This window comes from Pipra filicauda, unplaced genomic scaffold, assembly GCF_003945595.2.
Source record: "Pipra filicauda isolate LSUMZ 115617 unplaced genomic scaffold, ASM394559v2 scaffold33_size4404698_pilon, whole genome shotgun sequence".
NCBI classification, from domain to species: domain Eukaryota; kingdom Metazoa; phylum Chordata; class Aves; order Passeriformes; family Pipridae; genus Pipra; species Pipra filicauda.
The window spans coordinates 2,202,724-2,657,982 of NW_024104465.1; the positions used below are offsets into that span (position 1 = coordinate 2,202,724).

A 455,259-nucleotide genomic window follows, 5' to 3' on the forward strand; every position below is an offset into this window, starting at 1 on the left:
TTTCACCTAGGATTTGAACACTACAAGAAATGTATTCCAGACCCAATCTGGAGCTCACTCAATACCCTTGGCTTGGAGGGAATTTTGTCTTCAAAGATGCCCTGTGTAGCACTTGTGTGATCCTGGATCCTACATGGCAGATTCACAAATAATTCTTTAACCTTTATTCCCAATCCATGCTAGTTTATGGCAGTGCTAATGATTTACCACACTTCCCTCTTGTGGACAGTATTTACTAGTAGGAGAAAAAAAGTAAGGCACGTTGGACAAGATCACCCTCTAGAAAAACATGTAGAAGGAAATGAGTTTTTAATGTCTCATAAGACAGTAAAAACTCCTTCACTGGGAACCAGTAAGGTTTAGAAAGTCCAGACCAAATAAAGACTTTTAAAATAATCAAGGTCTTACCTGATTCTTTTTTAAAATACTTTAAATGTTTCTTCTCTCTTTTTTTTCCCCTGCATTTTTGACCAGAAGAGGGAATGTATGTTGGTTCTTAAAGTGGTACTGTGCAATCCATAACCTCAAGCCTTGAAACTATACACTTTATCTAGCTTTTTTGGTACTGTGATGATTGTCATAGGAAGGATGGTTGTACTGGGGAAGTCCCCTGCTCCTGGTATTAGCTTTTGGCACTGCTACAAATACTGCTAGAGGATGGTATGAAGATAAAATAGCAGGAGCCTTAGGGCTGTGAAAGAAACTGCTGCTGAATATTCAAATCCTTTTGCAAATTTTATTGTGTGGCACCTGCATCAGTCAGTAGTGAAGATCTCATTTCCAGAAAAGACAGACACAGTGTTCCTTGACCCAATAACACAGTCCCAAAAGATGGGCTCTCCTCTGTCCCTGACTCTTTATTTAATGAAAACCAAATCCAGGCATGATCAGTAGGGTGTGTTTTCCTAGTCAGTGCTTTTTATTTCTTTATCAGTAAACTGCAAAGCATGAAGAAGACCAAAAATGTGTCATGTCATATAGCAATGACTACAAAAAGTGAAGCCTTTTTTACCATGTTTTATAATGAAAATGTGGAGTATTCAGACACCTGGAGAGAGAAGCAAATGCTCAGACATACAGATTGGGTTCTCCAGGAGAGGCACCACTCTCTTTTGTCTCACTGGTACCAGTAACTCTCAGGAGTCAATGTCATTGAAACCCAGTGTTCTCCAGGCTGAAGACACACTGCACAATCAAGAAGGAGAACCTGCCCACCGTGGCTTTGCCCACTCATGATTCCCTGCAGCTCTGCTTTCTTTGCTCGTGCTTTCTTTCAGTGCTCACATATCCCTGGGGATTTTTTTCCAATAGAAGAGGCAGAAACAGTGCATATTGATTCTGTCTACTGATAGGCAAGGTGCTCTTCTTCCACTGTATTAAAGAGCTAAACACTTCCTTTCCTCTGGACTGAAGCTTCTTGTCTGGGAAAGCTCATCAGCACTGACTTGTTAACAGCAGATAATTTCAACACCAAAGCTCTGTCTTCTTTTGCTCTCACCTTTGCAAACCTGCTGTATCTCTGGACCTTCCAGACTCATGTTCTCCAACTGTGGAGTCCTGGTTTTGCCAAGAAAAATAGCAGATCCTATGTTTTCAGTTTACCAACTGCTAACTTGGAGGGACTGACAAAATTTCTTTATATATTGTGTTCAATTTTTTTCTGCAGAGGAATTAATTCAGCTCATGTTTCAGGAGTTGGAGAGAACGACCAAGTTCATCCTGCACCCTGCACTGCAGGTGATTATTTTTAAAATACACACTTGTGCTCTTTGTGGAGCAACAGATTCTCTATTGCTTAATGAGGCTTCTGGGCACTACAGTAATAAAGGAGCAAAATATGAAGGGGAGGGTTTGTTGTTAAAGTCTAGTGACAGTCATCACCGAGCAGTTACTCTGCTGTAGGACTGTCTGTCTCTTCTTTCCACGGTAGTTCAGGCGGTTGAACTCCTCCAGGATCTGCAGCATGGTCTTTCCTTTGGGTTCTGGCATCACCAGGAAGACAAAGACAGCCACGGTCAGACAGTATGTCAGGAAAATGAGGAAACAGAAATTACCAAGGCCTTCCTACAGGAAAAGAAAGAGACAAAATATGTTCATAAGAATTTATCTCTATTTCTTTCTCTTATGATATAGAGTTTTTGGTTTTGTATTTACTATAGAACTTGGTCAGGGACAAAAACACCCTACTTTGCTTACCACAATGAAAGGGAAGACAAGTCCAAGGATGAAGAGTTGGATCCAGCTTACAAGACCATTAAAAACAACAGCAGCTGCTCTGTATGACTGAATAAAAATTTCTGTGATCAAGGAGCATAACACACCACCTGAAAAAAATATTGAAGAAAAGAAGGAAACTTAGAAATTTTGCAAGATGCTTCTGTACCTCACACTTCATATTGTTACATAGGTTTATGGCTTTAAATGACCTGGAAGTGTTTGAGGTGCTGCCTGGCTCTTGAGGAGGAAGGATGTAGGAATGCAATAGGAAATTAAGTTTTACCTCCTGCTGCAGTATGGAGGGAAACATCTGTACCTTCACTGAATCAGGAGTAGGGATAGGGTTCATGCTAACTGTGGAGCAGCTATGCCTGGCACCTCTCCTAAAGGCTGCAGGGAGGAAGGAATGAGTACCTGAAATCATTCCAGTAGAAAATACCAACCTGGCCCAACGCCAAAGCTCAGGATGAAAATAAAGACAAGTGCAACAGAGCAGTATGGTACCCAGAAAAAGGAATCCTGTGGCAGGAAATGAAAAGCAAATAAAATCAGAAATTAAGATTTTGTTTATCTAGCTCCATTAGAAACATTCACGACTGCTAAGTATAGCAGTGTTAAAATATAAATCTAATTATTTTACTTCCAGAAATTTCATGAGGAGATAGTCTTGGCAGAGTTCTTGGTTGTATAAGTCTATTGTCTTTAATCTGTATGTACATGGCTGGGAACAGACCTCTGTTAATATGATGGTTAGCCCCAAAAACACTTCTACTTGGGCTAAAAAATTATTTGGGGGAATGGAAATAGTATGATATCTGCTGCACAATAACACATGAAGACAGGACATAGTTTTAATGCATCAGTGGGGTCTTACCTGTAGGAAGAGTGTGACTGTGAGGAGCCCTAAAGCGAGGGTCATCACTGTGTAGTTTTTCCACAGCAGTGTCTTCCTCCCTGCACGCTCAATGAGGACACCCTGCAACCAGAAGGGCACGCTGCCAGCTCCAAAGGACAGACCTAAGGCAGGCACTGCTGAGCTGCTCCAGTAGCTGCCATCCCTGGGTCATGATTTTGAGAGAAAGACTCTCCTCTCTTCCCAGAAATTGAATATAAATGCCCATATTTTCAGGGTGTGTGGAGATGATTTTGTATGATTGGTTCCGTGGTTGATTTGTTGCAAAAATTTTATTCCTGAAGCTCCGCTTACAGCATTTCTAAAGATTAAAATGAGCCACGCATTACAGCAGAACAAAATTCAGCTGAAAAGCCACTTACACACACAGCTGTGGAGAGGATCTCGGTGGTCCCAAGCCCCAGCGAGACATAGTGGATTTGATCAGGGGGGATTCCAGCTTTTATGAAGATATTGTATGCATAAAAGTAAACCTGGAAAGAACAGAAAGTTTTGCTCATGTTTACACTAATGTCTGAGGGTTTTTTGACAAGAAATAAGTTTTGATCCCCTTGCATTCTCTTATCATAACAGGGTAATCCATAGAATACCTTCAGATGACACTTGCAGTTATCAACTTATCTCAGGTACCAAACTTCCATGGGAAAGGATTGTAATGAACAGTAACAACAGACCCCTCCTTACAGCCACTGTTTCAGTCAGCATTTCACAACTCGTTGCAGAGCTCACTTTTGCAAGAGCCTGTGAGCAGTGCAGAGAGCAGAGCAGAGCAGAGCACATACCACAATGCCCCCATTGAAATGTGAGCACGAGGCCACGAGGAACAGAGTGATGAGCTGCCAACGCACGGCTTTGTCACGGAGCAGGTCACAAAGGCCCTTGGCCTTCTCCCCACGGATGGCTTCTTCCTCTGATATCATGTCATTTATTTCGGCCATGTGGTCTCCTTCCCCCCAGAGCTGCTCCACAGCTGGAAGGAGAAGAGGAGAGGTGACTTCTGGTCCAAGCCCACCAGCACAGACCAGAATTCTGAGGATTATTTCCTGTTTTGCAGAGTGTCTTATCCGAACTTCAGGCTCTTTTCTTGTATGAACTTCCTAGAGATCTGGGCTCAGATTAGACACAGATTCAGATCATTGCTATCTATTTTTACCCACACATCCTAATCATGACCTCACCTTTGGCCAATAGCTTCCTATAGCCTTTCAATGTAACCCACACTTAAATTCTTACCGATCCTTCCCCAAATACCCTCCTACTAGAGGTGCTGCTCTAGTACACACTCCAAAACACAGACAAGGTAAAATGATTCCTACATATAAAACAGTATTTCTACATCCAAGGAGTTCTCTTTTGATAGTTAAACCCCCAGAATGGCTGTTTCTCTGTTTCTGTCAGGATTTGCTGTTAGGTTACCGAAAAACTGGAATGCTTACGGATATGGCATGACAATACAGAGCCTCCCTTCCTTACACAGAGCCAGAAGGTACCATGGCCACACCCTGACTGTTCAGGGCAGAATCTGTATTGTTGGAAATACAAGCTCTGTATGATCACATCCCTCAGAGGACCCTGGCAGAGAGTAAGGGAAATACTGGTGCCAAAAGAGCACTAACATTCAAACAGAAGAGGCTGATCTTCATTAAAGCTGAAAGTTGCTTCGGAGCCAAAAGACCAAGAGTCTTTTTCCCACCTGTACCTCTCTTTCAGGCTCATATGAGGCTTTACTGTGTTTTCCACTTTCTTCTAAAATGAATGCTTTGTGACCCATTTCCTTACCTTTAATGCATGCCTCCTTGTCCTTTTTGTCAATGAGGAGGTAGCGGGGAGAGTCTGGGAAGAAGGGGAGGGTGAGAAGCTGAATGAGGGCAGGAACTGCATTGGCTGCCAAGAGAACAGGCCAGAGAGCCTCTGCTCCAAGAACTTCTCTGAAACAAAACCAGCAGAGTGAGAGAGGCTGAGGAATCGTGTGCTGGCCATGTGAGCACACCCAGACACAGGGTTATCCCTCGGCCCTGCTGTGTGTCACAGCAGCTCCTCCCAAGGGTCTCCAGCATTTCTCAGCCCAGAAAAATTAAAATCTCAACAGGAGGGGGAAGGGCAGAGCAGAGGGCTGTTGCCTGCAGCCCATGAGTTACCCAGTGTTGGCTCCTGCTGCTCAGAGGCAAGTGCAGCAAGGCCACCTGCATCCTCCTGCAGCGGCTGAGGGCCCGCAGGGACCAACAGTGTCCCAGCACAGATGCTGAAGGAAGAACTTGCAGGGGCTGATCCCTCAGCTTCTGATCCAAAGAGGCCCATGTTATAATTGGGGAAAGACCTATGGGTCATCAGCCTGGTACTGACTGCCCCAAATAACAGCTGCTGGGTTTCCTGCAGCTTTGAGAACACTGTGGCCAGACTGATGCATGCCCTAGAAGTGGGGCAGACTGCCTTTGGCACAGGACAGGCAGGAAGAGCCTGTGCTGGGGGGATAAATCCAGCATAAGAGTCTGTCTATGTGTGTGTGTGCGCGTGTGTGTGTGTTTGATGAGTGGGCATGCCAGTTTGTGTGCATTTTCACGAAGGTTTGGATGGATCTGATATTCCCCTCACCTTCCGAAAAAAATAGAAAGTAAAGGTCTGTTCATAAAAAGATTGATTCCTTTCAAACCCACTGAAATATGTTCAAGGTTTTTATTACTCGTATTTTGATCTGCGTCTGCTAGGAAGGAACTTTATTCTTCAGGATTAAATATTTTGTATGATTTCTGTTTCCCATTCACTAAAGTCAGGAATTTGGGCTAATTCAGTCTGACTACCCTGCAAACATGTCTGAAAACAGTTGCTGATTTGCCTATCCATGGGCTTGCATTGATATATACATACATTTTAATAACAGAATAAACTGAGTCTGTTTCAGACCCTCTTACCTGAGACCCAGAGCAAATCCTACGAATTTTCCAAAGGCAACGGCAGTAGAAGCTGTTATGGCAATCAGCCCACGGAGCTTCCGTGGGGCACATTCCCCAGAATACATGAGATGGATATTCAGAGATAAACCTGCAGTGACAAAGGACTGTTAGGGCAAAGCAAACCCACAAGGGTGTAGTGTTTTGGAGGGGACCATTATGGTCAAAGCCTTTAGGGGTTGGCTTTGAGACACCTTTTTAACTGTGCTGAGTATGTGTCTGCCTGACATGAAGCATGTGCCCTGTACCGTGGCCTCATGTCTTTGCTAAATATTTCACTAGGCAAGTACCTGCCCCTGGGAACTCTGTCCTTCAGCAGGCTGGCCTTCTCTTATATCATTTCCTACAGTCACATATACAGGACTGTAGTTACTCCCTTTAGTCTCAGATGAAGTATTTCAGTGTTTATTCAGGATGATATGTGCCTTATTTTGTGCTTGAAACCAAGAAGTTAACAAATTCTATACATTCCATTTGCATTTCAGTGAATGAATTAATTAATATTTATCCTCTCTCCATTTTTTATTTTTTTTTTGCTGGTTAGTATTATCTTTATCCAACTTCTCAGGGGTTGAAAACACTGGGAGAATGTAACCATTTGGAAATTAGAATTGCCCAGTTTGAAAACCATTCCCTTGTCTGTAATATGGAGGGCAGCATCAGCCACAGTGAGAAACAACAGGAAAACAGAGGTCAGCTCTTTATTGAGTGAGCAGGTTCCCCTGAAATATTGCATGTTTTGGCTTTTTCAAAAGACAGTACCTTTTATAGGGATTGGATGTAAAGATAGAAGAAAGAGAAATGGAGATGTTAGACATTACTAATTTAATTATGTTTGTGGTTTCTTATTTAATTAAAAATAAGCAATCATGTCCTCTGCAGGGTTTAGTAAAAATCTGTGGTCTGTGTACTGATAAATCCTCGTGACCCTGAGTCACTGCTCTTCCAACTATTTAATGCCATAAGTAGGAATGTTAATTTACCTGCACACAGTCCAGCAGAAAACCTTCCAGCGATGATCATCTCAAAGGAGCCGCACAGCCGGCTGAGTGCCATCAGAGCTGCGCTCAGCAGAGCAGGGATGTTGGCAAGGAGCATGGACTTTTTCCTGGAATTCACTTAAATTACTGTGAGCATAAATATTGTCCATGTGTCATTCACACCTGACAGAAGTGACACGAATTGTACCATGGTTACAGACTCTGTGCCAGCTTCTGAGATCGGCTGCAGTAAAGTAAATGGGAAAAGGGAATGGGAAAACTGTCACAGATTGATAAGTTAGTTCAAGCTTTTGACCCCTCTAGTGAAGCCAATATCTACACTGAAGAACAAGGTTTGTGACTGATTGTCTGTGATATTCACTTTAAAATGCATGCACTCCTTGTTTGATTTCCCCGGCCTGGATTCACTTTGGACTTTATAAGGGAGAGAGTGTGATTTAGTACTGATCCTTCACTGGAAGCAGCCCTGGGCTGCTCACAGTGCTACTTTACAAGCAGTGTTTCTCCCAAGACATGGTCACTTATTTTTGCAGTTGTGGGTGTAAATAGAAGGACTAATGTAATCACTATTCCTACCTTCCAAATCTAACAGCCAAGTATCCAGTAGAGGAGGAGCCCAGGAGCCCCCCGATGCTGTAAATGGACACAATGAAGGACCACATCAGAGTGATCATGTCCTCACTGGGAGTGGAGCCGTATCGCTTCAGCCAGGTCTCACGGATGAAACTCTTGATGTACTTGAAAAGAAAAGCAGAGACCTGTGGACTCAGTCAACATGCTTTTTGCATAATTGTGCCTCTTTTTTAATTCTCCTACTGGCCTTTTTGATACATTTCTATGGATTCCTTGGTTGAAATCTTAGCCCTGATGAAATCAATGGCAATTTTGCATGGCAGGTTGGTCTTCTGTTTCTGTACTAAAACCTGATGGTTTTGCTACCTGATCTTTCCCACCTTCCTGCTAGTGTGTCTGTCTCTTTTGTCCACCTGCTGCATCTGATGCCCTGAGTGAAATCCAGGTTTGACTTCAACTGACTCAAGTGAGAGCAGGTTTTGTCCCTCGACGTGGTCTGTTGTGAGGTCTCTCTGGCCTGCTTTTCACAACCTCCATGGCACCCTCATTCTTGGTGAGGGTTCACAACGTAGTGATAGTATGAGCTCAATGTCCTTGGTACCATTCAGGATGACAAACACCTTCCCTAATTTTGCTTTTCCAGCTGCAGGTATCAGTGCTGAACTCAGCTCTAGAGCTACAGTCCTGCCCTGTCCTATTGCACCTTACAGTCACTTAGACACAGTGTGTGTGTGGCCAAGCACATGTACAAGAGGCCCCCTGAGCACTGAAAAGAGAAGAATGCCCTATGAGCAATTCAACTCAGCAAGGGGAAAATGGCTGACTTTATGGATATCATTCATCCTCCCCTTTCCCAGGTCTGCCACATTAGATAGAAGTTAAAACCCCATGAAACACAAGAGCAATAGTAGCTACTCTTAGAACTAAGAAACCAGAGGTCTAGGTTTGAGAGCAGAATTTAAAAAGTTAGTGATTGCATATAGAGGCATTGAGAACAGTGAAATCCATGCTAGTAGCTCACTCTTGGAGCTCTCCACGCTTACCTCAGCAGGAGAATTGATAATGGAGACCTGCAACCCATACTGGAAACCTCCACCAATGCCCAGGACAAAAGGTAGCAGAAAGAGGTTGTAGCTCATTTTCTGGCAGGAAATAAAAGCAGCAAACAAAGCTGGTACAGCTATTCAGACATGCCCCCAATGTCCTGTGTTTTCCTCAGGAGCTCTAACAGTTTGAGCAATGCCACACACCTGCCTCCTCTGAGACCAAGGAGCCAGCACTAGGAAACCACAGCTACTAATGCACAGGACAGTGAGGAATCTGAGGAGAGACAAAGCTCACAGCTGTTTCCTGGAACCCAGTTACACACTTCAGTGCTTCTGTCTGCAGCTTTGGCCATCTCAATCTGCACTGTCATGGTTGTGGGAGCACGGTGCAATGTGCAAGCGCGCCGTCAACAATTCCATCTATTTGTCCTTTCCTCTCCTCCTTTCCCCCTTGTTATCTCACCTAAGTGAATATTTTGCTCTGTGACTTGGCTGAGACTGGATAAACATTTGGGGATTGAAGGGCATTCCTGGTTTCATGGTTTATTCACCCTTTCTTAGAACTATCTGACAGGAGGCTTAAGAATAAAGGACTGCAATAAATGCACACCTCACACACCTCAACCTCTCCCACTCCTCCTGTTCCTGACTGTCCTGGGATATTCTGGCCAGCGATGATGGTGTGATGCTGCACCTCTGTCTCTAGAACAGGTCACATTCAAACAATCCCTGCCAAATATTTACAAGCTGATTTCTGCTCAGGTGAATGCCATTGCTTGAGTGGGCATCAAAAAAAGCACTCATGGAAGCCAAAGTCCAGGGACTGGCACAAACTGTACTGGACCGGTCTGGACTCCCCAAGTCATAGGCTGGGTAATCAGTTATCACATTTAAAGGACAAGTTCCTGACTGCTACCTTGAGCCTCAATACAGCAAAGCCTTCTGAAGCCTGACTTGGCCAAACCTGACTCTGCCTGTGCATCCAACTCTTGAATTGTGGGATCAGTTGACTCTTTAAGAGTAAAGGTCATTGCCTGAAAGTTCAAGTCTGTGTCCCTATAATATATGTCAGATGCTAAGAAAGTTGAATCTCAGTTTTAAATCCTGACTTCAAAATAAATAAATTACATCTTTACTTTTATCCATAATTCTCAAAAGGCCTCTTTATCTAGCAGTCTCCGAGCTGGTTCTGTTAAAAGGCTTTTACAAGTTGTTCAAAGAGCTTAGGGGGGAATTCCATCTTCTGGTGAGAGGCTGCACTTGGCAATTCCACAGGCCAGGATGCTGCATGTCTTTGGTGCCTGGAAGAATCCCAGCCCCAACTGGGTTTGAAGTGAGAGGTAACTTGTGAAGAAGAGCAGTGTTTGAGGACAGCAGCAGTAACTATTTTTCTCTGGTGTTGATAGTTATTAATAAATCCAACATTGCATGATTACTTGATCTGCAAACAGTAATATGAACCATAATGAGTCTCTGAGGATCACTTTTCAACGTGTTTTTGTTTAACACTTCACATGATAAGAAAATCTGAACAAGTGTCATATATCTTTTCAGTCAAAGGTGTTTGAATTCAGTATCAATTAACCAACTTGTTAAATGCTTCAATTAAAATTTAACAAATTAGACCAACTGAAATGTAACCACTGTTTGCATTTGCTTAATCAGTCTAAAGACTCCTGATTTCAGGAAGTTTGAATTAGTGTTTTCTGCCATATGTACTCACAGGACTGGTTCTGAAACTCAGGAAGTCAATTAACTGTGTATGATTTCTGAACAGGCATGTTTCATATTGAGGGGTGCAGATGGTCTCTGGCCTGCCAGGGTTCGGGGGATAAGTACAGTGCTGACTCATGGGAGTAGCCACGGTGGTGGCCAAGGTGAGGGCCTCTGGACACTGGAGGGCTTCTCTCTTCTCTGACCTGTATGTCCCAGTGGTGTGTGCCAGGCCTCTCCCTCTGCCCAGGGAGTCTCTTCAGTCCTTCCCTGCTTCCTATCCTGCATCCTCACTATTGCCTTGTCTTCTCTGCTTCACTTCTGTCTTCTCTCCTTCCTCTGGTCCTCACCAAAGGAATGACAGAGTATTTTGCCACCACCAGAACGGTACTGTCACTTTTTGCTTCAACTGTGTGCTTTACTCTTTCCATCTGCCCCTCACTGCTCTGTTCAAACTATAGAAATGAAAAGTATCTCTTCAGTTCCCAGCTCCAGGGAGTCCTGCTCTTGATTGTCTTCTCTCAAAATCCTGCATACTTCAAAACCTCAGTGTTTTCCAAGAGCAGAGATACCTGCTCTTGCCCACGTCTGTATATTGATGACTTCTAAAACAGCAGCAACCACAAAGGAACAAAAGTTTACTCTTTATTTTTTTTGTGTTATAAACTTTAGGTAGTGAAAGAGAGTTCTTGCACAGACTCCACTTCTGAGAAATAGATCTGCTGCTCCACACATGCCCAGCAATGACAGTAATACACTCTGGAAACATTTACAGTCTTGTCATTCAAAAGTTCTGTATTTCCCAAAAAATGCAGTTAAAAAATACACTGAGAGAAACTTTAGCAACTTCTTTTGAAAATGTATGTGTTCTTTGCTGCAGCCGTCAGCAGTGCTGTGACTGCCATATGAACAAAGTGAAAGGCCATATTAAATGAGGAGTGTTGCCCTCTTCTGCACCAGGTTAACTAAAAGCAATCACTATCACATCTGGGTCTTTTCCAGCGTGCTCTGTGGAGACAAGAACATGCTGCAGAGAGTGTCCAGGTGTGATCTAAATCTCCACACCCAAAATAAGCTGCTGCACACGAGCTCCTCACCACACTTACCATTAGCAGAGCACAGGCACAAAACCCTACAAGGTGCACCAGCAGGGTCTGTGAGAGCAGTACAAACTGGACTGGGGAACCTGTGCTTTACAATATAGGACTGGAAGACAACAAACAAGCCATGAAGAAAACCAGTCCAGAATAAATATTCCGCAAAACAATGCCCAAAAGTCTGTTGTATAATAAGCCACTTAGCAAGTACTAGAAGCTTTCTTCTTAATCCATCTGTCACATGCTTTTATAGCTGAAAATAATTAACTGCTCACTATTGCTCAACAAGTAGGGGTCTATTTGAAATCACTTAATAACAGAAACAACGGGAGCACCAAGACAAGGTACTGAAAATTTCATCTGGTGTCTGAAAACAGAATTTAATCGCATTAATTTCTGTGTTAGAGAGCCCAGATTCAGGGGCAAGGAAAGAAAGGCTTCTGAGATGGAAGTTACTCTTTGGGTAGAGGAGAAGTTCTGAGGAAATTTGCTCAAGCATTACATGATGTTTGATGATAAGAGAACAAGGCATCATTCTGTCACCGGATTCTAAAATATGCATTAAAAACTCAGTATTAAAAACTGAGAACAGATTATCAAACTTCTGTTTGTATTTATCAGTTCAAGCATGTGTTTTCAAGGTGAACTTAAGGACCTAAGAGTAATGTATTGTCCCTAACCCTACTTTTCTCTTGGTGTCCCTGCAAGGGAACACAGTCACTGCTGAATTCACTGCACCACTCCCCCAGGTACCATCTTCCTTTCTTCTGCTACAGTGTGGTGGTTTTGATCTCTTCAGGGCCTTTGTAGAAACCCGCACGGGTCTTAGTTTTGAAGTTCCGTTTCTTGAACTCCTCCGAGATTTCCAGGAAGGACTTTCCCTTTGTCTCAGGAAGGAAAAATCCAACGTAGAGTGCAGTGCAGACACAGACCACAAGGAATGGGATGTAGCAGAAATGTGCTAGACTTTTCTGGGGAGGAGGAAAAAAACAAGACAGTGTTGGTGACATTCTGTGTGGTGACAAATAGGCCACTAATCCCTGTTCCTGCGTGGACTGAGGTCAGCCAAGGGGATATTTCTCTGCACCCTGGTGAGGGTCTCACATGCCTGGAGCCAATAGCTCCCCAGCAGAGGTTGGGAGATTTGAGATAGCAAGAATAGTATTTCAAAATATCTTTTTCTCTATATACAATTACATAGAATAGGAACCCTCAGTAGGAAATAAGACAGGAATGTATATTCTGCTCCCTTTCACTTCAGAAATCACCTTAGGAAATGGTGCCAGGGTCTGGCCAAAGGAAATTGCATCACATCTTTAGTCCCAGCTGTTCGCAGCTGAGGACAGAGGAGGAATATTGGTCATCCATGCCCCAAATTAGTCTTCTCCCAACCTCAAATCAGAATTCACCATAGGGAACATGGAGAAAGTTTGGTTTAGAGGAGTTCTGGCCATTTTTCTCATAAAGATACTTTCACAGCAGTGCTATACTGCTGCTTGCAATATTCTCTTTTCCTGGTCACTACCAGAGCTTCTTTCTTGTACAGAGCACTAAAGAGCTGCAGGCGATTGCTTTGCCTTTGGAACGCACCACGATGAATGGAAAGGCTGTTCCAACCAGAAATAGGTTGAACCAGAGCAGGGAGCCACAGATCATGTAAGCAGCTGGCCGGGACATCTGATCAAAAACCTCTGTGGGCAGAACTCCTGTTACACCAGCTGGGAAAAGAAATGGCAAGAAAGTTAATAATATTGTTGACACGACATTAAAAACAAGAGAACACATCTTAACAAGAAAACACACCTTTAAGTATAAGAGAACAGTAAATTATTATTCAGCAAATTATTCTCACTAGTCAGCAATGCCAAAAGAAGTGGTAATAGAGATTAACTGCAGAGGGGAATTTTTAGGTTAAATATTAAGGCCTGGCTAATTATTCAAACTTTCTCATGTTAGAATGAACTGCCAGGAAAAGTTTTGTAATCCACATTATTCTTACCAGGACCAAACCGTGAGAAAGGCTTATAATTAATTCAGCCCCATGGCACTGTAGGACAAGAAATTGTTGCCAAGTTGTGTGGTTTGTGACACTGGCAGCTTGATTCTATTCTTACCTGCCTTCCTTCAAACTTGTGTAAGCAAACAGAGTTTCACATCTACTCCCACAACAACCAAATATCCACACAGAGACACACCCTGCCCAACACTGACTTCCAGGGGCATGCGATGCAAGCCCCTGAGAAACAGCTGAACACTGCTGGCAGAAACTGCCTTGTTCCTTTGAGCATGCTGTGGCTAAAGAGGGTCTGAGAGTTTCCATAGGCTGCTTGCACACATCTCCAAGCCCCTGCAGTACCCAAAAGTTTCAGTGAAAACACTGAGGGAACTGACCTGGTCCGATTCCAAAGCTCAGGATATAGGCGAAAATGCAGGCCATGCTGAGATAAGGCATCCAGCTAATCTGAGTCTACAGCCACAGAGACCAACGGAAAACCAGTGAGGGCACTTACACTTATTTGCCACCACTGAACACCCCAGTCATATAAAAAGCAAAGCCCAACTCCATTCCACTTAAAAAAATAAGTAAAGTTTGCTACCTGCTGGCTCAGAGCGACCATGAAGACAATGGCCCATCCCGCCATGAAGATGTAGCCCCCCAGCAGCAGCGGCCTCCGACCAGCATAGTCTATAATCATGTTCTGCACAAAGTAACACAGTGAAATAAAGCAAGATATTTGACCCGTGTTTATAGTTCCTGCCTGCTTCCTCTTCCCATTTCAATACTCTGTGCCTAGTTCACTCTACAGCTACTTTAAGGATGTTGTCTTGCTTCTTAGCAAAAAAAAAAAAAGAAATTTCAAAGGAAAGGTCTGGTGGCAGGAATCAGGCAAGAAGGGTGTTGAGGAGACAAGAGAATGTCCCAGCTGCAGCCTAAACTCTGCCACTATCCATACGGACACAAAGCATGAAAGTTACACTTTTTAGAGATTTTAGGCAGCGATGACGATGCAATGTCAGACCAAATAATTCTGCGTTAACCTGTCTGGCTGTGGGTGCTGACAAATGGCCTGGCTGCTGTGCTTGGAGGGCTTTCTTGGCATGAAAAAAGACATGTCAATCCAAAATTAGCTATTTAGAGCCTCCACACTGTCAACAGAGGTTGCGTGTCAGCAGAGTGCATTAAGAGTCTCACACAGGTGACAGACGTGATCAGTTCACAGCTTCCTGTACCGATTACAACATATGGGATTTTGTCCCGAGGAATTCCAGCCTCTTGGAACACATAAGCTGCATAAGAATACATCTGTGGAGAGAAGAGAGGAGAAAGCAGTAAGAGAAGACATCTGAAAATACATCCCATTGTTCTTCCTGAAGGACCACACAGAGAGTGACTAACGTGCTGTCACACAGGTGATTTTGACAGCACCTTTCTGAATCTTTCCATAATGCACAGGTGTACTGAGGTCTCCACAGGCAGGAAGACCACTGTTTGTTCTTTTCCAGCAGACAGGATGTTAAACACAAGAGCTCTCACACACATCCCATGACAAAGCACTGCTGTGGCTCCTGTATCAGGCTCTTACCGAGTCGTTCCCGCAGAGCTGCATGGCGCTGCTCAGCACAACGATGCTCACCAGCTGCCACCTCAGAGATGGATTTTGGAAGAGCTCCCACGGGTTTTTTGCTCTCTGACCTTTAACAGCAGCCTGTTCAGCCAGCATCTCTTCCAGCTCTGCACTCAGGTCACTGGTGCCTCTGAGCTTCTGCAGTGCTGCAAGGACAAGGGAACCTCTTACCCCCGAGCCTTACATTTGGTTTGTCATTCTGCAGTCTGTGATCACGCTGTTACCGTCACAGAGACGGCCAGTTGTGGTGCAGCCACTTGAAGGATTTGGGGGAAAGGCAGTGCAAATCCCTCCACATTGTTTGATAACCCACCAGTGCCATTTCAGCAGCTGTGCTTCTGACTCAGATCTCAAGTGACTTCCCTGGGAATTGCAGGCAATTAAGATGTTCTTGGTACACAGCACATATTTCCCAGAAAGTAATTCCAGCCACTTCTCATATGAGGATTTGTATGCCACAAATCTAAGCAAATCCTTTAATATGAATTGGCTTCAGATTTGATCCCGAGCTCTTCAACTAGCATTTATTTCTCTTCATAGTTACAAAACATATTTGCCACTGCGAACACAAGTCTCACCTTTTGACCTTCCTATCGTAGGAAAACAGTCTTTTGTAGGAAGATGTCAGATGTCTTTCAATTACTTCAATAGGTGAAATATATTTAAGATTATAGGATGTTCTTTAGTTTGGAAGGAGGAAGTGATATTTACAACATACATAGTTATGTATGTTAAGGATATGCAATCTGCCCAGTGGGTAGATTTCAAATGCTCGGTGAGGAGCCGAGCCATCCTAAACTCACCAGAGATGCAGGATTCTTTGTCTCCACGGTCAATCAAGAGGTATCTGGGGCTTTCAGGGAACCAAGGCAGAGCTGTGAGCTGGATCAGGGCAGGTACCACATTGCTTGCCAAAAGGAATGGCCAGCTCTCCTCCCTGCCTAGGAGTTCCCTAGAGGAAAAAATAAACCAACCAAAATAAATTTACACAGTACGTTTAACAACCTGGCAAAAGCCCAGCACCCTCTGCTGCACGAGGGCACTGAAAATGAATGGAAAGAAAGGGGTAGTAAAGAGAAAAAAAAAAGGAAAGATTTAATAAGCGGGGTTTTTGCTTTACATTACCTGAGTCCAACCACCTGTCCCAGCACCAACCCCAGGGCTGTAAACGATGCAGAGGTCAAGGCCACAGCTCCTCTGAGCTTCTTTGGGGCACTTTCCGCCAAATACATGGGCTGAATGTTCATGCTCACACCTGGGCAAGGCAGACAAACAGTGACCTCAGCTCGTGGGTGGAGGAGACAAGGATAAATGCAGTCAGCCACCTCTGGAGGTTGCCAGCTGCACTTTTCTGCCGTGGGCTATGTAATGACCCATCTGCCAGTGCTCATTATTTCCCCAAACCTTCAATCGCACGGCTATTCTTCGCAGAGGCTGCTAAACACCCATTTCCGGACTCATCAGTACTAGTGGATAACGAAACTGAAACCTGTCAGGGCCTCCGTCTATGGTCTTTTCAGCACCAAATTCAGGGTAGTAAGCATGGCTTCCCTTTACTTCCCCATTTTGATCATACTTTAAGACACTTAATCATTATTTCCTTGGATAAACTTCTACAAGAGCTTTAATGTTCGTGCTCATGCTGGTGAGGGACTGATATTCTTACAAGCAGACAGGGATCAATTTTAAGCTCAGATTCTCCCTGTGCACACAGATACTAATACACAAAACCTCTGCCTATGCATGTTTTTTCAAAAAAAGGTCTCAGAAGCAAAATATAAAATCTGTATATACAACTTCTTAATTCACTTACATGTGTCCGGTCAGCCTGGAGGATTAATTGGTTTCATATCTCGCATCATCCCTATTTGAATATCTTCTATTTCTAATTGTTACCTGTTATCCCCTTTGTCCTGCTATGTTTCTCGTGTTGCCATACCTGCATTCATGCCAGTAAAAAATCTGCTGAGCATAATCATTTCAAAGGATTTTGCCATTCGGCTGAATCCTGACAAGGCTGCAGCTATGATCACAAAGACATTGTTCAGCAGCAGGGACATCTTCCTTCCAAGAGAAAAGACAGTTGTGAGCACTTATGTGTCAGGTTTAGATATCAAATAAAACATCTCACGTTGCAGATCCCACCTGCCACGCCTGGAAGCTCAAGGTGGGCTCAGCCCCACCACAGGACACCTGAGTACCCGAAGCCCTACATGGGGTGTCTGTGTGCCACAAGGTGTCCCTGCAGCGCTGCCTTTGGGCACGCTGAGGGCACCATGAGGGTGCCCAAATTCAGGGCTCTCCTGCTCACACGCAGTTTCCGTTTGAATGGAGAGGAGTATTCCTTCAGTAAGCTGTGTGCATCGCAGTCTGAAAAATGCTAATTTGTTGAAACAGGCATTTTTCATGTAATAGTATGAGAATTGTGAAGCTTTCACAGAAAGTTTTCATGTGTCCCAGGGGAAATTTCTGTTGAAAACCAGGAAAAAAAAAAAGAGAGAGCTCTACTGACCCATAACAGCCAATAATTCTCTCTAGTCCCAGCTCACTGCCTTGCCAGTCAGTCTTTTTTAATCTTATTTATGATAAGCAGTACAGGGTGAAGTCTCTAAAATTTTAATTGGAAAAAAAAGCTGTATCCTTTCCAGATATTCATAACCATGAAATAAGTAAGCCGTGGGAGACAGTCCTTCACAGTGGTGCCTGCTTCATCATACCAGAGGAACAAAGCAAAGTCATAGCACATAGAGGAAAATTTTGGGATCGAGAGAGAGGGAAGGAAAATCTGACTACCTATTAGTTTATGTTAGCAACACTGAGTGGTTTTTTTTCTGAAGAGAACTGGAGATAGAGCTGTGTATGAAAGATAGATGAGGTAAGACAAATACTTTTTAGAGACTCCAGAGCAGAGAAAAAACCCTCCAATTGTGGGAATTTAATGAATACTTCCTAAAATACATCAGACAAAAAGTGACCTGTGAGACAGGAGGACCTGGGATGCACAACCACCCTCTGTTTTTCCAGTGTCATTCCTACCAATCCCCACAGTTTATTTTAAAGAAAAATACCTGGTCTGACCCATTATGATTTCCTATTTAAAAGGATGGCAGAAAACTGGCACAAAAATGATGGTGATGATGTAGGTGGCTACTGTGATACGGAGGCGAGCCGAGATCCTTGTAGCACCTCAGCTGGGCTGGAATATGATGAGAAGGTGATTTGGGGGACAAAAATGTTCCCCATTGGGTTTTGAGATATGAAATACTGTCATAACAGAATATGCTCCCTGCCAACTCAGAATGTTTAAGGCAGACTGGTCCATGACAGAAAACATGTTTTCATTATTTTTAACTGCAGTGAGCACTGTGCTGTAGGGCCCCTAATTCCTCTCAGAGTAATGGAAGCTGCAAAGCCCAAATTAAACTCCAGCACCCTCTTACCTTCCCAACATGATGGCCATGGGACCAGCAACCACAGCCCCAGTGAGGCCTCCCAGGGGATATGCAGAGACAGTGAAGGACCAGAGCAGCAGGATCACGTTGCTCTCCAGGGGAACGCCCGTGCGCTCCAGCCAGGTCGTGTTCATGAACGTCTGGATGTACTGAGGGAGAGGGACAGGGCAGCACAACCACCACATAGAGATGAAGGACACTGAGAAATATAAAGTCTTCCTTATTAATATATCTATTTATTCTGTGTTTATGCCTCCAATCCCTTCCAGTTCCAGATGAGTTTTTAACAGAGTTTAGAGTGTAAAATTGTTGCCGTTGAAAAGTTGCAGTTGGTTCCTATCTGTATGTAGCTACCTTGGATAATTTAAAAATTAATTTCATGGGTCTAAATTTGAATATAGGGGCAAAAATCAGTTTCAAAGGGTGCAGGTTAGAAAATTTTAGAATTACATTTGCTAAAGGAGTTGAGACAAAGATTTTGAATAAATTCTTGCGACACTACATCCTGCTCAAAGTTGGCTCTTGACAGCAAAGTCCTGTACCCCAGATGTGAATTATACAGAGGGAACAACACATCTTTCCCTTCTGTCCCTCAGCACCAGCAATGGCACATCACTGTCCAACAGAGCCACCAAGGAAGGGTCTGTCCTGGGAGGAGGCCCTCGGGCAGGTGTACTTTGGGACTAGCAGTACTTACTGCAGCTGGAGCATTGATGATGGAGATGTTGTAACCGTATTGGAAAGTGCCTCCAATCCCAGCAGCACATATTGTCAGGATCAGGATCTTGTTCTGAAGCTGAAGAAAAGGGACAGAAAATGGATGGCTTCCTTGCACAGAATAAAATGACCCCACAGAATTCACACTTTGAGCTGGGAGATTTTTCTCATGGCCATATATATCCAGTGCATTTGTGATACACTGGCATGCTATTTCTTCTACCTTCTCATAATAATAACACATATTTTAGATTAAAATAGAATGCTGTTTTGTGCCTGTGCCTTTAGTTTCCCCATCTGCAGGTGAAATCCTGTGACAGGCAAGCTGTGCCCTGAGGGTGTCCTTGCACTGGGAACACTGTCCCATATCTCAAGACCACTCTGAGCATGCTGGGGGACCCTGGCCTTTAGTCTGACACCTCCAGTTCTGAGTGGCCCAGGGCCAGGATGGCCTTTGCCAGCCCCCTGCTGCAAAACCCCTCCCACTGGGAAAGCTCTAGTGTAACATGAAGAGCCCATGCTCAGGCTTGGCTGTTAGCCAGCCACTGCAGGGCACCTCAGGCCAGATTGTGTTTCACTACATGAATATGACCCCATTGACCCCGAGAACTTGGATAACCCAATGCTGGGGAGCTCTTTCTGCTCTACCTGCTCATTTTCTTCTCACAGAGCCCTTTACCAAAGAAAAGGAAAGTTTGGTCTAGTCTTGCAATAGTTCTAAAACCACAAATTCAAATAATCTTAGATTTTTCCTTTTCTCAAAGTCTTTTCTTGTAAATAACTTCCCTACCAGCCTGAGACAGGACGTTCTCCCGGGACAAAAATAAATCCAGACTGTTCCAGCCCTGCAGCAAGAAGAGGCTGAGCTCTCTCCTGTCCCCATTAGAAGCGGCTACGTTTCTCTTTGCACTTTTTATGGCTGCACCACTTCCCTGTCTTGTTACTGAGACCTGAGCTAAGGATTGTGCTCCTGATATCTCTGCTCTTCCTAGTTATTCTAGTTCTCCAGGTGAGAGAGATTTCCTCTCCCTACAATAATAGCACATTTCTCTTTTTAACTCACAATGCCTAGGACTCTACCACTGCTCCTGCTCGTTTCCCTGCTTTCATTATAGAGTACATCCCCTACAGGTCCTGTACCACAGAGCTCTTTTGTGGCCATGAGCTAAAGCAAAATGGTTTGTTTCTTCCTCCAGGACCCACCAAACAGTTCTGTGCTCAAAGCTGAGCTGTATTTATAGAGTGACCTTCCCAAGCCTTCCTTAACACCCGGCTTCTGCACTATTTTCTCAGCCACAGCGATGGTGTGCAGCTGCCAAGAGAGCCATTAGTCTGTCAGTTTTATCCCAAGGACTGTGATGAGTTGGAAAATAATTCTATGAGAACCTGATAGTACTTACACAGCTTCATAAAAATTCAAATTAAAAAAAAAATCTGTCAGCAATAATAGTAAAATAGATGTTTTACCAGTCTCTGCAGCTTGTTCATCCTCTTTCGTAGGTTTTCCTCTGTCTGCCAAAGCCCCTGGTACTCTCAGCAGTGCTCTAAAGGATTATTTAAATCTCCAGCACAGGAATGTGTATTTAGTCACCCATTACGTTAGGATAAGACACTTGACTTGGCAGGTGTTTTGCCAGCTGATTTACATTCTCAAAACAGGGCTGCATGTTCATTAGCAAGACAGTTCAATTAATTTTGTTCAAAGCACATTCTGGGGAAAAGTAAGAACATTTGAAAGACAATTTGGGAAAATGATTCTCCAAGATCCAGAGCTGTCTAAATCCTCTTGAAAGCCAGTGTGGTTTGCATAGATTCCCTCTCAGAGCATCTGGCACAGTTGCCCAGTATCACTTGTCTGATTAAGTGTGATCAAAGCAGAAGTGAACTACAAGTTTTTCTTTTTCTGACTGTATTTGCCCTGGAACACAATCTAAGATCTGAAAGACAAACCTTGGTCCTGCCGGTGACAGGAATAAATGAAGCCCAAACCTTTCAAATCCTTGTTATCCAGGGCCTTTCACTGCAGTCCTGTCCGTGTCCTGGTGCCATGCAGTCAATCCAGGGGTTGCTGACAAAGCTGTGAGTGATGCACAGAAGGCTGTGGTCCTGTCTCCTCCCTGCAGCCTGGCATAGAGCAGACAGCCACACTGACAGCACTAGATCCTGCCATGTACAGAAGACAGCAAGGCAGCAGTAACAGCAAGGACAGCCTTGCTGCTCTCTATGAAATATGAAAGGCACTCCCTGGCAGTGAGAAATGGTGCAACCTTATGAATCCTAGAGATGGGCCCAGTGGAGATGGAGGCATATTGCACTGCCAGCAGTAACATCCAAGCTACTGCTTCACAGAATACCTGGCCTTTAGGAATAACCATGATATTTTAACATTCTTTCATCCTGCAGATTGCAAATTGTGAGGCCCCTGACAGACTTCAAAGTATTCAAAATAAGTGAAACTTTTTTAAAAATGCCTCTTTGTCCCTACTCAGGTTTTACTAAACCTGAACAGAAATATAAATCTGTTCCACATCACAGAAGTATTTTCTCACGATTGTGTGAGTAGAGATGTGATGCTGCATCAGCCGCAGCCACTAAGTGGCAGGAGAAGTACAAAATTTGCTGTATTAGGCTCTGAATCCAATATTCCAGCACTGTGGCAGGGGTTAGATGAACACTTCCAACACCTTCCCAAACAATAACTTGTTCACTGGGAAACAGGTGTAACTTTACCCAACTGTACAAGTCAACCTATAGTTTAGGCAGCATGTATCAAAAACAGTAACATATTCAAAAAGAAAAGCTCGAGTTTCTTAATGTTGTCTACTCTGTTGCTATGTCTAGATTTGTGTGTGCAGCTGGCTAGCTGGAAGTAACAGCTGCCTTGATGAGGAGTGAAGGAACAGATTTTTTTTCCTCCTACACAGCATCTATATATGACTTGTGCTTTGGTGTTGAGAAATGTTCACATTGGTTGTGTTTCCAGCCAGCTTTGTGCAGCACCTTAAAAAACCCATCATTCCCGATGTTCAGTCCTTGTTCTCCAAATCTCAGAGTTGCAGCTGATGTAGATGAGAAATCCCCAGTCTCGGGGTCTGTCACCAGGGTATATCCACTGCTCTGTAGTTACTCAAACTCCTGGCTCTAGAGTTCATAACTTCACATAAACCCGGCAGGTTTCCAGCAGTACTGCAGGGATCTACCACCCTCTTCCCTCGAATACTTTTTCAATTAACTCAAACCTGTCATAATCAAGGTGAAATACGATGCCATGAGCATGGGAGAGTAGTTACTTGGAGAATGTGATGGCAGGCTCTGTCTGTAATTATCTGACTGCAGGAATAAGTGGTAATCCTGTCATTAGGAAAGACCATCAACACATGCTCTTTGATCTGTCACGCACTGAGAGGTTCCCAAGTTTTAGAGTGTTTTTACCACAGAATGATCTGAGCCAACTGCAATTACAGTGCAAGAGGAGAAAAGGGGCCCCATTTACATCTGTGAGGCTTGGATTGACAGGATGAATTCTCCCTACAAACACTACACTGTAAATTACAGAAGAGATTTGGAGCTGCTCCTTGGCTGGTTGTTGGCTGTTTCCCAGGCTCTAGCCTGGATATTTCTTTAAACCCTTCTCACTTTCCTGCAAGGACCATCACTGTGAGATACAAAATACCTCTGTCTGCTTGTCCTGACTCTTGCAGGACTCGCTCAGAATAAAGAAGACAAATAATATGATCCACAAACAAGTGGCTTTCTCAAGAAACATGCAGCGGGTTTGCTGGTTTTATGATGACAGCAATGTTTATGGAACTTAGTTGTTAAAATTGATTTTCTTTGTAGGAAATGAGTGCCCTGCTGTGACACCATTATTCTCAGTTCCAGCAGTTCACCAGTGTTCTTTATAAAAAACCCACAATTTATGTCAGTTCAAGACACTGTATAAGAATTTCAGGAAATGGGCTTCATCCCAGAGGTTTCTCAGGGCAGGGACCCAATGCTGAGAGAGCTTCTGCTACCACACAGAGTCACTGGGATGCTTTCCAAACCAGAGGGGATACATGGGATCTGAGTCCTCTGAGGACATGAGGGTTGATGCAGCCAAGGGAACTAGCTGCTTTTCCTTGCCAGCTAGAATTTTTGGATATGAGATGAATGGCTGTATGTTCTATATGCTGGATCAGCAGTCTGCATTTTCATCCTCCTGATAAGCAGTAGAGCTTCCCAGAGAAAATTGAGAAAGCCCAAAATAGTAAAAATGATTGAAATACCCTTGTTTCAGTGCATTGTGAGCTGTAGGTCATGCTGTGGCTGAACTATTTCCTTTCCTTCCTTCTTTGTACCAGACACTGATGCAGGCAGTTGGGTGAAACTGGGTGACCTGAAGGTCAGAGAGAACAAACTGCCTGGCTGAACTAAACCTCTGTTTCTGTGTGCAAGAGAAGAGCATTTAGACTCTGCCAAATGGCAGCAAATGTTGCTGAATGTTCTCGTTGAGGAGAGGAAAATGTGTGCAGCAGTGTCAGAGTGTCAGACTCATCCTGCTTTCTTATTTATCACTCACTTCAGATAGAGCTTTTGATTAGAGCTGTCCCCTGGCTTACTGAGAGGCACCTCGACTGGGACACATACTCCTGCCCCTGAAAAAAGTTTGCTGAAAACCAAACTACAAATACCATTTCTGACTCTTCAGCAGCTGACAGCATGCTCAGTTGATGTGCTGCTATTGTAAGCTGAACACAGATCTCTTTTTATAAGAAATAAGGGATTGTTTTTCAGTTCTTTTGTTGATTTGGCCACAGTGCTTATGAAATGGATGTTACAAAATAAAGGCCCTTGAAGGATATTCCCTACTGACAGCTGTGGGAGGTGACCTATGGTGTAGAGGACAGATCACAAGGCAGAAGAATTTAACAAGAATGATTAAACACTGGAAAAAAATAACTGTACAAAAAGACAGACATTTTCTTGTTTGATGTCTTCAACTCATGATCAGAAGCTGTTTTGGAAGAGGTGCTTTATTTGGATGTGTGATCAGGCTCTGCTCAAGGAGATTTAAGTCAAATCTTCTTTTTCATGATATGCCAGATGCAAAGCTGTGTTTTTGAACTAAAACCCATAGGAAATAAAAATAACATAAACTGTGATTTACAGCAAACCCTGTGCAAACCACATGTCCTTGGAGGGCTGAGGTCTAAGTGCTATCTTTAGTTTCTTTCTAACAAACAAACAAATTTAAAAATCCATCCAAATCTGTATGATTCCCTTTCTCCTGACTTCAGCCACGACACTCTAGAGTTAGCTGATTTGGGACAAGAAATCCTTCAATGAAGCAGAAAGAATTTATATATGGCCACTAAACATGGAAAAGTAAACATTTCAAGTGCCTCAGGCAGTTCTGATTACACAGCTTATCTGTGCACAGCAGGTTCATGGAGCCTAAACTGGAGCAGAAACTCTTAGTGACTACTCCATGGTGGACCTGGAGCTCTTGGCACCTGCTGTCTGTGCCACCGAGGGCTGAGGGTGAGAGCTGAAATAACCTTCCAGTGAGGTCCCCCTGGCTGGTGTGGCTCCCTTGTGGGGCAGCTCAGTGCTGCTCTTTCTGAACCTGTTCCTAGTGCCGGGGCATCGATCATGCAATGATCTCTTCTCTACCAGGGCTGTCAGGGGTCTCGGGCCCGGCATGTCCTGGGGAGCACCATGAGTGAGGCCTTGAACAGAACTGCCATGGTCTCATGTCCTGGTGGGGGGAGTCTCTCAGAGTGGGTTTGTGTGGGGGTATCTTTGTTTTCAAATGAAGAAAATAAGCAGAGCTCTAAGCAAGAGGGTGGAGCATTACTCCAGGCAAGGGGCTTGGGGTTATATGGCCGGGGAATGAACACTCTCCGTTGAGTGTCCCACAGCCCCGCTGGAGGAGGTGCCTATGCGTCATCAGAGCAGGTATGACTTGTCACAGCATGACACACTGCAAAAGGCCATCAGATGAAGTTACAAACAAAATACCAGCGGTGTTAAAGAGCAGAGGGCACACATCACTGGCTGGACACTCCACATGCAGGGCTGGGGGCTGGTTTTCCAGCTGCCAGCGGGGTGAGCACCCGACAAGGGCGCCAACACTCGTTAGGGCCTGTGCTGACACGGCGCACAGCTCCTTTCATCCTGCGACCCCAGAGAGTGCTGTGCTGGGCAAAATGGGAGCTGCCACCTTTAAACAAAGCATCTGTTTATTCTTGAAACAATTAGTGACGGCAGTTAGATCTTGAACTCGTTACTGAGCCCAAAACAATTATGATAAAAACAAGTTCCAGATGGGCTCAAAAGGAGTTGTTTTTGTCTTTACTGAATTAGAATGGATTCCATGTCTCCAAGTTCCTCTGGTATTTATGGACAGGAAACATGAATTACACACAATAATTTACAACAAACAAAAGAGATGAACACTGCAACAGCCCATTTATCTTTGCTCATGTGCCTTTTTGAAATTTATGTGCTGTTTAACCCATGGGGAGAGATAATAGCTTTTTTCTTTGTTTTTTAACTCTCTGCTATTTTGGTTTGTATAAACCGAGACAGGAAGCTGTTGAGTTTCTGTTGCAGGGTTCAGTTTACCTGCAACTCCAGGCAAATGCTTGCATGTTCCTAAAAGTCACCCCGGAAATTGGGAAAACAAACCCAGAGGTAACAGGAGGGTCTAATACCGGTCTGTCACTGTGTACATGCAAAACTGTTCCCTTTCAGAAAAAATATATATTTTTAAATTGAAGTCCAAATGAAACCACAGTGGTGAGTGTGCAACATACTAGTTCTTCTTTCTCAGGAAAGTCACTGCTGCTCAGACCTGTGTACATCTGCTTTGGGTCCCTGGGCAGAGGGAGCATGACAGAACAAGGCAGGAGGAAATCAGCAAAGAAACTCCTGGGCAGTGTTTCTGTTCTGGCAGTACCTTCTTGCAGCTGAGACAAAGAATTTAGCTTTGCTTTTTCGGGTTTTTTTATCAGATTCCGTGATTCTATAGAAGGCATCGCTACAAAGGTGTGTAATGCAAACTCAAATATGTGGCTGGACTGATGAGAACTTGTCAAAGGACATAATTCAAAAAACCCATAAAATGTGACACAGACTGTAATAAAGACTAAAGCTGCCCTGGGCATACTGTAGTGCATGAAGTCAGCTTGGCTGAGCTCCGACGGGAGTGAGATCATGGGCAGAAAGCAGCCTGGGAACCAGGGGTGACACTGGGATTTGTTTGGCCTCTTCTAGTGGGAGCTGGTGAGCTTCCCAATGCACTTCATCACTTCTCCCCCTTCTCTCACAAACCTTAGAAAAGAGGCCTTAAGTAGAAGCCTGGACAAGTAGAGTTCTCCAGTTTTGGCTGGAAAACAAGTGAAAAGAAGAAAATTGAGAAACTGATGCCTTTTTTTTCAGATTTTATGCAATGTCTGTTTTGCACATAGTCCTCCACAGTGAATAAGTGGGATTGTCCATCTGGATTCTCATCTCTGGGGAGCTAGTGAGACTGAGCTCTAGGATGAAGGCCTTCCAGCAGAGAGGCTCCCAGTATTCATCTCCAGCCTTGATTCAATCAAGGGGCAGGAATTCTAGTGCTTGAATTCAGCTTCTGTCTGGCATCCCCACTCAGTGAGCACAGATAGGAAACCTCTAATTACCCACCCAAAGGAACAGGATGTTTATTCATGTATTTAATCCATTATTCATTTATTTACTCTCAGTTCTTCAACTCCATTGCCCATCCTGCTGGGGCTGGGAGTTCTGTGGCATGCTGGAGGGCCAAGCTGCAGCAGCAGGGCATTTGGGCTGAAAGAGCCACATGAATATAGGCAGGCCTTTGCAGAGCTCCTGGCCCAATGAGTTTCCCTGAAAGCTCAGCTCTCCTCACCTCTTCAGAGCTGTCACATCTATCCCAGCTCCCACCAAAAGCCTGTAACAACACAGCCAAGCTTATTGACACTGCTGCAGTTCAAGTTCCATGTTCCCCCACGCTCAACTCCATTCCCAGGATCCCTATAACACAGCTATGACCTGAAGGAGTTTTCTCCTTTTCCCCAGCACAGCGATGTAGAGGTGGCTCTCAGCACTGCAGTGCCTGGGGCGTTCAGGAACCCAGTCCCTGGTCTCACAGGCACCCACGGGACTCTCTCTTCTTCCCTCTCTCCCCCAATATGTTGCTTTAACCCCATGTCCTGTCATCTTCCAGCTGGGTTTTGTTCTTCATCAAAGGGCAGTCAGGGCGGAGGTGGTGGAAGACACAAAGACTCCCTCCCCCGCCAGTAATTTCATTTCCCATTTAAACTGAGGGTTTAAAGAGAAATCTCAGGGCTCATTAAGGCTCTGATGACAGCTTAACCCTCTCCTGCACAAACCCAACACGAGGCTCACTCCTTGTCTGAAACCAGGGTGGCTGTAACATTAGACCCGAGTCCCGAGCAGCGCAGGCAGCTCCGGAGAGCACAATCAGCACGAGTGGAGGATGTCAGGTTGCTGTCGTGTGTCGTGTCCTACAGGCGGCAGACGCTCCGCTCTCTCTTGAGGGCTGAATCCAAGTGCTGCTGCCGCTCCACCGAAAAACAGGAGCATCTGCTGGGACCACGCGTCCCTTGTGGTCTCAGCGACCTCGTGCGACCTCGACAGGCCGGGGCGATCTCGGGGAAGCGCCTCACTGCTTCCTCCAGGAAGCAGGAGAGGTTTTGGCAGGAATTACTGACAACCCAAATCCCTTTGTGTGTTAGTGATGACAGGACTCTCCTGATGAGCGAAGGGGCACCGCCGCCCCTTCTCCCGGCCCGGCTCCCGCAGCGGGTCCCTCTCCCTCCAAACACCCGGGTGTGCGGGAACAACACGCTGGCAGCCCCGGGCTCTCGGGGGGCCGCCGCGGGGACCGGAGCTGAGCCGGGGTAGGAATTGGGCGGAGGCATCTCCGGGCAGGTCCCTGTGCCGGGACCCGGCGGCTCAGCCCGGGCACTGCCCCAACCGCGCAGCCCCACGAGCCCACCCAGGTCCCGGTGCCTCTCCCTTCTCTGCCGCTGACGGCCCGTCCTCAGGACGCCCCTGACCCGCCTTTCATTCGGCCGCCGCCGCCATCGGCGTGGGGGGCGGTGCCCGGGGGCGCGTCCCACCCACGGGGGCGGTGCTCGGGGCTCTCGGGGGCGGCACACGGGGCCGGTCCCTCAGGCGGGTCCGTCCCTCACGCGGGTCCCTCCCCCCCGGCCCGTTCCGGCCGCGGCGGGTCCGCTCGCGGTTGGCGGCGCGCGCGGGCCGGGGCCATGAGGCGCGCTCCCATTGGCCGGCGCGCGCAGCCTGTCGCGCGGGGATTGGCCGGGCGCGCCCCGCGGAGGGCGGGGCGTGGGGGGGCGTTAAAGGCGCCGCGTCCCCGCGCTGGAGCGGCGCGGCCATGGCGTACCAGGGCTTCGCGCAGGAGTACCTGGGCATGCCCGCCGTGACCCGCGCGTACACCACCGCCTGCGTGCTCACCACCGCCGCCGTGGTGAGCGGGGACCCCGCCGGGGGGCAGGGCGTGGAGGGTTTGGGGGGGAAGCCGGGGGCTGGCTGAGGGCGGCGGGTGATGGCAGCTGCTCTGCCTGTCTCCCACAGCAGCTGGAGTTCATCACCCCCTTCCAGCTGTACTTCAACCCCGACCTCATCTTCAGGAAGTTCCAGGTGAGGCCCTGCCCGGGATTTGGGGCCCTCGTGCCCCTTCACGGCGAGGGGTGGATGTGACAGGCCGGGCCGTGCGTGTCCCGCTCCCCAGGGTGGACAGGGAGTGCTGTGTCATCCCAAGGGGCTCCTTTCCCACTACTCCAGCCTTCCCTGGCCAGTGTGGGCTGGGTCACCAGCACAGTGTGCCTTCTTGTCACAGGCACCTGGATGGAGACAGCTCCTTCCAGCCTTTCCCTGCCACACACCATCTTGACATTTCCTTTTTTCCTTTACTCAAAGCCCATCTCCCCCTTCTCTGTGACACTGGAGCAGTGTGGGAGCTGCTGTCAGGCTGAGTAGGGAAGGCTTTATTGTAGAGGGGCATGAACAGTGATTTACTTTGGCCCTGGGTGCTGAATTGTAGTTGTTCATCCCTTCCAGAAAAGTAGAGAAATCTTCTTTCCCACACCTGAGAAGGGGAGACGCTCTGATGTGAGCAGTGAAGGGAGGTCCCACACGAGGGTGGGGTGGAGCTGTCTGGTGTCCTGGGGTAGTTGTGAGTGGACAGGTGCATGACTGGGCATCTCCCCTGGATAGGGCAATGGGCTGCTCTACATGTGACAGGGAGAGACCTCTCTGTCCACCTCCTTTTCTCTCTCCTCTCTCTTTTTCAGATATGGAGGCTGATCACCAACTTCCTCTTTTTTGGGCCCCTGGGATTCAGTTTCTTTTTCAACATGATATTTCTGTATCCTTTGGTCTCAGTGAAGCTCTTTGCTCCCATTTTGGCTTAGATGCAATTCCCCCCCATCCATCTTCCTCCCCACGCTGACTTGCCTTGGCAGCAGTTTGGGGCTGTCGGTTCTTCCCTTGGCTCTTTTGGTCTGAATTGAAGCCATTCCCCTGACAACTGTGCCCCCTCCTGCCCCTCCATCTCTGCTTGCTGTCAGGCAGCCCTTACTAAAAGGCTGAGGGAGCTGGCAGTGCTGCTGTGGCTCGTGCTGGAGAGCAGTGCCCGTTCCTGGGGTGAGCTCTGGCTGGAGCACAGCAGGTGCTTATTTCTTTCCCTGGGATCAGTGCTATGAGGTGAAGCTTGCACTGTTCTGCTTGGGGGCTTGGACACTTAGCTGACAGCTTCCTGGGATGAAATAGCTTGCAGTGGCTTATTCCCCCGAAAGTCACGCTGTGGGGACACAGGATGGCCAGCTGTTAATTTCCTATACTGCAACCCCTCCCTTCTCTCCTGCTCCCAGGTACAGGTACTGCCGCATGCTCGAAGAAGGCTCCTTCCGTGGAAGGACGGCTGACTTTGTCTTCATGTTCCTCTTCGGAGGGTTTCTCATGACAGTATCCTTTGGAGTAGGTTGAGGCTCTTTGGTGTCTTCTGAGATGCTGTTGGTAGCGTAGGGCTTGTCTGCTACCTCTCTACATCCCGGTTGTGTTGTTTGGAGCAGGTACCTGCCTGCTGAGCAGCACAGCTGGTTTGTGAACCTTCTTGGTGCCGTGCTGTTATGCCCCAGGCCTGCCAGGCTCATGCCCTGTGGTGTGGGAGAGCTGAGCATGTGGTGGAGATGCAGCGTCTTGCCGTATGGCACAGCTTGTGCTCCTCGTCTTGCCCAGCCTTGTCTTGGCCTGTGCCTCACCCAGTGTGCTGAGAGCAGAAGCAAAATACAGGGAAAGCTGCCCTTGATTGTGTTGGTGTGTGCAGAAGTGCTGGTGCACCTGGCAAGGGGCTGGGCTGCCTCATCCCCAAAGAGGACATGCGGCAGTGTGCTGGGGAAGCTCAGCCTGAAAGGAGGCCACGTTATGCTCTGAGAACCTGTCCAGCTGTGACAGGGCCACTGTCTGAGCTCTAGTGAGTGGAGCACAGCTACAATTGCATGAAGTCTGCTCAGGAAAGTGAGTGCAGCTGCAGGCAAGAACACAGGGCCATGAGGACAAGGAGTGGGATGTCCCCATACCATTGTCAGCACATCAGGCAGCACGAGCCCAGCACTCTGTCCTTGCGACCTGTCAGTGGCTGGAGACATCATCACGCATCTTAAGAAGTTCTTTTCATGACAAAGTAGTCTGCTGGGGAGAAATATCTCCCAAGCATAAACATTCTCTGAATGTCTTCTGCTGTCTTATGCAGATGGCTCAGAGCAGTGCTCTACTCACAGAGCTCTGCATGAAGCTGTGTGAGCTCTCATGGCTCTTGGCCACCCTTGGGCGTTTGGCCAGCCAGTCTCCAGGTGCCTGCAGCACCCATGTGCTTGGCCATAGGTGAATTTGGAGTCCAACTACAACAAGGGCACGGGAATTTTTTGCCTCTGTCTGTCTCCTTGTGTTCTGGAGAAGAGTCCATCATCAGCAAATTTGCTGATGACACCAAATTGGGAGGGAGTGTCGACCTGCTGGAAGGCAGGAGGGCTCTGCAGAGGGATCTGGATAGACTTGAGAGATGGGCTGATTCCAATGGGATGAAGTTCAATAAAGCCAAGTGCCGGGTCCTGCACTTTGGCCACAACAACCCCATGCAGCGCTACAGGCTGGGCACAGAGTGGCTGGAAAGCAGCCAGGCAGAAAGGGACCTGGGGGTACTAATTGACAGGAAGCTCAACATGAGCCAACAGTGTGCCCAGGTGGCCAAGAAGGCCAATGGGATCTTGTCCTGTATCAAAAATAGCGTGGCCAGCAGGAGCAGGGAAGTGATCCTTCCCCTGTACTCTGCGTTGGTGAGGCCACACCTTGAGTATTGTGTTCAGTTCTGGGCCCCTCAGTTCAGAAAGGATATTGAGGTGCTGGAGCGGGTCCAGAGAAGAGCAACAAGGCTGGTGAAGGGACTGGAGCATAAGTCCTATGGGGAGAGGCTGAGGGAGCTGGGGTTGTTTAGCCTGGAGAAGAGGAGGCTCAGAGGTGACCTCATCGCCGTCTATAACTACCTGAAGGGAAGTTCTAGCCAGGTGGGGGTTGGTCTCTTCTCTCAGGCACTCAGCAATAGGACAAGGGGGCACGGGCTTAAGCTCCGCCAGGGGAGATTTAAGTTGGATATCAGGAGAAAGTTCTTTACAGAGAGAGTAATCAGGCATTGGAATGGGCTGCCCAGAGAGGTGGTGGATTCACCATCCCTGGAGATTTTTAAACGCAGATTGGACGTGGCACTGAGTGCCATGATCTAGTAAATGGACTGGATTTGGACCAAGGGTTGGACTCGATGATCTCGGAGGTCTTTTCCAACCCAATCGATTCTATGATTCTATGACTGTGAATTGCAAGAGCCATCTCACTGCTGAAGTTCTTCTGTAGAAGGCAGATACTGGATGCAAGCTAGTTGTTAATATGTGCCACTGTCTCAAGTGCTGTAAGGCTGTGAAGGCCCTTCTTTGAAGGCCGTTTTGATGTTCCCTTTGTAAAGGTGACTACATGAGCTCCCTGGTCTCTAGTGCTTGTAGACATCAGTTTAAGGAGTGAGCAATCTGTGCATGCTATTCCACAGTGTTTTGTTCCGGAGTGGCAGGGAGGGACATATGTGCAGGGAGGGTGGTGGTCAGTACATCTCAGGCAGCCCAGGAAAGGTTTGGTGGCATGGGCAGTGATCAGCTGCCTCAGTTTGGGTTTCCTAGTCACAAGGCACCCTGTGCTTCCTGGAGGTGGTGCACAGGGCAGGTAGGTTTTTCCTTGACTCCGTAGTTCCCAGCTATTTGGACTCTTTGCCAGCCTGTTTTTCCTGGGCCAGGCTTTCACCATCATGCTGGTGTACGTGTGGAGTCGCAGGAATCCTTATATCCGCATGAACTTCTTTGGGCTTCTTAACTTCCAGGCCCCCTTCTTGCCCTGGGTCCTGATGGGATTCTCTCTGCTCCTGGGCAACTCCATCATCATTGACTTGCTGGGTAAGTCAAAGCTGGTGTATGCTGGGAAAAAGGGCACTTTGCAGCCACAGTGCTCTGTTCTCATAGGTGCTACTGGGGCACTGGCACCTCCTCTGGGTTTCACATTACTGAAGATAGTGGGTTTCCTAAAGAGAGCTCACTAGGGTTGCTGGGTGGCTCTTGCTTGTGACCTGCTTTTTGACGTGTCTTCCCCAGAGGCAGAAGTTGGGTGAGCTCTGCCTGATGCTCCTGCTGTGTCTGGTCTCCTGGGTGTCTGGTGCTGCCTTCAGGCTGATGGGCTCCCTGCCTGCTTCTGTGCTGATCACAGCAAAGTGCAGCACCACGGCTCTGGTGGGAGCTGGGCCTGGGTACAACAGCTGAGGGATTCCCGGAGCTTTATCCTGCTTAAGCTCCCAGCAGCTCTGGTTCAGCTGGCACAGGAGTCACAGCTGTGCCTGACCTTGGTGGCTTCTCTCCCCAGGGATTGCAGTGGGTCACATCTATTATTTCTTGGAAGATGTTTTCCCCAACCAGCCTGGAGGAAAGAAGTTGCTGTTAACCCCTGGCTTTCTGTAAGTAAAGCTGATTCTTTCTGGGCTTTGCTGTGTTGCTTCCCAACCTGGGTCACTTCCATAGCAAACTGTGGTCTGTGACCACATGGGGTGACCACAGGACACAACTGCATGCTGACAGCACCTCAGCTCCACAGTTCATGCCTCTGCTGCATTATTTGCATGTTATATACATGTGTACACAGGGCCCATACAGTAGTTGCTGATACCTTCAGCTTTGCTAGTAGAACTGTTCTTATTGCTTGTGGAAATGCTAGATGCAGGTAGGATTTTTTTCTGATGTATTTTTGTAGTTTAGGAAAGCAGAATATGTTCTGCCTCATGCACTGAGGATCAAATCTGACCTAGAGATCAAGGAAGGAGAGGTACTGTCATCGTTGCAAAAGAACAGTTGGTGGTGGCACAATAGGCTGGTGGCTGTGGCTCACAGCCAAACCACCTGGAGGGCCAGGGTGTTCCTAGAAGGGCTGGGGGGTGTATCATCCTCAGCCCACTTTCCTAACCTGCCTGCTTGGTGGGGTGGGCATGTCCCTTGCCAGGAAGATGGTATTTGACACACCTGAAGAGGATCCCAACTATAACCCTCTGCCTGAGGATCGTCCAGACCACCAACCCAGAGGCCAAGAGCAGAACGAGCAGCATCCACAGTAACACAGGGGACTTCTTCATGTGGCCAGATTCCTCTCTTCCGGCTGGACTGATGCTGTGGCCCAGAGATCCCACTGGAATAACACCAGTTGCCATTCCGACGTGTAACGTGTCACTGTCTGTCTGGGTAACCCATCCTCCCCTTGTACCGAGCGGATCCACAGAGCTTTGCACGTGAGAACTGATGAATACTAAGAGGTGTTCTAGGGACAGGGACTGAAGCTGTGACAGCTCCTCAGTTACTCAGTGGGGAATAAGTATCAAATGGGGTGTTAAACCAATTACTCCTTCTCTTTCTGTTAATGACTTGCTGTGTGCCAGGTCACTCTGTACAAAGACTAATGCACCTGGCCCTCACTGTTGTGAGACCTCTTTGTGGGCTTTCAATGAAGTAGTACTGTACCATGGTAGAATGCAGCTCAGCCTCTTCCTCTCCTTTACCCCACTCCTTTTTTGGTGGTTGTTTCCAAAGAGTCTTTACATTAAAGTCTTTATTTTTCGGCTGTGTGTCCATTTCTGCCAGGGGCAGAGGCAGCAATCCATCAGGAATTTGCTCAAAACTGCCAGGTTGCTTGGGCTTTTCTTTTCTGGTGGGCAATGCAAGGTTCAGTCTAGCTGGAAGATGTCCTTCCCCTCTGCTGTCAGCTGGGCTGCAGAGGATGACAAGGGGTGTGGGGGGTGTCTAATGGGAGAAAGGGGTGCCTGGGAAAGGACAGGGGACTGAGCTGGACACTTGATCCAGGCAGTGACTGGAAGCAGCACTTGACACTGGTAATAAAGACTCTCTGCACCTGCAGTGTAATTCCACTGTTGTTGAATTTTTTAGTTCTGAGACTTAAACATCTGAGTTTCAGGGGAAAACTAAACAAACTAGTCCCTACCCTGACAGCTGTGCTAAATGGATTTGACCATTCTTGCTAATGCAGTGCACACTGTGCTCATACCAGACCTCAAAGCCTTTGGAGTAAATCTGCAAATGTATCTTGGTAACGTTGCTTCTGCTTAGACAAACTTGCCAACCACCACCAAACTATGAAGAGAAGTATGAGTACCCAGCATCCAATTAAGAATTATGTGGGAACCTTGTGGCAAAGGAATATTGAACCACACCTCCCACACTCTCCTCCTCTGTGACCTTCCTGTGAAAACACTATTTCATATCAAAAATAAGATGTCATTTGAACAAGTTCTTCTGCTGTACCTGTGTTTCCCTCTCAGAAGAGGCTGAAAGACCCATACAGGTTTGTTTGTTTGTTCTAGAAGACACAGTGGTGCTAAGGGCTAAGCAGTGTCAGACTCAACAGGTACTTGCTGTGTACCTTGCTCACGACCTAATGACACAGAGCTGGTGCCTCAGTTCCTGGAAAGTCTGTCTTTGCAGTCTGCAGAAATGCAAAAGCTGGGCTATGCTTTTAGCTGGGATACCAGATTAACCTAAGGAGTTGTAACTGTAGAGCAAAGAAGCTGCTCCTGGCTGTTCCCCAATGGTCCTAATAATACATGGAGAAAGCTGGCTGAAGTTCCCATCTTTCTGGGAATTGGTCCCTCAGACTGTCCTGCCTTGCCCCTGGCTGCTTGGAGGGACAATTCCTACAGCCTCTCTGGGACTGGAGAAGCAGAGGGACATGCTGAAGTCCTTGTGTGCCCATACCTTGTTGTGAACTTTAGGATTAGGTAACCACAAGCTTCACAGCAATCAAAAAAACTGCATCACAGATCCTAGTTTAAGGCTACAGCAGTTTCACACTTGTTTTAGTCAAACGCCCTAAAGAGGCTGCTGGCAGAAGTCCTTGGTCATATAACAAAGGGAGGCTGAACTGTTCTCAGGCAGACTTCAAGTTTTTATGTCCATGAGACAAAATGTGTGTCATAAGGGAGGCTGAGATGCACCAGGAGTCCCAGGTTTTGTCTTACTTGCTTAAATAACCTTTAAACCTCTCGAATAAGGAGTAATGAATAGAGTACCACTCTGGCACGGGAGCCTAGGATAAGACTGAATAATATTATTCCTAAATTGCAAGTTTTTGGTTTCTGCAGACTAACATCTGGAAAAAGTTGCCTCCCATCCAGGAATCAGAACTGGCTCTGTTATTACTCAAGTCTAAACGTGATAAATTAAGGCCAAAAAGTGGTTTTTTGACTGTGCTAGCAGTGTGGGTGGACCAGCAAGGATCATAAAACCTATGGCTTTATCATAAAGGCCTGAGCATAACTGTCAGGCTGCCAGCAAAATCTGTCCTGCTTGCAACACTCATCAGTTCTGGCAGTGAATGATAGGAACTCCAGCAAAGAGCAGGTGCACCTCAATAGCCAGATAGATTCCAATTGCTTTTTAAGCAAACTTTTATTTTTTTTTTTTTTAATCTCACTTCAATGGATCTTGTTTTTAAACTCCCCAGGGAAAGACAGGTTGTTTCTAGGTATGCAAAATCCTGACACTGCAGTGCTAAGGGTGTTCAAGACACCCACTTTGCTCCGGGTGCTCTGTGTGCTGCAACTGGCAGCGACATGTGCTGACAGTGACCACAGCAAAGCCCCTGGCTGCAGAGAAGCTGCAGTCTCAGTGACTGCAGGTTTCACCTGCTCTACCAGTTCAGAGACTTTGATGTTTTTCAGATGCAATCTTTACAGAAAACAGGGTTCACCCCACACCAGGTGACAGAAAGGACCGTTAAAGTCTGTGATTTCAGTTAAACTGTTCTACCTTGTCAAGTAAACCGGCTGAACACCTCACTGAGTTCATTACAGACTGTGCCAAGTGTGGTAGCAGACCAATCCTTTAGAGAGTTTGTTTGCTGCTTCTAGTTTTAAGTCTCATTCTCGCTTTCTCCTGCAGCAAAAGGTCTTGGGCTGTTTTACCTGTTAAATAAAGCACTCGGGAAAACTGAATGCAAGTGAGTGTTCAGCATTATACCCAAAAGCATTAATATCAGGCCCTGGGGCTGCTCAGTTACCTGCATAGCACAAAACATGGGGAGATTCACTGTTCATTCAAATTTACTGAACTCAACCTAAGTAATATGCATTCCTTTTATTTAAAAAGTTGTCCTAATAGTGCATGTTGCACCTATACAAAAGAATCTTTACACTGTCCACACACAGGTATATAAGGGCTCCAGCACCTGCCACAGGTCTGAGCTCGCTCACGCTGCCAACGCAGCGTTCTTGCTCTGTGGCGTTTGGGTGGAGGGGGTGGGGGCAGAAGTCAGCAGTACTGGGAACTCTTGGCAAGTGGAATGTGTGTCCCCTTCAGGGACAGAGAGACCCCTGCCAATCCTAGATCCATTTGGGGAGAGGGAATAGGGATAAAGTCTGTAGGAAGAGCACCAGTGTCACAACAGGGAGGTTACCAGGCTGGAGCAGTATTGGCCAAACGTCTCATGCGCCTATGGGAGAGAGAGAGAGAGGTACAGTAAGTGCTGTGTTACAGCCAGGGGAGGTCTGACCACACCCAACATTTCTCGAGAGGTTGTAGCAGCTCTGTGCACTCCAGACAGGTTTATTGCCTAGACAGAACTCCTCATTCACCTCAGAGTGCCCCTGTTCATAAGGCTAAGACACTATTTTCAGTAACAGCTTTTAGAGCACTTTTGCTCATTAACTTGGATTGAACCAACTGCTACTGCAAACTATTCAGTCAGCCACAGCTGATAAGCAAAATGACTATGCTACTGTTAATCAGACATAAAAAAAGTCCTGGGAAAGAGCTGAGGCAGTATATTTACTGTTTCCACAATGTATCTTTTGGAGAGATACTAGCCACTCATTATATCTGCCGGGAGCAATTTCACCAGGTAGGAGCAAGTGCTCTCAACTGCTTGTCAAACATGGCTTAGCAGGTCTCTGGGGGGCAGAGCTCCTCCTGAACCACACAGTGCTCCCGTGCTGGCAAACAGGTTGGCATCACTCAGGCTGGAGCTGGCCCATTCCTACATCACACAGCACTTTGCCCTACATAAAAGGCAGCCTTGTGGCAGGATTCTAGGTAGCATGACAGTGCACGAAACTCCAGTATTTTTGATTAATGCCTTCCTATAGAAACAAACCCCCTAGGGCAAACAGAGAGCCCAAGGAAAAGGAAAAAAAAAAGAAAGGAAACTTTGCTTCAAGCAGATTGGTTAAAGTAGAGTTTTTGGTGTTTATGGAGCAAGGTGATAACAATTTAAATGCCCTGAAGCTAAAGGGATATGAGTTTCTGTTGTAGTGTGCAGGTCTGACATTCTGCCAGTTGGCTCTCAGTAGAGAAAGACAAACATCAAAGCTTTTAACTTCTCTCCTAGGGACAGGCCAAGAGAACTGTCTGAAGTAGTGGCAGCACCTTGTGTTTCTGTCCTGGTCTCTGATCTTCTTCTCCATCTCGGCATCTGTGAGGGTTTCCAGGAGAGGGCACCACTGGTCAGCGTCCCCCGTGTTGCGAATTGCGATCTCCACAGTCGGCAAAGGGTTCTCGCTGCAGGGCAGGGCAGAGGGCAACAAAGCAACATCCATCAGAACACTCCTCTGGGTCACCAGCCCAGATACAAGCACAAGGACAACAGAGCCTCATTTACAGTGTTTCAGGATTCAGCACTCATTCTTAGCTCTGCTTAGCACAGCATGGCTCCCTGCAGTTCACCACAGGCTCCTGGTTACAACCTTGCTGTGCCTGAAGTTTTTGGGAGAGCCGCTCCTGCCATTTCTGTGGGGTTTGTGCTAGAACTGGGGCTGATTCAGTTCTCCCCTGCAAGCAGCCATTACATCCCTGGCTGGCAGCATCCAAGCCCTACAGGCACAGGCACAGGTCATACCAGGTCATTAGTGCTGGGAGCGCTTCTCCCACCACAGCAGCGGGGCTGGGACTGTTCAGAGAGCTCCTTGTCTAGCCTTGCTCTTCTGCAGCTCTGACTTCCTAGGTGTAGTTTGCCTAACACACCCCTGACAGCTCTTCCCTGGCAAAAGTCTGGCTTTCTGGGAGCCTGATAGTGGAACAAGCATTGTTCTCCCAGTTGCCAGGGAAAGGGTAGTCTTTTAGGACCTGCTGTTAAGCAGAGGCTGTGGCTACTCCCTATACAAGCAATGAATCACTAGGCTGTGTCACAAGATCTGCTCCTCAGAGATCTCTCTGCCCCGACCAGCTGTATTATCACATGCACAAAAATATTTATTGCTTCACTAGCCGCTTTTCAGTAAAAGTCAACAGGAACTGACCAGGAGTAGCTTCCCAAATATTGACAGAGGAGCCGGAAGCCCAGCATAAATATAGAGGAGCCTCGGAATGTAAATGTTTGCTTTGAATTCTCGAAAGCAAAGCCTGAGCTGCAGAAGTGTGTGTGTGAGAGGAGCCCTGGACAGGTGTGCACACACATCCAGCCCCCTCCCCAGGGACATGTCTCCCTACGTAGGATTTCAGCACTCATGGGCAGCCCTCTCATTCCCCCAGGAAGGAACTGAAATGGTAATTGTCATGGGAACACACAACATCTGCATCAAAGCTAATAATATAAAATAACAACTCTTCAAAGTGATGCTACAATGAAAAATTCATCCAGAGTCTTTGGTATCCGATCTGGGGAGGAAACTTTAGTCAAATCTACTTCAAGTACTGCTGACATCCACTAAACAACACTCAAACCCAGGAATTTCATCTCAGCCCCAGGCTGCCACACATTCCAGGCAAAATGCTAGATATTAACTGGGGTGTTTTTTCTACTTGATAGCATGGTCTCTATCATGTAAGTCTCTCACTTACTACACTTAACACTGGGCACCCACAAGAATTAAACAGGGGTGAAAAGCTGGCTTCATGTGCATAACGTAATTGCAAGGCAACTCAGATACCACATTTCTTGAGCAAAGAATCAGAGATAAACTGAAAAATCCTCCCTTGTCTCCCAACTCCACAGTAAGACAGCTCCTCCTCCCCTGTTATTTCCTGATGAAGACAACAGTGCTGCTGGCAGAATGGCTGAAAGGCAGGAGTCTGAGGAGAGCAAGGCACTCTCTCTGCTCGGGGTCCTGGCCTCAGGCAGTGGTCTCAGGGGCATGCCAACAGGGCAGGGAAACACCATCCTTTGGAAAAGTGACTCCTCAGGCACGTGGGTTTGGTGTGTGAGAGAATTTGTGCCATCATGCAGGTCCCAAAGGCAAAACTCTGGCTATGAAGTGCCGTGTGCTGCCACCAGAAACATTCAGAACTGAGGTGGGAACATCTTAACACACCATCCCCCCGAAAATCCCACAGGCAGCAGTTACCTGTCTGCCTCCAGTCCTGCCCTTCCACTGGGCTTTTGGGCTCTCCTTGTTTTGCACGGAGCAGGCTAGCTCTCTGGAAGAACTGCCCTGGCTTTCATCAACTAAAAGACAGTTTTACCTCTCCCTCAGATGATTAAGAGGCACATGACTTCTCAAACTCCCAGTCCCTTGAGATATTAAGGTTCTTTTGATACATCTAAAGCAGACCCTTTCCTTACATCAATGGAATGATGTTGGAGCAACCACCACTCCTGTGGTTTGGGAATTCAGGAACTAACCAACCACAGAACCCAAATATCATTAATCACTGCAAGGTTTCAAAAGTACTACTTTGCTGGAAGAAAAAAGGGAAGAGGACATGTTTGTAGAATGACAAAAAGCAAGGTTTCAATTAGATGTTTTTCCTCTCTGAACAGCTCATGTCTATGTACTTTGTTCTGTTGGGGTTCTTTTCTTAGTTTTTTATTCTCCCCCCACCTTGCAATACTGCCACAGTCTAAAGACAGCCCAAAATCTGCCTGTTTGAACTACCCCTAAAAGGAAGCACTGTTCAGTAACCATGGCCATGTTTTTAGAGAGAATAGTTTGAAGTTGGCACAAACATGATATATCTGAGAGAGCCTGGGCATCACTGACTAAAATTTTACTTGCTTCAAGTTCCAAAGACTCACAGGAAGCAAAGGGAGAAATGACCCCCCAGCAACAGTAACAGGTACACAAGGTTAATTTCTTAACTTGGACATCTGCAGTACCTGGAAAGGCACAGGAAGGAGGGACAGACACTACACCCTCTGCTACTGCAGGCCACAATGTGCTGGCAGCATGACAGGTTCTCATCTACCACCCTGAAAGTTCCCATCGTTTCTCAGGAATGCACACCCACTGCTCTGTTGTTGTTGTTGGATGTGGTCCCAAGCTGGAACTGCAAATATCAGTCAGCTGCTGTGGATGGAAAGGTAGAAGCCATCTCACCAACTCCACGAGGAGAAGGGACATCAGCAGGATGGATACACAACGTAACAGTTTCAGTAGAAGAGTTTAATTCACATGTGCTAAACAGTCCCTTTCCATTTTCTAATATGAATTACTCTGGGGATCACTTTAGAACCAAGTAGTTGCTGTGGAAGACTGTCAGGATAAAAATTACATCCAGAGGAAGCAGAGTGAGACTAGTGAAAGAGCAACTAGTCCAGAGCAGTTCAGTGCCTGTTTTCCACAGAAGGCTAACCAGACAGGAAACCTTTAGACAGAGGAGGAGGAAGGAGCAGAGCTCATGGCAGCAGCCCCATAGCTTCCAGCTCCTCCATCTTACCCCCCCTCTAACTGCTCACTGCCCTCTCCCTGAGGTTCCCCTTTGCTGCCACACAAAACTGGTGTCAGCAGTACCATTCCCTCACCTCTGCAAATACAGCCTTTACTGAACTCAAACTTCCCCGACTGTCACCATGACGCGGGGTCACAAAACCTCAGAGTGCACATTAGGGGATGGTTACAGCCTGCAGACTCAGCACCCTGCTGTGGATAACATCAGTACAGGAACTCCTCACAGAACACTGCACGGCACAACTGGAAACCATTATCAGTAGGAGACAAGTTACAAAGCTGACTAATCAAACCTGACACTGCTGCTTTCCAGCTGTGAGAAGGGCCTATGATCAAGCCAACTCTAACATCAGCCAGGGTAGAGAGCTACAGTTTCCATCAGTCTGAGTTAACACATTGAAGCTTGAGACAGTGGATGGCCCAAGTCAGGCAAAGCCAACAAAACAGAAATATATCCAGGGCTCACCATTAGCTTACATTAGAAGAGGAAGACACAAGATATTCAGTCCCCATTAAGCAGCCTTTCATTCTACAGCAGAAGCTGACAGTTCATCATATTTGGTCCTGAAATGTATTAGACCCAACAGGAAAAGATACTTGGGCACAAGCACAAATATTTCTAAGAAGGACAGAATGGGTACAAGCCATAAGGACCAATTTCAAAGGGAACCTTCTGCATCAGGTCAGCTGTTCTAAGATCCATTGATGCAGATGCCCATGAAGTACAAACACACCCCCGGAGCTGTAGGAGGAAGGTGACAGTTCAGTACCTGAAGGCGTATGTCTTCTGGTGCCAGCTCAGCTGGCCCCGGATGCTGTAGGCAATAGTAGTGACAAACTCCCCACCCAGGCCAAGCTCTGAGCACAGCTTCAAGGCAAACTTCTCTGGTGAATTCTCCTTCTCTGACATGTCCCACTCAAACTGGTCTACAAGGGAAATGTTCCCTACATGGATGTTCAGCTGGAGATAAGGAAAGAAACAGGTTATTTTTTTCTGCTCTCACAATGGTTTGTCAGAGTAATTGAACTGAGGAGGCAGAGGCTGGAGAAGAGAAGCAGAGCAGTAACTCCCAGTTCATTCATCTGCAGAGTTCCTCAACTGATTTCTTAACTCCAGTAGCATGAAGGCAACTCAGCTTTGCTCATCAAGGTTCAGTTCTTCCAAAAGAAGATGACAATGCTTTAACTGAACTATTTCATCATCTCGGGGGCTAGCACATGAATGTTTCAATAATCTGCCATCTTTGTTCTGTTCTCAACACATGGGACAAAACACAATCTGAGAGCTCCTTTGCAGTCTTACTCCCCCAGCCACAGAAACCCAAATGGTTCTGCTCTCGTTCTACTGCCTTCCTGTATTACCTTAATAATAACTCGTTGGTCCGACTGATCTTCCAGGATACTGTCAGTTGGGTACGACTCGATCTGCTGTCGGATGGCAGACGCAATAGCAGGGACAAAGGTCAGAGGATTCAAATCCAGGTCATCACAAAGAATCTCAGAGAACATTTCTGGGGTCATTAGCTTTTCTGATACAGAAGAAGAATCAACACTGTTAACCTTCTTAGAAATCAATATCTGATACTTACAGAATACATAAAATTAATCCCACAGTGTGAGAAAGGGAATCCCAAATGCTTTTAGAAGGGTGTTTTGTATCAGGTTTGTAAGGACATGCACACTGACATAGGGACTTACAGCCTTCTTTACCTGCATGGAGACAGTGTGGCTATGGTATAACAAGCCCCATCCATTAATCTCAGCTAACAGAGTAGTCTCAGACCACTGAGCTGATGAACTGGCTCAGGAGAATACGCCAGTTAAACTCTTTGGACTACATGAGTCCAGGAATGACTGCAACCCATGGCAGAGCATTTGCTAAGAGACATGAGCACCGAATACAGTCCAGAGGGGGAGCTTTAAAGCTTTGTGTATATGAGGCAAGGACATGCACATTCATGCTTGTTTTCTCTTCACATTTGGTGATGGATACAACTATATCTCTCCAGCCTTAGGAAACTCTCCTTGCTACATACCATTCATGTTCCACGTAAATGCATCTCTGAGTTTCTGCCCATCAATTTCCATATCAAGCCTGATTGGAACCAGAACCTCTGGCTGGGATGCATTCTCATGGATCACTGCTGGGTCATGGTCATCAAAGCTAAAAGGAAGAGCAACAACAGAGTATATGCAACTAGCACATGACACATCTGGCGTCCATAGAGGGGAGGCATTGTTTGTTGGAAGCAATCCCCACGCTCCAACTGCATAATCAGTCTATAGACAGACTGCTCAATGCAAACTTACAGGGCTAAAAGTAACCAATACCAGTTTATCACCTTTTATTACACCTTTCAGAATACATTCTTGCAAATAAAACAAGGAAGCTTTCCAGGATTACATTTATCTTGGTTGCTTCAAGTTTTAGAATGGAAAAAAGTTAGTCATGAGCCCCAGCAGCACTTTCCACTGAATAAAGTAGATCAAAGTTACTGGAATATGGTGGTGAGAGGCAGGCTGTCCTTCACAGAGAGGGTCCTCAAATGACAACTGCTCAGCAAATCTGCAGGAAGTAGAAGGAACTCATCAGGAAAAGAATGAACCATTGCCCTGACAAAAGGAAAGCCTCCTCTCTGAGCCCTGGCTGGGTGCTGTAAGGAAGAGCCTCAAGGCATACAATTTAACTAAGAGCCTCCAAACTGGCAACCTGCAGGTCTTTTGTCAATTAAGAGATGAATCACAACAGCACCGCCCTGGTAGTGTATCACTTTGGTAACTGTTTCCACTTTCCGGAAGCAGGAAGCTCTTACCACAGAGGGAACGTTCTCTTCTTATCCCTGCCCATGCGATTCCTGTTAATGGTTGTTGAGCATGGCACTGCATCCAGGTGGTGAGAGCTGTTGGGCAGGGTCGGCACCCACTGGTTGTTCCTCTTTGCCTTCTGTTCTCTGAGGAAGGAGAGTGGATGTTAAACTGCAGACCCTGAGCACCACTGTTACTATGTCAGGAATGGCATAACCTTAAACTTAAAACTCCTATCATGAGTTCCTGCTCTTTTATTCTGGAACCATCCACATTACTGTTCCAAGAACTCATGTTCCACACCAGCCTCTGGGAAGCCCATTCTCCAGCTCACAATTATGCATCAGATATGGATCCAGGTGCAGCATTATAAATACTATGTTCATATTTGGACTTTCTATCTACACTTTATAAAAAGACTACTGAGAAATGCGAGGTCTCCAGAAGGCAGTATGTGCAGGGAGTGTGTTCTGCAAAACATCTGTTACAGATGGAATGCAGTAATTGCAAAAAAAGTTGTATCATCAAACACTTACGTTTTATTTCCTGTTGTATGTGGGCAGTAACCCAATCCTCAGGCTCTGGAGATCTCCATTTGCCCAACACTGCAAACTGTTTAATCCCACTGGCAAACAAGCCCTGCACAATGGCCTGCGCTTCCTGCCCAAGCTGACATCTTCCAAGCAGCTCCATTCTGAGCTTGGCCCCCACCAACCCTGGTTACCTGAGGTAGGTGGGAGGCTCTGTGCTGATGGACACTGCTTTATACTTCTCATCATTTCCATCCAAGATCTCTTCCACTTCAGAGGCCTTTAACAGAGTCACGCTCGTGGCTAATGTTGTATAGCCGTGATCTATTACCAGGAAAGAGGCCAATAATTAACACCAGAAAGGGCTACATAGCACTGTAACATTAACAGGCTACATAGTGACAACCCCTCTCTGACACTGCAGGAGGAACTAAAATAGGCTACCAAGTGCTACAAGCGTCCTTTGGGCTTCATCTATCTTCTCTTAGACATTTACAAAGCCCAGAAAACAATAAATCCTCAGTGGACTTAAAGGTTGGAAATAGAGAGGCAATGATCAATAGAAAAGCTGTTAAGACTCGGAAAAGGGGGAGAAACCTCAGGACAGCTCTTGCTGAATGACAGAGACCATCTGCACTGGACAGTCCTGCTAAGGCTCTGAGAAAGAGGAGTTAGGCATGGGATCAGGATGCACAATTAGGGCGACCACAGGGAGAGATCAGAGGAAGAGGACTAGACATTAATATTATTGTAATAGCACCAAAGGTCACTGTGGACATTCTTCCTCTAGCACAGCTAAGAATAACACACAGATAAGACTTACATCTTCGGGGACTGTGAGACCGCTGATTTTCTGTTGGGGGGAAAAAAAGAAAGCAAGAGATCAGCAGGATACTTGGGGGAAGGAGACGTAAGTCCAGAGTAAACCACGACTTTTTTTATGCTTTAGTCTACAGAGCATACAAGTCATATTGCTGAGAAATTTAACTGCTTGCTATTAGTGCCCTAACAAAAACAATACCAATATTCTCCCTGTAGTACTCACATCAGTAGCAATGCACCACAAATTCTGGCAGCCATAAACTTTGCCAGGAGCAAAGTTAAGCAAAGGTGCACATTTTCAATGGGGCATCCTTGCAACACTCCTGCCTATTTGACAAAAGAGGCAATGATGCCCCTCTTTTGTCTATAAAACTTTTCTGAAACACAGTATCATTACACTATTATTATTATATAGCATCACTGGAGATGTGGCTTTTGCTTTGTGACAAATGCAGCCAAGCCCAGGAATGCCACGATGGCTGTTTCCATTTCAGAACACTTTTGATCAGGTGATATTTGTTGCCGGGCTGAACCAGGAGCCACCAGTGCCACCAGTGCAGGGGGTTCCATCACCGGGGCGGCCTGAGCGATTCACCACAGCCCTTGAGGTGCACAAGCCTCTGAATTGCCAGGGACAGTTTTTCAAGGCCAAATTTTGGATAAACACTACTGGGAATGTTTACTCATCTTCTCACCATGTGAAGAGGCCACTATCTTCTTCCTTTCTTCCACGGTGGCCAGTCGCCTCCAGAGCGAGGGGTACCTCTTGTACAGGGAACCGCGAAACATGCGCAGGTAGTTTCCCACCTACAAGAAGAGAAGTGAAAATGTGGCCTTGTATTCCATTTAGGAGATTTTTAGCAGAAGCTGAAACAAATTCATCTCTTTGTAACAATAGGAGGGACCTCCTAAGAGGGTTCTTTGTTTTTTGGGGGATTTTTTGTGATAGACTGATTGTGCTGGGTTTGGCATCAAACAGTACCATAATTTTTCTGGCAACACAGAAAACAAAATTTTTATCATCACTTATTTCACTAGTCTTATACAAAAAACCTGTCATCCATTGGCAATAATCAATTTAATAGGAAAACACTTCATTCATTTTCATGTACTTTTGAAAAACCTACCCTTTCTTTACTTCAATTTCCACATCAATGCACAGTGTTCAGTCAGAATTAAACCAAACCAGATACTCAGCTCTCTGACATTATAATTTTTACTTTGAACCTCTGAGCCATTTTGACATTGCTTCAATATAGCAAATGCCCAGAGACTTGTATTTTGTTTTAAATCCTCTGAACATGCCAAATGTGACTGCTGCCAATAGTCCTTTTTCAAATTTACTTACCATCTGTAAAGCAGTTACGTTCTTCCTGGCATAAGATCCTCACCTGTGCTGAAGGCTACAGCAGGCCTTGCTGAACAACAGAACTATTTCTAGGTTCTGAAATCAAATTTTTAGACTGGTAGTACTGGCAGACTCCCACACAATGAGGTTTCTATTCCTTCTTTGACAAGACTCTTTTGATCTTAATTTTTAATTGTATCTTTCACTCTCTACAGTGCTCATCAACAGACAGAAATCAACAGTAGGTAAAAAAGGCAACCCTTTTCCCCCTCGATGTGCCTGATGTGACAATCTCACAGCCCAGCTGACTGCAGTTACAGTTCTTCTTTCAAACTTTACATTTCACATGAGACAGCAAGGGGTCTTCAGTCCCCGCTCACGCTATACAGACGGCAATTTAATTTATCCAGTATTTCCTCTTTCGCATCAGGGCGGGAGCTATAACATTTTTTCCTGTTTCCAACCGTGACCATTTCTATGGTGCTGAAGGACTAGTATTTCGTGCCTTAGAAAGGCTTGTCTTCAGGGAGGCTGAACATCCTCTCCGCCCGGGAGAACAGTCTCAGCACAGGCACTGGGGGGCTAAAGCGCTGCACGCCGGCGATTGTTGGCCAGACCCGTCTGCACAAGCACAAGGAGCCGCGCTGGCTGATTCTGGTGCTGTTTCTGACCCCAAAGGCCCACGTGTGGGATCCATTACCTCGCAGAACGTGAAATAACCCAAGTCCTGAACAAGAAATCCGAGCGGGGTCGCAGGCGGGGACCCGCTCCCCGCGTACTCGAGCGTGTCCCGGGGGCGCCCTTACTGGGAGCACTGGTACCCCCAGTCCCCCAGCACGGCCGAGGGGACCCGCGGGGGCCGCAGACCGGTCCCCCCACCCCCGGGCTCCCCCTCGCCCCTTCCCCACCCCGCGCATCCCCCCCAGCCCGGCCCGGGCCCGGCTCCCGCCCGGGCCGCACCTCGGAGCCGATCATGTAGAACTCGCCGTCCTCCTCCAGCTGGAACTTGACGGGCTTCTGCCCGAAGGTTTTGCTCAGCGCCATCATCATCATCGCGGCGGCGGCGGGCGGGGGGAGCGCCCGGGGTGCGGAGCGGGGCCCGGCAGCGGCGGCGGCAGCGACAACGGGCGGCTCCGCGGCCTAGTGCGGCCCCGCTCGGCGCATGCGGAGGGAGGGGCGGCGCGGTGAGGGAGGGACGGAGGCAGGCACGGCAGGAGCGGGGGGTGTAGAAAAGAGACGGCTTTTATTGTCGCGGGGCGGCACATAAATACAGACAGACCCCCCGCACAGGTGCGCGCTGCACCCACAGCTGCGGCTCCGCTCGGGGCCGGCGGCACCGCGACCCCCGCGCTGCGGCACCGGCGGACGGAGCATCCCGGCCTGCCAGCCGGGCACCCGGGCTGCGCCGGATTGGGAAATGAAAGGGAAGAGAGTGGCCGCAGCCCGGTGGGGTTTGGCTGGGCAGGCCCGAGGCGAGTGTGTGCGGTGCCAGCCCGGGGACAGCGGTACGGGAGCGGTCAGTGCATCCTGAGCGACCCGGGGTGGGAACCTCGCCCGGGCGAGCGCGGGGCAGTGTCCAGCACTGGCACCCGGCACCGTGGAGGGCAGGGAAGGAGGGAAGGGGCCCCTTGTCTATATACAAATCGGTACAAAATCCTAACGCGTACGAGTGATACAACGTCAAACCGGGAGTAGGGCTGCGGCAGGGCCCTGGCAGTCCCCGCGGCTGCCCCGGCCAAGGGACCCTGGCAGCAGCCGCACGTCGCACCCTCCGCAGGTACAGTCTGTGTCCTTCAGACCCCCTGGCTAGGGCTGAGGCAGCCTTCCTCCCTGGCCAGCGTCTGGAGCACCAAAGGGCTGCTGTAATGAGCTGTGTAAACATAGGAAATACCATCGGATCAGTTCTACGGGATGGGGGTCCAGGTTAATTATGAGAGCATGATCCCACTCCAGGCTGGCCTGATGGCTTTTGGGATGCTATTGCTAGAAGAGTGTGGCCACTCTTTCGCCTGCAAAGAACACGGCAGCTGCTTTTACATTGATAGCAACTGAAGCTGGGGCTGCTGGAACTGGAGAGGAGCAAACTTTGTCACTTGTGACAAGCACATGTTGTGTCAGATGCTGAGCCTGGAAGGAAGCCAGGAATGGCAGAGAGAACCTTCTGTGTGGCTGCTGGAGGTAAGGGTGATAAAAGGGGAGCATGGAGGACACAGGCATCCCCCTCATCTGAAGGAGTTGGAGGAAGGTGTACAGCTGAAGAAGTCCTGGCTGATTTGGCGTGGGTAGCCCTCCAGCACTTTCACCTGGACTGGATCAAACTTCCAGTAATCTTGGCCTCTCAGGAAATAGGCAAAACCTGTGGATGAGAGAGGAAGTTAGAAGAGACAAGGTACACAAGGCTCAGAGCTCTTTCTCAGTTTCATCCAGCTGTCACTCTGCAGCATGTGCAGTACTGAAAAGAGACCTGGAAGAGGCAGGAGATGCTGCTGTCGAGATTTCACTTGAAACCAGGCTTGTGTATTTCAATTTTCTTTCACACTGTGTTAGTTTTGATGGAAGAGTAAACAGGATGGATTTTTTTGTTTGTTTTACTTTATTTTCCTGGTGTGTTTAAATGTGCTGTACCCATGTAGTGACCCAGCCCTGAGAGGGCAGAGGATGTCCAGGACCTGAACGGGGACAGGGAGCTTGTGAAGACCTGTTGCAGGGCATTTGTTACTGTGGGGAAGCTATCCTGGAATTTGGGTTCTGGAAGCAGTGGGGAGTTGTTTCACTGCATCCTTTGGGAGGAAAGAGGCACTCACCACACCTTCATCCCAAGCACCCTGGCTGTCCCCAGTGTTACTGTGGCACTGCCATACTGTCTTCATCATGGGGCACCTCGGGGAGGTTTGGGTAATACTAAAAGCAGCCTGTGTGTTGTTCAGCTGCCCAGGCTGAAGTGTGGGCAGAGCTTCTGCTGTTCTCTCATCACTTCCTTTGGCAGGAGCGGTAGGAGGTGGGTAGGACTCTGCGACCATTTCTTGGTCAGATGCTTGACTTCTAGCAGACACTTATATGTTGATTGTTGCAATTAATGATGATGAAACTTGTCACTTTCATAAGAGAAGCCTCAGTTCCCTACCCACTGGAAGAAGGAGCTGCCCCTCTCTACACTATATGACATGCTGTGGTGCTATGGCTGGGAAGTATCCACTGCTACCACATGTCCAAACCTGCCTGGTTCTTCCAGCTGGGCAGTGGTGTCAGCCAGAGTGCCCACCCCAGAGCAGGCCATGTCCCTGCTGCACTGACCAAGCTCATCCTGAAAAGCCGCGTCGATCTCCTGCGGGACACCGCGCCAGTCGGCCATGGCCCGGGGGTAGATGTTGTCCACCTGGCGCGTGTGAGGGTTGAAGCGCCAGTAGTTGCCTCCACTGAAGATGTAGATCTTGTTCTTCTCAGCCCCCCACACCAGAGCTGCCTGCACAGGGGATGCAGGGAGGCCCAGCTCCACAATCGGGGTGGGACCAGATACCCTTCTCTCACCATCGTAAATCCAGTATTGAGAATCTGGCAAGGAGACAGAAAAGGGAGGCAAAGTGTCAGAAACTCTTTGGTGTCTGATAATTTGGCAGTGAACTGTGCAACTGGAGCTGGTGCCTTGGCAGAGCTCCCAGGGGAAGCTGTGCCTGAGGCAAACACACTACCAGTGTCATGGACACTTTCACTGTCGTGTGCCCAAAATGCTGTCAATGCAAGGAGTTGACTTCCCACCTCAGTCCAGCCTGGAGGGTGTCAGTGGAGGAGAAGGAGGTCCATTTTAGCAGCTGTATTTTCTCTATTTGTGGAAGTTATAAAAGACTTGGCTGGAAGGACCAGCGTCTACAATGCAACCTCAGCGCTTGGAAAACATGGGGGCATGCACAGGCACAAAGGGTGCATGTGGCTGGAAAGGAGTGAGCTGCAGAAACTAGGACGAAGTTGCCAAGCTGAAATAGAGACTGGGAGCACAGTTCCAGATTAGATTAAAATGGGAATTTCTGTAATTAGCCTGTGGCATGTAATACTTTCCCCTTATCTCATTTTAACTCACGGTAGGAGCCTGCCAATTTCAGCACTGTAAATCCTTGTGTGCAGGTCAGGTGCTAAGTAATGTGTTTATGCAGGAGCTCTGCCTGCAGAGCCCTGTGGTGTGATTCTGGTACTTGGTTTTATGGACTGTAGACGGGGTGTGCACACCCAGGGCAGCTGAGTTTCCATGTCATTCTACATCCCTGCTATTAAAGAGCATTAAAGAAAACAGTGGAGCTGAAATAGGGTTTGTTGCTGGCCTTGAACTCCAGAGATGGCCAGGAGGAGGTTTCATTTTTAATCCCTGTGGTGGCTGAAGGTTGCCTGGTTCTGCACATGGTCTCCCTGTAGGCTCATTTAGTCATGGGGTACTACAGAAGCTCCACATCCAGGTCTCTGAGGAGCAGAGAAGATGCTGTCTGTCCCCTGAGCAGGGCTCTGGGGACACAAGCACGGGAGTTTCACAACCAAGAAAGCTGCTGGGGCTCTCTTCTGGCACAGTGCTTCCCACGACAGCTGGGGAGATGGAGCAAGTGTTTCCTTCTTCCTCCTCTACCAGCAGCATTGCCAGGTCAGAGGCTCGTAACAAATGTTTGTGTTCCAGGGAAGAAGAATGGGGGATTGTGGCTCTGTCTAAAATAAAAGTGACCCCTTGTTCTCTCTTCCCTCCTCAATATCTGCTAAAAATTTAAATAGAGAAGGAAACAAATAACAAGGATCGCTGGATTGCTGGGGATGTCCAGAAGATTTATTCTCCCAGGAACTTGCTGGGTCCTGACTACCCCTAAGTGATTGAGATGCATTTCTGAGCCGTCTGATCCCAGTCCAGCTCTTACCTTGGAAAAACCAGATGTTGCCCAGAGGGTCCTCGAAGGTGGCATCAACAGAGCTGGGGATCCCCTGCCAGTGACGGGAGGCCAGAGCTGGGTAGCCATCCTGCAGCTTTCCAGCTCGGAGCCGCCACACGTAGCGGGACTTGAAGAAGAACAGCTCCCCTCGGATGGTGGACGCGGCGTCGAAAGCCGTGTCACAGGCGTTGGGCTGCACGTCCTGCCAAAGCACGGCTTGTCAGGGGCTGGGACTCCTGGGACTCCCCTCACCCAGCCTGGGTTCAGCAGAGGGGAGGTCCCTGTGTCCAGGCAACTGCCCTGCTTTCAGCCAGTTTTGGTTGGGCATGTGCTGCCCAGAGATCCCCTCCCTGCTATCCCAGGCCAGCTGTGGGGTCTGGGCCTGGGCTCAGACAGACACCAAACAGGCCTCCTGGTGAGGGCAGTCCCAGCTGTGCTGCCAGGGGAGGATGCAGACAAACTGTTCACTCACCTCCACGTTGGTGATCTCATTTGTTTCGAGGTCTGGCTGAGGCAGCTCTGCTGGCTGAGTTGGGGTTGGGTCAGGATCCAGTGAGGGTTTCCCATAGAGATACTGGATACCTTGCTTGTCATCCTCACTCAGGCTTAGGGGGTAGCGGAAGATGTAGAAAGGAGACATCAGGGACTTGGAGACAGCCGTGTGCTGCAGGCCCAGGACGTGGCCAAACTCGTGAGCAGCCACTTGCAGGAGGTCAGTGCCTGCAAAGGGAGAAGATGGGAAATGCTTTTATCTGTTTGCATGCTTTTGACTCCTGAGCCTGCTCCTACCAGTTACCAGCCATTGACAGTGCACTAAGGTGTGTTTTAGGAATCCAGCAAGAGGAAAGAGAAATCTGTCTCTACTACCATTCTCACAGGCTGTTTTTCCCAGATTTTTCCTGTGTATAGGTTTTCTAAGGAGTCAAAGAGCATAATTAAGGGATTCACTGGTTCAGGAGCACCCTGAGTGAATTCATACACTTGGGTATCAGCCTGGGCATGATGGTAATTTGTAATTTTGTTGTCAGAGGCTCCTGCCACCTTATGGGCTACCAGGAAGAAATGGGTTTTCCATGCACTTTTGCAAAGGAGAAATTTGCACAGGGAGGGAAGTCTGACCCACAGACGTGGGTGGTGGGGTGGTAAGTTTGGTGTTTGTCCACCCAGCCTTGCAGCAGTTGCTGGCCACAGCTGCAGTTTATCCTGTCCCATTGAGATCACATCCACTGTGGAAGATACCAGTGTCAGTGAGGGAACTCTCTAGGATTAACACTTGCTAATGGCTGTTGTCACACAGACAGCAGAGGGAGCTCATTTATTGCTTGTGTGGGGACTATGTCAAGAAGGTGACATTTAGAAATAAATCCATAAAAAATGATCCAATGTCAAGACCTGAGACTTTCTCGCCAGACTCAAGTAGATTTATGGGAGATCATGTTTTAGGAATACATGACCTTGAAGCATTTAGAAAAGGAGAGGGGGGGAAAGTGGATTTCAGTATGCAAAGATATATCACTTGGCATGTTTTGCTTAGTTTTCAGTGGATCGTTTTTGAAGCTGATAAATTTCCCTGAGTGGAGGCTGTTTGTTGACAAGTCCCAGCATATTCATTCACTTGCCTTCAGCCAGAAATCCTCCAAGCTGCAGCCCAAGTGATGAGAACAGCAGGGATGTGAGTCAGCCAGCCTCGCTGTTCCAAGCAGGATTTCCCTGCTGGCTCCAGGGGAGCAGGTCACTTCTCAGCACCAGGACCGGATGGGACAGGGGGATACAGCTGGGAGGAACGCCTGGGAAGGGCGGAGGGGAAGGTCTTCTTCCTCCGCCAGTCAGTGTTACGTGTAAGCGATGCATTTGCACAGCACTGACCTGATTAAATCAACACATCTAGATCAGCTGAGAAAGTGGGATCTCTGTGTCAGTAACTTATTACAAACTTTCAGACACTTCTGTTTAGCTTGGCAGGCTCCTCACTTGATGCTTTCCAGTGCTGGCAGATCAGCTGTGCTGTCAGATTCTCCAGGGGAGATGCACAGCAGCACAGCTGAAGGAGCTGTGCTGGGGACCATCCCTGTGTCTCTTATGGATGGTCTCCATGTGGGGTCCCACTTCCTGCACAGCTCTGGGGTGACCCCAGAGCACACCTTAGTCCTCCTCACATTTCTGCTCTCCTGTCTGTAAAATGAAGCTGAGGATTTCCCTGTCTCACTGAAAGCTGAGTCAAGGATTTATCCATGGTTATATCGTAAAGCTCTTTTCAGCATATTAAATGGCAATTAGCTCCAAAGAGCTAATTTTACAACGTCTATTTATGGATGATGGAGGGGGGAGGGGGAATGCCTTGGAATAGGACTGTATTCTGTTGGGAACTGGTGTCCATTTTCAGTTCCTGTTTTGCCTCCAACACTGTTTTATGGGAGAATGTAGGAAATTCTTCAACAACACAGACAACCCCAACAGAGGGTGAAAAGTGACAGAGCCCAGCCCTCCCCAGGAGCAGAATTGCTTCTGCAAAGAATTCCAGTGCTCTGTGGTTCTTATTTTGGGTTGGCGTGAGCAGAGTGAGAAACACAACAGTCCTGTGCCCCACGCAGTCCAGCTGGCATAGAGCTGACAATGACGTGGGCTTTGGGGGAGTCCACTGGCATGAGCAAAATATTTGGGAAACCCTGGAGAGGCAGGGGGTTAACTTGGGCTTTGTGATTGTCTCTTTGTCCCTGTAGATAAACTGGGAAGGAGGAGGAGGAGCTGACCTGGGTTAATTTTGGTGGGTCTTCCAGAAACGGATGCTTTGGGCACCGATCCAGATGGTCCCAGGCGGTACTGCAGTATCTCATGAGATACTGTGACACCAGACCCTGAGTGCCCGAGCAAAGAGCTACCAGCTTAGATCTATTATTAGCAAAAATTAAAAAAAGAGTCTTGACTGGATGTGGTGTTGTTTATGGTCAGAGCATTCCCAGGCCACAGGGACAGAGCTGGAGCCCGGGTGGTTTCCCTTTATGGACTTGTTTGGGAGCAGATGGTGAACAATGCATGCAGGGACCAGGGCTGAAGCTGTCCCTTGGATGACAACTGTGTCACCAAGTGCTTGAGCCTCAGTTTTCCTTCATCCTTTCCCTGTTTTATTTCTAATGACTCCTGCCAATGCTGAGTGTGATTCCCAAGTGGCAGGGCACATGACTGGGCAGAGGAGCCATCTCTCTTGCTCCCCCAAGACAGGAGGAGTCCATTGGAAAGCCAGGGTCCTGGTGCTGGACACAGGCTCTGCTGTGGCTGAAAGATGAAAAGACCTGAATAGTAACAGGAGGCTTGTAAGTGGTGGGAGATAGTGCACACCACACTATCTCCTCTCAGTTGCTGCCTCTCAGTTTTACAGGGTCCCTGTTCACATCAGAAGGGAATAATTTCCAAGTGTATTGATAAGCATCCTAGAGCATCCACAGCTCCCCTTGAAACAGAACCGTACCCAGGTTGTTCCCAATCGTCCAGGTCTCGTCATAGTCAAAATGGACATCTCCCTCCCGGTGTGTCTTGGGGAAGAACGCGTGCGCCAGGATCCCTCCGGGCCCGTCAAAAGGCAAGTTGTCTCCATGCCAGTACCTGGAGGGAAGACACATTGCACCTCAGACAAAGGGCCATGTATCTCCAGTAACAACATCGTAAGGCCAAAGGTGGGACCCGCTGTGAGGGGACAGCAGCTCTCATTCCCATCCCAAGTTCATCCTACCGGGCCAGATCAACTGCTCAGAGTCCTTCTGATTGCCACAACCAGTTCTGCATCAGGGCACTGAGGAAGCAGAGCTCAGTCACACCAAGCCCTGGGGAGTTTGTATGTTTTCTCAGGAATGTTTCTCCCCTCCCCCTGTTCAGATTTCAGCCCAAAGCTGACCATAGAGACTAAAGAATTAAGGAGGTGACTGCTCAAGCCAAGATTAAGTCAGCATTGCTGAGTGGTGGAGGGATGTGGAGGGGCAGCTGGCAGCAAACCCAGCCAAACTCTCAGGTCTTCACTCAAGCCGAGCCGTGGATGACTAACGAAGGAAACCCATGAGAGATGCGGCCACTTGAGAGAGCTGAGGGAGGCACAGGCATGCAAATCTCATCACTGCTTGGACAGTCTCCACTGCCTTCATTTGTTCTGTGCAAACATGCAGCACGGGGAAGTCTTTGCCCCAGTGTGTATTTTGCCAAAAGGGAATTTCAGACCAGGAGCCAAGATTCACTTAACCAAGAAACTATATTTGTCTTTGTGCAGACAGTTACGTTGTTCAGTCAAGGGACAGGATGGAGGACCTGAAGATGGAAATTCAAAACAAACGCTTAAGAAAACAGCCTGTGGGCAGAGAAATGTAAATGTACCAGGAAAATTAATGAATGATCAGTAACAGTGCTGTGCACAGCCAGTGTGGAGCAACTGCACATACACCAAGCAGCCCACAACTGATAAAAAAACCAAAACAACAAACCCCAAAAGATTCCAGTGTCTGAAAGCAGAAATATGAGTAGTCATTTAAGTGCCTAAGTTGTGTGCTGGCAGCTCTCTGCTCTGGTTAGGGCATTGCTCCTCTGTCTGGGAGGAGGGTGCTGCTGCCCACCGTGCTCACCTCGTGAAATCGATGACGATGTCAGCCCGTCCCTCCTGCACCTCAGTGAAGGTCAGCGGGGTCACATCGCTCCAGACTTTCAAAGCTTCTTCTATGGTCCTTCTCACTTTAGCTTTTACAAGTTGCCACGGGAACCTGACAATTCTGGAGGGCAACAAACACTGGATGAGCAGCTGCTGTCCTGTGGACACTGCTGTCATGAAGACACCAGCTCTAGGATCCACATCACTAGGGCTGCCACTCTCAGCACCAGAACATCTCCAATCCATAAACACTGCTCCAGCACCCTCTACTATGCAACATGTGCAGCAGATAAATCCCATCAGTGTTGAAACCCTCTGGCTGCTGGGCCAGAGGTGAGTTCCCTGGAAAGCTTTGTTTTCTCTGTTGTTCCACAGCATTCCCCAGGTCTGTCTCCTATGAGGCCACTGCCACAGAGATTCCAGGGAGTGGTGTGTTGTGATTCCTTCTTCTCAACCTCTGCATGTTTTGCCCCTGGAAACCTGGGCTCAATCAGAGCATTTGTCACCTCTTCTGCCCTCCTAAAACATGAGCAGACTGAAAGGGAGGTTTCTTTCCCTTCCGTTAACAGTGTTGCTCTATGTTAGCCTCTCCTCTGCTTCCTTCTTTAACACAGTTGACCAAAAAGAAAAGAAAAGGAAGAAGTCTTTCTGTTATCTACAGCCTCATAACGCTGTGAGGAACTGTCTCCTGCATTGAATTAAACAAAATATGATTTACATGCTGTCAAGGTCCATACGAGTGTGCTCACTTCTCCACTCATACCCTTGGGGGCAGCTGGGGAGGCAGCACAACCCTCCCGCCAGCCTGTTGAGTAGATTCACAAATGAGAATGTGTGGGGTGATTTGGGCAAAACTTTGCACTGAAGCTGTGTTTATGGGAACATCAGTAACAGCTGAATAAAAAGATCTTTTTAAAATAAACTGTGAGGTGAGCCCACCACGGGGTGGCTGGGGGAGCAAAGGCGCAGCAGGAGAGGGCTGGTGTTGGAGGCTCAGCTTGGCACGTGTCAGGGGTTTGGTGCAGGGAAGTGAATGTATGTGCACGGGGGTGTTGGTGTGGGGCTGACCAAGGGCTGGTGCAGAATGTGCTTGGGCAGGGTGGGTGGGCAGTGGTGTTTATGGAGCATGGGAGGGGCTGTGGAGGTGCTGGGGACAGCTCTGCTGGTGGTTCAGCATGTGGCTCCCCACAGCTCACATCCCAGTGTGCAGCGCTCCAGGGAACATCGGACTGAGAGGTTTGGGGAGGGAGAAGCAAACCAGCCTGACTCCCATTTCGGGCCTCTCTTACTTGTAGGTGAGATCAGTCTTGTCCCAGCGTCCGCCGGAGAGGACGAACCGCTTCTGCCGGTTGCGCCCGCTCTGTCCGTCCGTCAGCACCGGGAGGTCGGGCACGCCGCACCGGGGGGGGTTCCAGCGCGCCACCTGCTCCTCTGTACCCACAGGGAAGCCCTTGGCAGGCACACCAGTCCCCACAGCGTTCACCAAGGAGGATAGCCAAGGAGCCTGCTCCTTCCAGGTGTGATGCTTTCGAGACACGTCCTAAAAGGCAAAAGCAAAGCCATGACTTCAGCGTCTGGGAAGACACTTCTTGATGTGAAGTCAGTGGACATCAGCAGTCCTGACGCGGTGAGTTCCACCTCTACCTAGGGCTGTTCTGCTGCTGCTATGGCACAAACTGCTCCCCACAAACATCCTCTGTTCCCTGGGCTCTGCTGCTCCCAGGCCTGGTCACACCTGGGAGGCACTGTGTCATGCCATGGCACCCCTAAGCACTGGGCTATTTTTGGTCCACATTTCCTTGGCAGCTGGCCGGCAGGAAATATTTTGCAAGCCGTGGATGAGAACCAGACCCTTCAAGTATAAAACAAACCACTAGGGAGTAAATTCTCCCCCTTTGCCCCACATCCTTTATTCCCTCCTGGCCCCGGGGAGAGGTGATATTAATGGGAGGGAGCCTTTAGTGCCCAGCACACAGTTGTGCTCCCTGTTGTCACTTCCGCGGTGTCCCCTTGCTGTCCTGGCACTGTGGGCTCAGCATGGCCAGGGGACATGACAAGCTGCAGAGCAGGAACACAGATTTGGGGGTTGACAGTCCAGCCCATGGGGCAGAGAGCAGAAATGGCTGTCCCTGCAGCCCCTATCACTGCCTGAGGGAGGGACAGGACCATATCCCCTTGCCTCACTGCACCTGTGACTCTGATGGGGATAAGACCTCCTGGGCTCTCTCACACTTAGTCGGAAAAGCGCTTGATAACATTAACTCATGCTAATTAGCTGACTTCCATTGGTTTCCCACCTGACAGCAGGACTATGTTGCCCCCATTAAACACGACCCAGGTGTAATCTCCAACCTGCTGTGAGGCATGTGGGGTGAGAGGTGTTTGGTCCCTGCCACTGTGCTGCACAGGGTGGGGGTCCAAACACAGATTTTTATTTTTTTGCCTGGTTTTGTGCAGACAAATTTAAAGGTGTTTGAGCAGCAGGAGGAGCTGAGATGCAGCAGTGGTGCATCTCTACTTGGACAGGCAGGCTCTGTCCCACAGGGCTTCAGAGGGAGGGCCTGGGCTTTAGGAGTGCCCTTCCTTTCCCTGCAAAGAGCTGCCTTCTTCCAGGCCAGCTCTCCTGGCTGCCCTGCCGGGGACACAAAGGTCAGGATGGCACGATGCCAGAGCTGCCATGATGCCGTGTAATCCGCGTGCTGCCACCACTCTGTTCCCCACAATGAGCCCATTCATGCGGGCTGGAATGAAGTGTGAAGACCTTGGCATTAGTTCCGCTACCGAGCTCCCAACTCTGCAGCGGCCCAGTGCCTCTGAGCAAGGCACAGATGGACAAAGGAGCCAGGGAGGTCACACAAGGTGCAGTTTAGGTGTCCACATGTCAGTTTAGGCTTTTCATGTGTCTGTCACCACTCTAGCCTGCTGACCTGTCCTCCCCAGACAGACACACAGACACCCTTGGAGGTTTGTCACCTACCAGCCTTTGCCTTAGAACAATCCATACAATCCTGGTGTCCCAGTGCACTTTCACACACCACAGGAACTGCACCATCAACCCATGCAAAGAGGGAAAAAGCCATTTTACATCCTGAACAGCAAAGCCCAAGTTCCAGCCATGGCACTGAGAATCCATGCAGTGCTTTAGTGGGAGGAGAGAGTATGGACTTCCCTCTCCCAGGGGAGTCTGCACTGGGCTGCTCCTGCTGAACACTGGAGCCCTGCCAGGTCAGAGGTACCTGTCTCTCTAAGAGGAGCTCTCTAAGAGCTGCCTGGCACCCTGCCTGGGCTGGCAGCTAATGCCTGCAAAGGACAGCTGGCAGGAGGAGTTGATAATGTTCATGTTCTGGCCAACATCTTGCTCCCAGACCCAATGACACTGAAGCACATAATGGCAGCTGTGTCACCAAAGCCCAGCCTGGAGAGCTGCCACCACAGGCAGGTCCTGCCACCCGAGGACATGGGGTGATGAATGCATCCGGTTTCCCAGGGCCAGAATGAACAGGACAGCTGCTCCCAGGCACATGGGGAGAGAGGAGATGGACCCCTGGGAGAGCCCTCACTGTGGAACTGGGAGCACTGGAAAACCCTCAGGAGTTGCCCAGGTAGGTGAGTGGGATGAGGCTGACCCGGATGGGCTTACTCCTGTTTTTTTGTCTGGACGACACTAAGCACATCCCCCTCCTGGGAAGGCCAGTTGCCTTACAGGCTGGGGATACTGGCACAAACCGGAGATCATCACTCTCCTCTGAGCAAGAGCAGAGGGAGGAGAAACTACCTGTTTCCTTCTTGTCCCAAGAAATCCCATGTTCAGAGGCAGGCCAGAGGTAGTTTTTCTCTCCCCTCTTTGATTAGCTCAAGGCCACTGGCATGAATCCCAGCCTTTCAAACCCCACCTTGCCTTAGCCAGGACCCTTCCTGCTCCCTCCCTTGCCTGCCCTGTGCAGAGACCCAGCCCTGGGAGGGCTGGTCCTGCGAATGGCTCTGGGTGGAGGCAGGGGGGAAGACCTTCCCTGCTGCCCTGAGCTGTGCCCCTGGACAAACAGTAACTCTCTCCCTGTCGTCACTGCACCAACATTAGGACCATGGCAGGAAAGGGCTGGAAAATGCCACTGCAGGCACAGTCAGCAAGGGGAAATGTGACAGGCAGAAACCACTTGCCAAACAATGCTCAGGAGACACTCGGGCTGGAGATCTTGGTCTCCTTGGCTGGACACACCTTGCTGCAGGCACTTCCCGGGGCTTAGATAACGTGTCCGCTCCTTAAGGTTGTATCCTTCCCACCCAGCACTGAGCCCACCCTCTCCTGAGGAGACCTTGCTTAGTTCTCAGAGCTGTGGTACAATGCCCTGGCTGCATCCTTAGGGCTTCACTTAGGGCTGTGCTGCTGCTGAAACCAGTACAGACCTGTAAGGAGAGGGTGAGGAGGGCACTGGCTGCTGGGTACCTGTCGGGGCATCCCCACTCCTCGCATCCCACCAGCAGAGGGAAAGGGATTGCTGAACACAAAAGCAAAGGAAAACCCCTGCAGCCCAGGGCAAGGTTCAGCCCAGCTGAGTGCAAAACATATCTGAGCATCTGGCTGAGTGTGTGCAGCCACTTGCTCTGCCCTTCTCAGTATAACCAGCAGTTGGGGTGGCCACTGTGCCCGGGAACAGCTGGTTCGTAGTCAAGGAAGAGGCCAGGGCTTTGCAATGGAGACTGAGCAGCAAAATGCCAGCACAGAATGAGCACAGAGGGGCTGCTAGGCCTGAGACCAATGGTGGGGACAGTGGAGAAGCAAAGCTGTACACAGAGTGCTGTGGTGCAGACTGGTCACAGCTCCTCACAAAGAACGTGCCTCTTCCTGCAGCCTTGTGACTGAGAGGCTGAGAGGGAATGGGAGGGAATGGACAGATCCCATGGGAGACCAGAAACCACAGCGGAGGTGCAGGCTGCCCACTCAGTTCCTTACAGCTTTATCAGTGCTGCGATACAACAGCCATCACTTCTGGGTCTGCCGGGGCCAGATGAACACCAGCCAAGCTTCCCAGGAAGCGTCCCAGCCATCCCAAGGAGCCAGGAGCATCTTTAACCTCATTGTGTTGGGCAGCACTCACCCTCCAGAGCTCCCAGGAGGAGCAGCAGCCAGAGCAGCACAGCTACAGTCAAGTATCAGCAACACCCCGTTTGAATGAGAGAGGCCGGTGCCTGGCACTGACAAACCCACTGCTCTCCTCTGCCTGGGTCCATCCTCCTCTGCCTGCCCTGAACTTAAACTTGTGTCTTCTGTTGTGTACCTAATTACCTGGGCTCCTGTCTGCTTCTGCAGCATGGACATGAAAGGAGACCCCTCTCCCTGTCAGACAGGAGTGACTGGACAAGTTACAACATGAATCCCATCAATTTTGGATATGTCCCCTGTCATTGGGGCTGTTTCCTTTTCTGTTGGGGAATGAGCTCATGGACTGTCCTCCCACCTCCCTGTCCCTTCTGTTGCTGATTTTCCATTTCTCCCTGCTTTCTCCTTCCATTACTCAGAGTGTTTGTCAAGGCCTTGGTGTTTGCTGCCTCTCTGGCTAGTAGCATTATCCTCCTTCCACCTACGAGCCTGCACATTGGATCACTCCTGCCCTTATTTCAATGCACTGGGAAGGACAGCAGAGATGCTTTCACCTGCAGCTCTCATGTAAAACAGTTCTCTCACCCCATTTCTGCCCATTGTGGGGTGTCTGTGCCCCCCAAGGGGCTTGCACCCCCTTTAAGAGCAATGTTCCTGCCTGAGATCAGCACTATTGTCCTGATGCACAGGGTACCATACCATGGCTGGCTTTTTATTGAGTCTGCCTCTCAGCCCAGCATGGATTTGCAGGGGTTAGATTTGAAACTGCAGCTACAGCTGATGGTTAGTGGTAAAACTGCAGTCAGGTTGTGTCCCAGAAGCAAACTGGCCCAGGAAGGTGCTGCAGCTTAACTTTCACAGCAGCACATTACTGTGGTCTGGTCTGACCCTGAGCTAAGTGTGTTCCTGGTCAAGGCACTGTTAGTGGAAACAATACCTAGGCAAAGCCACCAGATTTATTGATCCTACTTCCTCCAGAACAAGGCAGAGTCTCCCAACCCCTCTAACTATGAATTCTTTCCTTACACAAAATACTTCTGCTACAGGACTGGCTCCTTTGTGCTGGGCTGCAGGCAGAGCCAGGGAGAACACAAAGGCTGAGGCCAAATGGGAGCTGCTGCAGTGCCTGGCCATGCAGTTGGATATTCCTCTCCACTCACTTCCCATACTCTGTGGCACCATCCAGCACTACCTCCTGGGGCCTGACAGTTTGTTTCCGGATTACTTGGTGGTAGTTGTTGTTGGCAACAAAAAAAGGAAAATGTTTATTTTTCCTAAGCAACGTTGAACATGAAACATTATGGACTGCAAATGTTTATGCCCACAGACAGAATGAGAAGAACCAGGCCTTCGAGTAACAAGAGAAAGCAAATGAATAAACACTGCACGACTATTTTTATTATCAGACATTTTAATTATGTGACAATTTGTGAGTCTATTCCATCAACAACACCAAAACCAAACTGCTGGTGTCACCCAAGCAACAGTTTGCCAGAAATAGGAGTACTTACAGAGCAAACAAACCCCAGGATGCCAGGATAGCAAAAGGTTTCAAGAGCCCTTAATCTGATGACCTAGAAATCCCCTTGAACCTAAGAAACAGCTCTAGGATGCAGCACACTCCCAGCAGGGGAGGAAGGGGGTTGAGGTGTTTTGTTCATTGTGCAGTTACATCCAAGCTAAGGTGAGCCATGAACAACGGCCGGGATATCTCCCACTGGGTTTGACCACCCATCACAGTGCAGCCCTCTCCAGAGCTATGGGGGGATGTTTTAGCCTCAGGGAGTGCAGGATGCTCAAATGTGCAGTCTGGGATCTCCACACCCACAAGACAAGCACTTTTCCCCTGCCCAATCTCCTGGAGATGTCAGGGGGGTTTTCCTCCTCTGGTAGCTTTCAGAGTCACTTTTGTGAGATGTCTCTCTCCTGCCCAAAGACTGCTAAGAGGAGATCTGCTCACCTGTCTGTCCTTGTTGGGACTCATCTGCACCAGGATCTCAGTGAACCTCTAAAAACATGTCTGTGGCCCTCAGTGAACCCCTGAAGTGCTCTGCTTTTCACTTTGCTAGGCAGCTATGTGCAAACTCAGCAATGCTTCCATTCACATCACAGGCTGAGCCATCCCCAGTGTAAGAATATCCAGGGAGCTTTCATTTACCTGTCTGCGTATTTGGAATTAGTAGGAAAGAGCTACTTAGTGGGAAAGAGGATGACCAGCATCTCTGCGGGCCAATTTTCCACAGAAGATTCTTTTCAAACAAGTCCTGTGTGGTGCATCCTTTCTGCAGAGCCCCACAGGGTGTGGTGCCAGGGCAGGACAAGTGTGGGGGAAGCAGGGAAAGTGCAACATAAGCTGGAGAGGGGGATCCTCCCCAGGGTTCTTCTCTCCTCCCTGCCCTTTTCTCCCTCCCGGATCCGCTTTGCCAGCTGCACCTCCCAGGTCTTGCCACACCGCAGGGTGTGCGTGTGTGTTGCATGTGGAAGCACAAACACAACAAACCCGCTGGAGAATAACTGCTTACATGTGTCTTGAGTCTCTCCCAGAGCAGAAGATAAACATGCCTAAAATTACCCCAACACTGACTGTAGCTTTCAAATAGCCAAACCAAAGAGTGCAAATACAACCCTTCCTGCGGGAGCTGCCTGAACCCCGAGCAAGGCAAGCAGCCTCCCCGGCTCCTGGGCTGCGGGGAAGGCACCGCTGTGCTTCCAGCAGGGAACCTGCTGCGTTCGGGGTGAGAGCTGCAGGACACGGATTACGCTGGCAGCTGGGAGGGTGCCCACCACTTCTCCACGGAGAGAGAGCTTCCCAGCAAATGGACAGACTTTGATTTCCCAGGGGAGCTGAAAGCAGTGCAGGAATTCAGTGTCTGCGCGTGCACAGCCCCAAGGACTGCAGATCTTTTGTTCTCAAGTTTTACAGTGGACACCAGACACAGCCTTTATTCTGCTCTCAGTTTTCTCTTTCTTTCTTTAGGCATTAATATAAAAGTGAAGGAGATCTACAGGGTTTGCCTCGAAGAACACAAGTCCTCCTGCAACTTGCCCTGTAGCCTGGCTTTAAAATGAATCTTGGCCCTTGATTCCCTCCCTTCAGAGTTACTGGTGTTGTGACTTGTTATTGGAGCACAGCCATGGTGCAGCACACTGCTGCACCGAGGGCTGTCCTTGCCCACCCCCTCTACCAGCACAGCCCGAGGAAGTCACCTTTGTCTGTCTTATTGGAGTGTGAATCTCTTTTACCAGCTCAGCCTCTTGGCTCCTTTCTCATTCATCACCCAACAGCAAAAGGTGGCCAGACAGGAAATTAGCTGCTGTCAGACATCAGGGAAACATCCCTTTGTGCAGAGAGACTCCAAGTAGCCAGAGAAGGGAACATGATGCAGCTCTCTAGCAAGAGAGGGTAGAGAAAAGCTGAGGCCAGATGCACATGCACGGGTCCCTGTCAGCCCAGCAATCCCACATCAGCTATCCTGCACTGACATGTGTTTCCCAGGAGGAGAGGAATGGAGTGCACTGCCAACTTACATCATATGTGAGAGCAACCCCCAGGTAAAAGTGGCTTTACCTCACAGGCAGTAGAATAACCTTCAGAAGCCTTGACATCAGATAAGGAACCCAAAAGGGCAGCTATTTGGGATGACAGAACTGCTGTTTGAAAGGATGGGAAATCACCTGTCCGTTTCCAATCCCAAACCAATGCAGCCACCATCTCTGCAAAGACTGAAATACATTGATCCAAAACCCTGAGCCCCACATGGCTGGTCAAACACACAAGCACAAGGTATTCCTGAACAAAACATACCTGTAGGAGCATCACCTGGAGTTACTCCAGCCAAGAGGAAAGCATCAGCATTCACAATGCAGAGCATTAGCCTAGGATGAGGAAGAAACCAGACTGCCACCTGGGGGGAACCTTCTTCTGGAGCATGGTGGTGGACTAGGTGGACCAGAAGCCTGAGCAAACCTGGACCTCTGCATTAACTCTGTGCTCTTCAGCAATTTGGTGTATTCCCCACTTCAAGGGGTACTGGCCAAGGCAGGTGAGCCCCAGCAACCTCTGCAGTCAGTCAGCAGCTGCGAGCACTGGTAAAAGGACAGTGACACCACAGCTGGACCGGGCCCAAAGTCAGATGGTGTGAAACCCAGGCTGGCTCTCCCTTCCCTGGAGATCCCACACAGGTCTTTGCTGGCAACAAGACCAGGACCAGAGTCTGTGCAGGTCCCCCCAGGAGCAGCAGCTTCACAGCTTGCACACATCAGAGTGTGAGGCACCTGCCAGCCCAGCCCATGTCCCGCAGGAACCAGCGGTCTCCAGCTTAGCGCAGGTGGAGCTCTGCCCTCCCTTGCTGCACTCCAATGGGGCTGAAATCCACGGTGGTGTCATTACTGGAGTGCAGAGTGCCACCACCGAGTGCTTGGTCTCACCTTCCTCAGAGGCAGAGCAGAGCCAAACACAGTGACATTTCATTTGGAATAACACAAGCACTTTGGGGGCCAAAGCTGCTCTGTGCCAAGTCCCAGCCCACAGCATATTTAGCAGCCAAGTTAGAAAGTACTCAGATGACAGAGCTGATAATAGAACCATCGACAGAACCTGAACTAATCCCCTTGGGCTGCTACCGGGCATTTGCTCTGTTATTATTTCATGGCACACCAGCGAAGCGCATGTCTATAATAACCCAATTACGCACGCACACATTCCCAGCACAAGGAGCTCTCTGTCTTCTCCCGTTCCCTAAATCCCTCGCACACCGCTGCTCTTCTCTGGCAGCCGCAGTCCCTGCTGCTCGCAGCTCCGTCCCAGGTGCTGGGATCGGGCAGGCATGTGCAGAAAGAAAGAGCCCTGCTGCTCCTCTCCTGCCTGCGCCTTTGATTCATCCCTTTAGTCTCCTCTCTCCGTAACACTTCTCAGAACTTCCAGCACAGCTTGCGGGGGGTGTCTGAGCAGCAGCGAGTGCTCTGCTGCCTATAAAGCAGAGGGGATCCCGTGTCCTCTCCTAAACCCTCCTTATCCCGATCCCTGTTTTTCTCTCGGGAGCACGCCTGTGGAATCTCCCCTAACATGTCAAGAGGAGCCCGCCGAGCGGAGCCACCGCCGGGGCAGGGGCAGCCGTCCCGCGGCCGGTGCCTCCCGGCAGCGCTGCCCGTGCCGGCAACCCGAGGGCGGCTCGGGGATGGATGGAAACGGTGTGGGGGGGAAGACGGCTCATCCCGTTCAGCGGAGGGTCTGCCTGGGAGATGCTGCCCTCGGGACCGCACCGGAGAGCGGCGGGGGGCACGGAGAGAGGCACCGGGTGGTCCCGACTCACCGGCTTGTGTCGGCGGGCGGGCGCGGCGGGCGCGCAGTGCAGCAGAGCGGCGGCCAGCAAGGCGGCGGCGGCGGGCAGCGGGGCACGGGCCATGCCGGGCGGCGGAGCGGGCTCGGACATGGGGCAGAGGAGGAGGGAGGGGGGTCCTCGCTGAGCCTTTTATCCCCCCACCGCGGCCGCCTGCCCTCCTCCTCGCGCCTCCTCCCGCTCCTGCCTTTTGTTCTCCCCGAGCCGCGGCTGTTCGGGCCGGGGGGACACGGCCCGGCGGCATCGCGGGAGGGAGGGGGGGTCCCGCCCGTCCCGCCCCGCTCCGCCCCCGGGGGGGCGGTGAGGCGGAGCACACGGGACGGGCGGGACCCCCCTCCCACGCCTCCCCGGCACCGGCCCCCTGGCCTCCGTGCACCCGGGTCCTGTCTGCGTTGGGATGGCTTCAAACGGGTCTTTTTAAAGGTGTCTTTCACCTCTCCTGCCTGAGGGTACCAAGGACTGAAAACAATCCTCTTAGACCCTCAGTGCCCGTCGAGACCACTCTAGTCCCCATGGGGAATAGCTCATCTCTGTGTTTAAATCTGTCTGCACCCCTGCTTTGCCTGTGCAGGGCTCTGCTGAAGCCCTTCACTCACCCTTTGCAAGAGGACTTTCCCTGTGTGAGATGCTGAGGGATGGGAAAGAAGGGAGCAGCTCCCCATTTCGGAGATGCCAAAGTCTCCTCCGTCTGCTCGGCCACCTGGAGGGGGAGGCAGCAATGCACAGATCTGGTTTCTTGGTTCCTGTTTCTATGGAAGAAGCCCTGGACTGTGTCAGCATCCCCTCAGTAGACTGAGTTTAGCTGCAAATTGTTTCAAGAAATGTATTGCAAATAAGAAAACTTTGATCTCCAGCTGCCTGGGCTGGTGTGCAGGGAGTGGGTAAGGCTTCCTGACATCCCGGACTCTATTACTGCGTTATTTGTCTGTGATCAGTTATTCATGTTTTGTTTTATGGGAACCATACTGAGGATGTAAATACTGGGTACGGTAAGCAGATGTGAAAAGAAAGGCTGTGTTTGGAAGGTGCTGCAGTGGCTCACAGGCCCTTAGTGAGATGTCCCCGCACTGGAGCACCATATTCAGCGTATCCCCAAGGCCTTATTTCTAAGAGGGGATAGGGAAAGAGAAGAGAACACTTTACATTGTGGAATTTACCCTTCTGGTGTTATTCTGGCTGTGCCCCAGGAATGCAGAGCAGACCCTACTTTCTTGCCTTGCTCTGAGCCAGACAGCTGGGTCCCAGCAAGAAAAGCTTTCCTGCCTTTGTCTCTCTTTTCTTTAGTGTCTTTTCTTTTAATGCTGGTGTCTCTGGGAGCTCAGTGCTTTCCAGCCCATGGCCGTGGAGCCTGCTGCTGCCCTGGGGAAGCGGGGAGAGGCATGGGAGCAGCCTGTAAGGCAGCGACAGGCAGTTTGGCTCTCCTTAATAAAGAGAGACTTTTAAAGGGGGTGTTCTGGGAAACTCAGTCCTTGCAGAGATGTGACTCTGTGTGAGAACTGCTGGCTCCTGCCAAGGCACTTAACACAAAAGAAAGTGCATGGTGTGTTTGGGATTGCAAATATTTCCCAGCTGAGCAAGTAGATGTTCAGCAGCAGGAAAATGGCCCACTGGGTGTTTTGGGAGCTCGTGTGCTCACTTTCTGCAGAGGGCCCTGTGCGCAGCCTGCAGAAATCCTTTCCTATGCTGGGAGCTCTCTCAGCCACTGTGTGTCCTGTCCCTGCAGGCCTCATCCCTGCCTCTGTTTGCAGTTTGCTGGATGTGCAGAGCCTGCTGGCAGATGAGCACAGGGCTCCCACCCCAGCCCCAGAGCGCCGACAGTCTGACATCTCTCAGTGCAGGCACTGTCTGCTCGCTTTCCTGCAGCTCCTGCCAGGCTGGAGCCAAATTTGGGCTTTTCATGATGGCTACAGGAGCTCAGTGAAAGCCTTCATGGCTGAGAGGTCCCAATGGTCACTGATGTTTCTGATACAGTATCCCCATGTGTAGCTCTTTTTGCTCAGCATCTCCTCAGGGCCTTCCAGTCCTAGAAAGTAGCAGAACTGTCATGGGTTTTCCAAGTCCTTATGACTTACAAGCATTAGCTCTTCTCCCACTGTCCTAAGGCTTTCCAGCAAGGAGGACCTTGTGAATATCTGGGAAGGCAAAGCGGCATTGTAATGTGAGTGCCAACAGGAATCACCAGCTGGGGATAACCTCTCCCAGCAGTCCAGCAGGTGTCAGGTGGGAAGAGACTGTGCAAGAGGAAGAGAACAGCAGGTCTGATTCCACTCTGTTGTGATCAGCAAAGAGGTCAAATAACTCTTTCAGTCCATGGGCCACTTGAGTGGGAAACTGCTGCAAGGCACTTTGGACTGAGAGGAGGTGGGGGAAGAGGTGTCTGATGAGGAGCAAAGGGGAAAGGGGAGGGAAGTGAGAGAGAAACTGAATTTAAACAGATTAAGCCTGTCTGTCCAAAGTCCTTTGTTTCCTGCCACCTCCCTGGTGTGACTTTCACAGCTGTATTCTGTGTGGCTGGGGACCTGGGTTTAGGTTCCCTGCAAAGTCAGCATGGAGCTTTACACCTCCTGAGCAGCTGGAAGAAGGTCCAAGAGCCAAATCCCCAGAACAGAGAAATCCCTTTGATTTTTCTTCTCTAACATCTTTCCTCCTCTCTCTGTAGGAGATGGCCTCATGAATTGATGTTTCCAGCATCACTGCTCAGTGGGTGACAAATGGGGATGCATCCCCACCAGGCAAGTCTGTTCTCACCCTCTCGCTTTTGGGATTCCCCTTTTCTTTGGCCCTGGCACCTTGTTTTTCTCCTGGGCAGCCGAAGTGGGTGTTTGTACAGGTGGTGGTAGCTGCAGACAAGGCTGGGGGTCATGTGCAGTGAACTGCCCTCATAAACACCACCAATCAGGAGTATTTCCTGAATTACCTGGTCTTCTGCTCTGCTGCCATGCATGGGCATGGGCGGAGGGCAAGAAGAGGATGTGGAGTGACAGGAAACTTGGCCTTTGGGCCTGGACTCACAAGTGGAAAGGTAAGGTAATATGTAGAAGTGTCTGTTGGTCAGCAAAATCCTTTGCTTCAAAGCTCTTTAGGGTTTTTTTTAATCTTTTAAATGAAAATGATGGAATTGTACAGGCTGTTCTGGATCCAAATAGTGCACCTTGAAAACACCAAAGTCTTCCAGATTTCAGCGTAACTAGGCCAGTACAACAGTCCCACCACGCATTTCTAGAAAGTTTTGCTTGATTTGCTACTACTTATTTTACATTTATTTTCTTTTGCCCCCTCTTCCTTGACCTTAATTCTGGGTTGAACACAGCAGTGCAGAGTCTGACAAGGTTGTGATCTGCCTGATGTACTGTCCTTACAAAACCAAGGGATGCAAGTGGAGCAGAGCCCCTGGCTGGGCACACATCTACCTGCAGGGCTGCTGGGCAGGCACTGCTGCCTCCTCCAAACTGGGAACAAGGGTGATGGTGGCAGGACTGTCCAGCACCTCACCTTGCAGAGGTGCACTGCAGTTCTGCAGGCATCCAGTGCAGGAGGGAGTCCCTGGGGGAGCACTAAGGCAGCCTCAGCTCACACTGCAGCTCACGCAGTGCCCGAGCAGCTGCGGGGTCTTGCGGCTCTTCCTCCCCCCTCTCCTGCTGCAGCCCCGGTGCAGCTGCAGCCAGCTCTGAGACTGAGCCCTGCGATTTGGCCCCCGAGAAGCAGCTCCCTGCTGGGCCGTGGTCTCGGCAGGGCAGGGGCAGGCTGCAGCTCGGGAGAGCTCCGCCACAGTGTTTGTTGTCTAATCATCTCCTGCCCCCGTGCCAGGAGCCGAGCGCACACAAACAGTGCCGGGCTCCGGTGAGAAGCACTGCCTGCGAGATAAGCCAGGCAAGGAAAACATATCCATCTTCGTGTCTCTTGGCCTGAGATGCAGTTTCATCTGCTGGCATTTTCCTGGCGTAGGCTCAGGGCACACCACAATTCACCTGGGGAGCCAGACGCCGGGGAGCCAGCTCCCATTCCTGGCGAGAGGTGTCAGCCCCGACTGGTGCGGGGTGCGACGGCTGCGAGGAGCTGGCGGCTGAGGCCCTGTTGGTGCTCAGGGAAGGGATCTGACCCCAGGCTGAGCTCCTGTGGCAGCCTGGACCTGGCTACATGTCACCAACGGTTTGCTCACCTGAGCAACAGGGCCAGACTCCCTGCCCGGACTCCCCGCGCCCGGCCGTGCACCCAGCACCCGGCAGAGTCCAGGTAAAGAGCTCCCAGCCAGCAGCCTGGACAAAGCAGAAATGGCTGGGACATCCAGTGCCGAGCAGAGACGCGACTCCAGCCTGCGGCTGCTCAGTGTCTGATAAGGAGGTTGCTAGTGCCGTCTTGCAGCGCTCCCAACCTGCCAGCTCTCCGCAAATGAAACGTCCCGGTGAAACGCCCCCCACCCCTGGCTCCCTCTGATCCCCTCCGAAGCCGATCTGAGACTGGAATGTCTCCTGGGATGTGATTCCCTGTAGCCTGAGGGGAACTGCGTTAATAAAACCCGGCGTGAGCGGTGGAGGCGATGGGGGAGGAGGCAGGCAGGGCTGGTGAGATGAGGCTTTTATGAACAAGTCGCAGGTCTGCTGGAAATGTCCCGTCCTGTCCTCTCTCCCTCCCCCTGTCCCCGGAGTCGAGCTGTGGAATTCAGGGTGTGGGTCGAGGCTTTTCTTCACGCACGTTTCTACCCAGAGCAGCCAAGCCCCTCATCTCCCTCCCTCTCTCCCCCCACCTCAGCAAACGCTGCTGAACTCACCTCCCGGGAACAGGTACCACTCCCCCAGCCCCTCTCGGCACAGCCTCACTGCTGCTGGGACCGTCCTGCCCCTCCACATTGCTCGGGCATCTCCCCACGGGGTGTCTGTAACCAGTGGAAGGTGTCTGTCCCCAGGATGAACAAGGAAGCGTGGCCAGGGCCAGCAGTAGGAAAGAGAGAGTGCTCCCACATCTCAGCAGGAGTGGTGGCTGCACTCGTGGCAGGGAGGCAGCTGGGCTGGTTGGTGCCAGGTGAGCAGAACCAGGCAGACATGGGGCTCTGACTGAATGAAGCCGCATGAAGGCAGTAAGGATGTGAGCCAGGAGGGGAAAAAGACAGGAGAACAAGCAAACTCAGTCCAGATAACCAGGAAGAGAGACCATGGAAGCGTTTTATTGGTGTGAACGCTCTCTCAGCTCCCATTGGGATCAAAGTGCCTCTCACAGTGGTTACTTTGTGCAGTAGTGATTTTGTAAAGCTCTTGTTATTTTGTGCAGCTCTGCCATTCGGAGCTCATGCTACCCTAGGATGCTGTGGGGAAGGACATGTCCCACACTGCATTGCCACTAATAAATGTTACTGGATTAAATTGGCTGCTGGACAGTCACAGAGCTCAGTTCCCAAAGTGTTTTCCCGCTTTCTCTTGGGAAGCGATTGCTGAACTCAGAGGCTGCATTATCACAAACTCACAGTGGAAGCTTTGGATGCAGGGAATCACCAAGAGAGCACACTGAAGGCTCTGAAGAACAGTCTAAAAGAAGCACCATGAGACCTTGCCCAAAGCTGGGAATGAATCCAGCATGGCATGCACAGTGTCCAGCCTTTCCAGAAAGCTGAGGAGTTTGCTCACACCACTGATTTTGCAAAGGCCAGGCTGTCCCTACAGAGGAGGATGTTTGCAGTGTTCCTATGGAGGAGCCCCTGGATGGACTCTGCGCTGAGCTCAGGACTCTATGGTGGAGATGGCAGCTGAAACAAGAGCATTTCAGCAGAAATCACGACAAAACAGAGAGCACAACCAGGCTGCCCTGTGCATTTGCAGGGATTATTGACTATCCATGTGAAAAGGAGACATCAGTGCCTTCCACAGAGGAAGGAAAACATGAGCTGCAGTATTTAGTTTCCATCTGAGAAAAGGTGTCAGAAGCTGATGGCTGGACAGCTTCAGTAGGACAGGGAGAGCAATGTGATTAAAACTCATGAGGCACTTTGGAGAGCTGAGACAGAGGACCTCAAATCCCAGATGTCTGTGAAATGTCCTGTAGAGGCTGCAGCACCACACAAGATCTCTCTGGCTGCTGTATGGGCTCTGTCTTTGCTTGGGAAGGGGGAGATGGGGGGATTTACTGTAATATTCTAGTTCAAAGCAGTAGCTGTTCGTGGGTTGGTGCTAACAGCCTCCTAAAGGTCAGGGGTGCCTCTGCCTTGCACACAGACCCCATCCTGCTTCCGTAGTCGGGCTCATGTTGTTTTACTGCAGATGCCCGGGAGCTGTGCCCCCTGGAGCTGTGCGTGGGGAGCACCGAGGCAGCTCTCCAGGGATGTTTGCTGTCTGTCTGCAGCAGAGAGGGGGAACCAGACCAGCCACGGAGCAGCTATGCAAGAGCAGAAGGGAATGGCCTCTGGGCAGACGTTTAGGTGAAGAGGAAATGCTGAGTCCCAAGCCCATCAACCGGGACACCTCAGGTAAAGCATCAACAGGGAAAGCAGGGAGCCTGTAGAGGTGTGAGATCCCTCCAGGGCCTGCTTAGCACTATCTCCTGCAAGGGGTGTGAGCTTGCTGCTTTGGGCTCCCTGAAACCACTTGGTGGATCCCAGCCACAGGAAAGGCAGCCAAGGGCAGGGGCTCGTTGCTCAGATCCCCCAGACACACACAAAACAAACTCATGCTGGCTTTGTAGCTGTACTTCTGTGGCCATGAAGAAAACAAAACAAATTCACAAACAAAATCTCTGGGCTCAGGTTTGCTGTCCTGTACTGTATTCAGCAGGTGAATTGACAGTAATTGTTGTCTTCACCATCTGAGGATACCCTGGAGGTGTTTAGGTAATTTCTTGACTAGATCTGTCTGAAGAATTTGGGGACACAAAAGTTCTTCTTTCAGTTACAACTAATAGCATCAGTCTTCAGCTGGGATCAGAACATGCCTCCAAGTGCACAAACCCCACTTCTGGATGTGTGAATATAAAAGAAATGGAACTTCTGAGATGCAGCCACCACAAGGAGATTTGAAAAAGTTCTTCTTCTACCATCTCTCTTTCCCCATCAGGAGGTGAGGGCGTCCATATTCCACAATTGGTACCTTCTTCCACCCACAGGCCACCCGGGTGGGTTCAAGTGGCACAGGTAAACACAGGGATGTACCTGCACTTCCCAGCACCCCTGGGAATGGCTGAGAGAAACCTCTTCTGAGGGGGAAGAGCTGTCCAGAAACCTGGAGCACAGCAGTGTAGCTCAGGTGTGCTCCAGCAGTCAGGCCCTGGGGTTCAAACAGGAAATGCTCATGACATGAACAGATTCAGGTCTGTAAGAGCCTTCAGACCAAAAGTGGGCAAGCATGAATGAGTTAAAAGCCTTTCCTTTGCTTGGTGAAATTTATTGAAAACTACATTGTTCATCTGTTGAAACTTCACAGCTGTTGAGATTGCCCTCGGGGCAAACCACATCCAAGAAATGGCATGTAGATCCTGGGAGCACGAGACTTGAAAGCTGAAACAGCACTCAGAGTGCTGCCTCCCCTCCCTTGCAGTCACGTCTGGCCATCTGCAGCTCCTCCACCGAGACGCCGTGGCTTTTCCTTCCTCCCGTTTCTCATCTTCGACTCTCGCAACGCAGTCACTTTGTTTCAGGCATTGTATCCTGGCTAAAAAGAGACTGAGGCAGCAAGAATCTGTCGGGGGAGTGTGCACGAGGCCCGTGGCATCCAGAGTGAGACAGGGCTCTGTGCCACACTGCCGTGGGGGTGCCATCGAATATCGCCTACCTGTGACACTGCTGCTTTATTATCCCTTGGGGAATGGTGGTGAGGCAGGACTGTGGGAAGTGTGCCATTTGTTCGTGAAAGATCTGTGAATTCTATTTCGTGGAACTTGCCTGATTTTTTAAAAATTATTATTATTTCTCAGTGGCAACTCTGCTTTTTTTATAGGATAAAAAAAGTAGTGCTTGCATCTTTCCATCTGACTCGAGAGCTCCGTGTGAACCTGGGGACTGAAATCAGCCACTTGGCACATGCGGAATTAGGACCAGTCAGAGCTCAAAGATGAAAATAAAAGGAGGACACAAGAAACCCACTCACTGCATACATTGTCTTAAATGATTCATGGAGCAATTTTGAGTAGCAAACACATTGGTAAGAACTGGAGGTTTGGTTTCTTTCTTTCTTTCTTGGGGATTGTCCACAAACAAAAATATTGGCTAATTCATCAGACACTTTCTTCTGCTTTGAATAGTTTGCCCAGATCCCCGAGCAATCATCCCGTGCAATTTGCTGTTAACCTAAATAACTTAAATTCAGGTACACCCAGAGCACTGCCCAGATCTGCCCCTGCATGCACTAATTAGGGTTCCCCAAGCGCAAACCTGCAGCTCGGGAGGCAGGAGGCTCCAGCAGCATCCCCAGATGGATACCTGCTGGTGGTGGCCCGTGGCAGGGACCAGGCAGGGACGATCCACAGCGTGACATGGCTGCGTGGAGAGGGCTTTCTGCAGAAAAGTGACACTTGTGGGTGTCACCATCCCCTAAGCAAGCGCCCAGTGAAACTGCAGCCTGGTAAAGACAGACCCGCGGTGTCGCCCCACGGAGGGGCAGAGACAGGTAGGAGACACAGGGAGGCCAGTGTTGCATTCCTTACCTGTGAAACAACCCCTTGAGATTCAAATGCTTGGGGAATTCCTAGATCTCTTTGTAGCCACATTTCAGCGGTGACAGAGTGAGGATTTAAGTGAGGCAAACTCTGAAGGGGGAGGTTATGATCTGCTTTTAGAGCAACGGGGAGAAAGCAGTTGGAAAAAAACAAACCTGCTTTTTACAAACCTTGTCCTACCTGCTCCTGCTGCTAACAGGAGGGGAGGTACTGGCCAGTCAGTGCATTAAGTTATTCAGAAATTACTGGGTTTCAGTCAATCTTTCCAGAAGTATTCAGGAATTAGTTACTATCTTTCAGATTTATATGTCCCTCAATCTAGAGTCAACCTTCAAGTGCAGGCAAGCCCTAACACTTGAACTATGTAAGGAGGGATCTTCTGGAGCAGGGGAAGAGAGAGAGGCAGAAATGAAGCTACTTGATTGAATCGAAGATCAAATTTAGGCTGAAAAACAGAGGAGTTAGGAAGTTTGGCCAGGGAAGAAAACTGTTGCAGGGATATTTAGATGCAAACGGGGCCCTCCTGCAGCAGTCCCTCAGCGGGAGGATGGCTCCTCGGCAGGGCTCTCACAGGGAGACCTGCCACAGTACTTCCACCTCCGGTGCTGAGGACTCTCCAGCTGGGGGCAGAGGGCTTGCAGTGGGTGGTGTGTGTGCGGGTGGAGTTGTGTACACTCAGGCTCTCAGACAGCCACAATAAATTATCTCATTAGTAAGCCCAGGGTAGCTGTGCTCCTCAGCACATACCCAGCCTCCCACTGCACAGAAAAACTTTGTGTCTAATTAACCAAATCAAAGGGTCCCCCAGACGCAGCTTAGAGGGACGCGCTCAGCTTGAAACCCAGGCTCCTTCAGCAAGTTGTTCTGCGCGTGGTGGAACTAATGAATCCTGATTTCTTATGGCTGGAGCTCTGGCATTCCCTGCACCCCCTGCAAGTCTGTCCTCTCCTCCCCCCGGCACATGCTGAGCTTCTTCCTATGGCCAGGAAAAACCAAGAAGGGAAAGGAGCCCGTGGTGTGTCGGCCCCAGCCCCACGCCCTGATGGCTCATCCACGCTCACATGCTGATGGCAGAGAGCTGAGCTCTCTCCCCGGGGGTTTCTTGCACCAAGGGGCTCTCTGAGGTCACCCTTGTCTTCCCTCCTGCCTTTTCTCTCTCCTGCCTTTAAGATCTGTTTGCCCACAACTGCTTGTGGCTCATCCGAATGGGGCTGCACAAGGAAGGGAACCCTGCTCCTCCAGGACCCGTGGCTGGGAGAAGGAAAAAGTGCAGGTGCTGCTGAGGCAGGGCCTTTCCAGTCACATTCCTCTGGTTTTACAGTTGCTTGGCCCCCTCTCTATTAGTGGGAAAAGACAGGCAAATGCCAGATGTAAAATGCTGCTATTCCAGCTGAAAGCAGAACTGCACAGCTCTCGGGGCAGGTGCTGCGGGAGGAAGGATTTGGGGGTGTTACCCTGCAGACGAGGAGACCAAAGTGGTGTTTGTTTGAGACACAATCCCTTTCTCTCCTCGGGAGCTGCAGCTCCCCCCGCCCGCCCAGCTCCTGCACAGAGGGGGCTGCTTGCTTTACAAACGCTTTTCTCTTCCCCTCGTGCTGGAAATTTGACTCTACAAAAACACTTACACAGCAGCTAATTGCCAGTCCTGCAGTGACTTAGCTCTCTAATTCCTGCCAGTCAATGAACCAGCCCAAAGAGCTGGTTTTCATAACGTGCTGAATATACGAACACAGCCCTGGAGACATAACATAGCTGGGATTTTTTTTTTCCTGGACAACTTCTGGATCCTTCTCAATTTTGGAAATTCCTTTCACTCCACAGGGCATAAGGAACATCCAAAGATGGAGCTGGCAAGGAGGGCCATTTTGGGGAGATGTTGAACCGACACGGACCAACAGAGGCCCTGGAGACCAGCAGGAGTGCCAGGGAAGAGATGATTGTCAGGAAATTGGTTTGAAGGTAAAACTGGCGTCATCCAGCCTGTCTGTTCGTGATTTGAGGGCTCATCATCATCTTCTCATGGATTCCTACTGCCCAACAATGTCCACGCCTTTCAAAGTGTTCCTTGATCTCCTGGTTTGTATCCAGAGGGCTGCTGCAAAAATTGTTGTGCTGGCCAATGGCTTAGACCACATCATTCCTCTCTGAGCTCCTCCCTGGCACCCTCTTTTCTCTGCCCCAATTGTGGAGCGCTCATCTTCCCTCTCCCAGCCCATCATTATCCACCTCTCCTCCACCCATTGTCTCCCATGCAACAGAGGCCCTCTCTATGCCCATTCCCAACAAGCCCCTTCATGCTCTGCTCCACACCTGGGAGAAGCACACTGAGAATTTGCAAAGCCACCACACTGCCCTTCTTGCAGCTCTCCTTTGTCACAACACCTTCATTAACCATCATGGGAGAGCTGCTGTGCTCAGCTCATGCCCTGCCAGCAGTGCCTCCCTGCTCCCTCCCTTCCTGCCCTGCCTGGAGTGCACAGAGCTCTGTCCCTCCGTGGCTCTGCAGCAGTCGTGGCCCTCACCCAGTGGCAGGACCACAAAAACAGGCTAAGTCACATTAGGGCCAGTGACCCTAGAGATGGTGAGTGGCTTCACTGGCAGGTGCTGAATTTGGGCACAGCAAGGTACCAGTTCACCCCTGAACACGTTTGTTGTCCCATTTGGACTAGGGCAGCACAGTGGGACAGACTGAAAGGCAAAGTCAACTCCAGCTTTGGAGTGAGCAGAACCGAGGTCAGTGTCTGCTACGGAGGCAGAAGCCATCACACGAGTATAAATCATTCCTGCTCCTCCCTGAAAGGAGGATGGAGCCAGGTGGGAGGTGGCCTCTTCTCCCAAATAAGAAGCAACAGGACAAGAGGAATTGGCCTCAAGTTGTGCCAGGGGAGGTTTCAATTGGATATGAGGAAATAATTCTTCACTGAAAGGGTTGTCCAGCCCTGGCACAGGCTGGGGGTGTTCCGAAATCGTGTGGGTGGGGCAGCCGGGGACGCGGGTTATCGGTGGCCTTGGCGGTGCGGGGTGAACGCTTGGAGTCGATGATCTCAAAGGCCTTTTAACGATTTATTGATTCACTGATTCGACAATTCGATAACTCACTGATTCGATAATCCCGTAATTTAATGACCCCCGGCCGCGCCCCCTCCCCGTTCCCTGAGGGCCGGACGGGCCTCGCGCGCCCCCTGGCGGCGCACGGACCTCGCGGGGGCGAGTGGGAGGAGCCCGGGGACACCCGCCTAGCCCTTTCTGCGCATGCGCCCGGCGGGATCCCCTCCTTCCCTCAGTGGGGCGGGGCCGCGGCTTCGGCCGCCTGACCGAGCATGCGCACGGCGTCACGTGGCGGCGGCGGCCCTTCTTAAGGCGGCACGCGGGGCGGGCGCGCTGAGAAGAGGAGAGCGAAGATGGCGCGGGGAGGACGGAGCGTGTCTCGACCTGCGGCTCGACCCGCGGCCGCACCGGTGCCCGCCAGGTACTGCGGGGCACACCGCGGCACGCCGTGACACGCGGGTCCTGTGCCGCCCCTCCTGACTCCCTTCTCTCCGCAGCCCGGCTCCAGCGGCCCCGGTCGCGGCGCCCGCGGCGCAGCCCGGGCTGATGGCGCAGATGGCGAGCACGGCGGCCGGCGTGGCCGTGGGCTCCGCCGTGGGACACGTCGTGGGCAGCGCCATCACCGGCGCCTTCAGCGGCGGCTCCTCCTCCGAGCCGGCCAAGGCGGCGGCGCCCGCACAGGTACGAGCGGGGCTGTGCCCTTGGGCTGCCCTTGGGCGGGCCGGCCGTGGGGCCACGGGCCGGGGCAGAGGGGACCGGGGGCTGGCGCGGAAGGAGGGACAGAGCCCTCCTGCCGCGGGGAGGAGGCGTCGGTGCCCCCGGGCCGCCCCTGACCGGGCCCGTGCCCGCAGCCCCCCATGCAGCCGCAGTCGCCCTTCGGACCCTGCCACTACGAGATGAAGCAGTTCCTGGAATGTGCCACCAACCAGCAAGACCTGACCTTGTGCGAGGGCTTCAACGAGGCTCTGAAGCAGTGCAAGTATAACAACGGTGAGTGTGCCCCATCCCTGCAGGAGGGAACTGCTGCCAGGAGAGTACCTGAGGGGGTTTGAAGGTTGCAGAAGCGATCTTTTAGGGCTGTAGGAAGCAGTTCTGCCTCCTCTGTTCCCAGAAGGGCACTGGAAAGGGTGGGAGAAATAATCTTGACCATACTTCTGAAGATGGGGAGGCTGTAGGTACCCTCTTAGCGGATCCTCTTTTGCTGCTGTGGGAAGCCTACTGCTTTTCCCTAGCTGATTCTCTAATTCTTGCTGCATTTATTATAAGTTGTTGTTAGAAGTTAAGTCTTGATCTGGTCACCTGAGATAACAGAGCTTTTAATTCCAGCTGCTGGAACATGTACCTAATGCTGAATTTATGCTTCTTCCCTGTAGGTGTTTCTTCTCTCCTGTGAAGAATCTGCCCCCTTGTAGGGAAGAGGATCGTGGTGTAGAGCCCTGCTATCCATGGGGAGCAGAAGGACAGACAGGGAGTGAGCTGGAGGGAGTAGACTGACCAGACAGGAGCATTCTAGTGGTAATTCACTTCTGAACTAGTAGGGAAGGAAAGGAACGATTGGACCCAAGGGTCTTTAGAATTCAGATAGTGCTATATTTATTACAGAGAAATAAAGGAATTTATTTGGACCTATCACTTGTGCACGTGCTTTATTTAATTCTCAAGCTAAAATTAAGCTACCAAAATGTTAACAGTATCAGCTGCTTAAAGGACAAGGCACTACTGTGTGTTCCCTGCAAATAGGAGGTGCAGCCTAGCAAGGACAGAGCCTGCATGACTTGGCAAAAAGAGATCCAGACCTCAGCTGAGGCTGCACTGGCTGCCCTCCAGGCAGAGGAGAGGGTGGAGAGGGGTAATCCAAGATGTGTCTAGAGTATTTTCAGTAACAAATTATTTTTCTATAGATATCCTCCTCCTGGAGAGCTGTTCTGACTTAGAACTAAGACAATGTGACCTGTCTGGCTGTGGGACCTTGGGTACAGTTGGCTGATCTTACTTAAAAGCTTTAGCAGATTATGCAATGTTCTCAAGGTCACTGGCAACAGGTGAAGTTTGGAGCTGCTTTCCTCTTACAGTCACCTTGGCAGAACAATCTCATGAGTGCTGCCCTCAGACTGGCCTCTGGCAGAGCACCCTGTTCTTTACCTTCTTGTAAAAGAGAATTTTGAGGCTTGAGATGGAGTTTTAGTGGCAAAGCAGTGAAACCATGCCACTTTCAGATGCTCAACTGATGCATTTTCATGGCAGAATGAGTCTATTAACCTTTTGACCTCTGACTGTTGAATACTGGACAAGTTCTCAGCTGGGATTTGTGAGGAAATCCAGGTCTAGATGGTAAATGCTGGCAGCAGATATTGGAGGCTGGTGTTGAAAGTCCTGCCCCTTCTAAATGTCATAACCCAAATTCTTGGTAGATAATGTTCTGAGCTCTGTCTGGCCTTATTGGGGTGCCTTGTGCTCTCCTGAGAAACAGCCAAGGGCAAAAGTAGATGCCAGAGATTCAAAGCCAAAGTGCTCTGTGTCCTGAACTGTCCCAGTGTGAGCAGGGGAGAACCACTCTGAAGTTAACTCTATTTCAGAAATAAATGTAATGTTGGTGTGTGCTAGTCTGGGTGGAGAAGCTGTTAAGGAGAACCAGCAGGAGCACCTGCAGCGGGTCTGTTCTGTCTTTGACCCATCTTGGCAAAGAGCTGCTTCTGTAGATGTGGAAATGAGCTGTCTCTGGAACAGCCTTTCCTGGTGACCACAGTGGAGAGTCTCTAGAAGGCACTGCCAGTGTGGTGACTGTGTGGAAAGTCGGTCCATTCAGTGATGTGGGTGCATGTTCCTCTGGCTGCTGGTGCAGGGGGGTTGAAAGAAGGTGCAGGTTCTTGTCACTGGAGAGCGCAGGCCATGCCATAGGAACATGAATGACCCCCTGGATGCTGCTTGTGCCTGGCTGTGGTGCTGTGTTTGCCTGGTTTGTCAGGATGCAGCTTTGGATGTGGTGGTGTGAACCCTTGAGGAGCAGGGCACCCCAGGAAGAGGATCTCAGTAGCAGGGGACTCTTGCTGAACTAGGAATAAGCTGGGGAGGTGGCTGAGTCCTGGTGGTGGCTGTGCTGTGCATGTGACCAGGAATGGGTCTGTTCCTCATTTAGGGGTCTTGAACTCTGAGCCCCTCTTCTTCTTTGAGGTGGTTTTGTTCCTTAACTGGGTGCTGATGTGGGGCTGAGCCTTCCTCTGCGAGGTTCCCTTCCTCCACTGGTCTCTCCTCTGGGTTTTTGCTGAGAGCTGCTGCAGCCGATCTGTGGAGTGATCAACCCCCTCCAGAGCTGTGTGTTCTGGGTGGGTAGTTGCCCCTTGCGTGTTGAGCGAGGCACTGCCACCCTGTGAGACCACAGCCTGGGAGAGACACTTCTGGATTTCCCAGTTTCTCCTGTTCTCCCTGTTTCTCCCAAGGAAATGTCCCCTCTTTGCCAAGGGCAAGCTGGGCAGGCTTCTGCCTGCTGTGCATGGGAGGGCAGCAGGTCCCTGCTGTCCCACTAACTAGGAAGTGTTCTGCAAACTAGCTCTGATTTCTGATTGTCCCTTCCCTTGCTGCCTGAGTGCACTCACTGCCATAGCCATAACCAGCCCTTAAGTGGGATCAGAGGGCAGTCCCATGGGTGCTGAGGTGGGGAGAGGAGTCATGCCGGCACTCCTGGCTCCTCTCTGGGTGTCTGGCTCTTACCTGTTAGGTCAGGGTAGTGTTTCTCCAGGTCCTCTAGCAAGGATTCATAGGAGGTGGCTTCAGAGTTTTTGTCTCCTGCCAGCAGAATTGGAGAAATGGATTAGTCTCTCTCCTGACTGCAAACTGAAGGCTTGTTACTGGGGCAGGTGGTTCAGCCCATGAAAGGTTCCTTGTCCCCAAGAGCAGTCACCTCAGACAAAGGTTCAGCTCTAGCTCTTCATCTGAGCTGGCTTCTGCCTCCTCAGAGCTCCTGTGCTAAGTGACTGCTGAATAGAGCCACGCTGGAAACCCACCCCTCTGCCCCCACCCAGAGCTGTGCTGTCCCAACAAGGATCTTACGGATGACTCTGATGAGGATGTAGTGCTCCCTTTCCCGGAGGTATTTACTGGTGTATTCGGATGCAGGGTTTTCCACTTTGCTCAGGTTCATCAGGGTGCCTGTTTCATCCAGAAGATCAATGCAGTCTGGAGGGAGAGACACATGGTGAAGGAAGCCCAGTGTGTCCCTGTGTGGCCAGCATGAGCCTGTGGGGTTTAGAGTATTCTCCTTAGCAATTTAGCTTTGAAGAGAATCTATCAAGGTCTGGAAGTTGCTGCCCCTTTCCCTGTGTTTTGGGATGGTCTGTTGTGACCTGTTTGCTACCCTCTGCTGCTCTCTGTGGGTGAGTCTCTGGTCCCTCAGAGCCCCCTGCCCAGGAGCACTCGTACCTTCAGGCCTGCACTGACACTTCCTCTTCAGGTGAGTTGTGAGGATCAGAACAGAGCACTGCAGGTTCACCATCACTTGGCAGTTGGCTGCAGACAGAGAATGAGACCCGAGATGTGAGCGTGGTCACGTCAAATCCAGGAGCCCCATGGACGTGGCAGGAGGCACAACAGGTGGCTCAGAAGTGCCCACTGTGTAGCCAGCGAAGCCAGGATCCCCATGTGGCATCACCAGGGCTTTGAGCTGCTCCTTTACAGCCACATCTACTGGTGGTTGGTGTTGGGAGTGCCCCAGGTTAGGGGAGGGGATGAACACTTTGATTTGGGAAAAACAGTTCTGACTGATGAAGTGTCTCTGTCCTTCAATACAGTTTCATCGAGCGTGAGTAGGAAAAAGCAGTGAGCTCTGGTCCTTGCCAGTCCCATTCCACAAGCTGGTCCCAGTCACAAGGGGAAAGAGCCGGAGACTGTGGCTGAGTCACCAGGGGATATTTTGGCCATGAACTCTCACCAAGTTTGTCACAATTGAGAAATCCCCAAAGCTGACACACGTCAGTGGTCAGAGCTGGGGATCCAATTCAAATAGCAGAGGGAGCAAAGGCTTAGGACTGTGTGTGTCTGACACCTTCAGCCACGAGTGTCTGGGGTCAGGCAAAGGCTCTCAGCCAACTGGGTGAGGTCAGGAGAGGGGCTGCTCATTCCCTCCTACCAGCCACAAATACCTGCTCTCTGAAGCTGAGGGTCAGGATTTGAGCCAGGGAACCCTTCCCAAACAGCCAGGAGCAGAAGAGCTCTGCTGGCAGCTGGCACTTCTGCCCCGTGGCTTTTCTGCTTGTGTGTAGATAAGCAGGGCCCCTCCCTGCAGTGATTCCCCAGAGCTGCCAGGCTGGGAACTCATCCTTGCCTCTGCCCTCCCTCCCTGTGATTAACTGAGTGCTGCTGGTGTGGTTTTCCTCCACGATTCAGTGTCTAGGCATTATATTTCTTTAGACAGGTGAGGTGCAGGGTGCAGAGCTCTCCTGCATGTTCCCAAACCCCTGGGCATTGCTGTGCACCAGGGTGCCCTGTCCCTCCCTGCCCCTTGTGGGGGTGGTGAGGGTGTCCAGGTGGGTGTCTGGCCCCAGAGCTGAGGCAAGGCTGGAGCTCTCCCCACATACCTCCGTATCTCACTTTGATGAACATGGCTTTCCTCTCCCAGAGCTGCTCCCCTTTGGTGGGGGCCCAGGGCTGTGCTGAGGGGCTGCTTGTGCCGGGTGCCTTCCTGCAGGCAGTGGTGGGAGCTTCTGGAGTGCCCAGGGAACAGGCTGTGTTTGCCACTGACGCTGTTGTGGTTTCAGTAGCCAGATTTCCCAGCAACAGGGAATGGCCCCTGCAGGTTCCCAAGCCTCCTGCAGCTGCGGGGTGGGAGAAGGGGGGTAGAGCAGAGACTGAGCTAAACAGCAGCCTTTTGGGAAAGCTGCCTGCTCCATGTGGTCCCAGCCACTCTGAATTTCAGACTTTTTGCAGTCTCGTGGTGTTTCCTGCCCCTGTTTGTCCTGCAGCTCATCTGGGCTGTGGTGGTGCCACATCTGCCCACCCTGCTCCCAGCTGAGCCCAGCATTGCTGCAAGGGCAGTGTGGCCTCCTCTGCAAGATGATTGGATGCTCCTGCAAAAATCTTCCTGAGGACTCTGCCTGTGCTTGTCCTATTCTGGAGCTCAAGGCAGTGGGGTATTGCAGGCTAGAAGGAACTGTGGGCAGTTGGAATAAAACTGCCTTTGCATGTGTGAGTTCCTTCTGTTCACTGAGTATCTCTCATTCCTCATGCAGGAAGGGAATAAAGCTGGCAGAACAGGGTGAGCACGGGGCTGGGCTCGTAGCTGCTCTTGCACTGTGCACAACCAGTACCTTCCTGCCCCCCTGGGCTGTCAGAGTGATGCACGTGGCTCATGTGCCAGCTGCATCTTCCATTTGGTGCCCAAATGTTGCTGTGCAATGTTCTGGCAGCAGTGGTTCAGGGGCATCATAGCATCATACCCTCTTCCTGTGGAAAAACATATGGATGAAATCATGTCCCTGGGCTGGTCAGCAGATGGGGAGGACCTGAATGGTGGGAACCAGTAACAGCGCTAATGTGCTCTGTGAACAAACTCCCTTTCCCTGAAATGTCCCTCCTTGCATGAGGATGTGATTTCCTTCTGCCTTACTGGGTTTTGTTTCACAGCCTCTGTCTAAATACATGGACTTGATCTGCTTGGAGCATGGCACAAGTGTACATGTGGCACTTCCTCACCTGGGCCCATGTGCAGGGAAATTCATGTTCACTTTGCCACCACCTTGCAGAATCGGGGGAGTGCTGGTGGGCAACAGCTGGAGCTGTGTCTGCAGCATGCTCATACCCCCCTGAGCTCGGGGGCCTGGCTGCATGAAACACAAGCTGCTGATACCTGCAGGGGAAGACTCCACAAGGCCAGGAGACACCATGGCAAAGCTTCAGCCTTGGATGGGCTATGGAGTTGGTCTCATGCAGCTGTGGCTGCCTCTAATAAATCTGATAGAACAGGTCTCCCCAGGTGGGACACAGCCAGGCTTTACTGCATGTGCAGGGAGTGCTGTGTGGCACCACATCCCCCTGGCAGGGGTACTACAGGCCTTGCTGCCCTCCTGCCCCACAGCAGCCCCTGCAGCCCAGCTGTGCGAGGTGCTGTACGGCCCTGTCAGGTCTGACAGGCCCCTCGCTGCTGCAGGGCACTGCAGGAGGGGACCCTGCTCTGTCACAGCTGCTCTGAGGGGCCCAGAATGCAGCAGACAGATGATTGTGTGCACCAGAGCTCTGCAGGGTGGCTCAGCACAGCAGGAGTCCAGCTTCCTGCATCACGTCCTTGGGTGATGGTGATGCTTCCTCTCCAGGATCTGCCCGTGCCAGAGACACAGTGCTGGGTGCTCTAACGAGGCAGCTCATTAGCTCTGTCTCAGAGCTCCATTTCCCCTCACACCCAGAGCACACACAGGCCGGTCACCTCAGGAACCTCTTGCGAATATCGTTGGCTTGGGGACACCTCAGGAGCAGGGCTGGGTGCTGCAGAGGGGAGGGAGTGGGCTATCCCTGGGTGGTGATGTGGTGGCATTGGGTGGAGCCTGAGCCAGCCTGTGGAGGGCAGGAGGCACCCACCAGTTATGGGTCACTGCCAAGTGCCTGCTGACCATGCTGCTGCAAAGGACAGCCATGGGCTGGTGGCTGTGTGACACGGTGACTCTGGGCCCTGTGATGGGTGTCACAGACAGGAGGGGCTTCACGCCCGCTGAGCTGGTGGCCTTTGGCTGTAACGGTCTGCTGTCCTTCCGCACAGCACCAGCCGTGCTGCAGCCACCTCTCACTGCAGTGCTCCCTCGGGAAATGCCTTCTGACCAGTGGCTTTGGCAGCCACTCCACCGTGTTTGCCCATGGCTGCTGTTCCAGAGCTGGCCCTGGCAAAGAGGCAGCACCATCGGCAGCTCCCAGCCTGTACTGCAGGCTGAGAAATCACAGCAATGGAGCTGCAGGGGGAAGAGAGCAGCAACTTTTCTTGTGCTGCTTCTGCAATGAGATGGCTGCCAGGGAATTCTGGTACAGACTGTCTTTCATTCTCCCTGGTGGCAGCAGGGTCAGCTGGCCCCCAGCCTGTTGCCTCCACAGGACACCCTTGGCATAGTGTGGATCAGGTTCCTGGCCTCCTGTGCACCTGATGGCAGAGGGCCTGAGGCAAACAGTGTGAGACCCCAGGGAAACCCCTGTGTTCTCCCCATCTGCGAGGAGAGCTGGACAGCGATGCCTCCCCAGTGTGCAGGACAGAGGGTGGTGGGTTTGGCTGTGGGTGCAGCTGAAGGAAATGGCCTGGCCTGGGGTGAAGGAGGGCACTGGGTCGCGATGCTCAGCTCTCCCCCTCTCCCTGAAGCCCAGCTGCAGCAGAGTGAGCAGCCCTGGGGAGCTGAGTCCCTGAGCCCCCTGTGTCATTTACATACACCCCACCGGCGCCATCGGCACAGTGACCTGGGTTCCTGTAGCACCACAGACCCTCTCTGAAACAGCCACCCTTCCTCTGCTTCCTGCCATGGCCCCAGGCTTCATGGTCCTGCTCCTGCTGGGGACGGTGGGCACAGGTAAGGATGGGGTGGCCGAGTTAGCTGCTGTCTGGGGGGGCACTGCAGGGTGGTGGGCTGTCCAAGGGGATGTCAACCTGAGCAGGGCATTTTGCTCCAGGGCTGTGTGGGGTGATAAGCAGGATGGTGGTTGGGTAATGGGGTTGCCTCAAAGGGGCTGAGGGACATTTTGGGCTGAGGGTGATGGGGAGCACAGCTCAGCCCATCAGTAACTGCATTCTTGCTGTGTACAGCTTGCAGGGCTCAGCCCGTGCTGACCCAGCCCTCCTCCCTGTTCGTGCTGCCCGGGCAGACGGCCCGGCTGTTCTGCACCCTGAGCCCCCAGTACAACATCACCGAGTTCGGCATCTCCTGGTTCCAGGAGCGCCCGGGGCACGCCCTGAGGTATCTGCTCTATTACAACTCTGAAAGAGAAATGCACAAGCCTGATGAGACTCCCGACCGCTTCTCTGCTACCAAGGACCTCGCCAGCAACACCTGCATCCTCACCATCGCCTCCGCCCGCCAGGAGGACAACGGCACCTACTACTGCGCCCTGACACCTGCCTTCAAGTGGTTTTAGAAACAGGGAACAAAAGCTCTCTGTGCCCTTTCTGCAACCCTGATGCAAAGCCCTCAACAGGGAGAGCAGCAGCCCTGGGAGGGATGGAAAAAGACCTCCTTGCATGCTCGAGCAGGCCCAGCAGCACTGCCTCGTGCTGGGAAGTGCAGTGACCTACTCTTCGACCCCAAACTTCCCCCATGGAGCACTGGAGAGCCGGACACGGTGCGAGACCTGCCAGGGACTCCTGTTGCAGCAGGAGGATGGATGGAGGGCTCCGTTGTGGCCCAGCTTTCCTGGGCTCTTCCAGCACTCAGTAGCCTTGATCCGGCTTGGGCTTCCGCACAGTTTGGCTCACCTGGTAATAAAGGTTAATCCTTACCCACAGGGCTCGTGTCGTGTGTGGGGTCACCTCCGCGGGGTGGCTCGGGGTACCTGAGTCGGGAGGGCGGACTGCAGCCCTTGGTGGAATCCCTTGGGCTGGACGGAGCCCTCACCCATCCCTGGAGCAGCCCCTCATCCCCGGGGAGCCAGAGACCTCCACCCACACTGCCCTGTCCCCCTCCCCTCACCACCCACCACAGCTCCTGTGGGAAAAGGGACACGTGTAACCCCGCTGGCACCTGTGGGTCCTTTACAAGGACGTTTTCACACAGAAAGATGAAGGATTTTCCCACAGAAATCCCACAGAATTCAGCGCCACCACGGGGTGGCCGCACTGCGCATGCTCACCGCGCGTCGGGCGTTGGGACCCTGCGGCAGGCGCTGACATCACGTGGGGGCTGCTGGCGCTGCCATTGGCTCAGGGGAGCACAAAACCAGGAGCGTCACTTCCTGGTTACCCTCGTGCGCGTCAGGGCAGCGGGGCGGGCGGACCGGAGCGGGCGGGATGGTGAGCGGCGGATGGGGGACCTGCGCTGCTTCCCTGCCCGTGGGTTCAGCCTGGGGCGGCTTGGCCCGGCTCTCCCCGCTGCTGCGGCGCCCCCCGCCTCAGCTTCCCCCGGGCAACACGTTCCCCACCTCCGGCTGCGTGCGGAGCGAGGGCTCCTGGCGCTGCCCGGCTGGGCTGGGCTGTCTGTGCGGGGAGGCTCGGGCGAGCGCAGGGGTGTTTCATCAGAGCTGACTCGAAAAGGAGCGCAGCAGGGTTTTGTGGTATTCTGTTTTTGTGCTGTTCTCTTAAGTAACCTGGGTTAAGGCTCTCTCTCTCCCCCCGGTGTGTGCGGAGTTGGTGTTAGTGCTTGGGGACCTTCACATCCCGCACCGGTGCAGTGCCCTGCCCGTGAAGTTCAAGGAGCTGCTGGTTCCAGGAAGGATTCAGCACATCCTGTGTACGGGAAACCTCTGCACCAAGGAGAGCTATGACTACCTCAGGACGCTGGCTGGGGACATCCACGTCGTTAGGGGGGACTCGGAGGTAACATCAGTTCCTCAACCTGCCTTCCTGTATTGGTTGTCTTCATGAATCCTGGGGAGTCTCTCAGCATTGACCAATTCCTGAACTGTAATTCACCTGAATAAGGAGTAGGAATGAGTAAGAGTGAAGAAAAAAATTATTTTCTAGATCTTTCTTGTTGTACCTGCAACAGGAGGGCCTGAGTGTGAGGGGGTAAAACATGCACCTGGTTCCTATGAACTCGGTCACAAGTCTGTGATTACTGAAGCCACAGTGCCCCAGCTGGCCGTGTAGCTGCAGGAATTCTGTGTGTGTGATTATTTACAGTTAGATACCCAGTTAAAGTCTCCTGCTCTCTGTGCAAATTCCTAACTCTTCACTCTGAAGTTGCTCTTGCTGGGGTGTGGTACAAGCATCCTGTGGGGTCTGCACGGTGAGAGAGACTTTGTGTGCCTGAATAGTGAAGGGCAGGTTTGTGTCTTGGAAGCTGCATTGCATAAATGAGGGGTCCTTGACTGATTTATTGTCTACCTTTCTCCTCAGAGCCTGAATTATCCTGAAAAGAAGGTTGTAACTGTTGGGCAGTTCAGAATTGGGCTGATTCACGGCCATCAAGTAATTCCCTGGGGTGATGCAGCCAGCCTGGCACTGCTGCAGAGGCAGCTGGATGTGGACATTCTCATCTCGGGACACACACACAGGTTTGAAGCATTTGAATATGAAAAAAAATTCTACATCAACCCAGGATCAGCTACAGGAGCCTACAGTGCTTTGGAAAGGTGAGTGAGGGGAGCCCTGAGCTGCCCAGCACAGCAGAGCCTGTGGGTGTCACCTGAAATGAGTGTGTCTCATCACCGAGCTGCAGAGCGCTGGTGAGGTGCTGTGGGGAGCAGGAGGCTGGATTGCTCCCTTCCCAGGGAATCCAGCGAGGCTCCCTGTTACCAGGGTTTTCTTAGCCCACATTTTGGTCATGACAGCCCTGCACTGGTGTGTCTGGAGCTGCTTCCTGTGCCCAGAGAGGGGTGAGCTGGAGTAGCTTCTTGACGTCGTTTTGCTTTCTGGTATCTTCCCAGAAGCTGCATTCTAATATTTTGTAGGAAATCAGACCTTTGGAGGCCCTGTCAGCTTAAATGTCTGAGCCTGACATGTTCCAGGCTAAGTGCAGCTCTGCCTGAGACACTTTTATAAGTGCCTGCAGACCCTGCAGTGTTTCCCACTTCACTGTAGCCCTGGGCAATTAAGTGTATGAGAACACATGAACATAAGGGGTGTTAATAGCAGGAGGTATAAGCTAATTGGGAAGATTACAAAGGATGTCTTCTTTCCAGGAACATCACCCCTTCATTTGTGCTGATGGATATCCAGGCTTCCACAGCTGTGACTTATGTATACCAACTAATTGAGGATGATGTGAAAGTAGAAAGAATTGAGTTCAAGAAGTACTGAATCATGTTCAAAGCCCCTTGGTGACTTCTCGCTGCCTTTCAGCCCTTCCCTTCCCCGTTCAGTCTCAGGAGCAGCAGGCCACGGTGTGGTGCTGCACTGAGCTGGGCTGTAAAGCAGCTGTGACACTTTACTGCTGGTGAGCTGTTGGTCTTGGTTCCCAAGCAGAACTTGAGGCAGAAGACACAGCTGATGAAGAGAAAGAAGCCTGTGAGGAAAATCCTGTGTCTGAGGAGGAGCTGCTGTGTTCCTGGCCTGCAGAGAGTCAGAGAGGGTGGTGGTAGCTGGGCATTGAACTTCTGTAGAACAAACATAGAATAATAAATCCCTGTCTTCATGTGTCTAAGTCCTGTTCCTTATGCTTGTAAAAGGTGAGGGGAAGCAGGAGTTGGGTGTGAGGGGACTCCAAAGGCTAAAAGGAAGGTGCTCTTTGCTTGCTGATATGCAGATGTAAAACATTTCAGGATCTGTCAGACATGCCCAAAGACTCCAGCCATGCCAGCAGATCCATCCTGCCTCCTTCACTGGAGCAGCATGGAAAGGCAGAGGCAAGTCTGGGAAGCTCTGTGTGGGTGTGTGGTTCTGGGCAGACTGGGCACTTGCCCTCGTGCTCCAGAGGCTCAGGAGGCAGAGCACTTTTGTTTCCTGTGGTGCTGCTGGGAAGCAGGAGCGTCAGTGGTGCCAGAGCAGTGCCTGCAGAGGGGTGTGCTGGGGGCAGTGTGTGCTCTGTGGGCAATGGGCTGGGCCAGCTGAGGGAGCAGAACCCTGCAAACAAACCCCTGTGTGGGAAGGGGAGCAGCTGGAGGAGCTGTGCTGCTGCAGAGGTGCTTGGGGGGTGGGTGAGGCCAGGGTCACAGGCAGGGAGGAGGTGGCTGCAGAGGGTGCATGGACAAGATGAGGTAGAAAAGTGTTCCTGCCCTCCCTTGACATGGATCTTTGCAAAGACTTTGCCCAGATACCAGGATTGAGCTGGTTGTAGTCTTGTGGCTCCTGAGAGAAGCCTGGTGTGGAGCAGGACTTGTTTTACCCAGCTGAGTGGCCCAGGAAGCAGGTGGCCTGGAGTGATCTTTGTGCTGGTAATGGGCAAGAGACAGGCACAGCAGTGGGACAGGAGCTGTCAGGGAACACTGAGGGTCACATTTCCATGGAAGTGGCTGTGCTGGCTGTGTAAGCACTTAAGAGGATGTTGGGGTCCACAGCACAGCCCCATCAGTGTGAGGATGTGGAGCTGGTGGAATTGCCTGGGTCTTTTTCCTTGTGGTGGTCACCCACATCTCAGGTGCCATGGCCAGACTTGCTGTGCCCCGATGGGGCCTTTGGGCACAGGGATCCCATCTGTCTGCTCTGGGCAGTCTGTGCTCCTGAGGCACTGACTGATCCTTGTCTTCTCTCCCTCTTCACAGTCCCTGGTCCAGGCAGCATTGCTGAATCAGCTGTTTGCAATTTCAGCCAACCTGGAGACACTGTCAAGGTCACCTGCTCTAGGATTAGCTGGCCTTATGCTGCCTGGTACCAGCAGAAGGTCCCTGGCAGTGCCCCTGTCACTGTGATCTATTCTAATAGCAAGAGACCCTCGAACATCCCTTCGCGATTCTCCGGATCCAAGTCCGGCTCCACGGCCACATTAACCATCACTGGGGTCCAAGCCGAGGACGAGGCTGTCTATTTCTGTGGTAGCTACGACAGCAGTGGTACTGGTATATTTGGGGCCGGGACCATGTTGATCGTCAAAGGCGATGGTGAGTCGCTGATTTCTTCTCGGTCTTTCCTTCCCTGTTGCGAAATTGTGACAGCAGCAGTGGCAGCAGCTATGGTGTGTTGACAGTGAGTAGCAGGAAGTGAGGCAGAACCCAAAATCAGAGGAAAGGTTTTGGCCCTTCTTTCCCCCGTTTTGTTTCCTAGAGCCCTGGAGCTCACTTTGTGTCTGTAGACCATCGTCCTGGTCCATGCAAACCACATGGTGTGGCTTTGTCCCCCAACCCACTGCCTCTTATTACTGATGACCATATTGTCCTGCTGCTGCCTCTGTGGTGGGATACACTGGGCTGAGCTCTGCTCCTCAAATGTGCCAGTGACCTTGTCCTTGTCTGTCCTCCTCCCACTATTGCATTCACTATAACCTTCTCTGGGCAGGTCTGTACTCCTGTGGCACTGGCTGAGCCTCTCTTTTTCTCTCCTCTCCTTTTCCAGGTTCCCTGGTCCAGGCAGCACCACTGAGTCAGCCGTCCTCGTTGTCAGCCAAGGTGGGAGAAACCATCAAGATCACCTGCTCTGGGAGCAATGGTAACTATGGCTGGTACCAGCAGAAGGTCCCTGGCAGTGCCCCTGTCACTGTGATCTGGTACAACAACAACAGACCCTCGGACGTCCCTTCGCGATTCTCCGGATCCACATCCGGCAACACGGGCACATTAACCATCACTGGGGTCCAAGCCGAGGATGAGGCTGTCTATTTCTGTGGGAACTATGACGGCAATGCTGGTCAGCCTCCTCTTGCTGCTGCCACTTCTCCTTGCACAACCCTTACATCTTGGGTTCTCTGTGTGTCTCTGATTCCCTCCATTGCATCATGGAGTCTTTGGGCTCAGGGGCCCAGTCCTGATGCCCTGGGCAAGGCTGTGCTGCTGGGCAATGTCTGATCTCTGTCTTCTCTCCCTCTCCAGCTTCCCTTTTCTGGGCAGATCACTGCTCCTGTGGCACGGGATGATCCTCCTTTTCTCCCCCCTCTCTTCTTCCTCTCCAGGTTTTGTGGTCCAGGTGGCATCACTGAGTCAACTGTCCTCATTGTTAGCCAAGGTGGGAGAAACCATCAAGATCACCTGCTCAGGGAGCAACAACGAGTATGGCTGGTTCCAGCAGAAGGTCCCTGGCAGTGCCCCTGTCACTGTGATCTATGATAACAGCAGGAGACCCTCGGACATCCCTTCGCGATTCTCCGGATCCACATCCGGCTCCACGAACACATTAACCATCACTGGGGTCCAAGCTGAGGACGAGGCTGTCTATTTCTGTGGTAGCTTTGACAGCAGCAGTAGTGCTGGTATAATTGGGGCTGGGACCATGTTGACCGTCAAAGGTGAGTCGCTGATTTCTTCTCGGTCTTTCCTTCCCCAGTGCGAAATTGTGACAGCAGCAGTGGCAGCAGCTATGGTGTGTTGACAGTGAGTAGCAGGAAGTGAGGCAGAACCCAAAATCAGAGGAAAGATTTTGGCCCTTCTCCCTCCTGTCTGGCTGTGGGGCTAAGGCACACCCATGGCAGGGAATATCCTCTCCTTGGTGTCCCAGAGAACAGGGGTGACTTTCTGACTGGGGTCACCATTGTCCTGGCTCCTACAAAACTCATGGTGTTGCTTTGTCCCCCACTTGTCTGTTCTCTGACTATGGCATTGTAACCTTGTCCAGGAAGTTCTGTGCTCCTGGGACACTGGGTGACTCACCTTTGCTCCTGTCTTTTCTCTCCCTATCCAATTCCCTGGCCCAGCATCACTCAATCAGCCGTCCTCGGTGTCAGCCAACCTGGGAGACACTGTGCAGATCACCTGCTCTGGTGGTAGCCATGGCTACTATGCCTGGTTCCAGCAGAAGGTCCCTGGCAGTGCCCTTGTCACTGTGATCTATACTAATAGCAACAGACCCTCAGACATCCCTTCACAATTCTCTGGATCCTTGTCTGGCTCCACGGGCACATTAACCATCACTGGGGTCCAAGCCGAGGACGAGGCTGTCTATTACTGTGGTGGCTGGGATGACAGCAGTTATGCTGGTATTGTGACACAGAGAGATGTGGAAATGAGGTACAAAAGAGTTAAAAATGGAGGTTTTCTGTCCTTCTCATGGCCAAACAGAGTTGTGGATGTGGGAGTGTTGCAGGTTTTTGTCTCCTCTGCATGACCATGGCTGTGAATGTCCCCACTTCTGTGTCCTAGAGCACTGTAGATGACTTTGTGTCTGTGGACCATTGTCCTGGTCCCTACTAATCTCATAGGGTTCCTTTGTCCCCCAGCCCTCTCTCTCTTGCTCCTCGTGACCATGTCATCCTTTTGCTGCCAGCACTGCCTCTCTGCTGGGATGTGTTGGGCTTGGTTTTGCTCCCCAAATTTCCCTCTGGTTGTGGTTCCATCCATTCCCCTCTGACTGCAGCATTCCCCCTCCAACTGCCCAGGAGAGGACCGTATTCTTGGGGCACTGGCTGATCCCCACTCTTCTCCCCTCTCTCTTCTTCCTCTCCAGGTTCCCTGGAGCAGCATCACTGAGTCAGCCGTCCTTGTTGTCAGCCACCATGGGAGAAACCATCAAGATCACCTGCTCAGAGGGTAGCAGTGCCTGTGGCTAAGTCCAGCAGAAGGTCCCTGGCAATACCTCTGTCACTGTGATCTGTGCTGGCACAAAGAGAGACCCTCAGTGGTGCTGGAGGACATGGATGTGACAGGGCTCCTGGCAGTAAAGAGCTGTGGTGTGACTAATTGCTGCTGCCCTCCAAATGTCTTGTCCTGTGGTTGGTGCTGTTGCCCAGAGAAACTGGGAGAATCCCTGTCATTATCTCTGGGCATCCTGCTCTGGTCCATGGGCTCTGTGCCACTCGCCTCTAGTGAGAGCAACTGTGCTGAAGGGCCCTGTGTCTGTGTGAGAGGCTCTCCCCTGTGAGCATGGGCTGCCTTGGGCAGGGTGCCGTGCAGAAGCCCTGAAGGCTGTGGCCAGGACTGGAGGAATCTCTGGACCTGGTGGGAGCTGTGGCAGAGGTGAGAGACAGCAAGGGCAGAATCCTGTGCCAGGCTCTGCTCTCAGTTCCTCCAGTGCTGTCCCTGAGGCCCTTCTTGTCCCCACACGGTGTCAGTGTGGTTCCACTGCCCAGTCTGAGGTTCACAGGGCTGCCAGGAGGCAAAGGGGCTGTGGACAACCAGGTGCCAGTGTGTAACACTGTGGTGCAGACCCCTGGCTGGGGGCTTAAAAGCAAGTCAGAGTCTTCTCCTCTTGCTCTCTGAGTTCCCTGGTCCAGGCAAGACTGACTCAGCTGTCCTTGGTGTCAGCCAGTGTGGGAGACACTGTGAAGATCACCTGCTCTGGAAGTAGCATCAACTTGTATGGCTGTAACAGCAGAAGGTCCCTGGCAGTGCCCCTGTCACTGTGATCTATCTCAATGACAAGAGACCCTCGGACATCCCTTCGCGATTCTCCGGATCCAAGTCCGGCTCCACGGCCACATTAACCATCACTGGGGTCCAAGCCGAGGACGAGGTTGTCTATTTCTGTGGTAGCTACGACGGCAGCAGTGCTGGTCAGCTCGGTGGAGGCACTGACTCTGGCATTCTGCCTCCTCTTACTGCTGCCATTTCTCCTTGCAGGACCCTCACACCTTGGGTTCTTTGTGGGTGACTCTGGGCTCGTCCATCTCACTATGGGACCTTTGGGCACAAGGCCCCAGTCCCGATGCCCTGGGGAGGGCTGTGCTCCTGGGACAATGGCTGAGGCCCCTCATCTTCCCTCACTCTCTGTGTTCCCTGCTCCAGGAAGCATTGTTAAGTCCGCCGTCCTTGGTGCCAGCACACCTGGGATCTCCTGTTCCAGGGGGAGCAACAGCTTGTATGGCTGGTACCAGCAGAAGGTTCCTGGCAGTGCTCCTGTCACTGTGATCTATGACACTGACACCAGACCCTCGGACATCCCTTCGCAATTCTCCTGGTCTGACAACACGGGCACGTTAACCATCACTGGGGTCCAAGCCAAGGACGAGGCTCTCGGTCACTGCAATGCCCAGGAGGGCAGTGCTGGTTGGCATCCAAGTGCCCCATAGTGTGGCCATGCTTGGGTGCTCTGGGATGACTGTTGCTGTTTGCTTTGTGTGAGTGGCATCGATCCTTCTGCTGGTGCTGGAGGGTATGGAAGTGTCACAGCTCCTGGATAATGCACAACTGTGACTGGGTACTTCTCCCCACAAATACCATGGCCAGGAATCTCTGGACCTGGTGGGAGCTGTGGCAGAGGTGAGAGACAGCAAGGGCAAAGTCCCGTGCCAGACTGTGGTCTCAGTTCCTCCAGCGCTGTCCCTGAGGCCCTTCTTGTCCCCACACGGTGTCAGTGTGGTTCCACTGCCCAGTCTGAGGTTCACAGGGCTGCCAGGAGGCAAAGGGGCTGTGGACAACCAGGTGCCAGTGTGTAACACTGTGGTGCAGAGCAGCCCCCACTGGCTCCTTTGGAGGCTGCCCTGGGCTGTGTGGTGGGCAGACAGCAGAGGGGCTGCTCCAGGCTGGACAAGAGTGGGAGGATGCTACGGGCAGTTAATTGATATGAACTCCAAGTGGCTGTGAGGCCACTTGAGACCCCCAGTTTGAATCTGGAGGACCTGAGGGCTTGTGTTTCCTTCCCGTCAGGTAGCCTTGAAGCTCCTGGTCTTGGTGTGGCTCCAGTGCCCTTCCACAGTCCCAGTTCTCTGCTTGGAGGTTCCCTTGTGGCAATGAAGAGAGGCCCAGTGTAAGCACCTGGTTTGAAGCAGGACCTGTTTTGCCCAGCTCCTCTGTCACTGCTGCTGATCAGTGCACAGGTAGCGTGGGCACCCGGGGACCAGGAAGCACCAAGCAGACTTGGGTGCTGCAGGGCAGGTGGATGTGTCCTCAGAGGAGCCTGCAGTGGGCAGGGGGAGCACTGGGGCAAGAGCTCCAGTGAACACTGATGGCCACATATTCAGGGAGGGGCTGTGCCTGGGCAGGTGGAGACTCTAAATGTGCGTCAGGGTTCACAGCACTGCTTCATCGTTGCAGGGATGTGGAGCTGGTGGGATCACACCATGGCCTGGGTCCCTCTCCTCCTCGCGGTGCTCACCTACACCTCAGGTGCCATGGCCAGACTTGCTGTGCCTGGATGGGGCCTTTGGGCACAGGGGTCCCATCCCCCTGCCCAGGGAGGACTGTGCTCCTGGAGCACTGACTGACTCACATCTTCTCTCCTCTCTCTTCTCTCTCTCCAGGTTCCCTGGTCCAGGCAGCGCTGACTCAGCTGTCCTCATTGTCTCACAAGGTGGGAGACACCGTCAAGATCACCTGCCCTGGCCTTAGCAGTAACTGGCCTAATGCTGACTGGTACCAGCAGAAGGTCCCTGGCAGTGCCCCTGTCACTGTGATCTATGAAAATGACAAGAGACCCTCAGACATGCCTTTGCGATTCTCCGGATCCTTGTCCAGATCAACGGCCACATTAACCATCACTGGGATCCAAGCCAAGGACGTGGCTGTCTATTACTGTGGTAGCTGGGACAGCAGCAGTGATTCCACAGTCACACGGAGCAATGGGGAAGTGATCCCAAAATCTCTTGCCATTGCAGACCTCAGTCAGGCGTCTCTGCTGTTCCTATTTGATGGTGGACCAGGTCCCCATCATGGCCCTGCCCTTGTTGCCCTGTGCTTAAAGTGACTGTGCCTGATGTCTCAGCTTGGACACCCCTTAGAGCTCCAGGTCTGTGCCCATCCCAAGGTTAGGAGCAGTGCCAGAGCAGTGCCTGCAGAGGGGTGTGCTGGGGGCAGTGTGTGCTGTGTGGGCAATGGGCTGGGCCAGCTGAGGGAGCAGAACCCTGCAGACAAGCCCCTGTGTGGGAAGGGGAGCGGCTGAAGGAGCTGTGCTGCTGCAGAGGTGCTTGGGGGGTGGGTGAGGCCAGGGTCACAGGCAGGGAGGAGGTGGCTGCAGAGGGTGCATGGACAAGATGAGGTAGAAAAGTGTTCCTGCTGTCCCTTGACATGGATCTTTGCAAAGACTGAGGGGCCTTTGCCAGATACCAGGACTGAGGGGGTTGTAGTCTTGTGACTCCTGAGAGACACCCACTTGTAGTGCCTTGGTGTGCAGCAGAATGTGTCTTTTCCAGCTGAGTGGCCGGGGAAGCAGGTGGCCTGCAGTGATCATGGTGTTGTTATCAGCCCTGTACACAGGAGTTCCTGGTGCAGCCAGGCCATGGTCCTACTGGGCAGGAACACAGACTGGGTGGTCCTTGGCTGAGCTCAGAGCTCAGCAGCGATGTTGGGGAAGGAGCAGGCAGCCCAGAGTGATCATGCTGCCTTTTGGTGGGCCAGAGGAGCCTGCAGTGGGCAGGGGGAGCACTGAGGCAAGAGCTCCAGGGAACACTGATGGCCACATATCCAGGGAGGGGCTGTGCCTGGGCAGGTGGGGGCTTAAAAGGGAGTCAGGGTCCACAACACAACCCCATCATTGCAGGGACATGGAGCTGGTGGGATCACACCATGGCCTGGGTCCCTCTCCTCCTCGCGGTGCTCGCTCACACCTCAGGTGCCATGGCCAGACTTGCTGTACCTGGATGGGGCCTTTGGGCACAGGGGTCCTGTCCCTCTGCCCAGGGAGGATTGTGCTCCTGGGGCTTTGACTGACCCCTGTCTTTTCTTCTCTCTCCTCTCCCTTTTCAGGTTCCCTGGTCCAGGCAGTGCTGACTCAGTCACCTCGCACGTCAGCCAAAGTGGGAGACACCATCAAGATCGACTGCTCTGGGAGTAGCAGCAGCTGGGGTTATGCTGCCTGACATTGCCTGGCACTGCCCCTGTCACTGTGATCTACGCTAATAGCAACAGACCCTCAGACATCCCTTCACGATTCTCCGGATCAGAGTCCGGCAACACGGGCACATTAACCATCACTGGGGTCCAAGCCGAGGACGAGGCTGTCTATTTCTGTGGTGGCACAGACAGCAGCAGTGGCAGCAGCTATGGTGTGTTTTGACAACAAGCACCAGGAAGTGAGGCAGACTCCAAAATGAGAGGAAAGATTTTAACCCCTGTCCCTCCTTTCTGGATGTGGGGCTGAGGCAGGTTCCTGTCCCTTCTGCACAGCCACAACAGGGAATGTTGTTTCTTTCTTGTCCCAGAGAATGGGAGATCACATGGTGGCTGGGGACCATTGTCCTGGTCCCTATAAAACTCATGGTGTAGTTGTGTTCCTCACCCCACTGTGTCTTGCTGCTGATGACCATGTCCTCGTGTTTCTGCCAGGGCTGCCTCTGTGCTGGGATGTGTTGGACTGGGCTCTGCTCCACAGTTTCCCTGTGACCATGTCCATGAGTGTGCTCTGACTGTGGCATTCCATGTAACCTTGTCCAGATAGTTCTGTACTCTTTGAAACTGTGTGACTCTCCCTTTCCACGTTCCCTGGTCCAGGCAGCATCGCTGACTCAGCCGTCCTTATTGTCTCACAGCGTGGAGAAACTGTCAAGATCACCTGCTCTGGGGGTAGCATCAACTATTATGGCTGGTACCAGCAGAAGGTCCCTGGCAATGCCCCTGTCACTGTGATCTATCTCGACAACAAGAGACCCTCGGACATCCCTTCGCGATTCTCCGGATCCAAGTCCGACTCCAAGGTCACATTAACCATCACTGGGGTCCAAGCCGAGGATGAGGCTGTCTATTACTGTGGTAGCTACGACAGCAGCAGTGGTACTGGTATAGTGACACAGAGAGATTTTAAAGCTAAGTACAGGGGACTTAAAAATGGAGTTTTTCTGTCCTTCTCATGACCATGCAGAGATGTGGATGTAGGGCTAGGTCAGGCTTTTGTCTCCTATGCACTACTGTGTCTATTAAATCCACTCCTTTTATTTCCTAGAGCCCTGGCGGTGACTTTGTGGCTGTGGACTATTGTCCTGGTCCCTATAAAACTCATGGTATAGCTTTGTCTCCAAATGTACCTGTGAAATGTCCAGATCCATTCTCATCTAACTGTGGCATTCCCTGTAACCATGTCTGTGCAGATCTGTGCTTCTAGTTTAATGGCTGACCCTCCTTTTCTCCCTCCTCTTCTTTCCTTCTCCACATTCCCTGGTCCAGGCAGCACTGCTGAGTCAGCTGTTCTCAGTCTCAGCCAATGTGGGAGAAACCATCAAGATCACCTGCTCTGGGGGTGGCAGCTACTATGGCTGGTACCAGCAGAAGGTCCCTGGCAGTGCCCCTGTCACTGTGATCTACTACAATGACAGGAGACCCTCGGACATCCCTTCGCGATTCTCCGGATCCAAGTCCGACTCCACGGCCACATTAACCATCACTGGGGTCCAAGCCGAGGACGAGGCTGTCTATTTCTGTGGTAACTACGAAAGCAGCAGTAATTATCTTACCACGGTGACATGGAGCAATGAAGAAGTGATACAAAGCCCTCCCGCCATGGCAGGGGCTGCTGTCTCTGCTGTCCCTGTTTGGTGGTGGGACAGGTCCCTGGCATGACTCTGCCCTTGCTGCCCTGTGCTAATGTGGCTGTGCCTGGTGTCCCGGCACCATCCAGTAGAATCCTTCCCTTGTCATTTGTGGAGGAGAGTAGACAGGATAGAACTTAATAGACTACTTCAGATGGAAGAGCCCTTCAATGATCACATAGTCTAACTGCCTGGTCACTGCAGGGCTGGCCAAAATGAAGGGCATTGTCCCAATGCCTCTACAACACTGTCAGGCTTGGGATATGATCCAATTCTCTAGGAAGCCTGTCGAGTGTTTGAACTCACTCTCAGTAAAGAAATGCTGGCATGACCTCCCAGCAACCTCCCTGCCCTGTGCTCCAGGTCCAAGGTCCCCCTGCTCTCTCCCGTTCGTGCCCAGGGCCCGGCCAGCTGCTTCCCTGCCCATCTCCCAGCCCAACTGTGTGAGAAGCCCCTGGGCCATCACCCCAAGGGCCTCAGACCTGCTGGCCCAGCATCAAGGGATGGGGATGTGCCCTAGGCCAGTGAGCTGGGCCAAAGCTTTGCCTTCAAAGCCTGGGAAGGGACATTTCCCATGGGCATTGGAATTCTGGGGTCATGCCTGAGGCTGCCAGGGCAGAGCAGGGCTGGTCAGGGGTTATACTGCAAGAGGAGCCCACAGGCTATTTCTGTGTTGTCTGTGTTTGCTCAGTGCCAGCCCAGTGGGCTCATGTTCAGCCTGTGCAGGAGCCTCCAGCACTTCTGGCCCCAAGGGAATACCCTGGCCCTGGACAATGTCCCACTATAGCCCCACAAAAGTAAGGGTCCCTCAGGACCCTGAACCCATTCCCATTCTATGCTGGGCGCTGTTCCCTGGGCACGTGGCCCAGGGCTGGCCTTGTCCCTCTCCTCATCTCGTTATGCATCCTTGGTACAGATGTCCTGTCAGTCACCTCCGATGTCAGCCAAAGTGGGAGACACTGTGAAGATCACCTGCTCTGGGGGCAGCTACAACTATGGCTGGTACCAGCAGAAGGTCCCTGGCAGTGCCCCTGTCACTGTGATCTATGCTAATAGCAACAGACCCTCAGACATCCCTTCGCGATTCTCCGGATCCCAGTCCGGCTCCACGGGCACATTAACCATCACTGGGGTCCAAGCCGAGGACGAGGCTGTCTATTTCTGTGGTGGCTTGGACAGCAGCAGTGGTGGCTATGGTGTGTGGTGCCAACAGGTAACAGGAAGTGATGCAGAACATCCCCTTTTCTGTGTCCCACAGAGCTGCAGGTTCTCTTGATCTCCCCCATGTCTGGAGAGCATTTCTTTGTCACAGTATAGATCACAATGTAGCCTTGTCCATCACTCCACTCTGTCCTACTACTGATGACCATGTCCTCCTGCTGCTGCCTGAGCTGCCTCTGTGCAGGGATGTGTTGGACTGGGCTCTGCTCCACAAATGTGCCTGTGACCATGTCCAGGTCCATTCTCTTCTGACTGTGGCATTCCCCATCCCTCTGCCTGGGGGCAGCTGTTCTCCCAGGGCACTGGCTCAACCCCTCACCCTTCTCCCCTTTCTCTTCTCCCTCTCCAAGTTCCCTGGTCCAAGCAGCATTGCTGAGTCAGCCATCCTCAGCCTCAGCCAACCTGGGGAGACACTGTCAGGATCAGCTGCTCTGGAAGTAGCAGCAACTATGGCTGGTACCAGCAGAAGGTCCCTGGCAGTGCCCCTGTCACTGTGATCTACTGGAATGATGGGAGACCCTCAGCCTTCATGATCTCCAGTGCTGTGACTGGTTCCACAGGATCACTGGGGTCCAAGCCAAGAACAAGGCTGTCTATTAGTGTGGCAGCCACAAAAGCAGCAGTGGCTGATGTCATGGTGACACTGAGCCACAGGCAAGTGAAATCTCAAGCATCAAAGAGGCTGATTTTGTCTCCTCCTTCCATTCAGCCAGGCAGGCTCCAGACCACCTCTCCAGCTTTGGGGCTTTTCCTTTTCTTTCCTTTCCTTTCCTGATGCCCTTCCCTGTGTATTCCATGTCTCAGGGCTGTGACTGTGATGAGGCATTAGAGCTGGTTTCCTAGAGAAATTGTGGATGCCCTATCCCTGAAAGTATTCAAGGCAGGCTTGGATGAGGCTTTGTGCAACCTGGTCTAGTGGAAGGTGTCCCTGCCCATGGGAGGGGCTTGGAACTAGGTGGTCTTGAAGGTCCCTTTCACCCCAAACCATTCTATGATTCTATGACTATGTTCCTGGTGCTGCAGAAGCCCTGTCTGGGCTCATCCCCACTGCCCAATATCCATGTGAGGGGCAGAGGAGCACTGAGACAGTGTTAGAGCTGGAGCCTGAGGAGCTGGCTAAGAAAACCTTTGCCACATTTCTGCTGTCCCAACCTGAGTCCTGCCTGGGGCCCTGTGCCATTGCAGCCACCCTGGGTGCTCAGGACTGGGTGTGTGGGTGTTTGTCAGCCCATGGGAGCCTCGGGCATGGAGGCCAGGACCAGGGGGGAAGAGCCCCCAGTCTCCCTCTCCTATCACATGGCATCTCTCCAATTCCAGCTATGCCAACAAGCTTATTTTCCAACTTGTGTAATATGTTGTTTACACAGAGGCACATCAAGTCGTGATTGGCTCAGTGCCAAGATACACCACCCCTGGAACTAGCTATTTTCCAGCTCTACGGGGGGGGCTCTTTTAAACCCCCCTCTGTCTCCAGTGTCCATCTCTCCCTCACCCTTTGGTCCTGCAGGCACTCAGCCTGAGCTGGGAATGAGGGGTCTGTGGGGGTGAATTTTGGCTTGGAGCTGGGACGTGTCTCCGCTATGTGCCCAGGGACAAGTCCTGCTGCACCTGTGGTGGTGGGGCTGTGCGTGGAGCAGGGAGGGAGATGACGAGAGAGGCATGGGCAGGATCCGGTCGTGAGCGCAGGGTCAGATTTACACGGAGGGGCCGTGTCCTTGAGGGGCGGAGGCTTAAAAGGGAGTCAGGGTCCGCGGCACAGCCCCATCATTGTGAGGACGTGGAGCTGGTGGGATCACATCATGGCCTGGGTCCCTCTCCTCCTCGTGGTGCTCGCCCACACATCAGGTGCCATGGGTGGACTCTCCATGCCTGGATGGGACTTTGGGCACAGGGGTCCCATCCCTCTGCCCCTGTGCTCCTGGGGCACTGACTGACCTCTGTCTTCCCCTTTCTCTCCTCTCCATTTTCAGGTTCTCTGATCCAGGCAGCGCTGACTCAGCCGTCCTCATTGTCTCACAGGGTGGGAGAAACCGTCAAGATCACCTGCTCTGGGAGTAGCTACAGCTATGACTGGTACCAGCAAAAGGTCCCTGGCAGTGCCCCTGTCACTGTGATCTACGCCAATAGCAACAGACCCTTGAGCATCCCTTCGCGATTCTCCGGATCCAAATCCGGCTCCACGGCCACGTTAACCATCACTGGGGTCCAAGCCGAGGACGAGGGTCTCTATTTCTGTGGTAGCTGGGACAGCAGCATTCCTGCTGGTATATTCGGGGCTGGGACCATGTTGACCATCGCAGGTGAGTCGCCAGTTTCTTGGTCTTTCCTTCCTCGGTGCGAAATTGTGACATTTTTTCAATTTTTGGTTATTTGGGGTTTTTTCTCAGACTTGGGGCTGGGCTGGGGGGTCTGTCGCCTGTTTGGGGACAGGCACAAAATGCAGGGTTTTGGACTGGGTCTTGTTCCTACTGACTCTGAGGATTCTGGCGTGCACCATGAAGGATTGGGGGGTATATTCTGACATGGAAGATCTTAAAATTTGCCCAGGAAATATGTCTGAGGTCTCAGGAAGAGGAAAACTTCAGTTTAGGTCTTTAAAAGAGGTGATTTTTATCTTTGTTAAAGAAATTTGTCAGTCCAAAACCTAAGTCCTCAACTCTTAGTCCTGAGGACTAAGTCTGTCACCACCGGTGAGAGAAAGGGGCTCCTCAGTGGGGTCCTGTGGCCGAGGGTGCAGGGGCTGTGAAAGAACAGCCGTGAACAGCTCGTCCCTGAGTTCTTAAATAAAAACTTTCAGGGGTATCCCAAAGAGCCCATTGTCCAGGTAAGTCACGTCAAAAATGGGGATTAATGTGTTGACAATGCTGCCGGGAATGTCATTTGTCTGTCTTTGTCTATAATTTTTAAAAGAATGTGATCAAAAATCCCAATTTGAACCAAATTACTGGGGACTAAGATAAAAAAAACCTGTTTTTTGACCATTCTTAAGCAGAAATTTTTTAATGGTGAAGTCATCCTGGTTTTTGAATAGAGATAGAAATAGAGAGAGATAGAGATATAGACACTGTTAATTGGAGGAGGCAGCAGAACCACCTCAGAAAGACCAAAGATCTTTTCTCCATCTTTTTTTGTGTGATTTTTCCTTGTGCTTTTTCTGAGACAAGTCTGAAATAGTCTGAAAGCAGAACTGGGCAGAAAACAGAGTTGTTTTTCTGTGAAATTTGATTTTTTTTTTTTAAACAAATGGCCTTTCAAAAGGAAAGAAATAGGTTTGTGGCAAATAACTAGAGCTTTAGCTATGCATATTATAAATAAAATTATGTAATATAATATATATTGCATATAGGAAAGGCATAAATGCATAAATGTTTGTTATATGCATTTTATAGAATTCTACATCTATTCATATAATGATATGTACCATATATGTAAGTATATTGTATACTTTATAGATGTGGTCTTTAATATACGTATATTATGTGTACTAGCTGTATATATCTGAAATATACGCTATGTATATGCACATATAGGTAGCGATAGAGTATATAAAACACATATACAAGAATATATGGGATGTATACATGCATTACACACATATATATGCATATATTGTATAAAAATTTATAACTTTTTAAAAAAAATTATAAATAAATAAATAAATACATAAATAAATAAGTGGATGGATGGATTTCCCAAATCTAAATACATTGAAATTATAAGTGGTAAGCTCTTGGCTGTGGGGGAAGCAGGGAGTTTGTGGGTAGTGCCAGCTGGACAGGCAGGGGCTGTGGTGGGGCACAGGGCCCTCTCTGACCCCACACCTCTCTCTTCTCTCGCAGGCCAGCCCGTGGTCGCTCCCAACCTCTACGTCTTCCAACCGCCCTCTGAGCAGATCTTGAAGGAGAACAAAGCCATTCTAGTGTGTCTGATACAGGGCTTTTACCCCAGCCCTGTGGAAGTGGAATGGGTGGCTGACGGCACCGTCCTCACAAACAACGTGCAGACCAGTCAGCCCGTGCGGCAGAGCGACAGCAAGTACATGGCCAGCAGCTACCTGACACTGGATGCCAACCAGTGGCAAAATTTCAGCACATTCTCCTGCAAGGTCAAGCACGAGGCTGGCAATGTGGAGAAGACAGTGAACAGATCCTAGTGCCCCTAAGCCCACCTGGACCTCCTTGCACCCACCGGCCCTTTGCTGGCTCCCTCCCTCCTCCCCACTTCTGGGGACAGTGGCTCACCCCAGCCACACACCTCACTCCCCACATCCCCCTGTCCCCTGCACCGATTTCCCCACTACAAGTGTCAGACAAATAAAAACCGACACTGAACTAGTGCTGGCTCAGCATCCCTGTCTCTGTGTCCTTCCAACGCGCCCGCTCCCCACACACGGGCTGGTGTCAGCCCAGTGCCACCAGGCAGTGGGTGGAATGGGAACACACACATGTGTACACACACACACACAGTTATACTGGGGGGCTCTGTGCAGCTTCTGCTCAACCCTGGGGACCCCAATGAACCCCCCTGGCATGGCCAAGACCAGGGGATGAGCAGCCTGGGGCACAGCCTGCTCTAAATCCCCATGCCATCATCAAGCACATGTCCCTGGCTGTGCCATCCTTGTCCCTTGACCACTGCCCTCTGGGTGCCTTGCAGGAACATGTGGCCTGTGGTAGGGGCATGGGGAGATGTCTTTTTGCTGCCATCCCTGGCTCTGCCCCCATTTCCACACTCACCCCTGCACTTGCCAGAATAGGGGTGCCAGTGTAGCCACCAGTCAAGCACATGCACCGATCTGTCCCTTGCACCCTGTGCCACAATCTATTCTAACACCAACAGACCCTCGAACATCCCTTCGCGATTCTCCGGATCCACATCCGGCAACACGGGCACATTAACCATCACTGGGGTCCCAGCCGAGGATGAGGCTGTTCTATCTCTGTGGTGGTAAGGACAGCAGCAGTGATGCTGCCACAGTGACATGGAGCAATGGGGAAGTGATACAAAACCCACTTGGCTTAGCTGTCTGTTACAGCCCCAGGTCTGTGCCCATCCCCTGGCATTTGAGGAAGTTATGACCTCCCAGCAGCCCTGTTGTGACCCAGCGTGTCCAATCCGTGTGCCTGCAGGCAGAATTGTCCCATCACTGTTCCCCTGCCCTCAGAGGGCCGTGTACTCCAGGATCAGTGGCTGACAGTCCTTTTCTCCCATCTCTCCTCTCCAGGTTCCTTGGTCCAGGCACTGTTGTGTCATCTCTCCTTGGTGTCAGCGATCCTGGCACAAACTTTTGAGGTCATGTGTTCCAGGGTTGGCTGGTACCATGGTTGGTTTCAGGAGAAGGTTCCTGGCAGCGCCTCCATCTGTCACTGCGAACTGTGAGAACACCCAGGGACCCTCGGATGTCCCTTTGCCATTCTCTGCATCCACATCGGACTCTGTGAGCACTTGAACCATCACTGGGGTCCAAGCTAAGGAAGGGGCTGTCTGTTACTGTGCTAACTACAAAAGTAGTAGCAACAGTGTTACCACAGTCACTTGGAGAAGCTGGGAAGTGATAGAAAGCTCTTCTGCCTCCTCCAGTTAGGAGTCTCTGCTGTCCCCATTTCATGGCAGGGCAGGTCCCTGGCATGACTCTACCCTTTTTGCCCTGTGCTAATGAGGCTGTGCCTGGTGTCCCAGCACCATCCAGCAGAGCACTTCCCTTGCTTTTTGTGGAAAAGAGTACATGGGAAAGAAATTAATAACCTATTTCAGGTGGAAGAGCCCTTCAGTGATTACATTGTTCAACTGCCTGGACACTGCAGGGCTGCCAAAATGAAGGACATTGTCAACACACGCAGGCTGGGGATATCATCCAACTCTCTAGGAAGCCTGTGGAGTGTTTGACCACAGCCTCAACAAAGAAATGCTGCCATGACCTTTCAGCAACCCTGTCCCCACCATGGCCCTGCCCTTACTGCCCTGTGCTGCAGGTGGCTGTGCCCAGTGTCCCAGCTCAGACATCCCATACAGCCCCAGGTCTGTGCCCATCCCCTGTCATTTTTGCAGGGCATCTGAAGTGCTTGGGAACAGACTAATCTCCATGGCCACATTCCTCATGGCTGGGGTCCAAGCCAAAGAGGACACACATAGGAGGCAAAAATATCAAAAGTGGGAGTGCTGGGGATTCATATTGTCCCAGAGGCATCATTGGGACCTGTGATGGCTTCTGTCCCTGTTGTGGTTTTAGCCCCCAAAAGCCAATTTTCAAACCCCTCAAAATTTGCTCCAAGGTTGAGAGAAGTTTCACACCGGCAGACACACTCAGCATGGGGAATTCTATCAAAATTTATTGCTAACAGAATATAAAACTATAAAGCAATATATATATAACATTCTTCAATAACTCTTCTATGATAAAAAAATGTATTTACACAGACCATCCCTCCCTCCCCTGATAAAGTCCAGGAGGAAGAAGGTGTCTTTTCACTTTCAGCGCAGCACAGTCTCTTCTCTCATCTTTAAGGCAGCAGTTCCGATTCACCGTAGCTGAGAAATCTCTCTCTCTCTCTCCATCAAAGTGTAGGGGGTCTCTCTCTCGCCCCCACTCAGCCCCACGGTTCTAATCGAGGGGCTCACCCTTGGGCTTCGAGGGAAACAAGCTCATTATCACCATGGTCATCATCCACAGGGTACAGGGAGTTGAAGCTCAAAGTCTTTATCTTCTGCTCCATGGAGGTTTCCTTCCACGGGAGTTCCAGGGGGTCCCCTAAGCAGGATTCCACCCCTCCTTTCCCGGGTCAAGAGGGTTCTGGGGGTTTTGGACTCAGTTCTTACCCCAGAAATATTTCCAGCAGGTTTCTCATCTCTCTGCTCGTTCAGCTCTCTCTTCGCAAGACGTCCTTGTGTCTCTCGGTCTGGCTCCATGTCATATTTGCTGCTCACCAGGCAGCTCCTCTTGCTCTCTGCAATTCTCTGATCTTTGCTTCACAGTCTTTTGGGCAGAACCCAGTCTCAGCTCCAGCTGCAGCTCACTATTCCGTGCTGCCTCTGCTGCTGTTTTTCCCACCACCACTGCGAGTGTGGAAGAAAATGCCACAGGCCAGGGGCCTCCACAATTTTTGGTGTTTCTCTCGACCACCAGGCTCATCGAGGGGTCAGGGCCAGCTGCTGTGCCACACTTGGACCCTTGGCCAGGACCAGTGGGGAAGAGCCCCCGGTCTGCCTCTCTATCTCATGGCATCTCTCCAATTCCAGCTTTGCCAACAAGCTTATTTTCCGGCTTGTGTACTATGTCATTTACACAGAGGTGCATCAAGTTGTGATTGGCTCAGCGCCAAAAAACACCACCCCTGGAACTAGCTATTTTCCAGCTCTGGGGGGGGCTCTTTTAAACCCCCCTCTGTCTCCAGTGTCCATCTCTCCCTCACCCTTCAGCCTTTGGTCCTGCAGGCACTCAGCCTGAGCTGGGAATGAGGGGTCTGTGGGGGTGAATTTTGGCTTGGAGCTGGGAGGTGTCTCTGCTATGTGTCCAGGGACAAGCCCTGCTGCACCTGTGGTGGTGGGGCTGTGCGTGGAGCGGGGAGGGAGGTGACGAGAGAAGCGCGGGAAGGATCCGGCTGTGAGCGCGGGGTCAGATTTTCATGGAGGGGCCGTGTCCTGGAGGGGTGGAGGCTTAAAAGGGAGTCAAGGTCCACAGCACAGCCCCATCATTGCAGGGACGTGGAACTGGTGGGATCACACCATGGCCTGGGTCCCTCTCCTCCTCGTGGTGCTCGCCCACACCTCAGGTGCCATGGGTGGACTCACTGTGCCTGGATGGGACTTTGGGCACAGGGGTCCCATCCCTCTGCCCCTGTGCTCCTGGGGCACTGACTGACCCCTGTCTTCCCCTTTCTCTCCTCTCCATTTTCAGGTTCTCTGATCCAGGCAGCACTGACTCAGCCGTCCTCATTGTCTCACAGGGTGGGAGAAACTGTCAAGATCACCTGCTCTGGGAGTAGCTACAGCTATGACTGGTACCAGCAAAAGGTCCCTGGCAGTGCCCCTGTCACTGTGATCTACGCTAATAGCAACAGACCCTCGAACATCCCTTCGCGATTCTCCGGATCCAAGTCCGGCTCCACGGGCACATTAACCATCACTGGGGTCCAAGCCGAGGACGAGGCTGACTATTACTGTGTTGACTGGGATGTGTTCGGGTCCGGGACCCGTGTGACCGTTATAAGTGAGTCACCAATTTCTTGGTCTTTCCTTCCTCGGTGCGAAATTGTGACATTTTGTCAATTTTTGGTGATTTGGGTTTTTTTTTTCTCAGACTTGCGGCTGTACTGGGGTCTGCCAGTCATTTGGGGACGGGCACGAAGTGCAGGGTTTTGGGCTGGGTCTTGTCCCTGTGGACTCTGAGCCACAAAGGATTGGGGGTATTTTCTGACATGAAAGATCTTAAAATTTGCCCAGGAAATATGTCTGAGGTCTCAGGAAGAGGAAAACTTAGTTTTAGGTCTCAAAAAGCGGCTATTTTTGCCTTGTTAAAGAAATTTGTCAGCCTAAGATCTAAGTCCTCAACTCTTAGTCCTGAGGACTAAGTCTGTCACCACCGGTGAGAGAAAGGGGCTCCTCAGTGGGGTCCTGTGGCCAGGGGTGCAGGGGTTGTGAAAGGACAGCCGTGAACAGCTCGTCCCTGGGCTCTTAAATAAAAACTTTCAGAGGTATCCCAAAGAGCCCATTGTCACATCAAAAATGGGGATTAATGCGTTGAAAATGCTGCTGGGAATGTCATTTGTCTGTCTTTGTCTATAATTTTTAAAAGAATGTGATCAAAAATCCCAATTTGAACCAAATTACTGGGGACTAAGATTAAAAAAAAAGTTCTTTGACCATTTTAAGGCAGAAAGTTTTCAATGGTGAAGTCATCCTGTTTTTTGAATAGAGATAGAAATAGAGAGAGATAGAAATAAAATGAGAGAGAGATAGAGACACTGTGCATTGGAGGAGGCAGCAGAACCACCTCAGAAAGACCAAATGTCTTTTCTCCGTCTTTTTTTGTGTGATTTTTCCTTGTGCTTTTTCTGAGACATTTGAAATTGTCTGAAAGCAGAATTGGGCAGAAAACAGAGTTGTTTGTCTGTGAAATTTGATTTTTTTTTTTTTAAACAAATGGCCTTGCAAAAGGAAAGAAATAGGTTTGTAGCAAATAACTAGAGATTTAGCTATGCATATTATAAATAAAACTATGTAATATAATGTATATTGCATATAGGAAAGCCATAAATGTATAAATGTTTGTTATATACATTTTATAGAATTATATATATGTTCATATAAACATATGTACCACATATGTAAGTATATTGTATACATTATAGATGTAGTCTTTAATATATGTATATTATGTGTATTAGCTGTATATATCTGTAATATATGCTATGTATATGCACATATAGGTAGTGATAGAGTATATAAAACATATATAGAAGTCTATATGGGATGTATGTATATGTGTACATGCATTACACACATATATATGCACATATTTTATAAAAATATATAACTTTAAAAAAAAATTATGTATATAAATTATAAATAAAGAAACACATAAATAAATAATTGGATGGTTGGATTTCCCAAATCTAAATACATTGAAGATATAAGTGGTAAGCTCTTGACTGTGGGGGAAGCAGGGAGTTTGTGGGTAGTGCCAGCTGGACAGGCAGGGGCTGTGGTGGGGCACAGGGCCCTCTCTGACCCCACACCTCTCTCTTCTCTCGCAGGCCAGCCCGAGGTTTCTCCCACCCTCTACGTCTTCCAGCCGCCCTCTGAGCAGATCTTGAAGGAGAACAAAGCCATTCTGGTGTGTCTGATACAGGGCTTCTACCCCGGCCATGTGGAAGTGGAATGGGTGGCTGACGGCACCACCCTCACAAACAACGTGCAGACCAGTCAGCCCGTGCGGCAGAGCGACAGCAAGTACATGGCCAGCAGCTACCTGTCACTGACTCCCAAACAGTGGCAAAGTTACAGCACATACTCCTGCAAGGTCAAGCACGAGGCTGGCAATGTGGAGAAGACAGTGAACAGATCCTAGTGCCCCTAAACCCACTGGGACCTCCTCGCATCCACCATCCCTTTGCTGGCTCCCTCCCTCCTCCCCACTTCTGGGGACAGTGGCTCCCCCCAGCCACCCACCTCGCTCCCCACATCCCCCTGTCCCCTGCTCCTGTCCCCCCACTCTGAGTGTCAGACAAATAAAAACCGACACTGAACTAGTGCTGGCTCAGCATCCCTGTCTCTGTGTCCTTCCAACGCGCCCGCTCCCCACACACGGGCTGGTGTCAGCCCAGTGCCACCAGGCAGCGGGTGGGATGGGAACACACACAGGTGTACACACACACACATTATATTGGGGGGCTCTTTGCAGCTTGCTCAACCTGGGGACCCACTGGACCCCCCCCCCATGGCCATGCCAAGACCAGGGGATGAGAAGCCTGGGTCACAGCCTGCTCTGAAACCCCCATGCCATCATCACAGCACAGTCTCTGGCTGTGCCATCCTTGGCCCTTGACCACTTCCTCTGGGTGCCTTGCCAGGAAACATGTGGCCTGTGGTAGGGGAATGGGGAGAGTCTTTTTGCTGCCATCCTGGTCTTTCCCATTTTCCACACTCACCCCTGCACTTGCAGATAGGGGTGCCCAGTGTACCACCAGTCACGCACATGCATCGATCTGTCCCTTGCACCTGTGCCACACTCTATCTAACACCAACGACCCTCGAAACATACCTTCGGATTCTCAGGCCCATATCAGGCAAAACGGGCACATTAACCAATCACTGGGTCCCAGGCCGAGGATGAGGCTGTTTATCTCTGTGGTGGTAAGGACAGCAGCAGTGATGCTGCCACAGTGACATGGAGCAATGGGGAAGTGATACAAAACCCACTTGGCTTAGCTGTCTGTTACAGCCCCAGGTCTGTGCCCATCCCCTGGCATTTGAGGAAGTTATGACCTCCCAGCAGCCCTGTTGTGGCCCAGCGTGTCCAATCTGTGTGCCTGCAGGCAGAATTGTCCCTGCCCTCAGAGGGCTGTGTGCTCCAGGATCAGTGGCTGAAAGTCCTTTTCTCCCATCTCTCCTCTCCAGGTTCCTTGGTCCAGGCAGTGTTGTGTCATCTCTCCTTGGTGTCAGCGATCCTGGCACAAACTTTTGAGGTCATGTGTTCCAGGGTTGGCTGGTACCATGACTGGTTTCAGGAGAAGGTTCCTGGCAGCGCCTCCATCTGTCACTGCGAACTGTGAGAACACCCAGGGACCCTCGGATGTCCCTTTGCCATTCTCTGCATCCACATCGGACTCTGTGAGCACTTGAACCATCACTGGGGTCCAAGCTAAGGAAGGGGCTGTCTGTTACTGTGCTAACTACAAAAGTAGTAGCAACAGTGTTACCACAGTCACTTGGAGAAGCTGGGAAGTGATAGAAAGCTCTTCTGCCTCCTCCAGTTAGGAGTCTCTGCTGTCCCCATTTCATGGCAGGGCAGGTCCCTGGCATGACTCTACCCTTTTTGCCCTGTGCTAATGAGGCTGTGCCTGGTGTCCCAGCACCATCCAGCAGAGCACTTCCCTTGCTTTTTGTGGAAAAGAGCACATAGGAAAGAAATTAATAACCTATTTCAGGTGGAAGAGCCCTTCAGTGATTACATTGTTCAACTGCCTGGACACTGCAGGGCTGCCAAAATGAAGGACATTGTCAACACACGCAGGCTGGGGATATCATCCAACTCTCTAGGAAGCCTGTGGAGTGTTTGACCACAGCCTCAACAAAGAAATGCTGCCATGACCTTTCAGCAACCCTGTCCCCACCATGGCCCTGCCCTTACTGCCCTGTGCTGCAGGTGGCTGTGCCCAGTGTCCCAGCTCAGACATCCCATACAGCCCCAGGTCTGTGCCCATCCCCTGTCATTTTTGCAGGGCATCTGAAGTGCTTGGGAACAGACTAATCTCCATGGCCACATTCCTCATGGCTGGGGTCCAAGCCAAAGAGGACACACATAGGAGGCAAAAATATCAAAAGTGGGAGTGCTGGGGATTCATATTGTCCCAGAGGCATCATTGGGACCTGTGATGGCTTCTGTCCCTGTTGTGGTTTTAGCCCCCAAAAGCCAATTTTCAAACCCCTCAAAATTTGCTCCAAGGTTGAGAGAAGTTTCACACCGGCAGACACACTCAGCATGGGGAATTCTATCAAAATTTATTGCTAACAGAATAAAAAACTATAAAGCAATATATATATAACATTCTTCAATAACTCTTCTATGATAAAAAAATGTATTTACACAGACCATCCCTCCCTCCCCTGATAAAGTCCAGGAGGAAGAAGGTGTCTTTTCACTTTCAGCGCAGCACAGTCTCTTCTCTCATCTTTAAGGCAGCAGTTCCGATTCACCGTAGCTGGGAAATCTCTCTCTCTCTCCATCAAAGTGTAGGGGGTCTCTCTCTCACCCCCACTCAGCCCCACGGTTCTAATCGAGGGGCTCACCCTTGGGCTTCGAGGGAAACAAGCTCATTATCACCATGGTCGTCATCCACAGGGTACAGGGAGTTAAAGCTCAAAGTCTTTATCTTCTGCTCCATGGAGGTTTCCTTTCACGGGAGGTTCAGGGGGTCCCCTAGGCAGGATTCCACCCCTCCTTTCCCAGGTCAAGAGGGTTCTGGGGGTTTTGGACTCAGTTCTTACCCCAGAAATGGTTCCAGCTGGCTTCTCATCTCTCTGCTCATTCAGCTCTCTCTCCGCAGGATGTCCCTACGTCTCTCGGTCTGGCTCCATGTCATATTTGCTGCTCGCCAGGCAGCTCCTCTTGCTGTCTGGAATTCTCTAATCTTTGCTTCACAGTCTTTTGGGCAGAACCCAGTCTCAGCTCCGGCTGCAGCTCACTGTTCCATGCTGCCTCTGCTGACAGTTTTCCCCCCTTCACTGCGAGTGTGGAAGAAAATGCCACAGTCCAGGGGCCTCCACAATTTTCGGGGTTTCTTTTGACCACCAGTCTCATTGGGGAGTCAGGGCCGGCTGCAGTGCCACACCTGGCCCCTTGGCCAGGACCAGGGGGGAAGAGCCCCTGGTCTCTTTCTCTATCTCATGGCATCTCTCCAATTCCAGCTACACAAACAAGCTTATTTTCCAGCTTGTGTACTATGTCATTTACACAGAGGCACATCAAGTTGTGATTGACTAAGCGCCAAAATACACCACTCCTGGAACTAGCTATTTTCCAGCTCTGGGGGGGGCCTCTTTTAAACCACGACAGTCCCCCTCTGCCTGTAGTGTCCATCTCTCCCTCACCCTTTGGCTTTTGGTCCTGCAGGCACTCAGCCTGAACTGGGAATGAGGGGTCTGTGGGGGTGAATTTTGGCTTGGAGCTGGGAGGTGTCTCCGCTCAGTGTCCAGGGACAAGCCCTGCTGCACCTGTGGTGGTGGGACTGTGCGTGGAGCGGGGAGGGAGATGACGAGAGAGGCGTGGGCAGGATCCGGCCGTGAGCGCAGGATCAGATTTTCATGGAGGGGCCGTGTCCTGCTGGGGCAGAGGCTTAAAAGGGAGTCAAGGTCCACGGCACAGCCCCATCATTGTGAGGACGTGGAGCTGGTGGGATCACATCATGGCCTGGGTCCCTCTCCTCCTCGCGGTGCTTGCCCACACCTCAGGTGCCATGGCCAGACTTGCTGTGCCTGGATGGGCCTTTGGGCACAGGGGTCCCATCCCTCTGCCCAGTATCTGCGCCCCTGGGGCTTTGACTGACCCGTCTTCCCCTCTCTCTCCTCTCCATTTTCAGGTTCCCTGGTCCAGGCAGCGCTGACTCAGCCGCCCTCATTGTCTCACAGGGTGGGAGACACCGTCAATATCCTGTGTTCTGGGAGCAGTGGCAGGTATGACTGGTTCCAGCAGAAGGTCCCAGGAAGTGCCCTTCTCACTGTGATCTATGAAAATGACAACAGCCCCTTAGACATCCCTTTGCGATTCTCCGGATCCAAGTCCGGCTCCACGGGCACATTAACCATCACTGGGGTCCAACCCGAGGACGAGGCTGTCTATTACTGTGGTGGCAGAGACAGCAGCAGTAATGCTCCTATATTTGGGGCCGGGACCCATTTGACCATCATAGGTGAGTCACCAATTTCTTCTTGGTCTTTCCTTCCTCGGTGTGAAATTGTGACATTTTGTCGATTTTTGGTGATTTGGGTTTTTTCTTGGACTTGGGGCTGGGCTGGGGTCTGCCGTCCGTTTGGGGATGGGCATAAAGCGCAGTGTTTTGGGCTGGGTCTTGTCCCTATGGACTCTGAGGACTCCAGCTCACGCCACGAGGGATTCTGGGGGTATATTCTGACATGAAAGATCTTAAAATTCAACCAGGAAATATGTCTGAGGTCTCAGGAAGAGGAAAACTTCAGTTTAGGTCTCGAAAAGAGGCAATTTTTGTCTTTGTTAAAGAAATTTGTCAGCCTAAAATCTAAGTCGTCAACTCTTAGTCCTGAGGACTAAGTCTGTGAGAGAAAGGGGCTCCTCAGTGGGGTCCTGTGGCTGAGGGTGCAGGGGCTATGAAATGACAGCCGTGAACAGCTCGTCCCTGAGTTCTTAAATAAAAAACTTCAGGGGTATCCCAAAGAGCCCATTGTCCAGGTAAGTCATGTCAAAAATGGGGATTAATGTGTTGAAAATGCTGCCGGGAATGTCATTTGTCTGTAATTTTAAAAAGAATCTGATAAAAAAATCCCAATTTGAACCAAATTACTGGGGAATAAGATCAAAAAAAAACCTTCTTTGACCATTCTTAAGCAGAAATTTTTTAATGGTGGAGTCATCCTGGTTTTTGAGTAGTGATAGAAATAGAGAGAGATAGAAATAAAATGAGAGAGAGATAGAGACTCTGTGCCTTGGAGGAGGCAGCAGAAAAACCTCAGAAAGACCAAATGTCTTTTCTCCATCTTTTTTTGTGTGATTTTTCCTTGTGCTTTTTCTGAGACAAGTCTGAAATTGTCTGAAAGCAGAACTGGGCAGAAAACAGAGTTATTTGCCTATGAAATTTTATTTTTTTAAAACAAATGGCCTTGCAGAAGGAAAGAAATAGGCTTGTGGCAAATAACTAGAGATTTAGCTATGCATATTATAAATAAAAATATGTAATATATATTGCATATAGGAAAGGCATAATTGCATAAATGTTTGTTATATGCGTTTTACAGAATTCTACATTTCATATAATGATATGTACCACATATGTAAGTATATTGTATGCTTTATAGATGTGGTCTTTAATATACGTATATTATGTGTACTAGCTGTATATATCTGAAATATACGCTATGTATATGCACATATAGGTAGCGATAGAGTATATAAAACACATATACAAGAATATATGGGATGTATACATGCATTACACACATACTTTATAGGTGTGATCTTTAATATGAATATTCTGTGTATTAGCTGTATATATCTGTAATATATACTATGTATATGCCCACATATGTACAGGTAGTGTATATAAAACATATATAGAAGTCCATATGGGATGTATGTATATGTGTACATGCATTACACACACATATATGCACATATTTTACATATAAAGATTATATATATAAATTATAAATAAATAAATATCTGGATGGATTTCCCAAATCTAAGGACATTGAAATTATAAGTGGTAAGGTCTTGGCTGTGGGGGAAGCAGGGTTTGTGGGTAGTGCCAGCTGCATAGGCAGGGGCTGTAGTGGGGCACAGGGCCCTCTCTGACCCCACACCTCTCTCTTCCCTCGCAGGCCTGCCCAAGACCCCTCCCACCCCCCACCTCTTCCCACTATCCCCCAAGGAGTTCCGGAAGAGGAACCAAGCCACCCTGGTGTGTCTGATACAAGACCCCGACCCCAACCGTGTGAAAATGCAATGGGCGGCTGATGGCATCCTCCTGACAAATAACGTGCACACCAGTCAGCTCGTGCGGCAGAGCAACGGGCAGTACCTATCCAGCAGCTACCTGTCACTGGATGCCAACCAGTGGCAAAGTCACAGCACATACTCCTGCAAGGTCAAGCACGAGGCTGGCAATGTGGAGAAGACAGTGAACAGATCCTAGTGCCCCTAAACCCACCTGGACCTCCTTGCATCCATCGGCCCTTTGCTGGCTCCCTCCCTCCTCCCCACTTCTGGGGACAGTGGCTCACCCCAGCCACACACCTCGCTCCCCACATCCCCCTGTCCCCTGCTCCTGTCCCCCCACTCTGAGTGTCAGACAAATAAAAACCGACACTGAACTAGTGCTGGCTCAGCATCCCTGTCTCTGTGTCCTTCCAACGCGCCCGCTCCCCACGCACGGGCTGGTGTCAGCCCAGTGCCACCAGGCAGTGGGTGGGATGGGAACACACACAGGTGTACACACACACACTTATATTGGGGGGGCTCTGTGCAGCTTCTGCTCAACCCTGGGGACCCCAATGAACCCCCCTGCATGGCCAAGACCAAGGGATGAGCAGCCTGGGGCACAGCCTGCTCTAAACCCCCATGCCATCATCAAGCACATGTCGCTGGCTGTGCCATCCTTGTCCCTTGACCACTGCCCTCTGGGTGCCTTGCAGGAACATGTGGCCCGAGGTGGGGGCATGGGGACATGTCCCTTTGCTGCCATCCCTGGCTCTGCCCCCATTTCCTCACTCACCCCTGCACTTGCCAGAATAGGGGTGCCAGTGTAGCCACCAGTCAAGCACATGCACCGATCTGTCCCTTGCACCCTGTGCCACAGCAGCATGGGCTCCTGCATGCCATGTGCCCTTTCTCCAGCCCAGCCCTGCGGAAGTTTCCCTGTGGCCCTGCAGCACATGGAGGGGCTGATGGCCATGCTTATGCTGAGAGTGCCAGTGCTCTGCTGCTGTCACCCCATCAGAGCAGGCAGGAGCCACCCCAGGGACAGGGGGTGGGAGTGCCCAGCCACACTGTGTACAGTTCTCACCAGCCTCTTGGGAAAGGGGCAATGGGCCAACCACATCCTCCTCCCCAAGCTGTGCCAGTGGGATGCCTCACCCCAACAGGTTTTGGGTTGGCACATGTCCCTGCAGGTGCCATCTGAGGACACAGAGTCATAGAACAGTAAAATAGTTTGAGTTGGAAGGGACCTTAAAAAATCATCCGGTCCAACTCCCTGGAATGAGCAGGGACATCTTCAAACAGATCAGGTTCCTCAGAGCCCCTTCCAGCCTGACCTTGAATATTTCCCGGGATGGGACATCCACAGCTTCCCTGCACAATCTCTGCCAGCACCTTACCACTCTCACAGTAAGTTATCTGGCCTAAATCAACCCTTCTTTAATTAAGAAACATTACCCCTTGTCCTGTTGCATGGGAACCTGATAAAAAGTCTCTTCCCATCTTTCATATAAGCCCCCTTCAAGTACTGAAAGGCTGCTAAAAGCTCTTCCTGCAGCCTTCTCTCTCCAGGCTGAACAACTCCAACTCTCTCAGCCTTTCCTCAGAGCACAAGTGCTCCAGCACTCTTGAGGTCTTTGTGGCCTCCTCTGGACAGGCCCAAACAGGTCCCTGTCCTTTTGATGTTGGGGCCTCCAGAGCTGGATGCAGTACTCCAGGTGGGGTCTCACCAAAGCGATGTACAGGGACACAATCCCCCTCCTCGACCTGCTGCCCACACTGCTTTTGGTGCAGCCCAGGGCACTGTTGGCTTTCTGAGCTGCAGGTGCACATGGCCAGGTCATGCCCAGCTTTTATTCACCAAGAGCCCCAAATCCTTTTCAGGCTGCTGTCAATTCTCTCTCCCCCCAACTTGTATTGATACTGGAGCATAGGAAGGATGTCTGGAGCTTGGCCATGGAGACTGAGGAGCAGCAAGGAGCAGAGGTCAGCCCCACTTGGGGCAGACCCCAAGCCCATCCTAGGGACTTGGACACCCACAACCCCCATGTCTCCTCCCTGCATCCTGCTGGCAATCACCTGCCCTGGGCAGGCTAGGAGCCAGCCAACACCATCCCTGTGGGATGGGCACTCCCCACGCTGGGCTCTCTTGGGGCAGCAACACCAAACCTGCCAGGAAAGCAAATTGAAGAGGAACTTGGAGGGGAATTGAGTTTCTTTCATCCATCTCTTGTTCCCATGGACATACCAGGTTGGGCAGTGATGGCCTAAACAAAACAGTGGTCCTGCTGCTGGCAAAAGGAGCCTCATGTCTCCCAGTGCTGCCGGGGATCTCCCAGCACTGCCAGCCCTGGGTTCCAGCATTTCCTAAGACTTGATTCAATTCATAGAATCATGGAATCATTCAGACTGGAAAAGTCCTCTAAGATCATCAAGTCCAACCATTAACCCAGTACCACCATGTTCATTGCTAAACCAAGTCCCCAAGTGCCACACCCACACATTTGCACAGTCCTTCCCTCCTGCTTTTTGGCAGGGAGCTGGCAGCAGGACCTGACCCCTCCTGAGGTGCCAACAGAAACTTTGCACCCCAAAACAACTTTATTGGCATTGTGTGGGATCACATGAGCTCTTCCAACCCTCACACCAAACCGCTGCCCCCAGCCTTGAGGGCAAAGCTCTGCTCTGCTCCCCAAACACTCCCTCTCCATGGGACGACCTCTGGCCAGCTTTGTCACACAAAAAACAAATCTGGTTTGCTTTTTTTATTGCACATGACTGGGTGATTTCCCCAGGCCATGCAAGTCCCAGTGCCTTGTGCCAGGAGGAGGTGGTGTCTCTGTGGGGACGTGGCAGGAGCAGAGTGAGTGCACCTGCAGCTGATGAAACACCTGATCTGGAGAGACCTGGGCGACGTGGCACAGCCAGAGGGGACAGGTCCCCGCCTGTTCCCCCCTACAGCTGCAGCCCCACAAACAGCCACGTTCCTGGAGGCAGCAGGGCTGAAACTCAAAAGCAAGAGCAGGGGCCCAGAATAGCCCAGCCCAGGCTGGGGGGAGCGGGGCAGAGCCAAACCCACTGGGGCGGCCGTGGGGGGGGACGGCACAGTCCTCTCGCTTTGGTCCTGCAGTTGTGCCAAGCTCCATGGCCTCTGCCCTGCCTGAGCTGGGGGTGCAGCCCCCAGGAACCTGCAGGGGCAGCTGGTGGTTCCTGCACCCCATCCTGACATTCCCCCCGCTCACGTAGCCGCCTGCCCTGAAAGACTCGGGGAAAGGCTGTTCAGAGCCCAGGCTGTGCCACGCCAGCACTGCCCCCCCATTTCCCCCCAAAGCCAGCCTCACCATGCAGCTGTGTGACTGTGGGGCATCCCCTGGCTAAATTTATCCCTCACCCACTACAGTCCCCAATCAGAAATTTGAAAGGGTGCCCCAAAAAGGGAAGTGAAACTGTCTCCAGTGGGTGCTGACGTGTGAAGACAAGCAAGCACCACGCCCTGACTTGGCTCAGCCTAAGATGGTGGCAGCTCTTGCCTCTGCCTTGCCAGGCTGTCACTTTGCAAGGCCATCACCTTGTGGGGCCGTCAGTCCCTGAGTTGGGGGGAGAGGTCTTGGGCTGGCCTGATGCTGCCCAAAATGGGCAGGGTGGGTGGTGGTGGTAGTGGTGAACCAGGTGGATGGTGGACTCACTGGGGGCCACTGCCAAGGCTAGTGGGACTCTGTGCCGTGGTAGGGTGTGTGTCCACAGCCTGGATGTCCCCTGAAGGGTCTCTGGCAGGACCCCCAGTGGGGTCTTGCCTAACAGGGTGGTCCCTGCCCCAGTGTGGGATGTCCCAGCTGCTGCACATGCTCACACATATATGCACACACACCCCCTCCAGAGATCCCAGTGCATCCAGGCCCACCAGGCTGGGCACCACTGACCCCTCACCTGTGGGGTTTGGGGCCAGGGGAGACAATGACACTGCTCCCATCATACTCTTCTCACCCTGGCCACCACCACAGGGGGACCAGCCTGAGGCTTCCTGCTGCTGCCCTGCTGCCAGGTCACCTTGAATCCTCTCTCATTAACTGAATTAAACTAATTAGTCCCTGCCTGCTGCCAGGCAGCCCTTTCACTGGGCTCATCCCTCAGTCCAACTTTCTGAAAGGTACTGGGCTCATCCCTCAGTCCAACTTTCTGAAAGGTACAGGGGCAGCCTGCAGGCTCACAAAATGTGGGGCAAGTTTCCCCAAGTCTGAGAAACAAAAGACAGGTAATAAATGAGTAAAAGACAGGTTATACATCAATAAAATACAAGATATAAATGATAAAATACAAGTTATGAAAAAATACTATCAAACACCCCTGGGCAACCCCGGGTCAAACACCCAGCTGGAGACAGCCAGAGAGCCCAAAGCCAAGTTTTATCACCCTGCAATTGAAAGGGAATTAAATGAAATAAATAAATGTTGGAGGCTGGTGTAGTAAAAACAGAACCTGAGCATTCAAGCCCATTTGTGAAAACAAGAGCAACCGTTTGCATAGCTGTGTCAAAACAGCAACTGACACCACATGCAGCTGGCAGGAAGATACCTTGCTGGGGGTTATATAAATGTGTATGAAACCCTGTAACAGCCTGGGGAGAGCCCAGTAAACAGCCCCAAAGATAAATGCCCAGGCTTCTAAACAGGTTGTAAACAAGATGAACTAACTCAAAAATAAACACCTTTCTTCTACTTCAAAATATTTATCATCTCAGGGTTATTGTGGTAATAAAACACAACTTCCAGCAGAGCCTCAGCCTGGTCTGGGCACCCAGCAAACCCTTGTTTTCTCTCATATTTGGGGTAAACAGCTGCTGACCCCCAGACAGGTGTGCTAATGGAGAAAGATTTGAGTGCAGGGCTGGTGCTGCCTGTCTGGAGAAAGGTGGTCCTTGAATTGCAGCCCTTATTAGAACTCCCAGGGTGGATTTTTTTAGCTTAATGTTAAGAAATTTCTAGGTTGGGTGATGGTGGTGGTATGGTGACAGCAAGGCTGTGGCAGTGGTGGCTGAGGGGTGTGACAGGGGCAGCTGCTGTGGTCCTCACCAGGCCCTTAGGAGGGAGCATGAGGGTTTGACTCACCCAGTTAGGGAGGATTTTCAGCCAAATTTGCCTTCTCCCCCCTCCACATCCGGGGTGGGCAGTACCTGCTTTTGCAGGCAGGGTGGGGGGATCAGAGGGGAATGTGGGGTGCACCCTGAGGCTGGACCTTGCACCCTACAGACGTGGTGCTTGTTGACTCGATTTAACAGTGGAGCTGGCAGTGTTAGTTGAAGGCTGGACTCGATGATCTTCAAGGGCTTTTCTCACCATAACAATTCTATGATTCTACCCTGGCAAGTGACACCCTCTCTGGCAGCTCCTCACCGTGCACACACACCACCAGAGCCACAGCCCTTTCCCCTTCCTCTGCAGCCACTGCAGGGAAGAAGAACACTGGGGTTAAGCATTTCTGCCATGCTTTGGGCACTTCTGGCCGGGCACCTGGGCTGGCTGTGGGTGGGCAGGGGGTGCTGATGTGCATGGTGGCCCCCCAGCTGAACTGGCAGCTGTTCTGACCACAGCCCCACAGCGCGGGAACAGGCTGTGCTAAAATTACAGCCCGCCAAAACCAAGAGTTCGCTTCAGCCAAACACCATCTGGGAGCCAGGAATAGCCCTGGCCTCTCCACGCTCCACTGCCTCGGCACAAACTTTCCAGCACGTGGCACCCCGAGCACCGCTGCCTGGGCCGTGCCGCTGGCAGGGCGGGAGCGGGAAAAAGCCGTTTTCCAGCCCCATTTCAGCAATGGCTGTGTTTCCATGTTCTTTTCCCAGACGGCCAGGGAAGCCCAGCGTTCCCAGCAGAGGCATAAAACTCCCCAGATTTGGGGTCCCAGCAGGGCTGCCCAGTGTGTGCTGAGACTTTGGTGTCAAACCACCCACACGGTCTCTGCTGCCAGACCCTGCCTGGTGCCACTGCAGTCCTCTGCTGGGGACACCACAGCTGGCCAGGAGAGGTCCCCCAGGGAATGTGGACCCTGTGCTGGGATGTCTGTTCCCAGGGCTCCTGCCCAGCATTTTGGGCCCCCAATGCCTGTGGAGAGCCACAGCCTGGGCCCTCCATGGTCCCCCTTGGCTGGCAACTGGTCCCACCATCTGGGTGCCCCTCACACCCTGGCCTGGTACTGGAGGGCACTGGGGGTCTGCAGCCATGTGGAGCTCACTGTGACCAACTGGGCCCCTTCTTTCACCAGCTGGGGCTGGGACCACCCCGGGCTGGACCCAGGAAGGTTCATGAGGCAGCTGCCCTGTGTCCTGTGGGTGCAAGGGGCTGGGACGGGGCCGTGCAGTGGGGAATAGTGGGACATGGACAGACATGAGGGCAAGGACTGCATGGAGGACTCAGGGGAACCTGGGGGGACAGGGCTAAAGGGGGACATGATGGGACATGGGGGAAACAGAGGGCACAGTGGAGGGGATGGAAAGGCACAGGGAGTGTGGGAACACTGAGAACAGAGGCATGAGGACAGAGGCACAGTGGCATGGGGACATGGGGGACAATGGCATGAGGCCACAGGGGCCAGTGGCACAGGGGACATGGGGGCCAGGGGCATGGAGACACAAGGAATAGTGGTACAAGGACACAAGGGCCAGTAGCAGGGGAATGTGGAGCACAGGGGCATGAGGTGACATGAGACATGGGTGACAGAGACATTGAGACAGTGACACGAGGACATGAGGACAGGGGAGACAGGGGCACGAGGACATGAGGGAACAGAGGCACAAGGACACAAGGGGACAGTGACACAAGAACAGGGGGACCCAAGGAAAAGGGGTAAAAGGATGCAGGTGACAGTGGCAGGGGACAGGGGCACAAGGACACGGGCAGAAGGACACAAGGACACAGGACACAGGGACACAGGACACAGGACATGGGCACAGGGACACAGGACACAGGACACAGGGACACAGGGGTACAGGGACACAGGGACACAGGACACGGGCACAGGGACACAGGACACAGGACACAGGACACAGGACACGGGCACAGGACACAGGACACAGGACACGGGCACAGGGACACAGGACACAGGACATGGACACAGGACATGGACACAGGACACGGGCACAGGGACACAGGTCACAGGACATGGACACAGGACACGGGACACAGGACACAGGACACAGGACACGGACACACCGACACACCGGTGACAGTGGCGGGGACGCGGCCGGGAGCCGAGCGCCCCCTGGCGGCTGCGGCGGCGCTCCGGGCTCCTCCCCGTGCGCGTTCTCGCGGCGCCCCCGCGTGTCCTGCATGTCCCGTGTGTCCCGCGTGTTCCTTGTGTCCCGTGTGTTCCTTGTGTCCCGTGTGTTCCTTGTGTCCCGCGTGTCCGCTGTGTCCCACGTGTCCCGTGAATCCTGCCTGTCCCGTGTGTCCCGTGTGTCCCGTGTGTCCCACGTGTCCCATGTGTTCCGTGTGTTCCTTATGTCCTGCGTGTCTCATGCATCCTGCATGTCCCGTGTGTCCTGCGTGTCCCGTGGCACGGCTGGCGTGGAGCTCCAGCCCTGAGCTCTGATGGATCACAGAGCCCCGGTACCCCGGCGTGGGGATCAGGGGGGCTGTGATTGGGCCCCTTCACCCACGGAGAGCCTCTTCCAGCACAGGCTTCACCTCTGAAGCCTCACAGGGAGATTCTCAGGACCCCTGCACCCACGGGTGCTGCAGCCACCCCTGGGACTGGAGCCCCGCACTGGCAGTGGTTCCCTCCAGAAAGGATGAAAAACTGCAGCATCCCCACTCTGCTCCCAGATAACAGTCTGTGCTCTTCACCCATAATTCAAGAGGAGATGGGAACATGCCTGGAGCTCCAGCACATTAATTATGAACCACCCCACTCACCCAGCTCTGCCCCAGCAGTGCCAGCCACTGCAGCTATTCCTGCCAGCACAAAATGAGCTCTGTGCAAAGATCCCTGTACCCTGCACAAGGGCACTGCAGGTGCTGTGTTCCCAGTGACAACCCCATCCCTCCAGCAGCCAGCCCCAACCCTGGGGAGAGTGACAGGGTGGTGTCTGCAGCACAGGGACTGCACGGACCCTGAGCCAGGGCCAGGGCCAGGATTTGGCCCTGGGGATTTATTGCCCAGGAGGGAGGGGGGGTCTCATGCCCAGCCTGCAACACCACGCAGGGGATGGTATCCCTGAGTGCCACCCGGGCACAGTCCCTCAGCTCCCTCCCCACTGACCCCACAACCCTGTGCCAAGCACCTGCCCCAGCAACACCAAACAGAGCCAAAGATGCAGCGACTGGCAAGGACCTTGGCTTTATTCCAGCCCCTACAGTGTTGCCCTCCCAGCAGCTCCCCCCACCTGGCTACAGGGTGGCTCCAGACTTGCAGAGATCCACCTCTGCAGAGATCCAGATTCACAAAATCTTCACCCAGCCAAGGTCTCAACTGGCTTTTTGTTGTTTTTTTCTCATTTTCCATGAACCAGATACATCACCTCCTCATTTCCACTGCAGCAGGGTGATGATGTTCATGTGGAGACTGGTGACAGGCTGGACCAGACCCTACGGGGCTGGTGAGAAGAGGCTGAGCAGGGCCAGGAGGAGCAGGGATGAGAGGAGCTCGTGGTGGCCCCCATGCAGGGAGCCACCACTGGCCGTGGCCCCCCGGGAGGCAAAGACCTTCCGGCTGTGGAGGGGCTGTGGCGGGCGGAAGTTGTTGATCATTTTTAGGAGCCTGGATCCGTCGGGTGGGAAGTGGAGGGTGCTGACAAACGCCTGCAGCTGCACAAGGGGAGAGGCAGGGTGGGCAGCTGCTTCACCAGGCACCCCAAACCCCTGCCCACTGTCAGCCTGCCCCTCATACTGCCCCACTGCTGATGGCACAGGACCCATGGCATGTCCCTGTGGAACAGGAGCCAGGCCTAAAAGAGTTAACTGAGATATCTTGGCCTGCTAAGAAACCCCAATACCTGTTTTGCTGAAAGAACATTTTAGGAGCACTGGTTAAAATAATGTTCTGTTCTGCTCTCTGGACTAAGGCCCTTATTACAGAAAGAGTAGGAGTAGTACACACACAGTAATAAATTAGGTAAACTAGATGTTTGAATAAGATATATTAGGCCCAGAGCCAGGATTTTGCAACCTTGGAGAATTCAGGTCACCTAATTGAAGAGGTCAAATTGAGGACCATCACCAGAGGGATGAAGGCTTGAGAAGACCCCCACAGTAGAAGACTGAGCATGCCTGGAAAGACTCCACCCAGAGACCAGCCTACTTATTAATATGTATGTTAAATTATGTAACCATGTATCTAAAGTGTATAAAATGGCCTGCTTTTGCACTTTCAAGCCGAACAAGTTTGTCCAGTGTGAGCTGGCTTGCTCCCAACGCTGAATAAACAAATACCTTGCTGCTTAAAGATACAAAATCTGTGAGCAGTTCTTCGTACTGGATTTTTCGGATTCACCTGCACCTGTGGGCGTCCTCCCATCACCCCCCACTGCTCTCCTAAAGCCAGACTTGTAGGTCCTTACAATGATCAGGTCTAATTGTGTTTTGGTGCCAGCACCAAATTGTAGGAAATAAGACTTCTGGAGGCCCTGTCAGCTTAAATGTCTGAGCCTGACATGTTCCAGGCTAAGTGCAGCTCTGCCTGAGACACTTTTATAAGTGCCTGCAGACCCTGCAGTGTTTCCCACTTCACTGTAGCCCTGGGCAATACAGTGTATGAGAACACATAAACATAAGGGGTGTTAATAGCAGGAGGTATAAGCTAACTGGGAAGATTACAAAGGATGTCTTCTTTCCAGGAACATCACCCCTTCATTTGTGCTGATGGATATCCAGGCTTCCACGGCTGTGACTTATGTATACCAACTAATTGAGGATGATGTGAAAGTAGAAAGAATTGAGTTCAAGAAGTACTGAATCACGTTCAAAGCCCCTTGGTGACTTCTCGCTGCCTTTCAGCCCTTCCCTTCCCCGTTCAGTCTCAGGAGCAGCAGGCCACGGTGTGGTGCTGCACTGAGCTGGGCTGTAAAGCAGCTGTGACACTTTACTGCTGGTGAGCTGTTGGTCTTGGTTCCCAAGCAGAACTTGAGGCAGAAGACACAGCTGATGAAGAGAAAGAAGCCTGTGAGGAAAATCCTGTGTCTAAGGAGGAGCTGCTGTGTTCCTGGCCTGCAGAGAGTCAGAGAGGGTGGTGGTAGCTGGGCATTGAACTTCTGTAGAACAAACATAGAATAATAAATCCCTGTCTTCATGTGTCTAAGTCCTGTTCCTTATGCTTGTAAAAGGTGAGGGGAAGCAGGAGTTGGGTGTGAGGGGACTCCAAGGGCTGAAAGGAAGCTGCTGTTTGCTTGCTGACGTGCACATGTAAAACATTTCAGGATCTGTCAGACATGCCCAAAGACTCCAGCCATGCCAGCAGATCCATCCTGCCTCCTTCACTGGAGCAGCATGGAAAGGCAGAGGCAAGTCTGGGAAGCTCTGTGTAGGTGTGTGGAGCTGGGCAGGCTGGGCACTTGCCCTTGTGCTCCAGAGGCTCAGGAGGCAGAGCACTTTTGTTTCCTGTGGTGCTGCTGGGAAGCAGGAGCGTCAGTGGTGCCAGAGCAGTGCCTGCAGAGGGGTGTGTTGGGGGCAGTGTGTGCTCTGTGGGCAATGGGCTGGGCCAGCTGAGGGAGCAGAAACCTGCAGACAAGCCCCTGAGTGGGAAGGGGAGCAGCTGGAGGAGCTGTGCTGCTGCAGAGGTGCTTGGGGGGTGGGTGAGGCCAGGGTCACAGGCAGGGAGGAGGTGGCTGCAGAGGGTGCATCGACAAGGTGGGGTAGAAAAGTGTTCCTGCTGTCCCTTGACATGGATCTTTGCAAAGACTGAGGGGCCTTTGCCCAGATACCAGGATTGAGCTGGTTGTAGTCTTGTGGCTCCTGAGAGAAGCCTGGTGTGGAGCAGGACGTGTTTTTCCCAGCTGAGTGGCCCAGGAAGCAGGTGGCCTGGAGTGATCTTTGTGCTGGTGGTGGGCAAGAGACAGGCACAGCAGTGGGACAGGAGCTGTCAGGGAACACTGAGGGTCACATTTCCATGGAAGTGGCTGTACTGGCTGCATAGGTACTTAAGAGGATGTGGGGGTCCACAGCACAGCCCCATCAGTGTGAGGATGTGGAGCTGGTGGAATCGCCTGGGTCTTTTTCCTTGTGGTGGTCACCCACATCTCAGGTGCCATGGCCAGACTTGCTGTGCCCCGATGGGGCCTTTGGGCACAGGGACCCCATTCGTCTGCTCTGGGCAGTCTGTGTTCCTGAGGCACTGACTGATCCTTGTCTTCTCTCCCTCTTCACAGTCCCTGGTCCAGGCAGCATCAGCTGTTTGCAATTTCAGCCAACCTGGAGACACTGTCAAGGTCACCTGCTCTGGGATTAGCTGGCCTTACACTGCCTGGTACCAGCAGAAGGTCCCTGGCAGTGCCCCTGTCACTGTGATCTATCTCAATGACAAGAGACCCTCGAACATCCCTTCGCGATTCTCCGGATCCCAGTCCGGCTCCACGGGCACATTAACCATCACTGGGGTCCAAGCCGAGGACGAGGCTGTCTATTTCTGTGGTAGCAAGGACGACAGCAGTGATGCTGGCATAGTGACACAGAGAGGCGTGGAAATGAGGTACAGAGAAGTTAAAACAGAGGTTTTCTTTCCTTCTCAAGACCAAGCAGAGTTGTGGATGTGTGACTGGGCAGGTTTTTGTCTCCTCTGCATGACCATGGCTGTGAATATCCTCCCCTTTTGTTTCCAAAGCTCTAGTGGTGACTTTGTGTCTGTGGACCATCGTCCTGGTCCCTACAAAATTCACAGTGTGGCTTTGTCTCCTACTTCATTGCGTCTTGCTACTGAGGACCATGTCTCCTGCTGCTGCCTCTGTGCTTGGATATATCGGGCTGAACTCTGCTCCCCAAATATGCCTCTGACAATATCTGCCTCTGTTCTCCTCTGTTCCATTCCCTGTAACATTTTCTTGGTAGGTCTTTGCTCCTGTGGCACTGGCTGAGCCCCCTTTTCTCTCCTTTCTCCTCTCCCTCTCTGGGTTCCCTTGTCCAGACAGCATCACTGAGTCAGCCGTCCTCAGTGCCAGCCAATGTGGGAGACACCATCAAGATCACCTGCTCTGGTAACAGCTATGACTATGGCTGGTTCCAGCAGAAGGTCCCTGGCAGTGCCCCTGTCACTGTGATCTACTACAATGACAAGAGACCCTCGAACATCCCTTCGCGATTCTCCGGATCCACATCCGGCAACACGAACACATTAACCATCACTGGGGTCCAAGCCGAGGACGAGGCTGTCTATTTCTGTGGTGGCAGAGACAGCAGCAGTACTGCTGGTATATTGGCAAAGAAAGATTGTCAAGTGAGGTACAGAGGAATTAAAAATGGAGTTTTTCTGCCCTTCTCATGGCCAAGCAGAGCTGTGGATGTGAGATCTGGCGCAGATTTTTGTCTCCTCTGCATGACCACAGCTATGTGTGTCTCCACTTTTGTGTCCTAGAGCACTGGTGGTGACTTTGTGTCTGTGGACCGTTGTCCTGGTCCTTACAAAACTCATGGTGTGTTTCTTTTTTCCCCACCCCACTGCCTCTTTTACTGATGACCATATTGTCCTGCTGCTGCCTTTGTGGTGGGATACACTGGACTGAGCTCTGCTCCTCAAATGTGCCAGTGGCCTTGTCCTTGTCTGCCCTCTTCCCACTATTACATTCACTATAACCTTCTCTGGGCAGATCTGTACTCCTGTGGCACTGGCTGAGCCTCTCTTTTCTCTCCTCTCCTTTTCCAGGTTCCCTGATCCAAGCAGCACCACTGAGTCAGCCGTCCTCATTGTCAGCCAAGGTGGGAGAAACCATCAAGATCACCTGCTCTGGGAGCAGCTATGGCTATTATGGCTGGTACCAGCAGAAGGTCCCTGGCAGTGCCCCTGTCACTGTGATCTACTGGGATGACGAGAGACCCTCGAACATCCCTTCACGATTCTCCGGATCCACATCCGGCTCCACGAACACATTAACCATCACTGGGGTCCAAGCCGAGGACGAGGCTGTCTATTTCTGTGGTGGCACAGACAGCAGCAGTGGCTACTATGGTGTGTGGTGACGAGTAGCAGGAAGTGAGTCAGAACCCAAAATCAGAGGAAAGATTTTAGCCCCTCTCCCTTCTGTCTGGCTGTGGGGCTGAGGCAGGTTTCTGTCACCTTTGCACAGCCGTGGTGAGAAATATCCTCTCCTTGGTGTCCCAGCAAACAGGAGTGACTTTCTGACTGGGGACACCATTGTCCTGGCTCCTACAAAACTCAAGGTGTAGCTGTGTCCCCCACCCCACTGTGTCTTGCTACTGATAACCAGTTCCTCTTGCTGCTGCCAGAGCTGTCTCTGTGCTGAGATGTGTTGGGCCGGGCTCTGCTCCCCAAATGTGCCTGGCACCATGTCCATGTGTGTTCTCTTCTGACTGTGGCATTCCCTGTAACCTTGTCCAGACAGTTCTGTGCTCCTGGGAAACTGTGTGACCTCCCCTTTCCTCCCCTTTCTCCTCTCCCTTTCCACATTCCCTGGTCCAGGCAGCATCACTGACTCAGTCATCCTTGTTGTCAGTCAATGTGGGAGACACTGTGAGGATCACCTGATCAGGGAGCAGCAACAGCAACTACTATGGCTGGTTCCAGCAGAAGGTCCCTGGCAGTGCCCCTGTCACTGTGATCTGGAATAACAGCAACAGACCCTCGGACATCCCTTCACGATTCTCCGGATCCACATCCGGCAACACGGGCACATTAACCATCACTGGGGTCCAATCCGAGGACGAGGCTGTCTATTTCTGTGGTAGCAGGGACGACAGCAGTGGCAGCACCTATGGTGTGTTGACAGTGAGTAGCAGGAAGTGAGGCAGAACTCAAAATCAGAGGAAAGGTTTCTTCTTCTCCCTCCTGTCTGGCTGCGTGGCTGAGACACAGCCATGGCAGGGAATATCCTCTCCTTGGTGTCCCAGAGAACAGGGGTGACTTTCTGGCTGGGGTCACCATTGTCCTGGCTCCTACAAAACTCATGGTGTTGCTTTGTCCCCCACTTGTCTGTTCTCTGACTATGGCATTGCCTGTAACCTTGTCCAGGAAGTTCTGTGCTCCTGGGACACTGGGTGACCCACCTTTGCTCCTGTCTTTTCTCTCCCTTTCCAATTCCCTGGTCCAGCATCACTCAGTCAGCTGTCCTCGGTGTCAGCCAACCTGGGAGACACTGTGAAGATCACCTGCTCTGGTGGTAGCCATGGCTACTATGCCTGGTTCCAGCAGAAGGTCCCTGGCAGTGCCCCTGTCACTGTGATCTATGATAACAGCGAGAGACCCTCAGACATCCCTTCGCGATTCTCCGGATCCACATCCGGCTCCACGGCCACATTAACCATCACTGGGGTCCAAGCCGAGGACGAGGCTGTCTATTTCTGTGGTGGCTGGGACAGCAGCATTCCTGCTGGTATAGAGACAAAGAAAGATTTTGGAGGTTAGGTACAGAAGAATTAAAAATAGAGTTTTTCTGTCTTTTCCATGGCCAAACAGAATTGTGTATGTGGGACTGGTGCAGGTTTTTGTCTCTTCTTCATGAGCATTGATATGAATGTTCCTCCTTTTGTGTCCTAGAGCACTGGTAGTGACTTTGTATCTGTGTCCTGGTCCCTACTAAAATCATGGCATGTCTTTGTCCCTCCCCCCTTTGTCTCTTGCTAGTGACAACCATGTCCTCTTCCTGCTGCCAGAGCTGCCTCTGTGCTAGGATGCATTGGGCTGGCCTCTGCTCCCCAAATTTCTTTGATGTTGCCCCAGGCTGGACAAGAGGGGGAGGATGCTATGGGCAGTTGATAGATATGAACTTCGGCCAAGGTCTACTCATGTTTGCTGTGAGGCCACTGGAGACCCCCAGCTTGCTTTGAATTTGAGGACCTGGGGGCTTGTGTTTCCTTCCTGTTGAGTAGCCTTGAAGCTCCTGGTCTTGGTGTGGCTCCAGCGCCCTTCCACAGTCCCAGTTCTCTGCTTGGAGGTTCCCTTGTGGCAATGAAGAGAGGCCCAGTGTAGCACCTGGTTTGAAGCAGGACCTGGTTTGCCCAGCTCCTCTGTCACTGCTGCTGATCAGTGCACAGGTAGTGTGGGCACCCGGGGACCAGGAAGCACCAAGCAGACTTGGGTGCTGCAGGGCAGGTGGATGTGTCCCTGTGCCCAGGTGGGGCTGTCTCCTCCCCTGTCACAGGAGTTCCTGGTGCAGCCAGACCATGGTCCTACTGGCCAGGAACATGGACTGAGTGGTCCTTGGCTGAGCTCAGAGCTCAGCAGCCGTGTTGGGGAAGGGGCAGGCAGCCCAGAGTGATTGTGCTGCCTTTTGGTGGGCCAGAGGAGCCTGCAGTGGGCAGGGGGAGCACTGAGGCAAGAGCTCCAGGGAACACTGATGGCCACATATCCAGGGAGGGGCTGTGCCTGGGCAGGTGGGGGCTTAAATGTGAGTCAGGGTCCACAACACAGCCCCATCATTGCAGGGACGTGGAGCTGGTGGGATCACACCATGGCCTGGGTCCCTCTCCTCCTCGCGGTGCTCGCCCACACCTCAGGTGCCATGGGTGGACTCTCTGTGCCTGGATGGGGCCTTTGGGCACAGGGGTCCCGTCTCTCTGCCCAGGGAGGACTGTGCTCCTGGGGCACTGACTGACTCCTGTCTTCTCTTCTCTCTCCTCTCCCTTTTCAGGTTCCCTGGTCCAGGCAGCGCTGACTCAGTCACCTCCCATGTCGGTCAAAGTGGGAGACACCGTCAAGATCACCTGCTCTGGCCTTAGCAGCAGCTATCCTTATGCTGGCTGGTACCAGTACCAGTACCTTACCCTGGCAGTGCTCCCATCACTGTGATCTATCAAAGCACCAACAGACCCTCGAACATCCCTTCGCGATTCTCCGGTTCTGCGTCCGGCACCACGGGCACATTAACCATCACTGGGGTCCAAGCCGAGGACGAGGCTGTCTATTTCTGTGGTGGCTGGGAGAGCAGCAGTGATGCTGGTATAGTGACAAAGAAAGATTTTCCAGTCATGTAAAGCAGAATTACAAATGGAGTTTTTCTGTCCTTCTCATGGCCAAGCAGGGTTGTGAATGTGGGGCTAGGGCAGGTTTTTGTCTCCTCTGCACAACCTTCGCTCTGAATAACCCCCCTTTCGTTTCCTAGAGCCCTAGAGGTGAACTTCTGTCTGTAGACCATTGTCCTGGTCCCTGCAAAACTCATGGTGTGGCTTTGTCCCTGACGCCACTCTGTCTTGCTACTGATGACCATGTGGTCCTGATGCTGCCAGAGCAGTCTCTTTGCTGGGATATATTGGGCTCACCTCTGTTCAAGTTTTCCTGTGTCAGTGGTTTCATCCATTCTCCTCTGACTGTGGCACTCCCCATCCCACTGCCCGGGAGTTGGCTGTGCTAAATGGGTGCTGTCTGACCCATATCTTCTCCCTTCTCCATTCTTTCTCTCCAGGTTTGCTAGTCCAGGCCTCATCCATAGGTCAGCCTTCCTCAGTGTCATCCAACCCAGCAGAAACCATCAAGATCACCTGCTCAGGGGGTGGCAGCTACTATGGCTGGTACCAGCAGAAGGTCCCTGGCAGTGCCCCTGTCACTGTGATCTATGATAACAGCGAGAGACCCTCAGACATCCCTTCGCGATTCTCCGGATCCACATCCGGCTCCACGGGCACATTAACCATCACTGGGGTCCAAGCCGAGGACGAGGCTGTCTATTTCTGTGGTGGCTGGGATGACAGCAGTTATGCTGGTATTGTGACACAGAGAGATGTGGAAATGAGGTACAAAAGAGTTAAAAATGGAGGTTTTCTTTCCTTCTCATGGCCAAACAGAGTTGTGGATGTGGGAGTGGTGCAGGTTTTTGTCTCCTCTGCACGACCATGGCTGTGAATGTCCCCACTTCTGTGTCCTAGAGCACTGTAGATGACTTTGTGTCTGTGGACCATTGTCCTGGTCCCTACTAATCTCATGGGGTTCCTTTGTCCCCCAGCCCTCTCTCTCTTGCTCCTCGTGACCATGTCATCCTTTTGCTGCCAGCGCTGCCTCTCTGCTGTGATGTATTGGGCTTGGCTCTGCTCCCCAAATTTCCCTCTGGTTGTGGTTCCATCCATTCCCCTCTGACTGTAGCATTCCCCCTCCAACTGCCCAGGAGAGGACCGTATTCTTGGGGCACTGGCTGATCCCCACTCTTCTCCCCTCTCTCTTCTTCCTCTCCAGGTTCCCTGGAGCAGCATCACTGAGTCAGCTGTTCTTGTGTCAGCCACCATGGGAGAAACCATCAAGATCACCTGCTCTGAGGGTAGCAGTGCCTGTGGCTAAGTCCAGCAGAAGGTCTCTGGCAATGCCTCTGTCACTGTGATCTGTGCTGGCACAAAGAGAGACCCTCAGTGGTGCTGGAGGACATGGATGTGACAGGGCTCCTGGCAGTAAAGAGCTGTGGTGTGACTAATTGCTGCTGCCCTCCAAATGTCTTGTCCTGTGGTTGGTGCTGTTGCCCAGAGAAGCTGGGAGAATCCCTGCCATTATCTCTGGGCATCCTGCTCTGGTCCATGGGCTCTGTGCCACTCGCCTCTAGTGAGAGCAACTGTGCTGAAGGGCCCTGTGTCTGTGTGAGAGGCTCTCCCCTGTGAGCGTGGGCTGCCTTGGACAGGCTGCCGTGCAGAAGCCCTGAAGGCTGTGGCCAGGACTGGAGGAATCTCTGGACCTGGTGGGAGCTGTGGCAGAGGTGAGAGACAGCAAGGGCAGAGTCCCGTGCCAGGCTCTGCTCTCAGTTCCTCCAGCACTGTCCCTGAGGCCCTTCTTGTCCCCACACGGTGTCAGTGTGGTTCCACTGCACAGTCTGAGGTTCACAGGGCTGCCAGGAGGCAAAGGGGCTGTGGAAAACCAGGTGCCAGTGTGTAACACTGTGGTGCAGACCCCCAGCTGGGGGCTTAAAAGCAAGTCAGAGTCTTCTCTCTCCTCTCGCTCTCTGGGTTCCCTGGTCCAGGCAAGACTCAGCCATTCTCAGCGGCAGCCAATGTGGGAGACACCGTGAAGATCACCTGCTCTGGGAGTAGCATCAATTTGTATGGCTGTAGCAGCAGAAGGTCCCTGGCAGTGCCCCTGTAACTATATAACATCCCCTGTCTATGATAGCACCAAGAGCCCACAGACATCCCTTTGGAATTCTCTGGATCCCAGTCCAGCTCCATGGGCACATTAACCATCCCTGGGGCTAAAGCTGAGGACAAGGCTATTACTGTGGTGGCAGGGACAGCAGTGGTGATGTCTGCCCTGCGATGCCACCTCATGCTGCTGGCAGCCGCGTCCTCTTGCTCTGCCAGGTCTCTGCATGGAGCCCCAGGGCTCAGGCCTTGGGCTTGGCATGGGGCAGTGGTCCCTCTGTTCCACCAGGACCTTTGGGTTCAAGAGCCCCGACCCTCTGCCTAGACAAGGCTGTGCTCCTGGGACACTGGCTAACCCCCATCTTCTGCCCTCTCTCCATTCCCTCTCCAGGTTCCCTGGTCCAGGCAGCACTGAGTCAGCTGTCCTCGTTGTCAGCCAACTTAAGAGAGACCATCAAGATCACCTGCTCAGGGGTTAGCAGCAGCTATCCTTACGCTGGCTGGTACCAGCAGAAGGTCCCTGGCAGTGCCCCTGTCACTGTGATCTACTGGAATGACAAGAGACCCTCGGACATCCCTTCACGATTCTCCGGATCCAAGTCCGGCTCCACGGCCACATTAACCATCACTGGGGTCCAAGCCGAGGACGAGGCTGTCTATTTCTGTGGTAGCAGGGACGGCAGCAGTGCTGATCAGCTCGGTGGAGGCACTGACTCTGGCATTCTGCCTCCTCTTACTGCTGCCATTTCTCCTTGCAGGACCCTCACACCTTGGGTTCTTTGTGGGTGGCTCTGGGCTCGTTCATCTCACTATGGGACCTTTGGGCACAAGGCCCCAGTCCCGATGCCCTGGGGAGGGCTGTGCTCCTGGGACAATGGCTGAGGCCCCTCATCTTCCCTCACTCTCTGTGTTCCCTGCTCCAGGAAGCATTGCTAAGTCCACTGTCCTTGGTGCCAGCACACCTGGGATCTCCTGTTGCAGGGGTAGCAACAGCTTGTATGGCTGGTACCAGCAGAAGGTTCCTGGCAGTGCTCCTGTCACTGTGATCTATGACACTGACACCAGACCCTCGGACATCCCTTCGCGATTCTCCGGATCCTGGTCTGACAACACGGGCACGTTAACCATCACTGGGGTCCAAGCCAAGGACGAGGCTCTCGGTCACTGCAATGCCCAGGAGGGCAGTGCTGGTTGGCATCCAAGTGCCCCATAGTGTGGCCATGCTTGGGTGCTCTGGGATGACTGTTGCTGTTTGCTTTGTGTGAGTGGCATCGATCCTTCTGCTGGTGCTGGAGGGTATGGAAGTGTCACAGCTCCTGAATAATGCACAACTGTGACTGGGTACTTCTCCCCACAAATACCATGGCCAGGAATCTCTGGACCTGGTGGGAGTTGTGGCAGAGGTGACAGACAGCAAGGGCAGAGTCCTGTGCCAGATTCTGATCTCAGTTCCTCCAGTGCTGTCCCTGAGGCCCTTCTTGTCCCCACACGGTGTCAGTGTGGTTCCACTGCACAGTCTGAGGTTCACAGGGCCACCAGGAGGCAAAGGGGCTGTGGACAACCAGGTGCCAGTGTGTAACACTGTGGTGCAGAGCAGCCCCCACTGGCTCCTTTGGAGGCTGCCCTGGGCTGTGTGGTGGGCAGGCAGCAGAGGGGCTGCTCCAGGCTGGACAAGAGTGGGAGGATGCTGTGGGCAGTTAATTGATATGAACTCCAAGTGGCTGTGAGGCCACTTGAGACCCCCAGCTTTGAATCTGGAGGACCTGGGGGCTTGTGTTTCCTTCCTGTTGAGTAGCCTTGAAGCTCCTGGTCTTGGTGTGGCTCCAGTGCCCTTTCACAGTCCCAGTTCTCTGCTTGGAGGTTCCCTTGTGGCAATGAAGAGAGGCCCAGTGTAAGCACCTGGTTTGAAGCAGGACCTGGTTTGCCCAGCTCCTGTGTCACTGCTGCTGATCAGTGCACAGGTAGTGTGGGCACCCGGGGACCAGGAAGCACCAAGCAGACTTGGGTGCTGCAGGGCAGGTGGATGTGTCCCCAGAGGAGCCTGCAGTGGGCAGGGGGAGCACTGGGGCAAGAGCTCCAGGGAACACTGATGGCCACATATCCAGGGAGGGGCTGTGCCTGGGCAGGTGGGGGCTTAAAAGGGAGTCAGGGCCCACAACACAGCCCCATCATTGCAGGGACGTGGAGCTGGTGGGATCACACCATGGCCTGGGTCCCTCTCCTCCTCGCGGTGCTCGCCAACACCTCAGGTGCCATGGCCAGACTTGCTGTGCTTGGATGGGGCCTTTAGGCACAGGGGTCCTGTCCCTCTGCCCAGGGAGGACTGTGCTCCTGGGGCTTTGACTGACCCCTGTCTTCTCTTCTCTCTCCTCTCCCTTTTCAGGTTCCCTGGTCCAGGCAGCGCTGACTCAGTCACCTCCGATGTCGGTCAAAGTGGGAGACACCGTCAAGATCACCTGCTCTGGGAGTAGCAGCAGCTGGGGTTATGCTGCCTGACACTACCTGGCACTGCCCCTGTCACTGTGATCTATCGCAACAGCAACAGACCCTCAGACATCCCTTCACGATTCTCCGGATCCGAGTCCGACTCCACGGGCACATTAACCATCACTGGGGTCCAAACCGAGGACGAGGCTGTCTATTTCTGTGGTGGCACAGACAGCAGCAGTGGCAGCAGCTATGGTGTGTTTTGACAACAAGCACCAGGAAGTGAGGCAGACTCCAAAATGAGAGGAAAGATTTTAACCCCTGTCCCTCCTTTCTGAATGTGGGGCTGAGGCAGGTTCCTGTCCCTTCTGCACAGCCACAACAGGGAATGTTGTTTCTTTCTTGTCCCAGAGAATGGGAGATCACATGGTGGCTGGGGACCATTGTCCTGGTCCCTATAAAACTCATGGTGTAGTTGTGTTCCTCACCCCACTGTGTCTTGCTACTGATGACCATGTCCTCCTGCTTCTGCCAGGGCTCTCTCTGTGCTGGGATGCGTTGGGCTGGGCTCTGCTCCACAGTTTCCCTGTAACCATGTCCGTGTGTGTTCTCCTCTGACTGTGGCATTCCATGTAACCTTGTCCAGGCAGTTCTATACTCTTTGAAACTGTGTGACCTTCCCTTTCCTCCCCTCTCTGCTCTCCCTTTCCACGTTCCCTGATCCAGGCAGCATCGCTGACTCAGCCGTCCTTATTGTCTCACAGCGTGGAGAAACTGTCAAGATCACCTGCTCTGGGGGTAGCATCAACTATTATGGCTGGTACCAGCAGAAGGTCCCTGACAGTGGCCCTGTCACTGTGATCTACAACAACAACCAGAGACCCTCAGGCATCCCTTCATGACACTCTGGCTCCTTGGGCACATTAACCATCACTGGGGTCCAAGCTGAGGATGAGGCTGTCTGTTTCTGTGGTGGCTGGGACAGCAGTGCTGATCAGGATGAAGGCATCCTGCAGGACAGTTGTTGACTGTGGGTTCTGTGGGATGCTGTTTTTGAGGGATGACTAAAGTTTGAGGACCACAGCTTCCAGGAGTGGTTTTGCAGGTTGGTAGTGCTCCAGAGGCCCTTGGCTATAGGGATACCTGGTGGGAACAACACACTGTAGTGATATCTGGACACTTGGCCATCACTGTGTCAGGAGTGACCCACCATAAATCTGGCAGTTTGTCTCAGCAGGTGAAGTGGGGTGTGAGATCTGTCTGGTGAGGGAGCTGGATGGGAGATGGGGAGAGAGAGGCCAGTAGGATCCTCCCTTGAATGCAGGGTCTGAATTGCATGAAAAAGCCATGACCCAGGAAGGTGGGGGCTTAAAAGCTAGAGAGAGTCCATGGCACAGCCCTGTCATTTTGGGGAGGCAGAGATGGAGAGATGGAAGCATGGCCTTGGCCCTTCTCCTCCTTGCAGTGCTTGCCCACAGCTCAGGTACCATGGCCAGATCAGCTGCACCTGGATGCAGCTTTTGGACACAGGGGCCCTATCCTGCTGCCAAAGTAGGATTTATTCCTGGGGTTCTGACTGATCCCACTCTTCTCCCTTCTCTCCTCTCCCTCTCCAGGTTCCCTGATCCAGGCAGCATCGCTGACTCAGCCGTCCTTATTGTCTCACAGAGTGAAGAAACTGTCAAGATCACCTGTTCTGGGGGTAGCAACAACTATTATGGCTGGTACCAGCAGAAGGTCCCTGGCAGTGCCCCTGTCACTGTGATCTACGCTAATAGCTACAGACCCTCGAACATCCCTTCGCGATTCTCCGGATCCCAGTCCGGCTCCACGGCCACATTAACCATCACTGGGGTCCAAGCCGAGGACGAGGCTGTCTATTTCTGTGGTAGCTGGGACAGCAGCAGTGGTGGCTACGGTGTGTGGTGCCAACAGGTAACAGAAAGCGAGACAGACTCCAAAACCAGAGGAAAGATTTCAGCCCTTCTCCCTCCTTGCTGGCTGTGGAGCTGAAGAATGTCCCTGTCCCCTCTGCACAGCCATGGCTGGGAACATCCTCCTTTTCGTGTCCCACAGAATTGCAGGTTCTCTTGATCCCCCCATGTCTGGAGAGCATTTCTTTGCCACAATAAAGATCACAATGTAGCCTTGTCCCTCACCCTACTCTGTCCTACTACTGATGACCATGTCCTCCTGCGGCTGCCTGAGCTGCCTCCGTGCAGGGATGTGTTGGAGTGGGCTCTGCTCCACAAATGTGCCTGTGACCATGTCCAGGTCCATTCTCTTCTGACTGTGGCATTCCCCATCCCTCTGCCTGGGGACGGCTGTTCTCCCAGGGCACTGGCTCAACCCCTCACCCTTCTCCCCTTTTTCTTCTCCCTCTCCAAGTTCCCTGGTCCAGGCAGCATCACTGAGTCAGCCATCCTCAGCCTCAGCCAACCTGGGGAGACACTGTCAGGATCAGCTGCTCTGGAAGTAGCAGCAACTATGGCTGGTACCAGCAGAAGGTCCCTGGCAGTGCCCCTGTCACTGTGATCTACTGGAATGATGGGAGACCCTCAGCCTTCATGATCTCCAGTGCTGTGACTGGTTCCACAGGATCACTGGAGTCCAAGCCAAGAACAAGGCTGTCTATTAGTGTGGCAGCCACAAAAGCAGCAGTGGCTGATGTCATGGTGACACTGAGCCACAGGCAAGTGAAATCTCAAGCATCAAAGAGGCTGATTTTGTCTCCTCCTTCCATTCAGCCAGGCAGGCTCCAGACCACCTCTCCAGCTTTGGGGATTTTCCTTTCCTTTCCTTTCCTGATGCCCTTCCCTGTGTGTTCCATGTCTCAGGGCTGTGACTGTGATGAGACATTAGAGCTGGTTTCCTAGAGAAATTGTGGATGCCCTATCCCTGAAAGTATTCAAGGCAGGTTTGGTTGAGGCTTTGCACAGCCTGGTCTAGTGGAAGGTGTCCCTGCCCATGGGAGGGGGTTAGAACTAGATGGTCTTGAAGGTCCCTTTCATCCCAAACCATTCTATGATTCTATGACTATGTTCCCAGTGACTGGGCCCTGGTGCTGCAGAAGCCCTGTCTGGGCTCATCCCCACTGCCCAATATCCATGTGAGGGGCAGAGGAGCACTGAGACAGTGTTAGAGCTGGAGCCTGAGGAGCTGGCTAAGAAAACCTTTGCCACATTTCTGCTGCCCCAGCCTGAATCCAGCCTGGGGCCCTGTGGCATTGCAGCTACCCTGGGTGCTCAGGACTGGGTGTGTGGGTGTTTGTCAGCCCATGGGAGCCTCAGGCACTGGAGCTGGGCATGGAGGCCTTCTGCCTCGACCTGTGGCTCTCACATGGCTCTGGCTTAGCTTTCCCCAGTGTCCATGTCTCTGGGGCAAGCCACCTGGGTCTGCTCTGCGAGTAGCAGCAATGCTTATGGCTGGTACCAGCAGAAGGTCCCTGGCAGTGCCCCTGTCACTGTGATCAGTGACACTGTAACACCAACAGACCCTCGCACATCTCTGTGATTCTTGGGATCCACACCCAGCTCCACGGGCACATTAACCATCACTGGGGTCCAAGCCGAGGACCAGGCTGTCTGTTTCTGTGGTGGTGAGGACAGCAGCAGTGATTCCACAGTCACATGGAGCAATGGGGAAGTGAGGTAAGAACCTCTTGCCATTGCAGACCTCAGTCAGGAGTCTCTGTTGTGCCCATTTGATGGTGGGGCAGGTCCCCATCATGGCCCTGCCCTTGCTGCCCTGTGCTGAAGGTGGCTGTGCCTCACGTCCCAGCTTGGATGGGACAGGAAGCATCACAGTGGAGGTGGAATTTCCCATGGGTGCAGCCACTCTTGGTCTGGGCTGGAGCTACCAATGACACCCGTGATCTCTGTGCCCTGAGTCAGAGCAGGAGCTGCCCCAGCTCTGGCTGCCTCTACCGAGCACCCACCCATTGGGCTTGTGACCAGCTCAGGGACAGGGAGGCATTGCTGGATGACTGTGCTTCTGGGGCTTTGACTGACTCCTGTCTTTTCTTCTCTCTCCTCTCCCTTTTCAGGTTCCCTGGTCCAGGCAGCACTGACTCAGTCGCCTCCGATGTCAGCCAAAGTGGGAGACACCGTCAAGATCACCTGCTCTGGTAGTAGTGGCAACTATGGCTGGTTCCAGCAGAAGGTCCTGGCAGTGGCCCTGTCACTGTGATCTACTACAATGATCAGAGACCCTCGAACATCCCTTCGCGATTCTCCGGCTCCTGGGGGATGTTTGCCATCACTGGGGTCCAAGCCGAGGATGCAGCTGTCTATTTCTGTGGTGGCTGGGACAGCAGTGGTACTGCTGGCACAGTGTTACAAAGCAATGGGGAAGAGATACAAAAACTTTCTTGCTCTTAGAGCCCCAGGACTGTTCACATCCCCTGACATTTGAGGAATTTATGACTGCCCAGTAGCCCTGTTGTGCCCCATAGTGTCCCATCTGTGTACCCACAGATAGAGTTGTCCCATCACTGTTCCCCTGCACGTGGAGAGCTGTGCTCCTGGAACACTGGTTAACACCACTCTTCTGCCCTTTCTCCTCTCCAGGTTCCCTGGTCCTGGCAGCGTTGTATAATCTCTCCTTGGTGTCAGCCATCCTGAGACAAACCATTGAGATCAACTGCTCCCGAGGTGATGGCAGCGTTGTATAATCTCTCCTTGGTGTCAGCCATCCTGAGACAAACCATTGAGATCAACTGCTCCCGAGGTGATGGCAGCTATGGCTGGTTCTACCAGACGGTTCCTGGCAGTGCCCCGTCACTGTGACCTGCTCTGATGACATGAGATCCTCAGACATCCCTTTGTGCTTGTCCACATCCAGCTCCATGAGCACCTGAACCATCACTGGGGTCCAAGCTAAGAAGGGGCTGTCTGTTACTGTGCTAACTACAAAAGCAGCAGCAGTAGTGTTACCACAGTCACTTGGAGAAACGGGGAAGTTTTAAAAGGGCCTCCCGCCATGGCAGGGGCCAGTTAGGAGTCTCTGCTGTTCCCTCTTCATGGCAGGGCAGGTCCCTGGCATGACTCTGCCCTTTTTGCCCTGTGCTAATGAGGCTGTGCCTGGTGTCCCAGCTCCATCCCAGGCAGCTCTGGCTGCCTCTGCCAAGCACCAGCCCGTTGGGCTCGTGACCAGCTCGCAGGGAGGCATTGCTGGACCCTGGGGATTGATGCTGGACCTCTCACATTGTTCTGGGAAGAGCAAAGATCAAGGTGGGAGATGCTGTGAAGATCACCTGCTCTGGGGGTAGCAGCAACTGGTATGGTTGGTACCAGCAGAAGGTCCCTGGCAGTGGCCCTGTCACTGTGATCTGGGATAACACCAACAGACCCTCGAACATCCCTTCGCGATTCTCCGGATCCATATCCGGCAACACGGGCACATTAACCATCACTGGGGTCCAAGCCGAGGACGAGGCTGTCTATCTCTGTGGTGGTAAGGACAGCAGCAGTGATGCTGCCACAGGGACATGGAGCAATGGAGAAGTGATACAAAACCCACTTGGCTTAGCTGTCTGTTACAGCCCCAGGTCTGTGCCCATCCCCTGGCATTTGAGGAAGTTATGACCTCCCAGCAGCTCTGTCGTGGCCCAGCGTGTCCAATCTGTATGCCTGCAGGCAGAATTATCCCATCACTGTTCCCCTGCCCGCAGAGGGCTGTGTGCTCCAGGATCAGGGGCTGACAGTCCTTTTCTCCCATCTCTCCTCTTCAGGTTGCTCGGTCCAGGCAGTGTTGTGTCATCTCTCCTTGGTGTCAGCGATCCTGGCACAAACTTTTCAGGTCATGTGTTCCAGGGTTGACTGGTACCATGGCTGGTCCCAGGAGAAGGTTCCTGGCAATGCCTTCATCTGTCACTGTGAACTATGAGAACACCCAGGGACCTTCGGACGTCCCTTTGCCATTCGCTGCATCCACATCGGGCTCCGTAAGCACCTGAACCATCACTGGGGTCCAAGCTAAGGAAGGGGCTGTCTGTTACTGTGCTAACTACAAAAGCAGCAGCAACAGTGTTACCACAGTCACTTGGAGAAACGGGAAGTTTTAAAAGGGCCTCCCGCCATGGCAGGGGCCAGTTAGGAGTCTCTGCTGTCCCCTTTTCATGGCAGGGCAGGTCCCTGGCATGACTCCACCCTTTTTGCCCTGTGCTAATGAGGCTGTGCCTGGTGTCCCAGCTCCATCCAGTAGAGCCCTTCCCTTGCTATTTGTGGAAAAGAGTACATGGGAAAGAACTGAATAACCTATTTCAGGTGGAAGAGCCCTTCAGTGATTACATTGTCCAACTGCCTGGACACTGCAGGGCTGCCAAAATGAAGGACATTGTCAACACACGCAGGCTGGGGATGTCATCCAACTCTCTAGGAAGCCTGTGGAGTGTTTGGCCACAGCCTCAACAAAGAAATGCTGCCATGACCTTTCAGCAACCCTGTCTCCACCATGGCCCTGCCCTTACTGCCCTGTGCTGCAGGTGGCTGTGCCCAGTGTCCCAGCTCAGACAGCCCTTACAGCCCCAGGTCTGTGTCCATTCCCTGTCGTTTTTGCAGGGCATCTGAAGTGCTTGGGAACAGACTAATCTCCATGGCCACATTCCTCATGGCTGGGGTCCAAGCCAAAGAGGAGATGGAGGAGGAGGAGAAGGAGGAGGAGGCTGTCTCTCAGTGTTCTGGCTGGCACACCAGTGCTGATCAGGGTCATGGCAACTCCCACCTATGGAGAAAGAGAGACACAAGCCCACCATTGCCCCAGGGTCCCTCAGGCGCTGCTGCTGCTGCTACAGCTTGAGCACAGTGCAGGAGCAGCACGTGTGCCTGTGAGGAGGTTCCTGCTGCGGGACACGTGCTCTGCTCCAGCAGGTCCCCTCTGTGCTGCCTGCAGGGACACAGCCCTGTTGCCCTGCCCTGGCCATGCCAGCCGAGATCCCAATGCTCCAGGCATTCTGGAGCCAGCATAGTCAGGACAGGGAGGGTCCTGGGGGAGGTAGAAATTTCCGGGGATGCAGCCACTCCTGGTCTGGGCTGGGGCTACCAACGACACCCATGATCCCTGTGCCCAGAGTCGGAGCAGGGCTGGCCAGGGGTTGCCCCAGCTCTGGTTGCCTCTGCTGAGCACCAGCCCATTGGGCTTGTGACCAGCTCAAGGAGAAGGGAGGCATTGCTGGACCGAGGGGACTGGTGCTGGACTGCTCCCACTGTTCTGGGGAGGGGATGCATGGGAAGAGCAAAGATCTGGAGTGGTGGATCTGGGTTGGCAGGAGAGGAGTGTGGGAGCCAGGGCAGAAAAGCCAGAGAGAAAGGGAGTATCTTATGGCCCTGGGACACACATGGGAGGCAAAAATGTCAAAAGTGGGAGTGCTGGGGATTCACATTGTCCCAGAGGCATCACTGGGTGGCCACCTGTGGTGGCTTCTGTCCCCCTCTGTCTTCAGTGTCCATCTCTCCCTCACCCTTCGGCCTTTGGTCCTGCAGGCACTCAGCCTGAACTGGGAATGAGGGGTCTGTGGGGGTGAATTTTGGCTTGGAGCTGGGAGGTGTCTCCGCTATGTGTCCAGGGACAAGCTCTGCTGCACCTGTGGTGGTGGGGCTGTGCGTGGAGCAGAGAGGGAGGTGACGAGAGAAGCGCGGGAAGGATCCGGCCGTGAGCGCGGGGTCAGATTTGCATGGAGGGGCTGTGTCCTGGTGGGGCGGGGGCTTAAAAGGGAGTCAGGGTCCGCGGCACAGCCCCATCATTGCAGGGACGTGGAGCTGGTGGGATCACACCATGGCCTGGGTCCCTCTCCTCCTCGTGGTGCTCGCCCACACCTCAGGTGCCATGGGTGGACTCACTGTGCCTGGATGGGACTTTGGGCACAGGGGTCCCATCTCTCTGCCCAGGGACGACTGTGCTCCTGGGGCTTTGACTGACCCCTGTCTTTTCTTCTCTCTCCTCTCCCTTTTCAGGTTCCCTGGTCCAGGCAGCGCTGACTCAGTCACCTCCCATGTCGGTCAAAGTGGGAGACACCGTCAAGATCACCTGCTCTGGGAGTAGCTACAGCTATGGCTGGTACCAGCAGAAGGTCCCTGGCAGTGCCCCTGTCACTGTGATCTATGTTAATAGCAACAGACCCTCGAACATCCCTTCGCGATTCTCCGGATCCAAGTCCGGCTCCACGGGCACATTAACCATCACTGGGGTCCAAGCCGAGGACGAGGCTGTCTATTTCTGTGGTAGCTACGACAGCAGCAGTAGTGCTGGTATATTTGGGGCCGGGACCATGTTGACCGTCAAAGGCGATGGTGAGTTGCCGATTTCTTCTCGGTCTTTCCTTCCCCAGTGCGAAATTGTGACATTTTGTCGATTTTTGGTGATTTGGGTTTTTTTTCTCGGACTTGGGGCTGGGCTGGGGGTCTGTCGCCCATTTGGGGACGGGCACGAAGTGCAGCGTTTTGGGCTGGGTCTTGTCCCTGTGGACTCTGAGCCATGAAGGACTGGGGGGTATTTTCCGACATGAAAGATCTTAAAATTCAACCAGGAAATATGTCTGAGGTCTCAGGAAGAGGAAAACTTAGGTTTCAGGCTGACAAATTTCTTTAACAAAGACAAAAATTGCCTTTTTTCGAGACCTAAACCTAAGTCCTCAACTCTTAGTCCTGAGGACTAAGTCTGTCACCACCGGTGAGAGAAAGGGGCTCCTCAGTGGGGTCCTGTGGCCGAGGGTGCAGGGGCTGTGAAAGAACAGCCGTGAACAGCTCGTCCCTGGGCTCTTAAATAAAAACTTTCAGAGGTATCCCAAAGAACCCATTGTCCAGGTAAGTCACGTCAAAAATGGGGATTAATGCTCTGAAAATGCTGCCGGGAATGTAATTTGTCTGCCTTGTCTGTAATTTTAAAAAGAATGTGATCAAAAATCCCAATTTGAACTAAATTACTGGGGACTAAGATCAAAAAAACTGTTCTTTGACCATTTTTATGCAGAAATTTTTTAATGGTGAAGTCATCCTGGTTTTTGAATAGAGATAGAAATAGAGAGAGATAGAAATAAAATGAGAGAGAGATAGAGACACTGTGCATTGGAGGAGGCAGCAGAACCACCTCAGAAAGACCAAACGTCTTTTCTCCATTTTTTTTTTGTAATTTTTACTTGTGCTTTTTCTGAGACATCTGAAATTGTCTGAAAGCAGAACTGCACAGAAAACAGAGTTGTTTTTCTGTGAAATTTGATTTTTTTTTTTTTTTAAACAAGTGGTCTTGCAAAAGGAAAGAAATAGGTTTGTGACAAATAACTAGAGATTTAGCTATGCATATTATAAATAAAAATATATAATATAATGTATATTGCATATAGGAAATGCATAAATGCATAAATGTTTGTTATATGCATTTTATAGAATTATACATATATTCATACAATGATATGTACTACATATGTAAGTATATTGTATACTTTATAGATGTTATCATTAATATATGTATATTATGTGTATTAGTTGTATATATCTGTAATATGTACAATGTATATGGACATATATGTAGAGATGGTGTATATAAAACATATATACAAGTCTATATGGGATGTATGTGTGCGTGTACATGCATTACACACATATATATGCACATATTTTACAGGTAAAAATTTAATAAATAAATTATAAATAATAAATAAATAAATAAACAAATAAATAAATAAATAAATATCTGGATGGATTTCCAAACTATAAATACATTGAAGTTATAAGTGGTAAGCTCTTGGCTGTGGGGGAAGCAGGGAGTTTGTGGGTAGTGCCAGCTGGACAGGCAGGGTCTGGGTGGGGCACAGGGCCCTCTCTGACCCACACCTCTCTCTTCCCTCACAGGCCACGTCGACACCGCTCCCACCATCCACCTCTTCCCGCCGCCCTCCGAGCAGATCTTGAAGGAGAACAAAGCCATTCTGGTGTGCCTAATTGAGGACTTCTACCCCAGCTCTGTGGAAGTGGAATGGGTGGCTGATGGCACCACCATCACAAACAACGTGCAGACCAGTCAGTCCGTGCAGCAGAACGACAGCAAGTACATGGCCAGCAGCTACCTGACACTGGATGCCAGCCAGTGGCAAAGTTACAACTCAGTCTCCTGCAAGGTCAAGCACGAGGCTGGCAATGTGGAGAAGACAGTGAACAGATCCGAGTGCCCCTAAGCCCACTGGGACCTCCTCGCACCCACCGGCCCTTTGCTGGCTCCCTCCCTCCTCCCCACTTCTGGGGACAGCGGCTCCCCCCAGCCACACACCTCGCTCCCCACATCCCCCTGTCCCCTGCACCTATTTCCCCACTACAAGTGTCAGACAAATAAAAACCGACACTGAACTAGTGCTGGCTCAGCATCCCTGTCTCTGTGTCCTTCCAACGCGCCCGCTCCCCACACACGGGCTGGTGTCAGCCCAGTGCCACCAGGCAGTGGGTGGGATGGGAACACACACAGGTGTACACACACACACAGTTATACTGGGGGGCTCTGTGCAGCTTCTGCTCAACCCTGGGGACCCCAATGAACCCCCCTGGCACGGTCAAGACCAGGGGATGAGCAGCCTGGGGCACAGCCTGCTCTAAACCCCCATGCCATCATCAAGCACATGTCGCTGGCTGTGCCATCCTTGTCCCTGTGCCACAGCAGCATGGGCTCCTGCATGCCATGTGCCCTGTCTCCAGCCCAGCCCTGCAGAAGTTTCCCTGTGGCCCTGCAGCACATGGAGGGGCTGATGGCCATGCTTATGCTGAGAGTGCCAGTGCTCTGCTGCTGTCACCCCATCAGAGCAGGCAGGAGCCACCCCAGGGACAGGGGGTGGGAGTGCCCAGTCACACTGTGTACAGTTCTCACCAGCCTCTTGGGAAAGGGGCAATGGGCCAACCACATCCTCCTCCCCAAGCTGTGCCAGTGGGATGCCTCACCCCAACAGGTTTTGGGTTGGCACATGTCCCTGCAGGTGCCATCTGAGGAGACAGAGTCATAGAACAGTAAAATAGTTTGAGTTGGAAGGGACCTTAAAAAATCATCCGGTCCAACTCCCTGGAATGAGCAGGGACATCTTCAAACAGATCAGGTTGCTCAGGGCCCCTTCCAGCCTGACCTTGAATGTTTCCCGGGATGGGACATCCACAGCTTCCCTGCACAATCTCTGCCAGCACCTTACCACTCTCACAGTAAGTTATCTGGCCTAAATCAACCCTTCTTTAATTAAGAAACATTACCCCTTGTCCTGTTGCATGGGAACCTGATAAAAAGTCTCTTCCCATCTTTCATATAAGCCCCCTTCAAGTACTGAAAGGCTGCTAAAAACTCTTCCTGCAGCCTTCTCTCTCCAGGCTGAACAACTCCAACTCTCTCAGCCTTTCCTCAGAGCACAAGTGCTCCAGCACTCTTGAGGTCTTTGTGGCCTCCTCTGGACAGGCCCAAACAGGTCCCTGTCCTTTTGATGTTGGGGCCTCCAGAGCTGGATGCAGTGCTCCAGGTGGGGTCTCACCAAAGCGATGTACAGGGACACAATCCCCCTCCTCGACCTGCTGCCCACACTGCTTTTGGTGCAGCCCAGGGCACCGTTGGCTTTCTGAGCTGCAGGTGCACATGGCCAGGTCATGCCCAGCTTTTATTCACCAAGAGCCCCAAATCCTTTTCAGGCTGCTGTCAATTCTCTCATCCCCCAACTTGTATTGATACTGGAGCATAGGAAGGATGTCTGGAGCCGGGTCATGGAGACTGAGGAGCAGCAAGGAGCAGAGGTCAGCCCCACTTGGGGCAGACCCCAAGCCCATCCTAGGGACTTGGACACTCACAAGCCCCATGTCTCCTCCCTGCATCCTGCTGGCAATCACCTGCCCTGGGCAGGCCAGGAGCCAGCCAACACCATCCCTGTGGGATGGGCACTCCCCACGCTGGGCTCTCTTGGGGCAGCAACACCAAACCTGCCAGGAAAGCAAATTGAAGAGGAACTTGGAGGGGAATTGAGTTTCTTTCATCCATCTCTTGTTCCCATGGACATACCAGGTTGGGCAGTGATGGCCTAAACAAAACAGTGGTCCTGCTGCTGGCAAAAGGAGCCTCATGTCTCCCAGTGCTGCCGGGGATCTCCCAGCACTGCCAGCCCTGGGTTCCAGCATTTCCTAAGACTTGATTCAATTCATAGAATCATGGAATCATTCAGATTGGAAAAGACCTCTAAGATCATCAAGTCCAACCATTAACCCAGTACCACTATGTTCATTGCTAAACCAAGTCCCCAAGTGCCACATCCACGCATTTGCACAGTCCTTCTTCCCTCCTGCTTTTTGGCAGGGAGCTGGCAGCAGGACCTGACCCCTCCTGAGGTGCCAACAGACACCTCGTGCCCCACCCCTGACAGCAGCATCTCATCCCCAGCCTTGTGGTGCTGCCAGGGCTTTCGCTCAGGAGAGTGTCTGCCTGGGGTTCTGCCAGCCAGAAATGCCCCAAGGACTGACACCTTCTGCCAGGAAGGACACTGGCTTCTTTTCCACTGGAAGGCTCAAGTCTCAGTAATTATGATTCCAGTAGTTGGTAAATCAGACCCTTAGCAGTGGTTGAGGCTGGAGTGAATGACAGGCAATGCAGGAGCCCCCATCTGAGCTGTGCTGACAGGTAAATAAATAAATATAATAAATAAATGCCACAATTTTTGAGGGGGGGCTCTGGAAGGGAGAGGGTAGCAGGGCAATGCATTCCACAGGGCCTGAAATACATCTTGACATTCCATTGGTAAAGTCCATTTCTTGATCACAGGACACTGGTCCCACTTTTTTGTGGGCTCAGTTTGGGGCAGGTCCTTCTGGGCCATGAGCCAGGCTCTCGCTTTGGCTCAGGTCTGGGCAGGCAGAGCACAGGCACATCTCTGATTCCGGGGGCAGGAAACCTCACTAATTATTGATTAAAAGATTTTACTAAATCTTTTCCACAAGCAACAGCTGGCAAGGAAAAACCTGATGAATTATAGATCAGTGGCCCTGGAGCCCCCAGGCTCCCATCCTCCCCCGCTGCCTGTACCTTGGCAGATTCCCAGCCACAGTTTTACCCATAACAGGTCTTCAACAGGGCTGGAGAGCCCCTGCTGGGAATCAGAGATGGATGTGGGTCCTGATCCATCTCCTGGATGGGAGGGAAGCAGTGCCTGGGAAGAACAGTCTGGCCCCACTCTCACAGCCACCCTCATTGGGGCTTTCTTATGAGCAAATGTGCTGAGCAGAACCAACACCTCCCTCCTCTCCCCAGCTGCAGCTCCTGCTCTCACTCTGCCGGCTCCTGCACTGAAATTTCAACAGTCATTTGTTGTCTTATTTTCCCAGCTCGCCAGTAATTTTAAAACGAGGGGAATCTAATTTAGTAAATGAGATGTTTCGGGAAGGCTTTAATTAGCTGCAGAGAGAGGCAGTGGGTCCTGTACTTGCTGAGAGCTGTGCTCCCAGGCTGAGGCTCCCTGGTGAGGGCTTAGCAAGGCTTTCAGGGGGGTGTTTAATAAACCCTGGGGGTTTAGACCAGAGGGAGGGATGCAGAGATGGAGGCAAAGGAGTGTGGGATCACATGAGCTCTTCCAACCCTCACACCAAACCGCTGCCCCCAGCCTTGAGGGCAAAGCTCTGCTCTGCTCCCCAAACACTCCCTCTCCATGGGACAACCTCTGGCCAGCTTTGTCACACAAAAAACAAATCTGGTTTGCTTTTTTTATTGCACATGACTGGGTGATTTCCCCAGGCCATGCAAGCCCCAGTGCCTTGTGCCAGGAGGAGGTGGTGTCTTTGTGGGGACGTGGCAGGAGCAGAGTGAGTGCACCTGCAGCTGATGAAACACCTTATCTGGAGAGACCTGGGCGACGTGGCACAGCCGGAGGGGACAGGTCCCCGCCTGTTCCCCCCTACAGCTGCAGCCCCACAAACAGCCACGTTCCTGGAGGCAGCAGGGCTGAAACTCAAAAGCAAGAGCAGGGGCCCAGAATAGCCCAGCCCAGGCTGGGGGGAGCGGGGCAGAGCCAAACCCACTGGGGCGGCCGTGGGGGGGGACGGCACAGTCCTCTCGCTTTGGTCCTGCAGTTGTGCCAAGCTCCATGGCCTCTGCCCTGCCTGAGCTGGGGGTGCAGCCCCCAGGAACCTGCAGGGGCAGCTGGTGGTTCCTGCACCCCATCCTGACATTCCCCCCGCTCACGTAGCCGCCTGCCCTGAAAGACTCGGGGAAAGGCTGTTCAGAGCCCAGGCTGTGCCACGCCAGCACTGCCCCCCCATTCCCCCCAAAGCCAGCCTCACCATGCAGCTGTGTGACTGTGGGGCATCCCCTGGCTAAATTTATCCCTCACCCACTACAGTCCCCAATCAGAAATTTGAAAGGGTGCCCCAAAAAGGGAAGTGAAACTGTCTCCAGTGGGTGCTGACGTGTGAAGACAAGCAAGCACCACGCCCTGACTTGGCTCAGCCTAAGATGGTGGCAGCTCTTGCCTCTGCCTTGCCAGGCTGTCACCTTGCAAGGCCATCACCTTGTGGGGCTGTCAGTCCCTGAGTTGGGGAGAGAGGTCTTGGGCTGGCCTGATGCTGCCCAAAATGGGCAGGGTGGGGGGGGTGGTGGTGGTGGTGGTGAACCAGCTGGATGGTGGACTCACTGGGGGCCACTGCCAAGGCTAGTGGGACTCTGTGCCGTGGTAGGGTGTGTGTCCACTGCCTAGATGTCCCCTGAAGGGTCTCTGGCAGGACCCCCAGTGGGGTCTTGCCTAACAGGGTGGTCCCTGCCCCAGTGTGGGATGTCCCAGCTGCTGCACATGCTCACACATATATGCACACCCACACACACCCACACACCCACACACACCCACACACACACCCACAAACCCCCCCACACCCCCTCCAGAGATCCCAGTGCATCCAGGCCCACCAGGCTGGGCACCACTGACCCCTCACCTGTGGGGTTTGGGGCCAGGGGAGACAATGACACTGCTCCCATCATACCCTTCTCACCCCGGCCACCACCACAGGGGGACCAGCCTGAGGCTTCCTGCTGCTACCCTGCTGCCAGGTCACCTTGAATCCTCTCTCATTAACTGAATTAAACTAATTAGTCCCTGCCTGCTGCCAGGCAGCCCTTTCACTGGGCTCATCCCTCAGTCCAACTTTCTGAAAGGTACAGGGGCAGCCTGCAGGCTCACAAAATGTGGGGCAAGTTTCCCCAAGTCTGAGAAACAAAAGACAGGTAATAAATGAATAAAATACAGGTTATACATTAATAAAATACAAGATATAAATTATAAAATACAAGTTATGAAAAAATACTATCAAACACCCCTGGGCAACCCCAGGTCAAACACCCAGCTGGAGACAGCCAGAGAGCCCAAAGCCAAGTTTTATCACCCTGCAATTGAAAGGGAATTAAATGAAATAAATAAATGTTTGAGGCTGGTGTAGTCAAAAACAGGACCAGAGCATTCAAGCCCATTTGTGAAAACAAGAGCAACCATTTGCATAGCTGTGTCAAAACAGCAACTGACACCACATGCAGCTGGCAGGAAGATACCTTGCTGGGGGTTATTTAAATGTGTATAAAACCCTGTAACAGCCTGGGGATAGCCCAGTAAACAGCCCCAAAGAGAAATGCCCAGGCTTCTAAACAGGTTGTAAACAAGATGAACTAACTCAAAAATAAACACCTTTCTTCTACTTCAAAATATTTATCATCTCAGGGTTATTGTGGTAATAAAACACAACTTCCAGCAGAGCCTCAGCCTGGTCTGGGCACCCAGCAAACCCTTGTTTTCTCTCATATTTGGGGTAAACAGCTGCTGACCCCCAGACAGGTGTGCTAATGGAGAAAGATTTGAGTGCAGGGCTGGTGCTGCCTGTCTGGAGAAAGGTGGTCCTTGAATTGCAGCCCTTATTAGAACTCCCAGGGTGGATTTTTTTAGCTTAATGTTAAGAAATTTCTAGGTTGGGTGATTGTTGGTGGTATGGTGACAGCAAGGCTGTGGCAGTGGTGGCTGAGGGGTGTGACAGGGGCAGCTGCTGTGGTCCTCACCAGGCCCTTAGGAGGGAGCATGAGGGTTTGACTCACCCAGTTAGGGAGGATTTTCAGCCAAATTTGCCTTCTCCCCCCTCCACATCCGGGGTGGGCAGTACCTGCTTTTGCAGGCAGGGTGGGGGGATCAGAGGGGAATGTGGGGTGCACCCTGAGGCTGGACCTTGCACCCTACAGACGTGGTGCTTAGGGACACGATTTAACAGTGGAGCTGGCAGTGTTAGTTGAAGGCTGGACTCGATGATCTTCGAGGACTTTTCTCACCATAACAATTCTATGATTCTACCCTGGCCAGTGACACCCTCTCTGGCAGCTCCTCACCCTGCACACACACCACCAGAGCCACAGCCCTTTCCCCTTCCTCTGCAGCCACTGCAGGGAAGAAGAACACTGGGGTTAAGCATTTCTGCCATGCTTTGGGCACTTCTGGCCGGGCACCCTGGGCTGGCTGTGGGTGGGCAGGGGGTGCTGATGTGCATGGTGGCCCCCCAGCTGAACTGGCAGCTGTTCTGACCACAGCCCCACAGCGCGGGAACAGGCTGTGCTAAAATTACAGCCCGCCAAAACCAAGAGCCCGCTTCAGCCAAACACCATCTGGGAGCCAGGAATAGCCCTGGCCTCTCCACGCTCCACTGCCTCGGCACAAACTTTCCAGCACGTGGCACCCCGAGCACCGCTGCCTGGGCCGTGCCGCTGGCAGGGCGGGAGCGGGAAAAAGCCATTTTCCAGCCCCATTTCAGCAATGTCTGTGTTTCCATGTTCTTTTCCCAGACGGCCAGGGAAGCCCAGCGTTCCCAGCAGAGGCATAAAACTCCCCAGATTTGGGGTCCCAGCAGGGCTGCCCAGTGTGTGCTGAGACTTTGGTGTCAAACCACCCACACGGTCTCTGCTGCCAGACCCTGCCTGGTGCCACTGCAGTCCTCTGCTGGGGACACCACAGCTGGCCAGGAGAGGTCCCCCAGGGAATGTGGACCCTGTGCTGGGATGTCTGTTCCCAGGGCTCCTGCCCAGCATTTTGGGCCCCCAATGCCTGTGGAGAGCCACAGCCTGGGCCATCCATGGTCCCCCTTGGCTGGCAACTGGTCCCACCATCTGGGTGCCCCTCACACCCTGGCCTGGTACTGGAGGGCACTGGGGGTCTGCAGCCATGTGGAGCTCACTGTGACCAACTGGGCCCCTTCTTTCACCAGCTGGGGCTGGGACCACCCCGGGCTGGACCCAGGAAGGTTCATGAGGCAGCTGCCCTGTGTCCTGTGGGTGCAAGGGGCTGGGACGGGGCCGTGCAGTGGGGAATAGTGGGACATGGACAGACATGAGGGCAAGGACTGCATGGAGGACTCAGGGGAACCTGGGGGGACAGGGCTAAAGGGGGACATGATGGGACATGGGGGAAACAGAGGGCACAGTGGAGGGGATGGAAAGGCACAGGGAGTGTGGGAACACTGAGAACAGAGGCATGAGGACAGAGGCACAGTGGCATGGGGACATGGGGGACAATGGCATGAGGCCACAGGGGCCAGTGGCACAGGGGACATGGGGGCCAGGGGCATGGAGACACAAGGAATAGTGGTACAAGGACACAAGGGCCAGTAGCAGGGGAATGTGGAGCACAGGGGCATGAGGTGACATGAGACATGGGTGACAGAGACATTGAGACAGTGACACGAGGACATGAGGACATGGGGTACAGGGGCACGAGGACATGAGGGAATAGAGGCACAAGGACACAAGGGGACAGTGGCACAAGAACATGGGGGCCCAAGGAAAAGGGGTACAAGGATACAGGTGACAGTGGCAGGGTGCAGGGGAATAAGGACATGGGGCACAGTGGCACGAGGACACGGGCACAGGGACACCAGGACCCAGAGCACAAGGACACAGGACACAGGCACAAGGACACAAGGACGTGGGGTACAGCGACACAGGGCACAGGACATGGGCACAGGGACACAAGGACAAGGGGCACAGGGACACAGGACAGGGACACAGGGACACAAGGCATGGGCACAGAGATACAGGGACACGGGCACAGGGACACAAGGACACAGGACAGGGGCAGAGGGACACAGGGACACAGGACACAGGACACGGGCACAGGAACACAGCACACAGGAACTCAAGGACACAAGAACACAAGGACACAGGACACGGACACAGGACACAGGGACACAGGACACAGGACACGGGCACAGGGACACAGGGACACAGGACACAGGACACAGGACACGGGCACAGGGACACAGGACACAGGACACAGGACACGGACACACGGACACACGGACACACCGGTGACAGTGGCGGGGACGCGGCCGGGAGCCGAGCGCCCCCTGGCGGCTGCGGCGGCGCTCCGGGCTCCTCCCCGTGCGCGTTCTCGCGGCGCCCCCGCGTGTCCTGCATGTCCCGTGTGTTCTTTGTGTCCCGTGTGTTCCTTGTGTTCCATGTGTTCTTTGTGTTCCATGTGTTCTTTGTGTCCCGTGTGTTCTTTGTGTTCCTTGTGTTCCATGTGTTCTTTTTGTCCCGTGTGTCCCACGTATCCTACATGTTGCGTGTGTCGTGTGTGTCCCACATGTCCCGTGTGTCCCGTGTGTCCCACGTGTCCTGCGTGTCCCGTGGCACGGCTGGCGTGGAGCCCCAGTACCCTGGCGTGGGGATCAGGGGGGTCCGCGATTGGGCCCCTTCACCCACGGAGAGCCTCTTCCAGCACAGGCTTCACCTCTGAAGCCTCACAGGGAGATTCTCAGGACCCCTGCACCCACGGGTGCCGCAGCCACCCCTGGGGCTGGGGGCTGGAGCCCTGCACTGGCAGTGGTTCCCTCCAGAAAGGATGAAAAACTGCAGCATCCCCACTCTGCTCCCAGATAACGGTCTGTGCTCTTCACCCATAATTCAAGAGGAGATGGGAACACGCCTGGAGCTCCAGCACATTAATTATGAACCACCCCACTCACCCAGCTCTGCCCCAGCAGTGCCAGCCACTGCAGCTATTCCTGCCAGCACAAAATGAGCTCCGTGCAAAGATCCCTGTACCCTGCACAAGGGCACTGCAGGTGCTGTGTTCCCAGTGACAACCCCATCCCTCCAGCAGCCAGCCCCAACCCTGGGGATAGTGACAGGGTGGTGTCTGCAGCACAGGGACTGCACGGACCCTGAGCCAGGGCCAGGGCCAGGATTTGGCCCTGGGGATTTATTGCCCAGGAGGGAGGGGGGTCTCATGCCCAGCCTGCAACACCACGCAGGGGATGGTATCCCTGAGTGCCACCCGGGCACAGTCCCTCAGCTCCCTCCCCACTGACCCCACAGCCCCACGCCAAGCACCTGCCCCAGCAACACCAAACAGAGCCAAAGATGCAGCGACTGGTGAGGACCTTGGCTTTATTCCAGCCCCTAAAGTGTTGCCCTCCCAGGAGCTCCCACCACCTGGCTACAGGGTGGCTCCAGGCTTGCAGAGAGCCACCTCTGCAGAGATCCAGATTCACAAAATCTTCACCCAGCCAAGGTCTCGACAGGCTTTTTGTTGTTTTTTTCTCATTTTCCATGAACCAGATACATCTCCTCCTCATTTCCACTGCAGCAGGGTGATGCTCATATGGAGACTGGTGACAGGCTGGACCAGACCCTATGGGGCTGGTGAGAAGAGGCTGAGCAGGGCCAGGAGGAGCAGGGATGAGAGGAGCTCGTGGTGGCCCCCATGCAGGGAGCCACCACTGGCCGTGGCCCCCCGGGAGGCAAAGACCTTCCGGCTGTGGAGGGGCTGTGGCGGGCGGAAGTTGTTGATCATTTTTAGGAGCCTGGATCCGTCGGGTGGGAAGTGGAGGGTGCTGACAAACGCCTGCAGCTGCACAAGGGGAGAGGCAGGGTGGGCAGCTGCTTCACCAGGCACCCCAAACCCCTGCCCACTGTCAGCCTGCCCCTCATACTGCCCCACCGCTGATGGCACAGGACCCATGGCATGTCCCTGCACCTGTGGGCGTCCTCCCATCACCCCCCACTGCTCTCCTAAAGCCAGACTTGAAGGTCCTTACAAGGATCAGGTCTTGAGTTTTAAAGGGTCTAATTGTGTTTTGGTGCCAGCACCAAACACTTAAATAGTGGCTGGCCCATGACTCTCTCAAGGCCAGATACCTATTAAGATTCTTGGGCAGCAGAGGAGAACTTCATCCATTCATCCATCCATCCATCCATCCATCCGTCCATCCATCCATCCATCCATCCATCCATCTATTCACCCACCTCCTCGGAGCCTCTACTGAGCTTCAGTGGATTCACTGCCATTCCTCTTTCTGAATACCAAGGCTGAGCAGGAGAGCACTATGAATGGGATTTCTTCCCACTGGCAGGTGGCCACATCTCCATTACTTAACCCTCATAAAAGCAATTAATTTCCGAGTTGCCAGGAGCATTATTATAGAGGTGACTTTGTCTGTGCTCTTGCTCAAGGGTCAGGAAGGGCAAGGAGAGGGGCCCACCCAGGGGGCCCAGCCTTTCAGATGCTGGAGCGTGGGGCTGTGCACGCCAGTACCTGCTCCCGGCCAATCTCCACTGGCTCCTCGAAGACAGTCCAGACGACGACCTCGCTGCAGTCGGGGGTGGTGAGGGAGCCCTGGTAGCGGTAGTACCCGGAGAGCCGGCCGGCCCGCGGCAGCAGCGTGCTCAGGCGGAAGGTGGAGGCCAAATCCACGGAGTCCCCTGTGGGGCAAGACATGGGCACTCAGCCTGTCCTGTGCCAGGGATGTGGTGGGGACAGTGGGGCCACCTCCGTCAGTTTCCCTTCAGCCAGGTCCCCCCCCACAGCTTTCTGGGCTGCAACCCTGCCCTCCCACACCAGGGTCTATCCTTTCTGCCCTGCCCCGCTGAGGAGGTGACTCACCAGCATGGGAGACGTTTCTCAGCCCCACCACGATGGTGTTGTAGTTGGTGTTAGGGGTTTCAGAGACCTGCAGATGGGGAGAAGAAGCATCTAAGGCAGGCAGGGCAGAGCTGCATCATCCTGTCCTGCTGAGCACCTGCAGGCAGAGCCTGCTCCACCCCACATTGTTGCAGAGCAGCAGGAAAGGGTTCCCAACCCACACCTTCTTGCACAAAGTCGGTGGGGGGCCCTGGCACCTTTCACCATTGAGGTTCCCCAGCACCTCCTGGCCTTGACCCAGCCTTCCTGCCCCTTCTTGCTCCCACAGGGCACCTGTACAATGCTCCCCTGGCTGCACCATCAACACCCTGTTTCTGGGGGGTCCCTCTTGCTGGCAGCACGAGCCCCCACAGACCCACCTGGTAGAAGAAGCCGAGGACAGCCAGCCCGTTGGGATGCCCCTTGGCCTCTGCCAGTGTCCGGTACTTGACATTCATGTGGACGATGTGCAGCTGAGAAAAGCACAGAGGAGCCAACTGTGGACAACTGCCCCTGGCCAACATCCTGGCAGCAGGGCCCTCTCCTATCAATCCTTCTGACCAACCTGGGGTGACCAGACACTGAGTCAACTACTCCCCGAAAAGCCCTCCTGGTCCCACTGGCACATCTGTGGGATGGCTGCTTGGAGGATCAAAGCACCCCAATGAAGTGATCATCCTTTGAAGGGTGTACAAAACGGGGCCAGCAGTCCCAGGGTGCTCACCAGCCACAAAACAAATTCTGCTTTCCTCTGGCAGATAATGAATATTTTAGAGGTGCAGAGCCTCTTTCACTCAGAAGGATCCCAATGTGCTTGGCACAGCACACTCCCACATGCTCTCGCTTGCATTCACTAACTCAGTGTGTGGTCCTGGCAGGGCACAGAGCCCCCCAAACACTGCTGAGTGCCTTGGATGAGGCAGCTCAGCCCACACATGGTAAAGAAACACCTTGAGTCTCACGTCAACTGCTTTTTCACCTCCCAGGTGCCTCTGCAGGAGCACAGCTGAACCCATCGGTGCAGCGTCACAGAGTCCCATCACCTGCTGCACGGCAGCCTTGGGATGCCCTGGCACCACCCCTTCCCAGAACACCATGGATATGGGCTACCCAGAGTGTGATGGGGGCTTTTTCTCACCTACCTCCATAGGGAGCTGGTGCCCATCAAGGGTGTGCTCAGAGCCATTCCCAGCTGGACTGCCCCAGTGGAAATGGAGCTGGAGTGCGCGGTACCTGCCGGGGAGGCCCCCACCACTGATGGTGATGTGCTCAGAGGCCGACTCGCTCGCCAGGCTCAGCATCACTGCAAGGGCAGCAGGACAGGGTGAAAAGGTGGTTTAGGATGGGGAACACCTGGCACACCTGGGTTCTTCCTCCACACAAATCTACGGGGCAGTAGCCACAGGAGGAGGGCAGGAGCACCCGGGAGTGGCAGCAGAGCCAAGCCCAGGATGGGATGGTGACCAGGGAGCCAGGACAGGGGAAGGTGCCCAGCTTCAGCACACACCTGTATGCCCATTGTTTGTCAGCTTCCACTTGCCGGGGGGAGCCTGGTCGTAGCCCTCAAAGAGGATGTCCCCGAGGCCACTGTCCCGCTGCAGCCGACGCCTGTCGATGTTCACAGGGGACTGCTTGTTGCCATCACATGAGGCTTTCAGCTCCTTCCAGTGGCTGGGCCCTGCAGGGGAGGAGCAGGGGCACCACGGGCAGCCACAGAGGCACTGCCACCCCCGGGGGGGACACAAGGCCACGGGTGGCTGTGTCCCCAGCCAGCCCTGCTGTCCCTGCCAGCCCAGTCGTTCTCACTCACATCCTGTGGGAGCTGCCCTCCTACCCAGCAGAGCTTCCTCCCTATTGATGAGCAGGGGCTTATTGCAGCCTCATCCATTATTCAGCAGGATTTCCTCAAGGGGCCAGGGGTTATATTTAGCTGAGCAGCAGTGTCCCTCCCTCCACTGGTGCTGGTGAAGGGCAAGCTTTTCTCCCAAACTTCTTCTACCCGTCCCTGGGTTTCAGCACATCTTAGCCTACCCATGCTGGTTCTGTCAAGCTGTGACAGGTGACAGTGCATCCTGGCCACACAACTCATCCTGGGGTGAATCCTACACAGGGTCCTGTGTGACCACACGATGTCCATCAGCAGCTCCTGGGGTGAGGGGTCACGATGGCAGGAGCTGTGTGAGGACATGGCAGCACTGGCAGCCAGCTGGACCCACTGCAAACCCACAGTGCTGCCTGGGGGGCTGTGAGCTGACATCCCCACAACTGCCACCATGGCCAGACCACACACTTCATATATATAGCTTGTCCCCATCACCCCGGCATCAGCTCTTCTTTCAACACTTGTTGCATCCACAACTGGGGGATGTAGCCAACTACCCTCCTGGTCACTGCTCCAGTGTGGCTGCCGTGACACCTCACTCCTTCACCTGGTGCAGCCCAGGCTGCAGAAGGCACTGGGCACTGCCAGTACCTGGGCTCAGTCCCAGGTAACAGGAGCTCCCTCAGTGTCACCAGCCCTGTCCACTCAGGGCACCTTCAGTCCCGAGGGAGCTCAGTGCATCCCTCTGCAGACACTGCTGGCTCTGCTCTGGCACACATTGCGGCTGGGCAGCCTTTGGCTACAGCCAGGGTTTGGGGAACTGTTCCCCCAGCAGTGCCCCATGGTTCAGCTTTAACATTTACCTTCCTCTTCAGCAGACAAAACCACAGACACTTGTAGACTGAATCCACCTCCTGCCCTCCTGGGCTCAGCCCTGTCCCTTTATGTTCTCCTCTCATTACTCTAGGCAACTTTTTGCCTGGAAGCCCTGGGAGCCACAGCCTGGCTGTGCCGGTGGTGTCCCACTAGCTTTTTGGCATGGTGTTACTGAGTGGCCCCACAAATTACCTGGTGTGTTCATTAAGGGACCATTCCACATGGGCACACAGCTGGCTGAGGGCACACAGCCGGTTCCACGCTGCCCGAGCCGCTTCCCACCGGCCCCTCTCCCCTGCCAAAACCTGCCCTTGCCACCCTGACAACATTAAACTGGGAAAGACCAACCCTTGCTCCAACAGGGATGAGCGGAGCTCAGCAATCCATACTCACGAGCCACGGGGCATGGAAACCCAAGAGCTATAAAACAGTTGGGCCGTAACAGCTGATTAAATGCTTGATGATCTTTAATTAACCTCTTACAAGCTATTTGCATGTTTTGAGACAAAGTGCCCCCAGGCATACTTCTCTCCCCAGCCAGACAGGCAGGCCTGCTGCCTCCCCAAAGGGAGCTGTCCCTTCTCCAGTCAGGCCCCTGAGCCTTCCAAGACCCTTGCTGCCTGTGCTGCACTGGGGTTTCCAATGGCATATTTTAAATCCAGGATTTAATTTGTTTCAGGTGAAAGGGGGAAAGCTGGTGCTGCCACAGGAGCACCCAGATCTAGTTGGGGTGAAGGGTGGGGCCAAGTCACTCTGAGGGGCTTGAGTGTTTGTCAAGTCTCTACACCAGCATACTCCAGAGCGAAGCTCCTCTAACCATTCCCACTTTAGAGTGACATGGGGGCATTTGCCCTTTTCCATGCCATGCTTCCCATTGCGACCTCGCTGATGCTGCCCAGGGTGCCCTTGGCCAGGCACTGTGGGGTCCAAGCTCCACACAGCCCCGACAGCCCCCCTCCCACACCTGGCACCACTTACCACACTGGGGGTCCTGCGAGTCGTAACACCACTGCCCTGCAGGAGAAAGGAGAGCTCAGGGCAGGTGATGGAGACAGGCACCCCTTCCCAAACCTACACAGGGCTGTGCCCAGCCCCCCAGCAGTAAGGACATCCCTCATTGCAGCCTGGGGTCCCACCGACACTTGTGTTCATCCCAGTTATTTTTGGCTGGTGTTTTCACACCCTCCCTGCCTCCCCCAGCCGCTCCACAGGGAAACCTCCCTCAGAATCACTGCTCCAAGGCAGCCAAGCCTTGCTGCTCGCTGCGCTCCTTCCCCAGCTACTGTGGAGCCATCCCCCCCACCCATCCTAGCAAGGCAGCCCCTCACCCCACAGCAGATGCCTTGCAGCCCTGCTGCAGCCGTGGGTGAGTGGGAGCCGAGGGGGCTGTGACAGCCCTTCCTGGTGCTCCCCATGGCTCCCGCAGGTGGGCTGGCAGCAGCAGGCAGTTGCTGGTGGCTGCAGCAGGCAGGCAGTGGGTAGGCCTGTGCCCACACTGTGGGGGTGACGGCTTGTCCCATCACTCAGGACCACCTCAGCCAGAGCTGCTGAACTCCCACCGGCTGCCCGCTCTCAGGAGGGCTGCGGGCACCATCCGTGTGGTGACAAGTGCTGGCACAGCAGACACAGGGATACCAAGGGGATGCCAAGAAAGCTGGAGCCCTGTTCCTGCTCTGCTGCCTGCACATCTGCCCAGGACCATCAGCTCTGCAATGGGAGCTGGGGACTGCACCCCTTCCCTCCTCAGCTCCCCATCCTGCTCCTCACAACCAGGAGCAACCTGGTGCTGTCCAGGGCCAGCCTACACAAACAGTCCCTGCTGATGGCTGAGGGGCCATGCCAGCAGGCCGGCTGCAGGGGAGCCAAGCCATGCTCTTGTGCCAGCCACTGCCACTCAGACCAGCAGGACAAAGGCAGCCCTGCCTGCCTCCACCTGTGCTGCTCATGGCCCCAGCCTGTGGCACTGCATTCGAATTCTCACTACAGTGATACAAGAGACACCAGCCTCAGAGGAGAACTGGGAGCAGGACAGTGCAGGACTCAGACAGTCCATCCCAAGGGCAGGGATCTCGGGGTCCAGGGGAAAGCTGAACTCCTGGAAAATCCTCAGACCTGCATGCACCAGCCCTCGAGCATCCTCTGGCAGGAGCCAAGGTAGCACTGGCCAGCCCCAGATGCAGGTGAGCACCCAGCGCCTCGGCCCGGGACTGGCAGCCCCCCGTTCGCTCGCAGCTTTCATCCACAGTGCAGGTCTGTGGGGCGGATGGGCTGAGCCCAAGCCCCAGTGCCCCAAGGGGACTCTGGCCTGGTCAGCACAGAGCCCCGGGCGGGCTGAGACCTCCCGAGCCCAGCGGTGCGCAGGGACATTCAGCAGCGGGGAGGGGGGCAGTGGGAGCGCAGGAGAGGGGTCCTGGGCCAGACCAGGTCCCCCAGTCCCTGCCTCCAACCTCCCCAGCCGGCATCATCCCACAGCACGTGGGAAGGGAATGGAATAAGCGATGCCCCTACGGGTCCCCAGCCCCACGCTCCCGTTCTCTCCCGCCGCGGGACCCCCGTCCCGCTGCCCCGGGGCGCAGCTCACCTCCCGCGGCCGCTCGCACGACGAGGGGCAGAGTCAGGAAAGTTATGCCGAGCCCGGTGGGGCCCATGGCGGCGGGAGGCAGCGGGGGGACCCCCGCACTGCCCCGTCCCGTCCCTCCGCAGTGCGCCCGGCGGGGCTGGTGCTGGGCTGGGGCGGGCGGCAGCGCTGGCAGCGCCCGCAGCCCGGGAGATGCTCGGCTCCAGCCTGGGCTCTGCTCTTACATATTCATCACCCGGGCTGAGTTTTTAACTCCTCGGCTGCTAGGAGGGAGCGGGGAGAGCCCGGCCCCCAGCCAGCCCCCCGCGCCCGCCAGGTCACTGCCTCCGGTGACAGGGACAGGGACAGGCGGGGAGCGGGGGCTGGCGGATCCCACGGGTGCAGCGCTGCCCGCCCCGCTCCCTGCCAGGGGGTGCCCCCCGGTACCATCCCGCTCTGCATCCCCAAAGCTGGGGTTCAGCGGCATTCCCGCTGCGCCCCATCCTACCCCCGCAGTGTGTGGAACTACAGATGAGATTCAGGGGGCTGCCAGTAGACAGAAGGGGCTGAGGGCACTAGCTCTGCCCCATACCCTGCACACTTCTTGCAGACACATGCTGTGGGACACACTCTCGCCCCCAGCTTTGACAACGCCCCAGTCAGCAGCGAGTCCTGCATCTCCCACGCCTGAGCGTGGTGGCTCCCACCTGCTGAGGGGCAGGTGGTGCCATGGGGACCCATAGACCAAACCCAGCTGAGCCCTGAAAACAGAGGCCCTTGCCTGGGCAAAGCCTAGTGAGCACAGTCCAGTGAGCACCCCCTCAGTGCCCAGGCGGCCTCCACAGCCCCACTACAGAGGACCCTCAGCTGCTGGGCTCACCAAGGAGCCACACTCTGGTGGGGCAGGATTCAGCCCTTTCCTCTCAGTGGGCACAAGGCTGCAGTGACTCAGGCTCTCACAGCCACAGCCGGCCAGGGCAGAGGGGCAGCACTGGGGCACAAGCCTTATGCACCCAGTGCAGGCGTCCTGTGCTGGTGGAGGCAGCTCTTCAGCTCCTCATCATGGAGTGAGCACACGCCGTTCCCATTGCACCTGTCCAGGAAGGTCCCACAGGAGCCAGGATCTCACCAAAGGAGCTGTGGTCTCTCAGTAGGCAGGTAGGAAGGGGGTGAGAACACAGGAGTATGGTGTTGTCACATTCTCCTAAAATATCCCTGCCATCCTCAGGCAGCAGTGGAAAGGAGGCCACGGGACCCAGGCTGCAGCGCCCCTCGCCGGCACTTGGCCCTGGCCAGGAGCTCTGTCGAGCCAGTGCCAGGATGAACAAACCCGGCAGCAGCGCGAGGGCAGCAGGAAGCAGCCTCCTGCTGCCGGCTTGGCCGGGAATGGGCTCCGGCTCAGCAGAACTGCCTGGCTGCCATGTGCTACAAGGGGTTCATCCTCAGCAGGGGTTCTTTGGGGCACCCCTGTGGCCCCAAGCCAGCGCCAGCCCCAGGCAGGTACCTGGGCAGCACCAAGCTGCATCTGGACCCCAGCAGAGGAGGGCAGCAGTACAGGTCTCCCCGAGCTGCTCTGGATCTGCGCCACAGCTGACACTTGGCCCCCGCTCCGGGGATGAGGTATTCTGCACCAGGTCTGCAGCCTGCTGCCCATTACTGCCAGGAAAGAGAGGAGCTGCTCTGGCACCTGTGAGATCAAAACCTCCATTGGAGACATGAGCCTGCCAAGTAGCACCTCTTCCACCCACCCACAGCAGGACAGCCTGTATTGCCAGGCAGTGAAGGAGAAGCCCAAGACCCTTAGGGTCAGGAGCTGATGAGACCCCCCACCCCATAGCTATTGCTCCCCAGAACACTTTTTTAGGATTTCAGGCTTCTCTGGCGGTGATTTCTAGCAAGGAGGGCAGGAGCAGAGTGGGGCTCAGCACAGCCCCGACGAGAGGCAGGAGCGGAGCAAGGAAGCAGAGGGGTCTGCAAGGCATGTGGAAAGACAGCAGCAGCACCGAGGTTCTGTGCCACACCCTGCTCCCGCCCATCCCCACTGCCCCACTCCCCAGGGTGCACCGCTGGCTGCCAGCACCCGTGCCAGGCAGGAGCAACCTCCAGTTTCTATAGGAACCAGATCAAACCTTGAAATTGCTGGCCTTGCTGATGTGTTGGTGGTCATGCTGAGCTCACGGCTGATCCTGCAGCTCTGTGCTGTCCTCATGGGGAGACACCACGTCCATCAGGCTGCCACCACGGAGCCAGGCGAGGTCCCTGCAGACACACGTAGTCACGGCACCAAGGGCAAGAGCCAGGACAGGGGAAAAAATATCACTGAGATATAAAAATAGTTCCTTAAGCTGCAGCCATCGATCAGTTGTGGGCACGGTGCCACTGTGCTGGGAACCCCCACCACGTGCACCGTCAGCAAGCCCTGTGCCAGCACCCAGTGGAGGTGCCAAGAACAGCTCCTGGAGGTGAATCCTACACATCCGCCTGGGAGCCTGGCCGGGGACCTGGGCTGACAGGGACAGTGACAAGACAAAGACTTGAGCCGCCAGAGTGTGGTTCACATTACCCACAGATGGATGCGCGAAAGGTTATGGGCATCCAGAGAGGCAAGTAAGTAAAGTTCATGGGCAATAAATACTCCAGCCACCCCTGATTTGCCATAAGGATCTTTGATCCCCATAACAAGCTGCTGCTAGCCCAGGCAGCAAGCCGGGAGCAGGGCAGGGAGCGCAGCAGCAGCAGGCACAAAGGAGGCACTGTGGGCAGCAGATGCGCGCTGGCCACACGCCGCTGCACAGCCCCTTCATTCATCCCACGCTCCCACCGCCGCCGGGGTCAGCGACATCTCCCCCCCCACGGCCTGGCACCCCCGGGGGCACTGCCAGCACACGGTCCCTCGTGTGTCTGACACGCTCCTCGGGCCCTGGCGCTCTTCCAGGGGCTGAGGGCCCCGGACACGCCGTGCTGAACACAGCAGGAGGCTGCCCAGCAATGCTCTACCACAGCAGCCGAGGGTCAACACTGACAGGGCAGCCCTCCACACATGTGTCCCTGGGGAGCGGTGGGGAGCCCCGAGAGCCGTGGCCATGCTCCAGGCAATCCAGGCTGCTCCCCGTGGGAGCTGTCCTGTCCCCAAGCAACAAGGGGCAAGAGGGAAGGGTAAGTTGTACCTGCACAGGATCTTCCAGCAAAGGCAGAGCCCCACGGGGTCCCTGCCAGACTGAGTCCCTTCCAAGCGCCCGTGACATCAGGCAGCTGCTGTGGAGGGATGTTTGTCTCCCCCAAACCAGCAGCGAAGGAAGGGCTGCATCGCATCGCCTTCAGCTGACCCAGCATCCCGCGGGGATGGAGCTCTGGAGCTGTGCTGGTTCAAGTCCAGCAGCGACGGCGGCGGCTGCAGCCGCCCTCTGCAGGCACAGGAAAGGGGGAGCGGAGCCCTGCCTGGCCCCCGCAGCGACGATGACACTGCCCCTGGATGGCTTTCAGCAATGAACGCATCCTGCGGCCCCGAGCAGGGCACGGGACGGCCCCGCAGCGCTGCGGGGACTTGTTCCACAGCGCTCACAGCAATCACTGCGTGCCCAGTGGCTCGTGGAAAACAGGAGCTGGGGGTCCAGACCACCCCCTCCATCCAGCACAACCTCCTGCCCCGGCACTCAGCACCTTCCCCCGGGCTTGGGGAGGGCAGCAGGAATATACTGCACTTCACCTTCTTGGGTATAATCCCAAGACTTTCCTAAAATTACACTAATACAGGTAAATCCCACTGGAATTCGCATAACAGGGACTTTGGCAGCCTCCCTGCTCCATGTTAAACGCATCTATTGATCTTCTGCAAGATCACAGCTCAGAAGTGTGATTTAACAAAGCCTTCCTTCGCAACGCTGGGGAACCACACTGACGCAGAAATCAGGAGACATCGGAACAGGACATTTCTCTTACAGAACACAATTTATTTGGCATTTGGATGAAATGTTTCTCACAGCATCTTGGAAAAAAAAAAAAAAAAAAAAAGATAGATTAGTGCCAACCCCAAAGAAGTTAAAACAAAAAACCAGTGTCACAGGGACTCAATTATTATAGTATCAAATTTAAATTCTACATGGTATTTCACAGAATATCAAAATCTTTTTTACACTGCCACAGTTAAGTCCAGTCACAAACCAACTACACAGGAGAAGCCTGCAAGTGCAGCGCTGGCTAAAACGATTTTCCAGAGGAAGGTAAAAAGCAGTGTCTCATTCTCTCACAGCCTCCCAGGCACCCTCAGCCCAACAGGCAGGGTGTGGCACAAGCACGGCCACCTCTGCTGGCATCGACTCCGACCCACTCAGCACTCAAGGTGCACATACCAGAAAATTAAAGCTATGTGGTACCGTAGCAGGCAGGTAATGCTGACTGTTGTTACGAGAAGTGCATCTTTATCACTGAAAGCATCTATTCCAAAGAAACACTTATTTTATTTGGGACTGGGGAACGTCGGAAGCAAACGCATGGACTTCGATTCACCTCCTACGCTCAACCGCTGCAATTTTAGGGTTCAGTTCCCAATTTGAAAGGGAAATTTAAAAGAAATTTCTTTGCATGTTTGTTAGCTAGGGAGAAGAAAGACATTTCAGCAACTGAAAAAAAAAAAAGATGCGCGTTAGGGATTGTATGAGGCAACATTAAAACATCAGTGCTTTGTCGTTGAGAAGTCACATCCGAAAGATAAAAACATGCTCAAAAATAGCTTCAAGTTTGTTTAATACGAGATGGGAAAAGAATGGTAATAATTATTGGTCACAAAAACCCACTTTCTTCCCAAGTGAAACTTGGGAGACGCCTGAACAGGTCATCACAACATCCATGGAGTCAAAGCACCGCCCGACTGCAAGATTCAGCTTTTGGAAAAAAATGTCCACCTACTTCATTCTTCTTCCAGATCAGCGTCCTGCTGTGCATGGATAAAGGAACAATCTGAGGCTCAAACTAAACAGGACTGAACATTACACAGACAAATTTTGTCGCATATTGGAATAACAGTGTTGACCTAGCACAGAACATGACCCTCTGCCCCTCTAACGCTTTAACCCTACAACTCACCTAGTACAGAATCAGGGGCTGCTGTGACACTGTGTACAGAGGCATCACTGACAAACCAGAGTATCTGGGGCTGCTCTTAAGGAACAGCAGAGACCTCATATGGCACCACAGTACATCAAAAGGAGGGGGGAATCTGAGGAGCAGCTTTGTCTGAGGCCACAACGGGAGGTGTGAGCCCTGCTCGGAGCCGAGTGCTGGGATTTCACAACAACTGCGGTCAAGGACATCCCGAGATAAACACACTCCTGGCTCACACACTCTGCTGGGAAACATGGGGCAATGCCATCTCCCTGCTGCGTCTGGAGGGATGTTTAGGATGCATCAGCAGTTAAGAAAAACATCCAGAGATATGAACAGTGGCGGGAGAAAAAAAATCAATCACAAAGTAACTCCAAAGATCTCATCAATCTAATGGCAATCAAAACAGAAAGGTTTTCCTCGGGCAAGCATCAACCCTCTGTAACTGGTGCTCAGGACAAACTGCCTCCCAGTCACCTTGCCAAGGGCAAGGAAGGTTTGCTGAGGAGTCCACTGCTGTCATGGAAACTTAACTCTTCCCCAGTTGGTCCAGAAGTCTGAGTAGTTGGGACGTTTTCCGCTACAAAGGCTCTTACTCCAAGAGAAAGTACTCAAAGTGAAAAAGCTACATTAAAAAGGGAAAAAAATGACAATTTTATTGCCAAATTAGAAGCTCACTGAGAGGTAAACGAGCTGTACTTAGTGAGCTGCTCCATTCAAGGCAGAATTTCCCTTGTTTACAGTTAAGATGAAGAAGGATAGGGGAAAATAGAGAAAATAGCAGCCTACTGCCAATATACAAGTGGGAAAGGCTCAGAAGCAATGGGGAAAATATCACAATGAGGCTTCTACAAAGAAGCCTCCATTTGGAATAGCTACAACCAGGAGCCACCATGAAGTTGCCAGTTGTAACAGAGCTTATTTGCAAATAAAACTCACCACAGAACCAAAAGTAAAATAAAAAAATGTTGAACAGATCCCTGCAGTGTTAGGAGAAGTGTGAGGTAAGGTATCTGTTCACCTCAGCCACAAAACAGCTTCAGAGACCAAGCCAAAAGGCCTTTTGTTATTGCGCTAGGATACTACAAAGAACAAATATTCCACCTGGCTTCAAAAGAAATTGGAAATTTTCTAGTTTGCACTGCTAACAAAATATTTCTCAGGAACAGATTGTAGTAGCATAGACTTTGCATCCTACTTAAGTGTACTCTATCCCAACCTGTCCTACAACAGAGTGTAGCCAGCTTGAGAGAAGTATTAACCCTAGAGCCTAGTTTCTATCTCAGTGCTCAGCTTCACCTAGTGGGATGCAGCACAAAGGTTACTGTCTACAGTATGTATAGATATATATATATGTCACCACCCAGAAACACACACGCACGCACACGCATTCGTACCTATAAAACTAAAGGAAAATCAGTACATACAATGTATAAAACGTATGAATGTGCTCAAAAACGCACAAAACCCGCTTTATTTTCATACTTCAGAAATGCTCGGTAATTTGTACGCATGGTTCTGACCACTGCCATCCATCCACTTCATTGGACCAGGGCTTGGAACGCGGAGGAGGAGGAGGAGGAGACGGTAAGAGATCCCGCGGGGTGGAGCAGCGCTCCTCTCGTTTGGTACCAGTGCTGCTGCAGCCAGTCAGACCGGAGCGCGGGACGCGGGCGGCTCCAGGCGGGGAGGCTTCCCAACAGTGCTTCCTCCCACTCGTGTGCCGGCAGCACACCCAGAGCTGTGATTCACGCTCTCCGACGGAGTCGGGGTTGTTAGCAAGTGTCTGAATGTCAAGGCACCAGACACGATCTCAGTAATGAAACCCACAGTTTTCTGTGCAAAAGGAGTTGAATTGTCAAGACCAATCCCCAAGTACAGTATAAGCCTACAGGCAAGAGAGGGAATAGAAAGTAGCAGCATATTCCACGGGGAAAGAGTCAGCTGCACTGGGAAACTGCAACAGTGGGTTAGGATTTGTCATACAAGTATGACTTCTCATCATTACTAGAAAAATAGATCACATACACACCCCCATGCAGTGTTTTGTTCCTGTCCCTCTAGGCTTGTACCCTTCATAAGGTAACAGGAGACCATTTACAGGGGGCATTCTTTACAAATTCCTTAAAATTCATCTCATCTGCTGACTGTTACAGTAAGTCAAGGAGAAGCAGAGACAAGGGGAGGATGGGAGAAAAAAGTAAATTATTTGTACGCCGAAATCCAAACAAATTTAAAGTCACCTGTCAAGATTATTTCGCACTCATTATCAAAACCAACAGTGCTTGACTTTGGGTTTTGTGAGGGAGTGAATGAATCTTTGTAATCTGTAAATTAACTTAGTTTAAAGAGTTCAATACAAGGGGGAAATTTAAGATGACATATCAGACTGAAGCAAACTGTTTTATTGATTTAAGTACACTAACCTCATTATAAACCCTTGTGGGACCTGGATAAATGGTTTGGGGGGCACGGGGGAAATCTCTAGAACAGGGCTGGCAATTTATGGGACTCAGATAAGGAACAAGTGTCCAATTAGAATTAAACATCATGTATAGTACGTGTTGATCACCGTTTTTAAGTGGTATTTGTAGAACTGCAAAGAAGTGAAATGGAGGGGAGGGAACACACATGCTAAATATAGCATGCAATAAGAAAAGCAAGAACAATGATCTTTTATCCAGGCCAGTCTTGTGCAACTGTTCACTGTAAAGGAGTTAACCTAGAAAGAAAAATACCTCGATCTTCCTTATGGGATTGTAACAAACAGGGGCTTCATACAGTGAACTCAGGCTGCATCAAAGTTAATTGCTCCCCATCTCTTCCCTAAAGTACTATCTAACACACGTGAGGGTTCTACCAAAGGGACATCACACAGAATCAGTTTCCTTCATGGGCCAGAAGTTTACCCAACCATGAGATTTTGCAGGTACCAGCAACAAATAATTGTAATTGCAAATCCCAGTTTTCTTAGTACCCACTCGTCACATATTGTGTAGACCATTCACTCTGCATCCCTATGGTGTTCTGAAACAGCAGTGCAGGTGAAAACCCACATGTGTTTTACACAGTGCAACCCTTGGTGCCCTGTGTTTTGTTGCTCAGGGCCCCCACTCTGCAAAACAGGTCCCCAGCCCCTTCCCCTGCAGTTCCGTCCTCTCTGCTTGAACAGTGACTGCCCCCGCCCTCCTTTTCCATTGTCTGTTCCCTGGATCCTGTGGTATCCAGCCAAATCCAAGTAGCTTTTTTCTGATGTAGATTTTGATTCCTCTCAGGTTAAGAAAAAAAACAAAACAACAAAAAACCAAAAACCAAACTACCCATACTTTTTACCTCCTTAGAAGTCAAAGGAATTTTCTGCTCTCTTTTCCATAGCCAATGGAAAAAAAAAAGAGCAGTTATACAAGTCCATATTTACAGGACAAGTTGATTAGTGAGTGAATAACGACAGCCAAAAAAACGAGAGGCACGATCCTAAACTAGAACATAAAAGCAGTGTCTGAAAAACAAAGTGGAGATTCCTTCTGAAGTTCGAACCACGGATTAGTGTTTGTCTGTGCAAACAGTTGCTAAAACTCTGACCAGTGATGGGCGTTTCGCTCCTCTATACAATGGTGTTGAGGGAACAGTGGCTGTGATGGTTGCCCGTAAGAGTTTCTGCCGGTGTGTTCTCATTTAGTGGGGTGTCAGGAGGGACAAGAAAGGTGCTGCTGTCAGCAGAGTCTTCCAGCTCCACTGGAGAAGGACCAACTGAGGGAGGAAGCGACCCCTCTGTAAGCTGTGGGGATACATCACAGTTTCCTAGTGATGGAGGACTGGTTTGCACAGTCTGAGAGAGAACTCCATCTGTAAAGGACAGAAAACAAGCAGAATCAGAACGTGAAGTACAACATTTCACACTCCCAAATAGATTTACGATCTGTATTTCTGGAAGCTCTGAGTTTTTCCTGGTTTTGCGCTAATGCACAACAAGATGAGACTGCAAAAGAGGAAAATGGTGTAGCGAAAATAAAACTTCGACATATAAATAAGATGCTTGCACTAATCAGGCTCACTTATCTTGTGAAATACGCTGCTATAAAATCCCAAATTGGAATGATTTCTACAGTATGTGAATATCACAGCTGCAAAACTGAAGAGCACTGGGTGAATCATTAGAAAGTGGTATTTTTGGTCAATTTTTGGGGGGCGTGGGTGGGGGAAGCAGGGAGGAGAGAAGACACTGGATATATTTTGTTCAAAATCTCTTGTACTTGACATTTGTTCTAGTTCTTAATATTAATCTCTATAGACCCATCTTCAACAGGCCACAAATTGTAACAGCATAGTGGAAAAAAGAAAGCTAACCAGGTTACCCATCCAAGGTAAGGCTTGAAAATGGGTAAGGTCTAAGAGGTAAACTGTTTGCAGATTGGATTCCACTTCTAATTTAGGTGATCCAAAGAACCTTTGTGAAAGGTTAATGATACACTTTAACAAAAGACTTTTCCATCACAAAAATTGGAGATTTTATTTAAAGTGTATTTTCCCATCACAATTGCTGAAACACATCATCATAGTTTAAAAAATAAAAATCTATCCTCTAGCCAAAATTAACAAGTGGAAGGAAAGAGAAAATGATTGCCTGCGTACCTGGAGTGGAACAAAGGATGCTGTCTGGATTGACAGAAGCCTCATAAGGAGGAGGTGGGTCATCTGGGTGTTGAATATCTGGATACTTGTAAGCAGTGTAGGGTGGAGGTGGGTCATGGAAATGAAATGCTCCACCTTCCCCATCGTCTGAAAGATGCAGTGGAGTAAGGCCAGTTCCAAAACCATCGGGACCATAATCGAAGCCAGGCATCCTGCGGCCCAAGTTAAAATGGTGCACTATTTCAAGAGAAGAAAAAGGAGTCAGTGACTTTATCTCGTGCTTTCTTCTTCAGTTTAAGTCAGATCTCAACACCTTTTTCCACTCTTCACACCCAAGGAACTCATGTCTCCCGAAGACCTAAAAAAGTCTACATAACCCATACAAGTCAACTTGCTGCAGTTAACAACCATACCCAGACCCACCTGCTCCCAGTCTGTTTGTCCTGCATTACATCTAAATTTGACTCTAACCTCTTCAAAATATGGACACCACTCACACAGAAGATATTTCAGACTTGGACCGCATACAAATAAAAAAAAATATCTTTCCATTAACCAATAAAAGTTCAAGTTTGGAGACCCTACCAAGACACGCACCCAGGCACAGTCAAGCAAGAGCAGGACATTTCTCACCTCTATGTACATCAACCTGCCAATAATGAGCATGAGGCACAAGGTTGGTACTCACAGTTTGCTCCAATCAAGGACTCTATGCGCTCTCTCCGCCTCTGGCGCAGCCGGTGGACCATGAAAAGCAGCAGAGAGAGGATGAGGAAGGAGGAGATGCAGCTCACGATCAGACGCATTCCCCCGGCCATGGAGTCAAACAAGCTGTTGCCATCTGTTACATAAAACATATGAAAGCAGCCTGTTATTTTTGTTCAAGACTCATCTTCCTTGATGATCTTCTGTCAGTAGTGGAGAGATAAATGCAGAGTGGGGATTCATTAGCCTGGTTTAACACTTTTCTGTATTTCAAATATATAAGAAAATCATGAATCATCATGTGATTTATCTTTTTACTGCAAGAAGATCTAAAAGTTTCTAAGAATATCTTCCTCAGCAAAAGGGACAGAATGGTGAAGGTTTCAGGTCTCTGAAAATGGGAAAAAGAAGAGGTTAATGGCATTTTGCACATCCATTTGTTTCCCTGGCATGGTTGATGAAGTTACACTGAAGAGGAAAGCAAGCCTGAAAGCTTTGGGAAAGGCCTGAGAACTGGCATATTGGCACACTACATGACTTCTGGACTCGTTAACTTTTACATTTCCAACAACAAAATCTCTAAACATTGTCATTATCACCAAGATGTGCCCACCTAAATTCCATGTGCCATTGGTACATTCTTTAGCACCACTAAGGGATAGAAACTAAAAATACCTTCAAAAAGTGAATCAATGTGATAATCATCTTTCAGAAACTGAAGAGATGAGGGTGAACGAGAATTAAACCTTTTCCTGGAGTCATACTGAAAGCAAGTGGAAAAACAAGAAACAGACCCAGCAGCTTAGAACTTGGAGAGCTCTATCCCACTGCTAAGCAGATTCACACTTGGAAGGATGTTGTGAGCAAATCACCACTGTTCTCCCAGTACCAGGCATGAGAGGAATTAATTTTTCACAGTTCAACTAATTACACTTGGTTATGCCTAAGCAGCACATGCACACACAGACACTCTGCACAAAAGAATGACCTAAAGGCGACCGTGCTGCGTTCTTTGCACCAACTTATCATTAAAGGGTTCTGAATGAGAAATGCACCCAGGTTTGCTGTGGGTAAGAAACGGATGAGGTGGCTGCACAATCTGGTCACCTCCTGCTGCAGGACACAAGCACTGCAGGTATGATCCCTCTTCCCAGCCAATGCACTGCCACCCCACTTCCCAGAGGAACCAGCCAGATCTGCGCCACCTCTCCTTGCCTGCACCCACTCCAGCTGCAAGAGCTCCCTCCATACTTCTCCTTTCACTAAGAGCAAGTAAGTTTTATCAAGATTTCTTAAAAAAGAATGCTAAAAGCCTCACAGCAGTTCTAAGTGCTGGTGTGCTAGTAACAGAAAAATCCACCTAATGTACCACAGATACAGTACAAGGCTAGCAGGCTGCTATTTATTATGTCATACATTCCTGGCAACAAGAAATTAATTTAATAGTCCACTACAGACAGAATTTGAACATTGCACCCTCTCAAATCTGGCTGTGCAGTACAAAAGCCTGTGTGCTGTCAAACCTTTCAGCAACTATGGTTGTCAGAGTTTCAGCTGAGGCAGTCACACACCTACCAACCAAGACACCCTCCTGAACACCAGACCTGCCCTTGTTCCTCCTCCATCTTATGGCAATGCCAGCTTCGTGATCCTCATAAATTATTTAAGGCTGTTAATAGCACTAAAGGGACTTCAGTAAGAAGTCACTTTACACTCGTAGGTGTAGAGGCCCAGAGAAGCTGGCTTTGGTCACAGGACGGACTGCAGTGGCGCATCCCCCACTCCCAGGCCACACTGTGATCTGAGAAATGCTCATTAGGCCTCAGCCTTGACGAACTGCACTTAGACTAAGCCACTCTTGAGCTTATCAGAAACACTGTCTGCTCCCAGGAACTAAAAGGTGTCTAATGAACACCTCTTTTTAAGAACAGCCTCAGAAACTTGTTTTTCTTGCCAGAACAACAACCCAAATGGAATAATATTTTTGTTACTGAACCTTCAAAGAAAGTTTCCAACTCAGACTGTGGTCAGGATGGAAAATTACTGACTAAAGCCCACTCTCTAAAGACCCTACAAACAGCAGTCCAAGATGAAATCCTTTTGAGCTCTTGATTCCCAGATGATAAGGGGCTAATGTGTATGTCTCAAACACTGATAACTGGATGGTTGTGGAGCCAACCAAGGACTGTTAGTAATAACAGACAGGAATTGCTGGTAATAACCAAGGACTATTGGTATTAACATGCTGTGAGAAAGAACAAGATTTGGCTGGAGAAGGGGGGAAGGTGGAAATAGGGCAGCACTTCTCTGAGAGGAAGAGCCACAACACAGCACAGTGCTGGATTGATGCTGAAACCAGTACCAACATCCCCTTAGCTGTATCAACGCTGGAACCAGGACTGGTGATCTTTCTCTCTTTCCTTTCTTTAGTTTCTCTTTTTTTCTTTTTCCTCTCTCTTTTCCTTTCTTTCTTTAATTCATCTCTCCCTCTTTAATTCCTCTCTTGCCTTTCACCCTACCCCTTTATCCAAAACCCCCTGCTGGGTGTTTATATAGTAGGACAGGGACTAACACACCAATTTCCCTGCCAAGTGTGTAATTTACTAATAAAACTTTCTGATTGTTTGTGGACCCTCTGACTTCTGTCATTCCTTTGGACCAAAGACCACTACAAATCTTAGGTGCTTCCTTCCCCTCAGGGGTGGGTTGTCACATTTAGGCGAGCCTGACTTCTATATTTCTTTAGACCTGACTTCTATATGTCTTTAGACCAGCTACAACTGCAATTCTTGGACCTTCTGGGGCGTTGTGGGCCTCTGTCACACTGCTCCTAACGTTCAACAACAACAAAAAGACAAAGACCCACCTTGTACAAAACAAGATCTATATCATCACAGAGATTTCCAACCCAAAAAAATACAAATAGATTATTTCAGAAAAGCTGTTTCTACGCTCAGTACAGTATTAGTACTCTCTAACTGCACCAGTTTAGTCACTAGAATAGGTTCTGCACACCAGTTCTTTCCAAGTATTTTATCTCTTCTATTACCTTTTCACAAATAGGAGTTGTAGGTCTGTCTAAACAAGAGCCACGAAAGAAAAGTTATTTTCTACCACATCCATGGAGCAGCAATAGACAGACTACCTCAGTTCCAGCATTAGTATATGAAAGATACTCCTCTGCTATTTATCTTCCACTAAATGAGGAGAAGCATCTTTCAGGAGAGTATAGCTGCGATTGCTTGGCTTACTCTTACCACTGAAAAACCCCCCTACTACCAAGTCCTTGAGTAATATTCGTTATCCACTTGTAATCACTGCTCACCCACTCACACTGCGAGAGCTGATTACCTGCCAACCCAACAGCAGGATTTATTTCCCCCGGTCTCTCCTTGGGTGATTAATTTACTTACTGTTGAACAGTAAACTGTTTTCTTTCCTTTGCAACAGAGCTCAGGGGAGATATATGAAAGAACTGGACAGAGGTAAATACACTCTGATTAAAGAAAGTAATTCATTAATTTTCGTCACCTGGAATAGTCATTTATAAACATCCAGAAGGAAAACTGAAATGTTTCCTTTAAAAATTTCAGTGTTTATCACTAGCTGAAGTAACTTCATTATGAAGGAAGTTGGAGGACTGCTTGATAATTCCTCTCTCAAAAACTAAGTTACTAAAAAAACCACCAGAACACTTCAAGCAAGAGTATAATGAAACAGTCTCATTTAGCATCAGTACAGAAGGAAGAGCTTAAGGATGAGAAAGGATGTGGTAAAATACACTCTTCAAATCAGTATTCATCAATAGTTAAGACCCACAGGAATAAGTAAGGATTAAAGAACACGGCACGAGGTTATCCCAGGTCATCTTATCCTGTGTGCTGGATGCTTTGCTGACACTGTTCCTGAAGATAAAAAAAGTGAAGCCTAAGTCTTAGCTCAGCTGATAAGAGTGGGAGGAAGACTCCTGCTTTTCCCCCCACTCTTTCACCGACCGACCTGCAACACAAGCTATGAACATCTGCTGAGCTTAACCCTCAGAACAAACGTAAATGACACAAGGAGGAGCCAGTGGCCTTTAATGATTAACTGCTCTAGTTAAGACCAATAAGAAAGACTGCAAATGTGGAAGTCAATAAGCAAATCTGAAATTTGTAACAGATTGAAACAGAAGCCCCTGATGGGAACAGCTGACCTTGTGTTTTCCACAGGAATTCAGAACAATAGTTTCTTAGCGCACTCAGATAAGATTAGATTCTTTTAAAATACCAAAAAATAACGGTATCACAGAATGGCTGAAGTTGAAAGGAACATCCTGAGATCACCTAGTCCAACCCCTGCTCAAGTAGCATCAGCTAGAGCAGGTTGCCCAGGACAGAGTTCAGTCAGGCACTGAATATCCCACAGATGGAGATTCCACAAGCAATCTGCTCCAGTATTTGACCACCCCCACAGCAAATTCCATGTAAGCCATGTTTCTTTTTTCAAGTCTCTTTACAGAAAAATAAGCCCCCAAAATCCACACCACTAAATGGTGACTGACAAACAATTCAAAGTCAACTGAAGACTTAACAGATCCAAAACAAGAAGCTGCACTGATATGCCAAATCCAATAAGCAGAGTTGTATGTCCTGATAATTGTTGAAACTTACACAGTTTAAAAACTCTGCTTCCCCCATGATCCCTCCATGCGAACTTCCACTCACATAAATGCTCACAATCAGAAAAAGATGCTTAATTAGTGCTCAAGAGAAAAGTGCTTCCTTTTCACAACAACTAAACATGACAAAGGAATTGTGCAAGACGCTGTACTAATAACCCACAGTACTATCAATCTCCATACTGAAAATAAGCTCCTGTTTCTCCTTTCTAAGTAGCATCAAGGATAACAAATTTTTACCAGCCACAGCCTGAAGCGTTTCCCTTCCTATGATTTGAGATCTTCCCCCACAGGGCAGCTGTACCCAACCATATCAAGGCACTGCAAGGATGCATCATTTCAAACAAAGTTACACCCAAACATAACCAAGTGGAGCACTCAATTGTTTTTTTTCTTGACAACACTGCAGCAGTCAACTCTTACCTGGGTCTAGACAGGTGAACTTGCAGCACTCCTTCGGGTCCTTGCGGTACTGCTGACACCCCTGGGGCCGCTCACACAGAGCGGCCACGCACATCTCAGGCTCACCGTTGTGACACGTGCAGCTCAAACAGGGATCGTTCCCTTTTGGGGTGAAATAGTATCCTTCATCGACAATGTTGTCTTTGATATCAACACAAGTCTGGCCTACAACAGAAAGGCACATCGGCATCGATGGAATCCAGTTTATTCTGTTGCGTTAAGTGACTTGTAAGCATAAGCAGACCACCAGTTAAAATCCATGCCTTCACCTTACAGCAACTTTGAAAAGGGATCTCCAAGGAGCGGGGAAGATAATGGATAGTCTGGAGGCACACAGGGATGATTTACTGCTCAAAACTGACAAGCTGAGTTTCAGGTATTTAATGGAACTGACACACTTTCAGGCATCCTCTCCAAGACAAAGGAAAGTAAGTGGTCTGAGAAGTTTAACCTTCACTGCCAAAGCCTTCTGCAGCTCCCTTCCTCTCTCCTGGTACTTAGGAAAAGATGGATCTTCTCTGGACCAAACCTGAAGGACACTTAAAACAGGCCAGGCCTAAAGAAGGAAGCCAGGCAGTAGTACTACCCCTGTCCTAGTAGCATCTTGATCCCTGCCCAGCTGCCTTCTGCCCACTGTCCTAAAGGCAGGTACCAAAACCAGAGCGAGGGAACAAACACAGTGCTGGCACATGTCAGCTGGAGCAGCTGCTCAGGGAGGATGGCCTGTCCCCTCCACCCTATGCATGGGTCAGCTGGGAAGTTCAGGCTGGAAGGGACCTGAGGAGGCCTCCAGTTCCAATTTCCTGATCAAAGCAGGGTCAGCTATGACATCCCAATGGGTTTTATCTAATCTGGTCATAAAAACCTCTGAAGACAGAGGCTGCACAACCACCCCAGGAGTCAGCTGCACTCCTGACGACCCTCACAATTAAACAGCTTCTCTCCTTCTTGCAATGAAGCACCATCTAGATCAGGTACTGTTTAAGACTACCTGATAATCCTGTCAATACTTCTGTTGGAATTGAGGCTTTTGGAGTACAGAAATTCAATATAAAGTGAAAAAAAATGGCTTTTCTTCTTTAAGTCAGTAAACTCCACTTGTCTTTTCTCCTCTAGTTCCACTAACTGTCTGGAAAGAATTCAAGAGAATCTTCTATATTCAAAATAAACCAGAAACAAGTGTTTCCTCATTTTAATGTGAAATTAATAATTTAAGGGTGATGCTTACTAATAAGGTGCTTTTTAAAAATTTTTTTCCCCCCAAGTATACTTTATTTTAGGGCTGATACTGCAGCTTAACAATTTTTTAGTGAAACTCTGTACTGTGTGACAGCCACACATGACAATGCTCTTATTTATTAAAACCAAGCAGAAACGTAATTCCACCCTTTCATTTGTTTTTTTTAATTCACTGGGCAAAGGTCGGAAAGGATAATGAAAAAATTTCCACGTGTTTGTTACATGCATATTTAAACACACAACACAGTTGATACTGAACCAAAACCAACTTACTCCTTTTGCAGAGGAATGAAGATTTCTCATAGCAGTTTTTAGCATGCCAGCTGTGTAAACCATTGTGCCGGAAGGTAGGATAATGGAAACACTGAAGCTGGGCACAAAGAACGTTTTCCTTTTCAGGCATAGCCGTACCAGAGGTGGGGTCAGGGGGTAAAAACACTTCTGAAGAGCCTGCAAAAAGATACACTGGCATAAGCAGCCTGTGGGTATACAAAGCTTTAGAAAGGCTCTGTAATGTCACTCATTCCATGCACACCACGGCTGCTGCCCTCCAGCTCCAGCTTCCATTAGCAACACTGCTCCAGGGAAGGCAAACAGCTGGGGGGAAAGGGGTGACTCACAGAGAAAAGAGGCTGCTGTTTTCAAAGGACTGGGTAATTCTGTCACTCTGAACCAGGAGAAGTGATATCCTGGTATCTTCACAAGTGCTGCTTTCCAGAGTCCCACGGGGTTTGCCTGACAACAGTTACGCATCTTCAAACCACGCTGAGTTTGGAGTGCCTGGCACTCCAAGCACCCACTGGCGCTTCCAAAGATGCCTGTGCATCCACCTGTGCTCCCCCCATCTCCTGTTGCTCATTCCAAGTGCCCTAGCTGCACCTGGGGCATCCACTGTTTGCTCCTTCCAACTCACGTTAGCAAACAGTATTGTGGTGGGTTCCAAACACTGCAAAGGGTGTTGATTACTTTTTTTGAGGACACATGTTTCACATGTTCCAATAATAAATCAAAATTTTCAAGCTATAGAACCCTAAATCACTTTTCAAACAGGCATCAGGAATTCAGAGTCTGTTCCAATATAAGTCAATGAAGCCTAAGAAAAGGTTTTCAGAAACTAGTGGATGTTACTATGTACTACTGTGTACTTTATTTCATTGAGGCATCTCTGTAATAAATACAACACCTGAATATATCGTACTGAGAAAGCTTAAATTTCTATAATGCATCAAATTAAATAAAACTTACAATAAAGTTACCATGATTTTTCTGTAATTTGTGCCCCTCTGGTTGTTAACACTGTCAGCAGAGGGCAGTGCAGTCAGCTTTCCAAAGAGCAAAGAAAGGTCCTTTTAAGGAGAATGTCTGTATTCACGTCAAAAGGAAGCATTTTTCAAGACCCAACTGTTTAGCAAAATTCTGTTCATAATTATTACCTGTACCTAAGGGACAGCTTCCTTTCCACATTTTCCATGGATACCAACAATTGCGTATAAGAAAAAAAACCTATTCAGCTTGGTTTTCAAATGCTACACTGGACTTCACAGTGCTGGTGCTTAAAAGAAACCTCATCTTTGCTTTAAATTTTCCATTACCTAAACCAGTACAGCAATTAGACATGCAACTGTACACATAAGAGTTCATATAATGACTTTAAGAATAACTAATCCCTCAACTGAATTAGTTAAAAATAAAAGGTGTAGAAACATTGCCTTGTCAGCAGAGGGAGCTGCTTGTTTTGCAATTGAAAGAGTTCAGCCAGCAAAGCCCAACAGATTAACATTGAGTTTTTCGTGTAAGCTGGGATACATTTTTGGAATTATGCAAATTTTGATTCGGTCTAATTAAACTACCTGAAGTACTTTAAAAGAAAAAAATAAGAGTAATTCTGAAAAATCTAGTGGGTTTTTTTTTAAGTATATAAAATTCTTCCAATTTTTAAAGAGCTAAAATCCCCAAACATGCTACACTAGTCTGTGCAAATACTAGAATCAGGAGTTCATCTAGATATTCACAAAGAACGAGAAACTACTATAGTTTCCTTTTTCTCATTTTAATCAAGTAGGAAACACAGATAAAGTGAAACAACATGTTCTTTGCACAAGACATCAATGTGAAAAACCATGAAACTTCCTCACCTTTAAAATAAGACATGCATGGAGAATTAAACTCTTTCATTTCCACACTGTAAAGCCAAGCAGTTCCCCTGCAATATTCAACACTATCACTAAAAGAAGCTATGTTGTTCTTGCAAATTATATTCAGGCTTTAAGACAGTTTCCATGGGCCACTGAACTAAGCAGTAATTTGAGAGGCCTACCTTTATAAGCTACTTCCCAGTGACCTTCCACCAGGGAGTGATTTCGATTGGTGATCACATACTGATATCCGACCCAGAACCTACCAAAAAATTAAGTTACATCCTAAGGATACAGGGCAAAAACATACTAACAAATGAAATCCCACAGAACCTTACAATGTCTTTATATATACAAGTTAATTTTCATAACATTCTGATGGTTTTTTGTCCTTATCATTTCAGCCCATATGTTGGCAATGTAGAGAGACTACACTTGAGGAATAGAGGAAAATACTCGATAAAATACTTGATAGTTTTCTATGTTTACAAATTATAACTGACTGTGTCTTTTATTTCTACTCACAATAAGCACCTTATTCTGTTGTTATGGCAGCACTTCAGTATCAAAAACTCAAAAAACATACAACAGCATCCAGAAGTCAAGTATTTCTAAATATATGCAACTTATGTCAGACTGTTCTGGATCAAACCATCTAACACTCCAGAGACAGAGATACATCGTTACTGAACCACTCCTGGTGACCTGTCACAGCAGCCCATGAGTCTGAGAAAAAACCCACAGGCAGAAAAAAAAAGAAATGTTTGTTGTGAATGAATAGAATGAAATATCTAAAGCCACCAGAACACAGTTGCTGCAACTCAAAATGGCTTTTTTAATTCATTCCTATCTCAAAGTTGCAAGTTTTTTTAGAGCTACAGGTTGGAAATCAAATCCTGATGAAAAATTAAAATAATTATTTCTGGACAAGGTAGTGCAGCAGTAAGTCATTGTGAAATCCACCTTCCTCTTGCAGTTCAAGAATAACTGTACATCGCTGAGACAACCTGAAGATGAAAAGACTGCTGATAAAAAGACTCTGCTGAATTTAATTACCTGTTAATGTTAATTAAAACATAAAACACAGATGGCCACTGCCAAACAGCACGTTCGTGGTGGTTTATTCACCTGATGTCAATTTTACAGTTAGATTTGTGACACAAACTGAACAACCGGTATTTGTATCACACAGAAACCATTCTCGTGTAAAACAAGATCTTCATCCGTTCCTTCCCACTCACCAGTGCTGGTCCTTCCCTAAAAACGTCATCTCTTCCAAGTCCCACTCGTGAGCCAGGATGAACCTCAGCTCCTGGTCTGCAGTGAAGGTGGCGAGGGACCCGTTCACCCGCTGACATGTCTGCACAGCGTCCCAGTAGTTCTCCTCATTTAAATACACCCTGTAACAGCTGGCTGTGCCCTCATAGTGGTGCCATCCTGTTGGGCACTTTCCTAGGAAACATGAAGAACAGAAGGGAAACCATTCCCCCCAAATTAGGATCTTTAAGATAATGCATCCTAATCAGTTTATGACAATGCAATGAATAACCACTTGCACGTCTACACACAATATACTGTGTACACTTCACCTCTGCAGGAGGAGGTGCATACATTACAGATCACTGAAGGTTTACTTTACTACAGTTTCTGATAAATGTTGATTTTTCTTTAGCTGTTTTTTAAAAGATGCAACTCCTAGTAAAGTTTCATCACACTGTGAAGGTCTTTAAAGTTTTTAATTAAGACTGACAATCTACTGTGGAAGATATTCCCCTACATATCGTTATAAAAACAATCAACTCGATCAAGTGAAAAGCAGCAGCAAGAAGCAGGAAATAAAAACCAGAGGTGGCCAAATTAATGACTGTGTCTCTGTCAGATGCTTAGCAATACATCCAACTTGTTGTGAAGTTTTCAACCTACTCTTACAAACAGTCTCAGCACTATTCACATAATCCTGCTCCCAGAGTCAATCACTGAAGATGATGGGGTTCTGGGGAAATTCTTGGTTGCTTTGGAAAAACATCACTGTAAAGCAGATCTTTAGGAAGTAAGAAGGTGATGATGTGAACTGCTGTCTCGGCTTTCTCTCAATTAACTCAGTTGAGGGAACCTGAAACAAAAGCCTGGAGGCACTTCTGGATGAAACAGGCCCATGGGCTTTGGACTGACATTCATGGAGGTGATGGGTGACTAATAGAGAGAATCACAGAGACAGGTGGATGAAATTTAAAAATATGATTTTAGCACCTGCACCTGAAGTATTAATTTTGCACACATAAGAAAGAAGCTTCATATTCAGAAACTGGTTTATGTTCATTCCATGCAAGTCACAGTTCTGTTCTCAAGCCTCTTTACTCCCTTCAGAAACAGTGATCTTTACCATCAAATAATTATATACAAACTTCGGTTTGAAGCCCATTAATTAAATACCTTTCCTCATTCTCCATTTATATAGGATCTTTTAAGATCTACTGTTTACATCACTAAGGAGGGGCAGAATACAGTACCAATCAGACTGCAGAGCACATTAGAAATTGTCATATTGATTTCTAAATTGCTTTATTGTCCTCCATAAATTTTAATAACATAATTTAGCTACCAGAATCCATGATAAATCAAAATACCAATCACTTGTCTTTTTCAGAAGATCACCAGAGTTCAAATAATCATTCCCATGTTCCCTATGTTCCCATGTCTTTCCCCCATGTTCTCTTCCTAACCTGTCCCATCCCAGTCTCCAAGGTAATCAGTGCAGCGTCTCATTCCCAAATCATTGAATGATCCCTGGAGCAAAGAGGGAACCAAGCTAAGAGGCAAAAGGCTGGGGAGACTCAGAAGTTTTGGGCCTGGAGAGATGGGAAGGACACTTGCAGGACATTCATAATGCTTTAGGTAAGGCTGGGACTGGGATGCCGACAGCGGCACAAGCAGTGCTGCAGGTGAGAGGGCTGGATTTTAAAAATAGCCTAAATTTCTAAATTAATTAGCAGGAAGATGGCCCAGATTTCCCAGTCTGCAACTTACTGCTAAATCGGACAGGCTGTGCCACGTTGACACCTCCTCTCCCTCGGTTGTGCCTCGAGTCCACTTTCTCCTTCCCTGTCAAGCATGGGGACCAGAAGGAACAGTCAGTACTGGGGAAAGATGCAAGCAAAGGCAGATTTCATTTTATTAAACTTTCTCCGAGTTTGAATTCAAGACATGTGGTACATGACACGCTCAGGTAAACAAAGATGGCACAGACTTGATGCTCATCATTTCAACTGCTGCAGCAAATGCATCATCCCTGGTGCATTTTATCTGTTCCTGCTAAAAGAACTGCCCACTCCCCAGCTGCTTCATTCCTCAGTTGTGTGTTCAAGGACACAAGACAACGTCTCCAATATATTTTCCAACACATTCTCTGAGATCTAGGACAGAATTAAAACCAGAAAAGGAAACCCATCTTCATCCAAAAGAACGAGGGGGTTTTTTCACTCTTAGGCTTCTAAAGGAAACATTAGCTCATTAATTCTGACACAAAACCACACACTCCCCCATCTCAGTGGCAGGTCTAACAGGTGTACATGACAATTGGGTTTCGTAACCGAGGAAGAACAAGGTGCAAGATGTTATTCAAGGAAAGGGGCTGGAGTGCTCCCTGTGCCTACCAGGAGTAAATAAAGAACACACAATTTATGTGGAGACAACGCAGGGTGGGTCACAGCCAGCAAAACTAGCAGGATCCTAAGCAGGAAGGCTGGCACGGTGGTGGGGAGAAACCTTTGAGAAAGACGGAGATGAGCACCGAGAAAGATTAATCTGGAAACAAGGGATTAACCTTAAAACCTTAACCCAAGAATGTAAGCATTAGAAACACCTACCAGTATGCTACTACTACTAGACATTACTAAATTTAATAGAATTTAACCAGCAGAAAGAGACGTGCAGACATTCATTTCTATATAAAAAAATCAGCTTATTTTGCTTTAAAGCTGATTAGCTCTATTTAGCCTCGCTAAACCAAATAAACCAGTCATGATTCTAAATAAAGAGAAGCTACACAGTCATCTTCAACAGGTTTAACTACATCTGTTTGAAATATATATGAAATCATGTCATTAAAACTTTCTCTTTTCAGACTGTATTTAGAAAGCAAGAGGTTTGCAGCAATTTCATGACAATTTAAACCTCGAGTTGGAGGCTGTTCAGTGCACTACCTGGGGGAAAGATCTCCACAAGACCCAACGTCAAACTGCACTCCCTAGAACAAATGTTAGCACTGATGAGCAAAAAAATCCCCAGCTGTAGCCCAGGAACAGCAGAGTCACTTTGCATTCATCTGGCTCTAGCATACTGAGTTTGCCCTGGGTTAATGGGATAAGCAAGGGATATTTAATTATCACGTTATCCCAGGAATTACATGCCTACAGAGATCACCCATTAAGAAACGTCCGTGCATAATAGACTCGCACGGCCTTACAGGAATAAAGTAGTAATTCTACAGTTCAATATTAGAAGACACTATCTATCACAGGCAAGAAGTCAGTGCCACGAAATTCAGTCAGCACACATTTCAAAGGACACTAAATGGTAAAATAATTTGATGGTGAAGATTAACGATTTTTTTATTACTTTAAAGGCCAATCTATTTTTGCTTTTAGAATTTGTTTTTAATCCTAGTGGTTCAGTAGCAGTATTTACAATGTGATTTTCAGAGCAAAACTGAGACGCTAAAAAAGCAAATCTTCAGTTACGGCAACACTTTAAAAATAACACCAGCTAATGTAGAATGCTTTATCAAACTGCACTGAGTTCAACATGGGAAGCTCTATTTTCCCATGGCATTAAATGGTAACAGCTAAACCCAAAGAACCAGTAAGAACCAAACACACGAAGAATTAGTTCCCTTTCAGAAGTGAGAGCAGATGCAGCACCATATGGCTGACCCTCCACGGCTAAACAGAACGCCCACGAGGACTTAACAATTTATCTCCCCCAGGAATAAAACAGAAGTTCACAGGTTTTGACATGCAAGGTTAAGGAAGGGTTACTTGGGTTAAGAAAGGGTTACTTGGGCTAACATCTTAAATTGACAGAATTTATGCCAGATGCTTTGAAAAATAGCTGCATAGATCCCACAGGAAGGGAGTTCAATCAGTCTGCACCCAGGAAGCAGGACTCTCACTCCTTCCTCAGCATCTGCCCGTGTCAGCAGACTCGCTGAAACCAGGACTCAAGTGGCAGAAAGCAGCCACCACAAGTCACTTCTAAAGCCCAGCACTGTCAGCTGCTTAATAAACTGCTGCTCTTCAAATATTAAATTGCTTCTATTTGACCTGAATTTCTGTCTCCAACAAAAGCAATGATGACAACTTTTTCCAGGGCAGTAAAGAGATGCTAACGAGCCCCTAAGTCACTTGACTGCGGTGAAAAGCTGTTGCAGATTCTGGTGGCAAAGGTGTAATTGGACTGGTTTGCTACTGTACTTTCACAATACTCCGAGGAAGAATTTTCCACGTACTTTGCTGTTCCTGCTTCTTTTATACGAATACTTTTATCTTTACAAATACTTTCATCTTTAAAAACAAATTAAGAGTGCCATGGACTAAGCTTTAAGATAATAACCTGAGTCAGAAGATCACAACCTAACCATGTCTGAGTGTTTCAGAAAGGAAAAGCCATAGTTTTTAGTGCTTATGTGCATACTTAATATTCTGAAAGCTATCAGATTTTGGAAGATCAGTTATTTTCCAAGATATTTATTCTTTTAGATACTACAACCACAAGCAATAACAGGAACGGTAGTATTTTTACTAGCCAAGACAGAGAGAGAGATCCATTTCCTTTGACTTCATAAAACTACTCCAGAAATGTAATTTACTTTCTACTTGGTGAGGAAAAGGAAAAAATAGTTTCAAAGAAAAATTCACGGGGTGCTATTTTTTTCTCCCCTCAAATACTATAGCATGGTGGACGTGAGCATCTTCCAATCTGTTTCCCAGTGGATTAAGTCATGATTAGTATTCACCGAGCTCCTTCCAATTTACAGTTACTGTCTCATTCACTCTAGCACAATTATAGTCTAAGTATAGGGCCATACATCAAGAAAGTTGCCCAGCAGTGCTGATTCTGTGGCTATTTTCAGCTGCTTAAAACTTGAAGCTACCAATTCAGAATAGAAGTTTGCCATGCTGATGGCTCCTACTATTTTTTATATTGATAAACCTCTTCAGATATGAAGCAAAACAGTGCAACAACCGTTCACTGTTAAGATATTGGACATTTTGCTTACTTTTCTAACTACCTTTTAGATAGTGGTGTCACAGCCCTGATAACTCCTAGAAAAAGCTCTGTGCCATGCATACAAGTTTTGCTATTTCTCTTGGGGACATGGCAAAAAAAGAAGGGACAAATGCAGCCAAGTTTCAGTCTGAAAGAACTATGAGCTTGCCCAGCAGAGGTTGGAAGGAATTCAGTTACATTGCCCACACCCTTCCATGTACATCCACGGAGATTACTCTGCAGAATTTATCCACAGGATCTCAGTAACACTTGCTTTGCACATCGTGTCTCATTAGGGGAAGCCAAGCACACAAGCAGAGCAGAAAGCTCTTTCTTCTTCCCCCTCGGTGTGTCCATCAGTTGGATCAAGTAAAAGGAAGCAAAAAGCCAAGTAGTGCAAATGGCATGAGAGCTGAGGAGCTGAGACAACACAAAAGTGAGAGCTGGCACCAGCTGAGACAGGGACAGGCCAGAACGTCTGTGTGCTGAGCAGCTCTGCATGGGGGGACAAACGTGACACCAAATGTGTTCAGAGGAGCAAAAAGAGAAACTGCAATCTGCCACACACCCCAAGGTCTGCTGTGCACCACAAAAAGGGCAGGCAGAGAGGACACTGCCTGTAACACAGAGAGGTCCTGTATGGACAGGACTCATAAAGGGGGTGAATATTGGATTTTGGGGAGTTGAACCAGGTTCCAGAGTTTCTGTGTCACAGATGGCAAGTCGCTCAAGCCAAACCCTTTACAAGGATGGATGTACTACGTCAAATTGTCTCAAAATGAAACTGCTTGTGAAGCAACCAGGTCTTGTTAATATATTATTAGTTCCAAGATTTGAATTGCTCCTGTTTAAACACACTGATTCTCAAAATTTACATCAAAAGCTGCCTTGTCCCCTCAAGCTTCAAATTTACTATCCAGCATACAACCCACTAAAAGCTTGGAAAACTTCTAATTCCATTTGGAAATTTGAGAGGTGAGAGAACTTCAAGATTAAGTCCAGTTTTGTGCCTCAATATTTCAAAATACAGTTTAGAACTTCCCAGAGAGGAGTGACTCTTCTCAGATCAGGCAGCTCCCCACCATGTGCTATCAATTGTATTATGCCAGGACATCAATGCCAACAAAGAACAGCATCCTGTTGTGATGAGCACTATTCAATGCAATAGGCTGACAGGAAAGAGCTTATAATTTAAACACAGGAGGTAAGGTAAAGAAATAGTTCAGCAAGGGCTCAGAAAAAGTGTGGAACTGCTCAGAGGTTTTTATCATTATTACCTAGCTTTAAAAAAGGACATGTCCTAAAAAGCACACAAATGTCAACAGTCACTTCAACCAAACACAATATCCTTGGTGAAATAAAACAAAGAGCTGGTTTTGATCACTTCACTGGGGGGGGGGACAACCCCTAGGAATTCAGCTCACTGAAACCTTCCAGTTCTTGTTTCTGACCAAGCAGGTCTAGAGAACAGTACTGAGAAATACTTTTTAAAGGAAGAATGTGACACTGGGTAAGGGTGTGCACTACAGGATGAGCTGGAGGTTTTCAAGCTCAGATGCTGGGGGAAGCCCGAAGACATCTGACAGCACAATCTGATCATTTATTTATGGAAAGAATTCTGTTTTTTAAATATAAACAAATGAAGGAAGGAAATGAAATGATCACCAATATAACTGCAAGCTGAAAAACTGATACAGATAGGATTTATGAAAGGCACTGGAGTTTAAGACATCCACTCTAATTCCTAAGCAACAGAAACAAACATCAAGCCTGCAGCAAGAAGAAACAAAGGCAAACAGACAGAGCTACACTAAACTCTGCTCTGCTCGTCCCCCTGAAAATGAGTTAGACCAGAAGGCCTGCAAAGAAGGCAGAGTATCTGCAGAAGCTGATCTGATATTCTGGTAGAAGCAAAGCTGGAAATCCAATAAGCAGTAAAAGGCAAACTGCAGATCCCTTCCCTCTTATGGGTTTAAATACAGGTCGAAAAATCATGTTTCTACTTTGACTACTTGTATAGAAACATAAGGGAAAGTGAGTAGAAATAATAAATTTCCATTTTTAAAAGTCCTTGTTTAAGATACTAACGCCTGTTTCTACCATTTCACAGAATACGCTACTCTAGGATAAACTATTTTTAGGATCGAGTACTGTTGACACGGAACAGTACACAAATTTCATGAAGCTCCACTGCTTAAGCAGAAGAGAGTCACAGGCACATGCTACATAAACCCTCCCAGCAATTTTTAGTATGCTCACAAGAGCAAGCAGCCGCTGCTTTTAGTCTACCAGAGAGATGAATTGAGGGTAATCACTGCTGCAGATTCCACTGACGCGTGTGTGCCCACTGGGAAGGGCAGGGGGAACAGCACTTTGCACATGGTAAGTTTGGAACTGAAAGGAATTCCAGGCTTTAAAGGAAAACAGTCATTCTGATAAGAGAGAGCAAGAACAAAACCAGCTGTAACGACAATCTTCACAGAAATAAATGGTCTAGCAAAAAATAGGCATCTCATACACTTATTCAGATTGCCAATGAATTAATGTCTTTCTTAATTGTGTTCTGAAAGAAATGACAGAAGAAATTATTCTGAAGAAAAAGTCTTAGGATTTGGAGTGGTTTTTGTACTTCTGACAACACATGAATACAAAACTAATTTATTAATTACAGTTCCTCTTCTTTTAATACACTTGTTACTAACATAAATGAAACCGGGCCTGAAAAAGGTAAACTAAACCAACAGTGACAAATAACTCCCAATGGCTTTGTATTAAACCTCTCAAAATACCAACATGACTAAGTAGTCATTGAAACACACATTCACCACCACCACAAAACCTTAATTCACTAGCACTGATCTCTCCCAAGTTGCTCATGTTGGAGTGTGCCATTAGTAGCTCAAAGGCTGAAGATTAACAAGCTTCCCAACCAGATTCAAGGCTCTTTCTTGCAAGCCTTTTTTTCATGCTTCAGAGAGTTTCCATGCCTTTTAATTTACAGATATTTTAATTTTCCAAGTTTCACAAGTCCAGGTGGCTTCACTAACTAGTTCTTTCAGTGTTCAGCCTGGCTTTATTGAAATTAAGAACTTTAATTAAAAAGTATTTACATTTAGCTGAATCATCTCACGATTGCTCATCTAAATCCAAAGGTATTTTCTAAATTTAAAGCTGCATCATTTCTTGTAAATTCAGAGGCCAAAGAAGAAAGTTGCCACTCCTGAGTATGACTGTGTGCTACTATTATTAGCAGTATTAGCTCCCCAATCCATGTCCCAAGACATTCTCTCCTTTGACTGGTCATATACTGCTTTTCCCAACATAAGAAAACCACGCTCTTCCAAACTGATTCAGGCCTCAGGTTTACTTTCATTGATGTTACTCCTTTTTATTCTCCAGCATACCATTCACATGCACACCAACCTCTCCTGATTCTTGACAGCTCCACATAACAAATGCCCTTCAACACCCATTTCAATTTTTTTGTTACAGGTATAATAGTTTTTACATCCCACACCAGTAGTTCTTGTTCCTCTGGTTTGCTGGCTGCACACCTCGCGTTACTGTGCAAATATCTCGGTTCTTTCACAAACACCACACCTGCTTTCTGGCTGTTTTACTGAGCACAGCCTTTTCACCAATTACTTATCTAATTAATCCTCTCATCAAGTGCAATACTTTCCTTCTCTGTGCTGTCCATCATTTTCCCCTCTAGTATTCTTTTATGTATGTTATTCTCCTCCTGTGTACAGACATGGTGGCGAATCAACTCTCTCCCACATTTCATTTCTTTAAAGTTCTTCTCATCTTATCAGGCCAGACAGCACAGCAAGACCTACATCCCAAACAGAAAACAAGAGCCTATGCACTGAGAAATTTGCTTCCATGAAATCCTCTTCATATACCAAATGTTCTTTGGAACACCATCCCCGTGCATACTCCACACAATAACTTAAATTGCTGACTAATACACCAGGCAACAAGAGAGGATAAAAATAGACTTCTACTAATTGGATGTTCAAACGTTCCCACAAGTGAAGTCTTCGGTGCTTTTTAAGTAAATCCAAACAGTAACGTGACTCTGCCTTCCCCTAGCCACTGAATTCCATTAGACTCCAGGATTTTTTTAGGTCCCTATATTTTCACATTTGGCCAAAGTTGGCTAAAAAGGAAGAAGAATAACAGCACAATTATAAAAGCATCTTTCTCTAGGACATCCACATTGTAAAGAATATCCTTAAAAGACTACTAATGGCACAGCTTAATTTTCAATTTCAGAAGAAGTTACCAATTTTTTTTCTGCTTTGCTGCAAATATACACACACACAAACCAACTAAAAGCTTTCTAAATAGAGCACTGACATTCTTTTAATTATTTGGGTATAGCACACACCGGGGAGATGGCTCACTATGGCAGAGTTTCAAAGTCTGAGAGTTAGATTTACTTTTCTAATCCCTCTAGAAAATATGAATATTTAGAGAAGTTTGTTGCTGTAAAACACAAATGTTACTATTTTGTAGCACCTCTTTAAAACAGCTCAGAACTCAGAATGATGACAGACTGAATGTTGTGATGACAATGCCACAAAGTTCATCAGTGATTCTCTGCAAGAAAATTAAGTAGTTCACTGAAGAAGAACTTCTTAAAACAGTTTTTGAATGTGATTTAGTCACACTGTAGAGGTAAAAGTTTAGAATTATGCCAGAGTTGAATTCATGCTTTCAGATACCTGTTTCACTGTTCTTAATGGAAAAAAATTATAGGTCCCTTAACTTTTCAGATACACAAGAAAGAGTTGCACTGGCCTGTTTGTCAAGAACAAATGAAAACATTCAAAATTATGATTATATAGTCACAGTTTTTCTTTGCTTGTTTTTAAGCACAGCTCAGCATCCAGTAACTTTAGCAGAGAACCAGTGCTGGTCACAGGCAGCATAGGATCGTAAGAGTTTATGAGGAGGAAATAACCAGCCTGCCTGACAGAACAAAGTTCTCCACTCAAGAAGCATAAGCAGAAGAAGGAGCAATAAAACAAACTCTCTACCCAAGCCCAACAATGTCACCCAGCACCATGTGAGTGATATACAACTAAATCAGTAATTCCAAATTTAACCACGGGCTTATGCGTCATTTCAGCTTAATTGCAACATGATTTTTTCCTTGTCATGAAAGTCTCCTTTTAGACTACAAACTCACCTCATCTCCAGGACACCTGCTCACAGAGGATAATTCAGACAAGCAAAAAATACTGTCTGTGGCACTGGCTGCTCAAAATGAAGAGAAGCCAACTCGAACTCTGTTAATAATGGGTACAGGTCTACCAAAAAATCTCCAAAATTTCAAATAAGAATAAGCAAGCGATCTGAAAGAGTCAAAGTACTGCTGCAAAACAAGCTGGCACTGGGATGAGCATTCTGCTCAGATTTCCTTACCCGGACAGTCAACTTCATCACTCTCGTCCTCGCAGGTGGGCCATCCATCACAGTGCCAGTCGGAAGGGATGCACTGAATGGTTCCACTCCGACACGCAAACTGCCCCGAGGTGCAGCGGAGCTCTAGGAAAGAAGAAGAAATTTGTGCTTTGTTTAAAGTGTGATTTATTCTTGCAAATCTATACATATATTAATTGTCTGTCGTGTCATGTATCACCGAAGCGCAACGGACAAAGTTTCCAAATAAGCCAGCATGTTAAAAACAGCCTCGTTTCAGATCACTTCGTGTTTCAAACTGCATGTTTGTGGTTTTAACAGACAGGAAGGCTTGGGAAATAATTCTCTCGAGACACCTGTGGTAAAAACTTCCTGATAAAGATACCATGCGAGCAGCTATCACCACAGCATTACCCATTTACTTCTTGTGGGGCACTGAGGATTTTGGTCGCTTTTCTCAGAACCAAAGTTCAACAAAAATGTTCCAGTAGTTAAGTGCTGCATTACACAACAAACTCAGAATCCTATTTCCATTCTAATCACTATGCCAGGACCCACTAGACTTGCACAAATGTCCTGCCTGATTCAGAGACGCTTCACAGAACTACTTGAAAAGTAATTTCTATATCCATGAACCTGTTTTCACTTTCTAGGTTAAGCTCTTCTGCAGCATTTCTCCATGTGAGCATATCCTTCACAAGCAGCTGTCGATATCTGCAAACATCTGAGTGCACTGCCTACCTGCCATCACTACACTGTCACACCTCATTAGCATTACAAAAAGCACAACTTTTTTCAAAGCTTTTTTTAATAGCAATTCCGTCTATCAAATGCCAGAACCTGATAATTCGGGTTCATTTTGTATCCCTCAAAACATTTTGCAAGGGGGAAAAAAGTCTGTCTACACAAGTGAACAATTCTTAGTTGGTTCACAGCTGGCAGGTTTGCCAGCTGCCATCCCCATCCACAGGCTCACTTTTGCACCACACCATCACTCTCCATCTTTTTTCTGGGTAGTGGCTGTCAATTTTCCATTGTTTTTGAACAATTTAGCTCATATTCCTCTCAGTGAGCTACACTAACCCCAGGTAATTTCATCTAGAGAGGGAATACCCTTTTAAATAGAAAAAAAAAAGCTTGAAACACTCATCCCTGATTTTGAAAGGACTGAGGAGGCAACTGTTTTGAAGAAAGAAATCTCTAAAATAAAACTTAAAATACAGGTATGCATTCTCTCATCCACAGTTTACAACCTAAGAGCAGAGCTGTAATTGCAGTTGTTACTTCTTAAAACATGTCTAAGCAAAATCAAGACAGAGGTCACATTTAAGTGTTCAAACAACATGACTGGGCACAATAAAACCAGTCATCATGCACTCCCAATAAAAGCTGTACACATACACCTAGTAATTGGTATAAGATATTGATAACCGGCTTCTAATTTGATGTTAGACTAAAATCCAGTCCTACTACTGGTTTCTCTATAAAGCACAGACCTGCTCTTCTAGAAAAATAAAAGCAGGCACATCCTCTTAGCAACCACCTACTCAGAGCAAACATTCAGGTCACAAGATGCTTAGAACTCACAGGGACCTGCCAGACTACTGACGGCAACAACAGACCTGACAGCACAAGAGTGTTCTCACCCATTTAGAGCTTTACTCAGCCCAAACACCGACAGAGAATGAGCACAGGGGAAATAGGGGAAAAAGAAAAAAAGAATTATCATCTTAGGTCATAATGATTTCCCCCTCAGAACAAAATCTGAAGTAATTTCTTTAGCCTTTAGAGGAAAAGGGGGAATAAAAGAAAGGGAAATAAAAAATGGGGGGAAAAGCTTCTCTTGCCCAATGTACCAAGAGAGAAAATTTAAAATCTATCTTTAAGTTAGATAATTTCAAATCTAATCTTGAAGTTAGTTAAATCTCTCTTTAAGTAAGGGATAAAAAAAACAACAACACACAAACCACCAAACCAAACAAGCACAAACCCTCAAGCTGAAATTAAAAGTATGCAAATTTCAAGTTCACAGAAAAGCCCCAACTCTTTGGTAAATCATTGCAGCTTCCTTCACTGTTTTTGTGCAAGATCAGCACACAGTGGAAGGTTTCTAAGAAAGTCCTGCTGCTGCAGTTTCAAGTACAGAATTCACAGTGGGGCCTGTGGTAGATCTTTTAACACATGAAAGACTATCCTCAGCCCAGCTCCAGGTTCCCTTTGCATTCCCCTGTAGTTACGGCAAAATTCAATTCAAAACTCAACACTTTAAAATAAACTTGATTTTTTTTACTGCTTGATTTCAACAGAAATCACACACACCCCCCAGTGAAGAAAGTTATTCTGCAGCCTTCTGGTTTCACACGCAGCATTCCCCAGGAATGCCAATGTGCACACGGGAAAAACAGTCAGGAATACCTTTGTCTGCCTGCAATTTCATACATGCTATTACTATTTTATATACAATTACATATGACTGGTTCAGATAAAAGCATGACTCCATCCCAATATTACAGGCATTAAACAAATGCCGGTTACATGCCGCAATTGCTTCCTGTGTTACAGGCACTCCTCTCCGAAGAATGTGGATACCTGGAAGAATACAAAGCATTTCTATTAAAACACCTCTCAAACCAGCTGTACCATTGCTCCCAAGGGAGATCATGCCATGCCAGATGCACTCGTTATTTCAGACCACGGGACGTGAACTGCTACGCAATTCTACTGCAGAGAGGGGAAACGTAACACAAAGAAATCCTGTGAAATTAAAATCTCCATATTCTGCAAATGCTGTCAACAACCCTTCCTGAGCCATCCCCAGCCCAGAGCCATCAGGGCACGATACAGACACGAAAACAGATGGAAGTTTATAATGAACCTTTAAGATACTTGGCCACGGAACAGAGAAATTTGGGACAGGCAAGGGTGCACAGGGTATTTGCTGGTCTCCACAACCCCGTCAAACATTTCATTTCAGCAGCCTATTTTTAAGTCAAAACAGCAGAAAAATGAAAATATTTCAAGCTGGTCTCTCCCACAGAAAAGGCCAGACCCACTTCCAGCAGCAGAACAGGAATCATGAAGATGTATGAGCAGCAGTGAACAGTACATTATGTGACCATCCATCTTTCCTGAAATGCAAGTCATCACTTAACACATGGTCAGACACTGTACTTTCCAGGAGGGTGGTAAATAAAAACTGTTCCTTTGCCTATATAAGATTTCCAGTTCTTTTGAAGAATAGCAATAGTTTCAAAATTACCAGTGGCACTTTTGTCCTTAAAGCCAGATACCCCTCACAGTTTATAGCTATCGATGGTAACTCAGAGCAAGGAAGGATGAAGAAGAAAGTATCTTAAATTATCACCTTCTCACAGCACTAAAATCACACATTTTCCACCAGCTGTTAAATGCAAAACCATTGTGTTATCAAAATCATTAGTAAATATATAATGGCACAAGTTCAGCTAAGAGCAAGCAGCTGTTGGAGCAGAGGCACAGATATAACACTGAGCTAAGGGCATGAACAGCTGCCTAGAAGTGAAAATGTGGAAATGCAACCTCCTTTAGTGTTCATGTACGATGTGAAGAGTTATATCAGCAGTATTATGATTCACATATGCAATTCTAACATAAAAAACTCCTTTTCTTTTAAGGATCACACGCAGTCTTTGCTATGCTACAGCACAAAATTTAGTACACTGAAATCTCCTTTTAGAGCAATTAAATTCATCTAGCATTTGCTGGGAAGAAGGGAGGCAAGAAAAACACTGGAAATAGCAGCAATTGTAGTTTTTGCACTACACATAGTATATACTTAGAAAACATCACAAAGTTCAAGCAGTGTGAGAAGGTGAGAACACTTCAAGCAGCGAGGTGTCATTACAGTCTCTTCACCATCTCAAAGCACTTCTACAACGTTAACCCTCAACAATCTTACCAATCCACAAGTCACTCATCTGAAAGAAGTCTTGCCAAAGCTTGCCGTGGACTTGTAATTTGGAATTTAAAAGAAAGTTTCCAATTGTTTTGTAAGTTTATCTATTCAAATACCAGAAATAACAAACAAGATTATACATAAATTTAAACAGTGCCATATGAACAAAAAGTCTTCATCTTCTTTAGCTGCCAAATATTTTTCTAAGTTACTCAGTGACAAAACCAACAAGATTTCTGACTAACAGAAAAATCTAGGTTTCAGACAGGAAAAACCTAATTTTTCAAGGTGGTTGCTTACACTCTCACAGAAAGCTTTTGTTCTGAAGATTTTCCCAACTGCATGTTGAATGCCAGGTGTTCCACAGCACTCATCATGTATTTCAACATAGGGCTACAACAGCTTTTTTAATTTTCTTTACAGCACACTGATCTCCAGATTTTCTGCTAAGTACTCAAAATAGACATTTACAAGAAGCATTACCCACAGGAAGGATTTCATGATAGACAGATAGATAAATAAATACACACTGCTTTAATTTCCAGCCAGCTTCATGTGTTTCATAAAACAAACAGATTTTGGCCATTATAAAACAATCCAGGAAGCCCTTTCAGGTTTAATAATCTCCTGTAGTCTTTCCGTGTAACTGAGAACTTTTTCCTTCCGGAGCCCAAGCTCTGGGAAGCCACAGTGCATCTTTCCTGGGCAGTGTGCTGCCCTGGCCCTTACTCTGTTTGAAACCTGTATTTTCTGCCTCATTTTTAAGACTTTCAGAGGTGCATTTGGACTAAGACACCTCCTGCTCACATTTAAACTGCAACTTATTTCTTATTCATCTTCCTCTTTTTTATGCAAAAGATAAGGGATAACTAGTTACTTGAAACGATTCGATTCGTTTATTTGAAAGAAAGGCAAGGAGGATCTATATATGTAGTATCTAAAACCACTTTTTCAACACAGTAAATCTCATTTTAGAACTTCCAATACCAAAGCAAGGCTGTAATGGGCACATGAGACAAAGTGTTGATTCAACACAAGTTCACTGCTGGTTCAGTTTCCTGAATGAATGTGATCACTTGGCTTTGAAACAGCAAATTCAGATCAAATTAGCTGCTGTCTGTCCACATTAGGTCAGATCAACTATGGTTTGTCCCCCTGCAACCAGAAAGACTGCATGCTCCAGCTAATTCAGCAGAGATATACTGGTACAATCCAGTGTCCATTAATGTGGAATTGGGGCCTCATAATAGTTGTCTGCTAACAAAGTCAGAACATCTACTAATGTACTTATTTTTTAAAACATTAGTTCTAACAGAAGAGACATTTTCTGTGTCTCTTCAGAGGCCAGGTCACACCATCACCAGGGTGAGAGAAGGAGCAGGGGTGGAAACAGCTCTCAGGAATGGGCCAAATCCATCAGCTGTAAACATTTCTGCCAAGTGACAGAAGCCAAAAAGCACCCTTCTAGTCCACAAGCACTATTTACACACCAAAATACTCCTGCAAAGATAAGCTAGTAGATGAACGAGAAAACTTTGGTACTGTCTTCACAGGATTATTTCTCTTCCTTCAATTGAACACAAGAGATATAAAAGAGATTCAGTCAGAAGAAATGCTACATCCGATAAAAATGCCAGAGGCCCTGTCTCAGGCACAGACAATAAACATCTCCTGTAGAGCATTAGGTGAACACACCAAAGTTTTCAAAATCTAAATTTCAACCTTATATTTTCAAGGCACTGAAGATTATCATTGTAGGAATCAGCAGAGCACTAGAAAGACAAATCTCTCCTAAGGCAGAAATGTATCCCTGACAGAAGACTCCACTCACTCACAAACCATGTGTTCCTAACTCTAATATACAAACAACAAGCAGTACAAAAACCTTGATGTCATGGCAATTCACAAAGTCAGAGGTAGAGATGAGGAGCCAGAGGCTGAAACCAAAGCCTCCAAAATATGTCTCAATTCAGGACAAGGCTTTGATACAGAAATAAAACTCAGTGACTACAATCACTGATTACAGAAGTTTGGGGGTTTCTACTTGCAATTACTTGACTTCTTATCCTTTATTAAAGGATTCAGCAGACAGGAAAGCCTGACACATTTTCTTTTAGTAGCAAAGACTACAGATGCACATTAGATTTTAGCGTTTACACAGCAAGTACAGATTTGAATCTATTTCACATTTTAATACAAAGAAATGCCATTTTCCATTTCCCATGCTAATTGTTCTTGTCTACTGAGCTTCATTTGTATGGAAATTGAAATTTGATTAAATGTACGAACCCGGTACTTAATGTTATTTCAATTATAAGCTATTACTCTGAAAAGCATGTATTGGAAAGGATGAGCTGGAAGTACCTGGTTTGGTTTTGTATGTAAGCTCTTAATGAACAATGGTGGTTTTGTGTGCACCTTACACGTACTTCACTTATTTTGGTCACATTTCTCAAGGTTGGATCCGGCAGATCCCCGGCATAATTTTTATTTACAGACCAAAGGAAAACAAAAGACAAAACTACTTCCTGTTTCCTCAGTGTAAGTCACTCATTGTTCCAAACCAGATGAACCAACCTGTAAGAGAATATTCTGTTCAGATTTCAAGAGGCAATTACAGCCATCAAAAGCTGATTAAGCATTAACAAAAACTCTAACTACAAGTGCTTAGACCTGTAACTCTCCTTATTCAGATTTTAACTCGTCCAACAGGTCTTTCTTATGTTTTATAATACTCAACCTACATACTTAACTTTAGACCTGTACCTACACGTTACTCTGTTGTTTCATATTTTAACATTTTAACATTTAAGTTTACTAAAACTGAAAGTTGCTTTTTTTCTTAAATCACTGTTTCTCTATAACTTGAGCCATGCTACAGTGCACAAGCAGGATCAGATCCCAGCCCCCTCAGCAAGAAGCCCAACCCTCGAAGATCTTTGCTCCTGGAGATTCTGCTCAGCACCAATGCTCACCAAATGCCTGCAAACAAGCATTAGAAACAAAACAACAACAAAAGGAACACCACGCCCATCATCATCACAGAAACAAACACAGCTCCATATCTAATATTTATGCTCAAGAGGGAGCATAACACAAACAATATTTCTCTAAACTGGCTTTTACTGCAGTAACATAAACTTTAAAATATTCTTAATATTCCCAACACAACAATAACAGTGGTTATCATAATGTAATCCTCAGCAGACAGGCGAAAAAACTGTCCTTAAGGTAGTCCTCTGCACTTGAAAAGTAGTATTCCTAACCTGGACATCCCCCAAGTCCACAGGTGAAGTTCACTGGAGCAGGTACTCTGTATCTCACAAAATTCCTGAAAATCTGCCAGCCTGGAAAGAACAGGGCCATCCTGCCCCACCTCTGCTCGTGGTGGCCAAAAGGCAGTTGCTGAACAGCTTTCGGGGACTGAGCTGCCGACTACAAACAGCACTTGAGGATGCTCTGACACAGACTTTGAACAGGTTTTCTTGTTTTTAACTTGTCTTTGAGGTATCCCTGATCCCACACAAAGGCTCTTCTCTCAGGGAAGCAAGGCCATACCTAAATGGCATTTCCCTCAGCTCCAGATCTAGAGAAGTTTTCACAAACCATTCGCTTCCCAGCAGGTCTCCATGGCACTTGGTGATTCTGACTTCCATTACATGTTTTTAAGTTTACTATTATACCACCCACTGCTGCATTCAGCGTAGCACAGTAAGTACATCCAGTACTTTGTAACAAAGCCACAGTAGGAGAAAAGCAGACTATGATAACACCAACTTATTTCCAGAGGAGAAAACTATCTATGAAGCTCATATGTCACCATCAGACAGTCATCCATTTCATAGATAAAGTTTATTGAAGTTCCTCAATAAAACTGGTTCTGTTTACTGTTCCTCCAGTTAAAAGCCTATAGAATAATTAAAATTAAAAGCCTTCTGAAGAATTAAAAAACTAGGAAAGGACAGAGCATTCCATTTTCATGTTCCATTACACAGGAGCTAAAATGACTGGCCATTCACCTGTGATACTGAAAATGTGTCTAAGGTACCCTTACATCAGGTAGCTTTGGTTGATCACAGCCTGAGTACGTGCAGAAGTATGAAAGCACAACAGAGCCCGAGGGGAAAAAAAGGCCCCATGATATGCTCATAGCCAAAACACAACCCACACCTATTCCCAAACTTAATTCCAGCTCCTGAAAATTAGAGATTCATAAGTTATAATCCCATTTAATAGGAATGCATCAGTTCCAAAAATAAATAAATAATACATGTCAGAGGCACTGGCATTTTCTGCATGACCTCAGCATGCTGTTTCATGAAGTAATTAAAATTGTGACAGCACTCCAGCTGAAACCTGTAAATCCTTAATGAATAACTCTAATGAACATTCAGTATTACTCAGTGTTCTGTCACAGTAAGTTACACTACATCACCCCAACATCCACCAAAAGCTTCATCTACCTAGACTTCAGCAGAGCTTTGACACCATTTCCCACAGCATTCTCCTGGAGAAACTGGCAGCTCACGCCTCCCATGGGTGCACTGTTCACCGGGTAAACAAGGGCCTGGATGGCCAGGCCATGGTGAAGGTGCTCCATCCAACTGGGGCCAGTCACTAGTGGTGCTCCCCAGGGCTCAGTACTGGGGCCAGTCCTGTTTAATGTCTTTACTGATTATCTGGATGAGGGGATCAAGAGCATCCTCAGTAAGTTGACAGATGACACCTCGTTGGGCAGGAGCATTGATCTGCTGGAAGGTAGCAAGGCTCTGCAGAGGCACCTGGACAGGCTGGATCAGTGGGCTGAGGCCAACCATGTGAGGGTCAACAAGGCCAAGGGCCAGGCCCTGCACTTGGGTCACAACAACTCCAAGCAGTGCTTCAGGCTTTGGGAAGAGCAGCTGGAAAACTGCTCGGTGGAAGAGGCCCATGGCATCCTGGCCTGTATCAGCAATAGTGTGGCAGCAAGACCGGGGCAGTGACCCCCTGTGCTGGGCATAGGTGAGGCCACGCCTCAAATCCTGTGCTCAGTTTTGGGCCCCTCACTACAAGAAGGACATTGAGGTGCTGAAGGGAGTCTAGAGAAGGGAATGGAGCTGGGGAAGAGTCTGGAGCACAAGTCTGATAACAAGCAGCTGAAGGAGCTGGGGTTGTTTAGCCTGGAGAAAAGTAGGGTCAGGGGAGACCTTATCACTCTCTACAACTACCTGAAAGGAGGTTGTAGGGAGGTGGGGGTCAGCCTCTTCTCCCAAGTAACAAGCAATAGGACAAGGAGAAATGGCCTTAAGTTGCACCAGAGGATGTTTAGATTGAATATTAGAAAAAATTTCTTCACTAAGAGGGTTGTGAAGCACTGGAACAAACTGCCCAGGGAAACAGTGGAATCACCATCCCTGGAGTTACGTAAAAGACGTGTAGATGTGGCACTTGGGGACATGGTTTAGTGGTGGACTAGGCAATGCTGGGTTAATGGTTGGACTCAATAGTATCAAAGGTCTTTTCCAACCAAAACAATTCTATGATTCTATATTTATTACACCTACACCCTGCACAAGCTTGGAACTGACCCAGTTTTATCTTGCTCACAAGTGTCATTCACTGCAATTCATTGTCTGCTCTTTGTCTGGAGGGCAAACTCAATGCCAGTAAGGATGGGGGGGAAAAGGGAAATCAAAACAACAAAGAAAAAAAGCACAGGCAGAGCAAGAGATCCAGCATTCAGCCAAAGCAACAACACCAGAGCATCTTGAATGGGAAACCTGGCTATAACTTCTTAAGATTTACAAAATACAGACTTTGTGCTTCATGAATGTGGACACATTCCTAAGGCTGAAACAGAAAAAAAATGTATTTCCCAATTCTCCAATACTGCTAAAACCAAAGAGAAAACAAAACTTGCTACTTGAACTAAACTGAAAGAATACTGTGAATTAGGCAATGCAGCATTCCAGACTGAAAAACAGTTTATTTGCATAGCAGTGAAAATACCAGGCTAAGCAACAGGCTCACGCTTTTTTCCCCCCCTAAGAAACTGTTATATTATGATAATAAGTAAATGGGCAGAAGGGAAAAGCAAAATACAGCACAGGCACAAAGAGCACTCAGTGCAAACAAAACCAAAGCCATGGGTACTTGAGAAGCCCTCAATATGGCTCAGAATTAAATCCTACAGCTCCTCTACACTAACACCCTTGTTCAGGACTTCAGATGTTTTGTACAGGTGGGGCTTCAGTGTTCCAGCACAACAATGACAAGTGACTTAAACCAAATTTTTTACCCTTTACCTAAAGAAAGCTGATCAGTGGATGAGTGGAAGTGCCAATGACACCTCACAAATTCACTAAACAATTTTAAGCAAGCTTGAGAAAAGTCAAGACTAGGAAAACACAGCGTATAGTGTGGTTCTAAGCTTTCCAAAGCTTGCACAAGGGAAGGAAACTATGACCCTGAGCTTCAGAGGGCAGGAAACCCTGGTGTGGCTTGCACTGCTCAGCAGGTGCCAGCGCAGGTGCTGTCACCTGTCACCACAGTGGGGTGGCTCCCAGCTGGCAGAGGAGGGAAGTGGTGAGCTGGGGTAACTGAACCTTGCACCAGACCCTGCAGGACTCCCAGCTTCCTCATGCCAGAGGACAGACAGAGGGGACATGGGGAAAACACAGCCTTATTAAATCAGTGTCAGGCAAGGGTACTACAGCAGAGGAAGTACAGGGACACAGGAGACAAGGTCAGGAGTTCAGGTTTCATCAAACCCCACTACTTATGAAACATGCTCATGGGTGCTAAGAAGATAGCACTGTTCCTCACACAGAATTTAAATAGAGTCACACACACAACATACTAATTCTCCCAACAAATGCAGCAACAGAGAAAAAGTCCTTTAAGAAAGACATCAGCAGTGACATACTCAGCAAGTCATCAACTGTGTTCAGAAAAGAGCACCATCCCCAACAGTGCTTTCTCCCTACAATCCACTCAGGTCAGGGCACATGGATTATCCCACACACACCACAGATACTTAAAATACCTGGGTACCTCAGCTCAGCTGTTTCTAGAGTCCACTCTCAATCCTCACTTCAGACCTTTACCATCTTCTAAACACAGCTCTTACATGATTCTCATACCCCACTGTATCCAAACACTCTCAAACATCACATTAATGTACACATACTCTTCTTTCTTGCTTGCAGTTCTTCACAAAGGTGGGTCATTCTGAACAAAGGAAAAGCACCTGGTTCTCAGCTCTGTCTTCACAAGTTTTCAGCATTACCTGCACCTCCTTCCTCCCAAGAGGCATCTGCCCTGGTCCTTCGCCACATTTGAGTTGTGTTCAGAACCACACAGCAGTGCCAGCAACCCTAGAAGGATCAGCCTGGTAATCAGTACTATTTGAATACCAGGAACATTTCTTTTTCCCCTCATTTTGCGACAGTGTCTGTACAGGCTGTTTGATGAAAAGCCTCTAAAGCGATCTAGAGAAATTATCAGTAAAAGTAATCTAGAAAGTACTTCTATATCTAAAGCTATTACCTGGTAGCTGCCTACCAAAAACTGCTCCCAAAAAATCTAGGCATGTGACACGGTTCCTCTTCTCTTCCTGTATTCTCAGGATTAATACCTATCCAGTCAAGTCAGTTTGGATCAATATTTGTTCATGTGCGAAATGGTTTTCACTTAGGAATAATCACCAGGGAAAGAATCTGTATTCCCTTTGACCAAATAAACTGCAGGTGTCTAAAACAACCAATAAAAACCCCCCAACCAATCAAACTAAAACCCAACAAATACACTATAAAGATCTGTTTTCCTCAGAGGAAAAATTCAAATAAAAAATTTTACATGAACTGTATTAGTGTTTTCTTTAGATCAGGTTTCAACAAGAAGAGTACTCAGATGAAACACGATAATAGCAATTCAAGAACTGTCAGAGCAATCAAGGCTAATTTGTAGCCACCATTAAATTGCAAGGAGGAATTGCCAGATTTCAGCAGTATTACTTAGCGTGCCCATTTACGTTCAGCAAGACAACACATGTTCCTACTTCACAGGAAAACAAGAAAAGTTCCTCTATCTCGTCCTTTTTTTTTTTTTTTTTAGTGCAGGATTCAGCAGTATTTAGGCATATCCTTACATTTTCAGCACATGAGCAATTCTGAAAAGCTAATGAAAATATGCCATTTAAAGCCAAGTATGTATTTGCTGAAATAAAACATGAGGAATCGCAGTAGTCTTTAAAGTGAAACAGGTGACAAAATTCTGCCTATGAAATCAGGTATTTTTTAACCCCCCTCTCCAAAAACTAACACCATTTCTTAATTTCAAAACCAAATGAATGTGGAAGAAGTTCTCTACAGGGCCCTAAGAAAGGTCAAGGTCTTAAACACGAATCCAACAATTCAGGGAGAGCGGAAAGCTGTGCCTGAGCACTATTCAAATGCAGGTCACACTAAAAAAGGCTTTTGCTCCTGATTCTTTCTTTTTGCCTCCACCTCTTGTAGGAGACTTGATGAGCAAGCACCCAGAACACTTAAGAGCAAAAATCTGATATACAGAAGTACTATGACCTCAAATACAGAAATCATGTTTTATGCTTTGCACAGGAGCCGGTGCAGTGGCTCTCCTGTACTGGAGCAAACGGCTCATGCTTTGAGTAAATAAAATTCCCCCCTTCCACGGAATGGGAACGCAGCAGGAATGTGGCCGCTGTCAGCCACCACTGCATCTGTCCACACTGTATGAGATCCCGTGCTTTCCTCTTCCTGGAGAGAAATTCCACATATCAAACTCCTGAGTTTAACAGTTCTATCAGAAGCAGCAAATAAAGGTCCAACGCGTTTATAAAAAGCCACTTAACCCTCTAGGAGTAGTTCTCTCATTCCCCAAACCTTCTAATGACTCAAGTACTGCAGCACTCTTCAGTCAGCATCTATCATGCACGTGTTAGGTACCACACCACAAAACTCTGCCATTTTTTAGCTGCCACATTAATATAAAAATTACATTCAACACCATTATTGCTCAGAAAGACACAGATGAGCACTATAGCATCCTTGAATCACTTCTCTCCAATCTGATTACTACCAGAATTGAGAGAGCATAATACTTCTAATTAAGTCTTGGATCTCACTCCTGCAAGATTCCTGATAATTCATAAAGATTTTCCAAGATCTCACAAATAGAGTACACTTATGTTACTGATTTTAATTGCTAAAGAGTAATTTAAGCATATTAAATAATTTCACAAATTCAACAGAGAGAAAACACAAACACAGTTTTGACCATCCCTTCATAAAAACAAGCTGTAACAAGTTTTAGAAGTTTAGTGTACACAAGGCAAAATGCTGCTTGGGCACAAACTCCAAGCAAGCAGGTGTGAGAAGCAGGATTACTTACTTGTTTACTTTTAAAGTGTATAAGAAAACATAAATTACTTCTAAGTCAGAATAAATCTTTTTATTTACATTGCTGAAGAAATATTAGCACAGACAAAACATAGAGATACTCTGAAAGAGAAGACAACGTAGGAAAAAAAGAGTTACACAAATGAATATAAGACAAAGAAAAATCATTGAGTGAAAGGACAAAAGAGTAGGGAATTCCCAAAAGCAGTCACCAAAAGCTACCTCTACATTTCCACCCACTGAGCCAGCTGACAATTCTCAAGCACAATAATCAATAAACAGAACAGAAACTAAATGCAATGGTTAGATCAACCAATTTTAATTTGAATTAACTAGGAAATTGAATGTCATTTTGTTTAGCTATAGTTAATGAAGCAACCAGCAATTGCTGTTAAACTTAAAACTGTATTTCTAAATTATCTGAATGACAGGCAAACACTAATAATAACTTCCTTGGGAGTTCCACATAACAAATACCATTAAAGCAATGTTCAACAACCCTAGAATTAGCAGGCTTACCCTTTAAAACAAAGAAAAATTTAAAGTTTCACAGAAACCACAAGATGCCAGAGGATTTCACAGTTCGGGGAATGTGGATTAAAGGTTAATCCCAAACTCACGTTTTTAAGCAACTCAGTTACTTGAGTTCTGCTACAGCTGATCAATGAGTTCACCAACCCATCCGTGACTTCTCCTCAACTCAGGGGGTCCTGTACAAAACCACCACTGAAGTGTGACACGTGAACCTGCCATGCAAGGATCCTGAATGGAACAGAAACCTTTCCAGAGAGGCAAAAGCCAGGAAGGAAGAGGCACTACCAGGCACCCACCACCCTTACCACTGTGGAAAAACTAGTGGGTCCTGGTACCTGAATGGTCTTGGGAAACTCAATCTGCTCTTTAAAGCTGTAGCTTAAGAGGGACGTGCATTAGACTGCACTTAGACACAAATAAACCCTAACTGCAGAACAACAGACTGGCAACTGGACTTACCAAAAGAATCTGGTGTTTGGAGTCTCTATCACAGGAAATCATTAGCAATAGGCTAGACAAACATCCTTCAGGAATTGCCTGGGTTTGCCAGATGTTGTTTTAGGACAGGAAGACGGACTACCCAATCTCTCAGTACTCCTTCTAGCCATAACTTTCCATCAGTCTACATAGAATAAAAGATTACCAAGGCTCTTCTCATCACAGGTTAACCCTTGAGATCACACAGGCAAAGATTTGCAGAGCCTTGGGTTCTTGCATTGATTTCAAAACACAAAACAAACTTGAGCAGCCTCATTAACCCCTGACGGGCAGGAGCAGTGATGCCATGGAGTTGTTTCCAGGTTCTGCTCTGGCCAGGCTTCAGGTACCACAAGTTCCACTCAGGTGGAAGTTATTAACATGCATCTCACAGCATCAAAGGAGAACTTCTAAAAGGTGCAAGAAACCACCACGTAAAAACCCAGAGACCCAGGCTTTACTCAAAGATGGACCACAGAGGTAGCTACTATTCTTGCATTACAATTCAACATCAAAACCAGCCCTAATAAAGCTAATTCCAAAGGAAGGAATGATTCATTGAACTCTTGTCAGAAATTTTTTACATTCCCTGGGGGATTTTACATCTTTCATACTTAGTATCTAAAGTTCCTCTCTCTTCAAGCTAGCTGGGTCTTTCCCCTCAACTACCGAGAAAGCAGCACAGCTGCCTCCTCCTGATACAGTGCTCTCTTTTCCATCACTTCTGCTGTTCTGGACCAACCTTCCTCTGCCCCTAAACCTACCGTAGGGATATAAAAGTCACATCTCTGCAAATCCCCATGGAGTCCTTCTGGTTTATTCCTTCTCAGAGCAGTGCATGCAAACAGCCCTATGCCTACTGACTCCTTTCTTCTCCTTTACTTTGCAGCCATGGCTAGTAGCAAATCCACTTGCACCTCAAAAATTTTGCTTTATAATTAACATCAGGAATTACTAGTCTTAAAGGTTCAGACCTGCTAATAAGGTCTGGTACCTTCTGCTTTGTCTCCCTGCTACACTGAGGGCAGACATAAGAAACTCTTTTCACGTCCATCAGCCTCGCTCTGCAGCTGCAATAACAGCAAACAGCAGAGCAAGGAACATCAAGACACGAGCTCACCAAGAGGTAACAGCAGGAAGAAAAAGAAAACTTAAAACCAGTAGACAGAGAAGTAAGAGGATAGGGGGGAAAACACCAGACTGGAAGACAGGCCAAGCCCCACTTTCAGCAAAACTAACTGAGAAGGTGTGATAAAAACCCTTCTGCCCCTCACACCTAGAACCTTTCACTCGGGAATTCAGCTAAATACACAGACAGAGACTGCAGTTAGTGACAACATGAACCCCAACAAATTCACCACAGCTCTCACTAAGGTAGAGACGGAAAACAAAGACCAAAATAAGGGCTTTTATTTGCCTACCAACAAACTCCTTTTAGAGCAGAGGAACGCTGGGCCAGAGTACATTTTATCAACAATATATTTGGGTCTCCAATTGAATTAACCAATACACTTCAACTGGACAAAACCAGACACATCCAGTCACAGCACACAAGTGGAGCACATTGAAACTATGCTGATTGTGGGTTTGTTTAGGCCTCTACTCCAGTGAGCTCTCTCTTGCACTTAAGACCTACAACTTTTGACCAAAAGACAAGAAAGAGCAAATTAAACACACTTGTCAGTTGTACCGTGTCAGAACACCAACACCCCACCTGTGAGGGCATAACCACAGCTGTGAGCGAGCTCCAAAGCAAAGGGGAAGTTCCAACTGTGAGCTGGAGTGTAGGATTTTAACCAGACCCCTTGCACTGGCAAGTCTTTCTAAGCATTGCAGATTAGGTATGCTGTGCAATATTTTTTAAAACAGACCTCGGGTAATAAAATTACTTCCTTTAGTTGGCTTTGAAGTGGAGAAAAAACGCTGCAAGAACTAGAACTCAATTGGCTTTTAGCTGCCTGGCAAACGCTCTAATAAGAAAGCCCGATGACCTACATTCACAAGGCTCTGTACTAAACCACTATTACAAAATCCAATATAAAGCCTGACCATGTTTAAGTGTTTTCCATTAGCACACAGCAGTATCTTGTTAGAGAAATATGAAAACATGTTATTGTCTTTAGCGATGATGATCTTAATTAATCCTCTAAACACTTCTGAAACACGTTGTGCTGATCGTTCCAGACTGCTTAAGTTCCCAACGCTACACAAAGACAGCAAAACCCCAGCTTCTCAGTGGTGTAATGGCATGGTAAGAGAAAGAGGAACTTCTTAAATATTCCCCCACTGTGAAAAACTGCATTCATAACAATTTACATCTCTGATGCTCCTTTGATAACCAACAGAAATGCACTGGTTCAGAAACTCGGTCCAAATCCACCAGAACAGCTTACTGTGACTCAGCTAACAGACCACTGAAGTATTTCTTTACTTAAAGACACCAGCTCTCAGCCAGACAGTCAGATAACCTGAAGCAGATGTTTGGAGTTGTCCTGGAGAAGATATTATTAAACCAAACCCCCTGTGGTAAATATCCCTAAAAAGCAAGTGTCTGAATGCCAGACAGAGTAAATTCAGTAGTGTTTGGAGGAAATATTAAGTTAGTCCTTCACTCTACACCCATAGACTTGGAAGAGTCCAATACATTCAGCTCCAATTCACATTAGCAGATTCCAAACACATAATGAGTAACACAACTCAAAGAGAAATGCCCTATTTTTTTTTTTAAAAAGAATTTTTTCAAAAATGCATTATAAAGCAGGCAACTAGTCAAAACAAGTAGGTTATGGTCAAAACAGAAAGAAAAAGACTGGGACAATGAAAAAGTCAAAGCAGAGATTCTCAAAGGCACAAAATTATAATTAAAAATCCACAGGCTCAGAAAATTCTAACTGCCCACAGCACCTTCAGGAACCCAAGTCTCCACAGCTGGGGCCAATATCGTGGTATGTTGAAAGTAACTCACCCTGTTAGTGATGACAGTAGTGTAAAACACTCATGTAATCAAGGCGGAAAAATCAGGGTAAAAAGAAGACATTTTAATTAATTTCTCTCTTAATTTACTAAAACCCATCTCATCCTAAATGCAGAAAAAATAGGTCCACGTAAAATCACTGCCTTTCAGATTGCATGAAAAGATACTACAGTTGAGGAGGCTTAAAAGAAGGTTTTATTTATCTGAAGAGCACAGCAAGAACACGCACACAAAGCCAGTGTCAAATTAACATGGAAATACAAAGAGATGCCTGATCCGCCGGGACTGAATTGTGAAGGGACTACACATTCATCTCAGAGTACATAAAGCCTCCCATCACTCTGCAGCACTCATCTCATAGCTCCAAGTACAGATTTAAGCTAAGCAAGCTGCAGGTGTCCTTTCTAAACCAGAAAGACAGTTGCTACAACACACAGGTTTAAAGAAGCAAAAGGTAAAGCAAATACCACTAGGGAAATAAATCCTAAGTTCAAATACTCTTTCTGAGAAGGAGAATACTCTTCTCTTCCTGTCTCTCCCCCAAAAAAAAAGACTACAGAGACTTCTTCATCATTGATTAAAATGGTAAATTTGGTTCTGTACATCCTCTGAACTTGCAAGAACCAGGTTTTCCCTATTTGCACCTCGTGTTTCAGTATCAAACCATATACCATTTAATCTACTGAACAGGTGATCTATTTGAGACAGCATGTTCAAGATATTAAATGAAGCAAATCAAAAAAAGGAATTAACATTGGCAAAAAGCTGTGAGCCCACTCAGAAGTGATGGACTCTCCTGAAGAGGAAGGAGAGGCATCACCATGGACAGCTCAGCCATCACACTCATCTGGAGCCACCAAGTAAACAGGATGGATGAGTGTATTCCAAATGGAACTCAGAAACAACTCATACAGCAAGGAATTCCAGCTGCAGCACTATATCCAGCTGTGTTTCTTCACATTAGGTTCAGGAGTACATATGGTTTGGGCAAAATTCATGGAATTCACATGGAGTCGCCACAGGGGAATCCTAATGCTGCAGGTTTCAAAGGCAGTGGTTAGAACCTGAGCAGATAAGGTTTGCTCACAAGAAGAACACTTCTGCCAGTGAGGCTACAGCAGCACAAATCTCTAAAGTAGGTACATTAGAGAGCCAGTGGGAAAAAATCATTTGTCTTAAAGAAGCAAACCTCAGTGAAAAACTTGTCTTCATCCATCAAGCATCAGCTGCTGACAGAGGTTCAATATCAAACTGGAACGACAAATGTGCTGACACAATATGAAAAATGCCATTTGCTAATTCCTAGGAGGCTACAATGCTCAACACCAACTGAGTTCAGGGTCAATTCTACCCACCTGTAAAAGCACACACGCAGCTATGAATCTGAACCTTTCCAGCCAGCAATCCAGCTGCCTGTAGCACTTAGTGACAGCTACAGAGGAGGTGCCTGAAATCAGTTTTACATAGTACCTTCTCAGCCATAAAAGCCTCTAGCTGTAATAATGCTAGGCTAGCAACACCGTGTACTTTGCTTTTTTGGCTACTTAAGTGCATATCATAAGCCCTGTGTATACACTGCACTGCCAAAAAAACAAGCTAAAACAAAACAAGGCAAACACAGAGCAGTTTCAACACCTAAGTTATTTCAATAACTCTGCTTACACTGACCCAACTGTGTTCCAGCTCTGCTGGGAACTCGCTTAGACGCAGCTCACGTTTTATTAGTCTGGGTCGTAAAAGTTATTTCGACGAGAAAGAACAAGGGGGTTTCAAAGAACACCATGGTTCTCATTCTCCGATTTACAAGGAGCAAGTACCACCCAGGAGCAGTCGCTCGGTGCGATGGGAGGATGGCTCTCAAACCTGCAAAGCCACTCCAGGCAGCCTCACACTGGCTATTGATGCTCTTTGGCAGGAGCAGCCCGAGATACTTGAGGGCTCTGCCGAGCTCCAAGAGAGTTCAACACCAAAAAGAAACCCCAGCTGAGCGGCATATCAAGAAAAGCTGTAGTTTTCAACATGCGAACACCAACCATTTCTCCAAAGTTAATCATCTTAAGATTTTAAGCTCCGTGCCCAGCAGCTAGCACACAAAACTCCATCGCTGATTTATTTCCCTAAAAGAAGGACAAACAGAACTAGAGAGACGACACAGGAACCAGGATTTTTTTTCTCCTTCTGGCAGGCTCGAATGGCACTTTGAAAGTGAGTATTTCGTCTGGCTGCGTTGGCACCCAAGGCCCACAACATAAAAGCAGGTAAAGTAAGAAGCACCTGAAAACTTAGTCACGGCATCACATTTCCAGCGCTCTTTGCCCGTAGGGTTATGTAGATTTCTACCCAAGCTTTCACACTTTAACAGGAGCGTTTTTCCCTGACTCACAGGGTAAATCCCGGCTCTCTCTGATCCAGGCAGCCGGCACAGGGCACCGATGCTCGGCCGGGTCCCGGCTCTGTTTAAGCGCCAAAGCGGCTGTAGAGCCCAAACCGGGCCGGGACCAGCTCTAGGACACGCCGCTCCCGATCCGGGCTGTCCCCGGGGGCTCCCCCCGCCGCCCGCTCCCCCGCCGCGGAGCAGCCCCGGCGCCCCCGAGCCCGGGACCCGCCCGCGGGCTGAGCAGGAGGAGGAGGGCGGCCCGGCACCCCCGGCCCCGCCGCGGCCCCGCCGCCCTTACCTGGCCGCAGCGGCTCGGTGATGCTCAGCACCAGGAGGAAGAGGAGGAGGAAGGTGCCGCTGTCCGCCTTGGGCACCATTTATCCTCCGTTCATCCTCCCCCGGCACAGCGCCACAAACCCGCGGAGAGGGACGCGAGGAGCGGCGGGGAGGAGGGGCCGCCGCCGGGCCCGCGGGGGGGGCTGCGGGGGGCCCGTCCGCACCGGGCTGTTCCCCTCCCTCCGCCGTCCGCCGCCGCCCCGGGGCGGGGAGCGGGCGGCCCTGGGTGCGGCGCGAGCGGCGGGAGCGGCGGGTCCGGCGGCCGCGCTGGGGCCGCTCGCAGGCTCCGCCGGCGCACAAGATGGCGGCCGCGCCTCCCCGCCACCGCCGTGCCCGCGGCGACACGCCCCCGCCCGCCGCGCGCCGCCCGACCAATCGGCTTCGAGGGGGCGGGGCCGGGCGCCGGGCTCGCGTGTGCCCCGCCCACTTACGGCATGGGCGGGGCCGGGTGGCAGAGGGGGTGGGGCCACCGGCAGGGGGCGGTGGAGGGTTTGGGGCCGTGTGCACAGGCCCCTCAGGGCGGTCGGGGGTCTCTGTGCCCCCTGGGACAACCCGCACCGATCCATCTGTGTCCCACGGGATGGCCACTGCCAGCCATCCCCAGCCCCCCGGGATGGCTTCTACCAGTCCCCTCAGTCCTCACCAGAACGGCAAGCCCAGTTTCTCCATCCCCCCGGGATGGCCTTGCTCAGTTCTCTTCAGCTCCCGGGACAGCCTCCACCAGTCCCCTCTCCCTCCAGGACAGCGTTTCCCTGTCCCCTGCTGGAATGTCCTTTCCTGCTCACTTCCATCACCACCAGAAAGCCTGGCCCCAGCCCCAGCCACACTCCTTTGTCTCCCAGGATGGCCTTTCCAGGCCCTCTCCATTCCTGCTGCAATGGCCTTCACCTGCCCCTGCACACACTTCCCAGTGGCACCACCCTCCCTGACCCAGCGAGCTCCCAGGTTGACCATCATTTGCCTCTTCATTACTCTGCTCCCACCTACCCAGGGCAGGGTGGGACAGTCTCTGCAGGGGTGGCACCTGGGACATCCCCGCAGCCAGTGCTGGAGATGGCTGGTGTTTCCATACCCCCTGGAAAAACTACGTTCCCAGCTCCCAGGCCCAGACAGAGAGGAAATGCATAAAGAAAGCTAATTGTGCAGCTCAGGTCGTTGTCAGTGGCCCTGCAAGTGACAGGTGCCTGTAGGAATTTGACCCTGGGTGTTGCCACTGGGGAGGAGGCAGCAGCCCAGTGCCACAACTGGTGCTGGATGGAGGTCAGCCCAGGTGGCATTTTGGATCAAAAGGCAGTTTTAGCATCAACACCTGCTTCCCAAATTGATCTAGAATTTCCTCTGACAACTGGAAGTGTTTGGGCAGCGCCAGGGCACGAGCTCAGCCAGGGGCCAGGCACAATGGCAACTGGGGTCAAGCAGAGAGCCATCACCTTCCTCTGCAGGGAGTCCCAGCTTTTCAGTATAATCTTGTTCAGAGTCAAAGTCACAATCTGGGAAGCTGCCTGGGACATTTTTATAATTTTTTTATTTTTGTTTACAACAAGGTGTTTTCCACTCTTATGCTACAATTTGAAGTTCTCAAATAAAACACTAAAACCATTTTGGTCCAATTTTACACACTCCTCGTTTCCCTGTTAATATCTGCTACTCACTATACCCAGCAACAAACTTCCCTCAGGGGTATTCCCGATGGATGTACAGATACTTCTGCTCCCCCTCAGCCACTGCCCAGGCCAGCTGCTGACCTGCAGGTATGGAATGAGGGCTTCTGTGGGATTCCTAGAATAGCATCTCCTCTGGCCCCACAGGAGCTGCTGCCGTGCTAAGATCAGCAGCACCAGGGAGGTGCTTTTTCCAAACCTAAACGTGAAGTTTAATGTGGCAGTGGAAATTGGTGCCTGCCAAGAGGTCCCTGGTGCTGGGGTAGCAGCAAGCTTGAGCTTGGAGCTGTGAGCCGTGGGGGCTCCAGGAGCACTGCATGGCTGGGGACATGTGCTTAGGGACCCTCTGGAGTGCATCACAAGCAACAGGACATTGCCTGAAGATTTAGGCCAAAACCCACTTTGCCAACTTATGTGTACTGCCAAATACTGTCATGACCCAAGCATCCACAGGGACCCAAAGCATGACAACATACTCCAGTACAAAGCATAAGCATCAAACTCCCAGCTTTGCTCCTCCCATGGGATGCTGTGGGGACAGGCTGTTCTGAGCCTGGCTTCCTGCAGCACAGCTTCACAGGCCAGCCCTAGGCTGATCCAGGGCATTCCTTATCCACCCCAAACCAACAGCACCCAGGGCTGGGCATTGCACCATACACCAGGATGCATAATTAAATATCCTACGATGCCTCCACCATGAGAACAGGGCACAGGCTGCTTGGCCCTGGCTCTGCCCAGGGTGTGCGGGAGCTGGCACGTCCCAGGCACTCCGTTTCCTACTGAGAACAAGTATTTCTCTAACCAGCAAGAGCAGAGCACCTGTGCTGCTGTGGCCAGGAGAGGTGGAGAGAAGGGGCTAAGGGGGGTGGTGGCTGAACCTGGCTCTGGTCCTGGCCTGAGCCTGATGGGGTTTGTAGCCAGCTGCTGTTGGGCCAGCATCAAATGCAAATATGAGGAAGTGGGAATTGCTTCATTTCCCACTCCCCTGAGTGAGCAGATCCATTTCCTCTATTTTTGCAGAGAAATAGCCCAATCCCCCAAAACAACAAAGTATCTCCAACCACAGCTTCCCTTCTAGCTAAATAATCAGAGAAGTAGAAAGCAGCAGAGAGCCCCAGCCCTTAGAGGAACCTGTTTTCAGGTGGATGAAAAGCTGCAGCCCCTGCACCATGGCAGGGGTGGTTACCCCTGGCCCAGGGAAAGGCTTCTGGTCCTGAAGGTGAAGGGCTCAGTAATAAGACTTATCAGAACACGAATTTCTTGTGGTCTCTCATCTTCTATCCTGCATAGAGCAAGTAGCCAAGGCCCAGGCTGCACATGCAAGCACCCAAGGCTCTGGATGTGGTATTACAGCCCCGAGTCACATCACATGGCCCCAGGTCCAGTGAGGCTCCTGCAATTTCCAAGCAGCCCATAATCCACAGCAGCCAGCCCTGCCACCAGGAGAGCCCCACGGCCACCACTGCTCACCGCCAGCCACCCCTGCAGCCTCAGGAGAGCTCTGGGTGCTATTCTGGTTGAGGAAGTGCCTGGACTTTGCACATAGGAACTGGAACAGCAACAGAAAAATAACCTGCTGAAAAATGGGAGGAAAAGAGAAAATCACAAGTCATCAAGAACCAAGATGGCTTTTCACACTAGATTTGGCCCTGTAAGGCAGATTATCTGCCACTGCTATAGCAGCAAAAATATCTACAACAAAGAATTTACTGATTCCCTAATTACAGATATCAGGGGCTGAACTGCAGCAGGAAGCAGAGACCAGATATTACAGGAACAGCCAATCTGAAGAGCACTACAGCCCCTTCAAGAGATCCAGTTTTATAGCATTCAACTGAAAAGAAATTACATTTCCAGAAACCGTGTGAAGGCCCTTCAGTGTGGCAGAATCAAGACTGTGATTTTAGTACAGCTGTCTAGGTTAATTCACTTGAGGGCAAACACAAAACCAACACCATCCACAGGATATTTAATGCAATCTGCTTTTAGGCCTGAATTGCACAACACGGAACTAACCACTCTCAGACATCATATTTCCCTTTCTATTATTCCAGCTATACCTTGGTATGAGCACAACCAGTTTAAAATGCCATGGCAGACACGTCACATCCCGCTCCTGAGCCACGTGTACTCCCCATCCACAGCCCCTGAAACACTGCCCATCCTCATGTACATCCCACACTCAGAAGAGAGAACTGCCACACCCACAAATGGATAGGAATCTCACGTCTGCTCCTTGCTCCTGGTCCCCTCAGCGACCCAAACTCCAGGCCAGGGCCTGACCATCTGCCTGTGCACTCCAACAGAGAGCTCCTGTGTTTAATGGAGATAAGTATTTCACTATGAAATAAATAATTAGTATTTGAAATTACCTAGGAGCTTGATTGGTATTTAGCCAGTTCTGTCCTTAAAGGACATCTCTGAAAGCATGAAAACTTTAGTAAATGGATTCCTTTTACATTCATTCAGGGGTACCCGAGAATAATATTTTAGCTTAAAGAAAAAACTTAGCCTTCAATTATTTCTGGACAAAAAAGGGAAAAATTATTAACTTCTTGAGTCATGATTCCTGGAAATGCCATGTTGATCAATTTATTTTTAAAAGGTGCACTATAAAACCCAAGTCCCTTGGAAGGGTTTTTCGGAGTCAGGGACACAAGTTTTGGAAGTAGCAGGGGAAACCACAGAGGAGGAAGTTCTCCACCAAGACAAACACAGCATCCAACACCCCAGACCTTAGAGCAGGCTGCAGATCCTCAGAGCTGCATAAAACTTTCCATGGATGTTCCTTCAGTAAAAGATCACGTGATTATAGCAAATGTCAACACTGCCAAGCGTTACACAGCCTGTCTTGTACTCAGGTGTGGTGCAAGAAGTGCACACATCTGGCTACTTCTGCTTCCTCCTAAACGCTGCTTCTCCAGGCTGGATCACACCACACAAGGGCTCATCCCACACACAAAGGTCAGCTCACACTGGAGTAACCACAGCTCTGAGAGCAGGCTACAAATGGTTAAAATTGCTTTGCTTTTTTTTTTTTTTTTTTGGTTGTTCTAAAAATTAGCCAAAAGTTTCAAAGAATGGGAGGAAAACACCAAAAAAAAGCCCCTGTGTGGCTATCAGAAGTACCACTTCTGTCCTCCAGAATGGCACTGTCATCCTGGTAGATGACTCAGGACTGTCCCCAGCCCTTGTGTTGTGATCATCAACATCGTCAAGTCTTTTGAGTCACACACAGAGCAGCTATAAAAACAAATCTGGTCCCTTCCCCTCTGCCAGCTGCAGAAGAGGGCAAGCCCAAAACCCGTGGAAAGAAAAGCCTGAGCAAAAGCAGCAAGGCAAATCCCATTCTGCACAAGTATAAGGAGTGGAGGAGGAACAGGGATCCTCTTAAGGACTGCTGGTTTTAATAAGATCACAAAGTTGGTCTAACTTGTGAACTGCATCAGTTTAAATTCAAATTAAAGAGAACCTCTCCAAAATTCTGTGTTATGTCTCAGTTGTGTCCTCTCTTCTGCAAAGTACAAACTCAAAGAAGTTTGACAAGCTGGAACAAAGTCTAGTTCAGCCTTTTAGGAAGGCTTAGCCCATTTTAGAAATAGATGTATCTGTACAGAAACGAATTCAAATGTGTGGCCAGCTTAAACAGAGAAAATTATCTTCATTTTCCCAGTTTCCAACAACCAGTCTGCAGTCCCGAGCACAGCCAGGTCACCACCACCTTCCTAGTGATTGGAATATTCAGAGGAAATCAGATGCTTTTCTTCTTTTAGGAAGCTGCAGTAAATTGTCCGTGATTGATGTAGTATCCTGAGATACTGGTGTGTGAGACACTGTCCTAGACTGTGGGGTGCTCTGGGGTGTTTGGGGCCCACTGGCCGGGGTCTTGTAACCAGGAGTTCCTGTGTGGGCTGGGGAGGGGGTGTAGCTGGCTCGCAGGGCTTTGTCGGTGTATTTACTTGCAGTCCTGTTTACCAGTCTCTGCAAAGCTGGTGACATTGCTGGGCTTAGTCCTTTTGGAGTGAGGCTGAAATAGAATAAACAGTTTTAAAAGATTTTACAGTAAAAAAATCTGCCTCTGTCACGAAAAGCATTATTGCCTCCACAGGTGAGCTCAGTATCCACTCCCCCCACAGACCAGACCCACTGCCTGCAGAAATCATCCTGCCTGCAGGTAAACACAGCCTGTATCTCTAGAGACAAGTGGCATAGAAACCTCCTACATCCCTCCCAAACCTGCCTCCAGTGGCACTGCCTGACATTTGCTTTGAGCCTGTTCTGTCCTTCCCATGACCCAGCCACACAACTCTTACCGTGTCTCCTCTTTGCAATGAGGCAAGACATTGATCCACTGCTGGGTGGCTGTAGGGCAGAACAGCAATGCTGACAAGAGAGAGTATCAGGGACAGCCACCAGCCACCTTCCCTCAGGGATTAAGCTTTTTAATATCTAAATTTTTAATTTCTAAAAACTTTCAGTCCGAATGTACCTCTTCCTGCTTCCAGTATCCTTCCCTTCCACCATTCCTTCCTTTCTACATCTGCTGATTTAAATCCCATCAGGTAACACCCATCCCCAGTTCTGCTGTCAAAACAGAAGTCTCACCTGGCCAAGTTTTCTGTCACTTTTCGAAGTGCCTCCTGCTTCTTTGCTCGGTTTTTAGCTGCCACTTCATTGGCCATCTTGAGTCCCAACCTCTCACGGCGCCCAGGCTCCAGGATCTGTAAAGGCATCACACAGTTCACTCATGAGTGCTGCAAAAAATGAGTTAAAGCCCCTTCACAGCTGGATTCCAGTGTACAGGGATCTAAACCACAGAGAGGCTGGGTCAGCCTGCACCTCTCTGCTGCTATAAAAAAGCCAGAGAGGACACAGAGACCTTCAACCTGCCTTAGCAAGTAACAGAAATGGTAAAACCAGTCCAGCCAAGGAAGCAGCCATTACCTCTGGCATTTCCTCCTGCTGTCTCTCCTAGACAAACAATGTCACTTGTGTCTTGCCTGGCCTGTAGCCAGCCATCTCTCAGGCAAACACAGACATTGCTAAACAGCAGGAGAACCAGTCAAAGGCTTTGGAGTCTGACAAAACAAGAGGCACATACAGCAAATTACACCTTTCTGAAACTCAAGAGTCTCAGCTCGCATTCAGTGACACCAGCAGGGGACAGGTAGCACGCAGGGTTAGGTGCCATTAGCAAAGGCAGCATGTCTTTTCTACTCTCAATTGATACATCTGCCTCAGGCTGTGACAGCCAGAAGATCCAGACAGAGGGAAATCCCACAATTTCCACCCGTTTATACATTAAAATCAGAGAAATAGTGTGTCTCTTCAGCTTCTTCTGAACGCCCCTCTGTCTGGGTCCGTCATCAAATACAGAATCTCATTTTCCTGCCAAGAGTGTGTATTGCACCTCAGGTACCTCCACCAAGTGTCTTTTGTGTGCATCCATGCCCACCTCCACCCTCCAAGCACAAACTAGATTATTAGTCTCAAGGACTGGGAACACCACCCAGGGATGTGTCACACTCCACAACAATGTTAATCTATTACTTACTCACTTGCCTTTCCCTTCTTAGTCCTCCCCCCTAAAAAACAAATGGGATGTTGACTCCCTGACATGAAATACCTTGAAGGCTGGTCCAGGTGTTCTGTCCACATAGGGTGTTTCTGACCCTTCCAGACGCAAAGGGGTGCTCTCAATTTCACCCCATGTCATAAAAGGAGACTCATTCACACCTAAAAACAAATTTAAAAAGTCATGCCCGTGCAAAACATTTGACTGTCCATTCACCACAAAAAAGAACAGAGAAGCAAATTAGGAAATGCGGGAAATTCATCCACACACCAAGGAGCCCCTCCACTGCAGAGGAAATCACAGCCAATGTGAACAGTGGTTCCCATTAAACTCCCTTACACCTTAAACTCCCAGGATTGCCTGTAGCTGTGTCACCCTCTCAGTTACAACAGCCCAGCACTGACCTTTCTATGTGTTTATTTTTACATTTGGTGAGCTTTTGCTTAGTGACACTTTCAGTTTTCTCTCTACAGTACTACTCTTCCCCTCTGCCACTCTATGAAAACTCCTTCCACACAGGGAACTCTTTGAAAGTAGGAAAACAGGCAGAGGACTTAAGAAACACGTTACAGCCACATGTACCCTCCAGTCACCTTGGGGCCACCCTGTGCCAAACAGTGACTGTGCCTTGGCCAACAGCTGCAGAACAATTTCTAAGAGCCCGATTAAATCTCTGGCTAGAAAATCGCGCTGTCCAGCGCTTGGAAAAGGCACCGACAATGGATAAAGGAGGTGCGCTCCAAACGCCACCTACAGGCTTCCCGGAGGGAAAGCCCCAGTACGGTCAGTCTTGGGCATAATGACAAAAAAAACAGAGAAACCAGCGTGGCTGGCGAGGAACAGCTATAAATTCAGTACCACGTTTCAACTGAAAGAAAAATAATCAGTCTGTTCTAACTGAAAGCATCTCGCAGCTACTACATCTGAACCAAAGGAATCTATAATACACAAGTGCATGCAGACAAAGGAAGAACCTAAAAAGACCTGGATGAAAACAGTGGGTTAAACTGTGAATGAAGTGAGATATGCCACATCTTCTGAGCCAGGCTGAACCATCACTGAGTGAGGACACACTGACACAAATAAGGATCCGAGCTTGTTAGAAGATTAGTGTTTGTGAAATTTTGAATTCTTATCTTTAAGCTCTAGAAAGGCATCACCCAGGGATAAAACAAGCAGCTGCAGCACCGCAGTTGCCAAGGGAGGTTCACCATGCCCCAGATGATTCCTGAGCAATGAATGGCACAGCAGCTGGCTCAGAGCCTTCAGTACAGTGTGACTTCCAGCAGTGTATTGGACTGAGACTTAAGCCCTGCATTGAGCTGCCATACACAGCACACAAAATGTCACCAGCTCATGAGATACAGATAGATACACACAGATAGGCTTTACCTCCTTGTCTAACCCAGTAATGACAGCCTGGTGTTGAACAAAGAGAACATCAAAATAAGTGCATCTTAAAATAGAGAAATAAGAAAATTCTCTTACCAGGGGCAGGAGAGGGGGTAGCCACAAACCCATATCCATTCACTTTTGGAGACTCCTGGGGTATCAGTTCTTTCCCATCTGGTCCCACTTTGCCCTGTTTGTACTGAAATAAAAAAGACAAGGCCATTCACGTGGAGAAAGGTGTGAGTCAGCTGTACCCAGCACACACACACAGCTCTCCTGGTGGATGAACCACAGAGGGCAGAGCAATAACCAGGTTTTAGTCAGAAGAAGTAAGATTATCCAACCTGAGCATTGAGGGCTGCAGCTTGCTGGAGCTGTGATTTGCTCACAGCTTGACTAAAAGGGTCCTTCACAAAGCGGGTGTTTCGATGGACAACTTCCCTGGGCTTCTTAAAGACATCACTCTCATCAGGTACACCTTGAAAAGCAAAATGTCTTTTAAGAAAGGGCTCAGGTAACAGCAGGCAGTTGTTCTAAAGCTCTTGATCAACACAGCATTTGCCACACATTCCTACACAACACAAACCACATCAGCAATTTCACTTTGTATCTACAGCAACTTGAAACAAAATTTGCACTAGATACATGCTTTGTACCACCTGAAATCGAATTTTTAGTTTAAAGAAAAAAGTAAACAAGACTTTCTTTTCTCTACTTCACTGGTTTACAGAAATTACCAACTGTACACTTTATAGCCAAAAAAGAAAACTGCATTTACAAAATTATGTATTTTCCTATATAAGCCCAAGTAGCCCTCTTTGAGCAGAAGCAAAGAATGAATAAAGATGACAACAAAGTGCTCATAAAGACAGACTTTGCTCCTGAAAACAAGTGCTTTTATAATAAGATAATGAGCTTTTCAGAGACAAATAGAACATGACCAAAGTTTGGAATCAGAAAGTACGAAAGAAAAGGAAAAAAGGAAAAAATTACTTTTTAAAACAATTTTGCATATCTGAGCTTCACAGAAAAAAAAAAAACTTGTAAGAGCTGCTCAGTCACATATAGAAATGCTGTAAGCACTGTTTGGAGTCAACCCACCAGAACCAATGCCTTTCCCATGAGACCTGTGTGCCTCACCTGTTGGATAATACATGAGGGTGTTCCGAGCTGTGTATTCCCAGGTATCCAGTCCAGCCTTCACATTCTCCAGAGCTTGCTGCTCTGCTGAAGGAAGTGCCAGGTTTTCATTTTGTCGCTGAAAAGGTAATAGGAAAAAAATTTAAAAGGGTAGAAAAAAAAAAAAAGAGGTCTGAAATAGCCTCCTGCAATCTTTTATTCAGGCAGACACACTTTGGAGAGGTCAACCACAGGCTCAGCCACCTGCCCTTGCACACTTTGCATCAGGCACAGCACAAGCACTCTCTCTTTGGCAACTGGCATTTGAGAAACCATCCTGATCCCAGGTGAGCTTCCAAACAACCACTCCCTATGAAGCACACCATGCAAGGAAATGTAAGGTCTGACTAGAGTGCTGGCTGACAGTAAGACACAACTCCAGCACAAGACCAGCTCCAGTAGCTTCACCTTGACCTGAAACAACCCCTGTGCTTTGCAAGAGCTCTCCTGCTGCCTGCCTTTTAATTCTGGATGAAAGCATTCAAGATGTATAATGAGCCACAGAGGGCATTTTTACTGTAACAGACTCTGAGGGTTTACATTAGCTGGGATAAAAAAATAACACTCCCTCACAACAACAGCAGTAAACACTCATGTGTCAGTGCCAAACTTCATTAAAGGCACTGCAGCCCTCATCCATCACTGACACATCTGGCAGCACTGCCAGCTGCTCACTGCTGATGGTTAAGGATTGACAAGGCAGCCCCAGAACAGCTCTGGACCTGCCCCAGAGGGAGCTGAGGAGGACAGCACAGCCAGCCATGCTCACACAGTACTGTGCTTGGGCAGCTGAAGGGGGTAGGACTAGTAACAGAAAACTGAAATGAGACACACAGTCTAACTACAAACAATAAAGGGCTGATGGACAAACACCAGGAACTGTTCTCAGCTGTTCTCCCTGGTGCTGCTGCTTACAGAGGAGACTGTCAAGGACAGCAATATCTGCACTCAGTGCAGTGCTTTGCAGTCTCAAAGCTTTAAGAGACAAATCCTCAGCAACTAAGTCAACACTGTTCTTACAGATGGGGAAAAAATAGGACTGCACAAAGAAGCAAAGAGCAGTCACAGGACTCAGGCTTAGCTCAGACTTAGTCATGATCAACCTATGCACCCACTATGCAAAATTGAGATCCTTCTACTCTTACTCAATAATATGAGTGATTTAACAGCCCAATGCAACAGCCAACAGCCAACAATTCTCATCAGTATTTACAGTAAGATCAGAAAACAGAAGGCAAGACAATATTCTGTTTATCAAGCAAGCAAGCAAGAGAGTGAACTGGCATTTCCCTGCCGTGTCCCTCCGGAAGGGCAGTCCCTACCCGTGTGTACTCCTCCTCTGCACTGTACAGCCAGGCGTGCTTGACCTTCTCCTTCTCCTTGGCCACCTCCATGATCTGCTCAAACGAAGCATTATCTTCACTCGTGTGCTTGGCCAGGAAGGTGTCCAGGCTGGGAAGGGCATCTTTATCATCTTTTTCTGCTTCTCCTAACAAGAGGAGGGAAGAAGCCTGAGAAAGGTTAATGCCTCCCTTTCTGTGAGAGCACTACATATAACTGCTAATCCTCCTGGCAGCGAGCCCTCCACGGACACACTGACAACTAACATGGAACTCGGTGAAACAAATATATTCACACAGGAATAAATCTTTTTTTGGAACACATATAACCAACTTTTACATAAAACCTTTTATGGCCTTTATAGCTATTTGTTTTAATGGTAAAGCACATAAGAGGACAGCTGCTAGCAGACATTTGTAACGTGCCCTACAGACAGCTCTGCCCCTCCAGTCTTTGCTTACTGACAGAATTTATTTCAGGTGACACAGGAAAAATTTACTGCCTTTGAAGAGATCAGCTAAGTTAAGAATTTACACAGCCACAAAGAGAATTCACACAGATGATGTAAAACATTAAATGTAAAACATTACATCAAGTCCAACTTCAGAGGGATCATTTTCACCTACCAGAAGGTTAAAGGAAAACTGCTTAAACATGTTCTAAGTACCCAAAACCCTTAGAGGAGACAGGGCTCACAAGAATATTTTCCTGCTGCTGAAGAATTCAGCTAGAGAAACAACATTCTCCTACCTTCTTCTGAAGATTTGATGCCACCTTTGGATTTACTTCCCAGTGGAAGGCCGCCTGGATGCACTTCAGGGGTTTCAAACGTGGCTGGGGTAACATCTGTCACAGAAAATAAAGGTTCACTTGGTTACCAGAGCACATATCAGGACCCTTGCTCTGAGGGTGATGTGCCAAACAAGTCACAGAAGGCACATCAAGAGGACAAATTAATTAAAAACTTGTGGAAAGACCCCAAAATACTATATTCAATCCTGTCTAGATTTTGGTCATCGTTTTTCTCCTCCTGGGAGAAATTCCCAGGAGAGCCACAGCCCAGTGTATTTGCCACCCTACCCCCTGCTTTTGCCTACAGAAGGAACAGCAGAACAATCCTAACCCAGTCCAGGGCCAGCACCTGCACTGGGGAGGAAGGGAAACCCCCTGGTGACATGTGTCCTTTGTCACAATAAAGCCACTTACTCAAACCCCACTGAGAGAGTTCAGCCAGGGGCTGGGCTTTAATCTAAAACCCTGAAAGGGTAATATAAAACATATAAAAATATAACATAGAAGTATGAGAACAAAGTATAAATTAGGAGTATAAAAATATGAAAGTGATATAAAACCCTGGAAGTGAAAGGAAAACACAGAACAGGGCATTGGATATGGGAACCTCTGATAACCACGAGCTTCCAACACCTTCTGTCCCTAATACATGATAATCTTACACATCTGTAGGTGCAACAAGAACCCCTAAAACTACAGTAAGGGTTCAAAACACAGCTTAGGATTTCTGATAGTGTTAATATTGCACATTAGAGCATGTAACATTCCCCAGGGAGCCGGAACTTGGCAAAAGATGCCTGTAAGGAATAGTTATTCAAAAGCTGCTTTGTCCAAAACCCTTCCTTCAATAAGGAGTTATCAGACACCATCAAAGAGAGATTCAGCATCAGCCACCAGACAGTGGCTACTGCCCAATCTGGGACAGTAACTCTCATGCAATGTCAACCTTTAACCTTTTAGATAAGCGCTGTCTGCACCAAGTTAGATAGCAGAGCAACAGTATCAGATACAAACTCCTGATGCCCCAGAGAGGCACTTCTTACAGGGTGCAGGTGTGTCCCTCGACGATTTGCTCAAGGAGGAGCCAAACTTGATGGCAATTTGCCTCATCTTCTCCAAGTCGCCGTTTTCCTCAGCCTCCAGATACTCTTTCTGCGCCCGCAGCTTCTCCACGTCGGGGAAGAAATCCCGCTGAATGATCTTCTCCAAGCTCTGCAAACAGAGGCGGCTGCTCAGCCACGCCGGGACACCCGGGAACGCCAGCTGAGCTCGGGGCCGGCCGCGCACAGCCCCGGGCAGGACGGGCAGCCCGCGGGCCCCGCGCCGGTGGCGGAGCGCTCTCAGCTCCCGCCGCAGGCCCGGGGGGCGGCCACGGCGCTGTCCCGACCCGCAGCCGCGGTTACAGCGGGCAGCGGCCGCGGGCGGACCCGGCCGGGCCGACCCGAAGCGCTCGGCCCGGGCACCGGCGGAGCGGGGCCTGCCGGGCCCGCCGCCTCACCTCAATGTAGGCGTCCTCGTCCAGGATCTTCTTCGCCTGCCTCGGCGCCGGCGACGTCGCCTCCTTGGCCGTCCCGGCGACGGGGCCCGCGGCGGCGGCGGGCAGCAGGGCGGCGGGGGAGGCCGCGGGCAGCGGCACCGGCAGCGCCTCCATCGCGTCGGGCCCGGGGCGGCCGCGGCCTCTTCCTCCTCCGCCCCGTGACGTCACAGCTGCGCGCCACGGGGCGGCCCGAACGGCCGCGCGCGCCCCCTGCTGGACGGGAGGACCTGCCCGGTCCCGCTCCGGGACAAGGGATGAGGATGGGAACTGGCGTGGGAACGAGATGGGAGCTGGGATGGGAACTAGGATGGGAACTGGGATGGGAGCAGAAAGGGAATTGAGGTGGGAGCTGGGATGGGAGCTGGGATGAGAGTTGGGATGGGAACTAGGATGGGAACTGGGATGGGAACTGGGATGGGAGCAGAAAGGGAATTGGGGTGGGAGCTGGGATGGGAACTTGGATGGGAGCAGTAAGGGAACTGGGATGGGAGCTGGGATGGGAGCAGTAAGGGAACTGGGATGGGAGCTGGGATGGGAGCAGTAAGGGAACTGGGATGGGAGCTGGGATGGGAGCAAAAAGGGATCTGGGATGGGAACTGGGATGGGAGATGAGATGGGAACCAGGATGGGAACTGGGATGGGAGTTGGGATAAGAGCCAGGCACGATCCCCCAGCACCCCCCACGGCCGCCTCAGGCCTCCTCAGAAAAACCCCAGGATCCCCAGACTCGGGAATGGGTAAGGTGTCCCTGGGGAGCAGGACTCCCGCCCAGCTGCTCGGGCAGAGGTGGCATTACAGTTTTATGGATCTCAGTGCTCTACAGGACGTGGGTTCTCTTTGTCCCTGCCAGAAACATGGACATGGCTCGTTCTGGCAGGACCTGGCTGCAGCACAGAGAGCTGAGCACCGGCTGTGCCAGCCCTCCCATCACAACCCATGGCTCATCCCTGCCTCAGGCTGTGGGGACAAACTGGGATTTCTTTATTATGGAACAAATCACCTGTTTAGCAAGTGCCACCCCCAAAGCAACTCTGGATGCCACTGAGGTGCTGCAAATAGGAAACATTCATTTGCAGGATATTTTGCAAATTACAGCAGTAAACCAAGCACAAATACTATGGGTACAGAGCGCAGACAAGAAGGGGACTCTCTCCTCTTGAAGCACACACACTTAACACTGGTACAGGTCTGTCCCCTGCACGCCGTGCCTGCCGAGTTATTTGCCACGTGAACTAGGTTTGCAAGAGGGATATGAAAGTGCCGTGTCTGCTTTTACCTGTCCTCCTCCTCTGTGAATCACAGAGATTCCCTTGCTTCATTAGTGCCCCTCCGGTTATCCCCCCTGCAGAGCCCATCAGCCACGGGCAGTGGATGCTCTTGGTGTCACTCTGCTGAGCTGCAGCACCCACAGCACCCACAGCACCCACGGCACCCACAGCACCCACGGCACTAACAGCTCTCCTCGGGGGGTGGCTTGGTGCCCTGCAGGATCAGTGCTGAGGCGCTCGCCCTCTTCTGGTGCCGCCACTTCGCCCGACGATTTTTAAACCAAACCTAGAAAAATGCAAAACAAGAAAAGTGCTTTTGCCTTTCATGTATTACTGGGCGGGGGGGGGGGGGGGGGGGGGGGGCAGCTACGCTGCTGAGCTGTGCCATGTGAGCTTTAGGACACTGTAATACATTTCCTGATATGATCAGTCCCTCCACTACAATCCTGCTCAGATACAGCTAAGGGGCACAAGGGAGTTGGGACCCTCCCATGGCAAAATCAGAAGGCACACAAAGCACATGAATAAGGAATATACACTTGGGTGCAGGGGATGGGTGGGCTGAGCACATCTGTGTGTTTATACAAGTGGTTCTGGGAGAGAGGCATCGTGTCAGTGGGACTGGATACCAGAACAAATCAGCCCAGCAGAACAGGTTTATATTCTTCCGTTGTTTGCCGTTCCCAAGTCCTGTTTTGTCAAGTACACAAGACTAGATTTCAAAACGAGGCCCTGGGTCTGCAGCTCCTGAAAAAGACAGCCCTGGTCTGCGTTCCTGGGGGACTGCAGGAAGCAGCACCCACCGAGTGGCAGGACCTCACCTCTACCCTCTCCTCCTTCAGGTGGATGCGGTTTGCCAGGTGCTCCCGGGTGACGACATCTGGGTACTGGTTCTGGTGGAAAAGCGTCTCCAGGGCCTGCAGCTGCTCCTCGGTGAAGATGGTGCGGTGCCGGCGCGTCCGGCGCTGGATCTGGTGGAAAGTCTGCAGCTCGCTGGGGTTCTCCTGGGGACTCTTGCAGACCCTGACTGCCGAGTGGAAGAGCCTCATGGGCCAGGGGAACCGGGCATCTGCAAGGGGACAGGGAGAAGGACAGTGCTGGGGTGGGGAGCTGGAGCACCCGTCTTGCTCAAGGCAGCTCAGGCACAAGTTTCACCCATGCATAGTGCAGTCACCTGGAGCGGGTGACAGGCTGAGTGGTCCCCACACAAGCGAGAGAAGAGCTTAAGGCATCATTTGGGAGAAGGATGCAGGTGGGGAGCACTGGTTGGGTTTTCCTCACTCACCAGGTGCACTATGGCCAGCTCCAGAAAATGGCTGGAAACTCACAGCCTGGCAAGGAGCTGTTTTGGTCCTGACACAGGGGATTTCTGAACTTTCAGGATGCTCTTGAACTGCATTTTTAAGGGTTTGCTACTTTTTTTTACCCTAGATGCAGTAATTTTGTGAGATGTAGCCAAAACTCTTTTCCTTAAGGGACAAGTGAGGTTCTCCAGGGCTGGTGTAGTCAGGAAGCACAGACACAGCTCTGCACTTGGGCAGCATGGTCATGGGGCCCCACACTCCACATCATCCTCTCAAGAGTTTCACACTAAACCAGTAATATCAGTAATAAACAGCACCTGCTGCTTTTCAGACTCTGATGACATTGCAGATTGGATGCAATGGATTCCAACTGTTGGGAGTTCTGCTGAGAGCAGAGCTCAGCTCACTGGAGCTGGGGTCTGAGACCAGCGTGCCCAGATGCCACAGTGTCACTCAACACCCTGGTTTTCCCCCACACCCAGCACTATCACCAGCCCCTCTGTGAGCCCCACGCCACAAATCAAACCCAAACACTCACCCAGCCAACCCGGTGAGTCCTGCAGGGAGCGGGTGCTTGTGTGAGAACAGCAGCAGCAGCCACAGCCTGCCCCTTCCAGCTCTTCCTCTTCCTCCTCCTCCTCCTCTTCCTCCTGCAGGGAGCTGGCTGGGATGGTCTCCAGCTCACACAGCCCTTTGGGTGCGCAGTCTAAGATGCTCCGTAGGCACAGTGGGACCAAGACCTGGGGGCTCTTCTCCACAGGGCTGGAGAGGATGTCCTCGATGCTGAACGGACACGGCTTCTTCAGGGCTCTCCTGCTGGGGTCGGCGTCTGGTGCTGGTTCTGAAGTCATCCTGTGCTGGGAAAACAGGCAGCCTGGGCTGAGGGGGTTTGCTCTGCCTGCACTAGCTCCGTAGTGGGGTCTCACAAGGAAAAGGACAGCTTATATGGCTTTTTAAATGGACTGCAAAACCATCCAGAACCGCTGCTTTGTGTTGGCATTTCAAGTGACTGTCATTCTCGCAGCTGAGTTTTTATTTCATACACACGCACACTTTTCCTCCTTCTGACCCAGCTGCTTTATGACTGAAGCCACCCTAAATATATATAGAGAGAGATATAATCCCTTTGGAAAGAAAACCGTAAACCCCCCTGTGAATAAAATAAATTCTAACTAATCTTGGCAGCTTTGTGAAGGGTTAGTGTGGATCTAAGATTTAGCTAATCCCACAAAAATGACTGGAGAAGGAAATCTGATTTCTCCATCTCGGGTGTAGATTTGAGGTGGTTATGATCTCCATTGTGCTGCAGCCTCCGATCCAAGGAAGGGGGAGGATAGCTGTTCCCAGCCCGGAAATGGACCAGAGGATTAACTCCTTAAAAGAAGCAAATTATCCCTTTCTCTGGCCAAATGAAAGCTTTCCCATCAAAAGAGAGCTGTCATATCACACAATATGAGAGAGGAGAGAGTTCAGCTTAATAAAAAATCATTTTTTAATGACAGCACAGCCTTTGGCTGCACCAGAACTCTCTATGAAAGTTGATTTATTTTCTGCTGAAAGCAGAGAAATTGTGTTTTCCCTCCTTCCCTTTTCCCCCAGCTCTGCTGCACTAATCACTCTGATAATGCAGATGCTTTGCATGTATCCAACATACTCTCTGTAAGGATTCAAAGCCCTTATTAAATTAGATTACTGGCAGCTCACAGCAGTTCTGCACCATAGCTTACTGGCATGTAACCACCTCCTGCACAGCTCTGTGTCGGGAAGGGAAGGGGAGGACTGATGCTGCTGTCTCCATGTGCTCTCAGGCAGGCAGTGAAGTCCTGTGGTCAGTGAGCCCAGAGCAGCCAGGACAGCTGTCTGGGGCAGCCAGGCTTCCCCAAAAACAGTTCAATTCCCAGGTCCTGTCCAGCCAGAGAAACTGGGCTGAGGCTGCAGCCAGGAACAGTGACTCAGGACAGGAGGGGACGCTTCACAAGGGCAAACAGCAAGGCCTGGCAGAAACAAGTAGCTGGGAATAAAATGAAGAAGGTGTGATTGAGCTCAGGTTGCTTAGGAAAGTTTAAACCAAGTTCTCTTGCCCTCAGTGTGGCTTAAGCCAAGGTGAGTAGCCAGGCCTCAGGAGCTCACATGGGGAGTGCTCTCCCGCTCGATGTTTCTCTCCCCCTGTTTGCAGGAGAGAGAAGTTACCAGTCTCTCTCACAAACAGGTGGGTGCTGTGAAACCATTGCACATCAAACCACAGCAATAGCTCTGGCATCATGCAAAGCTGATAGCCAGTTCCCAGGAGAACCCCCTCTCAATCCCCTCTTCTTTTCTCCTTGGCCCTGCTCACTGCCTGCCCTTCCTCACCTTGGAAGTACCCCAGTTCTGGGAAGAGATGCCCTGTGGCTATTCTACCTGTGACTCACTTAAAACCAAACCATTATCTGTAATTCCATTCCTGTATTTGCCTCTCCTTCAGCTGTTCCAATGACATAACATGGATTATAACCATGGTCTGTGAATCTTTACGTGTTTGCTGCAGGTTTGAGAGGAAGACGCCCTTGTAGCTGCCCAGTCTGGATATGTTCACTGCTGCCCTGCCAAGGTGTCAGCGCTCCAGAGAGACACTGGGGATGTGATCCCCTAACACCAGGGACCATTGCAAGCTGCTCCCAGCTTTAATTCATGTCCAAACACTGGCACAGAATGCAGATGTGGGGCCAGGTCCTGCTCCCCACACCATGCCGGTCCAGAAGGACTGTAGGGCTGGTGAGCTGGGACATGCCATGGTAGGTGCAGGATCCCACAATTTCTGCTCTGGGCTGTAATAATCATAAGCCTGAAGCGGATTAATTCTCCTTCCCCATCCTTAACAAAGGACCCCTTTCCCTGGGCTCCCTGGCCTGGCCCTGCCTTCCCACAGCACACGCATTTAGCCTATTAGGATCTCCGCTGATTGCTTCCTTTCATTCCTCTCGTACCTTTCACTTCAGAAAATGGACTGGTAATACTTCTTTTATCAAAGAATTATGGGATTTAGGATCCAGATCTTACAAAGAGACTTTTGATAGCTGCTGGTAATCAAATCCCAATCGGCAGACACTTCTCTGCACCCTGTTACCGGAGAGGAATAAAGGAAAGGGATTTTTGATGTTCTGTTTACTGAGCCTCTGGGAGATAGGATCGCTGGGCTATTTCATATTAGAAAAGGAAAGGAAAATAAAACAAGCAAGGAAAAAAATGCAGACAAGAGAGGACAATATAGATATAGATAAAAAGAAAAGAAACAGGCTCTTATCATTTTCTTATTGGTTAAGGAGATTCCAAAGCCATTATAGAGGATTAGCAAAAAGGTTAATCTGCTTTAGCTGTTCACTTGTCAAAAGTGAATTTATAGGGTTTGAAAATCCTTCCTATGGTGAAACAAGAAAAAATTCCCCTTTTCCCTCCCTTGCCTCTCCTTTCTGCAGGTAGCACAAGGGAACGGGAACAGGAGCATTGGGAACCCTACAACATGGGAGCACCCTCCTCTGCCTTGCCCCTGCCTGGGTGCTGGCACCTGTGGGAGCTCTGGTTTGGCAGTGCTTCTCCCCATTCCATCATCACCTCTGTGGGGTGGCCATGGTGCTCAGAGAACAAAGAATCAGGTCTGAGGGATGTGACCTCCTCGGCCTTACCTGGGACAAATCCTGGGCTGTTTCACTGAACCCTTGGCTGGATTTGGGCTTCCAGACTGGTTTCTACAGCAGAACAGAGATGGATGTTTCTGACAAATGTTGCCAAAAACTACAGGCTGGGTGCTCTTCATCCCTAAGTGCAGTTCTCGACCAGGGAGCCACATCTCAGCATCCTCCTGGCCACCCAGTGCAGCCACAGGTGCATCCCAGCCAGTTTTCCTGGGCTGTCTGTGACACTGGCTTATCCAGTGGCATCAGGAGCCGATGGCCGTCACTCACACCAGTGCCACTGTAAGAAACAACACAGGATAAGAACAAGCCTTCAAAGTCAAAACCAAGAAGCACTTTCTGGATAGCTGAAATTCAGTGGGATGCATTAGTCAGGTGCTAAAACTATGATTAACAAAACTGCAGAAATAATGGAGTCATGGAATGGTTTGGTTTGCAAGGTACCTTTAAAGGTCACCTTAAAATTGTGCCTATTAAAATAGTTCAACCCTGTGCCAACTGATAAAAAGAATAAAATAATTTGGATTAGATGATAAATAACATCTAGTGTTATAATAAATCTGTTTCTCTCTCTCCAAAGGCCATTTCATCCCCCAGGAAGAAGTGGAGTCTCTCCACTGGGTGTTGGTGTTATTAGTGATGCTGCTGGTAGGGATACTGGATACCAGAGAGGGTACCCATGGGGTAGCAGGAGGACTGTGGGGTACCAAACCTCCTCTTCTGCAAAGAACCGCGATGGAATGAGACAACTATTTCACCCTGACGCATTCCAGGCGGCATTTCAGAGATCTCACCACCTCACATTGACCGAATCCCTCTGTGCTCGGCAGGCAGCACCGCGTCCCTGTTTTTCAGCCATTCTGGGGTCTCTCACTTTTAACTGACTCTCGAAACAGTTTGGGATGATGGTGATGCTTTTCAACCCCTGGCACGCAGCCGGCGGTGGATCCAAGGATTCGGCTTCGCGCGCATCCCTCCTCCCGAGCGGCGCTCCCGGGAGCCCCGCGGTGCCCGGCGGAGCCCGGCGGAGCCCGGCGGGCCCGGGGACAGCGCTAGGGGGGGCCGCTGAGCCCGGCGGAGCCCGCCCGAGCTCCAGAGAGCTCTATGGTCTGTGGTGCCGGCGCTCCCGGCCATGGGAGCGGAGCGGGAGGCGCGGGCCTGCGCCGCCTTCTACGGGACGCTGGGCATCGCCTCGCCGGTGCTGTCCTGCCTGCGCTGCCTGCGCCAATTCGCGGGGTAAGGCCGCGGGCCCCGGGGAGGGAGCTCCCGGTATCCCCCCGCTTGCGGGTCCGTCGGGGAACCCCCGGTGTGGAGCCCCCGCATCGCCCGGCGCGGATCTCGGCATCCCCCCGAGCATCCCCCCGGCGCGGGCCGGCAGGGAGGGAGTGTGAGAGGGTCGGTACCCAGGGGTTCGAGCTACCCCCACGTGTCCCCAGTCCCTTCCAGCCTGCTCTGTAGCAGCAGGGCAGCAGTCTTTAGGATTTTTCATGTCCTTCTGCACCGCCCGCCCCGCCCCACAAAGGGTTTGCAGGCTCTAACCTTTGAGGAGTTCGTGTCGTTTCCCCCACGCGATCTCCCCTTCCCCCCAGTGCAGTGCTGAGTGCAGTTGGAAGAGAGGACCCTTACAAGATGGGCCACTCCAACCCTGACACCTAACAAGCTGGAGCACCCCGACCCCAATCCACATTGCACTGGAACATTCTCACCCCAGACCCGACTGAGCCAGGGTATTCCCCCCACTACAACCTCCACCGGGCCGGGGTATCCTCACCCCATGCCTGTGCTGTTCCAGGAGTACTGCCAAGAGATGCAAAGAGAAGCACCTGGAGGAGGCTCTGCTGCTGACACGGGTGCTGAGCGAGGGTCTGCAGGCGCTGGGTGAGGCAGAGGCACGACCCCTGCTCCGCTGCATCCTGGCTTTCCAGATGGAGGCAACCAGCAGCTCCAGCTCCTTCCAGAAACTGGAACAGGTCTGTAATGCAACCGGCTGGGCTGCGACTTCAGAGCAACTGTTGGCCATAAGTGCAAGGTCTCACCCCGCTCTTCCTGGCCCTGGCACGGCTCTGGAGCAGAGCATCCTTACTGGAGACACTGCAGGCTCTCCTGGTAGCACTCTGCAGCCAGTGTCTCTGGGGGGTCTGGGCACAGTGGCTGACTCAGGGTGTCTCCCAGCAGATGGTGACCCAGCTGGCAGTGGGAAAGGAAGCCCTCCTGGCCCAGGAGGTGGGCACGCTGCTGGCCAGCCTGGCACTGCAGGGAGAGGTGAGAGAACCTCAGCTGTGCGGTGGCACTGACTTTCATGGGGGTTTGGGTGGAGACTGTGTGTGACAGGGACCTCCTGGTTGGGGTTGCTCGGGGTCCTTCACTTCACTTCCCACCATTCCGGGGATTTGCCCTTGGTTGCAGCTGGCAACATGTGGCTGCCCATCACACCAACCCTTTGCTCATCCCTGGGGCAGCTTCTGGCACAGGCAGGACCCTCCTGTCCAAGGCACTGAGCCCCAGCATGTCATCCCGTGGGACAAGCTGTCCTTCTGCCCCTACAGGTGCTGTCTCCGGGGGACCTTCAGTCAGGTCAGTCTCTGTTCCTTCCCCTCTGGGGGCTTCTCCAGCCCACACCACCAGTGCACGGGACATCCCCTGCCCACCCAGACTGAGTCCTCTGCACTCATGGGAGGGGGAGCAGGGATCAATCACATCTGTGGGATCTCTGCAGAGGTCCCAACAGCACAAAATGCTCTGCCCACTCACCTGGGACAGCTGAAAACCAGGCAAGCCAAAGCATCCCCAGCATCCCAGCCCCGTTCCCACCTCACTTACCAGCACCACAGCCCTTGACTGAGCTGGGGGAGCAGGGCTGGCTGTGAGCACAGTGCTGGGATGGCACTGATGGTGTCCCCTTGCCCGCAGTGTGCATGTTCCTGGAGGAGAGCAGCCTGGGACGGCAGCACTGGCGGGAGAACCTGGCCCTGCTGCTGCAGCGCCTGGCCAGCACCCTGCACTGGGTGCTGCAGAGCCAGCCCGTGCCTGGCAGCACCTGGGGCTACCTGGGCATCAAGGTAAGAGCTGGATTTCGGAGCAGGAGAAGGATCAGTACCTGCAAGGACTGGCTGGGCACTGGCAGCAGTGTCCAAGAGGGGTGTAACACATCGAGCCGCTTTAAATGGCCATTCCTGGGACATCACTGCTTTTTTGGAGGTGAGGGATACTGATGGCCATCCCTGTGGCACCCATCCCTCCTGCTCCTCCAGGCCTGCCTCCAGCTCTTCCAGGCGCTGCCAAAGGATGTGGCCCCCCTGGTGTGGAGTGCAGTGGGAAAGAGTGAGACCCTGCAGAGCCTCTTGGGACTGCTGCTGGAGGTGGCCTGGGGGAAGGTGAGTAAGGCTCTGAGAGGGATAGGGCTGCCTGTCCCAAGGAGCAGAGCAATGCCATCCTTCCTAGGAGCTTTCCCCATTCTCTTCCCCAGGGGAAGCCTGCAGAGGCAGCCCAGTGTCTGGCATGTCTGAGGGACCCTTTGTAGCTGCCTGCAGGGGCATGGAGGAGGCAGTTAAATGGGTTTTGGTTTTAAATGGTGGTTTGAGTTGTGCCTTTGCCTTCCCTGCGAGTCCAGGCCCCGAACAAGGACACGAGGCTGCTGGCAGGCACAGCCCTGAGCATGCTGGTGAACACGGCCCCACAGCCCCAGTGTGGGGCCAGCGCCACGCTGACCCTGTTCCAGCTCCCCAGCCAAGGTGGGTGCTCCATCCCGAGCTGGGAATGGCCTCTGGCAACGGGTGACAAGAGTGTTTGGGTGTAAGGGGACAGAGGCTGGTGCCAAGCCGGACTCTGCTGCTGTGTCTGTCTCTCGGGGTCTGGGAGTCCCAGCTGCCTCTGGCATCCCAGATGCCTCATGGCATCTCCCATGGCCACTCTGGGATGAGCCAGGGTGGTTGCTCTCAGAGCAGCATTTGGCTTTGCCACCTTCCTGCCATCCAATGCAGCCATTTTCCATCAGGCACTGGGGAGCTGAAGTTTGGGGAGCTGGCAGTGGAGGTCCCCCCTGTACTGGAACCAGATGGGATAGAGAAGCTGGTGCTCACCAGAGGTTTGCTGACATGCTGCAAGACAGACATCCTCAGCTGCCAGCTGGAGGGCTTCCCTCACAAGGTAGGAGAGCTCAAACCCAGCAGCCAGGGCTCGAGAGAGCCCTTGGAGAGAGCTGGCAGCCTCTTACAGGGGCTGTGGATCCCTGGGAGATGCAGCCAGGCTGCACTGCTCCACACCAGCAGCTCTGTGCATCCCATTGAGCACAGTGAGTTAGCCAGTAACTTGCTTTTTCCAAAGACATCTGAGCAGGGATTTCCCTCTCCTGAGGGGCTGAGAAGCCAAGCAGTGCCAAAAGTAGCCCCTGCACAAGCAAAGCTGTGTTTCACCCCATGGTCCCACAGGATCCACCCAGAGCTGCCCCTGTGGAGCACAGCCTCCAGCCCTGCCCATCTCCAGCCTCTCCCAAGTTCTCAGGAGCTGAGGACTTTCAGACAGGGAGTGAAAGTGAGCAATAAGCTGCTGAAAGAGCAGGAGAACCAGGCAGCATTCTCCTTGCCTGTCTCACAGCAGGGTTTTCTCACCCTGGAAAGCCTGTGCCTGCACCTGCCTATTCCCTGAGCCACTGTGCTCCCACAGGCCTGTCTGCTGCTGGACATGGTCTTTCCTGCTGTGTGTGCCCTCACCAAGGAGCAGAAGGACTGCCACTACTACTGCTTCCAAGGTAGGAAGTGAACCTCCCTGCCACAGTGGGGAGGTTTGAAAGGTTCCCTGTGCTTGTGGTGCATAGAGCTCCCATGTGCTTCGTCTTCTCCCTGGGGAGATGCTTTTCTGGATCTTGGTAGCTGCTATTAATTTCTGCTCCAGCCCCAAGGACACTGACCCTCTGGGGCTCTCATGTACCTGACGGAGGAACTGCTGCCACTGCACACGGAGTCCTTAAGCCCCCAGCCTGTTGCCGGCTCTGCTGCAGGCGAGTCTGGGGGCAGGGGCTGCAGCAGAGCTCTCTGCTTTGGCAGCCTGTGCCCTGTGGCTGCAGCGCCTGCGGGAGAGCCTTCCTGCCATCTGGCACCTGACGGGGACCCGCATCCTGGCCCAGGACACCGAGCTGCTCCAGCAGGTCACGCAGCTGCTGTGGGACAATGCTGAGACCCCGGTAAGGCCAGGATGCCAAAGGGCCATACCATGGCAGCCAGGAACAGCCCTTCCTTCAGCCCCAGCCCATAGCCACCCCTGCCTGTTTCAGCTGAATACACCCCCTGGCCTGTGGCTGCCAGGGCAGGGGCACCCACTCTGCTGAGGGCGTGGGCGTTGTCACACACAGGCTCTGCAGGGCCATGTCCCAGTGTTTCACCCGCCCTAGGGCAGCACCCACCAGCACAGTCCCAGCCTGTCCACACTGCTGGCTCATTGCCTGCCATCTCCATATCCCCAGCTCCTAATCCCAGGGTTACCAGCCAGTACTGAAAGTCCACAGCCACAGAAAATCAAGACAGGAGAGGGAGCCCACCTTAACCCCTCCTGTTTCCTGTCGTTCTCCTGCAGGTGGAAGGGGTGTCTGAGTTCATCCACAGCTCCTTCCGACTGCTCCTGGAGATCTACCACCTTGAGTGCCAGCACTTCCAGGATCAGGAGAGATCCCTCTACCGACAGACGCTGCAGAGGGTGGTTTCAATGCCATGGCAGATTAAAGCAAGATATGTGCCCCTGTGTGCCATCATCCCCTACATGGGCAGCCAGCAGGTAGGGAAGGTGGGGGAACAGGGAGGCTTGGTCACAGCTGGTACTGCTGCCAGGGAGGCACAGCCTCTGTCCATTGCCTTTCACCTTCTACCCAACTCGGCCATGTGAGCAGGCAGCCTTCTCACCCAGGGGGGCTGTTTTAGCATCACCCAAGACATGATATCCCTTGGGTAGTGAGCTACAGCAGTGCCTCCCTGGAGAGTGCCAGTGGGAAGGGAAGCTTTGCCTGTTGGTGCCCACCTAAAGCTGACCAAAAGCAGCTTGAGGTGGTCAGTGCCAGGGCTGACTGCAGCGTAGTCTGTACCCAGATCTGTTGCTGCCATATGCAGCTCTCAATCTGACAGGGAGATGAGGGTCACCTGCCTTTCTCCCAGGTGCTGGATGCCTACCCGGACCTCCCGCAGCACCTCCTGAGCTGCCTCTCCACCAACCACCTGTGTCCTGCCGCTGCTGAGGTCTACAAGGTGCTGGTGCGGCAGCAGCTCAGCGAGTGGCAGGAGGGGCAGCAGGGCACAGAGGCAGCTCTGGCAGAGCGCTGGGCACTGTGCTGGCTATCCCTGCTCTCCCAGGCCCTCCGCTCCCCCCTGCCCATCCTGCAGAGCAACGCTGCCAACCACCTCCTCACCTGGACCCTACGGCAGCTCCCAGCCTCCCAGGCGCCGCTGGCCATCCAGTTTGGTGGCCAGGACACGGCGTCACTCCGGGCTTGGGTCTCGCTGCTGAAGGCACAGAAGAGCGTGGCAGGGGTCCTGCCACTGTGGGACGAGGCTCTGGAGCGGCTCTCCTGCTGCCTGGGTGCCCGCGAGGAGGGCATTCGGCTGGCAGCACTGGGCCTCCTCTGCTGCAGCCCCAGCACCAACCAGCCCCTCTCAAGCACTGAGATGCAGCTGCTGCGGGAGTTCCTGCCCCTCAACCTCAACTGCGACTCCTCCTCGTTCCGGCAGCTGCTGCAGGCAGCGGTGAGGAAGGCGCTGGTCCGGCTGCGGGACAGCTCACTGGCACAGCTGCGGGGGAAGGTGCCGCGAGGCACCGAGCCAGGACAGGGAGCTGGGCAGCTCAACCAGGCAGTAGGTGAGGCAGCCACCCAGCACCTCCACCGCAGCCCCAGGGGATCCACAGGTGGGTGCCCAGCCCAGCATCCCTCACTGCTGTGTTCTCTGCCTGCAGCCTTCGTGGAGTGGCTGCTGCAGCTCAGCATCGCCTCACTCAGCCCGGGCTCCAACTACCAGAGGAAGAAGACAGCTCTGCTCCTCCTGGCTGCTGTTTTGGAGACCTGCACAGACACCTGGAGCCCCAACAGGAAGAAAGGCCAGCCCCCACGTGAGTATGGGAAACCTACCTGGAGTATCACTCCTGGGCTGCAGGGGTGATCCCTGACAATCCCATCCCACTGCCCCATGTCCCCATCACAGGGACCATGGCCACACTGCTGAGCTACGCCAAGCAGAGAGGCTGCTGGGACTTCTTCTCCCAGCCCAATTTGTTGGCACTGCTGAGCTGCTTGCAGGACAGCACTAACGAGGTGAGCCTCCTAAAAACAAGGAGAGGTCATAAAGATGCCTGCCTTGGCCTCGAGCAGGCTCAGAGGGGAAACCGACCACGCTTCCCATTCTCCCATGTCCCACTTTCCCCCACCTCTTCTCTGTCCTGGCAGATCAGAGACTTGGCCTCGGAGCTGCTTGTCCGCTACTTCCCTGCTACATTCCCTGAGCCCATCGCCCTGGCACTCTTCCAGCTGGCCCAGGACACCCTGGGCAGCCCCCGAGTGCAGGAGGCTGAAGCTGGAGCTGTGCTGATGAAGACCATCCTGCAGAAGTACGAGCTCCTGGCCCCTCCCTCCCTCTCCCTGTGGTGGCACAGGAGCCCCGAGAGTGCACTGGCAGCACTTGTGCCTCACTAGTTTGCGTTTATATCTCAGGGCAGCAATGGCTGGCATTTGCGACAGCCTTGCAGTGGGGAGGGTTGGGGCACAGGAGCCTGCACCAGGGGAGGAAGGAACCTCATGGCACAAAATGAGCAGGAAACTCCCCGGTCCTCGCAGCAGTGTCTGCCTCTTGCCCCAGGTCAGACAGTGGCACCATGAAGAGCCTGGCCCTGGAGGCCGAAGCAGCCCTGACGCTGCCCAACCGAGGGCTGTGCTTCGCCCAGCACCTTCTCCACCTGCTGCAAGCCCAGTACATGGTGGCACGTCAGGACCTGCTGCGGGCAGCGGCCACCGCACCCATGCACGGTATGGCCCAGCCTAGCAGGGCAGTGAGCAGCTCCTGCAGCAGCTCCCCAGGAATTAGAGCAGGCAGGAATTGCACAGGCAGGACTGAGGTCACATATGCTGGTGCCACATCCTTGCCTCAGTTTCCTTGTATTGCCACTCCCCCTGCCCAACACGCCCTCACCCAGGGCCCTGTCCTTGCCCCTGCCTGTGAGCCACATCAGCCACGGGCTCAGGCAGGAGAGCCAGGGCTGTGCTGGTACCACAGTGACCAGGGGTGGGTGTCCTGCAGGAGCCATCGCAGCCCTGCGGAGGTGCCTGCTCCAGGTGCCGGAGGTGGCCGTCTCCATGCAGGCAGCAGAGTTGGCTCAGAGCTGGCAGGAGCTCCTCACCCGCCTCGTGACCACGGTGAGAGACGTCACCTCCTTCCTCCTGGGTGCTCTGCAGAGCCAGCAAGGCCCTGGCACCAACGAGCAAGGTGAGCATGTCCCCATGGAGGGAACCAGCCCTGGGAACCACTGACACCTGAATCACAGCCATTCCTGACCCAGCAGCCCTCCAACCTGGGTGGATGCAGTTGCTTTGGGCTCAGTGTCTCTAGCAGGGGACAGTGCTGGGGTTGGGCACAGAATGTTGGCCAGGGAGCAAAGTCCAAAGCAGGACACCTGGGAAGGATGCTCCAGGTGTTGGGAAGAGGGTCCTGGAAGCTGCAGGAGCTGGGCAGAGGATCCTGGAAGCTGCAGGAGCGTGCCTGGCTTTGAGTCCCTTTCTTAACTGCATGAAGAGGCAAAAGCCTTCCAGAAGCAGCAAGGCACCTGCAAGATGGAAGCAGCTGGAAGAGCAGTGGGCAAAGGGCAGCTGCAGTCCTGAATGGGGCGCATGGCAGGGCAGGAGCCACTAGGGGCCAGACAGGGATCTGTCCCCCTGAACCCCAGCAGCACCCCCTCCTGCTGACCCACACCACCCTGCTCAGACAAGGCTTTCCCTTTTGCAGCTGCTGCCCCATCATTTGCAGAGATGGGGAATGCCATTGGCTCCCTCATCATGCTGGGGAAGGACCAAGGGCAGGAGGAAGAGGAGGGGGACTCAGTCCTCCTGTCAGAGGAGCACAGCCTGATCCTGACATGCTGCTGGGTGTCAGTGAAGGTAGGGATCCCTTCCTCATGGTAGTGGGAGAGGGGCAGCCTGGCATGGTGCTCACCATCCTGCCCACCCCAGCTGCTCTTCACCTCCCCTTGGGGCGTTCACCCTTGCTGGAGATGAACACGGGGGAATCTGTCCTTACCTCGGAGCTCTCACACACATCCTCACCCCTTCCAGGGAAGATGCAACCACCAGCCTTCCCAAAAGCACCTCCCCTCCCTGCCTGTGCTTATGAAGCTCAGCTGGTTCCCAGACACTGACAGCCCCCAGTTGTGGCAGAGCTGGGCTTCCCAGGTTGCAGCCCTGCAGCTGCCCATCCCAGCTCCTTTCTGACAGCCTCACAGCTTATCCTCCTCTATGCCAGTCTTGCTGACCTTCCTCTTCCTCCCAGGAGATTGGGCTGCTCCTGGGGGGCCTGGCTGAGCTGCTGCTGGCCCCAGCACTGCCTGCCGATTTGGGCCCCCTGCTACCACTCCCCACCCTGCAGATGGCCACCAGGGTGTTCCAGGAAATCCTGCTGCGGTGCCGGCACTGGGTAAGAGCATGTCCTGACCTCTTGCCTGCCCCTTCAGCTCTGTCCTTGCTCTGGCCTCACTGGTGTGGAGGGAGGGCGAGTGGAGCAGGGCAGAGTCTGCTCCAGGCAGGACGTGGGGACAGCTGGAAGCCCGTGGCTGGGATCCCCTGTCATATCCCCACACCATCGTGTCTGCTTGCTTTCTCCTTCCCCTTTGCAAAGAGGTTTTTGGGGCTGGGGGGGGCTGGTGGATGCAGCCTTTGGGGTGCAGGGCCCTGACACTGCTGTGCCCCAGGGAGCAGTGGAGGGCTGCAGCATGGGCTTCACCAAGTTCTGTGCTGCTCTGCTGAACCACCCAGATGCGGAGCTGCAGGCCATCCCCCGGGCCGTGCTGGAGCAGGTACTGTGCTCGTTGTGCTCCTTGATTCCCCCATGCCCCAGGGAGCCCCGGGGTTGTTTCCCTGTGTCCTCACACCCTGGGGCAAGCACCAAGATGCTGGTGCTGGGCACTGCAGGGCAGCTGCAGGCTCCATGCAGCGGGTTTCCAGCCATATCTCAGTGGGTTTTGTTTCTCTGCCAGGGCTTGGAGGCGCTGAGCGGACCCCGCAGCAGCTCGATCACACGCCGTGCCGCCGGCTTCCCCATGCTCTTCCTCTGCATCGTCAGCGGGGAGGCCCCGGCACAGGCACGGCCGCTGCTGACCCGCTGCATCCAGACACTGCTGGCCTTGGCCACCACGGCACTGCCACAGGACTGGGACCAGACCCTCGACCTCCCACAGGTGGGTCTGGGGCTCCTGGCTGCTGGAGCCTGTTGGGGACAGGGTGATCTGCACAAGGTCCCCTGAAGGGAGCCGCACTGGGTATCCAGTGCTGGTGTGGAGACCTCAGAGTGAGCAAAAACCCAAAGTCCTGACTGTGCTGCCCAGCTGCTGCTGGCCCCTTGGCTCCCCTGTCTTTTCCCACCATCTTTTCTTCCTGTGGAAGCACGAATGCCCTCCCTGCCCAGTGATGCTGATCCCTGCACTCTCCCCAGGTGTGTGCCCTCCACGTGCTGCAGACGCTGGTGCGTGGCACAGGGCTGGGTGGGGCGGTGCTGTGCCACGCCACACCCATGATGGCCCTGGCGCTGCGGGGTCTGGGCTCACCGTGCTGGGCCATGAGGAACGCGGCCATCCAGCTCTTCAGTGAGTACTGACAGGGAGAGATCCCTCACCCCTGGGTTCAGAGCCTGGCTGGGGTGAAGTGCAGGGGGTCGGGCAGGGTTGGATGGGACCTGACGCTGCATTCTCTGTCCCTGCAGGCGCCCTCACGTCCCGGCTGCTGGGGCAGCCGCGGAGCCACGGGGAGGGCTGCCCGGCGGAGGGGGTGAGCCTGCCCGCCTTCCTCGGGCAGCACCCAAAGCTGGGTGCTGTGCTGCTGGATGAGCTCAGGGTGGCCACAACGCCCATGCCAGGGGGGCTCCGTCTGCACCCCGCGCTCCACGCCATCCTCACCCTCCTGGCCCAGCTGCATCCTGGTGCTGACGGTTCCGGCAGGTGAGGGGGCAGTGGGGATGCTCTGCCTCAGCCAAGGACTCCTACAGTGGGAGGGGGTCCTGTGGTGCTGGGGGTGGCCCTGGCTCTCAGGGGGTTTTGCTCTGACTAGAGCATCACAACACGGTGCCTTTTTGCTCCACAGCTCCTCTGCTCCCTTCCTGGGGCCACTGCTGGGACTGGCAGAGAGCCCCATCTACGCCGTGCGAGCGATGGCTGCCAAGGCCCTGGTGCCCGTTGTCCCACCACCCCGGCGCCGTGGGCTCCTCCTGCAGCTCACCCGGCAGCTCCCCACGGCACCCGGACGGATCCGCTCGCACAATGCTGTCCATGGGCACCTGCTGCAGATGCGGGCACTGCTGGCCTCTGCCACGGGCACCAGGGGGTGAGTGGTGCCAGGCTATCCCCCCACCTACAACCCCTGTGGTTACTGCGTGCCAAGACACAGCTTTTTGGCCACAGAAGGGCGGCCAGCCCGGCGTTGTGCCCGTGGTAAGGCCGTGTCTCCCTGCAGGCTGTCAGCCGAGGCGCTGCACCCCGTGGCTGTGCAGCTGGAGGCACGGGGCTGGCTGCTCACCCCTGCCCAGCGCTGCCCGCTCGTCCGCGCCGCCTTCCTCCAGGTCCTCGCCCTCCTCCCTGCATCCTTCAGCCCTGGCTTCGCCCGGCACATCTGTGATTCCATCAGCACTGAGCTGGGCAGCCTCCTGCCGGGGGGAAAGCCAGGCCGTGCCGAGCCACAGGTACCGCTGCCTGCCGGGAAAATCATGGCCATGGCCGGACTGGCAGTGGGCCTGGGCAGGGCACAAGGACCGCTCGCTGGAGGCTGAGCACTGGGAGAGGAATCCTGGTTTTTTCTGCAGGTTGGCTTGGCTGTTCTCCACCAAACCATGGCCCACTTCATGTGCAGCGAGGCAGCTCAGCTGGCAGACAGCGAGCGGATTGCTGCTGTCTGCTCCCTTGTCCAGCAGCCCAATCCCGATGTCCAGCTCGCCATCCTGAGCTGGGTGGTCGCCAGGGAGGGAGGAACATGCAAGGAGCTGGAGAAGGCTCTCAGGCTGACACTGCTGGTATGACAAGGCTCAAAAAGTCACCAAGTAAAGCAGGGGGTCCCCAGCGCACCACACAGATGGGATCCCTGAGAAGCACAGTGTTCCCCAGGCTGAGGGTGTGTGGGTGTGGGGCACTTGCCTGGTTGACACCCCGCAGTGCTGGGACCACTAACCATGTACCTTCTTTCCCGTTGTCAACTAGGAGAGCTTGCGGTCGGTGCTGCGAGAGAGAAGGGACAAAGAGTTCCTGAGATTGTACCTTGAGGCTTTGCTGCATCTTTACAGAGATCCCTCATCATGGTCTCAGGAAGCTTCCCACAGACTCCAGGGCTCCTGGGCAGCATGCCTGGAGATGCTTCTGCACATGGTGGAGGCTGAGCATCCTGGCCCCGACCTCCTCTTCCAGGCGCTGTGTGCTGCCAGCCTGCTGCTCGCCCACTGGTAGGTCCCTGCTGCTGCCGGGGAGCTGCCCGACTCACCCAGCAGATTCTTAGTCCTTGCTGGAAACAGAGCCATGACTTCTATAAATCACAGCTTTGCACCTGGGTCCTGTGACCTCAGCGCCGCTGGTGGACTTTGGTCCCCGTGACGGAGCGGGAAGGTGTGCCTGAATCCCCTCTCCTTGCCTGGCCTCTGGCAGGTTCGGGGACGAGGACGGCCCGCTGGTGGAGCGCTGGTGCGCGGCGCTGGAGGACTGCTACCGGCCTGCTTCGTGCGAGGTGCTGCGGCTGGCGGCCGCCCGCTCCCTGCAGACGGCGGGGGCCGCTGTGGTGCGGCGATCCCTGCGAGCTGCCCGGCCCTCGCTCGCCCCCGTGGCTTTGCGGTAGGTCCCCGAGCCCATCCCCGTGGAGCGGTGCTGCCCCGTGGCCGCAGCACGTTCCCAGCAGCACTGCTCCCTGAAGCCGTAGCGTGCTGCAGGTTAACTGACTCTGCAAAAGGTGTCCCCTGCAAAAAACTCATTGAAGAAAACCCCACTCATTCAAAAATCACTGGCAGCCAAGAGCTTGCAGCCTACAAAAAAACGCCTGGTTGGCATTTTAATAGAAGCAGCCAGTCCCTTATGAGCAGCAGATGACACTGCTGGGTCCCTCAGTCCCAGCATGGTCCCTGCCCTCCCAAGCTGCAAGTTCTTGAGTGCTGGTTGTGCCTTTTACAGTCCAGGAGAAAAGTCCTTCAGGGACTCACAGAGACTGTGAGTGCTTCCCTCCCCTCCAGGCAGGCTGCAATACTTTGTGTGCAGTGTCCTTCCCTTCTCTCTTCCCTTTCCCCAGGCTGATAAACATGGCCATTCACCTTCTGCAAGACGAGGAGCGGGAGGTCCGGCACGAGGCCTCAGGTTTTGCCAGCCTCCTGCAGCAGAACCCCAGGGAGCCACTCCGAGATGGCTGCACCTTTGTGCAGGACAATGTGGGGCTCCAGAGCCTCCTGCAGCTCCTTCTGGGAGAATTCGGGGAGCACCCTGAGACCTTCAATTCACTGCTGCAGCACCTCCCCATCCTAGATCTCAGGAGCATTGTGGAGGAGCTGGAGGCCAACAAGTGAGCTGTGGGCTGGTATGAAGGAGTGCAGGGTACCCTTGAGCCAGCCCTTGGCTTCACTCATGCCTTGGCCTTCCCTGCAGAGCTGCCAGCCTGTACAAGGAGGATGAACCCAACGTTTTTGCAGAGCCAGCCGTCCTGGCACAGCAGCTGCTCCCTGTCCTGATGCAGCTCCTGGAGAAGGTGCCTGCTGGCAGCCCACTCCATGCCTCAGCTCTGCACTGGCTGGAAGCCACAGGCCCCGGTGTGCTGCAGGAACTGCGGTACTGCAAGCACTGCTGGAGCCAAGGTATGGCGAGTGTGGAGCCCCCAGGACAAGTGAGCTGGTGTCCCCATCCCCAGGCCAGCTTTTCCCTGAGAGACCCCATCATGCTCACAGCTCCTTCACCCTCTCTCTCCTCAGGGACTGGTGCCCACTGGGGGATGAAGGTGCTGGGCTGTGCCAAACTCCACACAGCCGTGGCCGTCCTGCTGGTGAGGGCCCGGCTGGTGGTACGGGTGCTGCAGGTACTGGGGGAAGGTGCCACTGCTGTGCCAGGGTTGGACTGTGGCACCCAGGAGCTGGAGCAGGAGCTGGAGCTGGTGCAAGGGCTGCTGGTGCAGCATGGGCTGGCCCCTGTGTCCAATCAGGGCAATGCACCAGGAGAGCTGGGACCACCATCTGGGACTGCCTGACACCTCCTGGCATGCAGTGGTGTGACACGAGACCCTGCAGTCACATCCCTCTCTTTGCTGGATGGTCTCTGGCCACCAGCCAGGCCTGTGGGTTCAGTGGTTTAACTCAGGGGAATCACACGCAGTGGGGGACACACTCACTTTGTTCCCACTGTTTTCTAACTGTCCACCTGACTCCAGTGCATCATCACCTTGGACTGTGCCCAAGGCATCCCTGCCCTTGGCTCTGGCTGGCAGGGAAGGCCCCGCCCGCCAGAGCCCTCACATCCCCTTGTGCTCCTCAACTCCCACCACCTGTTTTTTTAACCAGTGTTTTTGTCCACGGCCGACCTGGGATTTCATCCCAAATAAAGAGGCCAAGAACGTTCCCAGTGTTGAAGCCTTTTAATTTCCCTGCCCAGCAGGATGGGGTGAGAGGGAGCTGTAACAGGCAGCAGGAGCCAAACACATCCTGGGGCAGCAAACAGGCAACAGCCATTGGCTGCAGCGAAGGAACCTCAAATCCTAAGCCCCCCACTCAAGCCCCCAGTCCTACGGGCCACCCTGGCTCATGGCCATAGGCAGCTGATGGGTAGGTGACAACCCAATGCCTGGCTGAACCCTCCTCATTACATTCCACAGAGAGCTGGGCAGCTGACAGTCCTCTGCAGGCACTGGGACTGCCCAGGGCCACAGTCCCCACTGTGGGGACAGTCTGTTCCTCCTGGGGATGGGTGCTGGTTGCCACCCTGCAGCCAGAGTCCCATTGGATGAGGCTGGGGCAGCTATTCCATGAGCTGCCCTCTCCTTCCCACCTCCAGACCTAGGGCTGTCCCCACCTTGGGCTCCCTCCTCCCTTGGCCAGCCTGGCAAGAGCCAGCCCTGGCACAGCACATCCTCCCACCACAGGCTGTGGTACTACAGGCCAAGGCTGGACCAGGGACCCCACCAGTGAGGTCACGTCACGCTGAGTGAGGAAGGGCACCAGCACCACCCAGTTCAGCCTCGCTCCCTCCAGTGGGAGCCGCTGAGCCCCACAGCTGGAACTGGACACCCTCTGGCACCATCACCCACGTGCAGGTTTTGGGTGTCTCTGTTTAATTCCTGTCTGCAAACCACAGCACAAAGCTGAGTCACTCTGCCCAGCTCACCCAACATTCACTCCAGGGAGTGATCTCAGACGCTCCATCCTCATATCGCTTGCCAATGGCAGCTGATTGCATGGCATGATGTCATGGCCGAGCATGACATCATGTCACTGCTGCAATCATCTTCTCACTCAGATTTAACCTCTCTGTGATGTTCTTCTATCATTAATCACCATACTTCAGCATTTCCCTTATTTTTAATCTTTATAAGAAGGATTTTCTTCCCATTCTTCAACAAAGTATTTAATGGTAAACACAGGGAGTCGGATACAAGGGTGAGCAGCAAACCTGCAAAGGATGAAATTATAAAAGACACCACATTTTTATTTCATCCCCCCACCTCCCCAGCATGGAGTGGTGCCATAGGGAGGCTCAGCTCACCTTCCCAGGGAGATCCTACACGAAGATGAGAGCGGGTGGGGAGCAGACACAACCCTCCTGCAGCCCCTCCTGTACCCACGAGCCCTGGCACCCCACCACAGAGGCAGCCACCCAAAATGTCCTAGAAGGGAAAATTGTTGAGAACTGGGGTGTGCCACAAATAATTAAATATAATTTAAAAATTATATGTAGTTTTATATTACATATAAGAATACATATTGGCAGTTGTACTAGATTATCATTGTAGGTCCCTTCCAACTGAAATATTCTATTTAAATATATTTATTTTTATACTATATATCATCAATTTATAGTCCACATTATTGATTTATCTTATAACATTACGGTATATTATATTATGGCATATTATAATAATAGTTTTATATATTAATATATTAAGAACATGAAAGAAAGATGCCTGAGGGATATGTAAAGATGTTCTTCCATCTGGGCGTGTCCCCCCCCAAAATTACCACCTACCTGGCTCCTTGCAGCCCATGTCCAGTGCAATGGGCACGGTGGTGGGACACGTCCCCCCAGCATTCCACACACACCTGCTTGTCCCGGTGCAGCCGGCGGCTCCAGCCTTGCCCACGGCAGGGGGGTCCCACCTGCGTCAGGCGGAAATAGCCGCAGTAGCTGGGGAGGGGAGAGCTGGGGAGCGGGGAAAGTAGGGGGGAAGAAAGAGGGCAAATGGTGGGAAAAAACGGGGAATGGTGGTTGGAAAGTAGGGCAGGGGTTGGGGTTTTTTGATGGATCGGGGGTGTAAAGGGGATGTGGTTTTGGGGAGGCAAAGAGGCCGTGGCTGGGGAGGCGAGAAGGGTATTGGCTCTGAGGGGGTGTAGAGAGGCCATGAGTTTAGGGGGTACAAAGGGGTCATGGTTTGGGGCAGCACGATAATGGCTCTTTGAGGGTGGAGGGTGCAAAGGGGCCATAGCTTTGTATGAGGGTGCAATGGGGCTATAGGTCTGCAGGGGGACAAAGGGACTATAGCTTTAGGGGGTGCAAAGGGATCATGGTTTAGGGGGTGGGAAGGTAATGGACCTAGAGGGATGCAAGGGGCCATGGAGGTGCAATGGGGCCATAGTTTTGGGTGGTGAAAAGATTAATGGCTAGGGGGTACAAAAATGTCTTGGGTCTGAGGGTTGCAGAGGGGCCCCAACCCCACACATACCCAGAGGGCTCCTCCAGCAGTGGCAGCCCAGCTCTTCGCCAGGGATCTCTGAAGTCCCAGCTGAAGGACTTGGGGAGTATCTTGGCTACCTCTGGCAGAAGAACAGCCGTGAGGGGCATGTGGATGATTAAAGACACCCCAGGACAGGCAGCGGGGACAGCAGCACATGGGGTCAGCCACAGGAAAGGACATCAGGCATCCCACGTTACCTTTGGTTGTCCCGCAGGTTGGGTGCTCCCCCAGGCAGCCACGGCGCTGTTTGAGGTCAGGACAGGGCTCCCCTCCGTGCCGGGGCGGGACGGTGACCTGGCGGCTGCGGGCCCTGCTGCCGACCCCGCACGGGGAGCTGCACCCACTCCACGGCCCCCAGGGCCCCACCGAGCAGCCCACGGCTGCCAGGGGAGCAGGAGGGATGGAGGAGAGGGAAAAGAGACAGAGCTTCAGCGCCATGAACAGTGGAAAGAGGAGCGCAGGAGGGATGCAGCACAGGGGAGGGGGAGAGGGGAGGAAGGACAAGGGCCAGGGTGACCCCAGCAGCCCCTCTCCCCTGACCCCCGCCAGCACAGGGACATTGTGCGCCGCTTCCGCAGGATTTTATCCCAGCTGCATCGCGCTGAGCTGGGACCCCGCTAATCTCCCTGGAGATTAGGAAGGGCTGACTGTTGCAATTGTCCAGGGGGCCACAGCCGGCACCTGCCTGCCCGCGTTTGGGTCCTCAGGGCGGGCTGGCTCCGCACCCCTAAGCCCACGATCCCTGTTTGGCACCCCCAGCACAGCCCTCAGTCCCTGTGTCCTTGTGCAAGGCACTGCCTGTGACAGTGGCAGGGGTGTTGCCAGGGTTTGTCCTGCTGGGTCCCACACTGACCACTCTGAGGCTTGCAATGACAGCGCCACTGTCAGCTGCAGACCAGAGGCCACCCCTGTGGGCTCTCATTGCACTGGGACCAGCCAGACATTCAGTGTGGAAAAAAGGGGAAAATTCAGATATTGTTACAAATCCAGCCCAGCCGGCACCCACAGGTGCACCCTGTTACTGCTCAAAGCAGGGGCTAACAGGTACCAGCAAACACCCACCACCCAGAGCAGCAGCCCAGGCTGGTGTCCCCAGCCCCGGGCCTGGCCAGTGCCATGCCCTGTGCCACTCACCGGCGCGGCGGCACGTGGCGTGGTAGTCCTGGCAGCAGTCCCCGGTCCTCTGGCAGTACGAGTCGCAGTAGCAGTGAGCCCGGCGGGCGCTGGGGGCCCAGCACACGTTGTTCCTGCCCGGGCAGCAGCGGTGCCGGCAGCTGCCCGTGGCACCCACCAGGCAGCTGGTGGCCAGCAGCCAGCCCCCCCAGAGCAGCAGGCCCTGCATAGCACCGGGACCCTGCAAGCCCAGAGGGATGGCTCTGCCCTGCACCTCCTGGACGCCAGATGAGGAGCGAGGGCTGTGCTGGTGGTGGGTTGGGATCTCAGGCCGTGCCGCACCGCCCCCGGGGCTGGGCGGGGGGACAAAGCCTGTTCCCTTCTGCTCCACTGCCCCTCGCTGTCCCAGCAGGGCAAGGACTTCACACAAGTACCCAGGATTACCAATAAAGCACAGTGCATGGGACAACACAACCCTGGCGCTGCCTGGGAGCACATGTGAATGGTGCACTGCTGGCTTGGAGCTGATGCTCCCCCAGGAGCACCACCTTGGCACGATGGGGAGCCTTGTCCCCCACCCGCAGGGCAGGAGCTGCTCGCTGCTCACTCAGCACCGCCCAGACACCAACGCAGCTGCTAAAGCCAGACTGATTTTATTCAAATTGCGAATGTAAAACAGAATAATAATAAAAAAAAACCAATAATGCAACCCTCGCTGGCTTCAGAGCCGAAAGCCGCAGGTAAACCGTGCCCGGGCTTTCCTCCTTCGCCCTCCTGTGTTAAGGCTGAGCTCATCGCTGGCAACAGGAGGGAGGAGGGTCGGGTAGAGCCCTGGCTCCTGCACAGCCCTCCACTCCCTCAGGACAAGTTTGGCACAAATCGTGTGGGGCCAGCCTGGCGTGGGCAGGCAGGGCTCTGGCCCCACGGCCACAGGTGTTAGTGGGTCAGCGTGAAGCTCCAAAAGCTACAGGATTACCTACGGGGCCACAGAGAGGCGGCGGGAGGGCAGATGGCGGGAATGTGGCAGAAGACAGGGGTTTGCACCCCCCGGCCGAGGGGCCGAGTCTGCGGGGCGGGGCTGCCCCTCCTCACCCCGGCTCGAACACACGTCTCGACTGTAAACGGCAAGTGATGGGGGCACCCAGCTCACCCCAACCCCGGCCTGCCGTGAGCACAACTAAAGGCCTGGCTGTATGTGCAAATTTGGGCAGCCCCTGCCCAGCAGCCCAGGGCTGAGTGGGACCCCAGGGATGGGATGCTGCACGCCGGTGGTCCTGGTGCTGGCAGGGAGGGAGGAGGAAGCCTTGGGCCACACCAGCAGGTCACTGCCCTCGCGGCCCGGGAGGTGCAGGGCTGTTGGGCTCCCCCTGGAGCTGCTGTGACCCAGTGCATCACTCCCAGCCAGTGGTGTGAGCCCCAGCAGCAGCTTGCAATGCCACGTGTACAGCCTGGCATTGCACCATGGCTCTAGGCAGCTCTCACCATCCCCAAAAAGAGCTGCTCCCCGGGTAGACAGCAGCTCCTGGCTGCCAGGAGCCCTGGGGCCACTGTCCCAGGGGACACTTCACCCTGGATAACCGGCACTCACACCTGATGTGGCACCAGGGGGAAGTGTCAGCAGGGGACTGGGGTGGGCATAACTGGGATGCTTGGGGTCTGGATGGTGGGATGCTGCTCCCTCCCTGCTCCTTTTAGCACATAACTAGTAATTTAACCTGCTCCAGCTCCAGAGCCTGTTCCTAAAGATAAAGGTGGCCAGGTTTGGGGGGAGGGCGTGCAGGGCAGACCTGGCCCCTGCAGCGCCAAAGCCGGGTGTGGGCTTGGTCTCTGCTCTCCAGCTGCAGCCCTGCGGGGCCCGGGAGGCGGGGCCGCCTGGCCCGGCCCCTCAGTCCGTTTTCCACACCTTGTTGAGGAATTTGACCACCTCATCGTAGATGATGAAGACGATGGCCACGTCGAGACAGACGCGGCCCAGGCGAGGCACCGTGCCCTTGTAAAACCTGCCGGGGATAAAGGGGGCCGTGGGGCTGGGTGCCCTCACAGCCCCCTCCCTGCCCATCCTGCCCCCCAGCCGCCCCCACCGCAGAGCTTACGCCACGGGCCCTTCGTGTTTCATGATCTGGTAGGCACAGTCCCAGGTGTTCTTGTACTTGTGCGCTTCCAGCCCCTGTGGGAAGGGGAAAGCAGGATCAGAGGCCAGAGCCAGGGTGCATGTGGGGGATTTTGTGGGGGAGGCAGATAGCTGGGGGTGTGCCATGAGGAACTGATTCCTCTTCGCTGCTGCAAATCACACCCGGCAGGGACATCCCCATCTCTGTGCAAATACTTGCCAGCACCAACCCCAGGTATCTCCCAAACCAAATCCCAGCACCATCATGTGCCTGCCCCAGGGACTATGTGAAACAGCTCCCAGCCAGCAGGTGGCCCCAGCCTGCTGCTGGCAGAGTGGTCCCACACCGTGCCCTGGAACCATACCTGCATCCTGGTCTTCACTACGTCCAAGGGGGTGTTGCCAAAGACACTTGCAGCTCCAGCAATGGCTCCAAACACCCCCGTGATGAAGGGGTTGATAACCTTGTTGGGATTGTCCCCTGGGAAGGAAGAAAGTTTGAGGGCAGAGTAGTGGTGGGATGAAGCACTCATTCCCAAGGGAGCCCACAAGGAAGATCCCAGGTCTGGTTGCTCGTGGTCATGGTGCTGAGCTGGGGGTTGGAGTGTTTGGAGGAGACTGTCCAGCAGCAGCAGCCCCACAGAGCCCACACAGCAGCAAGGGGCTCAGGGTGGGTGTGAAAGTGATGCTCCAGCACCAGGACCTTTCAGCCCCATGAGCTGGGGCCACCCCACCCTGGTTTTCATCTTCCTGCATCCTGGGTGACTGAGCCATGAGAAGTAGGGGGTGTGCTGATGGAAAGTCCATCCCAGCTCCCAAGGGTGGGCTGGGGGAGCCAGAGGCACAGCCAGGCTGGCCTGGGGGAATGAGGGCACCATACCTTTGTACCAGTTCTTGAGGGAGGTCATGACGAAGAAGCGGATGGCTTGGTTTGATCCCTGCTTGAGGACGGTCGCAGTTAAGCCCTGGTAGGTCCCCTTCAGTCCTGCAAGAAGAGGGTGTTGGAGAGGAGACCAGCCTCAACTGGCAGAGAAAAACCTCCTCAGGCCACCCATCCCAGCCTGTGCCCATCCACCACCTCCCACCCCATCCCCACAGCACGGGAGTACCCAGGGGGTCAGGGTGCCGCTTCCCCGGGACTCACCCTGTTCCCGAACGATCTCCCGGACGCCATGGAAGAAACCACGGTATTTGGGGTTGGGAGAGGTCTGGTCATGGATAAACTTGACCTACGAGGAGATGATGTGCTCGTCCTGGCTGAGGTAAGGGCAGGTGTGATGGCCCCAAAGGGCTGTTGGCCACCTCTTGCCTTGTGCCAGGGACAGTCCCAAGACCAGAGCCAACCCATGCGGCCGGGCTATACTGGAGAGACCACAGGGGAAGCCTGTGCCCATGGCCAGCAGAGCATTTTGCAGAGCAAAACCCGGGAAACTGCTGCTGCAAGCAGCCATGTGGGTTTACAGTCCAAAAATGGGTGACAAGATTGCTCCTGAGTGTGGGGCTCCTCCCCAGAGGAGGGAAGGGGCCAGGACCATTTGACTTGACCTCCAACAGCTTTCCAGCATCAGATCCTCCCCTACAAAACTAGCCTCAGCAAACTCATGTGGCCCTCAGCTCCCCAAAAGTCAGGCACCCCTGGCTCTTGCACCCTCCCCACCAAGCCCAGAGAGGAGTGCCAAGGCAGGGGACACACTGGTAGCTGCCTTCCACCCACCTTCACGGTCTCCATGGGGCAGACCACTGCCACAGCCTCGGCCACGCCAGCCCCCAGCCCGCAGATGAGGCCCCGCGTGCTGTCCAGCCGCCCCTGCTCGTCTCTCATCTGGTTGCTGAGGAACTCGAACATCCCGAACCTGCAAAAGAGCCACTGTGCCAACCCCTGGGCACCCGGACAGGGGGCTGCAACCCCCGTTCTGGGTCTGCCTCCAGGAGCAGCCGCGCACCCCGCGAGAGGACCTCCCGTCTGGGAAAGCACCTGGCCTTGGTGAAGCACCAATGGAGACACTGAGGGGAAAACCAGTCCCTGGTTTGCTGCTGTTGGGGGTCCCCCCACTCACCCCACGCCATAGGGACACACCTACCTGACGGCAGCCTTGGGGATGGAGCCGTACAGCAGCGAGCTGAGCCCCCGGTACAGCCCCCGGATGCCATGGTCACGGACAGTCTGCTTCACACAGTCCCCTGTGGCAGAGCACAGCAGTGCCACTGTCACCCGCCACGCCGAGGACCACCCCGCACCGCCCTTCCAAATCCCACCCCAGCTCCAGCCAGGCTCCCCAGGAGCCCCCACACCCAGCGAGGGGCTGGGGCCAGCACTGGGCAGGTGCTCACCAATGCCCTTGTAGCGGGGAGGGTTTGCCTTCTCGTCCAGCTGCAGCTGTGTCTTCACATACTCAGTGGGGAATGTGATGCAGATCTCGATCCCTCCGGCCAGGCCACCTGCACGGAGAGGAGGGGGCACTGGGGCAGGAGCAGCACCAGGCCAGGTCAGTGGCTGCTGCCCACTCCACGATGGCTGAGCCCGGAGCTGCCAGCATCCAGTCTGGGCTGGGACACCGTGTGCCTGTCCTCACCAAAACCCTGAGCACGCCACACAGCAGCAGGGCCCTGTGCCAACCTGGTGCCCTGCACAGACATCACTGCCCAGCCATGGCAAGAGACAAAGAGGAGACTGGCCAAAGAGGTGGGAAAACCGTGCAAGACACCACACCCACAGCTGCCTATTTGGCGTGTTGTCCCCCCAAAGGCACCTCTCCCTCTCCAGAGCCCCACACCCCCAGGTGAGCTGCCAGCACTGGGATTTACAAACCCAGCAGTGCTGCAGCAGGCCCACCACCACTCCCTGCACCGGTGGGAGTCCATCTGCAGACCAGCCACACCAGCAGGAAGCAAAATTATCATCAAGCCTGTCCAGCTGCCCCGGGCTCCCGCAGCAGCGGCTGCTGGGGGCTGATTACAGCGGCTGCAGCCCTTCCTGGTAGCCCAAGCAGCAAGGGATGCCGGCTCTCAGCCACGGGGCTCCCCCCAGCATGGCTGGAGCCCTTGCAGCGGGGCCCAGCTGGGCTGGGGGAGCTGGGCTCAGCCCATCCGGCCACGATGGATCACATCCATGCATTTCCTCGCATCAAAGCATGGCCAGGTCCCGCCGAGCAGCAGGAGCCCTTTGTGCTGGAACAAGGAGAAAGTGCAAGGCCAAGCCGGCTCCCTCAGGGATCAACAGGGCAAACCCAGCTCAGCCCTGCCCAGGTCAGCACCCACCAGAGCACTCCCGAGGGTGTCCCTGCTCCTTGCCCAGGGAAGGTGAACCATGCCCCAGCCCTCAGGGGTCAGGTGGGCTGCCAGCTCCCAGTCTCCTATACAGCCTCCAGTGGCCCCTCCAGCCTGGCCACGTCCTCGGTGTGACTCAGCAGCACTGCAGCTCTCACCACAGCCATGGCTGGCTTGCAGCCCCACCACAGACCTGGGGACACCCCACTGTCCTGGGGGGAACACACTGCGATCCTGGGAAAGGCTGGGGCTGGATGCAGTGGTGGTTATCCTGCTCTGCAGCCAAGTGCAGCACAGCATGGCACAGCTCTGCTTATCAGCACCCCACAAAGCACCCCCGTGAGGGGATGCTGATAGGGGGCACCGTGGCTGTGGCTGCTCCCAGTGACAGCAGCAGGAGGCCCCAGCTCCTCAGACCAGCAGAGTTTCTCACAAGGTCATATTTCTTCTCTATGGCCTCCAAATTTACAAGAGAGACACTGGATCTCTGGTGCTGCATCCAGCTCCCCTGGGCCAGTGCCACTGGCAACTGGCATCCCCTGGAGCACTGCTGCCTGCTCTCAGCCCAGTCTTTCTGAAGGGAAGGGAAAGAAGCCTCGTTGCATTCCTTCCAGCAGCTGGGCAGCACCCACCTTAAAAGAGCCTTATCCTAGTTTTTCCCCCCAGGCACAGGAAGCACCAGGCTGCATTGTCCTCCCAAGGGAGCCAAGGAGCCAGGCCAGCACTCAGCACAGCTGGGGCAATGGAAAGCTCAGCTCTCTGCTCAGAGAGCATCCCACTCCTCCCACAGGCACAGCGAGGATGGGGACACCATGGCACTGAGTGCCCAGGGTAGGACCCGCCAGCCCAGCCTGGCAGCATCCCGGCCCCGTGCGGTGCTGGGGATGGGGCGTGAGGCCAGCCCAGCTCCTCCAGGGCAGACAAAGGCCCCTTGTTTCCCAGTGTGTTCCCGGGGAGGCTGGAGCTGCCCAGCCCAGGCCAGGCAGGCAGCTCCTAGGAGGTGGGAACGGGTGACCACTGCCAGCCATGACTCCTCCATGGCACCCTGTGCTTTGGGGGCGTGGGAGGAAGCCACAGCCAGGCCAGCTCATGACACTGCAGCCAGCCAGCCACCCTCTCCCCTGGGGCACCACAAGACAGCCACCATCCCCAGGGTCCCCACTGTGCTCCTGCTGCCCCCTCAACCCTCTCCCATCCTTGGTGGGTCCATCAGAGGTGGCAGACACTGCTGGTCCCACGGCACATGGGCTGCCAAGCCCTGTAATTTCTCCTGCAAAGACAAACAGCTCCTGAGGAACAGCTGGCAGGTCCCCAGCAAGCAGCAGGATGAGGAGCAGCATCTTCCAGCTGAGTGCAACAGTCCCCAAAAAGCTGAGCACTGGCTGGCACCTCTCCACACCACAGCCACATGAACACCCCAGCTGCTGCCAAGGCCACTTCCCTCCCTCCTACACTGCAGAACTGAAGTGCTGGACATTTTAAGTGCCATAAATATTTGCTCTCTCCCAGTCCCCCAGCACCAGCTGCTGCCCCAGTACCTCCGGGAGCCAGACAGCAGGGAAGCACCTGGGACAAGCACCAGTCCAGGGGCAACCAGCACCTGGGCTCATGGCAGCCACACCAGATGGCACAGGGAGGGATGCTGCACCTCCCACAACCTGCCCACAGCCTTGGCTACCACTGGGATTAAGGACATTTGTCCATGCAGGGTAGGCAGAGAAGTTCTGCCCAGAATGCCACAGGCAAAGCCACATCCACAGAAGCCTGTGAAGTGCCCCAGCAAAGGGACGGCGTTCCTGGGAACTGGCAGCCTCTGGGGCACTGAGGTTGCCCTAGCCAAGGATGGAGGAACAGGGCATCCACACTGCCAGGTCCCCTCCCTGTCCCCTGCTGTTGCTCTGGCCTCAATGGGAAGGTGCAGAGAGCAGGGACTTGGGACACACTCCATGACTTGTGGCAATTTTAACCCTTTTTCATCTGCCTGCAGAGAGACAGTGTGACACAGACCACCCACCCTACAGCCCCTTCCCTCCCTGGAAGCAGGACCCATCACAGGTCCTGCTCTGCTGTCATCTCCTCTCCCCACACGGTATTGCTTAAACCTTATTCGGTGCAAATAAATCACCCCACTGCCCACGAGGAGCAGCTCTGTCCAACCCCCTCCCTCGCCAGGGCTGTTTACCCGGACTTTAACCAGCAGCTTCAGCTCTTGCGACACCGTGGAGTCAGCGGGAACAGCCGGCAGCACTCAGGAGGTGAAAGAGCAAGCGGGGCAGCTGAGATGCCGGGCCAAGGCTCTCCACTGTTAGCTGGATGCAGCAGAGCCAGAGGAGACAGGACGTCCTTCAGGGAAGGTTGCTATGCCCGGCCCCAGAGAAGGTGCCTCTGGAGGGGGGATCCCGCTCCCAGCACCAGGAAAGGCTCCCTGCCTGCAGCGTGCCTGCAAATGCTTCAGCTGCCAGCAATCCCAACACGGCAGGCCCAGCAGGAAGGGGGAGATGGGAAAAATACCTGTTTGTCAGCCACTTGGCATGGTTTTCCCAGAAAAAGTTTATCTCTCCCCCGTGGAAGAGCCAAAGGAGGCCGTCCTTGGGCATGTCTGCAGCCCTTGGGTACAGCTGGGGAGAGCTGGCAGGAGGGAGAAGAGGGTTTTTGGGGACAGCGGGAGGGTGCTGCCCCTGTAATGCTCATGCAACAGGTGATGGCATCAGCACACAGAGGTCCAGCTTCACACCCCGTCAGTGAGCAGCTTCTGGGGACACCACCAGCCACCGTGTCCAGGGACCCCAGCTGCTGCCCAGGACAGGGTGGGTGCTGAGGGCAGGAGGATGCAGTTCCAACAGGGGAGACAAGCAGAGTCCCAGGACTTACACAAACCAAGGCTGCACAGCCAGGGCTGGCACTGCCACCCGCTGCAAACCTCTACCCTGAGGCAAGTGCCCCAGTGAGCACCCACTGCCCTGCCCGGGAGCCACAGGGGGCCAGGAGGTGGCACTGGCCCCTCTGCCACTCCTGCAAGTGACTGTGCCTGCAAAAGCATCCTGCTCCTGCAGGGAGACAGAGCAGCAGGTCTCTGTGCAGCTCTGATGAGAAGTGAGCACCTGGAGAGCAATTTCAGCCTCTCCATTTTTAAGAGTAATTTCACATGCTGACACACAAGCACCTGATTTCCATAAAAAAGCTCCTTTTAAGTTCAGATTAAGCAGGATCCTTTCAGGCCAGAGGAAATTGTTCCTAAGGGTCTCTGGAAGCAAAGCAGCAGAGCTCTCCCAGGGCCCATGCCTGAAGCTTTCCCGTTCTGCCAGCCGGGTGGCTCAGGATGGTGGGAAGGCACAAACAAGCTCTCACCTCCTCTCCAGAGCAGAAGCAGAGCCCTGAGTTCCCCCTGTTTGGGGGGCACCCAGCCCACGTGCAGAAGGTTCAGGTGAGCTAAGCACCCGATGTGGGTGACACAGATCACACATGGCAGGCACAGAGGGCAATCCTGCCCACCTCCTGGATGCCAGGCTCACAGCTCCCACTCTCACAAGGGGACTTGGTGCCCTTTTCCATTAGCCAAGGCAGCTTTTGGAGCTGGGAAAATCAGAAAAAGCAAAAAACCAAAACAATACAAAAAACAAACAAACAACAATAAAAAAACCAAACCAAAAAAAAAAACAAACATAACCACCCCCCCCAAAAAACACCCCATCATCGTGCTACAAATCAGGCAGGCAGGTACACTCACTGCCAGCTCCTGACAGGTCCCTGCTCCCTGCCACCAAAGGAACAACTCCTCCTGGTAGCCACCCAGGCTGCTCTTCACCCATCCATTGCCATCCCCCAGCTGAAGGCAGTGGTGGAGCAATCAATCCTGCCCTGCCTGCAGCACTGAAACGGGTTTAACGGCTCCACCCCCTACACACATCCCACCACGGGCCATCTTGTGAAACTCGGGGCTCAGGAGCTGGCAGGCACCTTTCTGGGGAGAGCTCGCTCTCTCCAGGGCTCCAGCAGGTCCTCATCCAGGCACCTCCTCCTGCCACGGACAGCCCTTCAGCACCCACCCACAGCCACATCCTTGGGGGAAACCACCGCGGGGGCAGCTCTGCTGCCGAAGGTCTTATACAGTGCTGAGACAGGGAAGCTGCTTCCTCCAAACCAAACTGCCAGGAAATTACCTGCGTTTTGTTTAGAAGGGGAAAAAAACGTGTCCTGCGACAGGTCAGCAGGCTCGGAGGGTGTCCATCCCTTGGAAGGTCTCCTATCTGACAGGGGCAAGGCTGGTGGGGAGCACAGGGGTTCAGCAGGTCCATCAGTAAACACACACACACACGGCTGGTTTGGTCACAGGAGTGTGCTACAGGCAGGCTGGATGAATTCTGATCCCCACCAGGGATACACAGAATGGCAAACAGGAAAGATGCCTCTCTGTAGCCTGTACCATCAGTGGGTAAACAGCCCTGTCCATGCAAACAGCACTGTAGATAATGCTCTGGATGGGATGGAATAATTTGTCCTGAATCTTACTGGAACTGTCCTGTTTGAACAGGTTGTACTTTCACAACCCACTCATTCATCACCTCTTTGCATTCACTTCTCAATATTACAACTAACCATTATTACATTTTAAACTTCTTGGCTGTGAGCAGGATGGCAGAAACCACTTCCCTGTGCTCGCAGTCACAGTGTCCTCTGCCTTTGGCGCCGACCCCACTTTTGGGGATGCCAAGTCCCCCGTCCTGCTCAAGTCACCTTCTCTCTGTTGTCCCGTGCACCCCAGCCAACCCACCACGCCACTTTGGACACCAGCTTTTCAAGTATCAAAAAACACTTTGAGTCGATGTCAGAGCCCAGGGCTGTTGGATGCCTCCCCCAGCACAGCCCCACAGCTGGATGAAGGAGCCACTGCCAGGACTGAGACTTCCCCAGGGTCAGTCTCTGGTCTCCTCGCCACCAGCACAGGAGAGTGATTGCTGTGCCATGCACTGGAGCACGGGGAGAGAGAAGAGATGGCAAAAAAATCAACTCCTGCTGTCAGGAGGTGACCTGAGACCTCAGGGCACAAGCAGGAGCAAGGAGGCTGCATTGGCATGCACCACACAGGGCCATCAGAGACGAGAGACGCTGCAACATCCCCGAGCTGTCAGCTCATGGTGCTCATTGCCTCGGGAAGACGGATGGCTCCTTCCGATCATTTACATCAACCCAGAGAAAATGGTTGCCTGCAGAATGTCAAGCAGAGCATGAGGCATGTGAAAATCTCAGAAACTCACATTTCAAAGCCCAGAGTTAACCCCAGCACACACAGAATCCATTCAGACCGAATGGACAGCCCGACGTGGTTTCCTGGCCCTGGGGCTGACATCCTCCTCCCACCAAGAGCCCTGGGGCTGCTGTAGGGTTCTGCTGCAGTCCACAAGGGCTCCCAGGCAGCCAAGGACACACTCAGGGCCAGCAGGCTTCTTGTGCCCCAGTCCTCAAGCAGATGACAGCCTAAGGAGGCAACTGCAGGGGAAACCACAACCAGGCATGAAGCACTGAGGGCAGCAGACTTGGCAGGGCCGATTCCTCCACGGTCACCAATCCTTTCCCCTGGTTGTGCTCAGCCCACCGCCAGCTCCTTTGGCTCAGCATCAAGGGGGAAACATCCCCCAGTTTGCTGTGAGCACCAGGCATCCATGTCAAAGCCAGGGAGTGTGCCAGACCACAGCCATTCCCAGCAGCACCCCTCACACCCTCCCAGGAGAGCAACGGCCCTGGAAATCCAGGTGGACTTTGGACTTTTGGGAAAGGAGTCCTGCTCTGCAAGAAGCAAGTCTCAGCTTTCACACCCAGTGCCTGACTCCTCTCCTCTGCAGGTACAGCATTTCCTAAGAAAGATCATATCAGGGATTAACAAAGAAGAGGAAACTGAAGCTCTAATTACTGCTTTGTTTCTCCCATTTTGTTTCTTGGGAGCCTGAGCTCCCTGCTGAACCTTCCCTGCTTCATTCTCTACCCTGCAGGTCCTTTTCTCTCCTTGCAGAATCCTTCTCCCCTGTCCATGCTCCTCCTGAGACCCTGGTGCACATCACTGCTATTTCCCAGTGGCACCCAACACCAGAACAGCAACCACAACAACTGCAAGCTCTTTCCAAATCCAGCACCGTGCAGGACAGCATCCGGCTGTCCTGCCTCCCTGACCAGGCAGGATTAGGTGTAGGCAGGAATAACAACTGTGCAGCAGCCCCTAGATGAGCAGAGGTACCATGCAGAGAGCAAGGCAGCTGGGAGCTTCTCCGTGGGAGGGAGCAGACCCTAGGCTTCAAAGCTGGCTAAAAACAGAGGGAGGCTGTACTTAACTCTGGAGAGGGACAACAAAGCCTTTCATCACATGGGTGCTGCTAACCACGAGCAAAGTTCTCAAGACGAGGGCAGGAGTGTGGGAGTTTGCCTGCAAATGGCAAAGACCATTTGTGCTGGGCTCTAAACAGCCCACCACCTCAACCTGACCCAACAGCACTGTGGCACCCAAAAACCCAGCAAGGAGCGCTCTGGGGGAATCACAGGGGTGACTGTCTCGCCAGCTCTGCCACCAGCATTCCTGTCTCACCACTTGCTGCCTTTATTTGGAGCTCCCCATCCACTCACTGCAGAGTGGCCCCATGCTGGGAGCTGCACAGTGGACCAGCCCTGCAGGATGCTGGTGGGAGGGACAGGAGGCCGGTGAGCTCAAGGGTTTGTTTGGAAACCATGGCACAAAACCGGGAAGCTGGCTGTGGGGAGGCTGGAGGCACGGCTGGGCTCCCGGCCTGCCTGCTAACAGGTTGTTTGTTACCCAGCAGAAGGGGCACAAGCTGGCCCTCAAACCAGCTCGTGAGTTCACAGAAAAATTGTACCAGTCTGCAACAGGTAACAGAGCCAGCAGGAGAGTTGGGAAGACAGTTTTAATATCATTTAATATCATTTCAGCATAAAGCCTGCACATTTACCATTCTTTTAAACAGGTCTAAGCTAAGCCTAACTGCTGTACCTTAAGCCACGTCACTTCTCACCAGGACCACGTTCTCCAAACCAACATTGTACCATCAGTTCAGAGCCTGGGGGCTTCTCCCTTTGCAAAGGGGGTGTTGGGATGGAACAGGGGCAGAGACCCACTCAGCTCTGCCCTCTGAAAGCCCAGTCAGCACAGAGCACTTCCCATTCCAAGTCCTGGCAGCGACACCCACCCAACCAGCCAGTACAGCCGAGCTGCCTTCGTGTGCTCAGGCCACACGCGGCCGCAGCGCCGGCACCGCCCGCGTGGTCACCGCAAGGTGAAGTGCTGCCCTGGCACACCACAGCTGCCAGGACAAATGAGAGCCCATCAGCAAATTAATTTTTAACCTTGCATTTGTCTGTTGCAACGACTAAAGGAGAAGAGCTCTTGGCAGCCAGAGCGTCACTTGTGTCTCTTCAGAAAGGAGCCAGCCCCAGCCTGCTGAGCTCTGGGCAGCCGAGGTTGCTGTGCCTCCCTGGCAGAGGATCCCAATTACGCAGAGGGTCTGGGAGCAGCGAGGCACCCAGGGTGGGATGACGGATGCTTATTTAACCCCACCAGTACAGGCTGATGAGGCACAGCAGGAATGGTCCATCTTCCAGCTCTCCAGAAAGTTGAGCTCTGAAGCACACACCCCTGTTGTGCAGACAGATGTCAGAGGAGAAACCCTGAGAGCATCAGCAAACCCTTTAAAGTCAGCAGACACAGCCACAAATATCACTGCATCCTCCAGCGAGGGGCTGGAGGGCTGAGCAGACCAGGGTGCAGGGAGTTAACAGCAGCTTTCTCCCGTTTCTGTGGTTCTGTAATACAATTAGATGCCACAGAGGCTTGGCTGGACTTCTGCCCATTAACCAATTACTCTGATTACAGCCTGTGAGGAGAAGACCAGCATCTCAATAGGGTCCTTCTTCCACCTCTACAGCCTCACATGGACCCAGAAGGGCCCCCCCAAGCAGGGGCACGTGCAACTTCATGCTACGTTGCCCAATCTGGCAAAGTCCACAATAACCACGTCCTTTCCTCTACACCAGAACAGCTTCCAGGCATGCCCACGGCAACTTTTATGGCAGGGGAGAGAAGGGTAAGTTTCCTGCAACCTCTCTCAGAGGAGGCTGATACCAATAATCCATCTACAGCTGATGATCCTGATTAGAGACCGACACAAGGGCAACAAAAGTCTCCTGGTACACTGGTACCTGATGCACTGCACATGGGCAGCAAGATAGGAAAGACTGGGAAGGGCGGATGAGAAGAAATCAGCCTGTTCTTTCCCATCCTAAACTTGGATTAAATCCCATTTAAAAAAATGTTAAGTGAAGAGGCCTGAAAAAACAACCCGTTTTGAGGTGGGGCAGCACAAGTCTTGAGTCCCCTGAGCTCTGAAGGAGCCTGGCCTCACCCAAGGGTTCACTTGAGTGAGGGCACTCTCTCATTTGGCCACAGCTGCCTTCCCCTTGTGCCACAGCCCTGTAGCCTGGGGGCCCGAGTGATGGCACAGGCACAGTCCCTTCCGGGAGATGTGACCCTGCGAGGCCTCAGCACCCTTTGCACGCTCCAGTGCTCCAAGCATCCATCTCCAGCAGTTCTCCAGGTCTGTATGAGGGGAGACCCACCAAATAGGGGCCAGGGCAGGAGGGCAGAGCTGGAGCAGCAAGTGTTGGGCTGCCCGCGCCCAGCCAGGGTGGGCAGAGCCTTCTGCTCCCGGGTCCTACTACTGGAGGCTGGAGCTCTGCCCCTGGAGGGGAGCAGGGAGTTGGAGAGACAAAGGCACAATCGTAGGAGGGGGAATTGACTGAAAAACACAAAAGCTCTAAACATGCCAATCATGTCGAGGCTGCGAAGGCTCATTTCAAAACAAAGACGCTAATCTCCACTCTGGGAATTGTCCTGCGACTGGCAGGAGGAACCAGGGAGCTAATGAACAGCTACAAAGGAGTTTAACAAGCCTGCGACTGTCTTGGACTCCAGTCAGCTCAGAGCTCGAACCAGCCACAAGCAGGAGGCAGAGCGTTAACTCTGCAATTACTGCTGCACCCGGAGCCTATTTAGATCCCATGGAAGTAGTCAGAACTGGACGGGAAAACACGCCCTGATCCACAGGGACCGATGCTGAGGCACAAAGGGAGGACCAAGCAGCCCTCAGAGGAACTGCATCAACGCAGCGTGTGGGACACAGCTGGGGCAGGGACGACTGACTGCTGCCGCTTCAGCCTTGTCCCTTAAGCCCTTTGGGGGTGCGTGCGGGGGTCCCTGCTGAATCAGCCTCTCCCATCAGTGCCGCTCCCTCCGCTGGCATGGAAACCTGTCCCGCTGAACCCCGCGAATGCCGCTCGCCCCGCGCTACATTCGAGGCCACCGGCACCTCCACGGCTGGACCTCTGGGAGCACAAACAGCCTGGCGGGACGCTGCGACCCCCGGAGCCGGGTTCCGGGCTCGGGATGCTGCCGCGGCCGAAGGGAACCCCCGGTCCATCGGAGCCGCCTCCCGCGAGGGGGGGGCAGCGAGAGAGGGGCGGCAGCGCCGGGATGGAGCAGCAGCACCTGCGGGAGCGCCGCCGCCCCGGGGCGGGTCCGGCAGCACCGCCCAGGCGGATGCCCACGCTGGCATCCAGCGGCGGGGCGAGCCCCGCTCCCCGGAGAGCCCCGGGGGACCCTTACCTGCCAGGATGGCCTTGCCGGGGTGGGTGAGCTTGGCCTTGCCGGCGGGGGCGGCGGCGGCCAGGCTGCGGGGCGCGGCTGGGGCGGGCATGGCCGCGCTGCTCCGCGGCTCCGGCTGCCCGGGAGCGGCGGCCGAGCCCTATTTCAGAGCCGCGCCCGCGAGGGGCGGCCCCGGCGGCGTCACATCCTCGCGGGGCGGGGCGGGGGCGGCCCGTTGGGGCTCGTGGGGCGGCTCTGCGGGGACGGGGGGCGGGGAGGGAGCGGCAACCGACGGGCAGCGGGGCCCGGGCCGCGCCCGGGTGGCTGCGGGAGCAGAGGTTGCTGAGCCCGCTCCCAGGAACCCGCGGGAAAAGCCTCCGCGTGGGTAGGGAGGGATGCCAGCCCGGGCCGAGGGACGTGGCCAGCACTGCCTCCACCCCTCTGAGCAGCATCGGCACCGCGGGGCACGCTTAGGCCAGGACCAGCTCTGTAAGACCCCAAACCCACCCGGGCAGGGAGGTTGGCACAGCAGCGCGTTCCTGCGCGGGGATGACGGTCCGAAGGGATGGAGGGTTTGCTCCTCTCGGCCCCTTGGCTTGAGTCCTTTCTGGTTCAGTTAGTGAGGAAGAGAGACCAGGAAGCTCCCGGGATAGTGAGGGCCCGTGAACCTCCAGTGCAGGCGGAAGAGAAACCAAAACATTCTCTGATTAAAAGGCTGCTGTTAGTGCATTGACACTCCGGGCTTAGGGGGGTTGTGTTTGTTTAGGGGGATTTATTATCTAATGCTCCTCGATAATTAGGTTGTGCAAATTGCATCACAACTTGTTTTTGCTTTACTTGCAGACGTAGGAAAGACAGCCATGCACTAGTTCACGTCAAAAAGCTGTATATACAGAAATGCAGGGAGAGAAACCAGCTCTTTTCATTTCCATCCTGGATTTCGAAGAAACCAGGGAACACTGGAGCTGGATGCCAGAGCTGTGTTCTCCCTTACACCTGGAGCAGCCACTCTATTCCAAAGAGGGAATATTTTGTGTAAGTAGTCGCCCCCAGCCATGCACAGAACATGCTCCTGCCCAGACTTGCTCTCTGTGTGCTCTGTGACATAATTTTTGCTTAACAAGACTTAGCAGTTGGGCAGCTGCCAGCCCCATCCAAAAGCTCACTCTGCAGCTACACAGCCTTGGCTTCATAGCTAAACCACCAGCAGAAAGACCCTCTGGGAAACTGAAGCACCTTTATTCTGCCAGGGTTAAAAGCAAACAAACTGGGATTGCAGAATGTATCCCCAGGTGAGGCCAGAACTGTACCTGATTTCACAACAGAGTTAAAACAGTCACAGAGGCAAGTCTATTGAGGTGGTCTCAGGCCAAGTCTAAGGGCTCCAACCTCAGCACATGGAAGTAAAGGAGGAGGGAATTAACATGTGAAGGGCACATGGAAGGCAGAAACAGTCATAGTCCCAGTCACACATGCAGAGCAGCTACTCAGTGCTTAGGTTAGCAGTATTAGAATGGCAAAGATAAGATAAATCCTTTCAAAGATGGCAAACAAATGCAAATGTATTTGGATTTCTGATTGACCTCTGCCACTCCTCATACCTTTCCATCAAATTAGCATGGCATTCACATCTGCCTGCAGACACGTACACCCACTGCTGGGAGGCCACGAGTACCTTCACAACAAACACTGGCTCTTACAGACTCCCAGATCATCAAGCCAGCAAGGCCTGAGCACCACCTCATCCTGCTCAAGAAAATACCACACCACATGCTTAATTCACATCAGGCTCAATGGGATTCACAGCAGCGCTTACTTTGCTGCACAGGGAAAGGATTACTCATATTTAAGTACAGGCAGATTGCAAGTCATCTTGACTTGACCTCTAAGAAGCTGCTAACACCACTTGTCAGCAGAAAGCCTAAAGGAGAAGCATTGAAGGACAATAAACAACCCCTGAAATACCAGGGGTGTTTTACATCCCATGACTTAAGTGAAAGTAAATACTTGACCGGGCTTGCACAGTCAAGAGCATCTCCTGAGAAATGGGTGGACAAAGCATAAAAGAGCAACTGCTGTTACAGAGAGGACATCAAATCCGGTATCTTACTGCTCTCAGTTCAGGAATTTTCATGGAAACAACCCTCTGATAAGCTGAACCTATTTCACTTGCTGGTGGCTGATTGTTGTTTCTGCTGGCACACAAAGACACGAGAATTGTGAAATACATAGTCAGGTGCTCCTGCAGCCAATGTGCCTCATGGCGTCTCTCCAGGCCTAATCATCAGAATTAGAACTACTGAAAATGAAAGCAACTTTCACCACTTTTTTTTTTTTTAAACACAAAACCCAGTTGCAAACAGAGCATTCTGCATCCCAGGAAACCCATAAACAGTGACCACGCTTGATCTGTTCCAACTTATTCCTCCCTTGCCCCTCCCTGAAATTACTATTATTACTTTTACTTAATTAGCACCAGGCAGCACACCATGGTTTCAGAGGCCATGAGTGGTCAGTGTGGGGTAGATAACTTCCTGTTTTGTGTCCTCAGACCAGAGAATCTCTTCATTTCACCAGATAAACAGCTGTATTATCACAATTGTTACAACTCAACAACTACTACAAACCTTGCCATGCATTATGAATCCCCATCACTTGGGGGCTTAGGGTAAAATAAGAAAACTCATTTCCTCTCAGGTTCTCTGTCAAGACCAAACAACTCCTTTATGCAAACAGATCCTGCACATAACTGGCTCCAAGGAGAAGTGATCATACTGCAGACTTGAGTCAACGTTTCCCCAGCTTTCAAGCGCGTGCAGCGGGAGCTGCTGTGACTGTAAGAAAGATGATGCTGTTCCTAACAACTACCACGATTCCCACTTGAGCACACATACAAGAAGAGCTCCTGTTGCTATTCAAGATTATTCACTGAGATTACCAGGGCTGAGCCTCTCAAGAGCCTCACAGAAGTCCCTGTTACGTTCACATTTGCGTGGGCCTGACTCATCTCAGAAGAGTGAAACACATGTACAGCATTTACAGGTTATCACTCTGCTACCACACCACGGCTGTGAATCCCTCACAGCAGGATATATTACTCAACAAAGCTACTCCACTTGACAAACCCTGTCAGCAGTTTATCCTAGATGAGGCCATGTCCCTACCTCCTAACTGGGGAAAAAAAAAAAAAAAGTACCTTCTGAAAGGAGAGCAGTTCAGAGATTTATTAACCATCTCCTCCCACCCAAACCCACTCCTAGTTTCCCAGCTGGATAAGCAGTACTTGGGGAATTTGTGCTCTGCATAATATTGGAGACCTCACTGCTGTGGAAAACAACATACCAGAAGACTTTGTGATTCCTTCCTTTCATAACCACTGGGAGGAAAAGGAGAAATAGAGATTTTTAGACAAATTTTAAAGTCTTGATTAAAACCACAGCAGACAAAAAAAGTCTCCTTGAGTCATTGAACCATGCAAGAAAACGCATGACAAACTCAGAACATGACTCAGGATTTTTAACTTCAGACACGTAAAAACAAGATAGGACTTCACTGACTATATTTCAAATTCATCTTAAGCTTAAAAGCTGGCAGTTTTATAGTCTGTTTTAGCTAGGAAGAAAACAGATGGACTTTGCTTCCTTCCTGAAAGATTGCAAAGGCTCCAGACTGAAAGATGTAGACTGAAACACATACCTATGCAAACAATTTTGCAGCGTTTTGTTAGTAAAAACATGAGTCAGGATCTGTCATTACCTTTGGAAAGGTGCCCACAGAAAACACATAGCGCTGAAAAATGAGAAAGCCAGAGTAGTGACAAACCCTCTGGAGGCTGGAAGCCTGCTGGAGCAAGAGATGGAGCAGAATAAAGACTCCAGATCCATTAAGCTGGACTGGTGCACCTGCAGGTTGCTATAGCGAGTGCTCATTCACTGGCAAACCACAACCTAATTGCACACCAGCATCACAAAGCACTCTGGTGTTGTTAAGCATTTTCCAGCCTTATGTCCTTATGTGGAAACAAATGAGATTGAAGCAGTCTTGGGGTACTCTGTAAAGCAAAAAAGGAAATACAGTCAGTGCAGAGCCAAACCATTTACAGCAGAACAAGAAGGACCCAGGAAGACTGAAAGAAGTATTGCACATAAAAATACACTGTCACAAGATAATACACACACTTGTTATGAGAACCTGGTACATGCACTGCTACTCATTCCAAGATTTACAGTTCTGGCCTCAGGTTTTTTTCAGTACAGACTGAATGCACTGTCATGCTGGTTCAGCCACACCAGGAGTTTCTCAGAGGCCAAGTTCTAGCCTGCAATTAAGATGTCACACATCCAAGCATAAACATTAACTTACACAGCAGTTGACTGTCAGCTTTGCCCAAGTTCTAAAGTTACTCACACTCATCTGAGAAGGCATCAGACAATGAAGGGCTTGTTTGTCAGTTTTAGAGTTCAAAAAAACAGAGGGAATCTCTTATCCTTATGAGTAACTGTTGCTGGATTTGCTAGGGGAAAAAAAAAAAAAGTCATTCCTTGTTTCATGCAGCCTTATGAAGGACCTGTGTCTTGCTGTAAAGTGGCAGTGCTTAGCACTGCAGCTGCTAAAAAAAAAAAAAAGAATCTATTGAATCAGAATTAAGGTTTGGACCTTACAGTTACTACTGTCTTTGCTGTATCATGTCCATAATTTGCACAAACTTGAACAGACTTCATCTACCTAGAATTTTTATTTTTTTAAGGAGCAACATGACTTCAGAGCACTTCCTTCTGCTACACTGCAGTTTAATTATAGAGCCCTAAAAGGGGAGGGGGAAAATAGAAGTCTTGTAAAATATCACACAATTATGTAGCCAGTAAGAAATGAGACTTACCCCAGAGATGCATTCCTCCCAAATTTCTGGTTTGAATTCCTTGTCTTCTCTGGTGCCAGATGTGTAGCTGCCCAAAGTTTGCCAGATTGGGGAAGATTCCCCTAAGGTCTGACAAATAGCAAGAGCCATTACACATGAGATCCATACTGGGTTTCCCAGAGGGAAAGCATGAGGCAGTAAAAGCCTGCATGTACTTTTAAGCAAGTTACTCTCTGACACAAACTTGGAAAAGTTGGTCTCCAGCTGCTGCACCCTGCAGCACATTCTGCATGAAGGGATCATTCCACAGTACAGCACTGCCCCATCTCACTGAAATGGTGGGAATTAGCAAAAAGCTTAGTTTTAAAGCAGACTTTCTGCAGAACAATCTTATCCAAGTTTTCAAAAACTTGGACGCTATAAATTCATAAACTGAATTAAATCCTCCACTTAACCCCCTAAAAGAGGGGTTATTTCCTGCTGAGAACAACTTCACTGCTAAAGAAACAGTGAAGTACTCCATTATGCAAGAGTTTGTTCCACATTTTAGGTATGTTTGCATTGTAGTGGCAGGGAGGGCATGGTTTTGAATGCATTTTAGAATGCAAGATCACAAAATTTAAGACAGTCATTATCTTTAGCAAGACCTTAGATACCAGGAGAGCAACTAAAGCAAGACTGTTCATCAGAGCTGGCAGCTTTGCTTTCCTTGAGAACTCAGTCACTCCTGTAATTAGATTTCCAGACTGAAGCTATTAAGGATCCCCAGGCTAGCTCAATCCTCCACAGGTCAGGAGCTGTTCCAGTATTTGATCAGCACTTCACCGCGTTCCATCACCAGCTTGTATTTGTTGCTATAAAAGCCACAGCACATTTTTAAGTTGAGAGGAAAGAAAGTTCTACAATCATACTAAGCTGGTCATCAGTTCCTTTCCACCCACAAGAAACTGGTTACAAGATGAAAACATTTCCTTGAAAACAGCAAGCTACCTGGCTAATTCCTGCCACGGGTAAGTCTGGATAAAATGGAATTTCCCTGAACTCGTTAGCTGCCTAGCATTTCAAGCTGACCTGTGAATCCTAATCAGTACAAAGTTGAGGTTAGTATGTTACAGCAATGCCTGGAGCACTCTGGCATCATCAGGAGGGTGGAACCACATCCCTGTACCATTGCCATCACAGTGGGGTGACCAAAAGAGACAACACACTAGTTAGAACTGTGCCAAAGCACAGCCTGCTGTTACGGATTCCACAACCCTGGCAATCTCTGTGGTTTGCTCTTAAAGATGTTTTGCCCTGTTCAAGTAGGATTCAGTATGAGCACTACTGCTGCTGTGTTCACGTATCACAGAGAACACATTTATTGCAGCACCTCCCTCAGCACAGGCCTGGAGCTTTCCCAGTTCTGTGAATGAAATCATGGAAGGATGTGACAGCCTCCTGCAGCAGGCCCTCCCCACGTGACAGACTGTGCTGATGTGTCTGGTGAAGAGACCACAACTCCCTTTAAGTTCCTTGCTAGGCCCTCCCTTTTACGTGCTTTGGCAGAGGTCTGCCTTTTCCTGCCTGGCATCCTCAGCTGTCAGATCAAGAAACCTGATGCTATGAGTGGTAGTGTAGTACTACCAACCAGTCCCCACCCCCAAGATATTGAGACTAGAACCACACGGTGGATACTGCAGTTTTACATTTATAGTTGGACTTTTATAATATTCAAGATTAGCACAAGATTCATAACCATAAATTATACATTGTTATCTAAGTACATAAAACGTTAATGATACATGTATTTGAAGTGGCACAAAGTAATCATACATCCCTGTTGGCATTCTCAAAGGAAGAGGTGGGTGATGGACACGCTGTCGATCCTACTGCAGCACAGCAGAACTGAGTCACTGCCCCCTGTTCGTTCAGGGGGTGCTGACTCTGCCCACCAGACAGGGTCAGAACATGGTGTGGCAGGAAGCCAATGCCAGAACCAGTTAAAGGTGCAAATAAAAAGTCAGGATTAAGGCCCTCCTTACTGCCCCAATATTTAGCAGTGTGCCCCCCTCCCCAACCCTGACGCTGTGCTCTTGCATCTCTAGTACTTTGGCAGTCCATGCACACTCCTATGCTCTCTTGCCACACGTAGCTGAGGTGTCTTTTAGTACCATTTAACGTCAATAAGTAACATGCTCTCTTCTTGTTAAACAAAAAGGATCTGGGAAGTGTTTGCTCTCTGGCATGAGAAGATTTATTTTCTTCAAGTCTCAGATCTACTCCAGAAAATATAGAACAGACTCCAACAGCATTGAACCCCAACAGCATTGAACTCCAACAGCATTATTGTCCAGAAAAAGAAACTTTCCCAATATTCCTCTAAGCATTCAGAGCGCAAATATCAGAAAAGCCCATTTTCTTTTGCACATAAGAATGCAAATAAAATGGGGTAGTTCAGATGTACACAACCTTTCAACAATCCATTATTAACGAGATGCTTCACTGAATTGTTAACAACCCTGCTACTTCAGTAGCTTCAACTAGAGCTTTAACAACTTGGTGCCAGGCAATTTCCCAGCTGCCTTCAATGGGCTTTGCAAAAGAAAGAAAAATATGCTCTCTTCCCCCTGGCCTCAAGCAGTTATTGCTATATGAGTTAGTGAAATAGTGCCTTAACTTCAGACAAGAGTCTCACAATGTCATTAACAAAAGCTGCCTTTCAGAGGTTGAAATGTAACCGGACAATAATCAATAAATAACAGTAACAGGCATCCTGCTGAAGTCTCCTCACTGAGCTGGGCAGCAAGTGTGTTCAGCCAACAGAAGGTCATCTGTGCCTTTAGGACCATTGTACTTCTTGGAGAAGTTAAAGAGGGACGGGAAGGAAGAGAACAGAGACAGTGAAGGTCTGTCAGAGAGCTAGTTACATATTGAAACCATAAACAGGCGGCTGGGTGAATCCTGGTGCTGTGTATCCATATGGGAAGTTTGCCTGGGGAGGTACTGCACTGGGGCCTGCTGTTAACATCAACTGCTGGCCTAGAAAAGCACGAGAAAAAGAGAAAGTTAGTTCAAGATCCCAAGCTTCCCTACTGCTAGGTGTACTATGGGACAGGATTACGAGGCTTTCGCTAAAAATCAGCCCCTGTGCAAGCAGACACTCTCAAGTCACACTATCACCCAACATGCACCACAGAGTGGGCACCCAGGCCATCTGCTCTTGCCACCAGAAAGCTACAAAAGCAAGGCAGGACTCAGAGGGAAGATATTATCAACTGATCTTGAGGGCACGATCAATGTGGGCTTGTTTTGAAGAGACCATGCTGAAAACCAAACAAACCAATATTATTTAACCCATGCATGGTCAGATCTGGAGAGTAAAGCAATTCAAGCAAATAGTTAGGTCTGTTAGGTCTCACAGTCTGGAGAGTGCTGCAAAAGGCTTGAACATACCTTGACAGATTTGTTTTCATCACTAGGACCACACATGCCTCATGCACATGTTAAATTCAGGTTAACATTTATATCAGACAGTGAACCAGTCACATCCTTCCCTTACCAGCCACTTCTGGGTGCTTGTTAGCAGAATGCCTCTTCAGAAGGGCTTCTAGAATAGCAGCACACTTGAAGACAGCCATGGTGTTTTGGCTGCACATGTCTTAAAATGGGTGAGCTAGAAAGTCAGTCTGCCTTTCTACTTGGAAGAGCAGAAAGCAGACACATTCCTCAGACAGGAATAAGAGGAGGAATTTGCATGCTCTGTAAGTTACTCCTGGGTTTGGCAACACCCTGGTATCCCCCTGTCCTGCTACCATACTGAAAGAGTATTCCTAAGGTAGAGTTCTGAGCCATGTAAGAGGAGCAATACTTTAGCTGAAAAGCAGAATTACTGTAAGAGTGAGATGTCACTTCGACAACTTACGCAGTTCATCTAGCAGAGACAACCATTTCAATTACTCTCCAGTTGAAACCACTTTACTTTGACTGAACACAGTCATGTAAATTGCCTCCACAAAAAGATATCAGAGTGACAACAGGTAATAATTAAAACTAAGTCTTTCACCTACCAAATACTATTGGAGTAGGTTCAGTTACTTGTTCCTCTTCTTTTCTTAGGCTTTCAGAAGCATCAAGTTTATCCACCTACATTGAAGTGAACAGGAGATTTATGAAGGCCTTGTCTAGGAATTGCACCATTGTGTGAAGCTTTTCATGCCTGGTACCTCAGCTATCAAGTGCTCCTTTTTAGTCCAAGCTGGAGACTACTAAAGTCTCCAGTCTCTGCCTGTTCCCAGTAAGCTATGCTGTAAACCTGGCTTCCCAACTATTTTAGGTATATTGCAACAAACAACAGCTCTCAAATGCAGATGAGAACTCATTACCTCCAAACAAAGCACTTTTTGGGGCCCTATTCTAGTCACTGTTAACTCAGAACCACTGAGAGTGAAGACTGCAAGGCATAAAAAAAAAATAAATAAAAAAATCACAGAGATTCACATCTAGGTACCTGCAGTACTAACAACCAGGACAAACCTACATTTAGCCCAGTGCTATATTTCAGCTGCTTCTCATCCTCCTTTCCCACTGCAAGAATTGTATCTGGTCTGAGAACTGCTGTGAGACGGGTCTCTATTACACTTTAGAGATGTTATCTAGATCTTGTGTTTAACAGTTTCCCTAACTTTTTCAAGTTTGCAATTCAAATTAGTAACTTGAGTGGCAGTAGGTCTCTTACTGGGTTGTTTATAGCTGTCAGCCTAACAGCTCTTCAGCATAACGCTAAAATTGGTGTTACAAATGCTATCCAAATTCTTATGGATCAAAGTAACTGACAGCTACCCGTTTGGAACTACCTGTCCTGTTCTGTTTCTCCTGGGACTCCTGCTCTTTCTGGTTCGCCTTTCCCCGGCACTGCCCTGCAGTGCCTGGCCAGCAGCGCAGTCCTGCCCTCCGCTGGGCAAACAGCGGGAATGCCGAGCAGCCATCCCGAACACGCGGCAAGAGCAGCTCCGGGAAAGCTGAAACCCGTGTGCTCTGCTGCCTAAAAGTGGCTCGAAAGCTTTCCAGATGAGTGTCATCATACCCTGTGTGCCTGGCCCCTTCTGGGACACGGGCTATTCTGTGCTTCAACACCTTTTTATGCAGAAAAGACAGATAAGTTCTGGAAGATGTACACACCCCACTGAAACTAGTCTATTGGTTTGTGCTTTTGAAGTTAGTTACATGACAATTTTAGACATACCACACTTATAAAGCCCATTCTCCAATTCCATGTTTTGCAGTTAATTCAACAGACTAAATTAGTTTCACTGTAAACCATTTTCACCATGCAGATTTTTCTTCTGGCAAGTTATCCCGTATTTAGTACATGTGATTACTTGTAAATCCAACCAGCAGTTTAAAATACATCATTTTAGACCTAAACCTCACATGGAAGGGTTCAGGTAAACTTGTGTGGCAAGTTTCTCCTGAGGGGAATACCAGGAGTAGGAGGCATTTAAGATCTGTGTGAGTAATTTCATCATAGCAACAGCCAAGAACTTTACAGAAGCTTCATGGCACTACTCAAACTTGCCATGCCTGAATTATTGCACACTGCAGTAATTTACAGTGTAACAAGCAATTTGTCCTTAGAACACATCCTGTCCATGGCAACTGCTTTTGGTTGCTTATGAACAGCATCCTCCCTGCCACAAGATATCTGTAATGCAGTGAACAGGAACCCAAACACTGAAGTCCTCCTCAATTGTTTCTGTTTCCCATGAAGAGGAGCAGAGTCTGGTTGGATTTGCAAGCTGCTTGTGAATAGTTATCCTTTTAGCATTAGAAAGTGAACAGGAAATGAGTTAGAGCTAAATTACACTGCTCTTCTGGCAGAAGCTACAGCTAGATTCCTGTAAAAGAAACCTAGGATATTGAGGGACACAAATGAACACAAAGAGTTTGAAATCAGAGTGTCACCTTATAGAACAGCCCATCAACCTGCAAGAAAATTCAGAGGGGAATACTTAACATGACTTATTAGAAGCAACCTGAAGCAGTCACTTTTAAATTGCTCATTTTAATGAAGTTCTTTACTATAATCTCCTAAGCAACCCTAGAGCCTTCTAAGGCAGGGCCTTAGCTTAGTATCTTAGAGCTGTTTGAGACAAGCGTTTCAGGACCACACGTGATCAGAATCTCTCTTCTTTCAGTTGAGGACCAGCTATTGGTATAAGTATTGTACAGCCAGACTACACATCTAAAGTTCTGTTTTCCATTAAAAAAACCCAAAAACATCTTTAGCAGTCTATTCCTATAGCCAATGCAGGAATAATGTGCACTATTAGTTACTCAAAAGCTCTATTCTCTGTATCAAGAAAACAGAGCACTTTACTTTCACAGTTACAAAAAGGTAAGAGTTGTGTTGTCCTCACCAAGCTTTCAGTTTCATCAGCTGTGGAGCTGCTCTCAGAAGCACAGTCGCTTATGTTTAACTAGACCTCTTCAAGTCTCAAGGCATCTATTTACAAACTTTACTAGCTAGCCTGAAGTGATGAACCCCACAGAACTCCAAGAAGACTCAGTCTATGAGGAACAGTAATATTCCAAATATACACAAAGAGCTCTGGTTTGCATAATGCTAAATAACACAGCAGACTGAAGTCTTTGCTTTTTAGCCCACGCAATACTCACTTTGGTAAGGTACTCTCTCATCACTTGGATGAAATAAGGCATTGCAAAGTCCATGATGTTATGTCTCCATGCCAACTCAAGGACTACATCTGGGTGCAGCAAGTCATAGCATGTGAAAAGGCAGGCAGCAAAGCACTCCTGCTTGCCTTCTTCCAAGAACCACTGGAGCAGCTTCTCAGCCAGCTCTGCATCTTTGGACTCTGCAGCATACTGCATAGCATCCTACAGAAAAGAACAACAGTTAAGCTTGATCCTTGCCAACATCTTGCTCTACACCTTGTATACATGTTATTGCTAGCTAGGTAAGCCAGGTATTTGGCATACCATGAAGTTAGCCTTTAACACCAGGCATGTACTGTAAGATACAGTACACACCAGCTTCGAGGCACACCACATACTTTATTAATGTTATCCAAGAGGCTTTCCTTAAGTTCTTGAAGTGACCTGATGAGATTTTCCCTAGTTTTCTAGCAGAGAATATAAACAATCTCTCTGGTACCCCACCTACCTCACCACTAGATATTAGGGATTACCCAGAGCAAGAGAGATTATTGCATCAACTGCTTGCCATGTGGCAAGACAGGAGATATTTACACAGAGTGGGCACAAACTGGCCCATGTCAGCTCACTACAGGCTTGAAGATTATACCACCTTAGTCATGTTCCATCTGTACCCTTACATGGGCATAAGTCCTGAGTTCTATGGAGAGTGTTCCATACTGATACAGGTAACTGTAGAGATGCCATTGACTGATACAGATAGATCCCCAAGTACAGGACAACATTATGAAACTAGATTTAAGACACGCATTTGAAATTGCAAACACTTCTGCTCCAGGAATCTTTCCTTAAACTTCAAGTGAAGGGCTAAGACTAATTAGAACTCCAGATCTGAAACTCAGGAAACATATTCAGTATCCAGGAGATCTGTGCTTTACAGCTCAGACTCCTCAGCCTCATGAACTCACCTTATACAGACGGTCTTTCTTGCAGAGCTCCACGCTCTGTTTCCAGCGGTTGTTGCCCTTGTACAGATACGCTGCAATGCGCCTGAATTCGATCAGTTCGTGCTTCTCCAGACGCTGAGCCAACGTTATGTTATCGAAGTTGTCATAGGCATCGATGGAAGCTCTCAAACCCTGTCAGACAGAGAGCTGTCACATGTGCTGCCAGATGGCAGTAGGCAAGAACTACAGTAGAGAAACATCTAGTCATGGTACACAGGTGTTTGGGTTCTGCCAGCTGGATGTTGATACTATGGCTACATCCTCCTTACTCACATTTCATGCACCTCTCCAGAAGATATTTTTTAACAAAGCAAGATGCTAACTTGGTCATACTGACTTCAGACACAAAAGAACTATTTACCTTTAAAAGACAAAGCATGTCTTCAAACAGCAGCCAATGGGGCCAGAAACTAATTTATTTACAGAAGTGCTGCCCAGTAGAGTATGCACACCTGATATACTGACCTTTGTGAGGTTTGTCCTTAGAAAAACATCTGTGGCATCTGCTTTTTTGCAAATCATTGATGTCTCAACACTCCTGCCCACAAAGGGCCTGATTGCACCTCCCCTCTCTGTTGCATTGCAGAAGTGTTATCTTCTACTCAAGGGAATTACTGTGTCAGCAGCTTTTTTTGTTGGAGAAATAGGAGCATCCCTCAGGCTTAGAAATCTGTGTTTTGGGGCTTACCTGGAAATCTTCCTCCTCTGTTAAAAGGTTGTTAAGAGCTTCATTAACTCCTTTGTTGTTGTGGTTCTGGACTGAACGCAGATAAGGCTTTACTAAAAGTAGCTGATTAACCTGGAAGGAAGAGGTTTCCAATACAAGATCAAGTATATCAATCCTGACACTGCATACTCCTGTAACAGGTTCCCACTTGTTATTACAAGATGTTAGGACCCTTCAAACACAGCATCCTGTATTGCCAGAAGTAAAATAAAACAGCCTCCTAGGCCAGTTATGCTCACTCTTCCAGCACTTCCCAATATCAAGCCAGGACCAGGCTGCTTCTCGGTCCTTTATACTGGAGGCAAAGCTACCCAACAGATGTCAACCCTGTTTTCCAGCCAGAGCCTGGAGTATCCTACACTTGAGCAAGAGGATTTCTTGTTCATCTCCCATCTCCTAAACTCACCTTTGAGAAAAAATTGACTGTCCTGGTGTGATCCAGTCGTGGAGATAACACAAGCAGGAGATCGTTGATCAGCAGAGGTTTGTAGTCCAAGTAGAACTGCAAGGCTTTGTAGTACAGCTCCACATTGGCCACCTGCATGGTTAGACACTAGTTAGTACTGCAAACACAAGTAAGCCTAAGGTGCTTCGTTCAGACTACTTAACTCAGCACAAAGTCTGACTCCTAAACAAAAGCTTAAGTTTCCTCCTAGAGGCCAGAAGTTTTACACTAAAGCAGAATTCTTGTTTAATCTTACGACTGCTTCTTGTGCCATCTGCTTCCAGACAGTCAAGTCACAGGCTACCAGGGATAGTACAAACCAATTCTAACCCATCCACAGTTAAGAGATCCTGGCACAGGTAGCCCACTACAGTTAATATGACCATTTGTCAGCTCCCAAAGCCAGTAAAGGCTGTAGCCTTGAACAGTCTTTGTTTCCTTGAAACCCATAAGCTCAGTATGAGTATACTCAGTCTTAAATCTTGTCTAAACTATTCCTCAGTTCACCATGCTCTGCTGTATTCACTGGACTGCCTAGCCCATTTCTCACATTGAAACAGCTGGAAACATTTGAGAAATCTTGCAAGAACAGTTACAGCTTCAGAGTAAGACAGCAGTCAGCTCAAAGGTATTAAGGAGGTCAGGCCTCTTGCTTGTGACCTATGATCCTGAGCAGCCTCTGAAAACATTCCGTGCTAGCTGCTGCCACTCAACAGCATGTGCTGTACAGCAGAAAAGAAATAGTGCAAGATTAGATGGGTTCTTTGTGCTAAACTAACTGGAAGTTGCTTTAAGTACAGCAGGAAAACTGGGTAGTAGCTTAAACAAACTCATTTTCTAAACAGCAATTCTGTTGTGCATTTTTGCCTCTGTCCTGAAAGAAGCTTTCAGCACTTTGCTTCAGTTAACTAGTTACTTACCTTGGCAATTATGTCTTTAAACTGCCCTTCTTTCCAGGCATCAGTGGGATGATTCATCATAGTAATTATTGCATTGTCATACTCCTCATACTTGTCATAGAGGAATACAAGTTCTGCCCAGAGATGAGCCTGCTCTGCAGCTCTGAGCACCTAATAAAATAAACAAACAAAAAAAATCCATCACTTTGATTCACTGACAGCTTCCCACCTTCACTTGCAGCAGAGCTACTTTACTGCATACCTTTGGAATATTAACTCTAGACCAGAAGAGCTCCAGATGTTCCCTCATTTTCTGAGGCTTGAATTTGGAGTATAAGATGGCAAGTTCAGTAAACATTCCCATGTGAGCACGCTCTAGGCCCAAAGCAGCTTCCAAAAGGGCAATCAATTCTTCAAAGTAGCCACGATCCTGGATTTTAGGAAAATAAGGATTAATGGCACACAACCAACTGGCATTTAAAGCTTGCTAAAATGCATGTTTACTTAAATTCAATATGCCTTGATTTTCTCTCCAAATGAAAGTGCTTAGATCTGCAAGACATGATTCCAATGAGACAACAGAATTATAAAAGAAGGGACAGTGAAAACTATCACTGCTCTATTTACTACAGAAAAAATGCAGGTAGCCATGAGGAAATGGAGATAGAGGAAAAATTAATTTAAACATCAGCCCCCCGGGGTATCAGGGTTTTATAGTATGCTGTTGTAAGTCTTCTAGGACATTAACAGTGACTGACCTGATAGTAACTGATCAGCTCTTCGAGTTCATCAGCATGGATGACTATGTGTAAGCCACAGATCTGTGCCAAGCGGAATTCTTTTCCATCCACACAAGCAAAGCACACCTGTAACGACAGTCAGCAAACAGTCAGTTAACAGGACAATATGCAATACTTGATCTCCTTATGTTAAAGGGAATGTTATTTGGCAATGCTTAAACAAATTTGAGGTTTATTAGCACTTCCAAAGAGGTATTTCCCTAATTCTTGTACTGGAATGAAAATCTGCCACTCATTCTACATTAAGCTTTAAATCTTGAAATTAAGCTTTAGTATCTTGGGCAAGGGAACACATTATAAAGCTACAGACATACTCTGTAGCCAGAACAGTTCACAAGCTGCTACCAGAGCTAAAGCAACATGCTTAGAACAAACAACAGAGCACGTTCTGGAGACAAGTAAAACCCAGGAGTTTAAGTTACCTCCTTCCAAGTCCTCGTGCTGTTGGCTTTGCGGCCACTGTCCACGGCCGCCTGATACTCCCCGAGGTGCACCAAGGTGGACGCCAGGCGAGCAAAGTTCGATACGTTGTTATAGAGCAGTTTTGCTGCCTCATACATCCCCTCTTCATAACAGCGATCACCGACCTGGATTAGGAGCCCAAGGCAAACAAGGGTAACAGCAACTCTCGGGGGTCAGCTACGCAGCAAGTCGTACACGGGAACTGTGGTCAAGACATACCTGCTGTATATGGGCATTATTAGGGCCACTAATAAACTCCTCCAGTTCTGACAGACGATTAGTCTTTGCCAAAGCAAAAATAAGTTCTGTCTCTACGTAAGACTCTCTAGCCTTCTTCCTGGCCATCTGTAAGAACTTCACTAGGTCCTCCCAGTTATCTGGAAGAGAGAAGAGATAATTAAGATCCTGTGTTTAGTCATTCTGTATTGCTCACCCTGCCCACCTTAGGAACAGTTTTTACTAGCAGGCTCAAGGATCTCCTCTACCATGACAGTAAGCCATTTGTACCTGAGTTACAGAATTCCCTGCTAAACACCAAGTCACCTTCATGTAAGGTTGACCTTCTTGATACTGTTCTGCAATCCAGTTGGCAAGCAAGTCTGCCACATACAGCTACATAAATACACTATACTTGGCTATATTTTAGATAACGGTCCAAATTACTCCATAGGAAAGTCTGTCTTTAGGGTAGCAACACAGACAAGCTTGTTGACAGGAATCTCACTAAACACTGACTCATCAATTCCATGTACTGCTCCCATTTCCTCTGAATCAGAATTCATAAGTCTTGAGAATCCTTGCTGCTCAATGTAAATGCAATAACCTAGCTCATATCCAAACAATCTGAAGTTTAAGGATGCTTTGCCTTACCATTTCTATTAGCTGCCTGAACAACTTCCATGTAGGCAGACGGATCATCTGCCTTTATATAGGAGTCAATGGCTTCTTTCACCAAGTCCTTCTGGAGCTGTGCTCTGGCTAGCTGGCTCCACACTGCTGGTTCGTTACATCTCTCTGCAAATTCATAAGCACGGTCTAAGTTGCCAATGTGCTCAATCAGCACCTGTTTGAAATTGAAGTTGCAAGTCAAAAATCAAAGCTTTGTAACACTGCCCCTTCTAACAGAACTCTTCGTGTGTATATACCACTCTGTGTAAGCAATATGAAGCTAATTGCTTCAGCCATTCTGTCCATTAAACAGCCATTTCTGGCCAATGAAGCATTCTATACTGTCATGCAGGAACCACACCTCACCTGAATTGCTGAAGTGTTAACATCGAATTTTCTGAATATAGCAAAGGCTTCTTCATACAGCTCATTACTGATGGCAATGTTTGCAATATCTGGGGCATCATAGTTATCCAGGCGATTGATGTACTCCATCACTCGGGTGCGGTCAGCCTTGATGGCCGTCAGGATCAGCAGGTTCTGGAGGTTCCTTTGGTTAACAGAAGGCAGAGGCTATAAGTGCACGGCAACACCTGCTCAAGTGACATGGATTGTACATGTGAAAAAACACACCCACTTGCTGTCATTAGCAACAACCTTTCATCCCCAGACTGAGAACCACCGACATTTGCCTTCAGAAAGAAGCTGGTTACCAGTATCAATGTTCTCTTTTCTCAGTACATCGCTGCAAACTGTATAGTGTGAACAAGCTCTGTTCTTAAAGCACAGAGCACTCTAAATTCTCTTTTTTCTCCTGACTATACACATTGAAGAGTGCTTAGGTACTGCAACCAAGAAACCCAGAATAACCTGGGTCACTCCACAACCTAAACAAAGGCACTGAATAGTCTAAACTTGAGGACAAAGCTCTCCTCTTACCTGTGTTCACTGAATACAGAATTATCCAAGACAATCTTTTCCAATAACTCAATCAATTCATTAGGCAGATCAGCAGTCATGAAAGCTTTCACAGTTACAGAAACCTCCTCTGGATCCTGTGTCTCTGACAAAGCCGTCTGGACAACCTAGATTTAAAGGCAGGCATGTATTAAGTGTTTTCCCCAAACGAAATATTTGCCAACCTATTCCAGTGAACTACAAATTAAAGTGTCAGAACTTTGAGAGTATTTTGACACAGACAGCAAGGAAGAGCTAATAGCTGTATATGAAACAGAAGTGAAGTCACACCCTGGGTCTGGACAGGGATCTAATTCACTAGAGGCAGGTCACTCCACAGGACAGGAAAAATATCTTAATGGTAACCAAATCTTCTGACCATGAAGGTCAGAATTAATACCTGCCACTCAAACTCTTATAAACTTCTGTATGGTTGAAATGGGGCCTTGGGGGAAAAGTGCTACTTTAATGCTCCTTAATGTTTCTGAGATGTCCCAAGGTCTCCACATAGTGGAAGTTTAGCTTTTCTGCTGTACCTGGTCAATCAGCTGCCGCCTGAAGGGGTTGTTTTCTTCCAGGACGTTTGCCCAGAGCTCGGGGTCCTTCCTGCGCACCAGATAACGAGCCTCGCTCTTGAACAGAGAGTTCTCATTGCAGACCTGAGGGAGAAGTCACACAGATGGGCACTGATGCTAAGGGTCAGTACCACAGGACAGGTTTAGCTAGCTATGGATCAGGCAGTCTAGAAGACTGACTAGAACTAACTGCTGATCAATGCTAAATGCCACAGACAAGTTCTTACCCAACCTCTGATGTGGAAGGCTGATGGAGAAGGTCTCCAGCAGAATTCCTATAGCTTCTCTTGGTTTTGCCTGACACACAGATACTGTGACAGTGGCTTCATAGTAACTATTTGCTTCTGTTTGAAGTGAAGACCTGCAGAAGCCTGAAGAACTTAAGTTTTAAATCTAGAAAGGGGAGCCACTTGCCTTGGGCAGTGTTAAGCAGTGAACTGAGGAACGGTGCTGGTGTTCAAAGCTAGAAATAGGGTTATGTTTTTGGTGTCATTAGCTTTATACTAGAAGTGTTCAGAGTAGCAAGTGGCTTGGATTCCCCTGTTAAAGTGATAAGGGTACAGAATAAATGTGAAATCTCCTACAGAAGTGCACCACAGAAGAGTTGCAAGTCATGATCTTATTAGTGCCACTAGCTTTGATTTCCAGCTAGAAGAGTAGAAACCATGCCCTATTCTATCTTACACCAACAGCTCGTGTTTTGTTAGTATCCCAATTAGCTTGTGTAAGCAAATTAGTTGTAGGACAGTTTCGCTTTACACTTTACATCTCTTAGTTGCAGGAGTTGAGCCTTCTAGGAGTCAACATCTCAAGAATAATTCTTTCGGTAGGAAGATCTTTTCTCCATAACCAGAAACACCAGAAACACCTGCTCACAACATCAGTTCAAGGGAGAAACTGGTATGGACAGGTTTTTATGGTTTCCTAGCAAAACAACTTGGAGGCACCTTCATATCCTGAAATAAAGGAGCCAAATGGAGCCAAATGCAGCCAACGCTTTTTTAACAGCTACAGTGGAGGTATTACTTAAATAATTGCTTCAGGCTGGGAAGTCATCTGCTTTCAGCAGCAAGCCTAGATTATACCACCATTCTAACACAGCTGACATTCTCAGCATATACTAGTATGGAAGTGCAGGTAGGAGAAAAGAATGTTGTTTTTCTCAGCAGCCACAAGCACTACAATCCAGCATTAAGCTGTGGTGTTTGTGTTGAGACAAGGAAGTGTTTGAGAACCCTGAGAATTTCACTTGCCCTTGAATTCTGAGGGAGGTTCTAGGAATAACAAGCTTAAGATAGGAGAGGAATGCTATTGGAAGAAGTCCTTGTAGTTTGTCTGTCAGTATTTATTTTCCTCACTTCTAGTTAAGTATTGGATCAACTCTAAGGGTCAGTCACAATAAAAGAGAATTACAAGCCCCGTTCTAGTTTCATGGAAACTTTTCATCTTACTGTAGAGTTAGGCTAAATTACAGTCTGTCCCTGCTGCTGATCAAGTGCTCGAGGCTCAAAACAATCAAAATAACAAAGATTTAATGGTAGGCATATGCATTAACTGGGCCTAATAAAAAATTAATTTCGAGCAGAATCAGTGGATGAAAGACATGGATGGTACTTCTAAAGTTGCAGAGTTACACAACTGTAGTTTGGACATACAGTGCAAGTTCTTCTCATCAGCATAAAAATTACTGTCTCCATGTAGAAGAATCCTGCCTGCCTCAACTCCCGAGTGAGACTGCAAGACAGTTAGACAGAGACTGCAAGAGTTAGACTGACAGCCAGCTAGGCTTCCACTTCAGGCAGCAAGTAGTTCTTTAACATGTTTACAAATGCAGTTTTTCTAACCTTTATGAGTTCCAGATCACATTGCCCCCTCTCATAAGCAACGCAGGCCAGATGAGGGTCCCTCTTTTCACAATATTTGCCGACCACACGGCTGTCATAGTAAGGATTCTCACGGAGGAAGCGCTCTGGGTTATTATTACTGTCAATGTAGATTTTGGCCAAAGCATTATGGGTTGCAGGTTCTTCAGAGCCTTCGTGAATCCTTGATTCAAGCCATGGCAACAGCAACTTAAGCCTTTGAAGAAACAAACATTTCAGGTTTACAAGTCAGACAGAGGTATGCTCAGCAGCTACCCTTCCACACCTGGCTTTCCCTTTAAGCAAGTCTGCTGGTCAAACTTGAAAGCAAATGCAGACCAGACAGTTATTTTTAATGAGTCTTAAATGAGTGCAGTTTAACATCAGGGAAGGCTGCAGGTGCCACTAGTTTTATAGCTGGCAGTTCACACTTAAAGCCATTTGTTCATTTTACAGGTAACTAGAAACTAATTAACAAACTGGTGTGCATCTACAAGAAGACTGCCAAGACAGTTTGATCCAGATTTACTCCAAAGGCACATCCCATGGGTGGCTGTACAGGAATGCTCAAAAGCCATCACTCATCACACAGTGCTGTCAGGCATTCCTGTATGGCCCAAATAATCAAGAGATTGACTAACAACTCTAAACTGCTTTTGTATAAAGAAGTAAACCAGTATTAATGTTGTATCATTTAACAAAACTGCATCCAGTTCCATTTGTGTATACCAGGGTCAAGAAAGCCCAACACTGGTGTCTACAGATGCATTTTTATTACCGATTTCTTTTCTCCACTTCTGCCACCAGCTCATCTGTTGAGAACTGCCCTCTAACCACCATGATCAAGTTCTTGATGACATCTTCAGAACAATCTACATCAAGAAGCCCTCCAACCACCGCTGGTATACGGCTAGGATTCACCTAGAATAAGCCACCATCATTAAAATAAGTTATTAACATTACTAATAACCCACCACCAGTCTTCCACAAGGGGAAGTTCTCGTTAACGATTTCACTTATGCTTTAGAGCAGTGAATTTTAAGTAACTATTGCACTTGTATATGAATTCCAGGAAAAATGTGTTTGCCATAGACAAAAGGCTTATTGAAGAGCCTATGCAGTAGAAGAGTGAGCAGAAAAGAAACACAGCAGATTATGCTGTAGTCCACCAAAAGGTTAAGTTCCTTCTAGGGGAGGAAAGAACAGGAGCCTAACATGGAATTCTCCTTACCTTCTGCACATAGATCTCTATGTACTTCTGCAGGTTATTGCGATATAAATAGAGCACCAGGTCATGAACAAAGTCAAACCGATCACAGACAATGATCAGAGGAAGCTGATCTGTGAGCTTTGCCTCCTGTATTTTGAGGGGAGGAGGAAAAAAAAGTGTTTAGTAAGCAACCACCACTTGTTCAAGTGCCTTCAAAGCAGAAAAGACTGACCACGTTCCCTTAGCTCTAGGAGTCACAATACATTCCCATTTAGGATTGCCAAGCAGACAACTGACTTCAAAAGCAAGTTACCCACTATGAACACCGTGTGGCTGGTCTATCAGTCAAGTTTTAAGTCCTTCATGAAGAGCCACATTAGGCCTACATGTCTAGCTTCAACATCACTATCATTCATGTGCCAATTCAGAAGACAGTTGCTGGGCCAAGAACTTGACGATGCAAAACAGAGAGACATTAAAATCCCATTTTACCGGTCACAAAGCATGCAAAGTGTTGTAGTACACGCTGATTGCAGTTTTAGTAAGCCTTGTCTAGCCAATACCCCTGATAAGGCACCTGCTGAATACTTCAACATAATCTTTCCTTCTGCCAGCCTGGATTCACCTATTGTTATGTGACAACATATTAACAAGTTTGGTACAAGTTATATCATACAAGCTAGTTTTAAGGGAATGTGAATTTGGGCTTGTTTTCCCAGAGGTAGCCTAGAAGGATCTATTTTATGTCTGGAATAGGATCAGATTCCTATTCCAGCCCCACAGAAGACTAATCACAGCCATGCCTGCTAAACCTCCTTGGTGTTTCCCTCCCTTAGAAAGCTGTAGTTCTGCTGCTAAGCAAAACATACGTAAAACTTTTCAATCCACTGGGCAGAATACTTACCTTCAGAAAGTTCTTCACTCGTTCTGGGTTATAGCAGTTACTTTCACGGCAGATTCTTTCCACTTCCTTTATCTGACCAGTCTTGCAAGCTGCCTGGATGTACTTGAAGTGAACATCTGGATCCTGGCTAAAGTTTACAATGGAACCCAAGAAATAGAACAGTCCTAGAAAGAATCACACGTTTTTAACCTTGTTAGAAGGATAAGTGAAGCAAGTGCAGACTGTACAGTCTTCAGCTTGTGACTTAGTTCAATCCTGCTGAGAGAGAAGCTTTCATTCAACTGCAGGAAATATCAGGATTCTTTTCCCCTCTTTCAGGTTTCATCTTCCTTTCTGATCTTTACTCAGGAAGGTTAAGAACCTATCTAGAAGAGATACCCATAGAACTCGCTGTGAGCTCACTTTGATAAATGCATCCTGAGGTCCAGCCATGTGACAAGTACCTCTCCCATAAAAGCTCCACAATCCTTCCTATTAGCTTCAGTCAAGCAGTGCTTCCAAGTATGCTGCTTCCCTCTAATACTGTACCTTCATAGCTTTTGAAAGACTCAAAAAGCTCCACAAGAGACTGGGTACCAAGCTGCTCGTGGTATTTAGAAGCAACTTGCACACACAGCTGTAGGTTCTGCCTAATGTTGGCTGACAGCATGGCACGCAAACACTCCACAGAGTCTTCAACTGAGAGTGAGCCAAAGAAGTTCACGAGCCACTGCAAAGAGACAGAAATTTTACTCAGTAACTTATACAGGATTTCACTGACTTCTAAGATGTGCCAACTATGCAGTTTCTACCTCAGCTATTAGAGAGAAATCTTCCATGCACTAAGACCAAAGACTTAAAAAGAAACAAACCATCTTTACAACTACAAAAGTTCAGTTTGGAAATAATATTTGAAGTACCCACCACTGAAAGCATAGATTACATTTTAATCAGTAACTGGACAAATGTTCTTGAACCACAGCTACCTGTGCTACTTCAGTACCTACAAACCATCTTACAGCAGATGCAGAAATGATACAGACTGAAAGCTCAAGTGAAGCGAACACTTCCTTACTGTGTATCACAGACTTACCTCAGGATTCAAGAGGTGAGTATGAACAACTGCACGTTTGATATCATAGAGATCCGTGTAGTGTTCCAGCGCTCGCTGGAGCAAGCCTGCCTTTTCACACAGCTGGGCAACATGAGCACGGTCATAGTGTGTAAACATTTGGTTTCCAAGAATGGCATCTGCAACCTAGGAGGTTACATTTCATATTCAGACTGTCAGAGAATCACAGCAGCTCAGCCTAGAAGTTGTTGAAAAGTCACAGCAGTGACTTAGTAGTCTTTCATGTTACTAAACTAATTAGAGGTATCAGTATTAGGCATCATACTCTTGTGCAAGTCTACTGCTGTCTCTCCCCTTTCTGGAGGAACTGTGTTAAGAGGTCTTACCTGGGGGGCATGGATCAAATTCATTTCCAGGAGCCTTGTCTGCAGGTGTCCTTCTGCAGGGCGGTTGTTTTTCAAGGCATCCAACAGAAAGGACGTGCACTGCTGAAGGAGACTGTGCTCCATGAACACATCCACAATCTGTTGAGATTGGTCAAGTTAGAAAAGGGGGTCTGTGTACACACATGCACATTTTTCTGTGTATACCAACAGCCTGGCTACAAAGGCAGCTCATCACAGCGCTACCATGCTGCATTCCCTTTGTTTTCATTGGATTACTACCATGGCAGCAGAGAGGCAAGTTTTACACTGTGTTTTTCTCTAGAATGGAAGAAGTGCATTACTCTGAGCTATTATGCCAGCTTTTGCCACTCACCCTATTTAGTTCTAACATAGCATGCAAATCCCAACCCTTCTCTCTTGCTAGGATAGTTGCTACAAGAAAAGCCAAGAAGTAGATTCAGTTATTTATTTAAATAACTGAAATGCTGCCTCGTTTCTCTGTCCATTTAACAAGTGGCCACTGGCAGCCAGTACTCAGCTTAGATTTATTTGTTCATCTTTCTGTAAGTTCTCTGCATGGGAAGAGGTAATGTTCCATTAAAGCCCACAGTAGGACAGTAACACTCTATTGCTTAGATCAAGCCTGTGGCAGATTTGTTATCAATAAACCAGAGAGCCTCCACAAGAACTTGAGAACACACTTGTGTCTAAAGACTTAATGGTAACCCAACTTGACTAGACTAGTTTAGTCAACTCTCTAACCAGATAACTAGAGATCTGAATTAGCCTTACCAGTCCCCAGAATGGTACTATGCTATTACCTCTGGCTAGAAAGAGACCAGTACTCTTGTTGTAGGCATCACCTGGTTAATGTTAGCCAGTGGCTCCTCATCCTGTACCAGCATCTGAGAGAACTGTAGGCCTTGCTCTGGACTGACTCTCATCACACTTCTCAGCAGAAAGATCCAGTCTGGGGTATAGCCAACCTAGAGATTTCACAAACAGTCATGCATGTTTAAGAAGCTTTACACATCTGCTCAGCCTTCAGATTCTTTAGCATAGGGACTATGAACTGCTGTGAGCTTGTTGTGCCCATCCCCCATCTCCCAGGAATTCTCAAACAAAAGCACTGCTTGTCTGTTGACACAGAAATTCAGTATTCACCTACTTAGTAACTGAACTTGTGCCAGGGCATTTCCCTTGCTAGGTAAGAAAACTGCTTGGGACAAATCTTTCAACAGTCTTAAGGTGCCATTTATCAAGTAAAGTCCTAGACTTACAAGTGGACATTAGGCAATTTTTTAACAGACCACAAACCAGAAGTCTTACGAATTTAGGAAGAATCTTATCTTTATTCTCTAGAATAAGCTTAAGCCAGTCTATTAATTTGATAGTTCATAAAATTCTGGATGTTTTGAATTTTATTTTTTGCAGACTGCTCAGACTGTAGTAATACACTATGATTTGCACTATGACAAAAACACTGTTTCTCAATCTTACCTACTTATCTCACAGAAGATAGCTTGAGAATGCACACATTAAACACAAGATAGAGCCTGCAGTTTGTGATAAACAACTTTACCTTTTTAGCATACAGCACTATTTTCTGGAATTGACCAGTTTCAGCAAAGCACTGAATCACTTTGTTTGGCACGTTAGCACGAAGGTAGACGCTGAGCGCAAGGGTTGGGTCAGCCGTCTTCACCAAGTCTCCCAGCTCCTCTGAGCACTCCAGCTGAAGTCAAAGGGGTATTTTGTCAAGCAGAAGAATTCAGAGATGTAGGATCAACAAAAGTGTTGTTCACACTCAGCTGTTACAAGGCAACAGAAGTAGGCCAGTATCATGACCGAGCCTACCTTGTCTTCCTTCAGCCACTTCTCCAGGAGCTGTTTGCGGCCCTGCTGCAGGACAGGGCGACACAGCTCCAGAGACTCAAACTTGTTCAGCTGTCCCTGGTCAAGCAATATTCCAAAGTACTGGAGCAGGGGAGAGGCCTGCCCAGGCTGAGCTGGTACACTCTGGAACTTCCTAATTGTATCACTGGTACGTAGAATTCCCTGAAGAGGCACAAGAGAAAAGCGATGTTTAATTAGTGAAGACTGAATATTAGTCAAAAAAACAGGTGCTAAGCTATACACTGAAGCATCTGCTGTTAGACCTCCAGGATGGAGACCATCAAACCAATGACATTCAAGAAAGAAGTAAGTGGTCACAGCAAGTCCAGTCTGGTTGGAAAAGTAGGGTAGATGCTCCTTTATGGGATTCAGGAAAATACATTAGTCAGAACCACTACAAGACTGCAGAGAACTAAGACTGATATTACAGCACTTTATGTTCTGAATGTCAAATACTGACTAAGCTAGAGGCAAATCCCCATGACTTCTAAGCTTTACCTTTGGTGCAGATGCAGCTACTTTAGCAGCATCTGCATAGTTTCCTTGAGCAAACAGCGTGTTAAACTTTCTGGCAAACAACTCCTCTGCCCCAGCCAGGTTACTCCGTATGGCCATACGCAGGCCCAGGTCAGGATTCTGGAGAACATTCGTAGCGTAGTTCACTATGTTGTCTTCCTCAACACATACAGAAAGCACCTGGAAAGGACAAGAGGAGTATTGAGGAGTACTGTCCCTTCCACAACTACTGTGAAATACAGCAACATGGCTATGCAGCCCATCAATGAAGCAGCAGATTATTAAAAAAAACAAAAGTTCCCCTCCAAGTAGTTCTGGTCGAGGAGAGATTAAAAAATTATTAATCAAATAGTCAGTTGCTCCCTTCCATGACGTTTGTTGCAACAAGTCACTCATTAGGTTTGTTACATTCCACCTGAACTTCAGAAGGCTCAGAAACACAATGATGGATTTGTTACCTGTCCTTTTTTGTTCACACCGATAATGCCTGAGGTAGGTTCATGAGGAGCTGTGACAAAGATGGTGTCAGCGCTAATACGGTTCATGTAGATGCACACTCCAGACTCCAAGTCGTACATGTGGATATATCCATACTTGGTGATCAGATAGATAACACCATGCTTGATTCCAATCTGCCAAAAGATGGGGTTTTATTAGTCAAAACCAGTACTGTAACAGCTAAGACAGCTGCCTATAGCCTAGTCACAGGAAAGTACTGCAGTGACATGCCTTTGTAGTGACACTAAGAACAAATATAGCTCCAGGCTGCTTCCTACAGATTCAAAAGCTTTGCTGGCCATTTGCAGGCATAGCTCCAGTGAATGGAGAGGTTGAAGGGAAATTAAAATTCATCTGCAGCAAAGGACATACTCCTCATCCTAATGAGCTGGGCTGAGGAAGGAAGTTTGGGCATAATTAGCATTCTAGTCTAGATATGTCAGTACAAGTTTCTCTTCAGAAATACTAATGAGATGAACCCACTCGCTTCCAACAAAGCCTACCCAAAGCACCAGCAGAACCTGAGCCAAACTCATCTATTGAGTACTCCAGTTTACCTGTTGAGTCGCTGAAACAGGGGAGGCTTTCAAGCCAAAACGGTCTTCAGACAAGGAAGTACCTTCACTTTGGAACAAGTCTTTGGATGTTCTGTCGATTAAGCCTCAAGCTGAGTACAGAGCCACATGAATCCTGCCACGCACACAGCTTGCTTTGTTTACCTTTGTTTAAGGCATCTCTTGGGCCATTTATGAAGCTGGTCTATTAAGACTCCTCAGCAATTGCATGCTCTGAGATAGTCTGCTTTTATTACACAATTTCTAGAACCACAGACATTCTAAGTGAAGTTTGGTCTGTGAAAGCAACCAGCTATGTTCTTTCCTGAAGAACCTCCCACTAATGTCCCAAATTGCCTTTTCCATGCAGCTACTACAGGAGGTGTGCTAATATTCTTAGCTAAAACTCTGAACATTAGTAGGAAGCTCAATACCTGAAGACACTGTTGAGGGGTTTTTTGGGTCTCTTTTGTTGCTTTCATGGTTTGGGGTTTTTCGGTAGAGATTTTGTTGGGGTTTTTCCTTTGTTTTATTATTTTTAAATACAACCTGAAGTTGACATCTAGACAAATACATGAACAGACTATATATATACACACACATACAAGTTACTGTTTTAACGTCCAAGGCTACCTCTCACAAACCTATTAACACCCCTCCCAGAACTAGGAAGAATTGACAGCAAAGTGTTAGTAAAAAGCATTCTTTACATACAGATGGCAGCTGCTTGCCAGGCTATATTTTTGGGGGGGTCATGTATTTACCTGCATTGCCACAGGAAAGTCTGTTTGTGCCTCAGGTGGGAAAAACACATCAACAGCTTTCTTAACAAATGGCTGATTTCCAGTAGCTGGCTGACCTACTTCAATTATGTGTAGCTAGGAAGAAAAGAGTTCATGTCACAAGATTGCCTGCAAGTACAGCCACATGAAAGAAGTTCCTCTCCTCTGATGTGCTACTGAAGTCATCTGCCACATTTGGCCAACACAGTCTGGGGAGCTGTGCTCCACATATTCAGAGTGATAAGTTTTCTGGAATTTGATAAATTAAAAACTGGGAAAAGATTTTTTAAAAAAACCCAATCATATTTTCTATGAAAAGAGACTATTCCTATTCAAGACATCCTGTTCAAGATGTTTTGAGTCAGTGTGCTGGTTTTAGCTGGAGTTAACTTTTTTCCAAAGTGGCTGGTATGGGGCTGAGAAGAAAGTTAACCCTATCCCAGCCAAGACCAGCACACTCCAACTTGTCAATTCATCAGTTTTGCATGACAAGACTAGAAAGGCCAAGACATTTATTTTGATGTTACCTGACCTCTTTATAGACTGCTCAGCAGTTGTAGTATATTCAACTGCTACTGAATTCCATATTTAGTTTGATGCAAACAACCTACCTATAGTCTCTTCTTGTGCTGAATTCAAGACATATAAGACTGCTTAAATGACTACTTCATACACACAAAAAACTCCACATGAACATAAATTGATGTTTTAGCACCCTGGGCTCAGTTCTCATTGCATCTACATTTGTTCTTAGGCTTTAGTTTCACCCAAGGAACTCAACTTTTTGCAGGTTTTATGCTACTGAAAGAAAGCATTTTGATGCTGACCAAATGTGCTGCACACGTGGTTCTCTTGTTGTTCAGAGAGCACGCACTGAATGTGTGAGCATTGAAGTTCTGTTGTTACCACAGAGTTCTGCTACAGCACAACAGGAACACAGCTGCAGGCTTTACCTTTCCTCCAGCAGGGCTCCTCACAGCAAAACAGAAGAGGGTAGAAGGTTTGGCATTTCCCTCTATTTTGAATTCTGCAAAAGCTGCTGCATGGCCTTCTATAGGTTGGGAGACTTTTCTATCAACCGAGTACAGCTGCATTGCACCAACCACACGATTTTGCTAGAAAAAAGAAAGGTCAGCTTGTACAGATAAGATTTCAAATGTTTGTAGCAAGACCTTAGGGACAGTAAACTGAAAAGCAGCAAATGTCTCTTGTCCCCTCCTCCAACACTTGAAATGCATTGAAAGTCAGGTTATTCTCACACAAAAGATATTTTTGAATTTTTGATCTATAGAAGCCAAAGTTAAGAAACTGTAGCAGCCAAAAAGTGAAGTGGGGCCAGGGCTCTCCCAACTGTCTTCATAACAAGCCGTTTCCAGGGAACTTACCTGTGCTGAAATTCCTATCAGCAGCAGCCATTTTTGGTGTTCATCTGTTCTGTAATTGATGATTTGGCAGCCTGCAAGACTGGCATGTCTGTCAAACATCTTCTGGGGTTGCGATTCTCCCTCCATGCTCCAGTGGTAGACTGCTGTCTCTGTCACCAAGGCAACTGTATTCACAGATATCCACTTCCAGAAGATCACTTCTTCTGCCATTGTGTGGGCTTTCATTTTACTTTTCATCTCAATGTTAAAGATCTGAAGTGTTTTCCCAGCTAGTATGATAAAAATCCAAGAACATCATAGATCAATCACCACAATGGCCACCCTAGTCTGCCTATTTACAAGCACCCAGTTTAACCCACTGGGTTAAACACCAGTGGTGTTATAGACAGGGTTAGTGTCCTGTCACATCTGAGTCTCCTTTGATACTTGACTCTTAAACAGAATCCCCTCTCCACCCCCAACACCTCTACTATCTTGAAAACAAAACAAATCCTTCTTACAGACACTTACACAGACATTCCAACAACTGACAAGCAGAGACAATTAACTATAAGCTGTAGTTAAAAGACAGTCTAAGCCACAGAGCTTGTGTTAACTCTTGTTTAGGTGGCAGCACCGGTGTGCCAAGTTACAGGTGTCTAGCAGATGTCATTCATTACAGAGAATGGCTCCAGTTTGTGTCCATTTAGTAGCTGCTGTAGATGAGCTGCACTGAGTCCAACAGCATGAGATTAGAACAGCTCGAGATAGCCAAAAGATCACAGCTCCCATTTCATTCCTCTGTTGGATGAACTGCACAATGAACTAGATGGACAGGCTCTGTACAACAAGTGCCTACTGAAGAGGACAGTCAAAAGTTCAGAAAGACTATAGAAAGGTTTGGAGCTCTAGTTCCAGTTAAGATTACTCCTTCGTGATTTTGGAAACTATACTGCGAGTTTAGGCTTGATTTTAATATTTCTTTTAACTACCAGAAGCCCTACCCTAGTAAGTGTACGCTTAAAACCAGTGTTAATTGAACCAACCTATGAAGAATAAGGGAATCTATTCCTTTCAGGAAGTCAAAGCAATGTTTTATTTCACTACAGAAGAGAGAACTCAGCTCCAGGAATATTGTTTTCTGTTCACAAGACACCCACTCAGACCGACAGAGCATTGGCTTGTAATGCCATTATTTCTATCCACGTTTCAGAAGTGTTTCCTGTTAGTAACACTTGTGACTGCCAAACTGGGAGATGTTCATTGATAGATAAAGGCTGCTGGCCACGGAGGAATCATTGTCAAGATATACTAATCCCAAGTTAATATTTATCTCCAACTGCTCTATAAATTTTAGCATAATTTATACAGTGCATTGATCATATTAGTTTAATGCAGTGCCAAGAGACAACACAACACCTCAGAGCTACCACATGCAGCATTTGCTGCCTGGTTTAACTGCATAAAAAAAAAAGAACTGTCAACCTGATCAGCTAATTCCCAGGACAGCTTGCTAACCTCCTGGGACCAAAAGCAGCCTGTTCATCAACACCTCCCTCTGCACATGCAGTTACTGTATTAGATGCAATAAGCCCAGGCCTGTGAATTAATAGCTGGAAACAGCCTATTTACTGTACTGGACAACAATTTGTCCAGCAGTGCCCTGGTGCTATTGAGGGATGGATTTTGAACTCCCACATTGTGCAGCCTCACATGCAGAAGTAGTTCTGGAAGGGCTCTGGTCACCATCTGAACAGCAATACCAGCATGGGCATACAGACACTGCTCTTAAGGACAGTCTTCCTGAAAAGGAAGCAGGATGTCCTTCCTAGTTTTAAGAACATAGAAGAAACCAACAAGTTACTGAAGGGAGATAAAAGCTCGTGTTTGTCCGTTTTCTAGACTTAATTTGACTGCTGTGTTGCAGTTGGAAATGGCTTTAAAAGCTTCATTAAGCAGTTTAGCTCTGGATGCTGGGAGCTGCAGGAGCCATAGGTATACAATTCCCTAAGTGTGGCAACATAAATTTGAACTTCACAAGCCTAAACTGTAATTAAACTACAGAAAAGATCCGTTATTTGGATTCAAAGAGAGCAGGACCTGCTACGAAGTCATAGTGAGAGCAAGTGTGCATTTGAGTCTCAAGTCTACTTGAACGCTTTATTAGGCCAAGATCCAAGACAAAAAGCTACACTTTACATAAGTTTTTCTGATGAAGCTACCAAACTGATGAGTCTACTTAGACTGTAGAGGTGTAGTCAAGTAAGCAGATTTGTTTTCTGAACACTAGCACAAGAATTTACATTTCAGTTCACTGGAGCATGAAGTTTCTCCATTCCACAAAGAATGGAAGCACCCCCAAGAGCTGCATTCTCCACTTACACCAACTGCTGAGTACTCTCAGTACAGAGCAAAGCAAGAGAATCATGAACACAAGGACAATGCATAAATCTTGGTACACCAGGAGAATGCCACATGCAATCCAGAAATGAAATTGTGCATACTGTATTTCAGTTTAAATCAAAAACCATTTCATTTCTTTTTCTGAGGGTGGGTTTGTACATTTATTGCTCAATAATCCTGGGATTATGAGCAACTCCCAATCATGGCACACTGAGTCACAATATGCAACCATTTTGACCACTGAAACCTCACTCAATCAGCAGGGAAAAGTCTGGAGTGACAGACTGACTTAAACCATGTCTTTATATTATCATGGGTAACATACTGATTAGGTAGCTCTATTAATCCTCTTTTCTACCCAACCCTCTGATCATTAGACTATTTACAGCAGAGATCATTAAGTTTGCAACACTTGACAACATAACTTCGTATCTCATCATTAACTCAACCTTATCTGTTCAGAGGACAGATTTATTCACTCTGAATGGACAGAACAATACTCCTTTTGAGCAAGAATAAAGCTATATTATTTGAATTCTTTGGCAAGAATAAAGCTATATTATTTGAACCTCATAATAATTCATTTAATATGTTAGTTCATTAGTATGTTAGTTTTAAACACAGATTATATAGTTTCCTTTTAAGAGAAAGATGAAGCTCTGCTAGTGTAGAGAAGGCACTTTCCTTGCCAATACAGTCTGATTAAAGGGGTCCAAGATTAAGGACAGTGAACTCTTAACAGATCTGAACTTATTTTCATTGTTACCTTTGCCCACACCCTGGGTAAGGCAGTCCTTTGCAAGGTGTATAACTACCTCAGCTAAATCACTGATTCAGCTGAAGTTAAACACTCACACTTTAGTTTTCACCTGATGTCACTATAAGCCTGAGATCCAAGACAAGAAGTTACAGGTTTTGTGCCAGTTCTGAAGAACAGTTATTTCTTGGACCCCTAAGCAATTTCACCATGATTTTTCACAATAAAAAACACACTTAGGCAAAAATGAATAGCACACAGGACATGCTAGCAGAGGTCTCTCATAAAAATATTGCAACTTCATTTTGTCTATCAACTGTACTTCCATCACACACACACACAAACACAGACACTGAAAGCACACTCCTCCTTCACTCGGTACAGTCAATAGTCAAAGCAGCCAAATGGTGGGAAACGAGCCAATGGAGAACATTGTCACTGTAACACCAGTTGAGGATTCGGATTCCCCCACCTGGCTATGAAGTGAACTGTCAAATGGCCACCTCAAAGTTCAGTACTTTTTATGAGATTAGACCATTCTGAACTACCAAACACAAAATGCCAGGACAAAGTTCACTCACCATCTGTTTAGATAAGATGCAGGAAGAAAAGTACATAGTCAGTAATAGTTATTGAGATTAAATACCAGATGTTGGTCATTTGAGAAAAGAACCAGAGATGAATTAAAAATTACTTGAGCTCAGAGTGCTACCTAAAGGTAGTAACAACACCACAGGTACTGGTAAGCAGAGGTCTTTTAGCTCCAAGACCTCATGATTGTCAAACTTAACATGCTTGTACATTCAGACTTTCACAACTTCTGGCCATCCTTATGACATTTTTGTTGCTATCTAGTAAACCCTACAGAGCTACAAGAAAGGGCCAGGACAGTACAGAAAATAAGAATGGCTTTACATCTACATAAGTGTCCATTAAGTTTACAATACCTGTTTAAAGGGAAAGCATACCAGATGCTGACCTGGTCCTCAGCGAGGATAGGAGGCTGCAGTGCCAGGTCCAAGCATCTCACACCCACTTGGAGGCAAATCATCCAAAGATTACTGAAAGATCTACTGCCAAAAATACAGCATGCAAGTTCAGGCAAGAATTCTTATCCTCATATACATTCTTCTTAGAAAATTTACATAAAGCTGAAGAGCATTCATAAGCAGTAATGCAGCTAAACAGCAGTTTCCATACTGCAGTGCCCAGGGGTTACTCACCTTTCAGTGCTATTACTTTGGAGGCTGGATTCATGATGGCACTTTCTGCAGAAATTGGGCGCCTGATGGGTGTTGTGGGATCGCTCATGTCAATTATCACTACTTGTGCCTGCTCTCCCACCTTCTCCCTGATGCAGATGAACTTGTCAGATTCCATTGTGAGGGTGCTGAATCCAATGTTTGCTGGGTTAATACCCAAATTTTGGAGCTAGAGAGACAAAAGAGAGTGCTTTATTATCCTTCCCATGTTGAAGGTCTAACTCAAGCCTCTGTGTCTCAATCTCCTCCAGAAGGAAATGCAAGACTGACAAATTTCTCTGACCAAAGTGTATATTATTGAACTATGACTTATCTTCTGATTCACTTTGTTCCACGGATAAAGAACTACACAGCTGTCAGTATTCAGGTCCTAAACACATTCCAAAGTTGTGTTATTGATGCAAACTAAAAGGATATTTAACTTAAGCTTAACCTGGTTCTAGTAATGTGATAGACAGAACAACAGGAGTAGCATCAGTATTCCAGTTTTAACAAGGCTGGTAAATTCAATATTCAAAACTTAAGTGGCAGAACTACAACATTCAGCATCAGTGGGTCATACAGAAAGAACCAATTACCCTTATGCAACCCATTCCTAGCAACATTATGGAATGAAGTCTACATAGCAGGTCTCAAATGGCTTATTTTTACAAGTGGACCTTTTCATCTTCTTAGAATCTTATTTTTACCAGTAAAAGCTAAGAAGGATGTGTTAAAATAATCAGCCATTCCACCTCTCCTTGCCCAAGAGGTCATGCCACAAAGGCTGGGATTGCAATGCAGGCCCCCTCCAGCCTTATGCCCAACTCTCAAAACATAACTTGTGCTCAACCACACAACAGTAGGAACAAAGCAGTTACTACTCCTAATGTAACTTGAAGTCATTTTGTGCTGCTGAATAGACTGCCCGAGAAGTTGGCTATTTCTCATTTTCATCCTTTTGTGTTACACTTTGTTTCCATTCACTCTCAATCTCAGGCTAACAGGAGGAGGTGGCAGCACCACTGTTCCATTGGTCTGCAGTAAATCAGGTTTACCTGTGCAGCACAGCCCAGCCTGGTATGTCTGCAACCCACATTTTATATAACAGTAACTCTGACAAGCCTGAGCACCTGCTTTATGCCCCAGAGCGGTGCTTTTCAAGCACAGGAACTGTATCAGCTTCACTGAAGCCTCTCAAGGGATTAACCTACACTGCTTTTCAGTGCACTGCAAATGAAAAATTACTGCCCTCAAGGAGACAGGACAGAGTCTACCACCAGCATCACTGAGTCATTAGACTCCTTTGATACACAGCACCAGGACCTTCCTACAATAGACTATAAATCCCTCAGGCAAGAATTCCTGTGATGGCGTCACAAACACTGTTTTCATGGGCTTGAACTGGCTGATCACGGTTTGTTACAGCTTCTGTAAAGCTACTCACTTAAATTGTAAATTGGGTATGTAACAGATACCTCCAATGTGGTGTGTTCAGGACTGTGCCCAGGAACGCCTCAGGAATTGTTTGTTTTCTGTTGAGCTGACTAATGAAGAGCCACTCAGCTCAGTAACTGCAAATCTCAACACTCAGGTTTCAGTAAGGCAACACGAGCCCAGTGTACACATGTGGAAAAGGACCTTTACTCGTTCCTGCAAGTGTCTCTCAGCAGAATTGAGAGCCATCCAGCTACACCTCCCTTCAGAGGCAAATACTTCAATACACACTACTAAACTTCAGCAGGTGCCATTCAATCCAAAAGAGAACCAGTGTTTAGGCACAAGGTCCTCAGAACGTGCTGGCACCTGGAGTTTTGAAAACAGGTCCGCTGGGCAGGAGGCTATTACAGGCTTGTGTGTCAGTAAGGAAAGAAGTTATCATACCAAGACAACTCCTGTACCCTTCATGTGTAACACAGAACATTTTAGTACCCAATAAACATGCAAGTTGTAGCTCCATCAACTTCTGTGACCTCGAACAACAGAGGAATAAATGACAGGCTCTTAATTCCACTGTTCTTGCTCTCGTGCTCTAAATCAGACACTGTCCACATATTGTGACAAATTACATGTTCACAGTAGGCACTTGAGCACTTTAATGCTGAGCACAATCCAAGTCCATCTGCCAGTAGAGCACAGCCCATTCTAAGAGACCAATTAAGCATCACTAGAACAGTCAAGAGATTTAACAGCAGCACAGCCAAGTTCCTAACTTAATTAATCCAAATCCAGATGTATTTCCAAAGCACTGAAGCTTCCTCCAGGTCTCTTCTCAATTAGTGTGCTACAGTCTGACCTACTCTTCAAGAGACAGCCCCTGGCCACCTGCTTTGCATAGTGAGAACCTTGAGGCACTTCCTACTTGAAGTTCAGCTTTAAGCTCACGATTATTCACTCCAAACTTTGGTCCATGTTGAAGAATAACATTTTGGGTATCTTCACTAAATAAGATTTTGCATCAATTTCCCATTTTAACTATTATAAAATCTAGCAAAACTTTCAGAAAATGCAGTGCTGAATTCTGCATGATAATCACTGCCACCTGTATTACTAGGGAAGTCCATCACATCTTTTAAAGGCAAGATGTCAGTACTTCCTAAAGGATGGTCATGGGAATGCTGCAAGCTTCAGGGAATGATGACAATACTTCACAGTGTAGCAATCTGAAAACACTGAAGACTGTTCCTGCCATCAGGGGAGTGGCAAGTATCCTTGTGAGATAGTAAGTGAGGCAGTGTAAGAGGCAGAATTCCTCTACCACCAAATAAAGGGACATCAGCCAGCATCATTTCTATCCTGGATTGGACAATCCTGCTGAGATGATTTGGACTAGGTTGTTCTAAAGCACCTTCTCCCCTTCCTCAAGCACGAAATTAATTAAGCTTTATTACAGCAGGCAGCAAGCACTTCGCTGTGTATCTTAAAAGGCCTCAGGTGAGGCCTTCTCTCTCCAACTAAGTGTGCTTTCTTCTGAAAAGAAAGATTCAATATTACAAAGTGATTCCGGAGACATTTACTACAATTCCATGATTCCATTTACCGTCATTCCCATGATTTCACCCACACTTTACTTTTGGGTACTACAATTAAGCCCCGCCAAGCACCCCAGGTAGGTTACAGTGAGCCTCCCTGGAAAGAGTAACAGCCTGATGCATCTCCTGCCCTTTCCTGCCCTAACACCCATTATCTACACACACAGCACAGAACCAGCTTCACCATCAGGCCGAACAAACCAGATAACAAAGATCTTTGCTTCACAGATAGCTGGTACTACTGCAGGCTGGCTTAGATACCAAACTTATTTTTAAGCATCTTATAGGTACTGACAACTTACTGACATGGTAAAGATGAACCTGAGATGTACTGCTTGATTCTCAACTTGAATGAAGATACAAACATTCTTAGGATGAAATACAATTATTAATCTGATATTTAGTCTTTCCCTGCTCTTTTTTACCAGCATTGTACCATTTGCTAAGAAATGGAGTCAAAATGGGCTTTTTTACACAAGAATTCCAGACTAAGCCAGTACAGACCAACTCAGATACTAATACAAAGCCTACAAAGTCCATTTGTCTAATGGGACTACTTAAGCCTAACATACTGCCTAATACTGACACTCCAATAATTAGGATCTACGATTAGTTAAATGCAGGAGTCAGAAGAACTTTATGAATTTAATGTCTCTCTGGAGTTCAGTAAATATCCCATTTCAGCTTTATGCCACACAGCTCTAGCAGAAATGCTTGTTAGAGGTGATCAACTGTTGTTTAAGGTCATTAAAAAGAGTAGGGCTTGGACAGAGGCTATACATATCCCAGTAAAAACTGCCTGCTAAAAGCTCTGTAAGCACGTATCCTTTTAAACATAATACAAACCAAGAATGCACTAACAGTTCCCCATAACTCTTCCTCATGTGACCATATAAAGTGACAATCATCCCCAATAAGGATGTGCATACAATTGTTGGGTATCCCTGCTCACCTCATCTCCTGATATAGTTCCCACCTTCACAGGTGAGGGACACCAAGGAAATATGGGAGACCCAAAACATGCAAGACCACCAGCTCAGAGGTTTTAGCTGCAGCTGGATTAGGTTTTCATCTTAAATGCCTGTTACTCTCCACACAAAAATCTGTTCCTGTATGTCTGTGAATGAGTCTCCCTACCATGTGTGAGGCACTTTTGAATCCAGTGAGCAAATATGGTCTCTTCATCACTAAACAGCTAAATCAAGTCATAATAGTCAGCCCTACCTTTTCAATACAAGTCTAAAGAGTCACAGCTTGCAAATATCCTGAGTGCTTCTTAAGTCCACATGTCTAGCCAAAGCAAATTCATAAAAGCCATTCAGTTCTGTCATGCCCATTTCACAACAGAATGTAATTCTTAATAAGACAAGCCAGAGTATCCAAATAGAAACCAGTTTTGCCTTGAAAATGACAGAAGTAAATCTACATCCTTTATGTTTAAAACCAGAATACTTCAGCCTCTCAGTGCTGCACCAAAATGCACAACACTTATGTATGGAGAGCATGTCATGTACACAAGTTTTTTCACAGTAGTTGGCTGTGCTCAAGAGCCTGGATCAGTTATTGAACAGAAAGTGGAACTGTATGTCTCTCCATCTAAGGGATGAAGGCCCCAGCCTTGGAACCTGAGACTGCACAAACAACAGTCTTCTCTGCAGACAAGCAGAGATTTTTACTAGTAAGAACTGTAAAAAGCTCAGGGCACAAAGAGAAGCTTTTAAGAGAAAACCAATGACTAAGTAAAGGAAAAGTTTTAATTTTAGATCAGGAACACTTTGTATGCCAAATTCCAGTAGCATTGCTTCCAGCCTATATCCCAGCATATTTGGTCTTTTACAGCACTTCCATTGTAAATTACAATCCCCTCGCAAGAGTTCAATCTGGTAAATAATTTATAATTCACTGCTCCAACAGAAGCACTGGAGTTAAGAACCTGATTAAATCCCATTAGTTTAAGTAGTGTGCACTAGTAATTCACTGTAGCAGAGCTTGGCATAGTCTGGGCTGCTGCAGCTGGGCAGCCACCAGACAGGGAAAAACTAAGGCCTTGCCTTAGTTTTAATCCCAGTGCTACGGGATTTAACTTCAATATCCTTGGGGGGAAGAATGAGCAAGGTGCAAGTATTTTATGAATTTGTGAAGACTCATAGTGAGAGTTCACCTCCAGAAACTACTGTTCAATTGTATTAAATGTAGCTAAACAGACTCGAGTTTCTTCTACCCCCAACAAGACCTGGGTATCTTTTTTTCACTGCCACTATTCTCCAACCTTCAGCTCACACGGGACTTGAACATACAAGCTGTAACAACTCCAAATTTACGTGCTCTGTGACTGGCAGTCACTCCTCCTGCACAGCCTTGGAGCTACTGTTCAGTCAGAAGGATGATCAACAACGAGGCAAAATGAGCTGCACAAGGAATGTAAACAGTCTGCTGATCCCCAGCACTCCTCCAATTCTACGTGGACCAAGATCTCTGTTTCACTTCACACTACCATTTATCCACTTCCAGCGAGAGAGAGTGGGAGAGAAGAGTTCAGTATTTAGCACTGCAACTTATGTTTAGCTTCTCTGGAGAGCACTGCATGGTTCAGTTCTTCTTTTAGTTAAGTACATACAGCTACCTCGGGAAAACTCTGAACTTGAGGGAAATCACATTTCATCAGCAACAGGCTGAATTTGGAATTAATTATATCACTAACCAATCTTCTAATCACTGAAAGCCATATTAATTAATTAAAAAGGCTAGAGGTACAAACAGTACACAGATTGACTTAAGCTACAGAAAGATTCAACTCAGGATCACTGAAAACAGCACAGTTACAAGGAACTGTAACTTTTTTGGATTTATCATGAAGCAGCATAGTACACTTGTTACACTAATACTAAATATGATAATTTATCTGTAGTCAAGCCAATTGCTTGGAAAAAGTGGGGAGGGGGGGAAGAGATTAAGCTAAATATGAGTGACAGCACAGAATTAGGAAGGGAAGGCCTCATGTTTCCACAAGTTCCCTAGCAGTCAATAATAAGGAGCACGTATCATTTATTCATGACTTTAGATGTTTACAACACATAACATTAAGTTAGAGCTGATAAAACTGTACTGCAGATATCCAGCCAGATCAAACACTCTGAGTTCTTACATTCCTTTCATTTTCCCTCCCTATTTATCCCACCATGTAGGGACAACTGCAGAAGCAGCACTGAGGAGGCTGACTGCATTCCTACTGCCAGCTACTCCTGATCCCAAATTCAGTATTGCTTTAGAGCTCCTGCACTCAGCCTGAGGGGGAGAAGCAGCATAGAGTGAATGCTGATGAAATTGGGTCCTACATGTTAACAACGGGCATCCCAAGGTTTTCCCTGCTCTTCCACGCAGCTTTCACGCTAGGGAGAAGTCACTCAAGCACAGATTTAGCCCTTTAAACAAGATCAAATTATTTGAGAGCAAAAGCAGGTGGTAGCAAAAAATAGAATATGACTTCAGCACAGATCCCTCAAGAAGCAGGTGGGGAGCCCCTCACCCAAAACTGAGGTCCCACAATGCTGATATTGGCAGTGTTGCAAGACACACACCACCAGTAATCACAGAAACAGTCATTTGACATGCAAAGCAGCCCAGTACACCTCCTGCATATTAAGCGTGATGTCCTCTCATCGTTGTTGTATAGACCAAACACAATCAGCAGGATTGGTTATGTTTGCTAGTTTTAAAGTGTAAGAACTACAGGCTTCTCTCTAAGGAGAGTCTGACGTCAGAAACACTTTGACCCCAAGTTTCTTACTTAGAAAACTGTACTGCAGCTCTTAGGAACCTATTTGAGATTATTACAATCACTGCTATAGTGGACACAGGCAGAGAGGGGGTGGAGTGACAACAGAATTCTTCACCCTGTTAAACTCTCCTAACCCATGAAAACTCAGGACACAGGTGTGTCTGCTCCCTTGGGCACAGAGATTAGATATTTCTGGAATTCACTAGCTCTAATTACTGTTTTTCAGGCCAGAGCTCCTTCTAGGGTCACCGGGACAGTTCTTCCAGTTAAGCAAAAACCACTTCCCAAAGGGAGCTGGAAGTGGCCATAACCATTTCCCAGGCTGAAATGCCTGAAGAGGCACCAAGTCCTCACTGAGGGACGATGCCCCGTTTGTATTTTGAAATGGATGCCTGATTTGACAGAAAGGGGCGGTACAGCGACAGAAGGATGACTTGCCAAGTCCACTTCCTGTTCTCTCATTCATTTAGCAAATTCCTTTAATTCCTGCCTCAAACTGCATGTTCAGAGACCGCTGTTCTCTCACTCCATTTACAACCCTCCCTCAGCAGCGGGTCACAAGGAAACAGATAAACCGGTTTGTCTGTGCTGCATCCATTAGTCATGGATCTCTTCCAACCCTGGCATTACAGTTTTAACAGGCTATTAAGACAACCATGTTATTCTGGGGGAGGATTTTTTGAAATATTGTTACGTTTGGAAGAAGGGACAGAAGCTGTGCAGCTTCCAAGTCCAAATGCTTTCTTGCACCTCATCTCACCGATTTCCTCGCAGCTCGAGCTGCGCAGAAAGAGGTTCCCCGGAACCTCCGCGATCCTGAGGGTGATGGTAAAACAGAAAAACCGCGATCCCTCTGCAAGACTGCGGCGTCCCCCCGAGCCAGGGCGGGAGCGCCCGCGGTCCCCGGGGCGAGCGGCGCGGCGCCTCCCCCTCCCCGGAGCGGGAGGTCCCTCAGGCGGCGAGTGACTCTGCACAAATCGCGGCCGCTCCGCACGGCGCGGAGAGGCAGCCCCGGCGACAGATGGAGGGATGGACGGGCGGACGGACAGACAGACGAGGCAGCTCAGAGCCCGCACCGGGGGCGGGCTCGGCCCCGCGCGCCTTCCCGCGGCGCCCAGCGGGACGGCGGCCGCGCTCCGCAGGGAGGGAAAGAAGGCACGGAGGGGGTCCCAGGGGACGGAGGGGGTTCCCCCCGCGGCCTGGCCCCCTCTCCCCGCCCCTCAGCGCGCCCCCGGCCCGCCTAGGCCGCGGCCCCCCCACACCCCGTGAGGGACGGGGCGAGGCAGAGGAGGGGGAGCCCCTTCCCCTCGCCTCCGCCGCCGCCCCGCCGCGCTCACCTGGAAATGCTCCTGGAAGCGAATGGGCAGTATCTGGGCCATGACTGGGGGCGAGCTGCCCGGGGCAGGGGCGCGGGGCAGGGGCGGGCGGTGCAGCGGAGCGGGGGCCGGTGCTCCCCTCACGGCTGCGGGAGCGGCGCAGGCGCGGAGCCCTCGCTGGGATGGCGCTCGGCGCGCCCGCCGCCCTCCTCGGCCTCAGCGCGGGGCCGCTCACTCACCGCCGGAATCACTCCGCACCTCGCCAGCCTTCCAGGGTCTCCTCAAATAGTCCCTCCCCGCCGCGCTTCTTTCCCCCGCCCATCGCCACCGCCCCTCGCCCGCCCTCAACCCCCCGCTCTTCCTCTGCCCCGCTGTCCCTGCACTCTCACTGAGAGGATGGGCTGGGGACGGCGCTCCCAGGAGAGGGGGGGTCCCCGCCCCAGCTACGGCCAACGGAGAGGGGCGGGAGGGGTTGCTAAAGTGCAGGTATCCTTCCGCTGCTGCCACACGCGCTCACGTGACCCGGACCCCTCCCCGGCTCCCTCCGGCGCTGCCCCGGGCTCCCCTCACACAGACCCTCGCGGCTGTCCCCGACCCACCCTCGCACCGACCCCGGGGCTGCCCCGGCCTCCCCTCACACTACCCCCCGAGGCTGTCCCCGACCCACCCTCGCACCGACCCCGGGGCTGCCCCGGCCTCCCCTCACACTAACCCCCGAGGCTGTCCCGGGCTCCCCTCACACCGACCCCGGGGCTGCCCCGGGCTCCCCTCACACCGACCCCGGGGCTGCCCCGGGCTCCCCTCACACCGATCCCGGGGCTGTCCTCGACCCACCCTCACACCAACCCCAGGGCTTCCCCAGAGCAGCTTGGCGGTGCCGGGGCGATGGTCCCTGCCCTCAGCGCCCCGGGCTCCCGCCGGGGTGAGGAGGGAGGCAGGGGACGCCCAGGCGCTGCCCCCCCGGCGGCGGCCCTTGGTGGGCACTGGGGAACGGGAGCCGCCTGCCCGGCACCTGCCGGGGTCTGCCGGGGTCTGGCGGAACAGCTGCCCTTGGCCCACCTTGACTTGCCCTAGCGCCATGTGGGCTTTGCTGCTTTGCAGCCGTGCCCGGAGGTACGTGAGGGGTTTTATGACCACATGTTTGGAAAACCATCCCGCTGTTTTGCCCCGTGCGATTTCTAAATGGGAATAGGGCTCCTTCCCCCAAGAGTTGACACTGTGAATTGGAAGTTATTGAATAACCAAGAAGTGAAGGGTTCAACATGCAAGAGGTACATCAACACCTTTTTCTTTCGCCCTCACTCCTAGCCAGCCCATTAGCATCAGATGAGGGAGGTGAAGGTAATGTTAAAGCTATTATATTTCTCCTAAATTACAGTAATCCTTTGAGATGGAAATTGCTGCAGTGTTGCTAGCTCCAGCACTTTTATCCAGAGCATTGTGTTGTTCACATTTTCCCAGAGAGCTCAGCTCTGGGAAACACAGGATTACGGGAGAATCTCTAATTTAATTTTTTATAGATTAGTTTCTTATGTACTGTGTTGTGAAGCAAAGCTGAACAAGGGACCCCTGAAGACTCAAAACCAGAAGGCAGATTAAAACAGTTTCAAATATATTACAATTTAAAACCTCATTATTTTAACTTCACCTCATTCATTTTTAATACATGGAGATGGGAATTGCCAAAACTGGGTTAGGTTTCCAAAGGAATCATAGGCATGGCTCTGCTGAGACACCTTGTGTTCTACTGGTATGCACAGCCACAGGCTGCAGCCATGGGGACCCCTTTGCCATATTTGGGAGACACGAAGGTCTACATCTGGACAGAGGAAACCCTGAACAGCCCATTGAACACGTGGCTGGGATGAGGTGCTGCTGAAGCCCCATCCCTGAGGAAATCTGGGATCTGTAGCTGTCCCCAGAAGACTCCTGACTGGGGTTAAGTACCAAGGTCTGGTCTCTCAAAAGAACAAAGCAAAAACTGGAGCTGAAGTGGAGACAACTTTTCTTTACATGGTCAAAAGGGGCTTGAGTAGCATCTGCCCTGCAGGTTTGTTAGTATTTTAATTAAGGTGGGTTATGAGTTTCCAAATGAGAGCAAGTCAGCAGTGCTGCAGAGACAGACCATCACTGGGACGTCAGGACATCATCTGTCACCAGCCCATGTTGGTATAGTGAGTTTGTTCTGTGTTTTCTTCTGTCAACTGTCCTCCCTTACAGTCACTTTATGGATGCTAATTATTTATATCCAGACCTCCTATTTTTGCTCTTTAGTTTATAGCTAACTATGTCTTAAAGAAAAACAAGGCACAGACTTTCATCATTTATTTCACAAATAAAGTAAGACCTCTTAAGTAATGTACATAGTTATACTATCTACATTTTTATATCATTTTTGTTTTAAAGAGAACCGTGACAAAAGAAAGAAGCAACAGATTTGTCCCTGAGACTTATTTTTATCATTAAGAATTACAAATGCACAAAAGTCACTGTGTATTGTGTGCAATCCCTCTTAGTAGTCTGGCACCAAACCGCTGATGTGAACTAGAGAGATCACTGGCAAGGAAATCGAGTCTCTTTTAAAGTATAATTAAAATTAAAGGTCTGTTATATTTCTTCACTCCAGTTTTAATAATATAATCCTTCATACCCAATCCCAGCTGGCCAAATCCTAATTACAACATCCCACAATATCCATCGTAAAAAAAGCATCTGCCTTTATGTAAGAGTGCTTTGCCACACTTCTATCTGCTGATGTCTTTCTCATCTGTACCTTCTTTACACCTCTCTGTGTTTAAATATCTGTCCTTTATGAGACCTGGCTTTGCTGATCCCAAGGGTTACATTCTTTGCAAGCACAGTCAGCCCTGTGAAAGTGCTGGACACTGTGGCACAAATCAAAAAAAAAAAAATGGGAAAAGTGGTTTGCCATCTTTTGTCCACTTTGCAGCCTGCTGCAAAAGGAACTGCCCTCTGCACAGTCAGCTGTGTGCATGGATGTTTTAACTGACTATTTTAACCTTGTTTTCTATATTTAGTTTGGGATCTCTCAACGGGAAGGCACTACTGGCCTTATTTAAGGTATTTCTCCTACAGTCTATAGTCTATTAAAAGGCAATGTAAAGGGTCTCTAATGGTTCGTTGTGTTAGTGCCCCTCTTGATTAGTGACTGCTACTCTCCTGCTCCCTTGTACAAGGCAGAGCCACAGCATCCAGCAGCTGAGAAGAGCGTAATCCCTAGAAATCCTTTAACAAAGCAAATGGAAAAGCTCCTGGTAAATGTTTCTCTATTTATTTCAGAAGTTGTTCTCATCCAAATATTTGGTTTTCTGGCTCATCCTATGGATGGCAGCCTGATGCTTTTTTTTTTTCTTTTTCAGTGTTTGAAAACAGCCCTGAGAAGAGCTGCATTTTTGTCTTGGAGAGGCTGTTATTTACATGGAAAAAATATTGTATGTATTGTGCATGTTTCTAGTCTTCTTCCCACAGAATCATCCAAGGAAGTTCTTGCTCAACAACATCCGTTCAAATCACCACTTTACTGCACGAGTGTTCATTTTGCAAACTTTTGGCTACTTTGCTGTTTTGATCCAAAAAAAGTCAAATGGCACTGGCACATCTTCTGGCCTGTATTAGAGAGTGTCCACTGCAGACCTGCCCAAGTGGGATCACGTGCAGCTCCAAGGGGTGGAGAGTCTGCATCTTGGACTTGCTCGTCCTCGTGCCTGATGGTTGAAACTGCTGGAGAGCTGCTGCCTGTGGCACAGCACTGACGGCAGGATGTTGATCCACATCTGTTCCCAGCTCAGCGCTGCCTGGCGCCGTCGGAGTGTCAATGTTTTGCTTACCAGATAAATGCAAACCTCGGGACAGCTGTGTCAGCTGTCACACCGAGATGTGGTGGTGCAGCAACGTCAGAGCGTCACAACAGCTCCTAAAGTTCCGATTTGGTCTCTCCTGGAGAAAATTGGTATTTCATGGATCTCGAGGCCCTCACTGACTGTTTGCCTCAGAATCCAGTTTGAAACTGTACTCCTTGTTTTTCAAACCACACCCTCGCTCCTTGGACTTCTTTCCAGCTTGTCTCCTGGAGACGTGGAGCCCTCCCCTTTCCTCCCCTCTGTCTCTTCTCTCCTTCCAACAGGCTCCTCACTGCTGAGTCAAGAACTGTCTCCTCTCACCGTCTCCCATCCAGAGCTGACTCCTTGTGCGTGTCCTGCAGTCATTCTCCATTTTAGTGCAAAGTTCCATTCAAATAATGCTCTTTTCTCCTGGAATTCAATTCTTTTTTTCCATCTCTTCTTACTGAATGCATAACTCTGGGTCATACAAAGCGCTCTGAGGCTCTGGATGAGTTTCTTCTGTGGTTTGTGTAAGTCATTGTGCAAGCTCCTGAGACCCAGCTGGCAAAAATGGTAATGTTTTTTAAGAAATTATTTGAAATTTAAAGATTCTGTTGCAGAGTTGTTTAATATGTAATTGTTTAATGTTTAAATTCCCTCTAGTTCATTCTTTGAAAGAAGAATGGCATTGCACATGCTTAGAATTTAAAGGCAATCCCCTGTTATGGTGGATTTAACTCCTGACGTGTTCTTGATAAAGGTCACTTTATGAATTTAGTTCAGTATGTGAAGCCCCACCCTGTAGTCCCTGTACATGAAAGCTCTGCTGGAGATTATAATCCCCATCATCTCCATCAGCAGATTCTGATGGCATTTAATGTCAAAATGAACAGAAGTGTCTGGAGGCAGTAGCAGTGCAGGCTGGAGGTCTTGAGGTTCCCCACAGAGAATGCCATGGTGAGACATAATTTACTTGTAGCTTGCAAACAATATGCCTGTCTTGCCTCCCAGAAGCATTTCCATTGGAAGGAGCCATTTCTGTCCACGAGCAGTACACGGACATCGACGCTCTCTGTGCATTCCTAGAGCCGTTTGCTCCTTCCCTGGACACTGGTGTTCTCCAGGCTCTGCAGCACAGGTGCTGAATCCCTCACGTGGCAGTTTCTCAGCTGAAATTGCAGCTCCTCCAACCAGCCTTGTAAAAACAGAGATCTACTGGTGAGTGACGCGAAGCCGGATAAAGGGCACGGGAGTCAACGTGTGCCTTCAGAATCCTGACAGATGGATCAGGGCTGTGTGCTACAACAACCTTTGGAGAAGCTGAATTCCTCCTGGGTGTTTCCTCTGGCAGCTCATTCATCAAGCAGATAGAGGGCGAATGTGTTCTTTGAAAACATAACCAGTGGCAAGGGATGAGGGAGCTGATATAAATCCAGGGTGCATCTCTCACTAATTTCACCAGGTCTGGAATGACAGAAACCAAGCCACGCTTCTAAACAGACCGAGTAAAATCTTAGCCTAGATGGTGCGAGTGGTTGAACACCACTCAGGAGCATAACTAGTCAGTGTGCACAAATAGGGCACGAGAAAGGGCTGGGAGGGACCTGGAGGGGTCTGCTGGTTGTCACCTCTGTCCTACAGCGAGGCTGAATGTGCCAATTGCAGATTAACAGGGTGATTTGGGAAATGCTGAATATATTGACTGTTAGGGCCTTTTAGCTATTTCCTTTGAAATAGACCCTTGACAGGGAAAACCTCAGTGTTCATTTTCTTAACATTATTACATTATCCAGGAAAGAGAATGAAGCCAAGAAAAGCAGAAACCCTGTTACATTTTCGAGTATAGTGGTAAACTATGCAGATTGTAAACAGACTTTTTATTTTCTATAGGGCATTTAAAATATATTTCCCCTTCTCTTAATCCTGGCAAGAAACACTCTCTAAACTCATAAGCTGTGAATTCCCCCATCTCCAGAAGGAAACAACTCTTTATGACTGTTCTTGTTTGCCTTGCTTCCTTCTCCCCACCACAGTAAGTTTTGAGACCAGTGGCCAAATTCAGCCATGTGTGATGGAGAGGAATAAGCTCAAAGAAACTGGATTCCAGCAACTTTCATGAAAATAGGCAGCCAGAGAGCGGAGAGACTTTTATTTAGAAGGAATGGCTGAAGTGGGAGTTCAGCCCTTACTGGAAAATCTGTGAAGTCAGTGCAAACTGTGGGGGAAAAAAAAGTCTTTGACCAAGGTCTGCACCTTCTTGAATTAGTTTTATTGTTCATGAAATATTTTTGTTCCATTCCTTTATTCCCAAATTCCTGCTTTTGTATGAATCTGTACCTTTGTCTGCATTAACTTTAAAGATAGGTTCAGAAATGCTGTCCTGAAAACACCATTATTTCCTGAACTATGTTCTCCCCTTCAAAACCAGGTTTTTGTTAGACCATGTAATGCTGTTCTATGTAACACAAAGGCCCTGTTTTTTTATTATCAGCTTGTAGGATTTCAGGAAGCTGAAGATAAAAGTGACCCTAATTTTCGTATTCACTCTTGGCTTTCTCTGTCTTGAACTGTTTGTGGAACAGGTTTAATGGACGTTCTCTGCATTTCTTGGTTCTTAATGACATACACAACCTGAATGTAACAGACTGGCTTTTCTTGAACTTCAGTCTTAACTAGAATTTTCAAGACACAAACACAACACAAAGATGTTTCCCAAAGAGGTTTAACAATCACACGTTTGCTGCCTTTTAGATTTTTGACAACACAAGCAAGATGGCTGAGCTGGAATAAAATGTAGGCAAGCACAGGCTTACATGCTCAAAGTCCTCATAATGAAGTGACTAAGGTACCTTAAAAAAAATTCCTACTAAGTGCTGGCAGAAGCAATCCATAAACACTTTGCTACCCTGTCACTAGAATGAATTTAGATGACACAAGATGAAGACAGCCATGCCCCTTTATGCCAGAGCTTTCAGTGTAAGTGATGCTACTTAGGTGAAGGGTGTTGAATAAAGGGAGAAAACCTCCCGTGCAGAGGCCTTAACAAGCACCAGAGGGAATTTACAATCCTATCTCTTTAGACAGATCTTCCCCACTTTAAAGAATGTTTGGTACTTTCTACTTTTCTAAAGGCCCGAGGGGTGCCCTGAAATGTAAAAAAATTACACCAAGTTTTTGGCAAACTGTGCTGTTCCAGATATGTAGAGTATCCTTAGCAAACACAAAAATGAAAGGGGAAGCATACAAAATGCTAGTTAAACCATTTATTTAGCATTTTGTCGTCATGTTGCTTTGAGGATTTTTGGTTCCCATCATGGAAAAATGTGATCTAATAAAGTACTAATTTCAAAAAGAATATATGGAGGTTATTATACAGAAGCTTTTAATTGTCTCCTTTCTGCACCAAGCCATACTGCATCTTAAGGGGTGAGTTCTAGCCCCAGTGTTGGAATTTTCCCTCTTCCATCTTAGCTCTCTACAAGTCATTTGCTCCAACTCAACCAGAGTCTAGTGCTTAAAATTCTGGATGGAGTGAGGCTCCAGCTCCAGCACATCAGAAGTGAGTCATCTTTGCGTGTTTCTATCCATTCATGAAGACTGAAACATGTTAATAATAAGCAGCTCTTCTTTTGTTTCTTTGGTTATGCTGGAAGAGGAGAACTAAAGAATTGAAAGAAACAAGTTTAGTGTTAAGAAATAAGCACTTTCATGAGCCCTCCAAAAGATCCTTAAACATCCACATATTTTTCTCTTGTAGCCCAGAATGTGACCGAGACAGCACATGATGTGTTGCCTGATGCAAGAACTATGTTCAGTTAATGCATATTGCCAAGTTTGTGTCTGCAAACAGGAGCTTGAATTGCTGTGTCTGGGCTGTGTCTGATTGTACTCATTCACAAAGCCAGCAAAATAGCTGGAAAAGTGGTAGAATACAGGAAACTGTTGAGCTTTTTGATCAATTATTCCAAAACAAGAATGATCAAATACAGGCCATAGGATTAAAACACAGCTGGAATCCATCCTCATTTGTAACATAAAGTTAAACATTTTGGAATGGTCTGTCCCTTCCCAGTCCACCCACTCGTGTCAAAAGATGATGCAGTTGGATTTGCTGGTGATACCAAGATCCTGGTAAGCTACAGGCCTGGTCCCTCTGGATAGTCAGATGTGTTCGCTGGTGTGTCACCTCCTCAGCTGCTGGGTTACAAAGCAACAAGGTACCATTTATTACACTGCTGATCTCAGATAGCACTTCCTCTGTCATCTCCATTCATAGTTACAGATGACATGCAGAATTATTTTCAGCTCTGTTTGGCTCGTGTGCAATCCAATTTTGCAGCTCCCCTCTGGATTCTGTAAATACAACAGCAGGGAGAAGCCACCTTTTGTCCCCTTGTGCCAGGAGGACCTGCCAGACATCAACATGGACCAAACTGCTTTCTGTAAGTCTGCTCACAGATTTCATAATCCATCTGTTTTCTGTAAAATGCAGTTATTTACAGCAAAGTTCCCTCCACTGTACAGTAAGTGGCTGTTTATGTTGCTATTTCTGATGAGGCTCAATACTGTCTATTTTTCATTCTATCTCAGCACTGCCTTTAATTGCCTCTTTCCCCCAGATTTACGTATTATCCCTCCCGGCTGTTCACACACAGACTTCCCTTTCCTGGCAATCTTCCAGTCGCTCCGTACTCCAGGCAGAGGTACTAAAACAGCAAAGCAGTTGATGAGAGCTAAAATAAATCTACATTCTGTTATACTGTGTGGCCCAGAGATGACTGAGCAATTGAACAACAGAGCAGCCGAGACACGTCAGAGGTTCTTTTCCTTTTCCTGACTGTTAATTTTATGTACTTTTGAGCAGGTACATAACAGGGTTGTAGAGGCTTAACAAATGACTCTTCAAATGTTTTCAAATGCCATTATTTAGCACCACTGCAAGGTAGAGTAAGTCAGAATTAATGATTCTCTCAAATACCAAGTGAAAATTGTTTTTACAGGAATCGGCTTCATAACCCTGACACTTGAGACACCTGGAAAAGCAGAGACATTCCCTGGAGATCTGCTGAGGTCATTAACACAGCCAGGCTGACTCATCAATGCATCTACATGTGCCCAAGTGCAAATATATAAGGGAGTTTAATGGTTTTAATGTAGTGCTCAACATAAATATGCACTTATTTTGTAAATAAGTACCTTCTTGAATTAAGGCTCCAGCTTCTTGCCTTCTAATGCACCCAGACCCCACTGCTCAGTCATTGCCAGCAGCTGCTCGTGTCCAGTGACACCTGGGAAGCAGCAATGTGCTGCTGTGTCCCACAGAGGAGCTGCTTTGGTTGTGCTCTTTGTCTTACCTCTCCTGGGCACAGGTGAAGCCCTCAGGCTCCTGGCAGGCTGCCATGGTAAACCCAGCATGCTGCATGCTGGCTCGAGTGGGCAGTAAAGGCCTCGATATTGCATCTCAAACACTGATTAGTAAAGCAGGCAATTGAAAAAAGTGTTTGTTTAGCTTATGGAGATTGTGGAAAAGAAAACAGCTCCAGAAATTCAAAGCTAGAAATGCTAGAGCAGGCACATCAGACTTCTAAGAATGAGCTTCCACGCCTCCACCCTCAGCTGCAAGGATGAAGGTCTTTCTTAGACAAGCAGTTGAAATGCAGTTCAACAAAAAGCCACTCAGAAGGGTCAAGAGCAAGGATTCAGGCAGTAAAATAAACACCTGGAGATGGAAAAATCCTTCTCCATATTTCCTCCCACATGTTTTGGAATTATTGTGCCAGGAAATTATTAAATCACACAAGTTTCAATAATGAATGTATTGCTTGGATGGCATGGGAAATTTCTGAGGGATACGGCTAAGGAAATAAAAACATTGAAAAGTCAGTGATGAAAGGTCAGATAGATGAGTAGGACTAAACCATTATATGGACCTCTGGAAACAGTGCTGGTATGGGAGGATATTCCTCTGATTGACACAAGTGAGTATTAAGAGGAGGTGTGGGCATAAAATGCAGAGGGATCTTTGTTTAGTATTTTCTGCTGTAATTCAGCACAAAGGTCCCCTGTGATATTTTTGCTCAACTTGGAAGACTCTTCCACCTAATTAGGAGAGCGACAAACCAGACCTGCTAAAGCACTTCTGTATCCAGAAGGCCATTTTTATGTCTTGAGAACAAGGCTGCTTTTGCTGTGTCACAGATGCCAGTTTGTGGCACACCAGCGTTTTTCTTTGGCTTAACAAGGTTGGTGCCTCGGTAAGAGGCCCCTCACAATCTTGTTTTCTCACTTGCATTTTGCTTAATGTTGCAGTTCAGTTTTAGGTCATTAGATCTTGCTAAACACATACCAACAAAAATTAAGCTATCAGGGAATTATTGCAGCTATGTCATTTAGGAAAGAACATCCCTCTCCGTATCACAGTACAGGATGTACTGATCAATGTGTTCTACCTGTCTCGGTCACACCTGCACGGGGGGCACGTGGAGGGGAGGTGGGAGGTGACAGTGACAGCCTGGCCATAGCAGAATGGGCTCTGCATCCTCACTGACTGCCTGCCTTGCACCCTGAGCACACGTGGGGAGGATCCCACAGGCATCCACAAACACTGCTGGTTCCTCTCCACGCTGTATTACTGCAGCTTCGGGAACAAAAATAAATGCCAGAAATGTCACCAGCCTAGAACACAACAATGCACAAGGAAGCAGATAAAATGACTCACAGGTCTCCTCTGCAGTGCTGTTTGCAGCCTAAATATTTTCAGGGCAGAAGGCTGCAGAAGAAGGCTGCAGAACTTTGAATCTGGAATTATCTCAGTCTCCAGCAAAATCCTGCCTTTTAACACTTCTTGGCTTTTCACAAAAATCAGATTACAAGTAACAAGTCCTGGGCATTCAGTCCTGGTCATCCTGCATGCATTATTCCAGGAGGAAATACAGAGGCTGACATTGTCCTTCCCTTGCAAAGCTTTCTCTGTGGGCAGGTGGATGCAATCGGGTTTTAACCTTTGCTTTCTTACGTGACAATTTTGTAACCTATTTATATCGAACTGCCGGATTTCTTGGCTGCCTCTCTGCCTAGACTTCACTCAAAGAGGGAAGGAACATCCTGTATCATTCTCCAAGAGGCTCAGTGGGCACAGATGTAAACAGATTGGCCAATGCAGGCACAAGGCAATGCTGAAAATAGGGCAATAAAGTTAAGACTATCAAGACCTGTCCTAGTGCATTACCGTGGACCTTACTGGAAGCCAAGAGCAGACTGCACCACCAGCCTTTGCAGTTGCTTCACACGAGGCAATATTCCCAGAGGAATTTTTCTTCAAAGGCATCCAGACAGCACCATCTAGTCAACAAACATTGCATGCAAACAAACACTGGGGTTGCACAGAAATTCTCAGAGACATCTGGGGCTCAAATCTAGGGCAAACAGGTCAGATTTTAGTACCCACATAACTTGAACTCAGTTAGAACTGGTGAAATGAATACACTGATGAGAGTGTCCTGAAGAAAAGCAGTGAAGTAAAACTGAAGGAAGATAACTAAACTGTGTAATTCTTCCCAACTGCCCTTACATGTTTGATCTGAAATGATAAAACTCTTTTGGGCAGTGGCTCCTATTGCAGGGCTGCCAGCACTTGACATACACATCCCAAGCTGTACTGTTTTCTTCCCACACTGCAGGGTTAATGCCTGCACGGCCCTGGTGGCACACTCCACACCCCTGCTGCCCCCACTGACCCTGGCAGGCTGAGAGACACACAGGGCTGGGCAAAGGCTGCTTCTTCCAAGTGACAGAAATGCAGCAGCTCTTCAGAGCCTTGACCTGTGGGCAGAGCTCCCCCCGGCACATTAACAGAGAGCAGACTGACAGTTAATGTGGAGGGGAAAGGAGGGTCACTGAGAATGAAGATGCCAAGGAGGCCTATTGTTTTCCACAAAATATCCCTTTTCTCGAAGGTTCTGCCTCACCAACAGCAGTCACAGTCCAGCTAGATGTTATAGTGGAGGCAGGGCTCCACAGTCACTGTATTTAGAAAACCCTGCCTGGCATTCAGGGATCTTCCTGATTTGGCAGCCTGTTTATTCTGGGGGCACCTCCCTGCTTGCTTTCAACTGAGCCTTCCCAAGCCTTCAGTTCTGGCCCCAATGGAGTTGTTCTTCATATTTTCCCGTTTCGGGAATACGTAATAAATTTATTTGGAAGGAAGCAAACCCTCCTACCAAAACAAAATGAAAATTACAGAACTGCCTCCTAAAGCCAAACCTCTTTTCAGAAGCAGGGAGAGGGACAGGCAGAAACGTGGGGTCCTTCATTCCAACAGCACCTGCTCTGCCTGGTTTTACGTACTCGGATGAGCATCCTTTCCCCCCCCTTCCCTCTCTCATTCCCCAGAAAGGCAGGGACTGCACTGCAAGCAAGGAGGTCCTTGAGAAAACACAAAAGGGTTGAAATGCCTGACCAGCTATAAACAAACAGCTGTGTGTGAAATACTCTTAAGACTCAGAAACTGATTCTCCATGCAAGCAGAGCATGGAAGCAATTTATATTCCTAGCAGAGATCCAGAATCCACCACACTGCTCCATTCTCTACCATCTCCCACTGTGCTCTCTGCATTATTTTGATTTTTCTATATGCAACAATCAAGTGCAAGATGGAAGAGCTCTCAATTCCCATTTGTTGAAGAACTCTCAGCAAAAAGGCAGCAAAACAAAGTTACTGGAATTTAAAAAAAAAAACAACAAAACCCATCAGTCTCTCTACTGATTTTCCCTTTTCAGAGCTTTTTTAATAAATAACCCTTCTGAAACTCTGCTTTACCATATTAAACAAAACTAACCTCTATTACAAAAAAAAAAAAAAAAGAATTCAGAAGCCAAGTTCCTCCCTCATGTACAGATAAGAACCTAACTGGAGGTCAGGACATTCACAAGATCTCTACCATCACCAAATTTGGGACCACACAGGAATATTACAAACTCTGTTTAAGTTTTCAAGACGGTTCATATATTTTTTTGCCTTACTCCTGTGTCACCTGCCTTGTTCATGCCTACATCCAGTTACTGATATTCCTGCTAATACCAAGCACTATGGCAAGATTACTTTCCAAGTAACATCTTGAATTATTTTATCATCGCAAATAAAATTTTTGCAAAAATGAATGCTTGCTTGCATTCCTCTTTCAGGATCTAAGAGACTCTACTCAAGAATTATGTAGAAATGTAATACTCTGTTTTTATTCTCAGAAAACAAAACCCACCAGCTTATTTCCATATTGGCACAAATTTAACAGAGTAGGTCCAGCATTTTAACAGATATTATGGGGGAAAAGTGACAATGAAGTTGTAATAAAAAAAATTTCGGAGATAAATGCAAAAACTCTTCATTAACAATAAGCACCTTTTATTGACCATCTTACCATTTAACACTCATTTCTTCCAATCTCCTAAATTGCTGAACTACAGTCCAGTTTAGCATTTAAATAAAAGATAATGCAATTTGACTTGTACAAAAAGTGTTATACCTGGGTGGCACAGAATTAAAGTTCTTTTTTAAAAAGCGACAGACACAAATAATCACCACCTATGATTTGAAAATTAAGTCCTACGTATTTCAAAGTAAAAATTAACACATATCCTCCATATGATGTTATGCTTGTAAAAATGCCTACAAAAATCTGTTTATTCAGAAGGCAGAGTGGGTGGAAAGTATTTCCTATTTTACCATTTAACAAATGATATCACAAAAGCTACAAGGTAGCAAAATACTTCAGATGACTTTCACAGACTAAAAGAACCCCTGACACCATCGTGTCCCAAGGATTTCTGTGGGTCAATCCAGCTCAGCACAAAGGCAGATCCTTGGAGTTCAGACTGAAGTTCAGCTACACATCATTTGTTACAATATTTAATTCAATGCTCAGGAAATTTAAAAATCAAATACACCTGGAAATCTAGTCCTCAGATACTGGTTATTCTCATTTGTGCTCCTTGCTGCTTTTAAGAGTCTAATGTCTGTGTTATGAAGTTATGTTAGTTCCAGGTGTTTAAAATCTCTTCAAAATTGAGCAGCAAACTTTTTGAGGAGCAAGAAAATTGCCTTTTATAAAGAACACTTAAAATATTTTTTGCCATTTTCTTACGACCTTATTAAACTTCTACTCAAGCCAATAAAAATAACCAGAACTATTTTGCTGCAAGAACACCAGTTTATATGCCAACATGAATATACAGGCAAAATCATTTATTTTATCGAGTTAGCATGTGAGTGCAAATTAAATCTCTTCTGAAATTCCTAGACCCCACACAGTTTAAGTTTTTCAGCAGTATCCAAGAAGAAATAAAACTCCATCTCAGGGAACAGTAAGAAAAGCTACTGAAGTAAATCCTTCATTACACATGCAAAGTGGCATTTCCTGGAAAGGCAAAATCCATGTGGTTATTTTCCTTTAAATTTCCTTTTCCTGCAGGATGGAAAGTTATTCCAAGAGAAAAAAAAAACCATCACTATTACAAAATAGTGTTGTCTCCTCATGTCAGGTCCACTGAAGTTCATTATCAGCATAAAGCATCTATATGGAAGCAGAGGAAGGGAATTCAGTTTGTAGCAGACATTCCTTAGACATTCCTTTATACATGCACAATCTTTTCCCCCCTGCAATAATTTCTCCAATGTGGAAAATAATCCTTTAAAACAAGGCCATTAAAACAAGACAAAAATAATAAATAGAGCAGGAAAACCTAAGCAAAGGCAGGAATATGTTACTGAGGCAGTGATGACATTGTTAGAAGAGATGAGGAGTTAGACCTCTGTGTAAATTCCACAGGGCTGAGATCCTGGGATTCTAGTCTGCTTGGATCACAACATTCTCAAAGCAGAAATAGGGATTTATTTTCTATTCCACTTCCCTACCTGTGTTTTCAAAGGCATCAGAGATATCCGGGATGCAGTGAACATTCCATAAGGCCAATACAACTAAACATCTGAACAAAACCAGGTATAATCAAAATTTCAATCTTCTTTCACTGAGATACTTAATATTTTGAATACTAACAACTGTATAATTTACCAAATAAATGTATCAATAAATGTATGTCTCTCTTGAGACATCAAATCATATAATTAATAAATATTCTAACAGACTAAGAGAATTAATCATGGTATACACACAAAAAGATTATATATTAATAAGGTATTTAATGGTTCTAAATGAGCATTAATGATACAAACTGAAAATTAAAAAGCAATTAAAAGTACTCAATAGCTCTTGAAGTTTTATGTCCCTGAAAACCAGATTTTTATTTAGGGACTGAAATCAATGACATGAGTAACAAATGGAAACAGAGGCTCACCTCAAATCTAATTCACAACTCAACCCTGCTAGTAATGCCACAAGTAGTATTTTTTCCATAATACAATGTTTAATAAGTGTAGCTTTTTTGTGATTTATTTTCCTACAAGTGAACTTCCAGAAGACACAGTAAAACAACAAAAGGGTGGGAATGCCATGTCTGTGAAGGACACGAGCTTGACAGCTTCAAACACCAAGGTCTTCCTTTAATTCATAACATAATGTGGCACTAGCTCAAAAAAAAAATGAACCTGTCTCCTCCCAGCCACACGTTGTCACTCGTGACTGTTCCAACACTGACACAGGTCCCTGGGCCTCTCCAAACCACAGCTGACTCATTTTCAAGACAGGCAGCAGGTTCTCATTGTTATGTCTTCAGGCTGGAGCAGAATTGTGATTATTTTGCTCTACAGGGATACTTATAAAAGAACAAAACAAAGTGAAAGGCTCAACTTCTATTTGGAGGACTCAAAAATGTTTCTGAGCTTTTCTTCATTTGCAGGAGTTTTATCCTACCTGCTAAGCCAAGGCAGATGGACGTGAACCCACGTGGAGTTTAACAGTCACATGGCCCAGCAAAACAGAGCATCTGCTCCATCCCTAATAACATTTGAAATCAATGTTAAACAATCTTCTGTGATCTCTTTGTGCAGTTTATCAGATCAACTCTCCATTCCTAAAATGGAAGCTATTTTTTCAAATAGCCACCTAAATGAATAAGCTGAGAAAGAGCAGAAAATAAAAAAGCAGATGGTGACAATTTCTGCAAAAGTATATTTAAAAACATGTACAATTAAGTCCTGATTTTGTTACCCAAACTCTTTGGGTCACTGTCAATCAACATTTCTTGCAGACCACGATATCCTTAGAGATCTTTACTGGAAAGACTGTAAAGGCAATTAGTATTTAGTGACCAAACATAAAAAACACAGTTCATGGGTTCACCATTTGGCAAAAGTCATCTTAGGAAGGGGAACACGCACAGGATATTATCATGATTGCATGACACCCTTGATATTTTACAACTTCCACAGAACAGTCCATTCCTTAAGCTCCAGAAATGCCACAACAGTCACTTTAAATTATTTTCACAGCTGGAAATCAGCGTTTTTTCATAATTTAACATAGCTGTAGGTAAACAGAATTAGCAACATGTGTTCTGAACAAAGCAGCACATTCTGTTCCCCCTGCCCCCTCCCCAAAACAGAGGCAAAAAATGCAGTTCCTTTTCTCACCACAGCTCCCAGGCCAAGGACACTGAAGCTTTGTGGCCTGCGAATTCCTCCATGCACACGACACAGTTACACAACTGAGCAGGGCATCCTGACCCCGTGCTGAGACTTTACTCCACATGCACTATTCCCATGGACACTAAGAAGAAATTTCATGTATTGTGCTGAATTAAGCCTATGGAATTTTATGGACAACAAAACCAATAACGTATCAGAAAAAAAGGAGAAACAGATACTATCCAAGATTTTTTAAGAGATGGGTTGAAATGAGACATCCAGGATGATCTGACGCTGGACAAAAAGAATTCTAAAAATCCTTTAAAGTTGTCGGACTCTTTTATCAGTGTTTTTAATATTGATGTCCAGTGTCTCTACTTTCCTTGTGAGCCGATCCAGCATATCATCCTGCTCCTCGATTTCCGTCTGCAGACCAAGGGCCAGGTTTTTCAGACGACTCAGCCCAGAAGACATCTCATCTGTCAAGGGAGAGAGGGACCATAGGGAACCACAGTGCTGTAACACACACTGCTCAGATGGACACTGCCAGGATCCCCCCTCCTCCCGGGTTAGGAAATGTCAGGTACAACTTCTCAGCTCTGAGTGTTCCTCTGCAGTAGTGGAAGCACTGCTCTGTCCATAGTTGTACTGCTTTACTACCAGAAGTGATCACTTCCTTCTTTCTTCCACTACAAGTTAACTTCAAATGCTTAACACCAAACTGGACCTTTATCAAATGACATACCCTGTAACGTAATTTTTATTTTTTAAATGTATTTTACAGAAAAATCAGATGCATCTTTTCTCGGCTCAGCATACACAATCTGCTCACTACCTCAATTGTTTTTCCTTAAACTTCATGTAGAAGTATCATCAATACTTCTTAAATCTTCAGTGTTATTTATCATAGATGAAAACCTCCCATTTCCAGATTTTCTAATTTGGCTACAAGGCGACTATTTTATTGCATGATTGATTGGTATAAATGCTTCTGAAGCAAGTAAGTTTTCCACAGCTTGTGAGTAGAACAATGTGTTGCCACTAAACTCTTCTGCCTATTTCTTTGATCCATTCCTTTCTGATTTCTTTCCAATCTCTTTTTTCTAGGTCAGCTACAGAGAGACACGTGTAAGCAAAGAGGCACTTTGTCTATATGTTACAGAACAAAGGAAGGCAAAGTCAGCTGAACAGCTTCGGGAAGCAATAAAAGGAATGCGGCAAATTCACAAATTAAATATTTAGTGCCTTTCAATTCTTCTATTTTTGGCAAAACATGTTCATTTCAAAAGCTGTGCAGAGTTCTAAATTATTTGGGTCCAAGCTGATGTGCAATTTAATATCTGAGTTGAACTGTCAGCTAAGTTGAATGCACTTTTCCATGAGAGGTAAGCTCTGGAAAAAGCAGCAGTATGGCATCCCGACTATACCAGTGTGATCCTATCTGAAGCAGTATTTTCCTGTTGATGCTACAAGAACCTGCTTTGTAAGATTTTTCAGAATGGATGGATAAGACTGTTTGCCCCAGTGATACTCCAGTCAACGGACAGGACGATTCAAAGAAACGTTTTCCCACCCTGAGTGCCAGTGCTGTGGGACACTTCAGCACCATTTCACATCCAAACGACAGAGACCTGCTGGCGAGTTCACACTTGGTACGAGTGGCTGTCTCATTGTCAGAGTATGATCTAAGAGGACTCATGTTTTTGGTGTGGGTTTTTTTTTTCCCCAGGTTGTTCAAGGACAGCTCCAAAACTCCTCAAGCACAAGCATGTGGCAGAAGAGTTGAAGTACTGATGCCAGTAGTGTATCACTCCCCAGCAGGTTTATATTATCCCAGACATCCTAGCTGGTTTGTTTCTAGCTGGTTGCACTTCAAATGCATTTCTAACTCAGATTTGTTACTAATTTTTGGGAGGAGATGACCCACAGACATCCCCTAGCATTCTACATTCAAATAATTTATGTTTCAATCAAACTTTGGATTCTGCCATGTAGACAGTTTAGAAATGCAGAATACAAGCAAATGATTTTTTTATTTATCATCAAATTTCACATATTAACTAAACCAAAAAGTCTTTGTTGGTATTATATAACTTAGTAATTTTATCTGGCTTAAGAATCAAGAACTGACAACTGTATCACATCAAACAGCTTCAGTTTTCTCACTCACCTAAGTTGGTATCAATTTTCTGGTGGTAAGCTCGTAGCTGTTGGTTCTTAGGGTAGGAATCATCCCTTTGCACTGAAGAAACTAAATCTGCTTTGCTGAAATCACTGTCTGTTAAGGGTGTAGAATACAGAATGTTATATAATAAAAAAGCTAGTAAAAAGAAGCTTTACAGTTTTAGGAAGGCTGTTAAAAATTAGCCCGAACACAGCTGCCAGGTAACCCCATCACAGGGGTATCAGCAGCAGTCCAACACCGCTGTCTACAGGGCACCTCTCAGGATGAACAGTGAAGCTACAGTTCTTCTTTTTGGCTGCCTTTTTTTTTTAGTTCTAGTAGGTAGCTGAGAGAATCAAAGGAAAAACCCAGTCTCCCAACTCACATCCAGGTGGGACAAAGAGGTGGGACGGTCTCTGTACCCGCAGGGAGCCGTCCCAGGCGAGGCCCCCGAGGCTGCTCTGCCCTCCCCTGGACAGAGCTCGGCATTACACGGAGTGGAGCGGAGACATATCCCAAAAGCATTTCTCTCTTTACTCACGCAGCTACAACTGTGGATATCCTGCTGCTTTCCCACTCCTACCGCGCTAATTAACCGAACATCCCTCGCAAAAGGAACGCTTCCTTGGCACGTAAAAGCCATCACAGAAGTTAAGGCACTGTGGGAAGGGGGAATGAGGCCAAACCCCAAACGCTGCCTTGTGAGAATCACAAGGCAAGGCTGCCTGCACATTGTGTGCATTTTTGGCTACAGTCTCCTCTACGTGAATATAAGCACCGAAAGCTCTTAAAGTCTTTACTAGCTATAGAATAAATTCCCCACTGGAAGGGCTAAATAAAATCTGTATCCAAATTAAAAAAAATAGCACATCTGCAGCATGGGTATAAAGGGCTTTAGGGGAAACAATTCCCTAGGATTCAAAGCCATGAAGGCTGGGATACAAATCTCCAGATGTTGGGCAGCAATGTAAGTCAGCAGCTGGGCAGGCTGAAGGGTCTCTGCCTTCATCACTCTGCAAGCTTGCTCCACGTGGATGACAGGCAATCAGTGTAAAATAAAGTTAACAAACCTGAATTATCTAGCTTCCTTAAATTTGGATGGCTTTCCTGGTATTTTGACTCTTGTTCTTTACTAGACATCATTGCTTCTTTTAACCTAGTGAAAAAAGGGAAGAAAGAGAAAATATTGGTATGGACCACAGGCCTCATTCTGAGTCTGTTAAACAAGAAAAGATATCAAATTTACACAAGAAGAGCAAGTTTGTTAGACCTGATACAAAATGTTCCTTTAAAAGGAACTATTAACCATCAGCATTTATGTTCACTGAAAGCAGAACTGGTCACTTTTGTGCTCAAAATAGCAAACGGAAACATTGCTATCAAAACCAAAACTGCATCTTCTTGATGTTGTCTTGAAGGCAACATATTCCCTTCCTTTAGTGGAGGATGGAGGGGCAAAGGAGGGAGGAAATCAGTGTATTCAGCATTATCAGGCTTTACAGAAGTTTCTCAGGTGAAGAGAAACAAATACTGTAAGACACAGTAACTTCACAGGAATTCATTTTTATTTACAGCTTTAATAGAAGCAAGAGAAGCACACAGTATTTAACTGGGAGCACATCAATGCTACAATTTAAGATTTCCTGGTAAGACTGAAGTAAGCACCATAATTCAGAAGACTGAAGAATTACTTGTGTAATTTTGTGGATTGATTTGCCACAAAGTTATTCTTACCACCACAAATAAAAATAGAAGTACAAATATTTTTTATAGGTGTTAAAGGAAACAGGGAGCTAGAAACCATCTCAAGACTTTGCTTGACAAAATCCACAGATCTTTTAAGCTGTGATTTCCTGGTGACATTTCAGAGATGCTGTGGGAGACAAGTCCCAAGTCAAACATTTCTTTTACTTACCTGCTGTTAGCATAATAGTCAGGGGCTCCATTCTGCTCTGGCTTGCTCTCTGGAGGTTTGGCTCTGAAGTAGTTTACCAAGCCCCCCCAAACACTCTTAATGCTGTTTATGTGCCTCTGACTTGTCTTCAAGTCCTGGTCCATTTTATCCACCATCTGCTCCGTGCGCTTCAGGGCCTCTCCCTGCCGGACGAGCTCCTGACAGGCATCGACAGGGAAAGAGCAGCTCGTGAAGCCAAGACAAACTGACACATCAAACGTTCTAACAGACACTCTGAAGAAAAATAACAGAGTTCCTTCATCTGTGTGGGTTATTTCTAAAGGCAAACGGCTTTTTCACTCGCTCCTCTTCCCCCAGGGCATTTCAATCAAGAGTTGCTGCTCAGCCATGGCATTAACCAGCTATAAAATCCCCGTTCCTGTGCCACGCCAGATTCCTGATGCCTGCTACAAACAGCATCCAGGAGTTTTCTGTGCTGCCCTTTTGTGGGGTTGACATTTGCATCTCCTGCTGACAGAACAAGCATAGCACCACGTGGGTGATGTGGTGGAAGCCCAAAGGTTTATGGCAGGGAGATGAGCAAGCACAACGATTCCTAGCTGTGAATGGCACCTGCATTGGGAAGAGATTCTATTTTCACCTTAGTGGGATGTTCCTGATAATTTAGAAACAGAATAACCAGAGGAAATAAACACAAATAGAATTTCTTCAGACTGCAGGAATATTTTAGTTAATGTTAATAGTGCAGGATTTAGGAATTTTTATATATGGAAGTACATTATTTTCTAATTCAGCAGCACAAACACTATTCCAAAGTAATTCAAAGATTTATTCTGGCAGGAAAGTTGCCTGCAGCTACCAGCTGTACAAAACAAAGAACTTGGTGTTCATATTCTGGCTAAACTGTGGGAAATTCTAGTTGAATGTTCTTTTTTCTTTCCCCCCCCCTCAATAAAGCACCAAACACACAGAACTCAAGTTTCACCACAGGCCTCGTGTCAAGCCTAAACTCTTCATTCCTCCCTTGTGCTTTTCTGGACAAACAAGTCCAAAAGTTCACAGCAGTCCCACCGAGAACCCCCTGAGCACAAGCACCTTGTGCAGCTTGGGGCTGCCTGGCGGTAATTTGGGCAATAACACCCAAGGAACATCCCATTAGCAGGTGACACAATGGCCAAGAGCTTTATGAGCGACGTCCCCGAGCACGAACTGCTCTGAAACAGGGCCCGAGGAATGAAGGAAATGATTAATCGGGGTGAAGCCAAGCACATCACAAACAACTGACAGGGCAGGCCCTGCACCCAACCGAGAGAACTGCTGGAAACCTTTCAGTCAGACAAAACGAGGCTTAAATGCCACGCAATAAAACTCAGTAAGAATTGTTAAAAGCAGCTGAAGAAACGGTCGAGTCCCCGCCCCAGCGTTACACAGACAGGGTGGAACTGGGATTTTTCGCTCAAAACCCAAACCATCAGCCAGGAAACCAGCCGGCACTAACACAGGGTGGCTGCGGAACACTGACTAACCCTACAGAGGGACGTGTCCGGGGGAAAAGGGACAAGACCCCCCGTCCCGGAGGGCCGAGGGAGCCACGGGGCCCTGCGGGCGACGGCTCCGCTCCCGGCCCCGACCCACCTCGGAGGCGGCCACGCCGATGCGCTCGGACTCGTAGAGCAGCGAGAGGGAGCGGGCGGTGCTGTCGGCCGAGGCGGCGGAGCGGCGCAGCACCTCCTGCTGCAGGTACCGCTGCCGGTCCGCCTCGACCGCCCCGCCGGGACCCACCGCTGCCGCCGCGTCCTCCTCATCGTCCTCCGCGAACGGGTTGTAGCTCCTCGGGACGGCCGACATGGCGCAGCCGACCGCGGGGAGCGCTCGGGAAGCCCCTGACCCTGGGGAAACCCTCACGGAGCCGCCGCCTCGGGCCGCTCCGCTCCTTCCGCCTGCGCGCGTCGGGCGGAACCACCGCGTGCCCCCCCTCGTGGGCGGGGCGATCGCGCCGCAGCGCTGGTGGGGGACAGGCGGTGCTGGACGGGACCATCGCGGCCGCGGGGGGGGGTAGGAGGGGCTGCGCTGAGCGCGCCCGTTTGCAGAGCGGGGCGGGCAGGGAGGGCGGGCACCGGGCGGTAGTGAAGCCGCTGCGGGTGCCGCCATGTTGGCGGTGTGATTGGTGCTTCGTGATCCCGCCGAGGCGGTGCTCTCGCGGGAGGGGGCGGCGCGCGCTGCCCGGCGGGGCTCCCGCACAACATGGCGGCCGCGGCGGTGGCGGCTGCGGCGGCCGCTGCGGCCACGGCAGCCACGGCCACGGCGGCCACGGCGGCGGCGGCCGGGACCGGCACCGGGACCGCCACGGCCGGGGCCGCCGCGGCGCCCTCCGCCGGACGCGGAGGCGGCGCGGCCACCGCACGCGGCTTCTACTTCAACACCGTGCTGTCGCTGGCGCGCTCGCTGGCGGTGCAGAACCCGGCTCCGCTGGAGAAGGTGAGGGGCGTCTGTGAGGGGAGTGTCGTGTGTGTGTATGGGGGGGGGCTGCGGCTGTGAGGGCGGCGGGGGTTTCACGCGCGGGGGCTGCGGGAGTGCCGCGTGGGAGTATCACGTGTGGGCCTGCGGGGCTGTCACGCGTGGAAGCCGCGTGTGTGTGTGTGTGTGTGGGGAATGTCGGAGAGTCGTCATGCGAGAGGGGGGTCGTGTTTTTGTGTTTGCACGTCACGCGAGGGGCCGGCGGGGAAGGGTCGGCCCCGTGCGGGGCCCTTCTGTGCAGAGTGTTTGTGCGGGGCGGGCTGTGGGGACCCGCGTGGCCCGTGGGCAGCGGGTCGGAGCAGCGGCGAGTGATGCTCCGGGGTGGTGCCGCTCCCCTCGGGCGGGGCTGTCTGTGGTTCTGGGAATGGGATCTGTCCCGCCGTGGGTGCTCCTGTGGGCCATCCTGACCCAAAAACGCTGTCAGCGCAGCCCCCCCGTGTCCTCGCAAGGAACGCGGGTCCTCAGCGGCTGCGCCTCCCCCGGGTCTGTGGAACAGGGTCTTGTGGGCGTAATTAGTCTCAGCTTAATTAGGACTGGTTGCTTTGCTCCGGGTGTCCTGTTAAATCCAGGTGACGGGTAGGACCTGCCTGGGTGAGATAAAGCTCCGCTGAAGGTAAAGCCAGCCGGGGGATGTGTGTGAGTGCACCGCTGCCCTGGGCAGGTGTGTGTTGTGCTGGGGGAGGAGGGATGGACACGCTGGTGTTTGGGGAGTTGGCTGCCCCGAGCCAGAAGTGACAGAACGTCTGAATTGCCTCATGCAATAATCATGACTAAATAGCTGAAAAGCACGGCTCTGTGCTGATGAAAACTCTGGTGCTTGTTCCTGGCCAGCTGTTGCCGCCTTCGGTTCTTACTTCGTGTTCTGGAAATGTGCCATTGGTGTGACAGCCAACGGTGAATAATTTTTGTAAGCCTTGCTGTTGGTTCACTAATATCCAGGGATTTATTTATTTAATTTTTTATTTATTAGTTTGACAGATTACAGTAGAAGTTAAATGATATTAACAGTTCATATCTATCTAAAATTACTCACTCATGTTATTACAGGTATAACCTGACGTGGAACACATGCAGCAGCAGTCATTTTCCAAAGTTCATATGTCCTCTCCAGCATTTTATGTTGAGCAAGAGGCTTGTTTGTGTTGTTGTCTTACTAGTCTTGTAATTATGAGATCTGGCAGTTGAAGGACCAGAATCCTAAATTCCACTGCGTGTCCAGTAGCTTCTTGTAATCCTCCAGGGAAACTTTTCTTGGTTTAGAAATGTCAAGGTGGGGTGTTCAAAGAGTTATCTAAATAGGAAATGATTTGACATTCAAACATAGGTGAGTCAGACATAGTTATTTATTATGACAGTCCTCTTTAGATAGTATTTATTAACATCAAGGAAATTCATGAAAAGACAACATGCTTGCTGCGTTTTCCATTTGTTAACAGTTCCATAGAAAAACAAAGTATTTGGAGGATTTGATGTATTCTTTAGATGTGTGTGTGCTGAGTATGGAGTTGAGTATTAGCTAAGCAGTGAGAAAATAATAGTTTTGAAAACTTAATCTGTAACCTGAAAGATTTGAGCCAGTCGTACTCATCTTGGTAGCAGTTAATGGTTCAGTGCTGTATATGAAGAATGCATTGGTGCAGCTGTAAACAAAGCTCCAGCCACCTGTTTTTTTGTTTACAGGAATTGAGTAAACGTGATAAATTTGCCTGCTGCACGTTTCTTGCACATCTAAAATGCCCAGTGAAGGAAGGCTTTGTCATACTTCAATGCTCTGATCAAGTGTTGAAGAAAGCCTTTAAATCAACCCATGTTGTGGTAGAAATGTTTGACTTCTGCTCAGGCTTTTCCTGTCTCTCTCTGGGTTCTGTCATTCACCACCCTTTCCCAACCCTTGAATGCTCTTGTTAAGGTTGATGACTAAAGGAGGGTAATGTGCCCATCTGTCTTCCAAAAGATGGAGAGACCACTGTGCACTTCAAACTTCAGATTGTTTTGACACTTTGTCTTGTTCCACTGTTCTTTCCCGCCGCTGTTTTTCAGGTACAGAAGCTGCTCTGTATGTGTCCAGTGGATTTCCATGGGATTTTCCAGTTGGATGAACGTCGCAGGGATGCTGTTATTGCTTTAGGAATCTTCCTAATTGAATCTGACCTGCAGGTATTTTCCCCACCTGGGCTAACTGTTTACCTTTGAAGATTAATTCAAGTTTAGTTGTTGAATGAATGAAAAGTTGATGTTTTTCTTCATAAAAATGAATTAAAATATCAGAGGTAAGAGATGAATGCAGGCAGGAGAGCACAAGGAAGGAAGGACAGCACTGAGGAGTGAGATAGAAGAATAAAAAAAGTAGTCATGGCACTGCCCCAACCAGACTGCTGGCGTGTTTTCTGGTCATCATACCTTAAGGAGAGAAAGGAAAGACTATTCAGAAGGATTTACTTAAACCATGTGTGTCATTGTGTGTTCTTCCCCACATGCTCCTGAATGACAGGGATGTTCCAATGCAGTCCTGAAGGTCAGGTTTGCAGCAGGCCCTTTCCTGCCTGGCACTGGCCAGGATAAACAGACAGACAGAGCACACAGGCTGCATTGTACATGAACATCCCTTCTGTGTCTGCCAGCCTGGGCAGGACAAGCTGGTTCTCTTCCCTGGAGCTCTGGGCGTCATATTGTTCCGTGCAGGGGAAAGGGAGGATATACCCAGTCCTAGGTCCAGAGTCATTAGACCTCACTTTAATATCTTCCACGTTGCTGGGGTTTGCTTCAGGCTGAATTGCCTCCTGTTGAGGGTCCATGTGCTATGGTACAGCTTGCCTGGTTATTATTGGGGTTGTTCTTTTTTTGGTTTTTTTTTGTTTTTTTTTCTAAGGCAGTATTTGTATTTCATAGCATTTTATGATGTTTCCAAAGCCAGCAGTCAGTATTAATTAATCCAACCCCATGAGGAAGGGAAGTGCTGTCCTTTGATTTGCAGGTGAGGGAGCTGGAGCATTACACAGGTGTGTGAAGTGACTTGTGTAAGGCCATGGGATGGGTCACATGAGGTGGGACTGGCACTCTGAATTTCTAGCTGCCTTCAAATTATTTTGGGGCCTTGCTGTCAGTTAATGAATTGTTTGTGGGTAGGTACGTTGTGGTTCTGGAGTATTTTTCTGCAACTTTTGCAGAGAATGAACTGTTGCCTGGAATGAAAGTCTTGGATTTAAGGCACTGAATTGGGTTACTTTTCGTTTGCCTGTGTTGAAATCAGTTTTGCAACATTCAAGAAGCCTGTGGAGTAATCACGAGAAGCGAGTTCTGTGTGTGTCAGTGGAGTCTTTCCATATATCTAAAACGTATTGAGATGATATGGTTCAGCTTTTCTTCTCCATTTTAAATAGAATATTTTCTTCTTTAGCACAAGGATAATGTGGTTCCGTACCTCCTCCGGCTTCTGAAGGGTCTTCCCAAAGTCCAGTGGATAGAAGAAAGCAATGCACGGAAAGGCAGAGGTGATGTTTGGGTTTTCTGATCTTTCTTTTGAAATGCCACCCAGGAAATAGCAACAGCAAAGGTTATTCAGGCCATGGTACAAGGGGAGGTGCTGGGTTTTTAGCTCCTGGCTTGACAGCCTTTAATACTCATTGTCTTTAAAAGCAAAGAGGAAGTTGAATAGCTCCCTGTTTTCCTGTTTGACCACTTCTCGGTAGATTGAACTTTCAAAATAGTTCTGTGTTCAATATATTTCGTATTAAATTGGAGAAGACTGTGTAGTGGTTAGAGCAGGAGAGTGGAATCTGAGATCTTTACACGCCAGGTTTAGCTTTGATGCTTAGTTGCTATTTCAGCCACTTCATTTCTTGCTCCCTTAATGTCTCTTAGAATTAATATAAGAACACTTTTATATAGTATTATATAATTCAACATTTTTTTTTAATTACTTGAAAGCCTGGGAAAGTTTTTAATTATTATGATTTTTATTTCAATGTTTCAGGCTGAAATTATGATGGTTAGAGTGCTTTTAAATTTTGTGTGCAACACTGTATTTTTCTACAGTTTATCTCAGAACTGCGTGACACGGGAGTCGCATACATATCTTCTTGTTTTGATATAATTTGTTCTTTCTGTCTTGGTTCTCTCTAACAAGTGGCTGATTTTTTCTGTCTGTCACTTTGCAGGTTTGCTTCCAGTGGCAGAAAACTTCAGCTTCTGCTTGGTGACGTTGTTATCCGACGTTGCTTACAGGGACGCCTCTCTCAGAGAGCAGGTGGGGTTGGTTTGTATGACCCAGTTCTCCAACGCCGCCATCCTGACAAGTGTCTGGAGGAGAGAGCAGCAGCTGCTTCCTGCCCTGCAGAGGGGCTGATTGCTTTAGCATCTGTACTGGGGCATTCATTTGCTTGTGTTAATTGTCAGGCATATGGAAGATATTCGTAAGTCTGCTGTTACTTCTGGGTGGCAGTTGCTGAGCCCAGTTAGGATTCCAGCTTTGGTGCTGGATCAGGACTGCTGCAGTTTCATTGTGCTGGTACACACAGCTCACTGCAGGCTTTACAAGAGCAGCTCTGTGAGCTGAGTGAGGGCAACGTGCTCTTTTAGTCCCACAGTGTTAAAAAACTCTTTACATTAATATATGCAGGTTTCATTTGTTGTAGTGATCTGGTGTAAGATATGACACTTCTTTACCAAAAGATATTTTTGTATGTCTGTCTTGATGACTTCAGATTTTGGATGCGATCCTGCAAGTAATGCAGTTCCTGTTGGGAATGTGCCAGACACCACAAATGCATGATAAAGGTACTAATAAAATTGTTACTATCTTATAACTCCTCTCCTCTGAACTGCTCTTGCGTTTTCTGGTTATCAGGATCACTCCTAAAAAGTGAGCAGCTTTTTCTTTCCACTTTTGTTTGCACGTGTCTGTTGTGTTTGTTGTTGGCTGGTAAATACAGAAGCAGAACTGCATTAATTTGTGATACCTTCATGGTTTTTCCTCTACTTGCACAAGTCAGTCTTCGTAAAGCACCTCAGGCTGAAACAGTTTAGTGAAGTGGTGGCAAAACCATGAAGAGGAAGTTCTAAGTTACTGTTAATGTGCTGTTACACCTGTTTTTCTTTTCCAGAATATTTATGCAAGTATGCAGTGCCCTGCCTGATAGGGATTTCTCGAGCCTTTGGTCGCTACAGCAATTCAGAGGAGGCTCTCCTTTCAAAGCTTTTTCCTAAAATTCCCCCACATTCCCTGAGAGTTCCAGAAGAGCTTGAAGGAATTCGCCGACGATCCTTCAATGACTTCAGATCAATTCTTCCCAGTTCCCTGCTCACTGTTTGCCAGGAAGGAACACTAAAGAGAAAGGCTAGCAGTGTATCCAGCATCTCACAGGTTTGTATGGCTTGCTCTGTGCTGGAGTCAGCGCTGAGATTATTTCTTGAGCTGAGTGAAGACAGCATTAAGCCTGGATATGCAGAGAGTCCCTTCACACGTTGTTTGACCAAACACAAAGATCTTTATTTTGGTTCCACAACTGAATTTCAAAATAACTTTATAGTTTCTGAGTAACAGAACTGTCAGTGACAGTTAAACTAACAACTGTACTAGTAAGTCTTCACATGGAGCAGCTGGCAAATCCTATTGCTTCTGTTATTCTCATTGAAAAGCATTGTACTGTATATCTGTAAATTTGGGAAGCTGGTGCTTAATGGCTAAAGTGCTAATGGCTAAATTTTCAGAAGTGCTGAGGAGCTCTCACTGGTTTCACCAGGAGCTGTGGATGTTCATTGTCTTGGGGCAAAAACACATTCAGATGCTGTTTTTGAAACCACAGATTGTTCTTAGTGTAGTTTCATACAGTCCAGGAGTCATTGTTCTGATCTCTTCCTTTTAGTCGAAAGCACTGAACTAGCATTTTTTAACTTCCTATTTTTGACTGGAATTGAGCTGATAGGCCCAGGAATATCTAGTTCCTGTTAGTTTTGCTTGAAGCAGTGTTTCATTATAAAGTGTGCAAACCATTCCCTGAAAGATCTATCAATGTCTTATAAATATTTGTTTATAATAAATAGGGCTTTTGTGCGATGTTTCAGGTTAGTCCTGAACGTGGAATTCCCCCTCCCAGCTCTCCTGGAGGAACAGCAATTCAATACTTTGAAGGTAAATTATTTTGCAAAAGAACAAGTGTTTTTTTGCAATTTATAGAAAATTGAAAACCAAAACCTTTTGACCCCTTTCTCTGCTCTCCAGAATTCTTACAGTAATTCTATGGCATGTGCCTGCTAGGATTGTGAAAAAAAATTGGGGTTTAAAGACAGTAGGAAGTACTTATTAAACACCAGTAGTTTCCAGGCTCAGTTGTTTCTGGAGGGTTTTGAGACGTGATTCCCTTACTGCCAGGCAGTGCCTGGTACTGAAGAGCTTAATTCAACTAGGCCAAAAATATTTTGGGAGATTAGGCTGAGTAACTTTGAGGAATAAGTGTTAATATTGTGCTTCACTGGGCAACTGAATTGTTGGATTAGGGTCTGGAATTTTGAAGCCTTTGTAGCACATTGTATAAATCCAAAACAATGGCTCCATTTGAAGTAAGTGTGATGTGGGTCATTGTGTAAGGCCCAGTAAAGCAGAGTGTTCACTAATGTGTACTAGTTACTGTGTCACAAAGGCAGAAACAGGAACAAGTTTTATGAATTAATACATAAACCCTTAACCACTGAGTTTCAGTAGAGCTGTAGCTGTGAGTTCTAAGTCAAAGCAGTTCTAAGTAAAAGCAAATTCAGTCTCTCCTGAATCAAGTAGAGGACTGGCTCTGCAGCTGAGGTGCTTTGGTGTCTCTGGTTTTGTCTTGCCCTTCGAGGTTTTTAACAGTTTGGACTTCATCTGTTTCTGGGCCATTCTCCTCCCTCAAGCCCTGGTTTAAATTAATTTCTTCCACATTACTTTACTTTTTCCTTCACATGGCTCTTTCTAGAGGCATCTGTTTTCCTCATTCATATAATGGGATTGCAAGATAATTCAAGTATCATTCTTAAATTGCCAAGTAGACCTTCTGTCTACCCTGCTGAACCAACCTATTCTTCAATCTTATGGTCTTTGTGGTTTGAGTTAAAAAAAGCAAACAAACAGAAAAAAAGCTGCAGGTTAGAGAGAGGCTATAGTGGTAGAACAAAAATAATCTTAATTAAACCTATAGGTGAATAGTGAACAACTTTGTACAAATTTAGGAATCATTTTCATTGTCTCTCTAGCAGTGTTACGGTTATTCTAATTAGGATTTTATTTTCAGTACTAACTTTTACCAGATATTTCAGCTACAGGCAGCCCTTGTATTATTTCTGATGATGTAGTTTGTGATAGTCTTGCTTTCTGAAGAAGATGAACAGTGACCTTGGTTTTATTCTGGCCAAGGCTAATGGTTTAGAAAAGAAATGACTGAAGACTTTTTTGTTGTTGTTGTCAATAAATGATCTTGCTTGAAAGGCTGTTAATCCCAAGAACAGTACTCCAGCACAGCCAGCTGAGCACTTCAGAAAGGCAGAGATATAATTTCTCAAGTGGAAACAGAGCTGAGAGCAGTTTGCTGAGCAAGTTGTTTGTTTAGTAGAGTACTTGAATCCGAAAAATAATTTGATTCTCTTTGCTTTCAAATTGCAGCAGTGAATTGGTGTCTATTCTAAGATCAAAGCTGTTCTTTGTGTTCATTTGACCTAATATAGGGGGAAACCTTACAAGACAGTTTTGACTTAACCTTTTCTTTGCATTTCTGTGCTTTTGAATTAAAGGGCATTTACAGATGTTTTCAGGTAAATGCATGTCAGTAGCATGGGAAGGCTTCTCATCAGAAGTGTCTCTGAAAACAAGTCATTTTGAAATAAATTCTTCCATTGTGGTGGTAAACTTCTAGTGAACAAATGTGTTTTTTCATCATAGTTTTGTGTCTTGATTCACCACTAGATGAGCTGAAATGCACCTCTGAATAACTTGCAAGTTAAAGACTGTACCTGTCTTGGAAATAACTCTTTAGTAGTGACCAAATGTTACCATTAAACAAAGTTAATATCCTTTCCCTCCTCAGACTTGTATTTCCGTTATTTATTTCTGATTAGGTTCATATCTTCCTGATGGGAGTGCACTGGATCCTGATTATTACTTCTCTACAATCAGCTCCAGCTTTTCAGTGTCTCCTCTCTTCAATGGTATTAACAACAAGGAGTTTAACATCCCACTGGAGATGCTCCGACAGCTGCTGAACATGGTACGTGGGGGGTCCCTGTGGCAGCTCAGTGAGGTTGCCTTCCACATATCTGTGCTAGAAACAGATGCAGGGTAAGTTTAAGCTTTTAGAGTTGCAAATAAAATGACAGTCTTTATCCCTCTCAAGCTTTGTGTAATGTTATTTTTATGGCATTTCGTGTCATGCTTCAGTAGCATTCCTAAAAACTCTCCTATAAACTGTGAAGAATTTGGAAAATCAGATAAGTTTATGTCAGCTGCTTCCTGCTTGAGTCTGGCAGAGCCCTTGTTTTGAGTTAACTTACGTAGCTGGTTTTTGCTCTGAGAATGAGACTCTTTTCTAGAAGGATTTAGATGCTGGGAATTCATGCAAGTGGCTGTTTGCAGCCTGCAGCCCTGTCTGCTTCCTGCACCAGCTATTTTGGAACAGCACAGAGAGGCTCAAAGATTCTTGTAGCAGCCTTAATTTCATCTGACACTTTGCAGTGAAGTGACTTGTGCTCTCTGCAGGGACAAAATTGTATTCTCTAGAGTCACCAACAGGAAACATTCTTTTTTGGTTTTATTTTTGTCTCTGTAGGTAAAACAGATCGTTGGGGATTCTCTTCTGAAGACCTTGGATGCAGTTATAGCTGAAGTTGCAGAGGTATGCTTTTAAATTCCTTTTTGAATTACCTGAATGCTTCTTTGTTTTTTTGCCATAAATCTTGGAAAATTAGTCTTTACCTGTGTAAGGTATGCCTTCTCTTTGCAAAATTATACTGATTTCCTTTTTGAACAGTTTGTTCACTGTTTTAAATCTGGCTTTGGACGTGTAAAAATGGAGGAAGGAGTGAAGGAGTAATGTTTTTCACTGACATAGGAGGAAATAGTTATTCTTCTTACTTTAGTTCTCTTGTCCTGATAAATTACAGCATTGGTTGCCCAAAACTGGTTTACTGTAGACTGAGATCTTCATTTTGGATTGCAGTAACATTGTCTTTTTTTCACATAGATAAAATGTGTTGTTTTCTTTTTCTAGCTTGGAAATCACTGCTGCTCTTTTAGGTGGCATTCCTAACAAGTTTATAAGTGTTACAGTTTGCAGGCCTTTACTTGCAGAGGTGCCCTCCTTGGTTCTGTGGGTCCTTGTTCTCCCCTTCTCTGGGCACAGTTCTGTCACAGCCTCCACCACATTTTCTGGAGTTCCCCTCACCCCCTCAGGGCAGAAGGCTGTGTAGGAAGGGCCGTGTGCTCAGCTGTGTGCAGAAATGACTTTGCTGTGCTCTCCAGCCTTCCTTTGAGAACTGCCATATTTGAACTGTAGGCCTAAGTGGGGACAACTTCACCTTCTCTCTTTGCTGTCTCAATGAAATGAGAGGTTTAAATCCCCCTCTTTTATAAGCCTGTTTCCTACACTGTTGGAGAGAACAGTTGTGTGCTCTTCAAATCAAGAGTGACTGACTCTTATTTAATGCCCAGAATGGCTGGACTTTTTCTTTTGTTAAAAGTAGAGGGGGGAAAGTCACGAGGTTACCTCATGTACCTGTTTTATGTGCTTGTTTACCTTGTGGAGGAAAGATTGTGTGAGTGCAATGAGGTTTATTTATCCATGTAATGGAAAATACTTCATTTTGAATCTAGGAGGTTGCTTCTTTTCTCTTTCAGACGGGTGCTAGTACAGATCTCTACTACAAAGCATTCAGTGACCCCCTTTATCTTGCTCAGTTTAAAATGCTGAGAGACACGTTGTACTATATGAAAGGTATAGTATTTATACTGTTTTTTTTTTTTTAATTTATCCTTCATTATGTTTAAGATCCCAAGCATTGTCTGCTTTGTATTGAGTGCTGGAACATTGGAGGTTTGCATTTCCTGGGAACTCTGCATATGGTATTGAATTTGTATTTGACATGTTTCCATATAAAAAAGGTGCTATGGAAATAGAAAAAAATATTTTGAGCACCATTAAAAAAGCTCAGTAGATGGCATTTGGATTATCTGCTCACTGATGGACTTTGCTATGAAATTTACCTTTTAGACAGGACATAAATTTGATTAAATCATTAAATTTATAATGCAGCAATGAATTGTACATATGCTGTTATTCCAACGCACTCGCTTCCATCCTTCCGGTATGACATTGTCTCCTTTTCTCTCTTTAGACCTTCCCAACTCGTTTGTGAAGGAAGTGCATGATTTTGTGCTGGAGCAGTTCAACAGCAGCCAGGCAGAGCTGCAGAAGATCCTCCACGACGTGGATCGGCTGCACCACGAGCTGAGCCCTCTGAAGCTGCGCTGCCAGGCCAACGCTGCCTGTGTGGATCTCATGGTGTGGGCTGTCAAAGATGAGCAAAGTAAAAAACGCTCCTGGGTCTCTGCAGTGTCTCTCTGTTGTGTTCTAAGTTGTAGGAATACTTATGGAGGAGATGGTGCTTGGAAAAATATAAAATGAAGGGAATACTTTTTGCTATTAGAATAGAAGAGTAAAACCTCCACCAAAGGATTGTAAGATTAATTGGCTGGATAGTTCAACATCTCATAGAAATGGAAACAGAAACTTTCTGTTGGCTTATCTAGAGGAGATGGTGTAATTGCTGAATTATATGCAGCTGCTTATTTTCTAGTTTCTGTTTTAGTTATTGCTTTTAATGTCTTAAATATTTCTCAGTGATTCTTTTAAAGGAAATGTTTTTTCTTCAATGCTAGCAGGACTGGGAAGCTCTTTCTCATTTTTCCTCTATTTTCTTTCTTGTTCTATAAATCTTATCCATCCCCTGAACGTGAAGGATTTTTTTCCTTTGGCTTTTGTAATACTTGATTTCTGTCCAGTGTGAACTACACTCAAAATCATCTTTAAGTACTGTCATTCTTCCAGTCACAGTGTTTGACAGAGCTTTTTGGTACAGATACTGTTTGTTACAGATACAGATACTGTTTCCAAAACTGTTTTTGCAGAAGCAGCACTAAATCTTTTTGAGGAATTGTAGTATAAGGAGAGTGAAGCTTTATAAATTCTCTGAAGTATTTTAAAAATTCCAGTAAGCATTGGGTGGTGTGTGGCTAATAACAAATTTGGTGAGATAAATTTCTCTGTTGGATTTTTCATTTAAGGTGCTGAAAACCTGTGCATCAAGTTATCAGAGAAGCTGCAGTCAAAGACCTCAAGCAAAGTCATCATTGCTCACTTGCCACTGCTAATTTGCTGTTTGCAGGTCTGCCTTTACAGTGTTTGACATTACTGTAGCAGTGAGTGAGAGTTTGGGGAGTTTTACAGGTTGCTAGAACGCTTTTTGTCTGCTATTTGTATTTCCATCTGTGTGTTCTACATTTGGATTTTAGAGGTCTGGTGTGGAAACTAGGAACTGCTTTTAGAATTTTCCTAGCTCAGCTACTTCTCAAAGAATAATATTCATGAGGGGTTTTTTAACAAGTATTGAATTTCTGAAATATTTAGTTTCTTAGCCCATTATATAAACACTGGGACTGGCAGGTCACTGAGGTTTTAGACTAAGACTTGGTTGTTCTAATTTTTATGTCTTCTCATTGGACACTTATTCATAGTCTTACAAATATGGTGTTTTCCCCCACATAGTAAATTATCAGGATTCTCTAAGTATTGGAATTTGCCCATTAACTTATTTTTTTGAGAGTGTAGTTCACTTCACATAATTTCTGTGAAAACACTCAGGAAGAGAGCAGCAAGGCTTGACTGGCTTCTGACACACTCTAAAATAACCTAAAAGAGTTAGAGGCTTCAAATGTCTAAATCTTCCACTAAAACTTGAATCCCTCAGAACTTTGTAGAGTTTGGTTTTTTGGGTTTTTTTTGTATTGAGCTGAAGCTGCAAGCTTACAGTTGAGATAAAAATTGTGCTGCTTTATTGTAAAGCTATGTTTTGTTGGTTTTATTTTTCCTTTTTAGGGTCTAGGTCGTTTGTGTGAGAGGTTCCCTGTTGTGGTTCATTCTGTCAATCCATCTTTGAGAGACTTTCTTGTGATACCTTCCCCAGTGCTTGTGAAACTCTACAAATATCACAGCCAGTATCACACAGGTAAAGGAAAAAAGGCTGTGCTCCAAAGTGGTTGTTTTCCAACTTTTTGATGCTTTTAGATATTTTGTGGTGATGCAGTTGTGGATGGAAATTGAGATGGATTTCTGCTTTTTTTTTTTGGAGGTGGAGAGGAGGAATGCAAATAACAATCTGGTAGAAGTGTATTTAGGGGCAAACAGCATAGGTAGAACTACATTTATCCCAGCAGCAATATTGCTCTGTCTCTTGTGCTGAAACCAAACACTTCTGAGTGAGATGCTGCAGCTGGAGCCAATGCATAATTATTCTCATAGGGAAAAAAATCACAAGACCAGTTGGAACCTCCCTTGTTTCAATTTGTGGCTGTTGTGTCTCATTCTCCTACAAAGCCTGCTTCTGTCTGCTCAGTAACCTACTTTGTAATTTGGGAGGGAGCCACTGGGTCTGTCCAAAGCTGAACAAGGTCACGTTCCTCAGACTCCCCACACACGTCCTGTGCTCCAGCCACGTGATCATCGTGGCACTTGGCAGGTTTTTATTGTTGCTTTTAGATGTTAATATCAAGTTATGATTTCCAAAACAAAAATGTTCAATTTGAATTGCTAATGCAGGAGCAGTATCCTGATGCTAAAGCAGAGCAGGTAAAGTAGTAACTGACTAAATTTAGGAATAATTATTTAGGAGCAGCTAAATGCAGTAATGTCTTGCAAGGCCAACAAATGGTGTTGATTTCCACACTCCCTGTTCTCAGTAGGTGGTAATGACATCAAGATCAGTGTCACCAACGAGCACTCAGAGTCCACTCTGAATGTGATGCCTGGCAAGAAAAGTCAACCATCCATGTACGAGCAGCTGCGTGACATCGCCATAGACAACATCTGCAGGTGAGAGAGAGCCTGGCACCTGCTGGGGCACAGGTGCTGTTTCCCTGGCAGAAAAGTGTTGAGTCAATGCTCTGTGCTGCTGTAAAGTCTTTGTGACTTGAGCGTGACTTCATTTTCCTTCAGACATCTCTTAGTTTTTTCTGTGTCCTAATTGTAAAATAATAATTCAGTCTTACTGTTCTTCCCCCATCTGTAATTCAGGCTAGTCACCATTTTGATATTCAGCAGGGTTTTTGTTTTCTGCTTAGATTATCACATTGAGCCTCCTGTAACAGAAGGATTGTTACACACTCATGTGGGCAGTGTAGGGATTATTCTTCCCTTTTAGACTTTCCCTTTAGCTGCAGAGGGCTGGAGGGAAAACAAATAGTTGATAACTAGAGACAAGGAATTAAAGTTTCAAAGCACTGGCCTCTGAATTTACCTTATTGCATATTCCCATCATTATTGTTGCTGGAGAAGGCACAGGTAGGAACTCTGCTAATTATCTAAAATACACCTGCAGCATTCTCGGGCAACCAGTTCTCATAGTTCAGTATAAGCTTTCTTCCCTTATACCTGGCATGCATTTACAGTAGTAAAACCTGATCTGTTTAACTGATGCATTATTTTTTCTGTCCATTATTGCTCAGGTGTTTGAAAGCTGGCTTGACTATCGATTCCGTGATTGTGGAGGCCTTTCTTGCCAGTTTGTCCAACCGTCTGTACATCTCTCAGGAGAGTGATAAGTAAGTTGTCATCATCAAACCAAGTTCTCCTTCATTCAATGGACCTGAAGCTTATTCTAAGATAAAAGTACTGGCAGCATTATTTTAGAGTTAAGTGTCTCAGATCAATGAGCTTTTATGTGGGGTCAAGATCATCCCATGCCAAGTCCCTGTTTTCATACTGAGAGAGATGGATCCATTTTTACCTGATTGAATCAGCAAATCTTTGGTGAATATTAGCCAATTTTGAGTCCTCAGTTGAATGATACTCTCTCTGCTGTATCCTTTAAGCTTCAGCTGTCTTTTTTGGCTAGATACATCTTGTCATTTGTGGCATTTGACTTCCTTCACTTTTAAGAGACCCACAGACCAAGAAACCTTCAAGGGGATATTCCATAGTAGCTGGTCTGACTGTCAGGTTGTAATATCTTGCCCAGCATTTTTACCTCTTTTCACAGTTGTTTCTAGATCAATTTGTTCATGGATTAGCGTGGATTTCTTCAACAGTGAGTTTGAGAGGTTGTTATTTTTTGTTTTGAAAATCAACTTGTGCAGCAACATTAATGTATTGGTATATGTAGAGTGTCTGTATTAAAGCTGTTAGTGATGTTTAAATTTAGTGTATGAACTGTTTCTTACAAGAAATGTAACCATGCTCAGAGGTCTTTTAATTGTCAAACAGTTACATGTATCATGTTGGGGGGTTTTGTTTGTTTTTTTTGTGACAGGGAAGCTCATTTGATTCCTGACCACACAATTCGTGCTCTGGGGCACATTGCAGTGGCACTGAGGGACACCCCAAAAATGATGGAACCCATCCTGCAGATCTTACAGCAGAAGTTTTGCCAGCCACCTTCTCATCTTGATGTTCTCATCATTGATCAGCTTGGCTGCTTGGTCATCACTGGAAATGTAAGGAAAGAACTGGCCAAGACTCTGCCAGTTCATGATCCCTTTCCTTTAGTTAAAAGGAAATATATTTTAGAAACTACATTTGCAAAAGTTACTTAAGGTTTTTCTTTTCTTCACCACAGGTAGGCACTTGTACAGTTTTTATGACATCAGAAAAGCTATAATGTGTAAAATGCTGTTCCTATAAAGAAGATGAGTCCTCATAGAAAATAATACAAGCTTTTTTAAAAAAAGCCAAGTTCAATGTTTTCAAAAGTTATTATGAAGTTTTTATACTTAACCTATGTCCCAAAGAGGTGCACAGTATCTTTTTTCATATAAGTAATTAAGTTTCAAAGTCTTGTAAGTCCCTACATCTGAAAGTATAGAAGATTGTCTTCTTCAGTCATACAAAGATTAACTGACATTTTCCAAATGTTATTTGTGCCTCTGAACAAGCAATTAATTGCCAGGACACAGAAGCCTGAAAAAAAGTTTTCCATCAGGAAGGCAGAGTTAAAGAACTTGCTCAACTTTTACGAGAGTTATTAATTAAAAACATTCACGAATGCACTTGCAGCGTTTGCTGCATGGAAGCTGAACCCATTGCTCAGACCGTGGCCACACACCTGTCTGAAGAACTTGGTAACACTTAGTGTATTTTACAGGGTTGTTCTTTAGAGAGGTTGTGTTCAATAAGCTTTACTTAGTGCTTTGGGTTTGTTTTTTTGCAGCAATACATTTACCAGGAGGTGTGGAATCTATTTCAGCAAATCAGTGTTAAAGCAAGCTCAGTTGTTTACTCTGCCACAAAGGACTATAAGGATCATGGATACAGGTAACACTCAGCTGTGTCCCTTAAATGTATAAATACCATCTCAAATATCCTTTGTGCTCCATCAGGCATTTTAACTTTTTTCCAGTTTTATGACAGGGTTGTAAATAATATTGTTCTTTCTTCTTTGATGTTAAAAAGAAACACATTGGTTAAACATAGTAGCCCTTCATAATGTAGAGATTCCTGAAAACGCTTTTCACTACAGGTAGTATTGATTACTTTGTCCTCTGTAAGGAGTCAGTGCTTGTAACTGATAAATGACATTGATGACTTATGTTATCTGTAAGTACAGTAATTAATCTCTTAGCCTAGAAAAGCTAAGAGTGCTCTGTCTTGTTACTGTGGTCCCAGTACTTGTCAGGGATTAAATGGAAACCATTAACAATTTAATTCTTTGCATGTAAATTATGCATTGTTGTCCCTGCTACAATTTAAGATTATCATTGACTCTGTTGGGAGTCTGGATATCTTTGAAAGCAGTATGTGAGTACCTGAGAGGATTGTTCCTGTCAGTATATTTTAACAGGCTGCTTGAGCCAATGCAATCTCAGCTTTAACAACTGATACAGATTCTGATTCTTCAGCTCAAGACTTTCCCAAACCAGAAACACAGCCCTTGGCTGCTTTTTGTCTGCTGCAGGAAAGTACTTTCCTTTTGGCTGTGGTGGCATCATTAATGAAATGTCCTCCAGAGGCACAGCTGACAAAGTTTTTCACTTAAGTACCGGTTCTGTTTCAATTATCAATAAAGTGCTGTGCTGTCCATAAAAACATAAAACAACCCCCTGAAAAAAACCTGAGTGAAAAAAATGTCAGCAGCCTTATGACAAGAGTTACTGTTAGTATTCTGAAGAAAGCAGTGAGGATATTAAACAAAGGGATTGCTTGTTCATAACTCTCCTTTCTCCTCAGGCACTGCTCCTTGGCCGTCATCAACGCCCTGGCCAACATCGCTGCCAACATCCAGGGAGAACACCTTGTGGATGAGCTGCTGATGAACTTGCTGGAGCTGTTTGTTCAGCTTGGGCTGGAAGGAAAGAGAGCCAGTGAGAGAGCAAGTGAAAAAGGACCAGCACTGAAGGTCAGGAATGCACTGGTTTTTAGTTGTGTGCAGCTGTGCATTCATGGGGATGGCACCACTGAACACACTGCTGGGTGGTTGATAACCAAACCCACACCCTCACAGGAGAAACCCACACTCTGCTGAGCCTGAGGGTGTGTTCTGGTCATGGAGTGCAGGTCTGGAATGCTTTCCAGACACCTGACTGATCCATGTGTGCTAACTGAATTTCTGCAGGAGCAGTTTATGTGCAGTTACTTTATTCACTCAGAATTCTCTGCTCTTTTGTCAAGACCTTTTTGCTGCTTCCTACTCTAAAAATCAGAGCCTTCCTCCAGTTATGTTCCTTCTTAGTTCAAATGCTGAGTGCACTGACTTAGGATGACATAAAAACTCAGTGTTTGATAGTGATTTTATACAGAAAAAAAAAGGGTTTTATGTTTTAATAATTCAAATGTGTGCATGGTGGAGAGTTAAGGCTGTCTCAGAGGTGCAGTTTGAGAGCTGTTCCTTCCTTTTTAGGGCAGAGAGGTAACACTTCCTTTTGAAATAGCCATGTTTTCCTAGCAGTGAGTGGAACAATATGGTTTTTTTCTTTTCAGCCTTTTTCCCCCTCCCTTGTGCATGCTGCATTTAAATAGTATTAAATTCTTTATGGATGGTAAATCCCTCTGACATGAGTCTGTTTGCCTTGAAGACAGACTGCATTTAATCAGGGATGCCAACCCTTCTCTTAAAAGGGAACTAGGACATGTCTAGAATCTGCTTTTCATGAAGTCTAGGGTAGAAAATTCCTCTCCACGGGTCTCATGGATTCTTTTAACCACAGATGACTGAGCTGAAATTGCGAAAAACATACTGTAAACATTGCTCTAAAATGACAGTTATAAATTAGTTTCCACTCTCCTCCTTTCTGGGATATTTTCCCACTGTTTTCAGTTTTGGAATTACTATGGGAGGCAAACTGCTGCACCAACTTAAAGCTGCCAGCAACTGGAGAAATGTGTGCTGGATTGAGCTAGGAGGCAGTGTTTCTTTAGCTGAGGGTACTGACAGCAGTTCTCACTGGAGAACACTCTTCTCAGTGCAGAGTAAAACTTACCAAAGGCATTCTGGAGCCTGGGATACTTCATTTTCAGGAAGAGATGAAGTTGGTAAAGCACTGCACGTGCTGTGCTCCCCAACCAAAGCAATTTTTATTTCAGCAGTTTGCCTGTGTCTCTGCTTCTCAGCATACTTAAGTTTGCTCCATGACTGTTAAAATGCTCCAGTGACTTATTTGTTCTGTTTTCAACCATGCAAAAGTGGCTTCTGTGAGGGGAAGAAAAATAGCATTTTTTTTTTCTTTTGCTGGTAGTTGACACTAATGTCCCCTGAGTATGCCCAGGGATAGAAGTCATTGCATCTTCTTCATCCTCAGTGCCATATATTATCATAAAGAGGCTGACATTCCATTTCTTGTAACAGAAGTGCTAATAGTGACTTTTTCTAGTTGTTCCTACCCCTTAGAGTGTCTTGAATGCTGTTATTTTATTCCCTTCAAAAATATTTTAGGACCCATCTCTTGCTTTGCTTTATCTTGACTCTCCAGGAAAGATAACTGAAGAGTGTTTTAATTGGATTGTGTCATTATTGTTTCATCTGAAGAGTGTTTGGCTTTGCTTCTCCCTCTCTTCTTTCTTTTATTTTTTTTATTGTTTCCTTTTGGTTTGTTCCACTTCGTGCAAAGCTGTGCCCTGTTAGCATTTCTTCCTTTCCTCCTCCCTGTGGGGCCAGCAGTCCCTGCACCTGGTCTCTCCTTGTAAGGAGGAAGCTGGAGGGTTCCCTCCCTCCTAAATCCAATGTTGAGGGATATGTGAGGTCAGGAAAGACTTCAGAGAGGAGATGTGATGTCTGTGCTATCCCTGTTTGCCTGAGGTGGGAGATGATGTGCTGTGTGCACTGTTTTCAGTTCTTAAACACTGGCCAAGAGCCAACACTTGTGTAGTGTGCAGTTTAAAAAGTCCTTAAAAGTCAAAGGAAATACATATCTCCCTTATGCTTCTTATATTTCAATGGAAAAGGCTGCTCCTCCTGCTTAAATAAATTTTTGAAAATGGTGTCTTTTTACAGACTTGTTATTTTTGGTTACATTTTGATAGTAAAATGAAACTTTTAGTAAATATTTGACACTTGGTTTTGGCCGCTCATTTAATGTGAACGTTCTTCTAGGAGTTACTGGATGTCAGAGTAGACATGGTATCAATGAAAATTTCTGTCTTTAGCTCAAAGCACAATATCTGAACTTGCAAACACTGACACCCCTGTGCTTACAGGGTAAAAAAATCCCTTCAGCAATCCCTGAGGACCCATCTGAAAAACTCTTGTTAAAAGATGCAGGGTGTGCTCAGTCCTGTGGACTTTGGGGGGTCTCTCTGGGCCGCCTCGTGCACAACCCTTTGCAGGACACAGAGCTGGGACTGGCAATGTGTGTTTGCATTTGCACAGGGAGGAGGAAACGTTTGATGTTTGATGCTTGAAATACCTCTGAAAGCAGGGATTGTAGAAACGCTTTTGTAGATGTTTTGATAATTTCCTTTTTCTTTTCCAGGCCTCCAGCAGTGCAGGGAATCTGGGTGTGCTTATTCCTGTCATTGCTGTGGTGAGTAGCCTACGGTTGGGTTGTTGCAAACAGAATGATTTTTCTCACATTTATCAAATATTGGTCCTGTTTCGTGGTCTCATGGTTTGACTGACAGCTAGTGCAGAAATCAGCATCCAAGAGAAGTGCAGTAGCACTGTAAAATAGTACTTCTTGCTCTAAGGGGGGAGATAATTTGTTTAATAATGACAAATCTCTTAAAAATAGTTAATCTTTTGTGATTCAGGGTTAGATTGTTTCAAGCTATGAATTCAAGAGATTCATGAGCTAAATAATACCACAGGGAATATTACTCTAAATAGTGTTTGGCCTGCAGCTTAATAAACAGCAGTTATCTGTGGTCTGAGGAGAAGTGAAAAACAAAAGTTAATGGAAACAGAGTTAAAAGTAAATCTTACTTTGGCAGCACAGTGAATTCTGCTTCTTAAAAGGGAAAAAAAATCAATGATAAAGGAGGGAGAAAATGTCCTGTGTCTTCTGAAATGAGATTTGACTGTCACACTGTGAAAGTATTTTAGGAAATGTGCAAGGGCACTGATGTCCCTTTCAGAGTCATTTATTCAGAAGTATATCTGTTTGGTCCTGATTGGCAACTTTTTCTAGGAAAAAACCATTTTTTTTAACAAAGTGTAACTACTTGTTGAGGAAAAAAAATTGGTGTGCAACTATGCTAGATCTCCAACAGAAAATTTGATACATGCAATGTGTGTTTCCAGGTCAGTAGGACTGTTTGCCTCACTGCTGTAGCTTTTACCAAAAAAAAATCATGTCTAAAAGATCCACAGACAAACTTGAACTCACTGAAGGACAAAAGGCATCATGCTATTTTTTTCCCCTTCTGAAACTGAATTATTCTGTGGAACTTTCCCTGCACAGCTGGTGGCACTAAAGGGAAAAATGTATTCCATGTTTGCAGTAGGAATGCCTGCTTGGAGCTTGCTCACGCTGCACATCCATTAACAAGCAGATTAAAAATAATTCATTTCATACCCTGCCCTCACAAACCTCTTCACTGAATCTTGTCAGAGAGAAGGGCCCAAAATTAGCACTGGTTAAGATCAAAGGACTGTTCCTTTCCTTCCCCTGTCTCTTCTCACTTGTTTCCAGCAGCAGCTCCTCCCAGGTTCAGCAGTGATCACGAGTTCCTGGCTTTACAGGAAGGTGGTTATAAGTGTCTTGGATCACTGTTGTTCAGTACTGCTCAGTTCTGTGTGAGCTGGCCCTGTGTCCAGAGACATGTTCTGGTGGGTAGCATTTTTCAGCTGTAGGTGATGCAGATTTGAGTGAAAACAGGACCATTCCTCACATACTGAGAAAACATTAGTGCTCCTTAGAGACTTAATGTAACAGTTATGGTGGTACTTTTCTGTTTCAGATCTTTATTGATGATATATTTGTTCTGAATAGCTGGTGATAACTGCATTTTTCTTAACCAATGTGACCTTTAAATGGAGTCAGATAGTGCCAGAATCTGAAGCAAGAGTTAATGGTTACATTATGGTTGTTGAAGCAAATATTTGACTTCCTTGCACAATGTATGAAGATCATGAGTTTTGAGCAGTAGCTGATTTGCCTTTCTGCTTGACCTCTTTGCCTTGAATAATTCCTGTTACTTAGGTCCCCAAAATACTTGTATTTCAGATGCTCCAGCTCATTCAATCATTGATAAACTAATTCAGTCTAAGGTGTGCATATTTAATCTTTTGAATGTGCTTTTCTTTTTTTTATATATGCTTTTCTTTTTGAATACAGATAAAACAGTAAAATGTGCCTATGAATGTTCATGATTTCTGTTGTGCACCTTCAATACTGAAAATTATCCCCCACGTGGTTGACTTAAAAGACAGGAAGGAAGGAAGGGAAACATTTGAACTTCCTATTCAGTATCAGCTCTTCATTATCTAATACCAATATTTTACTGGCTGACATGCTAAAAAGCTTCCTATATGGAGCAACTGATTGTAGTAGATGCAAAATTACAAATGGCAGTGTATAAAAGCAAAATTAAATCAGTAAGTTAAACTTAAAACTGGAAAACACCTTTTTGAGAGTATTAAAATAACTTTTAGGTTTATAGGTTAATTTGCGTATTTTTGCTAACATAAGGCAAATTTATAATGTATTTAGATTGATAGGACATATCAAGTATTGTATCTGCAGATAATGATAAAAATAGTCTCACTGGACTGTGAGGCACATTTTTTAAAAAACACGATGTAAAGGAAGGTGTGCAGAGGTGAGTCTGTTCATTGGCTTTAACAACCTGAATGTACAGGGCAGCTCCATCCTTGTACCAGGTAGGTGATGGTCTGCAGAGTGCAGGGAAATCTCATTTTCAGCTGTGGAACAGGGTTTGTGCAGCGTTCGTGTTGTTACCAGACAGATTCCGAAAGTTTACAGAGACTGGAAAGGTTTTGCCCATTGAATCCAGAATGGAGAGTGCATCTGAATTCTTAACAATGTGAGTGCTCTAAATGGTTCTTTTTTGCAGAGAGGGTTAGGTGATTCTGAGCCGGTGAGAAGAGCATTTTGCTGACTGCTTTTCCTGTACAGGGTATTCTGAGGATATTTGTATCACTTACCTGGTTGGCCTGATTCCAGTACCACTTGTGTCAGTGAAGATCAGAGAATGTATTGAAATGATGCAAGTTGGGGAAAGTAGTGGATCCATTAGTATTTCCTTCCTCCAAGACATTTCTGTCTCCCCTTATTTGGTACCCTGGTCCTTAAGGTTCACTGTGTGTCAGCCTGAATGTTGATATGCATTGTGTGTATTCACTGAATGTTAAATGATGCAAGCAAAAGAAAGAGGAGACACATCCTTTTTCAAGTTAGATTGTGTAAAATGCCCAGGAGAGACTTCTGTTTCTAGGACTGGTCAGGTATTCAGGATTTCCTTAATCCTGTTTATTATAAACAGGCATCCTGGCACAAATTTAGAGCTAAATTTCAAGAATCCAGATAGTCTAAATATTTTATTGATTACATTTTATACACTGATGTAGAACACAAAGTGTAAGTTACTTTGTGATTTTTTTTTTCCTATTAATACACTTGTATCAATACATGGCACTAACCACTTCAAACTGCAGTCAAATTACCTACTGCTCTGAGTCCATTCATGTGAAACTACCTGCAGATAATATATATTTTCTTTTGATACCAGTGGCTTTTGTATGAGCTAATACGGCAATAAATTTTCCTTTATGATACCGGTATATCAAGGTGGGATTATCCAGCCCGTGGATAAGAGGGTGTTGGAGGCCTTCTCTGCTTTAAGATTGGGCTGGGTTGGCAACTCTGCCCATGAACAGAAGGCAACTGGTCCGATGTTCGTAGATGAGGAACAAGAAGGGGCGGTCGACAACAAAACGGGTCTGGGTGGAGAGAGGCATGAACCCCACGGTGGTGACAGCTGCAGCCTCTGTGCCCTCCTCGTTCACTGTGATTGTGCCTTGGTGACTGAACTGTTTCAGCAAACAAACAAAAAGAGAAGTTGAGGCTCTCCTGAGTACACTCAAATCCATGTCCCCCATCCTGCTGGTAACACCCACACAGCAGCAGTCCTGGCGTTTTTGTTTTATGGATAAGCCCGTTCCTGACTGACCACAGCCATCTTGCTGCCTTTGACATCTGATTAAACATGCTCCTCATTGTATGGATAGACAAGGACATACAGAGATACTCACATCCCTCCTGTGTCCTCCGGGAAAGATGATAAAAAATACTATTTTAGCTTATTGTGCAATATTATTATGATGCTGCCATGTTATCAGGTGGTACAGTTAATTACAAAGGAAATGAGAAGAGCAGTAAATACCCTGTCAATGGTGATCTTCTCATCTGATATACCAGAGTAGTCGCCTTTTCCATTGAACAATTCTTCTATTCCCATGGATCTCAGGTAACCAATCAAGCCATAACTCCTCTCCAACTTAAATTTAGGCAGAACCACTTCTCTTGTTCTAGTAAAAATAAACACAGATAGGAAAAATCATTGTCAGATACATATTTGCATGACTCCTTTGCTTTACACATCTGTCGTGGTTTGGGTTTTTTGCTGTCTTCAGCAAGCAGGACACAAACATGCAGGACTGTTTACTGTACTTTTGCTTTCAAAACTTGAGCATCGTGACTTAAACTGCTTAAAAAAATTAATTCCCCTCTCAAAACTGTCAGTTTATCAATTTGATATTTCACTTATGGTGATTTGCATCATTAATGTGTGTAAGATACTTGGCTTTGAGCAGTTCAGTGCATGGGTGGATGTGCTTGTAATGAATGTCAGGCTGTCAGATTTTCTGCAGTGCTAAACTGGAGATTTGTCACTTATTGTGTACAATGTAAACAGGTTGAATTCCTGAATAAGATGACAAATCATCTCTTTTTATCAAATCTGAAGGCAGATACACCTAATCTGTCATGTCCCACAAGGCAGGCTGTATGATTTTTCCCCTATCATAGTTGTGTTGTCCGTTGTTGATTATGGAATGTGTGCCTTTACACACAGCTCTGTTGGAATGCTCAGTGGTGAACTGAACGTAGGCTGCTTTCTCTGGGATCGAAATTATTCTGCACCAGTAACCTGTTATTTTCATACTCCTGTTTTTCCTCCTAATTGTAAACTTTGTCAGTAAGAGCTTTTTCTTTAAACCTACATCACTAAATACTCAACAGAAAGAATTTCGAAACTTCATTAGAATTTTCCACCTCCATAATCCTTGATTTTGTGACGCCATTTAAATTTTGAGAGCTCACTGGTCCTGATTAATTCAATAACTCCATTTGGGGGGGAGCTGTTTAATATTTTTAATCAAAATATATTATCTTCTATGCGCTTTACTTACCCTTGTCAGTCTCATCAAGAAAACACATTAAGACTTTAACAAGCTGTGCTTTTCAGCAGGTACCTGTTTGTCATGCTCTTCTGCCATTTCTCTACCACTTGGGGCGTTATCTGCTTTTCCAGGGCTTTCATGCCAGACAGTTTGTGTGGCAGCACGATGAGCATGCTGATGTTCCCCACGAACGGGAGCTGGATCACCCCACAGTCCAGCTCGGGGTCTGCAGCAGCCAGGAAGTTCCCTTTAGTCTGCATCATGGGCACCTTTATTGTCTGCTTCTCGTTCAGGCGGAAGCTCCTCTTCATAGTCATTTCCACTGGAAACTTATTCTCCCAAGTTCCTGTTAAGACAATGCGGAACACAAATAAAACCCCAAGATCCTTGTTTGATAATATATTCCCAGAATAATAGTTTACATCAAGCTTTAAGTCATGTGAACTGGAAATTACTGTAGGAGATTGATGGGTTTAGTTAAGCCTGAATTAGTTTTAAAGTGACTTGCAGTTTTAAAGTGACTTCAAAACTCCCGGCTTTCTAAGTTAACATTGGTCTGATTGAGTGTTCTGAATTACAAAAGCAGGTAAGCACCAACTGGAGAGCTGAAGGAGGTTGGTGTGTATTATTTTTCTCTACGAGGAAGCCAGAAATTACAACACTTAACAGATGCAAAATACTTGCCAGGGTTTACCCCTTGCAGAACAACTGACCCAGGTGTATTTGCTGAGATCCAGTGCTTGAATCCAGTACTGAAGGCACCTGTTTCAAGCTTGTTACTGGTGTACCAAGCTAAGCAATGGCTGCTTGAGTTTTGCATGTTTTAAAAGATGATATGCTGAAGGCATTACCTTAAGTTAGTCCATTCAAGCCAGTTCATTTTCTCTCTTAACAGAACCTGTTGAGTTCTTAATTCTGTGACCCAGTTTGATATGATAACACATTCCTGTAGATGTGCTGCAGTCTGACAGGTGTATGCCCAAATAATGCAGTTCAACACATTTTGCAGCCCAGAAAGCTTTGCCATTATGATTTGAGTCTTTTTATGTAAAGGTACTTTGGATACCCCAGATATTTACTGACTGTTTGAAAGGAGGTCCTTTTTTTAAAGCAGTGTTCTGTTGTCCTCTTTTTAGAACCATGGCTCTGGAATGAACATTATTTTGTTCCTAATGGGCAGACAAAGCTAGAAGATTATAGGGGAAATAGGGTTACTGGTATTTCCTGTTAAAACTCTGGGTTTTAGGTCACCATAGGCAAGCAAGTATGGGGAGAATGTGGCTGTGACTGTGTGGAGAGCCCACAAATTTAACCTTAATTGGTGCAAGTCATTCTGAGCCCCTTAATCTGACTTTGCCAAATTGACTGTGAAGTAAAAAAAAAACCCACAAAAAAACCCCCTTAAGTTCAATTTCATTCTAATGATTTCTTCATATGTCAGGCTGATGGGGACCAGTTTGAGAAGTGAGGAGACTGTGGTTGATATTCTGAAGAGAATGGGGTATGAAATGTATTATGCCATTTCCAAACAAATTTTCTCACTTCTCAGGCACAGGGCTCTGCTGGCTGATGACGTGGAGCTGCTGTGGGCCAGGGGAGCTGCAGCAGCACTGTCAGCACCTGAGGGGTGGGAGACATAACCAGTTCCTCCTAGGAAAAGAGAGGAGCTGGGGAACATTTTTCTTGGATTCAGTTTTGCAGGTGTGTAAAATACTGATCCCCAGCAGGAGGCATTTGGTCAGCTGAGACCAGTTGGCACTTTATGACTTCTGTGACTTTCTGTTTTGAATCTTCCACCACGATGTCTTTTGGATCCATCTGTGGTGGCAAATGTTTTCTCCCCGATTGTTTCCTCTCTTGCATTCATGACTAAAATCTCAGAAAAAAGCAGAAAATTTTGGACCTGCCAAAATTTGTCAGTTACTGAAAATGCTGTGGCTGAAATAACCAGCTCCTACGTCATAGGAAGCTCATAAATGGTTGGAGAGAGACTGGACACCTGTGCAACATAAAATGTGCTTCTTACCAGTGTGAATAGTTTCCAATAGTTTCTTGATGGTATTTAGTATAAAAAGAGCTCGAGACCTCGCTGGGTTTGGCAAGTATCCCTTTACTCAGTATCACTTGTACTGAGCATGTGTCTCTATCTGAGAACACTCAGAGGTTTCTTGGCTCTGAGGGCTTAACAGAGCTTGTCTGCAATGGTACCAACAGTGTAAGTGCTGTAAATGGAAAGATGTGGGCAAAATTGGCATGACCAGAAGAAATAGTGGGGAAACCAGGAAACCCCAGAGCAGAACTTGCTTCAGTTCCCCTCAAAATGGAATTCCCAAGAGACTGTGAGACCAAAGAATGGGAGGCAGCAATAGAGAACTGATCTTTTTGTTTTGGGGGGTAGAAATTACAGCCTTCAGCAGATGGCACCGAGGCAATTTGAATTAACAGGAGTCCATGGGCAGAAGAAAAAGCCAAAAGTCTTCTTGGTCTTGACAACTCAAGAGTTCCAGTACTACAGCTATTTATTTTTTGTTACTTTGGGATATCACAAGTATTTAATGATTTCAGCGTGAGACAAAAAGGTATTTCAAATTTGACCAAATTATGGGAAAAAAATGTGTCTGGTTCACTTTGCATAATCCTTTTCTTAGGATGGTGTAATGGACAGTGAAGCCATGTCTTTAGTCTGGTATGATCATCAGAGGTGTAGTTAAGGATACAAGTAAGTGCCTTTTAGATGGTACCTGAGAACAGGAGATTATTTGGATCTTATGCTAATGATTGCTTCAGATCTCTTAAGGAGATAAGTGGCATTATTCAAGGAAGTGGTGCCTTGCAAGTGAGTGGGAAAAGGTACATTTCATAAACTTGCTGCTCCTGTAACCTGCTGAGATGGCAGGTGTAAGACAGCCCTTGAGCACTTGCTTCCTGGAAGCAGGAACATACTTGGGGAAAAATATACTCCTTTATGACTTATGGAAAAGAGTGTGGTGCTTGCAAATGTTGTTATCCTTTCGGGCTACTCTGTCTTTCTTTACCTGTGTTTTAAGTCAACTGCTTTTCACCCTCAACAGTCAGTAACAGATTTCCTTTTTATCCTCAGTTGCTCTTTCATTGGCACCTCCCAATTCTTGCTCATTTAATGTAATTTTAAAAGTTTGTTGAAAAATTAACCAACTTTCAACCTGAGACAGATAACTAATGTTGCAAATCTCACCACAGGCTCTTACTTTAAATGTAAAGAAATTGAAAATAAGAATTTATAGTAAGAATATATTGTACAGTCTTTACTCCAGCCTCTTTAACTGCTCAGCCTACAGCTGTACATGTAGGACCCATATCAGCAGACACTTCTTGCTGAATTAACTGAAATATTCCAAGTAGTGAATGTGTTTGGTTTTAGTTGTAGAAGAATACTGTTTTAATTGTTCTCTTCACTCCCTTCTTGGCAAGGATCATTCTCTGATCATATATAAAAAAAATAAAATACTTCAAGCTGAAATTCTTTGTAGCCATTCCTGTTAATCCTGAAAACCTCAGAAATGTTAAGTGCTTTAACTGAAATCAACCTCTACCATTTCAATGAAGCCAGGACTGAATGTCACTAGTACCTTGCACATGCATTAATACCTTCCCATCTGAGACTCCTACAAAGCTGATCCTTTCTGGGGCTATTTTCAATCCATATGTTGTTTTTTAGTCTCGCTGTGAGTTTCTAAGGTTTTGTATGTAATGAGCATTTGCTCTATGTATGCAATACCCACTAACTTCAGAGCATGACTAGAATAGCAGTGTGCTACAGAAACATGCAAAAATGGGCTAATAATAGAGATTCTTCTTAATGAGGGAGTCAGTAGGTTTTTGATGGGGTAGGCTAGACTGAAGTCTGGGATTTCTAATGAATATGCAGTGAATACTGAGAAAATCCAGCACTAAGATTGAAATAATGGATTCTTACCTTTAAAGTAAATACAATTAAGAATCATCATCAGTGTTGCAGGGCTTACACTCACAAGAGCTTCCTTTATTAATCCTTTGGTCAGCTTCAAGATGCGTTCGTTGGTTTTGGTGATGAAGCTGGGGTCTGAGAAATCAGCTGGTTGGGTATCAGCAAAGTAGTATGTTTTCATGTTGTTTCTGAAGTCATTCAGAACAGAGAAGTCCTTCTGAATGTAAATATCATTGACAGACCTCAGTGTGTAACCAAAATTGCGTCTGAAGAGCCGGTGGGTGAGTTTGCGGAAGAGATTGTGGACAGTCATGAGCTCGTATTTGGTGCTGGCATTAATGAACTCTTGAAAGCCAAGAACAGATAACACCTCCTGCTGGGTTTGAGCCTTCAGACCCAGGGAGATCATAGCCATGGCAGTGGAAATACCCACAGGAGCCATGATAATATTGTCTGAAGCGTTGGCCTTGTCTGCCACGCTGCGGTAAAGGTTGAAGCCAAAGTTTGCATTGAGGATATTGAGGCGCTGGATTCTGGTTTTGCCTTGGAATAATTCCAGAATATTTCCTTGCTGAACTTCAGAAACCATGTATGGACCAGCATCAATAACATCACTGTAGTCATCTTCACTCAGTATCTTGTCGAGGTCTAGATAGTCCTCTTCCTCCTCCTCCTCAGGAATCAAGTCATTGGTGATGGTGTTCTCTCTGTGGAACTCCAGTGGTAGGTTTGGCATATCATAAGTCCCATTTTCATGTGGCTGTGCACCTTTAAGGCTTTCAAAATGCTCAACAAAGTCCTTGATCCCACCAAATGTGGAGGTTATGAGGAGAGTAAATGCAAGCAATTGAAGTAGGAACTTCATTCTGGTAGATGAAAACCTGGAAGACAACACAGTTGAGAGAACAGAGGGTAGTTGAATTTTAGTAATTTTAGTTATCTATTCCCTAATTTTCGGTCCATGCTGAATTCTGTCACAGCAGAAGAGCTGTAGTTACCTTATTCAACATCTATTTTTTTAATTGGAACAGATCTTAATTAGATGGATAAATCTGTTTTGCTGGTAATTGGTTTTGCTTACATAATGCCTCCAGCCTGCCAAAGAATTGGTTGACCTCCTCCCTTACAAATTGTCATTCCTGGCATATTTCAGCAGTGACAAACTCATTACTTAAAATATATGGGACTCTTTATTTATAAACCTGTTAAACTTAAAATGTGCACTAACTGTGTTATGAGTGTGTGCTGAAAATATAATGTAAAGGTAAGTTTGAAGATTCGAGCTTGGTAGGAGGAGGAGGAGGAACTCCTGTCCCAGTTCCCCACAGGAGCATACCAAAAGGCTGAGATGTACTGAAAAATGTGAAAAACAGATATCCTGTAGCTACAACAAAAATGGGAGTTTTGTGGGAGTATTTTGGAAGAGCAAAGCTGAAATCTGACAGAACAAAGGAGGTTTAGGGATGTAGAAAGACATGTATTTGCACTAAATACCATCAGTGGGACTGCACTGGGGGAGGTGTTGGGCATAAATGTACGTCCTGGCCTGCTCAGGGTCTGACTGGGGTGTGTTACTCAATGTGTGCACCCTTCCTGCAGCTCTGTGTGCTCATCTGCTGCTTTCCTCACAGATTGGCTCCGTTCCGCTGTTTGTTTAGTTATGTTTTGTTTCACTTTGGTTTTGTGTAGCACTGCAGAACTTGTAGTGCTCTCTGTTTTCTTCATAATATGAAGTCTCTGTGAGCTCCTGTTCAGAACTTTGTATCTCCTGTCTTAGTGTTATCCCTGTTCTAGATTTCTAACCCTCCCTTTTTTGTTTGAGAATACTTTTAAGTAGAACCTGCATTTTCCTAAGGGAAAAAGTTAATCAGTCTCTTCGTCTACTGAGTATTGGACCATTGCATTTTTAAAATGCCTTTAAAATCAGGATTTATCTTAGGTATATATTGTTTGAAGAGAATCTATCAGTCTTACTCAGCTGTAAAACACTGTACCAAGAAGTGGATGTAAGACACTTTTCACCATACTGTTGGGTGCAGTAATTACAGTGATCTTAAAAAGATGCAAAAAGTGTAATTCTATTGTAAGTCTAATTCTATTGGTAGTACTTTTTTGTGTAAAAAGACACGATATAATACAGGACAAAACACTGAATACAGTTAAAACAAAAATCTTACTAAGGTGTTGATTAAAATACTTTTAAAATTAGCAAATAGTCCAAAGAGCTCTTCCGTAGAAGTAAAATATATAGGTGTACGTACCTGTATCTGATCACTCAACTGCACATCAGGGAATAAAACCAGTGCTTGAAGGAAAATATTTTCAAACATGTTGTAGCAGGACTGACATAACTGAGCTGACAGTTTGATTGTTTGAAACTCTCCCCCCCAGACTAATTAGCTTGAAATCCTAAAACCATTTAAGGTGTTTGTTTTGCAAAAATGAAGGATCCATAGAAGATGCTTTTAAAATTGTTTTAGACTGTGACTGAGCATCACAAGTCAGTCTTTTTCTTATTGTTTCTTCATAAATCCATTACTCTTTCCCCGCCCCCAGAAGTCAGGCCCTTAGGGCTGAGATAGATCCTCTGTCCAGTAACCATTGATAAACATTTTCTGCTTTTGGCACAGCACAATTTGCTGTGTGTATTCCCAACTTTACATTCTGATCTTCCCCGGAGCTCAGTTATTGCTCAGCTGCACTTACCCAGGCAAAACATTCCCCCTCTCTGCAATGAAAATGTCTTTGGTCAGAGCTGCCCCAAATAACAGAAGAGGTAAATGGAGCTTACCTTCGAGCCACTGTAGGGGAAGGATGTGTTGAAAAGCCCAAGTAAGGGGAACAGCAGGGTTTAAATCTGAACTTTGACGCTGATTTTTTGTGTATCTCCCAAAGTAAACATTCTCTAAACCAAACACTGCTAAAGTTACTTCGTCAGCCAAAATCCCTCCCTTGCCTGGTGATCTCTGCTGAATTCTCTGCTGTTTGTTGAGCTACTTTTATGGCTTTGCAGGTACTCGTTCACTTTTGAGGAAGGTCTTTGAGCAAAAATTGGGGTGTGTGTGTAAAGTTTCAAAGTCAAGCACACACATAAACTTGACTGTTAATGACAGTAAAAGCCCAGTTGCTGCTATTTTTTGCCGAAATGGGAGTGGGGGAGCATCTTACTGCAGATATGTTTGAGGCCTCTGTGTTTGTGATGGTTGGGATTCTTCAGCCAGTGTTATATTGGTGCAGACATTTCCATCGTACAAGCAACTTTCTCACCAGCCTAAATCCAGATTAATTTTACTGTAATAGAGGAATTTTTTCATGCTTTTTAAATGAACAATCTCCCTCATGATTTATAAATACATCCACATTTGGCTTTATTGTGAGATTTCAGAGAAATACTGCTGGATTACATCCCTCAAGGGAATTATTGTAGTTAGAGAATATTTCTTCAAGCTAGGTTAGAATGTAACGTTTTCATAATAAAGTTTAGAGTAATAATATACAATCATATTGAATGAAGCTTGCAGTTTAATGGACAATTTCTTTCACTTTTTATACACTTGCCTGTGCCTCTAACTCTTTTTAGGATAACACACTCTGATCTTTGTTATATAAATTTATCTAAAACTGCATATCATATTGACTGGGAGGATAAACTGCTCCTCTGATGGTAGCAGCTGTTTGTGCAAAAAGCACTGGAGAATTTTTAAAAAATGTGTTGAAAATAATGCTCTTTTCCTTGCTTGTTTAGATAGTAAATTCTTCAGAACTGATGTCATTCTGTGCGTGGGTGCAAACAATGAAAGATCCCCAATTGGTGCCTCAATGTATTTCCACAAGGCTCATAAACAATAGCAACCAGAAGTGTGTTTGACGAATATTTATTTGGTTTGGAGTTCCTTTACACTGAAGCAAAGCTGCATGGCATTGTCTTCAGCACAGTTTAAAGGACCATGTGGTCTCTTCCTCCCTGCAGTTGATAGTATACTAATATTATGTATTCTCTGCAGAGGTTACTGTATCAGCATGGTGTTATTCCTGTGTAAAAACAAAGGAAATTCTTACTTCAGGCATCTCAAAAGTTGCCCTTTCAGACCTCCAACAAGAACTTATTTTCTTCAACGTAACAATAGCTATATAATACTAGTTTTCACAAAGGTGACAAAGAATGTTACCTTTGTAAATCATAATAAAGAAGGTACGTGAATTGATTCCTCAGCGTGGAATGAAGTTATTGGATCTCCCACCATTCTCTGATGTTAACTTTTATTTCTTTGGTAGCTCACTAGACGCTTGCCACCCATCAAGGAGGCCAAGCCCAGGTTGCAGAAGCTGTTCCGTGACTTCTGGCTGTATTCAGTGCTGATGGGATTTGCTGTGGAAGGATCAGGTACTGTCATTTTTAAGAGAACAACGTTGCTGCTCACATTTAAACTCCTGGTGAATGTAAATACAACTGTATGCAAACCATTCAGAGTAGATGGAAGAAAAACCACAGGCATAAGGACACTACAAGGCAAACAGTTTCTGTGACAGTTCTCTGGTAGGATTTCTTTACATCCTTGCTGGTTTGCCATGAGATTTAGCACGGTACAACTTGGACTTAGTTTTATTGCTAAGTTAATAACCTTAGTTATGTATGAGTTTTGATAGCTAAGTTCCTGAAATGGAAGGTCAGACACACGGGGTACAGTGTATTCGATTAGAAACTTTTTATCCAGGGAGAAACTTCACTTGGAGTTACCTAAACATGCTTATTAAATTTGAAACATGGATCACATGTGTTGACTGTTCATGCTCAAGTGCATGGAACATTGGCCCTAGGAAGTAGTGCCAAGCTTGGTAATGTGGGTAACTTTGTGAAACTTCTTTTTTTTTTTTTCTTCCTCACCCCACCTTCCTCTTTATACTTCTGTTCCAGGTCTTTGGCCAGAAGAATGGTATGAAGGTGTCTGTGAAATTGCCACCAAGTCCCCATTGCTCACATTTCCCAGCAAAGAACCACTTCGGTCTGTCCTTCAGTACAACTCTGCCATGAAGAATGACACTGTGACCTCTGTAGGAATTGATTACTTCTATTACCTCCTCCCATAATGTCTGCCAGTGTTAAATGACATGGTGCCTGTGATATACTGAAATAGCACAATACCCCTTCAACCTGCCTCCTCTTAGTGAAAAGCAGCTTTTTTACTCTACTCTCTGACAGCAGAGTACATAAGTGGTTTGGGGTTAATACAAGTGTTTAGGGTGTAGAAACCAAGACTTTGTGGAGATGGAAGCCTTTTATTGCTTTTTTGTCCATTTTGTATCAGACAAAACTTGCACTGTTTAAGAAAAAAACCAACAAAGTTTAAAAGGAAACAACACATTCAGTCTTTCAAAGAAATAATGTGAGCTCTGGTTTGATACTGATACTCTTCTCTCTCCCTGGTGCTTGCAGTACAGATTTTGCCCAAGGGCTGTTTTTGGTAGCAGTGTAAAGTGGATTAAGAGTTGCAGTTTATGAAATGTCCTTGGCTCCCAAATAATACAGAAATCTGCATTGTACCTGGTTACTTAATTCTGTGACACCAAAGAATGGCACAACAGATCCCTGAAGTTTCAGAGGCTGGACAGTGTTGGTGTAGGTCAAACTTACATGCATTTAGGAATTGTATTTCTTCGTTGGTGTAACTGCCTGGAAGCCAGCAGTTATTTCTGCAAGGAGCTTGACTTCAGTATTTAATTCTGTTGTGTATTTGAAGAATTGTGACTCCCTGAGTCAGGGCAGCTTGTTCTGAATCTGCAGAGAGAAGCTTCTGACATACTGTGTGCAAAGGTTAAAGAGTGAACAGAGCAGTAGCTGAATGCATGTGCTTGAGAACACAAAGGAATACTGTGCTCCCACTGCAGATAACTTCATGTGTTCACCTCTAGGCTGAATTAAATGAATTACGGAGCACCATAATAAATCTCTTGGATCCTCCTCCAGAGGTGTCAGCATTGATCAATAAGCTGGACTTTGCCATGTCCACCTATCTCCTTTCCGTTTACCGCCTGGAGTACATGAGGTAAATATAGAGATAGACTTCTTTTCACTGATGGATTAAAAAAAAATAAAGCTGTGTATATTCAAGTCAGAATTGCCAGACACTCAGGATTTTGAGCCGCATTAGCTCTACTGAAGATTCTGAGCCTGGGAATTCATCCGTGCAAAATTGCTAAATGGAATAATACAGTAAGGCCTGAAAAAATGGGATCTCCTCTATATAAGAGCTAATAGGAGATGGCCAAAAGGGTTCTCTAAGTATGATGTATCCTCTGCACAGTCTTGTGCTGCACCCCTGAAGGACAGTGCCTATTCTAGGAGATTAATGTAAAGCCAAGAGCCAAGAAACCTTTTTTGTTGTGTCCTTTTTCCCCCTCAGTAGTGTGTGTTAGGTGGACTGATCAAATATACTGAATTCACAAACTTTTTGGTTTTTTTTCCTTTAAAAGTCTGTTTATTACTGCTGCTCAAAGGAATGCATAGCTGAAAGCTGAGCTGGAGGTCTAGCAGAAAGGAAAGGGGTGTTGTATGATCTGAGCCCTGTTAGTCAAATGTAGAAACAAATAGGAATATCACCCTTGCTAGAGACTGAAAATTATCATGAAATGAGCAATGATTGTAGCTGTGAGGTGTAGCACTAAAGCATAGATCTGTATTATAAATGTTGAAGAGAAAAGGAAAAAGCAAAAAAACCCTAAAACAAACCAAGGAAAAACCCCTAAAGCAAACAAAACATAAACCAAACAAACCCCAGAACACCTCAACTCACCAAACTCTTCCTTCCCCAGGGTGTTGCGTTCAACTGACCAAGATCGCTTCCAAGTCATGTTTTGCTACTTTGAAGATAAAGCAATTCAAAAAGACAAATCTGGTAAGATTTACCTGTCGAGGTTTTCTTGCAACTTAAGATACAAGGAATTTATCTCCAGGCCTGTAAAGACACAAACAAATCAAGCAGCTGTATAACAAAATGAATCACGTTGAGTAAATTGCTGTTGCGTTATCCTTGCCGAGAACACTGGTTTTGATTTGAAACAGGTTCAGTGTTGGCTGAGTAAATATAAACACTTTTTAACTGTTAAGCATGCTTTATAAAACAAATGTAATTTTGACAATCAAACCTGTCACTTCTCTCAATTCCTCAGGCATGATGCAGTGTGTGATAGCTGTTGCTGATAAGGTGTTTGAAGCTTTCCTGTCAATGATGGCTGATAAAGTAGGTTACATGGAAACTACAATTCTGAATTTGTATAAATGTTCCCATTTCAGTTTATGAAAGTGTGTTTTTCTTTTCCCTGAAGAGCTTCATACTTCTCTTTGGCATGTTTTTTAGCCTAAAACTAAGGAGAATGAAGAAGAGCTGGAGAGACATGCTCAGTTCTTGCTGGTGAATTTTAACCACATTCACAAGAGGATCAGGAGAGTTGCAGACAAATACTTATCTGGACTGGTAGACAAGTAGGTGTAGATTTAATTTTCCTGTTCTTTTTTCACAATGGCTGCTTAGTGATTACTTACATCTGACCACAGTCACATGGGTTTCTTGGCTGGTACTTCTGCTGAAACATCTCCTTGAAAAATATTATTCAACAGTATTTTTAGCCTGAACTCTGAAACCCCTGCTTAAAACGTGTGCCTGATTAGTATTCCCGTGGGTGCCCATGATATCAACTCAATCTCAACTCCTGTGAAGTAGCTCTGCTCAGCTTTTGGCTCAGGATTAAGCCAGGCTGCTGGGAGCTGTGGCAGCTTTGTGGCTTCTGTTGAGTATGAATTGACCTAGTGATGGATAAAGCTGCCTCTCTGAGCAGCTCCGTTTCTTGATAAAATAATTTCCTTCCTCAGCTCTCCATGGTTATTGTGTTTCTGAATTCTGCCTTGCTCTAGATTTCCTCACTTGCTGTGGAGTGGAACTGTGCTGAAGACTATGCTAGATATTCTGCAGACATTGTCACTGTCTCTTAGTGCAGTAAGTCCTTTTTCTTTAATAGAACTGGGTTTTTTTGCTTTGTTTTGCATTTATTCTATACTTACTTGAGTTCTTAATTTGGTTTTCCTTTTACCACTAAGACTGATAAAATCTTAATTTTAAATTCTGTAAGGTAAGAAGTGCCTTTGCAACACTATTTTGTAGGTAGTAAAACTAGTGCTAAAAAGTTGTTGTCAAATATGGTTTATGATTGTTGAAATGTCTCATTTGAAATAAAAATTCCATAGTGTTTTTCTGCTTTCTGGGGTTTGGTTTTTTTATTAATTATTGCTTTCAGATTGTGTTCTCTCCAGTCCATGTATGTGTATCCATATTCCTTCAATCTATTACATCTAGTATTTCTGAAGATGGAAATGCTTTATAGAGTTTTATTTTTGTAGCAAATGTTGAGGAGAGAGCTTTGGATTTTTAAAATTCTTTATACTAAAACCCAAACTGGAATACAAACAGTTTCTTTTAGAGCTGTTCAAAATTACTTTGAGAGCAAATATTAGCAAAAAAGGTTTGGTAATCAGGCTTCTTGTTTGCTGCCTGTAGTGTTCGAGTCAAGTGATAATGAATTTTATCTTACTGAGAGTTGATAACTGTTTCTCTTTAGGACATTCACAAGGACCAACCATACTATGACATTCCTGATGCTCCATACAGAATCACAGTCCCTGACACACATGAAGCCAGAGAGGTAGGTGGCCCTCCTTGATTAGCAAAGAACAAAATAATGCCTCGTGGGTTTTTTCATGTCTTGGAGATAAATTAGTGAGCTACTCTGAATAGTCATTTTTAAAAATTACTTCCCTAGATAAGATTTTTTTACTGCACTAGGTATTTATGTTTTTCTTAATCTTATTTATTTGACTTGAAGTGTGACAGTTCTTTGCTTATCAAGGGTCCATTGAACTGTTACAGAAAATTTTAGCTGTGTCATGTTGCTGCAACCTGTCGTGCTCCTTATGTTACTTATTACACCGTTAAAACCAGTGCCTCTTGAATGTCCTGTATTTTATTGATTGCATTGATGCTTTTTAATTCCAGAGTATAGTCAAGGACTTTGCTGCACGCTGTGGGATGATCCTGCAGGAAGCAATGAAATGGGCTCCCTCTGTTACTAAATCCCATCTGCAGGTAATGAGCCTGTGAGGGCTTCTGTGACAATTCGATTTTTGCAGATCTTCAAAATTAGAATTAGGTGGTGCTTTTTGTTTTTTAGGCTATCCAAGCATAATTTAAAATATTCTGTTGCTCTTTCCTTCATAGCACTGGCAGAAGATAATTAGAAGTTTTGATCTGATGTGACTTTTGATGTAGTCCAAACATAAGTGTCTTGGAAAATAGGTTTGTAAACAGTTGAAGAAACTGTGTAGTCCAGGTTAGACTAATATTTTGTCTAGAGGTGCTGAACTTAGGGCTGATAACAGAATTCCTGGGATCTCAAGATCTTGGACACTGCAAATCTACCTGAAGTTTATATCTCCTTCACTAAAAAAAATTACCTCAAGGGATTCTATCCTTATTTGAAAGGACACCTAATTATATTTCCTCCTTCCCTGTAGTCCAAGACACTTCCTTTCACCAGGTTCTTTTTTTCAGAAGTGATTCTTTTAAGAGAAGATCTCAGCCTTCAAGCATCTACCTTGATAGCTTTATTCTTTGAGAATACAGAAGGAGTCTTACTCTTTGTGTATTTAGGAGGACAGTCAGAGTTTCTTATTGCCAGGAGAACCTGAAAGGGATGAGTGGAGACACTTTGTTGTCACATATGTGTGGAATTAAGTTTCCCATAGGTCGCAGTGATGCAACACTTGTTTATGAGCTGCCTTGTTTTGAAAGTAGTTAAGTATTTTGGATTTTTATTTTTTTTTCCCAGGAGTACCTAAACAAACATCAGAACTGGGTATCGGGGTTGTCCCAGCACACAGGACTGGCTATGGCTACAGAAAGTGTGTTACACTTTGCAGGCTACAACAGGCAGAACACCACTCTGGGGGTGAGTGTTGTTTGTTCATTTGTGTACCTGTAGATCTGTTGTGCCAATTTTATAACCCTCAGTATGGCCACATAACACAGATCTTCTAAATCACCTTTGTCACAGCAGTTGGATGTTACTTGGACAGATATCTTAATTCTTTCCATCTCAAATCCAGGAATCTGCCAGTCATGTTGTTCTGTAAAAGACTAGATTTTCTGTCCATGATCTCATGCTTCTGGATAAATGTGGATTACTAGTGCATGTTTAAAGACAGGAACAAAATATTCTCTATGACTGTCAGTGCAGCATATTGTTACATGGAGAGGGCAGGACCAAGATCACATCTCCTCCTCTGTCTTCTTCCTTATCTATTCATGAGAAGGGACCAGCAGTCCCAGAGCTTCTACCCTTTATATGCCCTGGTTTTGGTCTTTCAAAAGTATATCCAAGTGTTTATATATTCCAAACTTCAACTTGCTGGATTGGATGTTAACACAGGTGGCACAAACAGGACCAGATCCCTAAAAACACCTGGATGATAACTTCCTGGTGCAGGTACTAAGGGAGATGACAAAGAAAGCTGCCCTCCTTGATTTGTTGCTTGTTCACAGAGAGGGTCTCATGAGTGAAGGGGTGATTGGTGGCCATTGTGGCCACGGTGACCATGGAGCAACCACAGACAAGCAAACATGGACAGGGCAGAGATGTTTTAATGCTTTCTTTGCCTCTGTCTTCAACACTGATGATGGGCTAAGGGGGTCCCAGTGCCCTGAACTGGAGAATCATGGCTGTGAGAATGATAAATTCCCAGCTGACCCCAAGCTAGTGCTTATCTGCTGATCCAGCTGGATCCCTCTAAGTCTGGGGGTTCTGGTGGGATTCATGGAGCTGGATGATGTCATCACGAGGCCTCTCTCAATGATTTTTGAACGGTCTTGGGAATCTGGAGAGGTCCCAGTCACAGCAGAGGTCACAGCACCAAGCCTGACAGAGCTCAAGAAGTGTTTGGACAACCCTCTCAGGCACATGGTGTGACTCTTGGTGTGGTCCTGTGCAGGGCCAGGAGTTGATTCGATGATCCTTGTGGTTCCCTTCCAGCTCAGGATATTCGGTGATTCTGTGTCCATAGAGTAAATGCATATGTTCCTTATTGAATTTTTATCAGTCCTGGTCCTGTTGTACCTCACAGTCCTGATACTACTCCTATTACAAGCATAAGGAAAAGTAAACTTAAAACATATGTGAAGAGATAAAAAGATAAAGAGATAAATGGTTCGATATGAACAGTATAAACACCTTCATGTGGTCTGGTCACAGGCAACCCAGCTCACTGAGAGACCAACCTGTGTGAAGAGGGACTACTCCAACTTCATGGCTTCTCTTAACTTGCGCAACCGCTACGCCGGAGAGGTAAGGAAGGATTTCTTGTGAATGTGGGGTGTCCCCAGGCTCTGGCATGGCTTTTCAGGGGTGATTCCCTTCCAACTTACACTAGTGTATGGATCTATGTTATATGAAGCACAGTCTCTAAATCCCTTTAAGGTAAAGAGTATAATTTTCCTAGGTTATTAAACAGATCATTTTACCGTTGGTCTTGCAGATAAAGCTAAAGATTACATAAAGTTAAAGATCAGATTGCAGATAAAGCTGAAGATTTAGTAAAGTCATAACAAAAGATGCCTCTGTTTGTGGAGCTCCCAAATCAGCACATGACCAATACCTAACAAGATTCCTAAAAATACTGTTCTCTGTTGAAAAACCCATTATATTTTACAGGTTTCCGGAATGATTCAGTTCTCAAATGCTACAGGACAAACATCTGACCTGAATAAACTGATGGTCAAAGACCTGAATGTTGCTCTTGAATCAGGCAATACTGAAAGCTACACCCAGGCCATGTTTAAGTTGACTGCACTGCTAATAAGCAGCAAAGGTAATGAAAACCAAATGGAGTTCTGCTTTCTGGCAGTGAATGCCAAGAGTAATAAACTACAGAAACTATCCATACACCGACCCAGTACACATCAACTTGAAGCAAAACCGTGTTTTGAGTTTTTTTCAGTTAGGCTTATAATGGGGAAAAGCCTTCTTAAACTAGAAGCTATTTATTAGGAACTGATTATTTCATACTGTGCAGGCCAGTTTCATGCTGATGTGAAAAGCAGTTATTCTGTTGGATAAATCTGAGTGAATGTTTGTTTTCAGACTGTGATCCCCAGCTCCTTCATCATCTGTGTTGGGGACCCCTGCGAATGTTCAATGAACATGGCATGGAAACAGCAATTGCTTGCTGGGAGTGGCTGCTTGCTGCCAAGAACGGGATAGAAGTGCCGGTAGGAAGCAATTTTAACAACTCTTTCTCTGCCCCTGCAAGGGGGAAGAGAGGAAATTTTGAGAGATTCACAGATACTGTGAATCTGTGTCAAGTAAGGATGATAAATGAATGCATTGTTAATCGCTTTAGCCTGCCAGGAAGTCTCTGTTCATGTATTGTTGGAAGCCTGAGCACCCTCATGAAGTGGACTGTGGGAAACAGATCTTTCTCAGCAGCATGAATGGTACAGCAGAAGAAACCTGTTAGGATCTCAGCTGTAGAACTTTGCAGATGAGATGCCCGAACTGTTCATGGGTCAGGTCTAGGCTATCACAATCTATAGAATGGTGTTTTAAATCAAAGAGAAATCAAAGTCATTAATTATGATTAATTAATGCTCATTAATCAGAATGTCTAGTATCTGGCATTGCACTCTTGCATAAAATAAGAGGCTTGCACGTGTCCTAATCCTGTAACAGGCCAGACCAGTTGTATCTTGGGAGAGGAGGATTAGTGTAACAGTAATGAAGGAACTCAGCCTGGTGTAGTGACAGTCCCCACACAGCTGAGAGAGCAGCCTCTGGTAATTGCTTTGCCTAGTGATTGCTAAGTGTTTCACTTGCTGGAAATAATCATCCATCTGAATTTACTTAGGTGAGTTTACACATACATTTCAGTGCTTAACTTCTTAAGCATCAGTTTCATTTTTTCTCTTGGGCTTCTGGGAAATGTCCTTGTGTCTTATTTAGTAGAACAGATAAGCAGCCTTGGTTGCTGGGTCTCCCTACTACCAGAGGATGCTCCCAAGAGCAGGATCAGCAAAACTGAATTATGTGCCATCTGTATGTTGGGCACTTCATCAGCTGTGTGTGCTCATGGGCCAGATTGTGTCCTGCAGTACGTGGGAACCTGGCTTGAGCTTGTCTCTGCTGGCCTGGTGTTGGAGGCAACAACCTTTAGTGGAGCTGAAGGATGAACAGCACTGGCTGCTCTGACAATTCAGTCTCCTTAGCTAAATACAGTGCCCTCAGTCTTCCTGTTACAAGCTGAAATTCTGGGGGAGCCTCTGTTTTGTAATTTAGGATGTGAAGGAAACGTTTATTTTGGGTGGGATGTACAGACCTGTCTCTGCCCCTCTGTTAACGCTGCAGTGAATTTTAATTGATGTGGTAGATTCTTGTGTGTGCTATGGAGAAAGGTTGTACTTTCCATATAAGAAGATGCTCTTGAAACAAGAAACACTGTTCCCTTCCTTTTTGCAGTTCATGCGGGAAATGGCAGGAGCCTGGCAAATGACAGTGGAGCAGAAAGTTGGCCTGTTTTCGGCAGAGCAGAAAGAAGCAGATCCATTGGCAGCCTCAGAGGAGAGCCAGCCAAGGCCCTGCCCGCCAGAGGTGACCCCACATTACATCTGGATAGAGGTGTGTATACCTTCTGCAATGTCCCCCCTGTGGCAGTGCTGCAGTGACACTGTTACAGCTGCTCTGCACTCTGTGCTCTCATGATTCAGGAAAGGACTGGAGTCATGGTGGTAGTGCTGCCTCAGGGGCAGGAGACACGTGGAGATGAGCACAATAACTGAGGGGGAGAAAGGTGTTTGAAACAGAAAAGACTGGGGGTGGGGTTTGAAGTGAAAAAAGGTCGGAGGAGGCATGGTATGTCTGTCTCTCTTTCTCAGTTTTTGGTGCAGAGGTTTGAAATAGCCAAATACTGCAGTTCTGACCAAATCGAGATCTTCTCCAGCCTCCTCCAGCGCTCGCTGTCCCTGAACATCGGAGGGGCCAAGGGCAGTTTGAATCGGCACGTGGCAGCCATCGGACCCCGATTTAAGTGAGTGGTTTGGGGGTTTGCCTTGGGGGAATCACCGAAATAACATTATAGGGAGAAGAAATAAAGTTAGAAATAAGGTTACAGGGAGGTGGGAGAAAAGAACGAAATACTAAATATACAACATATCCTTGGCTTCAAGTGATGAAAATTGCTTCAAAAGCCTGCAGGGCTGCAGAGTCTAAGCTCTGTTTCCAAAGGAGAATTATCTAACTTTAGCTTGAAAGTAATTTTTTAGTGGCTCAGGAAACTTCATGAGATAATTTCGTATAGTAAATTGCCCACCTCATGGATCTAGTCAATGTAGCAGTTGTAGATGATTTTGCTCCATCAGTTATTTTCACTTTCTGTGACTTGATGGCTTTCATTTTCTATGGTTGAGTAGTCACAGCTTCAGGAACAGACTGATGATAATGTGAACAGTTTGCCAAGAGCTCTGAAACAGACACCTCTCAGGCTACAGTTACAGTTGTAGCCATGGTTGGCATGGTGTTGCATTGGTCACCATTTTGGGAATGCCACAATTCTCATTCTCTGTTTTGCCTGTTAGGTTGCTGACTCTGGGTTTGTCTTTGCTCCATGCTGATGTGGTTCCAAATGCAACTATTCGAAACGTTTTGAGGGAAAAGATTTATTCAACTGCCTTTGATTATTTCAGGTACTTTTTTATTTGCAACTGCTCGCTGAAAATCTGTTTGTGTTTTTCCTGAACCTTCAGCAATACCTCAAAGCAGCAGCTTTCTTTCTCTTCTAGTGACTTAACTTCTTCCTTTCCTTTTTCACTCATTTTAACAGAAACTTTTCTCGTGCTTTTTTATACTTCATAAACTACCTTAAAGAGGCTTAGATATTAGCTTCAGGTTTTATGTGAGGTTTAAAAAGCAGTATCTTCAGGAATGTTTCTGGTTTGTTTTTTTTTTCCTTTATTTTGGAGTTTATTCGATGCCCAAAACTAGATTTAAAAGATTTATAAGTATCCAGATTTATAAGATTTAAAGAATTGCTGTTACACTGTGTGTAGCTGAAATACAGTTTCACTGTTTTGAAAAGACGCCCACACTGAATCTGATGATTTCAACATTTGACAAATTATCAACAGAAGATAATTTGATAGGAATATCTGAATGTGAGGAGGTCAGTCAGTCCTAATACTAACTTTCAGCTGAATCCAGGATGCTGACAGACTGCTGCCTTAATTTTCAGTTATAATTGGAAGTTTGTACTCTTCAGTCAGACATAATAAAGCCACAGAGGATAAAACGTAGTGATGTGTGGTCTCATCCTTGTAGATTATGGTCAGAAAAAAAAATATTGCTTGATTAGGTTTGGTAGGATTTTTGTGGGGTTTTTTCCCCGATGCACTCAACATCACCATTATTTGTGTAATTTCTTCAAGTTGTCCTTCAAAGTTCCCTACACAAGGGGAAAAGAGGCTTCGTGAGGACATCAGCATATTGATCAAGTTTTGGACAGCGATGTTCTCAGACAAGAAGTATCTGACTGCCAGCCAACTTGTGCCACCTGGTGAGTTCCTCTGGGTGCTGTTTCAAAATCCTCTTGTTTCTTTGATTAGATTCTACATCAGATCTGTGCTCTGTTCTTAGATAATCAAGACACCAGGAGCAACCTGGATATCAATGTTGGATCTCGGCAACAGGCTACGCAAGGATGGATAAATACTTACCCTTTGTCCAGTGGCATGTCAACCATATCTAAAAAATCAGGTATCTTTTTTTATTGTAACCAGCTCATTGCAGCCAATTTTACACCATAGTTTATAGTCAGGTGTTGCTTGAAGTCAATGTTTACCTTTAACATCAGGCTCATGTTTTTCTGGCAGCGTATTTAATTACCAGTGCCAAACTGGTAAAGGGGCTGGAAGAAGTCTCACTGGTAGCAAAATTTTGAAATCACCTGAGTTTTTTGATAGAATATTCAATTCTGTAGTGCAGAACAAATAAGACTGGAGATCAAGATGTATTGAAATCCTGTAAGGAAATTTCTTGCTTTGTGGAAACATGCCCCAAGTGCTTTTTGGGGACAGCAAAGTGACATTAGATTGTGGGCTGTGTTTGTGTACAGTTGTAAAACTACGTGCTCTTTCCTTTTAGTAGACTGTCATGTTTCTAAAGTGAATGCACTACTGGCTAAATTGATATCTCTGTAGCCTTTTGTACTCTGTATATTGAGAGAACAACTGTACAGTGAGTAGCTGCAGTGCTGACTTTTCTGCGGTCACTGGCATCTAAATTACAGGTGTGTCCTGTGGTTACTCAGTTCTTTTGTGTTAATGTTGCCAGGTGTGAACAGTTTGGAACCACCATTTAACATACTGAACAAAGCCACTGAAAACTTTTTTATCCTTTTCTCAAGGAATGTCTAAGAAGACAAACAGGGGTACACAGCTGCACAAGTACTACATGAAGCGAAGGACGTTACTGCTCTCATTGCTGGTGAGAATCAGAAGGATGGGGAAGCTGCGTGGATTTCGAAGCCTCTGTTATTGTTTCAGGATACATAAACTAAAGTATGAAAGTGAGGGTGTTTTTCTTCTTCCAGAAAACACATTCTTACTTTTTTTCCTGTTTCCCTCAGGCCACTGAGATTGAACGCTTAATCACATGGTACAATCCACTGTCTTCGCCTGAGCTGGAGTTGGATCAAACTGGAGAGAGCAGCGTAGCAAACTGGAGATCCAAATATATCAGTCTTAGTGAGAAGCAGTGGAAGGATAATGTAAATCTGGCTTGGAGCATTTCTCCTCATCTTGCTGTACAGCTGCCTACCAGGTGAGTTATTTCAAAAGAAACCAACTGATGCAATTACTTCTGCCTTAGAAGTTGTGTGAGTATATACAGTAAGAACTGATGGCACTTGCTTCTGTTTACAGCCCATTGCATATTGTCACAGCTGGTTGAAACCTCTGAAAAGAACCAGATTACTTAACAGGCTCATTTGGCTCAGTCACTAATGAAGTCCAACTCCCTTTCCTACCACCCTCTCTTTGCCAACACTTAGACAGTGTTTGGTTCAGAAGAAATCAAGTTTGGTTTTTAATAGCATTCAGCCCATTAGCAAACACAGCATTTAATCACTGCTAAAAGTATCTTGGAATGCAGTGTTCTAGCTATATATTGGCTTTCACTTTAAGAAGTATTATAGGAGAACTAGCATAGTTGGCTTTGAAAGGGAAAGGAAATTCTTTCCCCCTTACAACAGTGATGATTTTGCCAAGTAGGGTTCTGCCCACTGTTTTTTGTAGAATCCAAGACAGAATATTTGAGCCAAGAATCCAGTAGTGAAGTGGGCTGAAATACTACTGGTTTATACAAAAACACTGGATGAGGACCCATTGTTTCAGAATCCTCTTTCAAAAGCATATTGGTACCTCGATGTGCATTATTTCATAGTTGGATATTTGTTTATTAAGCATATAATTTTCTGCCTTTTGTTGTCCTCATCTTCTCATAAATAGAGGAGGCCATCAGAAGTTTCTAATAATATTTTTGCATTCCTGGTTATACTTAGATTTAAGAACACTGAAGCCATTGGAACAGAAGTGACCCGGCTGGTTCGGTTGGACCCGGGAGCTGTCAGTGACGTTCCCGAAGCAATAAAGGTACCTGTGAATATTTATACTGTTACAGTCTTGACTTAACACAGAGGAGACTCGTCATGCTGATCTGCAGTGATCTTCACATGACTTGAGTCATGTGAAGGATAGTCTTGTCAGAGCTGCCTTCTCTACATCACCTGTAAAACAGGTGACAGAAAAGCTGAACCTTCTTTGACTCTTTCAAAAAGGCTCATTCTGTCTTCTTTCTCCCCATGCTAGAGTGATCTAGCACAAGCTAGATTATGCTTTTAGTAACCTGACTTCACTAACTTCATCTGGTGTTCTGAGAGGTGAGGCAATTCCAGCAGTTAGGTTTTCATGGAGGAGGTGCTTTAGATAAAATAGCCGTGGTTTTGTAAAGGAAAATGTCCCATGTTTCACTTCCCCTGTTACAGGAAGGTGTATGGTGGGTTGCCTTGGGATGTGCACTACCCAGGCATTAGTGAGCTTTCAACTCCTAACACGTCTGACCTGCTTTTTCAGTACCTGGTGACCTGGCACACGATTGATGCTGATGCACCTGAGCTCAGCCATGTTCTGTGCTGGGCACCAACAGATCCACCAACTGGCCTTTCCTACTTTTCAAGCATGTACCCACCTCATCCTCTGACAGCTCAGTATGGGGTGAAAGTCCTGCGGTCGTTTCCTCCGGTGAGTTCCAAGAAAGCCGTAACACTGCAGGGAGGTCCTGGCCTGAGTCACTGTGGCCACAGGCTTCGTTCTAATGCCGTGCAGAGACGTGTGCTGGATGGGCACAGCACGTTGCAGAGTGTGCACAGAGTGGGATGAGAAGTTGAGGTTGATTGTCCCACGTGATACTGACTCATGTACTTGCAGCTTTTTTGTCATAAATCGCACTAAGCTGAATTCCTCAGGCTGCCCTTCTCAGATTGTTCCTTTTGAATCTTCTCTCAGTGAGAAGGTGTTTTTTCTAAAGCAGCAGAAAGCTGGTTTTTAACACTTGTCAGACTTGTATTAGGACTGCGAAGTACATGATTATTAATGATACTTTTGAGGGGAGTAGCTGGACAGAATAATACCTTGGTTTGAGGAGTTGGTATATATTTAGTTTAAAATAAAGAGGCAGTGGTATTTTGTTTATCACCTAACTGAAGGCAGCTTTTCTCTGTGCATGTGACCCATCTTCCCTTCTAACTACTTAAAGAAAACAATAAAACCCTGCCATCTCTTCTCTTTCAGGATGCCATTTTATTCTACATTCCACAGATCGTGCAGGCACTTCGGTATGACAAGGTGAGAATATAAAACAACTGCATGTGAACAAAACAGATTTTTAAGGCAGCTTTTAGACTTAAAGCAGCAAATAAGACAAAAATTAAGCTTAAAGTAATGCTGCTAATTATTGTCCTATATCTACTACGTAGAAGAAAAATTATTGTCTCTAGAGGCTGGCTTGCTTTGGATACACCTCTTTTATGAACAGGTAAACTTGAGAAACCAGAGGTTATGTAGCTCATCTGTCAGGAAAGAGATTTTATTAAGGGAAGGCCCAGATGAGGACTTACCTGAATAAAGCTTTTGAAGGTCTGTGTGAGACAACCAGTCGTAATTAAGTCATTATCCTTATTAATTTCTCTGTGGAGTTAAACCAGAGAAGACATCTAGGGGTGTCTTGTGCTCCATCACGTGTACAAAATCAGACCTGAGCTTCATCTTACAGAAACCAGAAGTAAAGCTTGACAACTAAGTTCATTAATGTGAGCTCATTATCTGTGAACTCTGCTCAGTGCATTATTTTGAGGTGGAGGCGTCCCCAGCCTGTAGTGTAGGTGACTGTATGGAGTTATTCTGTGAGAACTTTGCAGAGGTGAGTATCCTCTGCAGTGCAGAGCACAAACATCAGACATCTGCCTGTTAATGTCAGTCAAACATAGAAACCTTTACAGACCACAAAAGTAGTTGAAAGTAGAGGAAAGGGAATGCAGCTGTTGGAAGGAATAGGATTCCCTCGTACACTTCAACTTCTTTTGAGTTTGTTCTTACATTCTAGAATTTTGCTGGAACTGTGCCAGAACATGCAGTTCCTGCCACCAAACTGTGCAGCCCTTGTGACCCTGCAGAGATTTCTGGTGATGCCAGGCAGGAGCAGTGTCTCTATTACCTTGGCTTTGTGCTGTGCTTTGCACACACACTAGAAGATGCCCTAAGCTCAGAGGTTTGAAATCCAAATAGAACAGATGGAAAATGGCAAAAAGATGGAAAGGAGGTTGGTTAGAATGACAACATAGGTCAGTAATAAAGCTGAAAACAGTTTAGGTCAGTTCCTTACCTTTAAAATACACTGTCATTCTTCAAAGGTCTTGAATGAGAGTGCAAAGGTCTTTTTTCCATCCATTTAATACTTTCTGGGTTTGAAGAATAGCTGTTAGAAGCAGTAATATTGAATCTGCTAGAGCTGTGCTGACCTCTGATCCTTACTGAGCTGGATGTGGTTGCAGATGGGTTACGTTAGAGAATACATCCTGTGGGCAGCTGCCAAATCCCAGCTCCTGGCTCACCAATTCATCTGGAACATGAAAACTAATATCTACATGGATGAAGAAGGACATCAAAAAGATCGTGAGTGCTTGAAAATATAATCTGACTTGACTCCTTTCCTTGTCTTAGTTCAGACTAAATCTCCTTCCTGCTTCTTTCTTGGCAGGAAGTTTTAGCTGGAAGTTTTCTTTCATTCCTAGAGGTAGGGCCCATTCTGCATCAGTGCCTGACAGTGTGTCAGTGGAGACACAGTGCTGTTTGCATCAGTGCCTGTTTGTGAACACTGTCCACCAAAGGGGGTTATTTCCATTACCTGTAACATTTGGCTTTCAGAAATAAGCTTCTGACACAGATGCTCTATTTTCTCACATGCAGCTGACATTGGGGAACTTCTGGAGCAGCTGGTAGAGGAGATAACTGGCTCATTGTCTGGCCCAGCCAAGGAGTTCTACCAGAGAGAATTTGATTTCTTCAACAAAATCACCAATGTTTCAGCCATTATCAAGTAAGTGTTGTACTTCAGAAATTGTGCTCTTTTGGGGCTCACTGTTCTGTTCATTACCAGTTCCTAATTAAGGCTTTTAAGGGTATTGAAGTAGTGTTTTCGGGGGGGGAAAAAAAAGGAATTATTATTTATATGATAATAAAGACCATTTTTTGTCTTAAATGTAACTTAAGAGTTGTAGTAGGATGCAAAGGCTACTACTCCAACTCCAGAAAATTGTCATTTTCTCAAAGAGATTTCATTGTGCAGTGTAATACCAAAATGATTGTTCTTTTTGTATATGCAAGTCTTTTACTTTCATTTCTAAATTGTGGTTATGGAGAAAGATTTGGTGTCATAAACATTGGACTGTTGATCCCTTAGAACTCAAAGTCCCACTCACAGAGAAATTTCCACTCTTGACTGTAAATTTTGTAATAAGACACGTAATTTAACTTCAATAAAGCTTGTCAGTGGGTGACAGCAGCTCAGCACACGAGCTCCATGTCTGTAAGTGGGGTGTTTCATTGCATATTTTTAAAACACTCTCTGGTGTATGAAAGTATTTGAAAGTCCTATAAAATGTATTTTCTGGAACATAGAAAATACCTCTCTTAAAATGAAGCTTTGCAAACCACCAGGATAAGGACACTTACATGACAGAAACAACCCAATATTCAGGACTTTCTCTGTGCACGTGAAGAAGTTTTCACCCAGTGGGATGAGTTTAAAGGAGGGTGTTAGGAGCTGAATATCTTGATATTTAGAATTAAATCAAGTGTTTCTAAGTATGAAGTCACGTTTGAGCAACCAATGATAATTGTGCTTTGCAAGCATTGCATTTTGCACCCCAGCCTTAGAATGAGTCTTATTTTTGTGCATCTCTAGTGTAAAAGACAACACAGAGAGGATGCTGTTTGCTTTGTAGATGAAAGAAATAAATAACCTGTGGTGATTTAATTATCTTAAGTGTTATGTTGCTGCTTCAGTAATCTGCTGTACTGCTTAAAACTAGAGCATAACTAATACTTATCAGCTGCCTTATCCTGGAGTAAGTTCCACAAGGGAGAGTTTTGTTGGCATAACTATAGCAGTGCTTACAAAGGTATAATTATGCTCAAATATCTGTGTCAGGAAGAGCCTTCATGTATTTCACTCACATCTGTTATGCTGTTTGGGTTTGGCAACAACCTGTGTGTCAGATCAATGTTAAACCTACAAAGCAAAGACTGTAACCTTCGTTAAGATCGAAAATGTTCTGGTCAGGCATTGAGCCTGTAAGTTCTCTGGAAGTGGGGGAGGAAGAAACATTTTTAGTGAGGTTTGTGTAAGTTTGGAACAAATTTGAGGCTGGTACATAGAGCAATATATAGTATGCAGATAAATAAAAGATCATGCATCTTTCTAGGCCATTCCCTAAAGGAGACGAAAGAAAAAAAGCTTGTTTGAGTGCTCTGTCTGAGGTGAAAGTGCAGCCTGGTAAGAAGTGATGTAATCATATAAAATCGTGGGCTTTTGCTTTCAACATGAGAACTGTGTTTTCTGCAAGCAAATCTTGAAATCTCTGCAAATGGCAGCTCTCAGTTTTGGTGCTGGTGGCTGTTCTTCTGTTGTAGTTTGGTTGTTTCTCTGTAGAAAAAAAATCAAATATTTTTACCCATCCAATAATTTCTATATGGTGCATCAAAACGTGCCCAAAAGCAAGTTAGATAATGCACATCATGGATAGAAGTAGAAATGTATGTCTGAAGAGGAAGGATAAATAAACTTCTTCTTTGTACCACCTCCTTTAAGAAGATGAGGCATTTTTGAGAAGTTTTGCTGTCTCAAGAATGAAGCATGTCCAGTTCCTTTCATTCTCCTCTTTCTCCCATCACGCATTCCTGTGAAATGTCGTTATCTGAAAGTCCTTTCAAATCTTGAACATATATTTTCCCAGTCTGAATCTTCTCTTTAAAATGGAGTTTGATGAAAGTTTTTCCTGATCTCTGTGTAAGAGGTCTTGCAGTGTTGGTGGCTGAGGGCACTCCCCAGGGCACTGGGAAATGCTACCACATCTTGTGAGGGACTGTTGTAAGAGAAGTCCTCTCTGTACATTTCTGTGGCACAGATTCTGCAACAGTACCTCAAAACTGTATTTTATTAGTTTCTGACAATCACTTATTAATGCACAGGATCCTGTGTCCTTTGTGGCTCACAGACTGTAATGGCCAGTTTTTCTCTAACATTTTATTTAATTCAAAACTATGTCCTGAAGTTATAACACTGACATCAGTTACTCTCCAAGTTGCACTGTCTCACCAGCCAGTGGATTTGTTCTCAGCTGTCTGCTCCACTTTGCAGGCTGTTACTTGCCCAGCAATCCTGAAGCCATTGTTCTGGACATTGATTACAAATCAGGAACTCCTATGCAGAGGTACCATGCTCTTGTTAATTCTTTTTTATATATATATAAATTTATAACGTTAATTCATGTTATTCAGGTATTTTTTCTATATAAATTCTTGTTTGGCTTATACTCATCATCATCATCTTTGTTTTTTGTTACAATTTAGTGCAGCAAAAGCGCCCTATCTGGCCAAATTTAAAGTGAAACGATGCGGAGTCAGTGAGCTTGAAAAAGAAGGTTAGTAACTGCATCTTAATCACTGACACTCTAATTAATTAGAGTCAGCAATTCCTTTAACGTTGCCTGCTTTTATTGACCTGTACTGCTGCAGTAAAATTATTTCCATGTTGATCTTCATCTGCAGTGGTTCAGCTGAGAAATGGAACTGTATCACAGAGAGATGAAAATTCTGAAAACTTAAATCCTCTTTTAATTTCCAGAGAGCAAGCCACATAGGGATCTTGAAGTTTAACAGTTATTTCAGACTAAAATAAAAAGCAATGGCCTTTTCCTGGTTTTTAAACTGTAATAAATACCACGTTTTGGCAGGTTTTTCTCATAATACATTTTGTGGGATGCTCCAGCTGACTGGCGTGATGCAATGCAGGCATTTATCAGGTGTATTGTGAACACTGGTTTGAGATGTTCCAGTTGACAAAGGGAACTATCTTATGGTTCTCACCTTGCAAGGCAGAAATATCTGTAATGCACCTGCAGTGAAATGTTGTGAGTCTGAGTGCAGAAGGCTTGTCCTGATGGGAGGTTACTAATGCAGGTCCATGTCTGGGTTTCGCGCTGTGCTCTCGCTGCAGGTCTGCGCTGTCGTTCTGATTCCATCGACGAAAGCGCAGAAGAGAAGGTGGACAGCAAGAAGATCTGCTGGCAGGCAGCCATCTTTAAAGTGGGCGATGACTGCAGACAGGTACAAGGCTGTTGGCACTTACAGAAGACAGATTTGTGGGTGACAATATGCAAGAAGAAAATTATTTTAGTACAGAAATATTTTTCTTTGGAACTTTGAGAATCTCCACTAGTTATGGACTGAGGGAGAGAGCTGTGTTGTACCCCTGGAGAAATAATGGTTTGGTGATAAAGGCCATTCTTTCAAGACAGTTTATCAAAGGGTGATGGAAAGTTTGTTCTTCTGAAGTCAGCAGTTAAATCATCAGTGTTGTTTGCTGCCCACCTAAACAGCATTTATCAGCTCCCCTTTTGATTTCCCCCAGAGCCACAGTGCATGCACAAGCACACACCTGCAGACCTGCTGGGGCAGCTTAATGTGCACTTCAGAGTTCTTCAGAGCATTTCTGTAATCTCGTTTATGACCCATAAACCCTGTAATGCTTGTGCCATTTTTCTCTTGTATAACAGGACATGTTGGCTTTGCAAATCATCGATCTCTTCAAGAACATCTTTCAGCTGGTAGGCCTGGATCTTTTTGTGTTTCCATACAGAGTGGTGGCCACAGCTCCTGGGGTAAGTGGGCAATTAACTGTAGTGCTGTAGAAAATAGTTCCTAGTTAAAAAAGACTTTTTCTTCCAGCACATATAAAAATTCCATATTGCAAGGAAGTACTGCCCATGTCGTTTATGCCAAATATTTGAAGTACCAGCAGTCAAAACAGCCTTTCCTTTCCTGCTTCCTGCTTTTCTAAAGCTTTTGGCTCTGAAATTTTGCTGCTTGTGGTTATTCATGTTTGCTGTTTGATTTTTGGGACTACATTGTGCAAGTCAGTGGAAAGTCACAGAGCTCATCTTATATTGCATGGAAATCCTAAAATAGCGGATATACTTTTTTTAGAATAAACTAGAAATTCTGTATTTAGTGATCCATAGGCTTTCCCACATTTCCCAGAGGACCTGTATGACTGCCAGGAGCCATGAACAAAATACATTTTGGGAGTGTGCTTTACAGACCTGTTTCTCCTCTTGCCCTCCAGTGTGGTGTTATTGAGTGCATTCCCGACTGCACATCCCGTGACCAGCTGGGCAGGCAGACAGACTTTGGCATGTATGATTACTTTACAAGGCAATATGGAGATGAGTCTACCCTTGCATTCCAGAAGGTAAAATATCAGTTGGCAAGCACAGCAAAATCTCAACTGAGAAACATTCTAGCTATAAGAAATAATGACAGATAATTGGATAATGACTGCCAGAATGCTGTGTCTGTTTTCTGATGCTGATAATCCATTTTTAGCTATGAGTGAGTTAGCTAAATAAGTTACTGCAGCTGTAGATGTATGGAGAATATCATTGAACATTGCTTCAAACTAAAAACTTTATTTATCTGTGTCATCTCCTGATGGAGAGTTATTAAATTCCCTCTGTTGTTTGTACAGGCTCGCTACAACTTCATCCGCAGTATGGCTGCCTACAGTCTGCTCCTGTTCCTGCTCCAGATTAAGGACAGGCACAATGGCAACATCATGCTGGACAAAAAGGGACACATCATTCATATTGGTCAGTCATATGCATATCTGAATTTCAGCCTTTACCCTTCCCTTCTGCTGTTAAGTATTGCTGATAAAAGACAGTAGGACAAGAAGCCATTTCCCTTTGGAGATCAATCCATATACTGATTTGGCAGTTGGGAAATGTACGTGGATATTTCCCTGCCTGTTCAGTGTTGTATATTTGTGTTGGCTGCTTCTGTTTAAATTTAGCTTTGCAAAGTTTAATCAGCTTCAGGAAAGTATATACACACATATGTATGGATTACACATGTATACATAACTCATACATGCATACACATGTATGTGTGTGTGTGTATATATGTGTGTAATTATAGAAACGTGTCTTTGGGTTCCTTTCACCACTGTAGGGGTATGAATTAAACCTGACAAGTAAATTTATATAATTTTGTGAGGCTGTAACCTCTGCTTTATCTTTGCTTTCTGGAACTGCAGAGATATTTCATCAAGGAGATTTTTTGATATCACCATTCTTACCTCTAGTCTGATGTCATGGTGATGATGCTTTTGTTGGCGTTGCTACACTTCACCGAAGCTTTTTTCTGGTTGGAGTTAAAATGTTTGTATTAATACATGAAATCCACCTCTCCTTTCTTCTGTCAGCTTTAACAGCACACAATTAACCAACAAAGTTATGAGGCAGTTTATCTTTTGTGCACAGATTTTGGATTCATGTTTGAAAGCTCACCTGGTGGAAACCTGGGCTGGGAGCCTGACATTAAGCTGACAGATGAGATGGTGATGATAATGGGAGGAAAAATGGAGGCAACTCCATTCAAATGGTTTATGGAGATGTGTGTCAGAGGCTATCTGGCAGTCAGGTAAGGTGTTCTTAACTGCTCAAAAGTGGAAGTGCTTGCATGCCCAAAACCAGATGAGAAGATAAATAGTAATAAACCTTTATCTGTAGGGGGTCTGAGGCTGTTGGACTGTCCTGTTTACATCTTGCAAACTTTGAAACAATGTAATAATCCTACTGTTTTAAAGCTTATCTTTGTGGTATCTTTTTCTGTCCTTACTTTATGTTTGAAAATTTTATATATTCCATTCAAAAATGTGATGTTACACGCATTTCCTCACACGATTTCATGTACTTTTGTGTGTGGGTGGGAGGAGGACTGTTCAATACAGTTTAAATAAAAGCTCTTTCTATCGTGAGTTTAAAGTATTTTTGCTATTACCTTACAGAACTGAAGTTTCTTCAGCTAGGAGCCCCAGAGGGGCTGGCTTGGAGTCAAGATCAATTTGGTTCCCTGAGGGGAAACAGTCTGGACAAAGTTTTGTGTCAAGGCAAATGTGTCCCCCAAGTAGTAGAGTAATAGCTTGGTAGATAATAAATGTTCTGAGTAGGAGGACAGGAAGCAGAAGGGAAGCTGAGCCAATGTAGCAATGAATTACATAGAGTAATTAGGAATTAAAAGATAATATGTTCCTGTTGCTGCTTTCAGCCTTTTGTACTGTTTTGGTGCACTGATTCACCTTTTTGATACCAAAGAAATGTTGTTTGCTGAAGCACTGCTTTGTATAATCCTTGAGATTTCATCTTGCAGCATTCTGAGTATTTGGTAGTCCAGCAGTAAAGGAGTGAAATTTAATTAAGGTGACAGATTGCAAACAATGGTGTAGCTTCACCAGCAAATGTAAGAGGATTATTTGTGTTGATTTAATTACAGAAAAAGGTGTGATCCAGCTCGTTGAACTCCTCAGCTGCCTGCTGTAGCTGCTAAGGCTGCAGAAGTTTGAGTGCTGTAACCTTTTTGTCCCCTTTTTCTCCAGGCCTTACATGGATGCTGTGGTCTCACTGGTTACACTCATGTTGGATACAGGGCTGCCCTGTTTCCGAGGGCAGACAATCAAGCTGTTGAAGTAAGTCAGCATGTCTGAACTGGAAAATGTGTTCATATGTTCTTCACAGAATTTATACTGCCACAGCTTGTGCAGTGAGTATAGGTGTCATGCTACTCAAATATCTTAAATGTCCTATAGTTGTAAAAATAGGAACTTGTTTATAGAGTATCTCGGAAAGTAAGAATTCTAGAGAGGCCATTTTGTAGAATTAAGGTCAAGCTGTTCAGTGACTGTGCAAGTACATGGGTTATCTTTAAGTCTGTAGGACTAGCAAAATAAAACTGTAAATGAAAGATTTGCTTTAATTGAGAGATGATGTGTTGCAGAGTCTGTCCTCTGAAATGATGTCAGAGTCTGAATAACAGCCTCTTAATATTTGTTCTACAGATAATGCAGTACTGAATGGAACTATGAGGTAACATACAACAGCTTAGGCAAATACAGTTTCTAATGTGACACTTTAAACAGCCCTTCAGGTTTATGCCTCCACAGTTCACTCCAGAGTGAGCAGAGTTAGCTCAGCATTTCTTGCTTTTAACTTTCTACAGTTTCCTAGAGATAAGCACAGATTCATGAAGTATGATGGGCTGGAGCTCAAGGGCAGTACTAGGTACAGACATTTTAAAAGCAGCAGCTGCCTCAAAAGAGGGATTGGCTGTTCCTGGAGTCACCACTAGACTGATGAAAAGTTCACAGCCTGTATCTCCACTATTAGACTAACAGTAAGTGCTTGTTAAAACGTTATGTAATTTGTACCAGGTGGTCTCACGAGAAGCAGGTACTTGCAGCAGCTGAGCTTATGCAAAGACACATTTGTATCACGTTCAAAGGAAACTGCACTAATTTTCTCTTGCTTTTTGTGATTTTCTGCATACAGACACAGGTTCAGCCCCAACATGACTGAACGGGAGGCCGCAACTTTCATCATCAAGATCATCCAGAATTGTTTCCTCAGCAACAGGTTTGGCATCTATGCATGTCTTCTCCCTGTGGCTAAAGGAAGGTCATCGGGCTTTGAGCAGAGCTGAAAAATAGTGTTTTATCAGTCAGATATCAAACATTTATGAGTTGTTGATATTTAGATAGTGCAGGATAGCAGATATACTTCTGAACATGCTGCATCTCCTCACTTTTACACTGGGAAGGAAGACTTAGCCTAAGTCTGGTTAGTCTAAAGAGTAAATGTAATAGTTAAACATCTTAAATGCATGTTTTATTATCCCAGATAATACAGACTGTGGAGAGTCTAATACAGACTTGTGTAGTTCCATGTGTGGTCAGCTTGAGAACAGTACCACTCACTGGCTCAGATACAGCCCCGCTAGAACTGAACTGGATGTTCCAGTTCTTGCTGGTGCACCTACTCCAAATCTTAGATGAATACTGGGGAGTTTGAAGGCAGTAACACTGCTCTGTGAATGCCCAGGGCCAGCTTAGTTCTGACAAGCCTGAGCTTCTCCACCTGTGGCATGGTTAGTCTGTGACCTGAATAAGCTCTGCCCATGGATAATTGAGTTATCTGTAACAAGCTGAGATTTGTCTGCTTAGTCACTCATCAGAGATGCTGCTATTAATGCTGTTATTTCCTCTGCACTTTTATTTTCAATATTAGCATTCTCCTGAATTAAGGTGACTTTTATTTCCACATAATCTTGTCTCCATGCAGCCCTGATGATCTTGCTTCATTCATTACACATTTCCTAGCTTAAAGAGCGGGATGTTTTGTGCTGTTATAACAGTTAGCTGGGCCTTCATAATGCCTGCAAAGCATGGAGGGCTAGTTTTGATTAGCAGCTGATTTCCTTCACTCATGTTTTGTTTCTGTGGGATCCTGATTAATGTTTCTGTGACAATGGGTGGAGTGTTTTTTTTAAACTTTGACTTACTTCTGGCTTTGCTTTTCTTCTTTAGGAGCAGGACATATGACATGATCCAGTACTACCAGAATGACATCCCATACTGAGAGACACTAGAGATTCACTGCCGAAGTGCAACGTGCAACCCCGTGCCCTCACTCCAAACTTGTGATAAATAGGAGATGCTCTGTCACACCTTGCTATCTTCCATCTTCTGTGTGTGTGTCTACATGTGGGTACATGTTTCCTGGACAATGCAACAATCACTCTGATTCATTCCTTTCTGTATACCAGGTTATATATATTTCTGGTTTTCCCTGGATTTTTGGAGTTGGGTTGCAATCACAATAAAATTGTACTATGATTATTGAATGTGTGAAAGAGGCAAAGCTTGAGGAGTTTGATAATTTTTCATGCAATGCAAGGATTTTATAAAACCTTTAAAACATAAATAAAACCCTTTCCTGCACAATCCCACAAAATGCCATGGAAGGGAAGGGTATGGATTTCTCTTTGGAAACAGGAATGTTAACTTGTTCCAATTTTACTGTAGAAAAAGCCTGATAATCATCCAAGGTGGTGATGTCTGTGTAGCTGTGTTCATACTTTGCACTGTACATGGTCCCTGCTACGTGGTCAGTATTTCATATGTACATGAAGAATGTATTTTTTCCTTTTGTGTGTTTTAAAAGAGAGACTCTACTGAAGATATATTTAATCTATAAAATGTAATAAAAGACCTTAGACTTTGTGTCTGTTGCAAATCTTTTGCCCTGCGCTGTTTATAGACGTAAATCCACACATTTATATACTGTTCATTATTATTATGACCTTTCTTTCTAATGGAGAAATCTGATTTCTTCTTCAGCTGCTTGTCCATCTTAAATGACATTTTGTTGTTCATAAAATAAATGTTTTGTGCAAGAGCTGAAACGTAGGACCAAGGATAAAGCTTCCCCATGTTGCTGACAGAGGAATCCTACCCTGGGCTGGGACACAGTTATTTGGGGTCCTTTTTCTCTTTCTACACGCTTGTCGTTCTAGAATGAGCTCTTCAAAACGCGGGCTGTCCCCTCTTTAGGTTTTTTATTCCCTCTTTAGGGTTTTTCCCCCTCTTTAGGGTTTTTCCCCCTATTTAGGGGTGTTTCCCCGCATGTCCAGCCCGTGCCCCTCAGGGACGGGGCTCGCGGGGCCCTGGGGCGCCCCCTGGCGGCTGCGGCGAGTGCGGGCACCGGGCTGAGGGGAGGGCCCGGCCCACAGCGGGGCCAGCGCGCGACGAGGGGGCCCAGCCGTGAGGGGGACCGAGCCCTGAGGGGCGGCGGGGACACGGGACACAGGCCCGAGGAGGGTTCGGCGGTGAGGGGGGCCGAGCCCTGAGGGGCCACGGGGCCACGGGACACAGCCCCGAGGAGGGTTCGGTGGTGAGGGGGCACAGCCCTGAGCGCTGAGGGGCGGAGGTGTCATAAGGGAGACCCAGCCCTGACGCGTGAGGAGAACACGGGACACCGCCCCGAGGAGAGCTCAGCGCTGAGGCATGAGAAAGATCCAGCCCCGAAGAGCGCTCAGTGCCGGGGGGCGGAGGTGTCTTGAGAGAGACCCAGCCGTGATGTGTGAGGAGAACACAGGACACCGCCCCGCGTAAAGCTCAGCGTCGAAGCATGAGAAAAATCCAGCCCCGAAGAGCTCTCAGAGCGGGGGGACGGGGGCGTCGTGAGGGAGACCCCGCCCTGAGGCGGGGCGGTGTCGTGAGGGAGACTCCGCCCTGAGGCGGGGCCGCGCCGTGAGGTGGGTCCAGCGCTGAGGCGGGTCCAGCCCTGAGGGTGGGGCTCTGCCGCGCCCAGTTGAAGGAGCACGGTGTTGCCATCCCCGTGAAGGCTTCGCTTTCGAGTGGTCGCTGTGGCCCCCAGGGGCAGAGCCGGGGCTGTAGCTGCCCCGGCCGGCCTCCCGGGGCTCCTCGGGAGCTGGGCTGTGGCAGCGAGCCGAGCCGAGCCATGCAGGGTGGTGTGTGCGTGAGGGGATGGTGAGCCAATGATACGGCTACCCCTTGGTAGTGTGCCTTTTTGAGCACCTCTGAGTCAGCTCTTAGGTGTCCCAGGGTGAGTTTCTGCTTTGCTGAGGGAATTCCCAGCGTGTCCCAGGGAAGCTGGAGTTGCTAAGGGGGACTCCGTTATCCCACCTCCAGGCTGGCTGGGGAGGTCCCTGCAGAGAAGGGATCTGCTCTGCTGTGCTCGCAGCTCAGGGAGCAGGAGAGGGGCAGCGAGGGCAGCGTGCCTTGGCTCTGCCTTTGGGGTGGGTCTCGTGCATGGTGCAGAGAAGGGCCTGGCCCTTTTCCCACTGTGGAAGGGCTGCACCCCACCTGTTTAATTAAAAAATTACACCCGCTTTTGCCATGGGTGTTAAAATGGGTCTTGTCTGTTGCCCGTGCAGTGGGTGGCACACAGCGAGCTGGGCTCTGAACCGCTTTTCTCATTAGCAAAATGGGGAGCTGCCACTGGCTTTGTAAAAAGGTTTGGAGGACCACTGGGGAGAACTAGTGTGCAAGAACTGCTTTAATTATTGATTTAATTTAGATTTATTATATAAGCAACTGGGACACGGAGTAATTTTGGTGCTCTGTGCCTGCGGCCAATTGTACCTATTTAGGCTCCATAGGAAAGGAGCTGATTGACACTACAAGTATGGTAAACTTCCTCACACGTTTCCTGTAGTGAGAAGCAGGTGGAGTGATGAAATGTGAAGGTTTCTACTTTTCTCAGGGGAGGTGATGAGGAGTTCTAATATTTTGTTAATTCAAGTTAATGCTTATGTGCATGAATTTTTCTTTCCTGCACCTCAAAATAAATGCACTGTGTAAAATGAAAACTCAAATGAGGTTCTAGACCCAGAGAAATGAAAGCAGCTGGAGCTAACTGCATGTGGTGGTCAGCTGGAGTTACTGCAAGAACAGGCTTGTTTGCAGTAATATCTTAAAAACTCTAGGATGACTGCATTTGAGATAACTTGGTTCTGTCATTCCTTCTGCTCTGAAGGTTGCAGAAATGTTGTGAATGTGTTAAAACTCCGTGTTAGTAGGAATGATGAGCTCCTGGAACTTCTTTTCCTGCTGTGGTGTCAGGGAAGCTTTGGTGTGTGCCTGAGCTCACCTGACATCTGCAGATTTTGTTCTTACGAGTTGACTGTGCCTTCTTCCCCTCTCCTCGGGATTCCTTCCCACAGAACAGAGGTGGGAGAAGACTCCCCTATAACTGAGCATCCATGGAGGGGATTAGGCTGTTTACATTTAATCATGCAAGGCAGTACCCTAAACATGATTTTTCCTACATGGGATGTGTACTGTATCTTTTTCCAGGGAGACTGAGGAGGTGAGAACACTAAGACGCTTCACGGTACTGCAAATGCTTTGGTGATACTGAATCAATGCAGTTGGAGGCAGCACAGACTTACCTTACCTTCATCCTCCCACCAGGGAAGGATATGTCCTTGGCACAAGGAGGCTGGCAGGACTTTCAGAAGTTACTCAGGTAATTAAGAACAGATGGAATTAAGACCTACATGAAGGTATTGTGAAGGTTTTTGTCTCTGAACCTTATGCTAGAATACATCCTGATGCCTGCACAGTCCTGGGAGAAAAGAGGCATCAAAAAGAGGGAGAAAACCTGCTCTTAAAAAAAATTATCTAAGAAAAGATGCTCCTATGGTTTCTCCCCTCTCAGAAATTCCTGGTCATGGTGAGAGACAGACTTCCCGGGCTAATACCCACTGCAGTTCTTTCTGTGTTGGCCATGCATATAAAGAGCCCTTAAGAAAGGAGCAAAATTTATAGTGATTCATTTGCATCTGATGGACCCAGAGTTCAGAGCTACTGGTAACTTGATCAGCACTATTCAAATGCTAATCTCATTATGTGTGTTAGAGACTGAAGCGAAGCAATCCACCTCCATTAGCACAACGTGCCTGTGTGATGTTCTGGCTGGTACCAGGGTCGTGGTACCCCCTGCAGACACCCAGCACATGCTGCATAGCATCAGGGTTGATGTGGGCAGGGAATGGGAGCTCGGTGGAGGAGCCAATGAAATGAGCAAACATGGGAAGAGGAGCTAGAGTTCTCTGTGGAAAAATGCTGGAGAGGGGGGAAGGGATTGTGGTCAATAAGGAATGGTTTAGATTAGATTTTTTTTCTTTTTCATCATCCTTTCCCCTTACTTCCACATGAACACACTAAAAAAAAAAGAGCAGTAAACAAAAGAATTTGTCCTGAATGTAGATACGGCTTAAAAGCATAATTAATTGTGTGACCTTATGAAAAATACTGTGCCTGTGCTGTTTGGTGTGAAGTCGTGGTGGTTTTGTTTGTCCCATATAACAAGGACTAAAGTCTGCTGGGCAGCACGTGGCACACTCAGAGACAGCGTGCACGGGATCAGTTCTAGATAAAGGCTCCCTGACAGAACCTTGTTACTGAGAGCACCTCGAAATGATGTTTGGAGGTGCTGCTGCAGTTTCCAGGCCTGGTGCAAAGGACCCTTCCCCACACTGTTACCCACGGTATGCCATTTGAGGGTTTGCTTCTGTAAGGATTCTGCATTTGGGAGGTCACAGGAGTTATAATCCTGAAGAAGCAAGATTTGTAAGGTGACATAGTGTATTTATTAGATAAGCTACTTAGCTGGCAAAAGCAGATGAGCTCTGATAACGTGCAGTCCTGGCACTGGCTGGCTCACAAACTAGCACAGCCTCCCCAAAAGGAATGGTTTTCTGCTGGGCCCTTGCCACTGCAGCAGCCCTGTGACCAGAGCTTTGCCATTGTAGGCAATGCTGTTGTGTTTATTTCTGGTACAATATCAGTTGCCTAACAGCAGTGATAGTGTTGCTGTGCGTTTTGTCATTCTAACACATCCCTCTCCAGGGTCCGCAGAGCCACCGGAGCCTCAGTGCTTACTGTGGCAGCAAGAAACCCTGACCAGGCTTGTGCTATGGTTTGTGAATGTTACACGTGGCTCTGCTGCCTGCCGGGGAGAGCAGACCAGGAGGGTGACACAGTGACACAGATGAGCAATCACAGTCATCAGGAAGGCAGATAACAATGGTTGGCAATGCACTGAAGGGAAAAGTTACTTGTCTGACTGCATTCAGGTATCTCTTCCCAAGGAAAGCATGGCAGCCAAAAGGGGAAGGGAATTGGGAGTTATTATTGGGAGTATGAGTGTAAGTGCCTACACAAAGACTGCTATATACCCTGACACCACATATACCCCTTTTGGAATTAAAAACCCCTCATTGGAAAGACACAGAGGTAGAAATGTGTCTCGATCTGTTCTTAAGCAAGTAATCTCAGCTTTGCAGTGACAAACCTGATGAAACAAATTGTGCTTTGCTGTGGAAGAGGAAAAAAATGCCTGAATTGTAGCAAATCTAGGAGACAGTGCCAGCTACATGTATTGATTAGGAGTGAACATGTGGGGTGGTAGCTTCAATCCCAGATGTAAGAAGTGTTGAGTCATGGAATTCCATCCTTGCAGAGGTATAGGAGCAATACCTCACAGAGGAATATTCCTCTGGATAACAAAAATATAAGGGGTAAAATCATATATTGCTCTCATGTAGTTCTCTTGCCCAGTGCAAGTTACATTTTGACTGCCACATCTAAGCTGTTGGCACACAGGTGAACACTGTATGTGTGTGTGCATCTTGGTGTGCATCTGTGCAACCATTTCCTTGCTGAGAACTTCACATGACTGGAGCAAACGCCTCAGAGCTTTGCAGTACCTGCCCTCACTGCACAGAGAATCCTGTACATATTGCAAAGCTATTTCTTGTGCAGGACAGTGCCTGTGTGGGAGCTGAGTGGACATGAATGAGTGCCCTAATAAAGATACTTATGGCTGTTGTGCTTAAAGGAACTTTATTAACCCAAGTAATGAATTGCAGGAACATGTTATGTTCTGGTATTGAGAGTCACAAATTTCAGCCTTGGTATCAGGCCTGGCCGCCTGCATCAGCTTGAATAGGAGTATTGGTTAGGTAAGGATTCTTGCAGCTGTGAGGATAATGGACTGACTAAAGAATTTTGCAAGTATTATAGGTTGTAAGTTAGTAGAACCTTCTAGAATATCTGATCTCTTAGCACCTACAGAGAAACTGTTTCTGTGCAGTTTTTAGAGGCCCTGAGACCCCCAAAGGGATTCCTGCCTCCATATCTTGGACTCGGGCAGAACAAAAGTCAGCTTTCCTATTTTGCTTTGGAGACAGAAGTTACTTGTCAGTCAGATGATGTGGGCTGGGTGGAAGTGAAGAGTAAAGCTGCTTCCTATGGCTGCAAATGAAGAATCCCAGCAGTGCCAGTGCAGGGGGCATCTGCTGCCTTTTCTACCTCATATCCCAGATGAGAAGAACTGGGAAAGAGATTTTTGAGGCATGAGAGGTGAGCTGAGGTAGAGTTGCCCCAGAAAACAGGTGTAAAAATCAATTGTGTCTGCAGCCCTGGTCGGAGGCAGTGCTTTCCAAACGTCAGAGCTCAGGTAAGGCAGACCCAGATGCTGAGCTCAGCTCTCGGCTCTAGCGCGACGCCTCTGACCTGCACGTTGGGCTGAACGCTGCTGACCGCTGTCCGTCGGTAACCGGTTCCCGCTCATATTCCTGGCTTCGTTCCCTGCAGACTCGCAGGTCTGCGGGCTGGGCGGCAGAGGGCACTCCGAAACAAGCCACGGTGCCTGGGACACCGGGCAGAGCAACCCAGCAAGAACAAATCTGCCTTTCCTGTAAGGCGAGCAAGTCTGGCAGGGGAAACCTTGCCGTGACCTTTAGTTGTGACATATCTGTCACGGCAGGCACTGAGTGGTAGAGCTCGTGAGTACCTGAATATCAGATATGAAATTGCTCAAGAGCCTGGCTGTCTGTATTCCAGCATATTCTGCTGGGGAGCTTTGTGACCTTCCAAAGGACATAAAGGAAATGCATTTTGCTGGCTCTGCATTGTTGTCTCAGGTGAAGCCTTTAAATATATGGGTGTCCTCTGGTATAGCAAGTGTGCAGAAATCCATAGTGCATTTACCAAAAACCCAGAGGTTTATTGTGGAGATTGCAGGAGCTCTCCTTGTTGTTATCACTCTGTGTTGGATGAGCAGCAGCTGTGTTCAGCTCCAGAGTGGCTACATTTCTGTGTTCTGTGCATGTACATTTTTGGAAAACTGCTTTGGGGTGAAAGGTACTCTATATGCAGACTCTGATGTAAGCTGTCCACTATTTTAAGGTTTGTATACTTACTAAAAATTAAAAACCTCCCCACATAACAGTAGTTTAACATTCTTTCTCTCTTACCTTTGAGCAGTTTGCCTTGGGCTTCACCTTCACAGTAGACTTAGTGGGTAGGTGGCACCATGTAGTCTTTAAGCTTCATAGAATAAGCAGAACACAGGTGGTAGGATGGAGGAAGAAAACAGATCCAAGAGAAGAAAACTCTTTGGTGCAGCTATAAAGAGCTCATTGATTTTGACTAGTTCCTGTAGTCATTTTGAGCCCAGGCAAGTAGTATTTAAAAGTCTTCCCCTGGTGTCTGTCACCAAGGTGGAATGAGGTGTTTGGAATCCTCTGCTGTGAAGATAGCCCTGGTCTGTGCTTGTTACCCAGCTTAAAAATCATGTCTTGGGAGGTATCCCAACAGAAGCCTGGGTTCCGAGGAGTGCTTTCTCCATCTTTCCCCACATGTAAACTGGGATTTGAATTTCGTTGTTTTTAGCATCAAGCCTGGCCTTTAGGCTGCAACCCCGGAAAATAAAGAAAGAAGTAAGTCCAGCTATAGCTGTGGTTGTGTCACACATCAGAGCTCAGAGGGCCACACAAATATACAGTAATTTTGAGCTCATTAGCTTGCAGACAGGATGCCTAGATCAGAGGCAAGGATTAAGCTCTAGGTCAGAAGACAAACCTGCCAAGGAAACACCTGAGCTGGATCTGGGATGAAACCTCAGATAGACCTCAGGAACCTGAAAACCCACTTGGTTTTCAGGACAGTGCTGAAATTAGCATTTTTTCCCTGCCTTTCTGCTGACACTGTGATCCTTCTTCCAATTTGAAGAGAGTTTTCTTCCCTTTGAGATGCAGCTCTTATCAGCTTGTGGGACAAGTGACTCAGTGCAGTGCCTGAGGCTACAGGAACAGGGCTGGTGGTTACTTTGTTCCTGCCCATCAGCTGAGCCTGGAAAACCAATCAGGTTTGTGTTTCTGCTCCATCTCAGCTGAAAGGTAAAACTCCTAAGCTTAAATTTCATTGAAGGTTTCTTAAAACCAGGGTAGGCTTAACAGCAGGTACATCAGTTCCCAGTGTCACCAAGGAGAAGGAATTCGCGTTGCCAGGACTCTCACGTGCTATATGTGGTGGGTCAAGGCCCTTTAGAAATGCTGGAAGTGAGATGTAAGGCACTTAATTTCTTGCAAAAGACGTGCTATGGCTTTGGGAGCTGCTTTGGCTGCTTAATTCTTGAACTTGAATCCAATAGGATGTAAATTGGGAATCCAAAAATCAACTGCCGTTTCTTGAGAATTGGGCACCCGTGCCTAGACAAGGGAGCTCTCAAAGTACAAACTGAAATTGGAGTCCTTTCCCCTCTAATATCTATTACTGTGATTTTTGAGCATTATTCCAGTATAGGTCAAAGGGACGTTTCAGCAGATGCAGCTTTTATGCTGAGAATGACTCTTGCATTTAAAACTTGTTTACAACTGAGCCTGTTGATGATTGCTGTTCCTCAAAGTTACTGTGTTTGCCCTTTCCCCAGGAGATTGTGTCTACTAACTGTGTAGAAGTGGTAGGAGAAGCAAAGCTTGCCCTTCACTTGATTTTTGGGAGCCTTTGCAAAAAAGCTCTCCTCGAGGTGCAAATGGCTTCTGCTGAAATGGTGGAGCTGTTCTGCCTCTCAGAAAGTTGATGTACTTTGGAAGAAAGGTATTGACCAGACCCGCAATTGTACTACGCTCTGAGGGGATGTTTGGGAAGCGGAGGTGGGTACTGTGTGTGTGCCCATACAAGCTGTCACCACTAGATGACACCATGACTCTGGCAACAAGGTCCAGATGAACCCTAAAACCGAGGGCATTTTGCTTGTTTCGGCGGGTTTGTTACAAACCAAGAACATGGTCTGGATTTTCAAACCTTCCACTGAACCGGTGTCAAGTTTCCCCCACATGCAGGCTGAGGTTTGAGCAGAATGGGCATCCTTCCAGGTGACAGGGTGGGATTTACGATTTGGGGTGGAAACCATCTGAACATTTGACTTGCAACCAGGCTGATCTTGGCTGTGGTTATGCTTGGAGGACCTGTGTGCATCTGAAACAAGATCTCAGACTGAGGTTCAGGCAATACAAGTCTTCTCGAGCAAAAACCAGAAGGGGTTTGCATGACCCTGCTGAGAACTGCTGTAAGAAGTGACTTCACTGCTCACCCAAAGTGGGTCCAGGCATGAACTCCAGAGCAGTATCCAGACCTGGTCAGCAGTAGCCCTGCTTCCCTTTTAACCCATTTTCTCTGTGGCTGGTAGGTCACTGAACAGCCTTGCCACGGTGCCACCACACCTGGCTCAGCAGTCACCACAGTGTAATGGTGGCTCAGCCACGGCTGGGGCAGCCTTGTCTCCAAGAACACGTTGCTTTCTGATCAACTGACTGACTCCTTACCCACCAGCAAAAGGTCCCTCTTTCTCCTGGAGCATCTTTCTGGGCTCTCACCCTAAATTACACAGTGTCCAGCAGGTACATTTCTGCAACTGGTCATCGAGCTGTGGCTCTTGCTGCTTTATTCTCTATTTTGGCAGAGGAAACACTTAGTAATTCCCCAGGCTGAAAAAGCTTCTTTCTGTTGTAATTACTTTCAATGTACACCTACTCAAGTCATCATTCCATTGCTCTTTTCATCCCTTTCAATGAGACTCAGAGGATATTCACATGAAGCATATTAATAAACCAACCTGCTTGTCTTCTACTCTTGCAAGGGGATATTTGTGCATACTGAAATTTGGTAACTATCCTGTAATTATGTGGCTCCAAGGACAGATTCAGGGAATTGATAATCTAAGAGATGTTTGTACAATGCTTTGTCACCTCCTTTGAAATTCATGTCTCTCCACTACCACCTCAACTCAGCGACAATCTGCACATGCAAACATGTTAAATATCTTGTAGCAGGGAGTCAGCACAGACCCAGGGCATTCACATAATGAGCGCATTGTGTGTAAACTACCCCTAAATCTACTCCTAAATATCTGTTGCTGTGTTGCCCCTCGCTAGTCTTGGCCTAGCAGTGTGAGAGATGGGTGGTCTTGTTAACATTGTGACTCCCAATAGTGCTTGCGGATTTGGATTTTATTTTAGTAAACTTGTGCATAGGAGTTTCCTGGCTTATTAACATTGTACAATGATTTTCTCCTGTGATGTTCAGATAGCTAGTTAAACAAACTAGCTGTGTTAATAAGGCTGTCTTATGCTAATTTGTTATTATGTGTGTAGAAAGCCCTTTCAAAATAGATTTTGTTAAAGCTTCATTATAAATGTAAGGTTAAGCACCACAGAAAACTCCACTACAAATGTTTTGGCTGACTGTTTGTTTTTGTAGACAGAATAGTGGAGTGTTTGCCTTGAATCATCCCAAAGCTTTGCTTTGATTGGGATATATTTTTTGTGGATGTCAGTTTTTACATAAGGCTGGAATTATTTTTTTGTGCTTGATGATACCATCTTTTGCTATATTCACTGATGCAGTCAGACAACTCTAAAGGCTTAATTTTACAAAAACTTTATTCATAGCCCACCATGGAACAGCAATATCACTATTCCTATATTTAATTAACATCTAAATTAATTTGCCATTTTACAACATTTGAGTCTCTGGCTCCCCAGAAACCCCGAGGGTGTTTGAAATATAGGTACACCTGTTACCTTGCTGGGCTTCAACACTGTAGCTGAATTCAATGAGATGCAATTTTCTCTATTCCTCTATACATTTTTATTTAGACTCTTCATTCTTATGACCCTTCATGTGATTAGGCATTGTTTGGTGGGAGTGGCAGGACTCCAGGCAGGAAAAATAAGAGGCAAACTTTCCTTTTTACACTGTGATAGTTCAGCCCAACATTCTCTGCCACAAGCATTGTGTAAAACTGACACCAGGACAGGTCAGGGCAGGCAGCAGATATGGGCAGGTAAAACAAATGGGCACTCGTGGCCAAGAATGCCAGTTGTAGTATGGATGTGTTTCTGTATCAGGTTGTTCCTGTCCTAGTGTGAAACAGCGGGACTCGTGTTCAGGTGTGTTCACTGAATCATCACAAGGGAAGAAAGTAAGAGCTCAGTCAGTCTCATGTGGTACTTTTCCTGGCAGAGTGACAGGTAGCTTTCATCCCTGATAAGCCTTCCAAAATTCATTGCCTTTTTTTTTTTTTCCACTGAAATTCTTTATTGCTTAAAGAAAATGACTGCCTTCCAAGCAGTGTGTTGTACTGCAGGGATGTCTTGCTGTGTCCAGACATGCAAGATCCAGCACTCAGCACTATGGTGTCTAAACTTATCTTAATGCTCTCCTGAAGTCCTGTGTGAGCTCCTGTTGTTCCAAAGGGCCACTCTACTACAGGCACAACTTCTTTCCTTTGCCCAGGAAGTACCTCTGGAGTATATGTGTGAGGGAGCTGAACAGAGCATCCACAAGCACCCCCTGGGGCTCTGTGCAGCTCTGACTGCTCCAGAATTAATGCTCTCAGTGGATGTTGAAACCATTCCGTAGTGTTCCTTCTAACCCTTCATTTTTCTTCCTCCACTGCCGTATACTGAGTATGGATGGGGAAAAGAATAATTCCTTTATCTCTTAGCCTGCACCTGCCCCTGCTCTGCCAGGCTTACAGTGTTCAAGGTAGCTTTCCCCGGTGGTGAAGGATTGACAGCCTCCAGCATAGACACTGCAGGGAGGAAACTCCAAAGCCTCTGGGCTGGGAGCACTGCATGCTGTAACTATGAAGAACCTTATGCCTTGCACGAAACAGCAACGTTACCAGATCATCATCAGTGCTTGTAGGTGTGGATTTCTGATTTATTCCGACTGACTTTTACTTATGGACCTGGACCTTCTGAAAAGATGCCTCTCCTGCAGAATGTCTGGGAGGCAAATGGGACTGTTTTTAACAGGATGAAATGTCCCTGCAGCAGAGCCTCTCTGGTGCAGATTCCTGTAATGTTTGTAGCTTTCTGTTTGGCTGGGGGTAGGGAATCTCTTCAGGAGAACTGATACTCTACAAGTTGGTGCTTGCTGCCTCCTCACTTGCTGCATGCTGATGCAACCCAGGAAACTGATGGAGACTCAGAGAACTGTTGTAGTTTGCAAAAGAGGGGAGATACCTGTGAGAATCATCGTGGTCTTTCTTCTCTTGTGCTGCCCATATACTACACACAGTGTAGCAAAGTGGGTAACAGCTTGGCCTTTAACTGCATCCTCCAGCTAAAATCAGAAGTTCCTGTCTCCTTTGCTAGCCAAATTTCACTGATGCTGTTTTAACACCATAATGTATCCACTCTCCAACCAGCTTCTGCAAAGTCAGCATCCTACATGGATGCAAGAGTCCCACAGGTTGCTCATGCAGATAACCTAAACGGTGTGACTGGTACACAGAGCTGCCAAAATGAGAACCTTTTCTCAGCTATGTCATTTGATGAGCTGCATTGTGTTGGGAAGGTCAGCAAAACATCCTGGGTCTGTTTGCCTGTCAGCAAGAGAGGGTGATGTGAAGAGCCTCACGTTGAAATTGCTCTGTGAGCCCTGGACTGGAAGTGCCAAGCCTTGGCATGTCATCTGAAGAACTGTCAGGCTCCTGGCACTGCTCCTGTTTGTTGGGCCTGCTGGAACCCCAGCAGGGAAGGATTTTAATTTCTTCTCCAGCTGGGAAAACAGAGGCCTAAACAGACTTGAGTCAGCAATGCAGACTCTCGTGCCCAGCTCTAACCCAAGAGCTGCTGGTGCCCATCATGGAGATTTCAAAGCTAAAGAGTGTAAGCAAGGCACTGAAGCTCCCTCTAAATGTGAATCAAAAGGCTGGGTGACCATCCAGTGGGGCCCCCACCAGTGAGTTGTCAGTAGGTCATGGCAGTGTCAGACGGACAGACCCCCTGCTTCTTTACAAGATGAGAGTGTAACCACAGGGGATGAAGAAGTAGGCACAGCTTGAAGTCCTGCCTGTAGAAAAGGAGGTCCTGCAAAAGCTGTCACTCTCACATTTGGTTTTTCTTTCTGTCTCTCATTCTTCCATCTCCCTGTCTGGCCATTTGTGCTGCCTGCCTGTTTGTTTGTTGGCTGAGTGCCTGCTGAATTATTTACCAGCCTGACTGAATTAAGCAGCAGCAAAAGCAGGCGAGTGAATCCCACCTGAGACTCTTCCAGGGAGAGGGGGGGGGTGGAGAAGTGGGGTGTGCGTATGTGGGTGTTGATACATAGTGGTTAATTAAATGTATCAGGAAAAACCTTGGGGGAGGAGAAACTCCTCTGTTCCCTGAGACAGGGCTGAAGAAGGCTGAGCACATGGCTAACACACCAGCTCAGGTGGCAGCGTGCCACATCTCCAAGCTGGGTGGGGGTCCTGCCCCTGGGAGTTGCCTTCAGCCCTGGCAAGTGTCATGTCATCCTGCTGGGCTCTGGCAGGGCTGTCAGGAGTCCATTCCCTTCCGCAGCATCAGTTGCGTTGTTTGTGATGGTTGTTGTGCTGTGTGGGGTTAATTGGGTTAATGAGCGCATTGTACATTATTAGAGGCTGAATTGACAATTATGCTAATTATTGTGTCTCCCAAAGTGCCACGCTTACTGAGGATGTTTAAAAGGACAGGGGTTCTTGTGCCACACATGCTAAATCAGACCTGAGTATCTGGACTGCAAAGGGCCTCACTTTTAACAAATCACGGTATACTGGGTGTTTAATGTAAGCAAATGTCTCCTGGTTGGCATATCCCTCCCAGCAAGAATGTTCAAGCTTGGCACACAGTCCTTAGCTCATGTAGTTCCTCACCTGTCTGTGTCTCTCAGCAATAAAGTCCTGCAGATGGGGAAAATGAGACATAGGTCTTTCTGTAATGTATCAGGTCTGGTTACTCTCTCACTGAAGCATGCATGCTCCAGTGTGGTTGCTTGCTCCAAGCCAGTGCTCCTTACCCATTGGTGGACACAGTCTTTTGACTCTGAAATGTGCCCTTATCCCAGTTCTTTAGACCATAGTACTTGGTTCAAATACCAGAGATCTTCCTTCGAGCTCTGTGCTGAAAAGCAGCAGTCTTCCCACAGGTCACTATTTGCAAAGGTGCAGGAGCAGATTCCAGTTTGCAGATATGTCAGTTTGGGCTGTTCTCTAGGTTGCATCACTTTGTCATGCAATTGTTTGTTACTGTCATGTCACTGGAGTAATGCCATCCTGGCTCTTCCTACTATGTAGGTGTCCCAATAAAAATAACCCAAGGATGCCTTTGTGCCTTTAAACTAGCTTTGGAACATTGTTTCTGGATACTGAGCAATTGCAAACCGTAAAGTAATATGAGGTTTGAGAAAGGTTATGTTCCCTGACTCCATGGGCTCCCATGTGATGTTCACCAAGATTCCTGCTGGCTTCAGTGAGAGCAGAGCTGAGGCTGACAATGAGGGGGATGTCCAGATGTGCTCTGAGTTATCCTTATGTTGATCTGAAAGGTGCCTATTCAGAGCAGTATAGTACCAGTATGTGATCTGTGCAACCTTTCCAAAAGGCTGGTCAGGTATCTGGTGGTCAATGTGTGTAGGGCTCCATGCTGGCTGCAGTGTCTCCAGTGATTCCTTAGGCACAGCTGTGCTTGTGCAGGATAGCTGTAAACTGGGGATGAGTGATGAACTTATGACATCTGAGGCTTAAACAAGGAACTGATACACTTTTTAAATTACACCTTTAAAAGATGACACTGCTTCTCTCATCTTTTTCTTGGAAGAGTTTTCATCTCACCCAGTTTAGCAGGGAAAGTCATCTGTCCACTAAGCTCCTTGTGAAGCTGGGAGTGCTTTTGGCATGTACAGTATGGAGCATCTTTGTCTTAAGCCAGCTGATTGAAAACTGGTCCCTGTCAGCTCTGTCTTTCTCATATGGACATACATGCTTGAGTATACTGGGAGAGACTTAACCCCTCCAAGCAGCCTACTTGCACTTCTAACTCCCAGACTTCTGGCTTCTTAAAGTATCTCTTCCCTTCCAGAATGTGGAATGTCAGAAGAGGCAACCAATGCAGACTTGTCCTTATTGTCCATAGCACCAGTTTACCCTACGAGGGTAAACTATAGAATACTGTCTCTGGAAGGTGGATAAAGAGGGAGCTGGAAATGGCAAGACATAAGAAGAGCACTGCACGATCAAAAGCACATGCCTCATGAATTTATCATGAACTAACTCTGTGGGACTCTTGCTACATAAATCAACTGATAACTCACCATGTAAAAGATCATATACAACAATTCACCACTCTCTCCCATTTCTGCTGTATCCCTCTTTCTGAAATTCACTGTATGATCGGTGTGAATGTGCTCACACACTGCTCTGTTGCAGGGATATGTATGTGGCACATCAAGGTAATGGATTTTTCTTGAATACCCTATGCAATACTGTCATGTTGTACATCAACAAAAAGTGATTTCATATTGCATAAAGCAAGAAGTTTAAAAGAGCTGATGACCCTTTTTGGCTTTATTCCAGATGGGGGTCATGTGTCTGGGTTACTGCCCAACCTTTTCCAGTAAGTTAATTCCCACTCTTAGAATTGTAGTGGCTGCATTGAGTTGTGCTCCCCTCCATAATGATTACTTACAGAAAGGAAAAAGTGCTTTTTCACTGAAGTCCAGTATCGTCCTCATGCCTTGCCACCATTTTGTGTAGGTGCCTACACTTTGTACTTGCTGTGAAAACTGAGGTATCAGGTCCTAAACTGCTGCTGCACTGAGCACACAGGTCATTTTCTAAGGCTCTGCCACAACATTCGAGTCCACATTTCTATAACTGCCCTCGTGCCTGTAACTATTTAATGTATTTCTTTAATAAGAAAGCTTAACTGTCTTGAATCATCAGCAGACATCATTTAGCTAGATTTCAGCAAAGCACTTTATAAGGTATCTCATGAGAATATTGTACTCAGAGAAAACAGAGATTAGCACATGGCTTGTATGGTAGACGAGAGGCTAATGATGGGAGGCTGCACAGGAAGGAAAGTCATAAGAGTGGAATACTTCAGTACAATATTGGTGTATTTATGAATTTTAATTCTACTACTGAAATACAGATTCACTGCACAACCTCAGGATTCTGCAGATCCTTTGTACATACAGACATATCAGAGGAGCCGAGGGCCCCTTCGCCTTTGTACCCATTGAACGGTATTTGCCTGCTCTAGTCTCTGCCAGAGGAAATGACCCTTTCTGGTGCTGCCATCCCCTGCTGTGTTTCACAGAGATTTACTGCTCTCTGCTCACTGACTGTACTCAGGAGCTGGTATAAAAGCAAATACCTAAGGGATGCATACGTCAGCAAAACTTGTTCTTCCTGATTACTCAAGTTAGGCCATGGATGGCCTTTGTGTCAAAGGAAGGTTTGTAAGTCTGGATCTGCTTCCTCAGATGAGGTCAGAATTCCCTCCTAAGTCTGTTCCTTTTCATGTGTCTGAGCATGGAAGGAGAAAGGGATAGTCCTACCCAGCACGTCAAAGGAAGGACAACATTCCTGACTGATAGCAACATGGAATGGAGAGCTTCTTTCTCTGGCATGTATAACCCTGCAGAGTGCTGTATGGGAGCATCAGGGTCAGCCTGCCTCACACTCACAACACTCAGTGCAGCTGCCACTGCTGGACAATGGCAAAGTTACCATTTCCTTGTTTGGCAAACCTGGCAGGGAGATGATGGAAGAGACGCACCTGGGGGAGCAGGTACTTGGGCAGAATGACTGATGGAGTCCCAGGTAATATAACTCAGAAATTACAAGGAAGAAAATATCATATGGGACTGAAAGAGAAGAAGGAACATAGAGTAAAATTAAAACAAAAGGTGGAATATTGTCAGAGGATACAGAAAGGGACTTGGCAGCAGTCTGAAGAGGATGTTTTTCTTCCCTTTGTCTTTCTCAGCCTCTACACTTTCTCATCTTTCCCACATAGATATCTTAACCAGCTTTCTCCATGGCAAGTCCAGCATTGCTCAGCTCTCAGAGACTGGTTGATCTGTGCTGGCTGTTTTTGTTGAGATGCTCTTCTCCCTCTTCCATTTTCCTATGAGGGAATTTGATACCAAGAACAAACCTTTTGGATCTGTCCCACTGACAGGAGGTGATATGTTAACAGGGAGAAGTGAAGGGAGCCATCCATGCCTGTCACTTCAGAGCCTTTCCTGTCCAACTTATGGATGTTTGCTAAAGAGGTGTTTTGGTTTAACTGTAGCTTATTGGATTATGTGATTATGGCATTTGAATTCTTTATTAGATCTTTTCTGTCTTGGTCCCTGGGGTCCAGAGGGACTTGTTTTCTGGCCTTTGATGTGTTTGAAAAACTCAGGCTATTTGTATCACTGCTCCTTTGCTTTGATTCTTTGACTCCTCCTCTAGGGAGCATTCTGATGTGCAGAGCTCAGCTTTGTGTGTCTGTTGCATGGGATGTCTTTGTGGTTTGTTTTTGTACCGGGCACAAATCACCCCTCCCGCTCCCTTCTTTGCAAGTTGTCATGAAAGCAGGCTATTGCTGACCAGTTCTTTTGGAAAACTTGTGTTTGCTGACAGCTGTGTAAAATTCAGTATTTTAATGAGAGACACAGTATCTTTGGTTTGAGGGAATAGGTGGCATTGCCTCAATTGTCCATTTCCCCCTCAGGCCCTTTCTCCTGTGTCTGAAAAAAAATCTTATCATTGTAATTCACTTATGGAAAGAATATTCTTCACATGCTGCTGTATCTGTTCTTCCCTGTTGGCTTTGACTGAGGTGCTGGGAGAAGACTCCTCCAAACCCCATAGTGGGAAGGGAGAAGATTCTACTCCTGTTCTTTGCCACAAAGCAGCACCCTGTGAGCAGAATTTCAGACAAGGGAGATTTGCTTAGCCTGCAAGAAAAGGTCAGGCCCAGGCGGGTAAACCCTGCCAAGAAGGGTCAGTGTGGTGAACCAACTTATGCTTCATTTGTCACCTGTCAGTGCTGAGCATGATACACTTAATAACACAGTAGTGGAAAGGACAAAGGGGATTTCTGAGGGGAGAAGTGAGGTAAGCCATAATTAACTAGAACACTGAAGGAGAAACTCCATCTTGGAGCTGCTGAGTTTCTCTTGTGAGCTCAGACGTTTTCACACACACTCCTGACACACAGCACAGCCCTCCTGTGTGCCCTAACATCTGTCCATGGTTGTGCTCTCTGCAGTGTGTCATACTGGGAAATGGGACCAAATGAAAGGAGGTCTGAACCTTTGTGGACTCAGTCAATGAATGCAGTACAAAGATCTGCATCAGGGTGCCCCGAGGAGAACAGTGTTGTTAATGGCCACCCCAGCAACAGGAAACAAGGAGTTCCCCTTCACTCCCCCTTTCCCTGTAGGATGAGCAAATGCCTGTACCTGGTTTGTGTATCACCAATCCTGAATGAAAAGTTACTGCTGCATTCTTGCTTTTCCCAACTGAGGACATGCATGTTTTCTCTTTTTGTTCCTGAATAGTTTCCAGCCAGTGCCATGTCCCTGTAGAACGTACCTTCGTGTACCCCATGGCACAGGCTGCTTCAATGTTGAAGCAGAAGCCAGTTGGAAACAAGCAATTTGGTGACCTCTTTTTCTCCCCAGGCATAGTTTGGAAATAGCTTTGCAAGGGCTGCCAGTGCCCAAGCAGAGATTTGGTTCCCACATCCTGCTGTGTGAGAGCTGCTCTTGTTTCACGTGGCGACACCTGGCAGAGCAGGCTGTGAGTGCTGAGCCTGCCTTCTACCTCACCCCCAGTGCTTGTAGCTTAAGTGGGCCTGAACTATTTTTAAAGGAAACCATTCAAGTGTTGTTAACAACAAAGTCATAATGGTAGCCTCTGACACAGCTGGAAAACATCTGCAAACACTTGGAACAGGTAACAGTTTGATGAGGGTAAAGTTGTATCAGACTGCACACGGCTCATGAGGATTAAAAGCCTTAGCTAGTGGGGTCAGCATGACCTCTGGTTTGACTTGGAAGCCCTTTGTGTTCAGGAAATATTGGTAAATCATGGCAGCTCCATGCGTCTGGAGAGTGTCAGGATGTAGGATAGCAAACAAAAAGATAATTCACCTGACAAATGTAGCCCTACTCTATGGAATTTTCCTCTTGAATTTGCTCATTATTCAGAAGTTGTTGGATTTCTGTGCCATTTTGAAGGGTGGGGAATGAGTTTTTTGTTTTGTCATAGGTTGTCTTTTAAACAGCTGCCTGCACTTCATAACTGTGGTCACTGTTTGTGGTTAAATGACTAATGTTTTACATTCCCTAACACTGAAAATAGTTGTGGTGCCAATTTTGCTGGGATTAGTTTTGTTGTTCTGTTTCTGTAAAGACTTAGGCAAGTGGCTTTCTGCTGATGCAGACAATCATGGAAAGCCTAAAGCTTCATTATTCACAGAAGTTATGGCAAGAGCACAGCAATGACCAAAAGAGTGATTCCCACAGCCAAATAAATATTTGTGAGGTTTCTATTGCTGCATTTGCTCCGAGCAGTGTCTGTATGGTCAGGATGTCATGATTTTTATGTGTCTGCTATTTTAGCTTGAGGTCTGTGTGGTGATAGACTCTAAGGAGTGAGGAGCACACTATTTTGTGAATACAGCAAAAAGACAGGTAGAAAGACACAGTATTCTGTGTCCTCTCCACCTACTACCTCAGGATTACCATTCAACAACTTTTATTTTTAAATAATTTTATTTGAAATGCCAGGTGAAGTAGATTCGGAAATCTAGGTATTTTCCTGATCATTATGGAGCCATTAACCAACAGTGCAGTTGTCCCATACATGATGTTGCTATTTTTTATCTTGGGACCACCACAGGTAATCTTTTTCTTGTCTTCTCACTTTTCTCTCCTGCTTCTCCCCTGGAGCAGGAACACTCAGAGCATGGAGCAGCTCCTAAATACAAACTGCAAAGACAGCAGAGCTTCAGTGCTCCAGCTGTCACTCACAGTGTCCTCTGGACCTGTGTGGTGCTATTTGGCAGAGCACTTCAAACTGCTGCTTGGTGAGATGTCCACTAGAAAGACTGGGTTTATGGGCCTCTCTTAATTTTCTCAAATATGCTCTATGCAGAGTAAATAATATCAAAAGACCTTGTTGGAAAGACCATGGCAGAAGATCTATATCTGCACAGTAACCTCTGTGCTGGAGACACTCACTGTGCTGAGTCAGGACCTTTCAGGGTTTGCAAAGATGGGCAGAGGGCTTGGGTTTTTAAAGCTTACTTAATTCAGTTTAAATATTTTCTTCCAGTTCCAAACATGCTAAGTAACTGCTTTGTGTCTCACTATATCAATCCTCGTGGACTAATCCTTGAGCAGGCTTGTTTGTGGGATGTCCAACTGACCTCAATTTAAGCATTCTTGGGAGTTGAGCAAAGAGGCATTTGTCTACCAGCAAAACAAGGGAATACCAGGATTCAAAAGTTGGTCTATACACCACTTTGGATCTGCATAAATGATATCAGTAAGGAGTAGGGTTCTTCGTCACGAGCACCGGGAGAGCCTGTAGGCTACAGAAAATGATGCAGATATGAGGGCATGGTAACAAATGCAGGTGTTAATTCATTAACATTATTCTCTTCCCCTAAAGAAAACACTTTCATCACAGTTAGATCAGAGGCAAACACTGTCTTCCAGATTTAGCTGCGCTAGTAAAAGATGTTACCTCACCGACTGATGGTGCTGCCCACTGGTCACTGGGAGAGCCAGGCAAAGCTGAGTGTCTTTGAAGCAGTTTCAGTCGTTGGCCACAGCAGATTTGTAGGCTCCGAAGAAAATCAGGGAGTGCTCACAAGAAGTGTTCCTTTTGCAAATGGGTGGAAACACATCCTCTGTGAGGACAGAAGAGGTGGGAGGAGTAACCAAGCAGCTGGGGGAGGTGAGCGCTGGTCGTAACCGGCTGTGTCCTCAAACACCTTTGTACCACTGCAGTGACAGCAGAAAGCTGTCTGCATGCTGACACATCTTTTGTGTCTACATGCAAATTTTAGATGACTTCTTTACCTCTCATAAAGCAGCAAAGTTGGGTAGGTACCACTTTTATATAACTTTTAAGGTACCTGCTCTAGGTTATGGGAAGTCAGTGACAGACCTAGAAGCAGAGCATAGAAGTCCTGGGTTTTTAGCTGTCTTCACTAACCATTAGATGGTACTTCCTCCAGATGTTACAATAAGGGGTGCTATAAAAAGTTCTTGACGTTTCTGTTGCAATTCCTCATTTCCAAAGGGCTGACTGCCTTTATGTTTTTAATATCATTGCTTTGAAGCACCACAGCTAGAAGTGACAGTGCCAGAAATAATAATAACAATAATAATCTGCATAGCACAACGGGCATTTTACCAGCATGTCAGAAGACAAAGGTCTCTGTGTGTTTTGTATTAGCACACTAAAAAAGTCATATTGAGTCTATCTGGAATGTATAGGTGGGAACCTTAACCCCTCATATGCTGAGAAGAAAATTGTATGCAGACTTGAGAGCTGAAGTAAATGAATAAAAGGGCACGAGCTTCATTCCTTTAGCAGTGGGAGGTCTTTCTGGACCATATGCCTTGACAGCTTTGTTCAACCTTAAGTATTTAATATCCATGTGACACCAGAGTAGTTATTTACAAGTATTTTTCTATTTTCTTCAGTCGAATATAATCGTTCTTTACCATAGAACAGACAGGCAAAAGCTAATCCAAATCTTTTTTTTTTCCCCTGCAAATTCCATTCTTATTTCTACCATGGCCCATGTTCAAAACCCAAACAATAAAACATACAGCTGTGACATAGGAGAATTGTCCAAAAAGGACGATGTCTGAAGGTTTATGATTAGGTTTTATATTCCCTCTGTCTACAGAGCAGCACTTCCTGAATGTTTCTGTGGTGGGAAAAGCATCCCAGCCATTTCCCCTTGTGGATGATGGTGTAATTAGAGCTGTAAAGAAAGAACCCATGACACTAAAAGGCTATAAGTGCTGTAGATTTAGGACAACAGGTTTCTATGGAAACTGAAGTGAAAATAGGACCTTAAATGGGTGAATAACAATAACACAGAGGTCTCAGTTTGGATCGGTCTGTAAGTTGCAGCAAAATACAGCCTGCCTTTCTGGCACTTATTTGCATAACGTTTTCCATGGTGCTCTCCATCAAACATTGCCTCTCCGGCTCTTAATTTTTATACAGAAACATCCGTCCCTTAAAAAAGAAAGATGAGGATTTTCCAGTGGATGGCATGCACCTATTTATAGATGTTATCAAAATAATTTGAGCTTAATATAGGCAAATAAGCAACACAATAAGTTATGGCATCCATTCTCATCACTAGTACTACTCTTTGGAGTCCTTGGGAGTAGCTGAATATTTTCCTGCAGCTCATGGAATATGAAGTCTTCCCATATTCTGGTTCAGTGATGATGCACTGGAGAGATGAGGCACCTTTGCACATGATACCTGTGTCATGCTCAAATTGCCAGTTCTCCATAGCCAACCGTCTCCTGAAATTCTGCTGGAGTGTTTTGAAGTCTGAGACTTGGTCTCATGTTTGCAGTGCAAGATCCTTTCCCTCAGCTTTCCACTTTCTGAGGAAATTAGGAACAGTCTCTTACTGGCAGGAAATCTTTCCAGGATTTTCAGTAGAATATGCTGCCTTACGTTGGCTGTGCCATGCTTTAAGCAACATCTGAAAATGCCACAGCTAGAAATGCTCCAGGAAAAAACAAAAGGGGACTTGGCATTCTTTGCATTGTTATTTTTTTCTTGTTGAGCATTTAACCACAGTGGAAGAAGTAAAACTGCAGTGAGGGAAAGACTGAACTGCTAGTGACAGAAATACCCATATGGTCCTGCTTGTTTCTGTAGAAACAGCCATGCAAACTTTGTAGTGATAAATACACAAACTCGGGGATATTTGGGTTGTAAATTACAGCCTTCTCTGCAACTAATGTGTATAAGCTAAATATATAGAAATATATATGTAGCATTAGTACTAAAATCAGTGGCAACCAAACTGGGGCACATCTGTGCAGTAATTGACCCTAAGAGCTTATCATCCCCCTGGCACTCTGAATGGTTCATGGTTCTCTACAGCCTGAAACATGAATTAATTTTGCAAGCAGTGGCTAAAAGTCACATACGCTGCAGTTTAACTCTTTGCAAACCATCCCAGAAGAAAAGCCAGGTTCATAAAATGCTGTGTCTTTTCCCCTGTCCTCATTGGTGCAAAACCACTGTTCCAAATGGGAACCACTTAAACCAGTCCGTTGCCAGTCATGAAGTCTAAGTCAGGATCCTGGTTTGTGGGAACAGAATTTACAGCAACACCCTGTGTCCAAATTCTAATGATTTCTGGTCTGAAACTTGTGTCCTACCATTTGAGTTTTAGTGAAATAATACAGGCTTCCCTGACTCTCCAGCTTTATGTTGCCATAAATGAGAGAGAAACTGTCTCTCTGTGCACGTGTCCAGAGTCTCTCCTGGCAAGCCAGGCTGATCCATGGTTCTGGCTGCTCTGCCTGTGCAAGCTCAGGGCATCATCCAGATGCTGATGTGCTGGCTCCAGACAGGCTCCCCACAGAATAAATGGTGTTAAATTCTTGATCTGATTGGCAGCCCTGGGAATTCAATTCAAGTCCCTGGGGAGAGGCAAGAGAGCATTTCTTTTCTATATGGCTATTGTCATGAAAATGAATAAATCCTTCTCCCTCCCCCCCATCCTCAGGTTGTCACTGCCCTGGATTAATTTTGTGTATGGTTTTCATATTCCTTCCCTCGCTGCTTCTTGAGGAGGGGATTGCCCGATTCTGTGTTCAAGTTTAAAGCAAAGCCAAGCAGCCTGGTAGGTGTTAATCCAGGAAGGGAAGATGAGCAACCTGGCTGAAGCCTGTCCAGCCCGATGGTCTGTGGATGCCCCAGTAAAGAGAGGGGCTCCTCGGGGCCGATGGGAGCAAGGCCAGTCACACTTCAGCACTGTGTTTCCTTTAACACTTCTATCTCATCATCATTCTCTTCTTAAGATACTCTTCTAGGCAAATGTAAGTTACCTGCAGCCGGGCCGGGGTCCGTGTGCCCCCCTTGTGTGGCCCCGCTTGCTCTGGCTGACACGGGCCACGCGGTATTTGCTGCCGGGACACACCCGTGAAAGGAGCGAGCCCCGCGCCGCAGCGTGGGCTGGCTCAGGCACAAATAAATCGGGAGCAGCAGCTGGGACCCGGCGCAGGGGCCGGGCTGAGGCTCAGCCATCAGCGAGTGCCTTGGGGATGCTGCGCTGCGCTGCAGGGCCGGCTCGGTGTCAGAGCAGCGACCGCAGGGACCAGCCCTAACGTGCCGATCTGAGGAAACCCATCTAGCCTTTGTTTCAACAGAGCATTTGAGCGTAGTTAAACTTCACGCTTACAGCAGAGCTTGCAGGGGAAATGTGGAAAAAAGAGAGTTTTGTGCTGAATTTTTATTCACCGAAACTTTCTGCTCTGTCTCTTCCCTTTTGAAGGCAAAAATGATAAAAGAAATTTATATTTTGGGGAGGAAATTTTTCAGTTTTGAATATGGATTGTTAAGACATCTGATTTATAACTAAAATTTAATTGTGAAATGAATGAAGTATTTCAACGGAAATTAAAATCTCGCCTAGAACCTCCTTTAGAAAAGGAACCAGTATTTCTCAAACAGCTTTATTTATATGTTTAAAATTACTTACATGTATAAGTGTCTTGCTGAATCAAAATTTTAAAAGACAAACCCTTTCTTATCTTAGCTACAACGCCCATTTTAACTTATGTAAGACATTAACTATAATAGTTACATGCTACCTCTTTTATCTCATAATTAAAGGTCTTTAAAAACCCTTTTTTAAAAGTAATTATTATATGGAGCAGGGGCTTTACCTTTAAGTGTCATGTATTTGCATAAAAATTTACATATATTAATGCTAATAAGTGACATAGGAAGAGAAACAGAATTTCACTAAACTGCTCTGAATTAGGACTCAGTGTCAGAGGTCGGTGACACCAGCTGTGTTCCCCAAATCCTTGCACAGTGGCAAAACTCTCTGTTGGTCATCGTTCTGGCCGGCTGGCCGGGAGTGCTGACACCTGTGGGGCTGTTGCTGCACTGGGGTGTTAACACCTTGTTGAGCTGAATGGGAAACTTGCACCTCTTTTAAAGGCAGGTGATTTAGTGATTTATAATCCGAACTCCGGAGGCTCACAGAGGTTCTTCTGAGGGCGCCAAAGGAAAGTGAGCCTGTTGTCAATGTGCTTAGATTACCATACAAAGCCTAGGACAGCCACCGGGAAATTTTTAGGATCTGCAACCTGGAAAAGTTTGATAAACGTTGATTTAGATTGTCAGCAGTTGCAGCAGCCAGAGCTGCTCCTGGTTAAGATCTGGACGTTTCCTCTCCAGCCTTCACATGGGGCTCTGGGTCCATTCTCAGCCATCCTGTGTTCACAAAAGCGTAAAAAGAGAAAGTGTTCAGGGAGAAGTGATTATTCTTAGAAACATGAGGCAGCTTCCATAGAAAAAGAGAGGTTATTCAGGTTGGAGAGGAGGTAATAATGGAGAGTTATTTCAATTCCAGAAAATATAAAACCCAAACAAACCATAAAATAACAAAAACCAGTTCCAGAAGCATGTGAAAGGAGGACTAGTACAATGACGCATTTTTACAGTAGAAGAGGAGGGAGATACTGAATAACAAATGTTGCTTTGATAGGCAGCATTTTTAAAACAGGTAAAGAAAAAGTTAGAGTCACATGCAGAACATCTTGACAAAAGGTAGCATTTGGCCAGGAGTTCAGCAGGATCCAAAGAAGTAAAGAGGAGAATTTTCCAAGGCAGAAAAAACAAGGTATCAAACCCCCTGTGGAAATTAATTGAATGTTGAAGCTGCATTCATGATCTTGAGTCCTTCTCATTGTATCTAAATGCCGAGAACATCAACAGCTGAATTAAAAGGGATAAAGTGAAATAAAATGATAAAGCTACAAGAACCCTGTATGTCAAGGCATAACCTCTGACTTGTGCCCTCTAGAAAGGAGCTTTCCCTCCGGGCAGACTGGTCTGTAATCTGCCCACTGTGAAGCTCCTCACATTTACATCTTTGCAAGGGATTGTTTACAAAAAGGAAAACAAGGGGAAAAAAAAAAATCCAGTTTCTGAAGCACTGAAATCCCCGAGCGCAGCAAATCCTGCGCCGCTGAACAGCCTCAGTCGCCGGGCGGCGGGGAAAGGCTCTTGGCGTGGGTGGAGCTGCAGTGCCTGCGGCCCTCCCACACCGCCCTCGCCCCTGTCGGCCTTGGAATGCGAAGGAAAGCTGAGCGTGCTTGAAGGGGAAATTATTTCTCTGAACTTGTTTGAATGTTGACGTTAATTTACCATGTTTTGTGAGAAATACTTGAGTATGTGGGAGCCTTTCTTCTCCAAGTTAGTGCAACAAATCTGCACTGACCCAGAGCAGCCTTCCCCAGCACCTCAGTCTCTTAGAGAAGGATTTCTTTCAAAGCACAAGCCTCTCGCATACAAGCTAAATGAATATATTTCCATTTAGGAAGTAATTAATTTATGATGAGTAAGGGCTGAAAAGGACACAGTTACAATGGAGGCACTGGAGCCAAGTAGTATCATCATTTAGGTGCAGCATTTGTATCTACATATAAATGGCAGATAAATTGTGTTGTTCAGTCCATCTGTGTAACAGGAGAATGGCACATACACAGGTGACTCTAGGGAAGGAAACGGTGCTGCTTTCTTTGAGATCTGCCTTTGTGCTATTTTAAGATGGCATCATTTTTGAATAGCAGTAGTGGTAAGCTTGCTGTGGTTTATAAACCTTTAACTCAGCAGAGGCCCAGAATGAGAAAAGAGCCCACCTACCTGCATGAAAGTCATCCCCCTGCATCTTGCTTGCAGTTTGAATACTAGAAAAGCAGGGCTTTTTCAGCCAAATTAATATGTAAAAGCTAAGCTATATCCAGTTGTGAGACATCTGAGGCAATTTTAGTGTCAGTCTTTGGGATTATGATTTACACCATGTATGCCTTTTGACCATGGCATAGAACAGCTTTAAAGTATGTTCTGACTGAACATGTGCTGCTGCCATCTTTGTACTGGTGTGGGCACGGTGAGAAGCCACAGGCATCTAGAGCAGAGCTCAGTGTCTTTATGAGAATGTACTTTTTTTTTTTCCCTTTATGGCTTTGATTTACAATTTTTTTCTCCTTGAGTCACAGTGAAAAAAAAGACTAAAATTTTTAAATTTTTTTTTTTGTGGAAAAAGGCAAAAAAAGTGTTATCTTTCAAAATCTATAATAATTGTAAAATCAAGTTTTGGTACAGATGAAACTTATGTACATTCAAGGAACATTTCGGAAAGTTTGGTACATGGCATTACTAGAAAGGGGCACAAAAGGCAGATGAATGCATTTCACAATTTCGGTTCATATGCACGATTCTGCAGCCAGGGGCACCAGCGTGTTCCAGAACAACCCTGACTGTCCAACTGGGGAGAAGTGAGCACAGTGTCCTGCCCACACCTTAGTGAGACAGGCAGAATGAGCCCCAGTGAATGCTGAGAGGCAGAATAAAGCTGGTGGTATTGCAGGGATGGGATCTTGAGTTTGATGCTTCTGTTGACAAGTACAGCTGGTTTGTGCAACGTACTGCAGAGGTTCTGTGCGTGTTTTATTGCTGCAGAGGACAGTGCATGCCTTGGCTATCAGCATTAATAGTTGTTACTGCTCAGTGCTGGATCATTATACTCATTTGTTAGATGCAGAGCAGTTGCTGCAGATTACATTGATGGCATCTGAACAGATTAGTGGGAGCTGCAGTTTGCTGCAGGGCAGCAACCCATGTGAGAGAGATTAAGGGTCAAATTCTGCTCCCCAGTATACCATTGTAAATATCAATAATCCAATTGATTTTATCAAAGTAACTCTGGATTTAAACTGGTGTGATTAAGGGCATCTGACCTCGTTGTTTTGTTTGTTAATACACACAGTACTGTACAGCAGCAGTCTCTGTAGTGGGTTTGAGAGGGATCTATAGAAGATATTCCAATACATTGCTAAGATTTTTGAAGGAGTCTAAATAACTAACACGAGCCTTTCATTCACTGCAATGGTCTCGTGTTTAAGTGTCTGAACAGCTCAGCCATACAGTGTAAAATGGAAATTATGTTCTAATGTGGTTTTATGCAGCAACTGAAAGAGAATGTCCCCATTTCTGGCTGAGCTGTGACCAGGCTGCAGGGTGGTGCAGAGACAGCAGGATGCACGAGGTATAGAACACTGATCATATGAGATGAGCAGGCTGTGAATGCAAGTAACATTAGTGGTTACTCATGGATTTAGTACTTGGATTTAGTACTTGATCTTATTACCACCAAAGCCTATAACAAAACTTCCCCCAGCTCTAGGGGGAGGAGAATCAGACCTGCTCCGGGAGAGCACAGCCCTGTGTGTGCTGCAGGGACAACAGTGCATCGAAATGCAGATTACACTGGTTTGCTGCAGCGTCAGGGAATCTCCTGGTGGTGTGTGCTCTGTAATAGAAATGTCACTCAGCCTGCCTGCTTTTATAAATAAGCAAGGTTATTTTAGTAGTACTCTTGTTAAATTCGCAGCTGCTAAAGCAGCTCTGAGTGGCAGGGGTAAGGCAGCTTCACCCACAGCCACCCTGGATGGCTGCAGGGTTTTGATTCTTGTTCCTCCAAGGAAGAACGGCAATTTTCTTCTCACACCTTCCACCTGACCTTGCAGTTCTCTTGCAAAGCAAATGTTGCAGGGAGAGTCATGGTAGGGGTGTGGGACAGACAGATTTATCCTTGCAAAGGGACGTAACCTTTGCCCCCTGTTGCCCTGTAGCTCTGCTGTGTGCTTTGCCTCGCGGAGTAGAAGGAGCCAGGAACAAGTGCCTCTCTTGGCACCGACTGGCAGCGTGGGTGGTTCTGTGGAAGGCTGGGGCTCACAGAGGAACAAGCAAAGTCCCCTGCTAAACCTGGGTCCAGAGTCTTGTCACCTGCCCAGAACCATTTCTGCTCGTGGCTGTGTGTGTCTGGCTGCATCCTGCCGTGGGGCTGTTTGCACTGTGGTGGGCCAGAGCGGCCAGCAGCCACTGACTTACTGATAATTCCATAAATAATGAATGTGCCAGAGTTTAATGGGATGGCTACAGGGCCCTTATCCAACCCCTTCAGGATAGGGTCTGTCTTTGAGCCCTGTGATCTTCTTATCTTTGGATTTCTGGATTGCATCAACTGCTGATTCTTCCTGGGAACTTGGTCCTCCCACAGGTGACCAGCTATCGAAACGACAGTCACAAACCTCTCTGGCCTGAATCCCACTGAAAGCGATGGGCTCACAGTCTTGTGGTAACTTAGACTGAAGGATCTCTTATTGTGGCTGAGTTTGCCTTACTGACTTGGTTCTGGAAGACAGCTATGTGCAGTCCTGTGCTGTTAATTTTAATTAACTGTCTGAGTGGAAGGAGCCTCCCATGGAAGTGTTGAAGCTTTAACTTCCTGGAGAGGAAAGCTGTTGTGTTGTGCAATGGCAGCAATGAGTGTGCCAAGGCTGACTTAGCTTGCAGGTCTGAGGAGTTTCTGTTACCAGTTACTCCATTCATGAAAAGAAAATCCCATTCATCTTTCTCTACTCAGTTCTACCCTCTGTAGGCTACAGGGATTTAACCCACAGCATTTAGAGTAGGCATTTTGAATCAGTCATTTGCTTCCTTGACTGACCCATTGTATTACCCTGACTAGCAGCTGTGTACTAGGACTGCTAACCTTCAGTGCATTAGTTTATCTCCCAATTTTCTGCTCTCAAGAGCTGGGCTCTGTAATAGGCCAGGGAGGTTAGAATATCTGTGTGAGCGTTAAATGGATTTATGCAGCTTTGACACAGCCAGAATCACTGCTTCTCAGCTCTGTCATTGTTCCTATAACAACTTAATTATTTGATTTCCAGTTGCTACTGTATTGTTGTTGTAGGCACTGTATAAACATACAAAAAATGATGGCCTCTGCCCTGGAGCTCTTGCAGCCTTGCCTACACAACAAGACAGCAGACTGGTGCAATGAATGGATATTGCCAGGCAATTAAAAGTGTAAAGCAGCAGTTGGGTTTTAGCCTTGGGTCCTCATGGCTGTCAGGTGCCAGTCTTGTGGTTATGTTCAGGTTTGCCTTCTCCTGGATGCAGTTGGGAGACCTGCTTGTGTATCGTTTATGCAAGCATACATGCTCTGTTTTGTGTTTAAATGTTGTAAAACACGGGTTTAGTGCACAGCTTGAATGAGACAAAAGCCCAAGATAACTGGTGGGGCACTGTCCTGTGCCAGGCAGAGCCTGAACGGCTGCTGACAAAAGCCACTGATGGATAGTTGATGGTTTTCCCTGCCCTGACCCAGTTTCATTACAGAATCTGAGTTATCACAGTATCATCCCCATGATATCCCTGACTCTGTTGGCTTCCTCTGGTTACTCTGACCAACATACTTTAGTTCATAGGGATGTTGGGAAAAGGAGGCTCTTGTAGATGCTTCCCCTGACTAGGGACACACGCAATAGCTACTCTGAGGCTGATTTTGGTCCTAGGAGGTGTCTACTCAAGCAGTAAATCCAGGAACATGTTCTACACAATTAGTCACACTGGGCAGATAATGAACTCAACAAAAAACACTCAAAGTCAACAGTTGTGGCAAGTTGTTGGCAAATATTCCAGATAAGTAAGGTATTCCAGGAAGTATTGCAAGTATTCTGGTGTGTAGTATGTTTGCATAAACCATCAGATAAGGCTGTATTACACTGTTAAAACCATGATTGAAATTATCTGTTTCTGGTTGGTTTGTTTTTTGCTGGTTGTTTTCTTTAACAGTTTTGACTTGAAAGGCTTGAAATTTTAATAATTTAACAAATTGTGGTTAAGCAATATGACTTTTTGTCAGTACTGTTGCAGTGATAAGAAGTCATAGTACAAAGGCAGATACGGTGCTATTGGTTATTAGTGGGCTGTATTCCAAGGCAGGCAGGAGGAGGTGAGGACACTGCCTGAGCTCAGGAAGAGCCAGGAAGGATTGCCTTGAGGGAAAGCAAGATTCTGCCATCAGCTGGTTCCAGTGAGCAGCTGCTCCGCTCCTGCCTCTGGGCTCTGACTTCCTGCAGCTGATGGGTGGTGTTTTGCTTCTGTGTGAAACAGCAGCCCCTGCAAGGTCCTTCCAGGCATTTCATGTGCAGCTGTTTGACTAGAAAGAGGGGAGGGGTAGCAGAGCAGTGTTGCAAAGGAGGAAAAAGGAAGGGGAACGTGCCTCTGCATATCACTGTGCTTTAGGCACTGCTGCAAGAGGTGACTGTCCCATTTTCCCTAAAGGAACAGTGAAATCTGCATAGAATGCCTTTAAGAAAAGGCCTGCCTGGCTGGGGGGGTTTGTAGGTATCTTGGTATAACAAAGAGGTGAATCTTTCCAGCACAGACTGAGCCCCAGGCAGAGCTCCAGACAGGAGCTCCCATTTGACATTGTGTGACTTGCTTGCAGAGATGTGGGGAACCACAAGCTGTACAGGCATTTGCTTCCTTCATAAAACCTAATGTGCTCTGCATGACACCAGTGAACAGGGTTAATCATTTCTGTGTATGTCAATCCTTCAGGCACTAAAATCTGATGAGAAGCTGCTCTGATACTTGTCTCTTAGTGCTGGAGTCTGATGTGTCACAGTTTTATAAAACTGGCCCCTCTTATTTTCATGTCTTCTTCAAAAATCAGTTTTTCTTCCCTTTCTTGCTTTGTTTCATTGCTGGGCAAAGCATCATCTCTTCAAATGCATCATCCTGCACTGGCATCCAGATTTTTTGGCTGTTCTTGGTTTCAACAGACCTTGCAGAAGACGTTATTTATATCACTGAAGTTTGCAGGATCTGACTTGTCTTCATCCATATGTAACTAGTAACTCTTTGATAAATTAAACTTCTACCCAAGTAAGCATGTAGAATCCCATCATCTTTGGAGTATGTATCTTGAGATATCAGCAAGAAACAGGTTTCTTTTGGTACTTTATTTAGCAGACAAAAGAAACAAGCCATATCACCAATCTCTGATTTAATTCAGCCATAAAAGCCAGTGTTTGTGTTTGTTGTGTTCCTTGTGTGGAGTTGGAAACAATCACCAAAGTATTTTTTTCCAACATTAGAGATCTTTTCTGGCACACCAGCCTTTTTGTCTCAACAGACTTTTTTTTTTTGTGATCTGGCTGCTTTCATGTTATTTTCGTAAGCCCTCTTTGCTGACCCTAAACTTTTTGATATATTCAGCTTTTGAAGTGCTAGTTGTTATTGCCCATTTTGTTCTGGCTTCTCTGCTGTTGTTTTCTTATTGATGGCCTTGCAGACTTCTATCCACTGGCTTTTAATGAACCTTCTCTCTTTCTGAAGCTCCTTCAGAAATGATGCATTATATATGTGAGATTACATGTAATGAGGAATCTTTGCCTGTCCAGAGATTTCTATCTCCATGGGACAGGTTTGTGTCTGGACTTTGCAGGAATGCCATGGATAAGGAGATGGTCAAGAATCCTGGATTTCTGTGCTGCAGTTGCAGGCTTTGGTGGGGAAAACATGAAAGGTAAGTACCACAGCAAAGGAATATGTGTAAAAGCAGTCAATAAGCCTTTTCTTGTCTTGAGTTGGACATAACAGTATTTTAGTTGAAATCAGTGCAGCAGCAATTGTACTTATATATGGCATAGGAAAGCTGGCAGAATTGGGACCATAATTTTTACAACGATGGGCTTGAGAAAAACAGCCCTGAGCTGAACAACCCCTTTACAAACAGCCATTTCAGGTGAGGCTGTGCAGGACAGACCAGGCTTCTCAGCAAACCTAATTAGTCCAGGCAGAATGCCATATTAACACAGCTGCATTGCTTCTAGTTCCTCACTAGTGCTGAGCAAGCTTAGCTGGAGTTATCTGCTTGGCTCTGTGTGGCAGAGATTGATCCTCCTCCCTGCCCACTGCTTTGGTTACTTCTCCTTTCAGGAGGGAGATGAAGTGAGTGTGGCTTTGTGCTGGGACATCTGTACTGCCCTGTATTGCTGGGCCACCCCTCTTTGTGAGCCCTGAGAGAATGAGGGGTGTCAGCAGAGCCTTGGGACTGCTGTCTCTGGAAACACTGCTGCTAACACTGGGCACACACCTCATCAGTTTGCTAGGAAGGTGAGACTTGTGGTCTGAAAACCTGGGTGGGGTCTCAAGAAACACGCTAGCAAATAAATGGTTAACCAATAAGGCTGAGCATAGAAATAGGATGGAGGAGTGTAATTACCATGGGATAAGCAAATGATTAGAGTGTTATGATGCTCAAAGTATAGCCCTAGAGTCAGGTGCTTAATTATTAATATTATTATTCATGGATGGGTCTTTATGATGTGGGAAATGAATATTTCTGGCACTGGAAGGAGATGTAAGACACCAGTTTAATATGCCAAGCAGGGCTTACGAGAGAGCGGTGTGCTTCATATAAATTAAATCTACCCGTTAGCCACGTGTTCTCCACTGGGGATGGATTCTTCATCTTCTTGCTTCCTAAAGCTACTCATAAAATGTGAAATTAAAAAAAAAAAAACCCTCCCTTTAATATTTTTGCAGGTAAATCAAAATGTTCAAAACAGAGGAGAAAGATAGGTGCAGGAAGACATGGGTGACAGCTGTGGGCTCAGGGGAGGCAGGGCTGAGAGCCTGGTCTTGGTGACTAGCTCAAGACTGTTTTTCAGGTAGCACTGGCTGTATTCTCCTTTCATTCAGGTACCTCATAACCTCACAAATCCATGGAATGCATGTGGTTAGCAGCACATGTCGGAGCAGACACTAAGCAGCACTGATACAGCTTTTGTGCTGACATAAGCATGAGCTGCAGCATCCCCAAGGCCAGGCACGCTAATCTTTGCTTGGGAACTGTTGTCAAATCGGATGTTTTGGTGTCTATTTGCTGCATTCTTGTGCTGAACTCCTTCATAGCAAAGGCTTGTTTGTCTGGGACACAGCTGTCCATGAGGGTGATTTGTCTGATGAATTCTGTGGACCACTTTGGAGGCCACTATGTAAAGGTCTGGATTAGTACTTATTTGTACACTCTTATAGACTAGATTCAAATGGGCATCCCAAACCCGTCCAGGAAGAACAGCAAATGACATGGCTGTAGTCAAATAAAAGGAAAAGGTTTGTTTGCTTGGCCTCTAGTCACTGAGGGCCAGTGTCAACCTTTGCAAACTCTAGACTCCGGCATTAGCTGTCCTTGGAGCAAAGGAGTCGTGTCTATGTGTGGATACGGGGGTATTAGTAAAGCCTTGTTATCTAGGCAGACAGTACAGAATAGAGCAGAGGGAGAAAAAGTGGTATATACAGTGTTGTAGGGAACAGAGGCTGTGTGCATTGTGAGCATGCTGCCACACTCTTAGGTGAGGTTTATTCAATGTGGGTATCTGGATTTTTGGCAGTGTGGCTGTTGAAAATGTGTTCATCTTTCACTCAAGTCCTAAAATCATGTGCTCTTGCAAAGTGCCTATGTGTGTTGTAGGGCAGAAAAGGCGTGGGAAAGATACCAGATATAATCCTTCTTTCCCTCTCTCTCTCTTTTTTTTTTTTTTTTGCTTTATTACAATCACAATCCTGCTTTTTTGATCTTGCTTCCTGCAATATTATGAGGACTGCAATGGATTGCTATGGCAACTGGCCAACCAGGCCTGCATACTAAATGAAGACACCTCCATGAGGGCTCACAGGGGAAGGAGATAAAAGTGTAAACGTTGCAAACAAACAGAAGAAACTCCAAAGAACAGCAGTAGCACCGTAGATGGGTTATACTGTGACACAGGGTGGAGGAACACAAGGATTAAAGCTCAGTATGGATGGCCAGCCTCGGGGCCAGGACTTTTTGTCATGCACCAGCAGGAGAGAAAACTCACATTCTTCTCCTCCCCCTGTCTCCGAAGGCCTCGCCACAAGCAGATATCCAACACACACGTGTGTCTGTAACTATAGGTGGACTGCTAATTTGCAGGGAGTTGGGGGGGTGGCTGTGTGAAATCAGGGATGCAAATGTTCAATTATTGCAGCTTGACAGTGATGAATGGAGAGGGGAAGAGGGGCTGCATGGCTGGATTCCTCCTTTGGGTACTTCTGTTCTGGTTGGTCTGAGCTGCATCCCTGTCCCTGTGCCGGTGGCTCTGGGGAGTCCTGGGCAGGAGCAGGGAACACAACAGAAGCAAAGTGCCTGTCTGGCATGGGACAGGGACAGCTGGCAATAGGGTAGGTCTTGGTAGGAGATGTTGGTTCCTGAATCTCTGGCAGAGGAGGCAAAGAGGTGGGGAGGGTATGTTTTTCCCCAGCATACTTGTCTTTATCTCCACCTTCATCTCTCTGCTGTATTGGATGTCCCTCCAATCTCCCACCCACAAGCCCATATGGCATTTCCCCCTCCCCACAACTGCAGCTGGAAGGAGCCAGCCTTTTTCCAGAGAAGGAGGAGGGGGGCAGCGTGGTGGGAGGGAGGGGGAGGTTGGTGCCGCTGTTAGGGCCAGATGGCCCTAAGGGGCTCACTCTGGCTCAGACCTTTTCAGCTCCTTTATCTCTGCTCTTCTCCTTCCAGCAAAATGGGCAATTGAACCTGGCACTGCCATTAAAACCTCCGGGGTACTTTCATCCTGCTGGGCTGTGGGATGAATGGGGTGACCCCAGAAGAAATGCTGTGTATGGAGGAGTCTAGCAGATGTGTGTCCCAGGCTGAGGCCTGTTGGAGCTTGGCACAGAGCATGAGAGCCAGTGCCCTCTGAACAGGTCCAGGAGCCTTTCCCAATTTCCCTGTCTTTGCTTTACTGAGCACAGACTCCCATTTGTCTTCCATGGGGTTGCATTGGGGCACAAGGGATGACAATTTTGCCCTTCACCCAGAAGGAAAACCACCATGTGTTAAACCAACACATTTTTATAGGCAGGGCAAAGCACTTAGTCACCAGACAGCCTCTTGAAATCAGGTGCAGAGACACAAACCTGATAAAGGAGGAAATTTCCACAGAGCAGAACAGGTGACAGTGAATGCTGGAGAAAGGCAGACCTGTGTATAAATGCATGAACCCTGCAGAAGGACAATGTGCAATGAACAAAGTATGTATTTAGCAGTACTTTCACCCAGTTTCAATGATCTGGAACCCCGCACAGAAAATCAAGCAGTGTTTTTGTTCTGGGGCTCTGCTTTTGGCAGTGCTGTTTGCAGACACTTACAAACTGCCAGCCAGCAGCAGGGCTGTGCTGCAGAGCACTGCTGGGACAGTGACAGGGCCAGCATGTTTATGGCATGATTCTGCATACAGTGCTCCATACACATCAGCTCTCCTTCACAGTGTGTCTTTGCTGCAGAATTAATGGCTTTTTTTTGTATTAGCATCCTCCTTGGCCTGTTCTAGACAGCCACACTGCAGAACTGCAGGTGAGTTGACTGTGCTGTTTTATTCTCCACCAGCTGCACTGTGAAGTTGTCTGGGTTCACATCCTGTAGCTCTCTGAGCTGTGCTAAGATGAACCACTGTTGAATATATTTTTCATTGTGTTTGTTCTTTCATATACTAAATGGTTGGAGAGCTATTGGAACTTAAGCAATTCAGTGGATTTAAGTTCACAAAATGAGAACCCCTGTGGTGTTACAAACCTTCCTGGGCACCACAGTAGCGTGTTGCTAAAGTCATTGTGGGGCTGCTCATGGCAGGCTTATGTGTAGCAAGGAAATCTCATCCCACTGATATGTGCACAACAATAACAGACTTGTTAAATCTGAGATGCTGAGCAAAAGGTTTGCACCACTGATTCTTTCCTCTGCTCCCTGCAGCTGGGGTATAGCTCACACATTTGCATGTGTCACTGTGGCCTTCCTCCTTCTCTGTGTCTGTGCCCCAAATGGGTGTCACCACAGGCCTCCCACCATCGTGTAATCAGGTACTCTTTCACATGGGAACAGAGACACTTCAAAGATTTGCAGAAATGGTCCCTAATGCATCGGAGGAGTGGCACGGGGAGGCTAAAGTAGGCAGTGGGCTCAGCCTCCTGTCTGGTGGTATTGGCAATACTAAGATAGCAGGAAGCATCTCAAATACCAGGACTAGTAACAACTACATACATTTATAACTGGAGTTTCTGTTTATAACGTGTGTTCAGCAGGGTAGACCTGTAACAAGTGTTCTGAATTAACCTTCCTGCTGCACACAAGCCCCTTTCAGTGTGGTAGCTTTGTAAAACACTGGATTAAACTCTGAACCTCTGTAGAGGCTGGGGAATGCTGATCCCAAGACATCAGTCTGAGGAGCTCTGCAGGAGTCAGGCTTTGATTGCCAATGCTGTGTTCCCACAAAATTCTGCGTCCTTCCAGAAGTGGGCTTCAACCCTGTGGCCCTTCTACGAAAGATTTTCAGTCGATTTTACTTTGCCATTTTCAATAAGTTGTTTCTTTGCCAGTTTCAATGTGTTGTTATTCCATTCGTGGGGCTGTACCAGGCTCCCTGTGGCTGGTAATTAAACACACTGGAAATTCTTGTGCTTTCATTTTTGACCAAAGACCCTGGGCTGGCTGGCACAAAGGGATAAGGTTTGCTGACTTTGGTGCAGGAGGCCCTGAGTTCAGATTCGCTTCCCTTTCTCAGCACTTTTCTCTTTCTAATGAAAACAATAAAAAGAAGAGCGATGTGATCAGAAAACACTTGACAAGTACAAAAATATTGGAAATGGGATGTTTGCTGCAAAAAAATGGGATGAAGTTAGAACAGGCTGAGCCTTGAAATGGGCCAAGTTAAATAAGCAGCAAGTCCTGATAACTTGGCCCTTTTTTTCCAAGGTTCATACACCCACATATGGGATCTCAAAAGGGTGAGCCAATGTAACCCTAATTGTGTCTTATTTATCTTGGCTGCTTAAACAGCTCACCATGCTGTAACTTGGCCCCTTCCACAGTGATCGCATCTTTATACAGTTGACCTTTTCTTCCCCCTCCAGTTTTCTGTATGTGCTACAAGTTTTCATGTCAGATATAATTATCTGAACCCCCGTAGGCTGTAAGGATAAGGTTTCAGCCATTTTTGGCAATGGGGTTCTTTCCCAGGGCTGCAGATGGGTTAGGTGAACCAGATGTACTCAGATAAGTTTGTTGCAATTTCTTTCTGGTTTTTGGGTTGTGCTTCAAAGGACGACCTCTGTGCTTAGGGGTTAGTTGCCTAATAAATTGTAACTTACATTTTTGCCTTTGCGATGAGGGTATTTTTCATTTCATTGAAACCTGGCTTAAACTATCATGTTCTTGTAGATTCTTTTCTAGAACTTGGGAAGTGACAGTTGCGTTTGTTTGCTCGTATGTAAGTGCTTGGACTAAGCTTGAAAAATAAAATATTGAAATATTTTGGAAATCAGAGGCAGCTCAGTTGCTGCTGTACTGTATCACCTGCAGCAAGCTCTGTGTAAGGGGCTGCTCTGTAATGGGACCAGATTTACTTGAGAGATAAAGACACTGCCTGGGTGTCAGGGCTGTGTGTGTGCAACTGCACAACCAGCCTTCTGCCTTCCCCTGGGCCCCCACAGCCACTCAGCCACTCCTGCAGCTGCATCTTAGTCTGATTCTTACAGATTACTGGTGGGCTGGGAAGTAGACAGATTGGTGAGCTGGTTAATTAATTCTGTTTTAATATTATTATTTATACTGAGAGACTACAAAGAGCTGTCAGAGGTCACACTGCCCCTTTCACTGGGCACTGGAAAAGCACATGGGCAGGACTTTGGTTTCTATCTCAGTAGACCTATCTCAGTTGTGACCCTGATTTTGCAAAGAGGGAATGAGGGAGATGGAAAGTAAGGAATTTGGCCAAGGCTGTGCAGAGACTCTGACGGAGCCAAGAAGTAATATCAGCTTCCCCCACCCCTGTGCAGGGCATTCATTGAAGTTTTCTCTTTTAAAATTTCTCCATTTTAGTAATTCCATGCGGAGTTCCAACCTCTTTTCTCCACCCACGCCCCCACCTCTCCCGTCTCTCGCTCCCTCACCCCATCCCCTTAGAGCCACGATACAGTATTTGCTAGGAACGGCATCGTTTTGGAAACAGCACAAAATGTGTTTCAATAGCTCTGTTCAGCTGCACCACGTGTAAGGGGTGGAAGGGAAGTGTAAAGAGCTCTGTGGCTTCTTTGTGTCAGTGAGTTGGTGGGGCTGTTTCTCCTCCCTGCAGATGCCATGCAGGAGCACCTCCTGACTTCTGTTAGAGCCCCGTTCCCTGACAGGGCCACACACTGAACTGGGCTGAGCCCCAGCTGCACTGACTAAAGGCCGTCAGAGCCCACAGTGCTCAGACCCCTCAGGAATTGGCTCCAATTTTTTTTTCAATTTCATGTTTTTGTCTGTTTGGGAGGTGACCAGTGGCACTTAATGTGGGTCAAGCCTGGCAAACTGATCTCCATGGCAACCCTTAATGAATGCCATTGGCTCAGTGGTTCCATCCCTGCATCTCATTAAATTTCAATGACTTTCATGGGGCTCGGACATGTAATTAATATCAAACACATGGTATTCAGCAGGATAAGGTTTAACAGCAGGCAACTTGTGCAGGAGCAGGAGAGTGACGTGGGGGGGAATGTTTGGGCTCTGTCCCCAAACATGACAGGAACAGACAGCCCGTGAAAAAGAAGCGGGAGGCAGAGCCTGGCGGTTGCTGCTCATGGCCCAGCAGAGCCACTGACGGGCTCTTTAGCCCTGTCTGCTCTGGTGCAGATTGGGAACCAGTTGTGGTCGGGGCTCATGCATGTTCAGAGTGGTTCTCAGCTGCTTTGTGACCAGTGGCCAATTGCTGAAGGCAACAGAGAACCACTGTAGGAAACGGGGTCGCATGAGCTGGCTAAAGAAAACTCCTCAAAGGCCCGGGAGATCAGAGCAAACAGCTCAAGGCAGGAAAACAAATGCAGTTGCATTCGTTGGGTTTCTTTTCACTGTGCACAGGTACAACCTCGGTGGCACATTGCAAACCCTCCCTGGTCCCCAACACGGCTGCATCACAAGAAACCACCATGGACTGGGAAAAATCTTGTGCTTATCATTGGAGTTGGGTGAATCATAAGACTCTTCAAAGCAAGGAAGAGAAATTCAGGCTGGAGGTGCAGCAGTAGGAGCAGCAACCACAGTGTTTGCACAGAGACCACCTGAGCTTCTCCCCATCCAGCTGCACAGTAGGGCCAGGGGGCCTTGTTCTCTAGGGGAAGGGACAGATGCCAAAATACAGGGGGGGAGTGGTGAGGAGTGATTTTTGTCATTTGCCAAAATGAATTTGAATTTCTTAGGGTTTGCATGACTCTAGTGAAGATCTCAGTCATTTCAGCTGTATTAAAATCTTCCAGCATATTATCTCACATGGATTAATGTTATCAGACATGAAATGAAACAAAAAGGTGGGGGGAGTGGAGGAAATAACCTCTGCTAATTACTAATATGCAAAGTGAGTAACAAGATGAAGAAATAATGTGCTATCAGATACAATCCTGGGGTTTTTAAAACGAATTATTTCATCTTCAACTGCATTGCTGCTATTCCCCAGGGAATAATATACAATTCCCACAAGGATGTGAGGGTATAATTCAGTGGCAGCTCTGGTGAAGTTATATTCAGTTTAATGAACGTCGGTGGGAAGCTAAGATTGAATTATTGCCCGAGTGCTCTGTCAGGTTGCCTCATGTTGTTATGCAGGATATAAAGAAAATTATTATTGACAATACTAAGGAGATTCATTTTGTCTGAGTGAAGAAGGTAAGGGAGGTGTATTGAATATGTGACGTAGTGGGAGAAGGTTAATCATGACTGTAATGTGGGATGGGGAGATCGATCATGCGTGGATCCCAGGGATGGGTATTTAATGGGGGTGTGACACAGCAGTGCAAGTTTTACTGGCCAGGACGTGCGGAAGGGACAGAGCTGGAGGGAATAACAATGACTTACTGTGTGACTCGTAAATAACAGTGTGGGGAGGATGGTGTTCAAAGATCCTTGTGCCCACTAGAAGGTGCAGCAGTGGGGGGAGAGTGCATGGGATTTCCGACAGGGTTGGGGTAAATTCAAGGCATCTCTCTACGTGTGCGGAAAAAAAACCCAGAGAGCCTCTGCCAACTTGCAAATGCCAGAGCGATTTACACTCGTCCTCTCTGGCCGTTGGGTGGCAGCATCTTGATGTGCAAAACGAGCATCTCCAGCGCCCTCATTCCGAGCATCCCAAAGGCACCCTCGAAGGGCTGGGAGTTGGGACTCACTCTGAGAAACACCGTGCCCAGGCTCCCGGTTACAACATGGTTATGGCCTTCAGATGTGCCTGGGGAGGTTTCGATTGGATTTTAGGAAAAATTCCTTCACTGAAAGGGTTGTCAAGGATCGGAACAGGCTGCCCAGGGCACCTGTGGAGTCGCCATCCCTGGAGGTATTTAAAGACTTGTAGATGTGGCACCTGGGGACATGGTTAGTGGGGGACTTGGCAGTGCTGAGGGAACGGTTGGACTCGAGCTTAAAGGTCTTCACCAACCTAAATAATTCTGTGCATCTGTGGTGCTGCAGGTGAGGTGTGGCAGAATTCTAACCCAAACTCAGTTTCTGTAGGTCCCACTTTATTTCCCCATGTGGTGCAGCTGGAGGCTCCAGTCACACACTCTGGGGGGTTTGCTCCCAGGTTTTTGGGAGACCAGCTCAGAGCCTGGGAAGGGTGATGCTGGAACACATTGCCATGTGCCAGATGAAGGATGGCAGAGATTCTCAGGGTATCCCTGTACTGGATAGGCAGGTGAACCTTGGAAGCTTTTTGTATAAAGCTGGAGGGCAATGAGGAGGATGCTGGACAGTGTTCTGAACTGGCCTTGCACTTGCTCAGGGCTCCACATCCTGCACTGGAACAGGCTTGCTGGCCTGCAGCTGTGGTTGCATGTGGCATGAGGGGTGCTCTTGTACAGTTGTCTCTCCAGTAGTGAGGAGATGATGTTTTAGACTTACTTAATGTATCTTATTTTCTAGTCCTCTGCCTGCTTCTCCTTCTCTAAATGCCTTTACTATTCTATTTCTTTGGTTCTTCCCTTTCTTCCCTTTTCTCAGCCCACTCTACTGCTTACAGCATAGGCAAATTGAGCTGGAAGGGATGTCAAAAGAGAAGCAAAGGTTTTCTTCTGACTCAGGGCAGGTTCAGCTTTTCCAGGGTCACTCCTGGGAGATGTCCAGCCTGTTTTTAGAGCTGTCCAGAGACAGAGCTTCTGCAGCCTCCCAGACAGTCCAGTCCTATTGCTTCATTATTCCTTACTGAAAGAAGTGGCTTCTTGGTGTCCTGCCTGGACTGTCATTGGTTCATTCTGCATCATTTTTTATTACTTCCACTCACCGTGGCCTGGGAGCATAGATTGCTTCCTCCAGTTCCCACATCCCTTCCTGTGTTTGAGTACTTTGTCATATTTCTCTATGGGATTTTCTTATTCCTCAAGAGGATAAACTGAACAACTTCAATTCCTGTAATTTGCATAAGAACTTAGCTGGCCTCCTTGGCTCAGCAGAGCAGGAGACTCACAGACCCATCAGTTCCAGGTGTTTCCATGGACATTCTGGACTTGAATCAGAAAAGAGAGAGGTATGAAAATTACAAAGTAATACTGTGCAAAACTATGCAGAATTGGCAAAACTAGTTTTTGCTAAAACCAGATTTGAGTGTCTTTGAGATCCCCAGATCTGTCAAATTTAGTTGACGTTGATCAATGAGTTATAAGTAATAAATAAAATGTAGTGTATGGTATCATAATGAATATTTAAAATTCACACAATTATTACTGGAGAGACGAGCACAAACATGTAGTTACACATCCAGCAGGATTGTGTAAGATCTGTTTTCTCAGAAACCAGCTGATAAGTGATGGATGGTTTGGAAAGAAGGATCTGAACATTTTCAAACTTCCAAGAAATGTTTGCTTAAAAACAGACATTAGAAATGCTTTGTTTAAAAAAAAAAATAAAAATTCAATCTCTTTCTTATCTTGCCCTTCCTACACAGGAAATTTATGAGTTACTTTTCAGGATTCCAAGTCGCACAGTTCTAATCAAGATTTCACTACACCCACTCAGAAGGCATTTGAGGGATTGTTTGATTCATCAAACTTTCCACATTGAAAAAAGTAACTTCCAGTTTTGGGTACCACTGAGGTAAAGGGGTGTTTGCATCTGGAGCACTGGGCAGGGCCCATCATCAGTATGGATTAGTGTCCATAGATTAGCACCTATTAGAAGGAAATTAATATACTGAAATTCAGTGCAAACCATTATAAGCAAAGCAGCTGGTGGTCTTGTTTCAGCAAATTCCATTATCTTGCAAAATAGAAGGAGATCTGTCAAAAAAATCCTTTTCCCATTTTTTCTTGTTATCCGCAAACAACTTCAAAAGCAGATTAAATTCAGTCTCCTCGGGCCTGTCCACCACATTTCACTTTCATATTTTCTTAGGAAAAAATCTTACAACAAAATATGGAGATGATTGTTTCATTTTCTCAACCTGTCACTCAGGGTGTTTGATGTGCCTGTTCAAAGTGCAGCACTTGCACTCAGCACGTTTCCATTACAGACGGGAGGAGCGCCCGGTCCACGCCACCCACAACTTCTCCAGTGGTGGCACTCAGAGCAACGTGGAACATTCCATTGGTTTCCATCTGCTGAGATGACACGAGTGAAAGGCAGGGAAATACATAAATAGGCAAAAGCAAATTCTCTAATGGCCAAACCAGAAGATATTCTCAGAAACCTTAAATACGTCGAGTAAGAAGAACCCACCGAAGGCAACCTTGTCCAGTCTCCTGCTCAAATTCCTCATCAAACATATTCGAATTTTGATATCCTAGACCTCACTGTCAAATTCCTACACTGTTTGTTTTTTCCCAAAGATTTATCCAAGTCCCATGGGTATCTTTGTTCTTTGCTTCTTTTCTAAGTGCAGTTCTGCTTAGAGCATCTCACATTCCTGACATTTCTCTTTATTTTACTGCAAATAGCAAGAGACAGTCTTCAAAACTGATGCAAAATTTGAATCTACATTCAGAATCATAATCACAGGACAGGGCTGTGCTAAAATGGAGCTGAAGTTCAGACTATATGTCAGTAATTTAACAGTAAAACACTGCAATGTGTGTCATCTCAGAAGTGTGCATTAACATACCCAGGGAATTCAGAATTGAGATAAAACTTTAAAAGAATCCAAATAAAGGAAGCAACAAAAAACCACTGAAAAAATACCAAACTCTACCTTGTAGAGATACGGATTTGTTACTATCATAGAGATGTCATAGTGCCTGTGGGCAAAATTAAGCAGATATTAAGACACACTAGATTTTGCATATTAGATTTTTTTTAAACTAGGATTATTCTGAAAATGCTGCTGATAGATTAAAGCACCTCAATCTTATTTTTTCTTTCTGAGCCAAATAGCAAAATATATCTGTGAATTCACCAGGAATTCCTACTGTAAAATCTGAATTCTCAGGTTTTATTCTAAGGAGTTGCTAAGCTTTTTCTTGTGAAACAAAGAAGTTTGGATTTTAGGAAAGTCCATTTAACGACAGTTCTGCTCTGAACTTGGGTACCTGGCACGTGAATGGGGTGGATGTAGATTGATGTATGGAGAGAAAAGTGAAATCTGTAATGAGGTTTGGTGTTCTGCAAGTGTGGTGATCACAAACCTGATGAGAACCTGCCAGTCCCATCCTCAAAACTGAGAACAGGCACAGAGTGATCACACTTTAATGTTTTGGGGGTTTTAATTTTATTTTTTTAATGGCAAAATATATGAGCCACAGGCAGGACATGCCCCTGGTGTTCAGATACTGAATTGGCTTGAGTGAGACTGTCTTACCCCATCCCTGTCTCTAGGCAGATTCTCACAGGTCTGTTTACATTCTGTCAAAGTCAAGAGGAAGGAAAGTTTTCCCTGAAAGCAGGCTTTTGCTTTTTCCTTTGTTTTGGGGGGTGGGGGAACAGGAGATCTGCAGAGGTGCTGTTCCCAAGCTTTCTGGCATAGAAGACAGTTGCTGCATCACACCAGACACCACTTTGACTGCTGCAAGGGAAAAAGGTGCTTGTTGAAATCTGCTGCTGCCTGCTTGGAGATCAGATAAATGCCAGTAAAGACAGATAAATCAGAAATGGGACAGCTGCATTCCCTGGCAAAAGGCCACTGTAGTTAAATGTGCAGAAAGCAGTGGGCTTGGGGATTGAAAAGGGGAACCATAACGGGAAGATGTAACCTGTGAAGGGCCACTTCCCTTCCCTCCAGCCTCAGGCTGGCAGTGAAGGAGATGCCAGTTCTCCCCTGGGTGCTGCAGGGCACCTGTTCTTCAGCCATCTCAGCACATTGTTGTGCCTAGCACTGAAGCTGCTTCCTGACAGAGGATGCAGCACTAATTCCCAGTTTCCCAGAACACTGATGGACCCAAACTCTGTATCTCAAACTCACCTGTCCAAAATCTCATGCTTGGCACCAGGCCTTTTTTTTTTTTTTTAATTTTTGTTGTTGTTGAGAGGAAAGTACCTGCTTTTGCCTGGTAGAAGATCAAGCAGATTATCACAGCTTTGTCTTAGGGACTGAAGAATAGAGAGGGAACCAGCAACTGTGAAGCTGAGGGAGGAGAATTCCTTCAGCCAGAGCCCTCTGGGCACTAGTGCACGAGTCTGGCATTGGCACCATCTGATCCAAGCTTGCAGCAGGGAGTTGGTGTAGAGCCCTGAGTCAAGTGTCTGTTATTGCCTTGGGCATGGCACTCCCCTCATTTCCCATTCAGGGGCTCAAAATTGCTACAGGCTTGGCATGGATGGGGAGTCATGGTCACTGAAACAACTCAGCAGGTCTGGTTCCCAGCTTCTGCTTTCAGCTCCCTGCCAGGGACTCCAGCTGAGCTGCTGGTAGTCTGGAATGAAAAGCTGGAAGCCCAAGGTTTCCCAAGGCTCCTGCCCAGTAAGTGTTCTGGCAAATGAAGCCTTGTCACTGAAATACAGTTCCAGCCTTGTCTCTGGAAAGATGGCAAGGCCCTTTTGCTGTGTGTGAATCTCTCTCGTATTATCCAGTCAGCGGGTTTGGGGGATCTATGCATTAAATAGATTTATGTGTTTAATAATTATTAGTTTCAAAGATTTACAGTGCCCTGCTGCTGCTTCTGTGGCTCTGCCTCCCCGGGGGGATAAGAAAGTGAAAATCTTTCATCAAGGGAAAGGAAAAAATTAGAAACTTTAAATCTTCCATCATTTGGAAAATAGGTTGTGGAGAAAGGAAACACATTCTCTGAATGTTACTGGTTAGGTGAGCTCATGTGCGTGTCTTGGGGTTGCACATTATCCACATGTTTAGGGAACGTGTAAAGATCTGGATATGTTTATCTCCTCCCACTTTGCTTTAAAAAAGACATTTAGACAAGTTAGGGGCATAACCAGAGGAAGCTTCACAGCTGTTCTGCCACTGTTTTGTGGGTGCAGTGACAATTTGATAGAAAGAAGCAGCCTTCATTCATCAAGCAAAAAGGAATGGGATTTACCAATAAGAAGATACAGCTACTTCTAAAACAGCCTTGCTTTTTTATGTCATCTTCAAAGCTGTCTCTTGGTCTGTGCTCATATCAGCTCCAAAGCTGCCTCATGCCAGAGCAAGTCCCATTGTGTGAACTGGCCATTTTAGTCTCCTTTTCATGTAGAGTGATTACAGTCACTATAAAAGCAAAAGGGAACACAAAGGGGAATTTAAGAACTGAAATGCTTGTACGTGAACATATTCCTATCTGGGTTTGCTGCAAAACCAGTGCAGTTTCATTAGATAACAACAGTAGAGGCATGATGGACTTGGAATGCACCTTACAGAAATTGAATTTGGATGACTCGTTTTGAAACGAGAGATTTGGAAAGGAAAAGGAAACCATTCTGGATTGCATATTTATAACAGTGAAAGTGTTAATGAATTTCATGCTAATCCTGATTACCTACAAAAATTAGAGGTTCACAACAGAACTTAAGGAGAAGTGGCATGAAACTGGGAAGTGTGTGTTGCTTCTGGGAAGAGAAAATTTAGGGAAAATGTGTATTGTGAAAGATGAGAACCATACAGTAAAGAATTATGTTTCTGGAGTTTTCCTGAGGCCTGGGCATGTCCAGGGTCCCAGAAGGATGACAGACATGTAGAAAACACCAAAGTTCCTACCCTAAGTGCTCCTTAATTTGAAACTAAATTTGTGAGTGCCAAGGACAAGAACTGCCTGGTGACATGGCAGAACTCTGAGAGATGAGCAAGCTTTATGCCCCTGGAACGTTGAACTCTGGGCAATCTACTTCCCACCCCTGACCTGAGTAGTTCCAGTGGCCTCAGTAGGAAGGAGTCAGTCGTCTCACCTGGTCAGCACACCTAGATGTCCACACTGCAGTCTTGCTGCCAAGCTCATACTGATGTTAAGGAGCCTGTGGAAGGGAAGTTTATTTTGAAATCTGGCAGCACAGAGAGGTAGGTAATATTTGAGTGAAGTTGCCAAAAGACCCTCAGGGCCCCAGCAAATTGCAGCTTTTGAAGGACTAAGCTGCATTTTTCGCTCGTGATCTAATTTTAAGAATCCCTATGGAAAAATCCCTTTGTAATTGGCCTTGCAATGTTAGGTTGATAATTCAGATCTGATCAGCATGGTCAAGACAGACTCTTGAATTTTGGTTCATGAACAGCTGTCTGGAGGAGCAGATAACAAACAGCATCCAAACCAGGCCCTTTATGCGCAGGGGATCGAATAAAATGTGCTTCAAGAGCATCAGCAATGCAGCATCTGCATCTCTGCCACCTCTCCCTGCAGCAGCTCAAGCAGCTTCTGGCCTGGCATGGACAAGCACAAGGAGTGCCCATGTCTAGGTTCTGGCTGGCAGCTGCAGGGGCTGGGTTGGCCCACCTGGAGCACCCACAGGCAAAGAAATTCAATCCCTGCTCCTGGTGCACACGAAAAACCCCTTCATGGACACTGCAGTCCGGGGAGTTGGCTGTGTTGAGAAGGATGTTTAAGCTGCCTACAGAGGTTTCATGTGGTGCAAGTGGTTTGCAGGGGTCGAGGCTTTGCTCTGGTTGCAGAAGAAAGCTGCTCTTATATGTGGTAGATGAAGAAGAATCTGGAGGGCTGTTCCTAAACTTGGAGTGATCTGTACTCTCACTTCAGCCACTTTGCTTTTCACTTGTAGCAACAGGGTCTTGCACTCAGATAACCAACTCAAAGCAAGCTGATGCTGTTGTCCTGTAGTACCTGGCACACTCTGCATCATTACTCAGGGACTTCCCACTCCCAGCCTCTCCGTGGAACTGCAGGGGCATGCAGGACTGCAAAGTCCCTTTTTCACCAGCCTTTGCAAGCGTCACTGCCTGTTCACATGTGAGCTGAACCCCCTCTTGCACGTGTTACATTTTTGCACCTTTAAGGAGTAAAACATCACCCCGTGGGGGTGGTGGTCTGGTCTGGAATGGCCATTTGCTAAACTGCGTGTGCAATCCCAGGAACAAGAGGAGGAAAAGGACAAATGGGGAAGAGAGGGGTTTCTGTTGTTGGGAGGGCTGGTATGGGAGTGTGTGGCAGTGAAGATGCACGTGTGCACTAACAGGCTTGGAGGTCTTCATTGTTTCTGTCTAAATGTTTTTATTTATTATGCTGGAGCTAAACATTTGTTTTTTCCTGTTGCTGTTAGCTCTCCTTTTTGTGCATGCTCCTGACAGTAAACATGCTTGTTCATGTAGATAGTACATACATCTATTTATGTGCCTACAGCCTTCAAGGGACAAATGAGGACACAGGACTTTACAGCATCCTACATATTAAATGCTTGCTGCAGTTGTCTTTTTTTATCTTTTTCCTCTAAAGAAAAAATGTTTGATTTTTTCCCCCCTGCTCTGACTAGTGCTTCTTGGCCAAAGGTGTCTCAACCCTCTGTGGCTGGAATCTGACATTCAGGAGAGTGGAGACACAGATGAATCATTTTCTTACCATCACTGCAGCCAGAGTGCTGCAGTCTGTGTCCCTGCCCTGGCTCCCAAATAAGTAGTGGACAGACTTATTTTGATTTCCAAAAGCCTTGTTCCTCAAAATGCTGGAGGCAGAGGAGAAGGGATGATTACTGGCATGGTATCACTTAATAAAAGCAGGGTTTTGAGTCAGCTCCTCCTGTTATATTTTCATACCCTTTTTGACTTCAGTCCAGAGGTGCACTCGGTTCCTTGGTAAGCCCAGGGTGGCTTGGATCAGCCCCTCACAGTGACAGTTCCCAAGTGCCCATTGTCTTGTACCTTTGGAACAGAAGGCAGGAATCGTGGTTCTTCAGATGTGGCTGGAGTATGATCAGGATTGTCTGTAGCTCTGGCTCAGCTGTGCTGAGCTCTGCACACATCCTGTGTGATGTGTACAGGGCCCAGTCTCAATAAGATCTGGATCAAAAACTTGGCTTTGTTGAAGTCAGTGGAATTGCTTTATTTGGGTTCATTACTTAAACTCATCTCTGGCAAATGCTGAAGGTTTACAGCAGTCTTGTTTATAGCAGTCTTCTCAGCATATTGCTAATGCTTTTGCAACACACTTCTAATAGGACTACTGTTTTGTTATTGTCCTTCTGTGGTCAGTACCATTGTTGTACTTTTAAGATAACAAAATGCTATGACTTAATATTTTTAAATCAATTCAATTAAAATAGGAGAGTTGCATTTTAGGCATTATGTCAAGGTGTGCTTAAAAGCATGTGACTGCATTTACACAATTCTGCAGGTGAAATGCAACTTCATTCTTTCAGTCCCAAATAGGAATATGTAAGGAGTATAACAAACAATAACATCCCTTCATAAGAATGGAGCTCTGTAGTATGTTTTCCATCAGGCTGTACTGAGAACCAAGGCAGTTGCTGTTTATGCAGGAAGTTCATTCATAGAAATGTAAAGGCACAATGAATAGCAAAGGAGGGGAACAGTGATAAACTCTCTGTGCCACTTAGGTGCTGCTGAATGAGTTTCTGCATCCTCAGCTGGTATGAGAACCCAGGATCTCTGGCACTTGCCATTTATAGCACCATCTTGTATGGTGACCTGGTGACTCTCTGTGGAAAAGAGCACTCAGAGGATTAAAAAAGTCATTCTTGGCTTCCTCTACCTTTCTTTGATAGCTTTGCCTAGAGAAATGTAGGTATACCTGAGGAGGATTAGCCTGCTCTGTATCTGCATGGGTTATTCTTGTACCACTGCAGATACAGAACTGCATGGCAGCAGTTTACTGAGTTCTTCTGTCGGGCAGTTGAGACAGTGTTAAAAAGTAGGTCATTTGAATGCATTCCTGATAACAGTAATGGATTCACACATCAGCTGGCTGCTCCATACACATGTAACCCCTGCCCAATGTCACCTCCAGAGTGGTTCACTCCCGGGCCGGCCGTGGAATGTGCCATTTTGCTAATGCACATATGCAGAGTTTGCATTTCAAACTGAGGAGAGCTGAGAGCTTAGAAAACGCTGGTAATAACTATTCCCCAAAAAGAGTCTCTCAGACCTGGGCTCTACATGGCTGGGATATGTGAAGTGGCATCAGGATTAGAACTTGCTTAAAAAGTCATATGTTACTGGGAGGCTGTTTTATTTAAAAAAACAAACAAACAAACAAAATGAAAAACCCACCCTACAAACAAAACAACCCTCTTGCTCTTTCTGGAGTACACACACCAGAGGATGGTGTGTTCAGTTCTGGGCATGTCTGTGGGCTGCTCAATCTCTGCAGCACCCTTCGGAGCATCTTTGTGCTTCCCTGGTGCTGCAGCGAGCGCTGCTGGAATGGGCTGTGTGGTGACACGGCCCCAGCTCCGCGGGCCGGGCGCCGCAGGCACTGGGATGCTCCGTGCCCAGGGGGTGCAGGCTCTGTAATCAACAGCTCTGTGTTGCTTTGCACGAGTAGTTGCTTCTTCCTACTTTCAGGACAGCTTGAAACTAATTTCTGAATCTTAAATACTATATACAGTTCCTTCTGCTGCCCCCCAAACGGTTTAAAGCGATTGTACCAACCAGGAGCAGCCAAGAGCTGTGGGTTACATGTCTGGCTGTTGCTGTTGTTAAGCCACTGGAAGTAGCAGTAAACCTCTGCCCTCCCCAGATCAGCTCCTCAATAAGCAGCACTGAGTTAGGGAGCAGCTGCAAAGGCAGTTAGGATAGTAGGTCAGAAAGACAGTGGCAGATCAGAAAGGCAATGGCAGAGCTTGGGCCGAGGAATTAGTGTCACCGTTAGCTGCACACAGAACAAGAGCTGTGAGCAGGGGGGAACAGAGACATTTCTACCCACTGTATGGAGACATTGCAGAAATAGTTTGTTTTTAAACTGGAAGAAGCAAAAGCAAGTCTAATCTCTTCTTAGAACCCACTTGTAAAACACCAGGGCTGAGATAGGTGTACTTTGAAGTACAACTTAGGAAAGCTCAAGAGATGAGCTAAAAACCTACCAAAATATAACAGAGGCACAAAAACCAGTTAACTCTCTGCTAGTTGACTGTGCCATGCAAGGAAGAGAGCATTTCTTAGACTGTAGAGTGTCTCTTTCCATAGCAATGCTGGACAGTGCAAAATCTTACTTGACAGGTAAAAACAGTTTGGTTAAGCTCACACACAGCCTTTGCCTTCCCCCCCTAGGTCTGGTATGATTAAGAATCGTATGTGTCTCTATACTTAAATCTTACGTGTCTCTACACTTAAAAATATTGTACTGTTGGATTCACTTTTCTTGTCTAAAGATTCAGGAATTGCTGATGAGACAAAAACCTGCAGCTTTAGAGAGAATGTATCTGAAGAGTCAGCAGTGATACGCTACCGCAGGCGGTTTCTGTGCATGCCTGTGGTAGGAGGTTGGCTTTTCCAGCACAGCATAATGCAGCAAGTTGATGGAAAGCTGAGTGTGATGCAGGCTTGGCTAATTGGAGCACTCCTGGGAGGATGTGAATTGCACAGTTTCCATAATGAGTCGAGAGAAAAGATAGTTTACATCCCCTAATGTAACAGCATCAGGACAAGATTAATAGCAGAACCAGGGCAGCGGTGTCCATCAGACACTTCATTATTAAAGGAACTGGGTCTTGCTAATGGTGTTGTGCTGGTTATGGTGCTGTGAGTCAGTAGGCAAAATCCCTTCCCTGCATCTCCCCTAACTTTCTTATCACCAAAGCCTAAGATTATAATGGACACATGAACACAGAGATTTTTCTGTTATGTGATGCAATTAAACTGTGGTTCAGCTTCCAAACCACACTAGAAATGGAGTCCGTGGATCTTTTAATTCTGCTATTGCTTTATAAAGGGTCTTATTGGGAAAGTTAATGAGGAGTCATTAGTTTGAGGTTAGGGAGGTGGACTGGATTTGTATAAACATGCCGGGGTTTTTTGTGTTTTGAGCACACTATACACTGGCCAGGTTCTCAGTGATATTAAACTGTATCTCAGCCTAGAAACTGGGCAGCACAAATTTGGAAAACAGTCACCTTTTTTGGCAATTGTTAACCTGGAATGGGATGGCAGGGAGTGTTACAAATCAGCACGCACGTACCAGACTTGACTGGGAGGCTTTTGCTCTGAGAAGCATTGCAGGGTTAGAAACCAAAACAGGTCACTTTGCTGTCATTTCAGATATTTATTAGAATACAAGCTATGGTGTTGTTTACAACCAGAGAGGAAAAGATCTGTAAATCCCCACTGCTCTAGGTAAAATATGTGCCTTTTTGCTGCTGGTTTTGAGAAAAATCACAATGAGCAATTTTTTATGATCTGTGCTGGCAAAAACGCTGTGTGTTTTTCAGATACCCTGTTTGTGGGAGGTGCCTTTGTCAGACAAATACTGCTTGGGTTAACACTAGATAAGTGTCTCTAATCCCAGTGCATGTTCAGTAAAACCTAATCCCATTCTGGTCAAGGTTTCAGTGCAACTTCAGATCAGTTATGTATGTTAATCTGTATCACCTTCCCGGGCAGATTTGTGTCTGTGTTGGCACAGGCACCCTCAGCTTTCACAAGACATGGTGCTGACTGCCCAGACTCAAAGCTCTCTTCGGTGCCACACAGACACTACCATTTCCAGTGATGTGGGGATAGTTCTGGAGGCCCCAGTTTGCTCTGTCCTGTCCTGGTGTAGAGGCTTGGCAAGCTCCAGTCTTGGTTTGGAACGATGCAGAAGGTGAATCTGTAGTGCAGTAACTGTCCCTGAACAAATCCCTGCAGTAAATACTTTGTCGTTACTCAGAGAGAGCAATGGCAGTCCCGTGTTCTGTCTGGTAACTGAGAGGGGAAACTTTTGAAGTCAAAATTACAAAAAGCCCGAATCTTCCATAAACAACATAAGTGCAGTCATCTGAAGAACTCTTCTCTGCAGTTACCATGATTACACACCTATGGAGCAAAGAAACCGAGGGTCTGGTGGTGCTCTGGGCATACAGACCTCCTTCCTTGTGGCAGTCCATGTGTGCATCCAAAGCTGGTCACTTAACCACCTGCCTGGCCTGCTCCTCTGAGTTCATTTGTTTCTTACTGTGACTGCCCGGGTCATCTTAGAGTGCTTGTAAACAGAGCACGTTTCCTTCTCTCTCTCTCTTTGTTTTCTAAAATGGAGTTAACCACAACTCAATATTTGTATCATTCAAGCTCAATTAAAAGCACACACAAAAAAGTTCACGAATAGTCTGCTTCTAATGAAGAGGCATACTTTCATAACAGCCCATGTTCAAAGATACTTTTAACAACGAGACCGAAGGATTTACGATGTAAGTATTTCAGTCATTAGAAAATTGGAATTGTTTCTTTGGAGAAAACAAACAGGCTCTGGGCTCTTCCTAAGAGCAGTATGAACTCAGCGGCTGGCAGCGAGTTCGCCCCCCTGCAGGATGAATTAATGATAAAACTGCTTTCGTTCAGAAGGGAATTTTATTGGGCAGGATGCCGGGTACCAACACAATGAGGTCTCCAGGCGCCCCTCCCTCTAGGGGTCTTCAATTACACTTCGTAATGAGCACTGTTTCATTAGTGAGGAAAGCAAAAGTCGGCACTAATTAAAATTAAATTAGGACACACTCAAGTTGTGTCACACAGTGTGCTGAGATATTAATAAAAAGGAAGCTGCCTTGAACAAGCATGGACCAAAGGGTCAAGTGATAACAATTAAAATATTGGATGTGATGTCAATGCTGAATTTTAACACTCCAGTTTTGGCTTCGTGTATGGAAAGATGATGTCTGGACTGGTTTCTGTAAGTTGGAAGAGGCACTGCATCTACATCTGTCAACATAATGTCTGACAGAACGTTTTCCTAAAGCTTGCATACTCGCCAGAGTATTTCACAAGAACACATGCGTGTGCACATGTGCCTGCAATGTGCTGTTCATGCCTGCTGTTGAGCTGACGTGTGAAAATAAGATGTACATTCCACGTGAAAACCCTGCACAAACTCCTGCTGACATACAAAGGTGTCTGCTCGAGCACTCGTGGAGCGAAGCAGTGCATCTGCATTGTTACATATGGATACCAGGAGAGGAGCACACATTTTCTAGCTATCTGTGTCACATGAAGGCAGTTTCTTCCAAGAACAACTGAGTTCCAGTCCCAGCTCAGCTCCCTTCCTGGGAGCACTAATACTTCATTTACCTTAGCACTTGTGTGATCTCGTGACAGTGATCCTCAGAACCTTCGCAGATGAGCTGCCCTTAGGTTTAGAGCATTGCTGAGCTTCGTTGCTTGCTCACCTTTTAAAATCTGCAGTTTTTACTTCTTTTGCTGTGCTCTGCCTCGGTGCCTTCTGCTGTTGCTCCTTGTCCCCACTGTGTGCCAGCAGTGCAGTGCAGGCACCCCCCCAGATCTCACTGCAGGCCTGGCAGAGCACAGTCACCCCAGCTCCAGTTCTCCAGCTGCATCAGTCTCAGCCTGTAGCTAATTGTTCAGACTAGTTGTTGTAAGCATTTTTGAGGAAAACTTAATGCCCAATTTAACTGTGTGTTTAATTAAGTTGGTTCCAAAGGCATTTGCCAAAATATTAAAATATATTTGACCTTCAAAATGGATTAAATAGGCATGATGTTCAGCAAGGCAAATTACAGTGAACATCTGTACAGTTTGTGTTTAAATATACACACGTGGAGCTTGCTGAGCTGGTGAATGGATATGGAATATTCAGCACACACAGATGGTAATCTAGAAAAGAATTTGTTCTTCTCGGTGAATATATTCTTGCACATGAGTAAAATTGTGGCCAAGGCACCTCACGCAGTGTGGATCTGTTTGCCTTGCAATAATTATTGATGCTTGCTGTGGTGCAGCCCTAGGTTGGGCATGAGACTTGGGTGGAAAACTGAGCAGAAATAGCATCCTGATGTTACATAAGAATCCTTGGAAGTTCAGGCACCCAACCACCAGCCCACCCAAATGCCCACATCTGTAGAAATATATTTCAGTGGAGTTGGCCTCATCATATCTTTTTGTGCTTTAAGTCCTCTTCCTAAGTGTTAGGACAGTTGGTTTCCTTAAACTCGCTGCTTGCTTAAATACTTGCTGGATGTCTCCCTGTCTGGGTGTTTCCCATTGTGGCAACTACAAAGAAAGCTCTCCATCCTGTGGGACTGTCCCTGTGCATCCAGGGTAAAACTGGCAGACTATTTAAGGCCCAGCTCTGAAAGCTGACTACTTACATTTCCTTAATATGTATTTACAAGACAGATCATGAAGCCTGTAAATATGTGTTACAATAAAAACATCCCTAATGTGTAACTGAATGCTCTGCCATAACCATTCCACACGGGCTGTTACTCGTGGTGAGGGCAATAACCTGCCTTGCAGTGATTTCCTAATGTCTGGCTTAACAAAGACTCTGACTTCACTAGGTCATTTATTTACAATTCTATAAATGCTCTACCTTTTTAGTACAGTCAAAACATGCGTTTGTGGATCTTGTGAGGGTTTTGTTTCTTTTCTTGTTGTATTTGATTGTAATGACATACATTTATACTGTGCTTTCAATTCAGGAGACAGAGATATAGCTCAGATAAAGTGCCTGTGACTTCACCGCCAATACAGAAGTTGCTCAGAGGTGGAGCAGAGCATCTGCTGAATACGGCACACAGACCAGGGAAGAAAGTTTTCAGAGGGATTTTTAAATTTAGGGATTTTTAAATCCCATGTCCTGCCCAGAAAATCTGAATTAACAATCCTGAGTTGTTGAAAGTGAGTATTAAATCTGCTGAGCAGGAGCCTGATCACCCGGGGAAAGATGCAAAGGGATAAAGTAATCAAATCACCAGAAACCATTCCTTAGCTTTCCTGGATGCCTCCAGTCATATGAGACCTAATTCTGATGAGCTTTGAGGCACAATCTGTGATCCTCGTGGTTTTGCTCAGTGCTTCAAATTATGCTGTAGCTCTTTGTAAAATCTGTACATGCTCGGAGTTAAGTACCAGCCCAGTGCTGCACTGCTGAGTCCCGGGCTGCAGACAGCGAGCATTATAAAGGAAAGATGATCCTAAACTAAAGTCGTTAGCAGTAAGAACCGACAAGGAATTCAGGGTGGTTGGTCACCTTAAAGGAAGTGAACCTGGGCCTTCCACATCCCAAAATCAGTGGAGATACAAGGCTGGTGCTGGTAGTCTTGGGAGATACCCCCGGCAGTTCCAGGCAGATCCATCCCATGACGGTGGCACACGTGGCTCAGAACGGCTGTCGCGTTCTGTGCAGCACAGGGGACGGCTGAGATTTCAGTCTCTGGAGCCAACGGTCCGGCACTAAAGCTGTTAAAAAAGAAACGGGCGGGGTCGGGGGGAAGCGTACTCTTCTCAAATACATTTCCAGTCAGTGTTACTCCTTGTCCTTTTAATGTGCACTCGGGAAAGGTACAAGCAGGCACGCTGTGGATGAGTAAGCAGGCAGCACACCAACATGCACACACAGCACTATTATCCTGGCGTGCCTTGTACAGGCATTTTCTTGCTAGTTCCTCTTGCCTTTCACTTAACTTGCTGGGGATTGCAAAGGAACGCGCTTCTGTGTTCGCTTATATTGAATCACTGGATGATACAGATCTTTGCTCTGTTACCTAAGCCTGCCCGGTCCCATTCAGGAGCAGAGCATTTCTTTTTGTTGTACGGAGGTACTTGCTTTTGCCTGCTGCAGCCCTTTCTTAATGGTGAATGGAGAGCGAGTGAGTGTGGGTGTGTACGTGTGTGTGAGTGAGCTTTACAAATCCCCTTATAGACACCCCTTTGGCAAGCTCTTTTATGAAATTTTTATTAGTATGTTCAGCAATGTGCATGTCCTCAGGAATAACAAACAGCACAGAGAGAATATATAGCCACTCAAATGGTCCAGGGGCTTCAGAAGGGAGGTGAACAATGCTACTTTAAATATTGCAGGATGGTTTACAACCCTGAGGGAGGTGGTGTGGGGGAGGAGAGGGGAAGAGCAGATGGGCACAGTGTCCATTTAAGGTGGTCTGGCACAGTTATTGGTCAGCAATAATGTGATTTATATTTGGAGGCTCCTTCCAGCCCTGTCTCTTGAGTTTACATATATGCCTGTCTCTGAAAACATTGCCATGGATTTCAGGGGGTTCTCCAGCTAAGCTGTGCCACAGTGAGTAGGTTTAGAGATTGACAGAATGTTTCAGTGATCATTTCATGTGTGACATGGCTGACATGCCCTGTGTTAGGGGCTGACCCGGCAGGTGATGCTGCCGCCTTCGCTGCACTAAGCCAGTCTCAAATCACAAGAAGATGTGTGCCTGTCATGGGGATCTGCTGAGCTCAAAACCTCTGGCAGGACCTGAAAAACATTCAGAAACATTACTGGCCATTATCCCAGACACCAGACTGGCTCCAGGCTGTGCAACATGGGGAATGAAAAAACTGTGTTATTTTGGGCTTTTGGCTCCAGGAACTTTGGAACCGCACGAGATCCTTGCATTGATTGAAGGTCCTGGTGTTTGAGTAATCCTTAACATACCCATACTCCTGTGCCTCATACTGCAGGGCTCTGAGTATGTGCAGTTTTCCCCCTGGGCACTGGGAGCTGAGGATGCTCTTTCATCAGTTTGAGCAGGGAGGTTATGCAGATTCTGGCAGCCTTGGCTGTAAAAGAAATCACCGGACTGTGCTGGTTGTATATCCCCAAATAATATTTGTGTGATCCTTGCCCCTTTTAGAGTGCAGGAGCTCTGAGGCTCGTGGACACTGAGCTGTTGGTTTCCTTGGGAGAAAAGGGACCTGATATCTACAGCAGTGCAGGCATCTGTCCACAATCAGGGCCTGGTTCATCTGCTAAATTTCTTTGAATAGGATTGTATTTATGTTTGCCAATTCTCCTCCCCAAGTGACCCATTAAATCACGTTAATCCCTTCACTCCAGTCTGTTCTTCTACTAAAATCCATGTTTTCCTGTAATTTGCTTCTCATAATCAGCCCATATGCCTGTGCTGCCATCTGAGGTGGTCAGCAAATGATGTTTATAGACTGGCAACAGGTAGGTCTCGGTGCCTTCATTTCCACTCACTGGGTGATCCCCTGAAACTTTCTGCCCCAGTTTCCCCACCTGCAGAATTGCTTATTGCACTGCAGGGCTTCACACAGTAAGGTCATCAAGAGAGCTGATATATAAAGGCTAAGGAAGAGCATTTTTACTCACATGAACCTTGATATGCCAACAAAATTAGTCTCATTCCCCTGGTTTACTATCAACAGTGGTATCAGACTCCATAATAAACTAAAACTGTCCATGTAAGAGTTCTGGTTTATCTGTTTGCATTAGGATTGTTCTGGTAATTGTCATGGCAGTGCAATATCACCCAAGAGCCCTAGAGATGAAGTTTCCTTAACTTCAGAGTCTTCAGGCATGTGTTTTTTGTATGGAGAGACATAATGGCATATGGAAAGAACAGTGTTTGTGTTTCTCTAAGTGTGAGATGACAATGGATTGTCAAGTATTCAGCCTTCATGCTGCTACAAGAATAATACAAAAGAAACAGGGCATCATACTGAACAGAGACTGAACTCTTTGGGGCAGGAACCATCATTTTATAATGTAGGCACCGTCTCCAGCATGGTAGGTGATGTATCCCTGAGGTTATTTAGCATTCCATCAGAAAAATGTCATTATTGTCACCACAGACTTGCCTGTGTGATGAGATGTACATAGAAAGGTCTGATATTTTAGGGTTATATGTGCAAAACAGTTGGCTGGCTGCTGCTTGCAAATCCAATTTTGTCCTTATGCATTGACATGCTTTAGCTGTTCTGGGGTCCTGCAGCCCCTGACAGGAAGGGCTGTATGACAACCTTACTCAGTTTTCTGATGTCTAGAACCTGCAGACACAGTTAATCCAATGGACCTTAAGGATGTGGCCAGGCATGTACAGTATCCAGCCACTGGAGTAGTCAAAATGGGTGTGACCCAACCAGAGGCTGGAAAACCGCCTGACACACTTGGCAAGTGATGTAATTCTCCATTCTCAGGAGGAAATTCTTTACTGAACCCCTCTAGCAATGAACTTTTGGCCTGAAGCTGCAGTTTGGATTGCACAAGCTCAATAAATGTGTAATTATAAATACTAGAGACACACCAAGCCTCCCCCCCCCCCTACAAGTAGGACCTGTTTTAGAAGTTGGGAAGGAGCAAAGATCCAACCAGTAAAGCCATTGCAGGAGCCAGCTGCTCTGGCAGAGAGCAGCCTCTGCTCGGGGTGTGGGCCCTGCAGGAGATGGCTCCTGCCCAAGAAAGTGTCATCGGTCATCCTGGGCATTGTGGCAGCCAATCAAGCCAGCAAAGCCATCAAACATTCAGCCTCCTCCTCAGGTCTTGCTGCTTTGAATTGGCTGCTTGACAAGTGTGTGGTAATTCTGCTTTTACCTGAAGTCATTGCCTAATTTAGAGTTTGTTTGCAGCTTTGCCATTTAGGAGCCAGGGTTGGATGGGAAGCCCACGGCTGTTGGGGTTTCTCTGATGTGGGAGATGGTATCACACAGAGGGGGAGAATCTCTACTTTCATAAAATATCAGTCTCCAATCGTGGTTTTTTTTTCTTCCTCTCTTCTTAAATTAGAGTGACTACAATGTAATGCAGAGATAGAGGAACCACTTTGATGGTAGAAATCTACCTGCAGCAGCTTGAAGCTCAGCACTGGTAGACCCTACCCTGCTCCTCGCACTCCAAAGGAAGGATGCAGAGCTCGTGGTCTAGTGATGCTTCCACACCTGTAATACAGTGCTTTGAGAGGCAGCAGAAAGCACTGGGAGGGTCACCGAGGCAGGAATGCTTACAAGGTGATTTCAGGGCAAACTGTGCTTATGATGTTCCAGGCTCAATGTGTATGTGCCCAGCAGTTCCAGAAGGAACACCCTGCTTTTCAGTTTTCCAATCTGAGCCACTGGTGTTTCACATACATTAGTGCTGAGTGGGGTGAGGCTGGGATGGATGGAAGTTGTTTACATCCTCATTTCAACTGTGACAGCGTGGGGTGGCAGAGGAAGAGTCACTGCTCTCCTTGGGAAGTTGGAGATGTTGGTTTTGTGGGGTTACCCAAACCCATGGTAACTGTAGCTCTACCTGCACGTAAGGCCTTTTCAAACACCTCTGCTAGTTTGCATGCTAGCTTGCTAAGCCTTTCATGTATAGGGTGGATCCAGCACTGAAATAAGCAAATGAAAAGCCTGTTGAAGGAAGGGTGAGGAGTGGAACCCAGAGGTGGCATATTCAGTCCTTTCTGAAGGCCAGGAAGACCTGTCCAGCCTGCTCACTGCAGTTATTAGATCACTAAAAAAACTCAACACCCTTTCAAAAAGCCTGGCTTAGATCTAACTGCAAATATTAGAATTGACTGTCATTGAGCAAAATCAGGCAGGAGCAAAAGCCAAAATATTGTTACTCTTAGGCTGGAGAGTGGAAAAAAGAATCCTTGTCCTAAAGTGTTCAGAACAGTCACCCCAAAGTCGTGATGCACCGTACAGCAATCTGTGTTTGGAAAGCATTAGGATAAAGTGTGTTTGTGGGGTGTACGAGTGTGTTTGTGCACACACACGTGTGGTTTAGGGTTAGCAAATGGAAATGTTTTCATTTCTGCCTGAATATGGATTTATCTTTGTGCTTTAACACCCCTACAACGTGCTTGTTTCAAACCTACACAGCTCGTGATGGTTATGAAGCACTGTTAGTCATTATTGTTAACCAGGGCACTTTAGTGATGATCCAGGTGTGAGCAGCTTTGTCATGGCTCTGTGAGCTTTCTTACCGTGGTCCTTGAAGCTCCAAAGGACATTAGAAGAGGGTGTGGAATAGTCTGAATATTCCTCTGCAGGACACAGCAGATCCTAGTAGAGCTCCAATGCTTCTTGCTGTTACAGCAGGAACAGCAGTGTGGTTCCAGTTTGGAGGTTTACCTGGTTAGTGTGTTCTCCAGATGTCTGTGTATTAAATGTGATCGAATAATTTGTCACTGCCTCTGTGTAGCTTGTTAATCCTATACAGGAAAGGGTAATCAAACATTTGTGACCATTTAAACCATGTTGTTTTATAACTCTCCCAACATTCTTTTCCTTCAGATTTTGCAAAGTGATTCCCTTTGCTCATCTTTTCTCTTTTTCAAGAATGCTGGTTGTATAACCTGCTGGTTCCTTTTGTTCTGCCCATGGACTTCAATTTGTTTTGGCACTTTCTGCAATTGTGAAACTTGCAGTTAAGCTAGGATTTTTATATATGCTAAATTAGTTGCATTAGTTCAGCAAAATATTTGTTTTAGCTGTAATAACAGTATTATAATATCACAGTATTACAGACAGTATCAAGGTAGATTATCATTTATTATGGTGTATTATTGCAGTTAGTAAACAACACTGTCTGCTATAATTGCTATATCAATATGACTGTTTCAAGGATCTACCAATGTTTGTACTAGAAAACTAAATTTCAAGGGTTTATAATTCACCCATTATATATTGCCTGAAGGTGGAAATTTATATAGTATATACCAGTATTGGGGAAATCCCTGTTCCCTTTGTACTATCCAGTGGATTGAGGCTTATCATGCTTGGAGGAAGATCTAACCTCCTAGAACTACAGCTGTGGAGGCTTATCTTTATGGGTAGGAACCCGTGCCAATCCCTGCAACTAAAGGTAGATATCTACTCTCTCCAGCTTCTAGTAAGTGTATCTGCTTTTTCTGTCTTGATTAGCTATCCAGTTGACTCATTTTACACTTCCAGAGGAAGGGAAGGATAGAGAAAGAAAGCAAGAAATGTTTAAGAGAGAAATTTGTTTCCTTGTCAGCAAAGAGGTGAGAAAAAGAAATTCCTGGAATGAAGTCCCAGTCTCAGACTGCTTGCTGTTCTCTGACAGCCAATGTTTAGTCCTTATTTTCCAGAGGCAGGGAGGTACGACGGACTAGAAGTAGTTATACTCCTATTTCCCTAATCCTAGGGGGTGTTCTGGGGAGCCTTGTCCTGCTGCAACCCCAGAGGACCTAAAAGGTGTGTCTGTAGGAGATTTTTGAGTTTTCTTTTCCAAGGCTGTCCCCTAGGATCTACATGGAGGATCCTTCTCTCTTCCTTAGAGTCTGTTCCCGGGTTAGTTAAGGAGGAGGTTTCTATATCAACATCAGCCTGTACCTCTTCATAAGGGGCCCCAAACCCACTGTTCCTTTCCTGATGGCATGATGGTATCAGATATAGCTTTGGGTATTTGAGTAATAATAATGATGATGATACTTGGCAGAGTTCGAAGGGGAAGAATTTCAGGGAGATCTACTACAAATCTCTTGCTATATATTGTGTGTGTGTGTTCATATGGAGGTGTAGGTAACAGAGTGCAAACCCAGGCACAAACACTAGAGCCACAGTTTTTCCCCACTCCAAAGTGGAACACAGCAAGGATGAGATTCCAGAATGGAAACAAAACAAAAGAGCTTTCTGGCCTGCAGTGGACCTTGATTGACTTCAACTCCTCACCGAGTGCAGGAGTAGTGAGGGCCAGTATGAGCAGGGTGAGCTGAAACCAGCTCTTCCCGGGTTGATTCACAGGAACCCTCTCATGACTCTCCTTTCACCCATCCTCCCTTCCCACAGGTTCCACGTGCTTTGCAATCGGGACATTGTCAAATGAGCAGGAATTGGCGATCCTGTAAATAATCTGCAACAAGGGGAGCAGGTGCCAGGGGGCGCAGGAGAGCCGCCGGCAGGACACCCATCCTCGGCCGGGAGGTGCTGCCGGGGGTAGGAAGAGTCCGGTCTACGGAATGTTCAACTAAACGCATTTAAAGCAGGTATGACCGTGTTTTTAAGCTTCCTGGGTGACTGACCATACCTCCTGAAATTCTACCTAATGATTTTGCACTTACCTTCAATGATATCAGGCTGCGTTCTGGCCTCTCTGGAGGAAGCAACACAGTGTAATGGATTAACTCAGAGAGTTATTCACTCTCTAGTCTAATGCAACTGCTTCTGGGGTGAGAGGGGCATAAAATGCTGAGATTTTATGTCAGCTGCCCCAGTGAAATCTAAAATAATTCCGTCAGCTGTCAATGAAATTGTTTGATTTATACCCATGTACAAAATATAGCCTTAAAAATGCCTCCAGTAGAAACTACATCAAAATGCTAACAATAATTTGGCCAGAAAATGAATTCTGAGGCAATTTTTGCTGGTCACAGATGTATTTAAGCCAGCTGCATACACTGGCTTAAATGCATTACATATCACATCTGCATTTCTGGGTTGCACTCACAGGAGAGAGGATGCATGTAAGCTATATTACTACACTGAGAGGCATTATGGAACCCAAAACCAGACAGGACAAAGCCCTCCTATCTCATCCCAACATCATGTGAGACTTGCATGTACTCACCCAAGAGGCATTTTCCTTTGCTGGTCTGGCTGGTTTTACCACAAAAGGGTTATGGTACCAGCAATTTGATTATGGTGCAAGTGGGGGATTATTAAAGGTTTATGTTTCCTCTGGTAAAATTCTATGATTGCATTTGCAGAATTACTCTGCTATTACTAGGACTGTCTAAAGAAAAGACATTGAAATATAAAAATTTTGGCAACACTTGGTTTTTGCTCTTCTTTAGGAGAAGTTCATTGATTTGTTGCCTAGGGGCTTGCTGAAGAGCAGCATTCAATATCTCCACTGCTCTGGAAGTTAATTCTTCTTCATTCTGCCAAGTGCCTTTTCTTTTCTCTTTCAAGCAACTCTCAGTACTGTCCACGTTATTCTTCTCTTGTCTCCTGAGTGCTAATATCTACCCCTTCCTTCAGTAATTGCTACCATGTTGATAGTAATTTGTACATTTGTCTTCATGTGATTATTTATTGTGTTACAAAGCACTCTGTGGCAACAGAGGATTCCTTCCTTTCATGGATGAATAAGGTATCTCTTCAGTGACATGCTAAAAGGACAGTGCTGATCTGAAAACAAAGCTGCTTCATTCAAACACTGAAGCT

The 455,259-nt window shown here is 47.9% G+C and overlaps 22 protein-coding genes, 5 long non-coding RNA genes and 1 gene segment (V, D, J or C); 13 read left to right on the forward strand and 15 right to left on the reverse strand.

Annotated features, from left to right (window-relative positions):
* Positions 1-732: 732 nt before the first annotated feature.
* On the reverse strand, positions 733-8,931 carry LOC113984299 (solute carrier family 2, facilitated glucose transporter member 11-like). The gene is made up of 12 exons (XM_027714222.2): positions 8,903-8,931; positions 8,696-8,794; positions 7,656-7,816; positions 7,062-7,186; positions 6,040-6,169; positions 4,910-5,058; positions 3,913-4,100; positions 3,493-3,603; positions 3,092-3,193; positions 2,661-2,736; positions 2,197-2,324; positions 733-2,064 (listed from the first exon to the last, which is right to left on the reverse strand). The coding sequence occupies exons 2-12, from the start codon at positions 8,789-8,791 to the stop codon at positions 1,858-1,860; spliced, it is 1,473 nt and encodes a 490-aa protein (XP_027570023.1). The 5' UTR covers positions 8,792-8,794; positions 8,903-8,931; the 3' UTR covers positions 733-1,857.
* A 2,141-nt stretch (positions 8,932-11,072) lies between these two features.
* Positions 11,073-21,021, reverse strand: LOC113984298 (solute carrier family 2, facilitated glucose transporter member 11). The gene is made up of 12 exons (XM_027714217.2): positions 20,771-21,021; positions 19,284-19,382; positions 18,575-18,735; positions 17,074-17,198; positions 16,260-16,389; positions 15,938-16,086; positions 15,093-15,280; positions 14,702-14,812; positions 14,106-14,207; positions 13,900-13,975; positions 13,099-13,226; positions 11,073-12,479 (listed from the first exon to the last, which is right to left on the reverse strand). Exons 1-12 carry the CDS (start codon positions 20,789-20,791, stop codon positions 12,279-12,281), a joined length of 1,491 nt encoding a protein of 496 aa, XP_027570018.1. The 5' UTR covers positions 20,792-21,021; the 3' UTR covers positions 11,073-12,278.
* A 7,641-nt stretch (positions 21,022-28,662) lies between these two features.
* Positions 28,663-34,833, forward strand: LOC113984301 (derlin-2-like). Of its 2 annotated transcripts, none has more exons than XM_027714225.2 (7): positions 28,663-28,805; positions 28,916-28,978; positions 29,632-29,705; positions 30,211-30,304; positions 32,637-32,832; positions 33,293-33,383; positions 33,923-34,833. In XM_027714225.2, the coding sequence occupies exons 1-7, from the start codon at positions 28,713-28,715 to the stop codon at positions 34,032-34,034; spliced, it is 723 nt and encodes a 240-aa protein (XP_027570026.1). In that variant the 5' UTR covers positions 28,663-28,712; the 3' UTR covers positions 34,035-34,833. The 2 variants fall into 2 exon arrangements, with proteins under 2 accessions (XP_027570026.1, XP_027570025.1); XM_027714224.1 differs by having other exon boundaries at positions 28,669-28,805; positions 28,913-28,978.
* Positions 34,834-37,043: 2,210 nt separating this feature from the next.
* Positions 37,044-48,227, reverse strand: SMARCB1 (SWI/SNF related, matrix associated, actin dependent regulator of chromatin, subfamily b, member 1). The gene is made up of 10 exons (XM_027714223.1): positions 48,051-48,227; positions 46,438-46,549; positions 45,744-45,773; positions 45,115-45,244; positions 44,399-44,536; positions 43,622-43,749; positions 42,948-43,114; positions 42,356-42,546; positions 38,350-38,481; positions 37,044-37,417 (listed from the first exon to the last, which is right to left on the reverse strand). Exons 1-10 carry the CDS (start codon positions 48,141-48,143, stop codon positions 37,378-37,380), a joined length of 1,161 nt encoding a protein of 386 aa, XP_027570024.1. The 5' UTR covers positions 48,144-48,227; the 3' UTR covers positions 37,044-37,377.
* An 87-nt stretch (positions 48,228-48,314) lies between these two features.
* On the reverse strand, positions 48,315-67,148 carry MMP11 (matrix metallopeptidase 11). The gene is made up of 8 exons (XM_039384207.1): positions 67,029-67,148; positions 57,908-58,158; positions 56,596-56,739; positions 55,458-55,591; positions 52,464-52,711; positions 51,980-52,193; positions 50,385-50,642; positions 48,315-49,446 (listed from the first exon to the last, which is right to left on the reverse strand). Exons 1-8 carry the CDS (start codon positions 67,146-67,148, stop codon positions 49,313-49,315), a joined length of 1,503 nt encoding a protein of 500 aa, XP_039240141.1. The 3' UTR covers positions 48,315-49,312.
* LOC120323778 lies at positions 57,916-70,071 on the forward strand. The gene is made up of 3 exons (XR_005564615.1): positions 57,916-58,245; positions 60,106-60,220; positions 69,715-70,071. It is a non-coding gene; the product is annotated as an uncharacterized LOC120323778 (long non-coding RNA).
* Positions 70,072-79,075: 9,004 nt separating this feature from the next.
* On the forward strand, positions 79,076-80,366 carry CHCHD10 (coiled-coil-helix-coiled-coil-helix domain containing 10). The gene is made up of 4 exons (XM_027714174.1): positions 79,076-79,158; positions 79,235-79,418; positions 79,589-79,727; positions 80,111-80,366. Exons 1-4 carry the CDS (start codon positions 79,091-79,093, stop codon positions 80,128-80,130), a joined length of 411 nt encoding a protein of 136 aa, XP_027569975.1. The 5' UTR covers positions 79,076-79,090; the 3' UTR covers positions 80,131-80,366.
* CUNH22orf15 (chromosome unknown C22orf15 homolog) lies at positions 80,307-85,859 on the reverse strand. Of its 2 annotated transcripts, none has more exons than XM_039384206.1 (5): positions 84,308-85,859; positions 83,154-83,240; positions 82,785-82,970; positions 82,446-82,520; positions 80,307-82,020 (listed from the first exon to the last, which is right to left on the reverse strand). In XM_039384206.1, the coding sequence occupies exons 1-5, from the start codon at positions 84,330-84,332 to the stop codon at positions 81,866-81,868; spliced, it is 528 nt and encodes a 175-aa protein (XP_039240140.1). In that variant the 5' UTR covers positions 84,333-85,859; the 3' UTR covers positions 80,307-81,865. The 2 variants fall into 2 exon arrangements, with proteins under 2 accessions (XP_039240140.1, XP_027569970.2); XM_027714169.2 differs by having other exon boundaries at positions 82,785-82,910; positions 84,308-85,761.
* Positions 85,860-87,219: 1,360 nt separating this feature from the next.
* Positions 87,220-88,166, forward strand: VPREB3 (V-set pre-B cell surrogate light chain 3). The gene is made up of 2 exons (XM_027714175.2): positions 87,220-87,268; positions 87,502-88,166. Exons 1-2 carry the CDS (start codon positions 87,220-87,222, stop codon positions 87,828-87,830), a joined length of 378 nt encoding a protein of 125 aa, XP_027569976.1. The 3' UTR covers positions 87,831-88,166.
* A 482-nt stretch (positions 88,167-88,648) lies between these two features.
* On the forward strand, positions 88,649-90,667 carry LOC113984274 (vacuolar protein sorting-associated protein 29-like). The gene is made up of 4 exons (XM_027714173.2): positions 88,649-88,701; positions 89,035-89,223; positions 89,746-89,981; positions 90,531-90,667. Exons 1-4 carry the CDS (start codon positions 88,699-88,701, stop codon positions 90,646-90,648), a joined length of 546 nt encoding a protein of 181 aa, XP_027569974.1. The 5' UTR covers positions 88,649-88,698; the 3' UTR covers positions 90,649-90,667.
* Positions 90,668-100,656: 9,989 nt separating this feature from the next.
* LOC113984271 lies at positions 100,657-112,275 on the forward strand. The segment is given in 8 exon segments: positions 100,657-100,716; positions 101,739-101,988; positions 104,014-104,343; positions 105,883-106,195; positions 109,280-109,309; positions 109,688-109,812; positions 109,938-110,249; positions 111,796-112,275. Coding segments are annotated over 7 exon segments (1,674 nt in total).
* A 3,374-nt stretch (positions 112,276-115,649) lies between these two features.
* Positions 115,650-118,143, forward strand: LOC113984272 (immunoglobulin lambda-1 light chain-like). The gene is made up of 3 exons (XM_027714171.2): positions 115,650-115,711; positions 115,840-116,169; positions 117,830-118,143. Exons 1-3 carry the CDS (start codon positions 115,666-115,668, stop codon positions 118,141-118,143), a joined length of 690 nt encoding a protein of 229 aa, XP_027569972.1. The 5' UTR covers positions 115,650-115,665.
* A 20,176-nt stretch (positions 118,144-138,319) lies between these two features.
* Positions 138,320-148,910, forward strand: LOC113984310. Its single transcript, XM_039384153.1, is given in 14 exon segments — positions 138,320-138,378; positions 138,513-138,620; positions 138,623-138,811; positions 139,283-139,444; positions 139,881-140,039; positions 140,173-140,217; positions 140,220-140,491; positions 140,945-141,050; positions 142,602-142,682; positions 143,125-143,208; positions 143,777-144,010; positions 146,268-146,375; positions 146,509-146,844; positions 148,402-148,910. Coding segments are annotated over 14 exon segments (2,253 nt in total). The 5' UTR covers positions 138,320-138,332; the 3' UTR covers positions 148,725-148,910.
* A 9,018-nt stretch (positions 148,911-157,928) lies between these two features.
* LOC113984233 (carbonic anhydrase 15-like) lies at positions 157,929-164,960 on the reverse strand. Its single transcript, XM_027714090.2, has 8 exons — positions 164,747-164,960; positions 163,144-163,179; positions 160,975-161,145; positions 160,610-160,770; positions 159,848-159,940; positions 159,450-159,516; positions 159,102-159,268; positions 157,929-158,417 (listed from the first exon to the last, which is right to left on the reverse strand). The coding sequence occupies exons 1-8, from the start codon at positions 164,811-164,813 to the stop codon at positions 158,199-158,201; spliced, it is 981 nt and encodes a 326-aa protein (XP_027569891.1). The 5' UTR covers positions 164,814-164,960; the 3' UTR covers positions 157,929-158,198.
* A 1,179-nt stretch (positions 164,961-166,139) lies between these two features.
* Positions 166,140-167,941, reverse strand: LOC120323780. The gene is made up of 3 exons (XR_005564621.1): positions 167,890-167,941; positions 166,852-166,981; positions 166,140-166,409 (listed from the first exon to the last, which is right to left on the reverse strand). It is a non-coding gene; the product is annotated as an uncharacterized LOC120323780 (long non-coding RNA).
* Positions 167,942-171,257: 3,316 nt separating this feature from the next.
* Positions 171,258-215,652, reverse strand: DGCR2 (DiGeorge syndrome critical region gene 2). 3 transcript variants are annotated; one of them, XM_027714292.2, is made up of 10 exons: positions 215,345-215,423; positions 195,356-195,478; positions 186,683-186,757; positions 184,897-185,116; positions 183,838-183,917; positions 181,794-181,970; positions 180,243-180,446; positions 175,143-175,295; positions 174,455-174,691; positions 171,258-173,668 (listed from the first exon to the last, which is right to left on the reverse strand). In XM_027714292.2, exons 1-10 carry the CDS (start codon positions 215,421-215,423, stop codon positions 173,427-173,429), a joined length of 1,590 nt encoding a protein of 529 aa, XP_027570093.1. In that variant the 3' UTR covers positions 171,258-173,426. The 3 variants fall into 3 exon arrangements, with proteins under 3 accessions (XP_027570093.1, XP_027570095.1, XP_027570094.1); XM_027714293.2 differs by having other exon boundaries at positions 173,427-173,668; positions 184,897-185,107; positions 215,345-215,652; XM_027714294.2 differs by lacking the exon at positions 186,683-186,757 and having other exon boundaries at positions 184,897-185,107; positions 215,345-215,651.
* Positions 215,653-219,609: 3,957 nt separating this feature from the next.
* Positions 219,610-229,007, reverse strand: ESS2 (ess-2 splicing factor homolog). Its single transcript, XM_027714373.2, has 10 exons — positions 228,821-229,007; positions 228,366-228,534; positions 227,281-227,376; positions 226,512-226,678; positions 225,151-225,268; positions 224,355-224,488; positions 224,107-224,209; positions 222,670-222,779; positions 221,649-221,764; positions 219,610-221,070 (listed from the first exon to the last, which is right to left on the reverse strand). Exons 1-10 carry the CDS (start codon positions 228,971-228,973, stop codon positions 220,785-220,787), a joined length of 1,452 nt encoding a protein of 483 aa, XP_027570174.1. The 5' UTR covers positions 228,974-229,007; the 3' UTR covers positions 219,610-220,784.
* A 1,280-nt stretch (positions 229,008-230,287) lies between these two features.
* GSC2 (goosecoid homeobox 2) lies at positions 230,288-235,337 on the reverse strand. 2 transcript variants are annotated; one of them, XM_039384161.1, is made up of 4 exons: positions 235,094-235,337; positions 231,970-232,283; positions 230,949-231,196; positions 230,288-230,413 (listed from the first exon to the last, which is right to left on the reverse strand). In XM_039384161.1, exons 1-4 carry the CDS (start codon positions 235,255-235,257, stop codon positions 230,309-230,311), a joined length of 831 nt encoding a protein of 276 aa, XP_039240095.1. In that variant the 5' UTR covers positions 235,258-235,337; the 3' UTR covers positions 230,288-230,308. The 2 variants fall into 2 exon arrangements, with proteins under 2 accessions (XP_039240095.1, XP_027570169.2); XM_027714368.2 differs by having other exon boundaries at positions 231,970-232,288; positions 235,094-235,168.
* An 897-nt stretch (positions 235,338-236,234) lies between these two features.
* LOC113984367 (thyroid adenoma-associated protein homolog) lies at positions 236,235-249,897 on the forward strand. The gene is made up of 31 exons (XM_027714357.2): positions 236,235-236,338; positions 236,895-237,072; positions 237,278-237,364; positions 237,649-237,676; positions 238,013-238,161; positions 238,354-238,476; positions 238,713-238,833; positions 239,097-239,248; positions 239,765-239,849; positions 240,145-240,281; positions 240,671-240,868; positions 241,243-241,939; positions 242,036-242,188; positions 242,281-242,390; positions 242,523-242,683; positions 242,932-243,098; positions 243,370-243,555; positions 244,072-244,223; positions 244,612-244,755; positions 245,030-245,134; positions 245,315-245,515; positions 245,770-245,920; positions 246,037-246,271; positions 246,414-246,653; positions 246,783-247,008; positions 247,129-247,335; positions 247,520-247,758; positions 247,958-248,140; positions 248,589-248,855; positions 248,939-249,144; positions 249,259-249,897. Exons 1-31 carry the CDS (start codon positions 236,235-236,237, stop codon positions 249,528-249,530), a joined length of 5,664 nt encoding a protein of 1,887 aa, XP_027570158.1. The 3' UTR covers positions 249,531-249,897.
* Positions 249,898-249,899: 2 nt separating this feature from the next.
* Positions 249,900-253,892, reverse strand: LOC113984370 (somatomedin-B and thrombospondin type-1 domain-containing protein-like). Of its 2 annotated transcripts, none has more exons than XM_027714365.2 (6): positions 253,359-253,892; positions 252,422-252,604; positions 252,213-252,303; positions 251,519-251,649; positions 251,039-251,159; positions 249,900-250,945 (listed from the first exon to the last, which is right to left on the reverse strand). In XM_027714365.2, the coding sequence occupies exons 1-6, from the start codon at positions 253,564-253,566 to the stop codon at positions 250,855-250,857; spliced, it is 825 nt and encodes a 274-aa protein (XP_027570166.1). In that variant the 5' UTR covers positions 253,567-253,892; the 3' UTR covers positions 249,900-250,854. The 2 variants fall into 2 exon arrangements, with proteins under 2 accessions (XP_027570166.1, XP_027570167.1); XM_027714366.2 differs by having other exon boundaries at positions 250,885-250,945; positions 251,519-251,692.
* Positions 253,893-253,974: 82 nt separating this feature from the next.
* SLC25A1 (solute carrier family 25 member 1) lies at positions 253,975-268,524 on the reverse strand. Its single transcript, XM_027714364.2, has 9 exons — positions 268,376-268,524; positions 257,779-257,886; positions 257,529-257,628; positions 257,162-257,300; positions 256,592-256,676; positions 256,328-256,432; positions 255,813-255,928; positions 255,431-255,504; positions 253,975-255,337 (listed from the first exon to the last, which is right to left on the reverse strand). Exons 1-9 carry the CDS (start codon positions 268,464-268,466, stop codon positions 255,223-255,225), a joined length of 933 nt encoding a protein of 310 aa, XP_027570165.1. The 5' UTR covers positions 268,467-268,524; the 3' UTR covers positions 253,975-255,222.
* Positions 268,525-268,638: 114 nt separating this feature from the next.
* LOC113984372 lies at positions 268,639-272,997 on the forward strand. The gene is made up of 2 exons (XR_003539483.2): positions 268,639-268,843; positions 269,198-272,997. It is a non-coding gene; the product is annotated as an uncharacterized LOC113984372 (long non-coding RNA).
* A 1,887-nt stretch (positions 272,998-274,884) lies between these two features.
* CLTCL1 (clathrin heavy chain like 1) lies at positions 274,885-310,397 on the reverse strand. 5 transcript variants are annotated; one of them, XM_027714363.2, is made up of 34 exons: positions 310,201-310,397; positions 302,036-302,243; positions 297,674-297,942; positions 297,242-297,403; positions 296,271-296,384; positions 294,913-295,086; positions 294,437-294,634; positions 293,900-294,100; positions 293,625-293,777; positions 292,906-293,028; positions 292,043-292,180; positions 291,678-291,842; positions 291,134-291,314; positions 290,606-290,769; positions 289,723-289,848; positions 289,270-289,412; positions 288,474-288,708; positions 286,591-286,713; positions 286,037-286,182; positions 285,464-285,647; positions 285,080-285,272; positions 284,429-284,586; positions 284,170-284,334; positions 283,706-283,813; positions 283,210-283,377; positions 282,969-283,118; positions 282,010-282,141; positions 281,565-281,675; positions 280,838-281,008; positions 279,870-280,091; positions 279,156-279,176; positions 277,258-277,337; positions 276,754-276,842; positions 274,885-276,233 (listed from the first exon to the last, which is right to left on the reverse strand). In XM_027714363.2, exons 1-34 carry the CDS (start codon positions 310,240-310,242, stop codon positions 276,118-276,120), a joined length of 5,133 nt encoding a protein of 1,710 aa, XP_027570164.1. In that variant the 5' UTR covers positions 310,243-310,397; the 3' UTR covers positions 274,885-276,117. The 5 variants fall into 5 exon arrangements, with proteins under 5 accessions (XP_027570164.1, XP_027570159.1, XP_027570160.1 ...); XM_027714358.2 differs by lacking the exon at positions 276,754-276,842 and adding an exon at positions 301,394-301,396 and having other exon boundaries at positions 277,262-277,337; positions 310,201-310,396; XM_027714359.2 differs by lacking the exon at positions 276,754-276,842 and having other exon boundaries at positions 277,262-277,337; positions 310,201-310,396.
* A 520-nt stretch (positions 310,398-310,917) lies between these two features.
* LOC113984342 lies at positions 310,918-320,036 on the forward strand. 3 transcript variants are annotated; one of them, XR_005564603.1, is made up of 5 exons: positions 310,918-311,292; positions 313,377-313,454; positions 313,560-318,463; positions 318,641-318,839; positions 319,022-320,036. It is a non-coding gene; the product is annotated as an uncharacterized LOC113984342 (long non-coding RNA). The 3 variants fall into 3 exon arrangements; XR_005564604.1 differs by having other exon boundaries at positions 318,641-318,724; XR_003539472.2 differs by having other exon boundaries at positions 318,677-318,839.
* A 3,362-nt stretch (positions 320,037-323,398) lies between these two features.
* Positions 323,399-332,616, reverse strand: SNAP29 (synaptosome associated protein 29). The gene is made up of 5 exons (XM_027714311.2): positions 332,313-332,616; positions 330,678-330,874; positions 329,833-329,918; positions 328,769-328,876; positions 323,399-327,077 (listed from the first exon to the last, which is right to left on the reverse strand). Exons 1-5 carry the CDS (start codon positions 332,523-332,525, stop codon positions 326,920-326,922), a joined length of 762 nt encoding a protein of 253 aa, XP_027570112.1. The 5' UTR covers positions 332,526-332,616; the 3' UTR covers positions 323,399-326,919.
* Positions 332,617-332,921: 305 nt separating this feature from the next.
* On the forward strand, positions 332,922-391,267 carry PI4KA (phosphatidylinositol 4-kinase alpha). 2 transcript variants are annotated; one of them, XM_027714109.2, is made up of 55 exons: positions 332,922-333,155; positions 335,235-335,351; positions 336,592-336,685; positions 337,352-337,440; positions 337,898-337,970; positions 338,297-338,556; positions 339,258-339,324; positions 341,274-341,422; positions 341,981-342,046; positions 343,048-343,144; positions 343,545-343,736; positions 344,494-344,594; positions 345,305-345,434; positions 346,165-346,297; positions 346,930-347,025; positions 347,733-347,916; positions 348,630-348,733; positions 349,646-349,814; positions 352,384-352,434; positions 365,494-365,602; positions 366,134-366,270; positions 367,129-367,262; positions 368,029-368,111; positions 368,386-368,456; positions 368,574-368,698; positions 369,128-369,209; positions 369,829-369,912; positions 370,263-370,352; positions 371,095-371,214; positions 372,514-372,606; positions 372,973-373,129; positions 373,402-373,529; positions 374,773-374,931; positions 375,189-375,340; positions 375,888-375,995; positions 376,734-376,861; positions 376,942-377,061; positions 377,711-377,790; positions 377,933-378,126; positions 378,866-378,956; positions 379,437-379,604; positions 380,154-380,207; positions 381,413-381,533; positions 381,828-381,957; positions 383,345-383,415; positions 384,280-384,352; positions 384,492-384,562; positions 385,138-385,247; positions 385,697-385,801; positions 386,266-386,391; positions 386,668-386,788; positions 387,461-387,620; positions 388,576-388,665; positions 389,525-389,608; positions 390,559-391,267. In XM_027714109.2, exons 1-55 carry the CDS (start codon positions 332,922-332,924, stop codon positions 390,608-390,610), a joined length of 6,387 nt encoding a protein of 2,128 aa, XP_027569910.1. In that variant the 3' UTR covers positions 390,611-391,267. The 2 variants fall into 2 exon arrangements, with proteins under 2 accessions (XP_027569910.1, XP_027569911.1); XM_027714110.2 differs by having other exon boundaries at positions 333,037-333,155; positions 346,168-346,297; positions 390,559-390,870.
* SERPIND1 (serpin family D member 1) lies at positions 355,382-364,081 on the reverse strand. Of its 2 annotated transcripts, none has more exons than XM_027714111.2 (5): positions 364,010-364,081; positions 361,228-362,099; positions 357,345-357,618; positions 356,255-356,399; positions 355,382-355,901 (listed from the first exon to the last, which is right to left on the reverse strand). In XM_027714111.2, the coding sequence occupies exons 2-5, from the start codon at positions 362,081-362,083 to the stop codon at positions 355,710-355,712; spliced, it is 1,467 nt and encodes a 488-aa protein (XP_027569912.1). In that variant the 5' UTR covers positions 362,084-362,099; positions 364,010-364,081; the 3' UTR covers positions 355,382-355,709. The 2 variants fall into 2 exon arrangements, with proteins under 2 accessions (XP_027569912.1, XP_039240107.1); XM_039384173.1 differs by lacking the exon at positions 364,010-364,081 and adding an exon at positions 363,480-363,538 and having other exon boundaries at positions 355,710-355,901.
* Positions 391,268-391,932: 665 nt separating the features above from the next.
* On the forward strand, positions 391,933-454,050 carry LOC120323774. Its single transcript, XR_005564605.1, has 3 exons — positions 391,933-392,288; positions 393,853-394,024; positions 453,883-454,050. It is a non-coding gene; the product is annotated as an uncharacterized LOC120323774 (long non-coding RNA).
* Positions 454,051-455,259: the final 1,209 nt, after the last annotated feature.

Excerpts from the sequence above, each read along its gene's own strand:
- LOC113984299 (XM_027714222.2), bottom strand. The coding sequence starts at position 8,791 with ATGAGCTACAACCTCTTTCTGCTACCTTTTGTCCTGGGCATTGGTGGA. Across the intron at positions 3,604-3,912 it reads ATTTCAATGGGGGCATTGTG|GTTTACTTTTATGCATACAA; the intron begins GTATGTGCTCTG and ends TGTTCTTTCCAG. Across the intron at positions 2,737-3,091 it reads CAGTCACACTCTTCCTACAG|GATTCCTTTTTCTGGGTACC; the intron begins GTAAGACCCCAC and ends TTCCTGCCACAG.
- LOC113984298 (XM_027714217.2), bottom strand. The coding sequence starts at position 20,791 with ATGAACAAGCTGCAGAGACTG. Across the intron at positions 16,390-17,073 it reads TTTTACTGGCATGAATGCAG|GTGTGAGCATGAACATTCAG; the intron begins GTATGGCAACAC and ends TGCCTTGCCCAG. Across the intron at positions 14,813-15,092 it reads AGCTCTGCGGGAACGACTCG|ATGTATTCTTATGCAGCTTA; the intron begins GTAAGAGCCTGA and ends TTCTCTCCACAG.
- LOC113984301 (XM_027714224.1), top strand. The coding sequence starts at position 28,713 with ATGGCGTACCAGGGCTTCGCGCAGGAGTACCTGGGCATGCCCGCCGTG. Across the intron at positions 28,806-28,912 it reads TGCTCACCACCGCCGCCGTG|CAGCTGGAGTTCATCACCCC; the intron begins GTGAGCGGGGAC and ends TGTCTCCCACAG. Across the intron at positions 29,706-30,210 it reads TTTTTCAACATGATATTTCT|GTACAGGTACTGCCGCATGC; the intron begins GTATCCTTTGGT and ends TCCTGCTCCCAG.
- SMARCB1 (XM_027714223.1), bottom strand. The coding sequence starts at position 48,143 with ATGATGATGATGGCGCTGAGCAAAACCTTCGGGCAGAAGCCCGTCAAG. Across the intron at positions 46,550-48,050 it reads TCTACATGATCGGCTCCGAG|GTGGGAAACTACCTGCGCAT; the intron begins GTGCGGCCCGGG and ends CTCTTCTTGTAG. Across the intron at positions 38,482-42,355 it reads CAGAAGACATACGCCTTCAG|CGAGAACCCTTTGCCGACTG; the intron begins GTACTGAACTGT and ends CCTGCCCTGCAG.
- MMP11 (XM_039384207.1), bottom strand. The coding sequence starts at position 67,148 with ATGTCCGAGCCCGCTCCGCCGCCCGGCATGGCCCGTGCCCCGCTGCCC. Across the intron at positions 58,159-67,028 it reads CCGCCCGCCGACACAAGCCG|GACGTGTCTCGAAAGCATCA; the intron begins GTGAGTCGGGAC and ends TTTGCCTTTTAG. Across the intron at positions 49,447-50,384 it reads GGCTTTTCAGGATGAGCTTG|GTTTTGCCTATTTCCTGAGA; the intron begins GTCAGTGCAGCA and ends TCTCATCCACAG.
- CHCHD10 (XM_027714174.1), top strand. The coding sequence starts at position 79,091 with ATGGCGCGGGGAGGACGGAGCGTGTCTCGACCTGCGGCTCGACCCGCG. Across the intron at positions 79,419-79,588 it reads AGGCGGCGGCGCCCGCACAG|CCCCCCATGCAGCCGCAGTC; the intron begins GTACGAGCGGGG and ends CCGTGCCCGCAG. Across the intron at positions 79,728-80,110 it reads GCAGTGCAAGTATAACAACG|GTGTTTCTTCTCTCCTGTGA; the intron begins GTGAGTGTGCCC and ends TCTTCCCTGTAG.
- CUNH22orf15 (XM_039384206.1), bottom strand. The coding sequence starts at position 84,332 with ATGTTCATCAAAGTGAGATACGGAG. Across the intron at positions 82,971-83,153 it reads GTGTCAGTGCAGGCCTGAAG|GCTCATGCTGGCCACACAGG; the intron begins GTACGAGTGCTC and ends TAAACCCCACAG. Across the intron at positions 82,021-82,445 it reads ACACTACCCTGACCTAACAG|ATCGGCTGCAGCAGCTCTCA; the intron begins GTAAGAGCCAGA and ends ATCACTCCACAG.
- VPREB3 (XM_027714175.2), top strand. The coding sequence starts at position 87,220 with ATGGCCCCAGGCTTCATGGTCCTGCTCCTGCTGGGGACGGTGGGCACA. Across the intron at positions 87,269-87,501 it reads GCTGGGGACGGTGGGCACAG|CTTGCAGGGCTCAGCCCGTG; the intron begins GTAAGGATGGGG and ends TGCTGTGTACAG.
- LOC113984274 (XM_027714173.2), top strand. Across the intron at positions 89,224-89,745 it reads TCGTTAGGGGGGACTCGGAG|AGCCTGAATTATCCTGAAAA; the intron begins GTAACATCAGTT and ends CTTTCTCCTCAG. Across the intron at positions 89,982-90,530 it reads GCCTACAGTGCTTTGGAAAG|GAACATCACCCCTTCATTTG; the intron begins GTGAGTGAGGGG and ends TCTTCTTTCCAG.
- LOC113984272 (XM_027714171.2), top strand. The coding sequence starts at position 115,666 with ATGGCCTGGGTCCCTCTCCTCCTCGCGGTGCTTGCCCACACCTCAG. Across the intron at positions 115,712-115,839 it reads GGTGCTTGCCCACACCTCAG|GTTCCCTGGTCCAGGCAGCG; the intron begins GTGCCATGGCCA and ends CTCCATTTTCAG. Across the intron at positions 116,170-117,829 it reads GACCCATTTGACCATCATAG|GCCTGCCCAAGACCCCTCCC; the intron begins GTGAGTCACCAA and ends CTTCCCTCGCAG.
- LOC113984233 (XM_027714090.2), bottom strand. The coding sequence starts at position 164,813 with ATGGGCCCCACCGGGCTCGGCATAACTTTCCTGACTCTGCCCCTCGTC. Across the intron at positions 160,771-160,974 it reads GACAAACAATGGGCATACAG|TGATGCTGAGCCTGGCGAGC; the intron begins GTGTGTGCTGAA and ends CTGCCCTTGCAG. Across the intron at positions 158,418-159,101 it reads TGGAGATTGGCCGGGAGCAG|CTGCAGGCGTTTGTCAGCAC; the intron begins GTACTGGCGTGC and ends CCCCTTGTGCAG.
- DGCR2 (XM_027714292.2), bottom strand. The coding sequence starts at position 215,423 with ATGGTGCCCAAGGCGGACAGCGGCACCTTCCTCCTCCTCTTCCTCCTG. Across the intron at positions 195,479-215,344 it reads CACCGAGCCGCTGCGGCCAG|AGCTCCGCTGCACCTCGGGG; the intron begins GTAAGGGCGGCG and ends CTTCTTTCCTAG. Across the intron at positions 173,669-174,454 it reads CATCCTTTGTTCCACTCCAG|ATGGAGTTCTCTCTCAGACT; the intron begins GTACGCAGGCAA and ends TGTCCTTTACAG.
- ESS2 (XM_027714373.2), bottom strand. The coding sequence starts at position 228,973 with ATGGAGGCGCTGCCGGTGCCGCTGCCCGCGGCCTCCCCCGCCGCCCTG. Across the intron at positions 228,535-228,820 it reads ACGAGGACGCCTACATTGAG|AGCTTGGAGAAGATCATTCA; the intron begins GTGAGGCGGCGG and ends CTCTGTTTGCAG. Across the intron at positions 224,489-225,150 it reads CCTCATGTATTATCCAACAG|GTGTACCTGATGAGAGTGAT; the intron begins GTGAGGCACACA and ends TTGCTTTTCAAG.
- GSC2 (XM_039384161.1), bottom strand. The coding sequence starts at position 235,257 with ATGTGGCTCCCTGGTCGAGAACTGCACTTAGGGATGAAGAGCACCCAG. Across the intron at positions 231,197-231,969 it reads GGACTCACCGGGTTGGCTGG|ATGCCCGGTTCCCCTGGCCC; the intron begins GTGAGTGTTTGG and ends GTCCCCTTGCAG. Across the intron at positions 230,414-230,948 it reads TGAAGGAGGAGAGGGTAGAG|GTTTGGTTTAAAAATCGTCG; the intron begins GTGAGGTCCTGC and ends GCATTTTTCTAG.
- LOC113984367 (XM_027714357.2), top strand. The coding sequence starts at position 236,235 with ATGGGAGCGGAGCGGGAGGCGCGGGCCTGCGCCGCCTTCTACGGGACG. Across the intron at positions 242,684-242,931 it reads ATGAAGACCATCCTGCAGAA|GTCAGACAGTGGCACCATGA; the intron begins GTACGAGCTCCT and ends CTCTTGCCCCAG. Across the intron at positions 247,009-247,128 it reads CAGGCCGTGCCGAGCCACAG|GTTGGCTTGGCTGTTCTCCA; the intron begins GTACCGCTGCCT and ends TTTTTTCTGCAG.
- LOC113984370 (XM_027714365.2), bottom strand. The coding sequence starts at position 253,566 with ATGCAGGGCCTGCTGCTCTGGGGGGGCTGGCTGCTGGCCACCAGCTGC. Across the intron at positions 251,650-252,212 it reads CTGCTGGAGGAGCCCTCTGG|GTGGGACCCCCCTGCCGTGG; the intron begins GTATGTGTGGGG and ends CGCCTGACGCAG. Across the intron at positions 251,160-251,518 it reads CATGGGCTGCAAGGAGCCAG|GACATTTTGGGTGGCTGCCT; the intron begins GTAGGTGGTAAT and ends TTTCCCTTCTAG.
- SLC25A1 (XM_027714364.2), bottom strand. The coding sequence starts at position 268,466 with ATGCCCGCCCCAGCCGCGCCCCGCAGCCTGGCCGCCGCCGCCCCCGCC. Across the intron at positions 255,929-256,327 it reads CCTCAAGAACTGGTACAAAG|GGGACAATCCCAACAAGGTT; the intron begins GTATGGTGCCCT and ends CTTCCTTCCCAG. Across the intron at positions 255,338-255,430 it reads AAACACGAAGGGCCCGTGGC|GTTTTACAAGGGCACGGTGC; the intron begins GTAAGCTCTGCG and ends TATCCCCGGCAG.
- CLTCL1 (XM_027714363.2), bottom strand. The coding sequence starts at position 310,242 with ATGGCCCAGATACTGCCCATTCGCTTCCAGGAGCATTTCCAG. Across the intron at positions 302,244-310,200 it reads GCTTCCAGGAGCATTTCCAG|CTCCAAAATTTGGGTATTAA; the intron begins GTGAGCGCGGCG and ends TTGTCTCTCTAG. Across the intron at positions 281,676-282,009 it reads CAGTCAATTTTTTCTCAAAG|GTTAATCAGCTACTTTTAGT; the intron begins GTGAGTTTAGGA and ends TCTTCCTTCCAG.
- SNAP29 (XM_027714311.2), bottom strand. The coding sequence starts at position 332,525 with ATGTCGGCCGTCCCGAGGAGCTACAACCCGTTCGCGGAGGACGATGAG. Across the intron at positions 329,919-330,677 it reads GACTATTATGCTAACAGCAG|GTTAAAAGAAGCAATGATGT; the intron begins GTAAGTAAAAGA and ends TTTTTTCACTAG. Across the intron at positions 328,877-329,832 it reads AAGGAAGCTAGATAATTCAG|ACAGTGATTTCAGCAAAGCA; the intron begins GTTTGTTAACTT and ends CACCCTTAACAG.
- PI4KA (XM_027714109.2), top strand. The coding sequence starts at position 332,922 with ATGGCGGCCGCGGCGGTGGCGGCTGCGGCGGCCGCTGCGGCCACGGCA. Across the intron at positions 346,298-346,929 it reads GCCATAGACAACATCTGCAG|GTGTTTGAAAGCTGGCTTGA; the intron begins GTGAGAGAGAGC and ends ATTATTGCTCAG. Across the intron at positions 348,734-349,645 it reads TATAAGGATCATGGATACAG|GCACTGCTCCTTGGCCGTCA; the intron begins GTAACACTCAGC and ends CTTTCTCCTCAG.
- SERPIND1 (XM_027714111.2), bottom strand. The coding sequence starts at position 362,083 with ATGAAGTTCCTACTTCAATTGCTTGCATTTACTCTCCTCATAACCTCC. Across the intron at positions 357,619-361,227 it reads TAATTGTATTTACTTTAAAG|GAACTTGGGAGAATAAGTTT; the intron begins GTAAGAATCCAT and ends TTGTCTTAACAG. Across the intron at positions 356,400-357,344 it reads CAGAAGAGCATGACAAACAG|AACAAGAGAAGTGGTTCTGC; the intron begins GTACCTGCTGAA and ends TATTTTTACTAG.